This window comes from Saccopteryx bilineata, chromosome 5, assembly GCF_036850765.1.
Source record: "Saccopteryx bilineata isolate mSacBil1 chromosome 5, mSacBil1_pri_phased_curated, whole genome shotgun sequence".
Classification (NCBI taxonomy): Eukaryota; Metazoa; Chordata; class Mammalia; order Chiroptera; family Emballonuridae; genus Saccopteryx; species Saccopteryx bilineata.
Genome location: NC_089494.1, coordinates 64,229,524 through 64,772,265, shown reverse-complemented (window position 1 = coordinate 64,772,265; position 542,742 = coordinate 64,229,524). Strand labels below are relative to the sequence as shown.

General features: G+C 40.0%; 6 protein-coding genes, 2 non-coding genes and 5 pseudogenes across 19 annotated transcripts in view; 7 read left to right on the top strand and 6 right to left on the bottom strand.

The window, feature by feature from the left end:
- Window positions 1–28,347: 28,347 nt before the first annotated feature.
- LOC136306486 (TLC domain-containing protein 3A pseudogene) lies at window positions 28,348–28,842 on the bottom strand (annotated as a pseudogene).
- A 17,317-nt stretch (window positions 28,843–46,159) lies between these two features.
- Window positions 46,160–90,152, top strand: CYBRD1 (cytochrome b reductase 1). The gene is made up of 4 exons (XM_066279368.1): window positions 46,160–46,460; window positions 68,493–68,701; window positions 85,668–85,822; window positions 86,951–90,152. Exons 1-4 carry the CDS (start codon window positions 46,268–46,270, stop codon window positions 87,249–87,251), a joined length of 858 nt encoding a protein of 285 aa, XP_066135465.1. The 5' UTR covers window positions 46,160–46,267; the 3' UTR covers window positions 87,252–90,152.
- Window positions 90,153–113,197: 23,045 nt separating this feature from the next.
- Window positions 113,198–113,363, top strand: LOC136306994 (U2 spliceosomal RNA; annotated as a pseudogene).
- A 44,035-nt stretch (window positions 113,364–157,398) lies between these two features.
- DYNC1I2 (dynein cytoplasmic 1 intermediate chain 2) lies at window positions 157,399–218,782 on the top strand. Of its 5 annotated transcripts, none has more exons than XM_066279362.1 (17): window positions 157,399–157,557; window positions 158,897–159,013; window positions 161,950–162,067; window positions 170,757–170,847; window positions 179,014–179,073; window positions 181,238–181,353; window positions 192,035–192,130; window positions 192,338–192,500; window positions 192,607–192,706; window positions 193,380–193,505; window positions 194,392–194,538; window positions 194,898–195,011; window positions 195,515–195,648; window positions 196,494–196,638; window positions 213,211–213,351; window positions 216,081–216,206; window positions 218,139–218,782. In XM_066279362.1, the coding sequence occupies exons 2-17, from the start codon at window positions 158,906–158,908 to the stop codon at window positions 218,250–218,252; spliced, it is 1,899 nt and encodes a 632-aa protein (XP_066135459.1). In that variant the 5' UTR covers window positions 157,399–157,557; window positions 158,897–158,905; the 3' UTR covers window positions 218,253–218,782. The 5 variants fall into 5 exon arrangements, with proteins under 5 accessions (XP_066135459.1, XP_066135461.1, XP_066135458.1 ...); XM_066279364.1 differs by lacking the exon at window positions 157,399–157,557 and adding an exon at window positions 157,646–157,804 and having other exon boundaries at window positions 218,142–218,782; XM_066279361.1 differs by lacking the exon at window positions 157,399–157,557 and adding an exon at window positions 157,646–157,804.
- Window positions 218,783–224,760: 5,978 nt separating this feature from the next.
- On the bottom strand, window positions 224,761–226,510 carry LOC136338105 (pre-mRNA-splicing factor SLU7 pseudogene; annotated as a pseudogene).
- A 5,217-nt stretch (window positions 226,511–231,727) lies between these two features.
- Window positions 231,728–232,148, bottom strand: LOC136306485 (succinate dehydrogenase [ubiquinone] cytochrome b small subunit, mitochondrial-like; annotated as a pseudogene).
- Window positions 232,149–252,329: 20,181 nt separating this feature from the next.
- SLC25A12 (solute carrier family 25 member 12) lies at window positions 252,330–458,852 on the bottom strand. 5 transcript variants are annotated; one of them, XM_066279356.1, is made up of 18 exons: window positions 458,739–458,852; window positions 350,519–350,572; window positions 331,504–331,646; window positions 318,118–318,233; window positions 309,352–309,491; window positions 298,563–298,709; window positions 296,264–296,402; window positions 295,497–295,590; window positions 293,912–293,996; window positions 284,307–284,388; window positions 282,829–282,987; window positions 279,722–279,774; window positions 279,384–279,464; window positions 261,238–261,378; window positions 258,886–259,024; window positions 255,248–255,406; window positions 255,034–255,124; window positions 252,330–253,392 (listed from the first exon to the last, which is right to left on the bottom strand). In XM_066279356.1, the coding sequence occupies exons 1-18, from the start codon at window positions 458,754–458,756 to the stop codon at window positions 253,194–253,196; spliced, it is 2,040 nt and encodes a 679-aa protein (XP_066135453.1). In that variant the 5' UTR covers window positions 458,757–458,852; the 3' UTR covers window positions 252,330–253,193. The 5 variants fall into 5 exon arrangements, with proteins under 5 accessions (XP_066135453.1, XP_066135456.1, XP_066135454.1 ...); XM_066279359.1 differs by lacking the exon at window positions 458,739–458,852 and adding an exon at window positions 351,735–351,755; XM_066279357.1 differs by lacking the exon at window positions 458,739–458,852 and adding an exon at window positions 351,505–351,658.
- Window positions 366,261–436,309, top strand: HAT1 (histone acetyltransferase 1). 3 transcript variants are annotated; one of them, XM_066232734.1, is made up of 11 exons: window positions 366,261–366,343; window positions 368,914–369,018; window positions 386,045–386,120; window positions 390,506–390,626; window positions 417,968–418,147; window positions 418,418–418,539; window positions 419,040–419,144; window positions 419,472–419,578; window positions 424,624–424,775; window positions 428,876–428,992; window positions 435,867–436,309. In XM_066232734.1, the coding sequence occupies exons 1-11, from the start codon at window positions 366,337–366,339 to the stop codon at window positions 436,032–436,034; spliced, it is 1,260 nt and encodes a 419-aa protein (XP_066088831.1). In that variant the 5' UTR covers window positions 366,261–366,336; the 3' UTR covers window positions 436,035–436,309. The 3 variants fall into 3 exon arrangements, with proteins under 3 accessions (XP_066088831.1, XP_066088832.1, XP_066088833.1); XM_066232735.1 differs by lacking the exon at window positions 366,261–366,343 and adding an exon at window positions 366,383–366,515; XM_066232736.1 differs by lacking the exon at window positions 366,261–366,343 and adding an exon at window positions 366,487–366,625.
- On the top strand, window positions 376,345–376,471 carry LOC136307295 (small Cajal body-specific RNA 20). The gene has a single exon (XR_010725950.1). It is a non-coding gene; the product is annotated as a small Cajal body-specific RNA 20 (non-coding RNA).
- On the bottom strand, window positions 389,494–389,569 carry TRNAA-CGC (transfer RNA alanine (anticodon CGC)). Its single transcript has one exon. It is a non-coding gene; the product is annotated as a tRNA-Ala (tRNA).
- On the bottom strand, window positions 426,193–426,966 carry LOC136337931 (protein YIPF5 pseudogene; annotated as a pseudogene).
- Window positions 458,853–458,948: 96 nt separating the features above from the next.
- Window positions 458,949–534,117, top strand: METAP1D (methionyl aminopeptidase type 1D, mitochondrial). Its single transcript, XM_066279367.1, has 10 exons — window positions 458,949–459,074; window positions 515,405–515,562; window positions 517,489–517,638; window positions 519,032–519,180; window positions 519,769–519,811; window positions 524,218–524,381; window positions 531,101–531,198; window positions 532,534–532,581; window positions 533,461–533,539; window positions 533,688–534,117. The coding sequence occupies exons 1-10, from the start codon at window positions 459,035–459,037 to the stop codon at window positions 533,764–533,766; spliced, it is 1,008 nt and encodes a 335-aa protein (XP_066135464.1). The 5' UTR covers window positions 458,949–459,034; the 3' UTR covers window positions 533,767–534,117.
- Window positions 534,118–538,147: 4,030 nt separating this feature from the next.
- DLX1 (distal-less homeobox 1) overlaps window positions 538,148–542,742 on the top strand; it is a 4,882-nt gene continuing 287 nt past the window's right edge. The window contains exons 1-4 of one of the 2 annotated variants that reach the window (XM_066279863.1): window positions 538,148–538,236; window positions 538,658–539,341; window positions 540,020–540,219; window positions 541,382–542,742. The exon at window positions 541,382–542,742 is cut by the window's right edge and continues 287 nt beyond it. In XM_066279863.1, the coding sequence (XP_066135960.1) occupies window positions 539,029–539,341; window positions 540,020–540,219; window positions 541,382–541,636 (768 nt within the window). In that variant the 5' untranslated portion in view covers window positions 538,148–538,236; window positions 538,658–539,028 and the 3' untranslated portion in view covers window positions 541,637–542,742. Of the gene's footprint in view, window positions 538,237–538,593; window positions 539,342–540,019; window positions 540,220–541,381 lie in introns of those variants that run through there. The other variant, XM_066279864.1, reaches the window with a different exon arrangement.

Sequence of the window (542,742 nt, the reverse complement as noted above, 5' to 3'; positions counted from 1 at the left end):
TAATTGAAACATCTTTTCATTGAGAAGGTTTTTAATTGGAGATTCAGCTTATTTAAAAGTTACTAAATTACCTGGTTTCTCTTCTTGTGTCAATTTTGGAGAATTGGGTCTTGCTAGAAAACTGTCCCTTTCACTAATTTTTCAAAGTTATAATAAATTTGTTTATAATATCCTTTGGTGACCTTTTAATATCTAAGGATTCTTTGAAATTTGTTAAGACTTGCTTTATAGTCCAGTATTTGGTCAATATAGCTTAATTTCCACTTGTACTTGAAAAGTTCTGCTTTTCTCCCCAATTTGCCTGTTCATTTCTGATGCTCTCTTATGGTTTATTTATCTTAGCGATGGTTTCCTTTATTTTCTGGGTGTGTTTTTTAATTAAACTGTAAAATATAACGTGCATATTAGAAAAAGCATAATTCAAAAAATAGCTACAAAACAACCAACCACATAACCCATCCTCCAGGTCAAGATATAGAATATTATCAGTACCCTAGAAGCCATATGTCTGTGTTTTTTCTGATTACAATTCTATCCCTCCCTCATAATGTAACCATTATTCTAGCTTATAGTAATTTTTCGGGTTTTCTTTATGAATGTGCTACCTCTGTGCCTTTCTAAAGAGAAGAGTGTTTTTTGCCTCTTTTTGAACTTTAAGTCTATAATTACAGTTCATATATTGTTTTGTGCTTTTTCATTCAACAATAGGTAAATATGATTCATTTGTTTTTGTATGTAGCTCTACCTTGTTCCTTTTGTTACATTTTAGTTGATTTTTATTATTGTATGATATTTAATTTTATCAAAATTTAGTTATCCATTCTACAGTTGATGGGCATTTGGGTTGCTTTCAGTTTGAAGTCAATTATTAACAATACTGTCATGAATGTTTTTGTAAAACATCCAGATGCACATATGCACATATTTCTCTAAGGTGTGTGTGTGTGTCTTGGATTTAAATCACTGGGTCAGGTAGTATGTATACATTAAACTCTATTAGATGCCATGTGATTTTTCAGAAATATATACCAATTTACCACCCACCAGCAGTTTTTGAGAGTTCCTGTTGCCTCATTGTCTCTCTAACACTTAATAATGTCAGACTTTTATTTTTTTTTCCAATCTGATAGGTGGTTTTAAGTTGTACTTCTCTAATGACTAGAGCAGGGGTCCCCAAACTATGGCCCGCGGGCCACATGTGGCCCCCTGAGGCCATTTATCCGGCCCCCGCCGCACTTCCAGAAAGGGCACCTCTTTCATTGGTGGTCAGAGAGAGGAGCATAGTTCCCATTGAAATACTGGTCAGTTTGTTGATTTAAATTTACTTGTTCTTTATTTTAAATATTGTATTCGTTCCCATTTTGTTTTTTTACTTTAAAATAAGATATGTGCAGTGTGCATAGGGATTTGTACATAGTTTTTTTTATAGTCCGGCCCTCCAATGGTCTGAGGGACAGTGAACTGGCCCCCTGTGTAAAAAGTTTGGGGACTCCTGGACTAGACGTAGAGTTCCTCTTTGTCTCTATATTAGTCATTTGGAGATCACCTTTTGTGTAGTACCTGTTAAAATCTCTTACCCATTTTTCTATATATTTGGCTGGTTGTTCCATCAGATTGTCATAGTAATGCTTACCAGGCTTTGCTGATTATATGCATTGCAAATATCTTCTCCTATCCTTTTCCTTTTTTATTCTAATAATACCTAATAATAATGGAGTCTTTTGAGGAACAGAAGTTCTTAATTTTAATATTAATCTTTACAATTGTTATAATTTGCACCTTCTTTAATAAATTCTTAACTGTCCTGGAACCATGAAGATATTCTACTACGTTTTTTTCTAAGAGCATTATCCTTTTGCCTTTACTTTCTGGGTCTTTTTTTTTTTTTTTTTTACAGAGGCAGAGATAGACAGGGACAGACAGACAGGAATGGAGAGAGATGAGAAGCATCAATCATCAGTTTCTCGTTGCGCATTGCGACTTCTTAGTTGTTCATTGATTGCTTTCTCACATGTGCCTTGACCATGGGCCCTCAGCAGACCGAGTAACCCCCTGCTGGAGCCAGCGACCTTGGGTCCAAGCTGGTGAGCTCTTTGCTCAAGCCAGATAAGCCCGCGCTCAAGCTGGCGACCTCGGGGTCTCGAACCTGGGTCCTTTCGCATCCCAGTTCGACGCTCCATCCACTGCGCCACCACCCGGTCAGGCCTTTCTGGGTCTTTATTCTACCTGAAACTGACTTTTGTGTTCCTTGTTTATTAAACTTTTTTTCCATTGCTTTTCTATATTTTCATTGTTTATGCACACTCTAACTGATGGTGGCTTGCCTTACCTTCTTGTGCATGAGCTTGATGATCTTTGATTGTGAGTTCATTGCTTGATCTTAATCTGTGAGAGTCCCATAGCCTCAAACTTGAAAAGCTCTCCTGCAGAGAGGATGTGATTCTGATTCTGCTTGTAGACAAGGATGCCACCATCCCAGGACCACTAAATGTTCTTGGCTTGTTCATCTTTCCCAACCATGGGTTAGCCAAAGCCTCGGTATCCTGATAACAGTGTTACTACGTAGTATCATCATGTCCCTCAGTACAATTCTGATTTTGTTTTGGTCCTGGAGGGGCAGGGTCTTCAGAGACCTCCCCTATCTCTTAAAAAACCAACAATGCCTCAAAAAAATGGGTCCTAGCTAAGGTATATTTGTTTCTTAGCAGAAGGATACCTATTTGTACTCAATCAATCAATAATGTATTTGGAATTCTTTAATAATATATTTTGCATATTGCTCCAGGTCACTATATATAGAGCCTCTTGTTCTTTTATAAGGGTGAATAATGATCAATTGTATGAAATTTACTTAACCAGTTCCCCAATAATAGACCTTTAGATTATATCTAATCATTTGTTTTTACAATGTTGCAGTGTCATTTTACACCTATATAAATATATCTGTATTATAAATTCCTAGAGATAAAATTACTGGTTCACATTCCCCCCGCCCCATTAGAGAGAGGTTTATCAATTTATACTCTCACCGAAATGTTGGAGCTTGCCTATATTCTCAAATTCTCACCAAATGCATTATAAAACTGAGAGTTTTCTATCTGATAGATGAAAATGAGATTTCACAATTTTAATTTGCATTTTTTTTACTGTGAATGAGATTCAGTACATTTTCATATAGACCTAATAGAAATTTATATTTCCTTTTCTATGAACTTATGATTCTACTCTTTGCCTTTATTGCTATTGGGTTTTCCAGGTAATTCTTACACATCCTAAAGTTTGCAGGTCTTGTTGCTTTACTGCCATATTTCTGTTCAAAGAATATTCTTTAATAAATACTGAAATATACATAGAACATTTGCTTTATGCAGTTAAAAAAATAGACCACAATACCTTTTTTTGTGTGTATTTTTCTGAAGTTGGAAACAGGGAGGCAGTCAGACAGACTCCCGCATGCACCCGACCGGGATCCACCCGGCATGCCCAACAGGGGGCGATGCTCTGCCCATCTGGGGCGTCACTCTGTTGCAACCAGAGCCATTCTAGCACCTGAGGCAGAGGCCATAGAGCCATCCTCAGTGCCCGGGCCAACTTTGCTCCAATGGAGCCTTGGCTGCAGGAGGGGAAGAGAGACAGAGAGGAAGTAGAGGGGGAGGGGTGGAGAAGCAGATGGGCACCTCTCCTGTGTGCCCTGGCCGGGAATTGAACCCGGGACTCCTGCACGCCAGGCCGATGCTCTACCACTGAGCCAACCGGCCAGGGCTGACCACAATACCTTTTAACAAAGCATAGATGCAGTATTGCAATTTAGATATTTCACTGAACTCATTTCAAAGGAGAGTTTTATTGAATTTAGAGAAAAAGTAGAACTTTCAAAATATACATGGAATATTAGCAAAACTGATCAAATGTTGGCTCATAAAGCAAGTCTCAAGTGTTCCAAATGTTACTTTTTACAAATGAAATAATATCTTATTTTTCTTACCCTTTCAAGAACCAAGCTTTACAAAGATTTATTACTACCAAGCTTTTAATCTAGTTAATGAATTTGTGAATCATTGATTTGAAATGAATTTAAGATGCAAGTCTGAAGTCCTATAAGAGATTAGATATCATGGAATTAAAGGTACACAACTAAAATGGGTAACACATTCTATTATCTCCTTTGCATTTAAAGTTAATAGCACTTACTAGTGGTATTTTTATGGTAGAAAATTAGCTTCTTCAGCATTCATAAACTTAAATGTAGTTAAACCTTAAGACTATAAATACTAATTATTAACTTATGACATTATTAACTGAAATGAATAATACTGCTCACAAAAATTAGGAGATCAGGGAACGTGCAGATACTCCAGTACTTTCAGCCTTTTGTACAGGGCATTTTCACCAATGAAATAAAAGTTGGTTTTGCATCTGATTTGCACAATTGAACAACTTTCTTTGACTTGTCATTTGCTTTTCTTATGTTCTTGTTTAATAAAAAAAAAATTCATTTTGAAATATCCCCTAATTTTTGTGAGTAGTGTATATTCCCTTACAAGCAAACAAAGGAAAGGACTCTCATGTCTTCCAGGTTTTCCAGTTTAAGACACTACACTGTCTACTGCAGAATATCTACAGGTAAACTGAGTTCACACTCACATTGTTTCAAAGACTTTTTATGTCTTTGAGGACCTGATAATTTACATGTATTTGACCAGCAGAGTATCTTATGCTTTCTATACTTGAGCTACTGATTGCATTATATATGATTAAACCACACAGGATTTGACAGTTCTCCTTTTGAATACATCCAAACTAACTTTAACACTATGATTAGAAAATCTGACAGTTAATCTCAAGTTACTAAATTTACAATATATATACTCTTTATCACTTGTCCTTGGAAAACCTAATAGACATTTTAACATTTGGGCCACAGGTAAATACCATTTTTTTTTAGTGAAAGGAAAGAAGGCAGAGACAAGCTCCCGCATATGCCCCGACTGGGATCCACCCAGCAAGCCTATTTGGGGGATGCTCTGCCCATCTGGGGCCCTTGCTATGTTGCAACAAGAGCCATTTTTTAGCACCTGAGGCAGAGGCCATGGAGCCATCATCACTGCCCAGGGCCAATTCCCTCCAATCGAACCATGGCTGCAGGAGGGGAAGAGAAGAGACAGAGAAAGAGAGAAGCGAAAGGAAGAGGGGTGGAGAAGCAGATGGGCGCTTCTCCTGTGTGCCCTGACTGGGGAATCGAAGCTGGAACATCCACATGCTGAGCTGACACTCTACCACTTTTTAAAAGATTAAATTATTTTAGGATGGAGGAATTGTAAAGAGATATTGTGATCTGTCCAACAGATAAATGCAGCTCAAATATACAAGACTTTTTTAGTACGTTTGATTCTAGCATTTTAATAGAATCATCAGTCTGTTCAAAGATTCACTGTTTGTGTACAAAAGACCCCAGTGATAGCAATCATACAAGGAAAGTAACCTTTTATTCTTTGGAGCTGGATTTAAGTAATTAAGAAGAAATTCTGAACAACTAAAATAGTCACTCTAATGCTTATGGAGAACCAGCACTTAAAAGGCTGCCACCACAAATTTAAGGATGATGGCAAATATTCTTGTCCCTAAAACCATACAACCCTATAGTCAATGTAAAGCATTCTAAGTTTAATCTTGGAAAACTATTTAAGGCATAGATATATTCTCATTTTCAATGTGGATGTCAAACCAGAGAACTAAATCTGGACTTTCACATCAGTATACATTTTCATAAAAGACCTTATAAGTTGAACCTGAGTGAGTCATGCAAATTAAAAAGTCATTAGTTCTTAATTACCCCAAATAGATTATTCCCAGACAGACAAATTTGGTCAAGATCTGAGTCAGCAAAAACATGAGAAAGAAATACAACTCATTTCATAGTTGGCACGTAGTATCTTTGTCAGAACGTGTTGTGATAGTGGAATCTATAACAAGCCAAATCAAGTCCTCAATTTAGTGGCTTTTATGACCTGTACATAAGCAAAGAAAGCTTTTATGATGTCACAGAAGGGAAGCCAGGAGGTTACTAGAACCTTGTTTTAGCACTTTAGACTTAAGTACTCATCTTAACACACCTTAAATGCACATTTATTACCTAGATATAGGAACAAAGGCTTAATGGAGTTTCTGTTTGTTGTAACTTGGAACACAGCTGTACCTGGATTTGGCCTGGTTAATTGCAATGGTCTGGGATGCACTGCACTGATTGCTCTAGTTGCTGACTCCTAGAGTTAATCTGCCTACAGTTTAGAGAAGACACTGAGAGAACTGACTTAACCCATGATGGCCATAGGTAGATGTCCAGCAGACAGGACATGGTACTCAAAAGCTATGGTCACAAACAGCAGTTAAAAAAGACCAAGTCAGCAACAGGAAGATGCAACCTGGGGTAACTTAAATCTGCTCCAGGCTACCACATATAGCTGTCCATATACACTGCACAACCTTAGATGGTGTCATGTACATAGATGGTATGTCTCAATATGTAGACCAAACACAGACACTGGAAATGCGGGAAAAATAAATAAATGGTTGTCCAATTGGTATAGGGAAACAGAACAGAGGTCTACCAACAGTTAGGAGCTCAGAGGCAGGACTTTAGCCTAAGAAGATGGACCATAGCCTGACCTGTGGTGGCGCAGTGGATATGGAGCCAACCTGGACTGCTAGGGTCACTGTTTCAAAGCCCTGGGCTTGCTGGGTCAAGGCACATATGAGAAGCAACTATGAGTTGATGCTTCCTGCTCCTCCACCTCTTCTCTTTTTCTCCTCTCTCTAAAATCAATAGATATAATCTTAACAACAGCAAGAACCATTAAAAAAATTCTATCTTTAACAACAACAAAAAAAATTTTAAAGTTTGTCCCCTTGGGGTGTCATCAAGGGTGATTCAGCAAGTGAGTCTGACCACCTTCCCTTGAATTTCACCTCCTCTGGATTCTTGCTGCTGCCACAGGAACTGCACTTCAGTGGTCCACTGCTCTGCCATTAAAGCAAATGTGGACAAAAATACCGTATTTTGATTTTTTAAATAGAGTAGAAAATAAGCTGGAATTTTTACCAAAAAAGGAAATATTTAAGAAAACATAGAAAGGAACTATATCTCTACCTAGAAAATATTTATGAATGTGTGTCAGGGTTTAATCAGAAAAGAAGAACGACTATGAGTGGTATAGAGGGACTGGTGTAGAGATTAGACTATACACAGTTGTGGGAACTAGTTGTAGGACCTAGTTGTGGGAACAGTTTATGTAAGATTGAAGCCCTTTGGCTAGTGCGAGGCCTGAAGTCAGCAGGGCAACAGTTAAGAAGGGAAGATGCACATAAAGTAAGAGAGGGTGGGTTCAAACTGGGAACCTACAGGATAAGCTAAAACCAATAAGGTACACTCATCCCTCACCATATCACCATTCACTTTTTGCAGTCTTACTGTATTGCAGATTTTAAAATAGTATATATCTAATTTTGTATTGCGAATTTTTTGCTATATCGCGGGATTTTGTGGTATATAGGTATTTTTATATTTATTATTTTAATTATTTTGTGGTAAAATAAACATTTTCTAGCCTAAATTTTGAAAAAATAATAAAAATATAAATTAAAACATGTTAAAAGAATATTAAATCAAAATAAAATACATAGTGTACAGCAGATGAGTAGACAAAGACTTGCACGTATGGAAAATGCAGCTACGGCCACTTCTGCTTGAGCTAGTTAGCCACGTGAGATTGTACATGGCACACTATTGGCTGATGGATGGGAGGCAACCAACCAGAGCACTGTTTTCTGTATATATGAATAATAAAATAAATATAAAGTCGCTGTGTAATAACCCCCTGTAAAAAAATGGGTATAATTTTGATTTATTCACACTGAATGGCTATTGTTGTATTGGCTATTGTCATTTTTTTATTTGACAATCTATAGAAATAGAGGTTGGTGTCCCTGAATAAATAGTTAGGTATTGGATCAGGGGTCCCCAAACTTTTTACACAGGGGGCCAATTCACTGTCCCTCAGACCATTGGAGGGCCACCTTATACAGTGCTCCTCTCACTGACCACCAAGGAAAGAGATACACCTTCTGGAAGTGTGGCGGGGGGCTGGATAAATGGCCTCAGGGGACTGCATGCGGCCCGCGGGCTGTAGTTTGGGGATGCCTGTAATTGGATATTTTAAAAATTCTTCTGACACCAGTTGAAAATTGCAGCTCTAGTCTTTTTTCACATAGAGGGACTACCTGGTGCCCTACAACATGGGAGATGAACCAATTATATCTTTGAACATGACACTGGCTGCTTGTGACTGTTTTACGACTCCAACCCTGGGTTCCATTCTGAGGGATTGACCTTTTCTCCAGGTATTTGGCAGGCATCTGGAGATGAATAATATTAACTTTACTCTTCAGGTGAAGCCTGCGTTCCTTCCATCCCCACCTCTAGGATGTAAGCTTTATGTGGGTACTAGCCTTTGTTTTGTTGACTATTGTATATCAAGGGCCAAAAAGAATGCCTGGCACATAGTAGTCTCAATATGTTGAAATAATTTCTTCAGTATAGGGAATGGCTTGATCTTTTACAAATCACACAACATAATCCTAATTTTTAAATTCTAGGACAACTTTAATCTTTTGTCCCTCAAATTCCAACCTTATCTCATTCCCTGAAGAATGATATTGGTTAGTCAGAAATCTTGACAATGATTGGGCTGAGTTTTCTAGTCATAGAGCTTTCATTTTCTTTTTTTAATTTTTATTTATTGATTGATTTGAGAGAGAAAATTTGTTGTTTCACTTATTTATGCATTGGTTGATTCTTATATTGCCCTGACCAGGGAATCAAACCTACAAACTCGTTGTATTAGGACAACACTCTATACAACTGAGCTACCTGAGGTGGGCAGGGCTAGGGATAGAGCATTCAAAGAAGTTAAAATCTTAGTAAAAGGTTAGTTCTTGAGGAAATCCCACTGGTTTGAGATACAGAGTCTTGGAGAAACACAGACCCTTGTCACTCACACTGGCTAAGCATCTGTAAAAATCATAGCTGACCAGGATATAGCAGGCTGTAGTCTTTAGATGGCAATTGTCTGAAGCTAGTCTCCTTGAAGTGGTGATTTTTAGATGACATCAGAGTAATGGCAGTGTGAGAGATACTCCTGATCTCTTCCCTTGAAATTTCAATAAATTGAACAACTGTAATGCAGTGAAGGAACCCCAGCTAGGCTCACAGGCGTGCCTGAAAGATCCACGCACTGAATGGACTAAAGGTGCGATGGGGTGAAAAGAGGGGTGGAAGATAAAACACATTTGTGGTGGGCTTTGGAGAGAAGAGAAGACAAACCTGGAGTGACTGGGTTTTTTTTTCTCTCTTTTGGACTACAGGGAGAAGGGAAGCTCAGGCTCCCTAGATTTTGTCTCAGGGATATGGAGAAGGAAACTCAGAGTGACTGGATCTTTTTCTGCTGGAAGGAGCAATGAGACAGAGGGAGAAAAGGGGAGAGAAACCAAAGTAGCCAGAGCAAGGTTCATGCCTAGTGTTCCCATGGTCTTCCTGCAGCCTGCACTCAGCAAAGACAGAGAAAGCTAAAGTGTGGACCCCCAGCCTCCAAAATTCTGCCTTTCTCAACTCACAGTATGGACAGTGGCAGAGACAAACCCCACAGCTGGCTCTCCAGAGCTGCTCTCTTCCCTGAAGAACAGAGGTGTTCCAGGTCCAATCTCCAGGTCAGTGGAGATATGGAAAGGAGCACCCAGAAGCCTGAGATTGCCATTGCCAGAGCCATAAAACCAGAAAGCTGAACTTGTAAAACTGAAGTCATAAAGCCTTAAAGCAGGGGTCCCAAAACTACGGCCCGTGGGCCACATGCAGCCCCCTGAGGCCATTTATCCAGCCCCCGCTGCACTTCCGGAAAGGGCACCTCTTTCATTGGTGGTCAATGATAGGAGCACATTGACCATCTCATTAGCCAAAAGCAGGCTCATAGTTCCCATTGAAATACTGATCAGTTTCTTGATTTAAATCTACTTGTTTTTTATTTTAAATATTGTATTTGTTCCCGTTTTGTTTTTTTACTTTAAAATAAGATATGTGCAGTGTGCATAGGGATTTGTTCATAGTTTTTTTTATAGTCCGGCCCTCCAACAATCTGAGGGACAGTGAACTGGCCCCCTGTGTAAAAAATTTGGGGACCTCTGCCTTAAAGCCATTATAACATGTCCTCCCTTCAATGCAACTGTGTCCCCACCAACATTATTGCCACAGCAACATTTCAGCGGAAGACAGTCCAGAAACATCACAGAGCTAAAAGTTGTAATATAGCAACACCTACTAGAATAAATCTTTCAAAACCAAAATTTAGTTTTTCTTATTTTTCCTTATTCATTTTTCTCTTATTTCTTTTGAATTTCCTTTTCTTTAATTTTTATATTTTTTATTCTTATTTTTTATGGGTGTTTTGATTTTTCTGTTGGTGTTGATCTATTTCTCTGTGGTTTTTCTTCTGTACTTGTCATAATTCTTTAAATTTTTATATTTTTATTGAATTTTTTACCTTCATTTTTCATTTTTTTAGTTGTTTTTTTTTTGTTAGAGTTCTTAACAATACCACTCTCAAATGCCATCAAGAAAGAAGAAATCAAAATCCATGGCTACACAAAATAGACACATAGTTCAAAAAGAAAATGAAAAATCTCCCGAACAAAAATCTCAATCACATGGAAATTTTGGAGTTAAATGACAGAGAATTCAAAATTGAAGTTCTGAAAATACTCATCGAGATGTGAGAAGACATCAATAGGCAACTTAATGAGCTCAGTAAACAAATTAATGAACAAAACAAATACCTCACCAAAGAGACTGAAACTTTAAAAACAGAGATGAAAAATTCAGTACATAAATTGAAGACTGAGGTAGCAAGTTTAGCTAATAGAACAAGCCAGTAGAGGTTGGATCAGTGATATTGAAGACAGTCAACTAGAGATGCTACAAAGAGAAGAGGAGAGAGATTCAGGAATTTAAAAAAAGAGAGAGCTCTACAATAATTGTCTGACTCCATCAGAAAAAGCAATATAGAAATAATGGGCATATCAGAAGAAGAGAGGGAGAAGGAAATGGAGAGCCTATTCAAACAAATAATAGATGAGAATTTTCCAAGCCCAGAGAAAGAATTAGAACTTCAAGCTCAAGAAGCAAACAGAATGCCAAGTTACCATAACCCAAACAAACATTCTCCAAGACACATTGTAATAAAATTGTTAAAAGTCAGTGACAAAGAAAGAATACTCAAGGCAACTAGGAAAAAGAAGAACATAACATATAAAGAAAATCCCATAGGTAATCATCAGACTTCTCAGCAGAAACTACTCTACAAGCCAGAAGAGAGTGGACCCAAATATTCAAAGTACTGAAAGAGAGGAATTACCAGTGAAGAATACTATATCTATCAAAGTTATCTTTCAAATATGAAGAAGTTATAAAAACTTTTACAGACATACAGAAGCTGAGGGAAATTATCACCAGAAAACCCCCACTGCTAGAAATACTCAAGGGAGTTATTCGACCAGAAACAAAGAACAAAACAAATCAAAAATACAAGTGAGAGCTTCAACAAGGTCACAATAACACAAGAATATTCTGTGACAACAACAATATAAAAAGGGAAAGGATAAAGATCTGCAGTAGCAAAGGAGGATGGAGTGCAGAAGCACTCATAAAACAAAGCACTCTTGTACATATAAACATTTTTCTCTTAATAACCTAATGATAACCACTCACAAAGAAGTCACTACTGAAACACACAACTTAAAAAAAGAAGAAACAGGGGAAGAAAGTATGGAATACCAGCAAACAAAAACAACTGACAGAAACAAAAAAAGAGAATAACCAAATAAGACACAGAACAACCAGAGAACAAAAAATAAAATAGTTGCAAAGACAAAATAGATTCAAGGTTGAAAAATGATTCTCCAAGAAAATAATATCCAAAGAAAAGCAGGTGTAGCCATACTCATATCTGACAATGCTGACTTCAAGACAACAAAGGTAACCAGAGACAAAGATGGACATTTCATAATGATAAAGGAGACATTGTTTCAAGAAGACGTAACACTTAATATATATGCACTGAACCAGGGAACAGCAAAATATATAAGACATCCCCAACTGATCTAAAAATAGAAGCAAAAAACACAATCATACTTGGAGAACTGAACACTCCACTGACAGCTTTAGTTAGATCATTCAAACAGAAAATCAATAAAGAAATATCAGCCTTAAATGACACTCAGGACCAAATGGACATAATAGACATTTATAAGACATTTCATCACAAAATGTCAGATTATACATTTTTCTCCAGTGTGTATGGAACATTCTCCAGGATAGACCATATGTTGGGCCACAAAACTAACATTAACAAATTCAGGAAGATTGAAATTATACCAAACATATTTTCTGATCATAAGGCTTTGAAATTAGAATTCAAATGTAAAAAGAAGGTAAAGAAACCCACAAAAATGTGTAAATTAAACAACATACTTCTAAAAAAAAATCACCGGGTCAAAGAAGAAATAAAAGCAGAGATCAAGCCTGACCAGGCGGTGGCACAGTGGATAGAGCGTCGAACTGGGATGCTGAGGACCCAGGTTCGAGACCCCGAGGTGCCAGCTTGAACATGGGCTCATCTGGTTTGAGCAAAAAGCTCACCATCTTAGACCCAAGGTTGCTGGCTCAAGCAAGGGGTTACTTGGTCTGCTGAAGGCCCACGGTCAAGGCACATATGAGAAAGCAATCAATGAACAACTATGTGTCGCAATGCGCAACGAAAAACTAATGATTGATGCTTCTCATCTCTCCATTCCTGTCTGTCTGTCCCTCTCTCTGACTCTCTCTCTGTCTCTGTTAAAAATAATAATAATAAAAATAAAAAAATTAAAAATTAAAAAAAAAAGCAGAGATCAAAAGATATATATTTATGCCTGATCTTTGGTGGCACAATGGGATAAAGCATTGACCTGGAACACTGAGGTCGCCGGATTGAAACCCTGGGCTTGCCTGGTCAAGGCACATATGGGAGTTGATGCTTCCTGCTCCTTCCCCCTTCTATTTCTCTCCTTGCCTCTCTCTCTCTCTCCTCTCTAAAAATCGAATAAATAAAGTCATTTAAAAATTTTAAAAATTAAAAAAATAAATATATAAAGACATGAAAATAACAACACAACATATCAATATTTCTGGGATGCAGTGAAAGCAGTAATAAAAAGAAAGTTTATATCATTAAAGGCTCATATAAAGAAACAACAGAGATCCCAAATAAACAACCTAACATCACAACTTAGGAACTAGAAAAAGATGAACAAAGGTAACCTAAAGTCAGCAGAAGAAAGGAAATAGTAAAAATTAGAGCAGAACTAAATGAAACAGAACAAAAAAACTATAAAAAAATACAACAAAAATCTGGTTCTTTAAAAAGATCAATAAAATTGAGAAAACCCTGGCTAGACTCACTGAAGAAAAAGAGAAAGCATTCAAATAAACAAACTCTGAAATGAAAGAGGAGAAATTACCATAGACATCATAGATATACAAAGGATCATAGTAGAATACTATGAAACACTATATGCCAACAAATTCAACAACCTATAAGAAATGGATAAATTCCTAAAACTATACAATCTTCTTAGACTGAGTCATGAAGAAGTGGAAAACCTAAATAGACCTATAAGCAGGGAAGAAATAGAAACAACTATCAGAAACTTCCCCAAAACAAAAGTCCAGGACCAAATGGCTACAGTAGTGAATTCTACCAAACATTCAAATATTTAGTACCTATTCTTCTCAAAGTCTTCCAAAATATAGGAAAAAAAAAAATACTCCCCAACATATTTTATGAGGCCAACACAACCCTCATACCAAAACCTGGCAAGAACAACACAAGAAAAGAAAACTACACACCAATATCCCAAATACATATGCAAAAATCCTAAATAAAATACTAGCAAGTCAAATACAACAACATCTTAAAAAAATAATACATCATGATCAAGTGGAATTCATTCCAGGAGCACAAAGATGGTTCAGCATATAAAAATCAATCAATATAGGCCCTGGTCGGTTGGCTCAGTGGTAGAGTGTCGGCCCGGTGTGCAGAAGTCCCGGGTTCGATTCCCGGCCAGAGCACACAGGAGAAGCGCCCATCTGCTTCTCCACCCCTCCCCCTCTCCTTCCTCTCTGTCTCTCTCTTCCCCTCCCGCAGCGAGGCTCCATTGGAGCAAAGATGGCCCGGGCGCTGGGGATGGCTCCTTGGCCTCTGCCCCAGGCACTAGAGTGGCTCTGGTCGCAACAGAGCGACGCCCCAGAGGGGCAGAGCATCGCCCCATGATGGGCAAAGCGTCACCCCCTGGTGGGCGTGCTGGGTGGATCCTGGTCGGACGCATGCGGGAGTCTGTCTGACTGTCTCTCCCCATTTCCAGCTTCAGAAATATACAAAAAATAAATAAATAAATAAATAAATAAATAAATAAATAAATAGATAAATAGATAAAAAAATAAAAAATTTAAAAAAATCAATCAATATAATATACCACATTAACAAGGCAAAGAACAAAAATATGATCCTATCAATAGATGCAGAAAAGGCACTCAATAAGATACAACATCCCTTTCTCTGTTTAAAACACTCAATAAAATCAGAATAGAAGGAAAGTACCTCAACATAATAAAGGCCATGTATGACAAACCATCAGCTAATATTCTAAATGGTGAAAAAAATGAGGCTTTTCCTCTAAAATCAGGAACAAGATAAGATTGCCCACTCTCTCTACTCTTATTCAACATAGTTCTGAAAGTTTTAGCCAGAGCCATCAGGTAAGAAAAAGAAATAAAGGGAATCTATATCAGGAAAGAAGAAGTAAAGGTATCCCTTTTAACAGATGACATGATCATGTATACGGAAAACCCCAAAGACTCCACTAAAAAACTATTAGAAACAATAAACCAATACAGTAAAGGCACAGGATACAAAATCAATATACAAAAAAATCTATTGCTTTCCTATATGCCAACGACTTTTCAAACTTTGGAAAGTGAACTAAAAAATCGATTTCTTTTACAATTGCAATAAAAAAAAAACTTGCGAATAAACTTAACAGAATGTGAAGAACCTATATGCTGAAGACTACAAAACATTATTGAAAAAGACACAATGAAATAGAAAAATATTCCACATTTATGAATTGGAAGTGTCAACATAGTTAAAATGTCCATACTGCCCAAAGCAATATACAAATTTAATGTAATCCTCATCAAAATCCCAATGTCATTTTTTAAAGAAATAGAACAAAAGTTACCAGGTTTGTATGAAACTATAAAAAAACTCTGAATAGCCAAAGCAATCCTGAGGAAAAAGAATGAAGCCTGAGTTATCACACTATCTGACTTCAAATTATACTATCAAGCCACAATAATCAAAACAGCATGATATTCGCAGAAAAACAGATATGCAGACCAATGGAACAGAATCAAGAGGCCAGAAATAAAACCACATATATGTATATTGACAAATCTTTTACAAAGGAGCCAAAAACACACAATGGAGAAAAGAAAGCCTCTTCAATAAATGGTGCCGGGAAAATTGAAAAGCCACATGCAAAAGAAAGAAACTAGACTACAGTTTGTCCCCCTGCACAAAAATTAATTCAAAATGGATCAAAGACCTAAATATAAGATAAGAAACAATAATTTACATAGAAGAAAACAGGTACTAAGCTCATAGACCAGGGGTTGGGAAACTCTTTGGCTGAGAGAGCCATGAACACCACATATTTTAAAATGTAATTCTGTAAGAGCCATACAACGACTCGTGTACATTATGTATTATCCAATAAAAATTTGGTGTTGTCCCAGAGGACAGCTGTAATTGGCTCCAGCCACCCACAACCATGAACATGAGCGGTAGGAAATGAATGGATTGTAATACCTGAGAATGTTTTATATTTTTAACGTTATTATTTTTTTATTAAAGATTTGTCTGCGAGCCAGATGCAGCCATCAAAAGAGCCACATCTGGCTCGCGAGCCATAGGTTCCTGACCCCTGTCATAGACCTTGGCCATAGAGAACAATTTATGAATTTGACCCCAAAGGCAAGGTAAGTAAAGGCAAAAATAAATGAATGAAATTATATCAAACTAAAAAGCTTCTGCCCAGCAAAAGAAACTGACAACAAAACAAGTAGGCAGGCAACTAAATGGGAGATGATATTTGCGAAGAACAGCTCCGATAAGGGGTTAATATTCAAAATATATAAAGAATTCACAAACCTCAGCAATGAAGAAGCAAATAAATCAATTAAAAAATGGGGAGAGGCCCTGGCCGGTTGGCTCAGCAGTAGAGCGTCGGCCTAGCGTGCGGAGGACCCGGGTTCGATTCCCGGCCAGGGCACATAGGAGAAGCGCCCATTTGCTTCTCCACCCCTCCGCCGCGCCCTCCTCTCTGTCTCTCTCTTCCCCTCCCGCAGCCAAGGCTCCATTGGAGCAAAGATGGCCCGGGCGCTGGGGATGGCTCTGTGGCCTCTGCCCCAGGCGCTAGAGTGGCTCTGGTCGCAACATGGCGACACCCAGGAGGGTCGCAACATGGCGACGCCCAGGATGGGCAGAGCATCGCCCCCTGGTGGACAGAGCGTCACCCCTGGTGGGCGTGCCGGGTGGATCCCGGTCGGGCGCATGCGGGAGTCTGTCTGACTGTCTCTCCCTGTTTCCAGCTTCAGAAAAATGCAAAAAAAAATAAAAAATAAAAAATAAAAAAATAAAAAATGGGGAGAGGACCTAAGCAGACACTTCTCCCAAGAGGACATACAAATGACCAACAGATATATGAAAAGATGCTCATCTTCACAAGCTATTCGAGAAATGCAAATCAAAACTACAATGAGATACCACCTCACCCCTGTTAGATTAGCTATTATCAACAAGACAGGTAATAACAAGTGTTGGAGAGGCTGTGGAGAAAAAGGAACCCTCGTTCACTGCTGGTGGGAATGCAAATTAGTACAACCACTATGGAAGAAAGTATGGTGGTTTCTCAAAAATTTAAGAATAGAATTACTGCCTGACCAGGCGATGGCACAGTGGATAGAGCATCGGACTGGGATGCGGAAGGACCCAGGTTCGAGACCCTGAGCTTGCCAGCTTGAGCGCGGGCTCATCTGGTGTGAGCAAAGCTCAGCAGCTTCAACCCAAGGTCGCTGGTTACTCAGTCTGCTGAAAGCCTACGGTCAAGGCACATGTGAGAAAGCATTCAATGAACAACTAAGGTGTCGCAATGAAAAAACAGATGATTGATGCTTCTCATCTCTCTCCATTCCTGTCTGTCTGTCCCTCTCCATCCCTCTCTCTGACTCTCTCTCTGTCTCTGGAAGAAAAAAAAAAGAATATAATTACTATATGACCCAGCAATCTCTCTACTGGGTATTTATCCCCAAAACTCAGAAACATTGATATGTAAAGACACATGCACCCCCATGTTCATTGCAGCATTGTTCACAGTGGCCAAGACATAAAAAAGCCCTTCAATAAGTGATTGGATAAAGAAGATGTGGCACATAAACACTATGGAATACTACTCAGCCATAAGAAATGATGACATCAGATCATTTACAACAACAGGGATGGACCTTGATAACATTATACTGATTGAAATTAGTAAATCAGAAAAAACTAAGAACTATATGATTCCATACATAGGCGGGACATAAAAATAAGACTCAGCAACATGGACAAAAGTGTGGGAGTTACAGGGTGGGGGGGAGGAAAGCTCAATTTTGTTAGCTCATGCCCATTTTATGCAGAGCTTAGGCCCTTTTAAAATGATCTATTCTTCTCAAATTCTGGGGGTTCCCAGGCAGTGTCTCACAGGTACTTGTACACATTTCTCCTGCCACTTCTTGGGCACTGCAGTCCTCCACTGGGCTACCGCTGCAGCTCACAGCCATCCCTGCACCACATCTACCTGCAGTAGTAAGCTATTCATGTAGGCTGTTAACTGGCCTGGGGAGACAGCGCTTACTTTTTATTATACACTCCATGCATGCAGGAAGGTTTTTAATTAAAGTAGTCACTATATTGCAATGAAGTGACCTTTTATACATTTATATTTTACCTCTATCAATCTGAATATGCATAAGATGCACTTGAACTGATCAAACTATGACCAACAATTCTAACTCAGAAATGCTCAACTCATTATATATTAAGCTATCACCTGGAACAGAGTGATTTAAAAGAAAATAATCTGCCCCTTGTTATGCAGATGCTTGATTTTGAAATCTTAATCTATTTAGGTATCCCACATTTCCACCAGTGTAATCCTAACAGAATCCAAACCCGTGAGAAACTGGAATGTTATTTCTTTGTTTTTAGCATAGCTGGGGTGAACACGATGCATATTTAAAACAGTGAATATGATCTGAGATGAAAGGACTCCTTTCTCTCTCTGCACTATTTTTATCACTCCACTTTTTCCCCTCAACATTATAATTTTTTTTTTGCTATATCAAATTAACAGTTATTTAGGGGAAAAATACCTTATTCATTTCACAGTTATTTTCTTAACTATTTTACTATAGACCTCAAAACTATGTCTAATCAGAGTGGTGAGAAACATGATCATACTTGCGAAAGACTCACGACTCAATTTTAGTTGCCCTTTCTGGTTTATAACTATTTATACAGGCAGGACTAAGTCATCAGAAGACATCACCAAATTGCTATCTGCAGCAGTGTGTGCAAAAGAAGATCAGAAGAAAAGAGACCCTGTTCAAGGAAAGCATCCTAGGAACTTGTCTGAAAAACAATGAAGTTTGAGGAATGCACTAACATTCTGTCCCTAGACTGAGTTTCCAGCCTGCTGACCTACCCTACAAGTATGTCCTGGACTTAAACTGCAACATCCATCTGAATTTTCAGCCTCCAGATAGCCGTGCTCACTTCAGACTGGACAACCTCACAATCCAAACTGGAATGAGCCAATTTATGAACCTACCCTGTTGTTACTATTTCTCCTGACTAATAAGGATGTTGTACAGTGAAGTGAGTTTTTTGTATACTGACAAAGACTTAGTTTGTCTAAAGTCTGACATCAGAGGGAAATTATTCTGTTAGCAACCAAAGAACTTTCAGTCCGGTCCTGTACAGGTTTTTCTTCCAATTATAGCCCAATATTTTACATATGTGTTCCTGTCCCTGTAGAATTTACTTGTGCCACTAAATGTAAAAATATGTATAGACAGAATTTTACCACTGCTGAGATTCTTTAATTGTTTACTATATCATACAGTGTCTAATATATCACATTCTTAAAGCCATCCATCCGTTTGTCTTCTTACATTTCAAAAATCTGGACATAAAGCCAACATATACTTATATTTAGTTTTTAAGGTGAAATTTAAATAAATACAATAATATATAAAATCTGTATCTCTATTTAAAAAAAGATAGGAGAAAGCATGGCCGTTAGGGGACACAATAATCAATTCAGGTGAGAGAAATGAGGCTGGGGCAACTAGAAAGGACTTGATCAGAATGGCCTTGCATGCCATGCCAAGAGAGGTTTCTTTCTTTCTTTCTTTCTTTCTTTCTTTCTTTCTTTCTTTCTTTCTTTCTTTCTTTCTTTCTTTCTTTTTTAGAGGGAGAGAGGGGGACAGATAGGAAGGGAGAGCGCTGAGAAGCATCAACTTATAGCTGCAGCACCTTAGTTGTTGATTACTTGCTTGTTCACATGTGCCTTGACTAGGGCACTGCAGCTCAGCCAGTAACCCCTTGCCCAAGCCAGTGACCTTGGGCTCAAGCCAACAATATTGGGCTTCAAGTGAGGGATGTTTGGGCTCAAGCCAGCAACCATGGGGTCATATCTGTAATCCCACACTCAAGCCAGCAACCCTGTGCTCAGGCTGGTGAGTCTGCACTTAAGCCAGCAACCTTGGGGTTTTTATCTGGGTCCTCATCATCCCAGGCCAACACTTTACCCACTGCACCACTACCTGGGCAGGCTTACCAAGGGAGGTTTCATTAAGCCTGGTGCTACTCAAAGACTTTTAATTAGGGAAATGTACTCAGCTTTGTATTTTGGGATTATCTTAAACATTTTTTTTCAATTACAGTTGAAATACAATATTATATTAGTTTTAGGTGTACAACCTGAGAACTAGACATTTCTATAACTTATGAAATGATCATCTTGAAAATTCTAGGATTAGATTTTGATCTAGTATAGGGACATGCATTGCCTGGAGGATGTAGAAACAAGAAAACAAACTGGATAGTTGTTTGCTAATGTAGACTTGATATGAGGGCTGCTAGAACCAAAGCAGCAGCGCTCAAGCAGACAGAAAGGAATGACTTCTAGGGAGTGGAATAAACCCATCAACTGGATGTAGGAGCTAACAAGGGGAGAGAACCTCAAAAACAACAGGTGCTCTCCCCAGTGATTTCTGAAGAAAATGGAAAATAGACCCTCATATTGTACAAAACTGATGTTCTGTGGAAAAGAGTAATTTAAGGTAAAATGGATAATAGCAATCAGTACTGCTAAAAGGTAACAGTATGAGAAAGGTTGATAGGCCCTGGCCGGTTGGCTCAGTGGTAGAGCGTCAGCCTGGCATGCGGGAATCCCGGGTTCGATTCCTGGCCAGGGCACACAGGAAAAGCGCCCATCTGCTTCTCCACCCCTCCCTCTCTCCTTCCTCTCTGTCTCTCTCTTCCCCTCCTGCAGCCAAGGCTTCATTGGAACAAAGTTGGCCTGGGTGCTGGGGATGGCTCTATGGCCTCTGCCTCAGGCACTAGAATGGCTCTGGTCGCAACAGAGCAACGCCCCAGATGGGCAGAGCATCGCCCCTTGGTGGGCATGCCGGGTGGATCCCAGTCAGGCGCATGTGGGAGTCTGTCTGACTGCCTCCCCGTTTCCAACCTCAGAAAAATACAAAACAAAACAAGAGAAAGGTTGATAGGAGGAATGTGCCTAGTAGGGAATTATTTTTCCAGTTTTCTTATTGCAGTAAGATTGCAATCAGAAGAAAAGCAGTTTGATAACCCCAAGGATAAAATACAGGAACAGAAAGAGTTCCCTTGCTCAAACAAACATGTACTCAAATAGAGCTAAGGATTAACACAAATGATTCCCCAGGTCTCACAACACTAAAACATTGTCAGACATTGAGGAATCTCAGTCTTCTCATGCTCAGTGAAGAACTAACATTTATTATTTTCAGTTAAACCTTTCCAAAGCACCATGTTAAGAATTTATTAGGAAAGAAATATTACACAAAATAAGAAAATGGTCAAAGCAAAAAAGTAATCATGAAAGAAGATATAAAAATGGCTAGTAATACATGAAAAATGTATACTAAATTGAAAGTTATAAAATAATATCATGTTTGCTTATCAGATCAGCAGACATTTTTTTAAATATAGAAAAGTAAGGCTCTGGCTAGTTTGCTCAATGGTAGAGCATCAACTGGGTGTGTGGATGTTCCCGGTTCAATTCCCTGTCAGGACACACAGAAGAGGCAACAATCTGCTTGGCTCTCTTCCCTCACCACTCCCCCCTCCACAGCCATGGCTGGATTGGTTCCAGCAAGTTGCCCTCCACCCCATGCTGAGGATGACTCCCTGGCCTCAGTTGCTAAAAATAGCTCAGTTGCCAAGCAACAGAGAGACACCCCAGATGTCACCGGGTAAGGGGCTTGCAAGGTGGATCCCTGTCCAGGTGGATCCCCATCAGGGCGGGGTGCATGCCGGAGTCTGTCTCTCTGCCTCCCCTGCTCTCAATTAAAAAAAATAAAAAAGTAATACCTTTTATTGGCAATGGTGTGAAGGTGCATGATCATACAGTTCTGGTCAATTGCCCCAATCTTCTGGGAGGTAATTTAGCAATTTGTTTAAACATTTTAACACAGTAGTTTCATTTTTAGGCATTTGCTCTGAAGAACTAGAAATGTGTAAAATTATTTATATTAAAGACTTTTATGATAACAACTTCTACTCGTGAAACTCTAAACAGAATAAATGCCAATGTCAACAAATAGGGAATTTGTTAAATAAATCATGGCAGTTCAGCCAAGTGTTTGCCAGTAAGGACTCTGGAGCCAGACAACTTGATTTTGAATCCCAAATTCTTTCCTTCCATAGTCAAATTGCCTACCTTTTGTGTGGCTCAGTTTCCCCATCTATAAAGTGGGGTTGTTATGAGAATAAATTAATAAATGCATGGAGAGTTCACAGAACTACTCCTGGCACATCCCAGGTGATCCATAGGTATTCATAATTTTTGTGGTTAAGATGACCATTCAATATCACTATTTAGCATGAAAGAAACTTGTACTACTCCATAGTGGTAGAAGGTGAAGGAAGGTTAAGTTTCCATCCAAGAACTTGATGGTGGTAGGTGGTAGTCTGAGTGTTGGGGGTCTTGTACAAAATGTGGGTGCTGGGGAAGAGAAGAGCCAAAATAGTGGAAGAAGGTATAAAAGTGGGGGACACCAGGATACTCATAACAAACAGGATCTGTTAGAGACTCTTGCCTGGCCTAAGTATACTTATAGAACACCTCGACCATGTCATCAGTAAATAAAGATTAAACAATCAAGAGACAGGCTTTTTATTCTCAAGGAAGTACAATGCTCTGGACAACTTAGCATTTAACAATAGCTCTGGATTTAAAAGATATAAGGTTTCCTAGGATGGTTTTTCCAAGGGCTATATCAAGTTCTTCAAGTGTTGTTTTTTACATTCCTATCATGATAGGATGGTGACTATACTTTGTTAAGAGTGAATTTGATTTAGTTGATAGTCTTCCTCTGAGTTTCTGGGTTCATTTATACAAAGTATACATTTAAAGGCAGAAATAATCCTTAGAGGTCATTTGGCTTGGGGATTCTCAGTCTTGGGGTATATGGGTTCTTTTAACAAACTATATTTCAATAAAAGAGGCAAAAACAGACTAAAAAGGCCAATAGACCTCTCCTCCAAATATTATTTTAAAGTGCACAAAATGAGCCTGACCACTGGTGTTTCAGTGGATAGAGCATTGACCTGGGACCTGAGGACCCAGGTTTGAAACCCCAAAGTCACTGGCTTGAGTGTGGGCTCATCTGGCTTAAGCACGGGGTTGCCAGCTTGAGCATGGGATCATAGACATATAGACATAACCCCATGGTCACTGGCCTGAAGCCCAAGGTCACTGGCTTGAGCAAAGGGTCACTGGCTCAAGCTAAGCTTCCTGATCAAGGCACATATGAGAAAGTAACACTGGGGAACATTTTTTTTTCATTTTCTGTTGCATGAGGTTTTAGAACTGTTTCTATATATTTCTGCATTGCTGATTCCAAATCTGAAATCGTTTTTTGGTGCATGCTCTAGTTTTTATGCAATTTTAATTTCTTTTTGTTACAGTTAATGGCATGCATTGGTTTTTAAATTGGAGTTAAAGGGCAACGACTCTTGGATTGAACATAACCACAAGGAAATTAATGTTTTACAAACATCACTTTTACATAATTGTAGTTGTTTATAAATGTAAAAAATTATTATCTGATAAAAACACCCTCTTATTTTGTTTTAAGAGTGAATCATGGCTTCTTTGAGTAAGCGTAAATGTAAGAATAGTCCTGACAACTTCTGTTATATATGTGGCTGTTACACACTTCAACATCAAAGGCGCAATATTTCATCATTTGTGACACGTGCATATATTGCCTATTTTCAAGTTCCCCCTGGCGATCAAGACAAGAATTGGGCTTCTCATATTGTATGTCATAATTGTGAGGAAATGCTTTGTGACTGGACAAAAGGAAAATGTAAAGGAATGCCTTTTGGTATTCCCATGGTTTGGCATGAACCTAAGGACCACAGCAGAGACTGTTATTTCTGTCCGATCCATACAAAGGGCATCAGCAAGAAAAAATGGCATATGATCACATATCCTAATATTCTTTCAGCAATACGACCTATCCCACACTCTGAGACACTCCCGGTTCCAGTTTTCAATGGTTTTATTTCTTCTAAGGATGAAGAAAGTGAACATGGTGATCAAGTGTATTTTGATAAGATGCATGAGGAAATGGTTTAAAATATGAAGGGTCTTCTTCTGATGCTAAGCAGTCATTGACCCCTCAGCAGTTTAGCCAACCTGAATTAAATGACTTAGCAAGAATGACATATAAATTGTCCTCGACTTTCTAAAGTATGAGGAACTTAACTAGATCATTTGTATGGGTCTTAAAATGGTAAATTTCCTGGTAGGACAACAGAGAGGTTTCACAAAGTATCCTTGCTTTCTGTGTTTGTAGGACAGCCGAACTCAGGAGAAACACTGGACACAGAAGGAGTGACCGAAAGGTGAAGCTCTGGAAGTAGGGATGCAAAATATTGTGAATGAACCTGTAGTTAATTGAGACAGGATCATTTTTCCCCCACTTCACATCAAACTTGGCTTAATGAAGCAGTTTGTTCAGGCTTTGAATAGAGAAAGTGAATGCTTTCAACATATTATTTCTGCTTTTCCTGCCTTGTCTTTCAAGAAGATAAAAGCAGGTGTATTCAATGAACCTCAAATTTGAACCCTCATACATGATAAAGAATTTGCCAGGAAGATGAATAAGGAGGAGAAAGCAGCATGGCAGTCTTTTGTGGCAGTTACAAAGAACTTCCCTGGCAACAAAAAAGCAGAAAACCATGAACTTCTGGTTCAAAGGATGCTGTTGGCTTTCTGCAACATTGGATGTAACATGAGCGTTAAGATTCACTTCCTGAACAGTCACCTTAATAAGTTTCCCGAAAATCTTGGAGCTGTTAGTGATGAGCAGACTACTGCTGGAGCATCAAATGAGATTGTCCTCAATAAGTACTTAAACGCAAGAGCTACAAACACAAATTTTTGCCTGAATAGAATTTACATAAGTTTTGTGCAAATTTTATGATTAAAATAAGTGTTTTAATATGTTCTACTTCAAAATTGTAGACAAATTCTGATGCAATCATATCTTTTAGTGTATTAATGTATTTTACTGCATTATATAAATTATTATATTTTCACAAAGATGATGCCCAAGAAGACATTCTACTTCATTATGTTACTTACAATAAGATAAAAACCTAAAATCTTGAACTGCAAAAAAACTGTAGCTTACAGAGGAAAACTAATGTCAGATTTAAGATCAGCACACTCGAATTAGGTAAGAACATGTGTTTTTGTGGATGCAACAAAAATTTTGTTCCCCAGTGTAATCAATGAGCAACTAAAGTGTCCAACTATGAGTTAATGCTTCTCATCTCTCTCCTTTCCTGTCTCTCTCTGATGCATGCTAAAAAAACCAAAAATCAATAAATAAAACTAAATTTTAAAATACATAAAATGAAAAAAAAAGAATTACAAAGGAAACCAATTCCAATTAAAAGAAGTTAGCAGTTTTTAAAAACTGAATTTGTGATGTAATGATATACATGCTTCATTATTGATGCATTAAAATCTAGCTACAGGTCTAATAATTGCTGCTCCTCTGAAGAAACACTGAGCATAAATGATAAATTAAGATATCTACAACAACTCTTAATGGGACAAGAAAATTTCAGTGATTTGTACTGGTGAAAAAGTCATACCCACTGTAAAACTAGTGAGGTTTGAATTTATGATATAATTAAAGAAATTGCTTAATTTCAGTTATAAGTTAATGAAAATGAAGGTGCAATTTTTTTTCCAGTTCACGTTCTATCCATAGGTACGAGGTTAAGAACCCTGATCTTAAGTGTATGAAGTGCTCCTGTCACAGATTAGCAAACTGTAGCCCATGTTTTGGTCCCTGTAAATTGTCCTATTACACATACAGCAAGCTAGTAGCAGATTGAAGACCAAGAATAGTGTATATTCCCTCATTCCAAACTGCTTCCTATTGACTAAAATCTCAAGGATCTAGGCTTAGAAGCAAAATATAAATAACAGAAGCCAAGCGAAATTATTTTGGAACAAAAGTAAAATTTGGACTTACACTAGTAGGTGTTCTGTTTAAAAGGAGCTTTACCTGCTAACAGAAATTATAACCAAGGCTTCCTGAAATCCAGTAAGGTCTGTGTAAGCTGTTTGCAGGTAAAATTTGTTTCGTCAAATATGTGGCCAATTAAGAGAGCCTCTCTAGTCTACTTTCAGAGTTCTTTTCTTTTCTTTTTTTTTTTCTTTTTTTTTTTGGACACGCGTGAGTCTTTCATACTTCAATAAGGTCTCTTTTTCTTTTTTTTAAGGAAGTCAGTATTGATGTATTTCACAAATAAGAATTAGTTGGGAAGGGACATAATAGTGAAACTAAGAGACATTGATAAGAGTGTGGTGGTTACGGGGGGGAGGGGGAAATGGGAGAGGGATAGGGGGTGGGGAGGGGCACAAAGAAAACAAGATAGAAGGTGACAGAGGACAATCTGACTTTGGGTGGTAGGTATGTAATATAATTGAACGACAAGATAACCTGGACTTGTTATCTTTGAATATATGTATCCTGATTTATTGATGTCACCCCATTAAAAAAATAATTATAAAAAAAAAAAAAAGAATTAGTTGGGAAATATTAGTACCATTTAATCACCACAGGGGTGATTTATATAAGATATACTGACAGAGAAAAAAAACAGTAAAAAAAAATTATAGCACTTTGCATTTTTAAAATAGCGTCTGCTAAAGAAATTTGTGTGTCAAAATTTGAGACACTGTCATATATTCAGTGCTTCAAAAATTCATGGATGCCTGACCTGTGGTGGCGCAGTGGATAAAGTGTCGACCTGGAAATGCTGAGGTCGCCGGTTCGAAACCCTGGGCTTGCCTGGTCAAGGCACATATGGGAGTTGATGCTTCCTGCTCCTCCCCCCTTCTCTCTCTCTGTCTCTCTCTCTCTTCTCTCTCTCTCTCCTTTCTAAAAATGAATAAATAAAATTAAAAAAAAAATTCATGGACAACAATGAATTAAAAGGCACTTTTTAAAATCTAGATTTTCACTACTTGAAAAATAGTTCATGGCAGCATGGTTATTAAGACTCATCCTAGCTGATAAGGAACAGTTAGTGTTGGCACCAGAGAATCCTACTTGCAAATGGTAGTGAAGGGGTCAGTCCAGAGGACGTATTTTGGTCAGGGCTGTCTTGCCCTCCAGCCTTCTGTGGTTAAATGGTGGTGCACTCACCTAAAAACAGGTTTTGGACCACAAGCTCTGACTTAATCAGGAGGCAGTCTGGATGCAACTTCTCATGGTTTGAAATATAGAAGTCCATTTCTGCTTCATGTGAAAAGAATAGTGTCAAAGAGTGGGATTACCCAGTAAATAGCTCACTAGTCATCTTTTCACTTTACCTCTACAGTTTTTAACAAGAGCATCCTGTGTTTGTGCGTATGGGGAAAGCTAGGCTTGAAAGGATATGTTAAAAAGGGAGTAGCATTTGTGACTGTTTACAACAAACTCACAAGTTTGACGATGGTTCTGCAAAGTCAGCCTGCTAAGATGCTGACATATTAGCCTCCCTTCTTACTCACATGCTTCGGGTTCCCGTCTCTGCCTCTTGCCCTCCAGCCCACATAATAGACTTCTGATTGGAAGTTAGTAGACATGAGAATTCAGTGTTGGCACATGGCTGAAAGATGTGGCAAAGGAACAATAGATTATCTAGTAAACAATAAAACAAAGACAAACAAACAAACAAAAACACTACCCACTCACAATGACTTTCCCAAGCCAACAATGTAAGAAATTATTTCAAGAACCAAGTCATCACTTGCTTCTGCTGGCCCAGTATATGTGGATATTGCTCTGAGCATTTGGAAAGGTGGTTAGCCACCAATATTACGGCCCAAACACTTATCATCCTGCCCCACCTATCTCCACACCCCGTGCTCTACTTTCCAGAGCCCTTGAGATAGGACCCAAGGGAAGATGCTTGGGCTTGCATTAAAACCACCTTGCTGCCAGTGGAGGTCTGACAGGATGCAATAGTTGTTACTAAGAAAAAGTACCTTCTAACCTGCCCTTTTGCAAAAGTTTTTCTAACTTAAAGCTCTCTGCTTAGCAACACCCAAAAGGCTGAGGCCACCCAGGGCACAATTTGGTCCATGGACTACTGAGTAGAAGAGACAGCTAGTGTGAGGAGACAGCCTCCTGCCTGACTCCTGGGAGCACTCATCCATTGTTTTCATCTGGGGCAGTGTGAAAGCCAGGCTGCATTCTTGCATAGCAAAGAGAACAGTAGATCTGGAGAGCAATGAGGAAGGCAATTGGAGCAGGCTTAGTCAGCCATAGGACCAGTACAGGAAAAGAGAAAGGAGGATCCCACAGCAAATAAAGGTGGTTAGTGAGAGGATTCTTTCCACCTCGTACAGAAGGGTGTGCGGCTGCTTTAGCTGAATCAGAATTCTGCCCAGCTACACAAAGGGAGTGCTCAATTCTGCCATCAAAGAAGTCCCCCAGGTCTCCCCTAGGCCTCTGTGCAACTGGCACAAGGGCCAACAGAATGACCACATGGTGCATTATCATGAGGCAGTTTTTACTTAGGAAGTTTTGAAAAATGGTGAGGGAGGGTCTGCGGTTCTGTTCTCTGATTCAGTACCATTCACAGAGGTACACGGTATAGGTGTCGTAGACCATACATGGACTTAAAAACCAGACATAGTCTCCGGCAAGCCAGTGCCTGTCACTTACCATGTTTCTACAGTAGCGGATGATGATGACCCCGACCCGGTGGCCAACACAGCCTGCGCTGAAGAGAGCGCCCCGGTGTGGATCATTCCGCAGTCCGGGTCAGGCTATTCTGGGCATGCACCGTGCAGTCCCAGGTGCAGAGCACGAAGGGCTGGAGAAGAAGAAGGAGCTCAGGCCAGCGTCAGTAGCATGGGTACTCAGGACTCAGCGCCTACCTCTGTGCCCTGTGGCTCCGGTCCACCTTGCTTGGCTCCTTAGTAAGATGAGATTCATGAGCCAAAATTTTGGAAATCTAGTTCTGAGACACTCTGCCTGTGAACACCATTTAAAAAGGTGCATCAGTGACAGGGAGGACTGTAATTAGAGCACTTATACCTGTTATTACGGAGCTAAACAAAGAAGCACCCAATAAAAGTTCTCTGAAGGTAAATGATGTTGTTGGCTACTCATTAATTATAGTATCACCCAGGTCTTCACATAACACAATGTCCGCATACACATAAAAGCTGGTTTATATAGAAGAAAGCTTGATTGTGAGAATAGTGTTCCAGAGCATTCCTTCCCTTGTTAATTCTCTAATTTTATCTTAGGCTTTCCAATCTAAACTTCTAGTCAGTCTGTTAGGCCATGAATGTGTTTTTAAAGGCCTTTCCTCTGTCAATAATTGTTCTAGGTTGTAGTAACTATATATTTTTTCTGTATTTTTTATGCTTTTGAGTCCTATGGACTGGGAAAACTACTACCCCTTTTAGAGTTAACTAATTCCTAGAGTGATGGTTTTCCTGCCAGAATGCCTTTGATATGCAGAACAACCAATTCTGAGTCCATTTCCCTACCTCATTCCTTTTATGAAACGTATACAGTCTGAGACATCAGCCCCTGATCGAAACACTATAGGACTAGGTACCAGGAAATTTAGACCATGCTGTTACTCAAGAGTCCATTGGAATTATTCAAAATACCCAGTTATAAGTTTGTTCCACTTACTTACCTTGTATCTGCCATTTCTTCTCTCAGAAACTACAATAAAGGCTCCTGCCAGCAGTTCCTCTCTCCCTGCCATATCATCTCGTATAGGACCATTCCTGTGTGGCAGTGCATGGCATGCTATGCCTCCTGTTTCCACAGGACTATGAGTACTAAAAAATAACTTCATCCCTTATGGCAAGCATTTTTGTGTCTGTGTGTCATCTTACACCTGCTTAAAAAAATTCCAGCACATTCTTTAGAACATATCATATTTCCCCATGTATAAGATGCACCTTTTTCCAAAAAATTTAGGCTCTAAAAACTGAGTGCATCTTATACAGTGTTTGTAGAAGTGTGGCATTTCAAATGCCATAGATGGAACTGAGGACGAGGCAATATATGAAGACAGTGATTCGTCATCAGACACAGATGAGGACAAGCTAATGGATGGGAGTTTTGACAGTGATGAGGAGTTGTATAAATTTTATGATGAATAAAACTTAAGTTCAATAACTTTATGTAATACTTTTTTTTTCAAATGTCAGGCCCCAAAATTAAGGTTTGCCTTATACATGGAAGTGTCTTACACATGGGGAAATATAGTAGGACCTGGAAGAACAGCAGCAAATAATACGGACCAAATTCTCACCTTGAAGGAACATATATTTTAATATAGGATGCTAACCTAACAATAAAAAGCCAAAGTGAGAGGCAACATTTATTTGAGATCACAGAATTGTAATTCAGGGGCACAGATACAGGAGGAAACATGAATTAAGTCCCAATTATAGGGTGAAAGCAAGAGGCTTTTTAATGAGAAGAGGAGGGGAAATAATTACACAAAAAGAAGAAAAAAATTTCTATTGGTGTTAATAAACTGAGTTACTCTATAGCTACCTACCACTGATTGCTGATTTCGTCTTCAGAAAGAGTGTGCATAATCATCAGTCCTGATGGTCACAATATCTGCTTTCCTGTTAGTTTTACCAACAGTTGTTTGGAAGACAATTTGGTTTGGCCCAGTTTAAAAGTTATTTTGCCCATCTCAAGCATTCCAAAGTTTCAAAGAGCAAGATGTGCAAGCAGTTCTGGTATGGCTGCTCTGGCTCTTTTTAAAAATGGTTCCACCAGGCCCTGGCTGGTTGGCTCAGTGGTGGAGCATCGGCCTAGCATGCAGGAGTCCCGGGTTCAATACCCAGCCAGGGCACACAGGAGAAGCATCCATCTGCTTCTCCACACCTCCCCCTCTCCTTCCTCTCTGTTTCTCTCTTCCCCTCCCGCAACCAAGGCTCCATTGGAACAAAGTTGGCCCGGGCGCTAAGGATGGCTCTATGGCCTCTGCTTCAGGCTCTAGAATGGCTCTGGTTGCAGCAGAGCAATGCTCCAGATGGGCAGAGCATCGACCCCTGGTGGGCATGCCGGGTGGATCCTGGTTGGGTGCATGTGGGAGTCTGTTTGACTGCCTCCCCGTTTCCAACTTCAGAAAAATACAAAAAAAAAATGGCTCCACCAATGTCAACTTTTCAAAAGGGTTTATAAGTTTGCATGGGAATAAGGGCTCTAAAATAAATAGAACTGATGAAGGTTGGGGAGAGATGAGAATTGGTGGTGGTGGGCAGTGGGGGTGAAACACAGGGAAGACATCTAACATGAATTGTCCTGGTGTCACTAATCACTGAAGCACAGGATAAGAAGAAATTATCCCTATCTAAAATACCTTTCTGGTCAGAGTAATGGTGGCATGAGAGATACTCCTGATCTTTCCCCTTGAAATTTCAACAACTTGAACAAGTATAACACAGTGAAGGAACCCCAGTTGGGTCTCAGGCATGCCTGAAAGATCCACACACCAAATCGACTAAAGGAGAGAAGGGTTGAAAAGGGGGGCAGAAGATAAAATGCATTTGAGGTCTACTCTGGAGAAAAACTGGAGAGACGAGGTTCTTTTTCTCCACTGGACAACAGTGAGGAAGGAAGTTTGGACTTTTTGGTTTTTGTCTGATGGGGATATGCAGAGAGAAGCCTGGAGTGACTGGGCCTCCTGCTGGAAGAAGCAGACAGATTGAGGGGCAGAGGGGGAGATACTAAACCAAAGTGGCAGTAGAATGAGGGGTCACAGCCAGTATTTCCATGGTCAACCCGCAGCCCACACTTGGCACAGAGACAAAGAAAACCAAACTGTGGTCACACAACCTCTCAGATCCCACTTTCCTCATCTCATGGGTACAGAAAGTGGCAGAGACAGACCCCACAGCTAACTTTCCAGAGCCACTCTCTTCCTTGAAGAACAGAGGTGCTCTGCATCTGGTCTCCTGGTCTGTTGAGACGTGGGAAAGAGCACCTGGAGATCACCATTGGTAAATCTGTAAAGCCATAAAGCTCTCACAACACATCCTACCCACCAATATGACTGTGGCCCTGGCTACATCATTGTGACAGCAATGTCTCAGTGAAGGTCAGCCCAAGAATTTCACAGAGCTAAAACTTATAATACAGTGACATATACTGAAAGAAAACAGTAACCTCTCAAAACTGAAATTTTTTCCCTCTCTTTCTTCCCTTTCTTTTCATCTTTCTCTTTTGATTTCATTTTCTTTAATTTTTATATTTTTATTCTTATTTTGGGGGGGTATTTTGTTTGTTTTTGTTTTCTTTTTGGTTCTTATTCTGTTTTCTGTGGTTTTTCTATTTTACTTGTCATAATTTTCTTAATTTTTATTGTATTTTTTATTTTCATTTCTCATTTTCTTAGTTTTCGGGTTTTGTTGTTTATTTGTTTTTTTGTTAGGTTTCTTAACAACAACACCCACAAATGCCATCAAGGAAGAAGAAATCAAAATCCATGGCTACATAAGACAGAGACATGGCTCAGGAAGAAAATGAAAAATCTCAATCACATGGAAACTTAGGAGTTAAATGATAGAGAATTCAAAATTGAAGTTCTGTAAATACTTATTGAGATGCAAGAAGACACCAATAGGCAACTTAATGAGCTCAGTAAACAAATTAATGAACAAAACAAATACCTCACCAAGGAGATTGAAACTTTAAAAACAGAGGTGAAGAAGTCAGTACATGAATTGAAGACTGAGGTAGGAAGTTTAGCTAATAGAACAAGCCAGTAGAGGATAGGATCAGTGATATCAAAGACAGGCAACTAGAAATGCTACAGAGAGAAGAGGAGAGAGATTTATGAATTTAAAAAAATAAGAGAGCTCTACAAGAATTGTCTGACTCCATCAGAACAAGCAATATAAGAATAATGGGTATATAGAAGAAGAAGAGAGGGAGAAGGAAATGGAGAGCCTATTTAAACAAATAATGGATGAGAATTTCTCAAGCCTGTGGAGTTAGATCCTCAAATCCAAAAAGCAAATGGAATGCCAAGTTACATCAAGCCAAACAGACTTTTTCCAAGGCACAATGTAATAAAATTGTCAAAAATCAGTGAGAAAGACAGAATCTTCAAGGCAGCTAGGGAAAAACAGAAAATAACATATAAAGTAAGGCCCATTAGGTTATCATTGACCTTCTCAGCAAAAACTCTACAAGCCAGAAGAGAGTGGACCCAAATATTTAAAGTATTGAAAGAAAGGAAATACCAGCCAAGAATACTATATCCATCAAGGTTATCCTTCAACTACAAAGAAGAAATAAATACCTTTGCAGATATACAGAAGCTGAGGGAATTCATCACCAGAACACCCCTACTGCTGGAAATACTCACGGGGGTTATTCAGCCAGAAACAAAAAACAAAACAAATAAAAAATACAACAAGTATACTCTGTGACAACAATAACATAAAAAGGGAGAGGATAAAGATCCAATAACAAAGAAGGATGGAGTGCAGAAGCATTCATAAAGCAAAGAATTATTGTACATATGACAATTTTTCTCTTAATAACCTAATGGTAACCACCCACTATGAAGCCACTACCAAAAAATACAGCCTAAAAAAAGAAGAAACAGTGGAAAGAAGTATGAATATCACCAGACAAAAACAACTGACAGAAATATAAGAGAAGAACCAAACAATACACAGAGCTTTCAGAAAACAAAACATAAAATGGTTATAGGAAATCTTCAAATGTCAATAATTGCCCTAAACTTAAATGGACTGAATTTACAAATAAAGAGGCACAGAGCAGCAGAAGGGATCAAAAAGCAAAAACCAATCATATGCTGCCTTTAAGAGACACATCTAAGCTGCAAGAACAAAAGCAGACTCAGAATGAAAGGTTGGAAAATGATTCTCCAAGCAAATAATACCCAAAGAAAAACAGGTGTAGCCATACTCATATCTGACAATGCTGACTTCAAGACAACAAAGGTAATCAGAGACAAAGATGGACATTTCAAAATAAGAAAGGGAACATTGTATCAAGAAGACATAACACTTCTTAATTTATATGCACCTAATGGGGGAGTACCAAAATATATAAGATATCTACTAAATGATCGAAAAATAGAAGCAGACAAAAACACAATCATACTTGGAGATCTCAATACACCATTAACAGTTTAGATAGACCATCCAAACAGAAAATCAATGAAGAAATATTGACCGTAAATGACACTCAGGACCAAATGGACAATAATATACATTTATAGGACATTCCATCCAGAATGTTAGATTATACATTCTTTCCTGTGTGCATGAAACATTCTCCAGGAGAGACCATATGTTGCACCACAAACCTAACATCAACAAATTTAGGAAGATTGAAATGTACCAAGCATATTTTCTGATCATAAGGCTTTTAAGTTAGAATACAACTGCAAAAAAGAAGTAAAGAAACCCACAAAAATGTGTAAGTTAAACAACATACTTCTTAAAAAATGACTGGGTCAAAGAAGAAATAAAAGCAGAGATCAAAAGCTATATACAGACAAATGAAAATGACAACACAACATATCAAAATTTCTGGGATGCAGTGAAAGCACTAATAAGAGGGAAGTTTATATCATTACAGGCTTATATAAAGAAACAAGAGAAATCCCAAGTAAACAACCTAACATCACATCTTAAAGAACTAGAAAAAGAAGAACAAAGGCAACCCAAAGTCAGCAGAAGAAAGGAAATAGTAAAAATTAATGCAAAACTAAGTGAAATAAAGAACAAAAGTACCATGGAAAAAATTAACACAACAAAGAGCTAGTTCTTTAAAAAGATCAATAAAACTGAGAAAATCCTGGCTAGACTCACTAAGAAAAAAAGAGGAAGGACTCATATAAACAAAATCTGAAATGAAAGAGGAGAAATTACCACAGACATCATAGATACACAAAGGATTATAGTAGAATACTATGAAACATTATATGCCAACAAATTCAACAACCTAGAAGAAATGGATAAATTCCCAGAACTATCCAATCCTCCTAGACTGAATCACAAAGAAGTGGAAAACCTAAATAGACCCATAATCAGGGAGAAAATAGAAACAATTATCAAAAACCTGTCCAAAAACAAAAGTCCAGGACCAGATTGGCTACACTAGTGAATTCTACCAAATATTCAAAGATGATTTAGTACTTTTGCTTCTCAAAGTCTTCCAAAAAATAGAAAAGCAATACTCGTTAACACATCTTATGAGGCCAACATAACTCTGATACCAAAACCTGGCAAGGACAACACAAAAAAAGAAAACTACAGACCAATATCTCTAATGAATACAGATGCAAAAATCCTAAACAAAATACTAGCAAATCAAATACAACAAAACATTAAAAAAATAATACATTATGATTGCCTGACCAGTAGGTGGAACAGTGGATAGAGCGTTGGCCTGGGATACAGAGGACCCAGGTTCAAAACCTTGAGGTCACCAGTTTGAACGCAGGCTCATCCAGCTTGAGCACAGGCTCACCAGCTTGAATGCGGCATCACTAGCTTGAGCATGGGATCATAGACATGACCCCATGGTCACTGGCTTGAGCTCAAAGGTTAAAAGACACTCTAGCCCTGGCCGGTTGGCTCAGCAGTAGAGCGTCGGCCTGGCGTGCAGGAGTCCCGGGTTTGATTCCTGGCCAGGGCACACAGGAGAAGCGCCCATCTGCTTCTCCACCCCTCCCCCCTCCTTCCTCTCTGTCTCTCTCTTCCCCTCCCGCAGCCAAGGCTCCATTGGAGCAAAGATGGCCCGGGCACTGAAGACGGCTCTGTGGCCTCTGCCTCAGGTGCTAGAATGGCTCTGGATGCAACAGAGCGACGCCCCAGAGGGGCAGAGCATCGCCCCCTGGTGGGCATGCTGAGTGGATCCCGGTTGGGTGCATGCGGGAGTCTGCCTGACTGCCTCCCTGTTTCCAGCTTTGGAAAAATGAAAAAAAAAAAGAAAAAGAAAAAGAAACACACCCTAGCTTAAGTCACTTATGAATCCAAACATAGTTGTCAAATCATAATCTAGAACATAAAAACATAACTACGCCACAGAAAGAGGAAAAGGGCGTAAATATACTATACTGTAAACCAGTGGTAGTCAACCTAGTCCCTACCGCCCACTAGTGGGCATTCCAGCTTTCATGGTGGGCGGTAGCAGAGCAACCAAAGTATAAATATAAAGATAGATTTAACTATAGTAAGTTGTTTTATAAAGATTTATTCTGCCAAACTTAGCAAATATCTGACATAAAGTACTTAGTAAGTAATTATTATTATATGCTTTAACTTGCTGTAACTGTGCTTTATAAATTTTATAAAGTCAAGTTACTTCCCTACTTTATAAATCACCATTACTGTGGAACTGGTGGGCGGTTAGAAAATTTTCCTACTAACAGAGATACAAAAGTGGGCAATAGGTATAAAAAGGTTGACTACCCCTGCTGTACACTATACTGTAGTAACAGAAAAAAAATGAGTGGAAAAAAAATCCTTACTGTTATTCCTGTGGTTGGTTTGCACACTGGAAGGGGCATTGCAAGGTGGGAGAGAGTGACCTATTGGGAGGAGGAAGCTGGAGAGGCAGGAGAATCTGCAGAAGGTGCTGGAGCTATTGGGTCAGGTGAATCAGGATTGCCTAAGGAACATGCAGGAGATGCTGGAGGCAATTTCACCTGTACTACAGGTGTTTCATCTCGAGAAGCAGCTGATGTAGACGGTACAGGATCTGTTGTAGGCCTCTCCACCTTCTTAAAGAATTGGTCCAGGCTAGTCTGCAAGGTCGATGACTTCTTTTCTTCCAATATTTGCCAAGAGCATTGCAAGGCATCCATAACATATATACACTGAAAACTACAAAGCATTATTGAAAGAAACTGAAAAAGACAAAATGGAATGGAAAAATATTCCATGTTTGTAGATTGGAAGACTCAATATAGTTAAAATGATCATATTACCCAAAGCAATACACAAATTTAATGCAATCCCCATCAAAACCGCAACATCATTTTCTAAAGAAATAGAACAAACAATCACCAAATTTTTATGGAATCATAAAATACCCCAATTAGCCAACGCAATCCTGAGACAAAAGAATGAAGCTGGAGGCATCACAGTACCTGACTTTAATTTATACTATAGAGCAGTGGTCCCCAACCCCTGGGCCGCAAACCAGTACTGGTCCGTGGGCCATTTGGTACCGGTCGGCAGAGAAAGAATAAATAACTTACATTATTTCTGTTTTATTTATATTTAAGTCTGAATAATGTTTTATTTTTTTAAATGACCAGATTCCTTCTTTTACATCCAAGACTCACTCTTGATGCTTGTCTCGGTCACGTGATACATTTATCCGTCCCACTCTAAAGGCCGGTCGTGAAAATATTTTCTGACATTAAACCGGTCTGTGGCCCAAAAAAGGTTGGGGACCACTGCTATAGAGCCACAATAATCAAAACAGCATAGTATTGTCAGAAAAATAGACATACAGACCAATGGAACAGAATCAAGAGCCCAGAAATAAAATTACATATATATGGACAAATCATCTATGGCAGGGGTTGGGAACCTATGGCTCACGAGCCAGAAGTGGCTCTTTTGATGGCTGCATCTGGCTTGCAGACAAATCTTTAATAAAAAAATAATAACATTAAAAATATAAAACATTCTCATGTATTACAATCCGTTCATTTCCTACCACTCATGTTCATGGTTGCAGGTGGCTGGAGCCAATCACAGCTGTCCTCCAGGACAACACCAAATTTTTATTGGATAATGTGTAACGTACACGGGTCGTTGTATGGCTCTCATGGAATTACATTTTAAAATATGTAACGTTCATGGCTCTCTCCACCAAAAAGCTTCCCAACCCCTGATCTACGGCAAAGGGGCCAAAAGAGAGAGAGAGAGAGAGAGAGAGAGAGAGAGAGAGAGAGAGAGAGAGAGAAAGAGAGAAAAGAAAGCCTCTTCAATAAATGGTGCTGGGAAAATTGAAAAGCCACATGCAAAAGAATGAAGCTTGACAACAGTGTGTCCCCTTGCACAATAATTAATTCAAAATGGATCAAAGACCTAAATATAAGATCTGAAACAATAAATTACATAGAAGAAAACATAGGTACTAAAGTAGACTAAACTCATGAACCATGGCCATAGAGAACAATTTATGAATTTGACCTCAAAGGCAAGGGAAGTAAAGGAAAAAATAAATGAATAAAACTATATCAGACTAGCCTGACCAGGCGGTGGCGCAATGGATAGAGCGTTGGACTGGAATGCGGAGGACCCAGGTTCGAGACCCCGAGGTCGCCAGCTTGAGCGCGGGCTCATCTGGCTTGAGCAAAAAGCTCACTAGCTTGGATCCAAGGTCACTGGCTCAAGCAAGGGGTTACTCGGTCTGCTGAAGGCCTGTGGTCAAGGCACATATGAGAAAGCAATCAATGAACAACTAAGGTGTCAAAACAAAAAACTGATGATTGATGTGTCTCATCTCTCTCCGTTCCTGTCTGTCTGTTCCTATCTATCCCCCTCTCTGACACTATCTCTGTCTCTGTATTAAAAAAAAACAAAACTATATCAGACTAAGAAGCTTCTGCACAGCCAAAGAAATAACAACAAAACAAAAAGGCAGCCAACTAAATGGGAGATGATATTTTGCAAAGAACAGCTCTGATAAGGGGTTAATATCCAAAATATTGAATATATAAAGAACTCACAAAGCTCAGCAACAAACAAGCAAGCAACCCAATTTAAAAATGGGGAGAGGACCTGAGCAGACACTTCTCCCAAGAGGATATACAAATGGCAAACAGATATATGAAAAGACGCTATTAGAGAAGCTATTAGAGAAATGCAAGTCAAAACTACAATGAGATACCACCTCACACCTGTTAGATTGGCTATTATCAGCAAGACAGGTAATAACAAGTGTTGGAGAGGATGTGGAGAAAAAGGAACCCTCATCCACTGCTAGCGGGAATGCAAATTAGTACAACTGTTATGGAAGAAAGCATGGGGGTTCCTCAAAAATTTAAGGATAGAATTACCATATGACCCAGCAATCCCTCTACTGGATACCTACCCCCAAAACTCAAAAACATTGGTACATATAGACACATGCACCCCCATGTTCATTGCAGCATTATTCACAGTGGCCAAGACATGGAAACCACCAAAGTGTCCCTCAGTAGAGGACTGGATAAAGAAGATGTGGTACATATATACAATGGAATACTAATCAGCCATGAAAAATGATGACATATTGCCATTTACGACAACATGGATAGACACTGAGAACATTATACTGAGTGAAATAAATAAATCAGAGAAAGCTAAGAACTGTATGATTTCACACATGAGGAATATAAAACTGAGACTCATGGACATAGATAAAAGTGAAGTAGTTACCAGGTGGAGGGGGATGTAAGAGGTGGGGGAAAGGGAGTAAAGAGGGACAAATATACGGTGATGGAAAATGATTTGACTTTGGGTGATGGGTACACAACATAATCAATAGTTTGAATGCTATAGAAGTGTTAACCTAAAACCTATATACTTTTATTGATCAATGTCGCCTCCACCAAGTTTGGGCTCATAATGTAGGGGAGGGTTGGTGTCATTGTAATTTTGTCTTGACTGAAGATTAGGAAGATGTAAGATAATTAGAAAGAGTTATCAATCTCTTTCCTAAGTGCTTTCTGCCTCACCAGATAGTTATCCCCAAACCTAACTTAAGGAGGATGATGATGGAAGCAATTTTAAAAACTGAACGAAGGTTCAGGTAGATCTTACAAAGCGCTATAGTGCGGAAGGAACAGAAGTAATGCTTTGGTTTGACCTATTCTTAGTCCCCAGCCCCCTCCACCCCTGAGTGTAGCAGGATAAAGAGGCTCTGCTGAGTTAGGTGTTTTGCTTGGGCACCTTTGAAAGTGCTCTCTTCATTCTCCATGATAACCCAGGCATCCGCTTTCCTTGTGTCTGCATCCCAGTCTGTGTGCTGTTTTGCTCCCTAGGGAAAAAGATTTACTTCCTGCCTGCTTCCAAACTGGATTTCCTTGGGCTGTGGCCAGATGCGAATGAAATCTTCGCTTGCTTCAGCCTTGCCCTCTCAGGGGCATGAACCCTGAGAGCCTCCTGAGTTTGGGAGGTGGTTGAGGTCACTTCCACAACCAGTCTTCACACACAGGCAGTGCTGGGGATCATGTCCTCACCAGTGCCCTCAGGGGAGAAGCATCTCAGCAAAACCCAAAGCTGACATTGGGTTTTCTCCCTGAAGACAAAGCAGTCTAGCCTCACATGAGGAACGTATACTCCTCCACTAACATCAGTTGACTGTGTTCATTTCAAAATTGTAACCCTCGCTTTATTTTGCTAAGGAGTCTTTGACCACTGTCTGAGCTTGGCTTATGTCATGAGTCACAGTGTCAGCTTAGTTGTTTCATTTTAGTCATCTGGGATCAACTGTAAATTGCTTTATTTTAGTCATCCAGGACAGCTTTCTAATCCTCAAATCTCTCGTCTAGTAGAAGGAAGGATAGGAAGTTGTATGAGCTTATTTCTCTTGCTTGTGATTGTCTCATTTCATATACTCTTCCCTTCATAATGTGTCCTCAGAAAGCACCGATAATGGAGTGGGATTCAGGAAACAGCATTAGGCAAGAGTATTTTTCTATTTCTCTCCGTCAGGGTCCTGCAGGAAACAGCTGGTTTACACAAAGGATGTAATGGAAGAGAATTTAATAAAAGGACTATCTACAGAGGTGCAAACAGACTTAAAAAAAAACCAACAAAGAAGGGTGAAGACCCTGCACAAGTGAGAGCAGGCGGCCAGTGGTCACATACGCCTGTAGAAGCAAGGGCTCCTGGTGTTACTAAACCCAGGAGAGCTGTAGCTGTGGAAGAGGCGACATTTGAAAGTTGTGGCAAAAGGAATGCAACCAGTGCAAAAATCTTGTTCTGGCAAGGAGGCACAGTGGGACATACAGCTTGACCTCTCTTCCTGCCCTCTGGAAGCCAGTGGGCAAGGAGCCTGTCAGGGCACACAGCAAAGCAAAGAAAGGTGGAGAATAGAACAATCAACATTTTTTTAAGTGAGAGGAGGGGAGCTAGTGAGACAGACTCAAACAGACGCCCCAGCCAGGACCCACCCGCCACCCCACCCCCCATCTGGGGCTAATGTTTGAGTCAACTGAGCTATCCTCAGTGCCCCTGTGGGAGGGGAAGAGAGAGAGAAGAGGACGGGGGAAAGAAGCAGATGGTTGCTTCTGATGTGTGCCCTGATAGGGGATCGAACCAGGGACATCTGCATGCCAGGCCAACACTCTATCCACTGAGCATACCCCCCAGGGCCACAGTTAACATTTAAAAGTTTAAAAAATGGGCCCTGGCTGGTTGGCTCAGTGGTAGAGCGTCGGCCTGGCGTGCAGAAGTCCTGGGTTTGATTCCCGGCCAGGGCACACAGGAGAAACGCCCATCTGCTTCTCCACCCCTCCCCCTCTCCTTCCTCTCTGTCTCTCTCTTCCCCTCCTGCAGCCGAGGCTCCACTGGAGCAAAGATGGCCTGGGCGCTGGGGATGGCTCCTTGGCCTCTGCCCCAGGCACTAGAGTGGCTCTGGTCGCAACAGAGCGACACCCAGGATGGGCAGAGCATTGCCCCCTGGTGGGCGTGCCAGGTGGATCCTGGTCGGGCGCATGCGGGAGTCTGTCTGACTGTCTCTCCCCGTTTCCAGCTTCAGAAAAATACAAAAAAAAAAAAAAAAGTTTAAAAAATGGCCCATTTAACCAGAGGCCAATTAAGGTGGTTGAGGCCCTGGGCGCAGAGGAAAATATTGGACTCCTTAAAAAAGGAGAGAGAGATAGAGAAAATAAAAATACATGTTAACCATATTTTTAAATAAATAAAAAATATTATGTACTAATAATGTTAAAATTGCACATATGAAACCAAACTTGGTGTCATTAGAAAAAAGTGTGAAGTTTGGGGTTTTGCAGGGTCCTTCAGAAGTCAGGGCCCAGGGCGTGCACCCAGTGTTCCCTGGTTAAATCCACCTCTGCATTTAACCAACAAAGTAAACAGCCATGCACAACTTACTGTACTTTACATTAGAATACTGGATGTCTGCACCAAAAGAACACTACATTACTGCATGGAAGTTTATAGATGCCGCACAGGGCATCTGGATTTTCTTTTCTCACCTTTTCCCACTTTATCTCCTCACTCTGCATTCAATGTCTGTATCAGGAACAATAAAAATCTGTGTCAACATGTACGTGTTTCCAGAACCACAGATTTATAGGAAGGCTCTGTTGTCCAATGCTCCATCTCCATGTCCCATTCTCCCTCTACACGCATATCAGAAATTCTTAGTATTGCTGACAGAATATCCTGAGTGAAACTTTGTAATCGACAACTTTGTTTTAAAACGCTGTTAACATTACAATAATATTTAGTGAAAATTTTCCTGTTTCAGTGACAAGTTTCATCAAAGTTAGGTCCTAAAAGGACAACTCAAAAGTTGAAATTCTCTCGGTTTAGCTCATAACTTCAAGATGAGTCAACACTATCCATACCATTCGGCTGTGCTTTAGTGAAGTGGGGTCTGGGATCCCAGAAATTATTCGCTGCTGCTACAGAGCAAATTAATTCAAGAGCTGGGTGAAGGTGTTGGGTCAAGGAGGTGAAGAAGTTAACTGAGGACAAGGACTAGATACTTGTAGAGAAAAGAATAGGGATACGGGAGATTGTTTTTAAAAATTACTAGCTAAGGGTTCCAAAAAAGAGAGAAGCAGCATAAAATTAAACAAACTATTTGTAGCACTCAGGAACCAAAAGTGTCTGAAAAGATCAAACTGGAAGATTCAGTGGGTTTCTTTTATTCCACCAGATCTCCTCTTACCTTTCTCCACTCTGCTGTGTGCCCTGGGAAGGCGACCTACTAGATGGACTACATCGTCTGCTGCTGGGCAAATAAGTTTGTAAAATATGATTTTCATGTTTCCTTGCTGATCGTTTGAGTTAGGGGCTGGGCAGCACCAGGTATTTATGGGTCCGTGAAATTGCAAATTACCTTCCTGCTTGGGAAGAGCTGTTGTTTTGCTAACGTTTGCTGGAGCAGAGGTTTTCATGCCAGAAAGTTTTTGGAGAGCAGAAGAGGAAGAGGAAAGCCATGTTTGCAGAGTGAGAGAGGAGAGAATGCAGAGTGCTAAGGAAGAAGCCAGTTTGTGCAGAGAGAGGAAAACGTGTGCAGATGGGGAACCGGAGCTGAGGGGCTTTTGCAAGCTCCGCTGAGACTGGTGGGGCCTTTGATTCTAGGAGGAACCAGAGAAGATTTTTCTGTTTGTGGAACCAGATAATGTGTCAGTGGCTTTGGGAGCCCTTAGTGAAAGGGAAGTGTTTTCTGTGTGTGTTGCTCGTCGGCCGGTGCAAGACTTCAATAAAGGAATGGCCCACCATTCTTTGGCTCCACTGTTTCTTTACTGTCTGCCTAAATCTAATGCGAACCTAAGTGTGAATGACCACAACGTGCTGTCCATACAAATGCCCTCTGGCTTCTGATTAAATTAAGTCATTTGACTGGGCAGGAGATTAGAGGGGAGGGGAGTAAGGCTCCCATTCTCTCTCCCTGTGGGGTCCCTGCAGGCTAACTGCATCCCTCAACTCAAGGCCATAGCCCCAAACAGACTTACCTCTCCACAAGGTCCTATCTCTCTGGATTTCAGTAGCCCTCTCCCCTTCAGGCCTGGTCACTGCAAAACGCTGTGGTTTCCCCCGCACCCTGCCCACAACTTTGTATATACTAGTTCTGTTCGTTATTAAATTGCCCAATTGAAATGTGCCATCAGTTTCCTGCCAGAACCCTGACTGATACATTCAGTCCCATTCATCTCCCAGCAAACATTTGCTGAGTAACTATGTATCAAGGAGAATACAATGATAAATCAGACAGTTAATACCCTCAAGGGGCAATATGGGAAGTGGAGAGAGCCACAGGAACAGATGGTTATATCACATCTTGAAAAGTGATGCCGGAACTGCTCTACCCAAGAAAGATGGTAACTGCAGTATTGGAGAGTGGCTCAGTACAGCAGTTCCAGTGGCTGCTCCCCACCCCCTGGGGCCTCTCCCTGGGCCACCACCTTCACATTCCTCACACAGCTCTAGTCCTCTCAGCCCTCCCTCCACTGGAGCCCCAGAGAGAGAGAAGGAGAGACAGAGACAGGAACATGGAGCTGCTCCTTTATGTGCGCTGACGGGGTAATATAACTGGCAACCTCTACGCTCTGGGATGATGCTCCAATCAACCAAGCTACCCAGCCAGGGCTTAATTTTTATTAATTTTTATAAAGACAGAGAGAAAAAGGGAGAGAAAGGTGAGGGAGAAGGACAGCATCTGTTGTCCCACTCATTGACTACTTATTCTTATTTGTGAATTATTTACTTGTTTTGGAAGTGTGCTGAATCTGAGTAAACTATTACTTGGTTACCATCCAAAAAAAAAAAAAAAAAAAAAAAGAATGATGCAGACAGACATTGATTGCATGGAGAAGTGGGGGACATAGGTAGATTCAGTGGAGGTTTCTGGGTGGAGATGGGGTTAGGCAAATTTAAAGGCAGGGACGTGGTAGCGAGTGGTCAGGAGCTGGAAGAGAAGGTTACAGCAGAGGACATCAGGGCCAGCCAGGTTGTGGTGAAGGATTCAAGTGGAAGGCTAGGCTGGCCCAGACCACATAAAGCCTTGTACTCTGAGGAAGGGTCCTTCTATTCCATGTGCTTCTTTTCCCTCTCTTTCTCTCTCCAAGGGAAAAATAATGACACGGGGGAGGTCTGCATCCTCTTACTCTTAGCTGTTAACCTTGCATCCCTACTAGGGTTTTGCACTCTTACTTTTATGGCCTAAAACCTGTCTTTTCCATTGAAAATCACCCCTATACATTTTCCACACATTGTAAGGTCTTTCAAAATGGCAATAAGACAATATGGTAAACTAGTTTTTGGAGAAGAGCTACAACAGAAGTCTAGAAGTGAACGTTCCCAAATGCAATCTAGAAGTCCTAACGGCCAGAGCCCTGTTTTCTTTTTTTTTTTTTTTTCTTCTGAAGCTGGAAACGGGGAGAGACAGTCAGACAGACTCCCGCATGCGCCCGACCGGGATCCACCCCGCACGCCCACCAGGGGCGAAGCTCTGCCCATCCTGGGCATCGCCATGTTGCGACCAGAGCCACTCTAGCGCCTGGGGCAGAGGCCACAGAGCCATCCCCAGTGCCCGGGCCATCTTTGCTCCAATGGAGCCTTGGCTGCGGGAGGGGAAGAGAGAGACAGAGAGGGAAAGCGCGGCGGAGGGGTGGAGAAGCAAATGGGCGCTTCTCCTGTGTGCCCTGGCCGGGAATCGAACCCGGGTCCTCCGCACGCTAGGCCGACGCTCTACCGCTGAGCCAACCGGCCAGGGCCAGAGCCCTGTTTTCTTTAATAGCAAAGGTAACACAGACACTTGTCCAGTAAAAGTGGGTGATAATAATTTTGGGAAGAGGGCAGAGGTGACCTTCACTTCATCAAGGTGGGGTTTTGGTCCAGATAGGTTTGAACAGGGAGGTGCTTTTCAGATCCCTTTTATCACATTTCATACGCAAGCCCAGGGTTTCTCTCTAAAGCGCAAACTGCAAGCAGTTTCTGTGCCAGGGCAGGGTCAAGCCCATCCCATCCCAAAGGTTCCTCCTTGGCACATTCTTGGCATCAAAGACAGCCAGTCCTCTAGCACTGGGGTTCAGAACGCTTCGTTAATCAAAATCACATACACAACGCCACCATAAGAGACAAGGGAAGAGTTAAAAGAAAGAGGTGTGTATGGAATCCTCCGAGCTCTCACTCTCAGCAACTAACTGGATCGGATGTCCCAGTCCTCTGCAACCTGGGGTGCCGAGCCGGAGGGCGGCCACCTCGCAGCGGGCGCTCCCGGGCGCCACGAGGTCCCCGAGGAGGGGCGGGTTTCTGAGTCAGGGCCACTACCCACCCCCTGGAGGCCCCACAGCCCCGGCAGGCCGTCACGAAGGCCCCTCCTCCCGGGCGGAGACTGCTCCACGGAGTCCAGGCCCGCGACCGCCGCCCGGCCAGTCCCGAGGCCGCTGCCGCCCCGCGGAGTTCCTGCGGCTGCCGCGACGCGGGGCATGGGGCGCTGATGGCCATGGACGGCTACCGGGGCTTCCTGGGGCTGCTGGTGTCGGCGCTGCTGGTCGGCTTCCTGTCGGTCATCTTCACCCTCGTCTGGGTCCTCCACTACCGCGAGGGGCTCGGCTGGGACGGGACTGCCCTCGAGTTCAACTGGCACCCGGTGCTCGTGGTCACTGGCTTCGTCTTCATCCAGGGCATCGGTACTGGGCCCCCCAGGGGGCGGCGGGGAGGGAGGCGCGGGCCGGGGCTCCCGCGCAGGAACCGAGTGGGGCCGGCCTGAGCGGGCTAGGGAGCGAGCGGAGAGACAGGGCGCGTGGGGGCCGGAGCCGGCGGCGGGATGGAGGCGAGTGGGGTTCGGCCGGACGGGGGAGCCCGGAGAGGGGGCGGGGGCGCGCGGAGCCGCGACCGGGGCGACGTCGGCGATCGCGGGGGCGGCGGCGGGGGCGCAGCGGCGCCGGCCCCACTTGGTTAACCCTCTGCAGCGAGTGGCTTGGGACGCACTGGAGGCGCCCCAGCGACACCAGAAACGCGAGTGGAGAAGCGCCGTGCGGCCCGGCCCCGCCGCGGCAGCCCCACGCGCCGGGGGAAGCCAGGGGCCTGCGCGGCCAGGGCGCAGAGCCGCTTTTTCGGGGAGGCCTTTCGCTGAACTTGCTCGGGGCTCCGGATGGAGAGAACCAGGCGACCGGGGAGACGGAGGCGCGAGGAGTTGCGTCTGTAAAGTGCTCAGCTCTGAGTGAAGGCGCGGTGCGGTGGAGCCTGCGTGAAGCCAGCGCTCCGTGTCCACTCCTGAGAGAGTGCGCACTCAGCCGCGCCGGGAGCAGCCAGGACTCCCAAAGGCGTTTCCGCGGCCCCACGTCTGGTCCTTGTTCAGTCTTAAGCCCAACTTGTTTATGTGGCTACGATGGCACATTTCTTCTTCGGGGCTTCCTCTTGGGCGCTTGCCACTAAGTCGGGGCGGAAATTCCCTTAGGGGTCCCTGGCTGCGTGGCCTCTGGCCAGGATGTCTCTGAAGATTGCTGCGTTTTGGAGTTGGGCCCGCGCCGTGTGCCAGCTCCGGGCCTGCATTCTCTCGGCTGAGGCGGGAGCGGAGGGAGGAAGGGCTTAGTCGATGGGAGTTTATTTACTTTTTTGGACATATAACTGACATATAACACTATATTAGTTTTAGGTATATAACATTGATTCATTATATATATACATGCAGCTAAATGATCACCACAAGTCTATTTAGTTGTCATCCATTATCACACATAGTTTTAAATTTTTTTCTTGTGTTGAGAACTTTTAAGATCTATTCTCTTAGCAATTTTCAGTAACACAATACTTGATCGTTAATTATAGTCACCATGCTGTACAGTACATCGTAGGGCTTGTTTATTTTGTAACTGAAAGTTTGTATTTCTTTACCTCCTTCACCCGTTTCGCCTGCCTACCCCCTCCCCACCCTCCTCTGGCAACCAAGAATGAATAGCAGTTTTTGTTATCGCATAGTGTCTCTCAGTGTCCTAAGTTTCCTTCCCTGTTGTTTTGCTGGAGGAATGTCTAGCTAGTGGTGCAAGTGCTATTTATTCGAAACCACTTTCCAAGCACTAAGTCAGGGCCCTGGCAGAGGAAGTATTTAGAAAAAGCTAGAATGTGGTGGAACGGTGTGGGGAGGAGTGAACGGGGTTTGGAAACCTGAACCCACTGGCTGCACCCTCTAGCCTTGCCTCAGAGCAGGCTGACTTCTTCACCAATATTTAACTTTCAACATACAAGTGAACAAAAAAGTGCCCATCTCATTCCTACGGAAAAGATTTTTAGTTTTTGTTTAAAACTCGTGCTGCAGCCTTGGGCAGTGTCGCCCCCGTTCTCCCACTCTGAGATGTAGTGGCGGATCTTGCTAATGCCTAGCCCGCCGTCTGCATGCTTTCCTGTGTGAGGTTGGCATTGGGCTGAGTTATTTCATTGCATTAAGTCCCTATCATTTCTCATTAAGCTAAAATGAAAAACACATACTCAAGTTCCAAAGTCGCTGTCATCAAAAGCACTCTTTCCTTATGGGGGAGCCCTTAAGTTTGGCCAACACTGTCACCACCTCTGTTTACTCCAAGTAGTAGGAGCAATCTCTTCATCTCTTCCAGCCAGCTGTTCAGAGCAGCTCCTAATACCAAGAAACCTTCCAAACTGTTGTGGACTGTCTTCTCATAATTGAGGGTAAGGGAAGCACAGGTGGTATTAATTGTATCCTGACTTAACCAAAGGAGAGACAAAGTCAAAAACAAGTTTTCATTTATTGAGTACTTTCTGTGTGTTCACTAAGTGCATTATTTTACACATATAAGTGTAAACTGAGGCACAGAGCAGTTAAGCACCTTACACTCAGAAGTAGTGTGTTTTTCCATGGCCTTATTTTCAAGGTTGATTTCTCCGCTTTTATGGAAATATGCTTATTTTCTGAAAAATAATTCTTTTTAGAGAAGTAAAAGGCTTCATCTAAAATACATTTTGGAACATTTCATTCATATTGGAGTTCATTACAGTTTTCCTAAAAGGATTTCTAGTTCTTTAAAATTTGGACTTTTCTTAATATGTTTATACTCACTTGGGGCAAAAAATGTTTAAGTGTATGTTTTGGAAATTTTCATCTGCTTTTATAGTAACCTAGTTTTCTTTTAGCTTCATTACTCTATTTGTATTAGTTTTGGAATGTTTGTCCTGTCAACATTACCTATCCTGTTTACTGTTTAGATTCCAGATTTGCAAAGCATTTAAACATTTAGTACATTTAATTGTCATGAACATAAACTTTTTCATACATATAGGCACATGCATAGTACTCTCAAGTTCTTATAATTCTTGGCCTACTTTCACCTCCTTATATACAGGGAGGGGCTAGGAATAGATAGTTGATTTTATAGGCCAGGAGAGAAACACTTAATGTTACAGAGTAGTCGTGTTGTAACAGACTTTTTTTCTATGTGGCATTGCTTGCTTCAGGGAGAAAATTTTTAGGCTATGCTATTTCAGATCTCTAATAATGGATATGATATAATTGAGTTCTGTGATACACAAGTATTTAGAGAGGAGGAAGGAAAAACTAAAGTACATACAAATTATTAAGCATAAAATGCTTAAACAGTAAACAGTAGTTGAAACGGTGAGAACAAGTGCGAGGCCTTTGAAACACCTTTAAAAAGTGAAGTCTAAAGAAAGCAAGGCTAACGTCGAGTTACAAAATAAATGTCTCTGCTCCCTCTCTAAGTATACTTTGGAAAAATATTTATATTCTAAAATGAAGTATGACAGACTATAGAATATTGAAAACCAAAATAAAATTTTAAACTAGTAGGAAATCTAGTGAACATGAATGAGGAAGAGTTTCAAAGAGAACTTTAGAAGAGGCTTTGTGCTTCTCTAAAAGGAATGTTTCCCATGAAATAGGTATACTGCCAGGAAATCAGAGAAACAAACCTTGAAAAGAAGGCCACAGAAGACTGAAACAAATGAGCACTCTCAAAGTGGCAGTTGACCTTTTAAAAGGTTCGACAAGGTGGAATGTGTCCTTTTGTAAAAGGTAGAAAATTCAAGTTTATACGTTTAGCAAAAGACATCTCAGCAATTCTACACTCCTCACTTTTCCACTTGTAGAACTCTTTATACTGTATAAACTGAAGGAAGGGAAATTGAATAGTATAATGATATCAAGTTGGTTTTGTGAGAGAATGTAGCTATTCTTAAGTAACATTTCAAAGACTAACAAAAAGAAGTTAAGAGTAGTTCTTAAAAGGCAGTTGGGATATCCTAATAATGCATCTAAAAGTGACCAAATTTTAAGACAAGTTAAATATATTTGAAAGAGCTCTTGGGTAAAACATAGCAAAAAAGAAAAGGAGAAAGTGCCCCAAATACCTACTCCAAAACCAGCCATGTGGATGCAGTTGATAATAAAATCTTTCAATATTAGGGAAACAAGGGTTTTCACAAAGTATAAAGAGATCCAAAAACACTTTTTGTTGTTACAAATATGTGCATGAAGATCTCTTTATAACATGACTAATAAAAATGTTTTAGACGTGATTGTTTTGTTCACTGTTGTATCCCCAGCACCTAGAATGACACCTAGAACTGATACATGGCAGGCCAATAAGTAGTTGTTAAAAGAATGAGTGATTATTTCTGTACCATCTTTAAATTGGTAGTAACAAAATGCAACTTTGCAACCACTCATGTGTAATGATAGTAACATTTAAAATAAAAGCACCCGGCCGGTTGGCTCGGCGGTAGAGCGTCGGCCTGGCGTGCGGGGGACCCAGGTTCGATTTCCGGCCAGGGCACATAGGAGAAGTGCCCATTTGCTTCTCCACCCCCCCCCCTTCCTCTCTGTCTCTCTCTTCCCCTCCTGCAGCCAAGGCTCCATTGGAGCAAGGATGGCCCAGGCGCTGGGGATGGCTCCTTGGCCTCTGCCCCAGGCGCTACAGTGGCTCTGGTTGCGGCAGAGCGACGCCCCCTGGTGGGCAGAGCCTCGCCCCTGGTGGGCGTGCCGGGTGGATCCCGGTCGGGCGCATGCAGGAGATGGTCTGTCTCTCCCTGTTTCCAGCTTCAGAAAATTACAAAAATATATATATAAATAAAATAAAAGCACCCTCTCTTTTCCTCAGTGAGTCTCCTGTTGAGCAAGTTTGGAAGCAATTAGTCAACCTCACAAAATAATGAGCATTATATCACATCACAGACAAATCTTTATTCTAAAGGTCACAGGCTGACCCTGGCTGATTGGCTCAAAGACATAGCATCCACCAGAGGTGTGGAAGTCTGGGGTTTGATTCTGGTCAAGGCACAAGGAGGAAAAGCGACTGCTTCCCTCTCCCCCTTCTCTCTCTCTCTTTCTCTCTCCTCCTCCTCCTCCTCCTCCTCTCATGCAGCCATGTTTCTAGTGGTTTGAGCAGTCTGACCCTAGGCACTGAGGATGGCTCCATGACCTCTCCTCAGGCACTGAAATAGCTCGATTGCCAAGCAACAAGAGCAGCATCTCCAAATGAGCAGAGCATCCCCCTGTAGGGGGCTTGCCAGGTGGATCCTAGTGAGTTGGTGAGGTGCATGCAAGTCTATCTCTCTGCCTCCCCATCTCCCGCCACTCACTTAATAAAAAAAATAAAAAATTTTTTTAAAAAAAGTCGCAAGCTTGTAAATGGTACTGCCCCATTACAATCTGTGCCTCCTCTGCCTACCTAAGGACATCATGTCATCAATTCTCCTTTTCCCTTCTGAATCATTGTTTCTCCCAAATGAATTATTTTTAACATGTTATAATTTCTATCATTTAAAAAAACAACCCTACTCAGGACCCCACATTCGCCCTTCAGCCACTGCCTCAATCCTCTGCTTGCCTTACCACAGGACTCTTTGTCAGGACCAGTGTTTCCAATTCCTCTCCTGTTTGCCCTGGAACCTGCTCTAGCCAGGCTTTCATTCTACTGCTCCACCAAAGTTGCTCTTAGTAGAGTAACCAATGGCCTCTACATTGCTAATTCCAGTAGTCAGTTCTCAGTCCTCGTCTTGCTTGACCAAAAGGCAGCATTTGGCATAACTGACCGCTTCCTCCTCCTTGGGACACTTTCTTCATTTGACCTTCCAGGACACCCAGCTCTCTGGGCTCCTCTCTCCTCACTGGCTACTCCTTTTCATCTCCTTGGATGGCTCCTCCTCACCTCCCTGATCACTTAAGGTTCGAGTGTCCAAGGTTCCGTCTTCTGACCACTTCTTTCCTGATACATGCATTCTTGTGATGAGCTCATCCAGCTCGTAGCTTTATACACTATCTATTCATTAGACCTTCTGTTTTTTGTTTTTTTTTATTTCAGTCTGGATCTCTCCCCTGAACTCCAGGCCCAAATATTCATCTGTTTACTCAAACTCTTTACTTGGATGTCACATAGACATGTCCAAATCTGAACTCGCTATCTTCCTCATGTCCCCAAAACAACTCCTCCCATAGGCCTTCCCACCTCAGTAAACGATAAATTCATTCTTCTAGATCAGCAATGTTCAACTGGTGTGCCACAGAGTTTTTAAAACACACAATACCTGACTTTTTAGTCAGTGACACAGACTTCTTTACCCTTAGATTGTCAACTGAAAAAAATGACAACAGCCAACACAATAGAAACCATCTGATGCGAATGCCCTGTCTTGAACCATACGTACATAGATCATATAACAGAATTGGACCTTATTAAGATGCAACATAATAAAGTTGCATCTTATTGGCTAATTCTTGGTACCAGAAATCCTTATATGTAAGTATAGGCACTTGATTTTTTTTAAAAGTCACTTTGAAGCAAAAAGTATTAGTAATTACTATTATTATTTTTTTTGTAAATTAAAATAATACCAATTTTTTTGTCAAATAGGCAAAAAAAATTATTTTTAGTGTGCCAGAGAATTTTAGTAATTAATGTGTGCCATGATATGAAAAAGGTTGAAAATCTAGAATCTAGCTGTTTATAACTAAGCTATGCGGTCATCCTTGATTCCTCTTCTTCCATAATTCTCATCCAATTCATCAGCAAATTATATAGATTCCAAATTCAATATACAGTACTATCCAAATTCTGACACTGATTTCTTAAATTATTTATTCGTTTATTGCTTATCTTCCCCTACTAGAATGTAAGCTTCCTGAAGGAGGGAGCTTATTTCACTACTATATTCATTGTGTGTAGAACAGTACATAACCCATAATATGCATTCAATAAATATATACTAATTAATGAAAGTTTGGCCAATCTTTTAAACCAAGGGCAGCATATAAAGGGGTATTAGTATATGTCTAGCTAATTAATTGAATTTTTCTCTTTTCTTATACTATTTGGTACCAACCAGTCAAGTTCATAAGGATTTCAGTCATTTCAAAGAGATGCTTCTAGTGCTAAGATGCTAAAATAATTCTTCCAAATCACCCAATCACTTCCTTCTTTTTTGATTCTCCAGAGGTTTTCGTTTTCATGGTATTTATGCTTTGAGGCAGTATGAATGCACAGGCATGTTTCAAAGTTCAGTTTCTCTTCCATAGTCACTGCAGGAATCTTTTCAAGAAGCTTGTGTAAAGAGAGTTCTCTGCTTTTACATTTAAACTTGAGGTCCTGATAGACTCTTGGGTGCATAGAGAAATTAGTTATAAAGCTTGGTAACACTGCTCTGACCATTCTACCAAGGAAGGCAAAATGATACTTTATTTAAAGAGCTAAGGAAAGTGTAATGGGTTCACCATATTTAAGTAGAATTTATAAGTGTCTTAAATTTCCAGTGTATTTAAAACTCAGTAATCTACTCTTATTTTATTTTGGGGTTCACTTAATGCTTACCTGAATCTATTAGGTGGGTCTAAGTGCAGAACACTTTTTACTTATTTGAAAGAGCCCTTTAGTCTTATGTGAGCTAACACTTGGGTCAGCAGTACAGATTGTCTTGAGGTTTTGTTATTGTTGCATTTGAAAAGAGGACCTGCTTATTTGCTGGAGAATATTGAATGAATTGGTGCACTTTATTAAGATGTATTTATTTAGCACACATTGACCCCTACAATGTGCCAGGCTCTGTGCTAAATGCTGGGATGTGATGGTGAACAAGAAAAACATGCTCCTACCCTCATGAATCACAAGATTTAAACATTAAAAAAAAACTAGAGTTAAACTGTTTTCTGTGTTTGGGGATATTTTTCTCCCTCAAAAAAGTCTTCTCCCCACATAAGCTTGGACAGATACTAAATATGCATTACCTGCTATGAGATAAATGTATATATATTTAGTTTTGTAATGGTATGTGGCTTGAAAGCAGGTGTCAAACCAAAGATTGCATCTTAGAGAATATATATTTTCAGATTCCTGAGCTGATTATTCATGTAGGAACTGAGATTTTTTTTTGGCGGGGGGGGGGGGAGTGACAGAGGGAGAGACAGACAGAAAGGAAGAGAGATGAGAAATATCAACTCCTAATTGAGTCACTTTAGTTGTTCATTGATTGCTTTCTCATATGTGCCTTGACCTGGGTGCTCCAACTTAGTCAGTGACCCCACGCTCAAGCCAGCGACCTTGAGATTTTGAAACTAAGTCCTCAGATTCCCAGTTCAAGGCTCAGTTCACTGTGCCACCACTTGGTCAAGCTAGTAACTGAGAAATTGTTTTAATAATTGAATTCAGACTCTGACCTGTTTGCTCAGTGGATAGAGCATTAGCCTGGCATATGGACATCCCAGGATCAATCCCTGGTCAGGGCACAAAAGAGAAGCGACCATCTATTTCTCTCCCCTCTCTATCCCCTTTCTCTCTCTCTCTTCTTCTCCTGTAACCAGTGGCTTGGTTGGTCCAAGCCTGGCCACGGGAGCTGAGGGTAGATTCTGGTTGAGGCAGTCAGGGTGCATGTGGAAGTGTCTCACCATCTTCCCTCCTCTCGCTTAAAAAATAATAATAATATATTAGAATTCAACTTGCTGTATTTTCCTTTTCATTGCCCAATTTCTTTTTTATTTTTTTTTATTTTTAAATTTATCACAATAGCATGTCCCACTACCAATATTTTTTTTGAAAAAGATTTTAAATGTGTTTCTCACATATACAGATGGTCCCCAGCTGGTGGTGATTTAACTTATGATTCTTCACTTGATGACAGTGCTTAAGTGATACACATAATAAATTACATGAGATGTTCAGCACTTTTTCATAAAGTAGGCTTTGTGTTAGATGAGTTGGCCCAACTGTAAGCCAACCTAAGTGTTCTGAGCATATTTAAGGTAGGCGAAGCTAAGTTATGATGTTCAGTAGGTTAGCTGAATTAAATGCATTACAGTATTTTCAGCTTATGGCTTTATTGAGATGTAACTCCATTGTAAGTCAGGCATCTGTATGTGTTCATATTTCCCTTCATTTTCTGAGGGAAATGAGGGTCTTGCCAACTAGGATCTCTAACAGAAAACTCTTGTTTCAGTCACAAGTAGCTGTTTGATAGCATTTCTCCTCCCCATAAGCTTATGAGACCTTTTTCTTCTTTCCCACTAAACCTCAGGAATGTTGTTGTCTAGGTAAGTGCCAAGCCAAAGAAGCAAGAAATATTTAAATACTGCTCTCCAGGCAGTTTTTAGTGTTGAGACTAGAGTCTTGTTGAAGAATGTGGTTTGATTTGTTAAGCTTGCCCTTTTCTCTTGAAGTCCACCACATTGTGGGTATTTATACATTTTTAAAGCAGGTACACACCTTTTGCAAATGCAGCATTTTGCAATTATCCTTCACTTATCCAGAGAGCGTTTTGAAGCAAATCCAGCTATCCAGAAGAACTTCCTTATTGCCAGATGGATGCTGAAAATTCCGTGCCTCATTCATCAGAGCCCTTCAGATTTCCACAAGCTGCCTATTTAGTTGTTTAGACTAGTTTGCTATGGGTTTGCAAGCTTACAAAAATGTTTTAGCTTTGGAACTGTTACGAATTCTTTCAACCATACAGAAAATAATAAACAGGTCGCTATGTGCTCACCACCTAAATTGAACAAATGTAAAGACTTTGGCCAACATAAAAATTTATAAGCAAGAAATTAAAGCTGGTAGGAATAAAAGATAAGGCAGGATGGAGGAATTACCCTAACCTGAGAAAGAAACTAAGAAGAGAAAGAAAAACTCTAAACTAGACAAAGGGGCTTAAAATGCATAATTGTCTGGCCCTGGCCGGTTTGTTCAGTGGTAGAGCGTCGGCCTGATGTGCAGGAGTCCTAGGTTTGATTCCCGGCCAGGGCACACAGGAGAAGCGCCCATCTGCTTCTCCACCCCTCCCCCTCTCCTTCCTCTCTGTCTCTCTCTTCCCCTCCTGCAGCCAAGGCTCCATTGGAGCAAAGTTGGCCCGGGCACTGAGGATGGCTCCATGGCCTCTGCCTCAGGTGCTAGAATGGCTCTGGATGCAACAAAGCGACACCCCAGATGGGCAGAGCATCACCCCCTGGTGGGCGTGCCGGGTGGATCCCGGTCGGGCACATGTGGGAGTCTGTCTGACTGCCTCCCCGTTTCCAACTTTAGAAAAATACAAAAATACAAAAAAAAAAAATCCATAATTGTCTGAGCCTATTTGGGTCAGAGACAAACACCCCTCTTCCTGCAGAAGCCTTTAAGAGCTGACTCTCATAGTACTAAGACAATATGTTTCATTGATTACTCCAAATCATAAATAAAAGATCGAATTATATTTGTTCCATCCATGCTACTGCTGGAGAAGGAAAGCTAGGGTGCAACCAATTTGAAAACATTTGAGTAAACTAATGGCTTAAAAATCAAGTTTTGCCCTGGCCGGTTGTCTCAGTGGTAGAATGTCAGCCCGGCATTTGGAAGTCTGGGGTTTGATTCCCGGCCAGCGGACAAGGAGAAGCGCCCATCTGCTTCTCTACCCTTCCCCCTCTACTTTCTCTCTCTCTCTCTCTCTTCTCCTTCTGCAGCCAAGGCTCCACTGGAGCAAAAGTTGGCCCCAGGCACTGAGGATGGCTCTGCCTCAGGATCTAGAATGGTTCTGGTTGCAACCGAGCAATGCTCCAGATGGACAGAGCATCGCCCCCTAGTGGGCATGCCCGGTGGATCCCGGTCAGGTGCATGCAGGAGTCTGTCTCTCTGCCTTCCTGCTTCTCACTTCAGAAAAATACAAAAAAAAAAAAATCAAGTTTTGATGCTCAACGGGGGCAGATTTTAGTCTTATGGAATATTTGACATATTCTTCTCTGAAGCCAGTAGGATTGAGAAGAGTTAAAAGGTCTTCACTGGGAATACAGTTGTCTTTGAATCTTTGATAACTATTTTTTTTTAGGTAAACCCTTTATTGAGGAACCACATACACGCAGAAAAATTCTTAAATCATAAGTGATGTCTTTTTTTTTTAATAATTTTATTTTTTTAATGGGGTGACATCAATAAATCAGGATACATATATTCAAAGATAACAAGTCCAGGTTATCTTGTCGTTCAATTATGTTGCATACCCACCACCCAAAGTCAGATTGTCCTCTGTCACCTTCTATCTTGTTTTCTTTGTGCCCCTCCCCACCCCCTATCCCTCTCCCATTCCCCCCTCCCCCCCGTAACCACCACACTCTTATCAATGTCTCTTAGTTTCACTATTATGTCCCACCTACATATGGAATAACACAGTTCCTGGTTTTTTCTGATTTACTTATTTCACTTCGTATCATGTTATCAAGATCCCACCATTTTGCTGTAAATGTTCCGATGTCATCATTTCTTATGGCTGAGTTGTATTCCATAGTGTATATGTGCCACATCTTCTTTATCCAGTCATCTATTGATGGGCTTTTTGGTTGTTTCCATGTCCTGGCCACTGTGAACAATGCTGCAATAAACATGGGGCTGCATGTGTCTTTACGTATCAATGTTTCTGAGTTTTTGGGATATATACCCAGTAGAGGGATTGCTGGGTCATAAGGTAGTTCTATTTTCAGTTTTCTGAGGAACCACCATACTTTCTTCCATAATGGTTGTACTACTTTACATTCCCACCAACAGTGTATGAGGGTTCCTTTTTCTCCACAGCCTCTCCAACATTTGCTATTACCTGTCTTGCTAATAACAGCTAATCGAACAGGTGTGAGGTGGTATCTCATTGCCGTTTTGATTTGCATTTCTCTAATAGCTAAAGAAGATGAGCATCTTTTCATATATCTGTTGGCCATTTGTATTTCTTCCTGGGAGAAGTGTCTATTCGTATCCTCTTCCAATTTTTTTATTGGATTGTTTGTTTGTTTGTTGTTGAGTTTTATGAGTTCTTTGTATATTTTGGGTATTAGGCCCTTATCTGAGCTGTTGTTTGAAAATATCATTTCCCATTTAGTTGGCTTTCTGTTTATTTTGTTATCAGTTTCTCTTGCTGAGCAAAAACTTCTTAGTCTGATGTAGTCCCATTCATTAATTTTTGCCTTCACTTCTCTTGCCTGTGGAGTCAAATTCATAAAATGCTCTTTAAAACCCAGGTCCATGAGTTGAGTACCTATGTCTTCTTCTATGTACTTAATTGTTTCAGGTCTTATGTTTAGATCTTTGATCCATTTTGAGTTAATTTTTTTTTTTTTTTTTCTGAAGCTGGAAACAGGGAGAGACAGTCAGACAGACTCCCGCATGCGCCCGACCGGGATCCACCCGGCACGCCCACCAGGGGGCGACGCTCTGCCCACCAGGGGGTGATGCTCTGCCCATCCTGGGCGTCGCCATGTTGCGACCCTCCTGGGTGTCGCCATGTTGTGACCAGAGCCACTCTAGCGCCTGGGGCAGAGGCCACAGAGCCATCCCCAGCGCCCGGGCCATCTTTGCTCCAATGGAGCCTTGGCTGCGGGAGGGGAAGAGAGAGACAGAGAGGTAGGCGCGGCGGAAGGGTGGAGAAGCAAATGGGCGCTTCTCCTATGTGCCCTGGCCGGGAATCGAACCCGGGTCCTCCGCACGCTAGGCCGACGCTCTACCGCTGAGCCAACCGGCCAGGGCTTGAGTTAATTTTTATACAGGGGGAGAGACTGTAGTCCAGTTTCATTCTTTTGCATGTGGCTTTCCAGTTTTCCCAGCAACATTTATTGAAGAGGCTTTCTTTTCTCCATTGTGTGTTGTTGGCCCCTTTATCAAAAATTATTTCACTATATATATGTGGTTTTATTTCTGGACTTTCTATTCTGTTCCATTGGTCTGAGTGTCTATTTTTCTGCCAATACCATGCTGTTTTGATTGTCGTGGCCCTGTAATATAGTTTGAAGTCAGGTATTGTAATGCCCCCAGCTTCATTCTTTTTCTTTAGGATTGCTTTGGCTATTCGGGGTTTTTTATAGTTCCATATAAATCTGATGATTTTTTGCTCTATTTCTTTAAAAAATGTCATTGGAAGTTTGATGGGAATTGCATTAAATTTGTATATTGCTTTGGGTAATATAGCCATCTTGATTATATTTATTCTTCCTAGCCAAGAACAAGGTATATTCTTCCATCTCATTATATCTTTTTCGATTTCCCTTAACAATGGTTTATAGTTTTCATTATATAAGTCCTTTACATTCTTTGTTATGTTTATTCCTAAGTATTTTATTTTTTTTTGTTGCAATCGTGAAGGGGATTATTCTTTTGAGTTCCTTCTCAGTTGTTTCATTGTTGGCATATAGAAAGGCTATTGACTTCTGTATGTTAATTTTGTATCCTGCGACCTTACTGTATTGGCTTATTGTTTCTAGTAGTCTTTTTGTGGATTCTTTGAGGTTTTCGATGTATAGGATCATATCATCTGCAAAAAGTGATACCTTTACTTCTTCTTTTCCGATATGGATGCCTTTTATTTCTTTGTCTTGTCTGATTGCTCTGGCTAGAACCTCTAGTACCACATTAAATAAGAGTGGAGAGAGTGGACAACCCTGTCTTGTTCCTGATTTAAGGGGGAAAGCCTTCAGTTTAGTGCCACTTAATATGATGTTAGCTGATGGTTTATCATATATGGCCTTTATTATGTTGAAATATTTTCCTTCTATACCCATTTTGTTGAGAGTCTTAAACATAAAATTGTGTTGTATTTTATCAAAAGCCTTTTCTGCGTCTATTGATAAGATCATGTGGTTTTTGTTCTTTGTTTTGTTGATATGGTGTATTATGTTAACCGTTTTACGTATGTTGAACCATCCTTGAGATTCTGGGATGAATCCCACTTGATCATGATGTATTATTTTTTTAATATGTTGTTGTATTCGATTTGCTAGTATTTTGTTTAGTATTTTAGCATCTGTATTCATTAGAGATATTGGTCTGTAGTTTTCTTTTTTTGTGCCATCCTTGCCTGGTTTTGGTATGAGGGTTATGTTGGCCTCACAAAATGTGTTTGGAAGTATTGCTTCTTCTTCAATTTTTTGGAAGACTTTGAGTAGAATAGTAACCAAGTCTTCTTTGAATGTTTGATAAAATTCACTGGTAAAGCCGTCAGGGCCTGGACTTTTATTTTTGGGGAGGTTTTTAATGGTTTTTTCTATTTCTTCTCTACTGATAGGTCTGTTTAGGCTTTCTGCTTCTTCTTGACTCAGTCTAGGAAGGTTGTATTTTTCTAGGAATTTATCCATTTCTTCTAGGTTGTTGAATTTAGTGGCATAAAGTTTTTCATAGTATTCTACAATAATTCTTTGTATATCTACAGTGTCCGTGGTGATTTCTCCTCTTTCATTTTGGATTTTGTTTATATGAGTTCTTTCTCTTTTTTCCTTGGTAAGTCTTGCCAAGGGTTTGTCAATTTTGTTGATCTTTTCAAAGAACCAGCTCCTTGTTCTATTAATTTTTTCTATAGTTTTTCTGTTCTCTAATTCATTTATTTCTGCTCTGATTTTTATTATCTCCTTTCTTCGGCTGGTTTTGGGTTGTCTTTGTTCTTCTTTTTCTAGTTCCTTAAGGTGTGAAGTTAAGTGGTTCACTTGGGCTCTCTCTTGTTTGTTCATATATGCCTGAAGTGATATGAACTTCCCTCTTATCACTGCTTTTGCTGCATCCCATAGATTCTGATATGTCGTATTGTCATTTTCATTAGTCTGTATATATCTTTTGATCTCTGCACTTATTTCTTCTTTGACCCATTCATTTTTTAAAAGTATGTTGTTTAGTTTCCACATTTTTGTGGGATTTTTTTTCTCTTTTTTGCAGTTGAATTCTAGTTTCAAGGCTTTATGATCAGAAAATATGCTTGGTACAACTTCAATTTTTCTGAATTTGCTGATGTTGTTTTTGTGGCCCAACATATGGTCAATTCTTGAGAGTGATCCATGTACACTGGAGAAAAATGTATACTCAGTCACTTTGGGATGAAATGTCCTGTAGATGTCTGTCATATCCAGGTGCTCTAGTGTTTTGTTTAAGGCCACTATGTCTTTATTGCTTCTCTGTTTGGATGACTGATCTAGAGCCGTCAGCGGTGTATTGAGGTCTCCAAGTATGATTGTGTTTTTGTCAGTTTTTGTTTTAAGATCAATAAGTAGCTGTCTTATATATTTTGGTGCTCCTTGGTTTGGTGCATATATATTAAGAATTGTTATGTCTTCTTGATTCAGTGTCCCCTTAGCCATTATGAAATGGCCATTTTTGTGTCTGAGTACTTTTCCTGTCTTGTAGTCAGCATTATCCAATATGAGTATTGCTACACCTGCTTTTTTTTGGATGTTATTTGCTTGGAGTATTGTTTTCCAGCCTTTCACTTTGAATTTGTTTTTATTCTTGTTACTTAGATGAGTGTCCTGTAGGCAGCATACAGTTGGATTTTCTTTTTTAATCCATTCTGCTACTCTGTGCCTTTTTATTGGTGAGTTTAACCCGTTTACATTTAGTGTAATTATTGATACTTGTGAGTTCCCTATTGCCATTTTATATCTTGCTTTCTGTTAGTTTTGTGTCTTGTTTGATCCTTCTCTTTCGTTTTTCTATCTTTTGTTTTTATTTGGGTGTATTCCATACATCTTTCCTCTGTTGCTATCTTTTTTATCTCATGTGCTTCTGTGGTGGTTTTTTCAATGGTGGTTATCTTTGAGTAATGAAAAGGGTCCCTACCCTGTTCGTTGTAGCGAACTATTTTGTGAGTACTTTTGCACTCCATCGTCCTTTGCTACTGTTAATCTCCATCTTCTCCCCCTCTTTCTTTTTGTTGTTGTCACAGTTTAAATTTGGTTTTATTGTGTTCTTCTTGGAGCTTTTACTTGTGGCTCTGTTTTTTTTTGTTCTTTGTATCTGATTGAAGAACCCCCTTTAGTAATTCCTGGAGTGGGGGTTTTCTGATGATAAATTCCCTCATCTTTTCTGTATCTGTGAATGTTTTTATTTCTCCTTCATATTTGAAGGATAGCTTTGATGGGTATAGTATTCGTGGCTGAAAGTTCCTCTCTTTCAGGACTTTAAATATTGGGGTCCACTCTCTTCTAGCTTGTAGAGTTTCTGCTGAGAAATCTGATGATAATCTAATGGGCCTTCCTTTATATGTTGTATTCTTCTTTTCCCTGGCTGCCTTGAGAATTTTTTCTTTGCTGTTTGTTTGTGTCAATTTCATTATGATATGCCTTGGAGTAGGTTTGTTGGGGTTAAGAAAACTTGGAGTTCTGTTTGCTTCTTGAACTTGAGGCTTTAGTTCTTTCCACAGGCTTGGGAAGTTCTCATCTATTATTTGTTTGAGTATGTTCTCCATTCCATTTTCTCTCTCTTCTCCCTCTGATATACCTATTATTCTTATGTTATTCTTTTTGATGGAGTCAGATAATTCTTGTAGGGCTATCTCATTTTTTTTAATTTTTGAGTCTCTTTCTTCTTCTCTCTGTTGTGCCTCAAGTTGCTTGTCTTCTATTTCACTAATCCTCTCTTCTATCTGACCTGTTCTATTAGCTAAGCTTGTTACTTCGTTTTTCAGCTCGTCAATTGAGTTTTTCATCTCTGTTTGATTTGTTTTTATAGTTTCAATTTCCTTGGACATATATTCTTTGTGTTCATTGAGTTGTTTTCTGAGCTCCCTAAATTGCCTTTCTGTGTTTTATTGTATATCTCGGAGGATTTTTAGGATTTCTATCTTGAATTCTCTGTCATTTAGCTCCAAGGTTTCCAATATATTAAATTTTTTCTCCATAGATTTTTCCTCATCTAGCTGTGTTACCTCTCTTTCTTTTGTATCCATGATATTCGATTTTCTCTTCTTTAATGGCATCTGAGGGTGGTTTTGTTGATAGTATTAATGAGATTTGATAAAGAATAAAAGTTAAAAAATAATAAAAATAATAATAAAAAAATAAAAAATCGAAGAGTTGTTTTTTTAAAAAAAATTAATAATAAAATAAAGAAAAATAAAATAAAATAAAAATTTTAAAAAAGGAAATTATTCCCCCCCTCCTTTTTTCCTCTCCTCTCCTCTCCCCTCTTTCTTGAGAAAATCTTGTGGTGAACTGTGAATTATAACAAACAATGCCTGTGATGGAGGGCCTGAATTGGGGAAAAGTAATAAAGGGGCCAAAAAAAAAAAAGATAAAAGAAAAAAAAAAGAGCGTATGGACCCACAAAAAGCAAATAAGGAAAAAATTTGGGTCAAGAATAAAATGATTTGCTTTTAGGTGTTGGTTGTCTAAGAGTTATGATGAGAGGAATAAGAGGAAAACAGAGAAATGGGGGGACAAATTAAAAAATTACTATTGTATTTAGTGGAACAAGAACTAGATAATATGGAGAGCCAGGGATGGGAGCACTGCTAGTGAGTTAAAAAGGTGAAGTAAAAACCCCCCAAAATGCCACAAACATAAGTTTGAGTCCCAGATAAGATAATTTGTTTGTTATTGAGGTTTGAATGGGAGGAGATGTAAAGGAGAAAGGAAGAAACTAATATAGAGGGAGAAAAGAAAGAGAGAGAGAGAGAAAAAAAGAGGGAACCACTAAAAGAAAAAAAAAGAAAGGAGAGAGAGAGAGAGAGAGAGTTAAGGGTTTTGGAGTGCAACCCTCATAGAGAGAAAGGAAGAGAAGAGAAAAGATAATGGGAGATGTAACACTTATGGGTAGTGTAGTTCAAGGAGAAGAGAGAGTAAGACCGGCAGAGAGTTAATTGGCCAAATTGGAGGAGGAAAAAAAGTATCAAGAATGAAGATAAGAGAAACAAACGAACAAATATAATAAAATGGGATAGGTTATAAAGTCTGCAGATTATTCTTGATTTTGAGAGGTTATCTTCTTGCTTTTTCTTTTCTCTCCCTCTTCCTGGTCGGTGACTCTGTACCCCGGGTTCTGCCCCTTTGGCACGCTCAGGTAGAGGTTTGCAGTTGATAAGTCTCTATGGCAATGTCATGTATTGTGCTTTAGTCTCGTTGGCAGTCGAGGCTCATTAGCATTTATAGGCTCCGACAGTGAGAAAGTCCGTGTTCCTGGAGCCTTTCTCCTAGTCTTTCCTTCTTCAATTAGTAGCCTGATAATCCAGCTATGGGGTTGCTGCTGCCTCTGCCTGGATAGTAAGAGGCTCAAAGAGCTGGCAACTCCCCACTCTATTTCCACTCAGCACAGGGCTCTGGGTAAGGCTCAGTCAGTCAGAGCTGCTAGCATAATCAGGCGGGCTTTCCACCCACTCAAAGACCTCTGGCTCTGCCACTCTGTCCGGTAACACAGGCGGGCGCCCACTTCCGGGACGCTTGGAGGAAACTCTCACTCACTGTCTGCGACCAGGATATCCGGCCAGCAGTCTCACGCTCTGAGTGAAACCCCCAACCGCAGGGAAAAGTTGCAGCGTTGGAATTGGCTCTCACTCCATCCCCGTGCGCGGCTTTTGCAAGGCGCTGGGGCCACCCGAGATTCCGCTTTGGCCCACACAAAGGCCCCTGACTCTGCCCCTCTGTGCGATAACATGGGCATGCACTGCCGAGGCACTTGGAGGAATCTCTCACTCCCTATCTGTGCACGCAGACCAGGATATGAGGCCGGCCGCGTTTCCCTCTGAGTGAAACCCCCTCCAGCATGGAAAATCTCCACCGTTGGAATTAGTTCTCACTCCCTCCCTCCTGGAAAGTGCATGGCTTTCCCAGGGCGCTGGGGCTGCCCAGAGACTCTGCCCTCGGCCCACAGAAGGGCCTCTGACCCTGCCTCTCCGTGGGGCAACATGGGCACCCACTCCCGGGGCCTAGGAAGAAATCTCTCGCCCACTAACTGCGCGCATGCTGACCAGGAGACCGGGTAAAATGGCCGCTCCGCTTGTCTTCCTTTGTTTGGGTTTGGCGCGAGTGTTAGCTTGTATTGCCCGGGTTGCCCCAGGATCAGTTTTTCCTTGGCTTGGATCTTCGTGCCACAGCCTGGTTCGGTCGTTTGTGCCGCGGCCTGGATCTATTCACCCCCTTTGCCCACCTCAGTTTCTATATTCACAGTTACCAGAGAAAGCTGCCCTGTTTAGGTTAGTGAGGAAGGCGGAGCATTTCTTACTCCCTATTTCCTTCGGGGTTTGGTTATATATTTAGCCAATTTTTCACTCAACCATACCTTTGGGTGTATTGCGAAGCATCTGGAGGCTCCAAGTATAGGTTTTTCTGTTTCTGGTTGAAGATCTTGTTGAGTTTTGGGGGAGATTTATCCGTATCGCTTCCTACCCCGCCATTACTCTGACGTCAAGTGATGTCTTTTTATAACATGGATACACTCATGTACCCAGATCAGGAAACAGTATCCCGGCACAGCAGAATGCCCCCTGGAGGACCCCTATAACTCCTCTCAGACATGATTATTACTCTTGACTTCTAACATCAGAGATTAGTTCTGATTCTGGAAATTTTTGGTGTGATATGATTCAGACCAAGGTAGAAAAGCTATTGTGATTTACTGTTCATTATTTGCTTTTCAAGCAAACCCATCCTGAGTACCTATCAAATTTCCACATCTAAGATTCCTTCTCCTCAGGGTGAAGCTTGGATGATAGGAGGATGACAATAATATTAATTTTAAAACACTAACTGAAATAGAGCAAGTTTCTTAACCTTTCTGTACCTCAGCTTCCTCCTCTGTACAACTCTAACCATAATCATACCTTCTTCACAGAGTTGAGGTGAGAATTAAAATGGAAACATGTAAAGCACTTAGCACGGTGCCTGCTACCTAGCAAGGGCTCCGTTGTGTGTGCATATATGTGTGTGTGGCGTTTATAAAATCAAAGAGGTTAAACGAGGACACAGGGAGAGGTGTTCTTAGGTCTTCATATAGCGCACATTTTTTCTTTTTTATTGAATTTGTCAGGGTGACGATGGTTAACAAAATTATTCAGGTTTCAGGTGCATAACTGTACAACATCTGTGCACTCCATTGTGCATTCACCACCCCAAGTCAGGTGTCCATCTGTCACCATTTATCTCCCCTCCTCCCCTTGGCCAGCAATTACAACACTGTTGTCTGTGCATGAGTTCTCTCTCTCTCTTGGTGGGAGTGGATAGAGTGATTGAGCAAAAAAGAGAAAAAACTATTTGCACATTTTTTATTTTACTACTGCCTGGTCACATAGATTATATTGATATCAGTTTCCTGGTGGTGATACTGTGTCATAGTTATGTAACATGTTACCCCTGGGAGAAACTGAATAAAGAGTATATGGCCTCTCTCTGTATTATTTCTTATAACTGCATTTTAATTTAAAATTATCTCAAAATTAGAGTAAGAAAATACTTATAGAACTACATAGTTGGAGCCCAGGGCTGCCCTAGGCACTGAGGATACAAGGATAAACAGCAAGGCATAGTTTTCTGCCCGCAGAGAGGATAAAGTAGGGATCAGAAGAGGCCTTAAACTAGCTCTTAAAACTATGCTCTAGAAGCTGTTTCATTAAAACGTTGGAAAAGATTCATTGAATATAGAATTGGTTATCCAAAAGTCTCTATATCATCAAGGAAATATAATCATTTAACATTTATAAGAGACCATATATGCACTAAAATTAATAAGTAACAATCATTCAGAGTTCAGATGAGGTCAAAGGAATGCTGTCCTAATGGTGAGGGCTGTCGAGTTTTGGAATGGAACCGAAGAACAGGAAGATTGATAGCTGTGCTAAAAGCTGTAAAGAAGCCGACTTCACATCTGTCTTCATAGGTTTTGATGTGTTTCTGTCTGAAAATGACTAGATAATTCCTTACATTTTTATGATCTTATAAAGTTTCATATATTTAAATTATAAATGGCTTTGGTGGGAAGACGCTTTCATTTTTCTTGCTGGAGTTAAGAAATATTCATGATACACTGCTGATATAGTGGAATCCATCTTCCAAGAAAGCATTCTTTAAACTTTTTTAATCTGTTGTACATTTCCAGGTACCTAAATTTTCTCTGACATGGACTGAAGTGGTAGGTGAGGGTGGGTAGAGGTAGGGTATTGTCTTCAGGGCAAAAATTATTTGCAGGCAGGTTCAAGTGGCCATATAATCCATTGTTTAAACCAGGACACTTAAAATATATCCATTATTAAAATATTTTTTGTTGAAGTTTAACCTACATGCAGAAAAAAGCATGCATATAAATGTGGAGCTTGAAGAATTTAGGTACCTAACCAGCATCCAGACTGGGCAAGAGCATATTAGCGGAAATGTCTTGTGCATTCTCTGTCAGTTGCTGTACCCCTTCCTTAGGAGGGCAGCCACTATCCTGACTTTTCTTATTGCAGAGATGAGTTTTGCCTGTATTTATACTTAAATTGAATCTGCAGTGTATACTTGTCTATGTCTTATTTCTTGGGGTTGACATTGTAGGTTGATCCATATTGCTGGGTGGAGTTCTACTTATAAATCATTTGCTCTCTTTGCTGTATTAGTTAGTACATGATGTGAATGACTTTATGACAATTTATTCATTCCAGGTTTGGGCCACTACAAATAGTACTACTAATAATATTCTAATACATATCTTTTGGTGAACATATTTTTGAGGGTATATGCCCAGGAGTGGAATTGCTGGATCATAAAATATGCATATGGTTAGCTGAAGTAGATACTGTTAATTTTCCAAAATGTTTATTCTCATGTATGCTCCCATCAGCATAACAGGAGAGTTTTGATTACTTCACATCCTCTTTAATACTCTTTACATTCTGTGTTTAGCCATTTAGTTCTGTAGTAAAGGTATTCTCATTTGATTTAAATTTGCATTTCTCTGTTGAATGATGATGCTTATATATTTTTCTTATGTTTATTAACCACTTGGATATAGTTTGTTGTCTATTTAATCTTTTGGCATATTTTTCTAATCCTTAGTCTACCTTTTTTCTTATCAAACTAAAACATTTATATAATGAAACCACCTGTCATAAGATTAAGAATTTAGTTTTGGATGTGTGAAGTTTGAAATATTTGGGAGGCATCCATATATGGAGATGTCAAGAAGCTGTTAGATGAGGCGGGTCCGGAGTTCAGAAGAAAGTTCTGGGCTAGAGATGAAGATTTCTGAGTCCCTGCCAGGGAGGTAGCATCTCCGGGAAAGAGTGAATGAAATCGCCTGCAGACAATGTGGAGGTGGAGGTGAAAAGTCCTAGCACCGCCTGAAGAGCACTAAAGTTTGTTCACGAGTTGGGAGTAAAGAAGATGCCAGCAAAAGAGGCCAGGAAGGAACCACTGAGAGGGGAGAAGAAGCCAGGAGAGGAGGGTTTCATGGAAGGGAGTGATCAGCATGTCAAGTTGTTTATCTTGTGTTGATTCCAAAACAAAACAAAACATCCTGTTCCCTTTTCTCTCTCTCTAGCCATCATTGTATATAGATTGCCATGGACCTGGAAATGCAGCAAGTTCCTGATGAAATCCATCCACGCAGGGTTACACGCCGTTGCAACCATTCTTGGAATTATTTCTCTGGTGGCTGTTTTTGATTTCCACAATACCTTTAACATCCCCAACATGTACAGTCTGCATAGCTGGATTGGACTGACGGCTGTCATACTCTACGTGCAACAGGTCAGTGTCTCAATTCAGATACTGTAGATGTTTTCTATACATAAATAGTTTGTTAGAAATCATCTTCTCATTCCCACTAGACCTTGTTTCACTTGTTTCCAATATGAGTATTTTCCCCTGTGGGGGCTTGGAAACTGCAGCATTCATAGTCTAGGAGTTTGAATGTAAAATTCTGAATATGGGCATATGTGTATAGGGAAATTGTCAGCAGATCACATCAAGACTGTTATCACTGGGACTTCACATTTCATATGCTGAGTAAACTAGCATAGAGAAGAGCTATATATAGATTTCCACATTCTGTCACTTCTCTTTTCTAGGTTTAATTTATGAAAGTGAAAAGATGAATTTATATCTGTTTCTTTGTTGGATTTTGAAGACTCGGTGTTTATTTTATTTTCCCTTTGTTTTCACTTACTAAAACACATACTTTTGACAACACCATATTTAAACTCACATCAATGGAGTGTGATCAGAATTGGGCTATTCTAGGTCCCTAAAGTAAAGGTAAATTTTAAAAAGTCTTTATGACGTTAACCACTTTGGTGAAAAGTCTTTGTAAACTATGTTAATTTACTTCCCTTCTTTACTTAGTACAGCATATATTCCATATATTCCACTACCATCATTGTGAACTTAAGTCTTCTGTTGATGGAGAAGTAAGAAATGGGAGTGAGTCCATAAAATCAGAAGGCATATTTAAAAATATGTGAATATATGAATATATGTCCTCCCAAAAAAGTACCTCTTATCAGACATTGATTTGTCGTTTTTCTGCTTAAGGCTTTTTGAATGTTAATTAAAGTTAATATCTATATGGACACTGTTAATTGTTTAAATTCGCATTACCACGCCCAGAGGTAGGGATTGGGGAATAGAGAGGTGCCAGACAGGAGAGAAGCCCAGAGAGAACCCTGCATCAAACATGGTCGTCCTGATCGAGAAGGAACAAGGAAGATATCCCAAGTGGGTGGGTGAGCCTAGCTCAGATCTGCTGCCCACGTGGTGATGTTCCTTCAGTGTTCTCAGCCACTGCCACACATCTGAGAGGCAGCTTCCTCACGGCCACCAGCCGGTGGACCCTCTTCCTTAGAGAGTAGTATGGCAGCAGTAAGAAACGTTGACATGCTGACAATTGCTTTGGGGACACTCCTAACTTACTGCCATCTCTTCAGTATCTTTCTCAGCTGTCTCTTGTGCTTCCAGCGGCTTGCCCTCGGGCATTGCTCCACTTCCTGTGCACCGCCTCAGAATGCAGAATTCTAGAGCCTGAGCTCTGGGTGAAGCATTCTGCTTACCTCATGTAGCCCTTTAAGTGGCATAGCCTGTACAGACGCTGAGGACACACAGGTTACACAGCTGATGGCAGAGCTGGGACTCAGACCCAGGTCTGTCCCAGCCCTGAGCCCTCCCCACAAGCATTTGCTTCTGTTGTTCCTGTGATGTCCCCATGATCACTCAGGGTTTGAGCACTCCCTGTGGAGGGCTGTATTTCTGAGGAACCGAGCGGAAACTACCCAGACTCTTCACAGCTCCTGTGCTTCTGAGTGTACTGGCTAAAATGAACTAAAAATTTCCTTTACTGGCTTAGTGAAATGAAAAGGCATTCTTTAACATCTGGAGAGATGTGCACCTGAATATTAACACTGTTGATCTCTAGGTAGCTGGATTCCAGTTGATTATTTTTCTTTTTACTTTCTGAATCTTCTAAATACACATGTATTTCTTAAATAGTAATGCTGATGATAATAATAATAAGCTTTAAAAGCTAAAAAAGCTTTCTATACCAGATATGCCCTTTTTAATTAGTATATTTATGCTTTTTAATTTGGATTTTATAATAAATTTATACTTTTCTCTATATCTTAATATGTAAAATTAAAATATATCTAGCTTTTAGCAACATGAGAATACTTAGTTTAAAATCTATGGGTCTTAGCGAAAATGGTTCTCAGAAAAATATAAACTTTGGTGGGAAGAAAACTTAAAGATACATAAACTAAGTGTTCACTTTAGAAACTAAAAAAGAATAGCAAAAAACCCAGGAAAAATAAAGACTTCCCTCTCCAAAAAGCTATAAACAATTATACTAGCATTTACTATTTCTGCCATGACAAATTACCACAAACTTAGTGGCTTAAAACAACACATATTATATTTATTACCTCACAGTTTCTGTATACCAGAAGGCTGGGTTGGCTTGGCTGGTTTCTCTGCTCTGGGTCTCGCAAGGCCAAAATCAAGATGTTGGTTGGCCTGGGCTCTTATGGGTAGACTTTGGGTACAGTCGGCTTGCAGGTTGATTCAGGTTATTGGCATAATCCAGTTCCTTGCAGTTGTAGGACTGAGGTACCTGGTTCCTTGTTGGCTGTCAGCTGAGGATTGTCCTCAGTTCCTATAGTCCTCTCTGTGTTCCCCTCCATCTCATCGCCAGCAGTGTTTCACTGACTCCATCTCAAAGGCTTGATGCCTCTTTGATACCTTCTTCCTTCTCATCTTTTTTTCCTCCAGCAAGAGAAAGTTCTCTGCTTTTAAAAAGGCTCATGTGAGTAGATTGAGCTACTCAGGTAATCCAGGATTATCTCCCAATCATAAAAATCTATAACCTTAATTACATTTGCAAAGTGTCTTTTACCAGTAGCATAATATATTCACAGTGTCCAAGGATTATGGCATGGATATATTTTGAGAAGGGGAGGGAGTCTTGATTCAGCCTATCACAATTATAAATAAAAAGTAGAAGAAATAATAAATGCAATTAAAAGCTGGTTCTTTAAAAAACTAAAGTAAACTAGATAAAACCTTATAAACATGATTTTAGAGAAATGAAATATGCAGCATTCAGAACGAGAAAGAAATATAATCATAGATATAAATAATACTTTAAATTAGGGTAAATGATTAAATTTTAATATATGATAATATACTTTAAAATCTTAAAGAAAGAAAAATGGATTACTTTCTTGCCAAATATAAACTATCAAATTTGACCCAAGAATATCTGAAAAACCTAAACAGACCAATGGCATTAGATGAAATTAGTAAGGTCATTTGAAATATATCACTAAAAAAAGACATTTAGGTCCAGATTGTTTTACACTTTTGACCTCTAAGAAACAGAAACTTTAAACTATTTCAGTACACTGGAAGAGAACAAACATTTTTACTAACATCCAACAGCAACCATCTGCTTAACTAAATACTATGAAATACTGAAGATATTTCTATTAAAAAATAAATAAGGCACCTGACCAGGTGGTGGCACAGTGGATAATGTGTTGGACTGGGATACAGAGGACCCAGGTTCAAAACCCTGAGGTCAGTGGCTTGAGCGTGGGCTCACTGGCTTGGGTGCTGGATCGCTTGCTTGAGTGTGGGATCATAGACATGACCTCATGGTCACTGGCTTGAAGCCCAAGGTCTCTGGCTTGAGCCCAAGGTCACTGGCATGACCAAGGAGTCACTTGCTCTGCTGTAGCCCCCCAGTCAAGGCATATATGAGAACACAATCAATGTTCTAAGGTGCAGCAAGGAAGAATTGATGCTTCTCGTCTCTCTTCCTTCCTGTCTTTCTGTCCCTATCTGTCCTCTCTATCTCTGTCACAAAAAGTAAATAACTAAATATATAAATCATAGATATTTGTTACCATTGTTATTCAACTTTGTTTTAAAGGTTTTAGCTAATGTGCAAGGTAATGAAAAAAAATTTGTATAAATAATAGAAAATTTGTTGAAGTAGTGCACCAAAGTTGGAGGACTTAAACTCCCATATATCAAGATTTATTAAAAAGCTACTATAATTATGGTGTTGATGCTAAGATAGAGAAATAGCCCAGTAAATTGGATTAAAGAGGCCAAAACCAAACATACACATAAATATGGTGACTTGATTTATGACGTGTTAAGTGACATTGCAAAGCAATGGGAAAAGAATATACTTGTCGATAAATGATGCTCAGTCAACTGTATAGCCATATAAAAATAATATGAGTCTGACTCCAAGTTGACACTAAAGCATTTCCAAATGGACTGTAGATCTAAATGTAAAGGGGAAAACTGTGAGTTTTGGGGAGAAACCAAAGAATGTCTTAATGATTTTGGGGGGATAGGCAAATAATTTTAGGACAGAAAAATAATTAATTTTGAATGCAAATTTGATATATTCTTTTAAATTAAATATCCTAAATTAAGAAAGCAAGAAGACAAGTCTTAAGAGTAGTCTTATTTGTGTAAGGAGCCGTCATCAAGCGTGACTGAAGAACAACCTAGGAAAGCTCTGACCCTCACAGGAACTGAAGGCAAGAAAGAACATCGGTTGTTGGCATTGCGGGACAAAACCTGAAGGCCCTAGCAGAGGATAAGCACAGGAGAGCGCCTGCCTGATGTGTGTCACAGCAGTGGGGTCACCCAGGGAGACAGCAGTGGGGACACCCAGGGAGACAGCAGTGGGGACACCCAGGCTAGGGGGTGGCCGCTCCCCCTCCTGTCATTTCCAGGTGGTGTAGAGCAGAGGTGTCACCTTGATCAGAACACAGATGGCGAGAGTCTACACATAAACTACAACATATCTCAAGCCCTTAGCTTGTCCTGTTTCCAACACGAGTGGTAGTCAGTCCAAAGCAGTGTATCACCTTGATTCTGGTGGCCGTTACAGAGGCCTGGGGGACAGATCTGCTCAGCAGACTGGAATCAGAGATAGCCTACTGGGATGAGGGCCTGGCCCCCGGGCCTGGGGATGACTCCACAGGTGCAGGTCCCAGAGCTTCTGGAGGCACCTGATGGAACCTAGGTGAGTGTGGGTGTTAAAGGAACGTAGAAAACTCCGAAGGAGAGAAACAGGGACTGTGATATACCCAGCGAGTATGGCACTGCCGGCCCCGGCTTATCCCAGGCACTTTGGGCAGATTTAGAAAATTTCCAAGCAGATGCTTGTATTGGGGTCCCCTGAGGGAAAATCCTGATCCCTCCATTTGCCTGCATCTATAAGTGGTACTGGAGATAAAACTAACATCACTCACTTTTAGATTGGATATGAGAGGTGAGAAAAACTCAGGGTCTTGGCTTGAGTGAAATGGATAGTCACTGAGATGGGAAGCCGGGGACAGAAAGAGATTTTAGGGAAGGAATAAGTATTTTATGGAAGTAGAGAAAACAGGGAGAGGTTAGGAAAGTGTAAAACTAGAGTTATAAGATATAAGAGGCCTGAGTATCAAATGTAAAATGTGGTGATAGCACTGTATTGCATAATTGAAATGTTAAGAGACTAGAACTTGTATTAACAATGACAAATAAGATAAATACATGAGTTGAGGAATGTGTTATTTAACTAGATAAGGGGTTGGGAGCCTTTTTGGCTGAGAGCCAGGAACGCCACATATTTTAAAATGTAATTCCGTGAGAGCCATACAACAACCCGTGTACATTATGCATTATCCAATAAAAATTTGGTGTTGTCCCAGAGGACAGCTGTGATTGGCTCCAGCCACTCGCAACCATGAACATGAACGGTAGGAAATGAATGGATTGTAATACATGAGAATGTTTTATATTTTTTAAGTTATTATTTTTTTTATTAAAGATTTGTCTGCGAGCCAGATGCAGCCATCAAAAGAGCCACATCTGGCTCGCGAGCCATAGGTTCCCGAACCCTGAACTAGATGGAGGGAATCCTTTCACATTGTATACCATTGTATATGCATATCAAATCATTATGAAGTACACTTCAAATACCTTATAATTTTAAATGTCAGTTATACTTCAATAAAGCTGAAATTTAAAAACTGAAAAAAAAATAGAAAACTTGACCATTTTTTCTGTCTGGAGATCAAATAATATATGTCTAAAAACCCAAGAGATGATTATAAGTAATAAGAGAATTTGGAAGGGTGATTGGATATAAGATAACCATGCATAATCCAATAACTTTTGCCAATACAAGAATAACCACTTAGAATATAAAGTATAGGCCCTGGCCTACTGGCTCAGCAGTAAAGCATCGGCCTGGTATGGGGAAGTCTCGGGTTCAATTCCCAGTCAGGGCAAACAGGAGAACAACCATCTGCTTCTCCACCCCTCCCTCTCCCCCTTCTCTCTCTCTCTCACTCTCTCTCTTTCTCTCTTTTTTCCCCTCCCACAGTCATGGCTCAAATGAACAAGTTGGACCCAGATACTGAGGATGGCTCCATGGCCTTGCCTCAGGTGCTAAAATAATTCTATTGCCGAGCAACGGAACAGCAGCTGGAGATGGGTAGAACATCAGCCCCAGATGGGGGTTGCTGGGTGGATCCCAGTCCAGGTGCATGCGGGAGTTTGTCTCTCCACTTCCCTGCCTCTCTCCTGATAAGAAAAAAAAGTGAGAGAATATGTTTATAATATGGATTTTTTTAAAAAAGCTATAAAATACTTAGGAATAAAATGAACAATTAGGATATAAGAACTATGAATAGAATATGTAAAATACTATAAAATTTTATTGAGGCCCTAGCCAGTTGGCTCATTGGTAGAGTGTCAGCCCAGCATGTGGATATCCCTGATTCCATTCCCAGTCAGGGCACACAGGAGAAGCAACCATCTGCTTCTTCACCCCTCCCACTCCTCCCTCTCTCTCTCTCTCCCTCTCTCTCTCTCTCCCTCTCTGTCTCTCTCTCTCTCTCTTTCTCTCTCTATCTCTATCTTTCTCTCTCTTTCTCTCCCATCCCACAGCCATGGCTTGATTGGCTCCAGCAAGTTGGCCCCAGGTGCTGAGAATGGCTCCATGGCCTCCACCTCAGGTGCTAAAAATAGCTTGGTTGCAACAGAGCAATGCCCCAGGTGAGCAGAGCATCACCCCATAGGGCAAGGGTCCCCAAACTTTTTACACAGGGGGCCAGTTCACTGTCCCTCAGACTGTTGGAGGGCCGGACTATAAAAAAAACTATGAACAAATCCCTATGCACACTGCACATATCTTATTTTAAAGTAAAAAAACAAAACGGGAACAAATACAATATTTAAAATAAAGAACAAGTAAATTTAAATCAACAAATTGACCAGTATTTCAATGGGAACTATGCTCCTCTCACTGACCACCAATGAAAGAAGTGCTCCTTCTAGAAGTGCGGCGGGGGCCGGATAAATGGCCTCGGGGCCGCATGTGGCCCGCGGGCCGTAGTTTGGGGACCCCTGCCATAGGGGCTTGCCATGTTGATCTCGGTTGGTGCGCATGCCATAGTCTCTCTGCCTTCCCTGCTCTCAACTAAAAAAAAAATTATATTGAAAAACAAAACATTGTATGATTAGGAGATTCCATGTTACTAAAAAAGAAAAATTGCCTGATTAGGTGGTGGCGCAGTGGATAGAGCGTCGGACTGGGATGTGGAGGATCCAGGTTCTAGACCCCGAGGTCACCAGCTTGAGCGTGACCTCATCTGGTTTGAGCAAGGCTCACCAGCTTGAGCCCAAGATCTCTGGCTCGAGCAAGGGGTCACTCGATCTGCTGTAGCCCCCCAGGTCAAGACACATATGAGAAATCAATCAATGAGCTAAGGAGCTGCAACGAAGAATTGATGTTTCTCATCTCTCTCCCTTCCTGTCTGTCTGTCCCTATCTGTCCCTCTCTCTCTCTCTCTGTCTCTGCCACACAAAAAAAAATTAAAAAAAGAAAAATTAACGTAGATATATCTTTCCCTCTTCACCTAATATTTACGCTTAATATGCCGTTAACTTTTAGCCCACTGGAAGTCTTAAATTTTATGCAGAAGAACAAATATTACAGGATAACCATGGAAATTTTGAAAAAGAACTGAAGGGAGACCAGTCTTATTAAAAACAAGCTGTTAACACAGGAAAATAAATACATTCATGGAAGAACAGAGAGAACAGAAACAGTCTAAGGGTATATGAGAACTTTTTCTATGACAATGATATATCAATTTAGTGGGGAAAGTTTATTTAATAAATGTTACCATCATAACTGACAATCAATTTAGGAGAAATTAAACAAACAGACTCTGTACATCATGCACAAAAAAAGAAAAAAGAATCCAGATAGATTAAGGTCTAAATATAAAACAACCAAGGCCAGTGAAAAGAGATAAATAATTAAGAGGCATATAATTTGTATAATATGAGGTAGGGGGAGGCCATAAGTTTGACCAAAAATTCTAAAAGAAAAGAAATATATACTTACTACATACAATTTAAAAAAATATATTAAACGTGACAAAAGCTATCAGAGTCAATGAACACTACACAAAGAAATAGGAAAATAATCACATCAGGTGTTAAGGGTTAATGTGTTTAATGTACAAAATTCCTAAAAAATAAAATAAAAAGGCAACCTAATAGAAAAGTGAACAAAAGATTTGAATAAGCAGTTTAAAGAAGGAAAAATTAATCTCCACTAAGATGATAAAATGTCCAACTTTACTAAAAAGTTAGGGAATAGAAATGTAAAGTCATTTCTCCCCCTGTGACTGACAGAACAGTGAACAAGAACATTTACTGTTGCCATGGATGTGAGATTGAGGGCGCTGTCTTACACTTGCTGGTGAGAAACGGAATTGTCACAAAATTTTAGGGAAGTAGTTTGTTAATACCTATCGATTTAGCAATTGCACATTCGGGCGGGAGCAGGCATAAAACACTGTCACATAAGGAACTCTAAGAATGCTTCAGTGTAGCATTGTTTGTATGATAGGCAGGAGTCAGGAAGCACCCTAAATGCCCAAATAAGGGAATGATTGGTTAAATAATTTGTGGTAAAATCCATACTGGTGGCTATTATACAGCTATTACAAAAAATGTAGCTGTATCTACTGATAAATATGAAATCCATGTATACTTGAGTGTAAAAAATTCTTAAGAGTAATGTGTATAGAAAATGCCATTTTGGAGTAAAAAAAAGGAAAAACACGTATATGTGTAGATGTGTAAAAGAGGGTGGGGGGACATAGCAAACTCCTGTTATGGTGGGGCAGTGAGATGGGTTGGAAGGATTATTAATTTTTAAATTTATCTTGTTTGACTTGACCATGTACCTCTTTTGTTTGAAGTAGAAGTAAATCTCATTACATAAAAAGTATACATACATAACTTTTTAAACTAAATTAAGTAAACAGTCCACTCACCACAGCTGTGAACACTCATGTCACCCTTGGTGCCTTCTGGTTGTTTTTTCAGGAACCAAGTGAATGGTTTTCTATTCCTATTGTGAAAAAAAATGACTACATTCCAGCTGTATTTTGTTCTTGTTGTTGCATAAAAGCTGTTTTTAAGTATGTGCATTGCTTATTCATGCAAGTAACAGAACAACAGATCAGCCTGGTATGCTCAGAAAGAAATATAATGGGAAAAAAAATTTTTCCCCCAATGGAAAAAAAACAAATGTAAGCTTATTTCTTCACTTGTGATAGGAGCTAAGCTCTGTCCTTATTATGATTTACAGAGATTCCTGCTTCCATATTTTATTTTATTTTATTTTATTTTATTTGTGAGAGAGAGAAAGAGAGACAGACAGGGACAAACAGACAGGAAGGGAGAGAGATGAGAAGTATCAATTCTTCGTTGAGGCACCTTAGTTGTTCATTGATTGCTTTTTCATAAGTGCCTTCACTGGGGGGTCTTCAGCCAAGCCAGTGGCCCCTAGCTCAAGCCAGTGACCTTGGACTTCAAACCAGCTACCTTTGGGCTCAAGCCAGCGATTATGGGTTCATGTCAATGACCCCATGCTCAGGCTCGTGAGCCCATGATCAAGCCAGATGTACCCCTGCTCAACCCGACAACCTCAGGGTTTTGAACCTGGGTCCTCAGTGTCCCAGGCTGATGTTCTATCCACTGCACCACCGCCTGGTCAGGACTGCCTCCATATTCTTAGTTGCAAAAATGCATGAGCCATAAAAATACACTTTTGACAGAAATGTGTTTCTATCAGATTTCTTAGGTTAAGAATAAAAAGGAGAAGTAGTTTCTCTTTCTGAACAAGCCAAGTTCTAAGTGGAGGTTCTCCTAGCTGCCACCGTGGGTGGAGAGCAGGAAGTTGCACATAGAACAAGGGAAGCACCCTGCTTGCAGCTTGGTTACAAAGCCACAGGTGCTGTGCACTTCACTCACAAAAGCTAATGGTGTGCAGATCATTCATCCAAGCTTGTGAGATCAGTGGGCACTCCCCGCTCAGTATGACCCAAGAAACAAACCTGCCACAGAATATGAAGAGCATGGGAGAGACTGTCAAAAGTTTATCATCTCCCTTTAGTGATACTGGATCTGGTTTAGCCATGATGTGCAAAGTCAGACCTTACTTGCCAAATGAAGCCAGTGTCTAGGTTGTTTCCGTAAATAGAGAAGGAGAGAAGGGGGGAGGCAAACAAACAACCAAAAAGAGCTGAAAGTTCTTCACATTTCCTCATGTATATCTATGGATTATAAAGCATTTCAAGTGTAAAATTCTTTTCTACTTGTAAGATCTAGCCTCTGGGGCAGTTTTTAAAAACAACAGGCCCTGGCCAGTTGGTTCAGTGGATAGAGCATTGGCCTGGTGTGCAGAAGCCCCGGGTTCCATCCGCAGTCAGGGCACACATGAGAAGCAACCATCTGCCTCTCTTTCCCTCCCTCTCCCCCTTCTCCTTCTCTCCTTCCAGCCAGTGGTTTGACTGGTTTGAGCATTGGCCCTGGGCACTGAGGATAGCTCAGTTGATTCGAGTATTGGCCAAGACCCGGGTTGCCAGGTGTATCCCAGTCAGGGCACATGCGGGAGTCTATCTCTCCTCTCACTTAAAAAAGAAATAATAATAGCCCTAGCCTGTTCGCTCAGTGGTAGAGTGTCAGCCCAGCACGTGGATGTCCTGGGTTCAATTCTCAGGGCACACAGGAGAAGCAACCATCTGCTTCTCCACCCCTACCCCTTCTCTCTCTCCCTTCCCCTCTCACAGCTATGGCTCAATTGGCTCAAGCAAGTTGGCCTCAGGCACTGAGGATGGATCCATGACCTCCACCTCAGGTCCTAAAATATGGCTGCAGTTTCAACAAAGCAACAGCCCCAGATGGGCAGAATATCACCCCCTAGTGGGCTTGCTGGGTAGATCCCAGTTGGGGCACATGCAGGAGTCTGTCTTTGCCTCCCCTCCTCTCACTAAAATAAAATAATAATAATAATAAATACAACAAACTTTATTGTGTGTATATTGAAGTTAGGTATCATAATAAAATTAATTGCCATGATTCCTCCATCCAACCTAATTTAGAAAACAGAACCGCTGCCTACCTGATCCTACATCTCTCTACCTATCCCAATCCCTAGAGGTAATCATTTTTCCGAAGTTTTATTTTTCTCATTCTCTGGGGTTTTTAAAATAATTTTATTATATACTGTGAATCCTTAAACAGCACACTGTTTATTTTTGCTTTAACTTTTTAAAATCTCATAATGTATTTTTTTTTCTTGTATTTTTCTGAAGCTGGAAACGGGGAGAGACAGTCAGACAGACTCCCGCATGCGCCCGACGGGGATCCACCCGGCTCGCCCACCAGGGGCGACGCTCTGCCCACCAGGGGGCGATGCTCTGTCCCTCCAGGGCATCCATCTGTCGCGACCAGAGCCACTCTAGCGCCTGGGGCAGAGGCCAAGGAGCCATCCCCAGCGCCTGGTCTTTACTCCAATGGAGCCTCGGCTGCGGGAGGGGAAGAGAGAGACAGAGAGGAAGGAGGGGGGGGGGTGGAGAAGCAGATGGGCGCTTCTCCTGTGTGCCCTGCCGGGAATCGAACCCCAGACTTCTGTACGCCAGGCCAATGCTCTACCACTGAGCCAACCGGCCAGGGCCTCATAATGTATTCTAATGCAACTATGTTTCAGTTCTTTTGCAACCTTTCTTTTCATTGCACTGATTCAACTACATTGTTTCCTCTAGCTTTTACTTTTGTGTTCCATTGTATAAATACCACACATTTATTTATCATTCATTCTCCTGCTTTTAGACATTTGGGTTGTTTTCAATTACAATATTTTCTGTCACCAACAATGCTGCACTGGACATTCAGATACACGTTTCCTGGTTCTCAGATGCAGAGATTTCTCTGGTTGTATACTTAGGAGTGGAATTATAGATTCAGCCTGAAAAAATCATGCTGAATTGTTTTCCAAAGTGGTTCACCCCAATTATGTTCCTGTCAGCAGCGTGTAAGGGTTTCCATATGGCACATCCTTGTCAACATGCCTACTTTTCACACATTCTAATTGTTGCCAAACTAGTATGTGATGTCTTCTTATGGTTTTAGTGTTCATTTCACTGATTACTTATGTTTCTCTTCTAAGAAACACCTGTTTGTGTCTTTTGTCCATTTAAAAAATGAGTTTCTTTTCCTTGTCCTTGAAGATGTGTAGGAGTTCTGTGTCAAATTCCTTTTAATTTATATATATTGCATATATCTTCCAGTTTGAAGCTTGTGCTTTTTCTCTTTTGTTAGTATTTTTTTTGTTATAAATTCTTGATGTTAATAAAACAAATTAATCATTTTTCTTTTAAGGTTATTTTGTTTTATTTTGGTGACTTGTTTATGAAATTCTTCTTTACCCTGAAGTCAAAACAGGTCCTCAGGTTCTCCTGACATAGGTCAGAAACTGTGTGGCGGGGCCCAGAACAATGTGGTTTCGTGGGCCCTTCTGGTGATTCGGATGCACTCTAATGTTTGAGAACCATCAGTCTCAGAGAAAAGCCCAAAAATGGTCAAAAGGTTACATCAGTGACATTAATGAAAAATCTTAATTTCTCGTATGTTTTTCTATTGAGTATTAAAGTTTTGTCTTTGATCTTTAAGTACTTAATTCACATGGAATTCATCTGGAATTAACTTAGTGTAGGATGTGATGTTGCGATCCAACTTCACTTCTGTTTGAATCAACTGTGTCCCCAGCACCATTTATTCAGTTGTCCCTGTCCTTGCCACTGACCTGCAATGCCAGTTTATCTTATATCTTTTCCTCTGCACAATATAGAATTGAAAAGTATAGAAGAATTGAAGCATATAGAAATAGGTAGCAGTATTGAAGAAGTACAGAATAGAAAGAAATTAGAATCTTGATTGGTTCCTATTTTGAAGAGAATGCTTCTAATAGTTTACTATTGAGGAGAGATGCTTCACATTTCTTCCTGTTGCAGTTTGTGAAAAGGGTTTTGTTTTTCTTTTTGAGTCACAAATGGATGTAGAATTTTATTGAATGCTTTTTTGTGTCTGTTGAAATGAAGTTTTTTTTTCTTTAATCTATTAATGTTGTTAGTTACTACATCCACAGACTTTCTAATGTTAAACTTGGGTGAATTAAATACAGTTTTATTTGTCTCAGGATTCTCTTTTGCTCTCTGAAATATCCAGATTCTTATCTTCTGTTGTTTTATTTGTGTGCTGATTAGGCTTCTCAGAAATGTCATTTCACAACTTCATGACTGACCTCTGGTTTTTTCCTTGCTCAGATCCAGAAAGCAGGTAGTGTTTAACATCTCAGGACTTGGAATCAGGATGACCTCAGTTTGAATTATGTTTGTCTATTTTGACAAGTTACTAAACGTTTTTGGACTGTTTGCTCACCCCAAAATGGAGGCTTTTGATACATTCTTCACATCATAAGAAAGCCAAATAATACATGGAAAGGCTCAGTGTAGGGTTTAAGATACTGGAATGATGGTCAGTTGTTGTTATTAGAAATGTAGGTCTTTGATAGGCTTCTCTATGACCTGAAGATGGCATTTTATGTTTCTACTGTAGATCACAGGTACCTTAATGCAGTGATTTTCGAGCTTTTTTGAGCCGCAGCACATTTTTTATATTTACAAAATCCTGGGGCACACCACCTACCAAAATGACACTCTAACACAGTACATATTATACATATAGTTAATAATATAGTTTCTAAATGTATTTATACTCACTTAGTGTGAAACCTGGGCCTGTTTCGATGAACACAAAAGGGATATCCTGGCAGGAATGGTAGAAAGACACACACGAAGCTCTTCCTCAACAGTTCTCAGTCTCTCTCTGTTTTTAGTTTTTATCGCAGTCAAGCTTGATAAGCTCAGCTCACATAGATTTGTGGTTGAAAACGGGAGCAATGTCAAAATAGCTTTGTTGGCCAGAATGGGGAACTCCTTGGCAACAGATAACCAAAAACTGTCCAAAGGAAGATCAGCGAACTTTACCTTTAAAGCTAGATAACATTGTGATGCATTGTATATCACCCTCTGCGGGGGCCTCTTTTAAAAAGAAAAAGGTCAAATATCTATATACACCATCAGGATAGACATAACCAGCTGAGGCTGAGAGTTCATCTAGTTGTGGCAACATTTACCTCCAGTCCTGACCAGGATTAGAAATCGGGACCATGGGGAGGAGTAGCAGCTTCAACTACTCGCAGCCACACAATGACAAGTGCACGGCAGCCCGAGCGGGGACCTTCCTGGGTGTGGATGAGAGGCGGCCTACTATTGGTTCATCGCTAGTGGTCGGGATGAATCCTAGAAGGTGATTGGTCAGTGAGCATTCCCTGTGCCTCCACTCTTCCTGTCGCTGATAGCTGGAGGGATTGTGAGGGGAATGTTTATGTTTGGATGGAGGTGGCTGTTGGCGGGCCGGATAAATAGCCTCCGTGGGCCGTAGTTTGGGGACCTATGTTTAATTTCCCCACGGCACACCTGGCCATGTCTCACGGCACACTAGTGTGCCGCGGCACACTGGTTGAAAAACACTGCCTTAATGGACGAGAACTTCATTTATTGTCAGTGAAATTTTATTCATGAATCCAATTATTTATTCTACAGAGTTAATTACCTATTATGTATTGGTACCTTGCTAGGCTGTGGGTGAAACATTGTTTCACAAGACAAGCATGGGCCCAAAGAGACATGCTCTCTGCCCACATGAAGCTTACAAGTTGGTGGGCAGGGTGTATATTGAGTGTTCTGGGAGAGCTCTCTTATGGTAGAGTGGGTAAAGGAAGTCAGACCAAGACTTGAAGTCATGAGCTTGGTGGTGAACAGGGAAAGAGTATGTAGAATAGAATGTGGGTAAAAGTTTGCTTTCTCTGAGGAATAGGAAGGAGGTCAGGCTGCCTGGAGTAGGGTACAGAGGATGAATTGGATACTGAACAGGAGTAAATGCAAAAAAAAATACTTGAAGGCATTTACAGATGTTCAAATGAGAAATGATAGTGTCAGCCTGACCTGTGGTGGTGCAGTGGATAAAGCGTTGACCTGGAACGCTGAGGTCTCCAGTTTGGAACCCTGGCTTTGCCTAGTCAAGGTACATATGGGAATTGAAGCTTCCTTCTCCTCCCCCCTTCTCTCTCTCTCTCTCTCTTCCATATCTAAAATGAATAGATAAAATCTTTAAAAAGAGAGAGAGAAAGAAATGATAGTGTCTTGGACAGGTAGCAGCAGCGAGAAAAGTGGATGTTTCTAATGGTATTTAGGCCTGACCTGTGGTGGCGCAGTGGATAAAGCGTCAACCTGGAAACGCTGAGGTTGCCGGTTCAAAACCCTGGACTTGCCTGGTTGGGGCACGTATGGGAGTTGATGCTTTCTGCTCCTCCTCCCCTTCTCTCTCTCTCTTTCTCTCTCTCTCTCTCTTCTCTCTATAATGAATAAAAATAAATAAAAATCTTAAAAAAAAAACTAAGCTCTAGTGGTATTTAGGTGGTCAACTTAATGGGATTTGGAAAAGAAATGACATTAAGGAATAAGAGAATCACTTGCAGGCTTGAGCAAATGGGTGGATGAGAAAGAAAACATTAAAAGGGGAGAAGAGGTTTGAGGAGTGTCAATGCTTTTGAGAAGTCATAGAAAATAAAGTCTGAAAACTGTCCATTAAGTTTAGGGACCTGAAAGTAAATGATGACTCTGAAGTAACATTCTGAATCACCAAGGAGTCTCTTCTGAACCATTTCTAACGTATTCAGGCATTTTCACCATTAAGTGGACAATATAATATGCAAACCAGCCTATCAAATGCATTTTTTGATTACTGTCCATTTGTTATCATTGCCTATGCATTGATTCTAAACATGTTTTAGGGCCTCAGACCCCTTTTGTCTCCATTCTCTTAGCATCTCCATCAGGAAAGATAAATGGGGTATTAGTGTTTCTTCCCATTGTCCTCTTCTCATACTTGTTTTAATAGGATGGTAGATCCTAAACAGGTACTTGAAAAAATATCCTTTTAAACTTAAATAAGTCATCTTTATTTTCTTGAAAAGAAAAGGATACTTAACAGGCAACAATAAAATAGAAGATGTTAAGATTTCAGTTTACGTAGGAATCTTGCTCGCTTCTCTGCAGAGAAGTACTTTACTAGGGAATCAGTTAACAAGGAAATGAAGACAACTCATTTCTTCCTCATAAAACAAAATTGTCAACTAATTTCCATGTAGTTTTTTAGGTTGAACTGACTGAATGTGTCCTGTTGTATTTAGTTTTAATGACTTAAAATTTTTTTTATTTCCCTTACTACTTAGCAACTTTAAGTAAATTGATAAAAACAAACAAGAAAGTACTGAAATGTTCACTGTAGCCTTGTTAGTTTAATACTAGTTTAATGTTCACTGTAGTCTTGTTAGTTTAACTCCTGGAAATAGGAATATCTATAAATAAAGAACTGAATAATTTCTGTTACATCCTTAAAATAGAATATTAGCCATTAAAAAGAATAAACTAGATAATCATATGTTGATATGAAAAAATAAAACACAACATGCAAAACAAATATGTCTAGACACATTTATATAGGCACAAAAATTTTCTGAACGGATACTTTAGAAGGTGATAATAAGTGTTACCTTTGAGTAGTGGAACTGCAGTGAGGAAACTTACTTTTCATTTTATGCCCTTAGTTCTATATGAAATGTGTTCTCATTTTTGCACATGTTGCTGTTAAAATAACAATTTTTAAAATGACTGCAGTTAAAACTTAAAATTAAATAATAACCTTTTCATTTGTTCCTGTTTAGCTTTTCCTAGGTTTTTTCATCTTTCTGCTTCCTATAGCTCCACTTTCTCTCCGAGCAGTTCTCATGCCCATCCATGTTTATTCTGGACTTCTCATCTTTGGAACAGTGATTGCAACAGTACTGATGGGACTGACTGAGAAACTGATATTCTCCTTGTAAGTTACATAGTTTTCCTAATTATATACTTAAGCTATAAAATGTTAAAATATTGTTGCCTGACCAGTGGTGGTGCAGTGTGGATTGAATGTCAGCCCCAGACATTGAGGGCTCTTGTTGGAAACCCACAGGTCGTAGGCTTGAGCTCAGGGTCTCCGGCTTGAGCAGGGTATCATCCACATAATCCCAAAAGCCACTGGCTTGAAGCCCAAGGTCACTGGCTTGGTTTGAGGACCCCCTCTCCTGGTCAAGTTACATATGAGAAGGAAACAATAAACAAATAAAGTGAAGCAGCTACAAGTTGAGGCTTATCTCCCTCCCTTCCTGTCTTTAAATACTTATTCATTGGAAAGAGCTAATAAAATGTAACAAAAATTTTTAAATGTTAAACATTTAAAACTTTAAATATTTATTCTGCCCTGGCTGGATAGCTCAGTTGGTTAGAAGATTGTCCCGAAGTTCAGAGGTTGCTGGCTCGACTCCTGTTCAGGGCACATACAGGAACAAATTAATGTTCCTGTCTCTCTCTCTCTCTCCCTTTCTCTCTCTCTCTCTCTCAAATCAATAAAATAAACATGAAAAATAATAGTTATTCTTAAAACATTTATATTACACATACTATTATATAACATTGTACATCATCATAATAATAATAATATGCAATTTATTATGTTATACAATATAACATTACTAAATGCTTGAAGAAGGACCAAAAAGACCATCAAATTGTACTACTCTTAAAACAACTATAAAATAAAAAAATAAAGTAAATTTAGAAAAAATTTATTGAAATTATGCATGCCCTTACAATATTTTTGATGTATGTGTTTTTATTAATTGTAATAACGATGTATGTACATTTTTATATCATCTTTTTTTCATTTTTTAAGTGATACAGGTGTTCCAGATGCTATTTATTTTCATACTAATGCTTTTTTTTTTATAACAATTTCATACTGTTCCCTTGAGTGAATTATAGCATAAATTTCTTCTTGCTGTCAAACTTTAAGAGAATTTACATTGAAGCTATACCAACGTGCATTTGAGCAGATAAATTCAAAACTGTTTGGCATGTTGCTGTTTCATTCTATTTGTAATTGGACACTGTCTTTTTTTCTTTTTTGTAGGAAGGACCCTGCCTACAATACATTGCCACCAGAAGGTGTTTTTGCAAATACCCTCGGTCTTCTGATCCTGGTGTTTGGGGCCCTCATTTTTTGGATAGTCACCAGACCACAATGGAAACGTCCTAAAGAACCCAATTCTGTCCTCCTTCAACCGAACGGAGGCGCTCTGGAGGGAGTGGAAAGCGCCATGGCGATCAACTTCGGCAGCATGGGCAAGTCGGATTCCGAGTTAAACAACGAAGCGGAAGCCAGGAAGAGAAACGTCGTCTTTGATGAGGCCGCGCAGAGGTCCACCATGTAAAATGTGGCAGAGGTGTAGCTGTGTAGCTTGGCTTTTAAAAACTAGCTCTACGGCTTAGGTTCTCCTATTGGGCCATAAGATGATTATGCTCCATAAAATTAATATTTGTTTTCACCATAAAGTAGGATTTCTTGAAAAGAGTTTATGCTGACCGAGGCCTGTGAACTTACCTGAATTATATAGAAAGGAGATGGCCAGTGTGAATGATAACGGCTGTAAACTGTGGTTCTGTTACCTCTTTTGAGGACCGAAGCCTCCTGGGCCTGGCGGAGAACAGACTCTCACAGTGTATAGCTGGTTGGTCAAGTTTTTCCAAAACTCAACTTAGTCCCACGGCTTTCCTGGGGTTTGGTATGTATAATGATCCACAATCCACACCTCATCAGGATGAGAATATGCCTGAATTCTTAAGCCGCATAAACTGCTCTACTAACCAACCTCAAAAGAGCACTTTTTCTCGAGTTTCTGTTTTTATTTTTTAGAAATACTTGCATGGCACTTACTATATACCAGACACTATTCTAAGCCCTTTATACATATTAGCTTATTCAATCCTCAGACAAACCTTATGAAGTAGGTGCTATTATTATCTTCACTGTACAGATGACAGTTGGAGCCCAGACCGGTTAGTAACTTGCCCCAAGGTCATAAGTGGTGGAACTGAGATTAAAACCTGCCAGTCTGGTTCCTCTTACTCTGTCCTTGATTGAGTCTAACCACTTCACTATGCTATTTTTTTTTCTGTTTTATGCTAATTTGCACCTACTTTGACCCTCCCCTGAATAAATTCCAATTGCTGGAGGGCAATCGAGTTGTCCCTGTTCGCATTCTCTTTTCCACGACAGATTCCTCCTCAGATAATGGAAGGAAAGAGCCCAGCCCTGCCCGAGAATAGATCTGTGTACCCTTCCTCCCTCTGCCAACAAGCCAGGGTCTACCTTGATGCCTCTTTGTTAAAATTATGTCTTGATGACAAAAGTTTGGGTAGCTTTCCAGATAATTAATTCCCACTGTTTTTTCTTCATGGTTTCAGCTGCTGAACAGTGAGGGGTTTGAAGATAGGAGACACTTACTGCATGGTCCACCCTTCCCGAGTAAGGTGGGATGTCAGGGCATAGCTTGGGCTCTGTGTTCCTAGCAGGGAACTGAGACTCAGAGGTGAAAACTCTTGTGCACGGAGACCTCTCTGGGCTGACTTAAATGAAAACCTGGGGTACTGCCTGTGCTGAAATGATGTTTTTCATTTTGGGGTCAATTTTTGGTTTCCTTGCAGTGTTAAACTGTAGCATTTTAATGTGGATATGGATAAAAACCTTACAGTTTTATACCGAACACACTTGACCTTTTAGGTGTTTGGTGGATTTCCTTTTGAGATAAGTACTAATTACTTCTATAGATTAAATATTGAATACAGTCCATCACATTCCTTAAGCTGCGTGGATCACCCTTCAAGATTTCCTCGCCAAAACACTGTTTTCCTCTTATGTAATTCTATTCCCCAAATTGGTAACAGTGTCAGAAGGACTGCCAGTGCTCGGCTCAGTGCCTAGTAGGCACGATTCAATTTAATATTGGTAGAAGCGTGCTAAGTAGGAGTTATTCTATTGTCACATACAAATGTCTTGATAAATGGATGTCTTATTATATGGAGAGGCCCAGAATTCCAAGAGTTTTGGAGAGAGGGTTCAGTGACAGCCTCTAAAATTGAAACTGCCATTCCATTTTCTATAGGCCAAAAAGGAGGTTGCTAGTGAAAAGCTAATTACGGACCTGGTGCTAGACTATTCTCCATTGCGAAGTATTTGAGCACCGCTCATTTTAGCCCTCTATTTTACCTTTCTTGTGTGCTAATGTGAGGGTAATCTTCCAGATAGAATAGAATCTTCTTTTCTTTCCTTCTCAGCCTTGATGGAAACAATGCACAGAGTAAAATATAATGGGCTTTTTATTCTAATGATAATTGTACCTTTATATTTCAAAAGCCAATATTTTCTACCTAAAGCATCTCTCCCCAAAATATCTCATTAATAAGCCCACAAAAAGAATAGGGGAGAAGAAAGCCTCAGGTATCAATTCCAAAACAATGACTGAGATCTCCACAAATAATTATAGCTTATATCACCTGCAGAGATAATCTGGCTTGGTTTACTCCATAATCTAATTTCAGGGGGAGGGTAAAGCTTTATTTCAACACTCGTGCAAATCAACACTAAAGTCTTTTCTCTGGAAGCATTTATTGAGAAATTCAGATGAATATACTTTTTGATTTGATTTATCTAAAGTGGACAGCTTCCTGTGCTCCTTGTGTCAGACTGAATCCACCCTCCAAAACACTTTCTTTCCTTTTCCTGTGTGGTTTCATTTAGGCTGTGATGATTAGAAACAGCGTCTCAGACCTTATAATCAAATGACAAGGAAGGCAATTGCACCTGTTAAGGGATATTGACAAGTGGTTTCTGTTTTCTAAAGGACCAAATAAAGAAGCTGTCTTGTTTTTAATTAGGCTTTTTTCCCTGCTGAGCTGGAAATTCCAGTGCAATGCTGATTGACCACAACTGCCAAATCTAAAAGCTCAGAGAAATAGAGCTTTATGTTAATTTTACTGCAATATGATAAAATTTTTATCTGGGCAGGACCGTTCTCAGATAATTCCAACAGAAAACTGTTACTGCTATGTCTTTGAGCTACACATAGGGAAGTACAGAAGAAAGAAAACTAATATTCTTTATTCCCTATATTGTACCTGGAAAAGATTTCTATATTTGAATTTGTCTTTTTATCTCAACGCATTTATGCAAAAATATTAACTAGCCTGAATGTTTTAAAATTTTGTAGGAAAAAAATGCATCTATTTTTTCTTGGCTCGTTTTTATATAGTAATAAAAGTTATTTTGGAATCTATTTGTCTCTGGTATCAATTTGTTTAATCTAGTAGGTGTAGGCATTGCTTTAAAAGTTTATTTCCCATGGAATATTTTTCAAGTTTCTTTATTGTAAATGCTGTCAGATTTCTCTCTTCAGTGTACTGTAAATACCATACCTTTAACAATGCTAGAAGGATTAGAATACTGTTTCAAAACCATCCCAGCCTGCTCCGTATAGGATCTGATCGGGGGCCGGGCTGTGTCGTGTAACAGGCAGCCAGATGTAGGCAGCGTCAACAGATGCAGTTTACGTTGGAAAAGCTTGGAAGAAGAACCCATGAAAAGTGCTGCTGATTACAAAACTCTGAGTTACTAGTTACTTCTCCTTGAGAAAGTACATAATTAATAATGGACAAATTTGGGGTTTTTTTATTTCCCGAAAAAGAATGATCTTTAGCATCTAAGTGGTGTCAGTACTCATCTAATTGTAATTGAACCTCTCACTTAGTCTTTTTTTAACCTACTTTTTGTCTCCTGGGAAATGTTAATGATATTTCATGTAATAACACCGTAATATATGTCTTCTTATTCCATAGAGCTGTGACATTGTGTGTGAATTGAATTTTTATGTTTTGTTACATTCTGTCACTGGTTTTTATAATTAATCTCAGTGATACTATATTGCATTTCAGATTGATTTTAATTGGCCAGTAGTTTTGACACTTTGTAAATATATGACTCAAGTACATTACCATATCATTTTACATGTATTAGCTCATTTAACTTAATTTTCAGTTGCGGTAGTGCCCCTGTGCCCTAAGCACCTCTGAGGCAGCCCTGTTTCCTGACTACACATTACCTACAGGATGGGAGAGAACACGTCACCATATACAGCCTCGTCATAGCTGGTGAGGTGGCCTGGCATGAAAAGAGGTCCCTTCATTTCAGATTGAGGCATAAGGATATCAGAGGAACTTCAACTTCTCTTCTAGGACTTTGAACTGGGAACTACGTGCAAAATGAGTTAGTGAAAACAAAAGCTAAACGAATGACTAGGAGCCATGAGAGAGAGTCTAGACCAGGCGTCAGGAATCTCTCTCTAAGAAGCCAAACAGGTTTTGTGAACTACATGGTTCCTTCCTTCCTTCCTTCCTTCCTTCCTTCCTTCCTTCTTTCCTTCTTTCCTTCCTTCCTTCCTTCCTCCCCTCCGCTCCCCTTCCCTTCCTTCCCTTCCCTTTCCTTTCTCTCTCTCTTTCTTCTTTCTTTCTTTCTTTCTTTTTTTCTTTCTTTCCTTATTTGCTGTATGACAGAGACAGAGAGAGAGACAGAGGGACAGACAGAAAGAGAGAGAGATGAGAAGCATCAATTCTTTGTTGCAGCACCTTAGTTTTTCATTGATTGCTTTCTCATATGTGCCTTGACCAGGGGGCTACAGCAGAGCGAGTGACCCCTTGCTCAAGCCAGCGACCTTGGGCTTCAAGCCAGTGACCTTTGGGCACAAGCCAGTGACCATGGGTCACGTTTATGATCCCTCAAGACAGTGACCCTGTGCTCAAGCTGACACTCAAGTGAGTGGACACTCAAGCAGGATGAGCCCGCACTCAAGCTGACAACCTCGGGGTTTCAAACCTGGGTCCTCTGCGTCCCAGTCTGATGCTTTATCCACTGCACCACCACCTGATCAGACACCATATGGTGTCTGAGGCATCAGGGACCTGTCTCTAAAAAGCCAAACAGGTTTTGTGAACACATGGTTTCTGTTGCAACTACTCAATAACACCTTTGTAGCTAACAGGCCACAGACGACAGTAAATAAATGAGTATGACAGCGTTCCAACAAAGTTGTATTTATGATAGGAGTGGCAGGCCATGTTTGGCTCACAGGCCTGAGTTTGCCAATGCCTGGCCTGGACTACAGGGTTTGGCCATGACCCTTCATGGTAGGCCAAAATGATGAGAGATCAAGAACCATGTGGTAAAGAGGAAATACTGGTGGTCAAGAAAGAGAACTAGGGCCCTGGCCGGTTGGCTCAGCAGTAGAGCGTCGGCCTGGCGTGTGGGGGACCCGGGTTCGATTCCCGGCCAGGGCACATAGGAGAGGCATCCATTTGCTTCTCCATCCCCCCCCCCTCCTTCCTTTCTGTCTCTCTCTTCCCCTCCCACAGCCGAGGCTCCATTGGAGCAAAGATGGCCCGGGCGCTGGGGATGGCTCCTTGGCCTCTGCCCCAGGTGCTAGAGTGGCTCTGGTTGCAGCAGAGCGACGCCCCGGAGGGACAGAGCATCGCCCCCTGGTGGGCAGAGCGTTGCCCCTGGTGGGCGTGCCGGGTGGATCCCGGTCGGGTGCATGCGGGAGTCTGTCTGACTGTCTCTCCCTGTTTCCAGCTTCAGAAAAATACAAAAAAAAAAAAAAAAAAAAAAAGAGAACTAGAAGTTGATGACGGAGACACAGTGAGCAGTGTAGCAGCCTTGGGAAGGGTGGCCAACTCAAGTTCATGGCCGGTGCTGGAACAAAGACCCACGAGATCCTGCCGAGGATTCCTCGGGGCGGCTTGGGTTCCAGTTCCAGTCTTCTGGGAACAGCTTTTCAAGAATCATGGAAGATCTCTGCCTCCTTTTTGGTCCTACATACAATTCAGTGAGTTATGTATCATTAACACCACTTTACAAACAAGGGAATTTAGGTTCAGAGAAGTTAAGTGTTTGCCCAAGCTCCCCAGCTGGTAAGTAGAAGTCCAAATAGACACCTTGAACGTCTGACTCTTAAATTCAGGAGGTTTTCCACCTCAGATCAACACTACAGTACCCTTTGAAAATTTGCTACCTAACAAAGCTCTGTAATCTAAAAATCAAAGATTGCTTTTATAAGATAAACAACCACCTATTAATTATAATTTTATTTTTTAAGTCAAGGAGAGGCAAGGAGACAGACAGATTCCCACATGCGCCCCAACCAGGATCAACCAGGCAACCCTTGTCTGAGGCTGATGCTCTGCCCATCTGGGGCCACTGCTCCACTGCTTGGCAACAGAGCTATTTTAGTGTCTGAGGTGAGGCCATGGAGCCATCCTCAGCCCCCCGGGGCCAATTTGCTCATTTGAGCCATGGCTGCAGGAGGAGACGAGAGAGAGAGAGAGAGAGAGAGAGAGAGAGAGAGAGAGAAAGGAGAGAAGAGAAGAGAAGAGAAGAGAAGAGAAGAGAAGAGAAGAGAAGAGAAGAGAAGGGGGAGGGGTGGAAAAACAGATGGTCACTTCTCCCTGTGCGCCCTGACTGGGAATCGAACCCAGGACTTCAACATGCTGGGCCACCGCTCTACCACTGAGTCAACTGGCCAGGGCACATTTATAAATTTTAAACATCTTGAATAAGGCATACAATCTGTGCTTCAAATAGAAATTTTGTACCAAATTTCCTCTGTGATAATCTCCAGGAGGATCATCATAGTTCCCCTTCTCCCTGTATACACGTGCTCCTCCTACCAGGAGGTGGGGTCTGTTTCCTCTTTCCTTGAATCTGGACTGACCTTTTGGCTTCCTTTAACCAATAGAATGTAGAAATGACATTCTGAGAATCCTCCCATGCCTGAAGAGAAGTTAGAGCTTCTGTTTACTTACTCCTCATGGAGAATGGCCATTATGCTGTTGAGACAGTCTAGACAAGACCACCTAAAGGCCACCTGTGAGAGACAAAGAAATAACAAATGATCGTTATTTTAAACTACTGTATTTTGAGGTGGTTTATTATGCAGTAATGGGTGTAGCACACCATTATTATTTTTAAAACTTAAATGGGTATAGACTAAATCTAAATGGAAAATGTTTTACAGAATATTTCTGGAGGGTTTATTACATGTTCCTTAAGTGGTTTTGTTTGGGTTTTTTTTTTTTTTTTTTTTTTGCTTTATTGAAAAAGAAGTTTGGAAAACATTGAGTTCGAGTTAAATAGCTCTCTCTGATCTAGAACCTTGCATACTTTTCCCCCAATATCATGAACATTCTCAAACATACAGAAAAGTCAAAAGAATTACAGAATGAACCTGCACACACTTACCACCTAGGGTCTATAATTAATAACTTGTTATATTTGCTTTATCACATTTCTATTTATCTATTCCTTTATTCATCAAATATTTCTTCTCAAATTTTTGATACATTTAAAAATGTTGCAAACCAGTAAATTGGTTTGGGTGAACCTGTTTTGTTTGTTCACTATCAGAGAGAAAAAACATTCAATATGGCCCTGGCCAGTTGGCTCAGCGTAGAGTGTTGGCCTGGCATGTGGAAGTCCTGGGTTCGATTACTGGCTAGGGCACACAGGAGAAGCACCCATCTGCTTCTCTACACTTCCCCCTCTCCTTTCTCTCTATGTCTCTCATCCCCTCCTGCAGCCAAGGCTCCACTGGAGCAAAGTTGGCCGGGCTGCTGAGGATGGCTCCTTGGCCTCTGCCTCAGCACTAGAATGGCTTCAATTGCAATGCAACAATGGCCCAGATGGGCAGAGCATCGTCCCCTAGGGGACATGCTAGGTGGATCCCAGTCAGGCACCTGCAGGAGTCTATCTCTCTGCCTCCCCACTTCTCACTTCAGAAAAATACAAAAAAAAAACCAAAACAGCATTCAATATATTATCATTAAATATGTCATATATGATCTTCATCAGGTTGAGAAGTTTTAATGTGCTAAGTTTTTTTAAATGATGAATGAAATTGTTAATTATGTCAAATTATTTTTCTGCATCTACTGAAATAATTATATTGGTTTTTCTCCTTAATTCTGTTAATATGTTGAATACATTGAGTGATTTATGAGTATGGAACCAACTTTCACTCCTGAGATACTCTCCTTCAGGTCATGATGCATTACCTCTTTTATATATTGCTGAATTAAATCTGTTAATTTTGTTAAGGATTTTTTGTTTTTATGCCCATAAGAGATATTGGTTTGAAACATTCCTTTTCTCTAATAGTTTTGTCAGGTTTTGCTACCAGAATAAAGCTAGCTTTACGGAGTTGTTAGGGAAGTGTTTCTTCCTCTATTTTCTGAAAGAATTTAATACTGTTTGATAAAACTTTTCAGTAAATCATCTGGACCTGGAGTTTTCTTTGTGGGGAAGTTTTTGATAATGTTTTTGATAATGAAATTGATTTCTTTAAAAGATATAGGGATATTCAGATTATCTTCTTCTTGTGTCAGTTTTGGTAAATTGTAAATTTTTCAAGGAATTTGTTTCAACTAAATGGCTTTAGAAAAATCAGGGTCTTCCCTCAGAAAAAAAAAGTAAAAATGGAAACGAACCCAGTGTCATTCCTTCCTTTCAAATAATAATTTTAGTCTAATTTTTGTTTTCCAGTGCCTTCAGGTAGTTTTTTAAAATATTTTCTCCAACTCTGGCTGGTTGGCTCAGTGGTAGAGCATCAACCTGGCGTGCAGAAGTCCCGGGTTTGATTCCCGGCCAGGGCACACAGGAGAAACACCCATCTGCTTCTCCACCCTTCCCCCTCTCCTTCCTCTCTGTCTCTCTCTTCCCCTCCCACAGCCAAGGCTCCATTGGAGCAGTGTTGGCCCGGGCTCTGAGGATGGCTCTGTGACCTCTGCAGGCACTAGAATGGCTCTGATTGTGGCAAAGCAATACCCCAAGATGGGCAGAGCATCGCCCCCTGGTGGCATGCCGGGTGGATCCCAGTCAGGCGTATGCGGGAGTCTGTCTGACTGCCTCCCCCATTTCCAACTTGAGAAATACAAAAAAGAAAAAATATATATTTTCTCCAGAATTCTGGGTTGTTAATTGTGGAAAGCTATTCTTTCACTGCCAGAAACCAGAACTTTGCAACACTTAAATGCTAATATGTAATCTTCAAGATATGGAATATAATATCTTACTAACTTTTTTTAACCAGAGAGATATTTTTGTTTTTTTGTTGTTTGTGTGTTTATTTTTTAATGAAGCAGTTGTAGAATGAAAAAGTTGATCAAAGAACAGCCCTTCTCAAGGTGCCTTTACAACTTCTCGCCAAGTACAGCCCTTGATTATTATCCGCTTTGATTCACTGTTCGCCTAATTAAATGTTGTACAAGACATACTAACTTTAAACACTTTGAAATTAAAGGCAAGAGTGTGACATTCATTATAGGATAAAGGTTGTAAGGGAATATTGTGATCTTTGCTTAAAAATGTCTGAGCTTCCAGGTTTGTGTCATTAGAAAAGAGAAAAATTCTGAACATAAGATCGTATTCTGGCAACCTGACACTCTGCGATGGAAATACAGACACAACACATACAAACAAAGATAGGTACGTGAGACAACATGCACCGACCGTGTGAAGGCGAGACTCTGAAGGAACTGGCTCCTGACCAACTCAGTACTTTTTCCAAGTGAGCAATCCATTTGTATTGTCCCAACTTTTTAATTTTTTTTTATTTTAAACTGTAGAACATTAAACACATATACCCTCTAACAGTTCAATCATAATTTATATTTTGCATTTTTCACATCTGCTTTAGTCTGCTGTAGACACTTCAGTGTGTGTTTCCTAGGAATAAATTAAGTGCATAATATCATCTAATATCCATTTGAGAAAGGCATATAGATCTTGTCCCAGATGATATCTTTGGGATAAGTTCATTTTCATATTCAGTACAGAAGTCATATCCTCTTTCAGGGGGAAAAAAAGATGATGAATAGAAGAGGGAAGCAGAGGGCAAAAATCTTGTGATGCTAATGTTACTTATTAGTTCATAAAATACAAATAGTACCCAAAGTATTATAGTACAGTCTATGATTCTATACTATACAATATTATGTTATATTAATATAGTATACCATATTGCTATAGCATATTAACTGCTAAGCTTAGAACCAACCTCTGCCCTGAAATTGCTTAAAAGATAGTAAGGATCTGGTAAACATACCCAAATATCACTGCACATCTGCCTTGCTAAATTCAGCATCTCCTCTCAAACTCAGATAGACCTCACCTGGGAAAAACCCTCACTAGCTCCTGCTTCTTCTCCTTTGCCCCTGCTCCCACCACTCCTTGGTCTGGGTGGAGCGTTTCTCTTCGAGGAATTTAAAGAATCAGGTTCCTGCCACCAGCCCTTCTTATCAGACTGTATGTACTGCTCACTGGCTCTCCCTCCCTGATTTCTGTAAGTGTTCAGGAGTTGGTGTTTGCCAGCCTTATGGTAGGGCCAGATAGATATTTGTTGAGTGTTTATGAAAGGTTAATCCACAAGATAAGCAGACTATAATGGCAAGAGAGAACCAGCATGGGGCAGCAGAACGGGTGAAGGCTGCTGTTCCCCTGGGGATTGACAGTAGGGACTGTGGGATTGGGCCCTAAGCTGAATTAAATGTCCCCTTTTCAGTTCACTGGCATTTTTCTTACTCTCTTCCCTCCCTAGTTTCTAAGTGCCTTAACTCTACTATTTCTCTCTCAACGAAAGCCATTCACCTTCATGTACATAGCAAGATGGAGACTGGGGAGGGCACCTCATTCCAAAGGAAGTTTCAGGGGACAACTTGGAGAGCTTAATATGTGCCCTTGGGATTTGGGGAACAAAGTGGACTTATATCTGTCTCTAAATTGTAAATAAATGGTGAAAAGACAGGCTAGTTAGTTCTTCAAGGATGGGAGCATGGGTGAGACTGAAAAACTATTAGAAAGAATAAACCAATACAGTAAAGTCGCAGGATACAAAATCGAAATCCAAAGTCTGTTGCTTTCCTACATGCCAACAATGAAACTTGGTAAAATAAACTCAAAAAACAATTTTTTTTACAATTGCAACAAAAAAATAAAATTCCTAGGAATAAATTTAGCAAAGGGATATGAAGTACCTACTTACTGAAAACTACAAAGCATTATTGAAAAAAAACTGAAAAAAACCACATGAAATGGAAATATATTCCATGTGAATAGATTGGAAGAATCAACATGGTTAAAATAGTCATATCACCCAAAGCAATATACAAATTTAATGCAATCCCCATCAAAATCTCAATGTCATTTTCTAAAGAAGTAGAACAAAAAATCACCAGGTTTTTATGGAACCACAGAAAACCCAAATAACCAAAGCAATCCTGAGGAAAAATAATGAAGCCAGAGGTATCGCCCTACCTGACTTCAAATTATACTATAGAGCCACATAATCAAAACAGCATGGTATTGGCAGAAAAACAGACATCAAGACCAATGGAACAGAATCAATCGCCCAGAAATAAAACCAAATATATAATATATGGACAAATCATCTTCAACAAAGGAGCCAAAAACACACAATAGAGAAAAGAAAGCCTCTCCAATAAATGGTGCTGGGAAAATTGGAAAGCTACATGCAAAAGAATGAAACGACTACAGTTTGTCCCCTGCACAAAATTTCAAAATAGATCAAAGATCTAAATATGAGATCTGAAAACGTAGGTACTGAGCTCATGAACCATGGCCATAGAGAACAATTTATGAATTTGACCCCAAAGGCAAAGGAAGTAAAAGAAAAAAGTGAATAGAACTACATCAAACTAAAAATCTTCTTCACAGCAAGGCACTGGCCAATTGGCTCAGCAGTAAAGCATCAGCCTGGTGTGTGGAAGTCTCGGGTTTGATTCCTGGCCAGGGTACACAGAAGAAGCACCCATCTACTTCTCCACCCTTCCCCCTCTCCTTTCTCTCCAACTCTCTCTCTTCCCCTCCCACAGACAAGGCTCCATTGGAGCAAGTTGGCCCGGGAGCTGAGGACAGCTCCATGGCCTCCACCTCAGGTGCTGAAACAGCTCTGGTTGCAATGGAGCAATGCCCCAGATGGGCAGAGCATCGCCCCCTGGTGGGCATGCAGGGTGGATCTCAATCAGGTGCATGCAGAAGTCTGTCTGACTGCCTCCTGGCTTCTAACTTCAGAAAAATACAAAAAATTATAAAAGAAAAAACATCTGCACAGTAAAAGAAACTAACAACAAAACAAATAGGCAGCTAACTAAATGGGAGATGATATTTGCAAACAACAGCCCCATAAGGGGTTAATATCCAAAATATTCAAAGAACTCACAAAGCTCAGCAATAAACAAGCAGACAATCCAATTAAAAAATGGGGAGAGGACCTGAGCAGACATTTCTCTAAAGAGGACATACAAATGGCCAACAGATATATGAAAAGATGCTCATATTCACAAGCTATTAGAGAAATGCAAATCAAAACTGCAATGAGATACCACCTCATACCTATTAGGTTGGCTATTATTAACAAGACAGGTAATAACAAGTGTTGGAGAGCTTATGGAGAAAAAGGAACCCTCATTCACTACTGGTGGGAATGCAAACTAATACAACCATTATGAAAGAAAGTATGGTAGTTCCTCAAAAATTTAAGAGTAGAATTACCATATAACCCATCAATCCCTCTACTGGGTACCTACCCCAAAACTTAAAAACATTGGTATGCAAAGACACATGCACCCCCATGTTCATCACAGCATTATTCACAGTGGTCAAGACATAGAAACAACCAACGTGTTCCTCAATAGGGAATTGGATAAAGAAGAAGTGATACATACATACAATGAAATACTACTCAGCTATAAGAAATGATGCATGTTGCCATTTACAACAACATGGATGGACCTTGAGAACATTATACTGAGTGAAAAAGTGAATCAGAGAAAGCTAGCAACCGTATAATTTCACACATAGGTGGGATATAAAACTGAGACTCATGGACTTAGATAAAAGTGAAATAGTTACCAAGGGGAAAGGGATGTGGGGAAAGGGTACTGAGGAGTGGGTGGGGTGATGGGTGTAAAGAGGGACAAATATACTGTGACTGTGTAATGCCAGTGGCCGAGGCCAGGCATGTCCACATTGGATTCAGGCAGACAGTAGAGAAATTGTGGAGCTGGAAAGCATTGGGTGATTCACGTTTTAATAGTCACATAACAGCAGACGAGCTAACAGGCAAGGAAAACTGCTTCTCAGGCAAAGAAACAGCAAAATGGCCCCTTACAGTGGCAGGCAGACAATCCTCCATCTGCAATCCCTAACCCCCCGAGTGCAAGCACCTACAGCTTCATATAGGCTATGGACACGTGCTCCTGCCATGGGCTCACACACTAATCAAGAGAAGTGCTTGCAGCCGGTACACCAGTGAGCAAGCCTAACACTGTCATTCTCCTAACAGATGGAAAATGATTTGACTTTGGGTGATGGATATACAACATAATTAACAGTTCAAATGCTATAAAAACATTATACTGCCTGACCTGCAGTGGCGCAGTGGGTAAAAGCATTGACCTAGAACACTGAGGTCGCCAGTTCGAAACCCCGAGCTTTCCTGGTCAGGGCACATATGGGAGTTGATGCTTTCTGCTCCTTCCTCCCTTCTCTCTCTGTCTCTCTGTCTCCTCTCTGTAAAATGAATAAATAAAATCTAAAACAACAACAACAACAACAAAACCCTTATACTGTATGTAACCTATGTACACTTACTGATCAGTCACCTTGTTAAATTTAATTTTCTAAATAAAAAGTTTTAAATCAAAATAAAATAAAATATTCAGACAAAAAAATAATATTCAGTTAAAGAGAAACCCAAAGAAATCTACACCAAGACACATCATAATTAAAATACCAAAGCTAAGTGATAAACAGAAAATATTAAAAGCTGCTAGAGAAAAAAAGACTATCACCTACAAAGGAGTCCCCATAAGGATGACTTCCGACTTCTCAACAGAAACACTTGAGGCCAGAAGGGAATGGCGAGAAATATTCAAAGTAATGCAGAACAAGAGCTTACAACCAAGACTACTTTATCCAGCAAGGCTATCATTTAAAATTGAAGGAGAAATAATAAAGCTTTCCAGACAAAAAAAACCTCAAGGAATTCACTACAACCAAATCAAGGCTGCAAGAAATGCTAAAGGGCCTGTTATAAACAGATCAAAGGAGAAAAAGAACATAGCAAAAGAGGAATACAGTTTTAAAGAATAAAATGGCAATAAACAACTACATATCAATAATAACCTTAAATGTAAATGGATTAAATGATCCAATCAAAAGGCATAGGGTAGCTGCATGGATAAAAAAAACAGGACCCATACATATGCTGTCTAAAAGAGACACACCTTAAAACAAAAGATGCACAGACTGAAGAAAAAAGGATGGAAAAAAATATTTCACACAAATGGAAATGAATAAAAAGCTGGAGTAGCAATACTTATATCAGACAAAATGGACTTTAAAACAAAGGCTATATAGTAAGAGACAAAGAAGGTCACTACATAATGATAAAGGGAGCAACCCAACAGGAAGATATAACCGTTATAAATATCTACGCACCTAATATAGGAGCACCTAAATTAATAAAGCAGACTTTGATGGATTTAAAGGGTGAGATCAACAGCAATACTATAATAGTAGGGGATTTCAATACCCAACTAACATCACTAGATAGATCCTCAAGAAAGAAAATTAACAAAGAAACAGCAGACATAAGGACATACTAGATCAACTCGATTTAATAGATATCTTCAGAACCTTTCACCCTAAAGCAGCAGAATACACATTCTTTTCAAGCGCTCATGGTACATTCTCTAGGATAGACCACATGTTAGGGAACAAAAGCAACCTCAACAAATTTAAGAAGATTGAAATCATATCGAGTACTTTCTCTGATCACAATGGCATGAAACTAGAAATCAACCACGACAGAAAAACTGAAAAATATTCAAACACTTGAGAACTAAATAGCATGTTATTAAATAATGAGTGGGTTAACAATGAGATCAAAGAAGAAATAAAAAAATTCCTAGAAACGAACAATAACGAGCATACATCAACTCAAAATTTATGAGACACAGCAAAAGCAGTGCTAAGAGGGAAGTTCATAGCATTACAGGCATAGCTTAAGAAGCTAGAAAAAGCTCAAATAAACAACTTGACCCTGCATCTAAAAGAACTAGAAAAAGAACAGCAAGTAAAGCCCAGAGGTAGTAGAAGGAAGGAAATAATAAAGATCAGAGCAGAAATAAATGACATAGAGGCTAAAGAAACAATACAGAGGATCAATGAAACCAGGAGCTGGTTCTTTGAAAAGGTAAACAAGATCGATGAACCTTTAACCAGACTCACCAAGAAAAAAAGAGAGAGGACTCAAATAAATAAAATTAGAAATGAGAGTGGAGAAATAACAACTGAAACAACAGAAATACAAAATATTGTAAGAAAAATTAATGTATCATACTTTCTAGAATGACAGACTGTGAGCTGGAATAAGAGAAAACAGTAATTTATACGATGGAGTCATTACTGGAGAATCCAGTTACTATTTACTTTCTTCTTTGTTCTCAAGCCAACGAAATTATTCAGTCCACCTTCCCAGAGTCCTTTATTAGCCTTAATTTTTAGTTGTTTATCAAAAACAAAACTGTTGTGGATCAGTATGAACATCATAGACCCGTAGTAAAACGCACTAGCCTTCAGTCTTTCAAGGTAATAAGTGAGCTCCGCTGAAGCATTATCAAAAGTATGACTGGGCTGTGGAGCACGTACTCGCTTGGCGTTGAGGAGGCCACCTCCCCGGCTGCACTCTCTGGAACATCCACGAGGTGGCAGCAACTCCATGGCTACCAGCCAGTGGCCTTTACCCGCAACGGAGGCCTCCATTGACTTCCTCCTCACCACAGGGCAGTTGTGGTTGGAAAGTGGGTTTGGTTGTTTCTTTTAGTGCTGGGATTTAGAAAACGTGACTATTTTCAGTGGAAAAATTACTTGGGTTTAATCACAACTAACATAATAATTTGATATCTGGTATAAGCAGTTTCACATTCTTTTCCCTTTTTTCCTCTTTTTCCAGTATGCTTGGTGAAATACTTTAGTTTTAAAACATGCCTATTTCCCAAAGTGCATTGGGCATGTGAATAATTTTTAAAAAGACACACATTTATATTATGAAGGTTCAGTGGAAGTCAAATCTACAATATTCAGAGAAACATTTTGCAACAATTTGCATTTTATAAGAGGAAGAATCTTTTGACAGCAGGGTCCAGTGGTCTGTTTACTTGGGCACTATTGCCAAAATCCAGATTCTGCTGGGATGTCACATCAAGTCTCTAGTTTGCTTGTTCTGTCTCACAGTACCCAGATTTGGAAGCCCTGAACCCTTATGCACCTAAGCCCCTCAAAGGAGGATTAGATTGTGATCCTCAGAAATCTGAGCTGACACCACCTGATTTTCATTGTAGAGGAAGACTACCTCACATCACTCGGATGTAAACATTCTAAGCATGCTTGAGATGTATAAAGAAATAGAATCATGAATTTTAAAAATGCCTTCTCTAAGCTGAACATAAATGTGGAATACTAGAAAGAACACTAATTTTGGCATCTGAGAACAGAAATGAGCCCTTTCTCTAAGGAACCGTGAGATCTGGTATATCCTTTCTGTGTTATGAACTTAATACTTCTGTTACTGACCTCCTGGGTCACTGTGAAACTCAAAAGGAACAAATTATCTAGTTTCTCAATAAGTAAATGTCTGTTGAATATTGTTAAATAAAATTACAGCGAGAGGACTATAAAAACCATACTTTAATAAACAACCCCAAATATATAAGCATAGGGTTTCATAATCAAAACAGATAGTGTGGTAACGATTTTCAGAAATGAACTCTGAAATTTATCCATACTGAGCAGTGGTTCTGAACTCTGAGAAGGTTTTAAAAATTACTAGTGCCCAGGGTTTGGGGGCTAGAAACCAGCCATAATTTTGTGTTGTCGTTTATTTGGTTATTTGGGTGGTTTAAGCTCTATGGGTGATAATAACAAGCAGCCAGGATTGAGAACCACTGCTCAGATGCAAAAGTAAGTTAGTGTCTGTAATGCTGGTGGTTGAGACCAGGCAGGTTTGCATTGAATCTGAGCAGACAGTAGAGGAACTGCAGAGTCAGAAAACATCAAGCCATTCACCCGTTTATTGGAGGCTCGCAAAGACAGGCGATTGAAAAAACAAAGGAAAACCTGCCATTCACAGTGAAGGACAAGGGATCAGGAAAACCACACCTTGCAGTGGTGGGAGAGAGATATGGGAGAATCGCCCCGAAGGAAAGCACCCGTAGCCTTACATAGACTATATGCATGTGGTGCTGCCGGGTGCTCACGCTCACTAGTCAGGCAAATTGCTTGCAGCCAGTAAGCCAGTGAACAAGCCTAACACGATTGTTTTCCCCACAGTGTCACATTGAATATTGTCTATAATGGAATCAAAGTAGGAATGAGTTTTTAATTTAAAGAATATTCTACTGTTTATGGCCAGAAATACAGGATATGTCTCAATAACCACTCTTTGTTATGATACCCTTCTTTTTCTCTTTGTACAAAAGAACTATTGCATGCCTGACCTGTGGTGGTGCAGTGGATAAAGCATCGACCTGGAACACTGAGATCCGTGGTTCAAAACCCTGGGCTTGCCCGATCAAGGCACATTTGGGAGTTGATGCTTGCTGCTCCTCCCTCTTCCTCTCTCTCTCTCTCTCTCTCTCCCCTCTGAAATAAATAAATAAAAATTAAAAATAAAAGAACTATTGCTTGATGCAGGAAATGTGAAAAACACATGAAAATAAACCAAAAGAGCACTATAAACCTATAATCACTGTTAATACATTGGGGCAGGCTTTTACAGTTTATTCTTTCCTTGGTTATATATGTATATTTATAAAAGGAATATGGAATCAGGCCACATTTTGTAAGCCAGCTTGTTCACTTGGGAATATAACATTTGTTCACTCAGGAATATAATGTAGACATCTTCTCTGCCAATAAACTTTCTTCTATGACATGGGGATTTTGTTTTTGTTTTTTTCAGTGACTGTGCTGCTGTTTGATGCACCACAAGTATTTTTTTAATTTATGATTTTAATTTGTGTTTACATAGATTCAAGTGCACAATTTTTTAAATCTCTTATTGTTTAACATTAGATTGTGTTATTATAAAAAAAATACTGAATTTTGTAATACTCTTGTGTACTTACTTATTTTTGCACAAATTTCTGAGAATTTCTATGAATAATCACCTCTTCTTTTCTATTTACCCTGGTCAGTTTGGGCAGGGTGTATGTGTGTGTGAGAGAGAGAGAGACAGAGACAGAGACAGAGAGTCAGAGAGAGGGACAGATAGAGACAGACAGGTAGGAAGGGAGAGAGATGAAAAGCATCAATTCTTCATTTCAGCACCTTAGTTGTTCATTGATTGCTCTCCCATATGTGCCTTGACCGGGGGACTACAGCAGAGCGAGTGACCCCTTGCTCAAGCCAGCAACCTTGAGCTTCAAGCCAGCAACCTTTGGGTTCAAGCCAGCGACCATGAGGTAGGCAGGATTTTAAATGAATCAACAAATATTGTAGAAAGATGAACTTCTTGGAAGTGCTGACATAAATGACCTACACTCCACGTTCCAGAATGCCTCCGTAACAGCTGAATCTCTTAGCCAATATTGTTAAGTAGGGGAGCTACAACTTAGCCTAATGGTTACTAGATCAGTGGTTCTCAAAGTTTAATGTGAATACAAATCACCTGTCAAGTGCAGAGCTTGTTAAAATGCACATCTGGTCTGGGGCCTGAAATTCCGCATGTCTAACGGGATGCTGATGCGGCCGGTCAGTGGACCACACTGGAAAAGCAAGCGCTAAGTTTCACATCCCCCTTCGCCTGGGTATACCTGTGTCCCACTAGAAAAGCAAGCGCTAAGTTCACATCCCCCTTCGCCTGGGTATACCTGTGTCCCACTGGAAAAGCAAGCGCTAAGTTCACATCCCCCTTCGCCTGGGTATACCTGTGTCCCACTTTGGGGCTCTCAAAACACAAGGACTTCCATAAATAGACAGGGTTGAAATGAATATCTACTTTCAATAATGTATTTATTCAAGCCAGTTCATTTGGACTTTTCTTTTGAAAGAAATTGTTTTCTCTGTATTTTTAGTGTTTGCTCTCATTTCCAGGTGCATGTAGGCAGGTTGTCTTTCAAAATTTGTGATTATATGAAAGAGAATTCAAGGCTTTATAACTGAGGTGGAACATGAATCCCAGAAGTGAATAAAGCAGATACCCTTTCATCTATTTACTATAGCAATCTTTCCACTTTTATGGGTGGTTTATCTTATGAATCTGAAGTGTAAAGAACATGCTTTGTAATTGGTGGGATTTTCCGGGAAACATGACATTTTATCTTGACCAGAAAAAATGAAATAAATATTTAACAGTTTTTGTTTTACCAAGGTAAGGTAACTTACCATCTGCTTTGAATACTGACAACACGTAACTTTTTTTTTTTTTTTTCATTTTTCTGAAGCTGGAAACAGGAAGAGACAGTCTGACAGACTCCCGCATGCGCATGACCGGGATCCACCCGGCACGCCCACCAGGGGCGACGCTCTGCCCACCAGGGGGCGATGCTCTGCCCATCCTGGGCGTTGCCATGTTGCGACCAGAGCCACTCTAGCGCCTGAGGCAGAGGCCACAGAGCCATCCCCAGCGCCCGGGCCATCTTTGCTCCAATGGAGCCTTGGCTGCGGGAGGGGAAGAGAGAGACAGAGAGGAAAGCGCGGCGGAGGGGTGGAGAAGCAAATGGGCGCTTCTCCTGTGTGCCCTGGCCGGGAATCGAACCCAGGTACGTAACATTTAAACAAAAGACCAACACATCTTTGTTGTAGAAAATTGGGACAAGTTTCTTCCTCATATCCTTCAGCAGTCATACTAAATGTTTTATTTAGAGCAGGGGTCCCCAAACTTTTTACACAGGGGGCCAGTTCACTGTCCCTCAGACCGTTGGAGGGCGGGACTATAAAAAAAAAAACTATGAACAAATCCCTATGCACACTGCACATATCTTATTTTAAAGTAAAAAAAAAAACAAAAAAAAAACAGGAACAAATACAATATTTAAAATAAAGGCCAAGTAAATTTAAATCAACAAACTGACCAGTATTTCAATAGGAACTAGGCTCCTCTCACTGACCACCAATGAAAGAGGTGCCCCTTCTGGAAGTGAGGCAGGGGCCGGATAGATGGCCTCGGGACCGCATGTGGCCCGCGGGCCGTAGTTTGGGGACCCCTGATTTAGAGAATGGTATTATTAAATCAGCTAAACTTTTATGATATTTATTTTTATAGTGAAATTATTCCACTTGCTCTCACAAGTGGAAATTTAATTGATGATTTCTAGTTTTTTTCTGACATCCCTTTAGCAGCCCTCCCTTAGTGAGGGGGCTGCCCATTCTGCCGTGCATATCAGCTCACATACTGTGTGCCCTCAGTTAAAATACCATAGACCAGCCCTGGCCGGTTGGCTCAGTGGTAGAGCGTCGGCCTGGAGTGCGGAGGACCCGGGTTCGATTCCCGGCCTGGGCACACAGGAGAAGCGCCCATTTGCTTCTCCACCCCCTCCTTCCTCTCTGTCTCTCTCTTCCCCTCCTGCAGCCAAAGCTCCATTGGAGCAAAGATGGCCCGGGCGCTGGGGATGGCTCCTTGGCCTCTGCCCCAGGCGCTAGAGTGGCTCTGGTTGCAGCAGAGCGACGCCCCGGAGGGGCAGAGCATCACCCCCTGGTGGGCGTGCTGGGTGAATCCCGGTCGGGCGCATGCGGGAGTCTGTCTGACTGTCTCTCCCCGTATCCAGCTTCAGAAAAATACAAAAAAAAAAAAAAATACCATAGACCAGTGGTCCCCAAACTTTTTTGGGCCATGGACCAGTTTGATGTCAGAAAATATTTTCATGGACCGGTCTTTAGGGTGGGACCAATAAATGTATCACATGACCGAGACAAGCGTCAAGAGTGAGTCTTAGACGGATGTTACAGAGGGAATCTGGTCATTTTTTAAAAATAAAACATCATTCAGACTTAAATATAAATAAAACAGAAATAATATAAGTTATTTATTCTTTCTCTGCGGGCCGGTACCAAGTGGCCCACAGACCGGTACCGGTCAGCAGCCCCGGGGGTTGGGGACCACTGACATAGAACACAGCACAATAAATACTAGAACCACAACTTGACCAATGTTTCAGACTTTACAATAGGTCCATATACAGACATTTCAATCGTAATTTCTTATGTGGTCCCCATAGCAACTCTGCGAAACATTACTTTTATCTCTGTTTACAAGTGACAAAACCGAGGTTCAAAGATGTTAAGTGATTTGCTAAAAATTTCTTGTTCAGGAAGTGGCAGAACAGAGAAATTGGTGCCTTTTTTTATTTTCTACTAATGACCAATTTTTTTCTTAATTTTTTTATGTAAATGTTCAGAATAAAAAAAGCCTTCATTTATAAATGTGAAATACAGCCCTGGTTGGATAGCTCGGCTGGTTAGAGCATTGTCTGAATGTGCAAAGGTTGCCAGTTCGATCCCCGGTCAGGGCATATACAAGGATCAACCAATGACAGCATGAATAAGTGGAACAGCAAATCAATGTATCTCTCTCACACTCCCTTCCAATTTCTCTAGCAATCAGTTAAATTTAATTTTTTAATTAAATTTAGATATAAATATGCATATGTTCATGCTTCTTGAAGAGCTCTAATACACTCCTTTATTTCTGAAAATGAAATAAATAAGATATATATGGAGTGCTGAACTCCTCAGTTTTTCTGTAAATCTAAATACCATTCTTAAAAAGCTTATTTCAATTTAAAAAATAAAATCTTATAAAATTATACATTGGGTCTAAATATCTTTTATATTTTATATTTCTTTCAAAATTTCCATTTCTGCCTTTACTGCTTTAGAATCCTGTGACGCTCTGAAACCACTGACCTCCAGACCCCTTGCTATGCAGGACTGGAGTGCTGAGTGCTTCCGGCCGAGAGACCACAGCCTGCACAGTCCGAAGTCTTTCAGGATAATGAAGCACCTTGTCCAGTGTGGCCAAAGACACATTTCCCCTCTGGGTTCAGTCACAGAATGATGCTGGCACACATAAATTAAGTTTTGTCCCTCTAGAAAATAAGCATTTCTAAGGACGATTGCCTTAGAACACCAGTAACCCCAGGTCCCCGTTCAACAAGCATGTGTCCCCTCACAGCCCTAGAGCCCACAACATGGCCCCAGTCTCCTCTGGAATTTCCCAAAGATAATTAGCTGGCAACTCTTCCGGTAGAAATAGGGTCTTAGCACAAGATCCAGCCACTTTGCCTGCCTGTGGCATGACACTTATAGTCACCTTTCTTTTATGTCACAAAATGTGAGTGTGTAGCAACCCCTTTTTGTTAAAGAGGACTCGATCCTTGCCCACTATTTTCCTTCCCATCATCTGTCTTCCAAGGATGGATCAACCAGACAGGTTCTTGGGGCCCTTGGGAAATTGAATTTGGAGGAAAGACCGAGGACGAGAAGCACTCAGGTTAGCCCTGACAGAGAGATTTCTCAGCAAGAATCCCTGATGTTTATTTGGCAGGTGGCCTTCCAGAATCTCTGGCTTCCTCTGAAGCTAGGCACGGCTCTATGGCTAAGTTCTGACCAATGGGATGTGAGCTACAATAATGTGGGCAACTTCTGGGTTATGCCTTTAACAAGAAGGGGTTTGTCTTCCCTTCTTTCCCTTGCTGCTAGTGGGAATATTGGTGTGGAAATGAACCTTCTTGGTCATGAAGATGAGGAGAACACCCAAAAGATGTTAGAGCAGCAAGAGGGGAAATTGCTGAGCCCTCGACTGTTTGCAAAGGAAAGCCACAATACTTTCACAGGGGGGCAGAAATCGAACTAGTTAAAGCCACTGAATACCATTTCTTATTTACTTGAGTGGGTTTTTTCCCAATGGCAGTATCTGTGTTAGCCCCTTGAGTCCCCTTCCGGTGGTGGACCCTCCCAGCGGCCCCTACTCCGCTCTCATTAACTCGGCCAGGTTTCACATCCTGCAAGTACAATTTGTTCTGTACTTTCTCTGCTTTCTCTCTCTCTTGCGGTTCTTAGATATGTTCTCTGTGAAAAGCATTACATAGTGTTCTTTCCCCCATTCTGTTCTCTGCTTTCAGCTTTCAGTCAATTAATCAATGTCTCTCACTCTCTCTAGGGCTCTGCTATTAGCTCACCGCCTTTGTGCTGCTGGTGTCTATTAAGGCTGCAATTCTGTGGTTGTGCTGCTCATTCCTGGCTGACTCTCTGTATGGAAGAATGGAGCAATTTACTGCCTTCAGAAAACTCTGTCTCTCGGTACGTAGGAAGAGGATGGGCTCTCTCACACGAAACCTCCGGGAAGATTACTTTCCCAAGGAAAACAAACACATTCTCACTGTCCCGTCTCATGGCACAAGACACTCTGGAGAGAACGCACTGGATCCAAAGATTGGAATCAGTCCCACCTCATCCCTGCAGAAAAGCTAGCTGTTGTGTGTGTATGTGTGTGTGTCTGGGGGGGGGGGGGGGTAGTATTTGCTCAAGCCAGAGAAAACTGTATTCTGAAACACAAAAATTGGTAGTCCAGGCAAGCTGATGGCGCCAGGAATATACTGCAAGAACGACAGCGACCTACCTCTTTATAGGAAGGCAGAGCCTGGCACTTGGTAGTCCAGGAGCAAGCTGTATTTGGGAACTAGGCTTATGGTTGACATTAGGGAGGTGTGTCAGCAGACAGATGATGCCATGCATTAAACAGAAGTTTAAAGACAGGACTTCAGACCCTAGAGTGGTGATTCTCCATTGGAGGTGATTTGGCCCCCTAGGGGACACATGGCATCGTCTGGAGAGATGTTGAGTTGTTATGATTGGGATATGCCAATGGCATCTAATGTGTAGAGGCCAGGATGCTTTAAACATTTTATCATGTATAGAGCAGCCCCTACACACAGACACACACAATAAACAATTGTCTGGGCACAAAGTGTCAATAGTGCCAGTGTTGAGAAAACCCGCCCTAGAGGCTTACATGGCAGAGCAGCACCCCTCGCAGTGGAGTTAGGGATCCTGAGCAGTCTGCCAAGGCGCATGCTCAAGAACAGGGAAGGAAGAGCTGACCCCCAGAGCTGGGCTGAGAAGCGGTCAGAAGAGCAGGACTGAATCCCATTTGTCAGAACTGGACCACAGTGTCACAGCCAGACTAGGAGCACAGTAAAGTAATCCCAGCTCCCAGGCTGTCCCTCCAGAACAGCTTCAGCCCCTCTCGGAAACCGGGAGGGTTGTTCTATAGCGGTATGCTTAGCCTGATTCCACAAATCTTTCGGAGGCAGAGGGAGACCCTTGCGTGTAGGTAAGGGGATATTGACCGTCCTTAAATCATATGCGAAATTGTGTTTTTGCATTTTCCTGGGAGTAAGGACCCAAAACTTTTGTGGAAAAAAGACTCCACAAAAGGTGGCCTAGGGCAGGGGTCGGAAACCTATGGCTCGCGAGCCAGATGTGGCTCTTTTGATGGCTGCATCTGGCTCGCAGACAAATCTTTAATAAAAAAATAATAACGTTAAGACTAAGAGACATGGACAAGAGTGTGGTGGTTACCAGGGGTGGGGGGAGGGAGGATATGGGAGGGAGGGAGGGAGAGAGGGGGAGGGGGAGGGGCACAGAGAATTAGATAGAGGGTGGCGGAGGACAATCTGACTTTGGGTGAGGGGTATGCAACATAATTTAATGACAAAATAACCTAGACATGTTTTCTTTGAATATATGTACCCTGATTTATTAATGTCATCCCATTACCATTAATAAAAATTTATTAAAAAAATAAAAATAATAATAATAACATTAAAAATATAAAACATTCTCATGTATTACAATCCATTCATTTCCTAATGTTCATGGTTGCAGATGGCTGGAGCCAATCACAGCTGTCCTCTGGGACAACACCAAATTTTTATTGGATAATGCGTAAGGTACACAGGTCGGGTCGTTGTATGGCTCTCACAGAATTGCATTTTAAAATATGTGGTGTTATTGGCTCTCTCAGCCAAAAAGGTTCCTGACCCCTGGCCTAGGGCATCAGGTTGAGCCTGAGGGCAGGAAACACAAGGTCTTAAGTAAAGAAGAGGAAAATTGTAAAAATAAGGATAACAGCTGGGGTAAACACTTACTGTTTCCAACGTACTATTCTATTGCTTAATTTAGACTAACTCATTGAGTCTTTATAACACTCCTTTGAAGCAAATAGCTCTTTCAATTCCATGAAGAAACCAAGGCTAGACTTTCTCTAAAGCAAGCTTCCCAACTGTCTTCCCATCATGCAACACACACATACAATAGCTATTGTAGAAGAAAATATATTAGTATTAATAAGAGTGTTCACCATAAATAAAATCAATAGAAAATCTATAATTGCAAATCAATACTTTAGCAATAAATATTTAGAAAGGACTGTTGAAGATGCCAGTTACAATGACAACAAATTATAAGACACTTTAAAATAAATCCAATAAAACATGAGCAAGCGCTTTATGGAAAAGTAAAAAATCTTTAGTGATAGATATCAAAGGCACTGTAAGGTAAAGGGATGAAAATGCTTATGACCAGAAGCATCTTGGCCAGGGGCTCCTGCAACCCATGTCCCTTCTCAGCTACCTACCTTGGAGGGCTGAGGGTTTACAGGGGTAGTCAACCTTTGTATACCTACCACCCACTTTTGTATCTCTGTTAGTAGTAAAATTTTCTACTGCCCACCAGTTCCACAGTAATGGTGATTTATAAAATAGGGAAGTAACTTGACTTTATAAAATTTATAAAGCAGAGTTACAGCAAGTTAAAGCATATAATAATAATTACTTACCAAGTACTTTATGTCGGATTTTCGCTAAGTTTGGCAGAATAAATCTTTATAAAACAACTTACTATAGTTAAATCTATCTTTTTATTTATATTGATACTTTGGTTGCTCTGCTACCGCCCACCATGAAAGCTGGAACGCCCACTAGTGGGCAGTAGGGACCAGGTTGACTACCACTGGTTTAGAATCTCTGAAGCCCATTCAGAACACATCACTTTACTTACATGGTACACCAGAGAGAAAACCCTACTGTCACTATAAAGATATTTTAGTTATTGATAGTAGTTATGAGTCTTCCTATAAGAAGGAAGGCTATTTCTAAAGGCAGGCACAGGCAAACATTTCAATGATTATGCCAATCTATCGCTTCTCGGCCTTTTGGCTAAGATCAAGTGTAGTATCTGTTCTTATCAGTTCAATGATTATGCCAATCTTACATTAAATCTTGAAAAATAGAGAGGAAATAGTGTCCAGTTCATCATCTCAGGCTACTTTAGTAGCTTTGGTACTAAAACCAGATAAGAACTAGGAAGAGAAACTTTCAGGCCAGTATAAGATTAATGGAAATATATAGTTGCAAATCTATACCAGCAACAAATATATAGAAGTCAAGATTAAAAGAAAGATGCACCATCGCCTTATATTGATCTGACTTATGTTGACTGATATACAACATAATTAACTGTCCGAATGATGTGGAGATGTTTGCCCAAAATCTATGTATCCTTGTTGACCAATGTCACCCTATTAAATTTAATTTTCTAAGCAAAAATAAATAAATAGATAAATAAATAAAATAAGAAAAGAAAGAAGCTAATTACAGAGGCACCAAAAAATAAATATAAGGCGTCTTGGAATAGATCTGACAAAAGATCTGCAAGCCATCTAGGCAGAAAAGCATGAACTTCTAAAAAAGAACATTAAGAAAATGTGAACAATATTTTCCTAAGAATGAACTAAAGGTTTAATGGTATTCTATTCATGGAACTTGACAAGCCAATCCTAAAATATAAGAGAGCAACAAGCCAGAAATAGCCAAAACAATCTTGGAGAACAACTAAGAGCAATGATATTAAAATATGTTATGAAGTCATTAATAATAAACATATTTTTAGTTCAGAGATAGAGAGTGGACCAAGAGTCCAGAATAAGACTCATGAAGAGAGGAGTATGTAAAGACACCAACTATCGCGCTGCAGATTAAGAGGAGGAGGACAGATAATTTTAAAAATATTAATTGATTAGCCATATGAAGGGAAAATTAAGTGAATTTCTACCTTACACTATACACAAAAATTGATCAATTTTAGATGATAAAGGATTTTAAGACAGAACTTTAAAACTTTAGAAGACTATGTAGAATTTATCTTTCTAACTTGGAAGTAGCAAAGGATCTCTTAACACCGAACTAGAAACATAAATGCAACTACATTAAAATAATAAAACTGCTTTCCTCAAAAGAAATCAAGAGGGTGAAAACAGAAGCCAAAACTGGAGGAAGATACTCACTTCACATATAGTAGACACAGGGTTAATATCCAGCGATATAGTGTCTTCAAATCAATAAGAAAAAGACAAAAATTTAATATAAAATAGACAAATAAGAACAGCCTTGCACAGAACACATCTAGGTGGTAAATAAATATATGACAATATGCTCAATCTCATTAGTTACTAGAGAAATATGAGTTACTGTTTTATACCCACCGGACTAACACTGATTAAAAAGTCTGACAATAGCAAGTATTGCTGAGAGTCTGTAGTAATGTAACTATCATACACTGTTAGAGAGTTAGTGACACTATCCAGGAAAGCTGAACATATGCATTGACCCTACCACATGTAATTCCCTCCCCTTAAAAATGGGCTAAACCTAATAGCTCCTAACCAATAGAACACAGCAAAAGTCATAGGATGTCGCCTCTGAGATGAAGTTTCAAAAAACTGACTCTGCCTAGCTCTCATTCGCTCTGTCTCTTCTTACTTGCAAGAAGCAAGTTGTTGAAGCAGGCTGTAGCCACAGAGAGACTCACACGACAGACATTGAGGGCTCTGGCCTAACAGCCTGGGAGGACTGACCCAAGTCAGTCCAAGTGAGTTAACGTGGAAGCAGATTCTGCCCCAGATGATGACAGCAGCACCTCCCTACATCTTGACTACAGCCTCCTTAGAGCCTGAGCCAGAAGACCCAGCTAAGCCATGCCCAGATTGCTGACCCAGAGAAATTGTGAGTAATAAATATAAGCTGTAATTCTGATAGTAATTTTTTATATTTTTTTATGTTTTATTAAATTTATTGGGGTCACATTGGTTAATAAGATTACATAGGTGGCCCTGGCCAGTTGGCTCAGTGGTAGAGCGTCGGTCCGGCGTGCAGAAGTCCCCGGTTTGATTCCTGGCCAGGGCACACAGCAGAGGCGCCCATCTGCTTCTCCACCCCTCCCCCTCTCCTTCCTCTCTGTCTCTCTCTTCCCCTCCGCAGCCGAGGCTCCATTGGAGCAAAATATGGCCCAATTTTTTGCTGGGGATGGCTCCTTGGTCTCTGCCCCAGGCGCTAGAGTGGCTCTGGTCGCAACAGAGCGATGCCCTGAATGGGCAGAGCATCGCCCCCTGGTGGGCGTGCCGGGTATATCCCGGTCGGGTGCATGCAGGAGTCTGTCTGACTGTCTCTCCCTGTTTCCAGCTTCAGAAAAATACAAAAAGAATAAAAAGGAAAAAAAAAGATTACATAGGTTACAAATGTACATTTCTATGACCCATGATCTATATATTTTATTGTGTGCCTACCACCTAAAGTCAAATTATCCTCTGTCATCCCATATTTGCTGAAGGTAATTTTTTATGCTGCAATAGACAACTAATATATCTGAGTACAAATCCTAGTACAGAGCTTCCCAACAGGTGAGCCAAGGCACACTGATAGGCAGAGTGTGGGTTACAGATGAGCCCAAGATGCTGATCCTTTACCACTAAGGCTGCCCAGAGCTGGTAGGTCAGGGTAGGCCCGGGATAAAATCCTCTGGAATGTGTTTGATAACTTGTATTTTCCAGGACTGTCTTCTCAATGTTTCATCAACTGGAAACTTGCTAAAAATGCAAATTTTCAGACTCCATCTCAGATCTACTAAACCAGGTACTCTAGGGGAAAGCGTCCCAGCAATGTTTTTTTGTTTGTTTGTTTTTGGTTTGTTTTTTTTTTGTACTTTCTGAAGTTGGAAACAGGGAGCAGTCAGACTCCCCCATGCACCGGACCGGGATCCACCCAGCATGCCCACCAGGGGGCGATGCTCTGCCCATCTGGGGTGTTGCTCTGTTGCAACCAGAGCCATTCTAGTGCCTGAGGCAGAGGCCATGGAGCCATCCTCAGCACCTGCCTGGGCCAACTTTGCTCCAATGGAGCCTTGGCTGCAAGAAGGAAAGAGAGAGATGGAGAGAAAGTAGAGGGGGAAGGGTGGAGAAGCAGATGGGCACCTCTCTGGTGTGCCCTGGCCGGGAATTGAACCCAGGACATCCACACGCCGGGCCAACGCTCTACCAGTGAGCCAACCAGCCAGGGCCTAGATTTATTTTGATGTTCTGTTCCTGTTAGACAATTATTTGAGAGCACATTGAATCAAATATTTGGCTTAGACTTTATTAGGGGATATGTAAGAAATGATATCAATCCTGACCCCAAACATATGTGGTAACAAATTTGTGGCTAGATATCCTCCAAATATTTTCCCCAGTTTTACTTTTTATTTAGCTCTAACGATGACAGGTGACTTACCCCACCATCTCTCTCTCATGCCCTCACCCTGACCACTACACCCTAGTGCCCTCTTGAATGAACCTAATATTACCTGCTTAGAATTCTGGCTTCATGGGAATATTTTCCAGCCCATCTTCTCAGCTTTTACAGGCCTCACATTTTTGTCTATCTCCTCACCATGTAGCCTCCTAAGATAGCCTCCTGCCCCCAGGGTACACAGCAGCAGCAGATGGACGTACTTCTTTAAATTTTTACTTTCTTATTACCTATGGCAAGGATATTCCTCCTTTTCCCAACAGGTTAGTCAAGTGTCCTCAAACATTTTTTAAATGTATTTCATCCAGAATTTTTAGTTCCATGCTGGAAATCATTATATTTATAATGTAAACATTTACTTTGTCTTTTTCTAACGTTTTAAGTTGAATGTTTATTTAATATTTGAGCTTTTCTTATTTATTATATCTTTAAGCTTTAAATTTCCCTCTGAATACCACTTTAGCTCACAATAATGATCAATAAAATTTTGCTGAGGACACATTGGTGCAATGCAAAATGCTTTTTATGTATTGTTTCATTAGTCTTCACAAAACTCAGTGAGCTGTATGCTGCTATTATTCCTCATCTTATAATGAGGAAATTAAAGTAAATAAAAATTAAGTGATTTCGCTAGGATCACAAAAGTAGGAAGCATGCAGGGAAGCTAAATTTCAATCCCACATTTGCTCAAACTTAAAATGAGTTCTTGCAACCAATTCAATGTATTTTATGAAAAGAAAAAGAGTGGTTATGTGTGATGAGAGTCAAAAGGAAAAAAAGTCATTTGGTTTTAGAGTGTTAGAGTAAAAAATACCTCACAATTTGAAATAAGGGAGAGAGAAAGATGCAGTTGATTTAGAGAATAATAAAAATCCAACCCAAACTCTGAGATCTCAGTGTAAACTGCAAAAGTGTGGCAAGCAGTAACAGTTGTGCACAAAACACCATCTGGATTCTTGCCTAATTCAAAGTATCAGTTTGCACTTTTGTGGTATAATTTACAAACAAACAAAAAAAGAAAACACACTCCCCCACCCCAATGGCTATATCTGTAATGTATAGAAACATCACTGACAAACATACACTTAGCCCCAAATAAAATAGTTTCTTCTGCTAATTCCAGACTTTGGCTCTAAGCCAGCTGGCATCTTGCTTTTATTATTTGCAACAGAATCCAGCATTCAGAATGAATAAAGGAGCCGAACAGGAATATAACTTCTGATAATATTGTCTCTGTGCCTTGCGCACTTATTCTTTTTGTCTCTCCCCAGGGGAAAAACAGTTATTCTTACTTATGCTAAATCCAGTTGTTCCCCACAGCAGCCGTATAAATCCTGGCACCAAGTGCGCAGGAATAAAAAATCAAGGCAGTGGGAAGTGCCCACACCAGAGCAATAGGCAGCCCCAAAGCCTCAAACTGTTCCAGCCATTTTCTCCTAAAAATAAAGATTTCTATTCATCAAAAAACTTTTATATTCTTTTGTCATTTTTCTTACAAAAAGAGCCAACAGATATGCAGGCAAAGAATAACAACTGCTGGTTTACAAACCATGCTATCCTTCCATTTCCCAGAATAAGCACACGATCCACAGAGAGGACAAGCAGGAGACACTGGCGTGTGCTGGGTTCATATGCCCAAAAAAAAAATGTCTTCTGTGAAAAGAGATCTGACCTCAAATTAGACATCTAAGTTGTTTTCTGCCCTGAATTTTTATGCATTCATTTTACATAGTTGTAATCCCAGCATAGATGTCATTTTTAAAATTTTCTAGCATTTTATCATGTCCTGGCTTTTTTTTTTTCCTGTTTCTTTCTTTCTTAGTATTTTCCTAAAGGATTGGCAAAAAAGGGAAAATGCCAAACTATTGTTTTAATTATTTTACTGGATATAATTGCTCATGCCCATAAAAACAGTATATTTAGATAGATGTTGAAAATACTGGTAAAAATGAAGTGAGTAGGTTACCAGTGGATTTTACTTATCTTATATGCAAAATTGAAAAGAGTTGGTCACGTAGAAAGATCTACTAATGGCACTAATTCAAGAATTGGCTGTAATGTAGGTCAGATTGTTACCTGTGGATAGAATGCTGTAATGCAAGTTTCTCAGTATAATACAGGAAATCCATACCATAAGTTATCCTGGAGCTCAAATATCAGCATTTGAAAGGGGATTTCTGTGCTGTGTTGCACAGGTTGCAAGAAACTTCATCAAAGTACTCAGGTATTGGGCCCTGGCCGGTGAGCTCAGTTGGTTAAGAGCATCGTCCTGAAACAAGGTTCCAGGCTTGATCCCTGGTCAGGGCATACATGGGAAGCAAACCGAGGATACACGACTGAGTAAAACAACAAATGCTTCCCTTACCCCTCCCCTCTCCCTTTCTCTCTCTGTCTTCTCTTTTTCTTTTTCTTTCTTTTTTTTTTTTTTTGGTATTTTTCTGAAGCTGGAAACAGGGAGAGACAGTCAGACAGACTCCCGCATGCGCCCGACCGGGATCCACCCGGCACGCCCACCAGGGGGCGAGGCTCTGCCCACCAGGGGGCGATGCTCTGCCCTTGGGGGGGGGGTCGCTCTTCCGCGACCAGAGCCACTCTAGCGCCTGGGGCAGAGGCCAAGGAGCCATCCCCAGCGCCAGGGCCATCTTTGCTCCAATGGAGCCTTGGCTGTGGGAGAGGAAGAGAGAGACAGAGAGGAAGGGGGGGGGGTGGAGAAGCAAATGGGCGCTTCTCCTGTGTGCCCTGGCCGGGAATCGAACCCGGGTCCCCCGCACGCCAGGCCGACGCTCTACCGCTGAGCCAACCGGCCGGGGCCTGTCTTTTCAAAAATCTATAAAAATTAAGCCCTGGCCAGATAGCTCAGTTGGTCCAGAACTCCAAGGTTGCCGGTTCAATTTCCCAGTCACAACACATACAGGAGCAGCTCAGTGTTCCTGTCTTTCTTTCTCTTGCTCTCAAAAAAAAAAAAAAAAAAAAAGATACTTGGGTATTGTAATATACGAGATGACATTTTGCAATATCAATTAAGATTTCCTTCTTAAGCTTTCTTGTAACAATTATACTTTCCCCTTCATATAGCAAGCAGGTCGCTTTCCATGCACACTATTAGAAGAGAGTGTCTGAAGGCAAGAACAATAAAATCAGTGTTCAGCTTTGAGTCGCAATTTAGATTCTTAAAACTAAGAAAAGAAACAGAAATTTGTCCTGGAAGTAAATTTTCCAACGCAGGAGTCAGACCGGTTGGGAGAGTAGAGTCTGGTTGTGTTCCCTGCCAGGGCTCAGTGCCCGAGAGCACGGTGCGCCCGCCCACAGGGAGGAGAAGCAGGAAGGTATGAACGCAATGGAGCAGGTTACCTGCCTCTCACAAGTGAGTTTTGAATAGGGGATGGGCAAGCGGATTCTAGGAGAACACCTCCAAGGCATGGGTTTCCTTCAGCACAGACTAAATCATGTGTGACGAAGTACAGATTGTTAAATGAAAGCTAAGATTTGGGGGTCTCCATGGACAGTAGGGCTGTGCCTGGCCCCCATGGTAAAAGTCTCGTAGAGAAGTGGTCCGTCCTGCACTGTTTCTGAGTGGACTGTGATGGCCGGGGCAGGCATCCAGGAAGATTCTAGATTTTCTATGAGTTGATTAGGGTACCCTCGCATACCCATGAACTCCTACATGGTTCAGGGAATACAACCACGAGCTTTCAAGAGGAAGTGGGGGTGACTACTTAGGCCACTTAAGGAGATAAAGACACAGTGTCTGGTCAGTCTCAGAGCTGTCAGAGTTAGAGCCACCAGTCAGTGATTAAGTAAAAAAGAAAGGATGTCACCCAGGACCCCCAGCCCCCTGTGGGCAGGGGAGGGTGAAACATGGCACAGACCAGAGCTCCCTCTTGATGCCAGGACTCCGGGAACATGCCCACTTCTCTCCACATGGGAACCCATATTCCTCGGAGAGGAAGGAAGGTAAAGAGGAAGGGAGGATCTCATATTTGATGTGAGAGTACTCAAAAGAGACTGAGTTGAAACCAAGGACAGCAGCTGAGTTAGAAAAAAAATCTTTGTACATCTGCATCCCAAGACTCTAAAATTCGTACCAGCTATAAAGGGAGAAATGTGTCAAAAAAAAAAAAAAACCATGAAGGCCCTGGCCGGTTGGCTCAGCGGTAGAGCGTCGGCCTGGCGGGCGGGGGACCCGGGTTCGATTCCCGGCCAGGGCACACAGGAGAGGCGCCCATTTGCTTCTCCACCCCCCCTCCTTCCTCTCTGTCTCTCTCTTCCCCTCCCACAGCCAAGGCTCCATTGGAGCAAAGATGGCCCTGGCGCTGGGGATGGCTCCTTGGCCTCTGCCCCAGGCGCTAGAGTGGCTCTGGTCACTGCAGAGTGACGCCCCGGAGGGGCAGAGCATCGCCCCCTGGTGGGCAGAGCTTCGCCCCTGGTGGGCGTGCCGGGTGGATCCCGGTCTGGCGCATGCGGCAGTCTGTCTGTCTCTCCCCATTTCCAGCTTCAGAAAAATACAAAAAAAAAAAACAAACAAACATGAAAAGATCCAAATAATCAGACTTTAGAAAAAGCAGAATGGGTAGGTGGGTTGGGCTGCAGGGACTTCTCACTGTGTTTGGCCATTCGTGTGATTCAGCTTCTTGCTTCATGTATTCGCTCCTTTCTCTCCTCTTCCAACTGATTCTTTCTGTGTCTGCACATCAGTTTTCCTGGAGAAGGAATCACATTGACCTAGCAACTTGGGTCAGTCTCACCCCTGATATACCCTCCAGCTTCTCCACACTCCTCACCCCCAATGCAGACATACACGTAACCCTGCAGACCAAGTAAGGTTAAGTGAGGCAAACGTGGGGAATGAAATTCTCAGTAACTACAGTTAAAATATGAAAAAAAAAACTATTCATTGTGTAAATCACTGGGATCTAGACATTTTTCCTCCTCATTAATATGCACTTAAATTATGTGATATGCATAAGTGCATCACACATGGCCTGGCGTGTACTGGAACGCTCAGTGTTAAACGTCATTACCGACAGAATTAGTTTAGAATAAAATCCTGGCCTATTTTTTACCCTAAGTCTCTTTGAAACTCTTCTTCCTTCCGCAGGTATTATCTGATCATTCTCTGTAATTATTCCACACATGTAAATCCTGCCTATCTAACGAGACCAGAAAATCCTTTAGGAGTGTATTGTGTTTTTCTTTTGGACCCTCCACAGACTGGCAGAGTATAAAAGCACAGAAAGCGCCTAAATGAGAGAATATTTTCAGTTACTCATTTGCTTGACTAAGTCTTCACTTAATTGAACTGAAAATGTATTGAATTGAATTGAAATTTCCTTGTTTTAATTGATTTTAATTTATTGTGTTTACATAGATTCTAGTGTCCCCCCAATACACCCCCCGTGTTCCCTGTTAATAAGACAGTCACTATTTGAAACACACAAGCGTTTCACTAACAGACACCTCCTGAGCAGTGAGACATTGAGCGCTCAGACCCCCCGATGTGCCGGGCTCCTCCAGGCCTGTCTGTCTTTGCTCAGGTTGTCAACCTGGAAAACACGTTTTCATTCTTTCAAAATGTTGTGCAAAGTCCACCTTGTTTATGAAGTCTTTCTTCAATTCCACTCCAGGATATAATGTACCAACCCCTACTTCAAGCCCCTTTAAACTGTGGGCCTACTTTATTATAACCATTTACTTATTATGAAGTATATGATCACCTCCCCAAGATAGTGTAAGCTCCCTGAAGTCAAAAACTATATTTTTTTTTTATCTGTGTACAACCATCTTTCATGGTTCTTCGGATGCCATGGCCACTTCATAAGGTACATGGAATGTCAAATGGCTACTGGACACATACCTATGTGGTCTCACAGAAGGGAGAAAAGGTTTAGGTAACTTGTCAGAGGGTGAGAGAGCTAGTCAAAGCTGCACAATGTGAAGCCACCATTTCTCTGCTCCATTCTGACCTGGAGAATAAAAAAGATATAATAGCAGAAAATACCAAACAGATTCAGACCTACTCTATGAATCTAAAAGATGAACTAGTCTTTGAAAAGAGCAAAACAAAAATGCATTTCTTATGAAAAACTTCAGACATATACAAAAAAGAGAAACTGGTTTAATAGAGTGCACCATTCATTTATATTTCTAATTCAAATTGAGAATTACATATTTTTTATTTAGTTTCTCTGATTTTATATTTATGACATTTTTATATAGAAAATCTTGACTCCTAATGAAATATAACAAAATTTCTTTGCATTTTCCTATTACATATATAATAGTTGGGAATAACTATACCAATATTATGACTAACATGACTACTGGAAAAGCTTTTAAGTTTGTTTGTTCATTTTTAAAGTTTGTGTTTTTTGGTCACAAGATACATTCCAAATTATTATGTATTAAAATACCTCGAAACTGTTCTCTGTGTGATTAAGATACCTACTCAATCCACAGTTGGGTTCATTGTTTTCATTTTTTTATGTCTGTAGTTACGGTATTTCATTTGAATCATCTAAAGCATTCACATGATTCCAAAATTAAATGTCTAAGTAAAGTGATTTTGGAAATGTCTAACTTTTCTCGCTATCTATTGTCTCTTCCACCTGTCTGGGACATTTCTTTCAAATAGATTTTAGTTCATATTCCACTAAAACTAGTAAATCTGGAACTTTAAAAATTAACATGTACTGTGAGCCACAAGCATTCCCATCTTAATTCAGTAGGGCATGTCCCACCCTTCCTTTTTACCATCTGATTTGCCCAAAGTGAGGATGATGACAGTAGCGGTTTGCGTAAGTGTGGTTCTGGTCGGCAATTGAAAATACAAGTTGTTTCATAGTACTTTTTATGTTTGTTAGGGTCACAAAGGGGATCTGAAACCATTTCATATTTTCTACTGATATCCTCTGCTCTCTTAGAATCAGAATGGTTGCAGCAGTAAAATAGCAGCATCAAAACTCATCCATCTCAGTGAGAAATTCAGGACTATGCATTGACTGAAGCTTGGAAAAAGAAATCATTGGGGAAATTATTTAGTCCATTACTTTGCTCAGTGCTGCACATAATGTATTTTAGATATCTATTATCATGATCACCAAAAATACAATTGTAATAGAGTATCACGCATGGTAGCCATGAGACTGCACGTCACAGGGCATGAAATTGACTGGGGTCCTAGCCACTGATGTGCTCTGCATTTTTTAAAATAACATCTTTATTGAGATATAATTTATATACCATAAAACCCACCCTTTAAAAGTATACAATCCAGTGGTGTTTAGTATATACACAAAGTTCTGCAACCATCACCATTACTCACTGTTTTCTAATTCCTTATCATTTTAATCACGCCAAAAGAAAGCTCCGTGCCCATCAGCAGCCACTCCCCATTTCCTCGAGCATGGCAACACTAACCCACTTTTTGTCTCTATGGATTTGCCTGTTTGCGTTTCTTATAAATGGGATCAAACAACATATGGACTTTTGCATATGGCTTTTTTTGCTTCCCATAATATTTTCAAGGTTTATCCATGTCATGGTATATTTAAGTATTTTATTCTTTTTTTTTTCTTTTTTCAACTTTCGTTAAATAAAATACATTTAACATAAACTATACCATTTTAACCATTTTCAAATGTACAATTCAGTTAGATTGCATACAATCACATTGCTGTGCCACCCATCTCCAGAGCTCTTTTCATCTTGTAAAACCGAAATTCTGTCCCCGTTAAACAACAACTTCCACTCCTTCTCCCGCCAGCCCCTGGCAACCACTATTCCACTTTCGGTCTCTGCAATTTTGACCTCTCTAGATATCTCAGATAACCGGAATCCTACATTAGTTTTCTTTTTATAAGTGGCTATTTCATTTGGCATAATGTTCTCCGGGTTCATCATGTTGTAGCATCTGACAGAATTTTCTTTCTTTCTAAAGGCTGAATGATATTCCTGTGTGTGAGTGTGCATGTGTGTGGTGTATTTCATTCCTTTATGACCAAATACTTCATTGTATTAATGTATCACATTTTGTTTATCCATTCATCAGTTAATGAAGACTTTGGTTAATATGAATAATGCTACTATGAACATCCACGTATATATTTTAGTAGATATACATGGTGAGGCTAAAAGTAGGTTTACAGTTCTGAGGATGTGAAACACTAAATTTATTCTTGTATTCTACTGTGCAAAAATGCTGTTAATTATATGACACTGTGAATGAAAATAATATAGTACATCATTTAAAGGTTTCAAATGACATTGCAAGGCAGAGACAAATAAGGTCACTGTAACCAACCACAGTAATCTGAGAGGTGTTTTTATAACAACCTTTGTGAAGGTGGTAGCATAAGTTGAGCAGAAGGGAGAATGGGTGAGTAGGGTGGACCTTTATTAATGACACTGAAAAATTCTGACTTCTAACCTTAGCCAAGACTTGCATTACTTTCTTTTCTGTGTGCCAATTTAATGTTATAATTTTTAAAAATATTGCTTTGATGAAATTTGCTCTCTTATGTGTAGCCACATTCTTTGGAAATGAAAGACAAGAAATTATTACTATTTATAATACAAATCAGAATATAGTGTTTCTGAATAATGAGTAACTCAGTATAAATCACAGATTGAATGTATAGGTCAATTAAAAAAACACTGACCTGGAGTTAAAAAATGAGTAATATTAGACATACCAAGAAAAATTTCAGGTCCCAATAAGAAAGCTCACTGTCATCTGAAAGTTTAGTTCTTTGAGGTATCTGAGTTCTGTTGTAGGGAAACCAGCGAGAGTATACAGATGTTCTCTATACTAAAGTTCAAATTTAAAGGAGACTTTTATTCAAAGCCAGCGACTGCAGGGAGACCTAAGTCATTCAAATCATGCGCCCCTGAGCACAGTTTGGGTCTGGTATTTAAAGACAAAATTACACACTGATTGGGAAATGGGGAGGAGGGGAATCCTAGCAGTAAAACAAAGCAGTGTAACAAGCTCTCTTACAATGTTTATCTGTAAGATTAATTCAGGGAGAAACATTCTGGGAACATCTGCAGCCTTGCAGAACTATCCCAAGGCCACAGCCTGGAAAACCAGCCTCAGGGCCAGGGATAGGGAGTCTTTTAGAAAAAGTAAATTCTGCCAAAAGTCTCTTTGTTTTAGAGAAAGTAAGTTCTGCTAAAAGTTACTTATGCTAAGAGCCTTTCTTTCCTACATTTCAAGTTGGTGCTGCAGAAACTGCTGGGGGTGGAAACAAAAAGTAGTGCACTGGCCCGAGTGGTCACTGGCTCTGCAGTACTGTTTGTTTGCTGGATTGTATTTGCCTATAGCGACCTTTTGCACTGGGATTTGCGGGATATTCATGTTATTACTCACCTGCCGGGGTCCAGCCCTGGGGGGAATCCAGGGGTCCCACAGGAAGAGATGGCGTCGGCGAAATCGAGTGAGAGAGCTGAATTCTTTTCTTTCTCTTTATTCTCTAGTTAGCATTTACTGCCAGGCATCTCTACCAAATGCTAGTATAGCTCCCTTTTTATACACACACACTGAGTTACAATTACATGGTATTAATCATTGCTTCTGTTTCACTATGTTTACATGTTTCCGGATAACAGTTAATTTATATTTATTTATAAATCACAAACCAGGTAGCAAATCATTCAAAGTACAAAATAAGCCCTGGTCGGTTGGCTCAGCGGTAGAGCATCGGCCTAGCGTGCGGAGGACCCGGGTTCGATTCCCGGCCAGGGCACACAGGAGAAGCGCCCATTTGCTTCTCCACCCCTCTGCCACGCTTTCCTCTCTGTCTCTCTCTTCCCCTCCCGCAGCCAAGGCTCCATTGGAGCAAAGATGGCCCGGGCGCTGGGGATGGCTCTGTGGCCTCTGCCTCAGGCGCTAGAGTGGCTCTGGTCGCAATATGGCGACGCCCAGGATGGGCAGAGCATCGCCCCCTGGTGGGCAGAGCGTCGCCCCTGGTGGGCGTGCCGGGTGAATCCCGGTCGGGCACATGCAGGAGTCTGTCTGACTGTCTCTCCCCGTTTCCAGCTTCAGAAAAAAAAAAAAAAAACAAAGTACAAAATAACTTGAATAGCGATAACAACATCGGTAAAAGCTTTTAAAGTATTAGTACTAATAGTTAACTAACTTTACTGCTGTTGTGAGTCAAGGGGCAGAGAGAGATTAGCAGATGAAATCATTAAGGACTAACAATGGACCACCGCTTGCTTAGGTAAATGGCCTTGAGTTTATGCAGTGTCCTACTTTTTCTCACAAGATTCTAAAAGGCTTGCCTATAAAGAAATTGACATAACATTAAGAATAGCTTTCACCCAAAAATATACAGAGTGCACTTGCAAGATAGCCTAGTAGCAACATAATTTCAGAAGACATTAACTGTTATTATTTCTATGGATTCCCCTACATTCCTCTCATTATCAAAAAATCTTGGAAAGCATATAAATCTCATGAGAACATCTCATTGAGAAAGCCTAGCAATTGCCTTTAGTCAAAAGACAATTCTCTTAGTAAAACATTCTTTTCTTGCTGACTGCGCTCTCATTCTGGGGCACACAATGGGCCATTCTACTATACCTTACCTAAGATACTATTGTCTAGTCAAATATTACTTATTTATTATATTTAAACACTAGTTAAGTTCTAACTCTATTCTTCTCAGAATGTACTACTATCTGCAGATCAAATAAGCAAGAAGAAAGGAATGTTTCTCTACTCTATCACATGAAAAGGCGAGGAAGGAAAAATGTTGAATTAAGTGAAGGCCGAAAGGTGCTCTGTGCACAGTCACTGCCTCCTACCCATTCACAAGTCACAATCTATTCTTTCTAACATGATTAAGAAGGAATTCTCCTACAGACTTAACCCTTTACAAGGGATATCATAGCCAGCCTCTTATGTCTATGAGCCCAGTTTAAGGGGCTCACAGGCTTTTCTGTGGAACTCACACCCTCTGTCTCATTTCCAAAGAAATCACTACGAATCTACAGGGAAAGCACGGTACTATTATCCCTGTGCCATAAATAATAGCACACACCCAGAAAAGGGGGGATATAAGGCCAGATTAATTCAAAAAGTCAAAGGGGGAAGTATCGTTGTGTCTCACCTTTGGGTGACTTCATCAACCCGCAGCCATTGGTCTTCTCTGCTGTGACTTTGTCAATCAGCAGTTTTTGATCTTCTTCTGCTGTGACCTTGTCAGCCAGCAGTTGTGGGTCTTCTTCTGCTGTGATCTTGTCAGCCAGCAGTTGTGGGTCTTCTCCTGCTGTGACCTTGTCAGCCAGCAGTTGTTGATCGGCTCCCAACACTCACCTGAATTGGAGATTGTAGTGTTTGAGTGTTTAGATTACAGTAGTCCTCTGTTGTTCATGGGAGATGTGTTCCCAGTCCCCCAGTGGATGCCTGAAACTGCAGATAGTTCCAAACCCTATCTAGACTACATTTTTTTCCAATACATACATACCTATGACAAAGATTAATTTATAAATTTATTAATTTATAAACAGTAAGAGACTACTAACAATAAGAAGAAGATAGAACAATTATAACAATATACTGTAATAAAGGTTATGTTAGCATGTCATCGTTATGTAAAATAAGGGTTATGTGAACCCAGGCACTGTGTCACAGTCAATCTGACAACCCAGACAGCTACTACGTGGCTAACTGGTGGGAAGCATAGCGAGCATAGAGATGTTGGGACAAAGCGGTGATTCATGTTCTGGGCATGAAGGAGCTAGACAGCGTGAGATTTCATCACGCCACTCAGAATAGTGTGTAAAACTTGTGAAACTTACGAATTGTTTATTTCTGGAATTTTCCACTTAATATTTTCAGACAGCAGTTCACTGTGGGTAATTGAAACCATGAAATGTAAAATCGTGGATACGGGGAGACTGTTGTGTAGACCGTAATGTTATACTCATGTGGAGTAGAGATTGCAGTGTTTGAGAGCCTACAGGTGGCCCAGCAGTTGCATCTGAACTGTGCCCCTTTTCAGGGTGTTTGTTATTCCCTTCAAATCAGCCCAAAAGCAGCTTGACTAATGTAAAAGACACCTTGCCTCTTCAGGATGAGTGGGCGAAACAGAACATTACCAAAACAACAGTACTTTTCAGAATTCTATAGAAGTTTAGAGCGATGTTTATTCCTGCCAGATGCATTTAAGATTTACATAATTATATTGAACCTTTGTTTCTTGGTTTTTGTTTTTTGTTTTTGTTTTAAATAAGGCTGGTTTTAGGCTATAATTCTTTACAATTGAAGCTGGGCTCATTTTTTTTTTCACATTGTGTATCTACCATTTCAGATTTCATTTTAAATTAGTCTGAGGGTCAGAGTTTCTGGAAAAAAAAACCAACTCTGCCCACATCCAGTTGTTATTCTTTTAACATTGTTTCTGTCAGTGATGACCTATTAATATATAACAGAAGATAAATAACCTGTTTGCTTATGGATTTCAAAAGAAGCAGACTCCAACCTCAAGACAGTTTAAGCTTTGTGAGATTGCCAAGCTTCAACCGTTTATCTGAACATCCTGTGCTGAGTTGTATGTAGTCCCCTCAACAGAGAACTCTCAACCTCCTTCTTTCAATTCCTTTGTTCTGTTCTTTCCCACTCCTACCGCCTACTTATAGAAACTTCTCCCATAGCCCTGGCCCTATTGCTTAGTGGATAAAACATCAACCCAGTATTCCAGGGGTGATGGAATTGACCCCTAGTCAAGGCACATACAAGAAGCAATCAATGTGTACACACTAAATGGAACAACTAAGTGAAACCAGTTGATGCTTCTCTCTCTCACCCTTCCCCCTCTCCTTTTCTTCCTCTCTCTCAAATCAATGGAAATTTTTAAAAGAAAAAAAAAAAAAAACTCTGCCCACATCCAATTGTTAAAATGGTACTTATGACATTAGTCTGCTATCTTTCTGAGAAAGGATAGGAGACTCAGGTATTAGGAAAATTACAGCTTTTCCTGATACTGTCTGGTTTGTCTGATTCTAGTTTCTTTTTAGTTTTTGTCTAATGCTGTCCAAAATATGTCTGCTTTTAAGGCCTGAATTAAGTTTTTGCATGCAAAAATTGGAAATGCCAGCTCTTACTTTGAAAAAATTAAAGTTTCATCCCTACATTTTTGCTTTAATATTAGAATTTGTAAGGAACACTCATTTAAATTTAAATAGAATGGAATGTGGATCCTAAAGACCTACTATTGAATAATTTGGTTGGTGCTTTTTAAGGTGTGTTCAACTCAGGTATTAGGATTAATCAAAGTTATGTGTTTCTGTACTGTGATTGTCTTGTTTGTGTGTGAAGCTGTACTCAGGTCTATGAAACAGAGGAATTAAGCAAAGTTAAGCAGGGCCTGATAAGTCATTTCAAGAATTTTTCTCAAGCTGCTTCAGGCACTTGGCTACTTGTCAGGCCACATCCTGCAAAAGGGGCCCCAAGGAAGTTGGGAATTTGGCTCTTCTAATGCCCTAAAATGGAACTAACAATACAAAAACATAAATTCAGAGGCAACATTGACCTTCTTCTTCTTGGCCCACTTATGCAGCAGTCATTGAGCTGGGAGGCTTAGGAAAAAGTAAATTTCCCTAACAAAGCTCTTCAGTTTTTTACAATGGGAAGATAATGAAGATCATACTTGATTTTTTTCAGCCTTATGTGCTCTCTAAATTGCTTATTAATTAATAGGGTACAAATGTTTTAAAAGGTATAGGAGTGTTACTTGTAAAAGCATTTACTATATTTTGTCAAACTTTTGGAATTGACCTGAGGACAAAGTATTCCTTACAATCCTCAAGGTCAATGCATTTTAAAGCATGCCCAGCAAATGCTTAACGGTCAATTATAAAAAATAAAAGAGGGGGAGTCATACCCTGGAACTCCTGCAAATCTTCTTTATCATGCTTTTTACTTTAAAAAAAATTTTTAATACTAATGTACAGGGCCATTCAGTGGCCGAGAGACTCTGCAATCCAACAAGGAAAGCCTTCCTTGAAGTACAATGGAAGGACCCACTCACTCAGAGGAATAAGGCAAGGGCCAGACCCTGTTCTCCTGTGGGGCCGAGGATATGTGTGTTTTTCTAGGTCAGCTAAGGCTCCTCGATGGGTTCCTGAAAGTTTGGTGAGACACCATGAGTCAGGAGGAGAGACTCACCACACAAGAGCAATTACTTATTTTACTTTAAATTTTTTTTTTTTACTATTTCCTCCTCAGGACTTTGCAGCAACTGAGAGGTATTTTATACGAGCCAAGCAACGGCCTAAGTCTCTCATGCTTTACTGGGATATATTGCCCTAAGTGGCAAAATTCAATCAAATTACTAACATGGGGGTGAGGGTATGTTTCAGTTTTGTTATCAACAGGTCCTCTTTGAATGCCAGCAAGGAACAAGGAACATGAAGTCTCATCATAGATTGACATCAGCCCCTAGAAAGCAACCTGATTCCAGAGATCCAGAATGCCCATTAAGCTTAAGGCAAAAGCTTAATGCGCTGGACGCAGTGGTTATAGGACTTGGAAACCAGCTACAGAGAGAATGTGACAACAGTTCCAGTGCCACGCGGACTCTTCCTGAGTGTCACAAGCAGGAGCTCCTTGGGACAGTCTCAATGGGACTGAAGTGGGTGGGATTGGGTTGCATCTACAGAGAATATGGAATGGTGACGGTGTCAGCATGGACTTGGTGAAATTATAATAACATACTAAGGACATTCAAAAGAGCAAAGACCATTATAGATCCTGCTGTATTGACTAAGAATTTGCTTAATAATCTAAAAAGCTTTAATCCCTTTAATGTATTAAGACACCTGTTTGGACATTTGTTAGCATTGGCTATACTAATTTTGTGTTTATTCTGTATTTTTTCAGTCTGCCTCTGAATTAGAATCTGGGAAACTAGAAAATCAAATGAGTGCAAATCTCAGCACACAAATTGAAAATAAAAAAGAAAAGGAGGATATGTGGGAGACTGCAAGTGGCAAAAAGTCTTTGTAAGTTCAAGGCTTAGCAAAAGGCTAAGTTCTGTCCCCCCCCACCTCCATATTGGCTATGAAGCTAAGTATTTGCACTCATCCCATCCCCCACTTCACTTGCTTGCTTAAATTGCTAGAAGCAATTTATGTATCCTTCCTCTCACTCTTTGTTTGTTCAGATGTTGGGTGAATTCACTTATGCATGGTGAGGGGTCCTGTTTACACCTTAAATGGATTCCTGTTTACGCCTTAAATGGATTCCTGTTTAAGCCTTAAGTGGATTCCTGTTTATGCCTTAAGAGAATTCCTGTTGTCACCTCAGATGTGTGGCTTTGTATCGAAGACTTCCTTATTTGCATATGGCTATATAATAAAGCAAACCGGGGCTATTTCGCTCTTTGCCATCAGCGTGCAGAGGCCTCCTGATCCCATCCTTTTTCTCTTTAAGCCTATTTTCTTCATTCCGAATCATTCTCCTTCAGGACCTGGAATTACTAGCCGTGCTGGTTCACAACACTAATAATATGTCTTATTACAATTTCTTACCTTACTGTACAACCTAGATCCTTCAGTACAATGTGACTGATGTAGTGACATCATTGACTTGTTCTTAGTTTTCAGAGAATGCTATTATTTTATTATTGAGAATAGGGTTTGCTATGTGTTAATGAATTTTAATCTATTTATCTGACTTTTATAAACATTTAAAACTTTGGATTTTCTAACCTACAACATATTGTACTTCTCTATTTAATATCTTTCAATTAGCTTTTATGATTTTCTTTATATAAGACTTAAGTATTTTTTGTTTGGTTGATTTCTAGCTACCTTCTTTAAAAACAATATTTTAAAATATGGTAAATACTTTTTAAATTACGTTTCCTGTTTATCCCTAGATTATAGAAATGTGTTGACTCCAGGTGTTTGGATTTCTAATTATCTGTTTTTTTAGATTTTCCATGTAGACAGTCATATCCCCTGAAAATATTGACAGTTTTCTTTTTCTCCCTCACTTCCCACGTTGTACCTCCCAATACAATATTGAATTAAAAGTAGTAATAATATTACTTATTATAGCATTATAATAGTGGGCATCTTTGTCTTATTCATGATATTAAAGAGAACTATTTTAGCATTTCACAGTTAACGTTTGCTCTGTGTAATTGGTAGATATCATTTATCAGGTTGAAAGTTCCTATTATTTGTTTGCTAAGCATTGTTTAATAATCATGAATTATTACTGTGTATAAAACTATTTTTCTGAATTGATTGATAAATTCATGTGCCTATTCTTCTTTATGTTGCTAATATGGTAATGATAAAAAGATTTTCTGATGTCAAAAAAACTTTATTTTCCTGATATAAACCTAACCTCATTATGGTTTACTACCTTTTTTTTTTTTACAGAGATAGAGCGAGAGTCAGAGAGAGGGATAGATAGGGACAGACAGGAAAATCATTAATTTTTCATTGCGACACCTTAGTTGTTCATTGATTGCTTCCTCATATGTGCCTTGACCATGGGGCTACAGCAGACTGAGTAACCCCCTGCTCAAGCCAGCGACCTTGGGTCCAAAGTGGTGAGTTTTGCTCAAACCAGATGAACCCACGCTCAAGTTGGTGACCTCAGGGTCTTGAACCTGGGTCCTCCACATCCCAGTCCAACGTTCTATCCACTGTGCCACCACCTGGTCAGGCAGTTTACTACCCTTTTTATATATTGCTGGATTCAGGCTGGCAATATTTCATTGGTGATTTGTACATCTGTTCTTAAGAAAAATTGCCTTGTAAATTTTCTTTCTTAAACTTCCCTTGTTTGTTTTTGATATTATGGCTATACTAACATTGTAAAATGAGTTAATGTTCTCTGATTTTCTATTATTTATATGACTTTGTTTAAAACTAAAAATCTTTCTTAAATGCTTATTCCATTTTTCTCTGTGCTTTTTAATTTAATTCTTCTCATCTCATTTCCCCAATCTGCCTTTGCAAATCTCTCCTCGTAAATTGTTTCCTCCTGCTATATTCACTTTCTTTTCCCTTAAAAAGTTTCTTTGACTTAAAAGCATCAAGAAATTTGGGTTGAAGCCCAAGCAAGGGTCTGGATATTTTAACTAACATTTTTAACATTTCCAAATAATAATAATTTTAATAATAATAATAAATAATAATTTTTTTGTGTGTGTTTACTGTGACCAATTAGTACTGCCTAGATGTGAAAAATAAAATCTTGCAGTTGTTTAAAATTTCTGAGTTTTCATAGGTTTTACTATTAACGGCATTTTTTTTTCAATCTTTGTGGTGGTAGTCACCGTGATGAGTTACTCTGATCCCCATTCAGGAAGAAGGACTTCATATTAGTTTCCTAGATATGCTGAAAAAAATTGCCACAAACTCGGTGGCTTAACACAACAGAAACTAATTTTTCTCTGAGCCCTGTGGGCCAGAAGTCAGAAATCATCCTGTCAGCAAGACCTCACACCTTCCAAAGCCTAGAGGGTAAAATCCTTCATTGTTTCTTCTAGTTTTGGTGGTTCTAGGTGTTCCTTGGTTTATGGTTGCATAGCTCCAATCTCTGCTTTCATCTTCCCTGTGCTTCTCTTCTGTCACCTATAAGGACACTGTCATTGGATTTAGGGGCCATCAGACAGTCCAGGATGAGCTCATCTTGAGATCTTTAACTTAATTACATCTGCAAAAATGCTTTTCACAAACATCACATTCACAGGTCCTGGGGGTTAGAATGTAAACATGTTTCTTTTGGGGGGCACTATTCAATCTGCTGCAGATATATTCGCCCAACAACTGGTAGTGCTACCAGAAGGTAGTCTCTGCTCTGAGCTCTCTTTGGAGATTACCTTGTTGGGAAACCTGCCTGTCCAAGGCTTCCTTCTAAGGGCAGCCTACATCCAAGACTGATCAAAATGGATATAAAGACCAGGCCTCCTTGGCCCAACTTGGAACGACACTGCAAGATCATTCCAGGTTCAGCTCCCTCCCTCCCACTGTGGTTAGTTGAGGCGTTTATTCAGACTGCACCAGAGCTCAGCTTCTCTGCCTGAGCGCCCTCCTCCTCTCCTCGGCCTCCTGAGTCTGCGTAACTGGAACCTGGCCTAAAAGACTTTGGTGAATATTTTTCATTCATTTATTGACTCACTGAATTCATTTAATTATGTTGATAGATATTTATTGATCACCTACTGTGTGCCAGGTGCATTCTATATGGTACAGTGAACATATTTAAATCGTTCTTTAGTAAGTCCGGATCTCTCAATGCCTACAGCCTTCCGCCCTGGGTCCTCATTTGTTGGAGGTATTAAGGGCTGAGAAGAAGACCTCACAATTTGTCTTGGAAATTCTCTTCCATTTTGAATAAATCCCAAACTGATATAAGCTTTGTTGTTGTTGTTGTTATTGTGATTTTCATTTTTTGCCTAACAAAGTCACAAAAATCTATCGATTGAGTGTCCTGATCTGTTAGGGTTTTCTTTGATTCTAGACTTTCTGTGTTGTTTCAGGCCCATCTCTTAACTGTATTAAGTCTCAATATACAGATAAGGAAAGAAAAAGCACTGTCAGATCCAAGAAATTATGTGGCCACTCCCACCTCCTGTTACTACAGATGGGAAGACTGAGTTATCCCCACAGTTGCCTGAATCATTCACTGAATTTGACTTTTTTTTTTAATGTAAGGACAGTTTTCTCTCCATCTAGCTGATAAACTCCTTTTGGGCAGAATATGAATCTCATATTTTCAACCCAGCTCAGTGTCTAGAAAATTAAGATGTAGGTTGTGAAAAAATAATTGACTAATGGAGCCCTCTTTATCCAACAAAACTGTTTCAGTCACGTGGGTAATTAGTTTTATTTGTTTGTTTGTTTGTTTTTTACAGAGACAGAGTGAGTCAGAGAGAGGGATAGACAGGGACAGACAGACAGGAATGGAGAGAGATGAGAAGCATCAATCATTAGTTTTTCATTGGGCGTTGCAACACCTTAGTTGTTCATTGATTGCTTTCTCATATATGCCTTGACTGCGGGCCTTCAGCAGATCAAGTAACCCCTTGCTGGAGCCAGTGACCTTGGGTTCAAGCTGTTGGGCTTTTTTGCTCAAACCAGATGAGCTCATGCTCAAGCTGGCGACATCGGGATCTCGAACCTGGGTCTTCTGCATCCCAGTCTGATGCTCTATCCACTGCGCCACCGCCTGGTCAGGCATGGGTAATTAGTTTTAATCTTTCATAAGCAAAGACCTCTAGAAGAAATCAAATAACCTCCCCCCAGCACTCAAATTTTAGTCTTAACAATGATGACTGTCTAGGAATTCCTCCTAAAAAAATAACCCAGACTGCCTGCCCTGCCACTGCCCTGCAGTGGGTTAAGTGTCAACCTGGAATGCTGAGGTGGCTGATTCAAAATCCGGGGCTTGCCTGGTCAAAGCACATATGGGAATTGATGCTTCCTGCTCTTCCTCCTCCTCACTCCTCTCTTTCTCTCTCTCCTCTTTAAAATAAATAAATTCATTTTAACAATATTTTAAAAACCCAGACTTGCACAATAGTCCAAAAATGTCATAAATATGCACATAATTGGTATTAGCCCTATTCTTTTGTAAGAAGTTCACAGACAGTAAAGCAAGTTGGAAATAAAATCAGCACTATTTTTAAGTTAAAGCGCTTAAATAGCCATTAATCGTTATTTTTTACTTTACCTCATTCTAGAAAGGATTTGAGATCACTTACAATAAAACAGATTTCAGTATATTTAAAAAATAATAATGTGAGAAAACTGAAGTTAGAAAAATAAAATAGAACTCTGGTTAATGTCAATATCCAAAGTTCATGACATATAAGTGATAGACCTAAAATTTGGCTCTGAGCATTCCAATTAATAACAGTTGCTACAGGGTAGTCGAAGATCCCAAGTCATCAGAATTTATTTCAGTGTAGATGACTAATCTAAACCAATCATGGTGATCCTGTTCCTCTTGTTACGAAGCGGTTTAAGAATGTGGCATCATAAACCATTTAAAACCAGCAATTAAGGGTAAGGCTTTAAATTCAGACTAACCTGGTTTTATCATTTAATTTATTCTATGTAAACTTGAAGAAGGATTAAAATCTTTAACATCAGTCTTTCCCCTATATATTAGGTATGTGATATATACAAAGTTGTATAAATTTCGTGAAGAAATAAAGTATGTAAAAGGTTCGCTGAGCTCCTGGTGCATTGTAAGTGCTTCATAAAGAGCAGGCTTCAACACTAAGGAGATAACCAATTCCCCGTGACTGGCTCTTTAAAATGGAATCAGACTTTCTCAAGCTGTCACTCAGACTCTTAACCTTTAGTGAGGATGCAACACTATTTACCACTTCTTACTTGTAAAATAATCATTACATGCTGGAAGGTCATTACTAGAGATCTCCTTTGTTAACCTCAACTAAATACCTAGAACCAAAATTATAAACTATTTGTGTTCTTACTAAAGGGACACAATAGTGTGACAAGAGTAGGACTTAAATGTCATCATCTTGTGTCTTAAAAACAGTCACCAGGATGGTCTTTATTGTGTCAGCCCTTCTTGGCTTTAGACTCCTTGTCTCTGCAAATGAGCTATTTTCAAATCTTATAGATTCTACCAATGCCATCAATCTTTGATATCAAGTTTTCTTCCTCTGTCCAGCTTTGAAGAACCAAATGCTTTAGAGCCAGCACCCAAGACACTATGGCAATATTATTATTTTTTTAAGAGTCAGTCACCAGACCATCTCCAGCCAGTGCAGAGATCTCTCCACATTAGGTCCTGTCCATTCAGCTGAAAGAGGAGCTCAAACTAAGGCTGTATCATTTAGCTGACTATCAGAACACGCAGCACTGCACTAGCAGCAAGGTTTGGGAGGGTGGGTATGGAAAGAGGGAGAAGGTGAAGGGGAAATGTAGCTGACTATGCTGAACAAGCCTCTCTTTTTCCTGTTCTCCAGGAAGCAGTAAAAAAAGTGGGGGGCTAATTCTTTTTCTTATGAACAAGGATTGTGTCTTCATTTACCTTTCATTGCCTGAAAGTATTAAGAATAGTTGTTTTTGTTCAAATAAATTTTAAAATAAAGTTTAAATGTCATTATCTTCAAAATAAAGTTATTAAGCACTTACTTTGAATTAAAGGCTATAACAGAGTAATTTACCTTGTAGAAGATTCCTTTTTGTCTTTATTGCTGTTTAATACTTAATTCAGGGGTAAAAGAAGAAAGCATGTCTTTTTCCAAGCCCCCATCAGCACCACTATGGTGTTAAAAGACCAAGAGGGTGCCCTGGCCGGTTTGCTCAGCGGTAGAGCGTCGGCCTGGCGTGCGGGGGACCCGGGTTCGATTCCCGGCCAGGGCACATAGGAGAAGCGCCCATTTGCTTCTCCACCCACCCCCTCCTTCCTCTCTGTCTCTCTCTTCCCCTCCTGCAGCCAAGGCTCCATTGGAGCAAAGATAGCCTGGGCACTGGGGATGGCTCCTTGGCCTTTGCCCCAGGTGCTAGAGTGGCTCTGGTCTCGGCAGAGTGACGCCCCGGAGGGGCAGAGCATCGCCCCCTGATGGACAGAGTGTGGCCCCTGGTGGGCGTGCCGGGTGGATCCCGGTGGGGCGCATGCGGGAGTCTGTCTGACTGTCTCTCCCCATTTCCAGCTTCAGAAAAATGCAAAAAAAAAAAAAAGACCAAGAGGGTGCCTGAGGACTGAGCACTAAAACCCAATGAAGACCCCTGTGCTACAACGAACAGAAAGCGCGTGGTCGCCAGCAGAGCCACCCACCTTTGGATGGAGTGTTACCTTAGTGAGGAGGGTCAGGAGTGCCAACCACAAAGGGCTAAAGAGCAGAGGCCCTTCTCAAGAGAAGGAAGGGACTTAGAAAATTACTGAGATTAGAGTCTCTCAATTTTAGGAGAGTAACTGCAAAGCCAGATTTAATTCTAGCTAGAACAATACTACACTATGGACCAATTCATTCCTGTTGTACTTGTAATCTTTGCAAATGCAAAGAGAAGCAACATGAAAATAAAAAGCACATATACCCTAACAATCAGAGATCAGCACTCTTAATATTTTGATAACTACTTTTCCTGAAAACAAACACACCCACCTACACATATATTCGCATATGTGGGATCATTCTTATGCACCAATGTATAAAACAGGCATTTTTTTTCTACAACATAATTTTAATAGCATAGTATTCTATTATATAGAGTCTGTATGTTCTATACTATAAATAATGTTCACAACTAAACCATTAGTGAGACTTGTTATAATTAATAGCACTATAGTAATTGTAACTAAATCTCTTTAAGCTTCCTTATTAAACTCTTAATTTCATTAGTATAATTTCTAGAAAGTAGAATTTTTGGTTCAGTGTTAAGTTTTAAAATATATTTTGCCAAAATTCAGCAGTGTTATTTAAATATTTTTATAAATTACACTCTGTACTCAGAGAAAATTCTGTTGGCCTATTAAATCATCATACCAAAATATTCTCTTTCTTTCTCTATGCTCAACAGATTCATGGCAATATTTCATTATGATGGCAATGAGTTTACTATTCTGAAATTATCATAGGTCTTATTTTTGTTCCACATTAAAATTCGCCTGACCAGGCGGTGGCACATAGAGCACTGGCGTAGGACCCAGGTTCAAAATCCTGAGGTCACCGGCTTGAGCATGAGATCATAGACATGACCCCATGGCCACCAGCTTGAGCCCAAAGGTTGATGGCTTGAAGCCCAAGGTCGCTGGCTTAAGCAAGGGGTCACTGACTCAGCTGGAGCTCCCAGGTCAAGGCATAGATGAGAAAGCAATCAATGAACAACTAAGGTGACGCAACGAAGAATTGATGCTTCTCATCTCTCTCCCTTCCTGTCTGTCCCCCCACCTTGCTAATAAAATAAAATAAAATAAGTTAAAATTCTTTTCTTTACTAGCTGCTTACTTTCTTGAATTTCTTCCACATTTGGCATCTCTATAACTGGGTTTGTATCCCAATCTTTAGGTCTATTAATGTAGACAAATCTTTCCAACAGTTCTATTCATTTTTTGATCAAATTGATTATTTTGCATAAAACAGTAAGCTATTACTGTTTAAATTAAGTGAATTTAAAGTAGAATATGTTAAGCCACAAAACTGAGAAAAAAAATATAGAAAATATGACCCTCTTCAGGAAAAGTGTTATGACCTGAATAAGTTTCTCTAAGTAAATGTAATATGAGTATACAAGATCCATTAAGACATTATACTAATTCTATACATTTGGGAAGAATTGTGGACATAGGAATTGACAGGTCATTTTTATGGGAAAAGTTGATGCTCAGAAACACAGTAAATTAGGCAGTAGTATCATTACCTTTTACTGTATGGATAAAACAATTAGTTAATTATGTATCAAGACTCATTGTTGTAGTTTCAACACCTTTGGGTATTAATTTCACCCAAAAGTAAACAAAGCCAGCACCACAGGCTTCTATCAAGCACTGACCCCTCTGATTCAAATGAAAAATGCTATTGCAGATGAAATTCACTGGGACATAATGTTCAATAGAAAGATTACATTTCCAGTGGGGCAGAAGATATTTGCCAGCATCTCATTAAGGCTTCGATACTAAGTCTTAGATTTCAATCAGCATTGAGATAGAATAGCAATAATCCAGTAGCAAAAAATGTAGCCAGGGCTTTGTTTCCCAGAGCATTATGCATTTTCCCATCTACAATAAAATCTTTTTAAAAAATTTCCAAGGGAACAGATTTGGAAAGAAATAACGTTGTAATCATTTTAATGTCAGCCACACAAAGCGTTTGTAGAAGCCTCTGTGGCCTAATAACTTTGCCTCTTACTGAAGGAGAAGGTGACATCATTTGCATTTAGCCCAACACATGAAAAAGCCTGAAATTCTCTGCATCGTAAATGTAGCATCAATTCCTTCACCTTTGCAGCCCCACTTCCCATCATTAATATAGTCCAGGCATTTTATCGCCGGCATTTTATCCTTTTTTCCTAGAAGTAATTTACTGACTTAATGGAAATGTGAGAGATTTGCTTTAACGGATTTTATGAATTTAAGCAAAAGGTCCCACTGTACATTTCCCTCTGGAGAGAGGTTATTCTTTGGCCAGGAGGCATTTATAATATAGTTCAGTAATCAAAAATGATTTCCCTTGGACTTGCTAATTTGCTCAGACTCTTAAGTAACAAAAGAGTCTAAACTCTGCCTCTCAATTTAAAGTGAGCCCATAAAAGCTTCCATTTTAGCAAAAAAATCTAAGAATTCACAATCTAGCTTTTAACCCCATTTCAATTTGTGCAAGTGTAATATCATTAGGGACTGATTTCTCCTATAGGGTACCTGTGGCTTTTCATGGAATTTAGTTCTTTGTCCAAGAGTTGGTGGGATAACACGTTGGAGACAAACTACCACAGAAATAGGCTCATTCCTCCTGAAGTATTAGACGTTGGGAACGCTGCAAATTTCATGGAAAAGTCTCTTTTCTGTGAAACTTTATGTCAAATGCAACCAGGGAAGAAGTCTAGATTACATTTGGATTAGGGGTAGAAAATTCTACTGTTGTCCTTAATTTGCATGGCTGAATCTGAAAAAGATACCATCAGGCAGAATTATGGTACTCTATCCCTAGTATCTATAATGGTGCCAGGTATTAAGATGCTCCAAAAAAAAAAAATATTGGCTGAATGAATGAACTGTCGTCTGGTCAAGGAGAGACACTGTTGCTTTGCCTCAGGTTGTATCAACATTCTGCCATTCTTTGACTAGCTTCTTTGAACTGGTTGCTCCAGCTCCTGCCCTAAAACACTTTTTCTTGGAATCAACTAATCAAACAGCATGTCTCTTTTTTTTTCTTTTTTCTTTTTCTTTTTTAGAAAAAGAGAGAGAAGGACAGACAGGGACAGACAGACAGGAAGGGAGGGAGATGAGGAGCATTAATTCTTCGTTGCTACACTTTAGTTATTCATTGATTGCTTTCTCATATGTGCCTTGAGTGGGGGGCTACAGCTGAGCCAGAGACCACTTGCTCAAGCCAGCGATCATGGGGTCATGTCTATCCCATACTCAAGCTGGTGAACCCACACTCAGCTGGATGAGCCTGTGTTCAAGCCGGAGACCTCGGGGTTTTGAACCTGGGTTCTCAGCATCCTAGGCTGACTCTCTATCCACTGCACCACCGTGGCCTGATCAGGCAAACAGTATAATTTAATGGAAAAATGTGTAATGAAGATTAGAGGCTTCTAACCCAGAAAACAAGAGGAAAAAAACTAACCTATAAATCTATAATCTTGCTTAATAAGCTTGGTGCTTTTAAAAAAATCTACACAATTGAGAAGCTGGGATACTCATTTTACTGGACTTCCGGAGCCAGTTCTGATTTTTAAAATCTTGTCTTCCTACCTTTTAAGTCATTGCCTAACTATACATACCATGTGCTCATTATAATTAGACTGGAAGGTAGAGATAGGGAAATAATAAGATTGCAGGAAAGAGAGGAGAGGTTTTGCCAAACATTAGCTGAACTAAATTATCTCCTCTGAATATTTCATTCTGAGAATTCTTAAAAACCCATCAAGCAAGCATGGACAACCCCCACAAATAAGGTAAAGGGGTTAATAATGCAAGCGTAGGTACTCAGCATCTTCTATTATCCAAATTAGTATCAGTAGAGGTGAGACTAGTTATGGTTGGCTCATAAGTGTATATAAAGGACCAACTGGAGCCTGACCTGTGGTGGTGCAGTGGATAAAGCATTGACTTGGAAATGCTGAGGTCACCAGTTCAAAACCCTGGGCTTGCCTGGTCAAGGCACATATGGGAGTTGATGCTTCCAGCTCCTTCCCCCTTCTCTCTCTCTGTCTCTCCCTCTCCTCTCTAAAATGAATAAATTAAAAAAAAAAAAAAAAAAAAAAAGAACCAACTGGAAAGAAAACATGGTACACTTAGGTAACTGAGAGGGAATAATTCAGTTTGACCGAAACATAAGCAAAATTGTTTTCTCATCAATACTCTCTTCACCTCTGAAATGTAGTAGTGGTAGTAGGAACAATAACAGGAACAGTAAACAGTAATTGGACACTTACTATGTGATAGTTTTCTAAATATTCTTTATGAGATAGATAAGTCAACCAAAGAATCATTTTAAGAAATACACACACACAAATGTATTTTGGTATAGACCTGGTTATTCTTCTAGGTCTTAGCTTCAAGTTTTTGTATGATGATTTATGTACTCTGTTTGTATGTATTTTCTTTGTTTTTTTCTTTAAATAGAATCCAACACAGTGTCAATTTTATTATTTGAAACACTACTTCTTAGTACATTGGTCTGGTTGAGAAATTGATTATAAGGAATATGTTATGTTATCTTTTCAATTAATTGATCTTTTCTTTAACTTCAATTAAAGTTAATACTTTAATATTGCCTAAATAAAAAATATCCATTAAAAAGGTGTAGAGACATTGACATTTGAATCATCCCTAAGTTTGGGACCCTATTTTATTTCACCAGCTTCAGGAGGAGATCAAAGTGAGAATGATATCAGGGTACTTATTCCCCTAGTCGCTTCTCTGTGAGATCACCTTGAGCTGCCTGGGCTCCTAGGTAGAAGGTCACTCTCCCTCTCAAAGCAGCTCACTCTGTAAAATCTTCTTACCTCCTGGGATTCTCATTCTCACTCTCAGTTTACAAGCCTCAGGGTGGTGAGTACTGCAGCTATGAGCCCCAAGCTGATTTCTGCAGTGTCATTGTGGCTCTTTTCCAACTCACCCGTGCCTGGGAAAGTTATAGCCCCTTTAGTAAATAAACTCTCCTTGAATCATCCAAATATGAGTGTGTCATCTCTTTTAGACTACTGACTCTGCTTTAGTCAATGAAAGTAAATCAGAGGACAAATTTCTACATTCAATTGTTTTTATATTCAAATTCTCTTAATAAAAAATCACTTTGTTCCCGAATTCATTAAGTAAATGTTTAACCAAATTATTATACTGCTCGGAACTGTCATGTGTCTCATGTGCTAGAATCTTACCGATTCTACCCTATAAATAGTTCTTAAATCTACTCCCAACTCTCCTATTTTCTTCTTTCATCTCATCATTTTTCACTAAAATACTTAAATTACTAACTGGTCTCCCTATCTCGTTCTTGGTTTGCCCATCCATCTTCTATAAAGATACCAAAATATATTTTAAAATGTAAATTAGAAAGTATTTAAAAATGTATCAATAGTTCTCTATTGCCATTAAGATAAAACCCAGGCCTGACCTGTGGTGGCGCAGTAGATAAAGTGTCGACCTTGAACACTGAGGTCGCCGGTTCAAAACCCTGGGCTTGCCAGGTCAAGGCACATATGGAAGTTGATGCTTCCTGCTACTCCCTCTTTCTCTCTCTCTCTCTCTTTCTCTCTTCTTTCTCTATAAAAAATGAATAACTACAATTTTTCAAAAAGTTTTTTTTAAAAAAAAAAAAAAAAAAGATAAAGCATTTACCAGAATCATAAGCATTTGTAATGTGTCCCCTGATTCAACTGCTACCATTTTTACACAGTAGGCACCTTCAAGATGTGAACCCTTGGGAACCAAAAAGCAGCAGTTTTTACTTTTGTTTTTAAATAATAGGACCTTTTATTTATTTTCTAATAAAGTCATCATTACCCTTTGAGTAGTGAGTTTATTTTTCATGGTCGCTGACCCCCAGGAGTGAGTTTTATTTAAAAAAATGAAATTAGTTCCAGTTACAGTTTTATTAACTTAAATCATGTTTGTTTGATAACCAATTTATGGAAACAAGAAGAATATACATTTGCCTTTTTTTAATGTTGCCTTACACATTTTTAAAATAAAATTTTTTTACTCTGGATGGTCAGGAGACACGAGGACGTACATGAAAGTTTGTACTACTCAAAGGGTTAAGACCCCAATATGAAAGATAGGTAAGATAGATAAGGTCAGCATTTTATCAGCATGGCTTTATTTTATATGTTCAACTTTATAGCATTTAACATTTACTTATTATAAAAATCAAAGACCACACTTTTAGCCCTGGCCGGTTGGCTCAGCGGTAGAGCATCGGCCTAGCGTGCGGAGGACCCGGGTTTGATTCCCGGCCAGGGAACACAGGAGAAGCGCCCATTTGCTTCTCCACCCCTCCGCCGCGCTTTCCTCTCTGTCTCTCTCTTCCCCTCCCGCAGCCAAGGCTCCATTGGAGCAAAGATGGACCGGGCGCTGGGGATGGCTCTGTGGCCTCTGCCTCAGGCGCTAGAGTGGCTCTGGTCGCAATATGGCGACGCCCAGGATGGGCAGAGCATCGCCCCCTGGTGGGCAGAGCGTCGCCCCTGGTGGGCGTGCCGGGTGGATCCCGGTCGGGCGCATGCGGGAGTCTGTCTGACTGTCTCTCCCTGTTTCCAGCTTCAGAAAAATGAAAAAAAAAAAAAAAAAAAGACCACACTTTTGATAAACATTTGAAACTGGGATTAATAGATAACAATTGTAGTCTCAACAACAATGTGAACATTGAAGAAATTTTAATCTAAGGTTTCTGGACTTTCTGAAATATACAGAATTCTGGGGTTCTGTGGAACAGAATTTGACAAACACTGTTTCAGCATCAAGATCTTCCACAAGGCAGATCTTTATCAGCCTTAACTGTCCAAAGGCTGCTGCTAAAGATGCCACATTCTCTGATGTCCCATTCCCTATGTCTGTCTGTTGTGTGGATGATATTATGCTTTCTCAGAAGGTTTAGATCTACCTGAGGGTTTTATAGCCCTACCCACTTGATAACAGCGCTTCTCTCTGGCACCATCTAATTTTTATTTGCCAACTCCTCCTCTTCTAGGTCCTGTTGTCTCATAATCAGATGTACTCACTGTTAACATTTTGGTGAATATCCCCCTAATATTTTCTCTGCATACTTGTTTGCAAGTAGTTGAAATCATACTCCACATACAAACTTATATTCTTATTTTTTTCACTTGCCATTATAACAAAGCATTTTCTCACCTCATCAAAATCTTCAGAAACATTTTTAGCGGTAGCCAGTGTTTCCACCATATTGCCTGTACCACAATTGATTCCCGTTACTCTCTGTAGTTGTTTATCCAGATTGCTTCCAGGTGTTCACAATTACTTTTTTTAAGTCAGTATAAATCTTAGTGAACATTCTTCTTAAAATTAGTTTTTAGGTTGGGCCCTCAGGTGTTGAAAAAACTGTTTAACCTGGGAATATATTTTCCAGCACTGAAAGTTCTTTTTCTAAAGACTATAACAATATGCACACTTAATGAGAGTGGCTGAGAGTGGCTGTTTCTATCTATTGAGGCCTAGAAATTTAATTTCTAAATTGATAATTATATTTCCTTATTTAAATTTGCACATCCTTACTATTAGGGATCGAACATTTTCACACATAGCAGCCATTCGTTTATAGTTATAATTGTTACCTGTCAATTGTAAACTGTCTTTTTCTTTGTCTATTTATTTCCTAGCGTACTAGTATTTTCCTGTGATTTTCAAAGTTCCCTGAATGTAAAAAGATTTATTTATTTATTTTACTTTTTAAAAATATTTTTTAATGTATTCATTTTAGAGAAGAGAGAGAAAGAGAGAGAAAAGGGAGGAGAAGGAAGCATCAACTCCCATATGTGCCTTGACCAGAAAAGTGTAGGGTTTTGAACCAGCGATCTCAGTGTTCCAGGTCGACGCTTTATCCACTGCACCAGTAGTACATTCATTGAGTTTAATCCAAATGTTTTACAGCAGAGCCGCTTAAAATAATATATTGGACATCACTTCTAATTTTCCTTGTTTATTTTGTAATGATGGGAAAAGGGAGGTTACAGTTTATAATGTCTGAATCATTAGAATTGTAAATCTGTGAGGTCCAAACTGTAATTAATTACATTGTAATTCATCCAAAATTCAATGACTATTTCTTGAGCACCCACCATGAGCTAGACACTGTCCTTGGGGCTGGAGATCCGATCTTGCTTGGGGCAGCCAATGGGATCTGCATCCCTTCAATTTACTGTCTTTATTCAGGCAACCTCATAAGCTAGATAGAATAAGCCTGAGAACAGCCAAATCTTTTGAAATTGTGGAATTACTCAGAGAAAAGTAGCTTAGGCAGTAAGTTAAAATGATGGGGGACCGTTAGTTAGTGAGAGAGCCACAGATGGCACCCAGCAACAGCTGATGTGATGACTTCTCTGGCCCCAAAGTCCTAGATGCTGACAGTTGGAACCACCTAACATCACCTGCTCCTTCATTCCTATTCCAGCTTCTGAGTTTAATTTGGCTACGAGGCCAAGGAAATATGATTACAGGACCCACAGCTTCGTGGCTCTGCCTCAAATCACCCTTAATGCTGATCCAGTTTTTACCTTTTGCCTTCTGGCACCTGGCTCTCTGGAGGAGGGGCATGTGTAACTAAATCCCTGCCTGCCATCCCAATTCCAGGAACATATACCCAGTCTTATGTCTCCACCCCTGGCTTTTCTCACCAGTACCTAATTTTCTCCTTAATCCAGTTCTTTGAGCCTGGGCTATCTTGGTCGAATCTTAGCATCCTTAGTCCCTGTGTCTGGATTCTCATTTTCTGCTTCCACACTTCTCTCATGAAAATCATCTGCCTAATCTAATACTAGCTAGAGTCACACTTGCAGCAACCTTCCCACTTATCATCACAAATACCTTTCTGTTGCCTCCAGAAAATATTTAGTAGATAGAATCAACAGTGATAGAATTGGGAGACATGAAATCTAAAAGGAATAATTTTGCAGGACTGTGGCTTGGATGACTGAAGGAATGATGGTTTCATTCAGTGAGACTGGCAACATGAAAAGGGCCAACTTGCTGGGAAAATGACAGGTCAGTTTTGGACATGTTAAATTTGACAGACCTATAGTATCTTCAGGAGATAGGCAGTGGAGAGTTGGAAGCTCAGGAGATAGTGTGACATTATGTAAATATTTCTTAGTGTGCGTGTGCGCACGTGTGTGTATGTGTGTGTGTGTACATTCATACATGCACACAGGCAACATTTTAAAAGCTAAGGATCTGCCAGTGATCAAGATATCTATATTCATGTGTAGCTGAAAGATCACTGAGCAAACTAAAGTTCTTTTCCCATTATGTAAATCTGTACATGTTGTTAATCAACAGTTCTGTATAATTGGAAGCTCATTTCCATATTAATATCAAAGTCTTAACCACTTTAAAATTTGCCTAAAGTCGGTTAGGTCAAATGCTGAATATTTATTCAAAAAGGAATATTACAGGTCAATGCTTATAACCTAAAAAATCTCTCTTGGTTTGATTTGCATTTGCATAGGGTTTACAATTATTTCTGCCAATTAGTAATTGTTGCTTTCTACCCCTAAATTTGAAAAACAGATATTGAATATCTATGAATAACTTTTGAAAAATGATGCAAAATTTGATTCCACCACAAGAAACTAAATTAATTCAAGAAATTCTGGAGGAAGAAGAGTATCTCCCTACCACATTTAGGGGGTATGTGATCCTTTAATGGGGCACTTATAATTCTCGTTCCAGTTTGTGGGAGCTGCATGGGTGTATAACGAGGCACACAAGCCTTGCTGTCTCTACCAGAAAATGATTCCTTTTGTGTTGATCTCCTAGCTGTGTTTTCATTCTACTCTTTAAAACCATTATACCTAACAGAGCACAGAGTGCATTATAGGTAACTTTAAGAAGCCATCATTATCTCCTGTCTCTTAACCACATAATAGGGGGTAGAAAAGTAAGAGCACAGTATATACGCCATGCTGAGGAGAAGGAACTTGTCTTGAATTTTTGAACCCTCAGCCTAGTTTCTGTAATGCTCAGTGGTGAATCACTCTTAAGTGCTCCATCATTCACTAGGATATGTGCTTCCAGCCAAAGGTTACTAGATTACAAAACTATCCTTAGCTCAGAAAGGACACATAATTTTCCATCACCTTATTTTGACAATAAGAGAGAAAATATGTGCATCAAGACAAGTAGAGCTAATAATGGGGGGGGGAAAGCTATATTAAGTTAACAATGCAACAAACACTCCAAAAGAAAAATACAGACTAGAACAAAAGTAAGGATAATAGGAAAGTAAGGTGCTACATCTTTCTGATGGGTTGTATGTTTGCTTATTTGTTTAAGTACCCAGTTTAATATGTTACTTTTCCTAAAATTCCTAATTGAATAGAACATTTTTAAGGGACCATTCTTAAAGGTAGATTTTTTTTTACAGATTACACAAATCTATAAAATTTATACAATTTTACAATGTACAAGCATACAATGAAGTTTTTGCAAACTATATAAATTTGTGTAACCCCTACTCAGATCAAGATACCAGAACCCCAGACCCTTCCTATGTCCCTTTCCAGTCAATATATTGTACCTAAATAGCAACTCTTTAGTCTAACCTAATATCATTATGTTAGTTTAGCCTGGTTTAAAATTTCATATAAATGAAATGCTGCAGTATGTTCAATATATTACTTCAAATTTTTTTCTATAAGTTGGTATATCTGAGTTCAAGTGTAATTCTAACTATCACTTTGTTAAATAAACACAAATTTTATCTATATCAATCTTCTCTTATAAGCCATTCTGAGATTTAAAATGCAAATTCCCCCTTCCATACCCCCCCCAAAAAAAACCTTTCAGCCCCAATGTTCACTATAATTCCTCCTCAGTTGGGTCAATTTAAGCAGTAGGAATGATGTTTGGTTTGAACTAAGTAATATATGGAGTACTGACCTCTCCTCAACCTTTATAGTTTTTCTAATCAATGCTGATAATAGGTTTTTTAAAAGTGTTAAAAACAAAACAAAAGCCTGTTTGTTTGTTTGTTTCTTAATTATACATTTATACATATTTTTTAAGCAAGAGAGAGAGACAGACAGGGACAGACAGGAAGGGAGAGAGATGAGAAGCATCAAATCATACTTGTGCACCTTAGTTGTTCATTGGTTGACGGGGAGGGGGAGGACTCCAGCTGAGCCAGTGACTCCTTGTTCACGCCAGCGACCTTGGGCTTCAAGCCAGCGACCATGGGATCATGTCTATAATCCCACACTCAAGCCAGCAACCCCTCACTCAAGCTGGTGAACCTCGGGGGTTTTGAACTTGGTCCCCAGCATTCTAGGCCGATGCTCCATCCACTGTACCTTTGCAAAAATAGTATACACATGTTTCTTCTTTTTTGCCCGATGAAATCATTCTATGCAAACTATTTTATACCTTACTTTTTTGTTCGATTGTAAATTATATTGGAGGTTATTCGCCATCTGCTCATAGAGAACTACCATGCTGTTTTTTATTGAATTTATTAGGGTGACACTAGTTAACATATTTTACAGGTTTCAGGTGCTCAATTCTACAGTGCATCTCTGTACACCAATATTGTGTGTTCACCCTCCCCTCCCCCCCACTACCATGTTAATTTTAATGGCTTCATGGTAATGCCTTCTACAGCTGTACCTTTATTTACTTAATCAGATTTTAGGATTTGAAAAACAACTATGTATCCCTGTTTAGCCAGTACGTAATTCTTTAACCACAAAGAGATAGAAATCATAATTCTTTAACCACAAAGAGATAGAAATTGCAAGGTACTAAGAGACAGAAACTAGTTAATGAGTTTCACACATTCTTTATTCCCTGTTAAGTGGACCAAAATCCCAAACAATATCCTTCCCATACCACTTTCAGCGCCCTGCTTGAACGCATGAGTTTTCAGTCCCTACAGCCCAGAGCAGACATACGTCCCTGTGCAGGGTCAAATAATAGAGGACATTGCCATTATGGTTTTAGAGAGGTCACCTATGGTCTTAAAGATATTCTGACCTTTCTAAAAATCAGTAGTTTCAAGACTGTAAGTTTTCCCCGTAAGATCAGGAACAAGGCAAAGGTGCTTTCATTCATCACTTCTACCCAGCATTGCACTGGAAGTTCTAACCAGATAATTTAGGCAGGAAGAGAATGCAAAAGGCATCCAAATTAAACAAAAATAAGTAAAACTATCTCTATTCACAGGTGACATCATCTTATATACTGAAAAGCCTAAAGAATCCACACACACACAAAAAAAAAAAACAGAACAAATAAATGAATCCCAGCAAAGTTACAGGATACCAAGTAAATACATAAAATTATGTTATTTTTATACACTAGCAAAGAACAAGCCAAAAAGGATATTAAGAAACCAATTACAGCCTGACCAGGCGGTGGCTCAGTGGATAGAGTGTCGGACTGGGATGCGGAAGACCCAGGTTCGAGACCCCAAGGTCACCAGTTTGAGCGTGGGCTCATCTGGTTTGAGCAAAATTTCACCAGCTTGAACCAAAGGTCGCTGGCTCCAGCAAGGGGTTACTCTGTCTGCTGAAGGCCTGCGGTCAAGGCACATATGAGAAAGCAGTCAATGAACAATTAAGATGTTGCAACGCGCAATGAAAAACTAATAATTGATGCTTCTCATCTCTCTCCGTCCCTGTCTATCCCTCTCTCTGACTCACTCTCTGTCTCTGTAAAAAAAAAAAGAAACCAATTACATTTATAATATCATCAAAAAGAATTAAATATTAGGTAAAATTGAACCAAGGAGAGCAAGAATTGTATACTGAAAACCAAAAAAGAAAAGAAAAGAAAAATTGCTGAAAAAAAGTCTACTAAAAAATATTAAAAAAGCCAAATAAATTGAAAGATATATGTGATCAAGGATTGGAAGACTTAATACTGTTAAGATGCAATAGTCCCCAAAGTGATCTACCAATTCAATACAATCCCAACCAAAACCCCAATGGACCTTTTTTCGAACTATTAGAAATATTTATCCTAAAATCTATATAGAATTTCAAGGGATTCCAAATAGCCAAAACAATCTTGAAAAAAAAAAAAAGAGCAAAGTTGGAGGTCTTACACCTTGACTCCTCAAAACTTACTGCAAAGTGAAGGTAATCAAAACACTTCACCACTCCAAAAAGTTCCCTTCTGCCCCCTTGGCATTTAGTCACTGTCTCCATCCCAGCCCCAGGCAGTCACTGGTTTGCCTTTTGTCATTGTAGTTCTGCCTTGTCTAGGATTTCATAGAAATGCAATCATATACTATGCAGTCATTTATGTCTGGCTTCTTTCACTTAGCATGATGTTTTCAAGTTTCATTCATCCTATTGCATATTTGAGTAGTTCATTCCTCTCTGTTGCTGAGTGGTATTCCATTGTATGGGTATATTACAATTTATTCATTCATCAATTGATAGGCATTTGGTTTACAGTGTTTTTTGTTATTATTATTATTATTGAGAGGAGGAGAGGCAGAGAGACAGACTCCCACATGTGCCCAGACTGGGATGTACCCAGAAAGCCCCCTAAGGGTGAGCCATGGCTGCAGGAAGGGATGAGGGGAGAGGGGTGAAGAAGCAGATGGTGGCTTCTCCTGTGTGCCCTGATTGGGAATTGAACTTGGGACATCCACACACTGGGCTGATGCTCTACCACTGAGCCAACTGGCCAGGGCCTATTTTATTATTTTTTAATTTTACAGTTTCATTCTGTTATGTCAAGTTCTAGATTTCATTTATCCCATTTGCAACCAATAGGAATTCTTGAATCTGTGGATTGGTGATTTTCACCAATTGTGGAATGTTGTCTTTTCAGATATTGCCTCTGCCCTAGTCTCTTACCCCTTCCCTTCTAAACTTTATTAGATGCTTGTTAGACTTTCTACTATGATCTTTCATTTTTATAAATCTTTCTCATACATTATATTTTTGTGTCTGTACTTCATTCTAAATAACTTCTATAGTATTATCTTCTAATAAACAAATTTGCCCTTTTCAACTTGTCCTTAGTATTACTGGGACTCTGGAAAGAGTACAAATGGAAGACCACATGCTATACAGATATATTTCAAAGAAGAAACCAAGCTAGCAAACAATTAAATAAAATATATTCCATCTTCCTGACTTTCTTTTTTTTTTGTTAGTGACAGAGAAAGAGACAGAGAAACGGGAAGGGAGAGATGAAAAACATCAGCTCATAACTACTGCGGCACTTTAGTTATTCATTGATTGCTTCTTATACATGCCTTGACTGGGGGGCTCCAGTCAGGCCAGTGACCCCTTGCTTAAGCCAGTGACCTTGGGTTTCAAGCCAGAGATCTTCAGGCTCAAGCTGGTGACTATGGGATCATTTTGATGATCCCACATTCAAGCTGGTGAGCCCACGCTCAAGTCAGCAACCTCAGGATTTTGAACCTAGGACCTCAGCATCCCAGGTTGACACTCTATCCACTGTGCCAGCATCGATCAGGACCTATCTGATATTTCAATTTTAAATTTTTGGATACTTAGAGCTATGGCCTATAATTACAGTGGCACAAGGACAACTGACACCTATTGACACTTAACTGCAAGCCCTAAACACTTCTTCTATCCTCAGCTCCATATCACAATGCAAGGGACATCAAGTGTACATATTTAGACAGCCAACCTACAAATCCAAAGTCTGTCCATAATCCCACAAGAGCCATTTCTTGGCTACTCCCTGAGGCCACAGTCTACCCGCAGGAGGAGAGACCTGGGGAAGAAGTCTGTATAAGTAACTAGAAGCAGGAATGAGACCATTTGAGATGGGAATTTCAGGGTCCATGGTGCCAGGAGTATGATCTAGAAGGGGGCATATCGACTCCATGTGACTAGCCATATCCTTAGCCATTCAGATTCCTTGTGGCTGGATAAAGGCCAGAGCAGTCTCCAAAGTATTCAATACAAGGCCTGAGGTTGGGTCTAAAGGCAATACTATACTGCTCTCTTTAGCTACGTTATCTATTGAGTTTTTTATTTCATGTGCTATGTTATTAATTTCTAGGTCTAGTTCATTCTTTTCACAATCTACTGTTTTAGTCATATTTTCTGTTCTTTTTTTATTTTTTTAAACATGCCAATCATATTTATTTTCTATTCTGTGTGTGATGATCCCAATATCTGAAGTCTTTGTGGATCTTATTCTGCTGTTGTTTTGGTTGGTTGGCTCTTGGTTTGGTACTTTACTTTCTTTTTTATGTATTTTGTGATTTTTGAGCTCATAGTTCTTGAAACTTAACTGGGAAATTTCTCAAAGCCTGGAATAAGGATGAGTTCCTACAGAAACGATTGCTTCTCTCAGGCACCTGAGTATATGACAAGTCTGGGACAACTGTAAATCAAATTTTCAGTCCATGTTTTTATAAACTATCTCAGTACTGAAATTTCAGGCTGAAAAATCCGTGTGAGGGCCCACTTGCGAATGAACATTCTCAGAGGAGATTCACCTCTTCATTGCATCCCACTCAGTGCCCAATTTATTGTGTAATCTTCCAAGAGTAAAGGTAGATTTCTTACAGCAAGGATTTATTGGGAGGTTTTCTTTTTAAAATCCTAGTCTAGAGTAGGCCTTGGGCCCTGTGTCTTGTGATTTGACCCCTATAAGGCCATGAAAATTCATCAGGCTAGGCAAGTGCCCTCCAAGTTCCCATCATCTTTTTGGCTTAAATATGCCTTACTTTCTTACCAGCTCATTGAAGCAATAAGAAAGGCTATTTTATTTTGTATTTTTATCTTGAATTTGTAGTTGTTTTCAGGCCTGACCTCTGGTGGCACAGTGGATAAAGCATTGACCTGGGAACACTGAGGTCGCCGGTTCAAAACCCTGCACTTGTCTGATCAAGGCATATATGGGAGTTGATGCTTCCTGCTCCTCCCCCCTTCCTCTCTCTCTCTCTCTCTCTCTCTCTCCCCCTCCTCTCTAAAATGAATAAGTAAAAATAAATAAATAAAATAAAAATGTAGTTGTTTTCAGAAGGTCAGTTGGGGAAACCTAGTCTGCTTTACTGCTATAAAAAAAGTCTTACATAATCTTAACATTTCTCTAATTTATCTATTTTCCTTTATTCCCAAAGCTAGTGCATTGGATAATACATGTGTAATTTTGCCCAATCCAAAGGCCTTCTAACTACATGCCCTGCGTCTAGTCTCTACGCTGCCTCTACTCTACATCTCCCATCCTTCCAACCAAGCTGCATCAATAAGGGTCTCAGCAGGAAACAGAATTCACCCAAATGGTTCAAATGAAGATACTTTAAAGAAAGGACCAGTTAGAGAAGGGCTAGCAGAGATAAGGGAGCAAATAAGAGTTGACAATGCATTTAGAGACTAGCTACAGAGGAGATGCTAAAGGGATAAAGGGAAAAAATAAAGTTTGCAGAGCCAAGTGAAAGGTAGAGTTATGAAGCCTGACCTGTGGTGGCGCACTGGATAAAGTGTCGACCTAGAAATGCTGAGGTCGCCAGTTCGAAACCCTGGGCTTGCCTGGTCAAGGCACATATGGGAGTTGATGCTTCCAGCTCCTCCCCACCTTCTCTCTCTGTCTCTCTCTCCTCTCTCTCTCCCTCTCTGTCTCTCTCTCCCTTTCTCTCTCCTCTTTAAAATGAATAAATAGAAAGGTAGAGTTATGAGGAGGGGCCACCTGACAGGAGCTATAATCATGGAGGGATGAACTAACTGCTGGAGATGTATCATCATAGGAGGGAAGAAATGGGGAAGAGATGCCCAGTTTCCCTTTGCACCTGCTTCTGATAACCTGGCCTAAGGCTTTCTTTGGACAAACCCAATCACAAGCAAGTCCTCAGAGAAGCTGAGGTCAAACCCCCACAGACAGAGAGCTTGACACAGAAGGGCAGGAAATGAGTCTGAAGGCCAAAGAAAAGATACCAGCACGCCAGCCTTTCTTCAGACCACTTCAAATCGTCAATTATTTATGCTAATTGAATTATACCATTATCCTACTTAAAACCCGTCAGTGGATTCTCATCACCTTCAGCCTAAGGAAGCTACTTACATCTTCATTCCCCAGTTCTTATCTTAGCCTACAGCCATTCTGAATGCCTTCCAAATTCTCCAGTAGTCTGTGCTCTCACACGTTTCCATTGGCCATATTCTTTCCCCTTCCGAGGTCACCTTTCTGCATCTTCTTTGCTTGGTTAACTGCTACTCAACATTGCAGAATCGAAGACTTAGCTCTGGAATCATGAACATTTTATTTTCCAGTGTTTTCATAATTTCCCTACATAATCAGATCATAATATTTAGTTGAACTGAGCATCCGGACTGTCTTACCCTCTTGAGAACAGAGACATGCATTTTAGTTCTTACATAGAGCATGCACCACCATTCCTGGCACATAGTAATCAATAACAATTTTTTTCAAATTAATAAATGAAAACTGTGCTAGGAAAAAATAAAATAAAAAGGTACTACAGGCATATACCTCGTTTTATTGCACTTCCTTTTAATGCATTGCACAGATATCATGATTTTTATAAGTTGAAGGCAAGACCCTCCAGCAGCAAAAAGAGTAAGACTTGCTTTATTGTTACAGGCACTCTGTTGTGGTGGTCTGGAATCAAACCTGCAATATCTCCATGCTATTACTTGCGTAGTTATAAAATAGCACTTTGAAATTTTAGGTTATAGGGAAAAGTCTTGAAATTTTAAGAATTTTCCTTCTCAAATTTATTTGAGATATTTACTTGGCATATAGGCAGAGCAAAATAAGGAAAAGACTAGGCCCAGGCCCAAGGGCTTAGAATTTGAATCTTAAAGGTTAATCCTAGACTTGTCCTTCTAGAATATAAGAAAAACACTGCATTGGTGTTAGCTTTAATTCTTGCCAAATAATGCTTTAAATTATATAAATACAATTTTAAGAAATATGTGTCAACCCATTAATTTCTAATAAACTCATATTCCAATAACTTTTGCTTTCTCTGTATATTAAAAGTCCCAACAACCGTGAAAACCATTTTTGCTTGGTTTGGATTTCAATAGCATAAAATGCTTTCTTTTAAAAAATTCTTTGAGACAAAACCAAAATGCTTCCTACTGTACTACAATAAACTACAGGAGAATTATTTGTTATGCTGATTAGTATATTCTTATTTATTTATTTTATAATTATTTTTACAACAGTAACAATTTTATTTTAGCCCCAGATGAATAGTCCATGTGTACATGAAGTTTAAGAGGAAATATAGGAACTAGATATTTTTATTACTAATTGTCAAAACTATCACACTGCAACTAAGCAAGTTTACACCATAAATACTAGTAAAAACTAAGTAAGATTTACAAGTATCTTTTTCTTTTTTCTTTTTATTCAATTTATTGAGGTGACACTGGTTAACAAAATTATACAGATTTCAGGTGCACAATTCCACAGCACATCATCTGTACATTGTATTGTGTGTTCAGCACCCTCAGTTTCTTACAGTTTTTGACAGAATGGGGTTACAGTTCATTTTCAAAATTTAGATATTATATTTTAAATTTTGCTTAAGATCCCACATGAAACCTCTACAGGCATTTTCCCCCTTAAACTGAATATGTATATCCTAAAAATTGTCCTACCCCAAAATATATATATAGATTCACTACTAGTAAACCTTTCTGAAAATTCGGCCAATATTGAGTCACATATCTTAAGATATAACGTACAATATTGTGAGCACCGATTAAGGTACACAATACATTAAGCAAAAGTTCTGGAAGCTTCTCACCGGAGTTTTGAAAGAAGGCCTCAAAGAGGCTAATCACAGACTAGGAAACACTACATATCCCAGCATACTCTGCGATTACCCGTGACCACAACTCCCAAAATGCACTGCTCGCCGCACGCAAGTTTTCCTTGGAGCTGGGGCTTGTAGTTCTCTCGGGTTGTGTCTATCTGTAAGGCCAGGCCGGTGGTTGCTGATGCAGTCCGGTGGTTGCTTATTCAGCCCAACAATATTAACAGTAGTCCTCCAGTTTCTGACATAGCGGAAAAACTTCAGTCCCCTGTGGCTTCTTTTTCTCGTCTTCTGCTTTACACAGGTAAATCACGGAGGGGACCGCAATTCCTCGCAGCAGGGCCCCACCTTTCTTTCTGGGAGCGACCTCGTTCTGATTAGGCTGTTTGTCCCTACGCCCTCGCCGTAGCAGCCGCCGCCCATCCCTCTTTGTGTGCTTGGGGTTGCCGCGGAGCTGGTGGCGGCGACAGTTGCTGTCTGTGGGGAGAAGTGAGGGACGTTACCGGGAAGTTGCTGGCGGGCGGATTCTTCCCCAACTCGCCACCTGACAGGTGGGCTGACTGTCCTTCCCTCAAGGCCCTCCTATGTGTGTGTGTCGTGTCGGGACTTTGAGGGCGGCTTGGGGGCTCCTGGAGACACTGTCGCCCGGGCCGGCTCTGGGAAGAGCGGCAGGCAGAGCCAGGCGGGGTGACTCAGGCCGGCCGGGAGGACGAAGCCACTCTCTGACATTGCTGACCCCCCAGAGGTGGCTCGGACAGCCTGGAGGCTTGTCCAGTGCCCTCGGGTTCCCTCCTCCGGACGCGCTGTCCTGGCCGCGCCCTCTTGGCTGTGACCCCAGGGGAGACCCCAGTGATTCTTTTTCGTCTTACTCCGTTTTATAGATGAAAGTCATGACTACTTGCTTTAAATGCGTTTTCCCTCGCCGTTTCTGGGTTGGGGGCTACCCAGACGCGGAGAGTGGAGCATACCATTCCGGGGACATTCTCAGCCTTCAGTTTTAAGAAAGTGAGACGTTTGTGTCTGAGTCATTGAGACTCAGGCTTCTGTGAGGGTGGGCGGCCGGTCAGCTGTATGGAGTTAAGCTGGTCAGACTTTGTTTGGGGGCTTTGACTAAACGTATATTTACTGTAACTAAGTCTATTTGATAGTAAATGGTTGTTTTTGTGTATCGCTTGTCCAAAATATTACTATTACATTGAACTTTTAGAATTTGCTGGAATTTTGTGTCTGACCGCCCACGATTTTTATCTAACTTCTAGGAACGAATGCAAAACTCCGGTGATAGGTTTGATCTGTATCGTGTAGCCTAAGTTAAGCATCTTACTGCCAATCCATGTTCTCTGTTTTAAGTGCCAGAGATATGTTAAATTTGGACATGTGAACATTAAAGAGCTATGTGCCAGGTGCTGTGCTCAACTCTTAATAATATTTCTTATATGCAATTAGATTGTTCATAATATTTTTCAAGTCTTAGTAATTGATATGCTTTCATTATTTTAAAATTAGAGTTTATATGTTCTCTTTAGATAGCATTGAGCTACATGACCTCTTGAGATATTTCTCTTCTTGAAGACAAAATCTTTTTAAAGAATGCTGCTTTTACCAATGTAACAATGATTGTATATGATTATATGCTTCTTAAGATCACAAGCATGTCGGACAAAAGTGAATTAAAAGCAGAGTTGGAACGTAAGAAGCAGCGGTTGGCCCAAATCAGAGAGGAAAAGAAGAGAAAAGAAGAAGAAAGGAAAAAAAAGGAAGTATGTATGATTTTACAAAATAAACTTAATATAAAAAGAATTGGATTTTATTTCACGCACTTATATCTTTATGCAAAGCTTTCAGAATAGTTAAAATTTAGCAATTGTGACTGCAAAATATAGTACTGTTGATGAATCTTACTTTAAAGAAAGCAGGTATGAATAGCAAAATTCACTGTAGACAATTGCATAAGTAATAGTTGTCTTAGATGAAGTAAGCATTTTAGGTATATTTTGATCTGCGAGGGATAGGGTCCAAGACACCCAAGTGGATACTGAAACTGTGGATAGTACCAAACCCTATAAATACTATGTTTTTTCCTATTCTTATATACTTATGATAAAGTTTAACTTATAAATGAGGCATAGTAAAAGATTAACAGCAATTACTGACACAGTCAGGCACCACTTAATGACCTAAATATGCTCTGAGAAATTTGTTGTTGGGCGATTTTATCATCCATGTGCAAATATCATAGTTACTTACACAAACATAGATGATATAGCCTATACATACTACCCACCTTAGTTATATGATATAGCTTATTGCTCCTAGGACACAAGCCTGTACAGCATGTTACTGTACAAAACAAAATGACATAAAATCAGCTTGGTATATACATGGTATACAAGATGTATGAGGCTGCTGCTGGCGTAACATGCATGCTGTTTTATAGTTAACTTGTTTTTTATAAGTAGAAATAGAACATTCTAAAATAATGATAAAATGTAGAGTATAGTAAATACATGAACGAGTAACAATCATTTTTATTATTATCAAGTATGATGTATGAGACATAATTATATGTGCTATACTTTTATATGACTGATAGTGTAGTAGGTTTGTTTTTACCAGCATCACCTCAAACATATGCTTAATGCATTCAGCTCCATTATAATCATATGGGACCACTATTGTATATCTGGTCTGTTATTGACCAAAATGTTGTGCAGCACATGACTGTGATAAAGTAGAACAATTATGAAACTATACTTTAATAAAAGTTATGTAAATGTGTTCTCTCAGCAAATTAGCACAGGTTTCTTTTTCCTTTACAATTTTACACATAGAATATTTATTCTTACCATAGATCTTTGCAACCTCAGCATTTTTTTTTCTTTCTTTAAGTCAACTTTCACCTTTTCACTTAAAGGAAAGGGATATACTTTATTTTTTAGTGAGAGACAGAGGGATGGACAGATAGGAACAGACACACAGGAAGGGAGAGAGATGAGAAGTATCAATTCTTCGTTGAGACACCTTAGTTCATTGATTGCCTTCTCATGTGTGCCTTGACTGGTGGTTGGGGGGATTAGAGCAGAGCTAGTGACCCCTTGCTCAAGCCAGTGACCTTGGACTCAAGCCAGTGACCTTTGGGCTCAAGCCAGCAACCGTGGGGTCCTGTCTATGATCCCACACTCAAGCCAGTGACGCCACACTCAAACTGGTGAGCCCCTGCTCTAGCCAGATGAGCCTGCGCTCAAGCTGGCAACCTCGGGGCTTTGAGCCCAGGTCCTCCACATCCCAGGCCGATGCTCTATCCACTGAATCGCCACCTGGTGAGGCTAAAGGATACACTTTATGACTTCTTTTTTGCCATATCTGAATTGCCAGCATCACTACTTTTGTGTTTTGGGATATTGTTAAATAAAATGAGGGTTTCTTGAACACAGGCATTTCTATAATTGATCTGATAACCAACATGATTACTAAAAGCTGGCAGAAGGTTAGCATATATGCTGGACAAAGTGATGATTCACATCCCAGGCTGGACATAGTGAGACAGAGCAAGATTTCATCATGCTACTCAGAATAGATGCAATTTAAAACTTATGAATTATTCATTTCTAGAATTCCCCATTGAATATTTTCAGACAAAGGTTGACCACAGGTAACTGAAACCATTGAAGGTAAAACCACAGATAACGGGACACTACTGTATATATAGCACTTTTACTGTGAAGGTTTAAATTTCACTTGAGATGTTTTGGATGAGCTGAGAGTATTGCGGTTTCTCTAGTTTAACTGGAAGATTTTGCTAAAACTATAAATGTCTGAAATGAAAGTTGATAAGAACTTAATTAAAAAATGTTTAACTATGCAAAAGTGAATTTTACCAAACTCAACCACATTTTTATCATAAAAGCAATACCTATAGGCCCTGGCCAGGTAGCTAAGTAGGTAAAGCATCATCCAGGCATACCAAGGTTACGGGTTCAGTACCGGTCAGGGAACATGCGAGAAGCAGTTAATGGGTATACAACTAAATGGAACAACTAAGTGGACCAACAAGTTGGTACTTCTCTCTCTCTCTGTGCCTTTCTTTTTCTCTCCCTTTCTCCCTCAAATCAATGGAAAAATTTAAAAATAAAATTAATAATACCTACAGTTTAAAAAAAAATTTAAAGCTTTTCTCCAGATGCATTTTTTATAAACATCCTTACATAAAGTTGCATAAATGCAATGAAACTTCATACAGAAGTTTGAGGTACTCATACTTTTTTTCAAAAAATCAAATTGTAATTTAGTTAAAATTTTTTACCTCTTATATAATTTTTTTTCCCCATAGTGTTACAATATTTATGTCTAAGCTTCTGTGCCACTGGAGGAGATTTTAACAATTCCTAACTGTGTAGCAATTTAATACTGTGAATAATTAGAAGTTGACTGTACTTTTAGAATTTATTAGGAAAATTTTTTGTGGAAGCTCTTTGATTACTTATAAAAATGGATCATTTTAGTACATATCATTTGGAGATTACTTACTAGAACTTTACTGAGAATGATTTTCACTTAATGAGTATAATGTGTATCACAAAATACATCTATAGATAGATAGATAGATAGTTTTTTTGTTTGTTTGTTTGTTTGTTTGTTTTTTGGCAAACAAATGTGTACCATATGTAAACTTAAGTTTTTTACTTAAAAAATTTAGACTGATCAGAAGAAGGAAGCAGTTGCTCCTGCACAAGAAGAATCAGACCTTGAAAAAAAAAGAAGAGAAGCTGAAGCATTGCTTCAGAGCATGGGGCTAACTCCAGAATCCCCCATTGGTAAGGATAAGAATATATCCATTTATAAGAGACGTATATTCTGTTTATCTCAGATGTACCTGAGATGAGTGAGCTGACAATATAGTTTGCATATTTTTCTTATTTGTGTATCTTAAAAATTACTGCACTTATAATTTATTTGGAATTGTGGCAAAAATAAAAACATGGTATTTTGTTTGTTCAAAAGAGCTTCAAGGTTAATTATGTTTATTAACACATATGAACCACTAATTTATTTTTCTTGTTAAATCAGTAATTTATTTATTTATTTTTTTTTTTTTTCATTTTTCTGAAGCTGGAAACAGGGAGAGACAGTCAGACAGACTCCCGCATGCGCCCGACCGGGATCCACCCCGCACGCCCACCAGGGGCGGTGCTCTGCCCCCCAGGGGGCGATGCTCTGCCCATCCTGGGCGTCGCCATATTGCGACCAGAGCCACTCTAGCGCCTGAGGCAGAGGCCACAGAGCCATGCCCAGCGCCCGGGCCATCTTTGCTCCAATGGAGCCTTGGCTGCGGGAGGAGAAGAGAGAGACAGAGAGGAAAGCGCGGCGGAGGGGTGGAGAAGCAAATGGGCGCTTCTATGTGCCCTGGCCGGGAATCGAACCCGGGTCCTCTGCACGCTAGGCCGACGCTCTACCGCTGTAAATCAGTAATTTATTTTAACAAACATTTGTTAACAAGCTTTCTGTGCCACTCTGAATTAAACTCTTTTTGACTGTAGATCCTGATTTTATTCTATATTCCTTTCTGTAGATTAGATAGAGGTATGATCAATCAGAGTTCTAAAGGTATATTAATATTCAAAGATATAGGAGTGGAAGGAGAAGCTTGTAACTTCTGCTCTTAGTGCTATAAGGGAAATAATACTGGTACATTATTTTGGCAGTGATCTTGACTTAGTCTGATTCTTTTTCTGTGTTACCCATTTTGATAGCAGTGCTAGACCAAAAAACTGAAATAGTACAGGTACTGAGGACAGTCTTTCTTATCAGAAAGCATTAAATGCTTACATAAAATAATTTTGAACTAGGTGCTTTTACATAGTATTTTAGCTTGACATGGCTATTGTCCTTTGGGGACCTAAAATTTTAGTTAGATTGTTGGCTAATTTCATGTAGTCGAGGGAATCAATACCAGAGATAGTAATTGCTTTATACCTGTTGTAAAACTGAAGTAAAACTGTCCTTAGAGTTGTTATTTCTAAAAGGTTGGAAGATGAAAAAGCTGGTAATCCTCCCAGTCTGCTTCATCGTTACTTCTTTCAGCTCATTTGCCTTTTCCTTTATTGTTAGAATGTGAATACTGAAATACATTAACATTTATGTCTTTATTTAATAAGTTTATGTTGCGTATTGCAATTTTTAAGGTAAATGCATCAGAACACTGTTACTTTATTTTAAAAATACCAAGTTACTTGTTAGTTGTATAGTCTTTGAATGATCATTTTTTTTCTGAGCCTTTGGCTTTTGCTTGTCTCCTGTAGAATTTTTTTTTCTTTTTAGGACATTAGCTTCACTGACTTCACTTGCTGATATTTTTTTCATTTATGGCCCACCTCCATCATCAATTCTTAAAAGATCATTCTTTAGTTATATGCATATGTTTGTTTGTATGTGTTTCTCCCTTCTACCCCATCTCCAATTTCATTCTTCCCAGGCTTGCATTAAGTACTTTTGCATTTTTAACATAAATCTTTTGATCTGTCCTGTGTATTTACGTATGTATATGTTTTATATACATGCATGGCATTGTACTGTATGTCTCATTCTTCTATAAAGGGGAGCTTTTCCTCAGTAAATAGGGCTACTTGGTTACTCTAACTGCATTTTCTGTTAGAAAAACAAGAGACGTGCTTAACTTTTTTCACTTTAATTACTAGTAGTCACTTTCAAGGGGTTTGTGTCTGTGTGTTTATTTTAAAAATAGATTAGCTGGCCCTGGCCATTTGACTCAGTGGGAGAGTGTTGGCCTGGCGTATGGATGTCCCAGTTTTAATTCCCTGTCAGGGCACACAGGAGAAGCACACATCTACTTCTCCACCCCTCCCCCACCTTTCTCTCTTTCTTCCCCTTCTGCAGCTATAGCTTGATTGATTTGAGTGCATCAGCCACTGGTGCTGAGGATAGCTCCGTGGAGCCTCCATCTCAGGCACTAAAAATAGCTCGGTTGTGAGCATGGTTGCAGATGGGCAGAGCATCAGCCCCAGATGGGGTTTGCCGGATGGATCCCGGATGAGGCACATGCGGTAGTCTATCTCCCCTCCTCTCAACATGGAAAAGAAGAAAAAAAAAATAGATTAGCTAATATTTAAGATTTTTGTGTATATACTCATAAGTGAAATATGGCTGTAATTTTCTTGTACTGTCCATGTGGCCATCTGGTTATGGTTTAAAATAAATTGGACAGCTTTCCCTTTTGCTATTTTGCAGAACAACTTGTAAAAGATATTACCTGTTCTTTAAAAACTTGATAAAATCTAACTGTAAAGCTGCCTGGAATTATGACTATTTCCCCAGAGGGTAGGGGACAATAGGCTTTTTAATTTTTTTAATTTTTTTGTGGTTTTAAGTTTTAAGTTTTAAGTTTTTTGTGGTTATAGTCTATCTGGGTTTTCTACTTTTTCTTGTATTTTTTTTTAATTTTTTTAATTTTTATTTATTTATTCATTTTAGAGAGGAGGGGGGGAGAGAGAGAGAGAGAGAGAGGAGAGACAGAGAGAGAGAAGGGGGGAGGAGCTGGAAGCATCAACTCCCATATGTGCCTTGACCAGGCAAGCCCAGGGTTTCGAACCGGCGACCTCAGCATTTCCAGGTCGACACTTTATCCACTGCGCCACCACAGGTCAGGCGTATTTTTTTTTTTTTAACAATAGAAATACTTAGTATCTCTCATATTTTCTGCTAGCCAGAAATTTAATAGTGGCTTAGCTGAGTGGTTCTGGTTCAGGGTCTCTCGTGGTGTTGAAGTCAAGAAGTTAGTCAGGATTATAGTCGTCTGAAGTCTTAACTAAGGCCACAGGATTTGCCTTCAAGGTGGCTCACTCCCATGGCTGGCAAGTTGGTGTTGGTTGTTAGTCGGAAGGCTGGGTTCCTCTCCACATGAGCCACTCCACAGAACTGCTTGAGTATCCTTGTAGCATGTCAGCGGAGTTTTCCCAGAATGAGCAATCTAAGGGAGACAGAGAGCCAGGAGGAAGCTGTCCTGTTTGTGACTTACCCTCGGACTTACACTGCTACCACATTCTGGCCACTGGAAGAGTCACTAAGTCTAGCTCACGTTCATATAGAATTTGTGGACATTCTTTAAAACCACCAAAATATTTGCATAAACTCATAGGTCTCTGTATATTTTGAGATGAAAATATGCTTTTCTCCCCTTAAAATGTATTAATATGATTTATATTAGTATGTTTTCTAATGCAAAAGCATGCCTACATTATGGAATAAACCCCTAGTTTGGGGATACTATTTTTCTTACACATTGCTAGATTTGTTTGTTAGCATTTTATTTAGGAATTCTTCATCTATGCCCCAAAGACTCATAATTTTTTTTCCTTTTACTATATCATGTCTTTTTTTTTAATAATGGTTATACTAGCCTCATTAAATGAATTGTGTGGTTTTCCACCTTTTGTTCTCTGACAAATGCCTAAAAATCTTTCTAGTATTTATTTAAAATTAGAATACAGATCTAGGCAGTGGTTGTCTTCCTTTTTTTTTATAGTAACCCACAATAAAAATACATTTTTTTATCATGACCCAGGATGAATACTTGTTTTTCTTCTCAGTACAGCATAAATTTATTAAATATTTTTATTGTAAAATATAAGAACACTGCTAGGATACTTAAGAAAATTTATTTAAAAAGTTATTTTCTGGCCCTGGCCGGTTGGCTCAGTGGTAGAGCATTGGCCTGGCGTGCAGGAGTCCCGGGTTCAATTCCCAGCCAGGGCACACAGGAGAAGCGCCCATCTGCTTCTCCACCCCTCCCCCTTTCCTTCCTCTCTGTCTCTCTCTTCCCCTCCTGCAGCCAAGGCTCCATTGGAGCAAAGTTGTCCCGGGTGCTGAGGATGGCTCCGTGGCCTCTGCCTCAGGCGCTAGAATGGCTCTGGTCACAACAGAGGGACGCCCCAGATGGGCAGAGCATCGCCCCCTGGTGGGCATGCCGGGTGGATCCCAGTCGAGTGCATGCGGGAGTCTGTCTGACTGCCTCCCCGTTTCCAACTTCAGAAAAATACAAAAATAAATAAATAAATAAAAAGTTATTTTCTTAAAATAGACTTTTAAAAATTCTACCAAAAGTAACTATTTTTAAAAGATTAGCTAATAAAACCTCTTAGCTTCTCTTCACTGATAGATCGTTATTTATGTGGTCATTTGACTGCTTTTTGTCAGAGATCCTTGAGAGCAGGGATAACATAATCCATTTTTACCCCTGGTGTCCAGCACAAGATAGACACTTAAATGTTTGTTCAGTTGTTATTAGGCCACATGTCTTCATAGCTGGTAAGGCCAAATAAAAGCCATTTTGCTTTAAAAGCAGGAACAAATTTAAAATTTAGCAAAATGCATAGTGGAAATGTCCACAATGGCTTGATTTTATTTTTTTAATGAAATTTAAGTGACAAGTCTTAAAGATAATTTTGGACACAGCATTCAAGACATATTTTATCAATAGTGGAGTTATTAAATAATGATTATGGGGAAAAATTGAATCTTTTTATATGTGTAACCACTGTTTTAACCATTTTGTGAAGAGATGAAAACATATTGGTTACTCTGTAGCCTTAGTCTGTATCAGTTGGGTAAATTGATTAATGTGATAGTTTATTATCTAGATATTCTTTTATTAAAAACAAAATAAATTTGCTAGTCAAAATAAGTATTATCTTATATTTTTTCCTTTCTCTTATAACTTTTGAATATTTTAAATATGATTTTTCAAGGGAGTGCTTTCCAGGTATTGAGACATTATTTTCAAGTGATTTTAGTCTAATAATAATAGTTCCTTTTAGTATTTTAATTCTATAAAATTTTATTATTTAAAAAAATTATCTGATTCTTTAAATTATACTGAAGAGAATAAAAGAAAAGAAACATTTAAGGGAGATTAGTTGAGGATAAATTTCATTATCAGGAGAAGGGTTCATAGAAAAGGGAGAAATTAGTGCTTTTCAGAAATTTAAGATTTTAAAGCAGTAGCTTTCAGGACAGAAAGGAAAACATGAAAAGGTTACTTAGGCATCAATATTCCAGGCTAGGAGCATTTGTGTCCACAAGAGGGCATAACTGTATCAAAGGTTGTGTGTGAATAGTAAGTATCCTAGAAGTGACCTCACAAATTCAGGTTGTCTCAGAACCTCGTTTCTTCCATATCACTGTCTTTCCAACACGTTAATTCCCTGCATTTACTTTCCTTGACTGTCCACCTTTCTAGGTCCATCTTTGAGGAAAAAAACCTTTTTGCCAGAGGCTTTCTTTTACTTGAAAATTATTTGGCCTGTGTACCAACCCTTATCTCTGAGACTTCTGTGTGGTTCTCAGTGGTTGACTCAAATATAATTCTAAATCTAGGTGCATTTTCAGATCCTTTATGCTTTAGGAATATACTAGTTGTTTCTTCACAGCCCAAAAGGCAGCAATGTTAATTTTATATCCCTGGAAAGCCAAAATGTAAGCCGGCGAGAAAGGCCTTCTTGACTGGCTTTTTGTCCTAGAGAATTAGAGTCACAGCCTTTCAATATTACTTATATGATCAGTGAATGCTATGATGTAGATTTGTTTTTCAGTTTACTTTATATTTCTCCTTTGCTTCTCAAAGAAGGAAATAGTATCTTTGCTCTGAACTTCTAAGAAGTTTAAATTCATTTACATACCACATATGTTAATATTAAATCTTTTCTTTTGCACCATTTAAAAGGCTTTTCGTAGGCTATTCTGTATACAGAACTGTGCAGTAAGGTCATCTGATTGAATCACTCTTGTTATTAAGCATATAATTTTAAAGATATTTTTCAAAAGCTAATTATTAACAAGTTATGGTATTTTCAAAGCTGATTGGACTCTTAACCCATCTTTAAAAATGAATTCTAAAATTGAGTCTTTTCTGAGATTTGAGAAGCAAAGAGTTGTTTGGGGGTTATTTGATTTGTGGTTTTTTTTATTTGTTTTTTTAATCTTTTGAATGCATGCTTTCATTTGTTCTTAGGGGTCATTTATTGGAGTTGGGAGTATGGTGGCATTACCTTTTTGTACAATTACTGTATTTTTTTATTTTTCTAGACTAATTGGCTTTAACATATGGTAGTCATCAAATAAAGCTACCATTCCCTTTTTCCTATTAACATTCCTTCTTTTTCAATAATAATAACTTTCTTTTTTTTAGGTTTGTCCCTTCTCTAGTGTACATTACTTATTATTGCAAGGGTAGTTAAGCTCGTGGACCAGATAATAACTTTCAGCTCTTTATACATCCATTTCATCAAATGGCTTGGATACTTTTGGGCGGAGATGGAGAGTTCTATCTAATTACAAATTTGAAATTATGGTGATTTCTTTTGCTTCTGGATGAGAAACTGATAATTTGGTAGCATCACCCCTGTGATTTATTTTTATTCCTGGAATTTTTATTTTAGAATTGGCTAAGTTAGTTTATTTATTTATGTATATATAATTACTATTTAACATATTTCCATAAAGAATTTGAAGTGACATTTTTTTAATGTAGTCTTAACCAAAAAAGATACTGTTGAACTTAAGTGGAGTCATTGATACTTGCAGTCACAAGAAAAGGGAAAGAACATATTAAACTGGAAAAGAATTTTCTAGTTCATCACAAATAATGAAATTGAAAGGAATATTACTATTTTCCTCCTATTTTCTAATATATTACTTAGAAGAATTATTTTCCTAAGCATGAAGTTAAGTTATATAATTTAAATAATACATTTCTTCTTTGACAACCTTTAATATCAAAATATTATGTTGCCTCACTATGATTTAGTAAACATGTGTTTGTGCTTATAGGCAAGCTACTGTTATATATTACTCTTTATTTCTATCCATTTGGATCTTAGCCTAAGGAAGCCTCACAGTAAGAAATGGGCATAAGATGAGGAAATGTAACATAAGTTAAAGGATATTTAATGTTCTTTTATTTCTGATACAAATCGTTTTCAGCTACTTTTAGTTACACATGCAGCTCCTAGCACAGTGCCATCCACCTGTGAACATATAAAGGCAATGTCATTGCATTGTTTCTGAGAAATTTAATCATTTAAATTAGATTAGAAACATTTAATTATGTTTTTATAGTCCTTTAGAATTTCTCAGGAAACAAACATTTTAGCTATGATTTGTTTTTCTTCTAATCTTATCGGTTACCAATAGAATTTGCCACTGAAAAAATAGGATGATCAGTGTGTGTCTGTGTTTAAGATGTAATTCATCATACTAAACTTTTGTTAGATTAGCAAACCCAGTGTTTCTACTGCAGCATGTATAACATGTAAACATCATTTTAAGAGTTTAGTGAATGTGACTATTCCAAAAACACAGACTTTTGATTATATATTTCTTTAGTTCCTATATAACTGGGAACTTACCTTCTTTTCAGTAGACTAGTAAAAGAAGGGCTTGCAGCTCAACATAAAATGTATTAGTTACTTAATATTGTACATTGAAAAATTAATTTAAAAAGATACTTGGAATTGGGGACAATTATGGTAAAATTTAACCAGAAGATGGCAGTGATGATCCTCCTATACTCCCTGCAATGGTAATCAGAAAGTTTTATAAATGTAATAGCATGAAATATGCTCACTCAACTGTTGGCATATAATGTTATAAATAACAGTTTAGGGAAAAGCATTTGCTGTTTGTTTTATATACTATGAAAAATGTGTATTTTTCTATAAGAAGGGATTAAGAATATTTTGGGTGTCTGTATCTTTGTCTGTACACTTCAGTTTTTTCTGAATACTGGGGTAAGGAAGTTACCATAAGTCTTGCCTTGTTTAAGTTGCATGCATCACTTTATGTTATGCATCATGTCTAGAAGGCATGCTGTTTTATGGCCTGTTTGCATTCTTCACCCAAATTGCTGGAAATTAATGGACATTTTAAAGGAGCCATTCCATTTCTCTAAATTGGCCTTTATATATATTTTGGTGGGAAGGGATTAAATCATTCAAGACATTTTTGAAAGAAAAAATATGTTAGACAAAAAATTAACATTTAAAAATAAATCTCAAGAAACCAGAGATAATGACCTCGAAGCATATTTTAGAGTTTTGATTTTGACAGCAATTATAAATATCATTTATAATCTGGTGATCTTAAAAGTGAGAAATTAGAAAGGAGAAGGAATGCTTTCCTTTGAAAATTAGCACCCACATTTGGTGTTGGCTGAGATGAAGATGCATCCTTCTATAATCTTTCTTATTTTTTTTAATATAAAACCCAAATGCATTTTGCCAGAGAAATTGCATGAATTGTCAGCATGCATTGTTAATTTTGTCTTTCTCCTCTTTTCTACTGTTCATTTTCATTTATGTATTTTTGTCTTTTTGTTTGCCATTATTTTTTCTTTCTTGTTAATTACTTCATGTTAAATTACTTTTGAAACGCCATAAGCTGAGCAACCTCTCCGTGTAGTAACAACGGATACCTGTCTGTTTCACTATTTAGTCCCTCCTCCTATGTCTCCATCCTCCAAATCTGTGAGCACACCAAGTGAAGCTGGAAGCCAAGACTCTGGAGATGGCGCAGTGGGATCTAGGTATAGTAATTTTCTTTTAATATTTTAATGATAGAATGCATTTTGTGCCCAGATGCTGTCAGTGCTGTAGAAGGACTCTAAATAGTTATGTTGAGTTAGTCTTAATATTTTGAAATCTAAATGGCACTGAAATTGTTTGTTGCAATTGGGGGAAATTTTTCTTTACAATATTTTAACTGTCACACTTGATTAATTTAGTACTGAATAGTTAACTGGTTTATGTTAATTATTTTATATTAAAATAGAGGTGTTAATTTATTTAAATGTTTTCTGTTTAAACTTTATATTGGGTTAGAATGTGACTGTTTTGGGTATAAATAGTGTAAAACTTCTATGTTGTGCTTAAGTCCTTATCCAGTAATTGAAAATTTCAACAATAAAGTTAAACAACTCAATTTTGTTCTATTAATTTACTAGTTCTAATTATGATAGAAAATAATAGTGCATAAAATATCAAGAATAAGAAATAACTGCTAAGGGAACATTAAGTTTTTCACAGTCTTGAGGACATCATGCTAAGTAAAATAAGACAGAAAAATGAATACTGTGTAATCTCACTTAGATGTGGGATCTTAAAAAACAAATAGCTCATAGAACATATTAGTGGTTGGCAGAGGTCGGGGACAGGAGCTGGGTAAAGTGGGTGAAGTGGGGTCAAAGGTACAAACTTCCAGTTATAAAATAAATGAGTCATGGGGATGTAATGTACAATGTGGTGATTATAGTTAACAATACTGTATTGCATATTTCAAAGTTGCTAAGAGAATTGATCTTTAAAAAGTTCTCATCACAAGAAAAATTTGTAACTACATATGGTAATGATGATATTAACTAGATGTCTTGTGATCATTTCACAATATATACAAATATGGAGCCATTATGTTGTATACCTGAAACTAATATGGTATTACTTGTCAATTACACCTCAATTAAAAAAGAAAAAAGTGTTTACTGCCAAGTTTTCCTGAATTTGCTTCTTCCTTGTAAAACTATATTTTATTTGTTTTAGGATTCTGCATACTTGTTGGGTCTTGCTTTTCAAAAATTCAGTAAGATTTCAGCTCCTTTCCAAAATCTATGTTGGGAAACATATTATTACTTATTTATTTCTCTCTCTCTCTTTCTTTCAACCTCACCCTCACACACATACAATAGCAAGTCTTTAACAACATTGTACTTTTTGACTTCTTGTGACAACTGAAATGAGATTAAACATAGCTAGTTAAAATCTGCATTTAGATTTTGGGCCAGAAAATTAAGTGTTCTCAGGAAAATCTCAACACACCTTTTAATAGGAAATAAATGGTCCTGGCCAATAGGAATAAATGGCTCAGTGGATAGAGTGTCGGCCCAGCATATGGATGTCCTGGGTTTGATTTGGGGTCAGGACACACAGGAGAAGCATCTTTTTGCTTCTCTCTCTCTCCTCTCCCACTTCTCTCTCTTCCTCCCTCTTTCTGTCTCACAGCCAGCAGCTCAATTGGTTAGAGCAAGCGTGGCCAACAAGTTTTTGCCCCCGGGCCAGATTAGAAAGAAAACTTTTTCACAGGCTGGACGAAATATTAAAATTTAAAAATGTTAAGTACAAAAACGATTCGTTTAAGTAAACAAAATTTTTTTATGTAATTTGTTTATGAATGTTAAATGAGTGAAAAAAATTTTAATCTACAATATTATTTTAATAAGAATGTATTTTAATAAAAATATAATTACATACCGTATAAATATCCAATCTGTAGCGCAATCGAAACAATATTTAATTCATAGAATGAGCTTGAAGGGGTTATATCGCAAATAAAACAATTATTTCATTTTACAAACAGCCTGGGCACATTTTCAGTTATCAACTGCAGATATTGTCTATGCTACAATGCCACTTGATTCAGCACACTTGACCACAAAAATAACGAATTGTTTGACCTGGGGTGCGCACTGGCAAACACCGCCTAAAAGAATGTGGGTTTCACATCGCCACTAAATGTCAAAAAGTTCATATCGAGTACAGACAAGTACAAAAGTTATAAATCTTTATAATGGAATTTTTTTAAAAAATAAGTATCACGAATCCATTCGACCAATTATTGTAAGTTAATCCTAGATTAGTCACATGCAGAATTCTTTTCCAGGTATCACTATCTTCTTAAATATCTCGATTTCCAATAATCAAAGACGCTTCTGCTTCTGAGAAGCTGAGATTTTAAAGTAGCGGAGAATATTAAAAATTTAATTGCAGGCCGCATAAACTCATTACACGGGTCGGATGTTGGCCATGCCTGGGTTAGAGTGTCAACCCTGGGCCCTGAGGATAGCTTGGTTGATTTGAGCAACAGCCCTAGTTGAGGGTTGCCAGGTGGATCCTGGACGGGCACATGTAGAGGTCTGCCTCACTATTTCCCCTCCTTAAACTTAAAAACCAAAAAGGAAAAAGAAAGAAAAACAATAAGAAGTCTTGTCTTCTTTGTGCCTGAGCCCCTCATTTTGTAATTACAAATAAGTAATGGGTGTCTGAAAACAGAGCAGGAAAAGAAGAGCAGGGGAGCTAGATAATCCATAAACTTAGTACTAATTTCTGAATAATCAGGATATTAGCAATTAGAAGGCACAAAACTGTTCTGTGTAGAGAACCAAAATTGCAAATCTGAGCAGTCCTGCCATTGGTGGTAAATGACGTAACTCTATCATTTAAGAAAAATCAGCCTGACCTGTGGTGGCACAGTGGATGAAGCGTTGACCTGGAATGCTGAGGTCGCCAGTTTGAAACACCTGGCTTGCCCAGTCAAGACACATACAAAAAGTAACTACTATGAGTTGATGCTTCTTATTCCTCTCCACCGCCATAAAAAAAAAAAGAAAAATCAGGGTTTTATTTTTATGCTATTACCTTATAAAATAGTATGTATTATAGATTATTTAGTCTAAATTAAGGTTAAATTAATTTTGTAATATTTATACTTCTATGGGTTTTTTACAAATAATATTCCTTTGCTAATAAGCAAGTGGTATTTCAGTTGAAGGTTTTCCCTCCTTCTGCAAAATTACCATAGTATTTCCCAAAATAAAAATAATTACATTTATGAAATTTCTTTATTTGATATTATACATTATTTTTATGTATATAATATACTGTGTTCATTCCAAACTCAGTTTTCTTGATTTTGAATAGAAGTAGAAAGATTATTTTAATGCAGCATCAGCAAGTTTGCTTTCACAAATATTATATAACATCTACTTGGTTTCTAAAATTAACATGAATTAAAACATATCCCTCTCAGTTTTATTGGGGAACCAAGAGGTTATTAGAGACCTTTGGAATATTGTAAATTGCTACAGGGAGTAAATATTATTAAAAATAATATTTAGCCTGACAAGGTGGTGGAACAGTGGATAGAACAGTGGAACTGGGACACAGATGACTCAGATTCAAAACCCCAAGGTCACCGGGTTGAGCATGGGGTTATTGGCTTGAGCGTTGGATCATAGAGCATTGGATCATAGACATGTCCCCATGGTTGCTGGCTTGAGCATAAAGGTTGTTGGCTTTAGTAATGGGTCACTCACTCTGCTATAGCCCCCTGGTCAAGGCATCTCTCTCCCTTCTGTCTATCCCTACCTGTCCCTCTTTCTGTCTCTGTCACACACACACAAAAAAAAGTTTAAAAAAAAGTATTTATTTATGTATATAGGATGGGGCAAAAGTAGGTTAACAGTTGTGAGTACCTGAAGGGTTTATTCTTATATATTTCTTATTATATTATTTTCCATATCAACAGCTGTAAACCTACTTTTGACCCTCCCTGTAGAACACATACTCATTGAGTTGCCAATTTAATGTTAAGTACTTGATTACCACAGACAATAAAGTATATATTTATGGCCCTTGTTTTCATGGAACTTTTAGTCTAATGATTATATCATTGATTTATGGGAGAAGATATTCACAAATGATATATCTGATATGGGCCTGATATCCAAAATATATAAAGAACTCATAAGCTCAACATCAAAAAACAAATAATCCAGTTAAAAAATGGGCTGAGGACCTGAATAGATATTTCTCCAAAAAAGACATGCAGATGGCCAGCTGACACATGAAAAGAGGTCATCATCACTAATCATCTTGGAAATGCACATCAAAACCACAATGAGATGTCACCTCACAAAATGATAATAAAAAGTAGTGGTGAGGATGTGTAGAAAATGAAGCTGTTGTGTACTGTTGGTGGAATTGCAAATTGGTGCAGCACTATGGAAAACTGTAAGATCCTCAAAAAAATAACAACTAACTACCATATGATCCAGCAACTTCACTCCTGGCTGTCTATCCAAAGAAAATTAAAACATTAATTTGAATATGCACCCCTGTTATACTGCTCACAAAAATTAGGGGATATTTCAAAATGAATATGAAGTGATAAAAAAGCATTTGATTTTTTTTATTAACATCAGAAAAGCAAACGACAAGTCAAAGAAAGTTTGATTATGTAAATGAGATATAAAACCAACTGTTATTTCATTGGTGAAAATGACTATACAAAAGGCTGAAAATACTGGAGTATCTGCACGTTCTCTGATCCCCTAATTTTTGTGAGCAGAGTATTGTAGGATTATTCACAGAAGCTAAGATGAAGCAGCCCAAGTGTTCATCGATAGATAAATGGATAAAGAAGACATATACATACATTAAAAAAAATGAGATCTTACCATTTCTGTTAGCATGGATGGACTTAGACGGTATCATGCTAAGTGAAATAAGTCAGATAAAGATGGACAAATATAATTTTACTTACATATGGAATCTGAAAAACAAAACAAATGAACAAACAATACGAAAACAGACTCAATACAGACTACAAACTGATGTTTGCCAAGAGGAAGAGGAATAGGGGTGGGCAAAAAGGTGAAGGGGAGGAAGAGTTACAAACTTCCAGTTATAGTGTAAGTCATGGGGATGTAATGTGCAGCTAGGAAATATAGTTAGTAATGATGTAAAAACTTTATACAATGACAGATGGTTACTAGATTTATCGCGGTGATCACTTTGTATGGTGTATAAATGTTGAAGAACTTCGTTATACACCTGAAACTCATATAATAACATGTCAACTATGCTTTAATTTTTAAAAGTTGAGGATGTTATTCACTGTAGTGAAAAGTTCTAATGATAGTGTGCTAACTTGTGTTTCAAGTGTAGATTTTTAATAAGTTGTAAAACAAGAAAATAGGTATTCAAGTACCATTAGGGCTATTCTTATTGGAGCATGAATACAGAATTAGTGTCTTCTAACCGGAGAGGAAAAATTTCTCTTTTTGAATGAAATATCATAATCTTTCTAATGTTAGTGCATACATTGTCTTCTTTGAACTCATTTTAAACATTGATTTTCAAGAGGGCTGAGAGTATGTTCATTTTATATATATGTAAATGTATGTATACTCACACACAAATAGAAAAGTATGATTTCCACTAAATCATCTCCAGGTTCCATAGTAGAAAGATAATTAATATTGTTGATTAGTTGGTGCTATTCGTAATAAAATAATAGCATTTCTACTTAATGGTTTTGAAAAAAATGCTAGGTTATGAAAATAAAACAAAACAAACTCAAATTGAGCAGGCATGATAAGAATGAATGAATAGGCCCTGGCCAGTTGGCTCAGCGGTAGAGCGTCGGCCTGGCGTGCGGGGGACCCGGGTTCGATTCCCGGCCAGGGCACATAGGAGAAGCGCCCATTTGCTTCTCCACTCCCCCCCTTCCTCTCTGTCTCTCTCTTCCCCTCCCGCAGCCAAGGCTCCATTGGAGCAAAGATGGCCCGGGCGCTGGGGATGGCTCCTTGGCCTCTGCCCCAGGCGCTAGAGTGGCTCTGGTCGCAACAGAGCGATGCCCCGGAGGGGCAGAGCATCGCCCCCTGGTGGGCAGAGCGTCGCCCCTGGTGGGCGTGCCGGGTGGATCTGTTGGGCGCATGCGGGAGTCTGTCTGACTGTCTCTCCCCGTTTCCAGCTTCAGAAAAATACAAAAAAAAAAAAAAAAAAAAAAGAATGAATGAATGAATGAAGAGAAATATAAGAAATATGACAGAAAAATGCATGGATATATGTGAGATGGCCAATACAATCCAAGATTAGTATACTTGGGGATGAGGACAATATATATATTAGATGTTATCAAATATATCAAAATGTCAAAATCACTATTTCTTTTTTTTTTTTTTTTTTTTTTTTTTTACAGAGACAATGAGTCAGAGAGAGGGATAGACAAGGACAGACAGACAGGAACGGAGAGAGATGAGAAGCATCAATCATTAGTTTTTCATTGCGTGTTGCAACACCTTAGTTGTTCATTGATTGCTTTCTCATATGTGCCTTGACCGCGGGCCTTCAGCAGACGGAGCAACCCCTTGCTGGAGCCAGTAACCTTGGGTTCAAGCTGGTGGGCTTTTGCTCAAACCAGATGAGCCGTGCTCAAGCTGGAGACCTCGGGGTCTCGAACCTGGGTCCTCTACATCCCAATCCGAGGGTCTATCCACTGCGCCACCACCTGGTCAGGCTAAAATCACTATTTCTAAATACCAAAAATTTCTTTTGAGCCTAGTGGCAATATATGAATAAATATAAAAGGCCATGAAAAGTGGTATTTCTCTAACTTTGCAGATTGGGAAGTTATATTAGGTTTTTAGTTCACTTTCTTAACCACTTTTGTTATCTCTAAAATTTAGGTGACAGCATTTATTCAACTGGGAAATCCATGCCTCTTGTTCCTTTTTTTCATTCTTGATTGGTTTATCTCTCTGGCTTTGGGATTAATTTGGAAGTTTACTTTATAGTTCTGAAGATGCCTTTAATAATTATAATCCCATATGTTGTTCAGTGTGTTTTCAGTACTGGCTGTATTTTACAGCAAAGTTTTACTAGATGCTAGGCTAAAATGACATCCTGAACAAGGAGTTCTATGTCACTAACAGCTAGAGTTCTCATATAATGTAAAGGCTGTGGACAGAGTATTCCTTAGAGAACATCTCATAGAACCCCTTCTGGTTTAACAAAGCGTAAGTTTGTTGCTGTTCATTGTTTTGTACAAATTAAATCTTCATTGTGGCTTCTTCATTTTTTACATAAACACAATACTGTTTAAATTCCAAGATCTCTCTTTATAATTCTAGAATGGATTCATCTAGTTCAAGTCAGATTGTTTTTATTGATAAATTATAGGCAAGTATAGAATCATTTGTTGTATTATAACATAAGAGAAACAAATATTTTGACAAAAATAGTAGCACTGAATGTATTGTGCTTTTTAATTGGGACTTTGAACATCATACAGTGCTGTACATAATTATTTTATATTGCTAACCTATAAGAATACCAGTGTGACAAAGTACCTTTTGTTCTAGTAACGACTAGATTTCGCTTAAGTGGAAAAGATCCCAGTAGGCAAGGCTAAAGCAAAACTGAATATTTATTTAGGATCAATAATCTCTAAAAATTTAGTTAGTTTAGGTAAATCCTTTGAATATAATTTTTTTTTCTGGGGAAAAATCTATTTTTTGCTATAGACAGATATCTTGAGCTGCTTTCTAAAGCGGATGACATGTACGCCCAAGGCAGTGCTTAACCCATAAATTACATAAGGGTCACATTTTAGAAACTTTAGCTATTTCTTATCTCAGAGGAATAGTCTTTGGCTTTCTTACCAAAAAGCTTATGTGTTGACTCATTTCCTTTACCAATATGACAATTTCCTGCACACATTTAATGCTTTGGGCAAGATTATAATATGTTAACTAAGATGTTTCTACTAATGTTTTTTTCATTAGGAAACTTAAATTTTAAACTATTTTTATAGCCTAGCCTGTTATTATCCAAGAATAATATATTATTTGTGTTGTTTAATGCTTGGCTGTTCTTATCCACTATTGTGCAATATTAGTTTCCCATAATCTGAAAATACTGTTTTTCAAACTATTATAGGTTGTATGTTTGCATCTTTAACCGTGTTATGCTTATTGCATGTACTAGAGTATTGAGTGATAACTGATGTTTTTTTTCATACTAACCAGAACATGTGGTTTTTAATTGTGAACAGTATTTAGCTATTATTAGAGTGTATTTGCTTGACTAACTTATGGCCTTTTCTGCTAATGCTTCATGGTTGTCCAACAACCATTTAGGACGCTGCATTGGGATACAGATCCATCAGTTCTTCAGCTTCACTCAGATTCCGATTTGGGGTATTGAATAGATTTATTACCTTCCCTTTTTTATAATTAATTTGATTCTTTGTGAACCTGTCCTAATTTTATTTTGCTTAAATTTGTAATATTCAGCATATAGTTAGGAAAAGAGTTATATTTTACTGTGACACCTCATTTATCCTCCTCTACCATTTAGTGAAAGAAATATTCCATGTATTTGATTTTCTAGGTACCCTAAATCTGTCCATTTAAGTGTCCAGATTCCTTTTATTATTTCCGTACTTTTTATTTAAGTTTTTAAAAGATGTATTACAAATTCCCCAGACTTTTGATACATGTTCTATATGTAATTGAACCTTTCCTGGGCTATTCACTATGACTATTAAATCATTTCCTAAATTAAAATTCACTGATGATTTCTAATGTTTTGAGAAGAAGAAAGCTGTTCGTCTCTGTACTGGGGCTCCATATTACTATTAGTTTATTCATTTATTTATTAGTTCATTTCTTCACTCACTTATTTATTCTAGTTCCCAGTGCAAAATATAAATGTTTACTGCTGCCACTGTGCCTGAGATAGATGTTTTCCCTTGATAATTTGCAGTTTCTAAGACATATGACCAATACCTTTGGAATTATGTTTAAAGTAAGAATAAATAAGCCTTCAGTTGCAGATATGAAAAATATATGAGCTTGTATGAGCTGGAGGGCCTCTCTATTGGCTGTCCCGAGGCTCCCTGACCCCCAACTGCTTCCTTATTCTCAGTAAAAGTGGCTTTTGGATAAGTGAGGTATTACCTTCCTACCCTTCTACCTTTAAATCTTAGAATATTTTGTTTGTTCTAATATTGTGATTTTTATCTATTAGATGCTATCAATATATATACTCAAGTTAGTAACTTGTCCTAGTGTTGGCTTGACCATTTTTCCCAGATATGTGAGTGCTTTACTTTTCATATGGTTCACATCTTAAAAATCAGAATATAATGTTTTCTTATTTCAAATTTTATTCTTAGAATACTAGATTATTAAAATATACTTAAATTTTCTCATTTAATTATTTGATTATGCCTTTTTCTTTCTTTAAAGCTATTTTATTCCTTAAATAGAAAACACATTTTAAAATTTTCTTAAGGCCCACATTTAGGAACTTAGAGAAAATTAAGTTTTTAAATGCACTAATTTTATTGTACTCTTTTATACAGGATTTTGAAAAGGATGTTTATATAAGAAAAAGGTTATATTACCAGTGATATATATGTATATTTCAGATATTCTGCTTGATAGTCTGGAAGTTACAGCGATGTCTTTATTATATATCCTTTTAAGACAGTTCCATAATTGACAACTTCTTTGGGGGTTTGGATGAATACTGTATTTGGTTTAGAATTTAAATATCTAATATAATAACCAACAAAAGATCCCCTAGATACCTAATAAAAGATATTTTTCATTTAGTCCATTTTCCTCAGCCACAACTTTCTCTGTCAAAAAAGAATATTTCACTCTATTTAAAATAGAAGTATCTTTAATAGTCTTACACTATTCAAAAGGTCTGTTGTTTTAGTGTAGTTATAAAGTATCTGCACTGTAGTTTGTCCATATATGAATTTAAGACATGTACTGTGCAGATATTAGCGATTTAGTTTAAATATTTCATTTTAAAATGTAAGTTTACTGTATGATTCTCAATTTCTACAAAATAAAAGGAGAAAGAAAGGTTTTTATCATAAACTTATTTTTTATCTTAAAAATGAAGTCTCCTAATGGTGAAGAAAACTGAAAGTGATCTGAGCGAAATCCATATTATCTGACTCTTCAAAATGTTTAGAATCACATCCCTTCTAAAAAACAAAGTTCTCACACCAAACATATTCAGTAGACTACTCTGAAATTCCCATATCTTACTCCATTATTACTCACAGATTTGCTTTAAGAAACTAAATTATTTGCCTTTTTAAAGTGAAAAATAAATACCTTGAGTGATTCAGGAACATCTTTTGATTTCGCTGCCTTCTAATTCTTTTGTTAAGATAAAACCAATTCATTGTTCATCTAAAATTTCTTGAATAAAACAGGGATTTAAATTACAATGTTGGATACACAATGTTTAATTTTTACTTTTCCAAAATAACATGGTTTGATGTAGTTAAATGTATCATTTGTTGTATTTTAAAACATTTGTGTTCACTTTATTTAGACGAGGACCTATTAAACTTGGAATGGCTAAAATTACACAAGTTGACTTTCCTCCTCGAGAAATCGTGACATATACAAAGGAAACTCAGACTCCAGTTATGGCTCAACCCAAAGAGGGTGAATATCTATCTTTAATATGATTGTCGTTAACACCCCTCCCCAATTTTTAATAACTAGATTCTTTCTCTTTTTTCCCCATCTTTTTGTTTTTTGTTTTTTGTTTTTTGTTTTGGGCATATTTTCTTGGGGGGGGGGCATGAAAGTAATGCTTTATGGTTCCTGTATTTCTGTATTTGATTTTTAGTTTTAAAACTTTTTCTTTTAAAAGTTAATAAAGCATAAGCTGTATATATGATTTAACTTTGTTGACATATGTTTAAGTCAATATTAATTTTGTCATTAATATATAGTTTTAGAAGCAGATTGGCTTAGAATATTATATTTCTGTCATTGAGCATAATTCCTCCCTAAAAGAGCATATATCTGACTGTAAATAAATTATATGCATTATTTTCTGTAGAGCACAGTATATTCTGATATGTTGTGATATTTTGATTATTATCCATATTAATGAACAAATCTAGATCTAATTCTTAAATTTTCTCTTTTACGATAGAAGGGCCCTATGTTGATTATGTATCAGCTTTTAATCTGTGTGTAATGGAGGGAAATATGCACACACATTATATTGAATATGGATGGAGTCCTTTAATAATTCTTAAACCAGGAGTTACCATTTTTACATTGGAACTAATTTTTAAACCTCATCAGATAGCTAATGATTCAGGCATAAAGTTAATATGATCGTTCTTGTTTTTCCCAGTGAAGCTAATAAAATTTATGTTATGCATATAATAGGTGTACGTAAGATCACTAATTCAGATCCACAGTTTCTTATATGAAACCTTTGGAATCACTTATGTATTTGAAATCAAAATTTTTCAGATTTCAGGAAAGTTAGTCAAGTACATATACCATATGTAAACACTGCAGCAGCATCTTGGGCATTGATATTTTGGCAACAAAAGATACAAATATTTAAGCTAAGTAAGATAATATATATAAATAGCTTTACTTCTGGTCAAGTCATAGATTACCATCAAATAATTTATGGATTTTAAAGCTGTTGATAATTTTGAAATTGTGAGCTAATAAATTATCCTGTTAACAATCTATGCTTAAGGAACTTTTTTCTCTTTAGCCAGGAAAATTTATTCTTATTTAATTAGAGAATATCATACATAGAAACTATCAAATGTTTAATTTATTTTTAAAATTTCAGTTAAGTCACCATGTTTCTCCCGTAAGGAGAAACAAAAGTAATATTCACTACAGAAAGCCCAGAAAATACAGGTAAACCAAGGGATGGGGGGTCCTTGAAGTCCCAGCTATTACCAAAGAAATCTACACAGAAAATTAGCATAACTATTATACAAGTTTTTTGACTTTGTAGTAGATCATCACATGCACTTTTGACAATTCTTTTTCTACCCACTAAGAGAATTTAAATAAATACCTTAAAATTTTTCTTTAACTTTCATCTTGTTTCCAAAGGAGTTGACATTATCATATATACCAGTGGTCCCCCATTTGGTACCTGTCCGCAGAGAAAGAATAAATAACTTACATTATTTCCGTTTTATTTATATTTAAGTCTGAACGATGTTTTATTTTTAAAAATTACCAGATTCCCTCTGTTACATCCGTCTAAGGCTCACTCTTGAGGCTTGTCTTGGTCACGTGATATATTTATCCGTCCCACCCTAAAGGCCGGTCTGTGAAAGTATTTTCTGACATTAAACTGGTCCATGGCCCAAAAAAGGTTGGGACCACTGATATATACAATTACACTTTAAAAAATTTGAGGAAGTCTAAGTATTTTTTTTACTTGACCATATAAATGTCCATTTCTGTGGATACATTTGTTTCATTCCAGCTGCTCTGTTGGTAAGCTTGTTTGAGATATAAACAACTTAAAACAAGAAAAAAGAAAAGATAGTGTTGAACTATCAATATGGAGAATACTAATACTGCAGGATTCCATAAAATATTATTTTATTAACATATTAATTCAAGTATAATACTGTCTATCTTCTTGGAGTTACATTATTAGATGTATTAACTCAGAAAGTGAGCAAAATTGCCAAAATGAGGCACAGTGACGCATTTAAAAAATAAATAAGGCTTTTTTCCTCCATCTAATAATTTGGAGATTTATTTTTAGTTACCATTATACTTACGGAGTGCATTTTAGATTGTTTGAAATGTAAAGTGTTCTGAAGCTATTTTAGGTAGTGCCTATTGTAATAGATCTATAATTATATTCAGTTTAAGTAAAGACTTTCATTTTTAAAATTTTTTTCTGATCATAATAGTAGTATATTAAAAGAATATAAAGAGAAAATATCTATACTATTATATATTAGCCATTGTCCATATTTTGTTTCTAGTTAGTTTTCTATTTTTTTCAAAAATTTATTTATGTATATACACACATTATATATACACATGTATAATATACAGTTTTATATCCTTTGTGAAATTTTCATTTTTAATTGCTTGTTTTTGAAATACATAAAATTTTAAAAATATAAACATGTAACTTACTTCCTTTGAACTGATTTGATGTATAGCCCCATATTAAAGACTGGCATATTTCAAAGAATTCTTTTTTGCATTCTTATTTTGCAAGTAATTAAAAAATTAGATTGATCATGATTTTTTCGATAAGCTGATGACCCAGAAGTGGAAAATAAACTATATTCTTTTCAGTTTGAAATTATTTGGGGCAAGGCTTTAGCATCGTCATATTTCACCTTCTCTGCCAAATTTTCCGTGAGAATAGGGACTGTTTCTTCTTCAGTGCCTAATGCCTGGTCTGAACAGTGCCTGACCTATAATATAGTAAGTACTCAATAAATATTTGGTGAAGGAATTAATTACTTTTACCTCCTATGGAGAATGATTTTACTTACTTGAGATGTTTATTTTCATATGTGTACTCTGAAAGTAACTACTGGGAAAATTGGTTATTTTCAAGTGTTAATACTACAATATAATTATTGATAAAGTTAGATGGAAAAGTATGATTAGAACTGAGATTCATAAATGAAATCATTATAGGTTTTTATAACCTTCTTGAATCCATGATGATGTACTATGTAGATATAAACATGTACTATTATTTTGTGTTCCATGTATCCCTCTGATGCTTTGAACAAAATTGAACCTGTCAGAATCTTTCAAATAGATTATTTTAGCTATTTGTTTGTAACAGTTTTTCAAACTTCATGTTTAAACTGATTACCAAAAGTTCTAATGGCAAAGAGTGCCTGCTATTTATCAGATATAGTATGAGACCCTTTATATTACCTCTAAAGTTCTCACCCAAACCCTTAAGTAAGTTAAGTAAGATTTAAGTACTGGTTCTATGTGCACATGGAGAAGCTGAAGCTGAAAGAGGTAATTTATCAAGGGTCACATAGCTAGTAGCTAAGATTCTAAATCCATTCTGACTGATTCCAAGATGTGCTTTCTCTCTCGTGCTGCCCCTGTAGCAGCATGTCCATGCTTTTATGATAGTTACTGTATGGTAAGAAATTCAATTAATACTATAATCCAGTACAAACATAGATAAAGATGATTAAATAAAACAAAAATTTTATGAATTAGCCTCTTCCCTTCTCTTACTGTATTTGATTTTTTAAAATGTTGACCGTTATGTACTAAATTTATTGATTTAGACTTGTAGTTTGAAAATACTTCATTAAAGGCTAGCATGGTTTTAGTTACCTTATTTATTGGTGTATGCATCAGGATAATAACATTTTATAGTGATTAAGAATAATGAATAAACAGCTTTGATCTTCGATGGAGTTAAATAGAATTTTTCTTATTATCACTGATAGCAGGCGAAAGTGACAAGATGGGTGAATTGAGCCCAGTTTTTAATTAGCACCAGTGATGCAGACATACCTTTAAAATTTTCCTGTGAGAGCTAGACTTAGATACTAATTTTACGAAAGGTCCATATTTATTCACTTGCAACCTGATAAGTATTCATTGATTTACAAGTTTATTGATTTTATGCTATATATGAAGGTACTAGATTATTCTTTCTATGTTTATTTTATTTTATTTTTTAGTTTCAGGTTCAGGTATATAAATGAAGGAGCCTGACCTGTGGTGGCACAGTGGATAAAGCGTCGACCTGGAACGCTGAGGTCGCTGCTTCAAAAACCCTGGGCTTGCCTGGTCAGGGCACATATGGGAGTTGATGCTTTCTGCTCCTCCCTTCTCTCTCTTTCTCTCTCTCTCTCTCTCTCTTTCTCTCTCTCTCCTCTCTAAAATGAATAAATAAATAAAGTTTTATAAATGAAAGAGAGAGGGAAATGTATTGCAATACCATGGGGCCATCTTTAGCCATTGAGATCATTTTCTTTTTATAACATTACAATTGTTTTCATGTCTAGAGCTCTTACATTGTTACTTTTCCAAATTTGTGGAAGTTTTTAGAAAGAGGAGAAAGAAAAAACCCTGAAATTAAGGTTTTATAATAAAAACACTTTACACTTAACTATACTTGTACTTATCCATTGCTTTAATACATGGTTCTCAAACTTAGCCTGGCTGGTTCCTATTGAAGAATTATGTAACAAATTCCAAAACTCACCATGAGACAGAATTGCAGAAATCACAATTTGAGCATAACAGACAGACAGTCAATTAAACTTGGGTAGGCAGTGTAATCAGTACAGAAGTTATTTGAGTTACCAAATTGAAGATAAAAATTGGTCTTAGATTTAACTCTTACCTTTCTCCCCTTTTTTTTAAGTGGCTGAATCTATTCTTTTAAAAAGCAGTCGTTTTTATTCTGCCTTGTTTTTCTTTTCCCACATTCTAGCCATCTTCTTGCTTTCAAGTTGACTCTGTAAGTTGGTAGTACTGAACCTAGGTTCTTTGATGTCTTAAAGCACCTACTGTGAATGAAATTGACTAGGAACATGTGACCTCAGTCAATTTCCTTCTCCACAGGTAAAAAGCTTCCCCTGGCAGGAACACTGGGCCCACAGATACACTGCTGGAAGAGTTACTTTCTTCCCTTAGCTTCTAAAAGTTTTTAACTCTTTTGAAAGTGGCATTACTTTTTCTTATTCATCTCTATTTTTTTTGTTGGTATTTTTAGAAACAGATTTTTAAAGAGGAAGAAATTCTAAAGGTTATCTAATCTAATCATCTTGTTTACATTTGAGCAGACTGAGGCTTAGTGAAGTTCATTAATGAACCTGTCCTCACAGTGTGAGAGAATATGGCTACAATCAGAACTGGCTTTTTTATTTCCAGTGAAGTGTTATTTTTCTTATGCCACTACACTCTTAGCCGTTTGGATTTTGCAGTTATTTTTGGCATTGGTTTAGTAGACAGATATCTTTATTCAGGTACATGTTAACTAGCATTTATAATAAGTAGGAAAGTATTATATGTAAATAGCTTTTAATTTTTTATTGTACGATCTTAACATCTACAATCAATACTTCCCAAATGACTAAATTTATGGGCATTTGGTTAATATTACCCCTGTCAATAATGGGTTTTTTAAAAATTCTGGAATAAAGAACACAATAAATTAGTTTTGCCTGGCCAGGTGGTGGCAGTGGATAGAGTGTTGACCTGGGATGCTGAGGACCCAGGTTCAAAACCCCAAGGTCACTGGCTTGAGTGCAGGCTCTTCTGGCTTGGAGCATGGATTCACCAGCTTTAGCATAGGATCACCAGCTTAAACATGACCCCATGGTCTCTGGCTTGAGCCCAAAGGTTGCTGGCTTGAAGCCCAAGGTCACTGGCCTGAGCCCAAGGTCACTGGCTTGAGCAAGGGGTCACTAACTCAGCTGGAACCCCCCAGTCAAAGTACATATGAGAAATCAATCAATGAACAATTAAAGTGCCACAAGAAGTTGATGCTTCTCATCTCTCTCTTCCTGCATGTCTGTCCCTGTCTGTCTCTCTCTAAAACAGCGGTTCTCAACCTGTGGGTCGCAACCCACAGGTTGAGAACCGCTGCTCTAAAAGAATAGTAATGATAAATTAGTTTTAACTCTCAGGGAATCTGTGAGAATATAAATACAGTATAATTGAAAGTTGAAGCATTTGTTCTTAATCTTGATTAGAGTCTTTAGCATATCTGAAAGTATGGCCTCAGAAAAATGTATTATTTTTGAGAGCACAAATCACAGGATCTGTGTAAATGATACCAAATACTGCCTAAATAAAATCTGAATTTTATATAAAATTAGCCAATAGACAAATTCTATATTAAAGTAAATAGTGTAAAGTATTAACTCCTTCCTTATATGTCCCCCAGATTAGCATTAGATCTGTGTTCAAAATATTTTCTGATTTTAAAAGTCTGCTATATAATTTCCTTTGTTGAAGATCTAAATTATTAAGGAAGTTCAAGTGACTTTGCATCTTTCTCTAGATGTTTAAAAATAATAAAGGGAATGGATTCCCTTGATTATATACATGAAGCTTTGGTCCAGTGTAAATTCTCTTAAGAATGTTTTTTAAAAAGTAAAGTATAAGGAGATGAAATTCGGGACAAATGCTTTGAAATGAAGTGATTCAAAATGATGTTGGTCCAGGAAAGAAAGGATTATTGTGAAAATAAAGGACAATCACATCTAACCTGTATTTATAAATTAATGATTGTAGCATTTTCCTCTAATAATCTCATTTTCTGAAAGATATTTATAAAGTTATTCATGTTGAATTTTTGTAAAGTATATTTTTATATGCAACAAATTTCCTGAGTTTTAGCACTCAGTGGCAACTTCCTTTGTACCATTAGTAGTTGGACTACTTTTTAAATTAGGTATTCTTCATTGGATATTAAACTATTTTAAAATAGGTAAAGCAGTATAATGGAACTATTCATAAACACATTAATGTACTAATGATGGAATTTGTTTTTCACTTTATATTGAGAATTGTGATAAGTGATAGATGAATATCAATGATTAGTGAGGATTTTCTAGGATCTTGTACCTGTTAAATTAATTGTAATATTTTAAAATAATTCAGAGTATACTTTGTGGCTTATTATTTTCCTAGGTGTCTCTCAAATGTAATATGACATGCAGATAAGAAAATGTACTTTGAAGATTCCCTTCAGTTTAACAAAAGCCACCCATTTCACAGATGATTTAACTTTGATTAACCTACTCCATTGTGGCAGATTTTCCGACATCTGGAATTTCATTCTTTGGTGTTATGTCTAGGTGCAGCTTAATTTACAAAACAGCTTTTCTTTCCATCTCACCAAAATACATCACAATTTTGATGTTAACTCAAAGTAAAAATTCAGTGGTTCATTAAACCTAGTCTTAGCATTCATTGACAAGAGATTTGTCATTTTTAAAGTAGCTACTACTTTTATATTCTTTACTGCTCAGTTTATAACCTTAGATTCCCTGTCAGAGAAAGCATGGAGTTAGCCACTTAGCGTATTGCAATGAATATGCATCAATAAATTGATGTGACATGGCAGTCCCATTTTTTATTCTTCCTGCTCAGTTGTGGTCTTTTTCAGTTTTAAATATATTGTAGCTTTTTATGCAGTAGGGACTAGCTTAGAGGACCTTTAGAATTTTAATATTTTGGTCATGTTAATAGTCCTTTAATAGCTAGTATATTAGTTTTTAATAAGAGAAGTATATTTGTTTCAGAGGAACATTCTCTAATCTGGTATTACTGATATTAGGCATTTTTGCCAAATGTTTGGTCTGTATAGGTAACTGTTCAAAATCAGCTTTATAATAAAAATATTGTTTTGCATTTTATAAGCATAGCAGATTATGTTCTTTGAAGTTTTATTTAACAATCATTTTTATGAAGTTTGGGTTTAAGTACCTATCATAGTTTTTAAATCAGTTTTTTTCTTTTTAAAATTTATTTGTTGATTTGAGAGAGAGAAATATTGATTTGTTCCACTTATTTATGCATTAATTGGTTGATTCTTGTATGTGCCTTTGCGGGGGATCAAACCCACAACCTTGGAATATGGAGCAGAGCTCTAACCAATGAGATACTCAGCTAGAGCTTAAATCAGTTTTTAATCCATGTGGAAAGGAAGTTTGTACATTCATTCTAAAATTAAATCCTGAAAACATATATTTGGATAGCTAATACTTATTCAACTACAACTGAAATAATCTATATAGGCAAATAGGCATAGCAGGTGCCATATAGTAGGTAGATATAGATCACTAGCATACTTAATCTACATTTTAAATTTTAAAAGGGAAAGAGTGTCTAGAAACAAGATCTTTTCTGTAAAATGTGTAGATTATGAGGTCACTTAGCACTAAAGTACTGACCATACGTATGATGACAGGAATTTGACACCTGTCATTGGAAATGGTAGTTAGAAGCCGTATAATGCAAAAAGTTGAGGGAGAAGAAAATGATGTGGGTAGGAGGCTGTCATTTATAATTCACAGTGCTCAAGAATGACCTGTCCAGTGTGATTCAAAATTCCTGTCTTTGATTTTAGAATTTACTTACAGTGAATGCTACTAATTGATAGTGTTAGCAGAACGTGTGTGTGTGTGTGTGTATTCCCAAACTTAATTTTTAATAGCAGTAAATATTCTATTATTCTAAAAGTCAACTTTTAAGTTAAATGTAATTAAGTTATTTTATTACATTACACTTGCAGGTGAATTTATAGTAGCATTTCATTCTAATGTTTGGGCAGTATAGAATTGTTATGTTATACTGTTTTCAGATTAATAATTCATTGTATATGAGAATTCATCTGTAAAGGAGTACTGTCTTTCTGTTTCTCTGTGTGATTATATTGTCCAAAAAAAGCTTTCATTTTTTAAGTAGCACAAAAGCTGTAATTGGCTTGCTTTGTAAGGAAGTGTCAATGTGCAAGAGAGTAGCGATCACTAAGAATTCTTTTACGTGTTCTTTCCCCTTTGCACCACCGCCTCCTCAACGGGGTCACTGAGATCACTAGCTTTTCTTGAAATGGCCATTTTCACTGGCAGGTGCATTATACCCTGTATTTTCAGATTGTTTTTCCATTCTGAATGTTTGGCAGGTTGATTGCTCTGGCTGCATTGACGGAGAAAGGGCTGACAAATGCGGTTGGGCTGGCTGAAAAGACAGTGATTACTGTTTTCCTTTGTGGCTGATTGAGGCCCTTGAAAGGAAAAATTTTAACCTTCACCATTTGGTTCAAAAGTATGAGCATATATTGAAATCACTCGTGCCATTTATCCTAGTTCTGTAAACTTGTCAGAACATAAAAATCGCTCTATTTCAAGTAATGCAGGATTGGCATACGTCATTATCATTTTGATTAAGTTGGAGGTTGTATCATTGTGTGCATTATACAGTGTCATTTAAAGCTTTCTTTCCTACAGCTACAGTTATATTTTTATTGCTTATACTATAGAGTTAGAAAGATTTTCATAGCTCTCCAAACCTAACACTATGTGTGTGGTTTTGGCAGCTGGTGTGGCCTCCAAGCTGCATTTTGTTTGCAGGGTAAGGCTTATCTGTAGGCCTCCTGGAGTGCGGGTAATTGCACGGCTTGCCATTGGGGAGAGACAGGATTGGAAGCAGTCAAGCGAAAGAATGTTATGCCATCCCATTGCCACCTTGTAGCAGAAAGACACAATCCCAGCAGTGCCATCTGGTTGTTGCTATCTAGTCAGCTGGCCTGGCTGCTGGGACCGTGACTTGGCAGCTGGTTCCCATCCTTGACCATTCTTTTGTGTACATCGTATGTATGTGTGTTTTAGATAATTTTGAACATGGGTCAGGGAAATGACTATAACTAACGAGTAAAGTTCCTTTATTGAATAGGCCCTCATTACTGGAGATACACTCTGCTGTAGATGCCTGCTGCACTTCCCTTATAGACAAGTGACACATCTGTTTAGGCAATAAAAATAAGCATTTTCTCCCTAAAAATCCATCTCAGTTTGTAGTGAAAGAGAAGATAGGCAGAATTGTATGTTCTATAACATTTTAAAATAAGTGATTTTAAAATAAGTTATTTCCTGGTTTGGGACTCTATAAGAGGAGATTTAGTAATTTAAAATAAGTCTTATTATAAATGTTGTCTATTGTCTCAATATATATTGCTATTCGAGTTAGGAAAACATTTTAAGTGCTTACTGCCACATATAACTGTAGATAATGAGACTTGCATTTAAAGTGATGGAATAGAAAATGTGGTCTCATAGCTATTATCTTTAAAATCTGCCTCTCAAATAGCAACCTGAGAGTTAATGTAAGCCGTCTTTATGCCATATGAAGACCCATTAGACGCTATGATTTCAAATCACAAGTAAGCAGCCAGCTCTATAGATTATTTTAGACATTTGATTTTCTTCATTCTACAGCATTAATGTGTCAGCGTACTACATAAAACTGTGCAGGAGTTGCATGTTATTCTGTCTAGAATGATAAATGCTTGCAAGCTTTTAGTGATTTCCGATGAGGAATTCATCCTAGTTGCTTACGTATCTTATTTCAGTTTCTGTAGCTAAGGAATTGGTGTGACTGTTGATGAGGTACTACATAGGTATGTATAAAACTAAGAGGCCCTACTTAATTTTTTCTTCAAAATTGTGTTGACAAAATTTGTATTATTTGTACTTGTTATGTCTCATCAGCAGGTTGCTCTTGTTTTTATGTAGAGTTGGGATACCTTCTGCATATTACTTCAAAAATTATCAATTATTTTCATAAAAATAATTTTTGTTCTGGTGGGTTTTTTCAGACGAAGAAGAAGAAGATGATGTAGTGACTCCTAAACCACCTATTGAACCTGAAGAAGAGAAAACTTTACAGAAAGATGAGGAAAATGACATTAAAGGTATCTTAAGGAAATAAACTTTAAAAAATTTTGCTGATTCTTATTAAGATTTCTTTTGTTATTTATGTGTGAAAGTAGAATAAAATGCTCATTAAAGAGGTGAATCTGATTGAAAAAGAATATGTGGCATTTATTGATTCAAAATAATAGTGAGTGGACCTGATTTGACTCACATAAATCAGACTTCAGGAAAACATTTTTTTTCAGCTCCCCCTCATGAGCTGACTGAAGAAGAAAAGCAACAAATATTGCACACTGAGGAATTTTTAAGTTTCTTTGACCATTCCACAAGAATTGTAGAAAGAGCTCTTTCTGAGCAGATTAACATCTTCTTTGACTACAGTGGAAGAGATTTGGAAGACAAAGAAGGGTAATGTTTCATTGCTAAAACTATAGCTTCAGAAGTGTTAAATTACTTTAAGATAGAGTGAGAAGTTCTGACACCATCTTTTTTTTGGATTTGGTTTTTTCTGTAGAGAGATTCAAGCAGGTGCAAAGCTGTCATTGAATCGACAATTTTTTGATGAACGTTGGTCGAAGCATCGGGTTGTTAGTTGTTTGGATTGGTCATCTCAGGTAAATTATAACAAAACTGGTTGCTATTAACTCATTTTTTTATTTGTTGGTTAATAAACTTATATAAGTTTCAAGTGTATAGTTCTATAACACGTCATCTGTATATTATATTGTGTGTTCACCACCCAAAGTCAAGTCTCCTGTCGCCATTTATCTCCCCCTTTCTAAGTCCTCCCTTATCCCCCTTTCCTTTTGGTAATCATCATAGTGTTTTCTGTACCCATGAGTAATTTCTTTTTGCTTAATCCCTTCACCTTTTAATTATGGAAACTAATTAAATCAATATATCATTTAAAATAATAATGGATGATGGTTCTACTGTTACATCATTTTGTCTTATGTACTGTAGGAGTAAGGATTGGAAACATTACTTATATTTAAAACTCAAGATTTTACTTATACGACAACACAGTTTTACTAATTTCGGTTGCTCACCAAATCCTTTGGATAAAATTGCAACACATATTAATGAAGTTAATTAAAACATTTTAAGTAACTACATTAAAACATTTTAAATAACTATACTGATAGGTTGTGCTAACATTCTAGTGAGTATAACTATCTTTTTTGATGAATTGTTAGTAATTTATTTATAGAATTTGATAAAGACAGTTGAATAAAAATGTAAAAAGTTATTATCATAGCATTTTTTTTACTTGATCTTTGTGAGCAGTATCCAGAGTTACTCGTGGCTTCCTATAACAACAATGAAGATGCTCCTCATGAACCAGATGGGGTGGCCCTTGTGTGGAATATGAAATACAAAAAAACTACCCCTGAGTATGTGTTTCACTGCCAGGTAAAATGGTATTTTAACAGTCTTCCCCAAGTGTAAGAATTCATTAATGAATTTAGACAAGTGCTTTTTTTCTTTTCTTGTCAACATAATGATTTCATTGGGTTGGCATTTACTAAACCACCCCATATTTGCAAACAGATGTTAACAGAAAACTGAAGACTTCTCAGTTCAACATGATCTGCCTTTTGTAGTGTTTCTGACATCTCTTATAATGTTTAATCACACCTAAAGTTCTTTGCAGTCGTGATTTTCTGTTATTGTGATTGACTATATAAAAGAAATCTTTTATAAAATGTCTTTTCTACAGGGAGTTTCTCAGGAATTTACTGCTGAATATACAATTAGACTGTTGGCCCACTGAATTACTTATACATGGCCTGAGGAGTTGGAACTAGATAGTTTTAAATAGAAACATATGTTTGAAGTAGGAAACAGATGCAGAGTTTTAAAGTGGATTTAGTGGGACATTAAAATTTGCAAGTCTTCTTTGTTTGCATAAGTTACACTCTTTTAGTAATGTTATAATTCTGAAAAAACACTTAGCTGAATCAAAACTAGCATATACTCTGTTGTCAGATTATTGTTAGAGGCTAATGCAAAGCCAGTTTTCTTTTGACTTAATGCTGTAATTAAATGAAATAATTTTTTGCTTTTTTTATAAATTACTTTAAGTATATTTGTATAAATAATCCAGACATTTGATTTTAAGCAAAAAATATTCCAAAGATAAGTTATATTCTGGAACAAAATTAAAATTTTAAAGAATTTACTTCCTTGGAAGGTGTTGTATGTAATACCTTACAATAAAGGGAAAGATGTTTTGAATATAGATTTATTTTTATAACTTCTCAGACTTCTAACTTAAGTATAAAAATCTTACTTTCAGTCAGCTGTGATGTCTGCTACATTTGCAAAATTTCATCCAAATCTGGTTGTTGGTGGTACATATTCAGGCCAGATTGTGCTGTGGGATAACCGTAGCAATAAAAGAACTCCAGTGCAGAGAACTCCACTGTCGGCTGCTGCGCACACAGTGAGTAGAGAGGTTATTTCCATTTGACTTCTGTGCTCCTTCACCATAATGGATACTTAGTAGTGTCCATCAGAGTAGTTTGAGAATGTGTTTCCCTTGATATATGAATTCCTTATCATTTAGCAACAAAAAACAAAGGCCTTTATTTTGTATTTTTGGAAATTTGTTCTATTAGAAACCCATCTCTCTTCTGAGACAACCTTTTGTTAATCAACAGAATAGCATCAAGCGTCACATAAGAAATGACCTGAAGATATGAGACTGTTTTGATATGAAACAGAATACCTGTGATTATGCAGTAGAAATTGTTTCACTTTTGGTGAAATTATTTCAGAAAACTTTAATATCTCTTTCCTCAGCATCCTGTATATTGTGTAAATGTCGTTGGAACACAAAATGCTCACAATCTGATTAGCATCTCTACTGATGGAAAAATTTGTTCATGGAGTCTTGACATGCTTTCCCATCCACAGGTAAGTTCATCTTAGAAAACTCTGAAATTTTGAGCCAAATGTTATTTTTCAAGTGTATGTAAACTCCAGCTTATGTTTTTCATAAATGTTTTATGATATTTTGGTAACAGTTTATAAACCTAAACATGTGTTAAATAGTTTGTTGTTTATATACTTTATTTTCAAACCTTCTTCATTTAATCAAAGATAATTTAAGTAGTATAATAAAATAATTGTTTAGAAACCAATTAAAACTAGAAATTTTTCTTAAAAAATTAAAAATTGCGCCTGACCTGTGGTGGCGCAGTGGATAAAACGTCGACCTGGAAATGCTGAGGTCGCCAGTTCGAAACCCTGGTCTTGCCTGGTCAAGGCACATATGGGAGTTGATGCTTCCAGCTCCTCCCCCCCTTCTCTCTCTCTCTTTCTCTCTCTCTTTCCCTCGCCTCTCTAAATGAATAAATAAAATTTTTTTTTTTAAATTGCAAGTTTATAAAATAATATCTTTTTTCTTTTCTATGTAGGATAGCATGGAATTGGTTCATAAACAGTCAAAGGCAGTAGCTGTGACATCTATGTCCTTCCCAGTTGGAGATGTCAACAACTTTGTTGTTGGGAGTGAAGAGGGCTCTGTATACACAGCATGCCGCCATGGCAGGTATATCGAAACTGGAATTTGCAATCATTTAAAATTCTCCCTTGAATCTCAGTAAAACAAATCTCCCCTTGTTTAAGTAGAAGTCTATCCCAGAGCCACTGGTTTGTGATAAATTATTTGAAGTCAGGTATCTTAAATTAAAACAAATACTTTTTTCCAAAATAGAGGTTTACTTTGGGTCATGATAGGGTCTGAATTTTGAGGGTTGTGATTTTGTATGTGTGTACCTGCTCATAGACGTTAGTGGTGGAGATAACATTCAGCAGTTACAAATACTGCATGCACACAACTGTGCTGACTTTTAAAACTGTAAATACAATTTTCAGTCATTTTCCCATTTTATTTGGATGTTGAGCTTTATTTAGTTCAGTCCTTTTGATAATTGTACAGTAATTTTGTGTATACTTTTTGAATTGACTAGTATTTCTCCTGCTGTTCAATCTGTTTTGAAATTGTCTAGCTGTACCTTATCAGTTGCTTTCTTAAAAAATAATTGAATGTCCAGTTTTCATCTTAAATATAGATCACCTTTGCTTCAAAGCTTTTGCTTTAAAAAAGCCCAGATTTCCTCTCTTATATGTAGCATCCCTTTGTCTCTTCCACCACCTCAGATATTGAACTTTTTAGTTCTGTCATCAACAACGTGATGTTTGTAGTTCAAAATGTACTTAATGCTTTAGTAGTGTTATCAAATAGATATGGCAACACTAAATTTATTTGATGAGTTATGAGCAGAGTTAAGTTTGTTGAAATTATGTCATCTGATATATAAACTGTAAAATAATGTACTTATAAGTGGTCATCTTACAAGAGATTTCCCTAACATTTTCACTTTTATGAAATAGCAAAGCTGGAATAAGTGAGATGTTTGAGGGACATCAAGGACCAATCACTGGCATCCATTGTCATGCAGCTGTTGGAGCAGTAGACTTCTCACATCTTTTTGTCACTTCTTCATTTGACTGGACAGTAAAACTTTGGACAACTAAGGTATCTAAAAACAGATGTCTGCTCATTTGCTCAGATTTCTAACACAAGGTGGTGCTCTAAAACTACAGAGCAAAGATGAAAAACTTTCTAATAGTTTAGCATGGTTAAGATAGATCAGATCTGGTAAGCAATTAGAACTTGAGTGAGCTAGTAAAGGTTGTAGTTTCATAAAAGTGTGCTGACATATATGATAACCCACACACAGCTAAAGACCAGTCTTCCAACCACTTCAGGCTTTTCAAGCACAGAACTGTCTATCCTGAACTGAGTTGGAGAAAAAGCCCGAGTGTCTCGCATAGCACCTCACATAGCTGTCATACAGCTCAGCACAAAAGTCATACATTTTTGCCTCACCTGTGGTGGCGCAGTGGATAAAGCATCAACCTGTTATGCTGAGGTCACCAATTTGAAACCCTGGGCTTGCCCAGTCAAGGTACATAGGAGAGGCAGCTACTATGAGTTGATGCTTCCTGCTCTTCCCCAAACCCTTTCTCTCTCTCTTTTTTCCTCCCTCCCTCCCTCTCTCCCCTCTCTAAAAATCAGTAAAATCTTTAAAAAAAAAAGTCATACATTTCTCTTTGGAGAGCTTATAAGAGTCTTGTTCAGAATTACAGTGGCTCAGAGCTGATGGAAAATGGAGAAAAGGTGGATAAAAGCTGATATACAGTAAGTCCTATATGATAAAGCTACACATAATAAACTTGAATCATTAAGGAAGTATTGTAGGCCCTCACCAGTTGGCTCAGTGGTAGAGCGTCAGCCGAGCATGTAGATGTCCTGGGTTCGATTACTGGCCAGGGCACACAAGAGAAGCACCCATCTGCTTCTCCACCCTTCTTCCTCTCCTTTCTTTCTTTCTCTCTCTCCCCCTCCTGCAGCCAGGGCTCCATTGGAGCGGAGTTGGCCTGGGTGCTGCGGACGGCTCCATGGCCTCTGCCTTAGGCACTAGAATGGCTCTGGTTGCAACAAAACAACAGCCCCAGATGGGCAGAGCATCGCCCCCTAGTGGGCTTGCTGGGTGGATCCTGGTCAGGTGCATGTGGCAGTCTGTCTCTCTGCCTCCCTGCTTCTCACTTCAGAAAAATGGAAAAATACAAAAAAAATATTGTATAAAGTTATGGGTACATATATACTTTTGTTTTCCATAATAAATAATTTAAATAAGTTTTTTTTTGGTTTTAATAGGCTTCAGTTATTTGAAAACCCCACTTAATGTTATAAAGTGCTTCCTGCTTCTCAAAGTGCCTTGACTGGGGGCTCCAACCAAGCTAGTCACCCCTTGCTCAAGCCAGTGACCTCTGGGCTCAAGCCAGCAACTACTGGGTCATGTCTGTGATCCCATGCTCAAGCTTACAGCCTCAGGATTTTGAACCTGGGTCCTGAGATTCCCAGGTTGACACTCTATCCATTGCACCACCACTGGTCAGGCAGGCTTTTTAGTTTTCTTGAGAAAACTTAGTAGTCTTTTTTATTTCTTTTAAATGAGAGGAGGGGAAATAGACAAACTCTAGACTCCTTCATGCACCCCAACTGGGATCCACCCGGCAACCCTGTCTGGGACCAATGCTCATGTGCCACGGTTTTTTATTATTTTTTTATGAAGTGAGAGGCCAGGAGGCAGACAGACAGGCTCATGCATGTGCCCTGACTGGGATCCACCCAGTAAGCACCCTGTGTGGCGATACTCTGCCATCTGGAACTACTGCTCCATTGCTTGGCAACTGAGGTATTTTAGCAACTGAGGCAAGGTCTTGGAGCTGTCCTCAGTTTCTGGGACCAACTTGCTTGAACCATTTGAGCCATGGCTGCAGGAAGAGGGGGAGGGGAGCAGTGGAGAAGCAAATGGTTGCTTCTCCTGTGTGCCCTGGCCAAGAATTGAACTCAGGACTTCCACACACTGGGCCAGTGCTCTACAGCTGAACCAACTAGCCAGGACCACCTACTGTGCTATTTTTAGTGCTTGAAGCCTATGCTGGGACCAACCATGCTATCCTCAGTGACCCGGGCCATACCCAAACCAACTGAGCCACTGGCTGCAAGAGGGGAAGAGAGAGAGGGGAGGAGGAGAGAGAGGAGAAGAGAAGCAGATGGTTGCTTCTCATGTGTGCCCTGACCTGAGATTAAACCCGGGACTTTCACATACCAGGCTGTTGCTCTACCCACTAAGCCAACTGGCTGGGACCAAACTTAGTAGTCTTAAGAGATGTTCTTTGCTATTACAGTGAACTGATATTTATCAAATACTGGCTTCAGAAATCTGGGATGAACTCACTGTTCACAGTTGTCCTGTCTTGATGCTTTTTTTAAATTTAATATAAAGTGAGTTAGAATACTTTGCCTCTAAAGGCTTGCCTTTTAAAATTGAGCGTTTTCATGTTTGACATTCACAGGTAGAAACATAGCACTTACCTTAAGTCTGATGAAGGCAACATAAAGAAAGGTGCTTAACACAGTGTCTAGCATGTAATAGGCACTTAACATTGTTCAGTTCCTTCTTTTCCCTTAGGGGGAATCAGAGCCTAAATAATACTTTATCAGTGGTTTATTTTCTTTCTTGAAATGTTCTTGAATTTTTATTTTAATGAGATTTATATAATGGAAAAGAGAAAGATGATTCCCACAAGAAATGATAGTACAAACCAAAGCAAACTGTCTCTAGACTACAAGCAGCAGTGTAAGGAGCAGAATATGGATGTACTTTGACCTTAGTAGTCCTGTCTATGGACACAGGAGACATCACATCTGTCTTAGGTTTTTGGCTAGCTTCCTTTTTTAGTAATTGAAAAGACTATTTGTAGATTTGTTATCATTTTTAATATCTCGGGTCTTATGTTAGCTTTAAATTTGAGGCTTTCATCCTTATATATATTATTAACAGGACTGGAAAATGAAGGGTTGGTCTTGCCTAAACAAGAATAGAACCTAATCTGTGAATGCAGACTAACTAATGCTTGCTTTTGTGGTACCACACGGTTGGTTATTTGGTGGTTGATATTTTTTGTCCTTGTATTTTGTTGTATTTCAATATAGAACTGTTCTTTGGATAAGAATGACAGGCAGACCTATCTCTTCCTGGGCTAGCTATTGCTTTCTTCTGTGAGCTTCATATAGAAGACTTACTTATTATTCAACTTTAATATGCCTCTTCCCTCCTCCCTATATACACATACCGCTCAAATGTTAGTGGCCAGAGGATGGGCCAACATAGAACTGGGTGTTTTCATACATGCCTAAAGGTCTTCTAAAACTTTTAGCAGAAGAATTGCCTTTTATTCTAACTGTTCTACACGCAAACACTTCTGCATGAAGGATAGAACAGAAACAACCTGCTGAGTATTTTATTTGCAAATATTATGGTTCTCAATGTTAATTGTGTTGCTGGTATTTATTTCTTCCCTGCCAAACAACTTGATAGAGCCTCTATGCTCTTTAACACAAAGATAATGAATAATAGGCAGGTAAGGTTTTTAAATACTCTTTTTAAAAACATTGTTCCAGCCTGATCCAGCAGTAGTGCCATGAATAGATTGTTGGCCTGGGACCCAGAGGACCCAGGCTCAAAACCCCAAGGTTGCCAGCTTGAGCTCAGGTTCACCAGCTTGAGTGCAGGGTCACTGGCTTGAGCGTGTAATCACAGACATGACCCCAGCCATGGTCACTGACTTGAACCTAAAACCCAACGTCGCTGGCTTGAGCAAAGGGTCACTCGGTCTGCTGTAGCCCTCCAGTCAAGGCACATATGAAAAAGCAATCAATGCATAACTAAGGTGCCGCAAGGAAGAATTGATACTTCACATCTCTCTACCTTCCTGTCTGTCTGTCCCTCTCTCTGTCTCTGTAAAAAATAAACATTGTTCTGATTTTATTTTAAGCTTTTAAAACCAGTATCTTTATATTTGTGAATTTAACAGACTTTTAAAATGTTTTTCTTCTCCATCTCTACTTTAAAGTGTTTTCTGACTCTGGGAATTGAGTCCTCATAAACTGAAAGAATGAATCATTAGATATTATTGTATTTTTGTGTCCTTTTTACCTGGCTCTGCCCCAGTAGCAAGTTTTCTCCCTTTCTGTAAGTCCTCTAAAAAATCCCTAGAAATCTCAATTTTGCACTGCCTCAGATTTAAAGTCATCTGCTTCTGTAGTCAGCTTATAAATGTTGCCTGGTTAGGGATTAATAATACAATGACAGAGTCCTCAGTTATTTTTATAAAAGAAGATAAAGATAGATGATTTTCACTTTTTGGTGATGTTTAAACCAACCAAGACATTGCTTCTAATATATTTGGAGGATACAGTTACCTTTTCAAGATACCTATTTGAAAATACTTTTGTGGGTTTGAAAAATGGTAGAAAGAATATGTAAAGCGTAGAAGCTTCTTGCAGGTAACCTGAGGATTCCATAAGAGTCTGCCCTACTAAATTAAGTGGTAGATTAGCTTAATGGCCTATTACATTTAAGCATGTTTGTTAGATTACTCTGAATGTTTTAATGCACACATGTTATATTCTAGTCTTAGAACAATCCTATCAGATCCATATTTACCATAAAGTGACAAAATTAAGATTGTTAAGGTAGTAACTTCTTAGAGTTGGTATTTTTCAGACTTTTACAATCCATATACACCCTACAATTTTTTTTTAAATCTCTGATGTCTTAAATTCCCTCATTTTAACTGCTGACCTATTTATCTCAGAGAATACAAGCATTAAAACAGGGTCGAAGAGATTTTATTAACTGTTGACATAGCTAACTGTTCACATATTAGAGAAGTTAAAATGGGAAAATGCTTTGCGGTTGGGGTGTTTCTTGGGGAAGCCTACTGACCATTGAAACCCAATGGCAGCATTTACCATAGTAACTTGCTGCTGACCAGTGTCCAACCTGTCCTTAGCATATTTACATACTCAGTCTCATCAGTCTACCAGAGTTGATTAGCTGAGGAGTGCTGACTGGAACTAACAGGCTCCTAAGACACTGATATAGTGGAGAATGTCAATTTATTAATTTATAATGAGAAATAACTGCCAAAAGGCCCAGATCCCCATGCTGGCCTGAACAACTCATTGTTTCCCTGTAGATAATCCACATAGGAAGCCAAATTATAATCAGAAGATTGCTTAGTGAGCAAGGAATTGGAACAAAAGAGGTTCTCTAATTTGAATGTTTAATGGCATCGAGCAAAGATAGTATGATTCATTCTTCTTCACAGAGATCGTCCTGCCATGGGTGGTAATTCTCAGAGTCCACTGACTGTCTCTCTCCTGGACAGTGCTTATATTAGGAACTGCCTGTATTTTTCTTGTAAAACTGCTTCTTTTTGTATTTCCATTGGTTTTAATAGACACAGTTCTTCTCAAAAAGGTAGTATTATCAGTTAGGTTTAAAAGAAGATATTTCTAACCTTGGAATCATTTCTCTTTAAAGAGGATCTGTTTATTTCTGTTCTGATCCAGGTGAGGACATATTTCCCAGTTCTCTTGAGGGCACCTCACTTTTATGCCCATGTATTTACTATAGGGACTTATTGGTTATTAATCTAGATCTAGCCAGTTACCCCAGGAAAATACAGAATTACTGTATTAGTTTTCTAGGGATGCCAAAACAAATTACCACAAACTAGGTGGCTTTGAAACAACAGAAATTTATTCTCTTACAGTTCTGGGGGTTAGAAGTCCAAAATCCAGGCATTGACAAGGTTAGTTACTTTTGGAGGCTGAGGGGGAATGTGTTCCTCTGTTCCATGCCTCTTTTCTTAGCTTCTGGTGGTTGCCAGCAATCTTGGCTTGCAGCTGCATCATTTCAGTCTCCGCTTCTGTTATCACTGGTGTCCTCCCTGTTTGTCTGTAGTCTTCTCTTCTTTTAAGACAGTCATGTTAGATTTAAGGCCTACCATAATGCAGTATAACCTTAGCTTAACTTGATTATATCTGTAAAGTCCTTGATTCCAAATATCATCACATTTATAAGTTCCAGTTGGATATGAATTTGGGAGGTGAACATTATTCAACACAATACCCAACTATAAAGAACTCAGAAAAAAATAGTTTGCCCCTTGACCATATGGTGTTATTACCATTATACCAGAATGAGCTACCTTTGCTTATTCAAATACTGTCTATTGTTCAAAGAAGTCCTTAGTTTTGATTCATTCTTTTGGCAAATGTTTGTAAACCTATTCTTTTTTTTTTTTTTTTTTTTTTTTTTTTGTATTTTTCTGAAGCTGGAAACAGGGAGAGACAGTCAGACAGACTCCCACATGCACCCGACTGGGATCCACCCAGTTCTGCCCACCAGAGGGCGATGCTCTGCCCCTCCGGGGCGTCGCTCTGTCGCGACCAGAGCTACTCTAGCGCCTGGGGCAGAGGCCAAGGAGCCATCCCCAGCGCCTGGGCCATCTTTGCTCTAATGGAGCCTTGGCTGCGGGAGGGGAAGAGAGAGACAGAAATGAGGGGGGGGGGGGGTGGAGAAGCAAATGAGCGCTTCTCCTATGTGCCCTGGCTGGGAATCGAACCCGGGTCCCCCGCACGCCAGGCCGACATGTAAACCTATTCTTTGTAAGCATTTTAGAGCTGCAGTGACCTTTAGACATTATCTAGTGTAGTAATTCTCAGTTTTAATTGCATTAGAATCACCCAGGCAATTTAAAAACATTTAGTGCTTACCTGACACACCAGAGTAATTAAATCAGAATACTGTATGTAAGGGGGAGATCTAGGTGACAGCATATTTTTAAAAATTCTCAGGGTTAGGAGGTTTTCAGTGTATAGTCAAGGTTGAGAAGCACTGATACAAAACCTTTGTTTTATGAGTAAGGAAATAGGGACCTAGAGTGATGAGATGACTTTCTAAACCAGGGGTCCCCAAACTTTTTACACAGGGGCCAGTTCACTGTCGATCAGATTGTTGGAGGGCCAGACTATAAAAAGAACTATGAACAAATCCCTATGCACACTGCACATATCTAATTTTAAAGTAAAAAAACAAAACGGGAACAAATACAATATTTAAAATAAAAAATAAGTAAATTTAAATCAACAAACTGACCAGTATTTCAATGGGAACTATGGGCCTGCTTTTGGCTAATGAGATGGTCAACGTCCGGTTCCATATTTGTCACTGCTAGCCGTAACAAGTGATATGACACGCTTCCGGAGCCGTGACGCATGCATCCCACGTCACTGGAAGTAATACTGTACATGAGCAACACCATACTTTGCAGCGACCACCAATGAAAGAGGTGCCCTTTCCAGAAGTGCGGTGGGGGGGCTGGATAAATGGCCTCAGGGAGCCGCATGCAGCCCGCGGGCCGTAGTTTGGGGACCCCTGTCCTAAAGCCTTAAAGCTGGTTATTGGTAGCCCTGGGACAAGAGGTTAGGTCTGTGCCCCTCTTCAACTCTTCTTTGTTGCCTCTCCCATTTAGGCAGATGCTCTCTTTAAGTTAGGAAAAAATACAACATTTAAAGATGCATTTGGGGTTTTAATTTTTTGATGTCATATCTAAAATTGTTTTTGCTTGCTTTCTCTTGGGGATGAAATTATTAATCCTTGGATGACTATGTTTTTTAAATTATACTTGAAAAAATTATAAAAGATTTGTAACCATATTTTTAAAATTTGGGGACATGTTACCATTTATTGTTTGGTTTTTTTTATTTTATTTATTTATTTATTTTGTATTTTTCTGAAGCTGGAAACGCGGAGGCAGTCAGACAGACCCGCATGCGCCCAACCAGGATCCACCCGGCACGCCCACCAGGGGGCGATGCTCTGCCCATCTGGGGTGTCGCTCTGTTGCAACCAGAGCCATTCTGAGGCAGAGGCCACAGAGCCATCCTCAGCTCCTGGGCCAGCTTTGCTCCAGTGGAGCCTTGGCTGCGGGAGGGGAAGAGAGAGACAGAGAGGAAGGAGAGGGGGAGGAGTGGAGAAGCAGATGGGCGCTTCTCCTATGTGCCCTGGCTGGGAATCGAACCCGGACTCCTGCACACCAGGCTGACGCTCTACCACTGAGCCAACCGGCCAGGGCCTATTTTTTTATTTTTAATAATAATCTTTTACCCAGTTGTAATGTATCCTGCTTTTTTCTCTGTCTGTATCATAGTCCACTAAGTGGATGAAACATTTTTTTTTTCTTCTTTTCCAAGTGAGAGGAGGGGAGATAGACATGCATCCTTGTTATCATATAAAGTAGCGTACCTTAATTTCGCGGGTTATGTAGAAACCCAAGGCAGGATACAGAAGAATTTTTAGGAAGAGATTTATTAATAAACTGGCTGCATATGACTTGGGTATAGCTAACCCAAATCGTGTGTCCAAAATAGCCCTGAAGCTAGCTAGTTATATAGACTTGATCACATACAGGTTGGGAGAAAAGGAGGGGGAGCATGACACAATAATCAATCATTATTTGTCTATAGGATCTATAAAAAACATTCCTACATATTAAAACTTACAAGGTAACACAATAGTGATGTCGTTCTACATATCAATACAGTAGTGGTAAATGTCTTTTTACGTATTAAAGACATTCATAAATCTTTTAGTGTCTACCTCACATTCATCTGTAGAGGTATGTGTTACTCTCAGGACTCCAGAATGGGAGGAAGAGTTAAAACCAGTGTAGGATATGCAAACATTGTCTCTTCTTGAAATGGAAAGGAAGTTGTTCAGATAACCTTTATTCTTTCAGAGAACTATAGTTAAACTAGATGACCCAGTCCTCCTTGTAAGCCAGGAAGCTCCCACATCCTTCTCCCTCTATTCTCTAAGGAAAGGAGGAGGCAAGAAGCCTGACTTTTCCTCTTTAAAATGGCGTTGTTGCCTGACCTGTGGTGGCGCAGTGGATAAAGCGTCAACCTGGAAATGCTGAGGTCGCCTGTTCGAAACCCTGGGCTTGCCTGGTCAAGGCACATATGGGAGTTGATGCTTCCTGCTCCCCCCTTCTCTCTCTATCTCTCTCCTCTTTCTCCTCTCTCTCTCTCTCTCTCTCCTTTCTAAAATGAATAAATAAAATAAAATAAATAAAATGACGTTGTCAATACTAAGTTTTACAGTTCTTTGGTACCTTATCACACTCTGACCTGGAGCCACCTGGCAACACTTGTCTGGGGCTGATGCTCTGCCCATCTGGGGCCATGCTGGCAACTGAGGTTTTTTTAGAACCTGAGGCAGAACCTCCATGGAGCCATCCTCAGCACCTGGAGACAATGAGCTTGAACCAATCAAATCATGGCTGTGGGAGGGGAGGAGAGAGAGAGAGAGAGGGATGAAGAGAGAAAGGGGAGGGGAGAGGTGCCAAAGCAGATGTGTGTCCTGACCAGGAATCGAACTTGAGACACCCATACACCAGGCTAACTCTCTACCACTGTGACAACCAGCCAGGGCCGAAACATTTTAATCTAATTCTTTCCTGGAATATTTAACAATCTTCTTCCTCATTATAAATATAAATAAGTCTTATCTAACTTGAATATTTTTTTTCAAATTTTATTAAAAAAGGAATCATACAATACATATATATTTGTGTCTGGCTTCTTTTGCTCCAGTGTATGTTGGTGAGATTCATGTTATTGATATTATTGAGTGTGGTTGTAGAGTGTTCGTTCTCCCAGCTATATAATATTCCAGTATGTATTCCAGTATGTACATATATCATAATTTATTCATTCTACTGCTGATGGTATTTGAGTTGATTACAGGGAACTTTTATGAATACTGCTGCTAAGAGCATAGTTGTAGTTGTCTTTTGATGGACATAATAAGCTCATTTCTGTTGAGCATTTACCTTAGAGTGAAATACTTTGCCATAGGATATGGATAATTCTGCTTTAGTAGATATTTCCATAGAATTTTCCGAAATGATTTTACCAGTTTATAACTTACCAGTAGCATATGAAAGTTCCCTTTGTTTTTACATCCTTACCAATACAAGAAAATACAGTATTTTCTTTTTCTCATATTAATCACTCTCATGAGTGTGGTTGCATTATATTTGGTTTTAATTTGCAATACTTTGAGACTAAGGAGGTTAAGCACCTTTCCATGTCTTTATTGGCCATTTTATGAAGTGCCTGTTCAAGTTTTTTGTTCATTTTTCTATTGATAATCCCTTCTTTAGAAAATTATGACAACATAATTGACTAATCAGATGATAGTGATATTTGCCTGAAATCTATGTACACTTATTGATCAATGTCACTCTGTTAAAATTAGCTTTCTAAATAATAATAATAAAAGAACCATGTTGAGAATTGTGAGGAATTAAAAATATATATATATATAGCCCTGGCCAGCTGGCTCAGCGGTAGAGTGTCGGCCTGGCGTGTGGAAGTCCCAGGTTCCATTCCGGTCAGGGCACACAGGAGAAGCGCCCTTCTGCTTCTCCACCCTTCCCCCTCTTCCCTCCTCTTCCCTCCTCTTCTCTTCTCTTCTCTTCTCTTCTCTTCTCTTCTCTTCTCTCTCTTCTCTTCTCCTCTTTCTCTCTCTCTCTCTCTCTCTCTCCTCCTCCTCCTCCCTCCCTACAGCCAATACCCCATTAGAGTGACTTGGCCCTGGGAGCTGAAAATGACTCCAGTTGCAACGAAGCAAGGGCCCCAGATGGGCAGAGAGCATCACCCCGTAGAGGGCTTGCCTAGTGGATCCCAGTCAAGGTGCACGTGGGGGGTCTATCTCTACCTCCCCTCCTCTTACTAAATTTAAAATAAAGTATATAAAAAAAATATGTAGACCAGTTTATATTCTTACAGTTGAGCATGTGAACATGGTTGTATACAACTTATGTTTTAAGTCTCTGATGTCTCGAGACCATAGAATTGCCTGAAAATGGGATGTTCTTGAAGGAGTATACAATCACCTCAGGAGTGATAGACCTTCGAGTTCTTAATCATTGATGTCCATCAGAATCACTAGTGAAGTAACAACAAAAACACTGATGAAGTGCATTGAGGGTGTAGCCCTGCATCAGGCCTTTTTTGTTTGTTTTTTAAAGACTTTATTCATTTTAGGGGGGAGGGAGGGAGAGAGAGAGAGAAGGGGAGGAGGAACAAGAAGCATCAACTCCCATATGTGCTTTGACCAGGCAAGCCCAGGGTTTCAAATCGACATCTCAGCATTTCAGGCTGACACTTGATCCACTGCGCCACCACAGGTCAGGCACCCCTGCATCTGGTTTTAAAAGCTCTGAAGATGATTGTGTTTACCCATCCTAAGTTGAAAACCACTACCTCAGAGTGATACTGCGTTTGGATTGTTGCCAAGGAAAATGATAGGAATAATGGTCTTAAAAGGAAAAAAACCACTTAGTGTCTGTTTGCAGTTTACTTTTAAAAAGTTTTGTTAAAAATTTGTTTTCCAGCCCTGTCTGGTTGGCTCAGCAGTAAGAGCATCAGGCAAATGTGTGGAAGTCCCAGGTTTGATTCCCAGTCAGGGCACACAAGAGAAGCAACCATCTGCTTCTCCAACCCATCTCCTTCCCCTCCTCCTTCTCTCTCTCTCTCTCTCTCTCTCTCTCTCTCTGTCTCTCTCTCTCTCTTCCTCTCCCACAGCCATGACTTAAATGGTTAGAGCAAGTTGGCCCTGGGAGCTGAGTATGGCTCAATGACCTCGCACTGAAATAACTTGCTTTCCAAGCAGTGGAGCAGCCGCCCCAGATGGGCAGAGCTTCGGGGCTTGCTGAGTGGTTGGGGCACATGGGGGAGTCTGTTTCTCTGCCTCCCTGCCTCTCACTTAATAAAAAAATAATAATAACTTATTTTCTTAATTACAAACATAATATTTTTGGATGTTAAAGATAATTGTGCTGTTAACATTTACTATAATATCTGAACATTTTAAATTCATACTTTTAAACTTCTTATTATGGAACATTCCAAATAGATATAAAAGCAGGGAGAAGAGTGTAACTTACTATTACTTGTTTGAAGCAGGAGCCAAATGAGATCCATATATTTGCAACTAACATATCTTGTGAACTCCTCTTTTTTTTTTTTTTTTTTTTTTTTTATTTTTCTGAAGTTGGAAATGGGGAGGCAGTCAGACAGACTCCCGCATGTGCCCAACTGGGATCCACCCGCCATGCCCACCAGGGAGCGTTGCTCTGTTGCAACCAGAGCCATTCTAGCGCCTGAGGCAGAGGCCACAGAGCCATCCTCAGTGCCCAGGCCAACTTTGCTCCAATGGAGCCTTAGCTGCGGGAGGGGAAGAGAGAGACAGAGAGGAAGGAGAGGGGGAGGAGTGGAGAAGCAGATGGGCGCTTCTCCTGTGTTCCCTGGCCGGGAATCGAACCTGGGACTCCTGCACGCTAGGCCGATGCTCTACCACTGAGCCAACCGGCCAGGGCCTGAACCCCTCTCTTAAAATAGGGTTTCCTGCCTGACCAAGTGGTGGTGCAGTAGATAGAGTGTCGGCCTGGGATGCAGAGGACCCAGGTTCGAAACCCCGAGGTTGACAACTTGAGTGCAGGCTAATCTGGTTTGAGCAAAGTTCACCAGTTTGAGCCCAAGGTTGCTGGTTGGAACAAGGGGTCACTCGGTCTGCTGTAGCCCCCTGGTCAAGGCACATATGAGAAATCAATCAATGAGAAACTAAGGTGCTACAATGAAGAATTGATGCTTCTCATCTCTCTCCCTTCCAGTCTGTCTGTCCCTCTCTCTGTCTCTGTCTGTCTCTGTCAAAAAAAAAGTAAATAGAGTTTCCTTTCTTCCCTTCTCTTCTTGCTTTGTTGTTGTTGAAGAAGAAACCAGGTTCTCACAGTCTGGAGTTTGCATTGTTATGTTAAGTGTTCGTGTTGTTGTGTATAGTTGTAGTTTGTTTATATTCCCAAAGAAATAAGATGGCCCTCAAGAAGCACTTGGCATCTGTCCCATGTCCTTCTGTTGATGTCTCTCTAATCTCTTTGGTCAACTGAAGCTCATCCTATAATAGCTTTTTCAGGAGATACTCATTAGTGCATTTTTCCCATATTCACAAGAGTCTGTCTGGTTATGAAGATCAGTTTGGCTCCATATAAAGTCCATGATTTATAGTTTTTTCTTTAGTTACCTTGAATATGTTACTTTATTGTTTCTGGCAAAAAACATTGTCAAAAAGTCTGATAAAAATCTGATTTTCTTTTCTTTACTTATGACTTGGTCTTCTTTAAAAATCTAGGTGAGCAAATGATTTTTTTTCTTCTTCTTTCAAGAGTCAATTGTTCTAGCCTGACCTGTGGTGGCACAGTGGATAGAGCATCGACCTGGAAAGCTGAGGTCGCGGGTTCAAAACCCTGGGCTTGCCTGGTCAGGTCACATATGGGAGTTGATGCTTCCTGTTCCTCCCCCTTCTCTCTCTCTCTCTCTCTCTCTCTCTCATTCTCTCTCCTCTCGAAAAGAAATAAATAAAATCTTGAAAAACTAGAGTCAGTTGTTCTAGATACCCAGGATACTCTTTAACATGTAGTTTTGAGCTCTGTTTTATTTAGAACAATTCTCTTTAATTACCTTTTTTTTTGCATTGTATTGCTTTGGCTTTCTTCTTCAGGGGTTGCTTTTTTAAGTTTATTTCGTTAATCTTTGTCGTTTCTTTGTCTATTTATTTATTTATTTATTTATTTTTATTGATTGATTTTAGCCCATGAAGAAGGGAGAAAGAAATAGAGACAGGAATGTTCCTGTATGTGCCCTGACCAGGGATCAGACTACAACCTCTGCACTTCAGGCCGATGTTCTAACCCACAGAGCTGTCGGGCCAGGGCATCTTTGGGGTTTCTTTTGTTTTTTTTTGTTATTAATAACAGTTTTATTGAGCTATAATTCATAAGCTTATAAAATATAACTCTGAAATGTATAATTCAGTGGTTCTTAGTATACTCACAGAGGTGTACACTATCTAATTTTAGAACATTTCCAATTTCCAAAGGAGACCCTGTACCCGTTAGCAGTCATTCCTTGTTTTCCCTGCCCCAGCACTTGAAACCACTAATCTACTCTCTCTTTTTTTTTATAACTTCCTGTGGTGGGCAGTTCATGGATATTTCATGGAATCATACAATATGCGACTGGTTTCTTCACTTTGCCTAATATTTTGAAGGTTCATCCATATTGTAGCACATGTCTATACTTTATTCTTTTTTTTTTTTTTTCATTTTTCTGAAGCTGGAAACAGGGAGAGACAGTCAGACAGACTCCCGCATGCGCCCGACCGGGATCCACCCGGCACGCCCACCAGGGGCGGTGCTCTGCCCCCCAGGGGGCGATGCTCTGCCCATCCTGGGCGTCGCCATATTGCGACCAGAGCCACTCTAGCGCCTGAGGCAGAGGCCACAGAGCCATGCCCAGCGCCCGGGCCATCTCTGCTCCAATGGAGCCTTGGCTGCGGGAGGGGAAGAGAGAGACAGAGAGGAAAGCGCGGCGGAGGGGGTGGAGAAGCAAATGGGCGCTTCTCCTGTGTGCCCTGGCCGGGAATCGAACCCGGGTCCTCCGCACGCTAGGCCGACGCTCTACCGCTGAGCCAACCGGCCAGGGCTTACTTTATTCTTTTTATAGCTGAACTATCCTATTATATGAATATACTACTTTCTGTTGATCTAATTTGGGTTGTTTCCATTTTAGAGTTATTATAAATAATGCTATGAACACTCAGAAGTTTTTGTGTATACCTATGTTTTCATTTCTCTTGGGTATGTATCTAGGAGAATTGTTGGGTCATGTGTCAGTTCTAATTAGCATTTTAAGGAACTGCCAAACTGTCTCAAAGCAGCTATGCCAGTTTACATTCCACCAGCAATGTATAAGGGTTCCGATTTCTCCCATTCTCACCACCAACACTTGTTACTGTCTGCCTTTATGTCCTTTATAGCCATCCTAGTGGTATGAAACAATATCTCGTGGTTTTGCGTTTCATTTCTATGGTGGATAACGATGTTGAGCATATTTTTAAGTGCTTAGTTGCTATTTGTAGATCTTCGGAGAAATCTGTTCAAATCCCTTGTCCAATTTTTAATTGCCTTTTGTTAATGAGTTGTAAGAGTTCTAGATACAAGTCATTTATCAGATACATGATTTTTAAATATTTTCTCCACTGTATAGACATTATTTTACTTTCTTGAGAGTATTGTTTTAAGCACAAGAATATTTAGTTTTGATGTAGCCCAATTTATCTCCTTTTTCTGTTGTCTCTTGTATTTTTGGCTTCCTAGCCAAGAAACTCTTGCAGAATTCAAGATCTCAATGATTTACTCCTATGCTTTCTCTTAAGAGTTGTATGGTTTTAGTTTTACCTCTTATATTCAGATCTGTGGTACATTTTAAGTTAATTTCTGTGTGACGAGGGAGGGGGTCCAACTTCATTCTTTTACATGTGCATATTCAGTTGTCTCAGCATCATTTGTTGAAAAGGCTATTCTTTTCCCATTTGTCATGGCACCCTTATTCAAGATCTGTCACAATAACTTTGTGTGGGATTTACTGAAGTACTTTTTTGTTGCTTATTGTCCACTACTACAGTGATTTTCAACTGCCAGCCTGAAGACCCATGTTGTTACACCTAAAATTTCCTGCTGGTCTGCAAAAGAGTTTATCACCCTGAAATTTCTGGCAGATTGGTACGAGTCTGTGGACTGTTGGTTGAAAACCATGATACTAGTGAATTAGGATACTACTTTTAGGAGGAATGGAATTGGTAAAGATAGCATTTCTAGTAGAATTGTTTAGGTTAAAGCTTTCCTGTGTTTTTTTGCAAAGCAGATATATAATCAATCAATCTATCTTTCTATTTATCTATCTATCTATCTATCTATCTATCTGAGATATGCCTGTTCTGTTCCTCTTCACCACCTGTATCTGAGTCTTCTCGTTCCTTTGTCTCTATTGTGCTGTGTTCCAAAACTTGGATTCTGATCCCAGCAGTTTCTCTTTGGTGAGACTTTGTCTTGAAAGGACATTTTGGTTGTTAATTTTGAGAATTGATAGGGCTCAGACTGCATCATTAGACTTACTTATATCACATAGAGTCTGCTTGCATTTATTTATAAATAGAATTGTGTCAAACTCCTCAGTTTCTGCTGCTGTTCTCAGACTGGCCCCTGCACTGTCCACTCAGCATTGCTATTGACCCTGAGGCTCTTCTGTTCTGTTCTCTGGCTTCAGGACCACACATGTCTTCTCTCACAGATGTTCATACTGTGCAGGTCTTATGCTTGTCAGAGGTTGGTTTTCACCCGCTTACATTTGGAGCTTTGTCTCCTGTTTTTGTTGTAGATGGTGTCTGTGGATCTTTTGTTTTGCTATGCTTTGTCTGGGTCTATGGAGATACTTAGAAGGAATTTTAAAAATGGAGTACCATTGCTATCATCTTCCCAGAATCCTCTCATTGACAAATGGTTTTAAAGCACCTCTATTCCTCTTTTTAACATGGTATGGTATCTATAAGTTAAGAAGAAAATGCAATCCAAGAGTTGATTTTTAGCTTTATAACTTCAGATAATTTTATAATGAAACTAATTATGGGGACTTTTTCTAAGCTGAGTTAAATATCATAAAATGTTATACCTGTTGAATGTATGTCATACTTTGTGCTAAAAATCAACTTTTCCCTTTCAGAATAACAAGCCTTTATACTCATTTGAAGATAATTCAGACTATGTTTATGATGTCATGTGGTCGCCCACCCATCCAGCCCTGTTCGCCTGTGTGGACGGCATGGGGAGGCTGGATCTGTGGAATCTCAATAATGACACAGAGGTAAGCAGGAAAATAAAAAAAATTGTACTGAAAAATAGAAAATTGGGGATTTATTGAATAATTTGTGAAATTTTTATCCCAAGGAATGTAAAAGGGCTGTGTAAGTGTAGCATCATCACAAAGAAACCAAGTAAGCTTTGTACCCTAAATAATAAACAGCATGCTGTGCAGAACTGAAGGGAGAAAGAAATAATGTTGTGAAGAGCACTGAGGCATTTTATTTTACTTCTGAAAAGCACTGTTGTGTCTCTCATGTCCTGGCAAAGTCTCATTCATAAGGCAACGGGAATATGTTTCATTCACAGGCTAGAAAGCAGAGTTTCAGACTCTTAAAGTATGTTAACCTTAATTCTGACTTTCTAAATTCTCTCTTAGCCTTGATAGAATTGTATGTCATCCATAAACATTAGTCTTAGCCTGATATATTTGAATGAAGAAAAAATGTATTTTGATCACTTGTTCCTTAAAGGAGTGAAAACATTGTTACTGTTCATATAAAATGAATATAGAAACCATCAAATTTCCTAATTGCTATACTAAAATTAATTGTTGGAAATGAAATTTAACTGTAGCTATGACTTATTTTTAACCATGTATATTTTTACCAGTTTAGAGAGGCTTGAAAATGTTCTTAGAATTCTATATTGCAGTGTGGTGGCAAGAAGGAATGTTAGCAGTTCTGTCATTAAGAATTGAGTAGAAAATCTCTTATTTGCTTCCGTAATTACATCCCACTCTTTCCCACATGACTTCATATTTGTAGTGGTATCAGTCCAAATAAACTTGAAGTAAAATAGTTTTATACAGGGCAAGTAAGTTATATATTAGAAATGCAAAAATTGCTTGACCTGTAGTGGCGCAATAGGGAAAGCGTTGACCTGGAACACTAAGGTCACCGGTTTGAGACCCCGGACTTGCCTGGTCAAGGCACATATAGGAGTTGGTGCTTTCTGCTCCTCCCCCCCTTCTCTCTGTCTGTCTCTGTCTCTCTCTCTCTCTAAAATGAATTTAAAAAAAGAAATGCAAAAAATTTTAACACTATACTAACTATTGGTTTAGTACTTTGAGGAAGAACACTCAAAAACTGGTAGGATGGCCCTGGTTCAGTGGTAGAGCATCAGCCCAGTCTGTGGAAGTCCTGGGTTCAATTCCTGGTCAGGGCACACAGGAGAAGCGCCCATCTGCTTCTCCACCCCTCCCCCTCTCCTTCCTCTCTATTTCTCTCTTCCCCTCCCTCAGCCAAGGCTCCATGGGAGCAAAGTTAGCCCAGGCAGGTGCTGAGGATGGCTCCATGGCCTCCGCCTCAGGCGCTGGAATGGCTCAGGCCAAAACGGAGTAACACCCCAGATGGGCAGAGCATCACCCCCTGGTGGGCATGCTGGGTAGATCCCAGTCAGGCACATGCGGGAGTCTGTCTGACTGCCTCCCTTGCTTCTAACTTTGGGGGGGGGGGAAACTGGTAGGAAAAACTATTCAGCTCTAGCTACATGATTGCACTTGATTACACATTGCTGGTTACGGGAATGGTACCAATTTTATTTTCTTAGTGTGGGTTTTGATGTTAGAGATTTGTGGTTACAATTAAATTTTAATCTCTCCTATAATCATTAACTTAAAAAATGCACCTTTATTTATATTTTTCTCTGTAACAATTTTAGCATTCTAGGGGGTTAAATTTATCATTAGGAGATGACTGGTGTCAATTAGAAGGATTATTTTTTGTCAGATTTCAAATTTGAAAAAAATCTTATTGTGGCCCTGGCCAGTTGGCTCAATGGTAGAACATTGACCCAGTGTGTAGATGTCCTGGGTTTGAATCCCAGTCAGGGAACACAAGAGAAGTGACTGTTTGCTTCTCCACCTCTCCCGCTCCTCTTCTCTCTCTCTCTTCCTGTCCCACAGCCATGGGTCAATTGGTTTGAGTGCATCAGCCCTAGGCATGGATGGCTCCATGGAGACTCTGCCTCTGGCACTAAAAATAGCTTGGTTGCAAGCATGACCCCAGATGGGCAGACATTGGTCCCAGATGGGGGGCTACCAGGTAGATCCCAGTCAGAGTGCATGTGGAAGTCTATTTCCCCTCCTCTCCCTTGGAAAAGAAAAAAAAAAATGTTATTGTGCTCTCGTCTGAGTCAAACATTAAGTGTTTGCTCTGCATTTGGGAAGTTAATCTCTTTTTCTTCGGCATAGGGGAGATGCGGTCAGATTACAAGGGACTACTACTATTGTGTAGGTGCCGTCGTTCTCCCTGCATTAGACAGTTCATGCTAACAAGGGACTTTGGAAAAACTCATACTGTACCTTCAGTATGAACTGTTTCCAGGAACTGTGGATCAAATCACAAGTTTCAGTTGTCAGAGATGCAAGCTACAAAAGTAATTCCTGTCCTCTAAAATTGAACCATAATCTGTTTATGAGGGCTTTTGAAATGTTTCTTTAAAATAGGGTTTTTGCCATCTATTTTCAAACAGCTTGACTTGTTAAAGAAGTTAAAACAACAAAGAATGCTTTATTAAAGAGAGGATCTTTCAAAATGATGTATCCAGTCATGAGAATTTCTTATATAAGTACTTAAGTTATTTTCCCAAACCATTTTCAAGGATTGACTATAATGGTCATTCATAATGTATCACTGAACAGGAAGAAAGTTGGGAAAAATCTCTATTTTACATGTTTATAGAAATTTTGATGAAACTTTTAACACTTCTCTGTATTTTAAATGATTTTAGGTGCCAACTGCCAGCATTTCTGTGGAGGGTAATCCTGCTCTTAATCGTGTAAGATGGACCCATTCTGGAAGAGAGATTGCCGTGGGTGATTCTGAAGGACAGATTGTTATATATGATGTGGGAGAGGTATGGGGCTGGCTGCCTATAATTTTGACACATCTATTTATCTTTCACAACATAGTAATGCTCTCTTCATGGCTAAAACTAGTCTTTGAGGTTCATGAATTGTAGAAACTATATGGTTGTAAAGACAATACTTTCCACCATAGGAATGATGCTTAAGATTAATTTTCTTTCTAAACTGGATGTCCTGTGTCCCCATACAACAGATTTTAAGAGTAGAATGTTGGAAGTACCTTATTTCTTGAAGAATGCATTGCTGGAAGCTAGAAATTCTTAAGGCAAAATAAGAAATTTGGAGTTAGAGTTGCACTTTGGAGTTTTACAGATTTGATATTGAGATAAGATTTTATTTTTCTGTATTTGTAGATTTGTTTGGGCCAAATAGTAGAAATCACAAGTGATATTTTTTGAGAGTTATCTGAAGATATTGTGAAATGTGAATCTTGACTCTTGAGGTTTGTTGCAGAATCATTACGATTCACTCCAACAGGATGAGTTGCAGTTCTCTCATCGTTAGTGCTTGGGTTGGCACTAATCAGTTATAAATCACTGCCTAGGAGTGATTTCCTTTTTTTTCTGTCCTGGCTCGTACTTTAGTCACTCCTTTTATTATGCTTTATGATTCTCATCCTCTGGACACCACAAGACTTCTAGAAGTTGGATCTGGAGAGAAGAAGATTGAATCATTTAGAGTAGCCAATTGAACTGTCTGCACAAATGGAATTGCTTTGTATCCATACTGTCTAGTATCATAGCCACTAGCCCGTAGGGCTCTTGAGCACTTAAAATATGGCTGGTACAACCAAAGAACTGAATTTTAAATTTTATTTAATTTTAAGTAAATTAAATAGTCACATGTAGCTAGTAGCTACCATAATGGGTTGGATATCACTGTCTAACCTAATTTCATTTTAGAAGCAGGTACATCCATTTGCGACAGTGAATGGACTGTTCCTAATATGGCAATGCCACATTCCTCCAGTATTATAATAACAATTATCAAAAATGTTTAGTCATTGGACTGCTTCATTGAGGCAAAAGCATCACAAGCCTTTTCTGCCATTGTGCTGTGGGTACATCACTGGGCTGGGAAGAAGCAGCATACCTTGTGATCAAGAAAGGTTATCCTATGCTCTAAACAAAACTTAATACTTATAAGAAACCAGCTCTTTTGAACCATGCTTTTAAGAACTGTTTTGTACTAGGAATGGTACAAGAAGTAAAAAATAATAGTAAATTAAGATATTACCCCCTACCAGAAAAATGCAGTTCCTGGTTTTTTCTGATTTACTTATTTCACTTCGTATAATGTTATCAAGATTCCACCATTTTTGCTGTAAATGAGCTGATGTCATCATTTCTTATGGAATAGCAAAATCATTTCCGAGGCTATCACAACATCCTTCACAAACACTGTCTTTTGTTTCAAAATGTTATAAATCATTGTTACAGTCCCTGTAATTACAAAAGGCCATTCAGGTCAATTATTACTTTTTTTTTATTATTCTTAAGTGAGAAGAGGGGGAGCAGAGAGAGAGATTCCCACATGCTTCCAGACCCGGATCCACCTGGCAAGCCTCATACTGGGCAATGCTCTGTCCATCTCGGCCATTGCTCCAGTCCTCGGCAGTCGAGCTATTTTTAGTGCCACAAAGCCAACCTCAGTGCCAGGGGCCAGCTTGCTCGAACCATTTGAGCCATGGCTGCAGGAGTGGAAGGGGAGTAGTGGAGAAGCAGATAGTCACTTCTTCTGTGTTCCCTGACTGGGAATCGAAGCTGGAACATACCACGTGCCAGGCCTATGCTTTACCACTGATACAACCGTCCAAGGCTAATTACTACTTTTTAATGGAAAAGTTATTTGAAAACAAACTGAATAATAGTGAGTAAATCTTTTATTTCAGCATGAATGAAACATTGTCTTTCTTTTAACAGCAGATTGCTGTCCCCCGGAATGATGAATGGGCACGGTTCAGCCGAACACTTGCAGAAATTAATGCAAACCGAGCTGATGCAGAAGAGGAAGCTGCTGCCCGAATACCTGCTTAGCTCCTGGAATGAGTCTAGTAGCCTTAGCAGATGTGGAGAAGACTCTAAGTAGATCCTAAGACTATTTGCATGCTCCTGTCTAGATGATAATTAAAAGTAAATTTCATGGATGAAACCATGGATTTGATGCAGCAAGCATATCTTACAATGTCCCTTTTTATATATGACATGCATCTTGGATTTGTGTCATTTTTAATACAGCTGATTGACTTTACTGAATGCAGCATTTTTTAAATTCTTATACACAGATGTATATTTGGTATTAGTTATTCTTTTGAATTCTTTTCAACTTATTACACTATATACAGTTATTTCTAAAGCACAGATTAAGTAAGCTCTGCATATTTTTAAATAATCATAATTCCCTGTTTTACTGATAAAGTTCTCACCAACTATAACATTTAGGAACATTTATCTTAGCCATAGCATGCATACATCTGTCCAATTTACATTCTAGTATCCTTTTTCTTCTTTATAATTCATGTGATATCTATCTATAAATAAAAACAAATATGGTTTAACTTTTCAAATTTTCATTTTGATTTACTCCTCACATTTTAATTTTACTGTCTCTTATAAAAGTGTCTTATTTTCATGTTTTTCTTTAAGCTGCTGCTGTTGTATGCAACCACTTCAAGTGTTGCTTTGTGCCTTAAATATACCATACAGTATATACTATAGATCTCCCAATTCATTATGAACTGATATTAGATAATGTCAGTAAAAAATATTTCTCCTAGATTCACATTTTGCTTTACTTCATTTTCTTTCCATTTAAGATATATTTAGTTCAAAGAATAAACAGAAAGCTGCCTATTATTTTCACTGATTGAGCTCACTGTATATGTGAGCTCTCTGAAACTAAAACCTCCTTTGAGAGAAATTGATTTCATGTTTGCTGTAGCTATGAAGGAAAAATGCTCAAATGAACTTGGTCATTTAATCAACTTTATATCTTGAGGTCTGTCACCACAACTTTGTCTACAAGTCTGAAAGGTAAGTGACAAATATCTAAGACTTAGTGTCAAAATCAATCTATTTCAGGACTAGAAAAAAGGATTATGATCAGATCTTGATTTTATCCACTTTAATTGTCTATTTCCCTAATCTTGACCTTTCGTTGTTCTAAAGTTTAACCGCCATTTATTCAACAGAAGATGAAATAGGAAGGAAGAATAGCAATCAGACTTTGAACATTTTTGTTTGGTTTGGTTTTTTTTGAAAATTATTCTAACAAAGATCTCTTGGGAGATAAATTTCCAAATAATAAAACTTTTTAACTAGAAGTATTTTATAATATAAGGAAATAATTGACCAAGAATATTAAATGCAACTCTGGTTCCAGCTCTGGCACTCATGAGGAGTGTGATTTTAGCCAAGTCTTTCCATCTGTCTGTGCCAAATATTTTAATCTAGAAATTAAGTTTGGATTAGATGCTAAATTGCCTTTCAGTCTAAAATTATTATAATTATAGGCGATTCTCCATTTCTCCATTTTTATATATTCAGTTTTCATAAACAGACACCCATAATCACCTATTATATACCAAAGATCAGTTTTTTTGTATCAGCAGGCAAACATTTTCAAGTTTTCTCATGGTAGCAATGTCTGAGTCAAAAGTTCAATTTCAGCAGGGTCACATAGTCTTTGTATAGGAAAATTCATATAATCACTATAATAGCTATTATATTTTTGCCCTCAGTTTGTAAAAATGACTGGAAAAAGGGAAAACATAATTATGACTAAGGTTGTAAATCAAGAGATGTGGTAAATCAAATGCACATTGGACTCAAGTTGATGTGTTCAATTGTGAAAAAATAAAATCGGTATTTGCAAAAAACCCATCACCAAGGAGTTTTTGCATTGGGAGAGTAACTTCTTCCCCTTCCCTCCCAGAAGTCCACTACACACCTTTACTCATTTAATTTGTCTACATTTTTAGGGACACATGAATTTAATGTGAAGAATTCCTTTTAAGGCTAACTATATGATAGCAAAATAGAAAGTACTGAGACTGTCAATATTGATGTAAAATCTTTTCACAGATTAAGTTGAATAGAAGAGTATAGCACAGCTCTTTTAAACTTTCAGAAATGAAAACCTTTTTAACATGAAGAATATTCAGTTATGGAAATGTACCTTATTTTTTACTAGTTATATATATTTTTTTATATTTTATATTATTTATATATTTACAAATACATATATATATATATATATATTCCCCCCCCCCCCCCCGCCCAAGTAGAAAACAAGCCATAGCTTTCTGGCTAATTTTGTTTTTCTTATTTTGTTATTCTATTTACTTATTTATTTATTCAGTCAGTCAGTCAGTCATTCTTTTTTTCCAGGTGAGAGGAGGGGAGAGACTCCCACATGCACCCTACCCAGGATCCACCAGGGAACCCCTGCCTGGAGCTAATGCTCTGCCCATCTGGGGCCATGCTCGCAACCAAACTATTTTTAGCACCTGAGGTAGAAGCTCCACAGAGCCATCCTCAGTGCCCAGGGCCAATGCATTCAAACTAATGGAGCCATAGCTGTGGGAGAGAAAGACAGAGAGATGGTGGAGGGGTAGAGAAGCAGATGGTCACTTTTCCTCTGTATCCTAACCAGGAATTAAACCCAGGACATTCACATGCCAGGCCAGCACTCTACCACTGGGCCAATTAGCCATGGCTGGTAATTCTCTTTTTGAATGAGAAAAAATTGTGCTTATCCTTGTTTGTGTTAAAGAAGAATAGTCAGTTTTTGCAGATAATAATTAATTTGCAGTAAATCAGAAACTTATTTTTTGGTATTTAAACCATTAAACATAATTTATTGGTAGAAGTTATTCTCCTGTTTATAAATCCAGTTCCTTATAACGTTTAGAAAATCTATATATAAAAATCTTGTTGCAGTAATGCTGATCTACTGCATCTTGGAAGAATGGGTGGCTTAATATTTAGAGGAAACCAAAAATAGTGTTAAGGATAATCCTAGTCTTTTAATATTGTAAGAATATTGATTCAATCTGTTTTTTACTAGTCCTGATAAACTAATCTCTACCACTTGACCATATGGAAGGGAAGGGCTAGAATGAATTAAAATCTGGTGTGAAGGATATGATTTTTTCATGTCCATTCTGTTGGGCAGTATATTTTAAAATGTCTTTTCCGCCTGACCAGGCGGTAGCGCAGTGGATAGAGCATCGGACTGGGATGCAGAGGACACAGGTTTGAAACCCCAAGGTAGCCAGCTTAAGCGCGGGCTCATCTGGTTGAGCAAAGCTCACCAGCTTGAGCCTAAAGTCGCTGGCTTGAGCGAGGGGTTACTCGGTCTGCTGCAGCCCCACAGTCAAGGCACATACGATAAAGCAATCAACAACTAACATGCCACAATGAAGAATTGATGCTTCTCATCTCTCTCCCTTCCTGTCTGTCCCTATCTATCCCTCTCTCTGACTCTCTCTGTCTCTGTCACAAAAATAAAAGTCTTTTCACAATCCCTATATTTTAACATTATTATTGTAAAATTTTCTAAATAGAAAAAGGCATACAATTAGGTGTATATCAGAGAGAATGGAGCTTCAGTTACAACTTGAACTGCTCAATGGCTGTGAGAACAAAGTTGTTTAAACATGACATTGCTGCCTGACCAGGCAGTGGCACAGTGGATAAGTGTCGGCTTGGGCTACTGACTACTCAGGTTCGAAACCCTGAAGTTGCTGGCTTGAGTACAGGCTCATCTGGCTTGAGCGCAGAGTCGCCGGCTTGAGCATGGGATCATTTTTTTTTTTTTTTTCATTTTTCTGAAGCTGGAAACAGGGAGAAACAGTCAGACAGACTCCAGACCGGGATCCACCCGGCACGCCCACCAGGGGCGACGCTCTGCCCACCAGGGGGCGAGAGCATGGGATCATAGACATGACCCCTTGAGCTGGCTTGAGCAAGGGGTCACTGGTTGGGCTGGAGTCCTCAGGTCAAGGCACATATGAAAAAGCAATCATGGGACAACTAAGGTGCTGCAACAAAAAATTGATGCTTCTCATCTCTCTCCCTTCCTTCTGTCCTGTTTGTCCCTGTCTCTCTCTCAAAACATAATAAAACATGACATTGCATCCAAGGGGGTGGTGTCATGTCCGAATCTTGTTCATAAGTCTAGGGTAAAGTAAAAAGTCATTGCCTTTGCACCATTTGATGATTTAGTGATGGGGTTCATACTGAGATTTTTTTCCCCCCAGCTGCATAGAGGCAAGAATGGAATTTGCTTTTCTGCTATCATCTTGCTGATTTCTAGGCAACTAAGGACCTTACAGGTTTGGGGAAAATACCTGGAAGTCACTTTTGACTCATTAAAAAATGCTGGAAAATTGTTTACTTAAAGATCTGGCTTCCAGATTCTGGGGGCTTCTAATGCTACTGGAGAAAATCACCCAAAGGCAAGAAGGAATGGAGACCCACATTCATTATTTTTTTGCAGTAGATGATTACAATTAACATTTTTTAACCAATTTCTTCAATCTTACTGCCTCCAAAAGGCAATTTGCTTATACCTAGTGTACTATATTTTTTAAGTTCTATTCACATACAAAAAATACATTTTAGAAAAAGAATCTTACAATCCTAACCAAAATGCCAACAGGAATACTTTGGCTACTCATATGATTGTAATGCTTTTTTCAATAGGCCATTGCTCTCAACCCTTTTGTTGGATTTTAGGTTTATAGATTCTTTTTCTGCCTGCCACAATTTCCTGTTCACAATTTTCCAACTTCTTCAAGTTCGAATAGATTTCAGGTATTTAAGTTTTCAGTATGTAGCTTCTAGACACTGATAGTTTCAACACAGCCAATCAGCAATCTTTTACAAACTTTTCTAAAATTACAGTATTTTGTGTTGTTAGTTTCATAGCAGGAATCTCAGTTTTGGCTTCTTACTATTCCATTACCAGCTCCCAGTCAGAGGATGGAACAGCTTGCACTCAGGAAAGCTTTCAGAAAGGGCTCTTTCACTTTGTGAGGTCATTTATTCAGGTCTCTGGTAACGTATTATTCTGCTTCTCTTTTAATGTCCTTGATTTGGTCAGAAAGCCGCGGGGCAGTGATTGTGTAGGGTGTAGCACACACGTGTTGCGAACATGCAGAGACCTGACTGTGTAGCTCCAGATGTCAGGTGTAGTACTGGTAAGGCGTTGATGGCAAGAAATTTTATCTTGTGTGAATTTTTGTACTAAATTTTAAAACTTTTTTTCTGAACAAAGTTATGGAAATAAAACAAAATCCCCTATTCTTAGGGCAGCCTGGTATATGAGAAAAAGAACATCAGGTTTGAGAGAGCCAAGTTCTGTTTTCCTGATACCCTCGTTACCAGTAATGTCACCTGAGAACAAGGATCAGTATTTTCATCTGTTAGGTGTGGAAAATATTTGCTTTCTGTAAAAGTTACATGTGATGTTTTGAATGTGAAGATGTTCGCAAATTATAAATTACCACAGAAATAAGGATTTTTGTTTTATTTATTTTTTTAATACTAGAATGGAGACTATTTTGTGTAGCCATCTGTGCAATGTAACAAGATCTTCTAAGGATTAAGTGGCTTGGTAGTCAAATTTTTTCTTTTAATTTTTTTATTATTGATTTTAGAGAGACAGAGCGGGAGAGAGAGAAGCGTTCATTTGTTGTTCCACTTAGTTGTGCATTCACTGGTCGCTTCCCACATGTGCCCTCACCAGGGAAACCTTGGTGTTTCTGGATGATACTCTTATTGACTGAGCTAACCGGCCAGAAGTTTTTAATTCTAAGAAATCACATCATAATTTGAGCCCTCCAATATTTAGGGGTAGCAGTAAACTGAGGGGGAAATATTAATTGCCATTTTATTTTATTTTATTTTATTTAGAAAATTAAATTTAACAGGATGACATTGATCAGTAAGAAGAGTACATAGGTTTTAGGTAACATTTCTATAGCATTTGAACTGTTGATTATGTTGTATACCCATCACCCAAAGTCAAATCATTTTTCGTCACCTTATATTTGTCCCTCTTTACACCCTTCCCTCCCCTCTGCCCCTTTCCTTACATCCCCCTTCCCCGGTAACCACTTCTCTTTTATCTATGTCCATGAGTCTCAGTTTTAAATCCCACCTATGTGTGAAATCATACAGTTCTCAGCTTTTTCTGATTTACTGATTTCACTCAGTATAACATTATCAAGGTCCATCCATGTTGTCGTAAATGTCACTATGTCATCATTTCTTATGGCTGAGTAGTATTCCGTTGTATATATGTACCACATCTTTCTCCAATCCTCTATTGAGGGACACTTTGGTTATTTCCATGTCTTGGCCACTGTGAATAATACTGTGATGAACTTGAGGGTGCATGCGTCTTTACGTACCAGTGTTTTCAAGTTTTTTGGGTAGATAACCATTAGAGGTTTTGCTGGGTCATATGGTAGTTCTATTTTTTTTTTTTTTTTTTTGTCTGTTGTGTTTATTGTGGGCAACCGTCTGTGACTGGTCCCTACTGTCCAAGGAAAGAGGCCATGGGGTCATCTGGCCTCTGATGCTTCATCCTGTAAGCCTCCATTTCCTCCTCGGTGGGTTCCCGCGTTTCATAGATGCACTTGTAAGGCCGCTTCCTCTCATCAACCTGCATGAGCTCCTGGACGTGAAGAAGACGGGCCTCCTTTGCATTCAGCGCCTTTTTCAGTTTCTTGTGTTTCTTCTCTTCGTCATTGCTATCTGAGCTGCTCTTTCGATGATGATGCTTCTTTCTCTTCTTCTTCTCCTCTTTTAGTTTTTCCTGATGCATCTCCATGAGGGTTTGAGGTTTCTTCATGGCTTCTTCTCCGGTTGTATCATTCACTATACATTCCTCTGAATTAGCACTCTCCTTCCCAGCTTCTTCAGTACAATAGGAATACTTGAAGAAAGAGTGACAGCACTTGTATCCCCATTGGCCTTCCTTCCAGTAAGATCCCCAGAAGTGCTTGTGATTGTGGATCTTCATGTCCTCCTCATACTTAGAGCAGGCGACAGCCCTCTCCTGCCCTTTGATGACCGTCCCACGTCTTGAATACTCCACATAGTCTTCCATCTGAGCTAGAAGCAATTCAGCTGGAGGGGCATCCAAATGTTCTTGGCCACCATACTTTTCCAGGATGCTTTCTTTCTGCTGTTTCTTGAAGTCTTCTTTTTTGGCTTGGAAGGACTTATACAACAGCTCTAGTTTGGTAGGATCAGCCTACAGATGCACCTCAGATCCCTTGTCGTAGGCTTCCCACGCAAACAACTGTGTCTGAGCCATTGAAATGGTATCTCCCGTGTACCTAACAAAGTTATCTCCTGCGTAGCTCACTTCATCGGGATTCTTTCCTGCATTGGCGTAGGGATTCTCTCTCATCGCTCTCGTTTTGGGATCGTAGTAAGCAGAATTTGGATCTAAATTCCGCAAATATTTTGCAGTATCTTCTCGAATCCCGAGATTCCGAACGGTAATCCGTCTCTTAGAGTCAAAGTTCTGTCCGGGCACATCAATATCATCGGCATATTTATCATCGTCCTCATCTTCACTATTATGATCTTTTTCCATCTGAGAATTTGGTTCCTCTTCTCCCCACTGGTGTTTTGGAGAATTAGCCTGTTCCACTAATGTTCCTGAGGCTAATTCTTCTTGGAGTTTCTGGGCTTTCAGTGTTCGTTTTGCCAGATCAACTTTGGCATATTCTTCTACAATTTTCATGTGTTCTTCTGGATTGTAGCCAATCCACCGATCCCTCTTCCCGTCATAGTCAAACATCAGCTGAGGCTGGCCATGTTCGTCAGGAGCTGTTAGTTCCGGTAAATTTTGCTCCAACTCGCCTAGGTCTCTCAAAGCAGTCTTTCTTTTTGTGTGTCATGGCCCCACAATTTTCACACGCTCCTTTGCGGTACTTAGTAGTTACAGAATTCTCTTTTACACCCCTGTTGTACCATTCTCCAGATGAGCTGTACCGCTTTTGTTTTTCTGGTTGTGGTCTCTGGTGCTTTAAAGTGGGCCTTTTTGAAGGATCGATATACCATGGCACTGAAGAAATATACTGAGGAATATGAGGGTTGATGTCTTTTCCTTCTTCATCAACCTCGACAGGAGCATTACCCAGTTTTCACTGTTCTTCTAGCTCCTTCTTCTTTCGCTGTCCTCTCTGGTCATCTTCTTCGGTTCCTCCAAACTCATTTCTGTGGACCCCGACGGGGGCAGTATTACCGGTATCTACAGCTGCCGCCGACATCGTTATCGGGCCTCCTCTCAGTCTTGTCTCTGAGGGCCACAACACCACTGGAGCTATTAATTTTTTGACAAACCTCTATACTTTCTTCCATAATGGTTGAACTAACTTGCATTCCCACCAACAGCGGATGAGGGTTCCTTTTTCTCCGTAGCCTCTTCAGCACCTGTTATCACCAGTCTTGTTAATAATAGCCAATCTAACAGGTATGAGGTGGTATCTCATTGTAGTTTTGATTTGCATTTCCCTAATAGTTAATGAAGATGAGCATCTTTTCATATATCTGTTGATCATTTGTATACTAATTGCCCTTAATCAAGGATATTTTCCTAGGAATGCTTTCTCTTATTCTGTGATCTAATCACAAATTATGCTTGTAGAAAAATAAATCACCCACTCTGAATTTCCAGCCTATGCTAAGCCATTGCTCCTATGTTAGCTACATATAGAACATGGATTGTGATATCCAGAGCTTTAGAAAAGAGAAAGTGGAACCCCTATTTCAAAACAAAGAGAAAACCAATTTGATTCCAGACTAATCCAGCTACATGGTAACACAACTGGAATTAGTCCCTTCACAAAATCTGAGGAACAACAGTTATTCAACTGTTAACAACTTATGTAGTGCTCTTCCTTTGGGTCAGCCCTCATGGGACTAACGTGTTTATTGTAGGAAGATGATCACTAGAAGAAAGAACTTTGGTCCTTGGGGACCTGTGTGTGGCTGCAGGCTTAGGGGAAGCCTTTAGTCCTGCAGGGATAGCTTTTATCTAACTCACATGGGGATAGGCACATCTCTGATGTCTCACTGTCTCTGAAATGATTTCCAGAAATAAGTCAAAACCGGACTTGTTAAAACCAATTGAGCAAGGAAATTGGTAAAATGACTAGGCCCTTTCTAATGGGCCTCATTTTCAATGTTTGATAGGACCATGAATTTGTCAGTATATTGACGATCATTAGATAGATTTCGAGGAACCCTCATCTTCCAAAGACCTTAGCCTTCCTGAGACTCAGGAGCTACTTGAGTAAGATTTGTATCAGTTGAGAAAAAGAACTTTTGTGTTTTGTGTTGAAAATCAGAGAGGGACTACAATATCCATCCGAGACCTCCCCTGAGGCTTTCTTTCTTTTTCTTTCTCTTTCTCCTTTTTCTCTTTCTTTTTTCTTTACTCTCTCCCCCAACCCCTCTCTTTCCCTTCCTTCCTTTCTTCCTTCCTTCCTTCCTTCCTTCCTTCCTTCCTTCCTTCCTTCCTTCCTTCCTTTCTTTTTTTTTAAAGACTTTATTTATAGATTTGAGAGAGAGAGGTAAAGCATCACCTCATAGCAGTTGCTTCTTGTATGTGCCTTGACCAGGCAAGCCCAGGGTTTCGAGCCAGTGACCTCAGCATTCCAGGTTGACGCTTTAGCCACTGCACCACCACAGGTCAGGCTCTTTGGGATTTTCTGATTTTCTTCTTTGGTGAATCCTTCATCTCTCTAGACTTTTGTCTTCACTGTTATAAAATGAATGCTGCAGTAATATCAGTGTTACAAAGGAATAATGAGAATAATACATCCGCATAGATCAGTACCTGGAAAAGGTTAATGGAATATCAAGATGATGTGCATTAGTTGGAATTATATCAACTGAGAGGAAATGATTGGTTGCTAAATCCTAATGTTTTGTTAGTAGATAGAGCCCTTCAAAACGTGGTGGTCCTGCAATTGTATTTCCAGTTTAAAGAATCTTGGAATCAGAGGCGACTTGTTTTGAAACTTCACCATACCTTTGATCAAATAGCTTCACCTCTGTAAGCTTAGTTTCTCATATACCACCTCACAGGGTTGTTACAGAATTAAACCAAAATATATGTGAAAATGCACTATAACAAATAGGAGGCACTGCTGTTATGGTAGGTGATGAGTAAAAACCTTCAACAGGTTCAGTAACTTCTCTTCAGGACCTCCTAAGTTATAGGCTCTATCAGCTGTGTAAAGGTTAAAAACAACTCTTACAAATTCAAAGATTTCAGTTTTACCACACAAGGCTATCTGACTTGGCCACTTAGGATTCCCTTCCAGTCTTAGGTGTTTTTTGTTTGTTTTCTTCCTCTATTGAGACAGACCACAAAACCTGTATGAAATAGGTTTCGAAGAAATAAAATAGGGAAGATCTAATAAAGATCTATTCAAAGATGGGCCTTGATTGTTGTTGGCACGTCTGTGGGTGGGGTTGACTGTCAGGTTGACGGCTGTGAGGACTGGGCGTTGCTGCAGTGGATGAGCTGTTTGCAGGGCTTGAACCAGTAGAGCAGGAGTTGCTTTAACGGGGCTCTGGTGCCAGCTGAGTCTGTCCGTCAGGTACGTTGTTTATGGAGCTGGTTGGGTAGTGCTCTGTTGTTGTCCAAAGCTGGCCACCTGGTGTGTTAGTTAGGTCCAGAGCTTCTTGGCTGGCTCTCTGGTGCTGGCCGAAGTCAGCTGCCATTTGTGCCTGGCCTAGTAGCAGCCGCAAAGTGATCTGCAGTTAGCTGCCACTGTTCAGGGCTCAGATGAGCTTAAGAGGCTACACTGAACCGAAGCTCTCACTTGCACCTGGCTTGTGACTGCTTAGTTGAAGCTACTTAGTTGAAGTTTCAGGCCAAATACGGCCACCACTTAAGCCAGGCTTGGGGCCACCTGATGGGAGTTAAGTGCAAATTGGGACCGGTTAGCATTTGTGATGGGCGTGGGACCCGCTCAGCAAAGGTATAGGACACTCCGAGGGCAGCTGCTGCTTGTTTAGTGTTTTTGGAACATTGAGAGATCTGGGAGAAGTCTAGAGCATCAGCTGATATAGGCCACTCCTGTGGAGAAGCAGCCTGAAGTGGCTCAGGCTGGGTGGTGAAAGGCAGAAACCGTGGCTGACCCGAAAACTCGAAACCTCGAGGCTAGTGTGTTCAAAGAGGAAATTTATTTTAAAAGCACCTGGGTGCAAGCGGGCTGAAACCAACAAAGGGTGTCAGCCCCGAGGGAGGGACAGGACAGAGTTATATGGAATAATCAAAGGGCCTGGGGCAAAAGCAGCTGAAGTTGCTGCATCTGGTGGTGTAAGACAGTTTCCTCTGTGGATTGGAGTGGCACCACAGCTCCTCAAAATCTGTACCCTGACTCAACCATCCCCTATCAGCAACCAACTGCAAGGGGGGATTTGGGCCAGGTTCCTAAGTAAGCCTGTCCTTCATCCTCCTTTGGGCCTGCATTGTTCTCAAGATGGCAGCTAAGTAGCCATTTTATCTATTAGGTGTGGCTGGATTTTAGAGGACCAACAGGGTGCACGTGAACTGTGTAATTCAGGTTACTAGACAGCACAGATTTGGCACCTGCCTGTGCCGGTCTGGCTGGTGGGAAGAGTTCAACAAAGGAACAGTGGTCCCTGCCAGCACTTCCTTCTAGGAGAGAGCTGCCCCAACCTCTGCCCCTCCAGCCCTCGCCTAAAGGAAGGCAGTTTAGTTCTTCCTCACACATGCCTATTCTGTGAGCTGCTGCCCCTGCACTGGGCTTAGGGTCACTCAGTTTGTAAGCCAGTTAGTCCGGGCGTAGCCCCTCCAGAGGAGCAGCTTGGTCTCCAGCAGCCCTCCAACTTGCTCACATGTCGTCCCTACCTTTTTTCAAAGCCAGATTTTATGGGGACTTCTCTTCCTGGCACCCCAGGCTGGGAAACCTGGTTTGGGCTATGACCTCTTGCTCCTCAGGGGGCAGTCCACAGCCAGGATATCCCTTGCAATTCTTTTTTTTTTAAGAGAATACATTTTTATTACACAGAATTTCATTTTTTTAAAAAAACTATTTTCATAGAATTCTCACAATGGGAAAATAACAATTTATTACTTAAAGTTTTACATTTGTGGACAGATTATTTCAGAGCAAACAAAATGAACACATTAGAGTTGGTTTAGCCTCAGTTTAGAACAGGAGTCCCCAAACTTTTTACACAGGAGGCCAGTTCACTTGTCTCAGACTTTTGGAGGGCCAGACTATAAAAAAAACTATGAACAAATCCCTATGCACACTGCACATATCTTATTTTAAAGTAAAATAACAAAATGGGAACAAATACAATATTTAAAATAAAGAACAAGTAAATTTAAATCAACAAACTGACCAGTTGTTGATTTCAATGGGAACTATGGGCCTGCTTTTGGCTAATGAGATGGTCAATGTGCTCCTCTCACTGACCACCAATGAAAGAGGTGCCCCTTCCGGAAGTATGGGGGGCTGGATAAATGGCCTCAGGGGGCTGCATGCGGGCCGTAGTTTGGGGACCCCTGTCTTAAAATCTGTACTATTGATATTTGGATACATCTGCAAGGGGCCTCTTCCTCTATGGGACTTCTCTACAGTCAGAAGCCCTCCAGGCTCTTTTTCCCAGGATTTAGAAATTAGTCATCTATAAAAGTGGTCCCCAACCCCTGGGCCGCGGACCGGTAGCAGTCCGTGGGCCATTTGGTACCGGTCCACAGAGAAAGAATAAATAACTTACATTATTTCCGTTTTATTTATATTTAAGTCTGAACGATGTTTTATTTTTTAAAAATGACCAGATTCCCTCTGTTACATCCATCTAAGACTCACTCTTGAAACTTGTCTCGGTCACGTGATACATTTATCCATCCCACCCTAAAGGCCGGTCCGTGAAAATATTTTCTGACATTAAACTGGTCCATGGACCAAAAAGGGTTGGGGACCACTGATATAAAATACTAGCATTTCCTATCTTAAAGTTTCCCAAAGCCATAACCACCAGTGTGACTGGTATCAACTGAACAAGGAGGGAAGTTTTCAAACACTAAGTACTGCCCACGTTCTGCAGTCTTGACATGAACTAATTGAATTAGTCATTTTCCCCTTTCTCCACCATTCCCAGGACAAGCAGAGAAGTCCAATCAGGTATCAATTGTAATAAAGCTGAATTCCCTTTAAGAATATGATAAATTAAAATGCGGAAGCTTATAGACAATGTTCAGTCATACTGTGCGTCTTATGAGAAGCTGGAGGACGACATTAACTCACCAGATTCTGGAACTCAGTCTCACAATTTTTTGTATTCAGTTCCTCTCAAACAAACCTTTTCCTCATGAATTCTAAAACTAACCTGTTGATTAAGAGATTTACCTCACCAATGGATTTGTCTGTTATTTCCTCCTTGTTGTGGGATGAATGGCATGACAGAGCAGAGGCAAAGAGGTGTACAGTCAGTTCTCAGCTGTAAAGCCAGAAAGGCCCGAGCTTCCACAGCATGCCAGCAGCTCTGCAGATGCCCACGTCATGGTAGTTGAGATAACGAAGCCCGGCAAAAGTGAGCGCTGAGAGGGCCAGGAGGCCCATGTGGGCAGCTGTCTGCAGTGCGTCCCCTTTAACATAGCAACACCATGTCCGAGGCCCAGTGGCAGCTGGGTGACAGGTGAATGTGCAGTATTCCACACCGTCCTGTGGTAGGTTGGTCCTGGAGAAGGGCTGAGGTCTGAGCAGGCCTGGCCCCTGCGGTTCGGAGGAGGAGAGCTCAGGCTCCTCTGGCCCCACAGAGGACGCTCAGCCTACAGATACTCGCCACCTCGCTTCTCAAGGCCTCCCTCCCAATTCTTTCTTGCCATGCTGTGAGTGTGGAACCTGCCTGTTCCATGTCATCACTTCTCCTATCAGTCTTTTTTTTTTCTTTTTTTAAATTGATTATATAGAGAGAGGAACATCGATCTGTTCCTGTATGTGCCCTGAACAGGGATTGAACCGGCAACGTCTGTACTTTAGAACAATGTTCTAACCAACTGAGCCATCTGGCCAGGGCTCCTCTCAGTCTTGACAAGGCTTCTATTCTCAGTGATAGCACTTCTCTTCAGCTACTCTTCAGGTGAATCTGAATGGTGATGGTTCTGTAATTTAGTTGCACTTTTGATGTGATTATGCGATGAGATGAGCAGAGTTTACCTACTCTGTCATCTTGACAGAGGAACCTCATTTCTTTAATGCCCTTTGATATTATCTGCCTCTTCACCAGTCTCCCCTCAGTCATGAAGTCTTGCCTCAGTGCTCTGGGTGCTGATGGAACGGATCCCACTTCACCCGCGTCTCCCAGCATTGCAGTGGCCGGGCAGTAACCTTCCACTCTTCTGTCCCCCACAGGATGGGCCGCCACTGCGGGGTCATGGCCTAGGAGCTGAGGGTCAGCACTGGGAGAGTTCCTCTTACCCTCTCCACTGTAATCAGACTACATTTTTCCTGCTCTAACAGGGTGTTGGAATCACCCTTTGGGAAGTCTGGATTTCTCCAAATTCTCTGTCATCTGTGTGTATCTGCCTAGGTCAGTACTCTCCAGATTTTTCCTGATTGTGGCAAAAGGGTTTGGGCATTTTCACTGGCTCTCAGCCTGTCCCAGGGTCTATTACTGGGTGCTAGGCGGCGAGACTCCTCCCAGGTTTCATTCCCACAACTCCCACAATGGTACTTTTGTTTGTGGATTGATGTTTAATTTGTTGTTTAATGGGGGACAAAAGGAAGGAATGTCTTAACACCATGATGCTGACCAACTGAATCCTTTTAAAGATAGTTTCATGGTCCCTAATTTTTCAATGCAAATAAAACTGATTATTAGTATTTTTTTTATTACCCCTAAGAGTATTTACTGCTAGGAATTGCTTTTTACTGTTGACAGGTCAATCATAAAATTGTGCATGTTAAGAAAGCAGAGAGGGGCCCTGGCCGGTTGCCTCAGTGGTAGAGCGTCAGCCTGGCATGCAGAAGTCCCGGGTTCGATTCTCGGCCAGGGCACACAGGAGAGGCGCCCATCTGCTTCTCCACCCCTCCCCCTCTCCTTCCTCTCTGTCTCTCTCTTCCCCTCTCGCAGCAAGGCTCCATTGGAGCAAAGATGGCCCGGGCGCTGGGGATGGCTCCTTGGCCTCTGCCCCAGGCGCTAGAGTGGCTCTGGTCGCAACAGAGCGATGCCCTGGAGGGGCAGAGCATTGCCCCCTGGTGGGCAGAGCGTCGCCCCCTGGTGGGCGTGCCGAGTGGATCCCGGTTGAGCGCATGCGGGAGTCTGTCTGACTGTCTCTCCCCGTTTCCAGCTTCAGAAAAATACAAAAAAATAAATAAATAAAAATAAATAAATAAATAAGAAAGCAGAGAGGTGGGATCTTGATAACATTATATGGCGTGAAATAAGTAAATCAGAAAAAAACAAGAACTGCAGGATTCCATACATTGGTAGGACATAAAAATGAGACTAAAAGACATGGACAAGAGAGTGGTGGTTACGGGGGGTGGGGGGAGGGAAGAAAGAAGAGGGGGAGGGGGAGGGGCACAAAGAAAACTAGATAGAAGGTGATGGAGGACAATCTGACTTTGGGTGATTGGTATGCAACAGAATTGAATGACAAGATAACCTGGACATGTTTTCTTTGAATATATGTACCCTGATTTATTGATGTCACCCTATTAAAATTAATAAAAATTTATTTATAAAAAAAAAGCGAAAAGAGCTGATATTTCAATAATTCCTTGTAAATAATATTCTGTAAATGGCTAGTGGTACAGCCCATTTTGTAAATATAGGACCATCCCTGCAGCCACGACAACATTTGTTCTTTTCAAGGAAATGAACTGGAACAAAAGGCTGCAAAGAGTTTTTGTTCTGTTTGCTTAAAGTGGTATTAGTGAGAGTAGATCAAGATGGCAGACAGAACAGAAGCATCTACTATCCCTCTCCACTCTAAATCCCATAATGTGCTAATGCAGAAAAAAAAATAAGACAATCTGCTACAACACTGAAAAATGAGAGGGCTAGTCATGAAATAGAAATTTTGAGGAATGCCAGAAAGACAGAAAGCACGTGGGATCAAAGGTGTAGGCACATAAGATGAGGAAGTCACAACACAAAAGGAAGGAATGCATTGGAACACCGAAGCAATAGATGCAAAGAGCAGGAGGGTGCCCACAGGTGATGGGCAGGGTGATTTATTATGGAGCTGATTCGGAAGAGCTGAGCAAGCCCATCCCCCAACCGGGGGCCATGGGCAGGCAGAAGGGGTGTTTATGCCTTTGACACAACAGTGGGTAAAGCTGCGGAAGCTGAAAAGGCAGGCAGTGCCCCACAGGAACTTGTTTACCCTGAAGATGAGAAGTGAAGCCTATACCTAGATTCAAAATGTTGACAGAACCTCACCAGGCAACAAGACCCATACTTCCCATCACAGGCTTTGATAGACAACATCTACAAAAAGAGGCTCTCAAAAAACAATCAAATAAGCAACTAAACAAATCAACTATGAATTATAAAAATATTTCAAGAAAGCCAGTAATATGAAAGGCCCAAACAAAATAATGTATACACACAAAAACAACAACATAATAAGTCTATTTCATATCCCAAGGGCAAGAAGCTATCACAACCATTTAAGGAGGGGAAAGAAACCAGGCTGAATGGCAGAGGAATACAGCTGAAAAGCAAAGCTGTAAGCAAGATGATCACAAGGCACGTCTCCCTTAACCGAGAAGTACAGGTAGAGAAAATATCAAGAAAAGCTAAAAGATACATGGATAAATTCAACAATTCCAATACCTGAACAGGAAGGAGGTACAAGAGGGGATGTAGAGAGACAAGTAGAGTAGGATAGATTTCTTTGGTCTGAAAAGTCAGGGTTAAAAAGGTTCATTCCCTTCAGCACAGAAACATATAAATTTTTAAAAAGTAAATTTTCGAAGTACCAGTAATGAAGGATAAATTCTAAAAGTAGCCAGGGGCCAAAAAACAGGTTGTGTGCAAGTAAGTTAACGCTATTGGTATCAGGCCTTTGATGATAATGTATGAAGACAAAGCAAATTACTTTGAACCAAGAATTCTACACATCATTTCCAGTCCTGCATGTAAGAAGCTTGCCACACTGTCCTAATAGCAAGTAAGCGAAGATCAATAACTCCTCCTAGGTCCATAAGGAAAGTAGATCATAGGCGAACTGTGGCCCCCCAAATTGGAGACTGACAGGCGAGGCCAGGGAATCACAACTGACTGGAACAGTGACTGCGGCGGACCCCGTGCCAGCATAGGGAACCTGACTGTAACTGACAAATTGCCAGAGCTTCAGTGTGGACAACTCAGGGTTAAAAACCCCAGAGGGACCCAGTCATGTGGGAAGGCGGGAGAAGAAGGGAGGCACTTTTGTTTGTGAGGGGGTTTTGTTGTTTTGGTTTTTTTTTGTATTTTTCCAAAGTTGGAAATGGGGAGGCAGTCAGAGAGACTCCCGCATGTGCCGACCGGGATCCACCCGGCATGCCCACCAGGGGGTGATGCTCTGCCCATCTGGGGCATTGCTCTGCTGCAACCAGAGCCATTATAGGGCCGGAGGCAGAGGCCACCGAACCATCCTCAGCTCCCAGGCCAACTTTGCTCCAATGGAGCCTTGACTGCAGGAGGGGAAGAGAGAGACAGAGAGGAAGGAGAGGGGGAGGGGTGGAGAAGCAGATGGGCGCTTCTCCTGTGTGCCCTGGCCGGGAATCGAACCCGGGACTCCTGCATGCCAGGCTGACGCTCTATCACTGAGCCAACCGGCCAGGGCCTTGTTTGTGAGTTTTACCTCTTGGGTCTCCACCAGTTTCTCACAGTGACTATCTGAGAAAAATCCCCTGGTGGTTCTGACAGGAGGAGAGGGGAAGGAGCCATTTTGAAATATGCCAGACCATTGTTTTACTTAATAAGGTCTGCCCTCAGGAGAAATGAACCAGAGCCTGACCTGACCTGGGAAAGGGAAATACCAAACTCCAGCCCACTCTAGCCATCCTGTCCCACCTAAGAGAAGAGGGCACTGGGAAGTACATGTGTAATTCACAGGTCAGAGGCACAGGATCACTCCTGAGATCTAGTCACAGGAGTATCAAATGCTTATCCTCCCCACGCACCTCGCCATGACATTAATAAAGGCCTGTTTACAGCAATTCCTTTTACCCGGTTATCAGAAAAAGTTACAAAACACACTAGAAATCAAAAACCACATTTGGAAGGGACAGAGGAGACATTAAAATGATGTGATATGGGACATATGACATATGGCAGATATGCTGGAATTATGAGCAGATCAAAAACTAAAAACTATGACAATACATTAAGGGCTCAAATGGAGGCAGCATGTAAAACAAATGGACAACCTAAGCAAAGGGATGGAAATGCTATGAAAGAACCAAAAGAAATGCTAGAGATAAAAACACTGGACAGATGAAGAATGCCTTTGATGGGCTTAGTGGTAGACTGAACATGGCTGAGGAAAAGAACCTGTGAGTGTTAGGATATCGCATTAGAAACCTCCAAAACTGAAAAAGAGAAAAAAGACTAAGGGGAGGAAAAAACAAAAATATCCCAAAACAGAACAGAATATCCAAGAACTGTGAGACAACTACAAAAGGTGTAACGTGAACTGGGAATACCAAAAAGACAAAATGAAGGAATTTTCACTCACTGAGAATTTCCCCCAAATTCATGTCAGACACCAAACCATAGACCCAGTAAGTTTAGAGAACATAAGATTAAAAACTGCACTGAGGTCTTTGGCTGGTTGGCTCAATGGTAGAGCGTCAGCCCAGCATGTGGAAGTGCCAAGTTAGATTCCCAGCCACGGCACACAGGAAAGGCGCCCATATGCTTTTCCACCCTTCCCCCTCTCCTTTCTATCTCTCTTCCCCTCCCGCAGCCAAGGCTCCATTGGAGCAGAGTTGGCCTGGGTGCTGAGGCTGGCTCTATGGCCTCTGCCTCAGGCGCTAGAATGGCTCTGGTTGCAACAGAACAACGCCCCAGATGCCGGAGCATCGCCCCCTGGTGGGCATGCCGGTTGGATCCCAGTTGGGCGCATGCAGGAGTCTGTTTGTCTGCCTTCCTGCTTCTCAGTTCAGAGAGAGAGAAAAAACTGCATTGAGGCATATAGTTGGGGTTTTTTTTTTTGTATTTTTCTGAAGTTGGAAACGGGGAGGCAGTCAGACAGACTCCTGCATGTGCCTGACCAGGATCCACCCAGCATGCCCACCAGAGGGCGATGCTCTGCTCATCTGGGGTGTCACTCTGTTGCAACCAGAGCCATTCTAGCGCCTGAGGCAGAAGCCACAGAGCCATCCTCAGCGCCCGGACCAACTTTGCTCCAATGGAGCCTTGGCTGTGAGAGGGGAAAAGAGAGACAGAGAGGAAGGAGAGGGGGAGGGGTGGAGAAGCAGATGGGTGCTTCTCCTGTGTGCCCTGGCCGGGAATCGAACCCAGGACTCCTGCACGCCAGGCTGACGCTCTACCACTGAGCCAACCGGCCAGGGCCAGGCATATAGTTTTAAAACTATAGAAAATCAGCGATAACTCCTGAAAGAAGTCACGGGTGCCCTGACCAGATAGCTCAGTTGCTGAGAGCATCATCCTGAAGCTCAGAGGTTGCCAGTTCAGTCCCCGGTTGGGGCACATACAGGAGCAGAGAGACATTCCTGTCTCTCTCTTTTCCTCTTTCACTAAAAATCAGTAAATGAATAAATAAATAAATAAAGTCAGAGGAAATAAACACCTTAGCAAAGATGAGAACAATATTCAACTTCTCAGAAACCATTCAACATCACTCAGAAGAGTGAAATGTTAAAGTGTTAAGAGAGCTTGACACTTAAAGTGTTAAAAGAGAGCTTGACACCAGGTGGTGGTGTAGTGGATAGAGCATCGGCCCGGGACCACAGGCACCCTGGTTTGAAACCCCAAGATGGCCAGCTTGAGCGTGGGGTCTCAGCTTGAGTATGGGATCATAGATATGACCCCATGAAGCAGCCCAAGGTCGCTGGCTTGAGCAAGGGGTCACTGGCCCAGCTATAGCCCCCCCTACCTCCAGGTCAAGGCACATATGAGAAAGCAATCAATGAACAACTAAGGTGATGCAACAAAGAATTGATGTTTCTCATCTCTCCCCCTTCCTGTCTGTCCATCTCTATCCCCCCACCCCTCGCTAAAAAACATAGTTAAAACACCAACGTAGAATTGTGTGCCTTGTGAAATTATCCTTCAAAAGTGAATACAAACTTTTGCAAACAAAAATTGAGGGAATTTGTTGACAGTAGACCTACCTGCCTTGCAAAAAAGGTTAAAAGAAGTTCATTAGTATACTGGCCACATAACTCAGTTGGTTAGAGCAGAGGTTGCTGGTTCAGTCCCTGGTCAGATACTCTTGTTTCTCTTCAAATCATATAAATCTTTCACCTTTTGTCAATCCCTGGTCAGGGCACATACAGGAATAGTTGATGTTCCTGTGTCTGTCTGTCTATCTGTCTCTCTCTCTCCCCCTTCCTCACTAAAATCAATAAATTTAAGTAATGGTGTGGGGGACTACTATAAAAAGAGCAAAGGAATAAAGAAATTGAGAGAAAGAGGACTGTAGGTTTAAAGCATAAAATGGCAATAAATAAGTATATATCAATAATAACTTTAAATCTAAATGGATTAAATGCTCCAATCAAAAGACATAGGGTAGTTGCGTGGGTAAGAAAACAAAACTCGTATATATGCTGTCTACAAGAGACCCACCTCAGAACAAAAGAGACACATAAACTGAAAGCAAGGGACAAAGAAAGTCAATAAATAATGATAAAGGTAGCAATCCAACAAGAGAATATAACCATTATAAATATTTATGCACCCAATATAGGAGCACCTGTCAGATTTTGACAGCCATAAAGGCTGAGATTGACAGCAATACTATAATAGTAGGGGATTTTAATACCCCACTAAAATCAATGGGTCGATCCTCCAGACAGAAAATCAACAAAGAAACAGAGGCTTCAAATGACACACTAGATCCAACTGGATTTAACTGATACCTTCAGAACTTTTCACCTCAAAGCAGCAGAATATACATTCTTTTCAAGTGCTCATGGTACATCTTCTAGAATAGACCACCGGTTAGGACACAAAACAAGTCTCAATAAATTTAAGAAGACTAAAATCATATCAAGCATCTTCTCTGACCACAGTGGCATGAAACTAGAAATCAACTACAGTAGAAAATCTAAAAAACATTCAAACACTTGGAGACTAAATAGCATGTTATTAAATAACAAATGAGTTAACAATGAAATCAAGGAAGAAATAAAAAATTTCCTTGAAACAAATTAAAACATACAACCCAAAGTCTATGGACACAGCAAAAGTAGTCCTGAGAGGAAAGTTCATAGCATTACAAGCATACCTTAAGAAGCAATAAAAAGCTCAAATAAACTAACCCTGCACCTAAAGGAACTAGAAAAAGCAAAGCTCAGAGGAAGTAGAAGGAAGAAAGTAATAAAGATCAGAGTGGAAATAAATGACATAGAGGCTGAAAAAACAATACAAAAGATCAATATAACCAAGAGCCGGTTTTTTGAAAAGGTAAACAAAATTAATGAACCTTTAACCAGACTCATCAAGAAAAAAAGAGAGGACCCAAATAAAATTAGAAATGAAAGAGAAGCAACAACTGACATCACAGAAACACAAAGAATTGTAAGAAATAGCCTGACCAGGTGGTGGCGCAGTGGATAGAGCGTTGGACTGCGATGTAGAGGACCCGGGTTCGGAACGCCGAGGTCGCCAGCTTGAGTGCGTGCTCATCTGGTTTGAGGAAAAAACCCACTAGCTTGAACCCAGGGTCACTGGCTCCAGCAAGGGGTTGCTTGGTCTGCTGAAGGCCCGCGGTCAAGGCACATGTGAGAGAGCAATCAATGAACAACTAAGGTGTTGCAACGCGCAATGAAAAACTGATGATTGATGCTTCTCATCTCTCTCCTTCCTGTTTGTCCCTGTCTATCCCTCTCTCTGACTAACTCTGTCTCTGTAAAAAATAAATAAATAAATAATTAAAAAAATTGTAAGAAATAGTACGAAGACCTATATGCCAAAATATTGGACAACCTAGGTGAAATGGGTAAATTCCTAGAAACATCCAATCTTCCAAAACTGAATCTGGAAGACTCAGAAAACCTAAGCAGACTGATAACAAATGACATTACAAGGAAAAAAAACTATAGGCCAATATCCCTGATGAACACAGATGCCCAATTAAAAAATGGGCAAAGAACCTGAATAGACACTTCTCCAAAGAGGACATACAGACGGCCAATAGGCATATAAAAAAATGTTTAACATCTCTAATCATCAGAGAAATGCAAATTAAAACCACAATGAGATATCACCTCATACCAGTCAGATAGGCTCTCATAAAAAAATTAACAAGTGATGGCGAGGGTGTAGAGGAAAGGCAGCCCTTGTCTACTGCTGGTGGGAATGCAGACTTGTGCAGCCACTCTGAAAAACAGTATGGTGTTTCCTCAAAAAATTAAAAATGGAACTGCCTTATGACCCAGCCATTCCACTTTTAGGAATATATCCTAAAAACCCCAAAACACTAATTCAAAAGAAGATATGCACCCCTATGTTTATCGCTGCATTGTTTACAATAGCCAAGATCTAGAAAGAAGAGCTCAAGTGTCCAACAGCGGATGAGTGGATAAAAAAGCTGTGGTACATATACACAATGGAATACTACATGGCTGTAAAAAAATCTTTCTTTTTAAGATGGCATGGATGGACCTGGAGATTATTATGCTAAGTGAAAAAAGCCAGGCAGAGAAAGACAAATATCATATGACCTCACTTATGTGTGGAATCTAATAAACACAATCGACTGAGGAACAAAATAAAAACAGAGGCAGGCCCATAAGGAACAGGACAGCTGTCAGGGGGAAGGGGCATGAGGGGACGGGATCAAGGAAGATGACGGTATCGGCCAAATTATATACATAATACATATATACAGATAACAGAGCAGCAAGTCCCAGAGAGAAAGGAGGGAAGAAATAGATCACAAAACTAAATGTAAAACCTACAACTATAAAACTTGTAGTCAATAACAAAAGAAAACACCGAGGTGACCTTGGATATGGTGGTGACTTTTAAGATACAACACCAAGGCACAATCCATGAAAGAAATAATTGATAAGCTGGACTTCATTAAAATCAAAAACTTCTCTGTGAAAGACAATGTCAAGAAAATGAGAAGACAAGTGATAGAATCGGGAAAAATATTTGCAAAAGTCACATCTGACAAGAAACCATTATCAAAATATACAAAGAACTCTAAAACGAAACAATAAGGAAACAGTTGAATAAAAAAATGGACCAAATTTTTTTTAATTTTTTTTTTAGATTTTATTTATTCATTTTAGAGAGAAGGTACACAGGGAGAGAGAGAGGCAGAGAGAGAGAAGGGGGGAGGAGCAGAAAGCATCAACTCCCACATGTGCCTTGACCAGGCAAGCCAGGGGTTTCGAACCAGCGACCTCAGCATTCCAGGTCGATGCTTTACCCACTGCGCCACCACAGGTCAGGCCCCCAAAGATCTTAATAAACACCTCACCAAAGATATAGACATGGCAAAAAGCATATGAAAAAAATGCTCCAAATCATATCATCAGGGAAATACAAATTAAAACAAGCTATCACTACTTACCTGTTAGAATAGCCAAACTGGAAAACTGACACCACCAAATGCTGATGAGGTAGGTTGTGGGGCAGCAGGAATTTTCATTCTCTGCTGGTGCGAATACAAAATGGTACAGCCACTTTGGAAGACAGTTTGGTGGCTTCTTACCAAACTAAACAAACATACCGTATGATCCAGCAATTATACTCCTTGGTATTTACTCAAAGAGCTGAAAACTTATATCCATACAAAAATGTACACATAGATGTTTGTAGCAGCTTTATTCATTATTGCCAAAGCTTGGAAGCAACCAAGACGTCCTTCAGTAAGTGAATGTATTAATAAGTTGTGGTACATCCAGGAATATTAGTGCTAAAAAGAAATGATTCTTTTTTTTAATTTTTAAAAAGATTTTATTTATTTATGATAGAGAAAAGAGAGAGAATGAGAGAGAGGAAGAGAAGGGGGGGAGGAGCAGGAAGCATCAACTCGCACGTGTGCCTTGACCAGGCAAGCCCAGGGTTTCGACTCAGTGACCTCAGCTTTCCAGGTTGATACTTTATCTACTGCACCACCACAGGTCAGGCAAAAAAAAAAAAAAAAAAAAAAAATGAGTTCTCAAAGCCATGGAAAGACATGGAGGATATTTCATTGCATATTACTAAGCAAACAAAGGCAATCTGAAAAGACTACATACTATACAATTCCAACTATATGACATTCTGGAAAAGGCAAAATTGTGAAAACAGAAACATCAGTGGTTTCCAGGTGTAAAGGGAAGGAGATGGATGAATAGCTGGGACACAGAGGGTTTTTAAGGCAGTGAAAATACTTTCCGATACATTTGGATAAATGTTACTATATCTTCATCAAAACCTATGGAATATACAGCACTAGGAGTAAACTCTAATGTAAACTATGGACTTTGGGGAATTCTGATACATCAGTGCAGGTTCATCGAGCATAATAAATGTAGCTCTCTGGTAGGGGATGTTGATATAGGCTATGTATGTGTGGGGTATATGGGAAATCTCCACACCCCCTTTTTTTGTGTGTATGACAGAGACAGAGAGAGGGACAGATAAGGACAGGCAGGGAGAGAAATGAGAAGCCTCAATTCTTCATTGTGGCATCTTAGTTGTTCATTGATTGCTTTCTCGTATGTGCCTTGATTGGGAGGCTACAGCAGACTAAGTGACCCCTTGCTCAAGCCAGCGACCTTAGGCTCAAGCTGGTGAGCTTTGGGGTCTTGAACCTGGGTACTCTGCATCTCAGTATGATGCTCTATCCACCACGCCACCGCTGGTCAGGCTCCATACCCTCCCCCCTCTTAATTTTGCTGTGAATCTGAAACTTCTCTAGAAAAACAATTTTTTTTTTGTATTTTTCTGAAGCTGGAAACGGGGAGAGACAGTCAGACTCCCGCATGCGCCCCACTGGGATCTACCCAGCACGCCCACCAGGGGTGACGCTCTGCCCACCAGGGGGCGACGCTCTGCCCCCCCTCCCGGGGCGTCGCCCTCTGCGACCAGAGCCACTCCAGTGCCTGGGGCAGAGGCCAAGGAGCCATCCCCAGCGCCGGGGCCATCTTTGCTCCAATGGAGCCCCGGCTGCGGGAGGGGAAGAGAGAGACAGAGAGGAAGGGGGGGAGGGGTGGAGAAGCAAATGGGCGCTTCTCCTATGTGCCCTAGCCGGGAATCGAACCCGGGTCCCCCGCACGCCAGGCTGACGCTCTACCGCTGAGCCAACCGGCCAGGGCCAAATTATTTTTAAAAATAGAAAAAACACAGGAATGAAATAGTATACTACAACATATCTATTTTACACAAAAGAAAGCAGCAAAAAGAGTAAAAGAGGAAGAAGAAATGAGACATACAGAAAATAAAACCATATCATCAAAACTAACAAGTGAATTCAGTAAGGTCATTGGATACAATATCAAAATAGAAAAATCAGTTGTATTTCTGTAACTGAACAATCTGAAAATTAAGAAATTTCATTCATAAAAACATCATAAATAGTAAAATACTTAGGAATAATTTGTTTTTGTATTTTTTTAAAGTGAGAAGCGGGGTTGGCAAAGACAGACTTCCACATGCTCCCAACTGGGATCCACCTGACATGCCCACCAGGGGGCAATGCTCTGCCCATCTGGGGCATTGCTCTTTTGCATCCAAAGCCATTCTAGTGCCTGAGGCAGAGGCCATGGAGCCATCCTCAGCGCCCAGGCCAACTCTACTCCAGTAAAGCCTTAGCTGCAGGGGAGGAAGAGAGAGCTAGAGAGAAAGGAGAGAGGGAAGGGTGGAGAAGCAGATGGGTGCTTCTCCTGTATGCCCTGACTGGGAATTGAACCTGGGACTTCCACATGCCAGCTGATGCTCTACTGCTGAGCTAGCTGGCCAGGGGGGCTACAGCAGAGCTAGTGACCCCTTGCTCAAGTCAGCGACCTTGAGTTCAAGCCAGTGACCTTTGAGCTCAAGCCAGTGACCATGGGGTCATGTCTATGATTCCGCACTCAAGCTGGTGAGCCTATGCTCAAGCCAGCAACATCAGGGTTTCGAACCTGGGTCCTCCGCACCGTAGTCCAATGCTCTATCCACTGCGCCACAACCTGGCCAGAGATTAAATGACCTAAATAAGGATTCCAATTTCATGGATTGAAAGACCAGACTGTTAAGATGGCAGTTCACCCCTAATTGATCTATAGGTTCAACAAAATTCCTGTCTAAATACCAAGTGGCTTTAAAAAAAAAAAAAAATTGACAACTAGCCTAAAATTTGTATAGAAGTGCAAAAGATCCAGCGAGAATGATTTAATAAAAGAACAAAGATGAAAGATTTACACTTACCTATTTAAATACTTAATATGAAGCTATAGTAATAAAGAAGACAGTGTGATACTTGCATAGTCATATACACTGCTCGCAAAAATTTGGGGGTATTTCTTTTTTTTTTTTTTTTCATTTTTCTGAAGCTGGAAACAGGGAGAGACAGTTAGACAGACTCCCGCATGAGCCCGACCAGGATCCACCCGGCACGCCCACCAGGGGCGACGCTCTGCCCACCAGGGGCGATGCTCTGCCCATCCTGGGCGTAGCCATGTTGCGACCAGAGCCACTCTAGCGCCTGAGGCAGAGGCCACAGAGCCATGCCCAGCGCCCAGGCCATCTTTGCTCCAATGGAGCCTTGGTTGCGGGAGGGGAAGAGAGAGAGAGGAAAGCGAGGTTGAGGGGTAGAGAAGCAAATGGGCGCTTCTCCTGTGTGCCCTGGCCGGGAATCGAACCCGGGTCCTCCGCACGCCAGGCCGATGCTCTACTGCTGAGCCAACCGGCCAGGGCGGGGTATTTTAAAATGACTATGAAGCGATTAAAAAAAGCATTTCAATTTTTTTATTAAATAAGAACATAAAAAAACCCGACAAGTCAAAGAAAGTTGTTCAATTATGCAAATGAATGCAAAACCAATTTTTATTTCATTGGTGAAAATGCACTGTACAAAAGGCTGAAAGTACTGGAGTATCTGCACATTCCCTGATGCCCTAGTTTTTGTGAGCAGTGTAGATGAATGGAACAGAGTTAAGAGTCTAGAAAGAAAACCTTACGTGTATGGTTAATTTTTTGTTTTTTAACAAAAAATAATTTTTTTGCCTTGGCCAGTTGGCTCAGTGGTAGAGCGTCGGCTTGGCATGCGGAAATCCTGGGTTCGATTCCTGGCCAGGGCACACAGAAGAAGCACCCATCTGCTTCTCCACCTCTCCCCCTCTCCTTCCTCTCTGTCTTTCTCTTCCCCTCCCGCAGCCAGCCGAGGCTCCATTGGAGCAAGGATGGCCCCAGCACTGGGGATGGCTCTGTGGCCTCTGCCTCAGGCGCTAGAATGGCTCTGGTTGCCACAGAGCGATGCCCCAGATGGGCAGAGCATCGCTCCCTGGTGGGCGTGCTGGGTGGATCCCGGTCGGGCGCATGCGGGAGTCTGACTGCCTCCCGTTTCCAGCTTCAGAAAAAAAAAAAAAATTTTAACAAATTGTTCTGCAACAATTGGATGAGCCACATGCAAAAAGATGAATTTAAGCCCTTCACACCAGGCACATAAATGAATTCAAAATAGATTTAAAATCTAAATGTAAGAGCTAAAATACAAAAATTTTCAAAGAAAACACAGAAAATCTTGATGGCAGAAATTTTAGATGACAACAAAAAGTGATCCATAAAATTAAAAAATTGATAAATTGGGACTTAATTGAAATCTCAAACTTTAGTGTTAAAAAAACAGACTGGGAGAAAATAATTTCAAATCCAACATAGTATTCCTATATAGAATGTATAAACTACAACTCAATGATAAAAAGGCAAACCACAATTTAAAAATGGTAAAAGACTTAAACACAAATGTCTCTAAGCACATGGCAAGATGCCCAACATCATCAGTCACTGGGGAAATGCAGTTAAAACTACAATATAGTATCACTTCCTATGCATTAAATAACCGTAATATAAGACAATAATATGGTGTTGAGGTTGTGGAGAAACAGTAACACTGACACTTTACACTTGGGAAGCTGATGGGAAATGTACTACAGCTGGATTGTGGTGATGGTTACAGTTTTGTACATATCTCAGTAAAGCTGTTAAAAATATAACTACCACCAGTTTGTAGTACTGAGACAAGTTAGACAATACCACAAGGAAAGAGATAAACATGTGGGATGTTCTGTAAGATACATGACCTAAAATGGTAAGAACAAAAAGTGGGGGACTATTCCAGAATTAAAGACAAGATGCTCAACCAAGTATCATGCCTCAATCTTGATGAGATTCTGCATCAGAAAAACAAAGATATTTCTGGAGTAGTTGGGGAGTTTGAATACAGACTAACAGATGTCAGTATGAAGTCATTGTTTCTTATGTGTGATAATGGTATTGCTTGGTGGCAGACTGTCCTCACTGTTTGGAGATGTCTCCTGAAATATTTAGGAATAAAGTGCCATGAGGTCTACAACGCACTTTCTAATGGTTTAGAAGGAAAAATGTGTTTATAAGTGAATCTAGTTGAAATGTATTCACAGTTCATTTTGCCTCTTCAAACTTTTATGTAGGTTTAAAATTTTTGAAAATAAAGGGGGGGGGGACTCAATTATATTCCTATATACCAGGAATGACATTTTAAAAAGGTATCATTTATAATAGCATCTAAATATGACCTACCTAGGAATGAATACATATATATACGATGTAGAAGACCTCTTCGATGATTATAAAATTTTATTAGGACATTAAAAAGCCTTGTATGTGATATATCATCGTTACAGATTAGAAGGCCAAATATACAGTGTGTCCGTAAAGTCATGGTGCACTTTTGACCGGTCACAGGAAAGCAACGAAAGACGATAGAAATGTGAAATCTGCACCAAATAAAAGGAAAACCCTCCCAGTTTCTGTAGGATGATGTGGCAGCATGTGTGCATGAGCAGATGATGATGTAACACCATGTATACAGCGGAGCAGCCCACAGCCATGCCAGTCGAGATGTGGACGGTACAGAGGAAAGTTCAGTGTGTTCTCTGGCTCGCTAAATTCAAATCCGTGACCAAAGTGCAACGTGAATATCGGCACATTTATAACGAAGCGCCACCACATAGGAATAACATTACTCGGTGGGATAAGCAGTGGAAGGAAACCGGCAGTTTGGTGGAGAAACCCTGTTCTGGTAGGCCATCAGTCAGTGATGAGTCTGTAGAGGCTATACGGGATAGCTACCTAAGGAGCCCTAAAAAATCTGTGTGTGAGCCCACATCGAACTGCACTGAATAGGTATGGAACTGGGAGAGTTTTCCTTTTATTTGGTGCAGATTTCACATTTCTATCGTCTTTTGTTGCTTTCCTGTGACTGGTCAAAAGTGCACCATGACTTTACAGACACACATAAGGATATAAATTCTCCCCAATGGCAACCCAATAAAAAATCTCAATGTGTTTGGTTTCTTTAGTTTTTGAGAGGAAACTGACAAGCTGTTTCCAAAATTGATATGAAAGAGCAAAGACCCAAGAAGAGCTATAAGCTCTTGAAGAGCAAGGAGGTAAAAGGATTTGTGATTTTATATATCAAAACTTTTAAAAAAGAGTGATGGAAAAGTGTGTATAGTGATTCAGAGAAAGACCAATAACAAACAAACAAAAGCCCCAGAAATAGATCTTTGCATTGATCACTCTTATTATATAACAGAGAAGTCATTTTAAAGCAGTAGGGAAAGGAAGTTCTTTTCAATAAACAGTGCTGGGACAACAGACTAACCACATAAAAAAGCAAAAGTATTAACAACATGCCAAAGACAGTGCCACAAAGGACGAAACCTCAATCTGAGAGACAAAACTATAAAGCATTTAAGAAGAACCACATTTATACCTACAGAGTAAAATTTTTTTTTTCTTTTTTTTTTTTCTTTTTTTTTTCATTTTTCTGAAGCTGGAAACAGGGAGAGACAGTCAGACAGACTCCCGCATGCGCCCGACCAGGATCCACCCGGCACGCCCACCAGGGGCGGTGCTCTGCCCCCCAGGGGGCGATGCTCTGCCCATCCTGGGCTTCGCCATGTTGCGACCAGAGCCACTCTAGCGCCTGAGGCAGAGGCCACAGAGCCATGCCCAGCGCCCGGGCCATCTCTGCTCCAATGGAGCCTTGGCTGCGGGAGGGGAAGAGAGAGACAGAGAGGAAAGCGCGGCGGAGGGGTGGAGAAGCAAATGGGCGCTTCTCCTGTGTGCCCTGGCCGGGAATCGAACCCGGGTCCTCCGCACGCTAGGCCGACGCTCTACCGCTGAGCCAACCGGCCAGGGCGCCAGAGTAAAATTTTTTAAAAACAAAATATAAAATATGCTAATCATAAGGGAAAAGTTGATGTTTGAATATATTAAAATGTTAATACATCAAGAACAATGTGAAAAGACAAGCGACAAATTGAGAAAAGATTTTGCCACACAACTCATGAAGTAGTAGTATCCAGAACATATAAAGAACCCCCTGCAAATTACTAAGAAAAATGGACAAAAGACTTTAACATATACTTCACTCACCAAAGATGAAAACCAAGTAGCCAATAAACATATTGGCATTCTCATATGCTGTCGGTATGAAAGTAAATTAGTGGCCTGGTAGCACAGTGGATCAAGCATCGACCTGGAATGCTGAGGTTGCCGGCCCAAAATCCTGGGCTTGCCTGGTCAAGGCACATAAAAGAAACAACTACTATGAGGTGATGTTTCCTGCTTTTCCCTACTCCCACTTTCTCTCTTCCTCTTTTCTTTCTCTATATATTAAAAAAAAAAAAAGTAAATTAGTAAAGTCTTTTTGAAGAACAGTATATATTAACATATGAAATATGTTCACCCTCATTGGATGGAAAATGCTTAAAGCCATGTGAGGTACGTTATACAGCCAACAGATTGGTAAGAAATAAGAAGAAAATTTTATATATATATATATGGTCTACTGGAAAGTTCTGTCCGTTTCTATCACAAGTTTTGACACATAAGCACATGTTTATTTGGCACATGTGTGCCTCTCTATTCTTACCACTTAATGTATACATACTGACGTAGCAAATTAACTAAAAGTTGATTCACGTTAGTCTTGTGTGTGAAGCGATAGTGTACCCATGGCTACTGTTAAAGTTCATTTACACCACTATAATTTTTACGAATTTCAACAAGAAATGCTACAGAAGAACGTCTGTCACATCCACCATATTCCCCGGACTTATCACCCTCTATCACTTGTTTTTGTCCTTACAAAATTTTTTGAAGGGCAAAATATTCAAAAATGAAGAAGATATCAAACAAGCACTGGTTCAATTTTTAGCATCAAAAGATAAAACATTTTTCAAAAATGGAATATACAAATTGCCCTCACGCTGGCAAGAAATCATTAATAATGGCAATTATATTATTTAATAAAGTTTATTGATATATATATATATACACACACATATATATATATACACACACCCTTGGAAGCATGTAAATTGGTGCAAGAATCTTTGGGGAGTAGTTTAGCATGATCTTGCAAAATGAAATCTAACAAACTCTGTGCCTCTGTGGTTCTGCTCTTAGGGGTATGTCCTTTAAAATGAATACTCCAAAGTTCACATACAAAATGTCCAGAGCAGCACTATAATATCCCCAAACTGGAAACAACCCAGATGTTCAGAGTTAGAGGGAAAAATAAATTACAATATAGTCAGTCATACAATGGAGTAAGCAAACTACAGCTACATAGTTATATGAATGAATCTTATAATATTTAGCAAAAGAAACAAGTCAAAAGTATACAGTATAATTTGATTCATGTAAATTTCAAAACCAGGAACTAAATACTGTAGGTAGGGATATTATGTATGGGTGATAAAATTATAATAAAAAGCAAAGAAATGAAAGGTAGAGATGGTGTTAAAGAGGAAAGAGGGGATTATTCAGGGGAACTCAGGGCACATGAGCAATCTTGTTTCTTGACCTGTGTGGTTACATGGGTGTTCACTTTATGACTATTTGTTTAAAATATGGGCCCTGGCCGGATGGCTCAGTGCTAGAGCGTCGGCCTGGCGTGCAGGAGTCCCGGGTTCGATTCCCAGCCAGGGCACACAGGAGAAGTGCTCATCTGCTTCTCTAACCCTCCCCCTCTCCTTCCTCTCTCTCTCTTCCCCTCTCGCAGCCAAGGCTCCATTGGAGCAAAGTTGGCCCGAGCGCTGAGGATGGCTCTATGGCCTCTGCCTCAGGCGCTAGAATGGCTCTGGTCACAACAGAGCAACGCCCCAGATAGGCAGAGCATCGCCTCCTGGTGGGCATGCCAGGTGGATCCCGGTCGGGCGCATGCGGGAGTCTGTCAGACTGCCTCCCCATTTCCAACTTCAGAAAAATACAAAAACAAACAAACAAAAAAACTAAAATATATGTGTATGTCTGTGAATACATATACACATATGTACCCTCTATATTCCATAACAGTAAGAAAATATATAAATGACCAGTAGCTATGAAAAGACATTCAGCCTCACCAGTAATTAGAAATATGAAAATTAAATAATTACCTATCATGACTTGACTAAAATGTAAAAGACAATTAATATCCTTTTTTTGCTGAGGTTGCAAAGAGATAGGCATCTCAAATGCTGTCGGTAGGAAAATATATTAGTAAAGCCTCTTTAAGAACAATGTGAAAACATATATATAAAAAATGTAAACCTATACATCTTGTGAATTATCAATTCCAATTTTAAATATCTATCTTAATGAAACACTAGCACATCTCAAAATATGTGTACAGATACAATGACATTCACTACAGCACTGCTTGCAGTAGTGAAAAAAAAATGAGTAACTGTCAACGGGATAATTTATGGAAAGTATCATAACCAATACGATGCAATACTAGGCAGCTATTAAATAAATCTTTGTGAACTGACATGGAAAGATCTCAAAGACGTTTAAGTAAATAAAAGCGAGTCATAGAATAATACACACATAAATTTAAAAATATAATCCTGTTTTTAAAGTATAAATATGTATATAAATATTTAAATAGAGATGAAAAACAGACGACAAATTTACACTCTAACCAGTTAGCAGTGATACCCTCTGGAACAGGGAGCAGCGAATCCCTGCCACATCTACTATGTATGTAGCATCACATGAATCTTTTGTAAGAACACGTCCATGGACTACTTACATATTTTTTACAATGTGTGACAATAGCAACACAGTGAGTGTATTGCTATTTATTCTATTCCAATGAGAATAACTGAAAACTTTGCTTTCAAAGCTAATTCTTTTGTTCCCGCCAGGCCCGGAGAGAGCCCAGGGTGTGCTGCAGGGCTGGCAGCCATCAACGCTGAGTGCTGTGGAGGGTACTAAGTGGCTCGGTCCATCAACAGTCCTGCCCCTGGAATATATTTCTGCATATCCTCGCATACCCCGGCTCATTGGCAACAGCAATGTTTTTCCAAAGCACTTTACTAAAGTAAATAAATTCTGATGCTACACATCAAATCACAACCATCCTGGAGTGTAGACGTGCCTGTCAAGATGCATTTGAGATCTAAATTAGTAATCACACCCTTAGTGAGTGACTTTTGAAATAGGTAGTTTGTATTTGGATTCATAAGAAAGAACCGAGACCCCACTAAATCACAAGAGAGAGCTTTCCCCTTTCTTCTTCCCTCCCTTCACTCCACCATAGCCCTTTCTAAATCAAACTATTTCCTGTAAAAGTGTAAGAGGCAAAAACCTAATCATGAGTTACGAGGAATCAGTGGTGAATCAAAATACAAGACACTATCTGTCCAGTTAGGAAGGAAAACCCAACTACATGGATACATTTTGGTGTGTATTTTATTATTGATTGGAATCATATCCATATGAAAGAACATTGCCAAAGTATCCTTTACTCTTCTGAAAGCTAGGCCCTGGCCTTGCAGTGTCAGAGGAAGGCAGAACTCAGCCAGCAATGCTGGAGATGCCCCGCTTTCCCTGTGCACACCGACAGGGGGGGAGCTGTCTGGGAAGTGCCTTCTGACTGATGAACAGAGGAGGGCCCGCACACATGTTAAACACAATGGAAGCACACGCAAGTCATTAGCCTGGTCCTCTGGCATGCATCTTTTCCAAAGGAGCTCCTCTGAATGGTGTCCGCACTTGGTCTTGTTATACCTCTTGATCAGCAAATACCTTTATATTCCAGCATGGAAAACAAGCTAGGAATTAAATACATCCAATATTGATGCTTCATTCCCGTAAGTCACCCATAAGAGAATGAATTTAATTGTAATACATTTATTGTCATGTGATTCTTAATAAAACACTTTCAAAACATTCTGTACATTTCAAGCCACTAAGAACTGCATTACGTTCTATAAATGTGATTTGTTGGGATGAGGTGCCAAGATGTCTCTGTACAAAGATGTACAATATGTACAGTCAGTCACTATCAGTGCAAACTGTGCAAAGCAGTCTAGAACACTAATTCATGCCAAAGCTTAGAAAACATTTCAACACAGAAGCTTGAAACTGCATTGTGTTTTTTTCCCCTGGGAAAATGATTATAAACAAATATATGTATATGTCATACAGATGCCTCAGCTCGGTCAGCACCGTGCGGCCGACCGGATACCCGACAGGGCTGCCCTCCCAGGCCTCTCTCTTTACGGTGCCGTTTTGCCACACTCAACGGTCGTCTCCTCACTGAGCTGCTGCCACTGCCTTTGACTGAGCCACAGAAACACTAGGAGGCTTAAATTTGGGAAGATAAAGGCCAAACTTGTTTTCAATGCCAGCGAAAGTGGCTGTGGCGAGTCTGTATCCACCAATGTGATCAGGATTGGCAGGGGGAAGGTCTGCGATGCGTGACTTGGGTGTTGGTTCTGAGCCGGAGGGTTTGCTGTTGACAGGAAAAAGCACATGGTTAGCATGCACAGATGCTCAAGCCCAACGGGGATGCCACACAAATGAACATCTTCAGGCTGCCCCGTGTGCCACAGACAAGACTACTCCTTGTCCAACGAGTCCCCTGTCTTCTGTGCTGCAGTAGTCATGGTTTATAGGGGTTCCGAAAGCAACACATTCACGTATTTGACTCAGAAGACAGTGGCCTTGATTTCAATGCTTATATACTTATATAAATAGATCCAAGCAAATAAATCAAGAAGAAAATACACTCAAATACTAACACTTTCTGGGAAATAGGATTATGAATGATTTTCCCTTTTATAGTGTCCTATTTTCCAAATTTTCTACACTAAGCATAATCATAAAAAGTTTACATTTTTCTTTAATTTGACAATTAAAAAACCTGCCTTTTAAAACAGTAGACTCATGAAGGTTATAACTAAAATTATTCAAAGAGAAATAATATAATGCTTACTTTTATGGAATGTGTAAGCATAGAAAAGCCTGGAATTGTAAGATTGCTGTTCTTTCTTTGTGTAAGTCCACCTACTTGGTTCAACAGCTAATTCCTAACTTGGCTTTTCAGCAGAAAATGAGGTTTACAGGATTCTGAGGTGAAGACTCAGATGCAGGATTTGATCTCATGCTGAAAAGCAGAGACTTGCTTGCTCTGGGTATAACTGTTCCCACCCAGCACACTCGCAAGCGAGTCCTCTTCCCTCCAGCGTGGCTCCAAGAGGCCCGATTTCACAATCACTGGTGATTATGTCCATGGGCATAACCTCTCTCTGAATCTTTCTTGTTTTGCTTGCAATAAATTAGCTCTAAGAACATGTATACCTCTTCCAATAATAAATTATGGTAAATAATGAAATTTCAGGGGTATAAAGGGCTTGAGTATCTGAAATAAAAGTTCATGAAAGTGTTACTAATATAAGTTTACAGTACTTCTGGTGAAAAAGCCAAACAATAAAATCTAAACAGTAAGAATCTAAATCCATGAAGCTCAGTACTGCTTACACTAAAAACAGATAACTATTCACCTAACTTAATTTCCCCAAGTAGCTGCTTAATGCTGCATATGATGTCATCCTGCCAAGATCTTCCCTAAGCAACTCAGGCCCACTGTTTAAGTGCACTGGTCCTATAGAATTTTCTGCTCTATCAGTTTCTAAAACTGTTTTCGTAGGCTGAACAAAGACTTGCTTTGGTTTGAGTGCTTTCTGGTTTTTTTGGGGTTTTTTTTAGCGGGAGACAGAGACAGAGGGACAGGCAAGGATGGACGGACAGACAGGAAGGGAGAGAGATGAGAAGCATCAACTTGTTTCAGCACTTTAGTTGTTCACTGATTCTTTCTCACATGTGCCTTGACCGGGGGCTTCAGCTGAGTCAGTGACCCCTTGCTCAAGCCAGCGACCATGGGGTCATATATGTCTATGATCCCACACGCAAGCTGACAACCCAGCCCTCAAGCTGGTGAGCCTGCACTTAAGCCAGATGAGCCTTAGCTCTAGCTGGCGACTCTGGGGTTTCGAACCTGGGTCCTCAGCATCCCAGGTCAACGCTCTATCCACAGAGCAACTGCCTGGCCAGGCTGGGTACTTTTATAAAGATGGTAAATAGCTGCACTTACAGGCCTCCAAAATCAATGTAAAACCACCTCTGGAGGAGCTCATAGGTGACCAAGGTGACACCAAACTGGGGAGAGGATCGAAACACTCGAGCTGAAAAAGAGAGACAGGAGTGGCAGGCACTGAGCACCAGGATAACTGTGGCAAAGATGACCTGTGAATAATGGAAGTAGGACCCTATGCCAGCTAGCCATTCCACATGGCCCCAGCCCCCACCTGCAGTCCCTTTCCAAAATGCTGAGGGCCCTTCTTCCCGGAGAATCTTCCTGAAACAGTCGATGACACCACTGTATGTTGTCTGGCCCGCACGGGCGGCCACTTGCAGTCTTGTCTTGATGACATCAGCAGGAGTTACCAGAGAAGCGGCGGGCACACCTTCCAGGAGGAAAGCACATTTAATTCATTCAAAGTACCTTATGAAGGACAGAAATACTGCAAACAGCTAACAATACGATTATAATGCAACTTCAACTATGTAACTCAAAGCTTCTTAAAGAGATGTCTGGGCACTAATGGAAAAAAAGATATAAATGCCTCTTAGCTATTTCAGTGCGGTCAGGGTAAAATTCTTTTTCTTTCTGAATTAGGAAAAACACTCTATCATCCCAAAGAACTGTGAGAGGAAAAAAAGGCAGCAGTATATTACTAGGAAACTCCCATGTGTTCCTCTTTAGATTTCAATTCTTTTATCTTTTTTCCCCCCCTAAATAAGATACAAGTATTTCCATGAAAAATAAGAAATGAGGATAATGTCAATTTAATGAGCTTAGTAATGTATCTGACATCACACTGTAGTGTTTTTTGCTGATTCTTGTCACCCTAACATGTGAGGTGAGTATCAATACTCACATCTACTCACCTACTGGAGAGGCTAACTTGAGAGCTGACTGTGACCCCTTTCAGAAATGCTTATGTGAGAGAAGTCATTGCAATGGCAGCAGAGGAGACCAGGCAAGCAGTTAAGGAACAATAGGGGACAGATCATGGGAAGGCCTTAGCAACCATCCCCTGTGCCCAAGCTCCCTGGGGCCATGTTGAGATCAATCAGCAGCAGGACACCCAAGATGGATTTCACAACACCTTTTTTTTTTTTTTTTTGTATTTTTCTGAAGCTGGAAACGGGGAGAGACAGTCAGACAGACTCCCGCATGCGCCCGACCGGGATCCACCCGGCACACCCACCAGGGGGCGACGCTCTGCCCACCAGGGGCGATGCTCTGCCCCTCCAGGGCGTCGCTCTGTCACGACCAGAGCCACTCTAGCACCTGGAGCAGAGGCCAAAGAGCCATCCCCAGCACCCAGGCCATCTTTGCTCCAATGGAGCCTTGCTGCGGGAGGGGAAGAGAGAGACAGAGAGGAAGGAAGGAGAGGGGGAGGGGTGGAAAAGCAGATGGGTGCTTCTCCTGTGTGCCCTGGCCGGGAATCGAACCAGGGACTTCCGCACGCCGGGCAGACGCTCTATCACTGAGCCAACTGGCCAGGGCCTTTTTGTTTTTTAATTTTATTTTAGAGAGGAGGGGAAAAGAGAGAGAGAGAGAGAGAGAGAGAGAGAGAGAGAGAAGGGGGAGGAGCACAAAGCATCAACTCCCATATGTGCCTTGACCAGGCAAGCCAGGGTTTTGAACCGGCAACCTCAGTGTTTCCAGGTTGATGCTTTATCCACTGCGCCACCACAGGTCAGGCAACACCTTTTACTTATAAAACAAAACAGGGAACATAGGGGCAAGATAATCTCCCTCAGGGAAAGAGAAATTCAATTCAAACAGAGTATTACTGAATCATTACTAGGAGATGGGGCTGGTGGACTTTGGGACTCTGGTAGAGAATGATGCAAATACTCTCTCTTCCTCCCACCCCTGCGTGGCTCTATGCCTTATTTGGGTGAAACAAAGTCAACTACTTTCCTTTGGAATGTTCTGAATTCTGAATATTCTTGGCACCTGCCAGTGAAGCTTTATGAGCAAAAATTAGACAAATTCCTCTCTCATTCTGAAAACTGACATCAAATGTCTGCGGACAAGAAGTGGGTGCCGACAGCGGCATGGAAAGGTTTGCTTGGTTCTATTAAGCACTGGCAACATGCCTGCCCACGGTCACTGTTCTTTGGCTGTTTTTTTTCCCCTGCTGATTGGAAAGCACAAAGGAAAGACATGAGGAAAATCTTGCTGGTCCCGTTTAAAACTGGGAGACTCTGGTAAGTAACAGAAAGGGGCTGGGCAAACACTCAGCGCCACGCTGAGCTGGTGGCTTTACTGCCTTGCGAATGTGCGAGCGACTGACTGAAGTTACACATGCCAGGAAACAAAGGGCCCCAAATAAGGGCTCAGGGCTACCTGAGAGAGCTTTTTTGTTTTTTTTAAGGTGAGAGATGGGGAGATATTGAGACAGACTCCCACATGCGCCCTGACCCCATCTGGGGCTGATGCTCAAGTACCAAGCTGTCCTCAGCACCTGAGGCCACACGTGAACAAATCGAGCTACTGGCTGCGGGAGGGGAAGAGGGAGAGAAGCAGAAGGTTGCTTCTCCCGTGTGCCCTGACCAGGAATTGAACCTGGGACTTCCACACACTGGGCCAACACTCCATCTATACTGAGCCACCGGCCAGGGCCCTGAGAGAGTTTCTTCATCACCACATGTCATTCGCTGTCATCAGGGTGGGAACAACAACATGGTCCCCAACGCCCGCAGCACCAAGGGCTCCCGCTGCACACCACACGGCAGGGAGGGCTCAGGCCGTCCTGCCACGTTTAGCCAGGGCACCGGAGGAGAATGAGCCCAGTGAGAGCTCCACAGGCAAGGCTCGGGCAACCAGAACTAAAATGATCATCTGGGGACTATCTGTGTTTGCGTTCACCCTCCACGCTCTGTCCCTGACTTGCTGTAATGGAAAAAAGCATGTGCCCTTTCCCCCTGAGCGACCCCGGAGCGCTGAAGCAGCCGGAGACACCCACCCTCCCCTTCCACTGCCAGTCAGCCCCTTCATTACTCAGGAGGAAGGCTCGACCCATGAGACCGGAAGGAAGCATCTTAGGACCTTCCTGCATTTTTTTACACTTCTCTTTCAGATGACTCTCTTCTGTATCCAATCTGTTATCTTGGACCAGATGAAGGTTTTCATTTTTCCCATTGACATTTATTGACTGACATCTATCCTATTATTACTATGCTGGCCACAAAGGGAAGGCAGAGACGAACAGAATGAAACCTCGGCCCTCGAGGAGCTCCCAGCCTGGTACAGAGGAAAAAACTTATACAACCATTAATAAAAGACAGAAAGTGTTAAAAAAAAAACAAAACCCAGAGAAGAGATGCCAATCAAGTACAAGGGGGTTTGCTGGGGAAGTCCTGCTTACTTTGGTTTAAGGAATGACGGTAGAAGGAACAGAAACAGCTTCAGGATAAAAGCTCAGTGTTGAGCCAAATGATACACATTCCAATGTGATAGAGAGTGAGGGCCCGCTAGACACGTGCGTCAGCACGAGGTTCAACAAAGCACCTGATTTGATAAAGAACTCTTCCACCTTAATGCTTAGCTTGGCGACACCAAGGTTTCAGGGGCACAGAAGGATAAGAAACACGTTAATGAGGAAAGCTCAATTTCGATGGGCAGATCTAATTTGGCTCCAAGTTGCTAAGCTGCATTAAGCTGTTTATCCAAATTATGCAAATGTAATTAACTCTCATCAGAATTATAGCACATCCCACAAAGGAGAAAAAGCGATCACATTTAAACTAAGTCAGATACAAATAATAACCCTTCCAGAATTAGAGGGGGAAAGTACCTAGAGATTCTGCACTTCTTAAAGAGAATAGGAGGGTTCTTTTGGCTTAAAAAAAAAAAAATTGTAGTTACCTGCCATGGCTCCAGCTGTGAGGAGATTGAGACCTCCCACATGTCCGTCTTCATCGGCCAGAAGCAGTTTGCAGTGAGCATACACAGGAAAATAGATGGCAGAGAAGGGAATGTCTCGGAGGAAGCAGGCTTTGGCGCCCTGTCAACGGTGAGGAGAGACAGCAGAACAGTTGAATACACAGGGTGTGGATGCCACACGATGACAAGCCTGAGGTGTCCCTCAAACACACCGGGACTGATGTGGAAGGAGAGTGGGGATAACTACATATCAGGACACAGATGGCTCAAAGCTTGAGAAAAGCTGGTGGGTCTTAGTGTCCTGGAATTAGTTAACTGGGCAATGCTGTTATTCTGACAACTAAGAATTTTCTGGTATTTCCAGTATAGACTCAGTTTTTTAAGGTTAATAAAAATTCAATTTTCAAACCTCCAGGCTGCTTGTTCTATTTGGCTTTGATGGGAGGTCAGGGGGAATAGACTTGGAAACCCAGTATTGATAGCTTGATTCCAAAGCAACCAGCAAAGGCAGCCCGAACACTAACAAATCTCCAATTCCATGCACGTCAGCCAGGACCCTGAAGGGCCGGGTAAGAAGCAGGAAGCAGCAGCAGTGGAAAAGGAAGGGGAAAGAAACCACCACCGATTGCCCATCCTGCAGAGCAGAGCACTGGGGGGACCCAGACAACATGCTTCAGCAGCAGGTTTCCATGGGAGTGGAGAGCTGCCCAGGGACAGCGTGTCTCAGTGACTGAAGTCACAGTGGCCATCCCGCAGTCTGGTCAGCAGCACACACACTCTCCTAACTGCCAGGGCTTTACCCAGCCAGATGGATACTCCAGCTCTGGCACTCTTTCCCTAAGGGCTCTTTTTTTAAAAGACACCTCAAACATTAAAAAAAAAAAAAAAAAAAAAAAGTTCCAGAGACTCTCTGAACGATAATACAAAGAGAAACAATATTAATAAATTCAGTCTCAAAGGAAATTCCAGGCCCTGGCCAGGTAGCTCAGTAAGTTACAGTGTCATCCTGATACCTTGAAACACCAAGGTAGCAGGTTCAACCTCTAGTCAGGGAACATACAAGAATCAACAAATGAATGCAGTAAGTGGAATAACAGATCAGTGTTTCTCTCAAGTCAATAAATATTTTTTTTTAAAGGGAATGCCAGGCCCTGGCTGGTTGGTTCAGTGGACAGAGCGCTGAGCCAGCATGTGGACGTCCAGGTTTGATCTCTGGTCAGGGCACACATGAGAAGTGATCACCTGCTTTTCCCCCTCCCCCTCTTCCCCTTCTCTCTCTCTTCTCCCACAGCCAATTGGTCCAAGTGTTGGCCCTGGGTGCTGAGGATAGTTCGGTTGATTCAGGCAGCAGCCCCAGACTGGGGTGCAGGGTGGATCCTAGTCGAGGCGCATGTGGGAGTCTATCTCCCCTCCTCTCACTTAGAAAAAAAGTAATTCCAAAAAGGATGGAAACTGAAAGGGGGGGGATGTGTACAGAACTCAAGATAGGCGGCATTGGTTTACTGGTCTCCTAAGAGCCCTGGAGCTGTGTGAGTCTAATCTATAGAATTTCTAATTTGCTTCTATAGAAGCAAATTTACACATTTTCCACAGTGATGGATCTATAAATAAATCAGATGCTGTGCAAACACGGTTGTCTGTAGCTGCTAAGTTTACGTATTCTCCCCTCATACCAGGAGAAAGAACGGGAAGAAATACTCTTCCTTGTTTGAGAAGAATAATAGCTTCTGCTCCATTACTCTGATCTCTAATGATGGGAGTAGGTAACCTGCAGGGAAGGAGTCTGTTGACTGGCGTTTTACTCAAGTACAATACACTCTTTTTTTTAAAAATGGAATTCATTATTGACAAATCCCACCACTTAACTTCTTAAAGAACTGAACCCTACCAAACTCTACTACTGTTTCACTGTGGTCAAATTATTAAGACAAAGAGGCGTTCCTACTGGGAAGGTAACAACAGAAATAACTCAGACTCAAAATAAACAGAACACTACCTTGAAGTCCTACACCAGCCCCAAAGGAACACCAGAGAAACTTTCTCCGAATCACCATCCAATGCAAGGCTGTGCACCTGAAGCCAGTGGCCTGCAGTGGGCCCTCCCTGCAGGCAGCTCCAGAAAGCCTGCGGGTGACAGGAGGGTGTGCTGGTACACTCCACTGCCCAAACAGTCCGGCTTTTCCTTTTTCTTTGGTTTCTACTCCAAGAACTACCCTGCTGGACAAGAGTGCTTTCCATTTGGGGTGGGGGGACCCTGGTTTCCACATTCTCTCATGTATCTATTGAATAAGTTTCAACCTTTCTGTTGAGATAACCTGAGGGAAATCTACCCACCTTATACAAACCGAAGAGTCCAAGGTCCCGGAGCACATTCAAGGCACTGACCCTGGGTCCCGTGGTGATCTCTCCAGCTACCTGCAGGCGGATCTTTACTATCTCCAGTGGGTTGGTAAAGATGACCTGCGAGCCCCCAGCCTGCAAGCAAGGGAGGAGAAGACAAGCACATTTCCAAATCAGAACCCGACTGGCAGTACAACAAAGAAAACTCCAGGAAAGCGTCCACATTGTAGCACTTTCTGTCTCCCTCTTCAGTCATCCCGTGCACAGGGATAGTCCCGAACTCTGCTCACGCCAGTATACACCTGGGTTTGTTTCTGCTTGAAATGTCAAGACTGTTTCTCAGACCAGTCCTTCCAGCATCAAACCAGCCATATCCAAGATGGCCAAACTAATAAATTCATTCGGAAAACAAAAACGAAGCCAGATGTGGCAGTGGGAGCTCCCAGTGACAGGGAAAGAGGCGCTTGGTGTCTTTTAGGAGCTGGAGCCAAAATCTGGGTCTAAAATGGTTCCTTCCCTCTTCTTAGCAAGTGTTCGCTTGATTTAGCTCAGCCACCTGCTCCGTGGGTTATAGAGCACAGGACCCAAAAGTCAGAGGGGAAGTCTCTGGTTCAAATTCTAAATTGTGTCATCCTGAGCAAAACTTGACCCAGTAACACCTACATAAAAGGACAGAATTTAGCAAGACAAATTCAGTGTTGTTTCGACACAAAACCAGAAAAACTCTTCAAGGCGGCCCTGGGAAATGGAACATCTAGTTACCATGAATACAACACAGGCAAATCAAAGCCACACTCCACACTCTCTAGTGGTGACTGACAGAGATTTGAATTTGGATAATGAGAGGGTATTTCCATCTGAAATCTGTTAACTGGTAAAGGAAAAAAAATGTTTAAAAAACTGCTACCAACTCCTTTTTGTGTTCTGTAAGAACGAATGTGCATATGTGTGTATATATATATACATGGATACATAAAAATGAATAATTTTTAAAAACATAAATACCTACATATCTCCATTCATAAAATGAAAAACTCTTCATCTCACCTACAGCTATTTATATAATCACAATCATACTTATATAATCATAATGATATTATATAATCGTAACTTCAATGCAATAGCATGTCACACGTGAAACAGGAAGTGTGTGTCCCTCAGTGGGGCACTGTAATTCCACAGGTATAGAAAGACTACAAACAATAAACTCCATGCTCCACTCAATGCCACTTTAATACTCTACCTTCACCCACATTCCAGTTCATTTTTCTAAGTCCCACAGCCCTCCCATACCTCCTTCCAAGGGGCAGCAACAAGTCCCAGCCCACTGTCCTAAATGGCCGAGAGCTATAAACCCCCCAACTGCTCCTGTGCCAATCCTGACCCTTTTACTCCTATCAACATCCACAACTGCCAACACCCCCTTCCTCTTCGTGGGAAGCTTCTTGTCCTGGATTCCCCAGGGCCCTAAATCCCCCTTTTGTTCACCAAGCGTAGGGGTGCAGCAATTAGCTGTCTCTCCCTGGGATCTGTGCAACTCCCAACTCACACAATCCAGACCACAGGCACAACAGGTCCCTCAGCGACCGCCTGACCCAATTTTACATGTTGATTTTCCTGTGTCTTTCTCCCTTTTAATCTGTTGCACTACAGGCAGGAAGACTCATTTCAATGTTTTCATTTAAGCAAACAATACTTTCAAAAGGATTACTGGGTGAAAAATTATGTTATAATGATAATCCAAGTAATTGTTCCTGTAGCTAGTATTAAAGACCAAACCTAATTGAAAAGTTTGTTACTTTCTTAAAATTTCTGGTAAAGATTGTCTTCTGGAAAATGCACTTTATGTTCTAAACTAAAGCAGATTTAAAAAAATAATAATAATAGAACCACAGATTTTGATTATAATCTCCAAAATTTGCCACCACCAGACAATGTTGACCCCTGGGTGTCACTTGTTAAACATGGACATTAATTAAGTTTAAGTAAATATAAAGTTCTTTCGTGTTCTTAGTCATTAGTAAATTATCCCACAGAGCAATAGTACTCAACCAGCACTCCCCTCACCAACAGCTCCCTCCTCCCCTTCTTCTCTCATGGCCTCTTGGAAACAGTTGCCAGTTTATTGAGATTTGTACTCCTTTAACAACTCTTCAGATTTCTTTCTGTGGGTACATGTAAAAGGCTTTCTATAGGAACAGTACAATTAAGAGAAGGAAATAACTGCATTTTAAAAACAAACACAGCCCTGGTTGGTTGGCTTCGTGGATTGAGTGTCAACCCGGTATACAGACATCCTGGGTTCCATTCCCGGCCAGGGCACACAAGAGAAAAGACCTTCTGCTTCTCTCCTCTTCCCTCTCCCCTCTTCTCTCCCTTGTCCCCTTCCACAGCCAGTGGCTTGAATGGTTCAAGCATCGACCTGGGACACTTAAGATAGCTCATTTGATCCAAGTGCATCAGCCTCAGGCACTAAATATAGCTTGGTTGATTTGGGCATTGGCCCCAGAAAGAGGAGTCACCGGGTGGATCTCAGTCGGGCATATGCAGGAGTCTATCTCACTATCTCCCCTTCTCTCACTTAAAAAATAAATAAATAAAGGCAAACACATGAACTGTCATACACATTGAAGGTTTGTTACCCAGAACACATACTAAGTCCCAACAGTACATTGGGCATATCCACAAAACTAAATTGACAAGTGAACATAGAGCAAGGCACACATACACTTTTTCACACTTATATACTTTTGTTTCACACTTATGTGCTCTACCTGAGGAAGGAAAATTTCTACCAATGTATAGTAAGTATATGTTTTAGAAGTCAATATGCATTTTAAAAAATATAGCAGGCCTATACTATCCAGAAATATTGAATAATTTTAGAAAAAAATAAAGACTGCTACTTGTCTTAAACTTTGAATATTTTATAACTCTTAAAGAAAAATGTATATGGCAAATATGCATAGCCTTTTTTAAAATTCTGTGGTTAAACACTATCTCATACATATTAAATTGAGGATGGAGAGGGGGAATAAAACTTTCAATTAATTCAATCACTCTGCTAAGAAACCTAGTAACACAGAACAAGAATTATGATGTAATTGCATCCTTAACTCAGTGTTTCCCTCTAAGAAACAAATACAAGAAAATATTACTTCTCCTCTTTTATAAGACTTAATTATAAGTGTTATCATTAATAACAGCTTTTCAAAGAAAAAAACTGCTTACAACCAGTATAATCATTGAATATACAAAATTTCAGAAGTGAAAAATTGTGAAATATGTAAGTTTTCAATGAAAAAAAGTACCTGTATTTTTATAAATATGCTAATGTTTGCTATTTTAAAAAGCAACTAGCGGTAGAGTGTCGGCCTAGTGTGCGGAGGACCCGGGTTCGATACCCGGCCAGGGCACACAGGAGAAGCGCCCATTTGCTTCTCCACCCCTCCGCCGCGCTTTCCTCTCTGTCTCTCTCTTCCCCTCCCGCAGCCAAGGCTCCATTGGAGCAAAGATGGCCCGGGCGCTGGGGATGGCTCTGTGGCCTCTGCCTCAGGCGCTAGAGTGGCTCTGGTCGCAACATGGCGACGCCCAGGATGGGCAGAGCATCGCCCCCTGGTGGGCAGAGCGTCGCCCCATGGTGGGCGTGCCGGGTGGATCCCGGTCGGGCACATGCGGGAGTCTGTCTGACTGTCTCTCCCTGTTTCCAGCTTCAGAAAAATGAAAAAAATAAATAATAAAAAAATAAAATAAAATAAAAAGCAACTAAATTAGCCTGATCAGGTGGTGACACAGTGGATAGAGCATCAGATTGGGATGTGGAGGACCCAGGTTCAAAGCCCTGAGGTTGCTGGCTTGAGCAGGGTCACTGGCTTGAGCATGGGATCATAGACATGACCCCATGGTCGCTGGCTTAAGACCAAGGTCGCTGGTTTGAGCCCAAGGTCACTGGCTTGAGGAAGGGGTCACTTGCTCTGCTGTAGCCCCCTAGGGCAAGGCACATATGAGAAAACAATCAATGAACAACTAAGGAGACTAAGGAGCCACAACAAAGAACTGATATTTCTCATCTCTCTCCCTTCCTGCCTGTCTGTCCCTACCTGGCCCTCTCTCTGTCCCTGTCACACACACACACAAAAGCAACAAAATTAAACAGAAAAAGAATGTAAATGTCCAATAAGAAAATAGTTAAGTAGAAACAATTATATGCTCTTACTCAGACAAAAAGTATGCCAATGACATAAACAGAACATAAAATATTAGGGACTCATTGATCACAAACAAATGTGTAATAATTTACTGGAATTTTTTAATTTACTGGAATTTATTAAAATCAGAATGGCTTAGAGGTGAAAACATTGGTTGCTTCCTGAGAACAATAAGTAGGTGGGAGAAATAATTTTCAAAGCATACCCCCTCACACTTTTTAAATTTTGAATTAAATAAATATATTTACTCAAAAAATAAAAACAAAACAAACAAAATACTTCCCAAAAAATAAGAAACAGAACTGGTCTTAGAAACAATAGCTTCTTTTATAGACTAGGTCTTTTCTCACATATTCTTCCCTGTGGTAAACTTGGTAATTTATGTACTTTACATGCATTTTTAAAAAGTAGTGAATACCAGTTATCTGTAGGTCAAAAACTTAAAAAAAAACCTTATCTAGGTCTTGGCCACCGTGAATAATGCTGCAATGTACATAGGGGTGCATATGCAAATAAATGTTCTTAAATTTTTTCAGGTAAATAACCAGAAGAGGGGTTGCTGGGTCATATGGTAACTCTATTCTTAATGTTTTGAGGAACCTCCACTATGTTTTCCATAGTGGCTGTATCAGTTTACATTCCTACCAGCAGTGAATGAGGGTCACAATTAATATAATTTTTAAAAGAGCTTATCTATGTATATATGAACATCAAAAATATCTAACCAGGCCCTGGCTAGTTGGCTCAGTGGCAGAGCGTCGGCCTGGTGTGCAGGAGTCCTGGGTTCGATTCCCAGCCAGGGCACACAGGAGAAGTGCCCGTCTGCTTCTCCACCCCTCCCCCTCTCCTTCCTCTCTGTCTCTCTCTTCCCCTCCTGCAGCCAAGGCTCCATTGGAGCAAAGTTGGCCCGGGCACTGAGGATGGTTCTGTCGCCTCTGCCTCAGGCACTAGAATGGTTCTGGTTGCAACAGAGCGACGCTCCAGATGGGCAGAGCATCATCGCCCCCTGGTGGGCGTGCCGGGTGGAACTCGGTCGGGTGGATCTCGGTCGGGCGCATGCGGGAGTCTGTCTGACTGCCTCCCCATTTCCAACTTCAGAAAAATACACACACACAAAAAAAATCTAACCAGCCTGACCAGGCAGTGGCTCAGTGGATAGAGTCTGGGATGCGGAGGACCCAGGTTCAAGACCCCGAGGTCGCCAGCTTGAGTGTGGGCTCATCTAGTTTGAGCAAAGCTCACCAGCTTGGATCCAAGGTCGCTGGCTTGAGCAAGGGGTTACTCGGCCTGCTGGAGGCCCGCAGTCAAGGCACATATGAGAAAGCATCAATGAACAACTAAGGTGTTGCAATGAAAAACTGATGATTGATGTTTCTCATCTCTCTCAGTTCCTGTCTGTCTGTCCCTATCTATCCCTCTCTCTGTCTCTGTAGAAAAAAAAACAACAAACAAAACTAAGCAGCTTGACCTGTGGTGGACACAGTGGATAAAGGCATCCATCTGGAGTGCTGAGGTCACCGGTTCGAAGTCCCGGGCTTGCCCCATCAAGACACATATAAGAAGCAACTACGAGAAGATGTTTCCCACTCCTCCCCCACCATTTTTCTCTCTCTAAAATCAATCAAAAAAAAAATCTTTTTAGCCTGAGCAGGCAGTGGCACAGTGGATAGAGCGTCGGACTGGGATGTGGAAGGACTCAGGTTCGAGACCCCAAGGTCACCAGCTTGAGCACGGGCTCATCTGGCTTGAGCAAAAGGCTCACCAGCTTGGACCCAAGGTCGCTGGCTCGAGCAAGGGGTTACTCGGTCTGCTGAAGGCCCGCGGTCAAGGCACATATGAGAAAGCAATCAATGAACAACTAAGGTGTCACAACGAAAAACTGATAATTGATGCTTCTCATCTCTCTCTCTGTTCCTGTCTGTCCCTATCTATCCCTCTCTCTGACTCTCTCTCTGTCCTTGTTAAAAAAAAAAAAAAACTTTTTTAAAAAGTGTAAAAAATGTCTAAACCAAAGATAGCTAGGGATCTGAAATAACAGATACCAAGATAAATAAAATCTCAAATTAACACAGCTAGAGTCTTAAGTGACGATTGTCTGCTTTGACATCTTGATGCTTCTGGTACTGATGCTGATTTAGATAACATACCATTCTACACAATACCTCTGGTGAATTTTTTTACTCACCAGCTCACCAAAATTAACTTTTAACTCTAATTGCTAAATTTATTTCCCTCTTCAAATTGCTGCTTATATTTTTTAGGAGAGGCAAGTATTCATGTTAAAACTGATGTAGATGCTTTTTTCAGTATTAAGTTATCATTTTGTTGTTCAGAACTGAAATACAAATGGCACAGTAAAGGGACCAAATCTCATTTGGAATGAGGGTTACCTATATACAACAGAAATGGAATGTAAAAACTTCCATTTAATCTTGTGTTACGTTTTTTTATTGAGAAAATGAACCGACTAAAGCTGACAGCGAAAGTTAGAAGAAAAAGAATGTAATATTGCTATGTCACCACGCCTCTATGTGCCTGAGGCCACACAGGGTTAGGCTTGTCCAACCTGCTCTCACAATCCTGTCCCGGGGGCAGAGTTCACAGAGAACTCTGTGAACCCTGCCTGTGCCAAGTTCCTAGTTTATTTCCTTCTTTGATCTATTGTCTCCTATAGTTTGCAACTATTTTCCTCCAACTACAAAATATCCAATCCCAACAATTTATTACAAAATCTTGCCTTACAGACTGATGAAACTCTACCTTCAACTTAAAGCCACACCAGCTCCTTGAACAGGTGTACAAAATATGTGCATTTAAAATAACCAGAAAACTAATGCGAGTCACAGAATTAGTTGTCACAAGGACTGCCTCCAGAGGGAACAGGGACAGTGATTGTATCACACACCATCGATGATAAACACTCTTAGACTTTCATATAACAATGGGAAATGCTATGGTTCATTCTAAAAGTCTGGGATAATGACAGTTTAAGAGGAATAAGCAGCAATTTGCTCATTGCTGAGTGATGATACATGCCAGGGTGTTAGGGTATGAACAGATAAAACTACACATCCCCCTAAGTAGGGTAAAGGAAGAGTCAACATTCCTAGTTACCTATCATAAGCCACTTCACCATAACTTTATATGAACTTTCAACTTGTGTGCATATGTTTGTGTGTTCATATAAGTATTCAGGCATGTAGTTGGGACCAAATCAATCCCTGGGGAAGGGAACTGAAGAAACTATTTCCAGACAGCTCTTCAGATACGTGAAAGTTCAGTTTGCTGAGGAAGACACAGCATAGGGAGCTGCCTAGCTATAGATCTTGGCTCCCAGGATTAAACTAACAAGTGGATGTTTTGTGGCACTTAACATGGGTGTGTGTGTATGTGCAAGGCATACATGGCTGAAGGGAGAAAGCATGAGAGACACGGTGAAAACATTCTAGATTGGAAGGCTGTTGACCTATATTGTCATTAACTTTGTAACCTTGGATAGTCATAATCTTTCCATTCCCTGGTTTCCTAATACAACAACAGAGATCCCAACAACTGCTCTATCTACCTAACTGAGCTCTTGGGCACTAAATAATGTGGGAGCACTGTGCAGATTGAAAGCAAGATACCAAGGGAAGGGGTGTGTTTTTCAGGAAGCTAAGTTCACAAAGGGCTACAGAAACACCTGCAACATGATGGATTTATATTAGCCCTGTGCTGAGCAATAAGTACATTTTGAGTTTTATGACTTCCATTCATTCAGAAGTGTACATTCTCTAAAAGAGGTAATGTGATCAGTCAGGTAAGTACTTTTGTTAGAATTAACAGCATAAAAACATATACCAGAGAGATGTTTAGAAAATATATACAGGTCAGTCCATTTAGACTTTTAAATTTTCTGCTCTATAGACTTGAAAAGATTTTTTTCCTACATTTTTTCCTGCTGCTTAAGATAATTAAAAGACAAGTCACAGACTGGAAAACATATTCATAACACATATATTTCACAAAGTACTGTCTCCATGATGTATTAAAGAATTCCTACAAGGCAATAATAAGAAAATATGAATAAGCTATTGAAACATAGACAGAATACTTGAACAGATATTTCAGACACAAAAAAGATATGAATAGCCAATAAGCACATGATAGGATGTTCAATATCTTTAGGCTTCAGGGAAATGCAAATTAAACCACAATAAGATATCATTCCACACCAATCAGAATGACTAAAATAAAAAAGACTAAGAATATGAATGGTGGAGATGTGGAATAATTGAATACTCTTATGCTACTGATGAGACCATAAAATGGTCCATTCACTTTCAAGAACCAACTGTCAGTTTGTTTCAAATTAAAAATACATCATCCTATTCTGCTTTTAGATATTCACCCAAGAAAAGTGAAAGCATATGACTCTTGAAAACATTAAGCAAAATATGTCAACAATGAAAGAATGCATTTTGTACGATGACATTTATGGTGACAGGAATCAGGGCAGTGGTTACTTCTGGGGTGAAATGTTCTATATCTTATCTTGGGTAGTGATTTCATAGGTATACACAATTGTTAAAACTCATTGAACTGACTGATATCTAAATCTGTTCATTTTTGGTATGTTAATTATACCTAAGTAAATTAACATACATGTATATATATTTAGGTATGTTAAATTTTTATTTTATATATACCCATATAATGAAAAGGAAAAAAAGAAAAGCTGCTACAAAGCTGAATGGGCTTATCTAGATTTATTTTAGTACATGGAGAAGGCCCTGATTTGATTCTTCAAGAGAACATTATAGAATAAAAGGAATTGGTCTTAAAATCAAAATATTTGGGCTCATATGAAACCTGCAGGATATTTTAATTGTGTGACGGAGGTGAGAAAATTAGCCTTTCTGAGCTGCTGTTCTTCATCTACCTCTTGCATAGCAGTGACACAGTGCTTTTTAAAGTACTTTAAAAATTCTAAGTTGACATTAAAGTATTATTCTTGTCCACAACAGATATCATAATTAAACAACTCAATTATATTTATGTGTGATATGGACATGTAATTATATGTTACTATATATGTATGTATTTATATATAGAGAGAGTTTCTAATAGAAAACTAAAGCCCTGGTTGGTTTGCATAGTGGTATAGCGTCAGCCTGGTGTGTGGATGTCCCAGGTTTGATTCCCAGTCAGGGCACATAGAAGAAGCAACCATCTGCTTCTCCACCCTTTTCCCTCTCCCTTCTCCCTTCTCCCTCTTCCCCTACCACAGCCATGGCTCAATTAGTTTGAGCGAGTTGGTTTTGGGTGCAGAGGTTAGCTCCATGGCGTCCGTCTCAGATGCTAAAAAAAAAAAAAAAAAAATGGGGCCAGTTGGCGCAGTTGTAGAGTGTTGGCTCAGCATATAGAAGTCCCGGGTTCAATTTCTGGCCAGGGCACACAGGAGAAGTGCCCATCTGCTTCTCTACCCTTCCCATCCCCCTTACTATCTCTGTCTTCTCCTTCCGCAGCCAAGGCTCCATTGGAGTAAAGTTGGCCCAGGCGCTGAGGATGGCTCCATGGCCTCTGCCTCAGGCACTAGAATGGCTCCAGTTGTAATGGAGCAACACCCCAGATGGGCAGAGCCTCGCCCCCGGGTGGGCTTGCCAGGTAGATCCCAGTCCGGTGCATGCAGGAGTCTCTCTGCCTCACTTTTTTTTTTTTTTGTATTTTTCTGAAGTTTGAAACGGGGAGGCAGTCAGAGAGACTTCCGCGTGCGCCCGACCGGGATCCACTCGGCATGCCCACCAGGGGGTGATGCTCTGCCCATCTGGGCCGTCGCTCTGCTGCAACCAGAGCCATTCTAGCGCCTGAGGCAGAGGCCACAGAGCCATCCTCAGCGCCCGGGCCAACTTTGCTGCAATGGAGCCTTGGTTGCGGGAGGGGAAGAGAGAGACAGAGAGGAAGGAGAGGGGGAAGCGTGGAGAAGCAGATGGGCGCTTCTCCTGTGTGCCCTGGCTGGGAATCGAACCCGGGACTCCTGCATGCCAGGCTGATGCTCTACCACTGAGCCAACCGGCCAGGGCCTGCCTCCTCACTTCTCACTTCAGAAAAATACAAAAAGGAAAAAAGAAAAAATGGCTTGGCTGCTGAGCAACACAGCAATTGCCCCAGATAGGCAGAGCACTGCCCCCTAGTGGACATGCAAGGAGGATCCCAGTCGGGCATATGCAGGAGTCTGTCTCTCTGCCTCCCCTCCTCTCACCAAAATAAAATGAAATAATAAAATGAAATGAATAGATATATAGAAAACTAAAAACAGCTCTGACCAGTGGTGCAGTAGATAGAGCATCCTCACAAGGTGCCAAGGTAGCTGGGAACCTGGTCAGGGCATCTATGAGTGGCTGCACAACTAAGTGGAACAGTTAGTTGATGCTTCTCTTTCCCTCCCTCTCTCTCTCTCTCTCTCTCTCTTTTCCCCCAGCCTCCAAAAGTAAAAATAAAATTGTAAAAGAAAAAGAGGGCCCTGGCCAGTTGACTCAGTGCATAGAGCATCGGCCCAGCCTGTGGATGTCCTGGGTTGGTTCCCGGGCCAGGACACACTGAAAAGTGATCATCTGTTTCTCTCCCCCTTCTCTTTCTCTTCCGCTCTTGCAGCCAGTGACTCAACTGTTTCAAGTGTTGGCCACGACGCTGAGGATAGCTCAGTTGATTTGAGCATCAGCCCCAGACAGTGCTGCTGGGTGGATCCTGGCTAGGGAGCATGCAGGAGTCTATCTTCCCTCCTCTCACTTAATAAAAAAAGCTTGATAAGAATGGCTTACCTATGAGAAAAAATTATCTGAATATACAATAAAAAAAATACACGCTAAACATACAACATCCATAACAAATATCTACTAACTGCACACGTACACGTACACTCTTACCCCATTCCCAGCTAAAGAAAGGCCAAGCAATTATTAAACCTGAATGCAATTTATAGACATTACAACAAAAAAATCTTATTATCATATCTAAATTATGATAAATTCTGAACTAGTAAGTCTTTCTTGGGAAGGTTTTGCTCTAGCTATAAAATAAGAGTTTAATATTCACAGTGAAGATTCAAAATTTGAAAATGTTTATACTCTGTTTATACTTCTGATCCCAAAGGTTACATTGTATTTCTAATGTGAGAAATGCTGCAGATCCCCTGCTGCCCCCAGAAACCAAGAGCTTCTTTCATTTGCAATCAGAACTCAGAGTGAACAAAACTTCCATCTGGTTTTAAAAGAAATGTGTGTGTGTGTGTGTTCATGCATGTGCACATACCCATGAACAGCAAGCATGTATATAAAAACATTAGAAGAAAACATACCAAAATCTTGACAATAAAAAGTAAAACTGTCATTTGGTAATATCTCAAGTCAAGGTAGAAAACCCTAAAAAATTAAGGTTAAAAAATGCTACAGCCTGACCTGTGGTGGCGCAGTGGATAAAGCGTCGACCTGGAATGCTGAGGTTGCCGGTTCGAAACCCTGGGCTTGCCTGGTCAAGGCACATATGGGAGTTGATGCTTCCAGCTCCTCCCCACCTTCTCTCTGTGTCTCTCTCTCCTCTCTCTCTCCCTCTCTGTATCTCTCTCTCCCTTTCTCTCTCCTATCTAAAATGAATAAATAAATAAATAAATAAATAAATAAATAAAAAAGCAAAAATCTAAAAAAAAAAAAAAAATGCTACAAAAGTCCTGGCCAGTTGCCTCAGCGATAGACTGCCAGTCTGGCGTGTGGAGGTCCCAGATTTGATTCCGGGCCAGGGCACACAGGAGAAGCGTCCATCTGCTTCTCCACCTTTCCCCCTCTCTTTCCTCTCTGTCTCTCTCTTCCCTTCCTGTAGCCAAGGCTCCAGTGGAGCAAAGTTGGCCCAGGCGCTGAGGATAGCTCCATGGCCTCTGCCTCAGATGCTAGAATGGCACCAGCCACAGCGGAGCAACACCGTAGATGGGCAGAGCATCAACCCCTGGTGGGTATGCTGGGTGGATCCCAGTCAGACACATGCAGGAGTCTGTCTAACTGTCTCCCTACTTCTAACTTCAGAAAAATACAAAAAAATAAAAAAGGGTACAAACACCTGACCAGGTGGTGGTGCAGTGGATAGAGCATCAGCCTGGGATGCTGTGGACCCAGGTTTCAAAGCCTGAGATCACTGGCTTGAGCATGGGATCATAGACATGACCCCATAGTTGCTGGCTTGAGCAAGGGGTCACTGGCTCGGCTGTAGTCTCCCAGTCAAGGCACATATGAGAAAGCAATCAACGAATAACTAAGGTGTCACAACTATGAGTTGATGCTTCTCATATCTCTCCCTTCCTATCTGTCCATCTGTCTTTCCCTCTCAAACACAAACAAACAAACAAACAAAAACGGTACAAAAGCCCTGGCTGAATAGCTTGGTTGATTAGAGCATCGTCTCAAAGCACAAAGGTTGTCGGTTCAATCCCCAGTCAGGGCACATACTGAAAGACTGATGTTTCTGTCTCTCTCTCTCTCTCCCTTCTTTTCTCTAAAATCAATAAAATAAATTTAAGAAAAAGAAATGGTATAAAAAAATCAAAGGCCTAAATTTAAAAGTTAAAATTATAACTCTTTAGAAAAAAACAGAGGTATAAATCTTCATGACCTTTGATTAGGCAATGATTTCCAGGATATAACACCAAAAGCTCAAATAAAATAAAAACATATATAGATAAACTGAACTTCATTAAAATCAAAGTCCAATCCTTCAAAGAACAGAAAGTGTAAAGCATTTGCAAATAACACATCTGATTGGAACGCTAAATACATAATGAAATTTTATAACTCAATAAAGGACAAACTCACTAAAAAATGGGCAAAGATTCTGCACACATTTCTCCAAAGAAAACAGACATATGGAGATAAATGCCATATTCACGAAAAGATGTTCAACCCTGTCAAGTCATTGTATCAAAATAAGACCACTTCACACCCACTGTGATGACTATAAAGAAAAGGCAGATAATAACAAGTATTGGCAAAATCCAGGACCCGCATACATTGCTCACAGGGATATAAAATGACGCATCCACTTTGAAAAACAGTCTGGCCTGACCTGTGGGTCACAGTGGGTAAAACGTCGACCTGGAACACTGAGGTCGCTAGTTTGAAACCCCAGGCTTGCCTGGCTAAAGCATATATAGAAGTTGGTGTTTCCTTTTCCTCCCCCCCTTTTCTCTCTCTCTCTTTAAAATACAGTCTAAAAAAATTTTTTTAAGCATGTATTTAAAAAAAACCAGTCCAGCAGTTCCTCAAAATACTTACTGGAGTTACCATATGACCCACCAATTCTACTTCTGGGTATATACCCAAGAGAGATAAAACATGTGTCCATACAAAACTTTTTACATAAACATTCATAGGAACATTATTTCTAATATCCAAAAAGTGAAAACTCAAACATTCAACAACTTTTGAATAAACAAAATATGGTATATCTATATACTGGAATATTATTCAGCAATAAAAAGGTCTGAAGTATTTGTACATACTAAAACATGGATGAACCTTGAACACATTATGCTGAGTGGAAGAAGCCAGCACAACAGGCCACATACTGTATGACTGTTTTTATATGCAATATCCAAAACTGGTGAGTCCACAGAGAAAGTTTTTAGTAGTTGCCTAAGGCTAGGCTGGGAGGTCAGGAGAGAAGATCAGATGGCTATAGCTAAAGAGTACCAGGTTTCTTTTTGGGGGTGATAAAAATGTTCTAAAATTGTGGTGATAGTTGCATAATTCTGTGAATATATTAAAAATGCTAAATTATACACTTTAAATGGAGGAAACTATAGGGTATGTAAATTTTACTTCAATAAAACTTTTCTTTTAAAATTTTCCTGAAACACAGAAAGCATTCAGTGATTGATAAAATGGCCTAACCAGGTGGTGGCGCAGTGGATAGAGCATCAGACTGGACATGGAGGACCCAGGTTCGAAACCCCGAGGTCACCAGCTTGAGTGTGAGCTCATCCGGTTTGAGCATGGGCTCACCAGCTTGAGCCCAAGGTCGCTGGCTTGAGCAAAGGGTCACTCGGTCTGCTGTAGCCCCCCCAGGCAAGGGACATATGAGAAAGCAATCAATGAACAACTAAGGAGCCGCAATGAAGAATTGATGCTTCTCATCTCTTCTCTCCCTTCCTGTCTGTCTGTCCCTATCTGTCTGTCTCTGTCACACACACAAAAAGATTGATAGAATGAATAAAGAATAAATAAATGGAAACATATACCAAGTATGAAAAAAGATGGATTTGGAGAGGAATCTCAATTTTCCCCGTTAGTAAGTGCAGGATTTCACTGAGCTTTCAGTTTCCTCAACTCTAGCTGGGAATGATAATGAGATAATGCCTATGAAGTGTTCAGTCCAGCACAAGATGCTCCGGAAATGATAGTTATGATGATGAACTACAATCATAAGCTTATATTTTCTTTGGTGATATGGAGAAATGAGCAAATCACAATAAGAAAGTTTACTTTCAAATTACCACAGGAGAATACAATTAGATTTAAGGTTAACAAAATTAACTTTTATCTGATGATAATGGTCAGGAACTACCCTTTTCCCATGAGCTCTAAACACATTCTAAGTCGGGTTCCCTGCACAGGAAGAAACTTTAAATTCTTCTCAGCCTTGACAGCTTGTTGGATGAAGATGAACACATGAAAGAATGAATGAATGGAAACACACCAAATATGAATATGAACTTGGAAAAAAAGTGGTTTGAATCTCAGCTTTGCCATTTACTAAGTGCTGGATCTCAACTGAGGTTTTATTTTTTTTTCAACTCTAGTTGGGAATAATAATGAGACAATGCCTATGAAATGCTCATCCCAGTAGAATAATTCTCTACTGCTCACTAGCAATCTAGCAAATTAGAACTACATTAAAAGCAAAAACCAGTGTCAGTGATAGTAGTATTATTTTAGTTGAGTGAGAGTTTCATGGATGCTCATTTTTATTATTACTCTTTATATCTATACACTCTTTTGCACATATCAAATATCACCTACATTAGAAAACATCATAAAACAAACAACAAAAGACACATAATGTCTAAGGACTGAGTATTTTTATTTCTTGGTCACTTCATGATAGTCAATGCATGCCATTTCTCGTAAAGGGCAGCACCGTCATTTTCATAGGATGTATAATTTCCCTCTTATGCATATGGTACTAAAGGCCCAGGTTCTAGCTAGTCTTTCTGCTGGAGAAAAATGTATAAAGACAATACAGACTGCTCAGTTTGAGCAATTTCTTCCAAATTAGGTTCACATTAAGTACATCTTTAAGAATTGATGACTTTTTGCCTGACCAGGCAGTGGCATGGTGGATAGAGCGTCGGACTGGGATGCTGAGGACCCAGGTTCGAGACCCTGAGCTCACTAGCTTGAGCGCGGGCTCATCTGGTTTGAGCAAAAGCTCACCAGCTTGAGCCCAAGGTCACTGGCTCGAGCAAGGGGTCACTCGGTCTGCTGAAGGCCTGCGGTCAAGGCACATATGAGAAAGCAATCAATGAACAACTAAGGTGTCGCAATGCACAACGAAAAATTAAAGATGCTTCTCATCTCTCCATTCTTGTCTGTCTGTCCCTGTCTATCCCTCTCTCTGACTCTGTCTCTGTAAACAAAAAAAAAAAAAGAATTGATGACTTTTGAAAGAGCAGCAGCACTCTTCTCACCTGAGAGCATCACACAGTCACAGGGACACTATGACACCCAGAATGGTGAGGGTTCTCATGACCGGGCTCATGGGCAGCCACTCTTGCCAGTGTTTATCTGGTCACCACCAGGAATATAAAGAATAGGAATAAAAAGAATATTCCTATACTCCACAGTGTTTGATATTGTACATATGGAGAGTCATCCTTTTTGTTTAAGGCTTTACTTCCTGTCAAAATGCATAAATTTTTGGAAGAAGCAGAAGACTATCTTTAACAGTCATTTGCAGTGTGGTTGAATTCATCAGTAGAAACTCAACAATTGCACTCTTTTTGGGGGGTGGGCACATTTTCTTTCCTCCCCAAACAAAGAGATATAGAGGGGAAAGGGAAGAGAAGAGAAAAGCAGAAACATCCAAAGTGAAGAATTGCAGACAACCTCATCATTCAGCCTAGAGCCCAACCTGACTATTTTCCACACTGCCAATTTCTGGCTGGATAATCCATCAAAGAGTCCAGAAATAAGTCTGATTAAGGAAGAGATTTAGAGTGTCAGCATAACCCTCAAGGCACACAAGACTTCAACAGAAATTCCCAAAGTTCAGTTCTAGAAACGGAACCCATACCTAGGACACCAAAAGAACCAAATATCTGATTATGGTTTAACTACTTCGGTCACATGTCAGACATGGGAACAGGTCCATTTCATGGGCAAAAACCTCTGGATATTACAAATGGAAACAAATAATTACCTACATAGAAGAGAGAATGATTTAGGAGATTTCTGGCAAATGTATGCAAGTGCTGTGGCAAAACTGAGTTAGGAAACTTCTCAACCAAGCTGAAACTAAAACCACTGAGAAAAAGAATATTTACGATTTGTAAAGTGTCCATCATTCAAAGAGAAACAATTACTGCATTTAATTGGGGTAAAGAAGAAAAGAAACTTCACTTTTAGCTTATTCTATGTCTCTCATCTGTCCTTCTTGAAAAAGAAAGTCAGCCAAAGAGGTGAGTTTTATTTCTAAGAAGGACACACACGCGCAAGCAAGCGCGTCCGCACACGCGAACACACACACACACACTCTCTCTCTCTCTCTCTCTCCATGACACCCTTTCACAAGAACTTTGGTTGCAGACAGGTAAGGACCCAGGTATGTGCCAAGCTGACAAATCTCATCAAGGAGAATCCAGAGCAGCCTCTCTCTGACCCTCAGGGCATCTTCTCTGAATTAAAAGCTACAAAGGTCAGCAACATCATCACCTCAGGCTCCACAAGCAACTGAGGAGGGTTTAGCCAAGACTTTCAGCCAATTCAACTGGAAGTTATCAGGGGTTTCAGAGACAAAATGGACTAAATAAGTCTTAAACAAATCACATATTACCAAATGTGAAATGAATAACAAATAAAATTAGTTTAGCTGCAAACTTAAGACTTGAAAATTAGTCTAAATCCAATGTCATGCTCACACTTTAAAGATAAAAACATCTGTGCTCTAATCCAATCTGAACCTCTGCATTCAGAGTTGTCAACAGCCTCAATATACTTATGGTTGTTTGCTATATCCTCTGGTCCCTAAAGAAGGAAAATTATAATTAGACCACAGTGGTTTACTTTAGTCCTACAGCTAAAATATAATAGCCCAATTCATCCGTCACCTCACACTTATTTTAATGTACAATCTATATATCTATATATCTATATATCTATCTATCTATCTATATATATATATATGGTAACTCTATCCACTACTGCTATTTACTGTGATATTTAAGAAGAATCAGAATTAGAACTTTAAAAAGTGTAGAAGGTAATGCTTCAGGAGCTTCTAAGAGACTGAGCTGACAAAAACACTACCCATTTTCTACATTCAACACCAGTTAGAATATGCAATGAAATTTAAGTCATTCCATACGATCACTGAGAAAATCTGCTTAGAATCCCTTGAATTCAAAGGGAATGTCATTCAGATATTATATCCAATGTGCAAGAAAGATAGAGTGCAGTGGATAAAGCGTCAACCTGGAAATGTTGAGGTTGCCGGTTCAAAAAACCCTGGGCTTGCCTGGTCAAGGCACATATGAGAGTTGATGCTTCTTGCTCCTCCCCCTTCTCTGTCTCTCTCTCTCTCCCGCCTCTCTATAATGAATAAATAAAAATCTTCTAAAAAATGTAAAAAAAAAAAAGAAAGAAAGAAAAAGGAACATATTTTCCATGGGAAACGCCCAATATTAATACGTACACAACCTCCAGCAAGGACTTCTGCAAAAAGTGGAATGGACCCATCTCTTCTGGTGAATTTGTCCCGAACAAAATCATTAACCTAATTAAAAGAGAACATCAGTTAATCAGAATTAACATCAGTTAACCAGAATTTCTTCTACTAACTAACATGCTATTCGTTTTCAAATCAGCAAAATATTTGTCTCGTGATAGAATTAAAAATTATCAAATGTCAACACGTAAATTTAAAATTTTACAAATGCCTTGACAGTGTATCAGCCTCAGAGGCATCAGTTTAAATTTCGGCTTTATGGTAATCTAAACAAACAACGTAAATTTAATGAGAAAAAAACTTACAGTCAATTTAATGGCCTTTTCTGGAGCAACCCCTATAAGCTGTGGTATCAGACCTGGGTAAATGGAGAGAAGTGTTAGCAATAGAGATGAGCTGGATGTGAATAAACAAGCCTGACAAGAAATCATTTCCCCCACGTTATATACCCATTTCCCATTATTGAAATGGGAAAGATGGATTATCCTAAAAAACTCTGTGTATGTATGTAATAATTATTTATGTCAAATGTAATGTTATGCTTCCTTGAGGCTGTAAATCCTTCTCTTAAGCATGCTTCCTTTAAAGCCTAGTTATCTAACCTCCCAAAAGGTGCGTGAGGAAGGGATGAAGCCCCTGGATCTTCTTTATACCTGGACCACTGCCACTAACAATGGAACCACATTCCCTTCCTCTACGACCAACAGTATACAAACATACACAGACCTGTGAGAAAAAGCCAGTGCTGTGTGCTCGGAAAAGCTCTGCACAGTATGCTGTTAAACAGATCCAGATTTTGCCACAAATGATGCTACCTATGGAATAGCATACAGTGGCTTGGTCATTACAGAATACCAACTCTCATCATTTTCTCTTTAGAGAAGCCCAGAATTCAGTACTCATTTATTTAAAAGGAAGCCAAAATGGAACAGAAAAACACAGTTTTATGTATCATTTAATGGATATCTTCCATAAGCAGAAACACATGCCTATTGTATTCTTATTTACTAATATGTCAAAGTCAAGACATTTCAAAAGAATCCTCCTAAAACAAAGGAAATTATTATTCTTAGGAAGTTAAATTTCCAGGTTGGCTGCAAACTGGAAAAGAAAAAACTACATAAACAATTCAACATCTGTAGATATTCATAGGGCTCAGCTTTCTAAAGCACACAGATTACCCAAATTGTTAGCATACATTTTTTGCATACATTTTTTAAAGATGCTAACAATAAACATTTTATATCCTTTAAATCACCCAGCCAAGGAGTAGTTATGTATGTGTGTACACGCTTACTGCTGATCTTAAGCCTACTTTGAGGACACTGCTGAGTGATTTTCTATGAGTTGAAAGCCAGCAAGTAATCATACATACAGGCTACTGTCAGTCAAACTGAATTATCAACGACAAACACAAATCTGCACACACGTTTAATGGAAAGCAGACTGATTTAAAAGAATAAATCAGCAGATGGCAGTCTTAACTTTCTAACCCTCACGATTATCAGGCCCTATTACTTTTAGTCCAGCTCCCATAAAACTATGTCAGCATGTGTATTTGTTTTACGACTAGCCTCAATAAGGCTCATGGAATTTTAATAAAGTACTGATTTATGTAATTTTCTCATTGTTGCCTGCAAAGAAATTTAGGCTACTCTGTCAACAATTTTGTCAGTCATCTGACAGAATAATGGACCAGTTCTAAGCAATATAGGACAATCTCAATAATCATAGTGCTCACATACAGAATTCCTACAATCTTCTCCTTACTACAAGAGTCTTTTATTTAAAGGAATGATTTTATCAGCTCACATCCTGAATAAGGCCAACAATCCCTCCACCTCCTCCCTCATACAACTGACTATATCTGACCCATTTAATTAACATGAAATCTCTCACAAATAAAATCTGTAAGCACCCACTCGTTGAGAAAGCTAAACTGTTCAGTATATAGTTAGTTTCCTTCTACTATAGGACATTCTCTTAGTAAATATACCGAGAAGGGAGAAAGGTCACTATTCAACAAAAAAAGATGGGAAATGTCAAAGAAAAAAGATCTTACGTACCATTCAACCCTCAGATTTCTATTAAATAAAATCTAGGTGTACAGGGTTTTTACAGTTTAAAACAAGCATTCACATGTACTGATCTGGATTCTGATCACACATACCCTTCCATGGAACACTTGTGGTACCTCTCAAATTAGAGGCTAGACTTTTGAATATTTGAGCAAAATACATTTATTCTCAGGAGCAGGGTAGCATTTCAGCACCACTCTCTTCTCTTCTTCTACACACAATGCCAACAAATGAACGTACTCATGACCCTCTCTTTCACATGCAAGTGTATCAGAGCTAGATTTTCCACCGAGACACCTACACAGAATGCTACCCAGGGGTGTTCTTCGTCCTATCCATAAGCAGAAAGCTGTGTTCAGGCCCAGTCTTTCTTTCCAAGGAAGAGGTTCTAAGCCAAACAGTTCAACAGAGCTCAGAATGAGCTAGGGATTAATGAGACTGTGTGTGCAAACAAACAAGTACAGTAAATTACATAAATGCCCTGGACTTAAGCATGGAGAGAGTATTTTCAAAGAATTCCAAGTGGCGCCCAAAGGGATTAAAATATTAATCTCCTTCCCAAAGGAAACCCTAAATTCTAATGTGAAAACATGGACATGAAAGTCGTTCCCTCTCTGAGAAGAACAAGTTCTTACAGAGCCCACGGGGGTGGGGAGAATTCTGCATCGGACCGGTGCTGCTAGGCCAATGACACTGTGCTCAGCCTCGCTGGTGGTAACATTTCCTCCGCAAGGAAATCTCTCTGCTTCCACTCAGTGCCTCTGAACTAAGAGGAAAAGAGCAAGAACGAGACTTGGAGCCAGAAGGTTCTTTTCTTTTTTGTTAAACTTCAGATGAGTCAGTGGAAAAGACTTATGAACGGTCTCCATGGAAGAATCAAAACTATTTGATATTTCAGTTGAAACAAGTGGCTAGAGGGTAAATTTACCTCGGAATGGCCTGGCTTCTATTTCACAGAGAAGAGATGTATTTCTCCTCTCTAATTCTTTGAGAAAACAAGCTCTCTATTTTAGCTGTCATCACTGTATACACCTGCAGACATGTGCCTTGGTGTGTAAGAGTACAGTGACCACAGACCCACGGTAGGACAAATACAAGACTTGAATTCCAAGAAATATAAAATAGCGGGAAGAAGAAATAAAGACCTTGTTTGCAGACTCACATTGCTGGTTGCCAACAAGAATGTAAAAAGGGAGATGAACAATAAAATAAGAAGAGACGAATGGCCCTAGTCTGACTGGGCAGGCTACACACTGGTTTATGTGAGTGACTTAAAATCTGCTGCTGGTGAGATAAAAATCACTAACTTCAGCGGCTGAGATTTGCTTACTCACCCCGGTAGAGTCCAAAGAAGCCTTCATAACGCAAGACTTTCTTAAAGCAGTCAAAGCTGTTTTTGTACATCAGCTCCCCCACAACCGAGCCAGTGCCACGCTGGTTTTGCATGCGGGTCTTCACCAGATCTATAGGGTAGACTGCAGTGGCTCCCACAGCTACAAATAAAACAATTTGTAGGCTTAAAAGAGAGCACAATTAAATGGAGAATCTGTAAGGACAACAAATCTCATCTCAAAGGACTAGACAATAAGACACAGTATCTTTTCTAACAAAAGAGACTGTTATTTTTTTCTCCTCCCCTACAAAGCTGCACGGTGCCAAGCTTGCAGCCTTGGGAGCCACAAATACAGCTGCTTCGGAGAACAACTGTAGTGGATTTTCAAGTCGTTGCCAACATTAGATAATCAACACTCGATTTTCCATAACATTAAATTATTATACATAATATATTTTTAAAATAACATATTTCTTTATATTTTCCATTAAATGCCTAAATATTATACCAGTTAGTACTTAAAATGACTATATATGTATACACAGATGATTGTCATTTGAAAATTTAGTTTACCAAAGCATCTTGGTAAATTAATCTCAGCTACAACCATATTATTGCAACCAAATCCCAATCTCAATATAACCCTATCCCTATGTACAGAATTTGGTTTTAAAAAAACAAAAAGAAAAGGTCAGGCCTTAGATTTCTCAGGAATGAACAAGTTTATAACATAAACTGGAGTATTATTATTTTTCAGCTGTTATAAACCAAAACATGCTTTGCAACTTCTGAAACTGAGACTAAAAAGAAGAATGGTTTCATCAGTTCAGGCTTGTTTTGAAAAAATTGTAAGTATTTTAATCACACCCGATAAGTTTTACTCAACACAGTGATTTCAAATTCTATACTTCTTCTATGTAGAGATTTAAGAAGGAAAAAAAAAAAAAGAAAGAAAGAAAAGTCTCAAATTTTTCCCAGGAGCGGGGACGGTAGGTTCATCTTAGCAAATAAGCCACAAGTCCAGATATTCTTCAACAAGTAAAAGGGATGAGGGAAAAAAAATACAAACAGAAAAGCAAAAGTGAATCGCTTTGAGAGGTTATTTTATTTTGTAAGGTTCCGGGATTTGTATCCCAAATCTTGAGTTTCTACCAGCCCTCACCCGCAACAGCACACACAGGTTCACTCCCCATGGCTGTGTCCTGGGTATAACCAGTATAATTAAGGTGAGTGCAGCACTGCGTGGAGACTCTCACATTATCACAGGGGTTTGTCCTAAAGACAGACTGGAGCCGAAAGGCTGTGGCCATGCTATAACAAGCCCTCTGATCATAGGTAAAAAAAAAAAAAATGCTCCAGAAAGCCCTGCGGCCGTGACCCACGGGAACAATGAACCGCACCTTTGCTGATCTGTCCTGGTCTAGTGAGATAATACTACATGATCACAAGCTTGCAACAGCACCCAGACATATCACTTACCTCCAGCAACTGAGCCCAGGGTGAATCTATAAGCGGACTCGGCAATCTGGAGCCAGACAGGCCTCCCTACACCATGAGAATGCTGTGGGGTAGAAGAAAACATAAACAAATTAAAACTTAAAACAGAATTGAAAAAGCGTATAGCAAACGAAAAGGCTACAATAGCTATTTTAAGATTTTAAAATGTATGGATATCTCTAGTATTGGCATTGAAAAACCATATCCAGTCACAGACACAGTAGCTTTTTTTCCATTTTTTAACAAGTCTGTTAATGCTTCATTTATCTGGTGCTATTAGGGAATACACTATCATTTTACTGAAGTGAATAAACATTTCAGGTATAGCATCTTTCCTTCCTTCTTTACATTAAGCAACTTTTTTAAAATTTAAAAATCTTTCCAAAATATTTCACAAGAACTATCTTGATTTGGAGATGAGAGAACATTGGTCATATCTACCACCTCTAATGACTGGAGGAAATCATGTTCATATGTCCATCAGTGACTGCATCAAAGATCTAATGCAGCTGTCTGTGCTGTCCTCCCACACGGGACAGCTATCACCTCTTCTACCAACAGATTCCTAGTGTGATTTTGCCGCTGCTCATCTATTAGGGCTGGAGAAATCACATAAGTAGGATTGCTAGGATTATGTGTAAAGCAATGTCAAGGGCTTCTCTTTTTGGGATAAAGTGAAAACCTTTAGTAACTACTATTTCTAGGATCAGAGCCTTATTTCTGGCTTTCCAGCTCAACCACTGAGATTATCGCTACGCAAGTGCAGTATTTCTGACCTATGCAATTGAGCATTTGCTCTCCTAGACCTATGTATTCCCCAACTCTACTCTACCTGTATATAGAAAACACATTAGGGGCTTTAAAAAAAATAAATCCCTGGGGCCTGGGGCCTATATATATATATATATATATATATATATATAGATATATATATATATTTATTTATTTATTTTTTAAAGCACATTTTCTATGTCTTTTATTTCTTTAAAATTTTTATTTATTGATTGAAGTTAGAGAGAAACGGTAAAAGAAAAACATTAATCTGTTGTTCTACTTAGTTATGCATTCATTGGTTGATTCTTTTATGTGCCATGACCAGGGATCAAGCCCACAGCCTTGGCATACTGGGATGACATGCTAACCAACTGAGCTACCTGGCAGGGTTTATATTATATTTTTAAAAGATTTCAAATCATTCTGCTATATAGATAGCTAGCTAGGTTGAAAACCAATGTCCTGGTCGCATTTATGATTCTAACATAAAATCTACAATGACAGTAAAGCAAAGGGGAAAATCCTGTTGTGATTCAGAATGTTACTTCATAGGTATCCTACAGCATAAAGAATTTGAAATAATTTGTCTATATTAGTGTCATTCCTGTTCTTTAATATTTTCATTATAAAATAGAAGTTACTATTGAACATTCTGAAATGAAAACATAAAACACTTGTTTTATCATAAAGAAAACTTGAAAAACAATAACCTGTAATAAGCTTTTAGGGAGAGGGGGACATGGGGAGGGAAGGGTATAAAGAGGGACAAATATAAGGTGACGAAAACAATTTGACTTTGGTTATGATTATGCAACATCATCAACAGCTCAAATGCTGCAGAAATGTTTACCTGAAACCTATATACTCTTATTGATCAATGTCACCCTGTTAAATTTAATTTTCTAAACAGAATTTTTTTAAAAAAAATGAGCTGTTAAATAAAAGCATAATAAAAAGTTTAGATACTCTAATTAGAATAATTTAATGGACATCCTGGCTGGATGGCTCAGTGATAAGAGTTTCAACCTGGGGTGAAAGTCCCAGGTTCAATTCCTGACCAAGGCACATAGGAGAAGTGACCATCTGCTTCTCCACCTCCCCTTTCTCTCACTCTCTCTCTTCTCCTCTGCCAGCCATGGCTTGACTGGAACGAGTTGACCCCAGGCGCTAAGGACAGCTGTGGGGAGCCTCTGCCTCGGGCATTAAAAATAGCTCAACTGTGAACATGGGCCCCAAATAGGCAGAGCATCATCGGCCCCAGAGGGGGGTTGCTGGGGTGTATGTTGGGGAGCATGTTGGAGTTTGTCTATCTCTCCTCCTCTCACTTAAGTAAAAAATTTTAAATAATAACAATAATAATTTAATGAAGAGGGAAGCTATGCCTAAAATCTAAAAGAAAGAAAAAAGGTAGCCAGTCTACTCTGATTTGTTTTCATCTGTATAATTTCTTCACAGCTCAAATAACCAAGCCAGATATGGCGAGGCCAGATACTAACAAACAATTTTGAAAACAGCCTACAGAAAGGTTTTATCTGCCTTCTTGTTTTGTAAACTTTGTAGAACAATAGGTATCATTTGTTTTAACCAAAGCATCTGATACCTAAATATTTTTGTTTGACTATGATCTCTACAGGCAGAGATCTTTTAAAAATCTCATTAGGCTATGGTGTTACGGTTCAATAAATTCTATAGTAAACGAAAAAAAAAAACTGATGAAAAAGATGAAACCTCTAGAAAATCTGGCAAGTAGTGAAAAATCATTACTTCAAATAATATCAGTACATATTTTATAAATCTCAACTTATCCCAATATACCAATGTAGACTGGTACCCAAATAATAAGCATCCAAAGCTGAATTTAATCAATAGAAGAAATCATCATTTAATAGGTAGATTTTCATGCACAGGTTATAATCATGATCTTGTAGAAAATACATTTTTTCCTATCAAGTTAGCCCAAGCAACTGTACAGCTATCCATTATATTTGATTTATATGCTGTAACAAAAGTTAGCAATTAATAATTTAAGATTAATATTTTTATTTGGACTCTGTTATGGAAAAGAGTGGAATATTTTAACAAAACAGTGAATAGAAGCCTAACTTTGGTTCATTCACAGAATAGCAAAAAAAAAAAATGTGCCATTCAAAAAGATACTTTTTGTTCTGTTTATTACTATAATAATAATACTAATTTTAGATTGTTTAGAGATGTGCTATTAAAAAATATACTACCAACCACTTAGGACCTATGCCTGGAGGAGCCCTCAGGGGTCCAATGTTTTTCAGTCTCCTGTAAATAAACGTTCTTCTGAGACCATCAGGAGGACGATGACACTCAGCAATTTCTACCCACTGTGAGACCACACTATACTATTTCAGTCACTATACATACAAAGGTAAAATGGCCATACTATGAACAGAACAGGTGACTTGATGAAGGTCTCAGTAAAAAGGGGAATAAGCAGAACAATGGCCCTGGTCACTCCACTGTATTCTCCTTCATTCTTGGAGTCAACAGTCTCCAACAACTGGTTTGTTTTGTTTTTTTGTTTTTCTTTTTTAACAGAGAGAGAGAAAGTCAGAGATGGACAGACAGACAGGAATGATTGATGAGAAGCATCAATCATTAGTTTTTTGTTGCACGTTGCGACGCCTTAGTTGTTCATTGATTGCTTTCTCATATGTGCCTTGACTGCGGGCCTTCAGCAAACTGAGTGACCCCTTGCTCGAGCCAGCGACCTTGGATCCAAGCTGGTGAGCTTTTTGCTCAAACCAGATGAGCCCGCGCTCAAGCTGGTGACCTCGGGGGTCTCAAACCTGGGTCCTCTGCATCCCAGTCCGACGCTCTATCCATTGCGCCACCACCTGGTCAGGCTCCAACAACTGTTTTTGATTGAATACTCCTGCCAGGCAAAGATTTTAAGTACCTAACACCAATATGATTTCATTTATAAATTATATGCATGTTCCACTGGACTAATTATATATATATGATTTATATATAATTGTATATAATTATATATTAACACAAATTTAAGTAATACATATTATAAAATCACATATATTGATAATATATAGGTACTTCAAACATACAAAATAAAAATTATAAAAGAATGAGATAAATGAAATTATTATTATTATTTTTTTTTTTTTTTTTTTTTTTTTTTTTTTTTGCATTTTTCTGAAGCTGGAAACAGGGAGAGACAGTCAGACAGACTCCCGCATGCGCCCGACCGGGATCCACCCGGCACGCCCACCAGGGGCGAAGCTCTGCCCACCAGGAGGCGATGCTCTGCCCATCCTGGGCGTCGCCATGTTGCGACCCTCCTGGGTGTCGCCATGTTGCGATCAGAGCCACTCTAGCGCCTGGGGCAGAGGCCACAGAGCCATCCCCAGCGCCCGGGCCATCTTTGCTCCAATGGAGCCTTGGCTGCGGGAGGGGAAGAGAGAGACAGAGAGGAAGGCGCGGCGGAGGGGTGGAGAAGCAAATGGGCGCTTCTCCCATGTGCCCTGGCCGGGAATCGAACCCGGGTCCTCCGCACGCTAGGCCGACGCTCTACCGCTGAGCCAACCGGCCAGGGCTGATAAATGAAATTATTTAAAAAAGTTTTTTTTCTGCTTTTTCCAAGTGAGAGGAGGGAGACAGAGAGACAGACAGGGATCTACCAGGCAACCCTGTCTGGGGCCAATGCTCTGCCCATCTGGGGTCATGCTCACAACCGAGATATTTTTAGCCTCTTAGGTGGAGGCTCCACAGAGCCATCCTCAGTGCCCAGACCAATGTGCTTGAATGAATCGAGCCATGGCTGTGGGAGAAGAGAGACAGAAAGTGAGAAAGGGGTGGAGGGGAGAAGCAGATGGTCGCGTCCCCTGTGTGCCCTGACCGGGAACTGAACCAAGGACATCCACCACCGGCCGACACTCTATCACTGAGCTAACCGGCTGGAGCCTAAAATTTTATTTTTTATTTATAATTCAAGAACCTTTTAGTATCACTTTAAAGTATTATGTTAACTGAATATGCTTCAGTTAGTTTTTTAAATGACTAAACACAGTGAGGCTAACTAGTTAATTCTTCTTGTTTTTGTATTTTTTTAAATACAAAATTTATTTAGAAAATTATTTATTTATTTAGAAAATTACATTTAACAGGGTGACTCTGATCAATAAGAGTACATAGGTTTCAAGTAAACATTTCTATAGCATTTGAACTATTGATTATGTTGTGTACCCATCACCCAAAGTCAGATCATTTTCCATCACCGTATATTTGTCCCTTTTTACTCCCTTTCCTAACCAGTTAATTCTAATACTGTTTCAAAAACAAAATAGTTGAAAACAAATGCAATCTGTATCTTCAAGGTAAAGAGAATGTTTAGTATCACATATTTTGAAGAAATTAAAGTTATAACATTTTGACTTAGATTTTAATATATTTTAAAATCAATGTGGTAGTTATACTTCCCATTAGACACATAGTATAACTTCTAAAAACATGCACACAAAACTTTTTTCCAAAATTAGAATTTCTCAATCACAAAACTGGGTGAAAATAAACCTCATTCTCATATATTACTAATTATTTTCAATCATGTCTCCTCTCAAAAGAATATGTTAAAGTAAAACTCATAGTACAAAATGGCTATAATCTCAATAAGAGCCAAATAACCACTAATTCCCTTATTCATATAAAGGTTTCCCCTGTGTTCAATCACATATGTTTTCTTTATACTCTCTTTTTTTAAAGAATGTTTATAAGCCCTACAAAATCCTATGAAAACCAAAGGATTATACAGTGCTTTAACTCTTAGCTAAAAACATCTTGAACTATAAAACCCAAATGCCTTTTGAAAGAAATGTTGCCTCCACCCTTATTAAATAGCATTTATTTTAAAAAGAACAAAACATTATATGGTTACTAAGGATTTTTTTTAGGCTCACCTATCACTATAACTTATGGTTCACTTCTATTCAGGTACATAAAGTAATATAATTAATGCTATGGATTTCACATCATAAATATTCATAAGTAGAATGCTTCTGTAGCTGTTATCCCAATTAATAATGACTATGAACAAAATTTTTAGCATTTAGGTTAAAAGAAAATACTCAGGCCTAAGAAGATTGCCTACCATGAGCAAATGGGCCAAAGGAAAAGGTGCTCTCTCCCTTAAGGTTATAACTATGATCGTGATATTTAACAACATTAAGTGTTCTTACAAGCACAATAAGAGTGGACCATCTTTAAAAAAAGAGCATCTTAAATGATTTTTAACCTTTTCCCTAAGCATATGTATATTTTAGGAAGCGACTGGAGATCTCCCTTTGAGTGGAGAAAGTTCTTTTACTTCTGTTGTTAAATGTATTCTCATCCTATTAATGAGAATTGGATAAAACAAGATTATGTCAGATAAGAAGTCAGGCATCCCGCCCAAACCAAGCTGCTTCATGCAGTATACTCTAATAAAGAGAACTGCTTCTTCCAAATGGCACACCATTACTGGATAAAAGAAAAGGAAGGGAAAGCTGAACTCTTTCATACTGAGCATAGGAGGGAGAAAAAGCTAGATTTTATACCAACCAAAATATATGATTGGAATGGCAAAATAAGACTAGGAAAAAATCAAACAAAATTCTTTTGTCTGTAAATCACATCTATGAATTTAATACACCTGTAATGAATTAAATATTCTTGGCCTTTCAAAACAAGATTAAAACCCAGAGACTAGTATAGGATATGGAGATAAATTGTGTGTGTGTGTGTGTGTGTGTGTCTGTAATGTTAAACTAAACTTATACTAAACAAATATATACTTTCTCTCAAATACTTTAAATCCAGTAATTTAAATGAGGTAAATGGCAAATAAACAACTAAAACTACTATATAAACCCAATTCATTCCTTTTGAGAACAGATTTCCATTTATGGTAAAACTACCATGGGTGACAAAGGTAAAAAGTTCAAAAAAAAGGAAGTAGTAACTGGATTTTAATGCTTTCTCTTTACTCATGAATCCAAAATTTAAAGAGGGTCCATGAAAATGCAAAATACTCAAGAGAGACAAAGTCCTGTGTCTCAGGAATGCTATACATCAGGGGTCGGGAACCTTTTTGGCTGAGAGAGCCATGAATGCCACAGATTTTATTTTATTTTATTTTTGTATTACTCTGAAGCTGGAAACGGGGAGAGACAGTCAGACAGACTCCCGCATGCGCCCGACCAGGATCCACCCAGCACGCCCACCAGGGGGCGATGCTCTGTCCACCAGGGGGCGATGCTCTGCCCCTCCGGGGCATCGCTCTCTTGCGACCAGAGCCACTCCAGCGCCTGGGGCAGAGGCCAAGGAGCCATCCCCAGCGCCAGGGCCAACTTTGCTCCAATGGAGCCTTGCTGCGGGAGGGGAAGAGAGACACAGAGAGGAAGGAGAGGGGGAGGGGTGGAGAAACAGATGGGCGCCTCTCCTGTGTGCCCTGGCCGGGAATCGAACCCGGGACTTCTGCACGCCAGGCTGATGCTCTACCACTGAGCCAACCGGCCAGGGCCTGAATGCCACATATTTTAAAATGTACTTCCGTGAGAGCCATACAACGACCCGGGTACATTACGCATTATCCAATAAAATTTTGGTGTTGTCCCGGAGGACAGCTGTGATTGGCTCCAGCCACCCGCAACCATGAACATGAGTGGTAGGAAATGAACGGATTGTAATACATGAGAATGTTTTATATTTTTAACATTTTTTTTTAATTAAAGATTTGTCTGCGAGCCAGATGTAGCCATCAAAAGAGCCACACTTGGCTCACGAGCCATAGGTTCCCAACCCCTGCTATACATAAAATAGATAAATCATTCTAATAATGTTTTGGCAGAACCCAACCCAGTTTATATTCCAAAAGTTCTTTGTGTGAGTGGTCTGTAGTTTGCATATGAGTTTCCATAAAAGCTTTTTAGGCCTTGGCCGGTTGGCTCAGCGGTAGAGCGTCAGCCTGGCGTGCAGGGGACCCGGGTTTGATTCCCGGCCAGGGCACATAGGAGAAGCGCCCATTTGCTTCTCCACACCCCCTCCTTCCTCTCTGTCTCTCTCTTCCCCTCCCGTAGCCAAGGCTCCATTGGAGCAAAGATGGCTCGGGTGCTGGGGATGGCTTCTTGGTCTCTGCCCCAGGCGCTGGAGTGGCTCTGGTCCCAGCAGAGCGACGCCCCGGAGGGGCAGAGCATCGCCCCTGGTGGGCGTGCCGGATGGATCCCAGTCGGGCGCATGCGGGAGTCTGTCTGTCTCTCCCCATTTCCAGCTTCAGAAAAATACAAAAAAAAAAAAAAAGCCTTTTAATTTATTTGAGAGAGAGAGAAACAGGAAGGGAGAGAGAGTGGAAAGCACATCAACTCAGTTGCTTCACTTTAGTTGTTCACTGATTGCTTCTTATACATGCCCTGCGGGGCGGGGGATTCAAGCAGAGTCAGTGACCCCTTGCTCAAGCCAGCGACCTTCAGATCATGTCAATAATTCTGTGCTCAAGCTGGCAAGCCCACTCTCAAGCCAACAAGCCCATGCTCAAGCTGGTGACCTGGGGCTTTTGAACCAGCAATCTCAGCATTCCAAGTCAACACTGTAACCACTGTGCCACCACTGGCCAGGCTCCCATAAAAACCTTTTTTTCAGTCTGACCAGGTGGTGGCACAGTGTATAGAGCGTTGGACTGGAACGCGGAGGACCCAGGTTCGAAACCCGAAGGTCACCAGCTTGAGCACAAGCTCATCTGTCTTGAGCACAGGTTCACCAGCTTGAGTGCGGGGTTGCTGGCTCTAGCGTAGGATCATAGACATGACCTATGGTAACTGGCTTGAGCCCAAAGGACACTGGTTTAAAGCCCAAGGTCGCTGACTTAAGCCCAAGGTTGCTTGTTTGAGCAAGGGGTCACTGGCTCAGTTGAAGCCCCCTGGTTGAGGCACATATGAGAAAGCAATCAATGAACAACCAAAGTGCTGCAACAAGTTGATGTTTCTCATCCCTCTCCCTTCCTGTCTATCTGTCCCTATCTGTCCCACCCCTCTCTCTAAAAATATAAAAACCCTATATAATACCAGTTTAACAATACAAACTGAACTTTAACACTACTAATCTTTAAATGTGACTAGACAAATTAAAGGACTTCTAATTCTAGAGGAAAGGAAGACAAACTCATGTATGCTTGCACTTTTTTTTTTTTTTTTCATTTTTCTGAAGCTGGAAACAGGGAGAGACAGTCAGACAGACTTCCGCATGAGCCCGACTGGGATCCACCCGGCACGCCCACCAGGGGCGATGCTCTGCCCATCCTGGGCGTCGCCATGTTGCGACCAGAGCCACTCTAGCGCCTGAGGCAGAGGCCACAGAGCCATCCCCAGCGCCCAGGCCATCTTTGCTCCAATGGAGCCTTGGCTGCGGGAAGGGAAGAGAGAGACAGAGAGGAAAGCGCGGCGGAGGGGTGGAGAAGCAAATGGGCGCTTCTCCTGTGTGCCCTGGCCGGGAATTGAACCCGGGTCCTCCGCACGCTAGGCCGACGCTCTACCGCTGAGCCAACCGGCCAGGGCCTGCTTGCACTCTTTATTTTCCTTATCTTAATACTAAAAGGCAAACCACAAACATAAATCTAGTTACCCCATGAAAATATCCTATGAGAGTGGGGGTACAAGTTCTATGAAGGTGATCTTTGAACTAAAGCCTTTTTCTGGAAAGTAGTTTTTAAATGTCATCATTCAGAAGCTCTAGGCTGTCATGTACATACTAATTCAGCATTTTTGAAGGTGATTCTATTATATATATGAGACTCCTACCTGTCTCTGAAGTTCTGCCAGGTTGTAAGGCAAGGCCCCCTCAGCCAGTGGGGCTATTCTCTCAATATCTGCCAAAGTCAAGCGCCTTCAGGCAAAATATGGGAAAGAAAGAACAGTTAGACACCAACAAACTCTTCATATTAAGATCATGTTTCTTAAAAAAAAAATGGGTGTGTGTGTGTGGAAGAACTATGGCTTAAAAATAGTATTTCTCTATTCACACAGATCATAGTGAGGAAGAAGAACTTCAGACCATGCTTACCACAGCAGAAGCAAAAGGCTGCAGAGAAATGATGTGCAGTATACACATTTAATAAGACTTCAATGATAGATATTTAAAGTAAAAAAAATAATTTCTGCCAGAAGCAAAATATAGATGTTGACGGTTCATACATATTAAATGTATTCTCTTAGTATATGATCTATACTTAATGCGTCTGTATCTTGAGACGAAAAAACACAAAACAGAAATCCTGGTTGCCTTTAAGGAAAGGCACAGGGTAGAAGGGAGACTTGATGGCGTGCTCTTTTGGACTCTCTGAGTTCTGAACCATATGAATGCACTATGTGGTACTTATTCCATGACAGGGACAACAGTGTGGTGACCGCCAGAGGGAGGGTTAGAGGAAGGGCAAGAGGGTAGAGGGTATAAATGGTGATGAACAGAGACTTGACTTGGGGTGGTGACCACACAATACGATGTACAGATGATGTGTGTAGAATTGTGCACCTGAAACCTATAATATTTTGTTAACCAGTGTCACCCCAATACATTCAATAGAAATGAAAAAAAAGTACACTCCATGCACAAGCTAGAATGTCACTTCATATACAGTTTTGAGAAGCACTTTTTTAAAGCATTTATTGTCATGTAGGAGACTCAAAACCTTTGCTAAAAATGTGAACTGTAAATGAAAGAGACATGGCCTGATATATTTTGTCAATTACCAAGGACTGGCTGGTATATTCAGTATCATCTTTAACTCAGCAATTCATTATGTAGCGTGAAGGCAATGAATTACCCATGTATACTCAGCTTCTATTAGTCTTCAGTTCTGGGATTAAAACCTATTTTTCAGATATTCCTATACTTAACTACCAGAGGCAACTAAAAAAGAATATCTGATCACTTATAGATCATAAGTCCCCTATCCCACAGGTCCTGCCAGGTGGCCACAGATAAGGGTTTTACTTTTGGGTTTGCAAAAAGTTTCCATTATTTTTTTCTTCTCACTTCCATCCCCTTCTCACTCATTTTTCTCCTTCCCCCACTTCTCTCTGTCACACCCCTCAACAAACCCATACTCCCTTCTTTTACCCACTCTTTTCCTCTATCCCCTTTTTCTTCCCCTCTCTCTTCTTTCCCCTTTTGTTCTCTCTCCCTTTCCCTCCTTCCATCTCCCCCTACCTTTAGCTTGTTTTCCTGTCTCTCCTTCCTCCTGCTTCTCATATCTGACTGCTTCTCTTTCTTGAAATTTATATACTGAATAAACTATTGTTAAAAAAAAAATGAAAGCACACCACTTCTTCACATGTTAAAAGAATTATCCTATTAATAAATATGACAAATTATGAAAATAGTTACCCTGTAGCATTATATAAATCTGCAAGTTGGTATAGGATATCAATTTCTAGTGGGGTAACTTGTCCATAGCGTATTGCACTCTGGGAAAATTCCTCTGGAAGAAAAAAATATTTTAAAATTTTAAAAGATTCATAATATACAACAATCTTCTTCCTTAACCAACTATAATCTGCAAGCTCAAGTCATTTCAGTATTATTTTCTAAATCTAAAACTGAATTTAAATACCCAAGTTCAACTGTATAGGAAAAACTACGAAATTCTGAAAGCTAGCAATAGAAAATATTACAATGATGAAACAGCAAAAACCGATAAATTAATTTCAAAGAAAAAAATTTCTTATCTCATTTATTCGCTTTGGTACTCAGTTACAAAACAAAAGAACTGGCTATTCTCCAGTCTTCTAAAACACCCTGCCACAACTCAGCCCGAGGACTGGGCTCGCCCTTCTTCTGTGGCAACTCCTTCCTAGTACAAACAAGCTGCTGCCACAGTGCCACTGACCTGTTTGACAGATTGGGCCAAGGTTCTTTTCAAAACTGTCAAAGCCACTTTTCCATTCCTGACCTCAGCATCCCATTAAATCCACCTGGATTTTTGGAGACCATTACAATCCAAGTGAAACATATACACATGGCAACATACTTTCTAGATCTGACTTCAGAGTGGTAAACTTAGATCAACCTCATGCCCTAGATGAAGAAAAGTGAACATGCTAAGATTCAAATCAATATATATATATATGTATATATCTTTTTTTAAATCTTACCCTTTGTGACTTCAACATCTTTCCTTGTGCCAGCTAGGGTGCTATATATCTTACGAACAAGCTCCATGTTATTCAGTAAGGAGTTAAACGCATTGAAGTAGGAGAAGCTAACCTGATGTGAAATACTTCCTCCAGCTGCCTAGGAAATCACAACACAGAAAGTTAGAAAACAAACCAAAAACAACAACTAAAAAAACCACATTTATGGACCCTGCACTTTTCTCAAAGACAATCCAAAGGAGTCTTCATTATTAAAATGGTTAACCAGTCCATAAAAACAAGAGAAGCATCGTACTGAAACACTCAGTGCCTTTCATGCCCTCAGGGAGGTCTATGTAACTTAGGTTTTAAGGAAGAAAGCAACATCTGGAAGTTGGGCTTCATGGTTCATCTACCTATAAGGTCAGAAACAACAAATATAATTATCACAGATCAAAAACAATAGTTATTTAAACAGGATTTTCAAGACCCTCAACTATGGAACGCCTGTTAGTTCTGGATAATCCAAACATCAATATTACTACAACATAAGGAGCACTTTTAAAACTTGCTTTTTTTTTTTTTTTTTTTTACACGTACAAAAAAAAACAGTGGTCACTTTAAATGTTAAAACTATTTCACTATATCGACTTTCCTAGGTTTTTTTTTTTTTAAGGCTATTGTTATAATTAAGATATTTAACAGTCTGTGCTGGGCTCTGAATCTGTATCATGAAAGATACAATGACCAAAAACTCCAAAAAGTATAGAAAAAATCTAGGGAGGATTTATTCACCACAAATTATATCTTTAATGGCACAGCTCAAAAGAGGCTCTCATGCTGGGGAAAGATGGGGGTGTGGCCTTCATTATCTCTGCAGGGTGAGGAGGCTCTTTCTCCCTCACCCACCACTTGGCCATAAATTTAAAAAAGAATATTTTTTATAGTCTGCAAATGCCTAATTTCTAAGCCAGGAGTTCAGAGGAACCCATATGACTAAAAACATTCTCTTAAAAACTCAAAGAAATACTTAAGGAAATACCAGTGTGACAACCTTAATCACGAAGGTCTGAGCCACCCTCACCCCCCGCATGCACGGGTCTTAACCCAAATAGAGATGGTGTTTTTATTAGCTTGAATTTGGATACCAGTGACCCAAAAGCAAATTATTTAATACACTTGTCCGGGAACTGAAATGGTGTTTTCGTAAACTACAGCTATTATAGGTCTATATAACCCAAATGGAAAAGATCAAATGGGTTCCTCCACCGTAAGGCACTTGGTAAGTCCTCTCTAGGTTTCTCTTTCCTTTTCCTCTCGCTTTCTTTCCTTCCTTCCTTCCTTTCATTTTTCGGAGTATGAGGTGAAGGTAAGGGAGTGGGAGATGGGTGTCAAGGAGGTGAACTGTGTAGGAGAAAGTGACATGCTCCATGTTCAAATTCACCGAAGAAAAAGAACAGAAGTTGATCTTTCTACCCCAGTCTATAAATCAGGGATAATGATCTTCAGCTGAAACAACAAAAGCACTCATTGGCTTCCCTCCATTAAAAACAAGCAGCAATCAGAAACTTATACATGTAAGTACAACGCATGAACAAGACAACCGGGAAGTGAGGCGAGTTTCACCACTCTTTGTGAGGAAGTGGATGATGACATCAGTGTGCTTTTGGTCCAGATGATTACTTTATAGAGATTAGCAGTTTTTACAGAACAGAAAACTGTCTGGTCCATGCAGACTGAATGCACAGGTGAAGGGGCAGAGAGAGGAGTGAGCCAAGGAGGCCGATGCCCACATATTTCCCCCATACCTTCATGGCCATGGTTATTAAAACAGGGTAGAGGCCAATGATGATCCCTCTAGCAAACAGCACCCTGCAGGCAACAAAGGAAGGAGCCATCCTTATAGCAAGGCTTTGGGAGCCTGGTGGGATGGAAAAAGGAGAGGTACTACCCACGGGTAAAAGTAATTGCACACCCTTGTCTACAAACTCCCTTGTATTCTGTATTTGGACTCTGTAAATGGAAATACACTACTCACAAAAATTAGAGGATATTTCAAACACGAATATGAAGCGATAAAATATCCCTTAATTTTTGTGAGCAGTGTAAATAATTTGGAAATATCTGAGAGCAAGATGGTGGCTCTGCTATGATCTGGGGAAAGACTGTTCACCATCACCACTACCTCCCTTAGACACACTTTTATCTTCTACCAACCAAACATAAAGGTAGAGTCGGGTGGGTCCAGGGAGGCAATCCAGGACCCAATGGTTTGGAAGGTTTAAGGAAATAGAAAGTAGAAGTCCTTGCTTTTACTTACTGAAACTAAGTTCTCCTCTACAAAGGGAGTAAGCATGTGAGACCGAATGGTAACCATGATGTCACTGAAATCCAGACCAGAAATCACGCCGCTTTTGCTTTTGTCTTTCAGTGCAAAGGCCTGTCTTGCATGTTCCAACTGTAGCTCCTGAATGGAAAAGTTAGAAAGAGGGCATTAGACTGGCTGAAGTACAACCTAAGTGTATGTTTTGGAAAGGAAGGACAGACATCCTTTCACTACACGCACGCGCTTACTACAAAAGTGAGCAAGGTACAGATCTGAATTTACAACACTTCCAATTTCTTTTAAAAAGCAACTTTTTCTAAAAATGTACTACGTGTAACTCTGCAGGAAGAAGAATGAATTACAGCATGGCAATAAAGAAAACGGAGGAGGCCCCGGCCAGTTTGCTCAGTGGACAGAGCATCGGCCCAGCAGGTAGACTTCCAGGGTTCAATCCCTGGTCAGGGCACACATGAGAAGCAACCATCTGTTTTTCTCCCCCTCCTCTCCTTCTCCTCTCACAGTCAGCGGCTTATCTGGTTCCAGCGTGGGGCCTGGGCACTGAGGACAGCTTGGTTGGTCTGAGTGTCAGCCTCAGGCACTGAGGATAGCTCAGCTGATTTGAGCACCAGCCCCAGACAGGGTTGCCAGGTAGATCCCAGTCAGGGCACACGTGAGAGTCTGTCTCTCTTCCCTTCTCTCACTTAAAAAAATAACGAAGGGGAAAAAAAATCCTTTACTTGAAAAGTTTCATCACTAAAAACAAGTTGAATATGTTTTCCAGTGCTTTATTTCCTCAGCCTTTAAAATAAGTGGTAATTTATTTTCTCCTGCTTGAAGGCATTCCTGACATCCAAGAGTACTTTCTGAATTAAAAGTTTAGGTTCACTTGAAGTTTTTCAATTTTTAAATGTTGTGATCAAAGTTAGCCCTCTGTCTCAATAAATTAGAGACTATCATTTCAAACAAGTGAAAAATGAATTCAGTAAGAAACTCTGGTAAGTACAATACGTAGTACAGCTAACTATTGAACAACATGGGTGTGAACTGCGTGGGTCCACTCACATGCAGATTTTTTTCAATAAATATACAGTCAGCCCTTGTAGCCCCGGGTTTTGCATTGACGAATGCAACCAACCACAGATTTGTGATTGGGAAACATGGATGTGGAGGGCCAACTGTGTGCACGGTCCAATACCATTTTATATCAGAGACTTGAGCATTCTCAGAATTCACAGGGACCTTGGAACCAATTCTCCTCGGATGCGGAGGAAAGACTGAAGTTTTGGGGAAATCAAAAACTATATGTGGATTTTCAACTGCGTGGGGATTGGAGCTTTTAATCTCACATTGATCAAGAGCCAACTATAGTTCTAATATGAAAGTTATGAATAACAAAGTGTATGACTTGTGTTCAGCTACCACTCCATCCAGTTTGGGGCAGTTACTCATAAACTGTAAAACAATCCAGAAGATCTCTGAACTTCTGAACTATTGGACACCCAAATTTTGTAATAAGTGATATCCATAGAAACAATAAAATGTGCCAATAATACCCTAAGTACTATGTAACAGGCAAAATTTCAACACTTCTGCCCTAAGGACCTGCTACATAATCCAAATAAATATGTTATCACAACATATCAACGGTGCTGTTAAATACCATTTTTTCACTATTTGCAACTATGAAAATAATATTTATATCTAAATATTAAAATATAACTTTTATATAAAATTAAATATTCCAATTTTCATTACCATTTATCTATGAGAGCCTACAAATAAGTGTTGCTTTACCTTTTCCTGACATTTAAAATAGGTTTTGGGTCACCATTTACTAATTTATTTAATTATATTTTCATATCTCAATAATTCAAAGACATTAACATTATCTTAGCAGGTGTAGATTTGTTTTAGACATCTTTATGTGTATGATATTTAACAATAAAATAATTTTTAAAAATAGTTTTTAAACAAAAAGTGCCAGAAGTGCATATCTTTGTCTTGTTCCTGATCTTAGAGGAAGAGTTTTCAGCTTTTCATGTGAGTATGAAGTCACACATGGGCATGTCATATATGGCCTTTATTATATTGTAGTATTTGTAGTATTTATTATATTGTAGTATTTTCCTTCTATCCCCACTTTACTGACAGTTTTTTATCATAAATAGATGTTGGATTTTATCAAATGCTTTTTTTGTATCTATCATACTTCCCCATGTATAAGATGCTCCCATATATAAGACACACCTTAATTTTGGGACCCAAAATTTGAAAAAAAAATGTATTACATAAAGTTATTGAACTCAAGTTTTATTCATCCTAAAATTCATTCCCATGAAAAAGCAGGAAATGCAAGTAAAATAACCTACAACCACTGTATAAGACGCACCCAGTTTTTAGAACCCAAATTTTTCAGAAAAGGGTGCATCTTATACATGGGGAAATATGGTATAACTATTGAGATGTTCATATAATTTATATCTTTCATTTTGTTAATGTTATATCACATTTAATGATCTGCATAAGTTGAACCATCTTTGCATATGAGGAATAAATCCATTTGATCGTGATGTATAATTCTTTTAATACTATTGAATTCAGTTTGCTAGTATTTTGTTGACGATATCTACATCTTTCTTCATCAGGAATGCTGACTTGTAATTTTCTTTTCTTATAGTGTCCTAACTGGCTTTGGTAGCAGGGTAATACTAGTCTTGCAAAATGAATTTGAAAGAAGTGTACCCTCCTCTTTTACTTTTTGGAAGAGTTTAAGAAGAACTGGTACTAATTCCTCTTTAAATGTTTGGTAGTATTCACCAGTGAAGCCATGGTCCTGAGCTTTTCTTTGGGAGGTTTATGATTACTATTAAATGGCTTTACTAGTAATTGATTTGTTCAGATGTTCTATTTCTTTATCATTCAATCTTAGTAGACTGTACATTTCCAGGAATCTATCTATTTCTTCTGTGTTATTTGTTGGCATGTAATTGTTCATAGAGCTTCTTATGACCCTTAGCATTTCTGTATGTGTCCTGACGAGGAGCCGAACCCACGACCTCTTGCACACGGGGTCAATGCTTTCACCACTGAGCCACCCAACCAGGGCTCCTCTTTCATTTCTATACATTTTTCATTTTTTTAAATTTTTACTTATTGATTTTAGCAAGAGAGGAAGTAGGGAGGGGAAAGAGAGCAAGAGCGAGAGAGAGAAGAAACACAGATCTGTTCCTGTATGTGCCCCAACAGGGAATCAAACCAGCAACCTCGGTTTCAAGACGAGGCTCCAACCAACCAAGCTATCCAGCCAAGGAGAATCTTTTTTTTCTTAGTCTAGCTAAACATTTGTCATTTTTATCTTTTTGAAAAACCAGCTTATAATTTCACTGATCTTTTCTACTGTTTTTCTGTCTTTATTTCACGTATTTCTGCTTTGATCATTGTTACTTCCTTCCTTCTCTGACAATGGGCTTATTCTATTCTTTTTCTAGTTCCTTGAGGTGTAAAGGTCGGTTGTTTACTTGAGATATTTCTTTTTCTTTTGTCTTTTTTTTTTTTAATTTTAGTGAAGTGAGAGGCAGGGAGGCAGAAAGACAGATTCCTGCGACTGGGATACCCCGGCAAGCCTCCTACTGGGTGATGCTCTGCCCATCTGGGACTGCTGCTCTGTTGCTTGGCAACCAAGCCATCTCAGCACCTGAGGCGAGACCATGGAGCCATCCTCACTACCCAGGGCCAACTTGCTCAAACCATTCAAGCCATGGCTGGGGGGGCGGGGGAAAGGAGGGGGGGAGGGGTAGAGAAGCACATGGTCACTTCTCCTGTGTGCTCTGACCAGGAATCGAACCCAACTTTCCATATGCCATGCTGATGCTCTACTGCTGAGTCAAAGGGCCAGGGCCCTTTCTTTTGCTTAATGTGGGTGTTTATCACTATAAACTTCCCTCTTAGAAGTGCTTTTGCTGCATCCCCCAAGTTTTGGTATATTATTTTTCCATTTTCATTTGTGTCAAGTTATTTTTATATTCTTTCTTATTTCTTCTATGACCCATTGATTGTTTGGAAGCACTATTTAGTCTCCAAACATTTGTGAATTTTCACCTCTTTTGCTTAAGTCACTCTCCCTAACTCACCTCTGCTCCAACCAAATGTCATGCTTCAAATGAAACAGGAATTTTATTTTATTTCAGCCTTTAAATATGGTTGAAAGAAAGTGATCCCTGTGGAAAGGATATTCCTGAGCTGTATTGGAAGCAAACACAGGGTCACTCTCTATTTATATACATTTTCCCTTCTTCATTTATCCTTTTTTGTCTCCTTCTTTAGGTCTTTTTTATGTTTCTGTTTTCTCTATAAATTTGTCTTAGCCGCTCAGAAATATCCAGTGCCAACCATGGGCATGATTAAGCCTGACTAATGATACTCAGTACTGAAGATAACGTGGACCTTTCTAGTAAAGACAAAACAGAATCTACAGTATAATAGATGTCCCATGATTATTAGGTCAACAATTAAATTTTATGTATCTTTTAAAGATATATTTTTGAAGTATCACAGATAAAACTATAGAGTGCACGGGACTGGCTTCCAAACAATTCAGTGGGGTGGGCGGGAGAGAATGGAAAGTACAGATAAAGCTCGAGTGGCCAACAGTTAATAACTGTTGAAGCTGGTTGATGGATTCATGGGGTTGATTATCCTGTTTTTAAATATATTTGAAGCCTTTCGAAATAGAATTTTAAAAATTAAAGTTAAGATCTTCAAAATGAGAAGCAACACAAAGAAAGAAGAAGCCCCATATATAAAGCTCTCAGTTTATAACTAAAACATCAGAGTAGCACAGATACTATAAAATAGCTTCAGTAAATACAAGGAAACCAACGAGAGCAAGTCATCTTTGAAGAAATCTTTAAAAACACTTTGAGATTTGAGATTCACCTCTCAAATATATATTATTTTCTACTTTTCTAGTTTCAGCATTCTATAAAATCAGTCAGGTAGGGCCTGACCTGTGGTGGCGCAGTGGATAAAGCGTCAACCTGGAAATGCTGAGGTCGCCGGTTCGAAACCCTGGGCTTGCCTGGTCAAGGCACATATGGGAGTTGATGCTTCCAGCTCCTCCCCCCTTCTCTCTGTCTCTCCTCTCTCTCTCTCCCCTCTGTCTCTCCCTCTCCTCTCTAAAAAATGAATAAATAAAAAAAAATTTTTTTAAAAATCAGTCAAGTAGGCACTAATAGTGAAAGTATGTATATATTAGAACAAGCACTGGATTCTACAAATACCTATACTTAAAAGATAATAGTTTTCAAACTGTGAGCACCCTAATGAAGAAAAACAATACTCTAGGCTTATAAAAGATAAAATAGCCCGACCAGGCGGTGGCGCAGTGGATAGAGCGTCAGACTAGGATGTGGAGGACCCAAGTTCAAAACCCTGAGGTCACCAGCTTGAGCGCGGGCTCATCTGGCTTGAGCAAAAAAAAAAAAAAAAGCTCAACAGCTTGGACCCAAGGTCGCTGGCTCAAGCAAGGGGTTACTCGGTCTGCTGTAGCCCTACAGTCAAGGCACATATGAGAAAGCAATCAATGAATAACTAAGGTGTCGCAACGAAAAACTGATGATTGATGCTTCTCATCTCTATCCGTTCCTGTCTGTCTGTCCCTGTCTATCCCTCTCTCTGACTCTCTATCTCCGTAAAAAAAATAAAAAATAAAAAAAAAATAAAGATACTCTATCTAAAAAAAGAGATACTCCATTAAATAAATAATAAAATAAATTAAGTCTGCTTCTGGATTGAAAGGCGAACAGGGGAACTAAGGGAAATGATAAAAAAGAGAATTATGCTAAAAGTCTCATGTACTTGGAAATGCATTTCAGACAGCTATGAGATGGAAATAGCAGAGCTTCAGTAACAGTATGGCTTCGGATGAGACTGGACTAGTACATTCAAGTCTGCTGTCTTCCAAAACCCTACTCTTCACAAAATCACCGCAAAGGAATGAAAAACCAAACCTAACAAAAACGCAGGAATGAACAGAATGGAAAAGGAGAAGACAGCAATGACATCATTAGGATCAGAAAGCAGAAAGGCCAGGGACAGCTAACATAGCAGAACAAAGAAAACTAGAAGTAGAGAAAGCCAAAGAGCCATGCAACATACATGACAGACCCCCAGAAGACTCAGAAACTGACTGCTCTGGGGCCCCTGGAAGTGGCAGTGAAGGTGGAGCTGAAAACAGGCAGCTCAGATGGAAGTCTACTTAAAAAGCAGTCATGGCCCTGGCTGGTTGGCTCAGTGGTAGAGCGTCGGCCTGGCGTGCAGAGGTCCCGGATTCGATTCCCGGCCAGGGCACACAGGAGAAGCGCCCATCTGCTTCTCCACCCCTCCCCCTCTCCTTCCTCTCTGTCTCTCTCTTCCCCTCCCACAGCTGAGGCTCCATTGGAGCAAAGATGGCCCGGGTGCTGGGGATGGCTCTTTGGCCTCTGCCCCAGGCGCTGGAGTGGCTCTGGTCGCAACAGAGCGACGCCCCGGAGGGGCAGAGCATCGCCCCCTGGTGGGCAGAGCGTTGCCCCTGGTGGGTGCATGCGGGAGTCTGTCTGTCTATCTCTCCCCATTTCCAACTTCAGAAAAAAAAAAAAAAAGCAGTCATTACCTGCCTTCCACACCACAGCTAGACCGCTGCCGTTTCCCTACCTTAGCAAACACCTAGGGGTTCAAGGCCTGGAAAGTTTAACAGAGGCTCTCTATAATAGGAAAGAGTAGGCCCTGTTTAAATGAGGTAAATAAATAAAAGTCAGTCTCCATACTGAGTGTTGCCTTACTCAGCAGCCAGAACATCAAAATCTAGACCTAATAATCCAGATGGGAGGCCAGATGATTATTCTCTGATTTCTCAACTCAAAAGAAAAAATCTGAACATACAGACAGTAGAGGGTCCCCAATATAACAGCCCAGCCAGAGAACTTTACAATAACATCCAGAGTTAGTAAGTCCCACTACGAAGTAAAAGATTCCAATAAGCCTCAATCTTAACTATGAGATGAGGATCAAGGCCCATCAGACATATGAGAAAGGCCACTAATATGAAAAACAGAGATTCAAGCAAAGAGAAAGATATTTGGAAGAAATACACTTGCAGGGAGAAGAAAATTAAAAAAACAAAACACCTGTCTTTAATATATTTGGAGAAGTGAAAATATAGTGCATCAACAAAAGAAGAATAGTATACTCTTTATAAAAAAGAAATATTCAGAAAACCAAAAAAAAAAAAAATTAGAAATCTAATAAAACTTTAAAACTGAATAGGTCAAAGGAAAATACAAAAAAAACTAAAGGATTATATATTTAATATATTTACTAGTTCTAGAAAGTAAGAAAACAGAAAGGAGTAAATAAATAGTTTTAATAATTAAAGGACATAATTTTTAAATTAAAAGAGCCCATTGAATGCCCAGCACAATGAATAAAAATAAACTGACATCAGAAATATTACAGTGAAATTTTAAAACACTGAAGAGTCTGACCTGTGGTAGCTCAGTGGGTTAAGTTTCGACCTGGAATGCTGAGGTCACCAGTTCAAAACCCCAGATTTGCCTGACCTGTGGTGGCGCAGTGGATAAAGCGTCGACCTGGAAATGCTGAGGTCGCCGGTTCAAAACCCTGGGCTTGCCTGGTCAAGGCACATATGGGAGTTGATGCTTCCAGCTCCTCCCCCCCTTCTCTCTCTCTGTCTCTCCTCTCTCTCTCTCTCCCTCTCTCTCTGTCTCTCCCTCTCCTCTCTAAAATGAATAAATAAAAACAAAAAAAAAAAACCACCCAGATTTGCCTGGTTAAGGCATAAACAAGAAGCTAGTTGATGCTTCCTGCCCCCACTTCTCCTTCTTTAGCTCTCCTCTCTCTAAAATTAATAAAATAAAATCTGTTTAAAATATTTAAAAAAACCGCCTGACCTGTGGTGGCGCAGTGGATAAAGCATTGACCTGGAAATGCTGAGGTCGCTGGTTCGAAACCCTGGGCTTGCCTGGTCAAGGCACATATGGGAGTTGATGCTTCCAGCTCCTCCCCCCTTCTCTCTCTCTGTCTCTCTCTCCTCTGTCTCTCTCCTCTCTAAAAATGAATAAATAAAATAAAAAAAAAATTAAAAAAAAATATTTAAAAAACCACACTGAGGAAAGGGGGAAAAAAAATCTTAAAACTCCCCCAAATGGAAAGAAAAGTTTCAAAACAGAATCAAGAATAAGAATGACACTGAACTTGTCAGTGGCAAACCTGGAAGCCAGAAAACAAGAGAGGTTTTCAAAATCAGGAGGAAAATAAATTCCCACCTGCGCTCTACACGCAGCCAAACTAAGTGTAATAATAGAGCAGAGGTTTTCATATGAAAAATCTGACAGAAAATTACTTTCCCGAGGAAGCCCCTGTAGGAAGTACTCAACCAAAGAGAAGAAATAGCCCATAATAAAAGAAGAGATGAAATCCAGCACATGGAGATTCAACACAACAGAAAGACAAATGGATTCCCCAGGGTGAACATGAAAAGAGATCACAGACTGACAGTTATGTACCAAGAACAAAGTCCAGCCTCCCACCATGAAGTAAAAAGTTAAACTTAAAATTACCATATCCCCAGCAATGTACTCCTAGGAATATACTGAAAAGATTAAGCAAATAGATATTCAAACAAAAACTTTTATACCAATGTTCATAGCAGCACTATCTATAATAGCCAAAAGGTGAGAACATGCTCAACTAGTGAATAGATAAAAATATGGTATATCCATACAATAGAATAGTATTCAGCCATAAAAAGAAATTAAGTATAATACATGCTACAACATGGATAATCCTTGAAAACATTATACTAAATGAAACTACAAAGCCAGACACAAAAAGTCATATTTATAATTAATTCTATTTACAGCTGACCTTTGAATAACTGGGGGAGCGGTTAGGGGTACCGACGCCACATAGTCAAAAATCCCCAAAATGCAACTACTAATAGCCTACTGTTGGCGAAAGCCTTACCAATAACATAAACAGTCAATTAACACATTTTTGTCTATGTGTTATATACCGCATTCTTACAATAAAGTAAGCTAGAGAAAAAGAAAATGTCATTAAGAAAATCATAAAGAAGAAATATATATTTATAGTAGTACACATACACTTAAAAAAATTTGTGTATAAACAGACCTGTGTAGCTCAAACCGGTGCTGTTCAAGAGTCAGCTGTATATGAAATACTCAGAATAGGTAAATCCATAAAGACAGAAAATAGACTGATGGCTGCCAGGAGTTGGGGAGAGACGGGAATGGGGAGGGACAGCTTAATAGGTACAGAGTTTTCTTCTGGAGTGATGAAAAGGTTTCAAATTAGAGGTGCTGGTTGCACAACACTGTGCACGTACTAAATGCCAGTATATTGTGCACTTTAATATAGTTAATTTTATGTTAAGTAAATTTTACCTCAATTTTTTTTTTAAAAGAAAGCAAGCTCCTGGAGAGCTGTAAGATAAAAATTGATAGAATACCTAATGCGTTTTAAACATATTAAAATGAGATTTTAATAACGGAGGCAAAGTTTGTGAAAGAATTACAAAAATACATAGAAAACTAAACAAGAAAAACTAGAAACTCTAAGAAATCATTTTAGTCATGCACAGTGTTTACAAAATGATTGTTATTCCAATATGATATTGATCTAAGTAGACTTATGTGATGGCAGGGTGGGGACAGAAAATTTCAAGTCTGTAGTAGAGGGGGAGAAGTGAAGGAAGTAGCTTCTAATCTTCCACAGTTCAAATTCAATAAAAAATACCTAAAAGTGCCTGACCTGTGGTGCAGTGGATAGAGCATTGTCCTGGGACGCTGGAGCCCCAGGTTTGAAACCTGAAATTGCCGGCTCGGGCACAGGCTCATCCAGCTTGAGGAAAGGGTTACTGGCTTGAGCATGTGATGATCAACATGAGCCCAAAGTCATTGGCTCTGAGCAAAGCATCATTAAGTTGGCTGGAGCCCCCAGGTTAAGGCACACATGAGAAAGCAATCAATGAACAACAGAAGTGCTACAACTATGAGTTGATGCTTCTCATCTCTCTCCCTTCCTGTCTCTGTCTCTCTCTCTAAAAAAAAAAAACAAAAAACAAAAACCTAAAAGTGAAAAGTTAAAAATCAGAAATGCCAACACAAGTTTATTATGTAAAAATATAGAAGTAAACAACACTGAAAGAAACAATTATAAAAGTTTTTTAAGAAGTTGGCTCTGGTAGTGAGAAATGAAAAGTGGAGATAAAATGTCACAGAAGAAGCCCTGGCTGGTTGGCTCAGCGACAGAGTGTCGGCCCAGTATGTGGAAGTTCCGGGTTCAATTCCCAGTCAGGGCACAAAGGAGAAGCGCCCATCTGCTTCTCCACCCCTCCCCCTCTCCTTCCTCTCTGTCTCTCTCTTCCCCTCCCGCATCCAAGGCTCCATTGGAGCAGAGTTGGCCCCGAGCGCTGAGGACAGCTCCATGGCCTCCACCTCAGGCACTTAGAATGGCTTCGTTTCAACTGAGCAACGTCCCAGATGGGCAGAACTTTGCCCCTTGGTGGGCATGCCGGGTGGATCCCAGTCAGGACCATGCATGAATCTGTCTCTCTGCCTCCCCGCTTCTAACTTCAGGAAAAATACAAAAACTAAACAAAAAAGTCACAGGAGATTGCTTGTTTTTATAGTAAACTTAGTAAAACTTAAAGGGACGTGGAGGAGGAGTGGTATATATTTACACCAGTTATGAAAACAAATCTCACCTGGAGAAACTGTGTGAATTCCGTGTAGTTAAGATGCTTCTTCCGATTATGCCCAAAATGCAGCCGGATAAATTCACAGTCCCAGTTAAAAGGGATATGATGATGAATAATAGTCTGTCCAAAAATTTCTTTGACATTTTCTTAAAAGGGAAAACAAAAATAAATAAATTATATCTGGAATAAGTAGTTTAGTCCACTGCAATGTTCCTACAGAAAGAAATTAAGAGAAATTTTTAAAGTCAATATTATCTGATTCTATCAAGATTAGCTGCAAAATTTTTTGTGCCCAGAAACCCAGGCACAGGAACACAATTGATACAAAATATAATTTTACACTTAAGATTGTGTACCATTAGATATAAGGCCATGAGATTCTTAATCTCTCTTGATATAGTTTTAATTAGGAAGTGATTTGTAAATGATTTATATTTTGCACTATAAATGGCTGCTACTTTGCATTCCAGTATAAAATCAATAGTGTTTTCCCAGTTCCTCAAGGAGTTGAATTAAGCCCTTTATCAGAAGCATGAATACCTAAATTACAGTATAATGCAATATTTGTCATCCTAAGTATGGTTTGATTGAGGCTTGATTATTACATTCACACTAGCCTGAATATGTCTATTGAAGATAGGTATAAGAAATACTACCAAAAGCATATCATTAGCTCAGCAGCAAGCACCTTATTAAAAGCTTCTGATATTGTCAAAAATATGGTCTTGACACAATGTTTCAAAACCCTCATAAAAACCATGATTATTAGCCTCAACTATTAAAATATTTTAAGATAAGTGAAATTAGTGATTCACTTTTAAATAAAGAATGACTAAACACAATGAACTAACTTTTAGATAAGAACCAGTCACACTGTGTTAATATACAACCCAAACCTTCTGACAGCTTGTCTCATGCACTAACCAAATCATTCACTTTCTTACACGGTTCTACGCTTCCTATAAAAGTCAGTTCACAAATGACTGGTACTTTAACAAGCATTAGACTAGATAAACTAATTTAGAAGCTCATGCCAAAAATAAAAAATTTTATTAAAAAGTTAAGAAAGCAGGAAGCCTGTTTTACTGACATCTTAAGAACCAAATTATTTTCAAATGTAAGCCAATTATATAGTGAAAGGGTTTTATCATCAATGGCTATCAATTATACTAGAGAATTAGCAAATACAAGTTTAATGTTTTATAATCTCCAACTATGCTATTTTCTCTAATTTCTTCAAATTCTTTAAGATACAAATCTCATATTATAAATGGCTTAATGGATTCCCTTTAGTTTTATATTCCTCTTTTCCTTGAAAGAGCATTGCTATGGTGAAGGTAGGGAGGGCATGGGGTGTTAAGAATCCTGAACTAGAAATCTTGCCAGTCTGGACTCAATATATAAAACAGCTCTGAATAGGTCACAACAATCAGTAACTTGAAGAAGGCATTGGATGTCACTGGGGAGATGGGATTCTCATCTTTGTTTTCAAACGGAGTAGCATTTTTTTTTCTTGCCTAAGTAGCAACAGTATTTCAGAATTTTCAAATCCTATCCAATTATTTTCACCTTCCATAAACAAAAATATGTGGGGTTTTGTTTCTAAAAGCAAATAATTAATTCAATAGCAATCATGGGATCCTGGCTTTTAATCAACAAAAAGGATTACCCTTAAATCTACATGAAACTTCATGTTATAAACTATGTTAAAGTTCATAAGATAATTAAATTAAGAAGGGTTGCAATAAAATATTTAGAGGTAAAAATATTATAGCAGATAAAAAAAATTTCATGATTCTCTGATTTAATTAGCTGTTTCTATCCTCAAATTAATTAGGTTTCTTATCCTTAAGGGCTAAAAAAAGTGTGAAACTAAGGAAATATGAAGAAATAAATGGAAAGCAGGCTCTGGCCAGAGAGCTCAGTTGGTTAGAGCATGGTCCCAATACACCAAGGCTGCAGGTTTGATCCCCAGTGAGGGCACACACAAGAATCAGCCAATGAGTGCATAAATAAGTGGAACAACAAAATTGATGTTTCTCTCTCTCTCTCTCTCTCTCTCTCTCTCTCTCTCCCCCTTCCTTTCTCTTTAAAACCAATAAACTAAAAAAAAAAAGAAGAAAGAAAACAGAATAGGATAAGTTAAATTACACTATATATTTAAGTAATATTAAGATTATTAAAGGGAATAAGTCATTTTATGATAATCTTTATTTTAAAGGTCACAAGTTCCAAAATGCAACTATTTTATAAGAAATGTACATACTGCTATCTAGATAAGTTTTATATAATGGTGGAATAAAACTCAATTCTCTTCATGTTGTCAGAAGATAGCATAAGCTCAAGTGTGGAACTACATCAAATAAAGTCAAAGATTCAGAAGCTTTCAAACCACAAAATTTTAACTAACTATGAGAACTGTTTTCTACTATCACAAAAAGAATATTTATAAACCAAAATTACAATGTATAATTTACATTTAGAAAAATAGCTCCATAATAAAAACCTGAACTAAAAACCTATTTTATAAACTTCCTAGCAACCTCTAAAAAAGATTTTAGAATATCTTTGGAACAATTAAAATGATAGCCTAAATTATTAATGGTAATCTCCCCAAATACTGGTGTGTCATTTTTCATGAGTATGTTTGAACTTTTCCTACTTCTCCTAAAGCAGACGGCACTTGACAGCATTGTGTATGGTTTCATTACGACCATCATAATGTGCTGTGGTTTATAACTACCCTTTGACATTTTAAATTATTTCAGCCTCATGTCACAGGCTACAACTGTAGTTATCAGGACTAACAAAAGTTCAAAGCTACTTTGGCACTTCTTGATGTAGCCCACTTCCCTTCTGTTACTATTTACACTACCAACTGCGTAAGGCTAATTCAGGAGGCTTACAGAAATAATTAGTATGACTACTGTTTTGAAGTCCAATTCTTAATTACCACTTTTACTAGGATGTGCTTATGGGAAGAAAAAGTTAGTCAGGCCCTGTCCAATTGGCTCAATGGTAGAGCATTGAGCTGGTGTGAAAGTCCTTGTTTAATTCCTGGTCAGGGCACATAGAAGAAGCAACTATCTGCTTTTCCCCCCACCTCTCTTTCTCTTTCTGTCTTCCCCTCCCGCAGCCAAGGCTCGATTGATTCAAGTGTATTGGCCCTAGGCATTGAAGATGGCTCAGTGGAGCTTCTACCTCAGTTACTAAAAATAGCTCAGTGCAAGCATTGGCCCCAGATAGGGGTCACCAGGTAGATCCCAGTCAGGGCACATGTGGGAGTCTATCTCCCCTCCTCTCACTTAAATAACAACAACAACAACAAAAAAGTTAGTCAAAAGCTCCAGAACAGGAGAATTTATAATTGTGTGAATAGCTCAAACAGCTGATGTTCTTATCTTCCCAGGTTTTATCAGTTCTGCGTGACATGAAAGAGAACACCAATCATCTCACATACCCTATACATCTAACACTGTACAAGAAGTTGTCCCCAGAGAGAATCCCGTCTTTCCAGTGGCAAACAAGGGTCTTTAGCTCTAAATAGCACTTCTTGGAGTACTATTTCAGTAGCCATAGTTCTGGCCTGGATGAAAGGGATATGACAGTCACGTCTTATTGGCAGCAAGATCATCATCTACTGGTTTATACTAGGTTGTCATTGCTAAGGGAAATAGGAATCCATTCGTTTTCTGACTTATAGAAAACAATAGACCACTTTTTCACTTCCTGCAGAGCATGGGCTTATGGAACGAGATGGTTTCTAATTCCTTTGAAAAGAGAATTGGGGTCAGATACAAAAGTAGCCTGTCATTATGTTCTCTTGGCTTAAAGGAGAGGAGCATAGTGATTTGTCAGGCGGGCAGGTAATGGTGACAACTGTCATTAAGTGAAAATGTTCACTGACATATAACATTAGTCAGTTTAGCTGTATCAGTCACTTATGATGATTGGACTAGATGAAATATATATTGAAGCATATATATTATATAAATAGGTCTTAACAGAGGTTTTAATTTTCCCCACTGTGTCTCCCCATCTCATCCACCCTCATCCCTCCCCTGATCCTTATGGGAGCTTCCTACTGGTCTTTTTCACCTTTCTGCAGTACAAAATTACCTCTGACCGGGGCTGGCACTCTTCTCCAAGACTGCCGCCATGCCTGTTCCATGAATGAGCCTGGAAGGAGCTGCTGTACCAACGGTGTGGCCAGAGAACTCCTCCTGTAGGTATACAAGCCATCAGCCCTGTGTCACAGCCCACCTACCATCAGCCCAACGACATCCTGATTCCAAGGATTTCAGCCCAGCAGGAGCCACGCTTCCAACTTATAGGCTTGAGACCAAACATATTTATTGTCAAAGGAAAAAAAAATCCTCAACGGCTGAGTTTCACCTGCACCGTTCTTAAAGTGAAGTCAGGGGAAGCTTTTAGGACTCCAACCATGAACAATGAATATCCTTGTGTATAACAGAACAAAAACAATGGCAAGACTTGTGGAAGTAAAGAGTATTTCAGTGAAGGAAAACTTGGGGGGAAAGAAGAGAAACAACTAAGAGACCAAGAAAGAAAACAAAGGAAAACAAACGACAACAAAATAAAGATCAACAACAAGAACTTTAAAAGGAAGTCCCAATCAACATAGCATTAGAGACTCAGTCCCAGGCTTCTAGGTTGTAGTTCCAGGAGGATCGTTAGTTTCCTGGGTGACCTCCTCTGTTTTTCTGAGAGAAAATATTTCTATGAACACTTTACCTACCTCCAGAAGGGACTACTGTACAGTCCGTCAACAGAGGAGCCACACTGCCAAATATACGTAAAGGTCCATTTCTCAGGAAAGATGAATTTAAAGAGCATCTATTGCTATAGGAGCTAGATGCTTCACCAGTCTACCACCAAATGGCATAAAAACTAGTAACAGCACGCCCCCCCTTTTTTTAAGCTCAAACTTTAATAGCCATCCTAATAGCCTTGAGTATTCATAGGATCTTCTCTGCGATATCGGAAAGAAGTCTCAAAACTTCTTCCGGTTTTAATTTGAATGCCCAGGTGAAGCTCTAATTCTTACCAGATTAAACTGGGTATTTATTAGCATTAGTATTTCATATGATTCCATGTCTACAGTTTTGTTTCCACTGAGAGAAAACATTTTTCATATCTGGAATTCTTCCTCCTTAACCTTTTAATGGTAGCGGTGGTTATGCCTAATTTATTCTTCCCTTTAGGGGGTAAGAGTCTATTTTAGAGGTATGAATGAAACAGTTTTATTTGCTGTATATATTGACGGTCAAAGACAGTACAAAATCAAAAGGAATCCCTGTTTTTTGAGAACCCTACAGTCAGGGGATAAAGATGAGGCCTTGGAAAAGTTCACTTTGGAGAATTCCTGTTGCTAGGCAAACACTTTGTAACACAAGGTTGATGAGGTTTTAATAGAAAACTTAGAATATATAACATGTTTTTTATTAATTTATTACTTAATATATGAGTTTAGGTGGTAGTTGGTTTTTTAAAAAATAATTACATCTTTGTTAAAGCAACAGGCTTTAATTTTTTCCTAATTTATGACATACCAAAAGCGTATCAGCTACTGACAACGCAACGTAGTATAACTGGTTATCTAGGTTACCTCAAGCTAATTCTGTCGAGCAGACTATCCAGTACCCTGGTGGAAAACAGGAAGACCAAGGCGAGTCTGCACTGTATCTAGCACACACCAGTCATGCAATGGCCTCTACAAGGCTCATGCCACCAGGCAGTTAACATATACACAAGCCGTTAAATAATTATCCACAGCATGCATTAGAAGTTTTATTAAAGGAGCATCAAAAAGGAAACAATTAACTAATGGTTTTATTCACTCTTTTAAAAACTCCAGAACCCTCCCCTGAGTTTGCACATTCTGAAATGTATTACCAAGGTCTCATGGTAAGTCCTCCCTCCCAGAGTAAAGGAATCTCTTACAATAATAATAATAATAATAATAATAATAATGATAATATTAAAAAAAAAGAAAAACTTGCCCAGAACTCAAGAAAATGTCATTCAATATTACTACTTATATAAATACTTGAAAGATGCAAACAAGTATATAATTTGAAGTATATAAAAACATATCTTTAAAAAAAGCACAGAGGAGAACCATATATACAAGTACACAGATAACATCATCAGCAGAGTCGACGAGAGAGAGCGATGGCACAGGAGTCTTTCCCCACTCCATTACACCTTGCAGCCAGTATTCTCTCCCACCTTTCTCTCCTGATGTACATGAGAGAAAACTAGTCTTTAAATAAGCTTCCAACTAGAAAACACAAGGCCATTTGGTGAAAGAATTTCAAGTTAGAATGGATCTAAAATTTCTTTTTACTTAAATATATGTCTACAAATACATAAGCACAGTTCATTTTATTAAGTGGGTACAAACATGAAAACTGACCTTTATCACAGATCCAAAAATCCTATAGAAATAAACTCCAAGTTAATTATTTTCTTATGCTGAAATTCTATAGTCTTAAAATAGAGCCTTACAAATTTTAAATGGCATTTGTAACAGTTTCTATGCTTTTCCTCTTTTTCTAAGACTATAAAAATTAACTTTTTTTCACTATGATTCTTTTTATTTTAGTTAAGAATATTCATCTAAAAATGGCTCCTCAAAACTAGGAAGGCAGGGCAGAGAGGGGAAATGGTTGAAGTCCCAGGAAACAGGTGAGCACCACCAAAGGAACCATCCAGCTGGCCCGGGACCACAGGAATAATGCTGAAAGGAGGCGGCTTTCCCGTATTCCGTAAGAATCTTCCCATCTCCAGATTATGGAGAAGAATAAAAGCAGGATTCTGGGGGGGTTATATGTTCTTGGCTCATACCAGCTGCTATAAAAACTAAAACTGATTGGTTTTGCTTTGAATCCTGTTTTCTTAAAAGTCTAACTCATAAAACATAGTCTGAGGGAAAAACAAAAGATCTATAAAATGCTAAGGTTGGGCTCTAATAACTACAAACTTTCATTTGCACAAAATATTAAGGTGGTGTAAACCACTCAGCTATTTCCTACACTCATTTTAATATACTAATCAAGAATGGCATGAGTCTCTACTGTTAGTCTGTTAGATGAAATGACTAGAGTGACTTATTTTTAAAAATAGAAATTGGGAAAAGCAATCAAATGGAGGAGACACGAAGAACCATGATTTGTATCATAGAAGGTGCAAATAAATTGCAATTTGTTTTACAGAAATCTAATTCTTACAAAACAAACATGTGATAGAAACACAAGTAGACTGTTACTAGTGCAGATACTTGTATCAAGTCATCTCCCAAGCATTTCTACACATTTGGAAGTGAGACATATGAGCATGTGTGATACCTACTGAAAACAGCAAATGCAGCATTATTAATAGTACAGGATTAATGCTGAAAGATGAGATACAAAGGCTTCTATGCTTTACACTATAGAATCTAGGTATTTTTGAGGAAAGTCAATATTCTTTACAGATATTGCTCCAAAGCAGGGAGAATGCCAAGATATGCACAGAAACATCAAGTGTTCTGCATGGGTATTTATTTGGGGAAATGTGCTTATACAGAAGACAACTGGGTCAATGGGCAGAAAGAAGGAAACAATGAATGCCAAGCTAGAAAATGTGCGCACTAAGATCACAGCAAAGGCACCACCAGCCCTTCCGAAAACCTGTCTGTTCTCACCAATCTTACCATGGCAGTGATATTTCTTCCTTTCGGTTTAACTAAAAATACTTGTTTTAGAACAAACTCTGGAGAGTGAGTCAAGATTTCGGGCTATGGCTCAGGAAAAGCCTGACTTTTGAGAGTTGACGACATACTGATGCCAATTCACCATACATGGGGCTCTAGAGCTCAGTATTACAAGATAAAAAAGTTCTGGAGATCTATTTCACAACAATGTGAATATACTCAACACTACTAAACTATACACTTAAAAGTGGTTAAGATGGCAAGTGTTCTGTGTGTGTTATCACAATAAAAGAATTCCAAATATTAAAACGGGGGGAGGGGTGGAGGGCTCATGGTCCTTGAAAGCACTGCATCGTTTTTATTAAAAAGCCTCTCACAGGAACAACTAGCTGATATTTTTCCCAAACAAGAACTAATTTCTGAAAATAAGTGTCTTTAAAAACTAATACAAAGCTACAAATAGAAATCCAAGTTTATAGCTTGCGAGACATCAACACTGTGTAGATTACACGCCTATCAAAGGATTTAAATCAATTTCCACATCCAACTCAGATGGCAATTTTAATATCTTACCCTTGTTTCCTAAAGCCAAAAATCTAAAATGGGGGTCCAGAGGATACTAACTATTCTTCACTTCCTCCTTCAGTTCCATTGTGTTAAAATCAAAATTTTCCAAAGACACTACAGAGAAGTCTGAACGCTCCACCCAAAAGTCCCTTAAAGAATGAGCTAATTTCTCCATGTTGTTCATAGTCTGTTTCATAAAGACTTTTGCCCAGGCTGGTCCAGAACAAAAAATTTTACACCATCTATTTTAGGTATGTGAAAGTGTCAGTGACTCAGTGAGCTAAAGTAATGGCATTCCTAGATTCCTTTGTTTAGAAGAAAATAAAACCATTTCTATTTTATTTGTGTAAATCCTCTTATGAAATTAAGACTTCACTTACTAACTCATAAATAAACATCAATCTATATGCAGTTACTAGATTTAGCAATTAAAGACTGAACCAGCCTCACTAACTTCACTTATCACTTAAATCTTTTCTTTTCCTTACCAAATGTCACCTCTCCGTTTCCACTCTTGTCGAACAATTGGAAAGCCACTATGAACATGGAATCTGGAGCACATAAAACAGATTCAAATGCCAAAAACTCTTGATAGGAGATCAACCTAGAAGAAAATATAAAATTGGTAAAGAAAGGGAAAATATCAGACATTTAACCTGCCTTTAATACAGTGTGAAGGAATGGGTGAAGGTATAAATGAAACAATTTTGACAATTATTTTAATAGTTATTAAAAGTGGATGATGAGTATATTGAATCACTACACTCTTCTATTTAATGTATGTTTGAAATATCAATAATAAAATTTCTTTCTTTTTTTTTTTTTTTTTTTTTTTCATTTTTCTGAAGCTGGAAACAGGGAGAGACAGTCAGACAGACTCCCGCATGCGCCCGACCGGGATCCACCCGGCACGCCCACCAGGGGCAACGCTCTGCCCACCAGGGGGCGATGCTCTGCCCATCCTGGGCGTCGCCATGTTGCGACCAGAGCCACTCTAGCGCCTGAGGCAGAGGCCACAGAGCCATCCCCAGCGCCCGGGCCATCTTTGCTCCAATGGAGCCTCGGCTGCGGGAGGGGAGGAGAGAGACAGAGAGGAAAGCGCGGCGGAGGGGTGGAGAAGCAAATGGGCGCTTCTCCTGTGTGCCCTGGCCAGAATCGAACCCGGGTCCTCCGCACGCTAGGCCGACGCTCTACCGCTGAGCCAACCGGCCAGGGCCAATAATAAAATTTCTAAAGGAAAATTTAAAACAAAGGTAGGGGAGGAACTAAAACTTACTGTGTCCTGTAACACTCAAGGCTGTAAAACTAACCAGTGGTCAAAATTACAGTGAAGCCTTGATGATCTCACAGAGCTAGCATGTGCTAGTTTAGAGTTACTTCCATAGCAAACTTGCTGCAAAGATTTCATACCCTGTTGCTGTTACTGCTAAGTGACTAGTAGCCAAGTAACAGCATTATTTAAAAAAAAAAGAAAAGAAATCTATAACCTCACAGGTGGTGGCGCAGTGGATAAAATATCCATCCAAAATGTGGATGGTCACAGGTTCAAAATCCCAAGGTTGATGGCTAGAGCACAGGTTTGTCAGCTTGAGTGCGGGGTCACTGGCTTGAGCAAAGGAATTGTCCACATGACACCAAAGGTCGCCAGCTTGAGCCTAAAGGTCCAATTCCAGGTCAAGTCAAGTTCAAGAAGCAGTCAATGCACTCATACTCGTAAAGTTAAAGTAACTATAAGTTGATATTTCTCTTTCTCAAAAAAAAAGACCTATATAGCCCTGGCCGGTTGGCTCAGTGGTAGAGCGTCGGCCTGGCATGCGGAAGTCCTGGGTTCGATTCCCGGCCAGGGCACACAGGAGAAGCGTCCATCTGCTTCTCCACCCCTCCCCCTCTCCTTCCTCTCTGTCTCTCTCTTCCCCTCCCGCAGCCGAGGCTCCACTGGAGCAAAAGATGGCCCGGGCACTGGGGATGGCTCCTTGACCTCTGCCCCAGGCGCTAGAATGGCTCTGATTGCAGCAGAGCAACGCCCCAGATGGGCAGAGCATCGCCCCCTGGTGGGCGTGCCGGGTGGATCCTGGTCGGGCGCATGCGGGAGTCTGTCTGACTGCCTACCCGTTTCCAGCTTCAGAAAAGAAAAAAAAAATCTATATAAAATACAATTACAGCCTGACCAGGCAGTGGTGCAGTGGATAGAGCGTCAGACTGGGATGCAGAGGACCCAGGTTCAAGACCCCGAGGTTGCCAGCTTGAGCGTGGGCTCATCTGGCTTGAGCAAAAAGCTCACCCGCTTAGACCCAAGGTCGCTGGCTTGAGCAAGGGGTTACTCGGTCTGCTGAAGGCCCACGGTCCGGTCAAGGCACATATGAGAAAGCAATCAATGAACAACTAAGGTGTGGCAATGAGCAACGAAAAACTAATGATTGATGCTTCTCATCTCTCCATTCCTGTCTGTCTGTCCCTGTCTATCCTTCTCTTTGATTGTCTCTGTAAAATAAATAAATAATAAAATAAATAAAATACAATTACAATGAAATGCAGAACATGTAGCTTTAAAACACATTTCACCTGACGGAGCAGACAGAGCATTGAACTGGGACACAGTCGACCCAAGTTTGAAACCCTAAGGCCGCTGGCTTGAGTGTGGACTCATCAGCTTGAGTGCAAGGTCACTGGCTTGAGCCCAAAGGTTGCTGGCTTGAAGCCCAAGGTCACTGGCTTGAGCCTAAGGTCACTGGCTTGAGTAAGGGGTCACTCACTCTGCTATAGCCTGCTCCACCGCCCCACCCCATAAAGACACGTATTAGAAAGCAATCAATGAACAACTAAGGTGCCACAATAAAGAACTGATGCTTCTCATTTCTTTCCCTTCCTGTCAGTCTGTTTCCCCCCTTCCTGTCAAAAAAAAAAAGAAAGAAAGAAAAAAAACCCATTTCACGCTCAGTAGTAAAATTTTCTGTATTTACAAGAAGCCAAAGAATGTTGCCTCGACTAGCAAAGGACATAAAAGGTCAGCTGGCAGAATGAATTTGGCTCACATGTTTTCCTTGGCATGAAAGTATTTTTTGGTTATATTAGTTGCCAACATTCAGAAATTACAAGATTTCAAACAAATATCCAGTTTCCTAGTTTCTCTTGATAAATTGCAAGCTTGGGCAACAGGTTTCTGGTGCCAAATAGCACCAGCCCCTGGAGTCAAGCAGAAACTGCCTCCTTCCAAGAAACAGGGCTCATCAGCAGTTATCTACATCCTGCCCCTGCAGATTTGAGACTCTTGTTGGGTAGTTTTCCAACTGAGCAGCCCTTTGTAGAAAACATATAAAGTCTGTGGATTTTATTAAATATCTATATTTTGACTATCAGTATATTCATAAAGGAAAATTATATATTCATGCAACCTTAAAGCCAGAGGAATGCTTAGAAGAGTCTAACTAAGTCAAGTAATCTAACTTAAAACATTCAGCAACTCAGTGGGCCCAGTGAAAGACTCCCAATTCCGGCCTTCAATTCCTTTCACTCCTCCCCAATTTTAACTTATGGCTGGGAAACAGAAAGGTGTTTGAATCTACAGTAAATAAACCATTACAAGAAGGTATTGGGGAAATATTCAGCCGAACCTCAATACTCAGTTACCTTTATTATATAGAATGATTTATCTGAAGAAAAGTTAATTAAGAAACAGAAAAGCATCAACAACTTAAAAATAAGTCACTCCATATTGTTTAGCCTTAAAAAGAAGTGATATTCCAATGCATGTTGCAACATGAAAGAATCTTCAAAATATTATGTATGCTATATGAAATAAGACATACACAAAAAGACAAATATAGTCTTATTCTACTTATACCTAGAATAGTCAAATTAACGAGATACAAAGCAGAACAGTGGTTAGCAGGGACTGAGTTTTGGGGGAGAAAGGGAACTCCCTGTTTAACGGGAAAGAAGTTTTTGTATGGGAAGATGGAAAAGTGCTGGAGATGGGTGGTGGAGATGGCAGTATAACAATATGAATGCACATAATGCCACTGAATTGTACACTCAAAATGGTTAAAAAGGTAATTTTGTTATATATAGTTTAATACAATAAAAAAAATAAGTGAACATTTGTTAAAACTCAGCAAATGTATCTTTAACAGACAGCAAGAGCTTGACCAGGTGGTGGCACAGCAGATAGAGCATCAGCCTGGGACTCTGAGGACCCAGGTTTAAAACCCTGAGGTCGCCGGCCTGAGCATGGGCTCATTGGTTTGAGCGTGGACTTGTCAGCTTGAGCACAGGGTCAATCACTGGCTTGAGCTTGGGATCATAGACATGACCGCGTGGTCGTGGGCTTGAGCCTGAAGGTTGCTAGCTTGAAGCCCAAGGTTGCTGGCTTGAGCAAGGGGTCACTGGCTCGGCTAGAGCCCCCCAGTCAAGGCACATATGAGAAAGCAGTCAATAAAAAATTAAGGTGCCACAACTATGAGTTGATGCTTGTAATCTCTCTCCCTTCCTGTCTCTTTTTCTCGTTTTCTCACTAAAAAAAGAAAAAAGAAAAAAAAAGAAAACAAAAAACCACCAAAAAACAGAAACAGAAGAGACTCATAGATATAGAGAACAGACTGACAGAAATGTCAGAGGAGAAGGAGGGTTGGGAACCTGGGTAAAAAAGGTAAAAGGATTAAGCACACAAAAAGAAAAAGGCCCTGGCCGGTTGGCTCAGTGGTAGAGCATCAGCGTGGCGTGCAAGAGTCTGGGGTTCGATTCCCGGGCCAGGGCACACAAGAGAAGCACCCATCTGCTTTTCCACCCCTCCCCCTCTCCTTCCTCTCTGTCTCTCTCTTCCCCTCCCACAGCCAAGGCTCCACTGGAGCAAAGATGGCCCGGGCGCTGAGGATGGCTCTGTGGCCTCTGCCTCAGGCACTAGAATGATTCTGGATGCAACAGAGCAATGACCCAGATGGGTGGAGCATCACCCCTGGTGGGCATGCTGGGTGGATCCCGGTCGGGCGCATGTGGGAGTCTGACTGCCTCCCTGTTTCCAGCTTCAGAAAAATGAAAAAAAAAAAAAAAAAAAAGACACAGACAACAGTATGGTGATTGCCAGAGGGGAAGGAGGGATAGATGGTGGCAGAAAGAGTCCTGACTCGGGGCAGTGAGTGCACAATGCGGTGTGCAGATGATGTGTTATGGAGCTGTACACTTGAAACCTGTATGGTTTTATTAACCAAGTTCACCCCAATAAATTCAATTAAAAAACATTTACATTTTTCACTGTGTGTAAAATTTACATCTAAAGAAACAACTCAGAACAAATATTAAAACCCAATCAATATCCATGTTGAAATGTTTAAGGAGAAGTGTATCAGTGTGTGCAATTTACTTTAAAAATGTATTAAAAAATAAGATGGGTTGATGGAAAGAATAAATACATGAGAAAAGATGTATAGAAAGATGTTAATGGTAGAATATATGTAGTGGCGTATATGGGTATTCACTGTAAAATTCTTTCAATTTTCTAAAATGTTTGAAAATTTTCATAAAATATTGGGAGGAAATGGGATATTTCTGATATGCTTACCTATTTTTAGGTAAAAATATATAATAATGTAACAATACTTTTCAAAAAGCAAGAAATAATCTGCTTATCTGATAACATAAAGCAAGCATGTTCCAGAATAATTTTTAAAGCTTTTTTTCATTTATCCTACCATGAATTTCCCTATCGCTAGAAGGATCAATTCAAGACTTTGGCAGTAAAAAAATGCAAGCCACTAACTGTGGAGTTGAAAAAAATCATTACTTAGTTCATACTGTAATAGTTTATTTTTTTTCTTTTAATGAGGATACCATACTTGCTGTTTGATATTTTACAAAGAACATATAGCATTTTATATCATTTTATAACTTTGAAATACTAGTTTATGAAGCTATGTGTTTCTAAATTTTCTTACACGGTTCTTTTTTAATTTACTAAGTGGATATTATAAAACTTTAAAATACTAATAATTTGTAATTTTTTTAAAACAACCAAGTTTCTGCATAAAAGATTCTTCAATATGCGTGTGGAGTATTAACGGAAAACACCTGTGAAAAAGTAAAAGTGAGGAAAACTAGTTTTCCACATCATAGAATAGAACCTCCAGGTTAGAGCTAAATGTAGAAACTATGGTTCTAGAAGTTACAGATTCAAACAAGCAACTGTCTAAATATTTTAGATTAGATCATACAGTAATAGTCCCTGAGATCTGCATTTAGTGCACAAAATCATTTTGCTTTTCATTATACATCCAGAACTTCAAAGTTTAAGTTACAGTCTCACAAATGCTGCTTGGCTAATGGCTTTACTTTTAGACAACCTATCATGCTATTTATACCATACAGTGCTCTTCTATAAGACTCTCCAAAAGCAAGTTCCTACATCAAAACATTTCTGTTTAGAATATAAACAGAAATATCTATCTATTTCACTATCTATTAGAAGAAAGGGAATAGGAAAGAGGAGGAAGAGGGGGCAATTACATGCTAAAAAAACAAGGGGTGGGCCTGACCAAGCTGTGGCACAGTGGATAGAGTGTCAGACTAGGATGCGGAAGGACCCAGGTTCGAGACCGGAGGTCGTCAGCTTGAACACGAGCTCATCTGGTTTGAGCAAAGCTCACCAGCTTGGATCCAAGATCGCTGGCTTGAGCAAGGGGATACTTGGTCTGCTGAAGGTCAAGGCACATATGAGAAAGCAATCAATGAACAACTAAGGTGTTGCAATGAAAAACTGATGATTGATGCTTCTCATCTCTCTCCGTTCCTGTCTGTCTGTTCCTATCTATCCCTCTCTCTGACTCTCTGTCTCTGTAAAAAAAAAAAGAAAACAAGAGGTGGGGTCAGGAGGGCCAGAGCACAACAGGTCATAGTATTGACCACTCTTAAACATGCTTTTCCCACATACTTAACTAGATCACTTAAACTTATCAATACTATTCCTATTAATTCAGATTTGGTCTTGCATGATTATAAACAATATTATGTGGTGCTATTTCAAGCTAAATACCTATAGAGCTCATCACCAAAAAACTACATTAGTACCAAAAAATACCTCGTGAGGGCTGAAAAAATAATTCTAATCTTTCATCACTGCCTTGGGTAAAGGGATGGAAACAAAGAAAGGAAAGAAAGAAAATACCTTTTTGCAAAAAGAAAAATGGACTGAAAATTAAGAGAACTAATTTTGTGTTATTGGGCATGTAAATCAACATCTCTGGTCCTCCTTTTCCTTAAATGTTAAATGAAGACAGGTTAACTTAAAGTATTAAAGATATCGGAAGTACTAGCCAAAGCAATCAGAGAAGAGAAAGAAAAGGCATCCAAATTGGGAATGAAGTAAAAGTGTCACTTTTTGCAGATGACATGATTTTTTATATAAAAAACCCTAAAGACTCCACCAAAAAAACTATTAGAAACAATAAACAAATATAGTAAACTTGCAGGACATAAAATCAATGTACAGAAATCCACTGCATTCCCATAGACTAACAAAAGAGTTTCAGAAAAAGAAATAAAAAAAATAATTCCTTTTGCAATTGCAACCAAAAAAATAAAATACCTAGAAATAAACTTAAAGGATGTGAAGGACATATATACTGAAAACTACAAAGCATTATTTAAAAAGATTGAAAAACACAAAATGAAATGGAAAGATATTCCATGTTCATAGATTGAATCAACATAGTTAAAATGTCCATATTACCCAAAACAATATACAAATTTAATGCAATCCCCATCAAAATCCCAATGACATTTAAAAGAAAGTAGAACAAAAAAACCCCACATGAGATTGGTATGGAATAGGCAAAGCAATCCCCAGAAAAAAAAGAACAAAACCAGAGGTTTCACACTACCTGATTTCAAGTTATATTACATAGCAATGATAATCAAAACAACATGGTACTGCTAGAAAAACAGAAACACAGACCAATGGAACAAAATTGAGAGCCCAGAAATAAGACCACATGCATTTGGGCAAATAATTTTTGACAAAGGAGACAAAAACATACAATGGAGAAAAGAAAGCCTCTTTAATAAATGGTGCTGGGAAAATTGGAAAGCCACATGCAAGAGTGAAACTAGATTATAATTTGTCCCTGTGTAGAAAAAATTAATTTAAAATGGATCAAAGACCTCAAAATAACATCTGAAACAATAAATTACATAGAAGAAAACATAGGTATTAAACTTATGGACTTTTCTCTTAGAGAAGATTTTAAGAATTTGACCACAAAGGCAAGAGAATTAAAGGCAAAATAAATGAATAGGACTATATTAAACTACAAAGCTCTGTACAACAAAAGAAACTGTCTACAAAACAAACAAAAAAACAAAACTGAATGGTAGAAGATACTTACAAACAATGGTTCCAATAAGGGGTTAATATCCAAAAAATATAAAGAACTCACACAACTCAACATCAAACAAACAATCCAGTTAAAAAATTAGCAGAGGATCCAAATAGACACTCCTCCCAAAAAGACATACAAATGGCCAACAGATATATCAAAAGATGCTCAGTTTCATGAGCTATTAGGGAAATGCAAATCAAAACTACAATGAGATATGACCCCACGCCTATTAGAATGGCTATTATCAACAAGGTAGGTAATAACAAATGTTGAAAAGGTTGTGAAGAAAAAGAAATCCTCATTTACTTCTGGTAGGACGGTAAATTGGTACACCCACTATGGAAAACAGTATGGCAGTTCCTCAAAAAATTAAGAATAGTGTTACCATATGATCCAACAACCCCTCTTCTGGGATCTACCTGAAAAACTCGAAACATTTATTCACAACCATATGTGCACCCCTATGCTCATTACAGCATTACTCATGGTAGCCAAGACATGGAGATAACCGAAGTGTCCTTCAAAAGGTGATTGAATAAAGAAGATGTGGTACATGTATCCCTATGGAATACTTATTCAGCCATAAGAAAAGATGAAATATTGTCATTTGCACAACATAAATTGACCTTAAGAATATACTGCTAGCCTGACCTGTGGTGGCGCAGTGGATAAAGCTTCGACCTGGAACGCTGAGGTCGCTGGTTCAAAACCCTGAGCTTGCCTGGTCAAAGCACATATGGGAGTTGATGCTTTCTGCTCCTCCCTTCTCTCTATCTCTCTCTCTCTCTCTCCTCTCTAAAATGAATAAATAAAGTTAAAAAAAATAAAAAAATAAAAATTAAAAAAAATATACTGCTAAGCAAAATAAGTCAGTCAGAAAAAGCTAAGAACCGTATGATTTCACTTATATGTGGAACATAGGAAACTCACAGACACAGACAACAGTATGATGGGTACCAGAGGGGAGTAGGGGCAGGAAAGGGCAAAGGGGGCCACATATACGGTGACAGAAGATGATCCGACTTTGGGTGGTGGACACACAATGCAATGGACAGATCAGATATCATGGAAATGCACACTTGAAACCTATATAATTTTATTGACTAATGCCACCCCAATAAATTTAATTAATTTAAAAAACAATAAAAGTATTAAGGAAAGTTTAACAATGACTCAACCTTTTTGAAGTCACAGACCCTTTTGAAAACCTGGGATTTGCCTGACCTGTGGTGGCGCAGTGGATAAAGCGTTGACCTGGAATGCTGAGGTCACCGGTTCAAAACCCTGGGCTTGCCTGGTCAAGGCATATATGGGAGTTGATGCTTCCTGCTCCTCCCCCCTTTCTCTCTTTCTCTCTCTCTTTCTCTCTCTCTCTCTCTCACTCTAACTCTCTCTCCTCTCTAAAATGAATAAATAAATAAATTAATTAAAAAAAAAAAAAAAGAAAACCTGGGATTTCTTCCCAGGAAAACACAGATACAAACTCACTCAGTTTGTATTATATTTCAGCAAGTTCAGAAGAAACCTCTGAGGACTACTCATGAACAGGAGGCGGTTTAGAATCCCTTTATTTCTAGAAAATTTGATCTTTCTCTGCTTTTAGAAATTGTTTCATAAACTTCCTTATAATTTTTTTGACATAACTATGAATCAGATTTCCTACCCAATCTCATTTACTCAAGAGAAAAAAGGTTCAAGAAGTTTTTAAATTTTGAAATAGAACATATTTGCCTTTTAAAAAGAGAAACATTATTTTGAATCTTTTTTTTAAAGTAAACACTATGCAACATTATTAGATTCTTTACTAACCAAAACACATTTTTGATCTATTCTACTCTGGCCACTGTAAATCACTGATTCCACTTGACCTGAGAGAACCACTCTGTGAAGTTTCAAAAAGGATACACTACTGCCTAACCAAGTGGTGGCGCAATGGATAGAGCGTCAGACTGGGATGCAAAGGACCCAGGTTCAAGACCCCGAGGTCGCTAGCTTGAGCGCGGGCTCATCTGGTTTGAGGAAAACCCCACCAGCTTGAACCCAAGGTTGCTGGCTCAAGCAAGCGGTCACTCGGTCTGCTGAAGGCCTGCGGTGAAGGCACATATGAGAAAGCAATCAATGAACAATTAAGGTGTTGCAACACGCAATAAAAAACTAATGATTGATACTTCTCATCTCTCTCCATTCCTGTCTGTCTGTCCCTGTCTATCCCTCTCTCTGACTCACTCTCTGTCTCTGTAAAAAATAAATTAATTAAAAAAACAAAACAAAACAAAAGGATACACTACTGAGATGCACCAGACAGTTACAAAAGAAAGCATCTGAAAAGACATGGATACTCTGGAAAGAGGTCTCAGACCAAATTAATAACAATAAATACTCTGATCATTTTTTTAAAGATTTTATTTATTGATTTTAGAAAAGAGAGTGAGAGGAAGAGAAGGAGGTGGGGAGGAGTGGGAAGCATCCTGGGCAAGCCCAGGGTTTTGAACCAGTGACCTCAGCATTCCAGGTCAATGCTTTATCCACTGTGCCACCACAGGTCAGGCCTCTTATCATTTCTAAATGAGCTAAATGTATATGCTATCTTTAATCATTTTGAAGTAAGCATTCTGATTAACTATAATTAATTTTCACATGCCTTATTGTTTAAGCACTATTGAGAGTCTAATACAGGGGTCAGGAACCTTTTTGGCTGAGAGAGCCATGAACGCTACATATTTTAAAATGTAATTCCATGAAAGCCATACAATGACCCGTGTACAGTATGCATTATCCAATAAAAATTTGGTGTTGTCCCGGAGGACAGCTGTGATTGGCTCCAGCCACCGCTACCATGAACATGAGCGGTAGGGAATGAATGGATTGTAATACATGAGAATGTTTTATATTTTTAACATTATTATTATTTTTATTAAAGATTGGTCTGCCAGCCAGATGCAGCCATCAAGAGCCACACCTGGCTCACGAGCCATTGATTCCCGACCCCTGGTCTAATGACTAAATGGTCCACAATAACTTACCAGCTGATCTGACTTCTTTAGAGACTAGAGACAAAATATATACAAGTTTCCCAATATCTGCCATCAATAAATTATACAAAATCTTTCCAAGATTATTTCATGCACTGTGCTAGATTTTGCAGGAAAATATAAGGGAATACAATATTAACCCTGGACGCAAAGAACATAGATACCAACATTTCTACTTTAACTATTAACAATAGTCTCCTAAACAGATTTCACTGCATTTAATTCTTGTCCTACTCCAAGCTAATATTTTTCTAAAATATGGAAATAACATTTAAAGATTGTCTCACCTGACCTGTGGTGGTGCAGTGGATAAAATGTCAACCTGGAATGCTGAGATTGCTGGTTGGAAACCCTGGGTTTGCCTGGTCAAGGCACATATGGGAGTTGATGCTTCCTGCTCCTCCCCCTTCTGTCTTTCTCTCCTCTCTCTAAAATAAATTTTTAAAAATCTGAATAAAGGCCCTGGCCAGTTTGCTCAGTGGTAGAGCGTTGGCGTGGCATGCAGGAGTTCCAGGTTCGATTCCCGGCCAGGGCACACAGGAGAGGCACCCATCTGCTTCTCCACACCTCCCCCTCTCCTTCCTCTCTCTCTCTTCCCCTCCCACAGTCAAGGCTCCATTGGAGCAAAGTTGGCCCGGGCGCTGAGGATGGCTCCATGGCCTCTGCCTCGGGCGCTAGAATGGCTCTGATTGCGGCAGAGCGATGCCTCAAGATGGGCAGAGCATCGCCCCCTGGTGGGCAGAGCGTCACCCCTGCTGGGCGTGCCAGGTGGATCCCGGTCAGGCACATGCGGGAGTCTGTCTGACTGCCTCCCCATTTCCAACTTCAGAAAAATACAAAAAAATAAATTAATTAATTAAAAAATAAATAAATAAAAATCTGAATAAAAAAAAATTGCCTAGTGTTTTCAGTTTCTCACACAAGCACCTATACAGGTAGGAGGAAAAAACCTGGGTTGTTGGAGGCCTGGGTATGTAGCTTGGAACTCATGAAGCAAGGGAAATTTTCTTTATAGTTCATACAAGTATTCCATTTGCTCCGTAATACACTCATATGTGATTTTATATAAAAATAAGTGTGCTTTTTCCACTTGAACTGAGTAAACTGACACTCTTAAGATGCACCTTGTTATTTCAGTAACTGTACAATATGCTTACTGCCAGGCTAAAAATATCTTTACGACCAAGAGTCACAAGCCTACAGGATCCAGCCTAGCACACAAGGTCCCCAGCTCCATCCAACCACAACTCTGACAGTGACAAAGCAACGCCACAACCACACCGAAGTACGTGTAATACAACCTCCCCACTCTCATGTGTGTGTCCCTTGCTGCTTCAGGTCACTGCTGTTCCCTTTCCGGAATTCTCCCTCCTACCTGTCCGGCCACCGCAAGCTCCTTTCATCTTGCCAGATTTCGCTCAGGCATCACCTTCTCTGAGATGCTGTCCTGACTACCCCAAACAGACTGACTACACTTTCCTGGGTTCTACTTCTACTGTAGCACCTGATCCCCAAAGTATTACATTTTTCTGCTGTTTACTAATTCTCTCACTAGACCATGAGCTTCTTTTTAACACCAGGAACCCCATTTTATTTTGTTTGTATTTCTAAGGCACAACAGTGCCTGGCAGATGGTGGTTGTTCAATAAATGTTTGTCAAATAAATGAAGAAATGAAGAATAATAAATACCACTCTCTAATCTCTTCCTTTATTTATTTTTCTTTATAAGACTTTTTTTTTTAAAGAGACAGAGAGAGAGTCAGAGAGAGGGATAGATAGGGACAGACAGATAGGAATGGAGAGATGAGAAGCATCAATCATCAGTTTTTCTTTGAGACACCTTAGTTGTTCATTGATTGTTTCCTTATATGTGCCTTGACTGTGGGGCCACAGCAGACCAAGTAACCCCTTGCTCGAGTCAGCGACCTTGGGTCCAAGCTGGTGAGCTTTGCTCAAGCCAGATGAGCCCGCGCTCAAGCTGGCAACCTCGGGATCTCGAACCTGGGTCCTCGGCATCCCAGTCCGACACTCTATCCACTGTGCGACTGCCTGGTCAGGCTCTTCATAACACTTATAACCTCCTAACATGTTATAATTTACTTTTAAATTTTGTTCATTTTTGCACTTTATTAATGATGTAATTCGAACAGTGCCTAGAACACAGTAGATAGTAGGTATTCAATATTTACTGAATGAGTGAATGAATGGAATATACTTAGTTATCACAAAATAATTTTGTTCAGATTGTATATAAAATATGACATTCCACATGTAACTTTTTTCAAAAAAGTAAAAAGAAAGAAATGCCAGTATCCTTGATAACGGCAATAAATAACAGTTTTTATGATAATTTAAGAAAAAATATGGCTTATTAATATTAAAATCCCAGATTGTCATAGGTAAACTTATGGTTTCTCCATTGTTAAATTAGATATTGCAGAACATTAGTTTTCAAAAAACATCTAAAGGTCTTACCCATCCTTGGTTTGATCGGCTACTCCTGCCAAGAGCTGGATAATCTTCGGATTGCTATTTGGGTCATTATACAGTCCAAGATAGCGCTGGACAAAGTCTTCTGGGGTCATGTAATGTTCTCCATCAACCTCAGTACTGGCATACTAAAAAACAAATAACGTATACTTAAAAATTAAAATTATTCAATATCATTTTATAGCCAACACATGTTTTGTGAAAATGTAAATTAAAGGCCAATATTAAAACCAGAATGCAGAATTTGTTTTCTGGATAGTGGAAAAACAAACACCAAGAGCATCATTTAAGAACATTGGTAAAGTGCTGATTTATGCTCTAACAGTGATTTTGAACCTTCTTCATCTCTCGGCACACATGAACTAATTACCATAACTTTTCAGAACAAAAAATATATTTTTTGCTGATCTGACAAAAAAATAGGTAGAATTTTGATTCATTCACACCAGAAAGCTATTGTTGTACTGGCTATTGTCATTATTTTATTTGACAATCTAAGGAAAAGAGGTCAGTGCCCCTAACTAAATAGTCAGGTATTGCATGTTTCAAAAATTCTTGCAGTACACTGGTTGAAAATCAACCTTGAAACATTATAAGCTAAAGAAGCTGGACACAAAAGGCCACATAATGTATGATCCCATTTACATGAAATGCCCACAACAGGCAAAGCCATAGTGACAGAAAGTAGTTGTTGTTGCAAGGGGCTGGGAGAAGCGAGGAATGGAGAGTAACTACTTAACATGTATGGGGCTTCTCTCTGGGAGTGATGAAACTGTTCTGGAATTATATAGTGGTGATGGTTGCACAATATTATAAACATACTGAAAAGCATCAAATTATATACTTTAAAGTGGTTAAAATTGTGAATTTTATGTTATGTGGCTTTTATCTCAATTTAAATATGCATATATATGTAAGAGAAGAGATATTAGAAAGATGAAGAAAGGTGAAAGGGCAGTAAAGGTGGCCAAGACCTGAGAGTGAGGAAGTATCTGTAGACTCCCAGAGGCTTCCTGACTAGGGTAGGGTGCCCGCCAAACCTCAGAAGTGAAATGAATGAGAAAAGCATAATGAACAAGATCTTTCATAATAAGTATTTGTTCCAAGTTCCAGTAGCTCCAAAACAATAAAAATATTCTACCTTTTATTCATTTAGTTATATTTTTATTTTTTAAGAGAAGGGTAGTGAGAGAGAGACATAGAGACAGGAACAGAGAGCTGCTCCTATATGTGTCCTGCCCGGGGATCAAACTGGCGACCTCTGTGCTTCAGGACGATGCTCCAACCAACCGAGCTAGCTGGCCAGGACTGAATTTTTTTTTAGAGACAGAGAAAGCAAAAAGGAAGGGGGGGGGGAGAGGGAAAGGGAAAGGGGAAGGAAAGCATACATCTGTTGTTCCACTTAGTTGTGCATTCGCTGGTTGCTTCCCATGTGTGCCCGACCGAGGACCAAACCTACAACCCTATCGTTTCAGGATGACGTTCTTAACCAACTGAGCTAACCAGCCAGGGTCAATATTCTACCTTTTATGTTGATCATTTTTAGAAATAAAACAATTATACCTATCAAATAAATGCCTTATTATTTTAAAGACTTTACGTACTATGACGTGACCAAACATGAAAGACCAAAACCCTCCTTTGGGCTGCAGCTGATCAGTTTAGCTACTTCACTCAACTACAAAGTAGCAACATCAGAAAACTTCCCAGAATTGAAGAACACAAGGGCTCACCAAGTGCCAAACACAATTAAAAAAAAAATACCCCCACCAGAACTTGGTTTATCACCACAAAATTACAGAATTTCAAAACAAAGAGATAATCCTAAAAGTGTTTCAAGGGAAAATAAAAGGGTCACATATGAAGAATTATGAACCATGGGCAACGTGCTCCTCAACAGAAACACTGGAATCTTGAAGACAATGCAGTAAGGTCTTGAAAATTCTAAGAGAAATTATTGCCAACCTAGAATTCTAAACTGAGCCAAACTTTCAGTCAACTCTAAGGGGAGGTTGAAAGCGCTTGAAGGTATCCATGTTCTCAACACCTTTTTCCCTCCCTTCACATATACCTTTCTCAGGAAGCTATAGAATTTGTTCCATCAAAAACAGAAAATGAATCAAGTAAGAGGAAGATGTGGGAATTAGGAAACAGATAATCCAACTCGGGAAAATAGCCAAGGAAAAACCCAGGACAACAATACTGCCTGAGACCTCTCGAGTACCGCGTCCTGGCTGGAGCCGACAGAGGGCTCTAAGGAGGAAAACCACTAGGGAAAATGCAAGGTCAGGTTACCTACGGCATTTACTCGGCCATGTGGAAAATAACACTGGGGAATTGAACTCTGCTCAAATGTTACCTTCTCAATGAGACCCACTCTTATCACACTATTTAATCTTACAACCCATGCCTATATCTGTATTCCCAATCCCCCTTCTATAAAGAGCTGTTTTCCACTTGGCCTCTATCACCTTCTAACATACTTTATATTTTACTTATTATATTTACTGTCTATCTCCCAACTAGACTGTGTCACAAAGGAAAAAAATCTTTGTCTAGTTTGTTCACTGATGTATCCCAAGCACCAAGAATAATGCCTGGCACATAGTAGGCATTAAGCAAATATTTGTTAAATTAATGAATTAGCAACAGGTACACAAATTACTAAGTAAGTGAAAAGTTAGGTAATTTTTTACTTTATGAAAAAGTATTTGCCTGACCAGGCGGTTGCGCAATGGATAGAGCATCAGACAGGGATGCGGAGGACCCAGGTTTGAGACCCTGAGGTCGCCAGCTTGAGCGCAGGCTCATCTGGCTTGAGCAAAAAAGAAAAAAAGCTCACCAGATTGGACCCAAGGTCGCTGGCTCGAGCAAGGGGTTACTCGGTCTGCTGAAGGCCCGCGGTCAGGACATATATGAGAGAGCAATCAATGAACAACTAAGGTATCGCAAAGAAAAACTGATGATTGATGCTTCTCATCTCTCTCCATTCCTGTCTGTCTGTCCCTATCTATCCCTCTTCTGACTCTCTCTCTGTCCCTGTAAAAAAAACATATATATATTTTTTGTTGTAAAATATAGGAAATATTATAATATATCACAATTAAAACATTAATAATAATAATGTAGACACCAAATATTAATAATCATTACAAATTTACTTAGGGGAATGGAGGAAAAAGAATGAGGGAGGAATTAGTACAAGGAAGTCCTCAAGTACTGTAATAAAAAGTTAATGTCTGGAAACAGCAGTATAGAAATATAAGGAAAAATATAAAAATAAATAACTGGCCCTGGCCAGTTGGCTCAGCGGTAGAGCGTCAGCCTGGTGTGCGGGGAACCCGGGTTCGATTCCCGGCCAGGGCACATAGGAGAAGCGCCCATTAGCTTCTCCACCCCCCCCCTCCTTCCTCTCTGTCTCTCTCTTCCCCTCCCGCAGCCAAGGCTCCATTGGAGCAAAGATGGCCCGGGCGCTGGGGATGGTTCCTTGGCCTCTGCCCCAGGCGCTAGAGTGGCTCTGGTCGAGGCAGAGTGACGCCCCGGAGGGGCAGAGCATCGCCCCCTGGTGGGCAGGGCATCACCCCTGGTGGGCGTGCCGGGTGGATCCCAGTCGAGCGCATGCGGGAGTCTGTCTGACCGTCTCTCCCCATTTCCAGCTTCAGAAAAATACAAAAAAATAAATAAATAAATAAATAAAAATAAATAAATAAATAAATAAATAAAAATAAATAACTAAGTTGCTTCTGACAAAAAAAAGACAGGGAGGCCCTGGCCAGTTGGCTCAGTGGTAGAGCGTCAGCCTGGCGTGCAGAAGTCCCAGGTTCGATTCCCAGCCAGGGCACACAGGAGAGGCGCCCATCTGCTTTTCCACCCCTTCCCCTCTCCTTCCTCTTTGTCTCTCTCTTCCCCTCCCGCAGCGAGGCTCCATTGGAGCAAAGATGGCCCAGGCGCTGGGGATGGCTCCTTGGCCTCTGCCCCAGGCGCTGGGGATGGCTCCTTGGCCTCTGCCCCAGGCGCTGGAGTGGCTCTGGTCGCGACAGAGCGACGCCCGGAGGGGCAGAGCGTCGCCCCCTGGTGGGTGTGCCGGGTGGATCCCGGTCGGGCGCATGCGGGAGTCTGTCTGTCTATCCCCCTTTCCAGCTTCAGAAAAATACAAAAAAAAAAAAAAAAAGACAGGGATGAGTAGGATCAGAGCAAAGGACTGTTTGTTTGCTTTTGGTTAAGTATTTTAAATGTTCTCATTTGTGATCTGACCAAACGAAACCACAGCTCTTTCAACAAGGACGGCATTAAATCAAAAACGTTTCCTTTGTTGTAATCTGAAATACACCACAGAGGCTATCACAGCAAATTCTACATCAACCTACGTAAGAAGTAGCCCAACGTGGACATATTTTTACTAGCTGATGCTACCAACAGCACCTAACAAAATAAAGTCATGTTCTCTCTACATGCTATAAAAGTCATTTCTGAAAGAGTCATGTGTTTAAATCCTGGTCCTACTACTAATTCACTGAGTCCTCCGAAAACTCCATTGTCTTCCCAGGCCCATAAATATATCACACATCTATAAAATGAAGACTAAACAATTTTTGATGTTTCAAAACAACAGGTATGCAAACATAGGATAAAAAAAATAAAACTGCATGATATTGATACTAATAATGAATGGATTTTACCAATTCATGTCAACTGTTCCTCTCATTCTTCAGTGTATGACATAATCTGGTAAGTTTTACCAAGATCACAAAACCACCAGAATTTAGGACAGAATTTAGTTAGGAGTGAGGAAAGGTATAATGTCAGGGAGACTACTGCAATTGGAACGAAGGAGCAACACAAGGAAGTCTAAAAGTAGAATTTAGAGAGATTGATAAGTCAACCACTAACTAGAATTGGAGTGCCAAACCACAGTATGAAAACGAACTATGGGAACCGAAAAGGAATGGTTCATGCTAAGAATTAATTAGTAGGTGGGGTTGGGAGGAGGAAGGACAAAGTAATGTTCGCAACAGGCCTTTAAAATAAAATAAAATTTCAACTGCAAATGGAAAGTATATTTCAGGCTAAAAAAATAAAAATCAATGTGAACAAGCCTGACCAGGCAGTGGCGCAGTGGATAGAATGTTGGCCTGGGAAGCTAAGGACCCAGGTTCGAAACCCCAGATCAACGGTTTGAGCGCTGGTTGCTTGAGTGCAGGGTCACTGACTTGTGTGTGGGACCACAGACATGTCCCCATGCTTGCTGGCTTGAGCCCAAAGGCATGTATGAGAAGCAATCAATGAAAAACTAAGATGCCGCAACTATGAGTTGATGCTTCTCATCTCTCTCCCTTCCTGTCTATGTCTGTCTCTCTCTCAAAAACAAAACAAAACAAAAAAAAACAATGTGAACAAATATATAGTTTTTTTCTTTGGAGAGAGGAAAGTAGTTGGAGAGAGCAATCATAACAAAGATAGGGTAAATATACAAAGATACACAGAAGGTGAAGCTGACAAGGCAGTTTTAGACCAGATGTTGCAAGACTGAATACTTAAACTGAATCACTCTGAGCTTTCTTCCATGTGCCGTGGGATATCACTAAAAATTTTAGGGGAGGAGAGAGATTATCTAACCTTGGTTCTCCCAGGTAGCAATGTGAAAGATGGACTAGAGAAGAAAGAAACTGATTAGGGGCAGGGAACCAAGGAGTGGCTATTGCAAAGATCCAGGGCAGAGAGGCTGAGGCTGAACCAAAGCAGTGGGGGGTGCAAATTAAACAAACAAACAAACAAAAAACCAATGGCTACATTTATCTGTTGCTAATGAATATGATTTTGATGTGTACATTCATACTATTTAAAATTCAAAAGGCACAAAAGAAGATGATACAGTGAAAAGTCTTCCTTCTACCTTGACACTAAGTCACTCAATTTCCTACTACAGTGGCAGTCAATTTCTTGCATATCCTTCCCAAGATGTTTTACACATGAACAAGTAAATTATATATACATGATATGTTACTATACACAAATATGTGTGTAGAAATATTCTTATCCATTTCTCTTTCTTACACGAATAATAGATTATTTACACTGTTCTGTACATCTTGTTGTTTTTTTCCCAATTCAGTCCTTTTGAAAAGTGATTTAGCAATACTGTATATGTATATACACACAAATATACATACATATCATGTATAAAGAGTCATAAAAATGTTCACATCCTTTGACAAAGAATCTTGGGCATGACTCTATAAAAAATTTTTTTAAGTAAACTAAATGCAAAATACAAAATAAAATACAAGAGATGGGTTATGGTGATCTCTGTTCTTTGTCTCTGTTCTTTGTTCTCTTCACAATTATTTGAATGTTGCTTTCTTCCTTAAATTAAATTTATAAATTTCTTTTATTTTAAAATTTTAATTTACTGGGGTGACATTGATCAATGAGAGTACACAGGTTTCAGGTGAACAGCTCGACAGCATTTGAACTGTTGATTGTATTGTGTGCCCATCATCTAAAGTCAAAAATCATTTTTTGCCGCCATATACTTGGTATGTAAATTTCCAAAGGAGAGGATATATGAAAACATTTGCATTAGTATTAACAAAATTTAGCATAACTATCCTTTTTGGGGAGATGGCACAAAAATGTCTACTATCTAATACCTGAGTTTGATTGTCAGGATTACCACTACTACACACACACAGAACACATACATGAACACAAACTCACATACACTAAAAGTACGCTGCACTTACTGAATCACCAGGATTTCATAATATTCTTGACTTTAAAACTATCAAGAAATAGAGCAGTCTTAGCATAAACTACAAAGAACACAGCAGCCAAACAAAGAAAACAGATGCTTTTGTTGACACTTACCGGAACAGGCTCTGCCAGTATCTGGAGTTATAAATGATGCCAGAGAATCACTTGCCCTGAGGTAATTCGCTAGTGTTTTCCCCAACTCTTCTAGTCTATTTTAACTTGATTTTCACCAAAAGATAAAGTGCATAGCTCAAAGAAAAAACAAGTCTCTTCCACAAGGAGTCACTACTTGACTTTTGCAGAAGACAGTTAACTAATTAACTCATTAAATTAGAGACAATTACTTGGCAATGTCAGTGAGCCTGTTGCCTGAACAGACAGAAGAGGGAATTTAAAAATGAAAGCAGGATCTATTCACAGTCAAGATGCTAAAACATTTTAGGTATATCTTAACAAAAAAAAAGCACGTCCTGTAAAATAGGTAATATATTTAAACCCAAAGTATTTTTTAATACTTTTAAAATAAGAATGATCCATTAATTCTAAACAACTTCATTCCTTTCAATGCTTATTATTTTAATCAATGTTTTATACAGATTTTTAAAAAGTAAACATAGCCGAGTTAACACATAAAGCTAGAAGTAGGAAAACGTTCAATGGCCTTATTGAGACTTTCCGCTAATCAAAATGACTTGAGTGTTCACACTAAAAACAAGAAAAATCTATTTAAAAGGTTTTGAGTCTCCCAATGCTAAAAATTTAATATATCAAACAACTTAGTTTCATAGTATCATTGCCATTTTGTTCCTATCATTTCAAAGGATGAACTAAAATAATTAATCAAAAATGATAATACTCCAAATAACTTTAAAGTTAATCATCTGCAGTTTCAAAGATGTCTCTTAAACACTTGTAAATCCCTCTTGGGCAAAAAGTCAAGGACACATGAAAGACATAGACAAGAAGGGCTAGCAGTATCTTAAAAAAAAAAATTTCTGCCTGACCAGGCGGCAGCGCAGTGGATAGAGCGTCAGACTGGGATGCGGAAGACCCAGGTTCAAGGTCGCCAGCTTGTGCGTGGGCTCATCTGGCTTGAGCAAAAATCCACCAGCTTGGACCCAAGGTTGCTGGCTCAAGCAAGGGGTTACTTGGTCTGCTGAAGGCCCGCGGTCAAGGCACATGTGAGAAAGCAATCAATGAACAACTAAGGTGTCGCAATGCGCAACGAAAAACTAATGATTGATGCTTCTCATCTCTCCGTTCCTGTCTGTCTGTCCCTGTCTATCCCTCACTCTGACTCACTCTCTGTCTCTGTAAAAAAAATAAAATAAAATAAAAATTTTTTTAAAAAGAGTTTTAAATTAAAAAAAAAAATTTTTCTTGACTGGTGGTAGCATAGTGGATAGAGCAGCAACTTGGGACACTATGGTTCTAGGTTCAAAACCCCAAGGTATCGTTAGAGCACGGGCTCATCCAGCTTGAGGGCAGTCTCACCAGCTTGAGAGTGGGTCACCAGCCTGAGTTTACCAACATGATCCCATGGTCACTGACTTGAGCCCAAAGGTCGCTGGTTTGAGCAAGGGGGTCACTGGCTCAGCTAGAGCCACCGGTCAAGGCACATATGAAAAGCAATCAATGAACAACTGAAGTGCCACAACTATGAGTTGATGCTTCTAGCTCCCTTCCTCTCTCTTTCTTGTTCTCTCTCCCTCTTCTTAAAAAAAAGGGGGGGATTCTATTTTCTTACTTAAACTTTATCCAAATCCAAGTCAAGTATTTGAATGTACAATTACATATAGCTTTGACATTTCCATAAAAAAATTTACATGTAAGCCTTGACATTCTGAAGCTTGAGAAATAAAATGGATTTTACAGATTAAAATCTTTATACATTTAATTTAAATTAGTGCTTATAAAAAAATGGCAGGGTTTCATATTTACACTTAACTACCTCATGTTATCTAGAAATGTTTTGCCTATTAAGGTAACAGATCAAAGGACCAAGGCCTAACTTGCCTGGGGTAAACTGGATATAGTAACTCCTTTGCCTTTTACCACATTTAACCTTAAGTGACCTTTAGAATGTATACTATCTACATCACAAGTTAACTATAAAACAAACTTTACAAAGAATTTAGACACAAACCTAAATTTCCACTAAGTAAGAAAAAAAAAAGGTTAACTTAAAATTCAATGTCATGAGTGAGTAAAAAATCCATAGTCTAATGATACAAACTACCTGTTTAAATGGTTTAAATTAAAAAACATCCTTTGGCCCTGGCCGGTTGGCTCAGTGGTAGAGCGTCGGCCTGGCGTGCAGGAGTCCCGGGTTCGATTCCTGGCCAGGGCACACAGGAGAAGCGCCCATCTGCTTCTCCACCCCTCCCCCTCTCCTTCCTCTCTCTCTCTCTCTTCCCCTCCTGCAGCCAAGGCTCCATTGGAGCAAAGTTGGTCTGTGCGCTGAGGATGGCTCTGTGGCCTCTGCCTCAGGCGCTAGAATGGCTCTGGTTGCAAAAGATTAACGCCCCAGATGGGCGGAGCATCGCCCCCTGGTGGGCATGCCCAGTGGATCCCGGTAGGGCGCATGCAGGAATCTGTCTGACTGCCTCCCATTTCCAGCTTCAGAAAAAAAACATAAACAAAAAAAACATCCTTTGATGTTTTATATTTCTAAAACATTTTTCAGAGATTATAAGAAAATTCTAATTGGCTGTGATGAGAAAGCCGGTTACTTTTTAAAAATTATTCAGTGTTATCAAGATCAAATATTTGGCCCTGGCCAGTTGGCTCAGTTGTAGACCATTGGCCTGGCATGTGGATGTCCTGGGTTCATTCCCTGTAAGGGCACACAGGAGATGCGACCATCTGTTTCTCTACCCCTTCCCCTCCTCCTCATCTCTTTCCCTCTTTCTCTTCCTCTCCTGCAGCCATGGCTCAACTAGTTTGAGCACTGTGGATGGCTCCATGGAGCCTCTACCTCAGGCGCTAAAAATAGCTCTCTTGGGAGCAGGGACAGAGCATTGGCTCCAGATGGGGGTTGCCGGCTGGATCCTAGTCAGGGCACGTGTAGGGGTCTATCTCCCCTCCTCTCACTTGGAAAAAGAAGGAAAAAAATAAAATATTTCCTTTTTATGTACACCAAAACCAAAGTAATATATCTAGAAGTTCTACTTTATAAGCTAAAAATCTACTAAAATCAAATATTTCAGGTTATTTTGCATTCAGTTAAAAGCATTTATGAAGCATCAATTATGTGCTAGGCACTATGCCTGATACTAGGGCTGCAAAGGTCTGTAAAACATCGTTCCTGTCCTCAAATAGCTCAGAGACAATAGCATGATGGACACCTGAACCAGAATCAGAAAACAGGTTCTAATCCCATATGCCATTAACTAGTTAAGATTTCTTGAGCAAAAAACTCTGAGCTTCTTTAATAGAAAACAGCTGTCTTGTTGGGAGGGGAAGAGATCTCGAACACCAAAACACTTGTTATAAAGCATATATACAGATTGAAATAGTTATTCTAAAACGCTTAGAAACATAGAAAAGCATAGAACCCATTTCCCCCTTGCTTTATTGACTTTTTCTGCTCTTGCTCAAACATGAAGGAGATACTGTTCTAATTCTTCATTTTTCTTCAAACCAAGGCTTCCTTGCACAATTCTTGGTTCTAGCCGATCGGTCATGACTGGTTTAGGCAGCTTCCTCTGTTTATCCAACATTTGGCTTAACTGTTCCTTTATGACTGTTTCAACAGAGATGACTGTCATTTTCAGATCCTAGCATACCTTCAACTTCAGTAACTCAAATGACAATGTCACAAAGTTCAGTAACTTCAAATATCAAGCAGAGCACTTCCCATATAGAAAAATGAATTATATAAACTGAAGAAAAAGACATGTACCAAGGCAAGAGCTGAGCATATGAAGCTAGTCTTTTTGCAGTTCTTCCCTATCACTGCTCTTATTCCTAATGGGGCCCAAATTTATTCAGGAATGCATGTCCTTTCACTACAAAACCACTCTGCATAATGAGTAAAGATCACAACAAATCTGACACACAAAACCTGTTATAATAAATAGTACAATGAGGCCCTGGATGATTGGCTCAGCAGTAGAGCATCAATCCAGTGTGTGGAAGTCCTGGCTTTGATTCCCAGTCAGGGCACAGAGGAGAGACAACTACCTGCTTCTCCACACTCACCCTATTTCTTCTCTAATTCCTGCAGCCATGGCTCAATTGATCTGAGCACATCAGCTGAGGATGGCTCCCTGGAGCCTCCTCACCAGGAGCTAAAAATAACTCTCTTGGAAGCACGGCCCCAGATAGGTAGAACATCAGCCCTAGATGGGAGTTGCCGCGTGGATCCTGGTCAGGGCGCATGTGGGAGCCTATCTCTCCCTCCTCTCACTTAAAAAAAAAAAAAAAAAAAGGAAAAGTACTAGCCCTGGCCAACTGGCTCAGCGGAAGAGTGCCCGCCCAGCGTGTGAATCTCCCGGGTTCGATTCCCAGTCAGGGCACACAGGAGAAGTGCCCATCTGGCTTCTCCACCCTTCCCCCTCTCCTTTCTCTCTCTTCCCCTCCTGCAACCAGGGCTCCATTAGAGCAAAGTTGGCCCTGGCAGTGAGGATGGCTCCACAGCCTCTGCCTCAGGCACTAGAATGGCTCCAGCCACAACAGAGCAACGCCCCAGATGAGCAGAGCATTGCCCCCTGGTGGGCATGCCAGGGTGGATCCCAGTCAGGCGCATGCAGGAATCTGTCTGACTGCCTCCCCCACTTCTAACTTCGGAAAAATACAAAAAATAAAATAAATAAGAAAATAAGAAAAAAAGAAAAATAAATAGTACAATGTGGAATTCACTTTCTATAATATTTTAACAAGAAAAATAATTTTAAATACATTTGGCTACATTAATTTTAACAACTTTATTGAGCCACATTAATTTTTTTTAAATGGAGATTTTAATAACTGATGCAAAATCTTTGACATTTATCAAAATCAACTACATATACATTGGGGAAAGGCAGTTTTATAAATCTTAATTTTAATTGGCACTTTCAGTTGTATATTTCACATACACTAGAAACAAACCTTCCATTTGATTTTGCAAAGAAAACTCTTCAGATATCTGCCTTTCTAATTCAGGTGCTTCCATGAAATAATATGGGCTTATTTTTCTTTTTGCTTTAATATATGTATTTTTACTGTTTGTTATAGTCCTACTGCCCGCTACTAAACAATGCAATTCCTAACACAGTAGTGAGGTACAAGATCCTTCTTAATCACTGAAATCAACTAAAGCTCCCATAATAAACTAGTCTACCAAAACAATTTTCCCCTTAAAATGGCCAAAAACCTTGGAAATAAAATAAGGACCCCAGAGAACTCAATAACTAGAACTAGAATGTTTCTCAGGGCAGATTACGTTGAATAATTAATTTGCATTGTTCTTAAAATAAATATTTCAATCTCTTGGTATAAGTAACCATGGGAACATACAAGGAACATATATATTTATAAGCCTAGGCAAATCATGTCTTTGATAATCAAGGTAACAGCTCCTAGGGAGATAGAATGCTTTAATGTTGGTAGGTCTTGATTAAATAACAAGATTTATAGCACAGAGAAAGAAGGATCTTTATCCTTGCAGGGAGTAGAAAATATTAAGAGATTCAAAAGACAAATCAATCAAATACAGTGTATGAACCTGGCTCTGACCCTAATTATTTTTTAAGAGAGAGGAAGGGAGATAGATTCCTGCATGTGCCCTAACCAGGATCCACCAGGATCCCCACCTGAAGCTGATGCTCTGCCCATCTGGGCTTTGCTTACAACTGAGCTATTTATAGTGCCTAGGGAGCCTCCACGAAGCCATCCTTGGTGCCTGGGGCGAGCCATGGCTGCAGGAGGGGAAGAGAGGAAGAGAGGAAGAGAGAGAGAGAGAGAGAGAGAGAGAGAGAGAAAGAAAGAGAAAGAGAGAGAGAGAGAGAGAGAGAGAGAAGGGGGAAGTTGGAGGAGAAGAGAAGCAGATGATCGCTTCTTCTGTGTGCCCTGACAAGGAATGAAACCCAGAACATCCACACACTGGGCCAATGCTCTACTGCTGAGCCAACCAGCCGGGGCCTTAATAAAGAAACTTTAAGAATATATGAAACAATCAGGAAAATTTCAACACTGAATGGAAATCCATGTTATTGTGTGTGGTTTGTTTGGTTAGTTTTTCAGTCATCATCTTTTAGTAATAAATACTGAAGTATTTGTGGATGCAGTGATATACTGGCTGGGAATTACTTCTAAATAACCCAATGCGGCTGGAATAGAGATGAAGCAAGATCAGCCATGATACTTGATGAAGCTGATCATGGGTATATGGCAATTCATAATGCTATTCTCTAAATCTGTATGTTTTAAATTGTCAAAATAAAGTTTTTGTTTTTGTTTTTTTTTAATTTTTTTTATTTATTTATTCATTTTTAGAGAGGAGAAAGAGAGAGAGAGAGGAGAGAGAGACAGTGAGAGAGAAGGGGGAGGAGCTGGAAGCATCAACTCCCGTATGTGCCTTGACCAGGCAAGCCCAGGGTTTCGAACAGGCGACCTCAGCATTTCCAGGTCGACGCTTTATCCACTGCGCCACCACAGGTCAGGCAATAAAGTTTTTTTAAAAGGCTACAGAAAATAACAAGATGATTCTATATGTACTAACAATGTTATGTTAAAAGAAAGCAAATTGCATTAAAATATATAAAGCAAGTTTCCTGCATTTACTGTATAACTGAGCAAATTACTTAACCTTTCAGGAGCTCAGTTTCTTCATCTATAAAAAAGAATACTAATGGTACCTACCTTATAATATTTCTCTGAGGACTATATATGATTTGTATAAAACATTTAGAACAGTACCTAAGACCAAACAGTGATTCAGTAAGCAACTAATCACAGTTTTAGAAGCCCCCAAATGGCCATGGCATTGGCTTCAGTGAATGACCTTCAGAAAATTTCAGCAGTATGGTAAACCCTCATTTAATATCATCAATAGGTTCTTGGAACTGCAGCAGAATGATGTATATAGAAACCAACCTCACCATAGGCTAAAGGATATAAAGAAAAGTAAATCCTACAGCGTCTCATCAACATTATAATGAAATGGAGTTGAGCACAATGACGAGGACCTGCCATACAAAGTAAAACAGAGCTGGACAGAACAGGGAGATGATGATTTTTCAAAAGTTACACATAAAAAGTGAATTACAAGTCTTTCTTTCAGGACTGTGCTTTGGTGTTTCAAAGCCTGTGCTTAGACTATTCTTCCTTCTCGGATCCAGACTGAGCAACTGAGGGTTCAAGAGAAAACTGCACGTGTCTTCCACAGTGTCTCAGGTCTCTAGTCTTAGACCATGGCTATCCCCATCTCAGAACCCACAGACTTGAGAGAAGCCATTACCTCTTATAATTGCATTTCTGAATGTGGGGATTTGTGAACATCTTCAGATGTATGTCTCAAGAATATGCATAATTAATTGACTAAATGTTTATAGTCATAAACACATATTAATATTTTAAGTTACTTTATAGGTCCAGTAGTTACCTGGGAAAAACAAGGGACTCAAGTCCTGTTCAGGAAACAAAAGTCCTCATTTCATCTTAGAAGAAAAGGAAGCAACTAAGCTTTACTCGGTTCTCCTTATGTCAGGCACGATTTTATACATTATTATCTCATTACTTCAAATAGAGATGCTAGGTTAGCTAGCCTTCTTAGACAAGTAAGGTAATAGGCCCCAAAAGTAATGTAAACACCTAAGGTCACATAGCAAAAAGGGATAAAGTAAGAATTCAAATCCAGATGAGACTACAAAGGCCATGTAGGCTCCAGCTACACTGTTACTCCTGGATGAAAAGTCACTTGAGGCCCAGCTCAAGATGTTCTAAGAACCCTATGGACAGGAAGAAATTAAATGGGAAGAATGAATCTATTCAAAGCAATCATCCATGACAAAGCACAGAAAGGTATAAGAAAATTTCATTTCACCCTAGCCAGATAGTTCAGTTGGTTAGAGCATTGTCTGGAAGCACAGAGGAGGCTGGTTCAATCCCAGGTCAGGGCACGAATGTTCATGTCTCTCTCTCTCACTTTTTCCCCACCCTCTTCCTCTTTCACTAAAATCAACAAATAAAATTTAAAAATTTAAAAATTTTAATTTTACCTTTTTAAACATGATTTACATAAATATATATTGAATCATTTTCGTTCTGGTTGAATCATCTACTGGTTCCATATTGCCCTTAAAAAAAATCCAGCCTGACCAGGTGGTGGCGCAGTGGACAGAGCATCGAACTGGGATGGGGAGGACCCAGGTTCGAGACCCCGAGGTCACCAGCTTGAGTGTGGGCTCATCTGGTTTGAGCAAAAGCTCACCAGCTTGGACCCAAGGTCTCTGGCTCAAGCAAGGGGTTACTCAGTCTGCTGAAGGCCCACGGTCAAGGCACATATGAGAAAGCAATCAGTGAACAACTAAGGTGTTGCAATGCGCAACTAAAAACTAATAATTGATGCTTCTCATCTCTCCGTTCCTGTCTGTCTGTCCCTGTCTATCCCTCTCTCTGTCTCTGGAAGAAAAAAAAAAAAAGTCCAACTTCTCTGTGGCCTACACCACCCTGCCTGATGTGGCTCCTTCAGTCTCGTCTCTGACCGGACATTCACCCTCTCTCACTCACTGATGTTTCAGGCACACAGGCCTCCTTTCTGTTTGTTGAGCATACCAACCATTCACATCTAAGGCCTTTGCACATGTGAGCCCAAGCCCTCTGTTTGGAATTCTCTCAACCCCCCTTTGTGTTCTCAGCTCCAGTATTACCTCCTCAGGGGCCTTCACTGACCACCCTCTAAAAAATGACAACCTTTTCCATCGTTCTGTTTATTTCCTTATTGGACGTGTCATAATCTGTAGTTGGTGTTGGTGTGTGTGTGGGGGGAGCTTGTTATTGTCTGTCTACCCTACCTGGAATGGGACTGAAATTCTCTATCTTAGCTCCATAAGGGTGGAACCTAGCATGATGCCTAGCCTGGCACATAGTAGGCAATTAGAAATGTACTGGTTGGTAGAATATAACATGGCATTTATTAACCTGAATTTCCTCATCTTGTTGGTTATTTTTCAACCATCCTAGCTGACTGCAGGATGGACTTACTATGATGCCAATTTGCCCTTAACACCTAACACTTTTTTTTAAATGAGAACTATAGTTTATGCCAAATACTTTATAAACTAAAGATAAAGGTTATTTATCTTCAATTCCTATATTGAAAGAACTAGTGAAAACACTTGATTGGTGTGGTTAAGAAAACTATAGAATCCCCTTCTGTGCATCTCATGCTGGGTTTATTCAACTCAACTTATGCAGAGAAGTCTTCTTTTAACTTCAGGTTCTAAACTGCTAAATTCATTAACATCTTAACAAATACAGCTGCCATTAGACCCTCACATACCTCTAACTTTCAAAAATTATCATGTTTTAAGATCCCACAAATGGTATATAATGTATGGGTTAAGAGCATGGATTCTGTAGTTTGATTTGAATCCAGCCTCTACCACTTATGAACTAAGTCACATTAATCAAGTCATAACATCATATATTTAATAGGACACTAACCTTACCTCCCAAGGCTGTTATAAAAATTAATAATACCCTTAAAGCACCAGGCCAATGCCCAGCACACTGTAGAATGATCTATAAATGTTAACCATTATCGTTACTATTGCATGGCCACTCTAACCTAGGCAAGCCAATGTAATTGCTCTACTAGAGGCTATGCATTTGTCTTCACTATTCTTATTCCCTCAACCACAAACTAAAGTGGAATGGGTCTCAAAGAGGATACAAGTCTTGGCTCAGTCCTACCCTTTGATTACTCAACTTGATGTCTAGTACTAAACTAAGTGTACACATGGCACACAGAAAATACTCCTTGGTAAATATTTGTTGGGTAAACATGTTAAATGCTAAAGAAATGTGTAGTTAATCCATTTTTAGTCTCCTATTACCTCTAAAATATTAACAAATCATATGCACCTAAAATAAAACTTTCTAGCCTGACCACTACTGGTATGATAGAGCACTGAGCTGGAATGTTGAGGACCTAGGTGTGAAACCCCGAGGTTGCTGGCTTGAACATGGACTCATCCAGCTTGAGCGCAGGCTCACCAACTTGAGCACAGAGTTGCTGACTTGAGCATGGGATCATAGACCTGACCCCATGGTCACTGTCTTGAGCCCAAAGGTCACTAGCTTGAAGCCTACGGTTGCTGGTTTGAGCAAGGGGTCACCTGCTTGGCTGGAGCCCCATCCCCTCTCAAGGCACGTTATGAGAAGCAATCAATGAACAACATAACCGCCACAAATACAAGTTGATTCTTCTCATCTCTCTCCCTTCCTATGTGTCTATCTCTCTGTCTTATAAAATAAAATACAATAAAATAAACAAGTACTTATAATTTGAAGTATTCAAGGCAGAAATTTAAAAAAATCCATTATGTTACTTGGTAACTGTTCTCAAATGGATTCAATTAACTATCAAATCTTTCTAGATTGATAGGCTTTATGCCTTCCTGAAGGTAACTCTCTCTGTTCTCTCTCCTCTTAGTAACTCTTGGGTCAAAGCCTAAAAGTTAGTGCTAGATGTGCAGTTATGAATTCCACAAATTTTTAATATAAAAATACTAAGAGCACCATCAGAATAATATGTAAAAAAGATCTAATTGTTGTCAAAAAGCTAGGCATAGTCCTAGCTCTCTCTTTGTACCTCCATTCCTCCCTCCCCCACCCCAAAACTAATCCATACAGAACCATTGATTTTTTTCCCCCCATGGTATTTTTAAAACTGGAGGGACCTGTTTCCATTCCCTTAAGTCCTGTTGAGTCCCACGTGAGAAGATGAAGCCCAGGAAGGCCAGAGAATAAGCCTCCAGGTACAACCAGACAGAGGCAGGACTGGAAATTGAACCCAGTGTTCTTGACACTTAAGTCAATGCTCTTTTCACTACACATCACACATTTCAACTGACTTCTTCCATGCCTAGTTAATTTAGAAAATAAAATTAATTATATCACATGAACTCCTCACAAACAATTGAATATAAATATATGGTGTGGATATTAACATATTTTTGGCTATTTTCAAGAACTTGTGTGAAGAATAAGGGTTTCAAACCTTAACTAGAGCATTTCTAGTACAATTTCATTTTTCTGGAAATTATGCTTCCTCTAAGTCATCTATGCAGCTTCCTCCCCAAAAGTAGGTTAAGTAATCCATGTCTCAGATAAAAATGTCATCTATTCCAGGCTCATTAGTATGTTAGAACCTGTTCCTAATATAGAATCATAGACTTTTGAAGTTGGAAGGAACCTTGAAGATCACCTCTCATTTTACAGAGAAAACTAATACCCAACAGAGACCTGCCCAAGGTCAAAATTACTGTATAAGAACTCAGGCCCTGAATAGAAAGTTCTCAAAAGAAAATTTCAAAGAAAAACACAATATTTAGTGGAACACCTTAGCTTGTCTCTCTTTACATCTACTTCTTAAGTACAACTTCTTGCATGAGGAACTTTTGAAAGCTAAGAAAGCAAAACAAGAAACTAAGCCAACTTTTTTTTTTTTTTTAAGTTTAAAGCCAAGTCACTGATCCTAAAAACTTATCACAAGTTAAGGTGGATCCTGGCAAGACCCTCAAGGCAGTAATATTTTGTAACAAAAATTCCAAAGCATACAGATATAATAATACTTAAAAAGGGAGAAAAGACACACACAAATTGACTAGCTATAATATTTTTATCTCTGTAAAAAAAAATTACATAGAGAATTGCTTATACGTAGAAAAACTTTTACAACATGCAATTTTCAAAAAAAGAAAGAATTTTAATCACATACCTATAATTATACAACGATGTCAATATATCTTAAATTTTTATTTTGGTAATGGTGCTTAAGAGAAGGTGGAAATTCTTTTTTGTGTTCTTTTACATGTCTTAAGTCATGCCAAAAAAAACAATAACTTGAGAAAAACATTTTATCAAATGAAAACTTTTATCCAAACCTTAATGAAATAAGAATTATAAGCTATATTATCTAGCCATGTTTTTAAGAATATATGAAAATAGACCATTCCTGAAAGGCAAGGCCTGAAAAGGACCAGACTCACACCTCCTTTCCCTCCAGTGGAAAAGCACACTACACAAGCCAATTTACCTGTAGAAATATGTTTCTTAACTCATGAGGATCACCTCGCTTGGTTGTCTGCACCTGTAAGAAAAAAAAAAAAGCCAGTTAATGCTTCACTAGAGGCACATTAACCTCTTCAGACTAGAGTTCACAGATGTTTACAATCAATGCTCTTATCTCTTATAAGGTAATTAGTTTAAAACAAACCAAAAGCACTAATACTGATAGGAACTGTCAAACTGGAGATCTGGACTACAGGGTGGAAAGAAAAGTGTGAAGAGCCTCAGATAGAGATATGATGCAAGATAGGTATCATTTGGATTGTAAAGGGAAGGCAGTGAGAATCAATACTACTATATTCCAGATCCACTAGCAACACAATTAGCAACCACCCACCTTCAAATCAAGAGGCCAGCAAGAGTAGATCAACAGCAAAGTTGAAACAGCCAAATTAATCGCGTGGCCTAGCAGCCTTTATTACCCATGGAAAACAATCCACACTGCGCCCCTCTCATTCTCCACCCAACCTAAAATATGAAAGCTGCTACGTTTCCAAATACTCCCAACACCCGGCTACCTGCAGCGCAAAAGCCAACCAATCCTCAGACCCTAGTGAAAGCCCAAATTACCTAATTACGCCCTAACCTACCGCAACACAGAGATGCCTTAGGTACCCCGACTTTACAAGCCACTTCCTCCTACTCCTTTTCCTACGCCCTCCAATTCCGGGCTCACAAACCCATGCACTCAGAGCAGGACACTACTCTTCCATTACCGACCCATGGTTTTCACAAGCCCCTCCAACTCAAAATCACTCCTCCTTCCCCTCCCCCAACCAGGCATCTTCTCCCTCCGGTCCAAGCCCCGCACAGCTCTACTCCCCGGGCAGAAGCCCCAGGACATGCTATCTAAGAAAGAGGCAAAGAAGAAAATGGGGGAAAGTAAAGGGCTGCAAGATGGGTCCTCAGAATGTCTCTTATGCAATAAAGGCAGCAGCAGAGAGTTGGAGTCACCTTGACCGCCATGCTGAGCTCGGAAGCCGGGGACGAGCGAGGGAGCGAGCAGGGCCCAGCTGTCAGGGCGCGCGCGCGCGCGCCACCTCTCTGGCCGCGCCCGCCCTCCAGCTCGCCGGCGCAGCGCGCGTCCCTATGCAAATGATTCGGGACGGGCGGGGCGGAAAGAGCGCCCCGCGCGGGGTTCAGAAAAGAGAACTGGCTTTGGGACCTGGAGGAGGTACACCCACCGGCTACGCAGAGGAAGGGCCTCGCCTCCCAAGGGTATAAGACGGGAGCGTCAGCCGTGCGATTCCGATGCACCGCGTGGCTGCTGACAGCTGAGTCGCGGCCAGGAAAGCCCCGGGTTTCCTAAGGCCTCTAATTGGGTGTGGCTTTGGGCACGGACTACAGCCAAAGTCATTTTACCCTGAGACTTAAAGGAACACTTGGGGCCTAGATTGAGCAATATTTCAAAGGATCAAAGAACATGTTCCGATAATAATAAATGAAGTAATGACAACTAAATGGCAGATACTAACAATAAAAAAGATTGGGAACCACTCACTCTAGGGAAAAGTTTAGTAAACTTAACTTGAGAAATATGCCCCTAAATTGGCACAGGATGAATATGCTTAATATATTTGGGCTTCATGTACTATTATCAAGCTTTTATTAGACTCACTCCACATTCCCAGTCAACTAATCTTTTGTGCAATGAGGTGCAGCACAAACGCAAATAGGAAACAAACTCCATTTGTCTTACGCTGTGCTGGCACTGAATCCGGGCCCAATTTGCCCCTACATAAACATTTACAGTTCTACCTAAGTAGTAGCTAGCCCTTGAACCAAAATAATGTCTCTAAAACTGAGTCCTACCTTTATGACTATATTGAGCAACATACTGATTCATTCAACAAACATTTACTGGGCACCTATTATACACTAGACACAGTTCTGCTTTTAAAGACAACAGATAGTCCCTACCCTCTAAGAATTTACAGATGGTCAATGCTTCCACACTATCCCAAACCTAAATGTATTTTTGTTTGTGTTTTTAAACCAAGCATTCTCCCTGTTTAAAAATTTTTTTTAAAGTAACAACTCCAAGATTTATCTTAACCTCACTTAGCTCTGTAATTTCTCTGTCTTTTACATTTTCAATGTTGAATCTCATAAAAGGCTTCTCTTTATCCTTCAGTCTCATTAGTTATATTTGTGCTAAGTATCTAAGAGAAATAAGGTGTAAGGCGACTTATCCGAGTTTCCTAGAATCAAAGGTTTCTAGCTCATTAGCCTCATTCTCCTTTGTTCCCCATCTTCTCTCTGCACAAACTCTGCACTAACTGGCTTCTCTTTCAGCACTCTGCCATCTTGGCTGCATCTCCTCTCCTCCACGTGGCCTTACTCTGCTCTCTCCTCTAATACTAATCTCAGGAACCAAGAAAGAGTAAGCTCCTGTTCTGCCCCCATTTTATAGTGTTTTATAGAAATCAAAACCTTTAATCCAATATACAAAATAGGGAAGTCTCTAATACAAAGTCACTTATCTGAGGCATGATGGGATTGCATCACCCCACATCAAAAAGAGTGGGAAAGGCTTAGTTCTAACTACAAGGATCCTGCCTGCCCACAGACGGCCCCCAACACACATTAATATCACCTGGGCGACGGGCTTCCACATGGGCAGCGCCATCTTTAACAAAGTGAGCATAATATATTTTATCTGCCCAACATAAGGAATGAGGAGTGACAAATGGCAATTGTTGATAAGGAATGCTTCATTACTAGTACTCCTAAAATGAGCTTTTCTGTCGCACTTGATTTAACTGTCTACCACCACTACATCTTTCTTCAGTCTGTTGAGTTTTTTAATAATGTAATTGGATATAAAGATGTACAAATTTACGTTTTGTTCTACTACAACCATGATGGCAAACCTATGACATGCGTGTCAGCACTGACATGCGTAGCCATTTTTGATGAAATGTGGCCACATGTGGCCGCATACCAGAGAAGTATGGAGCCGCATGCCTAGAAGGACATTTCATCCTCGGCGCGGCCAGGTGCAGTAGCCAAGAATAAAACATTTGCTGTAGTGTAGACACTCTGTGCCAGAGGTCTGTAGGCCAAAACAACAGAACTCCGGCACAGAGCGTCTAGTGCTGGGACTTCCAGTTAGGCTGTTAGGGGATCCTTGACCTCACTACTGACCAGAGGAGCAGGGGGCTGTGGAATGCCGCGGGGGACGCATCTCTGGGGACCTGAGATTGCCATTACTAGCAACCACATAACCACAGCAACCATCATCCAATCTACTGTTCTGGGGTGTTGTGGATTTCTAATTGACCATCATTACTGAGATAAGTGAGGAGGAGGCTGAGAGAGGCGAGGGCCTGTGCTATGGGTGCTGTTTCCCGCCATTAGAAATAGCAGCAGCCATCTTAATTTACATAAGATGCAACTTGCAGAATTTCAAGACAGCATCTGGGCTCAGGTGTTTGTCAACTTGAGGTCAAAGCTTGAGAATCTGGAAAGGTGCCGCCTGGAGAATCAAGAGGAGTGCCACTACGAACAGGAAATTTAGAGTGCCTGGAATCGATTACCAGACACTTTTAGCACCCTGAAAAATATAGCAATGGCTTTACTCGCAATTTTTCCCTTTGCGTACTTTTGTGAGACCTTATTCTCAGCATTAAATAATATCAAAACCAACAAAAGAAACAGATTGACAGAAGAAGTTAGTAGCACTTGCTTGGGCTTGAAGTATACAAAATACCAACCTTCAGTTGAAGATTTAGCCAATGAAATTCGGCAACAAAAAAGTCACTAATAGGGAGGTTAGTTAAAGAATTCCCCCTACCCCTCACTTATCTTAGTTCATGGCACCCCACCCACACAAGTTAATAATATCAAGAGCAACAAAAGAAACCGACTGACAGATGAACAAAGAAGTCACTAAGCAGGTAAGTTAAATAATTACTTTTTGGTTTATTAAATACAGTTATATATTACAATTATACATTTTTGGGCCCTGGCCGGTTGGCTCAGTGGTAGAGCGTCAGACTGGTGTGCGGGAGTCCCAGGTTTGATCCCCGGCCAGGGCACAAAGGAGAAGCGCCCATCTGCTTCTCCACCCTTCCCCCTCTCCTTCCTCTCTCTCTCTCTTCCCCTCCTGCAGCCAAGGCTCCATTGGAGCAAAGTTGGCCCCAGTGCTGGGGATGGCTCTGTGGCCTCTGCCTGGGGCGCTAGAATGGCTCTGGTTGCAACAGAGCAACACCCCGGATGGGCAGAGCATCGCCCTCTGGTGGGCATGCCCGGTGGATCCCGGTTGGGTGCATGCGGGAGTCTGTCTGACTGCCTCCTCGTTTCCAACTTCAGAAAAATACAATAAATAAATAAATAAATAAAATTACACATTTTTGTTATTTAAACTATAAATATCATGAAATTATGGTTTTTTTCTTGAAGTGACACACCACCTGAGTTATGCTCAGTTTTTTGGCGAATTTTGACACACCAAGCTCAAAAGATTGCTCATCATTGTACTAGGACCTAATGACCCTGAGACTCTGCTCTATCTTATTTTATGAAGTTACCCTAAGTAGGGATCTCAAGGTGTTTATTTTGTTACTTTACAAGGGGAGGATGTAAAAAAGACATTTATTTATAATGAAGAGATTATTTTCTATTGGAACACATTATTACTGTGTATTATAAAGTTACATGCTGCATGATTTGTGGTGGTGCAGTGGATAAAGCATTGACCTGGAATGCTGAGGTTACTGGTTTGAAACCCTGGGTTGCCTGATCAAGGCACATACAGGAAGCAACTACTATGAGTTGATGCTTCCAGCTTCTACTCTCTCTCTCAAAATCAATAATTAAAAAAATAAAGCCTGACCAGGTGGTGGCGCAGTGAATAGAGCATCGGACTGGGATGCAGAGGACCCAGGTTTGAGACCCCGAGGTTGCCAGCTTGAGCACGGGCTCATCTGGTTTGAGCAAAGCTCACCAGCTTGGACCCAAGGTCGCTAGCTTGAGCAAGGTATTACTTGGTCTGCTGTAGCCCCTCAGTCAAGGCACATATGAGAAAGCAATCAATGAACAACTAAGGTGTTGCAACGAAAAACTAATGATTGATGCTTCTCATCTCTTTTCGTTCCTGTCTGTCCCTATCTATCTCTCTCTCTGTCTCTATAAAAAAATTAATTAATTAATTTTAAAAAATGAAAAAGGAAAAGGAAAAAAAAGAAAAATAATCCATATGCTCAACTGTGTGGTAAATTTATGCAATACAAATTTATAAAAAGAAATAAAATCAATTCAAGCTGGATGATATAAGCAGGTTTTACAGAAGCCATCATTGACCACTTCTTGAATTCACCATTTCTCTGTTCCTTCCAGAGTATGTCTTATTACTGTATCCTTTCTCCTTTATCCATACACTAACACTTATTCAACTAACAGTTATCTCAATGCCTGACATTAGCTATGTAGGTACTAATTAAATTTTTAATGATATTTTCCTAGCTGGTCACTCTACTGCTAGCCATTAGTCCTCTTATATTTCCTAAGTGAAGACCAGTACCATTGCCTTAGTTGTTCAAGCCAGTAAGCTGGGTATGAGAATATACCTTACCCCTCACATCCAAATAGTAACCCATTCCTGTGTTTTCTATCCCCTTCAGTGCCTTTAAAATCTCTTCTCTTTATTATAATAGCATTAATTATGCCTCCTAATTGCTCTCCAAGACACCAGTTCTCCACTCTCTACCTCCTGTCACTATCCTCAAATCCATTCTCCACAGTGCTGTCAAGTATTCTATCTCAAACAAATTAAATTTTGTCACTTCGCCCTGGCCGGTTGGCTCAGCGGTAGAGCGTCGGCCTAGCATGCGGAGGACCCGGGTTCGATTCCCGGCCAGGGAACACAGGAGAAGCGCCCATTTGCTTCTCTACCCCTCCGCCGCGCTTTCCTCTCTGTCTCTCTCTTCCCCTCCCACAGCCAAGGCTCCATTGGAGCAAAGATGGCCCGGGCGCTGGGGATGGCTCTGTGGCCTCTGCCCCAGGGGCTAGAGTGGCTCTGGTCGTGGCAGAGCGACGCCCCGGAGGGGCAGAGCATCGCCCCCTGGTGGGAAGAGCTTTGCCCCATGGTGGGCGTGCCGAGTGGATCCTGGTCGGGCACATGCGGGAGTCTGTCTGACTGTCTCTCCCTGTTTCCAGCTTCAGAAAAATGAAGAAAAAAAAAAATTTGTCACTTCACCATCCTTCAATAGCCCTCTATTGACTTCAAACTCCTATGTATGGTGAAAAGTGGAAACTTCCTGATCTGGCCCCTTCCTCTTAATTATGTTTTACTACTACTTTACTTGTTCCTTTAGTCACAAGGACTTTTGAACCTTTATGCTATTTCCTTTGCTGGGAATATTTTACTCCACATTTATTCTAATTTGCCTACGCTTTAAGATACAGCTCAAGAATCTCCTCCAGAAAATAATCCTTAACCCCCTCACCCTCCCTATCTAAGGGAATATTTGTTTGCTTATTGTCTCCTATACTGGTGGCTTTCAAATTTTATTGACCCAGACCTATATAGTAAAAAGTACATTTTTATTATAACTCCAGTACACACTGAAATAAAAATTTCATTAAGCAATATTAACTTTACTAGATACAAATACTATGGGATTTATTATTCTGTACTACTTTACTCCTTTTTTTTTTCTAATTCTGGTTAAAACATACTGAATTGTTATCATAACCCATAGTTTAAAAATACGGCACTGAACTGTGAACTCACCTAGATTCTCAAGCATAGTAGATGCTCAATATAAATAATTAAGGAAAAGGTGAAACAAAAAGCTCTGTATTCCTAGCAATTTGCACAGCACTAGCCATGTAGCAGTGTTCAATAAAAATTATTGAGAAAGAATAAATACATACTTTAAGGGAAGACTATCTTTTTTTTTTTTTTTTTACAGAGACAGAGAGTGAGTCAGATAGAGGGATAGACAGGGACAGACAGACAGGAACGGAGAGAGATGAGAAGCATCAATCATTAGTTTTTCATTGCGCGTTGCAACACCTTAGTTGTTCATTGATTGCTTTCTCATATGTGCCTTAACCGCGGGCCTTCAGCAGACCGAGTAACCCCTTGCTGGAGCCAGCGACCTTGGGTTCAAGCTGGTGGGCTTTTCCTCAAACCAGATGAGCCCGCGCTCAAGCTGGCAACCTCGGGGTCCCGAACCTGGGTCCTCTGCATCCCAGTCCAACGCTCTATCCACTGCGCCACCGCCTGGTCAGGCAAGGGGAGACTATCTTTATGAATCACTCCCCATATCACTTCTTTTCTTAAGAGTAAGAGTTTCTTACAAAACATTAAATTAAGATAAAAACATAGCCATATGAGCACAGATACAGAGATAAGCAAAACTGGAGATAGGGCTTTAAAAATTGTTGAGTTGGAAGGGCATAATGAGATAGAGAGGTATACTGCTAAGTGCCAAATGCTAGATCTTCCCAAAAAGGCCTAATGTGGTAAAGTCACCAATATCCAGGATCTGGTTCTCAGTTCTATAGGTCAGAAATTATCCTGTAAATGGCCCAAAGATCACTTGAGCTAACCAAATTCAAGAGATACTGATGAACAGTTATCTCATGTTATCTCCATTTCAAAGATGAGAAAATTGAGACTGAGATATTATGCTACATTCTCAAAGTTATACAGCTATTAAGTGGTAGTTAAAAGGTTAGTAAAAAGATTATAATAAAAATGTGAAAAATCTCTCAGAAAGTAGAACAATATACAAACAATGGAAGGAAAAATATTTAAATATAGAAAATTCACCCAGGGGGCCTGATAATTGACTACTAGTTGTTCAGAGAAAATAGACATTTGAAATGATGGGGAAGAAATTAACATAGAGATAAATACAAATTTTTCCATATCTAAAAGATGAATTTGAGTTTCAAAGTATCCTCTGTGTATCTAGAATAATGAATGAAAAAGATTCAATATGAAGACAAATCATAAAATATCAGAACATTAGAGATAAAGAGAATATCCTGTAGCCAGAAAACACAGATCCATGGACCAAGAGGAGGAAATGAAAATGGCCCCTCTCAAGGGGTCACTGAAGAAATTTTTGCCCCTCTTCCTCACAACCTTGGGCTCATGATTTTTGAGGTCCTGTATCCAAGGGAGGAATGATTCCATCAGAAAACACCATCAAGCGAATTAGAAACTGAGACTGCCCCCTGCCATCTGGGACTTCCAAAGCTGTAGAGTTAAAGGCAGAAAAGGGTCACCACAGCCATGTGATAATAAGTCCCAATCATCAAGGGGAAATTAGATTGCTGTTCTACAATACAATGGGACAAAGAGTCTGAAACCCCACTGAGGAAACTCAATAAAGATAGCCAACCCAATAAAGGTAAGTTGATAGAGGACACAGATCATTTAGGAATTAAGGTTTAGGTCCTGCACTAGATAAAGAATTAGACCAAGGTACAGAGGGATTAGAGGACATGCAATGAAGGATTGAAAAAGAAAGTTATGATTACCAACTTAGACCTCATGGCTACTTACAGAAGGAGATTTAATAGCTGTTATACTTTATATTAGTTCTCATTCCCCATTATTCCCCCACCTTATATGAAAAGCATTGGCGTTTGCTCACATTTTATTTTATTTTATTTTTCAGGTGAGAGGAGGAGAGATAGTGAGACAGACTCTCGCATGACCCCCAGCTGGGATCAACTTGGCAACCCCATCTGGGGCCAGTGCTCGAGTATCAAGCTATTTTTAGCACCTGAGGCTGACACTCTCAGTTGGAACCAACCAAGCCAACCTCAGCACCCAGGGCCATGCTCAAATCAATCAAGCCATTGCAGAAGGGGAAGAGGGAGAGAATAGGGATGGGGGGGGAGAAGCATATGGTAGCTTCTCCTGTGTGACCTGACCTGGGACATTCATACACTGAGCTGACACTGAGCCAACTCAGCATATGAATTCACTGAGCCACCAGCCAGGGCTGTATTGGCTCACATTTTAAATTTTATTCCATGATGATATGTTAGCTAATAGGACTATGTGTGTCCACTGTATTGGGCACATTTATTGCCACACAAGAGATTGCCATACATGAATTTCTTATAGCTCAAGTGACACCAGAAAAATATCAGGGCTTGAATTTTTTTTGCAGTGTTCTACACAGGGGAGAGGCCTACTAACAAAGGAGACAACAGTAGCAAGAATCCAGAATTTCCTTATCAGGGAATTTAGTACATTGCAAGATCCTTTTCAGCCAAGGAATTAAGAATGCATGCTATGTGAGAGGCAGTAAAAGCATTGATGGCAGTCAGCGTCGGCTGAACAAGCAGAGAGGACCAAAACAAAGGCTACTTAAATAACATTCATTTCTCCTCTATTCTGACTTCTAGCCCCCAACACCAGAAGAGTTAGCCTTGAAAAGGAAAGAGGAAAAAATATCCCAGAATGGGACACTCTTCCTGGCCCAATCCTTAGGGGTTTAGAGAAGGAAAATAAGCAAAAACTTGACTATAATGTACTCTCTTCCTCATTTCAGATCCTAGTGGCTACAACTTTGGCCAGCTATGGAGGAGGTTTTAAAACAGCAATGTTTTAAAGTAGGCCAGGCTAGACTTTGATTAATTTAAAAGACCAGAAAACTATGAAATCTTCCCAGGAAGAGAGGGTGTTCAACATAATAGAATAGGAACAGTGACTAGAGAAAAACTAGACATTTTATGTTTATACCCACACCAAGTTCAGATTCCTTAGTAACCTGGTCACATAAAAGTAAGAGTGGTGTGTAATTTCTTTTATTAATTTTTTTTAGAGAGGAGAGTGAGTGTGTGTGTGTGTGTGTGTGTGAGAGAGAGAGAGAGAGAGAGAGAGAAGGGGGAGGGAGGAGCAGGAAGCATCAACTCCCATATGTGCCTTGACCAGGTAAGCCCAGGGTTTTGAACCAGCGACCTCAGCATTTCCAGGTTGACGCTTTATCCACTGCGCCACCACAGGTCAGGCAGTGTGTAATTTCTGATATAACGTTAAGTGAACGAATCAGAATTTGACATTGTATGTATGTGGCAAGTATAATTGTATGAGTAATCTAAATATACAGGGTGGGGCAGAAGTAGGTTTACAGCTATTTGTATGAAATATCAAGGAATAATAATACAAGGATAAAACCGTTTCACTCACAACTGTAAACCTACTTTTGCTCCACCCTATATTAAACAAGCCTGGAGCAAATAACCGAATTTTCTCTAAATCACAATTTCACATAGGCTCAGCAATATGATATATCTAAGTAAACCTACTATTACACTTCTTTATGCCTTTATTTGTTTTAAGAAATAAAAAGTGTATTTAGTAAGCTTGATTTTCATAAATCCATTTTGGATGATGAATACTTGGCCACCCTCTGTGGACCTGAAAATTAATATTTTTTGTTTTGGGTTGTTTTTCTTTTGGTGGTTGTTTTTCAAAGATTAATACCATATTATTTAAAAGTTAAAGACTAAACACAGTGTGATCTCTCAGTTTCTCCCTTTTCCATTAAAAATGATTATGCTTGACTTTTTCCATCATCTGCAATCATTCCAGTTTGCAGGGAGTCCATGCGTATCATTGTTAATAGTGCAGCTATTTTTTAAAATTATTTATTTATTCCTTTTTAGAGAGGACAGAGGGAGGGAGAGAGAGAGAGAGAGAGAGAGAGAGAGAGAGAGAAGGGGGAGGAGCTGGAAGCATCAACTCCCATATGTGTCTTGACCAGGCAAGCCCAGGGTTTCGAACCGGCGACCTCAGCATTTCCAGGTCGACATTTTATCCACTGCGCCACCACAGGTCAGGCAATAGTGCAGCTATTTTAAAAAACAAGTCTTTGAACCCACTAGTGAAGATTCCTTTAGGCCCAGCTGATGTGAAATCATTTACTCTAACCTAGTTTATCTCGAACTCCAATTTCTATAGCATCATTGATAATATTTGTATGAGGGCTCATTTATAAAGTATTCTTCTCACATTGGAATATTTTAGGACACTGGAACAGGGTAAGAATCTCTTGCAATTCTTTGTGGCATATTGCTCATACCTAGGAATACCCTAAACCCTTCTTAACTCAAGATTGGTAAGTGATAAAAAGTTTATGGCTACTCTTTTGTTTTTTTAAATCTCTATTGTACATGACCCTAATGGAAAATATACATGAACTAGATAGCATAAAAATAAAGTAAGGCTCAGTAAAGAGTGACATTTGAAATTACAGCTATTGCTCTTATCTGTCCCAGTAATGATTTAGGTAAGTATTTATTTACTTTTAATAAATTAATAAGGTGTCATAAGATGCTAAACATATAACTACACAAATTTTACTTGTGATTTCATATGGACTCACAATTAAATCTCCTAATAGTAATGAAAGTTGTCATTTAAACATATCTAATCTACTTTATTTATTTTTAAATTTATTTTATTTATTTATTTATTTTACAGAGACAGAGAGAGAGAGTCAGAGAGAAGGATAGATAGGGACAGACAGATTGAACAGAGAGAGACGAGAAGCATCAATCATCAGTTTTTTGTTGTGGCACTTTAGTTGTTCATCGATTGCTTTCTCATATGTGCCTTGACTGTGGGGCTACAGTAGACCGAGTAACCCCTTGCTCGAGCTAGCAACCCTGGATCCAAGCTGGTGAGCTTTGCTCAAACCAGATGAGCCTGCACTCAAGCTGGCGACCTTGCGGTCTCAAACCTGGGTCCTCCACATCCCAGTCCGACGCTCTATCCACTGCGCCACCGCCTGGACAGGCTCTAATCTATTTAACAGAAAGCAAAGCAAAACCTAAAATGATTATATCATACTGATACTATTTGAATGACTTGGACATTTGTCGTCTCCCTGCAGCAGTCTTGTGCATTTTACTGTAGCCCCACAGTCAAGGCACGTATGAGAAAGCAATCAATGAATAACTAAGGTGTCGCAACGAAAAACAAATGATTGATGCTTCTCATCTCTCTCCATTCCTGTCTGTCCATATCTATCCCTCTCTCTGACTCTCAGTCTGTCTCTGTAGAAAAAAAAAATCCCTCATTAATCCCCACCTCAAAATCCCCTCTCCTAAAGGTAGCCACAGTGAAACATGTTAGGTATATTTCAAATATTTTTTATGGTTATGTCAAACTATACTTCTTTATACAAATAAAATAACATAATGTGTATCCCATATGAAAGTCATCTAGCTGGGTAAGGGATTCTGGATAAGAGTTCTGGGAACTGAAACTCATACTTCACTCCCATACGATTAGCACTATGAGCTAAACAAATGAGTTAATTAGTTATATTTCTGTATTTATTTCAAAATGAAGACATATTAAGTACCCACATTTATCTTTTAGATCTCAGATTTCCTGTCTCCACTTTCTGATGACCATATGTTTAATGCCATGTCTGTAGAAAATATCCCTTCAGGAGGTATCAAGACATAACAGCAATATTTATTAGTCTACATACTCTTGAACCTGTGGCAAACATATGGTTGCTAATTCATTTCTAAGATGGAATATGGCCTTTTTCTCCAGAGAAAAATGTCTTTTCTAGACCTTATATTCTAGAATAAATGTTATCAACTAATACCACCTCATACTAAAATAGAATTTTAGAGTTTACAAACCTCTTTGATAATTCTTCCATTTGATTTTCATACCACCCACTGTGGTACCTATTATCTCCACTTAATAGATAAAACAAGGTCACAATCATGAAGAAGTAGAACTTAAGAGTTGTAGGGCTTTAACTTTCCACACCACTATGCTGTCTTTTTCATACATATCAGAACAGCATTTTCCTTTTCATAGGTATATTATTCCATGGTAGTAATATTCACTTTTGAAATTTCCTTTAGAATAAACTAAAATATAAATTTGGTTTTTTTATTTTTTAGCAAGAGAGAGACAGAGGGACAGATAGGGACAGACAGGCAGAAAGGAAGAGAGATGAGAAGCATCAATTCTTCATTGCAGCACCTTAGTTGTTCATTGATTGCTTTCCCATATGTGCCTTGACTGAGGGCTCCAGCCAAGCCAGTGACCTCTCGCTCAAGCCAGTGACCATGGGATCAAACCAGGAAGCAAGCAACCTTTGGACTCAAGCCAGTAACTGTGGGGTCATGTCTGTGATTACAACATGCTCAAGCCAGTGACCCCATACTCAAGCAGGTGAGCCTGTGCTCAAGCTGGGTGAGCCTGCGCTCAAGCCAGTGACCTTGAGGTTTTGAACCTGGGTCCTCTGCATCCTAGGCTGATGCTCTATCCACTGCATTACTGTCTGGTTTCACTGTGCCACTGCCTGGTCAGGCTAAAATATAAATTTAAAAAGAGGGGGAAAATCCTACTGAAAAAGTAAATACATTTTCTGTTCTGGTAATTTTACTATTACCTCTCTGAAAGAAGTTATTCTTTTATCTTTTATGCAAACTATGTCTAAACATGTTTTCCGTGACATTTTAATATTTATGAATAGCTCTAACACAAGGGCAATTTAAAACTGTAATCTTAATTTTTCAAGATGATCATACTAAATGCTAGTTACATGATATATATGTTTCATCATATTTCTTACTCATAGTCATCTTATTATTTTTTTGATTGAGAGCAGAGAGGCAGAGAGACAGATGCCCGCATGCTCCCCAACTGGTATCCACTGGGCAAGCCCCCTATGGGGCATGCTCTTCCTATCTGGGGCAGTGCTCTGTTGCTCAGCAACCAAGCTATTTTTAGTGCCTGGGGCAGAGGAGGCCAGGGAGGCATTGTTAGCTAACTCCTGGAGCTAACTCCTTCAAGCTAATTGAGCCATGGCTGCAGGAGGAGGGGAGAAGGGGGAAGGGGGAAGGGGGGAGAAGCAGATGGTTGCTTCTCCTGTGTCCTTAGACTGGGAATTAAACCCGGGAGTTCCATATGCCAGGCCAACACTCTACGGCTGAGCCAACCAGCCAGGGCCCATCTTATTCCTTATTCATATTTATCCTGTATAGGTTTTATCATATTTCTTTACTACAACTAACCATAAAGTCACAGGATTAATATGTTTTTGATTTGCTGCGTTAAGAAAAATTCTCTTGATTTATTATAAAGATCATAATTGCTGGTCAGCAATTGATCTACAGATAAGGTGGTTTTGGAAAGAAATGAGTCTTGACATTTTAAAGAGATTATAAAAAATTGCTTTCCTTTCTTTGATCCATAATGTCTTTGATTATAGTATTGATTTCTGTTTTCTTCTTAACACATTATGATCATAACTTCTAGTGTTTTAATTAAGGCTTAAAGGAAATGGATCTGTGCATTCTCAGTACATTTTAAAAAATATTTATTGATTTTACGGGGTGGGGGTAGGGAAAACAAGAAATATCAACTAATAGTTGCTTCACTTTAGTTGTTCATTGATTGCTTATCATATGTTCCTTGACCAGGCAAGCCCAGTGTTTGGAACCAGTGACCTCAGCATTCCAGGTCATTGATCTATCCACTGTGCCACCACCCGCCAGGCTCTTGATACATTTTTTTCATCTTTATCTTCAGGAAGCCCATCTCCGTGTAGTCAAACAAAAAAACGAGGTATCTTAAAAACTGGACTTTTGCATAGGTTGTCTGCTGAGTAGACTTGGGCAATTTTTTGGAGGGCTTTAGTTTTTCCTTCTCTCTAAAATGAAGGGCTGCATTAGTTCTAGACTATCATTCCCAAGGGGCTATTTTAGCTCTACCATCATTATAAAACCTAATAACCAACATTTGTTGACACAGGCATTCTTGCAGTGGTCAGCAAACTCATTAGTGAACAGAGCCAAATATCAACAGTACAACAATTGAAATTTCGAGAGCCAAATTTTTTAAACTTAAACTATATAGATAGGTACATTCCTTATCAAGGTAGCGTCCACACTGGTATTTTGTGGAAGAGCCACACTCAAGGGGCCAAAGAGTCGCCTGTGGCTTGCGAGCCGTGGTTTGCCAACCACTGAACACTGTGGGAATATTTGTGGATACTAAAAGTGTCTTATCCTCTGGGACAGTTTCAACAGTTACTAAATACTAACAAGCCCACTAGTGCAAAACAGGTAGCATGCTGTGATGTGATGTGGTTCAGGCTACTAGGACTTGAAACGTAGGACGAAGATGAGGCCTCTTGAGGTATTAACAGTTTCAGAGTGCTAAACAGTTGCCTAGTATCCTTAAGAGTGAAAGCAGAGTAATACCTAAATTGATATAAAACTGTATACTGTTAGAAAGCATGAGACAAAAGATGTTAGGCAAGTATTGACAGCAAAAATAGAAACAAAAGTGAAAAATTTCTCTCGCAACTGCAATTCAATTCCTGCATTTTAAACTAGGATTCAGGTGTTTGTAGCTATGATCCAGGCCAAAGGGAAAGTTTTTCTATCAGTCTCCACTGCCGGCGGCGAGGGGGGGGGAGGGGGAGGACGGGACGGGACTGGACGACACGACAAAAACAGCCATAAAGTGTCTATATCATTCAAATTAACCTAGAGAAATTCTCCCAGGGCTAACATAGAAGGTCTCTTTTGTGGCTTCCTTGTCTAGGTCAGGCCTACAAAACGACAAGCAGCACTCCCCGTGGCTAGGCAACGGTCAAAGCATTCCCGGCAGTGTTGGCCCCGCCTCTTGAGCTGCTTCCGCCATCCGGCGCCTCGAACTCCCTCCTCATTGGTGGGCGGGGGAATCCGTCACACAGTGCGCTCATTTCCGGCCGGGGAGCGCGCGGGTTGATTCGTCCTTCCTCGGCCGCGGGTGCACGCAGCTCGGAAATGGCGGGTAAGTTCCCGGGAAAAGTTTACCAAGGGGAGGGGGCGGGCAGGTTCGGGAAAGAACGCCGAGACCGTGGTGACAGTGCCCGCTTGGAACTTTTGGGCTCCAGCCGGGGTTCCAGAAGGCCTGCTTCAGCCTGAACGCGCGGAACTCCCAGCGCAGCTTCCAGTCGGCAGAGGTTCGTGCCCCCGCCCCCAGCTGCCCGGGTTTCTGCACCTCTGCGAAGAACTTGGCCTCCGTGGAGGGACGAAGAGGCCGGGGAAGAGCGTCGCGATTTGGGCTTTTAAGGTGCCAGCTGTTGTGAGGCCTGTTTCTCTTCTCATTCCTTTTGCCCACGGCTGCTTCCGCTGCACTAGCCTGGATCTGTTCCCGCCAGCTGATTTCAATGCTCAGCCCCCTCTCCCAGGTCTCCCTCCGCCTTCCACTACCGTCCGCTTGAGAGCCCATTGCTGCCTTGCCCTGCGCTTGGGCGCCCACTTGGATCTTGTCTGACTTCGCTGTCTCCTTAATTTCTCACACTTTAGTATTTTTAGGATCTGTTTAGATTTCCTTTGAGAAAGAGGTTCTCATATTATTCCTTCATCTAAACTCTTGAGAGTGTGTGTACTACATGTAATTCTCTGTGTCCGTTCTCTTCTGCCCTCTATTGAGTCTCTTTTACAACACTTAATAACTACTCATTGCTATTATTTTGTATGTGCATTAAGGCTGTTTTGATGTGACTATATACTTTTTTCCCCCAGTTACATTTTCTGACGTGACGAACGGTTTCTATTTATTGTGTCTTTCCCAGGGCCTTCATAGTAGTCTCACTTTATGGATGTGCTGGATAGACAGGTTATATAGCTTGACCTCTACAATTGTTTAAGGAAGATCTGCAGGATCTTGGGAGTACAATGGTACTGTAAAAGAGGGAGACATATATACTGCATGGAGTGTATATGTTATAAGAATTACACGGAAGTTCGAATCTCGGCTCCATCACTCTAGTTGGATGCCCTAAGCAAAGAAACCTCTTTCTGAGCCTGAATGTTCGAATATGAAAGGGGCTGATATGGTATCTTACAATGTGTTATATAGAATTGTAGGTCAAAACTAATGTATGATTTCACAAGTTAAATTTTGTTGCTTAGATTATGCATAAATACCTTGAAGTGGGTTCTGTTATCTCAGTTTTACAGGTTAGGGTCACAGAAGTCAAGTAATGTGCTCTAGGTTACAGATGTAAATAAATGGTGGAGACTGGATTTGAATGTAGGAATTCTGACTCCAAATCATTAATCTGTATTGCCTCAAGTGTTCCCCATTTTCTGTGTATGTGTTTTAATCACTTATTGAAGTTTATGACATATCATTGTATCCCTTTTGTTTCTGCTCATGATTTTCTTCCTGAATTTTTATGTTTATTTTGTCAGGAAATTGTCATCTTTGCTTGAAAGTTCCTCTTGATAATGATTTCTTCCATTGTTAATTGTTTGTTATATATATTAATGGCTAGCCACGTTGTAAAACCATTTGGTTATTCCAGTAGGCTGGAATATTTGACTGTACAAGATGGTTAAAAAAAAAAGTGCTTTTTTTTTTTTTTTTTCCATTTTTCTGAAGCTGGAAACAGGGAGAGACAGTCAGACAGACTCCCGCATGCGCCCGACCGGGATCCACCCGGCACGCCCACCAGGGGCGACGCTCTGCCCACCAGGGGGCGATGCTCTGCCCATCCTGGGCGTCGCCATGTTGCGACCAGAGCCACTCTAGCGCCTGAGGCAGAGGCCACAGAGCCATCCCCAGCGCCCGGGCCATCTTTGCTCCAATGGAGCCTCGGCTGCGGGAGGGGAAGAGAGAGACAGAGAGGAAAGCGCGGCGGAGGGGTGGAGAAGCAAATGGCGCTTCTCCTGTGTGCCCTGGCCGGGAATCGAACCCGGGTCCTCCGCACGCTAGGCCGACGCTCTACCGCTGAGCCAACCGGCCAGGGCAAAAAGTGCTTTTAATACAGTGAAAATTTTATTTTCTAACCCTATCACTATCCTTCTCTTAACCTAGAGATAACCATGGTTACCAGTTTCTTGTGTATCTTTCCTGAGATAATCTATGCATTATCAGTTGATGGTATTTTAATAGTCTGGAAATACTCTGGGTAGAATTTTTTCATTAAGAAATGAAATCCTATTGTAGTTACCAAAGGACAATCTCACTTTCTTAGTAGAACAGTAGCATCCTTTTAATATTTCTTTTAAAAGTGCTACATAGGTATCCTAGCAGGTAATTTATATATTGGTATCAAATATTCAGAAATGTCAGCGATCTGTCATGTTAATTTTCAGGTTTACTCTTATGTAAAGCAGGTCTATTTCATAAGCCTTTATCTCAGAAATGATGTTTTGTCTGCTTTATAATGAGGCAGACATACGCCGTACATTTATTTAGAGTATATGGAGAATGACCTGTATTTTTATGATTTATAGAATCATAAAAGCTTTAAATCTTACTTTTAGTCTACTCCTAATAGCAACCCTTTTTTTTAGGTTTGACTATTTAAACCACTTGCAATCAAACCTTTTAAAAATCTTTTCTCTTAGGATTTGGTGCTATGGAGAAATTTCTGGTTGAGTACAAAAGTGCAGTGGAGAAGAAACTGGCAGAGTACAAATGTAACACCAACACAGCAATTGAACTAAAATTAGGTATGTATATCATTTCTAAGTGGTATTTTGGATGTACTGTACATATATATAAATTTAAAATTTGAAATAGAATTTCATGTAAGAGCCGTTGTTTATGTAAATATAGTTTTCTGTATTTATTGAACATAGTCACATCTTATTCAGTATTGATTTATGTCATTTGAGAGGTGGCAGAGTGGACCTGTGGTGGAACAGTGGATAAAGCATTGACCTGGAATGCTGAGGCTGCTGGTTTGAAATCCTGGGCTTGCCTGGTCAAGGCACATGTGGGAAATAACTGAGTTGATGCTTTCCGATTCTCCCCCCCACCCCCTTTCTCCATCTCTTTCCCTCTCTCTAAAATGAATAGAGAGGTGGCAGAGTTTATGTAGGAAGTACAGTGTGGCAAAAAGTGACAGGATAAGTGTGGTCTCAACCTCTTAAAAATATTTACCGTTGCTTTTTTTTTTTTTAATAAAAATAATAGACAATAACTGTTGGTAGGATTTGGAAAAACACTCATAATGCTGATGGGAATGTAAAGTTATACAGCTACTTTGGAAAACTGGCAGATTTTTAAAAAGTTACAAACATGAATTTATTATATGACCCAGAAATTCTACTAGGTATCTACTCAAGAGAAGTGAAAACGTATGTCCACATAAAAACTTGTAAGTGGATGTTCATTAGCAGCATTATTCACTATAGCCAAACAATGGAACCAATCCAGCTGTCATCTGGTAAACAGATAAACAAAATGTGGTACGTATGTCTATGTGACGGAATATTATTTGACAATAAAAGAAATGAAGGTCTGGCAATGCTGTAACATGGGTAAACCTCAGAAACCTTCTAAGTGAAAGAAACTAGCTCCCCCCCCCTAAAAAAAAAAAACACAACTCCTATGCTATATGATTCCATTTGTACAAAATGTTTGGACAAGCAGATCCATAGACAGACAGTAGATTAGTATTTGCCTGGGGCTTAGGGTGGGAACAAATGATGGAAAATGAGCACGAGATTTTGGAGGGGAGTCATGGCAATATTTTAAGATTAGATTATACAATGGTTACACAATTTTAAAATCATTAGAAGTCATTGAATTATACACGTAAAATAAGTGAGTTTTATGATATATAAATTATACTTCAGTAAAGCTATTTAATTATATGCTTGTGAATCCTGGTTCCATCACTTTTTATGTCTCAGTTTTCTCATCTTTAAAATGGAGTTAATAGTTCTTTATAGTCTTTGTATAAATTAAATGAAAGGTGAAACACAAAGTGCTTGAATAACTTCACTTTTAGAAATTCTCAATAAATGTTAGCTGCAGTTATTTAAGCAATACAAGCATAACAAGTACAAAGAAAATGACAAAAAAGGTAATGATACACTGACTCCACTACAAAGATAATACTGACTTAGACTTTTTCATTGTACAGACATTATTTTTCTAAAACCCGATCCTGTGGTAAGGCTGTTTTATTATTTAACTTCAGTAGCACTCTCTGTAACTACATATAGATGTACCTGATTCTTTTACAATAAATTATGTAGTATGCTGTGACTATATTATAACTTTTTTAAGTATTCCCTATTGGAGGATTGCTTCTGCTCTTGCTTTTAAAAATAATTCTCTAATACTTATCCTTGTTTTATCTTTACTCACTTGTGTGAGTGTTCAATGGAATGTGTGCCTAGAAATTGAAAAGCTACATCAGAGTTTCTCAACTTCAGTATTATTGATGTTTTGAGTCAGATAGTTCTTTGTTATTCTGTTCACTGCAGGATGTTTAGCAGCATCCCTGGTCTTACTATATGACAGTAACATTATTCTACGGTTACAACAACCAGCACTATCTTCTGACAGTGACAAGTATCCCCTGAGGGTGATGGGCAAAGTTGCTCCTGTTTGAGAACCAATATGCCAGATCAAAGGGATATGAGCATATTATAATGTTAGTAGCCATTGCCAAATTGCCTTCCAAAAAAGTACCGATACTTACACCAAAAGTTTTTGAGACTGCTTTTTTACCTGTACTAAGGTCAGTGTTGCATATTAACATTAAAAAAAAATAACACCTTGCCCTTCTGATAGGTGAAAGATGGTTTCTTGTTTCAATTAGCATTTTATTAGTGAGAAGCAGCAGCTTTTCTTTTGATCATTTTTATGTCTTTTGACTGTGTTCTCCCCACAAGACTATTTTTTAAGTTGTTGTAAGAACATATAACATAAAATTTACCATCTTTTAAAGTTTAGAGTGATTTTTTTTTATTCATTTTTAGAGAGGAGAGAGAGAAGGAGAGAGAGAGACAGAGAGGGAGAGAGAGACAGAGAGAGGGAAGGGGGGAGGAGCTGGAAGCATCAACTCCCATACGTGCCTTGACCAGGCAAGCCCAGGGTTTCGAACCGGCGACCTCAACATTTCCAGGTCGACGCTTTATCCACTGCACCACCACAGGTCAGGCCCATCTTTACCATTTTAAAGTGCGTAAATCAGTAGCGTTGATTATATTCACATTGTTCTACAGACCTCCAGAACTTTTTCATTGTGCAAAGCTGAAACTGTATACTCACTAAAAAATTTACTATTTCCCTTCCTTCCAACTCCTGGCAACCACCATTTTACTTTCTGTTTCTAGAATTTAAATATTGCAGATAGCTCATATGAGTGGAATCATACAGTATTTGTCTTTTTATGATTTATTTGTGGCTTATTTCACTTAGCATAATTTCCCCAAGGTTCATCCATGTTGTAGCAGGTAACAGGATTTCCTTCCTGTTTAAGGCTGAATAATAGTCCATTGTATGTACATAATACATTTTGTTATCCATTCCTGTGTTGATAGATATTTGGGGTTCTTCAACATCTTGACTATTGTGGATAAGGCTGCTATGAATATAGGTGTGAAGGTATCTCTTGGGGATGTTGCTTGGAATTCTGATATATACCCAGAAGCGAGATTACTTGATTTTATGGTAATTCTAATTTTAGTTTTTTGAGGAATCTCCATACAGTTTTCCATAGTGGCTGCTTCATTTTACATTTCCACCAACAGTGCAGTTTCTCCATATCCTTGTGAACATTGTTATTTTCTGGACTTTTTTTTTGGTTATGTTTATGACTCTTTAAAATTTGATAATTAAAATTGATTTTTAATTCTAAAAGGAGTATGTATATCCTTTATAGTCTAAGAGACTCTCCCCTTTTTTATCATATTGCAAATATTCTAAGTTTTGACTTTTTTTTTTAGATTTTTCAATGATTCAATTTATTCACATACTTAAAGCTTTGTACTTCTGAGTGAAAAATCTGTCAACCACTTAGAATTGGTTGTTTTTGGTAACTGTGTCTATAAAAAGTATGTCTTCTCTTTATGGTGTTGTTTCTAGAAGCACGTATATCCAATGTCCTTAAATTGTTTATCCAAAATAAGAAATCTCCAAAATACAATATGGTTGAATTATTTGCTGTCCCATATTTAGTATTTTCATAGACTTTTGTGAGTTTGTTATATAGAAGTTAAACTTTATCAAGGGAAATATCTTTTTGTTTTATGAGCTTTTTTCATGTCTTATAAAAAAAGGCTAAGATTATAAAGAAATTTCTTTTAAGAATGTTTTGGATATTTTCTTCTTAAAATAAAAACTTTTGAATCTATCTTGATACAGATATGAGGTGGGGATCCAGCTTTGTGCTTTTTGAGATAAGTTAGCAAATTATCTATCTGCTAATTTGTTGTCTTTTTATTAATGATTTAAAATTTCTCTTTTATCATACTAACGTATCATATGTTCTTGGATATTTGTCCATGAGACATTAGTGTACTATTATATTATAATAAATGCTATAACTAATACATAATGTGATTAGGCCCTATTCATGACTTTTCAAGAGTTCTCTTAAGTCTAATGTTTCTTCTACGAGAACATTTTATCAAGTTTCAAAAAGTTTTTCTTGATTTTTTAAAAATTGAATTCTTGCCTGACCTGTGGTAGCGCAATGGATAAAGTGGCGTCCTGGAATGCTGAGGTCACTGGTTTGAAACCCTGGGCTTGCCTGGTCAAGGCACATACAGGAAGCAACTATTCTGAGTTGATACTTTTTGCTCCTCTCTCACTGCCCCTTTCTCTCTCTCTCTCTCTCTCTCTCTCTCTGTCTCTCTCTTTATCTCATCAATAAATAAAATCTTTAAAAAAATGGAGTTCTTATTCTTAAGTTTAAAAGTAAGTTTAGGAAGAATCAACCAACATTCTTACATTGTTGGGTCTTTTCTTCTTTTTTTTTTTAATTTATTTATTAAATTTCATTGCTGGGTCTTTCTAATAGGAAGACTATTTTTCTCTTTGGGCCTTTTATGTTTATCTGTAGAGTTTTAAACTTTATAGATAATCAGCCTTTTAAAATTTTATTTGTAGGTATTTCATCTATTTTATTGCTATTATAAATGTCATCTTTTCCATTATATTCACTATCTCTTTTTTTTTTACAGAGAGAGTCAGAGAGGGATAGATAGGGACAGACAGACAGGAATGGAGAGAGATGAGAAGCATCAGTTATCAGTTTTTCATTGTGACACCTTAATTGTTCATTGATTGCTTTCTCATATGTACCTTGACTGTGTGCCTTCAGCAGACTGAGTAACCCCTTGCTCAAGCCAGCGACCTTGGGTCCGAGTGGTGAGCTTTTGCTCAAACCAGATGAGCCCGTGCTTAAGCTGGCGACCTTGGGGTCTCGAACCTGAGTCCTCTGCATTCCAGTCTCATGCTCTATCCACTGTGCCACTGCCTGGTCAGGCTATTTACTATCTTTTTAATAGTGTGTGGGGGAAGTATAGAAAAAAAAATATTTTTATTATTATTTTTAGCTAAGAGGAGGGGAGATAGTGAAGCAGACTCTTGCATGTGATCCGACTGGGATCCACCTGGCAACTCCATCTAGGGCTGGTGCTTGAGTACTGAGCTATTTTCAGTGCCTGAGGCTGACACGCTCCAACAGAGCTATCCTCAATGGAGGGGGGCACTTCGAACTAATTGAGCCACTGGCTGCAGGAAGGGAAGAGGGAGAGAAGGGGAGATGTTAGGGGTGGAAGCAGATGGTTGCTTCTTCTGTGTGCCTCGACCGGGAATTGGACCCAGGATGTCTATACACCAGGCTGACACTCTATCCACTGAACCACCAGCCAAGGCCAAAAATAATTTTTTTTTAAAAAATAATTTTTTTTACAGATTTTACTCCCTTTCATCAAGACCCACAACTCAAATTCTACACATATATAACAGCTAAAATCGATTAGGTTATTTGGTCATTCTAATTCTTTATAGTTATTAGCAATAACTTACATCAAACCAACCTTCCCTCCTCCCTCCATCTTTCTCTTTGCCCTCATATTGTTACTGATTTCTGATTTAATTCCATAGAGATCAGATTATTTCAGTTTTTTTTTTTTTGGTTTTTTTTTTTTCATTTTTCTGAAGCTGGAAACAGGGAGAGACAGTCAGACAGACTCCCGCATGCGCCCGACTGGGATCCACCCGGCACGCCCACCATGGGGCGACGCTCTGCCCACCAGGGGGCGATGCTCTGCCCCTCCGGGGCGTCGCCATGTTGGTGACCAGAGCCACTCTAGCGCCTGAGGCAGAGGCCACAGAGCCATCCCCAGCGCCCGGGCCATCTTTGCTCCAATGGAGCCTTGGCTGCGGGAGGGGAAGAGAGAGACAGAGAGGAAAGCGCGGCGGAGGGGTGGAGAAGCAAATGGGCGCTTCTCCTGTGTGCCCTGGCCGGGAATCGAACCCGGGTCCTCCGCACGCTAGGCCGACGCTGTTTTTTAATTTTTTGACAGAGAGAGAAGGACAGACAGGAAGGGAGAGATATGAGAAGCATCAATTCTTCATTGTGGCACCTTAGTTGTTTACTGATTGCTTTCTCATATGTGCCTTGATGGGGGGGGGGAGTGACAGCAGAGCGAGTAACCCTTTGCTCAAGCCAGTGACTTTTGGCCTCAAGCTAGCGACCATGAGGTCACATCTATGATCTCATGCTCAAGCCAGTGACCCGGTGCTCAAGCCGGTGACCTGGCATTTCGAACCTGGGTCCTCCACATCCCAGTCTAACGCTCTATCCACTGTGCCACCGCCTGGTAAGGCTCAAGTTTTCTGTATTTTTGCTGATTTCTATCCACTTATTTTATTAGAAAATTGAGAGAAGACTGTAGAAATCTCCAACTGTAATTGTGAATTAGTTTATTTTTTCAGTTATCCATTTATGCTTTATGTATTTTAAAACTCTGATATGAGGTGTATATAGATTTAGACTTAATGTCTCCTGACGACTTGACCCTTTTATCATTATAAAATGTTCCTTCTTTATCTCTAGTAATAAAGGGATTTTTTTAATCTCTGGCCCCTCTTTAAGTCTTCATCTTGACTTATATTGAAGTCTACTTAGTCAAGTATGAATATTGCAACAAGAGTCTATTAAGCATGGGAGAAATAACAGCATGTTGAGGGACAACCATGTTTGTTCATGAACTATTAGAGCAACAAAATCTAGAACTTTTAAGGAAGAATTTGGGGATATGGAGAATTTTGTTGATAATTGACCTGTAAGTTTTACAGTTGTTACAGTGAGTTTGGGAGAAGTGGGAAATGGCATTTAGATTAGTAGTTTTATGCTACTGGAGGAGGATGAAAATCCAGTTAATAAGGGATAACCTAGGAACTTGACTAAAATTGACTGAAGTGAAGAAAAAGAGATTAATTTTAATGGCACCCAAGGTAAATTAAGATTCAGGCCCTGGCCGGTTGGCTCAGTGGTAGAGTGTCGACCAAGTGTGTGGATGTCCCAGGTTTGATTCCCTGTCAGGGCACACAGGAGAAGTGCCCGTCTGCTTCTGCTTCTCCTCCCCCCCCCTCTCAGTTCTCTATCTCTACCCCTCCCGCAGCCATGGCTTGATGGAAGCAATTTGGCCCAAGGCACTAAGGATAGCTCCATGGCCTCTGCCTCTGTCACTCAGAAGAGCTTGGTTGCTGAGCAATGGAGCAGCACCCCAAATGGGCAGAGCATGGCTTCCTAGTGAGCTTGCCAGGTGTATCCCAGTCAGGTTGCATGTGGGAGTCTGTCTCTGCCTCCCTTCCTTGCACTGAATAAAAACAAGAAAAAAGACTTCTACTGTTGTAGGCCAGTGGTGCCGATGGAATGTTGCCAGAACACATTGGGCCCTGCCTTCACCCTTGTACTTTAGAATAATATAGTTAAACTTATCTTTTAATTTAACATGGTCAGGAAAATATGTATTGGCCAAAACACTAAGATTGCAATTACTTAAAGAACACAGGATTAGTAGGGCCTCTCTTCCATTTGGGCTGCAGGGGTTTCTCCTCAGCCAGGGCTGGAGGCCAAGATCAGCCTTTGAGGATCATTGTCGGGGCTGCCATGAGCTGGGCAGTCCTGTTTTCCTACCTCAAATACTTGTTTTGGAGAAATAAATAAAATGAATTACATGTGAGATGTAGAATGAAAAAAGGAAATGCGGTGGACAGAAACATAAGACCCAATGCTTTTAATGTTCCTTAAAAAAGCTAAAACTTATTTTATTAACCAATGTCGCTTCAGTACATTCAATTTAAAATTAAAAAGAAAAGCAAAAGCAAAAAAAAAAAAAAAAAAAAAAGAACACAGGATTAGTAATAAACTTAGATAATAGTCCAAAATACAATTAGATACTGTGAGGAATATGTGGCAGCATCTCTGAGGCTGCCTGAGTGTTGGAACCCATTCATTTATTTTTAGTGAGAGAGGAAGAGAGAGAGACAGGAATATCAATCTGTTCCTGTATGTGCCCTGACTGGGGATTGAACAGGCAACCTCTGTACTTCTGGATGGTTGTCTAACCAACTGAGCAATCCGGCCAGGGCTGGCACACATTTATATCTGCATTGTGAGCACCTCTCCATGGGTAGTGCATATGTTAATTGCTTAAGTATCCATAAGAGAAACTTTAAAATTGATTAACATGTCTTGGTGATTTCTTAATTTTGTTTTTAGCTAATAAGGCACATTTAGAATATATCCTCTTTTATGCATTTTTCCTTCCAGAAATTACAGAAATGATTCTGAGAACTAGGAAATACAGGAACTATCTAGAGGAATAGAACAATAAGACATATATTCAAGAGCAGATTCATTGCAGGTCCTGTGCACTAAAGGTGCCATTTTTTTATTCCAGGCCCTGATCTTTCATTTTTCTCCACAAATGTGAATGACAGGTTTTCCTGGAAATAAAAACTTTAGTGTTTACTTAAAATTATTTCAGTATTTTATATTGTATGTTTTTCTTTTTTTTTCTTTTTCTTTTTTTTTTTCATTTTTCTGAAGCTGGAAACGGGGAGAGACAGTCAGACAGACTCCAGCATGCACCCGACCGGGATCCACCCGGCACGCCCACCAGGGGGCGATGCTCTGCCCACCAGGGGGCGATGCTCTGCCCATCCTGGGCATCGCCATATTGCGACCAGAGCCACTCTAGCGCCTGAGGCAGAGGCCACAGAGCCATCCCCAGCGCCCGGGCCATCTTTGCTCCAATGGAGCCTTGGCTGCGGGAGGGGAAGAGAGAGACAGAGAGGAAAGCGCGGCGAGGGGTGGAGAAGCAAATGGGCGCTTCTCCTGTGTGCCCTGGCCGGGAATCGAACCCGGGTCCTCCGCACGCTAGGCTGACGCTCTACCACTGAGCCAACCGGCCAGGGCTATTGTATGTTTTTCTATTGGAATGTTACATATTTTGCAGAAATTTTGAAAAGTGTATAAGATTATAAGAAATAAAAATTACCTATTTTATTTCCATCACCCAAAATAACTACTTCTGTAAATAATTTGGGATATTTCTTTCTAGTTTTTTTAGTTGCATATTCATTTATATTATTTTATACAAATATAGTGTCATGTCGTATTCACTTAACTGTGCATTGTGAACATTTTTCTATGCCACTAAATATTTCTAGATATTATGTTAATTATATAAACCATTTCATGTTTATATATATAATTTACTTAATCATTCTTTTGTTACTTGACATTGGGGTTTGGTTGCTTTCTTTCTTTACTGACATACCTTTGTTGTAAAGACTTAAAAAATATTTGTGATATCCAGGTTAAAGTTCTCACTTAGTATATATTCTTTTTTTTCTTTTTTTTTTGTGTGTATTTTTCTGAAGTTGGAAACGGGGAGGCAGTCAGACAGACTCCCGCATGTGCCCGACTGGGATCCACCCAGCATGCCCACCTGGGGGTGACGCTCTGCCCATCTGGGGCGTCACTCTGCTGCAGTCAGAGCCATTCTAGCGCCTGAGGCAGAGGCCACAGAGCCATCCTCAGCGCCTGGACCAACTTTGCTCTAATGGAGCCTTGGCTGCAGGAGGGGAAGAGAGAGACAGAGAAGAAGGAGAGGGGTAGGGGTGGAGAAGCAGATGGGCACTTCTCCTGTGTGCCCTGGCAGGGAATCAAACCCAGGACTCCTGCACGCCAGGCTGACGCTCTACCACTGAGCCAACCTGCCAGGGCCTGTACATATTCTTGAGTACGTGTATATATGTCAGATTGAGTTAGCCTTAAACCTATTACTTACCAACTGTGTAACCTTGAGGAAAGTAGTCCTTTTTCATTACTCATCATAAAATGGACTTTCTAACTCTTGTGAGGATTAAATTGCAATAATGTTTATAAAATTTTTAAGCCCTGGCTGGTTGGCTCAGCGGTAGAGCGTCGGCCTGACATGCGGGGGACCCAGGTTCGATTCCCGGCCAGGGCACATAGGAGAAGTGCCCATTTGCTTCTCCACCCCCGCCCCCCCTCCTTCCTCTCTGTCTCTCTTCCCCTTCCGCAGCCAAGGCTCCATTGGAGCAAAGATGGCCCGAGCGCTGGGGATGGCTCCTTGGCCTCTGCCCCAGGCGCTAGAGTGGCTCTGGTCGAGGCAGAGCGTCGCCCCTGGTGGGCGTGCCGGGTGGATACGGTCGGGTGCATGCGGGAGTCTGTCTGTCTCTCCCCATTTCCAGCTTCAGAAAGAAAAACAAAAAAAAGAAGAAAAAATTTTTAGCAAATTGTCTGGCACATAGTAAATATTCAAGTGACAATTAATAAAATTGTTAATAACATTTTATGTGTGACTACTCCTAAAGACTATAGTATATCCAACATTGGCATACAACATTGTTCACACAAAAAATTACAGTACATGAATGTTAATAACAGTATTCACTATAGTCCCAAAGTAAAAACATCCCAAATGTTCATTAACCTGATGCATGGATAAACTGATATGGTATATGCATCCACTAGAACAGGCATCCCCAAACTACATCCCACGGGCTGCATGCGGTCCCCTGAGGCCATTTATCCGCCCCTCCCCCCATACTTCCAGAAGGGGCACCTCTTTCATTGGTGGTCAGTGAGAGGAGCACTGTATGTGGCGGCCCTCCAACGGTCTGAGGGACAGTGAACTGGCCCCCTGTGTAAAAAGTTTGGGGACCCCTACACTAGAATTTTATTCAGCCACATAAAGGAATAAATTACTGGTACTTCCTAGAACACTGTTGAACCTTAAGAATGTGCTAAGTGAAAGAAGCCAGAGAGAAAAGACCACTTACTGCATGATTCCATTTATGCAAAATGTCCAGAATAGGCGTATTTAGAGATGTAGTTTCATTTCTCTCATAGTAATTGCTATATTTGTGTAAGTATTGAGGGTTTTTTAATGAGAATAGAAAACTCACTTTTGTCTCTTTATTTATTAAAAAGACTAACCTCTCTCTATTCTTTGTGTCCCTACCACCAATTGTTTGTTCCTTTTATCTAGGCATAGACATTTTTTTTCCATTAATTTTTAGAGAGGAGAGAGAGAGAGAGAGAGAGAGAGAGAGAGAGAGAAGGGGGGAGGGAGGAGCAGGAAGCATCAACTCCCATATGTCCCTTGACCAGGCAAACCCAGGGTTTTGAACCGGCAACCTCAGCGTTTCCAGGTCGACGCTTTATCCACTGCGCCACCACAGGTCAGGCGGCATAGACCTTTTTATCTTAAAAACCTTCTTTTGAGGAGATAACTCGTATTCTAATCTCTGTCAAGTACAGCCCTTGGTATCTTCTCAGTGCATAATACCAGAAACATTTGGGCAACATTGTAGAAATAATCCAGTGTTGTTGAAGGTTGTACAGTAAATGAATTTTCAAGTAATATAATTACTAATATAAAAACGACACTTAGCGGATAATTAAAATCATCCTTTATAAAGCGTATAACTTTGGTTTTAAAGAGTTTCTCTTTGACCTGACTGGTGGTTGCACAGTGGATAGAACGTTTGACCTGGGACACTGAAATCTCAGGTTTGAAACCCTCTGAGGTCCTGGGCCCATCCAGCTTGAGCATGGGATCATCAACATGATCTCACGGTACCTGCCTTGATCCCAGAGGTCGCTGTCTTGAGCAAGGGGTCACCGGCTCAGCTTGAGCCTCCTGGTCAAGGCACGGATGAGAAGCAGTCAGTGAGCAACTAAAGTGCTGCAACTACAAGTTGATGCTTCTCATCTCTCTTCCTTCCTCTGTGTGTGTGTGTGTGTGTGTGTGTGTGTCTCTCTCTCTGTCTCTCTCTCTCACACATACACACACACACTCTCACACAAAACGAAGAGTTTCTCTTGGATTCTTATATTTATAACCTAATCAAATGCAAACTAAATATTTAATTATATATTTGCCTTAAGGTATTTGAGTTTTACTTCATTTTGACTAAAAGATTCATCATTTTGTTCTTTTTCTCTTTTAGTTTCTATTTTCTGGGGACTAAGTTTCATGCTAAAGTAGTAAAACCTCACTAATTTGAATGACAGGACACTAGAAGACCAATCCAAATTATAGAAATAGTTATCGTAATTAGGCTTATGACACTTCTCTTACTCATTACTTATCTTTTCCTCTGGCATTACCCATCATCGCACTGTATTTATTAGAAGCAGTAGTTTAAAATTAGTTTTTAATAATCTCTAGAGACTTCTAAATATTTGAAAATATTAGAGATTAAGTAATTCGGTATTTTTAGGTTTGAATTCAAGATTTTTTAAATTCATTTTAGAGAGAGAGAGAGAAGGAGAGAGAAAGGAGGGAGGAGCAGGAATCATCAACTCCTATACGTGCCTTGACCCTACAAGCTCAGGGTTTTAAACCGGCGACCTCAGTGTTCCAGGTTGATGCTTTATCCACTGCACCATCACAGGTCAAACAGGGTTTTCTTTTTTTAAGATTAAAAAAAAAATTTATTAGGGTAATGAGTTTAAACATACTGGAATACTTTTTTTTTTTTTTTTTTGTATTTTTCTGAAGTTGGAAACGGGGAGGCAGTCAGACAGACGCCTGCATGCGCCGGACTGGGATCCACCCAGCATGCCCATCAGGGGGCGATGCTCTGCCCATCTGGGGCATTGATCCGTTTTGGCCGGTGCCATTCTAGCGCCTGAGGCGGAGGCCACAGAGCCATCCTCAGCACCCGCCCAGGATAACTTTGCTCCAGTGGAGCCTTGGCTGCGGGAGGGGAAGAGAGAGACAGAGAGGAAGGAGAGGGGGAGGGGTGGAGAAGCAGATGGGCGCTTCTCCTGTGTGCCCTGGCTGGGAATCAAACCCGGGACTCCTGCACGCCAGGCCGATGCTCTACCACTGGAGCAAACCGGCCAGGGCCTGAAATACTTATTTTTTTATTATTAAATATTCCATATTAAAATATAGAGCAACTTAATGAATGTATGTGATCCATCCCATCACTCAATTTTTTTTTCCTTTTCCAAGTGAAAGGAGGAGCGATAGACTCCTATCCTACATTTGCAGGGACCAGGATCCACTGGGCACCCCCCCCCCCCCCCCCCAGTCTAGGGCCAAGTTCACAATTGAGCGCTTGAAGCGGAGGCTCCACGGAGACTCCCTGGAGACTCCAGAGACATCCTCAGCGCCTGAGGCGAAATCTCTCCAGTCAATGGAGCCATGGCTGTGGGAGGGGAAGAGATTCAGGGGAGGAGTCAAGCAGATGGCCGCTTCTCCTGTGTACCCTGGCCCAGAATCAAACCCAGGAGTGACATCCATATACCCAGGCTGATGCTCTACCACTGAGTCAACCAGCCAGGGCCCACTTAGCTTTTTCAGATCTTAATATTTTGCTATATTTGCCCAGGGTTTTTCTTTTCTTTAAATTTTCATACTGAAAATTTACAAACACATGGAAAAGTTGAGAGAACAGAACAGTACTTACTCATATATTTAACGCCTAGATTCAACAATTTACATTTTGCCATATTTGCTTTCATATGTTTGTATTTTAGCTGGATGATGATTATTATTATTATTTGTATTTTTCTGAAGCTGGAAACGGGGAGAGATAGTCAGACAGACTCCCGCATGCGCCCGACCAGGATCCACCCGGCACGCCCACCAGGGGCGAAGCTCTGCCCACCAGGGGGCGATGCTTTGCCCCTCTGGGAGTCGCTCTGCCACGACCAGAGCCATTCTAGCGCCTGGGGCAGAGGCCAAGGAGCCATCCCCAGCGCCCAGCCATCTTTGCTCCAATGGAGCCTCAGCTGCGGAAGGGGAAGAGAGAGACAGAGAGGAAGGGGGGGGTGGCGAAGCAAATGGGCGCTTCTCCTATGTGCCCTGGTCGGGAATCGAACCCGGGTCCCCCGCACGCCAGGCCGACGCTCTACTGCTGAGCCAACCGGCCAGGGCCTAGCTGGATTATTTGAAAGTAGATTTGTGAAAATAATGCCAGTTCCCTCATAGTGCAATAACCTTAAGATCTTTATCACACCTAAGAATATAGGGTGCATATATTCTTTCAAATTAGTGTTTAGGGTTTCTTCGGATATATACCTAGAAGTGCAGTCACTGCGGCATAAGACAGTTTCATTTTTAATTATTTGGAGAATCTTCATACTGTTTTCCATAGTGGCTGCACAAGTCTGCATTCCCACCAATGATGCACTAGGGTTCCCTTTTCTCCACATCTTCTTGACCACTTGTTTGTTCATTTATTGATGATAGCCATTCTGATAGGCGTAAGGTAATATCTCGTTGTTTTTGCATTTCTCTAATGATAAGTGACATTGAGCATCTTTTCATATGTCTGTTGGATGCCTGTATGTCCTCTTTGGAGAAGTGCCTATCTCAGTCCTCTGTACATTTTTTAATTTATTGTTTATTTTTTGTGTGTCCAGTTGTATGAGTTCTTTATAAATTTTAGATATTAACCCCTTTTTGGATGTATCATTGGCGAATATCTTCTTCCATTCAATGGTTTTTCTGTTGTTGATGGTTTCCTTTTTTGTGCAAAAACTTTTTAGCTTGATGTAGTCCCATCTGTTTTTTTTTCTTCTTGTGTTTCCTATGCTGGAAGAGATGTATCAGAAAAAATATTGCTAAGAGAAATGTCAGAGATTTTACTGCATGTATTTTTTGTAGGAGTTTTATGGTTCCAAATCTTACATTTAAATCTAGTGTAAGAAAGTGGTGGTCTAGTGTTATTTATTTATTTTTACATGTATCTGTCCAATTTTCCCAACACCATTTATTGAATAGACTGTTTACCCCATTGCATATCCTTGTCTCCTTTGTCATATATTACTAACCATATAGGCATGGGTTTATTTCTGGGCCCTCTATCCTGTTTCATAGAACCTGTCTGTTTTTATTCCAGTCCTGTGCGCTTTTGATTACTACAGCCTTGTAGTATAGTTTGATGTCAGGAAGCACGATACCTCCAACTTTGTTTTTCTTTCTCAGGATTGCTGTGGCTCTTTGGGGTCTTTTGTGGTTCCATATACATTTTTGGATTATTCTAGTTCGTGAAAAATGTCATTGGTATTCAGATAGGAATTGTGTTGAATCTATAGATTAGTTTGGGTAGCATGAACATTTTAAAGATATTCTTTCTGTGCATGAACACAGTATATGCTTCCATATTTTTGTATGTGCTTAGATTTCTTTCTTTAGTACGTACATTCTGGTTTTTCTATTTCTTTTTGGTAGTGTGTAACTTGTTACTCTACCCTCTATATTTCTTGTAAACTAGAAGAAAACAAAAGCTGGGTTAGATTTAAGATAAGTATTTTTGCTAAGAAAATTTTATACATTATATTGGATTGAATCAGGAGGAACATACTGTTGGTCTATCTAATAATGAGTAATTCTAAGGTCCCTTAGAAAGGTGGTGAGTGCTAGATCTCTACATATCTTTTCTTTTGTAAATCAGTAATCTTCCAGATGATATTTTGGTGTGCTGTGAGGTATTTGCTCTGTGAGGACAGTATTAGAAATTTTTCATCTACAGGTTCTCTTTTTTCGTTATTCAATTGGTTAAGGATTTTTTTTTTCTTAAGTGAAAAGCGGGGAGGCAGAGAGACAGATTCCTCCATGTGCCCGACTGGAATCCACCCGGCAAGCCCACTAGGGGGCGATGATCTGTTGTAACCAGAGCCATTTTAGTGCCTGAGATGAGGTCACGGAGCCATCCTCAGCACCTGGGCCAACTTTGCTCCAATGGAGCTTTGGCTGCAGGAGGGGAAGAGAGAGAGAGAGAGAGAAAAGAAAGGGGGAGAAACAGATGGGCGCTTTTCCTGTGTGCCCTGGCTGGAAATCGAACCTGGGACATTCACATGCCAGGCCAATGCTCTACCACTGAGCCAACTGGCCAGAGCATATTTTTTTTTTTTGGTAAAACTTTTCTTCATAAGATAAATTATACTGGGAAAACATTCAGTAATACCAATAATCACAATACCTGGAAATAAAAATAACAACAGGATACCCATTTCCATCTTGGACTTGTAGAAATAAAAGTTGACAGAATATGGTCAAGGGCGTGGGAAACAAAGGAGTTTAAGAAGTAGCTGTTGGGTATGTAAACTGTTACAATATTTTTGAGGGCATTTAATAGCAGTATTTATGAGAATATTTCAGTACTATTTTTCTTTTGCAAGACAGAGACAGACAAATAGGAAGGGAGAGAGATGAGAAGCATCAACTTATAGCTGCAGCACTTCAGTTGTTCACTGATTGCTTCTCATATGTGCCATGATGGGGGTGGGGAGCTCTAGCTGAGCCAGTAACCCTTTTCTTAAGCCCACAACCTTGGGATTCTGGCCAGCGACCTCCGGGCTCAAGCCTGCAACCATGGGATCATACTCATGATCCACGTTCAAGCTGGCAACCCCACGCTTAAGCTGGTGAGCCCGTGCCCAAGCTGTCAACGTCAGGGTTTCAAACCTGGCACTTGAGCATCCCAGGTCAGTGCACTATCTGCTGCACCGCCACCAGCCAGGCAATATTTCAGTTCATTTACCAAGCATTTCTACTGCCAGGGATTACTTTCTGTGTACTTGTAAAAGGGTAGCAAGGTATATATAAGGATGTCATTGCAGTGTTGTTATTTATTTTTTCAGCATTATTTTTAATAGCAGAAACAACAAAAATAACAAGGCTACAGTAATCAAAACTGTGTGGTACTGGCATAAAAATAGATAGGTCAATGGAACAGAATAGAGGGCCCAGGAATAAACCCATGCTTATATGGTCAATAATATATGACAAAGGAGACAAGAACATTAAAAATTAAACTCAGATTATTCTTGTTCTCATTGTCTTCTATAGATTCTGTTTTTGTTTCTTGATGCTATAGCTTTTGTTATCTCAGTATCATTTTTGGTTATGTCTTCTATTTTTTGTATTGTGTTTGAATATAGAGAAAAATCAAAGTTAAGTCAGATGCCTTTTGTTATACCTAGTTTTCTAATTCTTAGAATCAGCAGGTTTTGGATGCTGAATTACTCAAAGGTGATTTTCTAATTGTCATTATTTGTCCCTTGAGAATCCAGTATAAGTTATATATTGGAAAAGTGACAATTTAAGAAAAATGTTGACTATATCTAGTATAGTGAAATTCTTGATATGGATATAACCTGTTATTTTTATTATCTTCAACTAAATATCTTTAATATCTTTATATTTTTATTCTTTTAAACAGTTCGCTTTCCTGAAGATCTTGAGAATGACATTAGAACTTTCTTTCCTGAATATACCCATCAACTCTTTGGGGATGAGTAAGTAACTTAGTAAGATGTTTGCCAAATTAGTATAGCAAAAAATATGTGTGTGTATATATATACATATATATATTTATGTATGTATGTATGTATATATATCCTTTTTTTTTAGCACATGCTCTTAAGAGAGAGGGACAGGCAGAGATAGACAAACAGAAAGAGAAAGAGATGAGAAGCATCAACTTGTCGTTATGGCACCTTAGTAATTCATTGATTGCTCTCCTATATGTGCCTTGACCAGGGGGCTCCAGCTGACCTGCTCAAGCTAGTGACCTTGGGCTCAAGCCTGTGACCATAGGGTCATGTCTGTGATCCCACGCTCAAGCTGGGGAGCTTATGCTCCAGCTGGGGAGCTCATGTTCAAGCCAGGTGAGCCCACCCTGACACTGGTGATCTCGAGGCTTTGAACCTGGGACCTCAGCGTCCCAGGTTGACGCTGTATCTACTGCGCCACTGCCTAGTCAGGCTATTCCTTTTTTTTCTTCAAGATTTATAAATCATATTCTGTTTTAGTTCCTGTTATTTTTCATGTAATTTATTTTAAAATATATTAGAATGGCATTTTTGACATTGAGACACCAAATTACTATTATTTAGTGCTATAGATGCATTTATCATTTAATTCTTGCAATAGTCCTAGTTATGGTATTATCATTTGTTACACTATTCATTAGTTGAACTGGATAGTTGCCCAAGGACAGTGAATGGCTGAAGTTCAGATTCAGATAATTTGACTGCAGAGCTCATATTCACAACTGCTACTTATTTTCTAACTACTACTTTGTTATATAGCTTCTAGTGCAGAACATACTCCCACAAAACAAGACAGCTCAAATTGTTATTCTATAACAAGTAAATAATTTAGAGAAGTTTACTTTTAAAAGCAACTTTAAAGGTATAGCCTGGGATATTTAGCACAATTTTCTTCCTCTTATTGCTATTTAAAATCTCTTTCTGCCTGTCCAGTAGTGGTACAGTGGTTAGAGCATTGACCTGGGACTGAGGTCCCAGGTTCAAAACACCAAGGTCACAAGCTTGAGCCTGGGCTCATCCGGCTTGAGCATGGGGTTACTGGCTTGAGTGTGGGATAATCAATGAGATCCCGTGGTTGCTTGCTTGAACCCAGTGTTGCTTGGCTAGGCTAGAGCCCCCCAGTCAAGATACATATAATAGGCAACCAAGGAACAACTAAAGTGCCTCAACTACGAGTTGATGCTTCTTATCTTTTTTCTTTCCTGTCTGTCTGTCTGTCTCTGTTGCTAAGAAAAAATCTCTCTTTCTGTGGTAATATTGTAATAGGTAGAATCTATTTTTATAGATACTGCTTTTAACGGCATTTTTCACCTTCATTTGTCTGGTGTGCATGCCATTAAAAGTGTTATGCTGGCACAGACACAACAGCGTGCTGGTAGCTAGAGGAAAAGGGGGTTGGGGATAGGTGGAGGTGGGCAAAGGGGAATAGGGATGAAAAGATACTTTGCTTTGGCGATGGGCACACAATGCAGTGTGCAGGTAATGTTTTGTTGAGTGTACGTTCGAAACCTGTATGGTTTTGTGAACCTTTGTCACCCCAATAAATTTTTAAAAAAGAAATAAAAAAAAAGTGGTGTGCAGGCATACCTCTCTTCGAAGGTAGACAAGTAACAATTACTTAATAGTGGTAATGTTGTATTTTACGACCCAATCATGGCATTAGTTTTGATCTTAGTATCATTACCACTCCTTCATACTGCACCTAATTTCAGAGTCCCGGAATGGATACCACTTATATTTTATTTTGTTAGGCTAGCCAGTGGTTGGCAAACTCATTAGTCAACAGAGCCAAATATCAACAGTACAATGATTGAAATTTCTTTTGAGAGCCAAATTTTTTAAACTTAAACTATATAGGTAGGTACATTCCTTATTGAGGTAGCGCCCACATGTGGTATTTTGTGGAAGAGCCACACTCGAAGGGCAAAGAGCATGTGGCTCGTGAGCCGCAGTTTGCCGACCCAGGGGATTTGGACATTTCCTTCTTTCAGGCACACTCCTTCTTTCAGGCACTCTTTTTCAGAATTCCCTTTTATAAAAAAGCTTTATTGGCCCTGGCCGGTTGGCTCAGCGGTAGAGCGTCGGCCTGGCGTGCGGGGGACCCGGGTTCGATTCCCGGCCAGGGCACACAGGAGAAGCGCCCATTTGCTTCTCAACCCCCCCCCCCCCCTTCCTTCCTCTCTGTCTCTCTCTTCCCCTCCCACAGCCAAGGCTCCATTGGAGCAAAGGTGGCCCGGGCGCTGGGGATGGCTCCTTGGCCTCTGCCCCAGGCACTAGAGTGGCTCTGGTCGAGGCAGAGCGATGCCCCGGAGGGGCAGAGCATCGCCCCCTGGTGGGCAGAGCGTCGCCCCTGGTGGGCGTGCTGGGTGGATCCTGGTCGGGCGCATGCGGGAGTCTGTCTGACTGTCTCTCCCCGTTTCCAGCTTCAGAAAATACAAAAAAATAATAATAATAAAAAAAAAAGCTTTATTGAGACAATTTGCCATATATTTGACCTGTTTTAAGGTATATAATTCAGTGGTTTTTAATATGTTCAGAGTTGTACCATCATCACCACAAATGAGAACTTTTATCATTCCCACCAAAATACTCCTAGCCAATTATCAGTCACTCTCTCTTGGTCTCCCATCCTTCCTAGCTCTAGGCAATCACTAATTTACTTTCTGTGTCTATTGATTTACCTATTCTGGGTAGTTTATGTATGTATGTATGTATGTATTTGTTTATTTTTTAAGTGAGAGTAGGAAAGATAGAGAGATAGAGTCCTGCATGTGCCCGAACTGGGCTCTACCCAGCAACCTGTGCCTGGAGCTGATGCTCATATGAACTGAGCTATTTTTAGTGCCTGTGGCAGATGCTCAGACCAGTTGAGCCACTGGCTGTGGGAGGGGAAGAGGGGAAGAAGGAGGGGAAGCAATGCATATGGTTGCTTCTCTTGTGTGCCCTGACTGGGAATCAAACCTGGGATATCCATATGCCAGGCCGAAGCTCTATCCACTGAGCAAGCCGGCCAGGGCTAATGGTTTAGAATCCTATCTTTAAAAGACTTTTTTTTTTTTTCTGAAGCTGGAAACGGGGAGAGACAGTCAGACAGACTCCCGCATGCGCCCGACTGGGATCCACCCGGCACGCCCACCAGGGGCAACGCTCTGCCCCTCCGGGGCGTTGCTCTGCCGTGACCAGAGCCACTCTAGCGCCTGGGGCTGAGACCAAGGAGCCATCCCCAGCGCCTGGGCCATCTTTGCTCCAATGGAGCCTTGGCTGCGGAAGGGGAAGAGAGAGACAGAGAGGAAGGAGGGGGGTAGGGGTGGAGAAGCAAATGGGCGCTTCTCCTATGTGCCCTGGCCGGGAATCGAACCCGGGTCCCCCGCACGCGAGGCCGACGCTCTACCGCTGAGCCAACCGGCCAGGGCCTAAAAGATTTTTTAAAAAGAGAGTAGCAAGGCATATGGATCATAGGGGGCAAGTTTGGAAAAATAGCAGCAGCTCCAGATCTGCTTTCTGTGTTTATAAAGGGGTGTAATTAAACTGGTGCTATCACCATTTTCAGCAGGTCTGGATGTTGGTGGTGTTAAGTTGAAAGGACTGGGTCAAGGCTATATCTTAGCTGCTTGCCTATCAAGGTGCCAGTTTAACACTAGTTGTCTCTGATTTAAATGCCTCCTAGTACTAGTAATACTAGCAGCAGCGACGGCCACAGTTGCAGAGATAGTTAACATTTATTGAGTACTTGTACAATATGCCAGTTTATTGTATCAACTTGCTTACTTAACCCAGACAATATCCCTGAGGTTGGAGCCATTATTCTCTTATTTAATAAATAAGGAAAGGTGAGGCATAGTATAATTACAGATATTTCTTTTTTTAAAAAAGTAAGCATAGGCCCTGGCTGGTGGCTCAGTGGACAGAGCGTCGGCCTGGAATATGAAGATTCCGGATTCAATTTCCAGTCAGAGCACACAGGGGAAGTGATCATCTGCTTCTCCACCCCTCACCCTCCCCTCCTTTCCCTTTTCCCCTTTTGCAGCCAGGGGCTCAGTTGGTTTGAGCGTGCACCAGGCACCAAGCCTAGCTTGGTTGGTCCAAGCACATCAGCCTTAAATGCTAAAAATAGCTCAGTACCTGAGCATCACCGCAGATGGGGTTGCCAAGTAGATTCAAGTGGGGGCACATGCAGGAGTGTGTTTCACTATCTCCTCTCATCTCACCTTAAAAAAAATTAATAAAGTTTAAAATCTTAAAACTACCCAAAAAGCTAAACTTACTGATTTATAGGGTTAATACTTTATAATGACTTTGCAAAGATTCATTTTGGGGTCTTAGATTACTTCTGTTTTTTCCCCTTTCAGTGAAACTGCTTTTGGTTACAAAGGTCTGAAGATACTGTTATACTATATTGCTGGTAGCCTATCAACAATGTTCTGTGTTGAATATGCATCGAAAGTTGATGAGAACTTTGACTGCGTAGAGGTAAGAAGAGAAGTAAACTTATTTTAGATTCTGTTTTCCAATTGAATATAAAACAGGTTTTCAAATTTAAAGGTTTGAGGGAGGAGAAAATCTGTTATTAGTAGTTTTAAAACCACACATTCAGTCTTGAGTTATGGAGACAATTGCCTGTCATTTCATTTGACCTTGCAATTTTGATCCTTAGCCTGATCTGTTTCCTGAGTGGACCTTCTTTATAAAAACCTTCACCTTTATGATCACTGTTGTATTTTATTTACCAAGTTTTGTTTTTTTATTATGCACATGAAAATTACTTCTTTTCCCCAAAGTTAAATAAGATGGAGGTAAACAGCTAAATTTTCTACTTCATGTAGAATTTGTGTAAATTTCTCTTGCTGCATTTCTAATGTCACACATTTTGCTAATATAATCCTTTATGAACATGGATAATTAAGCTGACTGCATAATAAAACTATTTGAAACAAATAAAGTAAAAGAGGGTAAAGGTAAAGAGAGACATTGAAGAGTATGCATCTCTGCAGGTTGAATGATCACCCCCCCCCCCAAAAGGCAGTATACAGAGGCAGAATGATGTGGCCACAAGCCAAGGAATAATGGTAGACACCAGAAATTGGAAGAGGCAACAAACAGTTTCTGCTCTAGAGTGTCTGGAGGGAGTGTGGTCCTGTTAAAATCCTGATTTAAACTCAGTGATACCGATTTTAGACTTTGCTGCTGTGTTGTAAGAGAGTAAGTTTCTGTTGGTAAGGCTGTAAGTTTGTGGTAACTTTTTCTCAGCCTATCCAATTTGCAGGAAGCACTAAAATTTTAGGAGCTTCATTGTCAGGAAAGTGTGCTCTGGAGAGAAAGCCAAGAATGAGGCTAGATAACACTTTTTTTTTTTAAATAGATTGATTTGAGAGAAAGAGCTTTATGAAGGGAGAGAGAGGAGCATTCATTTGTTCACTTGCTCATGCTTCTTGTATGTGCCCTTACCAGGCCTAGATAACCTTTTGTTCCTGCTGAAGAGACTAGGCATGTGACTCATAGATTTCCTCAGTAGTCTTCAGCAAAAGCCAGGGATAGAGACTGAATAGAGAAGTCAGAGAATATCTGTGGAGAACCATCTAACCTAATGGTGAGAACTCTCATGGCACACCCAGGTGCCTCTCAAGGGTTTTTAGAATATTATATCAGCAGAAACTCCCAGTTTGGACAGAGCAGATGAGGGAAGGCTGATGAACTTTTAAAATTCTATAGACAAGAAACAGGCCAACAACACTACTCAGTTAGTTGCAAACACCCTTGAGAAAAGGAAGAATGACTCTGAGGGTGGAACGTTGGGCGGAGCTTCAGGCCCAGAGGGTGGAGCCACAGACTACAGTATTCTCAGTTTTTGAAATCTAATGGAATTTGACTTCTGGATTTTGAAATTGCTTCGCACCTTTGGAATGGGAAAATCTGTAACTTTTATCCTATATCTGTCCCACTGTTGTTATTTTAGAAGTGATAACTTCTACTTTAACAGTTTCACAGGTAGAAAGGAATTTTGTTCCATGATATATCATACCTACAATCTCACCCATATCTGATTTAGATAACTTAGAGATGATGACATTTTAGACTTGAGTTGATGCTGCAGTGGTTGAAACTTTTGGGGATGTTGGCATGTTTGGGTGTATTTTGCATGTTTGGGATAGACATGAATCTTTGAGGGAACTTAAGAAAATTATTTGTTTTTGACTTGTTCTGTTTTGAGCATTCTTGTTTAGAAGTATTAAAACTTTTCATCAGGAATTACTTCACAGGCTCTGGCCGGATAGTTCAGTTTGTTAGAGTGTTGTCCAGAAACACAGGGCTGCAGGTTTGATCCCTGGTCAGGGCACATACAAGAATCAACCAATGAATGCATAAATAAGTAGAACAACAAATGATGTTTCTTTCTCTCTCAAAATCAATTAAAAAAATTACTTCACAGAATTCATTTTTTTAAATTAAATGACACTTTTTTCACTGAATCACATGTGTAAAATGAAAAATTGGAAAAAACTTTATTCTTATAGTTAAGTTTGTCTTTTGGACCTGTGTTTTATCAGAGCAAATACGTCATAGTACTGATAATGCTACATACAACTAGACAGAATTAAAATATGGAAAATGAAGTTCTTATGTACTGGTACATACTGAGTGTCATAACTTTCTTTTGTAGAAGTAGCAGTTCGTAAAGCATCAATGATGAAGTCAACTTTTCCAAGGCTTTAAACTAACTTAAATCTCTTGCCAACCTCATGCCCCATTCTTTTTTTGTTAAAACCTCCTTTCATTATTTGGAATGGTTGGTTTGACCCTTTTTGTTGTTGTTGTTGTTATTATTTTGGTTTTGTTTTATTGTAAAAGACTTTTACTTGTGTATCCAAGGTCACACAACTAGTAAATAATCAAGATTATACCAGGAAATAATACTTAGTGGTAGCAGGCATAATGTATAGTAATATACTATTAAAAGACGATAGGACTGTTTATAACCAGTTCTAAATGGGCCTAAGCTTTTGTGCTTATTAGTTTTGTTACTGTTTTTACAGTGAATATTTTACTTACTTTTTTTTCCTCACTCCCATACTTTTATGCTGTTAGCTCACAATTTACTGCTGTTGTGAAGTGCTTCCCTCTACACAGTCCCCCTTATGGATAAAAATAGCATATTGGAATTGTAACAGCTTAATGGAATTGTAACATTGGCTATAGAACGAAAGAAGTCTAAAACAGTCTCATTTCCATTATTCAACTTCAGTGTCAGAAATATTTGGAGCACTTATTTTTTTTGTTATTGTTGTTTTTCCATATCCTCCCAGCCCTGTTCAAGATGACTAAGCTTGTCAGATAAATAATATATAACTTTACTTAATACAGTATTTGTTTTACTCAGTGGTTTATGTCTCTTGATAATTTTTGAAACTTGGCAGATTTAAAAGTGTTTATGAGTAATACTGAAGTTGTGGTGATTTGATGTTTGAAAAGATTTATCTTAGCCAAACTAGCATTTAATTAAGACTTATTAAAAATAGAGTTTTTCCATAATCAGATATTTTTTATTTGTTAAATTCTCAAACCCAATTATGTATCCTTCCTAAAAATGCAGATGATATTTTTTTTGTGTGTTGCACAAAATTCACTGTTACCTGTGGGTTTTGGTGGGTTATTAAGTTCCAGTTGATAGTTTTGAATAGATTTCTTCCAAAGGAATTATTGACTTAATTATTGATAACTCTTTCAAATACTGGTGCAGTGAAAATAGCTACGTATTTGCATTCACTTCTAATTCTTCCATTTTTTAAAATCAGGTTTTTTCATTTAGAAGTACTGTTTAGGAAGTAAGGAATCAATCTTTTATAATGTTTTTTTTGTAGGATTATTTCTTTGCTTCATGGCCGAAGATTATTTATTTAAATTATACGTTCAAGCAAACATTTTCCCCCTTTTTTCTTGTTTTTTTTTTAAATTAATTTTAATGGGGTGACATTGATGAATAAGGGTACATATGTTCAGAGAGAACATCTCCAGGTTATTTTGACATTTGATTGTGCTGCATTCCCATCACCCAAAGTCAGATTGTCTTCCATCACCTTCTAACTGGTTTTCTTTGTGCCCCCCCCAACCACCACACTTTTGTCCATGTCTCTGAATCTCATTTTTATGTCCCAGCTATGTATGGAATCATAGTTCTTAGTTTTTTCTGATTTACTTATTTCACTCCATATAATGTTATCAAGGTCCATCCATGTTGTTGTAAATGATCCTATGTCATCATTTCTTATGGCTGAGTAGTATTCCATAGTATATATGTACCAAAGCTTTTTAATCCACTCGTCCACTGGCGGACCCTTGGGCTGTTTCCAGATCTTCGCTATTGTGAACAATGCTGCCATAAACATGGGGGTGCATTTCTTCTTTTGAAACAGTGCTATGGTGTTCTTGGGATATATTCCTAAAAGTGGGATAGCTGGGTCAAAAGGCAGTTCGATTTTTAATTTTTTGAGGAATCTCCATGCTGTTTTTCACAGTGGCTGCACCAGTCTGCATTTCTAGCAGCAGTGCAGGAGGGTTCCCTTTTCTCCACATCCTCGCCAGCACTTATTCTGTGTTGTTTTGTTAATGAGCGCCATTCTGACTGGTGTGAGATGATATCTCATTGTGGTTTTAATTTACATTTCTCTAGTGATTAGTGATGTTGAGCCTTTATTCATATGCCTATTGGCCATCTGTATGTCCTTTTTGGAGAAGTGTCTATTCATTTCTTTCGCCCATTTTTTTATTGGATTGTTTGTCTTCCTGGTATTGAGTTTTACAAGTTCTTTATAAATTTTGGTTATTAACCCCTTATCAGACATACTGTCAAATATATTCTCCCATTGTGTAGTTTGTCTTTTTATTTTGTTCTTATTGTCTTTAGCTGTGCAGAAGCTTTTTAGTTTGATATAGTCCCATTTGTTTATCCTGTCTTTTATTTCACTTGCCCGTGGAGCTAAATTGGCAAATATATTGCTGCGAGAGATGTCAGAGAACTTACTGCCTGTTTTTTTCTAAGGTGCTTATGGTTTTACGGCTTACATTTAAGTCTTTTATCCATTTTGAGTTTATTTTTGTGAGTGGTGTAAGTTGGTGGTCTAGTTTAATTATTTTGCATGTAGCTGTCCAATTTTCCCAACACCATTTATTGAAGAGGCTGTCTTTACTCTATTGTTTGCTCTTACCTTCTTTGTCAAATATCAATTGTCCATAAAAGTGTGGGTTTATTTCTGGGTTCTCTGTTCTGTTCCATTGATCTATATGCCTGTTCTTATGCCAGTACCAGGCTGTTTGAGTACAATGGCCTTGTAGTATAACTTGATATCTGGAAGTGTGATACTTCCCACTTTATTCTTCCTTTTCAAGATTGCTGAAGCTGTTTGTGTTCTCTTTTGGTTCCATATAAATTTTTGGAATATGTGTTCTATATCTTTGAAGTAAGTCATTGGTATTTTAATCAGTATTGCATTGGATTTATAAATTGTTTGGGTAATATAGACATTTTTAATATTTTTTAATTTTTATTTTTTTACAGAGAGAGAGAGTCAGAGAGAGGGATACACAGGGACAGACAGACAGGAACGGAGAGATGAGAAGCCTCAATCATTAGTTTTTTGTTGCGCATTGCAACACCTTAATTGTTCATTGATTGCCTTCTCATATGTGCCTTGACCGCGGACCTTCAGCAGACTGAGTAACTCCCTTGCTTGAGCTAGCGACCTTGGGCTCAAGCTGGTGAGCTTTTGCTTAAACCAGATGAGCCCTCGCTCAAGCTGGCGACCTCAGAGTCTTGAACCTGGGTCTTCCACATCCCAGTCCGACGCTCTATCCGCTGCGCCACCGCTGGGTCAGGCAATATAGACATTTTAATGATGTTTATTCTTCCTAACCATGAGCACAGTATATGCTTCCACTTGTTTGTATCTTCCTTGATTTCTTTTATCAATGTTTTATAATTTTCTGAGTACAAGTGTTTAATCTCACTGGTTCAATTTAAAATTATTTTTATTTATTTATTTTAGAGAGGGGGGGGAGAGAGAGAGAGAGAAGGGGGGGAGGAGCAGGACGCTTCAACTCCCATATGTGCCTTGACCGGGCAAGGCCAGGGTTTTGAACCGGCGACCTCAGCATTCCAGGTCGACGGTTTATCCACTGCGCCACCACAGGTCAGGCTCACTGGTTAAATTTAATCTTAGGTACTTTATTTTTTTGGCTGCAGTGGTGAAGGGGATTGCTTCCTTAATTTCTCTTTCTTATAGTTCATTGTTAGTGTATAAAAATGCCTCTGATTTCTGAGTATCAATTTTATATCCTACCACCTTGCTGAATTCATTTATCAGGTCCAGTAGTTTTTTGACTGAGACTTTAGGGTTTTCTATATACAATATCATATCATCTGCAAATTATGATATTGATAGTTTTACTTCTTCTTTTCCAACTTGGATGCCTTTTATTTCTTTTTCTTGTCTGATTGCTGTGGCTAGGACTTCCAGTACTATGTTGAATAAGAGTGGTGAAAGAGGGCACCCCTGCCTTGTTCCTGATCTTAAGGGTATTGCTTTTAATTTTTGCCCATTCAGTATGATGTTGCTGTGGATTTGTCATAGATGGCCTTTATCATGTTGAGGTATGTTCCCTGTATTCCCACTTTGCTGAGAGTTTTGATCATGAATGGGTGCTGGATTTTTACAAATGCTTTTTCTGCATCTATTGAAATTATCATGTGGTTTTTCTCCTTCCTTTTGTTTATGTGATGAATCACATTGATTGATTTGCGAATATTGTACCAGCCTTGCCTCCCAAGAATAAATTCTACTTGATCATGGTGTATGAATTTTTTCATATATTGCTGGATCTGGTTTGCTAATTTTTTTTTCTTTTTTTTTTTCTGAAGCTGGAAACAGGGAGAGACAGTCAGACAGACTCCCGCATGCGCCCGACTGGGATCCACCCGGCACGCCCACCAGAGGTGATGCTCTGCCCCTCTGAGGCCTCGCTCTGCCGTGACCAGAGCCATTCTAGCGCCTGGGGCAGAGGCCAAGGAGCCATCCCCAGCGCCCAGGCCATCTTTGCTCCAATGGAGCCTTGGCTGCGGGAGGGGAAGAGAGAGACAGAGAGGAAGGAGGGGGGGTGGAGAAGCAAACGGGCTCTTCTCCTATGTGCCTTGGCTGGGAATCGAACCCGGGTCCCCCACACGCCAGGCCGACGCTCTACTGCTGAGCCAACCGGCCAGGGCCTGGTTTGCTAATATTTTATTGAGGATTTTAGCATCTAAATTCAGCAGGGATATTGGCTTATAATTTTCTTTCTTTGTGTAGTCTTTGCCTGGTTTTGGAATCAAATTATGCTCTCTTCATAAAAGGAGCTTGGAAGTCTTCCTTCCTCTTGAATTCTTTGAAATAGCTTGAGAAGGATAGGAGTTAGTTCTTTGAATATTTGGTAGAGTTCACTTGTGAAATCATCAGGCCCAGGACTTTTCTTTTTCGGGAGTTTTTTTTATCTCATTTGTTGTAATTGGTCTGTTTAGGTTTTCTCATTCTTCCAGATTAATTTTTGGAAGATTATATGTTTCAAGGAATTTGTCCATTTCATCTAGGTTGTCTAGTTTTTTGGTATACAGTTCTTCATAGTATTTTTCTACAATATTTTGTATTTTTCTTGTGTCAGTTGTTATTTCTCCACTCTCATTTCTAATTTTATTTATTTAGTCCTCTCTCTTTTTTTCTTGGTTAGTCTGGGTAAAGGTTTATCGATCTTGTTTACCTTTTCAAAGAACCAGTTCCTGGTTTCATTGATCCTCTGTATTGTTTCTTTAGCCTCTAATGTCATTTATTTCCACTCTGATCTTTATTATTGCCTTCCTTCTACTACTTATGGGCTTTTCTTGCTGTTCTTTTTCTAGTTCTCTTAGATGCAGGGTCAAGTTGTTTATTTGAGCTTTTTGTAGCTTCTTAATGCTATGAACTCCCCTGTCAGGACTGCTTTCGCTGTGTCCCATAAATTTTGAGTTGATGTATGCTCATTATTGTTTGTTTCTAGGAATTTTTTAATTTGTTCTTTGATCTCATTGTTAACCCATTCATTATTTAATAACATGGTACTTAGTTTCCAAGTGTTTGAGTATTTTTCAGTATTTCTTTTTTTTTTTTTTTTTTTTTTTAGGAGAGTTCAACACAGTTTTCTCAGTTCTTTTTTTTAAATTACTTTTATTTATTTATTCATTTTAGAAAGGAGAGAGAGAGGGAGAGAGAGGAGAGAGATAGAGAGAGAAGGGGGGAGGAGCAGGAAGCATCAACTCCCATATGTGCCTTGACCAGGCAAGCCCAGGGTTTTGAACCGGCGACCTCAGCATTTCCAGGTCGACGCTTTATCCACTGTGCCACCACAGGTCAGGCATTTTTCAGTATTTCTGTTGTGGTTGATTTTTAGTTTCATGCCATTGTGATCAGAGGAAGTGCTCGATATGATTTTAATCTTCTTAAATTTGTTGAGGTCACTTTTGTGCCCTAACATGTGGTCTACCCTAGAGAATGTACCATGAGCACTTAAAAAGAATGTATATTCTACTTTAGGGTGAGAGGTTCTGAAGATATCTATTAAATCGAGTTGATCTAGTGTGTCCTTTAAGTCTGCTGTTTCTTTGTTAATTTTCTTTCTTGAGGATCTATCTAGTGATGTTAGTGGAGTATTGAAATCCCCTACTATTATAGTATTGCTGTTCATCTCGCCCTTTAAATCCATCAAAGTCTGCTTTATATATTTAGGTGCTCCTATATTAGGTGCGTAGATATTTATAACGGTTATATCTTCCTGTTGGATTGCTCCCTTTATCATTATGTAGTGACCTTTTTTTTATCTATTATAGCCTTTGTTTTAAAGTCCATTTTGTCTTTTATAACTATTGCTACCCAGCTTTTATTTCATTTCCATTTGTGTGAAATATTTTTTTCCATCCTTTTGTCTTCAATCTGTGCATCTTTTGTTTTAAGATGTGTCTCTTGTAGACAACATATGTATGGGTCCTGTTTTCATATCCACATAGCTACCCTATGTCTTTTGATCAGATCATTTAATCCATTTACATTTAAGGTTATTATTGATATGTAGTTGTTTATTGCCATTTTATTCTTTAAAACTGTATTCCTCTTTTGCTATATTCTTTTTCCCCTTTGATCTGTTTACAATAGGCCCCTTAGCATTTCCTGCAACATTGGTTTGGTTGTAGTGAATTCTTTGAGTTTTTTTAGTCTGGAAAGCTTTTTATTTCTCCTTCAATTTTAAACGATAGCCTTGCTGGATAAAGTAGACTTGGTTGTAGGCTCTTGTTCTGCATTACTTTGAATATTTCTTGCCATTCCCTTCTGGCCTCAAGTGTTTCTGTTGAGAAGTTGGAAGTCATCCTTATGGGGGCTCCTGTGTAGGTGATAGCCTTTATTTCTCTAGCAGCTTTTAATATTTTCTGTTTATCACTTAGCTTTGGTATTTTAATTATGATGTGTCTTGGTATAGATTTCTTTGGGTTTCTCTTTAATGGAGTTCTCTCTGGGCTTCTTGAACTTGTGAGATGTTTTCCTGCCTTAATTTAGGGAAATTTTCAGCTATGATATGTTTGAACAAAGTCTCTATCCCTTGTTCTTTCTCTTCTTTTTCAGGAACCCCTATGATGCAGATGTAATTTCTCTTCATGTTGTCACACAGCTCTCTCAGAGTTTCTTCAGACTTTCTGAGTCTCTTCATTTTTCTGCTCCGTTTCTGTGCTTTCATTTATCTTGTCCTCTAACTCGCTGATTTGATTCTCAGCTTTATCCATCCTTCTTTTAATTCCTTCCATTGTGTTCTTCATTTCTGATATTGTATTTGTAATTTCTGACTGATTCTTTTTTATTATTTCAATGTCCTTTTTTATATTTGCTATCTCTTTATTTAGGTTTTTGTAATGACCATCTATTGTTGTTCTAAGATCTTTGAGCATCCTAACAATCATTATTTTAAACTCTGCATCTGGTAATTTGGTTATATCTCATTTAGGTCCTTTTCTGGGGATTTCTCTTGATTCATTTGTGTTGTATTTCTCTGCCTTCTCATTTTCTTTGTGTAAAGGAAGGTTTTGGCCACTGGAGTCCACTAGGTGTTGCCTCTGTTCCCTAGGTGTGGTCTGTCTGCAAGTTGGCCACCCCTTCTGCTGCTGCTGCCTAGGGCATTTGAGAATGGGCATTGCTGGTGCCAGTCCACTGAGGCTGTTGCTGTGGTTTCGGCCTCTCCTTCACGGGAGGGGCTGTGATTACGTGCTCGGGTGTACAAGCCTCGGTGGCCTTGGCCTTCACCCCACCCCCGCGGGTTGGGTTATGCTTGGCCCTGAGGGCACGGGTGAGCACCTTTGCTCAACTGCGGTTCTCAGCCTGATTCTGCGCTTTCGCCCCACCCCTGCAGGAGGAGCCTCCTTGTGGGCTGGCTGCAAGCCTTGGCTCCACAGGCTGGGGCTCGTGCCCATGATCAGTTGCGGGACTCCTCCTGTTCTGGGCTTTGGCTCCCGCGTCAGGCCACAAGCCTGGGTTTGGTGGGTGGGCCGGCCATTTTTTCCCCCCTTTTAAAAAATGGATAGTGGATGTTGGGGGAATGGGCTTGCCTCTTCTCAATTTGCAGTGAGAATGTTCATTTCATAGTGCCTTCTGTTTTCTTGATGCCAGGGATATAGTTGCAAACAAAACAGAGTCGCTGCTCTCATGGAGCTTGTATTCTAGCCAAGAGGAACAGTCAGTAAAGAAATAGTAAATAAATTACATAAATTCAGATAGTGTTTTGAAGAAACATTTTGCTGGTTTCTGTATGTAGAGGAACCAGCCATGTAATAATCTGAGGGAACATCTTAGCAAAGGGACCAGCATATACAAAGGTCCTGAAATGAGAATACTCTTGGTATTTTTGTAGTCCAGAAAAAGATAACCATCATGAAATCATTGTGATGATGGAGAGGAGGGTCAGAAATGATTGAAGTGCTTGGCAAAACTGGATCATGTCAGGTAAGAATAGTTACTAGCCTTTAGAGATCATAAGCAGGGGCGGGTTACACGATATGGTTTATAGCAGGGGTCCCCAATCTTTTTACACAGGGGGCCAGTTCACTGTCCCTCAGACCATTGGAGGGCTGGACTATGAAAAAAACTATGAACAAATCCCTATGCACACTGCACATATCTTATTTTAAAGTAAAAAAACAAAACAGGAACAAATACAATATTTAAAATAAAGAACAAGTAAATTTAAATAACAAACTGATCAGTGTTTCAATAGGAACTATGCTCCTCTCACTGACCACCAATGAAAGAGGTGCCCCTTCTGGAAGTGCGGCGAGGGCTGGAGAAATGGCCTCGGGGGGCCGCATGGGGCCCGCAGGCTGTAGTTTGAGGACCCCTGGTTTATACTTTTAAGATGATTCTGGCTCCTATGCAAAGAACATACTGTAGGGGGCAAGAGTGAAAGAAAGGAGACCAGAACATACCACTGTTACTGCATTTAGTTTTTTTTATGTTTTCATTTATTTTTAAATTTATTGTGTTAACATGGATTCAAATGTCCCATTAAATATAACACTCTTCAACCCCAACAACGTGTACCCCATTTCCCCCCTTTACCTCCCTCCCCCCTTCCTTGTGGCACTTTCTGTCCTATTATCTATAGCTATGTGTTTTATTTATATATATATATATCTGATATATACATATATATATATATATATATAAAATTTGGCTAATCCCTTCACCTTCTCTGATCTTGTCCCCTCATACCCTTTTCCTCTAACAGCTGTCCCTCTGCTCCCTGTGATTCTACCTCTGCCTCTATTCCGTTCCTCAGTTCACTATGTTCATTACATTCCACATATAAGTGAGGTCATATGATATTTGTCTTTCTCTGCCTGGTTTATTTCACTTGGCATAATAATCTCGATGCCCATTCATGCCATCACAAAAAGTATGATTTCCTTCGTTTTCATGGCTGCGTAGTATTCCATTGTGTATATGTACCACAGCTTTTTTATCCACTGGTCCACTGTCAGACACTTGGGCTGTTTCCAGATCTTGGCTATTGTAAACAATGCTGCAATAAACATGGGGATGCATATTTTCTTTTGAATTAGTGTTTCAGGGTTCTTAGGATATATTCCTAAAAGTGGGATAGCTGGGTCAAAAGGCAGTTCTATTTTTAATTTTTTGAGGAAATGCCATACTGTTTTCCCCAGTGGCTGCACAAGTCTGCATTTCCAGCAGCAGTGCAGGAGGGTTCCCTTTTCTCCACACCCTCTCCAGCACTTGCTGTGTGTTTGATTTGTTAATGAGCACCATTCTGACAGGTGTGAGGTTGTATTTCATTATGGTTTTAATTTGCATTTCTTTGATGATTCATGATGTTGAATATTTTTTCATATGCCTATTAGCCATCTGTATGTCTTCTTTGGAGAAGTGTCTATTCAATTTTTTTTACTCATTTTTAAATTGGATTGTTGACCTTCCTGGTGTTGAGTTTTAGTAGTTCTTTATAGATTTTGGTTATTTAACCCCTTATCAGATGAATTGGCTAATATGTTCTCTCATTGAGTGGGTTGTCTCTTTATTTTATTAATGGTGTCTTTTGTAGTGCTATAGCTTTTTAGTTTGATATAGTCCCATTTGTTTATTTTGCCCTTTATTTCACTTGCCTGGGGAGATATATTCATAAAATATTGCTATGAGAGATATGGAGAGTTTACTGCCTATGTTTTCTGTGAGGATTTTTATGGTTTCATAACTTACATTTAAATCTTTTATCCATTTTGAGTTTTTTTTGTGAATGGTGTAAGTTGGTAGTCTAGTTTTATTTTTTTGCACGTACTTTTCCAGTTTTCCCAACACCATTTATTTATATTTATTTATATTTTTTTTTGTATTTTTCTGAAGCTTGAAAAGGGGAGGCAGTCAGACTCCCGCATGCGCCCGACCGGGATCCATCCAGCACGCCCACCAGAGGGCAATGCTCTGCCCATCTGGGGCGTCGCTCTGTCTCTACCAGAGCCACTCTAGCGCCTGGGCCAAGGAGCCATCCCCAGCGCCCGGGCCATCTTTTGCTCCAATGGAGCCTCGGCTGCAGGAGGGGAAGAGAGAGACAGAGAGGAAGGAGGGGGTGGGGGTGGAGAAGCAGATGAGCGCCTCTCCTGTGTGCCCTGGTCGGGAATCGAACCCGAGACTTCCGCAGGCCAGGCCGACACTCTACCACTGAACCAACCAGCCAGGGCCCCCAACACCATTTATTAAAGAGACTGTCTTTCCTCCATTGTATACTCTTGCCTCCTTTGTCAAATATCAATTGATAGGAAAGGCGTGGGTTTATTTCTGGGTTCTCAGTTCTGTTCCTTTGATCTGTATGTCTGTTCTCATGTCAGTACCAAGCATTTTTTGTTGTTGTTGATTTTATTTTGTTTTGTTTTGATAGAGGCAAGGAGAGAGAGACAAACAGGGTGCCGCCTCCTGTATGTGCCCTGCCTGGGGAATTGAACTGGCAACATCAGTGCTCTGGGATGACGCTCTAACCAGCTGAGCTAACCGGTCAGGGCCAGTACCAAGCAGTTTTGATCACAATGGCCTTATAGTATAACTTGGTATCAGGAAGTATGATACCTCCCACTTCCACTTGTTCTTCATTTTCAAGAATATGAGTGTATTCGGGTTCTTTTTTGGTTCCATGTAAAGTTTTGGAATATTAGTTCTAGATCTGTGAAGTATGCTGTTGGTATTTTAATAGGAATTGCATTGAATCTATAGAGTGCTTTGGGTAGAATGGACATTTTAATGATGTTAAATATTCCTACCCATTAACATGGTATCTGCTTCCACTTGTTGTATCTACCATGATTTCTTTTTTCAATATCTTACTATTTTCCAAGTAAAAGTCTTTTACCTCCTTGGTTAAAATATTCCTAGGTACTTTATTTTTTGTTACAATAGTGAAGGGGATTATTTCTTTAATTTCTCTTTCTGACAGTTTGTTTTGGTGTATAAGAATGCCACTGATTTCTGTATATTGCCAAATTCATTTATCAGATCTAGTAGTTTTTTGACTGAGAGTAGGGTTTTCTTTGTATAGTATCACAATTTCAGAAAATAATGAGTTTTCCTTTTCCAATTTGGATGCCTCTTAGTTTCTTCTTGTCAATTGCTGTGGCTAGGACTCCAGAACTATGTTGAATAAGAGTGGTGAAAGGGCGTCTCTGTCTTGTTTCTGATCTTAAGAGGATTGCTTTTAATTTTTGCCCATTGTGTATGATAGTGGCTGTCAGTTTGTCATATAGGGCCTTTATATGTTAAGATGTGTTCCTTGTATTCCCACTTTGCTCAGAGTTTTGATCATAAATGTGTGCTGGATTTTATCAAATGCTTTTTCTGCATCTGTTGATAATCGGTGATTTTTATCCTTCATTTTATTCATATGATGAATCATGTTTATTGATTTGCAACTATTGTACCAGCCTTGTCTCCCCTAAATAAATCCCTCTTGATCGTGACATAGGTTCTTTTTAATGTATTGCTGGATCCAGTTTGCTAATATTTTTTTGAGAATTTTAGCATCTATATTCTTCAGGGATATTGGCTCATACTTTTCTTTCTATATTGTGTCTTTGCCTGGTTTTAGAATGAGGATAATATTTGCCTCATAAAATGAGCTTGGAAGTCTTCTCTTAAATTTTTTGAAATAGCTTAAGATAGGTGTTAGTTCTTCTTGAATGTTTGGTAAAATTCACCTATGAAGCTATCTGGTAAACTTTTGTTTGCTGGGAGTTTTTTGATAACTGTTTTAATTTCATTTGTTGTTATTGGTCTGCTTAGGTTTTCTGATTTTTCCAGATTCAGTTTTGGAAGATTGTTTGTAAGAATTTACGCATTTCGCCAAGGTTGTCCAAATTTTGGCATATAGCTCTTCATAGTGTTTTCTTGGAATCCTTTATATTTCTGTGATGTCAGTTGTTACTTTTCCACTTTCATTTCTTTTTTTTTTTTTTTAAAGATTTTATTTATTTTAGAGAGGGGAGAGAAAGAGAGGGGAAGAGCAGGAAGCATCAACTGCCATAGGTGTCTTGACCAGGCAAGCCCAGGGTCTTGAACGGCGATCTCAGATTTCCAGGTCGACACTCTAGCCATTGTGCCACCACAGGTCAGGCTCATTTTTAATTTTATTTGGGTCCTCTGTTTTTATCTTGTTGAGTCTGGCTAAAGGTTCATCAATCTTGTTTACCTTTTCAAAGAACCAGCTCTTGGTTTCATTGGTCTTCTGTATTGCTTTTTTAGCCTCTGTGTCATTTATTTCCATTCTGATCTTTATTATTTCCTTCCTCATACTTCTTCTGGGCTTTATTTGCTTTTCTTTCTCTCATTCTTTTAGGTGCAGGATTAGTTGTTGATTTGAGCTTTTTCTTCTTAAGGTATGCCTGTAATGCTATGAACTTCCCTTTCAGGACTGCTTTTGCTGGTCACATAGGTTTTGGATTGTTATATGTTCATTTTCATGTGTTTCAAGGAAATTTTTTTATTTCTTCCTTGATTTTATTGTTAACCCATTTGTTATTTAATAACATGCTATTTAGCCTCCAAGTGTTTGAATGTTTTTTAAATTTTCTATTGTAGTTGATTTTGGTTTTATGCCATTGTGGTCAGAGAAGATGCTTGATATGATTTCAGTCTTCTTAGATTTATTGAGACTTGTTTTGTGTCCTAACATGTGGTCTATCCTAGAAGATGTACCATGAGCACTTGAAAAGAACGTATATTCTGCTGCTTTGAGGTGAAAAGTTCTGAAGATATTAGTTAAATCCAGTTGATTTAGTGTGTCATTTGAAGCTGGTGCTTCTTTGTTGATTATTGGTCTGGAGAATCTATCCATTGATGGTAGTGGAGTATTAAAATCCCCTATTATTATAGTATTGTTGATCTCAGCCTTTATGTCTGTCAAAATCTGCTTTATATATTTAGGTGCTTCCTATATTGGGTGCATAAATATTTACAATGGTTATATCCTCTTGTTGGCTTTCTTTCTTAATTATTATCGTATGTAGTGACCTTCTTAATGCCTTACTATATTTACAGATATAGTAAGCCTTTGTTCTGTTTTGTCAGATATATGCATTGCTATCTCAGCTTTTCATTTTCATTTGCATGAAATATCTTTTTCCATCCCTTCCCTTTGAGTCTATGTGTGTATATTGTTCTGAGGTGGGTCTCTTGTAGACAGCATATATATGGGTCCTGTTTTCTTATCCATGCAGCTACCCTCTATCTTTTGATTCGTTCATTCTTTTGATTCATTTACATTTAAGGTTGTTATTGAAATGTTACTTATTGATTGCCATTTTAGTCATTAAACCTACAATCCTCTTTCTCGTTTTTATTTCCTTTGCTCTTTTTATAGCAGGCCCTTTAACATTTCTTGCAGTACTGGTTTGGTTGTAACAAATTCTTTGAGTGTTTTTGTCTGGGAAGCATTTTATTTCTCCTTCAATTTTAAATGATAGCTTTGCTGGATAGTCTTGATTATAGGTTCTTGTTTTGCATCACTTTGAATATTTTTTGTCAGTCCCTTCAGGCCTGAAGTGTTTCTGTTGAGGAGTCAGATGTCACCTTATAGGAGCTCCTCTGTAGGTAATTAACTGCTTTTTCTTGCAGCTTTTAGTATTCTTTCTTTGTCTCTTAACTTTGGGGTTTTTTTTTTTTTTTTTTTTTTATTATGAAGCTGGAAACAGGGAGAGACAGTCAGACTCCTGCATGCGCCTGACCGGGATCCACCCGGCACGTCCACCAGGGTCGACGCTCTGCCCGTTCGGGGCGTCGCTCTGCCGCGACCAGAGCCACTCTAGCGCCTGGGGCAGAGGCCAAGGAGCCATCCCCAGCGCCCCGGCCATCATTGCTCCAATGGAGACTTGGCTGCGGGAGGGGAAGAGAGAGACAGAGAGGAAGGAGGGGGAGTGGAGAAGCAAATGGGCGCCTCCCCCACGTGCCCTGGCGGGGAATCGAACCCGGGTCCCCGCACGCCAGGCCGATGCTCTACCGCTGAGCCAACCGGCCAGGGCCTAACTTTGGTATTTTAATTATAATGTGTCTTGGTGTAGGCCTCCTTGGATTCCTCTTTTTTGTTTTTTTTTTTTTGTTTTTTTTTTTGGTATTTTTCTGAAGCTGGAAACGGGGAGAGACAGTCAGACAGACTCCCGCATGCGCCCGACCGGGATCCACCCGGCACACCCACCAGGGACGATGCTCTACCCACCAGGGGGCGATGCTCTGCCCCTCCGGGGCGTTGCTCTGCCGCAACCAGAGCCACTCTAGCTGGGGCAGAGGCCAAGGAGCCATCCCCAGCGCCCGGGCCATCTTTGCTCCAATGGAGCCTTGGCTGTTTGAGGGGAAGAGAGAGACAGAGAGGAAGGGGGGGGGTGGAGAAGCAAATGGGCGCTTCTCTTGTGTGCCCTGGCCGGGAATCAAACCCGGGTCCCCCACACGCCAGGCTGACGCTCTACCGCTGAGCCAACCGGCCAGGGCGGATTCCTCTTTAATGGGATTCTCTGTACTTATTGAACTTGTGTGACTTTTTCCTTCATCAATTTAGGGAAGTTTTCAGCTATGATTTCTTTAAACAGGTTCTCTATCCCTTGTTCATTCTCTTCTCCTTCAGGAACCCCTATGATGCAGATGTTGTTTCTCTTCATGTTGTCACAGAGGTCTCTGAGAGTTTCCTCAGTCTTTTTGAGCCTCTTTTTTGTTGTTGTTGTTCTTCTGTGCTTCTGTTTATCTTGTCTTCTAAATCACTCATTCGATCCTCCACTTTATTCAGTCTGCTGTTGATTCCTTCTAGTGCAGTCTTCATTTCTGTTATTTTATTTATCATTTCTGATTAGTTCTTTTTTTTGTGATTTCAGTGCCCTTTTTGATGCTTTCTATCTCTTTAAGTTCTCTTTGTGATCATCCATTGTTGCTCTTAAGATCCTTCAGTAAAAAAAAAAAAGATCCTTCAGTATCTAAATAACTGTTATTTTAAACTGCGTCTGATAGTTTGGTTAGTTCCATTTCATTTAATTCTTTCTCTGGGGATTTCTCTTGTTGATTCATTTCGGTCAGATTTCTTTATTTGCCCATTTTTTCCGTGTATTAGGTAGCTCTCCTATGATGTTCTTTCTGGTGTCTTTCTGAGGAAGATGGGCTCGGTACTGACTTTCAAGCCACCTGAGTTCCTTGCTCTAGGAAAGCTTCTTGAGAATAATATTTACCCTCTTGTTGTATGTGAGTATTGAATGCAGTTGTTCCTTCCATGGGTGGGGTTATCCCTTCAGGCTGCTGGCTCTAAGGGTCAACCTTGATCATCTGTACACTATTTGTGTCTGTGTTTTCTGTGCCTGAATAGTGTGGGAGGGGCCAACTTGTGTGTAAGGACCAGTTTCCTCCTGCTTAGAGATGACAACAGCTCTGTAAAAGCCCCAAGCTCCATAAGATTTGCCTCCACTTTTCAGCTTCTCCACCTCCTCTTACAGCTGCATGGTCTTCCCACAGAGTCTTCTGTAGACAGACTGTAGTGTGAGCTCAGACTGGCCTCACCTCACCAACCCTTCTATAGGTTGCTAGCTTGGTGGGTTAGGGCAACTGAGGTTGGGAATACAACATTATTGGAACCTCCTACTTCAGGGGTCTCTTGATCAGGAGTTCAGTATGGGGAAAGCGGCCCCTATTCCAGAGCTTAATCCCTCAGACTGTGCTGAATTCTCCAATTCTATTTCTCCCCAGCGAAGTGAGCAGCAGGTTCAGATTGGGTGGGGCTGATAGCCCTGTCTGCAGAATTTCTTTCAGCTGGGGAGCCCCTGTTGTCAGGAAGGAAGACTGTAAGAGTCCTCCCCTGGGGCTGACTATGCCCCTCCACCTAGAAAGTGGCTAAGCCCCTCAACTGGACTCTGCCTTCCCCTGTGGAACCTAATCCAGTGGGGCAGTATATCTAGGACCCAGGGCGGTCCACTGTGAAGCTCCACCTTGTCCATTGTGCACAAGCTGCTGTGCTGGTGCTGACCACAGAAAGCGGAACTCACCTCAGCTGGGCCCAGTGTCCTATGAGCACTCCCTTAGGACATGCCACCAGCAAGGGTCATTAGGTCCTGAATGATGCTCTCTACAGTTGGCCCCTGGATATGCTGGCCCTGGGCCTCCGTGGAGGGAACCTGGCACAGACCAGTGGAGGACACTGCCCGTGAGTGGCCCTCAGCAACCTTCTCGGAGCTATAAGCAAACTAGAGTTTCTGGCTGCCTTTGTTGTGCCCAGGTGCACATGGAAATACCAAGCCGAACACTTAAGCTGGCTTTTATCCACACTGGGCCTGGGGGAAGGTCCACAAAAGGCCTGGGTCCCCTGATATCCGTGTCCTGCAGCCTCTGTCTGCTGGCTGCTTGTTGGGTTTGGCCACTGAAATCAAACCTCTGGTAGAGTCTATAACCTGGGGCAATTCAGGGGTTAGGACAGGGGTCCCCAAACTTTTTTTTTTTTTTTTAAATAATTATCCCTTGTGAGAAGGTGTTTTTTTTTTATTTTTTATTTATTTATTCATTTTAGAGAGGAGAGGGAGAGACAGAGAGAGAGAGAGGAGAGACAGAGAGAGAGAAGGGGGAGGAGCTGGAAGCATCAACTCCCATATGTGCCTTGACCAGGTAAGCCCAGGGTTTTGAACCGGCAACCTCAGCATTTCCAGGTCGACACTTTATCCACTGCACCACCACAGGTCAGGCAAGGTCCCCAAACTTTTTACACAGGGGGCCAGTTCACTGTCCCTCAGACCGTTGGAGGGCCAGACTATAAGAAAAACTATGAACAAATCCCCATGCACACTGCACATATCTTATTTTAAAGTACAAAAACAAAACGAGAACAAATACAATATTTAAAATAAAGAACAAGTAAATTTAAATCACAAACTGACCAGTATTTCAATGGGAACTATGGACCTGCTTTTAGCTAATGAGATGGTCAGTGTGCTCCTCTCACTGACCAGTGAAAGAGGTGCCCCTTCTGGAAGTGCGGCAGGGGCTGGATAAATGGCCTCAGGGGGCCGCAGTTTGGGGACCCCTGGGTTAGGAAGATTGGTGGGTGTGGATTGGCCTCTCTGCCCCAGGTGTCAGTTTGTCCAGATTTTTATTTACAGACCTCAGTAGGGTGTGGCCTCTGAGACCCAGAGATGTGGTCTGTCTGTAGTCCAGACAGTGTCTTCTGAGTCTCCTATGAGGTGGAAGCACCAGCCATAGTCTTGGGAAAGTGCCGTGCGGGGGGCAGAGTGGGGAAACTTAGGCCTCAGAGCCAGAAAACTGAGTCACTGATGTGCCCCCTGCTTCCTGGCTTATTTCTCAGAACAGCCCAGTCTCTATAGGGTGGGCCAGGAGGGATTCCCGAGGATGGGGCAGTTGCTTTCCCCCAGGCTGTAGCTGCACAGAGGAGGGGTCTGCTCCACCGAAAAAAGATGGCAACTGCAGCATTGGAGAATGACTGAGCACAGGGGTTCTGGTGGCCGTCCTCCACAGTGCTTTTCCATGGGCCTCCAATTTCACAGCCTCCTCATGCAACTCGAGTCCTCTCAGATCCCCCGCCAAAGCTCCGGGTAAGTGGCTTTGAACAAGATTTTCTGCGCTGGCCCTTAAGATGGAGCCTGCATCTCTGAGAGCTCCCGTCTCTTTCTCAAAGACAGACCTTGGCTGTTTTCACCACCAAATGCTATGTTGGCGTCTCTTCTAGGCTCTGGGGTTCTAGGCTGGGTTGCCTGGCCTTGAGCTTAGGACCCTCCCTTCTCAGGGTGAACATCCCGCAGTGCGAGTCCCTCCGGACCCTCCTCTGCTCACTCCTGGGAGCACGGCAGCCCTTTCCAAGTCTCTGCCCTTCCTACCAGTTTCGATGAGGTTTCTTCTGTGATCCTTGGTTATAGACTCCTCTTCATTTAGTCCATATTTGGTTTTTCAAGATAGTTGTTCTTAAATTTAGTTGTAATCCAGTTTGGTCCTGGGAGGTGGCAATTGGAACGTCTACCTACTTTGTTGCCATCTTGGAATCTCCACATTTAGTTGTTTTATTGAGGATATATTTTGGAGGGAGAGCCAGTAGGATTTACTGTTGCATTCAGTGTGATGGATGAGGGATAATACCAGTTAAAGGTGGTACTATTAACTGAAGTAGGGAAGGTTAGAAAAGTAGATTGGGGGGATCAAGATTTTTGTTTCAGATGTGTTAGGTTTGTCTATTATATACTCTATCATATTTGAGATTTTGCAGATATATACTGTATAGCATTTTTGCATATGAAAAATACACCCTTTTAGATGGTCAGAAACCACAGCAAATCTGCTTAGAAGTTTGGTTATTAGAATTTTGTCATTATATTAATCTTTCATTATTATTCTTCTTTTCCAAGTTGAATTCTCCAATTGTACATAAACTTTTTAAGTCAGAGTTAAGATGCCTGTAAAACATCTCCACTAGCCTTCACCTTTAAAGGCAACATAATTAGCCTGACCAGGCGGTGGCACAGTGGATAGAGCATCGGACTGGGATGCGGAGGACCCAGGTTTGAGACCCCGAGGTCGCCAGCTTGAGTGCAGGCTCATCTGGTTTGAGCAAAGCTCACCAACTTGGACCCAAAGTCGCTGGCTCGAGCAAGGGGTTACTCGGTCTGTTGAAGGCCCACGGTCAAGGCACATATGAGAAAGCAATCAATGAATAATTAAGGTGTCACAACGAAAAACTAATGATTGATGCTTCTCATCTCTCTTCATTCCTGTCTGTCCCTATTTGTCCCTCTCTCTGACTCTCTCTCTGTCTCTGTAAAAAAATTAAATTAAATTAAAGGCAACATAATTATTCTGAATTTTACAACAAAATAAACTAGATTATTGAGACACTGACAGTTTGTTCATCTTGTGGTTGTCCCTGAACTTTGCTTTTATTAATACCTTTTGCCCTCTTGAGGTAATTTCATTGCTTTTAAATGAAAGGGTGTGTAACTAAGATGGTTCAGGCTTAATTGCTAGCATTTCTGGGAAAGATTTGGTAGAAGAGGTTAAAATACATGAATAAAGTATTATCTGCTGATTTTAATAATCTTGTCTCCCTTATATGGATTGAATTTGAGATTAGATAAGAGCAAATTAAAATTTTTTTTCTAGATTCTTTAGAATCTCTTACAGAAAAATTCTATGCACTTACAAAATCTAATCTTGAGAAAGTGAAAAAATCTGTTGGAGTAATATTTCACTGTACTCTTTGATAATTGTGACTGTTCTTTATGAGTAATGCTTTTATGGACTATGGAATCTCAATGTATTTAAAGCTTTTTATATTTTATTGGTTGTATATAGAAAATTTTTAAATTATATATTGAGGTGTGTGTGTGTGTGTGTGTGTGTGTGTGTGGTGTTAAGAGAGGTAGGGAGTCTACAGCAATACCACCCTGAACTCGCCTGATCTCATATGATCTCAGAAGCTAGGGTTGGACCTGGTTAGTATTTGGATGGGAGAGAGGTAGAGAGAGAGAAAGACAGGAAAACGGAGATGTTCTTGTATGTGCTCCAACCTCGGCATTTCAGGATGATGCTCCACCAACTGAACTCTGGCCAAGGCTTTTTTTTTTTTTTCCTTTTTGATTGTATTGATTGATTTTTAGAGAGAGGAAGGAAGTGAGAGGGGAGGAGGAAGAGAAACATTCATTTGTTGTTCCACTCAGTTTGTATTCATTGGTTGCTTTCTGTGTGTGCCCTGACCAGGGATTGAACCTGCAACTTTGTTGTTTTTGGATGACACTCTTAACCGACTGAGCTAATCAGCCAGGCCCTATATTGAGGTTTTTATTTTGGAATTAGTGAGTTCACGTAAGAAAACACTAATGCAATAAAAACAAACATATACAACCATTGTTTTGGGGTTCTTTAATCTTTTTTTTTTTTTTTTTTTTGAGAGGAGGGGAGACAGAGAGACAGACTCCTGCATGTGCCCTGACCGGGATCCACCCAACAAGCCCCTTCTGGGGCTGGTGCTCTGCCCATCTGGGGCCTTGCTCACACTGAACTATGTGTATTTTAGTGCCTGAGGTAGAGGCTTCACAGAGCCATCCTCAGTGCCTGGGGTCAGCTCGCTCAAACCGGTTGAGCCATGGCTGCAGGAGGAGGAGAGAGAGAGAACAAGGGAAGGGGGAGGAGTGGAGAAGTACATGGTCACTTCTCCTGTGTGCCCTGACTGGAAATTGAACCCAGGACATCAACACTTCAGGCCGATCCTTTACCACTGAGCCAACCTGCCAGGGCCCCATTGTTTTTCTAGTAGTGAAAAAATTTACACTATTAATTTCTCTAACAGTAATCAAATTTGTACAATTTAAATATTGTCAGAGAATTTAAAATACAGCAAATTAAGCAGATGCGGAATTTTCTTTGCTTGCTTTTATAGCATATCTTAGGTATTCTTAGAATTAAAGTTAATGTTAAGCCTCTGCCACTTCAGCAATGTAAAAGACAGCAAGTACCACCTATCTAACATGTCCTTAAAATTGGTATTTCAAAAATAACTCACTAAAGAGGTATAGGTCCTTGAATAATTTCGTTTCATTCTGTGTCATTGTAACATTGATGATATTCTGTGGGAATTTAACTCTTGTTTATATCAGTTAGCCTGTGGTAAAATTGGTTTCATTATATATTGTTTCAATTCAAGTCACAACCTATCAGTGACATTAAGTGAGGACTTACTATAATTTGGTTTTCAAATGTATATAAATACAAATGTAAATGTTAAACAATTTTTATTTTAGCAGACTACCAGTTTTCAGGCACAAGTGCTTTATGCAGTGATACATAAAAGTAAAAATTGCTTCATGGGATTATCTCATGTGTAACAAAGTATAGAAATTGCAAGTTAAAAATGACCATAGTGGCCCTGGCCGGTTTGCTCAGTGGTAGAGCGTTAGCCTGGCGTGCAGGAGTCCTGGGTTCGATTCCTGGCCAGGGCACACAGGAGAGGCACCCGTCTGCTTCTCTGCCCCTCCCTCTCTTCTTCCTTTCTGTCTCTCTCTTCCCCTCCTGCAGCAGAGGCTTCATTGGAGCAAAGATGGCCCGGGCGCTGAGGATGGCTCTGTGGCCTCTGCCTCAGGCGCTAGGATGGCTCTGGATGCAACAGAGTGACGCCCCCTGGTGGGCATGCCAGGTGGATCCCAGTCGGGCGCATGCGGGAGTCTGTCTGTCTGACTGCCTCCCCATTTCCAGCTTCGGAAAAATGCAAAAAACAAAACAAACAAAATAAAATGACCATAGTGAGGGATTATATAATCTAAAACATTTCATCATGATTCACCTAACAAAGACCTAAATAGAATAATTACTTCTATCCTTTGCTTTTTCTTTTTTTAAAAATTTTTTAAAATTTATATTTTTTATTTTTTCCAAAGTTAGAAGCTGGGAGGCAGTTAGACATACTCTGCAGGTGCCCAACCGGGATCCACCCGGCATGCCCACTAGGGGGTGAAGCTCTGTCCCTCTAGGGCATTGCTCTTTTGGGGCCGGAGCCATTCTGGCGACTAAGGCGGAGACCATGGAGCCATCCTCAGCGCCCGGGCCAGCTCTGCTCCAATGGAGCCTTGGCTGCAGGAGGGGAAGAGAGAGACAGAGAGGAAGGAGAGGGGGAGGGTGGAGAAGCAGATGGGCGCTTCTCCTGTGTGCCCTGACAGGGAATTGAACCCAGGACTTCCACACGCCGGGCTGACACTCTACTGCTGAGCCAACTGGGCTGTATACTTTTCTTTTTAAAAAATATTACCAAATGTTAGGAAAAAATTTTAAGATGTATCTTTATTAAGTGTATCAGGTTTTATTCTGAATTCTTGATCTATTCAGCTTAATTTCTTATTCTTTCTAAAGCTACAATTTTGCATAATTTTAATTGAAATTGAGAATAGTGTTCTTCAAGATAGGGAGTTTTTCAGTAATCTTCAGAAATGTAATCTAAACTTTTAGCTACAATCTTTGGGACTAAAGGTTTCAGTTAATCTTTAGTTATACGTTCAATTAAAAATGGTTAGATGGGGTTTTTCTCTAGTGATGATTTTATTATCTGGCCAGATACATTATGAAAAATGAATATTTAACTGAACTAAAATATATTCATTCTTTTGGAAAGAGTATAGATCTCAAAGACATGGTGTTTATAAACTTTTTTTCCTGTAACAGAAACCATTTAATAAAGAAGTGTAAACATTTTTCCTTTAGTGAAGCAAAGTTCTGAATTTTAGGTTTGAAAATCTATTTATACCTGACCTGTGGTGGCACAGTGGATAGAGTGTCACCCTGGAGTGCTAAGGTTGCTGGTTCGAAACCCTGGGCTTGCCCGGTCAAGGTATATATATGAGAGGCACCTGCTACTGGTTGATGCTTCTCAATCCCTCCCCTACCTTTCTCTCTGTCTCTCTCTCTCTCTCTTTTGAATCAATAAATAAAATCCTTTAAAAAAAAGCCATTTGGTTTTACATACTTAGCCAAAATACAAGGTGAGGCAAAAGTAGGTTTACAGTTGTGAGCATGCAAAAGTTTAGTTGTGTATTATTAATTGTATTATTTTCCATACAAACAACTGTAAACCTACTTTTGCCCTACCCTGTACATTTTTTTAAAACTTATAAATAACAAATTACTTGTTTTTAAACTTAGCCTTTTATTCTGTGAAAGTTCTGTAAACTTGCCCGAAGCAAAATATTTACTTGATATTTATTACAATAAATAGGTATCCTTTGAAGGCTGAAAGTTAAACATGAACTATCTTTCAACTTTGTTGAGTTTCATACCTTTGTGCTGTTTTGTTTTCTACCAGAACTGCTCCTTGAAATTTAGGAGTGTCCAAGAAATCTTTGAAGTACATTTGATGCAAGATATGTGAAGTTATGTGATCATGCTTTGCAATGCCTTGTTGAGAAGACAGGACACAGGGAGAGTTGTTTTGAAAGTTAAAATTCTGTACACTATAAATGCCTTGAAGTGTTTTTTTTAAACTGGTAGATTATAAACCTGTTTATTTAAATAGCATTTCATTTGTCAATCATGAACTAAAATTACACTACTTTACTCATCACTACTCTGGATTTTACTTGCCATAAAACAGATTTATTAAAACTACCCCTTTTTATTACATTTTTCTCTTGTAATTATTGAAATTGTACAGATTCTATAAAATATGCTGAGGATGATCTAGATAGCAGTTCCAAGGAGAAGTATTTATCAAATAGTCCTTTTAAAATAAAAATAATCCTATCAAATGCAGTTTATTTGATTTTGAGTATGAATGGATTGCAAAGACTGATGTACATATTAGAAATAAGCTGTTGGGCAAAATGTTGAGCTACATTTTAAATAATAGCTTTCTTTTTTTATAGCTATAAACAAGTTATATATAAATGTTGGTGGTGCCAAAGAACTGAAAATAAAACTTGTTTGTGATAAACTCCATCCTTGGTTCTCAATCCTAAAATGTAACTGAATGATAATAAAGTGCTATTCATCTGCAGGTGCATTGCTTCTACTTAGTTATAAAAGATGGTTGAAAGGAAAGGAATTAGTAGCATGTTATATTAGCCTTTTGTAGTGTATTTTGTCCTAAGCATCTTAATTTCCCTGTTTTGAATGCTAAGTAGCAAGGGTCTTGGTTTAGAACTAATACCCATCATGCATGTAAACGGTATGAAAGAGCTGCTTAGTAAGTTAACACAAAGTGTTCTTGTGTCGGTCCTTGTGGATATAGATACAATACAAACATTACAGCTGAACTCACGGCAAACTCCATTAAGTAAAAACCTGGCTTCTTTGTTCAGGAAAAAGTTTGAATAGAATGCAAGCTCATTTTGTTGAATGTAATGTCAGGCTTTTAGGGACTGTATTGAGGGATAAGGTTTTGTTAAGTTGAGACCAATTCATTAAGTTTTATTGCCTGGTGAGAAGCAGTAATACTTTATTGTAAGACTTCATCAAATATTCATGGTTAAAGAGAAGTAGTAAATGTATTCAATCAAGTGGTCTTTTGGGGTTTTGAAAAGGATTATGAAGTCTGCTCAGCTGATAGTTTTAACATTCATTGAGGTTGTTTAAGAAGGGTAGTTTTAATCTCTGAGTTGAATTTTGTTGTCCATGCTTGTCTCTTTTAACTGTCACAAATCCAAGTCCATAAAAATTGTGTCACATTATAGGGATGAGTGGATAATCTGTTCATATGATTTATGTATTTCCTAAGAGGGTATATCATTTTAAGTTATCTTAATGTTGAGTTTGTGTATGTGAGAGTTGTGATCTGTGTCCTTGTTCATTGTGAGGTTGCTGTTCCTTTGGGCAGACTCTAGTCTCTCACTACTGCTGGTGATCTTTTCATGTCTTGGATAATATGGCCTCCTTGACACACATTAAATAATAAGCAGCCTTTTGTTTTGGCCAGTTCAGATTGTCCTGAAGGGATATAGGTAGCATTTTTGGCATGATATTAGAAATTTTAGTAGCTCTCATTCTTGCATTTGATTTTAGGCTGCTTCTCTTTATTTCTTTTATGGTTATGTTCATCTCAGATTTGTGTGGCATGTATCCTTGTGCACATGAAACTCATCCTTTCCAGGTCACTGCATGTTTATTTGTTTAATTATGAACTGAAGTTTTGTGGGTTTTGTGCATTTTTTTTAAAAAAAATGAAGCATGTTCAGTTAAAAGTCAAATATATTAATTTTTTTATGTCCTTTAACCTCCACTCCTTAGGCAGATGATGTCGAGGGCAAAATTAGACAAATCATCCCATCTGGATTTTGCACAAACACAAATGATTTTCTTTCTTTGCTGGAAAAAGAAGTTGATTTTAAGCCATTTGGAACTTTACTCCATACATACTCTGTTCCAAGTCCAACAGGAGGAGAAAACTTTACCTTTCAGATATACAAGGTAAAAATAAATCTAAATATTTCTTGGGTAAAAGGACTCCATATACCTGAAACCCGTGTGCTATTTTGTTGTTTTCAGTGATTTTGTTTTAACTTCAGGAAACAATTTTTTTTGCGCATTAAAAACAAAGGTCTACTTTGTATTTGTGTCTGTGTACACATCTCAATCCGAGACTTCTAAACATTTTCCCACAGGGTTGTTTTGTGTTCTGCACACTTTCACTTACCTCTGTGATGAGTTTCACCTGACTTTTCCTGGCTTTTTCCCTAGGCTGACATGACATGTAGAGGCTTTCGAGAATATCATGAAAGGCTTCAGACCTTTTTGATGTGGTTTATTGAAACTGCCAGCTTTATTGACGTGGATGATGAAAGATGGCACTATTTTCTAGTGTAAGTACAGTTCTACAGCAACAGTAGACCTTATTACCTCCACAAAGCCAGCATTTTAATTGTGGTGGCCCAATTATTGGGACAGTATAATGATATTTTTCCCAGGAAAGAAAAACTATTGTTTATGAGGCTTGAGTTTTCTTTCATTATGCTTTGGGAGACCTTGAGAATAGAACAGAATTAAATGCTGTTGTCTGTTAGGGCCGTGAATGTAGGCTTAAACAGTAAAATGAGCTTTGCCTGTGTTTTCTTTTACTTGCCACCTATTCATCTTTATAATAGGCAAGTGCACTGAAGTGATGTAAAGAGGTCTGATTTATCCAAGTTTCTGCACACCAATTAAGTGAATTGTACATTCAGAACATAGCAGGTGTACCCATTGGGCCCTCACAGAGTAGCTTGCTGACACTGAAAATTCAGTCAGAGAATGGAAAAGAAAATGGACACTGCATGGGAGCGTGACTGTAATTGACCTGCTTGGCTTTCTGTTTTATCTGCAGATTTGAGAAGTATAATAAGGATGGAGCTACGCTCTTTGCGACTGTAGGCTACATGACAGTCTATAATTACTATGTATACCCAGACAAAACCCGGCCACGTGTAAGGTAATTGGCAGTATAACACGTGCCTTGTCTTTTATTTCAGAAGAAGGAACTGCTGAAGTTTCCAATACTTGTTATACTAGTGTTGATTTGTTTTTTAAAAAAATCACCAGTATTCATTGGCTATGTACTGATTTATTTCATTGTTCCCTTGGAAACAGTGAGGAAGATTAAGCCAATTTGCAGTATCTTAATAATTTTTTGATTTCTTGACAGTTGATTGAAACAAAAGTCACAGACCTAAAAATATTTATAATACTGCAGTGATTTGCAATTTTTAAACTAGTCATGTTGTGATATTTTAATTTTAAAATAATTTCTTTACTGTAGTCAGATGCTGATACTAACTCCATTTCAAGGTCAAGGCCATGGTGCTCAACTTCTTGAAACAGTTCATAGATATTATATTGGATTTCCTTCTGTTCTTGATATTACAGGTATGTAAAATTTGATTTGTGTACTGAAAGAGCCTTTCTAAAAAATGTATACTGATTTGCTTTTTTTTTGGTCAGAGATAACTATTCTATTTTAAACAGCATTGTCCTTGAGTCTTTTTTCAACTGTCTAAAGATAGCATAAGGTTCCATTTTAAATCATAAGCTTTTGTGGATTGGATTGCATCTCAATGTATGCAGTGCTTATTAATTGAACAAATCGAAGATAATGAATATTATGGGAGAATCTTGGTCAGACATGAATATATTGCAAGTATGGTATGACTTATTTGTTCCTTTTATTTAGCAAACAGTTGCATTGCTTAGAAACCATGTTGTAATTTTCATGTAGGGGCAGGATATTTTAAACGTTACTGAGGAAAAATGTCAAGGTAAGTGGTTCCTGAATAGAACACACATTTCTTAAAGTGTGTGTTTTATATTCTTAAAATGCGTGTCTTTACAACATTAGTTTACAAGGTGAAATGTAGGCCTATTTGTTTTTTGATTGTTTGTTTTTTAGTGAGGTGGAGAGAGACAGGAAGGGAGAGAGATGAGAAGCATCAGTTTGTAGTTGAGGCACTTTAGTAGTTCATTGATTGCTTGACTGGGGAGCCAAAGCAGAGCCAGTGATCCCTTGCTCAAGCCAGCGAGCGACATTTGGGTTCAGGCTGGCGACCCCACATTCAAGCTGGTGAGACTGTGCTCAAGCTGGCGACCTCATAGTCCCAGGCCAACACTCTATCCACTGAATCACTGCCTGGTCAGGCTAGGCCTATTTGTTTTGAAAACATCTTTTAGTATGAATTAGCCATAGAAGTGTTATTATGAATAGGATGCTTAAAAGAAAGAAAGAGACTCTACTCTTTAAAAGGAGAATTAATCATTACATGGAATTACATATGATAGATAGTATGTAAATATGTGAATTACCAAAGAACCAAAGTGGCCAAGGAACATTTATATTGTCATTATTTTTTCTTGAGTTACACTTTCAAATTTGTTACTTGCTTGACCAGGTGGTGGCACAGAGGATAGAGCGTTGGACTGGGACACAAAGGACTCAGGTTGGAAACCCCAAGGTCGCGGGCTTGAATGCGGGCTCACCAGCTTGAGCATGGGGTCGTTGGCTTGAATATGGGATCATAGACATGACCCCATGGTAGCTGATTTGAGCTCAAGGTCACTCACTGGCTTGAGCAAGGGGTCATTGGCTTGACTGTAGCTCCCCGGTCAAGGCACATATGAGGAAGCAATCAATGAACAACTAAGGTGATAACAAAAAATTGATGCTTCTCATCTCTCTCCCTTCCCGTCTGTCTCTCTTGCTAAAAGAGAAAAAAAAAAAGAAAATTGTTACTCATAAAGTTGCCAATTAAACTGAAAGTCACTTCCCCCCTAAAGAATACTATACCAGATATTGACATCCAAATTAGTGTTATTAAATTTATAAGTTTGATACATCTTTTTTTAAAAAATTCACTTAACTAACGCATAAAAACTGTTAAGTTATTAAAAATGCTTATTTTGGAATTTTATCAGTTTATTTAAAGACATTAAAAAATACACTAGATGTGGAACTAAATAATATACCTAGGCTAGCAGGCAAATTATTAGTGTTTTCATTTTTCATGTATTCAATAATATAGTGGTTTTACTTGACCAGGCTAAATAAAATTAAAGTTACCCAAAACAGATTTTGAATTGATCCTGTTAATAAATTGGAGGGAAATAAATGTTTATATAGTTGAGTTATATTTTCATCTGACTTTTCTGCTCCTGTGAAATGGTTTGGAAGCTTGCGAGATAAGCAGTCAGTACTAAAGTTAGTTTATATCAAAAGTTTTGTAACACCATCACTGCTTAGTGACTTATAAAATTATAGAAGTATAATATAAACAATATTCTCTTTTAGCTCAGCTGAAAATTGTTTGGCTTTTGTTTACTTATAGAGCTTGGACTTGGTCCTACATGAAAGGAGTCTTTTTGTTTTTGGTTGGTTTTTTTTAATCTGAAGACTTAGAATTCACATAAGTAGTCTTTGTGTTCTCTAGTGGGTAATGTGTCAGCAAGGGTTGTTTCTGTGAAGCCTCTTAACTACTTTCTTCTGTCTGCTCCAACTAATAAAGTCCTTGATACTTAGCACCAATTAACAGATAAAGAATTTATTTCTTAACTCTCAGTGAAGAGTCATCAATAATGGTCGCCTTTATTCGTTGCAAACTAAAGTCTCTAAAGAGAAAAGGCTAAATATGCTAAAGGACTTCTGAATTTGAAAACTGGGGTATCAACCTTTATTTTCAGTGTTAATATTTCTCAGTATTGTAAAACACTAAAAATGCCTTATCAACTGTTCTCATCAAGATATTTCTCCTAGATTCCATATCCAGTCCTCTTAATAAAAAGTGGAATTTTCTACTCTTTGGTCATTTTAATTGCCTCTTTCTCCATTATTTTGTATATTTTTCTTAAATTTGTGGTTCTTTAGTAGGCTTTGGAGCTCCCTTTGCAATTCAGGATATTCTTGATATTGAGATAACCTTATCTGACATAGAGCTAGATATAGTGATAATTAAAACTTATCATCAATGGCCTATGTTACAGGATACACACAGGTGTTTGTGGTGTAACTGCTACTCGTTTTCTTCTCTTTTTTTAGCACTTAAATTTTAAAATAAAATATTAGAAGACGGTTCTTTATATCGTGTACTGTCTTCCTTTTGAGGATGTCAGTATCTTAAGATATATATAGCTTTTGAATATATCTCAATTGTGTAACTTTATAAATAGAATCAACAATTTGTTTATTCAAGACTTATGAAGAGAGCTGCATTTACAATAGAATGTTTTCATATCCCTTGGGTATATACCTGGAAGTAGAAATTATGGAAAGTGTGGTAATTTTGTTTCATCTTTTGAGGAAACACTACACTATATTCTAAAGTGGCTGTACCATTTTACATTTCTTGTCTTTTAATTTATTGATTTTAGAGAGAGGAAGGGATATGAAACAAATTTATTGTTCCACATATGTATGCATTCATTGGTTGATTCTTTTTTTTTTTAATTCAGTGAGAGGAGGGGAGGCAGAGACAGACTCACGCATGCACCCTGCCCGGGATCCACCTGGCAAACCTGCACCAGGCAGTGCTCTGCTCATCTGGGGCTGCTGCTCTGTTGTTTAGCAATTGAGGTATCTTAGTGCCTGAGCCCAAAGCTCTGGAGCCATCCTCAGTGCCAGGGGTCAACATTGCTCAAAGCATTCAAGCCATGGCTCGCCATGGCTATGAGAGGGGAAGAGAGAGAGATACAAAGTGGGGGTGAGGTGGAGCAGATGGTTGCTTCTCCTGTGTGCCCTGACTGGGAATCGAACCTGGGACTTCCACACACCAGGGCAACGCTCTAATGCTGAGCCAACCGGGCAGGGCCTGTACGGGTTGATTTTTAAGTCTCAATTTCTTGATTCTTATGCTAGTACCACACCATCCTGATTACTGTAGCTTTGTAGTAAGTCTTGAAATTAAGAAATGTGGGTCCTGCTTGACCGGTGGTGGCACAGTGAATAGAGCATCGACCTAGGACACTGAAGTCCCAGGTTTGAAATCTGGAATGCTGGCTTGAGTGCAGGCTCGCCAGCTTGAGCACGGGATCATTGACATGATCCCAAGGTCGCTGGCTTAAGCAAGGGGTCGCTGGCTTAAGCAAGGGGTCATTGGCTCAGCTGCAGCCCCCCATCAAGGCATGAATGAATGAGAAGCAGTCAGTGAACAACTAAAGTGATGCAACTACCAATTGATGCTTCTCATCTTTCTCCCTGTGTGTGTGTCTGTGTGTCTCTCTCAAAAGAAAGAAAAGAAAAATGTGAGTTCTCTAGCTTTTGTTCTTTTGTTTATATTGGCTCTTCTTGGTTCCTTGCATATCCATATGAATTTTAGGATGAGTTTATTAATTTCTGAAACAAACAAAAAGCTAGCTGGGATTTTGACAGGGATTGCATGGAATAATTAGTAGACTATTATTGATATTGTAACAATGTTAAGTCTTATGATCCATGAACTAGTTCAGATTTTAACAGTATTTCAAGCCCTCTGCTGATTAGAAAATGAAGGCTTAGAGAAGTGAGGTGAATGCTGAAGGTCCTACATCTGTGAATGACAGAAATGGGACTCAGATTCATGTTCTCTAATTGTGCAGTATTCTTTCTACCCATCATGTTTTGATGTTTCCCTTGTCCACTTCTTAGTCTAATAATAGATAACATGGACAAACATAAAGGAAGATTTATGCTATTCAAATGCAAATGGAGAAAGGATCAAAATCATATTTTTACTTTGCTCTCTAAAAGAAATTTGCTTCTATAAAAGACTATTTTTAAGTATAGCAGGCTATAAAGGTTATTGGATTAATGTAAGGATGTTATATAAATTGAGCTTTGGAATCCTTAGATACCAGAAAATACTTAGTTTGGAAGTGAATGTCCAAATTTGAATTTCTTGTTTATACAGCTACTTGAATTGGAAATAAAGCTGGCCTTGGCTAGTTAGTTCAGTTGCTTGGAGCATTGTCCCGAAACACCAATATTGCGGGTTTAATCCCCAGTCCGGGCACATATGGGAAGTGACCATTGAATGCACAACTAAGTAGAACAGCCAATGGTTATATCCCTCCCTCCCTCTCTCCCTCCTTCCCTCCCTCCTCCCCTTCCTCCTCCCCTTCCTTCCTGTCTCTCTAAAAAAGCAATAAATTTAAAAAAGAAAGCTAAGATGCATACGGTAACACACCAGTCAAAAAGGTTGCTTTTGAAAGGAGTAGCTCTAATTTCACAAATGACATGTCTTGCAAAAGGAGTGCAGCTATAATTTTATTTAGCAAAGATAATAGTACTGTTATTTGATTTATAAGGAATAATCTTTTCACATTGTAACTTTCATATAGGTATAATTGTTTTAAGAAAATTTGCCTTTCTGGCCTACCAAATGTATTGAGATTGCAAATGATAAAGACATTATGTTGGGTAAAGGAAATGTTATTCTGCTTTATTTCTTTAGCGGAAGATCCATCTAAAATCTTTGTGAAATTAAGAGACTTTGTACTTGTGAAGCTTTGTCAAGATTTGCCCTGTTTTTCCCGGGAGAAATTAATGCAAGGATTTAATGAAGATATGGCAATAGAGGCACAGCAAAAGTTTAAAATAAATAAGGTATTTAAGTACATAACTTAAATATTGCAAGTACATTAAGAATACACATGTGGGGAGTAACAGTTATTAGGAGTACAGGCTCTGAAGCCAGATTACCTGGGTTCAGACCTGGCTCCACTACTTGCTCTGTGACTTAACGGCAATTTAGTTTACCTTCTGTGCCTCAATTTCCTCATTAATAGAATGGGATGATAATTTATTTAATGGCTATATTAAGTATGACAAGCAGAACAAAGATAGACAGTAGGATCTTATTTTTGCTTTTTAAGAAAATGTTTATATCTAAACTGGTAAAACAGTTAATACCCCTGGAAACAGTATTGGCAGGGAAAAGGGTTAGAGTAAAACATTTGATTTTTACTTTATATTTATTTGAATTTTAAAGTACTAAATATCTTAAGATAGGTACAGCAAAAAAATAGCATGGGAGTTGAGAGGAGGTAATTTATTATATTTATATAAGCAAGGGAATCAGTATTTTGGGTTTGCATTTGATCTAAGCCTTGAACAATGGGTAGGATTTAGATTATCGAAGTATGTGGAATGAAGGTTATTCCAATAATGACATAGTATCAGATAGTATTTGATACTATTAACCTCCTATCCCTTGCTATTAAGACACTATAGTTCCTGGTTTTCCAGTTGTTTGGGAAAATTTTAATAAGCATCAAATGCACTTTACACTGATAACTGCAATACTGAAACTAACATTATAAATATTTTTTTTTCAAAAAAGGTTAGCAATTTTCTTTTTCCTGGGAAACTTAGAGATCCAACTACGAGCATTAATGTGTCCAGTCTAGGTCACTATGCTTTAGTTAATGCTAACATCTAAGTAGGTGTTCACATTTCGTGTGTGCAGTATGGCAGACTGAACTTTTGCATCATTGAATTTTAGCAAAAATTTCATCAGATACTTTAAAAGAATGTCAGATTTTTGAAGTGCAAACTCATAAACTACACTGGGATTACTTTTTTGCTTGAAGTGCATCTGACTTGAGAATACAGGTGATTTTTCTTTCCTAATTCTTTGGGAAAATATTTCTGAAGTCTTCTCTCTTCTTTACTATGTCTGGGTTGTTTTTAAGAAAGATTATCAGTTCTGTGCTTAGTTTCTCACTGTTGATAAAAAATCTCTCCAAAACATCATAATATAATTTAAGGAAAAAAAGTTGTTTTTCAAAGGCTGCAGGAACAGGAATGCAACAGCACTTCCTATTTACATAAGCACAAATACTAAAGCTAATCATATTGAACATAAATCCAGTAGAGTTTTCACAAGTTCTATAAAACTGAACAAAAGATACACGTTTACTTCCATTGCTCCAATAGTCAAACGTTAGATCTGCATGGAGTTGCATGGCAGCAGTTTGTTTTGTATGTTGTCCAAGGATGTGCACATTTCAGATAAATTCAGTTAAAAAAAAAAAAAAACAGAAATGAGGGCAAAGTCTCCATGTAACAAAGCACAAGGATATTCTGCTAGAATTTGCTGTCTTTCCATAGCTAATGCAGAAAATAAAAATTTTGGAAGCAGAACAGCTACACCATCTAATAATTCAAGCAGTGAGAATGGTTCCTACCATTCCTTGTGAAGAAAATACCACTGCAAAGCTGGAAAGTAGAATCATAGGAAGAAGATAATATCCAAGGACACATGTCGCACAACCAAATGAAACACCTGTTGTATCATTTAAGTCTAATAAACAATTCCTAGACATGCAGTTGCACTTATTCATATACACAGCCAAACTGGATTTTTCCAGCCAGTAACAGTGTGACTCCAAAGGTAAGGCAAGAAATTCTGGGTCCTGCCAGATCTGTCTCATTCATGAGGCTGCTATCTGCTACTTTTAATGGATACAACACTTACAGATTTTTTGCCAGTTGTGGTCAAAATAGATACCTAATTCTTGTAACGAAGATGACACATCCTCAAAGTTGTTTCCATAAAATAGCTGAGGTTATATTTGGAGTAATGCCTGAATTAGCTGGAAAATCTGCCTGGTGTATGGCTGTTTTGGCTGCGTCACATCTGGAGGGACAAACCGGCTTTGTTGTGCGTAGTCATAGCCAGTATACCATTTGCTATAGGGTCCTCCACTCCATAATTATAGGACTGCTGTGATTGGTCATCAGTGCTGTAACTTGTCCAGTACAAACATGTGTTTAAGTTATCAAAGCTTGACATCGCAAATGATCAGACATGGAGGTGGCAGCAGAAGCTCCAGCAGCACCAAATAACTTCCAACTCTGTGATCATCTTTTCTGAGATACTTTCACTGGCTTCTGTTCCTCTGTAGGCTCCCTAAATACAATTCTTCCTCAGCGTTCTTTGTTCAGTCCCCATTTGTTTTTTTATTTATGCTGCCTGAGAACTCTCATCTAAATCTTCAGTTCATATTTACCTCCTGACCTCCAAAACTATACCAGAAGTTTCTTGATCACTGGCCTTCAACAAACAACTTAATTTGAACTGAAACTTTCCAACTTCTGCATTAAAACACTGTAATAAAATGTCTTAGAAATAACTAATATCTCCAGACTGCATTAAACCTTATTAATGACAATTTATTCAGTAGCTCATCTTTTAAAAGAAAGGGAATATGAACACATTTGTTTTTAATCATGCTTTTTTTCCCTTCAAGAAATTAAAACTCTTTAATATGGCACACAGAGCCCACCATAATCGACCCTGCCTACCTTGCTAGCCTTCACTTCCCACCACTTTCCTGTATGCTCTGGCTTTACTGAACCTCTTGCCATTTCCAGCTATGCTACACCTTTCCTCCTTGTATGTTCCTTTACATATGTGTACTGTTCCCTTTGCCCTTGATAACTCCTCCTCCGGTTCCTCTGTCTGCCTGACCAGATACTACTCGTCAGGCTCAGCTCAGTTGTCCCTTTCAGGAAAGTTCAACTATCATCTTCCCAACCAACCTATACATGCCCTTCCCTCTCCACCCCCAATAAATATATAAGTGAAACGGCACTAACAAAAACTGTGGGCTACTCTTTTGGCTTCATTGACACCAAAACTTCTTAAATCTAATATTTGTTTGACTGTTTCTCTGTCCTCTGCCCCCGCTTTAACTATCACTCTACTATAGGTTTCTGGCATCTCCTATTTTCCATTGACAGAAATGGGGAAGTGAGCAAGGTACACAAATTTGAGTTTTAATTAAAGCACTCTCTCAGCCATGTAGAAATGGAAGTACAAAGAAGGGCAGGCAGACCAATTAGGAAGCTGAGCTATTAATAATCAGGCAAAAACGAGGGCATGAACTAGATAGCACAAGTAAGAACACTGTGCTTACAGTTTTACAGGCTTACAGTTTTAACTCTTGTCTATATACAGATATTGCTTAACTCCTTTTTCTTAGACTATATATTTTTTCCAGATTTATATGTTTTTCTGCCTCCTGAACTGTGAAAAGTCAATTGTTCCACATGCTCTTCCCCAGCCAATCTTGCCTAAGAAAAAGCTTCCTAATTGGTCTGTCTGCCCTTCTTTTTGCTTCCATTTCTACATAGCTGAGAGAGTGCTTTACTTGAAACTCAAATTTGTGCACTTTACTCACTTCCCCATTTCTGTCACTTTATAAATGAAACCCAGCTCTTTAATCCAGTATCTAAGGTTCTGTGATCTTGCTCCAGCCTCATTCTATTGATACTTCTGCACTTTGCTTTGCATTTAGTGCTGCTGCACTATCAAGCTCCTCCTGTTTGTGTGTGTGTGTGCATGCAAGTGCATGCACACACACACACACAGAGTGTACTCCTTTCTTTCTGGAATGGCATGCTCCCTTCCCTTTAAGATTCAGCTGAAGATTCCCCCAGGAATCCTCTTCTAACATCTCTCCCGTCCCCAGGTTATGCTACCATAATACCTTTTACATATTTGTCACTTACTATACCTCAGTCATTTGTGTATCCCGAGGGCAGAGACTGTCTTTTACTGCTTTTTCTCTGGTATGGAGCACAGTTTCTGGACCATAGCAGATATTCTGTATATCCTGTGTTCTTTTGGGAAAAATGTCACTATTAGTAATTTGAAATGTTTATTTTATATATATATATATATTTTTTTTCTTCATTAGCAACATGCTAGACGGGTTTATGAAATTCTTCGACTACTAGTAACTGACATGAGTGATGCTGAACAATACAGAAGCTATAGATTGGATATTAAAAGAAGACTAATTAGCCCATATAAGGTAGGACTTTCAAGAGTCTTATACATTATATTTTGTTGCTGTTTAAAATGGAGAAGGAAGTCTAGCAAATGCCAGTGTATGGGAAAGTCTAAATCATTTTGCTAAGTTAACTTTTACAAAAGTAAAATTATTTTTCCAGTTGTAAGAATTCAGTCATAATTTTCCAGTATAAGCTATAAAAAACCTCATTCATTTAAAAACTAACCCCAAGGATAGTCTACCCATGGTTATTTTTTCTTTCATTGGTATGCATCTTTTAAAAATCTGAATGTCCAGACTCTTTCCTAACCAATCATCCTTAGTTTTTTCTAAGTCTTTTGTCTTCCCATTTGCCGTATGTATTGTTTGCCTTTGTTCCCTTCTTCCTAAATATGGTCTTTGTTGCCATTTATAATCTCTATGCTTTTACCATAGCTGAGCTTGCAGCTTAGTATTATTTATCTTTTATTTTTTTAACATCCTTCTTGTACCTTCCCCTCCTTTTCTTCTCATCCCCAGTATTTTTGTCTAACTCAGATATTTCCCCTCCTAGGTCAGGTTTGGCCTCATCATCATTTGGCCATTATTAAGGTAGATATTGTCCATGCCAACTTGTGTAAATGGGGATTTCTTATCATAGTTTCAGCTGGGCAGTAAGCTGATTAGGGAGAATATTTGTTAATTTATTCTACAAATATTACTGAGCACCTGATGTGTGGTGGTTGCTGTTTTTATATACACTATACCTGTGTGTATACAGAGGTGGATTTAATGGCGGGCGCACCAGGTGTGTACCCTGGGCCCTGACTTCTGAAGGGTCCCACAAAACCTCAACTTCACACTTTTTTCTGACACCAAGTTTGGTTTCATATGTACAATTTTAACATTAATAATACATAATATTTTTTATTTATTTAAAAATATGGTTAACATGTATTTTTATTTTCCCTGTCTTTTTTTTTAAGGGGCCCAATGCTTTCTTCTACACCTGGGGCCTCAACTGACCTTAATCTGCCTCTGCCTGTACACTTAATATAGCATAGTATCTGGAATATAAATGACAAATCTGAATCTTACTATTCAAGGAGAAAGGAAATTAATCAGTAATTGATTTATTAACTATGCATAGTTCTGATTTTGCTACATTAATTCAAGCTATATTTGATTCTGCTTTATGAAGCTAATATATATATATATATATTTTTTGTATTTTTCTAAAGTTGGAAACGGGGAGGCAGGCAGACAGACTCCCGCATGCGCCCAACCGGGATCCACCCGGCACGCCCACCAGGGGGCGAAGCTCTGCCCATCCAGGGCGTAGCTCTGTCGCGACCAGAGCCACTCTAGCGCCTGGGGCAGAGGCCAAGGAGCCATCCCCAGTGCCCGGGCCAACTTTGCTCCAATGGAGCATCGGCTGCGGGAGGGGAAGAGAGAGACAGAGAGGAAGGAGAGGGGGAGGGGTGGAGAAGCAGATGGGCGCTTCTCCTGTGTGCCCTGGCCTGGAATCGAACCCGGGACTCCTGCACGCCAGGCCAACGCTCTACCACTGAGCCAACCGGCCAGGGCCTATGGAGCTAATATTTTGAATGTTGATGGTATATTGGGTTACACTATTCCTTGTGTTGAATCCCAGCTGTTCTCCTTTATAGCATCTTAATACTTGATGGTGCAACTGTATTTCCTAATTTATCATTGTAATTCTGTTCAAACATACCACATTTCTGAATATAAAAATAATTTATGATAATTATCATTGTATGGCCTGACCAGGCAATGCGCTGTGGATAGAGCGTTGGCCTGGGATATTTAGGACCCAGGTTCCAAACCCCGAGGTTGCCAGCTTGAATGTGGTCTCATCTGGCTTGAGTGTGTGATCACAGACATGACCTAAAGGTCGCTGGCTTCAGCAAGGGGTCACTTACTCTACTGGAGCTCCCAAGTCAGGGCACATATGAGAAAGCAATCAATGAACAACAAAGGAACTGCAACAAAGAACTGATGCTTCTCATCTCTCTCCCTTCCTGTCTATCTGTCCCTGTTTATCCCTCTCACTAATAAACATAATCATTGTATATATAATTCATATATATTTAGTTCTTCATAGAATCATTTCATTAAGCAATTCAGTGGATTAATTTTCTAATTATGATTTGCATATAACAGGTCATAATAAGTTTATAATGGTCTCTCGTTCCAAAAATTATCTAAAGTAGCATTTTATTTGATGTTTGTCAACTCATAAAAACATTAGAAAATTGGTAGAAATGGTCTTTTCCAAAGATTTTGATCTTTAATAATATTTTGGCTAGAAATTTTCTTTTTTTTTTTTTTTTTCTGAAGCTGGAAACAGGGAGAGACAGTCAGACAGACTCCCGCATGCGCCCGACTGGGATTCACCCGGCACGCCCACCAGGGGCGACGCTCTGCCCATCCTGGGCGTCGCCATGTTGCGACCAGAGCCACGCTAGCGCCTGGGGCAGAGGCCACAGAGCCATCCCCAGCGCCCGGGCCATCTTTGCTCCAATGGAGCCTTGGCTGCGGGAGGGGAAGAGAGAGACAGAGAGGAAAGCGCGGCAGAGGGGTGGAGAAGCAAATGTGCGCTTCTCCTGTGTGCCCTGGCCGGGAATCGAACCCGGGTCCTCCGCACGCTAGGCCGACGCTCTACCGCTGAGCCAACCGGCCAGGGCCGAGTTACCTTTTACAAGTTGTGTGATTGTCAGTAACTTAACATCTATGTTTTAGCCTTCTGTTCTATAAAATGGAAACATAGAGCTCCATAGTGAGGTACTAAACGGAAAGAAATAAAATACAAGTGTGCATGTTTTTAAAGTTTATTTTGAGTAGTCTTTGGAATTTAAATGCTTCTGTTATTATTTTAAAATTCTTACAAAAGAAGGCCCTGGCTGGTTGGCTCAGTGGTAGAGCATCAGCCTGGCGTGCAGGAGTCCCGGGTTCTATTCCCGGCCAGGGCACACAGGAGAAGCGCCCATCTGCTTCTCCACCCCTTGCCCTCTCCTTCCTCTCTGTCTCTTCCCCTCTGGCAGCCAAGGCTCCGCTGGAGCAGGGTTGGCCCGGGCGCTGAGGATGGCTCTGTGGCCTCTGCCTCAGGCGCTAGAATGGCTCGGGTTGCAACAGAGCAACGCCTCAGATGGGCAGGGTGGGCATGCCGGGTGGATCCCGTTCGGGTGCATGCGGGAGTCTGTCTGACTGCCTCCCTGTTTCCAACTTCGGAAAAATGCAGAAAAAAAAAGAGAGGAAAAAAAGGAAGAGAAAACAGAAGAGGAAAAAAAATTATTACAAAAGAACCATATCTCTGTATTTCATAAAGGAGACTAGTTGAGCAGATGGAAAGTAAGGACCCTTAGAGGTGGTGGCATTTTTGATACTATATTTATAAGCCCTCTTGGAACCTGTGAAAACTTGACAAGTATTATTTTCTGGAAATGAATTAATATACACACCAAATAGTAACATAATGGACATTAATACCATATTTAACTAATTTGCTTAATTAAAAAATATGAACAGCTCTAAAGCCATGAAGGAATAAGTTTTTGTTAATTTTTGGAAAGAGGAAAGTATACTGAAGCCTATAGAATTTGATTCCAGTCTTAAGGAAATCTTCCTTTCAGTATTTCGTTTGTACTCCCAATATATGTCATTTGGCTAGATAGAGGTATTCCTTGAATTAGTTTTTTAAGTTCTCTTTTTTACACATTCTTTAAAAGATTAATTTTTAATATACAAAGTAGAATACATAGTTTAAGGGATAGTAGTGATTAACAAAAATACCTCAAAGTAGTTATTTTTAAAATTGAACCATACCTTACCTGTTCATGAGGAACTTACATAGTTTTATATTTTTCCATGAAGTTATTACAATTCCTTTTTTAAGATTTTATTTATTGACTTTACAGAGAGAGGAGAGGGAATGAGAAGTATTAACTTAGAGTTGCTTTACTTTAGTTGTTCATTGCTTGCATGTCATATGTGCTTTGACCAGGCAAGCCCAGGATTTAGAACCTGCAACCTCAGAATTCCAGGTCGGAGCTCTGTCCACTGTGCCACTACAGGCCATGCACAATTATTTTTTATTCCTAGGGACTCAGAGCTCTTGAATTTAATTCATAGATTTACTGCCATACCAATGAAAATTTCAACAGAGATTAATTCTGACATCCATCTGAAAAAAATTGACAGTAAAGAAATTGAAGATAGTAAGGAAGGAGGAGATAAATTGGAAAGTTAAGCTCTCTTAGTTAAAAACAGCATAATAATTTAAAACATTATGCTATAGGCACATGATTAATTCTATATATTATTTGGAACAGAACCAACAGTCTAGAAATATTTAAGAATTTAATGTGATGGTTCTATTATATATAAGAATTTAATATGATTGGAAGCATCTTCAACAGAGTTAGATTACTTAAAATAAATGTTACACCTGGTTAGCAATTTAGGAAAATAGTTTATATTCCTATCACATACCACAATAAAATTTTGATGCAGTACACTTTAGTTCCTGGACTGTTTCCTAAAGTTCGGTGCTCTTTTATGTGATGCAGTCATGCCTCTTGGCAGAAAAATAATCAGTTTTAGTAGAAACAAAGCATTTTTCAGGCATGTTACTGAAGAGTAAGGAGTACACTGTCTTTCCTGGTCTTAAAACATTAAGTCTGAATTCTCATCAGTTCTCTAGACCTAATATTGAAAGTGTGGTTAGTGAATCAGAAACCTTAACATAACTTGGGAGCTTGTTAGAAATGCAGAATCTCACCCCACTCCCCACCCACTGGATCAGAACCTGCATTTTAACAAGCTCGCAGCAATCTGTGTGCACATTCAAGTTTGAGAGGGGCTGCTTTAGAAGGGCAGCTTATATTGACAAAGTTAATTTTTTCCTTTCTGATTATAATACTAGCATCCTCATTTTAATTAGCTCTGCTAATTTAGACCCAGGATCAACCTAATTTTTTTTGTAGTGTTAGAATCAGGGGTCTCAAACTTGCGGCCCGCTTGAGACCCCTGTGATAGTTTATTTAAGTATAGGCTTATCTTCAGACTTTGTTGTTACCTTGTTTTAAAAGTGTCCATGTGATTATAAATTTAATATTGAACCTTTTAAGTAGTTATCATGAAACATGTGCCTAGTATTCCTAAATTATTAGGGTTTCCTTTAAGGGATATTTGTTTTTAGGATAGATTTAAAATTTGAGAGGGGTAAGTTATTGTCATTTGAAAGGCAACTAGGTAAAGGAATTAAAAATACAGGTTTCCAACCAGCATTAAGGTTTGAATCCTGGCTACTCAATTTACCACCTCTATGACAAGTTATTAAACCCCTGGATCCCTTTTTATCTTCATCTATCAGTTGAAAATTATGTATTTCCTAGAGTTAATATATGAAAATTTCTGATCTCTATGTAAGGTGATATCTTTATTGTATACTCCAGTAAAAGAGGATTGACTGACCCGAAAAATGCAAAAAAGTTTCCTCTTGCAGTGTTTGATATATTGCAATGTTGCTACTCATCCAGGAATCTTTGAGTCATTCTTTATTTTACTTTCCCATGTCACCCAATGTTTTACCTACATCTGCTCCGTCTTCTCCATTTCTGCTGCTACTGACTTAGTCTAGGCCAGTGGTCCCCAACCCCCGGGCCGTGGACCGGTACCAGTCCGCAGAGAAAGAGTAAATAACATATTATTTCCGTTTTATTTATATTTAAGTCTGAACGATGTTTTATTTTTTTTAAATGACCAGATTCCCTCCTGTTACATCCTTCTAAGACTCACTCTTGACACTTGTCTCGTAAGTTCGACAATTATATTTAAAAATACCACAGTTTTTTGTTTTTTTTTAAAGATTTTATTTATCCATTTTTATTGGAGGGGGGAGGAGATAGAACAGGGGAAGGAGCAGGAAGCATCAACTCCCATATGTGCCTTGACCAGGCAAGCCCAGGGTTTTGAACTGGCAACCTCAGCATTCCAGGTCAATGCTTTATCCACTGCGCCACCACAGGTCAGGCCAAAACACCACAGTTTTTACACCGGTCGCATAATTTTATTTTGTGCATTTATCCGTCCCACCCTAAAGGCCAGTCCGTGAAAATATTTTCTGACAGTAAACCGGTCTGTGGCCCAAAAAAGGTTGGGGACCACTGGTCTAGATTTTTATCATCTCTTGCTTGAATTCTTTCAGTAGCTGCTAACATAGTCCTCAGCATTATTGTTCTTGACAGTATCCTGCTTAACGATGTTACCAGCTCCCTACTGCAAACTTCTCAGCATAGTGGATTCCTTCTCAGTGAAACAAGGAGAGTTTATCAAGATAATGTATATCTGGATAGTACAGACTCAATATATACTTAAAGTGTCACGGTTTTCGGTTTATCTTTCTGAAACTCTTCCAGCAGTTGATGTTGAAATTGGTATGAGGTCCATAGATACCTCACTGGGTAAGGGAATTTAGAGATAAGCGTAGTGGCAAGAAGAAATCGGCTTGGAATTAAAATTAATATAATTAATGATTGAATAGTGAAATGAAGAATAATAGTGCTTAATCTCAGTTGTCTATTTATTAGAGAAGTATTTGAGTGTCTATACTGGCCAGTTTTTTATGCTTTGGAGAGAGGGCTTTAGTCATATATCTATATTTACCATTGTTTGACACAAAGTCTAGGTTTTCTGGTTAACTCTTTTTAGAGGGACTGTAATGTAATTCATGGTTAACTTTATGTTTAGGCTTCCTTATGAAGAAAACTGTATGGGACAAATTTGAGCATATTCCTACCACTGTGATTTTTAATATTAGAGACTTAAAATTCTAAGAAGATAAAGAAACATACCAGCTTTCTTACTCTAACCAATAATTGTGTTTGTTGCTTAGAAAAAGCAGAGAGATCTTGCGAAAATGAGAAAATGTCTCAGACCAGAAGAACTGACAAACCAGATGAACCAAATAGAAGTAAGCATGCAACATGAACAGCTGGAAGAAAGCTTTCAGGAACTTGTGGAAGATTACCGACGTGTCATTGAACGCCTTGCTCAAGAGTAAAGATTATACTGCTCTGTACAGGAAAATGCAAATTTCTGTACATTGTGTTGTGAAAAATATGATTACTTTAATTTTAAAATCTTGTAACATTTACTTACATTAAAAGTTATCTATCTTATCTTTAGTTGAATATTTTCTTTTGGAGAGATTGTATATTTTAAAATACTGTTTAGAGTCTATGAGCATATATTACATTTAAAAAAGGTATAGCTTCTGAAACACTATTGCAGTTGCTTCCCTTAAAAAGTATAATAAATGTTTACTTAGTTGTGGTATATTAATGTGTGATGATATGATTCTTAAAAACTTATTGTTAAACTTTTTCAGTCTTGTTAAAAACTAGGTTTTGGCCCTGGCTGGTTGGCTCAGTGGTAGAGTGTCGGCCAGCCTTGTGGATGTCCTGGGTTCAATTCCTGGTCAAGGCACTCACAAGAAGCAACCATCTGCTTTTCCACCCCTCCCCCTTTTCTCTCTCTTTCTTTTCTCCTCACAAAGCCATAGCTCAAATAGTTCCAGCTAGTTGGCCCCAGACCCTGAAGATGGCTTCCAAGAGCCTCTGCCTCAGGCACTAAAAACAGCTTGGTTGCCAAGCAACTTCCCAAAATGGGCAGAGTATTGCCCTGTAGGGGGCTTGCCTGGTGTATGCCATGGTGTGTGTGTGGGGGGGCATGCAGGAGTCTGTGTGTGTCTCCCCTACTCTCACTTAAAAAAAATTGAGGTTTTAAATTATTTTAAATTATTCTTTCTATACTTTGCTTCTAAGATTTTATATCTTAAAACATTTCTTTAAGATCTTTCTAATAATCTTGTGTTTTTCTATGTTATTTTTCTAAATAGAAATGTTCCTAGTATAGGTTTGTTTTGTTTTAAACAAACTCCAGTTAACTGCTTGTTGGTAGGGTGGGTAAGAGAGAAGGGAAACTAAATTCAGCCTAAAACCTAAATATTTGGCATCAAATATTAATGATAATTTAGAAGTTTTAGCATAAACACATTTTATAAATAATAGTAATGTGAGATAAATATCAGTTTCTAAAACTTAATTACACACCATTATTGAAATATATCTTGTGTAAAATGAGGTGTATATCTGTTGTGATTTGCTACAAGGTTACCAACAAGAAAAAAAATCAAAGTAATTGTTTAACGTAGTGTTACTTTTATATTTTATTGAAGTAGGGCATATATATTGCTTCATAGGGAATGATAAAAGTAAAAGCTTGGTGTTTCTAATGTGTGTCAGTAAATAAGGTTACTATATAACTTCGAAAATGGGATATAACTTGAACTTTACTTTTAAAATCTAATTTGTCCAACATGGACACTATCTTGTCCTTAGATCAGCTTTCCACCGTAAAACTTGTGAAATATAGGAAAGCAAAGTGACTGGTACACTCAGGATACAAAATAGCCGTGGCCAGCAGCAGAGCAGGGGCACTAAGCCATAGAAGCTTATATATATATCTCGTTGATTTCTGAGAGTGATGTATATACACAGAATTTGTTACAGATGGAATGAACTCTTTCAGGTAAAATCTTTGCTGAAACTATATGAAAGTAATTTGTTTTCCATCTAAATTAGCTAAATTTTTAATTTTAATTGAAAACTCACAATTGATACCTAAAAATGAGCTCTGAGGTAAAAAAAAAAATCAGTACAATGTAAACATTACCTTTCAACATACTTTTATGTAGAAACCAGGAAAAGCCAATGTGAAGCCAATTTCTATACTCCCCCCCCCCCCCCACACACACACACACTCAAGCAATGTTCTGTGTTAATTCATGGCTAAAGATCTGGTTTAGCATTAATCTTTGGGACTTGAAAGGCTTTACCTTCATTTGGAGTTGGATGGGTAACAAAGTCTGACAGTCCGATCTGTACCTTGTGTAGGGTAGTCTCCAGGGTAGATGTATATATAGGACTGTGTGTGAAACCAAAGACAGCCCCTCTCCAGGGCCCCGAGCTCACTTTCCACCCCTTCGTCATCCACATATACATCTACTGTATTTACTTGTTTTACTTTTTTTCACTACCCTTCCCCCCTCCACCATCCTTAATTTTTACCCTGTCTTCTCCAAATTACATTTTCTCTACATGTACATTTTTCCTTTCTGAGCATCAGTTTTTTCATCTAAAATGAGGTTGTACTAGAATGATCTCTAGGCTCCTTCCAAGTTCTAAGATCTGTGCTTTTTTTTTTCACATTATTTTCTCCTGAAGCTTTTATACTCAGATGTGGATATAGATGTGGTATATGTCTAAAATAAAGCATTTTTATAAATGACACAAAATTCATAGTTTATACATGAATTAGTTTGTGTGAGAGGAAAAAAGATTATGTCCCCGATTGTCTCCAAATTGCAAGGGCCCTAGCAGGCTGTACCAGAGCCTTGTCTGTTCTGAAGATTGATCTGGTCCACTGCCACCCGAGAAGAAAGTTGGCAGCAAAGCTCCCAACACCATACTAGAATGATCAGAATCATAGACCTTATAGTCAGATGACTTAATTCCTTAAATTTATTCTTAAATTCTTTTCATTCAAATTTAAAAGCCAGTTTAACAATATTAAAGGCCTATTAAAATACCCATAATTCTTCTAAATGAAATTGTTACATTTGTATATTATCTGTATATACATTGAACATGGTAGTTTTTGAAAACATTTCTAGTGTTCATGATAGTTCTCAGGTGTACAATACTCCATGTTCATTTGCCCATATTATCATTTACCTAGGGTTTTATACATAGAGACAACATTCAAATGAATTGTCTTTATACATATTTTTTGTATCTGTTAAATCATATCCTTAAGATAAGTTCCTGGGAAATGTATTTATTGAGTCAAAGGGTAGAAATATCTCTGGCTCACTTATATAAACATGCCGTATTTTCCATAAAGGTTTGTAAAAATTACTAAAGATGAATGCGTATACTGGTTTTAATGGAATTTCAAAGGCATGGGATGTTGAGTTTGTTGTTTTAATAGGTGTAAAATCTCAAATTTATATTTCTTTTGCTTAATGGGAAGGATGAATATTTTTCCATGTTTTAATGAAATTTTTTCCCGGGTATGAATTACACATTTGATATAATTTTTTTTCTTTGGGACCTACACTCTCATTTTATAGATGGACAGTAGATCCAGAGGTTCAGCGGCCAGGACTATAAGCTTGCTCCTGACTTCTCCATTCCTTTTCATCTTCCATCAAATAAGACAACCAAGATTCCAAGATGGCTGCAGAGTAGATGGAAGATACAACCACCTGGTCCTGGCCCCAGACCAGATTTACAGCTAAATTATAGTGCAGCCAACCTGACTAACTAGCTAAGCCTTCAGTTTAGCTGAAGGCTAGCTAAACTAAAATAACCAAGGATTTGCAAAGACTGGTAAGTGCTGACACAAAAGGTCTGGCCCTGTGCTCAAGTATAGCAGCTGCAGCAGCTAGACTCCCTTCCCCCCAGGAGGGGGATTCTCAACCCTCAGCAGCGATCCCTGGCCCCGTTAGTGGAGGCAGGAAGAGGATCCCGCAAAACGTGGGGGTGAAAATCAAAGGAGTCCACCTGGATCCTACCCAGGGACAGCCCTCCCATTGTTACAGCATCAGTATGGGAAGTGTGCTCACCACCCCTGCCTGCTGGCATGGCCACTCTGCTGTGCTCAGTCCTGTAGAGGGGTATGCCCGCTGCAACCAGCAGTAACTTTTGAGACGCTGTTTCTTAGGGGGAGGGTTATGGGGTAAATATGGACAGTGACCGGTCAGTAAGGCTTTGGAAAAAGGACCCGTCTCTCCCACTTTGAGTACACAACCAGCTCCCCTCCCCACACCTGGTGGGACACGGCCCACTGGCGCAGCTACGTTCACTGGACACAGAGATTAGGGAGCAGTGCAGACCCAGGACTCCATAGGTTTGAAAAAAGCCAAGTGACCCCACTGCAGGCAGCACACAGCCAGCACCCTTCTCCTCCCACCCCCAACCTAGTGGGACACTTGGCCCACCAGAGCAGCCAAATCCACTGCACATAGGGACACTAGCAAGTGACATAGCACTGGGACTTTCCATGGGATTGTCCCGTCTTCTCCAAATTACATTTTCTCTACATGTAATACCATGTTGCCTTTCTGAGCATCAGTTTTTTCATCTGTAAAATGAGGTACTGGAATGATTTCTGCTCTCCCCCACCTCAAATGTACAACTGGCACCCTTCCCTTCTACCCTCCACTGGGTGGGACACTTGACGCACTGGTACAAGGAAGTAGCTGTGAACAGGAAGACCAGAAAGCCGTGCAGAGCCAGGTCTTTCTGTGGGTTTGGAAAGACGGCCACTCTACTAGTTACAGGAGGAGACTAGGGTTTGCAGCACTGGGGAAAGACGGGGGGGGGGGGGGGGGGAGGACAGCCACCAGGATTCCTGTGGTGAGTTATTCAATACCACGGCTGTCATCTTGCTAGGGTGGCATACTCTCCTCTGCAGGGCATCAGCCTCAGGGAAAGCAACTGCTCCATACTCTGGACTCCCTCTTGCCCCTGTGGAGATCAGGCCCTGCTTAGTGTTACGTGTCTCGCAAGGAATAAGACACATCAAAGGAAAGTAGTGTAGCAGAAGGCTGAAACTCTTAGGCGGAATCAGCCCCGGGAAACTGCGCCACTGCATATTTATTGAGTTCCAAAAGCCACAGCTCAGCAAATAAAACTAGAAAGCTACAAAAGCCTTTTTCCCCATTCATTTCATCCCCAACCCTGCATGTGTACTGTTTCCTTCATGATCAAGGGCACGAGAAGAGTCAGAGTCTCAGAGCTTATCAATCATAAAGGACATCTGGTTCTTGAAGGCATTCCTCCAAGAATCCTGCATACCTGCATTCAAGTAACCCAGGCCAGTCTCCTGTTATGGTTAACACACTCCAAGATCTCCTGTCTCCAAGTAACCCCCGCTCTGCAGTTAACTACTATTTATATTTATGCAGGGTCTTTTCCCTACAGCTTAGGAGTCCGTGGCCTTGGCCAGGGAGTAGAGGTCTGGACAGATTTGAGATGACAGTGACTCAGTTGTCCAGCTTTAAGTCAGGGGCCATCCCTCCACCCCCTTTCCTGTGAATCTGGCACTTCCCTTTCACAGAAGATATAAATAGAACCACCCTCCTGGTCACCAGCAGACCCAAGCACCGGGCTCCAGAGGCCCCACCCATCCAGCTCCTAGTGGCTCTGCCCTGCAGAGGTCAGGGCAAAATCTGAGACAGACTGAGACCTCTGGGGTAGGGGCCACACCCATTTCCTTCCCTGAAGCCTGACCAGCACCTCCCCTTCAGGAGATATCCACTAGCGCCTTCCTCCTAACTCCACCAGAGGTTCAGGGAACTAAGCTCAACAGGCAGCCAGCAGGTAGAGGCAGCCAGCAGGTAGAGGCAGCTAGAGGCAGATTTCAGGGTGCCTGGAGACTTCTGCTGACCTATCCCCAGGCCTGGTGCTGGTATAAGCTGGCTTTAGAGTGTGGCTTAGTCCTTCCTGTGTACACCTAAGCCCAGCAGAGGCAGCCACAAACTGGACCACTTATAGCTCCAAACAGGTTGCTGAGGGCCAGTCATAGGCAGTGTCTTACATTGGCTTGCACCAGGTTCCCTTGCAAGAGACCCAGAACCAACATACTCAGTGGCCAGCTTCAGACAACATCAGAGCAGGATCCAATTAGCTTTACATGCAGCACATCCAAAGGGAGATCTCATCAGGCACCAAACCCAGCTGAAATGAATTCCACTTCCTGTGATCAGCACCTGTACTGAAGTTTGCATACTTTGGTTGAGGTATAGACTCACAGTCAACCAGTCCAAGTATCAATTCTGGACACACACAATAGGCCAATAGCAATCAAGACTCAATTACAATAGGAGGACCCACATAACCCACAAAAGAGTCATGCTTGGAAGACACAGCTCAAGTGATCAAGAAGAGTGCACCAGTGGACCCAACAAACTACCTACTACATAAAGGCACCCTACAAAGACTGGGAATCATAGCAGATCTAATACATAGAAACAAATGCAAAGAGGTAACCAAAGCAGGGAGAAAAGGAAACGCCCCAAATGACAGTACAGGAGAAATGTACAGAAAAAGAATTAAATGGCAATTAGCAATTTATCAGATACAGAGTTCAAAGTAATGGTTATACGAATGTTCAAGGAACAAAGTGAGAAACTTCAACAAAGATATCAAGCACAGTGGAACCATAAAAAGGAACCAATCAGAAATGAAGAACACTATCTGACATCAAGAATACACTGGAAGGAATAAACAGTAGGCTGGATGAAGGAGAGGACTGAATCAGCAATTTGTAAGGCAAGGTAGAAAAAAAAAACCCAATCAGAGCAGCAAAAAGAAAAGAATTTAAAAGAATGAGGATAGCCTAACCAAGTAGTGGCACACTGAATAGAGCTTCAACCTGGGATGCTGAGAACCCAGGTTAGAAACCCCAAGGTCCCGGCGTGAGCACAGGCTCACCCAGCTTGAGCATGGGATTGCTGGCTTGAACGTGGGATCACAGACATGACCCCCATAGTCACTAGCTTAAGCCCAAGGTCACTGGCTCAGGTGGAGCCCCCCAGTCAAGGCATGTATGAGCAATTAATGAACAACTAAAGTGCTACAAAGATGAGTTGATGCTTCTTATCTCTCTCTCTGTCTCTCTCTCTAAAAAAAAAAAAATAATAAAGGCTCTGGCCAGTGGCTCAGTGGATAGAGCATTGGCCCAGTATATGGATATCCCAGGTTTGATTTCTGGTCAGGGCACACAGAAGAAGTGACCACTTGTTTTTCCCCCACCCTCTCCTGCACCAGTGACTCAATTGGTTCGAGTATGGCCCCGGATGCTGAGGATGGCCCTGTTGGAGCACATCATCCTCAGGTGCTAAAAACAGCTTGGTACTCAAAGCACCAGCCCCTAAAGTGGTTGCTGGATGAATTCTGGTCAGGGCACATGTTAGAGTCTGCCTCACTATCTCCCTTCCTCTCACCTAAAAAAAAAAATGAGGATGCAGGGGTCCCCAAACTTTTTACACAGGGGGACAGTTCACTGTCCCTCAGACCATTGGAGGGCCGCTACATACAGTGCTCCTCTCACTGACCAACGATGAAAGAGATGCCCCTTCTGGAAGTGCGGCGGGGGGGCTGGATAAACGGCCTCAGGGGGCCTCATGTGGCCCGCGGGCCGTAGTTTGGGGACTCCTGGAAGGGACTTTTGGGACAACATGAAGCATATGAACATCCATATCACATGGCTACCAGAAGAAGAGAGAGCAGGTGATCGCGAACCTACTTGAAATAATGACTAAAGTTTTTTCTAACCTGGTGAAGGAAAGACACACAAGTCCAGGAAACACAGAAAATTCCAAACAAGACGAATACAAGAGGACCATGAAGACACATCATAATTAAAATGGCAAAGGTTAAAAGCAGCAAGAGACAAGCTTTACCTACAAGGTAGCTTCCATAAGACTGTAAGCTGATTTCTCAACAGAAATATCATAGGCCAGAAGGGATTGGCATGAAGCAGTCAAAATGATGAAAAAGCAAGGACCTATAACCAAGGCTTTTCCAGAAGGATATCATTTAAAATTGAAGGAGAAATAAAGAGCTCAGACAAGAAAAAGTTAAAGGAGTTCATTTGATAAGGGATTAATATAAAAAATTTATAAAGAACCAAAAAAACAAACAACCCAATTAAAAAATTAATAGACACTTTTCTACAGAGGACATAAAGATGGCCAATAGACATATGAAAAGATGCTCAGCATCACTACTCACCAGAGAAATGCAAATTAAAACCACAATAAGATATAACCTCACACCTGTCAGGATAGCTATCATCAATAAATCAACATGCCACATGTTAGTGAGGGTGTGGAAAAAAGATAACCTTTGTGCACTGCTGGTGATAATGAAGATTGGTACAGCCACTGTGGAAAGCAGGATGGAGTTACCTCAAAAAATTAAAATTGCAACTGCCTTTTGACCCAGTGATCCCACTTCTGGGAATAGATCCTAAGAATCTTGAAACACTAATTCAAAAGAAAATATACACCCCTATGTTCATTGTAGTGTTTTTACAATAGCCAAGATCTAGAAACAGCCAAAGTGCCTGTCAGCAGATAAGCAGATAAAAAAGCGGTAGTACATTGACCCAATGGAATACTATGCAGCCATAAAAAGGGAACTCTTACCTTTTGCAACAGCATGGATGGACCTGGAGAACATTATGCTAATTGAAATAAGCCAGTCATAGAAAGACAATACCATATGATTTCACTTTTATGTAGAATCTAATGAATAAAATGAACTAACCAGCAAAAGAGGCACAATGAGTTGAATACTTAGATCTATGCACATGATTTCCTTTTTGTTTATTCCTTTAGTCTTGTTTAGCTCTTCTCAAACCTTATCATCCAGAATTGCCCTTCAGCAGGGTTTCTCAACCTCAGCAATACTGACATTTTTGGCTAGATCATTCTTTGTTGTGGGGGCTGACCTATGTATCATGAGCTGGTTAACAGTGTCCCTGGCTTCTACCCACTAGATGCCATTAGCACTATCCCCACCTCCAGCTGTAACAACCAGACATGTCTCTATAAGATATTTTTTATTATGTAATGTGGACATAATACAAATTCAAAATGAGTTAAGAGTGGCCCCCCTCAGTGTTAATTATCAGTCTCCAAACATCCATAATTTTTAACACAAATAACAATATACTATATGCAGTACCCAGAATTTTCCAGTTAAATTTCATCATATCTTTAATACTACATATTAGAATACTGCAATTAGAAACACTCTCATTCTAATATTCCATAGTTTTATTTCACCGTGTTTGACCCAATCCTATATTAGTAAACATTTAGGTTTACTATCTCCTGCTCTTAAAAGTAGTGCCACAGTGAATATTCTTGTACAGACCCATTTCATACATGTTGGAGTATATATGCAAGCTAGTGATGGGATCACTGAGTGAAAGGGTATGATGCGTTACATTCTGGTAGATTTTGCACACATTTGAGACAATAGAGAAATTTGAATATGGACTCTATATTAGATGATGTGGAACTTTGTTAATTTTCATAGTTGTGATAATTTTCATAGTTGTTAATTTTCATATTGTGATTGTGTATAACAGTAATTTTCAACCCGTGTGCCACAAGAAGTTATTTTTATTTTTTTAAACTTTTCCCATTGATTTGAAAGAAGGACAGGGAGAGAGGAAGGGACCTAGGAAGGAAGAGGGGGAGAGAGAGAGAGAAGCATCAACTCATTCAGCGGTAGTCAACCTGGTCCCTACCGCCCACTATGGGCGTTCCAGCTTTCATGGTGGGCGGTAGCAGAGCCACCAAAGTATAAATAAAAAGATAGATTTAACTATAGTAAGTTGTTTAATAAAGATTTATTCTGGCCCTGGCCAGTTGGCTCAGCGGTAGAGCGTCGGCCTGGCGTGCAGGGGACCCGGGTTCGATTCCCGGCCAGGGCACACAGGAGAAGCGCCCATTTGCTTCTCCACCCCCATTCCCTCCTTCCTCTCTGTCTCTCTCTTCCCCTCCCGCAGCCAAGGCTCCATTGGAGCAAAGATGGCCCGGGCGCTGGGGATGGCTCCTTGGCCTCTGCCCCAGGCGCTAGAGAGGCTCTGGTCGCTGCAGAGCCACCCCCCCCCCCAGGGGCAGAGCATCGCCCCCCTGGTGGGCGGAGTCTCGTCCCTGGTGGGCGAGCCGGGTGGATCCCGGTCGGGCGCATCCGGGAGTCTGTCTGACTGTCTCTCCCCGTTTCCAGCTTCGGAAAAATACAAAAGAAAAAAAAAAAAGATTTATTCTGCCAAACTTAGCAAAAATCCAACATACAGTACTTGGTAAGTAATTATTATTATATGCTTTAACTTGCTGTAACTCTGCTTTATAAATTTTATAAAGTAAAGTTACCTCCCTATTTTATAAATCACCATTACTGTGGAACCAGTGGGTGGTTAGAAAATTTTACTACTAACAGAGATACAAAAGTGGGCGGTAGGTATAAAAAGGTTGACTACCCCTGAACTCATGGTTCTACTTAGCTCCATTTAGTTGTACACACTCATTGATTGTTCCTCCTTTGTGCTCTGACCAGGAATCAAACCTGCGACCTCAGCATCCAAAATGATGCTCTACCCACTTAGATACCCAGCCAGGGCCTCCGGAAGAATTTTTAAAACGTAATACCTGACTAGTTAAGGGCACTAACCTCTTTTCCTTTAGATTGTCAAATAAAAATATGACAATAGCTATCTGGTATGAATGAATCAAAATTATACTTATCTTTTGGTCAGATTGGCAAAAAAATATATTTTATGTTGTGCCACAGAATTTTAGTAATTAGGTTATGTGTGCCATGAGATGAAAGGTTGAAAACTGCTGGTGTAGAGGAATGTCTTTATTCCTAGGAGTCGTGTGTTTAAATATTTAGGATCAGAGTCATGACATCTGCAAATTACATTCAAATGATCCAGAAAAAAAAAAAAGAATGTTTGTGTAGGTGGGATATATATGCATACATACACACATATATAGACATATCTATACATATAAACAGAAAGAGAAAGGAAATGTGACAAAATTTTTTAAAGTACTGAATCTAGATGGGAGGTATATACTGATGTTCACTATATTATTTCCACCTTTCTGAATATTTTTAATTTTCAAAATAAAAATTGGAAAGAAAAGATATTGCCTATGTGAAACAAAAACACTACTATGGAAAAGAAACAATCAATAAGAAAGAGCTCTTCAAAATTTTAAAAGACTTTTCTAACTTTTCTAGCCTGACCAGGTGGTGGCACAGGGGACAGAGTGTTGGACTGGGATGCAGAAGACCCAGGTTCGAAACCCCAAGGTTGCTGGCTTGAGCACGGGCTCACCCAGCTTGAGCGCAGGGTCACTGGCTTGAACATGGGATCATAGACATGACCCTATGGTCGCTAGCTTGAGCCCAAAGGTCACTGGCTTGAAGCCCAAGGTCGCTGGCTTGAGCAAGGGGTCACTTGCTCTGCTGCAGCCCCCCAGTCAAGGCACATATGAGAAAGCAATCAATGAACAACTAAGGAGCCGTAACGAAGAGCCGCAATGAAGAGTTGATGCTTCTCATCTCTCTCCCTTCCTGTCTGTCTGTCCCTATCTGTCCCTCTCTTTGTCACAAAAAAAAAAAAAAGAAAAAGATTTTTCTAATTCAAGCAGCAGAAACTTGAGTTATAACTTTGAAGAAATTTCCCAGAACATCTAAAAAAGAAAATATGAGAGAAGAGATAAATCGATGTGGGAAATCTGATAGCCAGCATATTTTCATTTCAGAGAGGAAAAGCAAACAGAAAGACATTAGCAAAGAATGAGAGGATAATTCCTTAGAATTGAAGAAATGAATCTTCAAATTAGAAGCGTTCACTGAAGGCTGAGCAAGATTAAATCATCACTAACATGGATTGAGTGCTTATAATCTGCTAAGCACTTAAATCAGTCACCTCACTTTTCACATCAACCCTCTGATACCCATGGTATTATCATGTGAGGTTATTTTGATTAAGGTCACACAGTAAGTAGCAGAGCTAGGATTTTGGCCCAGGCGGTATAGTTCACTTGCATTCTTAACCACTATATCACTTACCTAAAAAAGATCCACATGTGGACTAAATTATTACATTTCAAAACACTGAGCATAAAATAAAGTTCTATATGCTTTCAGAGTGGAAAACCTGGGAGAAGTCTAAACAGCATTAGAATTCTCAGCCATACTTCATGCTAAAAGACAGCGGAACAATGTCTTCAAAGCTCTGGTGGAAAATTACTCTGAATCTAGAATCCTGTACCCAAAGTATCAGTCACACGTGAGAGAAGAAAAAAGGTGGTTTTGGAAATCTAAGAAACCAGAAAACTTCACTTCACACACTTTTTGTTGAACTTACCTGTAGATCTATTTTAGCAGCATGGAGGTGAGATGAAAGAGCGTGTAAGATGTGGAGTATAGCCCTGGCCGGTTGGCTCAGCAGTAGAGCGTCGGCCTAGCGTGCGGAGGACCCGGGTTCGATTCCCGGCCAGGGCACACAGGAGAAGCGCCCATTTGCTTCTCCACCCCTCCGCCGCGCTTTCCTCTCTGTCTCTCTCTTCCCCTCCCGCAGCCAAGGCTCCATTGGAGCAGAGATGGCCCGGGCGCTGGGGATGGCTCTGTGGCCTCTGTCCCAGGCGCTAGAGTGGCTCTGGTTGCAACATGGCGACGCCCAGGATGGGCAGAGCATCGCCCCCTGGTGGGCAGAGCGTCGCCCCTGGTGGGCGTGCCGGGTGGATCCCGGTCGGGCGCATGCGGGAGTCTGTCTGTCTCTCCCCGTTTCCAGCTTCAGAAAAATGAAAAAAAAAAAAAAAAAAAAAAAGATGTGGAGTATAAGACATAGTAAAACTGAGCTAATTCCAATAAAGAAATGTGAGCAAGGCAACTGAATGACATGTCTAAGAAAGCAACTAGTCCAAATTAGAATGGAAAATTATCAACTCAAGATAAAAAACAAACAGTATACAAGAAAGTTAGAGTCCAGATATAATAAAATACAGTTGCCATGGCTTTGAGCAGTAACCAAAGTGACAAAGACTGGAAAGGTCGGATGGGAGACTTGCTTTTCATTGTAAACCTTGTTATATCAATAATTCCATGTTTTTTAAAGCTATGTTACTTTGAAATAAAATTTTGCTTAGATAATATTAACTGTTCAGTAACTGAAGCTCCATATAATTGTTGAATAAAATACAACTGTAAGCCACGGAAAATTTTAAAGTAAGTTCATCTGAAGCAGACAAGTGGCATCTAGAAACAGCGCTCAGCCTGACTTTCACAAAGCAGAACTCACCAAAAGAAAGGACAGTGAAGAGCTTTCTTTAAAAAAAAAAAAGCAATACTCAATCCTTTTCTTTGGAAACTGATTCTCAAAGGAATCATCGTTCACTTGCACTTGATTTGGCTATCAAAAACAAACTGGGCCCTGGCTGGTTGGCTCACGTGGTAGAGCATCGACCCAGCATGTGGATGTCCCAGGTTCGATTCCCGGTCAGGGCACACTGGAGAAGCGACCATCTGCTTCTGCACCCCTCTCCCTCCCCCCTCTTTTCCCCTCCTGCAGCCACAGCTTGACTGGTGTGATTGTACCCGCAGAGGCACTGAGGATGGGTCTGTGGGCAGGCAATAGAATAGCTCAGTTGCGAGCATGGCCCCAGATGGGCAGAGCATCGGCCCCAGACGGGATTTGCCAGGTGGATCCCAGTGCAGGAGTCTGTATCTGTACCTCCCCTACTCTCACTTAAAAAAAAAACAACAACAACAAAAGCCTGACCTGTGGTGGCGCAGTGGATAAAGCGACAACCTGGAACGCTGAGGTCACCAGTTCAAAACCTTGGGCTTGCCTGGTCAAGGCACATATGGGAGTTGATGCTCCTGTTCCTCCTCCCCCCTTCTTTCTCTCTCTCTGTAAAATGAATAAATAAAAAATCTTAAAGAAAAAAAACTGTCCCAATCTTTGACACCCTGGTTCTTAGTGTCTCAACAGACACCAAGTGTGAAATCAAAGCTTTGAAAATTTTCATGTCATAATTAGGGGCTTCCATTAATCCTGTGGAGAAATATAATGCAATAAAAATGTAATGCCATCTCCTATGAGAACTTAAAGAGCTATTGTGCATAAAATGCTACAAGAAGCACCCTAGAAATGTCCTGTAAAAATATCTTTAAAGCCTAACCAGGCGGTGGTGCAGTGGACAGAGCGTCAGACTGGGATTCAGAGGACCCAGGTTCAAGACCCTGAGGTTGCTGGCTGGCTTGAGCACAGGCTCACCAGCTTGAGCACGGGGTCGCTGGCTTGAGCATGGGATCATAGACATGACCTCATGATCACTGACTTGAGCCCAAAGATTGCTGGCCTGAGCAAGAGGTCACTCAGCTCTGCTGGAGCCCCACCCCCACCCCCCCGGGGTCAAGGCACATATGAGAAAACAATCAGTGAGCAACTAAGGTGCCACAATGAAAAATTGATGTTTCTCATCTCTCTCCCTTCCTGCATGTCTGTCCCTATCTGTCTTTCTCTCTGTCTCTCTCTCTAATTTAAATATATATATTTAAATATATGTTTAAATATATATATTTAAATGTGTTTAAATATAAAAATATGTAAAATATACGTTTAAAATATGTCTAAATATAAATATATATTTAAATATATATACATATACATACATATACACACACACACTTTTTAAGACCTGCAGTGTTATAATGTACACAGGCTGGAATAGGCGTGAATCCTCTTTCCTACAACCTTTCTGGACTTATCTGTGTCTTAGAATTGAAAGGAGTAGAGTTAGAGTTGGATTAGGTGATCTTTCAAGCCCTTTCCAGTGCTTCACCTGTATTCCCTCTCTTCCAGTTTAATAAAAGGCCAGTTGGAACATGTGCTTTGGTTAGACTCAGTTCACCTTGACAGTTCTTAGATTTTTTTTCTTCTTTTCCAAGTGAGAGGAGGGGAAATAGGGAGACAGATTCTTGCCTGCGCCCAGACTGGGATCCACCTGGCAACCCAGTCTGGGGCCGATGGCCATGCTGGCAATCAAACTATTTTTATTGCCTGAGGCAGAGGTTCCACAGAACCATCCTCAGCGCCCCAGCCAATGTGCTCAAACCAATCAAGCCATGCCTGCAGGAGGAGAAATGAGAGAGAGAGAGAGAGAGAGAGAGAGAGAGAGCGCGCACGCGCAGGGGAAGGGAGAAGGGTGGAGAAGCAGATGGTTGTTTTTCCTGTGTGCCTTGACCGGAAATCGAACCTGGGATGGATATCCACATGTCAGGATGACACTTTATCGCTGAGCCAACCGGCTAGGGCCAGTTCTTTAGATTTTTTTTAAAAAAAATATTTTATTTACTCACTTTAGAGAGGAGAGAGAAGAGAGAGAAGAGAGAGAGAGAGAGAGAGAGAAGGAGGGAGGAGCAGGAAGCATCAACTATCAACTCCCATATGTGCCTTGACCAGGCAAGCCCAGGGTTTTGAAATGGCGACCTCAGTGTTCCAGGTTGATGCTGTATCCACTGCGCCACCACAGGTCAGGCCAGTTCTTTAAAATTTTAATTAATAATTTTGGCAGGTGAATCTGTGTGAAAGTCTTGGGCACTATAGTTTGTTTGCCTAGCTCTCTGAATTCCCTTTGTGAAGGCAGTGGGGACACCACAGGGCGGCTTGTTTGCTGTCTGTTCTTAAAGCAGCTGCCGCTTTTCTTCCTTTATCCTTTATCAAGTGAAAGAAAATGCAGTGATGTTTGTGTGTGCTTCAGATGAGGAGAATGCTCTCCAGACAGGTTATTCTCTGGGCTAAAGTGGGTGGGTGAGCACAGAGGAACTCAGCTCAATGCGAAGAGAGGTTGAGGCAGCATCTGCTCTCTTGATTGTTTCAACAGTTTCAGTCTTGAATATAGAATGTGTTGTGTGAGAGGCGAGAAGTTAAGAAATGCACTATTGCTTAGTCTGTCAGCCAGTTTGGGGAGTGGAGGCGGAGAGTGGGAGGGGAGAAAGGGACATGCGAGCTAGTTTTCTTCTATTATTAAATACCTTGTTACTTCATAAATCTCCACTTCGGCGATTCTTACTGCAGTGTATTTTTGCATAACTGTTAACTGACCAAGCAGTATTGTTTCAGGTCGACAGGCAGGAAATATCAAAATCACAAATATTTTCAACTTCTGACATTAATGATCACAATGCTTTCTCTATGACCTGGTCTCACATAATCTTACAGGACCATATATTTTTACTCAAAAGCACTAAGAACTAAACAGCAAAAACAGAAGCATAAATCCAAGCAAAGAATAAGAAAAAATGGGAAAATATGAGAAGGTAATCAGGAATGCACCATCACTTCAGGAGGAAAAGAAAAAGTAAAACACAGTATAATCAGTAATACTACAGAAGGGTGAAAACAATCACAGAAGAGAAACAAGTGTAGAGTGAAGGCAAGGTAAAAAGAGAATGCACAGAAGACAGCAATAAGACAGTAGGAGTGCATTCTGCCCTTTTGCAGTGGTTTGCCTAATCTGCTCTTTTGTTCTATATAGATATATCATGGTAAAAATAGTTACCTTTCCTTAAAAAGTCTCCCAAATGGTATATGCATAGAAAAAAATTTGGGTAAATATACATTCAACTTTTTTTCAAGAGAGAGAGAGAGAGAGCCAGACAAACAGGAAGGGAGAGAGATGTGAAGTGGCAACTCATAGTTGCAGCACTTTAGTTGTTCATTGATTGCTTTCTCATTTGTGCCTTGACGGGGACAGGGAGGGCTCCAGCCAGGCCAGTGACCCCTTTGCTCAAGAGACCTTGGGCTCTCCAGCCAGTGCCCATGGGGTCATGCCTATGATCCCTCGATCAGGCCGGCAACCCCGTGCTCAAGACAGCGACCTTGTGCTCAAACCCGATGAGTCTGCGCTCAAGCTGGTGACCTTGGGGTTTTGAACCTGGGGTCTCAGGGCCCCAGGTTAACACTCTATCCACTGTGCCACCACCTGGTCAAACAACATCAATTTGTTAACAGTGGAGAGAGCTTTTCTGGGGAACTTCTACTTTCTGTATTCTATCTACATTTCAGTATTTAGAAAAAATGTTTTAAAGAGTATGTATTACATACATGTGTAAACAGAAAAGAAAAACCCAAACACTTTAAAAGTAATTTCAACAAGAAGCACGAGAGCATTTTCCTTTCTCTTCGTCCACATGTGTGGGTTGGAGGTGTTAAAGAAACGTATTTTCTGTTCTCTCACCTTCATCTTTGAAGGAAATGAAGAAGATTAAACAGGTGCAATTTTCTGGGAACTTATATAATTAGAGTTCAGCATTTTTTTCTCAGTTCTCAGCAGCCAGGGATAACCAGAACCTGTGACCCCTCCCTCCTGGCGTTGCTCCTATGGGGCTTATAGTCTCAAGGGTGTTTGGTTTTTCTCTATGGGCAATCTTGCGAGCATATTAGTCTCAGCTTTCCAATTAGTTTCTTGAGAACAAAAATAATGTATCTCCTTGGAGCCTAGTGTAGGCACTTAAGTATTTATTGATTGGCTGATGGATCACTGAATTCTCTTGGAAATTTTCTGCCTTGCTCTCTTACTCTAAATGGCTTCTTCATTGTCCAGGAGTGTATAAGCAGGTGCTACTTTCCCAAGGATTATTAACTGAGTATAGATGGTAGTTACTAATGCTACACATTTTTATTTAACTTTCATGGGGCAATGCACACTTCTGCTTTAATCCAACTTCCCTCAGAGCCATTTCCAAGAGATGAGGTCAGGAAAGCTTTGTCCCTCCAGCCTGCAAAGTTCCAAAGCCATCTCTGACCAGAGCTAGCAGTATTATCAGAAAACTTGGACGCATCAGTGAGTGAGGTCTGGGAAACATCCAATCCTCTTCCCTATAGCCTTCTCGTATCTTCCCTCCCTTCATCCCTGCCGACCATTTCACGTGGGCAACTGCTCCAGCAATGTTGTTGCTGCAGCATGATTTCTGCTTATAATCTCCCACAGAATCTTTCAGGCCAAGGTGTTGAACCAGCTTGAAAAAAAATATGGGCCAGACTGAGCCTCGGAACAACTCCCTTGGGACAGTGTTTGGTCCTAACCTACAACTAAATTAGGTCGTCTGCTCCCATTCCACTCTGCTTAACCTGACAGACTCTTCAGGGTGGTGCAACATGCTATTTGCAGAACCCATTAGGACTAGGTCTATACATAGTTGTAGACCCCTGAAATCTTCAGATTTTTAATGTATAGAAAAGGCAATCTTCTTAGAAGGGAGTGGGACTTAAAATTCATTTGCATAAGAATTATACGGCTGAGAAAATGTCATTAGACAAATCAAAAATGAGAGGAGCATGAGAGTCTCACTCAACTAAATCTTCTTTCTTTTTACCTGGACTCCTTCCTGGCAACTATAGTTCAAGGAAAGGGCACAAGCACAAGGAAAAAGCCAGGTGATTACACAACTGCTTTGCATATTGCATTACTTTTTCTCAAAAAACATGGAGCATTTACGCATTTCTCTGAAGGTACTCCTAGATTACCAGTCGCATATCTATTATTGTTTCAATTAATTGGTAAAGGAAACAACATTCTGCCAGCAAGCTGGCTAAGAGTGCCCTAGAAACCTTCTGCTTGAACACATAATCCTTTGAAGCTGGGCCTTAAATTTAGAGAGTTCCGATCAGCAACAAAGAGAGGCCCCTGTTGTGTGTACAGATTATATTTATGCAGGACTCTTAGTTCCTGGAAAGAATATTTATTTGACTTAAATGTAAATAAAGAAAAATATATCCTCATATTAAAATTGGACAAATTAGAGGGCAGAATCAGAAATACTCTTTTCAAGCTATAGAGTAAAATGCTAAGAAATTATCCTGAAATCAAATTAAAATCCTAATTTTTCTGATTCAGATGGAAAAACTGATGAGCAAGGTCAGGAAGGGTGAATGAAGGCTACGTGACAGCCCCACAGAAGCTGGGCAGGGCCCAGGGCGTCAGTGTACTTCACAGGCCATAGAACCTGCTCTGTGCCCAGTAAAAAAATACATTTTCTTTCCAGTTAGTTTTACATGTTCATATATAATAGTTTTCTTCTATAGATATGTAAGCACCTTAGTCTTTATTTTATAGTCTATATTTTTAAGTATTCTAGTAAGTACTTAATTTTTACTTATTGATTGAACTTAGAGTAAGGGAGAGGGAGAGGGAGAAAGGGTGAAGAGAGAAACGTTAATCTACTGTTCCATTTATTTATTTATTTATTTATTTTTTGTATTTTTCTGAAGCTGGAAACGGGGAGAGACAGTCAGACAGACTCCCGCATGCGCCCGACCGGGATCCACCCGGCATGCCCACCAGGGGCGAAGCTCTGCCCACCAGGGGGCGATGCTCTGCCCCTCCGGGGCATCGCTCTGCCACGACCAGAGACACTCTAGCGCCTGGGGCAGAGGCCAAGGAGCCATCCCCAGCACCCGGGCCATCTTTGCTCCAATGGAGCCTTGGCTGCGGGAGGGGAAGAGAGAGACAGAGAGGAAGGAGGGGGGGGGGGTGAAGAAGCAAATGGGCGCTTCTCCTGTGTGCCCTGGCCGGGAATCAAACCCGGGTCCCCCGCACGCCAGGCCAACGCTCTACCGCTGAGCCAACCCACCAGGGCCGCTCCATTTATTTATGCATTAATTGGTTGATTATTCTATGTGCCCTGACCAGAAACCGAACCTGCAACCTTGGCATATCGGGACAAGACTCTATCCAACTGAGCTACCAGGCAGGGTCTAATGAGTATTTCAAATCTAAACTTGTGAAACAAGTTATGAAATGATGTATTACAAAGCAAACTTTATTTTGAAAGAATTTCATGTCACATACCCCCCTAGAGCATTTAGAAGTGTAAGTGTGAATCACAAATTCAATACATACATTACAGTTATGGAAATAACTTGAATATTATCACAAACTATATACAATTTTTGAAAATCTTATATGGAATAAGTCTATAATAAAATATTAAGTAGAAGGAGGAAGGTAAAACTAACTTCAAAAATATAAATATCAGAATTTATTTCTGATTTATTTCTTTTACTAAAAAGAAACACAAAGATTTAGAAAGATGCTAACAAGATAGTCTTTTTTTAAGATTTTATTTATTCATTTTATTTATTTATTTAAAAAATTTTTTTAATTTACTTATTTTAGAGAGGGGAGAGAGAGAGAGAGAGAGAGAGACAGGGGGGAGGAGCTGAAAGCATCAACTCCCATATGTGCCTTGACCAGGCAAGACGGGGGTGTCAAACTGGCGACCTCAGCATTTCAGGTCGACGCTTTATCCACTGTGCCACCACAGGTCAGACAACAAGATACAATCTTTTTAAAACCAAGGTAATAGGCTGGCTTTAGCTCAGTGGTTCCTTTGAGTCAAGTTTGCTTGTTAAAAATCAAGGTAAAAGACCTATAAAAATAATAATTAATCACGATTAATAAAAATATTTTACTATTGAAGAATGAATTTTTGGACACAGAAACTGAAGGTATTAAGAAATTATCCTTTATTTCTTGAACCCTGGTTTTGAAAAGTTATTCAACTTTTACTCAGGAACCCTAAGTACAAAATCTGAATAATGGAGGGAGTTCACATCAGTGAGGTGCTACAATATAGTTAACTTGAATTTCACAGGTGGGAAGATGGGCAGAAATGAATAGTGAGTCAGTAGTAGCCATTCATCTAGTTTGAAACATAATGCCCAGGGTCACAGAATGTTAGACTTGCAAGGGGTCTCAGATTATCAATGGCCTAGCCCTTTATCCTATTGGCCAGTATGCATATATCTCATAAATTGATAATTTAGGATAACACATGCTGATCGCTTTTAATCCTTCTACTATCTGAAGGATGTTGTATAAAAGAAGCCAAATCAAGGATCAGTGGATGAGCCATCTCCTCTCAAGTTACTATCTGCTTCCTTTCTTGCTCATTTTAGATATCCACATTCTATGCTGAACTAATTGGGGATTCCACCAGGGTGGTACCACCCGAGTCCTCATAGTGTTTCCTTTTCCTTGTACTTCTAGTTGCAGGGGAATAAATTGTGCAATACTTTTCCCAGGTTGGCTGACCGAAATCATGTGAACATGTGTTCTACTTAAGAAGTGTTTGAAATTGAGCTCAATGCCTTCTGACCTTCCTGAGACTTTGTGCCCTGGGAACTCTCAGGATCCTTTCACGCACTCACTTATACAAAGAACAGATTTACCATGTTCAAAAACCTTCTCAGAATTGGTCTGAGTTTGAAAAAGGTGAAACTTGAAGTAACCTATAAGAGTATTTTTTTTTCATTTGATTTTAGAGCGAGGAGAGAGAGAGAAAGTGCAAAAGGTGGGGTGGGGGGAGAAGCGGGTAGCATCAACTCCTTATTCTATGTGCCTTGACTGAGCAAGCCTGCCAGTTTCAAACTGGCAACCCCAGCGTCCCATCCAGGTCGATGCTTTATCCACTGCGCCAGCACAGGTCAGGCAGGAGTCCTTTTCATTCTCATCCTTGTACATCTTATTTACCTCAGTGGAAAACATCATTTCTCTTTATCTTTCAAGGTGACCCAAAGCATCCAAAACTGGATCTCCAAAAAGTACAGCATGTGTCCTAATGAACTGCCAAAATTCATTCTCTTTAAAAAAAATTTCAGCACTATGTAGTCATTAAAAAGAATGAGCTTGGCCCTGGCCGGTTGGCTCAGCGGTAGAGCGTCGGCCTAGCGTGCGGAGGACCCGGGTTCGATTCCTGGCCAGGGCACACAGGAGAAGCGCCCATTTGCTTCTCCACCCCTCTGCAGCGCTTTCCTCTCTGTCTCTCTCTTCCCCTCCCGCAGCCAAGGCTCCATTGGAGCGAAGATGGCCCGGGCGCTGGGGATGGCTCTGTGGCCTCTGCCTCAGGCGCTAGAGTGGCTCTGGTCGCAACATGGCGACGCCCAGGATGGGCAGAGCATCGCCCCCTGGTGGGCAGAGCGTCGCCCCCTGGTGGGCGTGCCCGGTGGATCCCGGTCGGGCGCATGCGGGAGTCTGTCTGACTGTCTCTCCCTGTTTCCAGCTTCAGAAAAATGAAAATAAATAAATAAATAAATAAATAAATAAATAAATAAAAAGAATGAGCTCAAGATAAGTGTTCTGAGATTTGATGTTTATGATGAATGGAAAAAACAAGTCATAAGAGTAAGTCTGTAATTCCATTTAAAATATTTACACATATTTGCCTATAATAGGCATGGAACGATGCACACAGTGGTTGTATCTGGAGAGTGGGGTTGTGGAGTGTACACAGAGTGAGGAAGGGGACTTGCATTTTTTCCTTTCCTTGTTTCTGAACTGTCTGGATTTTTCAGAGTGGATAATTAAATTCTTGAAAATTAAGTAGGAAACACATTTCCCAAGAATCCTTATCCATCTTCATCGCATTTAAAGTACAGAGAACTGTTACATTCTTAGTCTGAGAGGTTCCATGGAGAGTTCAATTCTTTCACCAGACATTCCTTGCGTATTCTTTGATGGGCACCAGGCTATCAAGATGAATAACACCTGGTCCATGACAGGATGGAATCTGCCCCCAAACGGAGATAAGAAGAAAGCTGAATTTGGTACAAATGGGCACTGTCATCACCAGGGATACATCAGCTCTCTCACTTGACTCACAATTGGCCTTCTGTAGGCTGCATCTTTTGGCAGTGTAACTGGCAGACGTCATCCTCTCATTCATAAAAGTCAAATTTAGAATGAAGACTCCAGTTGATGCAGCTAATCCGGGGGTGGCGGGGTGGGTGTCCTTGGGAAATGAGAAGTCCCCTGAACATACCCACTGGAGTGCCCAGAATAGATTTTGCAGTTGCATGTAAATCCTGTCTTGTCTGGAGTCTCTGCTGAGTAATGTAGATTATGGGACTGCCAAAGGGCAGCTGGTGACTTTCAACCAAATTTTACCTTTCAATTGAATCCAAGGAAATAATTTGCAACAAAGTGGCAAACAATGCAAAGTGCTATGTTGAACGCTAGATTGTGCTTTATTATTTCCTCCCAACTTCACGTTTCCATGCACCAAAATGTTGATGCTAAAATACTGGATGCCACGCTTACCTGATAGGCTTCTTCCATCCCACCTGGGCGCCAGGGCGCAGAGCGAGCGCGCGAGCCGCGGCTGGAACCCGCCTCTCGCGGCCGTAGCCGGCTGAGCCGGCCGTGGGTTCCCTCGCTGGTCCCGGTGCTGGCGCCGCTCGACCGCTCGGGCTCCCGCAGTCAGGCCCCCGCGCGCACGCGCGCTCCCCTCGGGCGGTCTCGGCGCCTCAGGTCTTCCGCGGGGCTGCAACTGGACGGCTCCTGCGGGCGGGGCAGGGAAGCGAGCGAGTGCTCGCGGCCACGTGACCGGCGCCAACATGGCGGCGCCCAGCGGCGTCCACCTGCTCGTCCATCGAGGTAAGCATCGGGAGGACAGCCCCGCTGTGGTTCGCACTGTCGCTCCCTCGCTGTGTACTTGGGTTCAAAGGGATACACGTTCGCGCTCAGACATCGCGGCGCACAGCAATGTAATTCCAGTTCTACGGATACACGCAGGCACACGCGATGACACTGACACGCCGCAGGAACAGATTTGTTCACTTGTCACTCGCCTAGACCACGTCACTGCGTGGCATCTATTCTCAGTCACTCCTTGAGATTTATGGGACATTGTCTGAAGTTTTCTTCCCCCACCTCAGTTGTATGATTACTTAGAAAACTTATTTAAGTAGCAAACTTACTTATTCCGGCTGCTAGGCGATGAACTCAAGGTAACTGAAATGCGCCCAGAGACCCAGTTGCCACAGATAAGGCACTTGTATCTGTCGACATGATACAGCACGTCTTTGGGGAACTTGAAAAATGCGGTTATGTTCTTCTAGTGACTGAAGGTTAAGAAGAGGAGGATTATGTCTGGGTAACTCAGCCAGTGTTATCCTTGTGTAAGAGGTGACATTTTAGTGTATGTACAAATACTTCTGCAGCTGAATTAAGGAAATCTTTGTTGGGTTTGAACTAGTTTCTGAATCTTTGTTGCAAAGAACTAGGAAGTTGTTTCAAGGATAGGGAAAGAGGAAAAACTTTATGAGAGACTACTTAGGTATCAGTCGTGTAGGCATAACATTCCTATGAGGTAAATATCACTTTTATTTTATTTTATTTTTATTTAAAGATTTTATTTATTCATTATAGAGAGGGGAGAGAGAGAGAGAGAGAGAGAGAGAGAGAGAAGGGGGGAGGAGCAGAAGCATCAACTCCCATATGTGCCTTGGCCAGGCAAGCCCAGGGTTTTGAACCGGCAACCTCAGCGTTTCCAGGTTCACACTTTATCCACTGCGCCACCACAGGTCAGGCACGGTAAACATCACTTTTATAGTAAATTGTTAAGTACCTTTTAGTACATGACACTGTGTTAAGCGCACTACATATGCTAGATACCTTATAAAACCCAATGAGAGGCCCTGGCTGGTTAGCTCAGTGTTACCCCAACAGACAAAGTTGCAGTTTAATCTCCAGTCAGGGCACACCCGGGAAACAACCAGAGAATGCACGACTGAGGATGAATGCTTCTTTTCCCCCTTCCCTCTCTCTCCCTTCCTCTCTCTGTAAGTCCTGGCCAGACAGATAGTGTGGTTGAAGCCTCCCATTGGAGCATGGAGGCTGTCGGTTTGATCCCAGGTCAGGGCACATACAGGAACAGCTCTATTCCTCTCTCTCTCTTTCCCTACCTCTCTCAAACAAAATAAAAGCAATGAGTTAGGCATTATTCCCTACCTGCAGGTGAGAAGAGTGAGACAGAGGGGTTAAATAATATGACTAGTCACACAGACTGTAAGAGTCAAAATGAGCATTTGAACATGACTGATTTTGTGTGTGTGTGTGTGACAGAGACACAGAGAGGGACAGATAGGGACAGACAGGAAGGGAGAGAGATGAGAAGCATCAGTTCTCTGTTGCAGCACCTTAGTTGTTCATTGATTGCTTTCTCATTTGTGCCTTGACCTGGGCTGGGGGTGGGGCTACAGCAGAACAAGTGACCCCTTGCTCAAGCCAGCGACCATGGGGTCATGTCTATGATCCCACGCTCAAGCCAGTGACCCCTCGTTCAAACTGGTGAGCCCACGCTCAAGCCGGGACCTCGGGGTTTCGAACCTGGGTCCTCTGCATCCCAGTCTGACTCTCTGTCCAGTGCACCACCTCCTAGTCAGGCTAAAGATTTTATTTACTCATTTTAGAGAAGGGAGAGAAAGAGAGAGAGAAGGGGGAGGAGCAGGAAGCATTAACTTCCATTTGTGCTTTGACCAGGCAGGCCCAGGGTTTTGAACTGCCAACCTCAGTGTTCCAGGTCAATACTTTATCAATTGCACCATCAGAGGTCAAGCCTTTTAATGCTCGTTTATCTACACTCCCTGGCATGATCTCTCCATAGAAATCCGTATGGGATCTGGCAAATGGTTCAGTGAATAGAGCATTGGCTGGGTGTGTGGATGTTTGGGTTTGATTCCAGTCAGTGCACACAGGAGAAGCGACCATCTGCTTCTCTTTCCCTCCCTCTTATACTTCCTCTTCCCCTTCTCTCTCTCTTTTCCCCTCTTGCCACCAGTGGCCTCATTTGTTTAAGCGTGGCCCAGAGTGCTGAGGATAATTTGGTTGTTTCCAGCTTGTCAGCCTCAGGCACTAAAAATAGCTTGGTACTCAGCATTGGACCAAGACAGGGTTGCCAGGTGGATCCTGCTTGGGGTGTGTGTGGAAGTATGCCTCACTATCTCTCCTCCTCTCACCTAAGGGAGGAAAAAAAGAAACCAGTGTGCAAAGTTCAGGTGAGACAGGACAAGTCTGAAAAGCAAAGAGGAGAACGTTTTTAGAGAGGAAGGAGGTTGGTAGGTGGATAAACCTCAGTATCTCAGTGTTAGTGGAGATAAGTAAGGAGCCAGAGGAAGTTATGAAGTGAAAGATGTGTGAGGGAAAGGTGATGTAGGCAGTGTTTTGAACTGGTTGAATGGAAGAGTGGAGGTCAACATGAGAGTGCAACCTTGTGAAAAGAGCACTAATTTACATCTCTTAAGATCTGGGCTCCAGTTCAAACTCAAGTAACTTTTCTGTTTCTTCTTTTGACAGAAAATAATAGTGGTTAGACTTCTTTTTTGTGCACTGCAGGGAATGGTAAAGAGGATCTGGGGAGCCAAGGTGGAGGAGGAGGCCACACACACACACACACACACACACACACACACACATATGTATGTAATATCTTTGCAGATTATAGAAATAACATTAATATTTTTTGTCATTTATGATTTTCACAAATGGTTGTTCAGAGAATCTTGGGAAAAGCAACTATCAGGAAGTCAGATCAGGTTATAAGTTCCTATAAATCATCCCACAATATCGCACAGCACTACAATAACTAAGAAAGGAATCTTCTCAAAAGAAGAGAAAGGGAAAATGTGTTATCAGGCTTAACTAGGCGGTGGTGCAGTGGATGGAGCATCGGCCTGGAATGCTGAGGACCCAGGTTTGAAACCCCGAGGTCGCCAGCTTGAGCATAGGCTCATCAGCTTGAGCATGGGGTCTCTGTCTTGTACCCAGAGGTCGCTGGCTTGAAGTGCAAGATCACCACCTTGAGCCCAAGGTAGCTGGCTTGTGCAAGGGGTCACTGGCTCAGCTGGAGCCCCCTGGTAAAGGCACATATGAGAGCAGTCAATGAACAACTAAGGTGCCCCAAGTATGAATTGATGCTTCTCATTTCTCTCCCTTCCTGTCTCTGTCTCTCTCTCTCTCTCTCTCTCTCTCTCTCGCTCGCTAAAAAAAAAAAAAGAAAAAGAAAAGAAAAGAAAGAAAGAAAGAAAGAAAGAAAGAAAGAAAGAAAGAAAGAAAGAAAGAAAGAAAAAGAAAATGTGTCATGGGGAAAAAATTTAGTAATGGGGAAAGGTCCCCTTTATGGACTGTTCATTCATAGCTAGTTTTAAATTACAAACAGGTATCCTGTACCACCTGCTCCCTGCTTTCCCTTTTCCTCAGTTGAAACCGAAGACTTAATATATGAAGGCTCCTCTTTCCTCTCACTTCCTCTCTTTCACTGATTTAGAGTGATATACCTCAATCTACTATAAGTCTCAATGTGCCAAGATTTATCATCAGCATCTATGAGCATCTTTCTCTTCTGGAAAATGGGAAGAAGATATTTTTTAACCTCTTAAGAAGTCATAAAGATTTTCACTCATTGTAGCTTTAGTAATAGTGTTCCCTATATGTAGTAGTTACCAGTCTCCTCTCACCATCTGCATTCCTGCTACATTAATTCTTGACGTCTTCTCTTATTTTTTCAACTTTATTTAATTGATTGATTTTAGAGAGATAGAGAGAGGAAGGAAGTGAGAGAAAGAAAGTGAGAGAGAAGCATTCATTTTGTTGTTCCACTTAGTTGTGCCCTGACCAGGGATTGAACTCACAACCCTGGTGTTTTGGGCCAATGCTCTAACTGCTTAAGCTAACCAGCCAGAGCTTATCTGTCTTTTTTTTTTTTTAATTATTTTACTTTTTAAAAATTTTTTCTAAGTGTGAAGCAAGGAGGCAGAGAGACAGACTCCCACATACGCCCTGACCAGGATCCACCCAACAAGCCCCGTATGGGGGGATGCTCTGCCCATTTGGGGCTGTTGCTCCATTGCTTGGCAACCGAGCTATTTTAGCACCTGAAGTGAGACCCTGGAGCCATCCTCAGTGCCCAGAGCCCACTTGCTTCAACTGAGCCATGGTTACGTGAGGGGAAGAGAGAGAGAAAGAGAGAGAGAGAGAGAGAGAGAAGGGAGAAGGGGAAGGGTGGAGAAGTAGATGGTCACTTTTCCTGTATGCCCTGACCGGAAGTTGAACCTAGGACTTCCACACACCTGGCTGGTGCTCTACCACTGAGCAAACTGGCCAGGGCCTTATCTGTCTGTCTGAACAAGCACAGTACCTGGCCTGATGTTAAACTCATTAAAAACGTACTGAATTGAGAAGCTGTAGGCCCTGGCCGGTTGGCTCAGCAGTCGAGCGTTGACCTGGCGTGCAGGAGTCCCGGGTTCGATTTCCGGCCAGGGCACACAGGAGAAGCGCCCATCTGCTTCTCCACCCCTCCCCCTCTCCTTCCTCTCTGTCTCTCTCTTCCCCTCCCGCAGCCGAGGCTCCATTGGAGCAAAGATGGCCCGGGTGCTGGGGATGGCTCTGTGGCCTCTGCCTCAGGCGCTAGAATGGCTCTGGATGCAACAGAGCGACGCCCCAGAGGGGCAGAACATTGCCCCCTGGTGGACATGCCGGGTGGATCCCGGTCGGGCTCATGCGGGAGTCTGTCTGACTGCCTCCCCATTTCCAGCTTCGGAAAAATGAAAAAACAACAACAACAACAACAACAACAACAAAAAACCCCATACTGAATTGAGAAGCTGTAAAGACTTCTTCTCTTCCATCATGAGCTAAGGCAGGGGTCCCCAAACTGGTCCCCACAGGCCACATGCAGCCCCTTGAGGCCATTTATCCGCCCCCGCCACACTTCTGGAAGGGGCACCTCTTTCATTGATGGTCAGTGAGAGGAGCATAGTTCCCATTGAAATACTGGACAGTTTGTTGATTTAAATTTACTTGTTCTTTATTTTAAATACTGTATTTATATTTGTTCCCGTTTTGTTTTTTTACTTTAAAATAAGATATGTGCAGTGTGCATAGGGATTTGTTCACAGTTTTTTCTATAGTCTGGCCCTCCAACGGTCTGAGGGACAGTGAACTGGCCCCCTGTGTAAAATGTTTGGGGACCCCTGGGCTTAGGGATGGGTAGGAACTAGGAGTAGTGACTTTGGAAAGGAACAATCAGTCTCTTGGAACCAAGATATAAGGTAACAAGATACTTTTAGGGAGCACAGTATCTGCACATAGTAAGTACTCAGTTTCATAACTGAATGAAAGACTTTTCAGAATGGAACCTCCTGTAGAAATATTTATGCACAAAAGTTATATGGCAAGTTTAAAGGTGAATTAGCACAAAATGTCAAGTGTTTTCACATGACAGGCCAAGACAGTAACTTTATTCGTTCCTCCCTTCCTCCACCCCCTTTTATCTTTCATCTCCCTCCAAGAATAATTTAAGGCAATTTTACTTCCTCATACCTTTTTTTGGCATGTATGAGAATTTAATTCCAGATCATTTGAATTGTGAGTCATATTTATTAAGAGATTATTAGAAAAATATAGGTTGGAAGTGGAAGAGGAGAAATCTAAAAAAGAAGTACTAGAAGTTTAAGCAGTGTAGCCATGGGAGAAAAGGAAGCTGATAGAAGTAAGCCCTTAGACCTAAGCACTACCCTGCTGTCCTCCCACAGTTCATGTGGAGGGAGCTGAAGCTGTTAGAGGAGAGGGGACAGCGGGTTGGCAAGTTCAGCAGAAAATCTAAGAAAGGCACTGTTGGTGCATCTGTAAAATAGTTTGACCTTTCCAGAGAGCTGCGTGGCAATGTGTATCAGGGTGCGTGGCTCAAACTGGTGACCTCAAGGTCTTGAACCTGGGTCTTTCCACATCCCAGTCCAACATTCTATCCACTGCGCCACCGCCTGGTCAGGCACTATGCTCTTTTGATTATCATAGCTCTGTTGTATAATTTGAAGTCAGATAGGTCCTTCATTCTTTTTTTCTGAGAATTACTTTGGCTAATTGGGATCTTTTGTGGTCTCATACACATCTGATATTTTGTTGTTGTTGCTCTATTTCTTTAAAAAATGTCATTGGGGACCTTGGCCAAGTAGCTGTTTGGTTGGAGCATCATTCTAACATGCCAATTAGCGGTTCAATTCCTGGTCAGGGCACATACAAGAATCAACCAATGACAGCATGAATATGTGAAACAACAAATCTCTCTTTCTCTCAGTGTCTTTGTCTCTCTTCTTTCCTCTCTCTCTCTCTAAAAGTCAGTTTTAAAATGTCATTGGTATTTTGTTGGAGACTGCATTAAATCTGTATACAGTGGTCTCTCATCTATCTCGGGGGTTAGATTCCAAAACCCCCCGCTATAGGCGAAAATCTGTGAAGTAGCGACCTTATATTTATTTTATTATTTATATATTTTTTAAGGCTTTAATTTAATATTTTTAATATGTTTTAATTAATATTTTTTATATTGTTTTTATTTTTTAGGCTAGAAAATGCTTATTTTACTGCAAAAATAATTTAAATAATAAATATATAAAAATACTTATATATCACAAAATCCCGCAATACAGCAAAAAATCCACAATATAAAATTGGATATATACAATTTAAAAATCCGCGATACAGTGAGATTGCAAAATGTGAACTGCGATATGGCAAGGGATGACTGCATTGCTTTGGGTTATATGGCCATTTTAACTATATTGATTCTTTCAATCCATGAATATGGAATAGCTTTCCATTTTGTTGTGTCTTTTTCCGTCTCTTTTAATAATGCTTTCTAGTTTTCAGTATATAGGTCCTTCACATTTTTTGTTAAGTTAATTTCTAGGTATTTTATTCTTTTGGTTGCAATTACAAAAGGCATTGGTTTTTTAAAATTTCTTTTAATGAAATTTCATTGTTAGTATACAGAAAAGCAGTGAATTTCTGTACAGTGATTTTTGTATCCTGCCACTTTACTATATTTATTATAGTTTCAAATATTTTTTTGGTGGAGTCTTTGGGGTTTTCTATATACAGAATTATGTCATCTGCAAAAAGCGACACTTTTACTTCTTTACTCCAAATTTGGATGTCTTTTATTGCTTTCTCTTGTCTGATTGCATTGACTAGGACTTCCAGTACTATGTTGAATAAGAGTGGTAAGAATGGGCATCTTTGTCTATTCCTGATTTTAGAGAAAAAGCATTCAGTTTTTTACCACAGAATACACTATGAGCTGAGGGTTTGTCATATATGACTTTGTTATTCATATGTTGAGGCACTTTCTTTCTATACCCATTTTATTGAGTATTTTAATCATAAATGGGTGTTATCTCTTATCAAATACATTTTCTGCTTCTATTGGTAAGATATGATTTTTATCCTTTGTTTTGTTAATGTGGTATATTATATTGATTGATTTGTGTATTTTGAATCATCCTTGTGCCCTGAAATTAACCCCACTCAATTGTGATATGTTATTTTTCTGATGTATTGTAGTCAATTTACTAATATTTTGTTTAGGATTTTTGCATTTGTATTTATCAGAGATACTGGTCTGGTGTGTGTGTGTGTGTGTGTGTGTGTGTGTGTGTGTTATCCTTGCCAGGTTTTGATATCAGGGTTTTGTTGGCTTCATAAAATGTATTAGAAAGTATTGCCTCTTCTTCAATTTTTTGGAAGAATTTGAGAAAGATAGGTATTAAATCTTCTTTGAATGTTTGGTAGAATTCACTAGTCAAGCCATATATCTGGTCCTGGATTTTTATTTTGGGGGGAGATTTTTGATTGTTGTTTCAATTTCCTCACTGTTGATTGGTCTATTTAGATTTTCCATTCTTCATGATTCAGTCTAGTAAGGATATATATTTCTAAGAACTTATCCTTTTTTCGAGATTATTGAATTTGGTAGCATATAGGTTTTCATAGTATTCTAGTGTGATCCTTTGTATATCTATGATGTCTGTGGTGACTTCTCTTTCATTTCTGATTTTGTTTATATGAGTCTTTTCTCTTTTTCCTTAGTGAGTCTAGCCAGGGGTTTGTCAATTGTATTAATCTTTTCTAATACTGTTTTCTACTTTAATGTTATTGCTTTAATCATTAGACTACTACCAATTCCTTCAGGCAATAGGAAGTGATTGAAGATTTAATGAGACTCATATTGCTTATGCTTAAATGTTGATGACTTCCTGCATGCATATTAATCATTCCTAACCTTGATCTTAAATTCCTTCTTAATACAAATGCTCATCAAGCATACCTACTAGATCCCTTAGTGTTTACCAGATACCTGGTTTGTTTCCAAAGTACAGTAACTCTAACATTCAGGGTGTGTCAGATTTTTCAGTACTCAGGTCTGATTTGTCTTCCGGTTCTTACTAGGATTAAATCTGGAAAATTTAGGGAGAGAAAAAATCAGCAACTCTTTAACAGAGGATTTAGCCTACTTTAAAAGACTGTTCTGTTCAGCAGACCTTGAACATGTCTTAATTAGTTGTCTAGGTCAGTATGTCCAACTGGCAACTCTCAGAACCCATCCAGGCCACAGAGCATTTCTGTGTGCACTCCTGCTGTTGAGCAGCAGGACTCCACCTCTGTCCCCTGCTTTGGCGGCCCGTCCTTTAGTTCAGGCCCACCCCCTCCTGCCACAGAGGCCTGGGAAACCCTGGCTGGCCACCTGGTCTCCTCATGCCCTGCATCCATGCATCTGTACCCCCTCCCTTGTTCCAATTATCCCGTCAGCCACCCTGGCAGATTTCCTGGCCAACAGCCCTTTCCAGAACTAGGACCAAGGGCAGCAGTTGTTGGAGCGTGTGGTAGGAGAGGTGAGGGGGTCAAGGAGTCTGAGGGAAGAATAAAGTGAGAGTAAAGGAGTGTGGAAGGAGACGGGGAAGGGACCACATCAGTTGAAGAGAAAATGAGTATATCAGAGCTTGAGGTGAGAGAGCGGGTCTACATAGACACAGAATGTGAGTGGAAAGGAGGTAAGAGGCGAAGGAGTTTATGTATGGCCATGTCAACAAGATGAGGAACAAAAGAGGTAAATTTGCATGTGAAAGAGGTCACATCTGAGAGTTGAGGAGAATGGAGAGGGCAAAACAACAGTTCTGCTGGGCAGAAGGGACCATGCACATGCACATCATTGGGAAACACGGTCAGACAAAGCTTTTAAAATCAATTTTTTTTTTATTATTATTATTTTTTTTTTTTTACAGAGACAGAGAGGGAGTCAGAGTGAGGGATAGACAGAGACAGACAGACAGGAACGGAGAGATGAGAAGCATCAATCATTAGTTTTTCATTGCGCATTGCGACACCTTAGTTGTTCATTGATTGCTTTCTCATACGTGCCTTGACCGCGGGCCTTCAGCAGACTGAGTAACCCCTTGCTGGAGCCAGCGACCTTGGGTCCAAGCTGGTGAGCTTTGCTCAAACCAGATGAGCTCACGCTCAAGCTGGCAACCTCCGGGTCTCGAACCTGGGTCTTCCGCATCCCAGTCCAACGCTCCATCCACTGCGCCACCGCCTGGTCAGGCAAGTCAGACAAAGCTTTTAATTATCAGATTTGTGAATATATTTTTAACAAAAAGTATTGTTATAACAAAAATTAAACCACAAATTGATATACCCATAGGAGAGTACATTACATTGAGAGGGTTTCTTTATTTTTTATTTTATTTTTTTTATTATTTTTTTTTTTTTCCATTTTTCTGAAGCTGGAAACAGGGAGAGACAGACTCCCGCATGCGCCCGACCGGGATCCACCCGGCACGCCCACCAGGGGCGACGCTCTGCCCACCAGGGGGCGATGCTCTGCCCATCCTGGGCGTCGCCATGTTGCGACCAGAGCCACTCTAGCGCCTGAGGCAGAGGCCACAGAGCCATCCCCAGCGCCCGGGCCATCTTTGCTCCAATGGAGCCTTGGCTGCGGGAGGGGACGAGAGAGACAGAGAGGAAAGCGCGGCGGAGGGGTGGAGAAGCAAATGGGCGCTTCTCCTGTGTGCCCTGGCCGGGAATTGAACCCGGGTCCTCCGCACGCTAGGCCGACGCTCTACCGCTGAGCCAACCGGCCAGGGCGAGAGGGTTTCTTTAGATTGTCAGTCATATGAAAAAATTTTAGATTGTGTAGTCATTTGATTCAGAAGTACAGCCTGCTTGCGGGCATGTTGATTGTTTTAAATGTGGCTCATCCCAACCAAGAAGTTGGACAGTACCAATTTTGATAACTTAAGTGCTTACCATTTTTTAAAAGCAAATAAATGGAATAATAATTTGCATACAAGTAGACTTTTTAAATCTTTTACATAGGTAATCTATAGATATTTAACTGAATAGGTAGGGAAATACCCATTTTGTGAAGATTTCTCATATTTAATAATCCAAATCTTTATCTTTTAAAAAGAACTTTTAAAAAAAAGCCAGAAAATTTCATACCTTTTAACTCAATTATTATTTCTACTTTTAGACATCTATATTCAGAAAATAACCAGAGATGCTGGCAAAAGTTTAGTTCTAAGGATGTCTATCACAGTGTTGCTTATATTACAACGCAAGGAACTGGAAATACCCTAAATGTCCAATACAGTAGAGGGATGATTAAATAAATTCTGATCTGTCCATAAGATGAGAGGGTCTATTATACAGTCATTAAACTACTTCCTTCAGTTTATCTCCACACTGCAGACAAGTGGTCGTTTTAAAAGCACATTGGACCGTTTCAATCCCCTTTAAACCCTTTCTTTGGCTTCTCATGGCACTACTACTATGAAAAGCCTGCTGCCTTGTTTTCCTCTCCTGTCTGCTAGCCTGCTGAACAGGTACTCTAATTCCCTAGGCCTTCCTTTGTACTTGAACGGCTCTTCCCCAGTTTCCATTCGGCTAATTTTTGCTTATTCTTGAGGGATTTCCTGACCCTCTCTACCACCCACCCACTCCACCTCCCAGTATGTTCTTTCATTGTGGTCCACACTTCATAACACGTATCACATTTTAAAATCATATTCTCATTTTTATGGTTGTTCTTTCAATGCCTGGGTTCCCTCCGGACTTTGCCATTTTGCTCTCCTTTCTGAAAGAGTTCCTCAAGTTTATTTTCTGCCCCTTCAATTGAGGTTTTCATTTCTGTCATTCATATATTTTTTTTAATTTAAATTTTTTTTATTTATTTACTTTTTTAGATTTTATTTATTCATTTTTATTAGAGAGAGAGGGGAGAGAGAGAGAGAGGGAGAGATAGAGAGAGAATAGGGGGAGGAGCAGGAAGCATCAACTTCCATATGTGCCTTGACTAGGCAAGCCCAGGGTTTTTTTTTTGTTTTTTAATTTTATTTATTCATTATAGAAAGGAGAGAGAGAGAGAGAGAGAGAGAGGAGAGAGAGAGAGAAGGAGGGGAGGAGCAGGAAGCATCAACTCCCATATGTGCCTTGACCAGGCAAGCCCAGGGTTTCGAACCGGCGACCTCAGCATTTCCAGGTCGACGCTTTATCCACTGCGCCACCACAGGTCAGGCCAAGCCCAGGGTTTTGAACCAGTGACCTCAGCATTCCAGGTCGATGCTTTATCCACTGCGCCACCACATGTCAGGCCTGTCATTCATATTTTTAAAGCATCTTTTTTTTATTTATTTTATTTTATTTTATTTTTTTTTTTACAGAGACAGAGAGTGAGTCAGAGAGAGGGATAGACAGGGACAGACACACAGGAACGGAGAGAAATGAGAAGCATCAATCATTTGTTTTTCATTGCACGTTGCAACACCTTAGTTGTTCATTGATTGCTTTCTCATATGTGCCTTGACCACGACCTTGGGTTCAAGCTGGTGGGCTTTTCCTCAAACCAGATGAGCCCGCACTCAAGCTGGCGACCTCGGGGCTCGAACCCGGGTCCTCTGCATCCCAGTCCGACGCTCTATCCCCTGCCCCACCACCTGGTCAGGCTGTCATTCATATTTTTAATCTCCAAGAGTTTGTCTATTCCCTGAAAGTTTTTTTTTAAGTTCAGAAAGGGAAGACAGACAGGAAGTGGGAGAAATGAAAAGCATCAACTCATAGTTGCGGCACCTTAGCTGTTCATTGATTGCTTTCTCATATGTGTCTTGACTGGGGGCTCCAGCCAAGCCAGTAACCCTTGCTCAAGCCAGCGACCTTGGGATCATTTCTATGATCCCACGTTCAAGCCGGTGGCCCCTTGCTCAAGCTGATAAGCCCGCACTCAAGTTGGATGAGCCGGTGCTCAAGCTGACAACCTCACTTAAATAGTATTTTGTTCTTGTTTCATGGTTGCAATATTTTTCTTGAGTATATTATTAATAGTTTTCTAGAATTTTTTTTCTCTGTATATTGTTTCCTCTGAGTTTGTTTTGTATTTATCTTTTATATAAGAGGCTTTCTCAGATATCTGAAAATCCATGGTTATTTACTTCTTTATAAGAGTGGGAAATTTAAAAAGCTGAGTGGGCTCATGAAAGACAAGGGAAGACTGAGAAACTGTCACAAAATTGTAGAAGACTAGGAAGACTTAAATAATTACAACATGGAATATTGATTGGATCCTGAAACAGAAAAAGGGGCGTTAGTGGAAAAATCGGTAAAATTCAAATAAAAAATCCATACTTTGGTTAATAGTCATCTACTAATATTAATTTTCTGATATTGATGATAAAACTATGGTTATGTAAAATGTTACATTACGGTAAACTGGATGCAGCATATATAGAAATTCTGTACTCTTGTTTTCTTTGTACTATTTTCTGTGGGTCTAAAATTACTTCAGAATGAAAAGTAAAAATACAAACTGAATGAAAACTCTGAGCAAGTAGAGGGGCAGGTTGCTATGGGTCAGCTCTGAGCTGTGTGTGATGTGAGTGGGCTATTATCCTGAGGAGTCTCATGGCAGTATTTTCAGTTCATTTTTTTCTAGGCTATTCAGAGACCTCAGAATGAGGCTCTATTAATCTCCTCTGGAAAGGTGAGAGCCTGGCTGCCAACCTTCCGGAAGCTAAGTGCTAGGGCTTGAAGTGGGGAGTGGGTCTCAGCACCCAAGAATGTAATTGTTCACTTAATTCCCTATATTAATTATAGTACCCTACCCTCAACTCTCCCTGGTGTGCTCCATTCAGAGACCTTCTGTTTTACTGTCTGAGAATACTTCTTTTGCCAAAATGGTAGAAGGGTAGTCATTCCATTTTGTCGAGTATGTGATCTGGGGATTTGTCAGTGTTTAAGTTATACAGATTTTAAACCACTGTTCCTTATTTTAGCTCAACTTCACCCTTATGTCTTGAGAAACCAAGGCCATCAGTTGGTCCCAGGGAGTTATCACCACTCTCCACTGCCTAAACAGGGTTCAGTTTTCCTGCTTCCACTAAGTTGTTTTTTGTGCCATCATCTGCTTTTCAGCTTCCAGTCTTCTTCCCTTGTGCCTCCTTGGGCTCTTCTCCTATTCTCTCTGATTTTAAAGGCTCATGCCTTAATCTACAAGAGGCACAGTAAAAGTAGATCATGCAGTCTGGCCTGTGGTGGCACAGTGGCTAGAATGTTGACCTGGAACGCTGAGGTCACTGGTTCAACAACTTGGGCTTGCCTGGTCCAGGCATATACAAGAGGCAACAAATGAACAAATAAAGTAAAAGGTAAAGTGAAGCAACTATGAATTGATAGTCCTCTCCTCTCCCCCATCTCCTCTCTCTGTAAAATCAATCAATAACATCTTTTTGTGTGTGTGTGACAGAGATAGAGAGAGGGACAGATAGGGACAGACAGATAGGAAGGGAGAGAGATGAGAAGCATCAATTCTTCGTTGCAACACCTTAGTTGTTCATTGATTGCTTTCTCATATGTGCCTTGATGGGGGGGCTACAGCAGAGCAAGTGACCCCTTGCTCAAGCCAGTGACCTTGGGCTTAAAGCCAGCAACCTTTGGGCTCAAGCCAGCGACCATTAGGTCATGTCTATGATCCCATGCTCAAGCCAGCAACAGCTCGTTCAAGCTGGTGAGCCTTTGCTCAAGCCAGATGGGCCTACACTCAAGCCAGCAACCTTGGCATTTTGAACCTGGGTCCTCTGCATCCCAGTCTGATACACTATCCATTGCGCCACTGCCTAATGAGCCACCCATCCCCTTTTTTTAAATCTCCCAATTTTCCACAGAGGTTTAATCTCTTGTTATTTCTCATCTTTTCTATTGTAATAGCCTCCTAATTGTACCATATCCTGATTCTTCACTCCAATATATCTTACCTTTTACTTTCCCTCGGGAGTCATTTCTTTCTTTCTTTTTTTTTTAGCAAGAGAGAGAGAGACAGGGACAGACAGACAAGAAGGTAGAGAGACAAGAAGCGTCAACTGTGGCAGCACCTTAGTTGTTCAATGATTGCTTTCTCATGTGTGCCTTGACTGGGGGGTGGGGCTCCAGCTGAGCCTGTGACCCCTTGTTCAAGCCAGCGATTTTGGGCTCCAGCCAGTGACCTTGAGATTCAAGCCAGTGGCCTTTGGGCCCAGGCCAGCCACCTTTGGGCCCAAGCCAGCGACCATGGGGTCATATCTCTGATCCCATGTTCAAGCCAGCAACCGTGCACTCAAACTGGTGAGCCATGCTCAAGCCAGTGACCTTGGGTTTTGAACCTGGGTCCTTAGCATCCCTGGTTGATGCTCTATCCACTGTGCTACTGCCTGGTCAGGCAGGAGTCATTTCTGATATTAGCATTTCCCTACTCAAAAACTTTACAAATTGCTGAGTTAAATCTAAACTCTTTACCCTAAACCCTTTAAACCTTTCAGACCATGGTCTTATTTTACTCTTCCAAATAAGATACACTACTTAAGCAAAATAAGGCCACTCAACTCTTAATGTACTCTAAGCTGTCATAACTACATTTTTGTTTATATGTTATGGTCAGCCTAGTATGCTGTTCCCTTGGCCTTCCTTTTTGTCAAAATCCTATTATATTAAGGGTTGCATCAAGCACCACCTTCTCTGTAGATTCTCTCTTGGCCTTCCTTAATAATTGGGATCTTGTCTGTCTACCTCCCTTCCTTTTTTTTTTTTTCAAGATTTTATTTATTCATTTTAGACAGAGGGGAGAGAGAGAGAGAGAGAGAAGGGGGGAGGAACAGGAAGCATCAACTCCCATATGTGCCTTGACCAGGCAAGCCCAGGGTATGGAACTGGCAACTTCAGCATTGTAGGTCGACACTTTATCCACTGCGCCACCACAGGTCAGGCCTCCCTTCCTTTTTTATTACCAATATTGGAACCCCATCAGTTGGGAATAAGTTACAGGAAACTGAAGTCCTTATAGCTATCTCAAGTGGAAGTGCCTTTATATAGGAATTGTGCGTTCCTAACTGTTGGAAGGTTAAAGAAACAGCCTATGGCCTGAGCCTGCAGAAACAACTTCCAGAATAGCTCCTCTGAACTGGCCCACCACGTACTAAGCTGTTGCCACCTCCAGTTCCTACTTAGTACTCATGAAGCTGTGACACTAGAATGCTGCTCAGAAAAATCTAACATTTCCACAACTGTGTTCACCAGCAGAAAAAAAATAGTAGAAGTGACAGTAATGAGGCCTACACTACACTTACTCATTCAAATCTCTCAGGAATGCATCAAATTGGTAGCGTGAAGTTTAGATTAGAAGCCTTAGCTATCCAATCTCTATAGTATGAAAGATAATTTAGGTGAAGTTTGGAATGTAATACTGAGTTCATCATTTCTCTATTGTCACTTACCATGAGACATGAACTGTTATATATTTTAAAAAAAATTTTTTTAACGTTTATTTATTGACTCTAGTGAGAGAGGAAGGGAGCCAGAGACAGGAACATCAATTTGTTCCTGTATGTGCCCTGACCAGGGATTGAACCGGCAACCTTTGTGCTTCAGGACAATGCTCCAACCAACCAAACCATCCAGCCAGGGCAAGCTGTTATTTTTATAGTAGTTTTCACACTAATCTTTTTTTATTTGGGGGGGGGGGGAGATATCCAGAAGAGGGATTGCTGGATCATATGGTAACTCTATTCTTAATTTTTTTAGGAAACCTCAATTGTTTTCTCTAGTGCCAGCCTTCTGTATTTTTGGTTGTTTTTTTTTTTACAGAGACAGAGAGAGAGAGTCAGAGAGAGGGATAGACAGGGACAGACAGACAGGAACAGAGAGAGATGAGAAGCATCAATCATTACTTTTTCGTTGCGAGACCTGAGTTGTTCATTGATTGCTTTCTCATACATGCCTTGACCGTGGGGCTACAGCAGACTGAGTAACCCCTTGCTCGAGCCAGTGACCTTGGGTCCAAGCTGGTGAGCTTTGCTCAAACCCATGAGCCTGCGCTCAAGCTGGTGACCTCGGGGTCTTGAACCTGGGTCCTCCGCATCCCAGTCCGACGCTCTATCCACTGCGCCACTGCCTGGTTAGGCTTTTCACACTTATCTTAACACACTAGTGGATTATCAAGACTGCTAGGGCAAGAAATGTGTATAAGTAATTTTTATAACCCCCTCATGGTAAATATGCAAATTTCTATAGAGGGTAAGAACTAAATAACTATTTGCTAAACGAGTGAAATTTAGTCATCTTGCTACAAGTGGCATCATTATTTGGAAATAAGAGAAAACATTTTAATATTAACCCCAGACAAAACAAGGTGGTAATTAAAAGAAAATCTAAAAAACTCCAGGGTAAAATTGGGTTTGTTTATGTAAAAATTAGAAATTTAATTTAAGAATGTAGCTATAAATAACTCCTTTTCACAACATTGAAGACAGCCTGTGAATGGTCCACTAAGAGGAAGTATAGTATGGGAGAGGTGCAGTTCCATTGAACATATTTGGAGTGAGAAGATTCAGGGGAGCAGATTGAATCAAGTCCTATAAATTTGTTTCTGCTTATTTAGAACAGAAGAAGATGATCTGCTGTGATGATATGAAAGTAGAAACGTTTTAAAAAGGAAAAGGTTATTGCAAAAAATGTGCACGTGGGAGATAAGAGGGGCTTACATGCCACAGACAGCAAAGGCAGTCAACTTGACCTCATGACTACTGACAAATTCATGAGAATGTAAGGACTCTAAAGGTGAATTGCAGTCAAAGTTTGAAGGATAACTTGTTATATTAAGATATAACATATGGCCGTGGCCAGTTGGATTAATGGTAGAGCTACGACCTGATGTGTGGAAGTCCTCGGTTGATTCCTTGTCAGGGCACACAGGAGAAGCAACCATCTGCTTCTCCCCTTTCCCCCTTTTCTCTCTCTCTCTTCTCCTCCCGAAGCCTGGCCCAGTTGATTCAAGAGCGTTGGTCCCAAGCACTGAGGGTGGCTCTGTGTAGCCTCCTCCTCAGGTGCCAAAAATAGCTTGGTTGTGAGCCTTCCCAGATGGGCAGAGCATCCACCTCAGATGGGGGTTGCCAGGTGGATCCCGGTTGAGACGCATGCAGGAATCTGTCTATCTCCCTTACTCTCACTTAAAAATAAAAAGATATAACACATAAGATTAACTGCGTTATAAGTCTTTCCTTTATCGGAAATAAGAGGCTCACTTAAGAGAGCTTGGGATTTGCAAAATTCAGTATTAATTGACAATAACTGGCTTTCTCATTTTGTCAGTAAAAGAGAAACCAGTTTAGAGAATTGCTTCCAAAGAGTCCTAAATAAAGTATATGTTATAAATTTTTCACTATTATAAAGAAAAAGGAAAAAGTTATCACAAATCAATAAAAAGATTGTGTTTTATACTAATCTACAAGGCTGATTTAATTTTATTATTTAAAGCAATAAAGAACTTTATTCCAAAACCTCTTTTCTGGCCTCTTTACTTCCCCATTTTAATTTTCGTTTGTTAGGATTTTCATATTTAGACAAAGAGTATTGGCCCTTTTAGAATGTAGGGAAGCCTCATGATGTGGCAGAGGAAGCACAGGACTTGAGCTTCACCTCTCTGGGGAGCTCAGAAGATAAACACACTGGTTCTGTGGGGTGAAATCACTTCTCCATCTTTACTTTCAAATAACCAAATCACAAGATTTAACATTTCATTGTAAACAGTCTTAAAAGTCAAATTAACGTCACCTGCAGAGTCAGCTAAAAGAGCGGTAAGTATTGTTGTGCACAGCAGTTGAAATTGTTTTCAGAGTCCTACCACAATGAAAGACTTTTCTTGCTCTCCTTAAAAACTACAACTGTGTGGTAATTCTGATGACTGTCAGTTCCTGTGGGGTGTTTACACAAAGGTACTTATAAATGAAGAGTCATTTTTAGAGCAATTAGAGAAGAGGCTAGACAGAGAATAGCCAGCTCAGGGACCTGACAGGTCGGGGTTAAGGTTTATTGACAGGACAGGGTCAGGCGTCTGCTTGCCACCATTGCCCCTAGTACCTGCCCTCCGGATACACCCAAGACCTCAGCCGGCCTCCGCTCCCTGCCGAAGCCCCATGCAGAATGTGGAGCGGAAAAAAGAAAGAGGAGGGGAAGTTCTACCGTAACTTTACAATTTGGTATGGAAATGCAAGTTTGAAACTATTTGTGTATATTTTTTTGGCTCAGATGTTGTGTCACATTAGGAAGAAGAAATTTTGAAACATACAAAGAATTGTCTGTTCTTTCAGCTTTATAGTTTGCAGTTATTGCATCCCAAAGAAAGAAATTGCCAGGCCAAAGTAGTCTTTTAATTTCATTTTTCAGTTTTGAGTTACAGGTTTCTGGCAAGCTCCCTGACCACTACTGTTACCTGGTGGCGCCTATATTTCATCAAATTTAGACATGCAGACTACCTGGATCCAGGCCCAGATGAACTGTTGTGACTGATAAACATGATCCCACCCTACCCCCATGCATGCTCCTGCTTTTTCCCTTTAAGCGAACCTAAGACTTTGAGTCCCCGGTCCCCAAGGGAGTTGAAGAAAAATGTGTTCCGGTATTCGGTATTCCAGTTCGCTCTGTGCTTTTCTGTGCTGCGGCTCTGCTTGCCCAGAGGCTGTTGAACATCCCAGCATTGCCTCTGCGTCGCCTGTGTTGGTAATTAATGCAGGGAAAATTTTTTGTTTTTAATAAAAACAAGTAGAGACATCTATCAGTACCCACAGTCAAGGCAGAGTTTGTTTGACATCTTGTGATTGCTGCTTACAAAGAGAATGACAGCAGTTATTAAACAAATAAAAAAGATGCTGTTTATTGGTAGTTTACAGATATCCTAAGAATATCTTTGTAACATTCCTGCCTTTGTTTGCATGAGTAGAAAATAGTAGAATGAATAGAATCATTAATTTTTAAAATCTGGGTTGCATTAGGTTTAGAGCAATAGTAAAAATTCAAATATTAAACAAACATTTTTAGTTGTGTAATATATTAGGGGCTTTGCCTTTCATTAGAATACATTTCAAAGGTTTGTTTTTATGATTACAGGGGGAATATTAGCATTCAATGTAATTAAACTTAATTGCATTTCCCATGTGAGTTATTTTTTAAATGCGTTTATGATTCTTTTCCTCTATACTAGCTATTCTGGTAGGTTTGCCTTGATAAGAAGTTATGGAAAAAATTGTCTATTTGCTTGGAAACAGTCAGAAGTTTAATTTAGATACTGTAATTTAATTCAGAAGTTTTGAAATGCAATTTTGGAATACAGTCCAGAGGGAAAAGCATGAAACTGTTCAGGGTCTGACGTTCACGTCAAGTTCATATGTTCTAAGAAAAGTAATTACTTTGTCTGCAGCCTAAGATATCCTGCTTGGTAAGTGTTGCAGTAATCTCAGTCCCACCTTACCTGATGATATGCAGCATCAAAACCATGTATTTCCAGAGGTACTGGGTAAAGGTGGGATTTCAGGGAAGGGAGGAGAGGGAACTTCCTGGCGTGTTGGTAATAGTCTGTATCTTGATAGGTGTCTGTTTACACAGATGTATGCATTTGTCAGAACTCATCAAATGATATGCTTAAAGATTGTGCATATCACAGCATATAAATTTTACCTCAAAATACAAAAAAGGAACTCTAAACACATATTGAAATTTGGTTAATGATATGCATGTTGAAGTATCAGGGAGTAGGTTACTGATCATTTGAAACTTACTTTGAAATGCATCCAAAAAAAAGGATAGTGGAATATTTAGAAATGAGATAAAGAACAAATATAGCAAATGTTAATGGTAGAATCTAGGCAGTATACATGTTTACTGTAAAATTCTTTGAACATTTTTATATGTTTGAAAAGTTTTATAAAATGCAGGGGAGGGAGGAACGAAGGTGCTAGTTTTCAAGGATCTGTGTACCACATTTTTAATTCTAAACCACCGCTTTAATTCAAAATCAAACCACTTGGATTAATACCAAAAGGAGAGAGGGGTGTGAATGTGGCCATTTAGATAAATAGAAAAATGTGCCCACCTCATACTTTCTCTAATTACCTTTTAAAAGGCCATTACTAAGCATGGAAGCCAAGGGTGTCTTTATAAACAAGAAGAGCTCTGAGAAACCCAAACCATGTAGCCCAGCCAATGACCTGTCTGGGCAGATAAGAATTGGCCTCCAGAACCCTCACCATGGAAAAGGACATGGCCTCCTGACACATAATCTTCACCAATGGCAAGCAGGTGACCCCCCTGCTATATACCTTATATTAAGACCCTATCAAGTGAAAACGGGCTTTCGGTTTTCAGCCAAATCCCAGGGATTTGGCCATGAACACCTCCACTTTTATCAGAATGCCAAGCTATCTCTTACATCCTGATAGAGCCCTCTTTTTAAAGATATCTTGTATGGGACCCCTGAGATACTTATGGGGTGTGTGTGTGTGTGTGTGTGTGTGTGTGTGTGTGTTTTAGTCTTGAAGGGTCAAAAGGGTAAATTGGTTCTGGTGGAATTTGAACTAAATTTTTAAGAGCTAGTGATAATATATTTTTAAGCCATGTTGCTTAGTTGGTGTTCGAATAGTAAACTGGAAAGTGAAGATTTGAGAGGCTCAAAGATCTCAGTTCTTTTACAGTCTTAGAGCGAACTCTGACCAGTTAATTTATTTTCATCCTTTTATTTTCTCATTTGGAAAGTGAGAATGAAACTAACACAAAATCCCAGTCAGTGTTTCTCAAACTTTAGTGTTTATAAGAATCATTTATGTAAGAAAATTTAGTATGTGTAAAAATCATTTAGTTTGTTAAAATAGAAATTATAGCTTACATACTTGAATTTTCTGAATCAGTAGGTCTGGGGTAGAGCTCAAAAATCTGCATTTTTATAAACACTTATTGTGATACTAATGCAATTATTAGACCATGTAAGAATTGGTAGAGATGTGTTTTGCTGGGTACTATGGTAACTGGTAAAAGCTTATTTTTTGTTTTAACTTTTTCTTAGGGAAAATTTTAAACATATAGAGAGAATAGTATAATGAATGCTTATAGACCCATCACCCGACTTCAACAATCTTGGTTTACTTCTACACTCATCTACTCCTCTGTATTCTTCCTCCTCAGATTATCTGTGGAAGCAAATCTTAGATATACCATTACACCCATAAGTATTTTAGTAGGCAATTCTAAAATATTAAAATATAAGTACTTTTATAAATACACCATAATTAAACCTTATAAAATTTGAGAATAATTTCTTAGCATCAAATATGTCAGTGTCTAGATTTACTGAATTTTTTTTTCACAGTTGATTTGTCGGAATCAGGAACCAGACACAGTCCGCACATTACATTTGATTAATGTGTCTCTTTAATCTTTTAATCTACAGGTTTCCCCTTCCTTTTTTTCCCCCTTTGTGATTTATTTGTTGAAGAAACTATCATTTGTTCTGTAGACTTTCTCAGTCTAGATTTTCTGATTGGATCCTCATGATGTCATTTACCATTTTTCTTTCTCCTGTATTTTCTTTAAACTCCATCACTTCCATCCTGAAGTCTGATCAAAGTTCAATTTTTTTGGCAAGAATACATCATAGGCACGTCATATACTTCCATGAGGAGGTACATATTTGGTTGTCTCTCTTTTGCCATGTTAACAGCCACTGGTGATTATTGGTGAGAACCCTTATTTTCTAGGGAGAGCCCCATCTTATAACTTAGTAAGAAGCTCATGAAAGGATCATCTCCCTCTCATTGTAGATTTTTCCTTTTCCAAGTTAAGCTTTCACAGTGAACCCATAGTGGCCTACTGAGATTGTGTTTGCTACAGAAAGCAGAAAAGCTTTCTTGCTTCCACATCTTAGTCTCATCTTCACAATATAGGAAACTTAACAATTTGTCTTAGTGTCTTCAACATTTATTTCAGCTTCTTAGACATGTTGAGATGGATAGATGACTACACAATTAAAGAGAAAGTGTGGGGCCTGGTAATGAAACTGCAGTTGCAGGCTAGTTGACCTGGTATAAGTTTAGAGCCACCAATTCTGTATCACCACCCTATCCTGAGGGGAAGACGATGAGTTTTTAATACCTACATTTATTGATTTTTGTCCTGAAAGCAGATATGAGGTTTCTGGATCAGGGCAGGCAATTATTACATATATCAATAACCACATTGGTTCCCAGTACGCATTGTACCCTTCAGACCAATGACAGGTGGTCTAGAGGAATGAAGTGGGATATGCCAAGATCACTTTAGGAACTGGGAATGAATGGGTTCATTTCTTCTTTGAACAAACACTTACTGATTGTTGACGGTATGCCAGACATTGAGCCAGCACTGGGGTAGATGTTAAATACTAGAGAACATTCAACCTAACACATACAATCATATACCTCTGTGTCTAGAGTTAGCCATCAGATGTTATCTTATATTTATAGGTAATCAAATATATATACATCTCTCTATATTACATTTGTGTGTGTGTATATTTGATTATACATTTATCCTTTAGTATCCTCAAGGAATTGCTTCCAGGACACCCATAGATATCCAAATCCTTGGATGCTCAAGTCCCTTATAAAAATAACATCATATTCACATGTAACCTGTTCACATCCTCCCATAAATTTTGAATCATCTCTAGATTACTTATAATACCTAATACAATATAAATAGTTGTTAGATTATATTGTTTAGAGAATAATGACAAGGTAAAATATCTGTACATGTTCAGTACAGATGCAACCATTGGTAGGCCTAAATACATAGCAATAGTATAACTTTCCCCCTCAATACAGCTGACCCTTGAATAATTGGAGTTAGGGGTACTGACCTCTGGGTAATTGAAAATTTGCATATAACTTTTGACTCCCACAAAACTACTAGTAGCCTACTGTTGACTGGAAGCCTTACCAATAACATAAACAGTCAATTAACACATATTTTACATATTTATACTCTATTCTTACAATAAATTAAGCTAGAGAAAAGAAAATGTCATTAAGAAAATCATTGCCCTGGCTGGTTGGCTTAGTGATAGAGTGTCAGCTTGGTGTGTGATGTCCCAGGTTTGATTACTGGTCAGGGCACACAGGAGAAGCACCCATCTGCTTCTCTATCTCTCCCCCTCTCGCTTTTCTCTCTCTCTTCCCCTCCTGCAGCCATAGCTTGATTGGAGTGAGTTGGCCCCAGGTGCTGAGAATGGCTCCATGGCCTCTGTCTCAGGCGCTAAGAAGAGCTCGGTTGCTGAGCAATGGAGCAATGCCCTAGATGGGCAGAGCATTATCCCCTAGTGGGCTTGCCAGGTGGATCCCGTTCAGAGCGCATGTGGGAGTCTGTCACTGCTTCCCCTCCTCTCACTGAATAAAAAGTAAAATAAAATGATAAGGAAGAGAAAATACATTTTCTATTTTTATTGAAAAAAGTCCACATAAATGTGGACCTGCACAGTTTAAGCCCACGTTGTTCAAGAATCAACTATATTTTCCATTTGCGGTTAGTTGAATTCAAGGATGCAGAACACACAGATAGGGAGGGCTGACTATATGTATATAATTTTACTTGTACATAATTTTATACATATGTAGGCACATATATATACTATGTTTGTATATGTGTTATTTCCACTTTGACTTACATTATAGTTTCAAAAAAATCATTTACACATTTTTAATTTATCTACATATGTCATTTGTTCTGAAGATTGCATGAAGTTTTCTCATCCCCAGCTTTTCAGATAGCAAATGAATGAACCATGCTTTATACCCACTGGTGTTTGCTCATGTGGATAGTTCTTTCAGTAAGAAAGTGAAATCCAAATTATAAAAGTTAGACTCTGAAAGAAGAAAGTCCAGGTGCAAAGTACTGAAGATTTTCCCAGGCTTAAGAGGCCCGAGGAAAGAGGATGAATCTAACTGCTGTGGTAGGTGCTGGAGTTTAGACCTTGTGGAGTTGGTGTTCTGATAGGGGAGGCAAAAAGACACACATGATAACTCCAAAATGGAAAAAGTACTTTGAAGGAAATAAACAAAGTTGAGAGGGAGTAACTGGGAAAACCACTTTAGAGAGAGTGCTCCCAAAAGGCCTCTGATGAAGTGACATTTGAGCTGAGGCCTGAAGGATGTGAAGAGCCAGTGATGTGAAGAGTTGGTTAAAGAACAAATGCAGAGACAAGGAAGGACTTTAAATGTTGAAGAAACAGAAGGGGGCCCCTATGGTTGAGTGCCAGGGAGAGTGGAGTATGAGGAGGCCAGAGAGGTAGGCGGAGGCAAGCCCATGCAGGGCCTTGTAGATTTTGAGAAATTGGAATTATTTTCTTAAAAAGGTTGACAAACAGTGAAGAATTTTAAGCAGGAAAACTTAGTAATTATCCTCACATAGACTTTTTTTCCCATGCATGTGCAAATGTCTATGTATATGTCTTTTGAATAATATACTGTACATGATCTGCAACTTGCTTTTTCACTTACCAATAACATCATGGGCATCTCAGAAAGCACAATTTGTAAAAAAATAATGTGTTTTTCTGTGAACTTCATGGCAAATAGATTTAGATATGTGAGAAATTGAGCTGTGGTGGAAAATCAGTTTCTTGGGGGTTAAAAAGAAAAGACAGCCTGACTAGGCGGTGGCGCAGTGGATAGAGCGTCGGACTGGGATGCAGAGGACCCAGGTTCGAGACCCCGAGGTCGCCAGCTTGAGCGCTGGCTCATCTGGTTTGAGCAAAAAAAGCCCACCAGCTTGAACCCAAGGTCGCTGGCTCCAGCAAGGGGTTACTCAGTCTGCTGAAGGCCCGCGGTCAAAGCACATGTGAGAAAGCAATCAATGAACAACTAAGGTGTCGCAATGCGCAATGAAAAACTATGAGATGATGATTCTTATCTCTCTCCGTTCCTGTCTGTCTGTCCCTGTCTATCCCTCTCTCTGACTCACTCTCTGTCTCTGTAAAAATAAATAAATAAGTAAATAAATAAATAAATAAGACAGTACTTGTTTTCTTCTTCATTTTTTTTTTTTTTTTTACTTTTTAAGTGAGAGTAGGGGAGATACAGAGACAGACTCCTGCATACTTCTGGACCAGGATCTACCTGGCAATCCCCGTCTGGGGCCAATGCTCTGCCCATCTGGGGCCACTTGCAGCTGAGCTATTTTTAGCTCCTGGGGCTCAACGGAACCATCCTCAGCACCCAGGCCTTTGTGCTCAAACAATTGAGCCATTGCTGCAGGAAGGGAACAGAGAGAGAAAGGGAAAGGGGAGGAGGGGAGACGCAGATGGTCACCTCTCCTGTGTGCCCTGACGGGGAATTGGACCCGGGACTTCCACATGCTGGGTCTGTGTTCTACTACTGAGCCAGTTGACCAGGGCTCTGACAGTGCTTGTTTTCATTGTCAATTACAGATATGAATTCACTTCCATAATTTAAGAACATTGAAACATATTCTAACTTGATTCTAGATTTTCTTCTAAACTTATTAGTATGTTACTTTAACCATGTATTTATTGTTCAAACAACTTTGTAGGCAGATTTTTAGTCTTCTGGACAGTACAGTCTGAACAAGGCAGAGATAGAGATGATGTTTTCTGGCCTTAGGGTCCCCTATCAAATGGACATCTATGACAAAGATTTCCAAAATACCAGATGAATGAAAAACTATACAGCTCACAAAAATAACCACTTCAAACTCATGAAACCTAATATAGCTCATTTTTAAGCCTACATTAAAAAAAAAGCGGCCTGACCTGTGGTGGCGCAGTGGATAAAGCGTCGACCTGGAAATGCTGAGGTCGCCAGTTCAAAACCCTAGGCTTGCCTGGTCAAGGCACATATGGGAGTTGATGCTTCCAGCTCCTTCCCCCCTTCTCTCTCTCTGTCTCTCCCTCTCCTCTCTAAAAATGAATAAAATAATAATAATAATAAATAAATAAAAAGCATTGCAGAAGTGGAACCAAACTGAAGCAGGCAAGAAATAAGGGAGTCTGAAGAGGGGGCTACACAACACTGTTATCACATTACAGGAGGGATGCTTCTAACAAAACCCCTCTGCATTCTGAACCCATGAACCCTGGCCCCAGTCTTCAGCATTTGAAACTATCTTTCTGAATTCAAATTTTCAATACTCTTCTGGTTTTGTAGTAAAGTCAAGAGCAATAGTAATGTAGTCATCAATTACCTTATGCTTTCTATCTTATATGAGAGTCATTGGAACAACATCAATTAGCAAGAAATATTCTGTTTCTTAGTATAATCTTTCACTTAACTTTCTTCTGTACTTAAAAATGAAAATGTACTTAGCTGCTCCAAATATTTAATTGTATGTGATCCATTTGTTAAAAGATGTCTTAATTCCACTATTAAACATGTACCCACATGTGTGCATATATGTATATGTCATACATCAAAAAATCTTCCTAAAAAAAAAAAATCTTCCTGTTGCTTAGTTTTAAGAACTTGTTTTGAAGAATAAATACAGGCCCTGGCCGGTTGGCTCAGCGGTAGAGCATCAGCCTGGCGTGCGGGGGGACCCGGGTTCGATTCCTGGCCAGGGCACATAGGAGAAGCGCCCATTTGCTTCTTCACCCCCCCCTCCTTCCTCTCTGTCTCTCTCTTCCCCTCCCGCAGTCAAGGCTCCATTGGAGCAAAGATGGCCCGGGCGCTGGGGATGGCTCCTTGGCCTCTGCCCCAGGCGCTAGAGTGGCTCTGGTCGCGGGAGAGCGACCCCCCAGAGGGGCAGAGCATCGCCCCCTGGTGGGCAGAGCGTAGCCCCTGGTGGGCGTGCCAGGTGGATCCCGGTCTGGTGAATGTGGGAGTCTGTCTGACTGTCTCTCCCCATTTCCAGCTTCAGAAAAATACAAAAAAAAAAAAAAAAGAATAAATACAACTTAGAAATATTTTATCTTAAGTGCTCATCATTTTCAAAAACTTATAAAATTCAGAAATATTTTACTGGAAAGGGAGACTAAAGACATTTATAGCCCCTATTGTAGGCTTAAAAATGAGTTTCATTTTTATGAAATCGATCTTTAACAATGGTGTAACTGAAATCTTAATAGCTTCAGAATATCTCCCCTGCAACTTGTTTGGAACATACAGTTTCCAACTACTAGAATCATTCCTTTGAGTTAAGGGAATATACTCATAAAGCTTTTGTTTAATAGGAGTTATCATTTCTGTGTTTTGCTAAGATTGTATTAGAAGGAATGAGTTGGTATGTTTAATAGTCTTTATAAAAAGGAGGGTAGGGATTTATGGTAGGAGAGAAGGAAGACACTTCCCTACCAATGGCTCCAAGAGAGGGCTTTATTTAGGCTATGGAAAAGGCAAAGCCCCTACTTCATAATTATGAAATGTCAGCTTAGGTAGGAGCCATATTTAAAACTAATAGTACAATATGCTCATCAATTGTGGAATGAATATAATAAAAGACCGTCTCATTCATGAATACTTCTGTCTCTTTTTGAGTATAATGCCAACGTGTTTGCAGAATAACTTTGCACCTTCACTTTCTCCACAGTCTGAGGGTAGAGTCCAGAAAACAGCCTAGTTGAATTCTCAGATGGGTTTTTGGCAGGAAGACAAGGTGGCTTTTTACAGCTTGTTTCTGATGTTACTCACTGAATTTCTAAAAAGAAAAGGGAGGATTTGTGGACCTGATTAAAACAAGGAAGTAACCCAGTGACTTAAAGAGGCGGGTTGTGGAATTTGAATCCTAAAATAAAGCCCTCCCTCGTTGACTTTTCAGCCATGGGAATAACCAGTTGCTTCATTGTGTGTTTTGTCAAAGTGCCTCGGCCATTTGGCCGGCCTGATGGTTACCTGCTGCCTGCTTTTATAGCCTCTGTGTCCTTTGTTGTTGCCCTGCTGGTCAAACATGTGTAACGGTGCCCTGGGGCACCAGGCGTGCCCTGGGGGAGTTAAGTGCTGCCAGATGTGGGGAGCAAGGGTTGATTCACATGGCCATAATTTCCAATAGCTAATTTTACCTGTTTTCTTTTGGTTTTGAGTTTCTTTCTTAAAGAAAAATCCATTTGGAGTTGGGTTTTTGCTCCCTTTACATTGCAGTCTTGTTACCACTATTCTCCCGGTCCACTCCACCCTCAAAATGAAAGTATGAGAAGAAAAAGATGGCAAAGACATGTGATTTATTAAGTTTGTGTGGTTAACATTTTACTTTATGATAAAAAATAGTGAAGTATTTCTGTTTTACTGGACTCTGACCAGTATTTTTACTTCAAAGTGAAATTAAGTTTCACTGACTCAGTCTTTTATATAGAAATTATTTACACAAAAATAAATAACATTTTAGGTAAAATCTTTCAGATAGAAATTTTTATCTAATCTCTGATTAACAACACTGAATTTGTTGTTCAAAGCAATAGGTTTTTAACTAGCTACAGTATTCTGAAAACAGAACAGCTGTTGGTTAAATAAACAGAAAGAATGAAGCCTTTAGACTGATTTCCCGTATGAACTGAACCTCAGGTTAAGCAAGTAGTTTGATAAAGGAAAGTTTCTCTTTATAGAAGTATTTCTGCCAACAAATGAAAGAGGTCTGAAAAATATTATACCACTTGGCAAACCCATAATGAGTAAATTGATTGAGGCACTGGCCATCAGTGGTTACTAACATCACAAAAGGAGAGACAGTGGTCAGAGCACACCACCACCTATTAAATATTCTTGCCAAAAAAACCCTGAACTTAAACCCAAACAACACCCTAGCTTTAACATCAGTCTATAAGAAATATAAGAGAAACATTTTAAATGTCATGACTGAGATGCAGTTAGTGAATCCAGAATGTGGGAGATGCTAGGGACAAAGAAAAGCATTTCAGGAGAGGAGAGGAATTGATTAAAACAGGCATAAGAGACATGTCAATCAAATGCAATATGTGGACCCTATTTGGATCCTATTTTAACAAACTGTTAAATGAAAAAAATTAAATATACATATGACAAAAGGAGAGTATTAGAAGACTGTCCAAATACTTGATATTGTTTTTTTGATTATGTTAATTTTTAGGTATGATAAGCTTATATTGTTAAATCATAAAAAGGAGTTCTCATCATTTAAATATACATACTGAAATATTTACAAATGAAATGACATGTCTGGGAATGGCTTCCAAATAATTGGATGGGAAGGGGAGGATGGTTATAGCTAAAACGAGATCAGCATGAGTAGATAATTGTTAAAACTGGATGATGGGTGCGTGGCAGTTTGTTATAGTAATCTGTCTATTTTGCATATGATTGAAATTTTCTATAAATAAAAAGATTTTTAAAAATAGGCAAAGGGGAGAGGTGGAAGAGAGTATAGGGTATAGTAACGGTGATGGACAAAGACTTGACTTGGGGGTGAATACACAATATGGTGTAAAGAGATGTGTTGTGGAATTGGGCACCTGAAACCTGTATAATTATGTTAAATAAATTCAATTAAAAATAAATAAATAAATAAGTAATAAATGAGAAAAGAAACAGAAAAAAAATAGGAATAGGTTTGAAATCCAAATTTGCCACTTGTAACTTTTGTGATCTTGGGCAAATTTCTTAACTTCCTTGAATCTCAGGGGTTTTAGCCTGTAAAATCTTCCCAATTTCCTTACACAGGCTGTTGGACTAACTAAGTGATATGTATGGCCTGACTGGTGGTGGTGTAGTGGAACATCTACGTCGGACACTGAGGTCCCAGGTTCGAAACCCTAAGGTCTCTGGGTTGAGTGTGGGCTCCTTTGGCTTGAGCACAGCCTCACCAGCTTGAGTAAGAAATCAGAGATATGATCTCATAGTCACTGGCTTGAGTCCACAGGCAGGTTGCTGGCTTGAAGCCCAAGATTTCTGGCTTGAGCAAGAAGTCACTGGCTCAGCTGGACCGCCCTCCCACCATCAAGGCATATATGAGAAGCAATCAATGAATAACTAAAGTGCCGCAACTACAAGTTGATGCTTCTCATCTCTCTCCCTTCCTGTCTCTTTCTCTCACTAAAAATAATAGTAATAATAATAATTATTATTATAGTAAGACGTATGAAGTTATTTTATAAATTGCTATAAACGTGTCAGTTGTATTATTATTATTGTTATTAATATTATTATGAAGCTTCTGAAAGGATATAATTTTCCTGCTAAGAAAATTTGGTAGCTTTTTATGCTTTAGCAAGCAGTATTGTTGTCCCATGGACATTATATCAATTTTAAATCTCTGGAATTGAACAGATACATGCAAAAATAAAAATGAAACTAGACCACCTTCTTACATCATATACAGGAATAAACTCAAAATGGATTAAAGATTTAAATGTAAGCCTGACCAGGTAGTGGCTCAGTGGACATAGCATCAATCTGGGATGCTGAGGACCCAGGTTCGAAACCCCAAGGTGGCTGGCTTGAGCAGGGTCTCATTGGCTTGAGTGCAAGGTCGCCAGCTTGAGCGTGGGATCATACACATGACCCTATGGTCCATGGTTTGAGCCAAAAGGCTTGAACCCAAGGTCACTGGCTTGAGCAAGGGGTCACTGGCTCAGCTGGGGCTCCCCACTCCCACCCCCAGTCAAGGCATGTATGAGAAAGCAATCAATGAACAACTAAAGTGCCACAGCAACGAGTTGATGCTTCTCATCTCTCTTCAATCTGTCCCTGTCTCTCTCTTAAAAAAAAAAAAGACTTAAATGTAAGACTTGAAACCATAAAACTTCTACAAGAAAATATAGGCAGCCTGACCAGGTGGTGGTGCAATGGATAGAGCGTTGGACTGGGACACAGAGGACTCAGGTTCAAAACCTCTAGGTTGCCAGCTTGAACATGAGCTCATTCATCTGGCTTGAGCATGGGCTTAACAGCTTGAGCACAGGGTTGCTGGCTTGAGCATAGGGTTTCTGACTTGAGCCTGGGATCATAGACATGACCCCATGGTCACTAGCTTGAGCTCAAAGGTCACTAGCTTGAAGCCTAAGGTTGCTGGTCTGAGCCAAGGTCACTGGCTTGAGCCCAAGGTCACTGGCTTGAGCAAGGGGTCATTTGCTTTGCTGGAGCCCCCTGGTCAAGGCAATCAATGAACAACTAAGGTGGTGCAATGAAGAATTGATGCTTCTCATCTCTCTCCCTTCCTGTCTCTCTGTCCCTATCTGTCCCTCTCTCTGACTCTCTCTGTGTCAAAAAAAAGAAAAAAAAAAGAAAAAGAAAACGTAGGCATCTCTGCCATTTTCTCTTAGCAATATTTTTTTTCTAATATATGTCCTTAGGCAATAGAGTAAAAAATAAATAAACAGATGGGACTACATCAAACTAAAAAGTTTTTGCAGCAAAGGAAACCATCAACAAAATGAAAAGACAACTTACTGAATAGGAGCAGATATTTGCCAATGGCACGTTTAATAAGGGGTTAGTTAGTATCCAAAATTTATAAAGAACTCATACAACTCAACATCAAAAAAACCCCAAACAATCAGTTATAAAATTTGCAGTGAACCTGAATAGACACATCTCCAAAGAGGACAAACAGATGGTCAATAAACATATGAAAAGATACTCAAGATTACTAATCATCAGAGAAATGCAAGTAAAAACCATCATGAGATATTACCTCACACTTGTCAAAATGGCTATCACCATTAAATCAATAAACAATAAGTGTTGGTGCGGATGTAGACAAAAGGAAACCTTGTGCACTATTGGTGGAAATGCAGATTGGTGCAGCCAATATGGGAAACAGTATGGAGGTTCCTCAGAAAAATTAAAAATGGAACTGCTTTATGATCCAGCAATTCCACTTCTGGGTATGTATCCAAAGAAACCCAGAACACCAATTTGAAAGAAAAATGCCTACTCATATTCATTGCAGCGTTATTTACAATAGGCAAGATATAAAAGCAACCCAAGTGATCATTAGCATTTGAATAAAAAATCTGTGGTACATACATACAGTGGAATATTACTCAGTCAAAAAAAGAATGAAATCTTGCCTGGCCTGTGGTGGTCCAGAGCGTTCAACCTGGAATGCTGAGGTTTCCAGTTTGAAACCCTGAGCTTGCCCGTTCAAGGCACATACAGTAAGCAATGAACAACTAAAGTGAAGCAACTTATATAGTACTTCTCACTCCCTGCCCCCCCATCATCTCTGTAAAATCAATAATTTTTTTTTTTTTTTTTTTTGTATTTTTCTGAAGCTGGAAACGGGGAGAGACAGTCAGACAGACTCCCGCATGCGCCCGACCGGGATCCACCCGGCACGCCCACCAGGGGGCGACGCTCTGCCCACCAGGGGGCGATGCTGTGCCCCTCCAGGGTGTGGCTCCGCTGCGACCAGAGCCACTCTAGCGCCTGGGGCAGAGGCCAAGGAGCCATCCCAATGGAGCGCCTGGGCCATCTTTGCTCCAATGGAGCCTCGGCTGCGAGAGGGGAAGAGAGAGACAGAGAGGAAGGGGAGGGGGAGGGGTGGAGAAGCAGATGGGTGCTTCTCCTGTGTGCCCTGGCCGGGAATTGAACCCGGAACTTCTGCACTCCAGGCCGATGCTCTACCACTGAGCCAACCGGCCAGGGCCAATAAATCTTAAAAAAAAATGAAATTTTACTATTTGCAACAGCATGGATAGAGGGTATTACACTAAGTGAAATTAGCCAGTCAGAGAAAGTCAAATACCATATAATTTCACTTATATGTTGAATATAAAAAACAAAATAAATGAACAAATAAAATAGAAACAGGCTCATAGATACAGGGAACAGACTGATGGTTGCCAGAGAGAGGGGCGTTGGGGAGCTGGGTGAAGACGGTGAAGGTAGTAAAAACTACAAATTAGTAGTTAGAAAACAGTCATGGGATGTAAAGTACAGCATGAGGAATATAATCAATAATATTGTAATAACTATGTATGGTGCCAGATGGGTACTGGATACACTTTGTAAAGTATATGATTATTTAACCACTATGCTGTATACCTGAAACTAGCACAAAATAATATTGAATATAATAAATAAATAAATAAATAGATGAATGAATAAATAACTAACTTCTGAATCTAGCAAAAATGAAAAGAAATATATTCAATAGATGTTGTGTATGCATATATTTCCTAGCTCACTTCACTGAAGGAACTAGAATCACTGATTTTCCCAGTAGCAATCAGCACACTTAGTGTCCATATCTTCGTTTCTAAATACTATTCTACATTAAAAATAACTGGGGTGCTTGGGTTGATTTCAAGATTGGGCAGGGAAAATACAAGATGAGTCTAGAGCATCTTGTGATGTCAGAAAGTGAGGAATGCTAAAAATAAAGGGACAGGACATGAAGCATATTGAAAGGGGCACAGGGACCAACCTGAAGGAGCTTGAACAACAAAACAACAATCGAATTCGATTATAACCCAAAGAAAAGAATAAATAGGCACGGCCCGTATTGATATATAAAAGGAAATAAAGAAGAGGGCAAGGAGTGGCACAGGTCTGGTGACAGAAGGGACTAAGCTTTGGGTGACTATGCAATGCATATACAGATGATGTATTATAATATTGTACACTTAAAACTTATATAATCTTATTAACCAATGTCATACAATTAATTTAATTTAAAAATACAAAATCGTAAATAGAAAATCACTACTAGAGATGCTGTAGGCATGATCCACCAAAGGATGCTAAAATTAGTGGGCCAAAGTTTAAGCAAAAACAGAAGATTTGCATAGTCTCAAAGTGTCTCCTATAAAATATTTAATAATTACAATGGAAAATAGTATCTTTGCATTGAATAATCTTGGTAGCCACCATCTTAGCCAAGGATAACATCTTAGTGAATGCTCTGATATGGGACACTAGAAGGACACATCTGTGTGGTATTACTCTGGATAATCTATTTCAATTTTTTCATAAGAAAACATCAGGCCTGACCAGGCGGTGGAGCAGTGGATAGAGCATTGGACTGGGAGGACTCAGGTTTGAGACCCCAAGGTTGCCAGCTTCAGTGTGAGCTCATCTGGTTTGAGCAAAAGCTCACCAGCTTGGACCCAAGGTCGCTGGCTTCAGCAAGGGGTTACTCGGTCTGCTGTAGCCACATCCTCACCTGTACTTGTATAGACTTTTAAAATGCTCTTTAAAATTGCATTAATAAAAATAACAGATAAAATAAGTTTACTGTTGTCTATTACCTATATGCATTGTAACTTAAATGTCTGGGTTTCATTTGGGAGTGTGTGTGTGTGTGTATGTGTAGAAGTATTTCAGAAGCACATAAATTTTGGAAGGGCATTAATGTCTACTTACTAAATTACATCTTCCTACCTGACTACTACTCTGGGTACCAGAACATAATAGTATAGCTTTAAAAAGGGGGAGAACATTTTTGTACCTTTTTCATTTATAGCGATATGGGAAGGGATGAGACTTGGCCTTGCCCTCCCCTCTCTAGTGCTTTCAGGGCTGCTCTTCCACCTGCTTTTCAGAGGAGAGAAGGCTGAGAATGGGAGGTAAGATGTAGCAGAGTGGACTTCTTACTTTTCCTAATTGTCCAACAATGTGGGACAACTTTTTCTTTAGAAACCACATTGTATCAGTGGTAGAGCATTGGCCCAGTGGGTACAGCCCGGTGCAGGGATGTCTCCTATATGCTCCTGGTCAAGGCACACAGAAGAAGCGCCCATCTGCTTCATACCCCACCCCACCCCCGGCCCCATCTCCCATGGCTCAATTGGCTCAAGCGAGTTGGCCTCCAGTGCTGAGAATGGCTCCATTGCCTCCACCTCAGGGGCTAAAAAATGGCTCCGGTTGCAACAGAGCAGTGGCCCCAGATGGGCAGAGTGTTGCCCCCTAGTGCCTTGCCACGTGGATCCCAGTCAGGGTGCATGCGGGAGTCTGTCTCTCTGCCTCCTCTCCTCTCACTAATATAAAAAGGAAGGGAGGGAGGGAGGGAGGGAGGGAGGAAGGAACCATATTGTAAATGGCAGCAGTCTAGCTTAGTTAACCCATGATGTAGCTAAAATACTAGGTGCTTGCAGCTGAATTTTCCTAGCTTTTTGTTTTCATTGCAAATATGTAGTATTTCAGCTAAATTATGGACAAATAGACTAGCCTGAGAACTTAGCCACATTGTTTATATAAGAAAATGCTTTCCAAATGGCTAAGACAATATGTGTATCTTGGTATAGAACTAACTTTATCTATAGTAGATCAACTACCTGACTATTCTGCTTCAAACATACTGTACAATGTACATTTGTGTTTTTTTGTTTGTTTGTTTGTTTTTTGTATTTTTCGGAAGCTGGAAACGGGGAGGCAGTCAGACAGACTCCCGCATGCGCCCGACCAGGATCCACCCGGCACGCCCATCAGGGGGCGATGCTCTGCCCATCTGGGGGGTAGTAGCTCTGTCGCGACCAGAGCCACTCTAGCGCCTGGGGCAGAGGCCAAGGAGCCATCCCCAGCGCCTGGGCCATCTTTTGCTCCAATGGAGCCTCGGCTGCGGGAGGGTAAGAGAGAGACAGAGAGGAAGGAGAGGGGGAGGGATGGAGAAGCAGATGGGCGCTTCTCCTGTGTGCCCTGGCCGGGAATCGAACCTGGGACTCCTGCACGCCAGGCCAACGCTCTACCACTGAGCCAACCGGCCAGGGCTGTACATTTGTTATTTTGATAGTAAAGTGTAAAACACAGACACACTGTGACTGGGACCAAATTTTAATTAGCTAAGATAGTTTAAAAATTCCAGCAATACAAAAAAAAAAAAATTATCTGCTATTCATTTGTTATACATGGGTTTTTATTTACCAACCTACCTAAAACATTGAAACATATTAATGTATTCAATAGTTATCTGAACCAGTTGTAGATCTTCAGACTTGTGTGGCAAAAAGAATGATAATCATAATCTGCTTCAGGCTACAGGCTAGAATAATTCAAAAGGAAATGTGAATTACTAATATGGTAAAGCTCATAAATTCTCAATGTCAGTTTGCCACTTGTGGCTGAAAATTGCAGTCAGGCCGGTTGGCTAGAGGCAAAAAGACTAGAGTTACATAATATTTATGAGGTCTGAAGTTAGCAATCACCAAAACCAAATATTGCCACTCTTTTTCAGATTACTCCATGAGGTCAGCATCATCTACTCATAGCAGTGGAGTTTGAGAGCATGGTGGATTTGGTAGTAATGAAACATTAGTTATAAGTATGAATTCTGTCCGTGTCAGTCCACTACAACTTCCTTTATGGATTTATACCTTCCTATTTTATACAATATTTCTGAAATACCCATCTGAGGAGGCCTATATACCAGTGTGCAAAAATGTACTTGCTGCCTCAGGTTTAATAGCACAAAGGTAGAAATAGGCCTTCCCTCACTCTGCACTGTTTCTTCAGCACTTCCAGTGTTGAACTTCCCTGAAAACTTTCTGCAGCTCTGTACATCATCATGATGGCAAGCCCAAAACACTTTACTTGTTTTCTATTGATTTGAGAATGGGGGAAAAAGAGAGAGAGAAAGAGAGAGAGAGAGAGAGAGAAGCAAACTCATTCCACTTAGTTGTTTCATGTAGTTGGGCACTCATTGGCCGCTTCTAGTATGTGCCCTGACTGAGGATAGAACCTGAGACCTCGGTGTACCAGGAGGATGCTCTATCCACTGAGCTACCCTGCCAAGGCCCCAAAACACCTTTTAGATCCCAGCTGGCACCTTACATCACACTGCACTCAAAAAGAAAGTGTCCAGCTTGTATTCCAGTGTACTTTTAGGAGTTTGACTTGCATAACATATGAGCAGCTAAAACTGGGCCACATGATGACTCCTGTGGCTGTGAACTGCAAATTAGAAATGTATGAATAACTTTATTTTTCCACCATCAAGAAGCACTAGTCCTGTGCTGTTCCTAGCTTACAGCCCAGGAGCAACTGCAAGTCAATGTTCATTTTCAATGCTTTATTTCATGTGTAAACAGCATTGCAGATTTAAAATAACCCTTCCATTTCATACATTTCTTAGAATTCTTTAGAAAAGATAGTTTCCTTTAAGTGCTAAGCCAAATGCTTTTAAAACTTTTTACTGCCCTGGCTGATGGATGTCCCGGGTTAGATTCCCAGTCAGGGCACACAGGAGAAATGACCATCTTCTTCTCCACTCTTTCCCATTCTCTCTGTCTCTCTTCCTCTCCTGCAGCCATGGCTCCATTGGTTCAAGCACATCGGCCTCCGGTGCTGAGGATGACTCCATGGAGCCTCCCACTCACGCACTAAAAATAGCTCAGTTGCAGCCATGGCCCCAGATGGGCAGAGCATAAGCCCCAGCTGTAGGTTGCCAGGTGGATCCCCGTCAGGGTGCATGTGGAAGTCTATTTCTCTGTCTCTCCTCCTCTCACTTGGAAAAGAAGGAAAAAACAAACAAAAAACCTTTTTACTATTGAAAATGTCAAATAAAGGTAAAAGTAAGAAAAAGGATATAATAGAGTCTTCTATGCTGTTGTCTATAGATCTGATATAGATTTTTTTTTTATTCAGTGAAGGGGGGAGGCTCCGACTGGGATCCACCCAGCAAACCCACTAGGGGGCAATGCTCTGCCCACCTGGGGCATTGTTCCATTGCTCAGCAACTGAGCTCTTCTTAGCACCTGAGGTGGAGGCCTTGGAGCCATCCTCAGCACCTGGGCCCAACATGGATCCTGCCATGGATGCAGGAATGAGGGGGGAGGGGAGACAGAGAGAGAAAGAGAGAGATTGAAAGAGAGAGAGAGAGAGAGAGAGAGAGAAGCAAGAGGGGAGGGGTAGAGAAGCAAATGGGCATTTCTCCTGTGTGCACTGATCAGAAATTGAACCCAGGGTATCCACACACTGGGCCAACGCTTTACCACTGAGCCAGCCAACAAAGGCTTGATCTGATATTTTTAATGCAAAAAAAAAAAATTTATCATTTCCCCTGTCAGCTATATGGTATAGTGATTTTCCAAACTTGTAGGCAGAGTTAGAAGCAGTATTCTGAAACTCATGGAGAAAAATACATCAGGAGAGCATTTGCTTGAAGGAAGCAATAGGGAGAGGAACACCCCCCCCCCCCCGTGCTGCTACAACTTTAGGACTTACTGAGCTTTTAGGGGGTAGTCAAAATGAATATGAGAGGATCCAAAGAACTAGTGCTATACAGAGTCCTTGTTCAGAAGGCTGGCAAAGGCGAAGCTGTAAACTTAAATAAATAGTTGTGAATAATAAGTCTAAAAATGTTCTAATTCTCCCCCATGATTAGGCAATTGATTTTTGGAAATATTTAAAATATCAGTGCCCCAAATCTATCCTCCTTTTTTGGCATCTTTAATTTATTGGTGTTTTGGCACCTGCTAGCCTACCCAGTTCAGCACTTCATATTCAAGAAGGGGGGTAATAGTTGAGGAGAGACAAGGGAGGGGTGATGGAAAGGAAAGTCTAATTAACCCCATCAGTCTCAACTCACTTCTTTTGAATGGAAATGTCTGTGTGTATGCTCAATTTTTTTTTTTTTGGTATATTAAGGAACATAAAAATATGACACTAGTCTGTTATACTTCAATTTTTAAAACTTGTTGTTTTTTTAAGTGAGAGAAGGGGAGATAGAGAGACAGACGCCCATATGCACCCAGCCAGATCCACCTGGCACCCCCCATTTAAGGCCATTGCTCGGACTAACTGTGCTATCCTCAGCACCTGGGGCCAATGCTCAAATCAACCGAGCTATCCTCAGCACCAAGGGCCGACACTCGAACCAGCTGAGCCACTGGCTGTAAGAAAAGAGAGAGAGAAGGGGAAGAGAGGCAGATGGTTGCTTCTCATGTGTGCCCTGACTGGGGATCAAACGTGGGATGTCTGCACACCAGGCCAACACTATCCACTGACCAGCCAGGGCTTAAAATTTGTTTTTTAAAGAAAAGTAAGTTTATGATTACTGTTTTATATTTAGACAGAAAGTATAATGGAAAACATTCCATTTATAAAGCAACCAAGAATATAAAATACCTAGGAATAAAAAAATAAGAAATGTACAGTACTATATAAAGAAAACATTAGATCTCTGCAGAAGGATATTAATATTGCAATAAATATGAAGATATCACTTGTATTAAATAAAACAGCAAAATATTTTAAAGAGTCAAATTCTCCATAGGTTAATCCACAAATTCAATGTAAATTTAATTGTATGGCCAAAAACATTTTAAATATAATTGAAATACAAATGATAAACTGAAAAAAAATATTTGAAACAATATAGTACATAAATTCACAGAACATTCTTAAGAATAAGTCAAGTAAAAAAATAGCCAAGAGGCCTAAATGAAGATTTCACAAAAGAATATAAATACATAAATAAAGGGAAAGATCTTCAACCTTAGCAGTATCTTAAGAAAAATAAGTAAAACTGAGATACCACTTTTCATTCGTATGACTGGCAATAATATTGGTGAGGGTGTAGGGAAAGAGACACCCTGGGAATATAAATTGCTAGTTTGTGGAGAACAGCTTTGCAAATATGTCAAAATTTTACATATTTCTTTTTTTTTTAATGTTTTTTTAAAATATTTTTTATTTATTGATTTTTTAGAGACAGAGACAGAGAGAGTGAAGGGGAGAAGCAGGAAGCATCAACTCCCATATGTGCCTTGACCAGGCAAGCCCAAGGTTTTGAACCGGCAACCTCAGTGTTCCAGGTCGACGCTTTATCCCCCTGCACCACCACAGGTCAGGCTTTACATATTTCTTAAACCAGAGTATTCTACTTCTAGGAATTTAAACTAAAAAGAATAATTGGTGATATGTGCAGCTATATTTGTAAAAAGTATATTATGCAAGGGAAAAAAAACTTAAAAAGATTGTACTTAAATGCTTGTCATTGGTTAAAGTACTGTGTGACCTGTCCGTACAAAGGAATGCTATGAAACCACTAAAACAACGCAATAGGCCTAAAAAGGATCACGTCGATCTATATCTTTTTTGTTAGAGAAGCTGTCCTCCATATATTGTTAAGAGAAATTAATTGATTTCAAAGTCACAGTTTAATAAAACTACATGTATAAATAGAATGTAAAATATAGTATAAATTAATATTATAATATTAATGTAATAATTATATTAGTAGATACACAAAAAATGTTCTAAAGTATATTAACTGAATGTCAACAATGATCAATTAAGGAAGAGTTTTACTGTTTTTTACTATTTTCACTTTTTCAGTTTTGGTATAAGAATATCTAATATCAGTCATGTACCATTTTCATAATCAGGAAAACAAAACATGAGCTGCTCATGGCCTCTGACTCATTCTGTGTGGTTTCAGAAGAGGGCAGAGCACATCCACTTGAGAGGATGACCTTCCAGAAATGAAAAAGTTAATTCTTCACAGCTGCCAAAGACCCACTAAAGACCTTCCATTGGAAGGGACACGATTGTATGTCGCTTCCATTCTTGTTTTTAGAAAGCACCTACATCATACGGAACAAAGTGGTAGGATGGTTGTCTAGAATAGTATTCTGGCAGGTTGACTGGCCATGTGGAACGATCACCCCTCCGTCAGTCGCAATGTCAAGTCAGTCATGACAATGCAAGGAAAAGCAAACGGTGGGGCTGCTGTTTGTGAATTCACATCTGTTGCTTTCCATGTTCCTCATCAGATCTTTCCTTACTGACTCAGGCCTGGATCCAGGTGATCTGCAGCTCTTTCTAAATGCTAGGTCTGCTTTTTCTTGGTCCCCCTCTCTTCTACACTTTCTAGGAGCCATCAGCAGGCAAGACAGATTGTTGTCAGAGTCAAGGCTGTGTGCTCATCTGTGCTGCTGTATATTTTTATAGATACCATATGTCTGACCCTACCCTTCAGGACCCAGGCTCATTTGAATCTAGACTCCCCAAATTTTGTTCTTTGTTCTCTAAAGAGAAAGATTTTATAGATTTCCATCCAATGCTTCTTTTAAAGTTACACTCCAATATCTCAGAAATCTATCCCAGTGGGTGTTCACTTTGATTCTGAAAATGGAGCTAGGGTCTTGAAGTGGTTTCTGAATAAATATTGAAACATGTGTTCAAAGTCTGCAACTCTTCCTTCACCTTCACTACATCCTAGATAACCTGCCAATGGTGAGTGTCATTTGTATGAATAGATTCTCTAGTTTTAGTTTTCAAGGCCACTTTTTTTTTTCATTCTAGCTGTCTGAATGATTAATGTAACTAGGAAAATACTGTTGACCCATTTAAATCATGTCAAACAACATCCATTGCTCATCTACATAATGAAATACACACTGAACATTACATCTTAAGTGTGGGAGCCGTGAACTACAAAATAATGTCTAATTTATGTAGTTTATGAAATAAAATATAAGACATTAGTACTGACTATAGCATTAGATATTAAACTAATCCAATGATAATTGTCAGTTAAAATTACCTATAAACTGAAACAGCTAATAGTTTTAGTTTTTAATTAGAGGAAGTGGGAATCATTGCATGCAACAGTATGGGTTTTAAAAAGTCTATGTCAAAGTGTGGTTTGATATTATTTGACTATTATGGGTTTATGATATATAGTTGAGTTTTTTTATTGTTAATAATTGTGAAAATAACAGTTTGCTGAAAAGTTAGAAAAATGGTCTGACATTTTTATCATGGTTTCATTAAATTGGTTCTTGAATAATTTTAAAGACATAATTTATAATCAAAACTATTTTCATCAGTTATCGGATAACAAAGATAAGCTTTGATTACTTTTGAAATAGTTAAATTTTATAAAGACATTATTTACAGTGTTTAAATAAATGCAAAATTTAAAGACACTGAATTTAGGCTATCAGGTTTCCATGGTTACACCTTTTCAAGTTATTTTGTGTATTGTGTAAATAGGTCTGTGAGTCACTGATAATTATTTGTTTTTTTGTTTGTTCTGTTGACAATTCTGTGTTTAGCTGGATTTAATACAGTTCACACAGCTTGCTTTGGTTTATGTGTATTTTAGTGTTTGTGATTGACAGTGATTGAGCATTTCTTATGGAGGGCTTGCCTTTTTTTGTCATAAATGATGTATATTGGTAGTGCTTGAAATGTAAATAAGTTCTTCCTGTATTACTGTTTAATAAAAAGGAATTTTTATGCAAAGAATACTTCTTGGTGCATTTAAACAATAAAGTTTTGTAAGTGCTGGAATATTTCTGTTAAATAGTTGCACACTGAGACGAATATGTTTCAATTTTTACAAACTTTAAGTTACTAAAAAACAAAAACAAAAACAAACTTTAAGTTACTGAGGTTACTAAGAACAACCAAACAGTAAGTACAACATTGACTAAACACTGTTTAGTAACATAATAAAAATAGCAGCATTGTAATCTAACCCTTAAAATTGTTTGTGATAGTGAGCTTTATAGAGAATGTCTTCATTGCCAAGTGGAATCTTTCTGTAACATGATTTCTTCCATCTTACCATTTACACAAATATAAAAACTATTCTATATACTAATGTGTTTAGAAAGATATGATTCTTGGGAAAATCTGGAGTTGTTTATGCTTCTGAATGGAGGAAGAGGTTTTCCTCAGACCTCACAATTAGCTATCAGCATTTTAGGAAGGTACCAAGAAGAATCTCAGAAAATTGTCAAAATTAGGCTGCACGTAATTTGTCCTACTGAATGTAAGCATTCTCTCTGTGCACTACAATCATGAGATGCTGCTTTGTAAAGTTATTTATACATCTGCAATCTCATTTGATCCTATGATGAACGTAGGAAAGGTCCAGTGCTTTGGATGATGGGATTTTAAGTAGCAACTCTGGGATCCATTGTACTTTGTGAAGTACTTACTTTATGAATTGTCCAAGGCACGGTTTAAAATTCAGGCTGCTTTTTACCTACTGATTAGTCCATTTTAGAGTGACCTTCTTCCACTCAGGCAACCAATGATCACGATTACCTTTTATCAGGTGCATACTTTGTGCCACCTTCCATGCTTCAAGTCATACAATTGTCATAGCATTCCTGTGAGGAAGGTATTCCTGTTCACAGATGAAGAAACTAAGGCTTGGAGAGTTTAACTAACTTGGCTAAGTAAACCAACTAGTGCCAGGGAAGGAAACCAATTTAAACAAGAACTCAAGTAAATATAATTAGGAAGGCACATTTTTGGAGGAAAATCCCATTCACTAGCAAAATAGAAAGTGTATTTATTTATTTATTTATTTATTTATTTATTTATTTATTTATTTATTTACTGAGCGTCAGGGAGGCAGAGACAGACTCCTGCATGTGCCCCAACAAGTATCTACCCGACAAGCTCCCTATAGGGAGATGCTTTGCCCTTCTGGGACCACTGCTCCCTTGCTCAGCAACTGAGCTATTTTAGTGCTTGAGGTGAGGCCATGGAGCCATCTTCAGCATCTGGGGCCAACTTGCTCAAATCATTCAAGCCATGGCTATGGGAGGTGAAGAGAGGCAAAGAGAAAGAGAGAAGGGGGAAGGGGAGTTGTGAAGAAGCAGATGGTTGCTTCTCCTGTGTGCCCTGAATAGGAATAGAACCCAAACTTCCACACATCAGCCTTTGCTCTACTGCTGAGCCAACTGGCCAGGGCCTGAAAGTGTTTTAAATTCCACAATATTTCCTTTTTTTTTTTACCTCCAAATTAGCCATTTTTATTTAAGCATTTTGGGGTTTGTTTGTTTGTAAGATTTTATTTATTAATTTTACAGAGAGAGGAGGGGGGGTGGAACAAGAAGTATCAACTCACAGTTGCTTTACTTATTGTAGTTGTTCTTTGATTGTTTGTTGTATGTACCTTAACCAGGCAAGCCCAGGCTTTCGAACCTGTGACCACCACAGGCCAGGCAGGGGTTGGGTTGGTTTTTTTTGGTAACACTCTGGTAGAGGTATAGTTCAAAAAATGTTCACTATACCTCATATCAGATAATAAACATGTTTCAAATATTGTACACATTAAAGATTTCAGTATTGTGGTTTTGTTGGAGACTTTATTCTAAAAATGAGATAATAAATTTGTCACTTCACCAACTATGAATAATCTTTATCAGCTAAGGTTTTCAAGTAAAATTGTGTTTTCAGTTATTAGAGGCAGCCTGCTTGTACAGTTAGAGAATACACGTTTGTTAGCTATGGTGGTGGTTTAATTTTTAATTTGAGTACAAAAAATAATGGTTTTATAGTTGAGCATCATATCTGAAAAAAGAAATACAAGGGCCAATTTGTAAATAAGCTTCTATGGGATCTTTTAAGCCCGCACCATTTTAATACATTACACTTTTTGCATATCTTTTACTAAAAAAGCTACTGTGTATTTTCTTTTTATTTTTCTTGTGAAAAATAAAACCTTGCTGCATGGTCTCAGCTTTATTGTCTTAAATCTATGTAATCACAACTTCAGAAGCTTGGAAATTATTGTTTTCCTGGAGCTTTGGCTTTCTCATTTTAGTTGTGATTATTGACCAACCTACCTACCTACTTACCTGCCACTCCTGTTACCTGGTTACAGGGCAGTGACAAAACTCCCACAATTGTTATAATAACCACTGTAGGATTTATATTAAAATGTTTTTATTTTACGTCTTTCACTTGGAGTTGTACAGTGAATGAAAACATTCTCAGGAAAATATTAAGATGGTAGATTTCCTTTTGGGGGGGGATGGTACTGATAACTGCAGTTTGATCAAAGCTCTGAGCTATTATTTTATACCAATTGTTTGCATAAATAACTTTAAATGGCTCAGAAAAAGAGAGGGAGAAAAAAGAGAAAAAGAAATACACCAAACAATATAACTAGAGCATGTTGCATATAGAATTCAGTTGACACTATTGTAAGATGAATAAAATGATACTCTTTTCAAATGCTTTAATACAATTGAAGCCTGACCTGTGGTGGCGCAGTGGATAAAGCGTTGACCTGAAACTCTGAGGTTGCTGGTTCAAAACCCCAGGCTTGCCTGGTCAAGGCACATATGAGAGTTGATGCTTCCTGCTCCTCCCCCTCTTCTCTCTCTCTCTACTTTCTCTCTATAAAAAAAAAAAAAGAATAAATAAAATCTAAAAAAAAATTAAAAAAAAATACAATTGAAAATATTCATATTAAAGCTATTACTTTAATCATAAACTAAAAGGTCCCAATGTCTTTCATTACTAGATATTTGTATCCAAATTACTAATATTTTGAGTAGGTTTTACATGAAAATAGTGTTTGTGAATAGGCTTTTGAAAAATAAAGAAGGACTTTCTTACCATATCAATTATTTTAGACATGATATTTTTATATGGATTTTCTCTAAAATTGAATTCCATGTGTTATTTATGTGGAGTTGCTTTTTCTGATTCTTACTTATATGCTTGAATATAAAACTCTCTATTTTCCTCTTCTTTAACCAAAGTGTATGAGGTAATAGGATTTTTTTTTCCAGAGACTTTTGTGAAGTTGAAGTTTGCCAGATGTTCTGGGCTAACCTAGAAGTGTGCTTTCTCTGGGTCTCAGGACTGTGTGAAATTCTTTTTTGTTACTTTGATGGAACAAAGTTTGTTTTTGGTTCATTTCAGTGTTGTACTTCTACTCTGATCAGAACTTTTATTCTGTATTTAAATGCTATTGCGGCATCCAGAAGATCTGGCAAAGAAAATGATATTTTGATGATATTTTTCACAGGGCTCAGCTAGACTGAATTATTACATTTTAACCATAGCCCTAATAAACAGCTCCTTTATTTCCCCGAAGAATACAACATTTCTTTGTCCACAAAGTTGCCTGAGTGTATGTATTGTTGAAGTGCTAAAAAGCTTCTTTTCTCTAAACTTTAGCTGAAAGACAATGAGATTTTCTAAGCATATACTATTTCAGTGTGACTCAATATTTTATGATTATAAAGATGAATTTAGATTAAAATTTTAAAGTTAACATTTTTTATCTTAAATGGATACATTTCATACAATAGCCCTATTTTCTTTTACAAATTAATAATTTCTATGTAATTTCCACTCACTCACTAAATGATCAGCTTTTAGTTTTAGGTTTTGAATTCTTCCTGTAATCATTGCTAGCCCTCCTCACCTATGACAGGGCCGACCTGAAGAAATTGTTTGCTAGGCCCACAATTATGAGTCTACTTTATTAAGTAGGAATGTTTATTGCTCTGTGTTTCTAGAGTAGTAGGGTGTTTTTGTTTAAATCATAGATCCCTGGGTGTTGGTGTTGTACATTAATGAATCGTCACATCTTATTCAGTAGGCTCTTGTAAAGAAGCAAAATGAACTATTTTCCTAAACCCTTTTTGAACTTGTCATTGATGTTATATCAGTTGCTATTGAGACATTTTAAGAAGGAGGAGGGATGCAGCGTGGAACCAACTTCCTGATGGAGCCTTGGGGAAGGTCATGTTTTGCCGTGACCTGGGTATCACTCTTGAATGTTGTTATTATTGGAAGAGAGTGCCCTCAGGCCACCACCCTTCCTCTCCCCCAAAATGCTCTACCTATGGCTGACTTTCCAGCTCATCTTCTCTAGAACCAGGACTCCCAGGCTCTGCTGTGTGGCGAGTATCTCTGGTGAAGACTGCTATCTCACCTTCATTTGACTACTTTTATTAGCAGTAATGGCCCAAGCCTATTTTAATATGAGAATGATGAAGTCTCATAGATATTGCAAACTTAGAGCTTTAAGCCACTACAACGTATTTTCATGTTTTAGCGTAAAAGTGACTTGTGATTTCTTTTTTGTCATTTAAAATATTTTGCACATTTCTTTTTTGTTTCTGTGGAGTCTTTGTTGCTGTTTTAGCAGTCTTAGCTATATATATAACTCCAAGGACAATACTGTTGGATGTCAAGTAGAATCTTTTATTTCAGAGAAGAATTTATGCCCGTATACCATATTTCCCCATGTGTAAGACACTCCCATGTATAAGACGCACCTTAATTTTGGGGCCCAAAATTTGAAAAAAAATGTATTACATAAAGTTATTGAACTCGTTTTATTCACCATAAAATTCATAGAACTTGTCACTGTCAAAACTCCCATCCACTAGCTTGTCCTCATCTATGTCTGATGATGAATCACTGTATTCAACAATGAGTGCAAAAACAAGTGCAAAAAGGCAGGAAATGCAAGTTAATAAAACTACAACCACTGTATGAGATGCACCCAGTTCCTAGACCCCAAATTTTCCCCCCAAAATGTGTATCTTATACATGGGGAAATATGGTACTTTAGACTCATCTGTGTGCTTTATTTTGAGCATTAAAGAAAACGATCTGTTTTCTAATACCTGCATAACAACTGGGCATGCATCCTCTTTATAAATGTTGTTTAATAAATACTGTAGCCTTATCTTCTCATTCACAGGCTGTTGCCAAATGCTGCTAATTAGGGAGGGAAATGTTTTTTAAGGTTTATGAAAAAGATATATTCTTCTCCTTGCAATGGCATCTTAGCTGGAAACCTGGGAAGCAATGGTGTGTGGTGTCCATATCCATGATTTCCTGAACTGGAGGAAAAGTGTGGAAAGCATCTGGGGAGAAGGAGGCTCTTTACCAGCCAGTTTCCTGTAAGCTCAATTGGAAGACCTTGTCTGTGCAAATAGATTTCAAAATAGAGCCTGCCCTTTGACTGTCTCTGTAATTACATGGCTCGCTCTGTATTTTATTTGGCAGCCGGAGCAGTTAACCCCTGGAAGGAAGGGGCTGATGGCACGGCCAGCTTGGCTCTCCAGACGCGTCCATGGGAATGAATAAACCACTGTCTAGAGAAGCCCATTGCTGAAAAGACACCAGAATAGGTTTCGACTGAACTGAAACTTTTTAAAAACAAATTTAATAATGTTAATTAGGATTGGTTAAAAAACTTACTTTGTCCTCATTGTGTAGATTGTAGACAGATATTGTTTTTGTTTTTGTTTTTTTATTGGAATTGGGGAAGTTCCTTGTTGCTTTGATGTAATCAGCATCTGTCTACAGAATGAATTTGCTTTTGTTTAGTTTCAAGGGCCCTTGTCCTTTAGCTTTGCCCAATCAGTATCTGCTTTAGCCTGGGGCATTCCCTTAGCTGGGGGTTTTTTTTTTCCCCCAACAAATGCGCAGGTTATTTCTTGTGAAACATGAGCTTCTCTTCTGCTTTATAGTCTCCTTAAAATGGGAAGGAACCTTCAATCTCCTTATTTACTTTTGAAATATGTATCTTGGTGCTGGGTTATAAAAAAAAAATCAGAGTTATATTAAGGGATACAGACTCTTTAACCTTCCTTTTGCAACATTTGCACAAGTTATCAAACCTATCAAGCAGACAGTGATTTAGTCAGGAAATATAAGGCATGGATGTATTTACACTGTTAGCTTTTGGATTTGAAGCGCAGGGAGCTGTAAGAGCCTGAGCTCCTACTCTGGGTCATTGGTTGGCTTTTGGGAAGTGAGGTCTTTCTTTTTTTTGTTTGTTTTTTTTTCTTTTTTTTTCTTTTTGTATTTTTCTGAAGCTAGAAACGGGGAGAGACAGACAGACTCCCACATGCGCCCAACCGGGATCCACCCGGCACGCCCACCAGGGGGCGATGCTCTGCCCCCACCCCCCCACCCCCGGGGCATCGCTCTGTTGCGACCAGAGCCACTCTAGCGCCTGGGGCAGAAGCCAAGGAACCATCCCCAGCGCCCAGGCCATCTTTGCTCCAATGGAGCCTGGCTGCGGGAGGGGAAGAGAGAGAAAGAGAGGAAGGAGAGGGGGAGGGGTGGAGAAGCAAATGGGCGCTTCTCCTGTGTGCCCTGGCCGGGAATCGAACCCGGGACTTCTGCACGCCAGGCCAACGCTCTACCACTGAGCCAACCGGCCAGAGCCGAGGTCTTTCTGTGGTTCTGAATCTGCCTTGAAAATGTATTTCTGTGGCACAGTTCCTTCTGAGCCTGCTGTAGGAAGTAATATTTCTAAATGGTTAAAAATATCTATCTGCTTTTTTTTAAGTTAACGCATTATTTAAGCAAATCACTTGGTTTAAAATTTAAATTATCGATGAGTGTAAGAGCTGTATTTGAAAATGAATAAGCAAAACGTTGTTTTCTCTCTTAGTAATCATAAATCACTTAAATCTGGCAGGCATTCCTCCCTTCATCCAAAATAATTACCTCCATTTGTAAAATCAATTAGATGTTGATATGCTATAAATAATAGTTTTGTTACTAGACTTTGGCATTTGCTGATCATTATAAAAAAATATATTCAGTAAGACATTTTACAGGTGTCTTTTAAATTACATATTATCTCTGGTTGACAGTGTTGGCTAATGTAAAGTAGTACAGGCTACTTTATTGTCTTGTTTTCTACTCAGATATTTGATACCTCTGAAATGTAACATAACAGGGAATTGATGGCACACCGCAGGGGGAAAGTGCTTCCCTGGAAATGTACAATGAAAAATACAGGTATTGGTAGCCCACACTTTAGTACAAATATACTTTGTTCAGTTTTACCAGTGCTTAAAATAATAAACATTTTAAATGTCTCTTTGAAAGTTCATTCACACCTCTCTCTTAAAAATACTTGTTGACCAAAAGAAAACTCCCATTTTCAAGGGTAAAATCGGCTTAATTAAGGGTCATTGGTAGAGATGCACATAAAAACCCAGGGCTCAGTGGGTGAAATGGAAGCATTTCATTATGTGGTATAGAATGCATGAGCAGATAACAATTAAACTGGACCCTGAGTAAGAGGCCAGTAAATACAGGGTATGTTTGTGTAGCAACTTCAATTACATTGAAAATGCATTCCTCCCTCTGTCCTACTTGAATTCTGTAATCCCACCTTTCAGACCCCGTATGTAAAGGGAAGTAAAATGTAGCTTTTAGAAATTGATGCTATTACCAAATATAAAAAATATTTTAAATCATAACCTAGATTTTATTGCAGATACAGATTTAAAACATAAAAAATGTGCGGCAGGATGGGGAGGACAGACAGCAATTTCAGGAGACGTTCAGGCCCCGCAGCGTGCTCCTCCGTGAAGTGAAGGAAGCCGTTGCTTAGCATTTTCTACATTCAGTTCAAACTAGGCACTGATAGAATTTTTGTGACAATGAAAATAATTCTCATTATTACCTTTGATAACAGTAAATATTCTAGTGTTCATGACAAATAACATATAGATTCACTGCCTCAGAAAACCCTACATAGTTTCTATTACATAATCAACAGTAACAGCACTCACTGCAGTCACGTCTTTTAAGATCAAATTAATCCAAAGCAGCTCCTTGCAGATCTGGGGTTCCTACTCCCCTGAGGTTTCTGATGGTTTTCTCCTGGCATCTGTTAAACTTCAGATTAGTCCACTTGCCCCTTGCAATCACTAGTACCCACCTGAACCTGGTTTCCTGGAAATAGCTTTACCATAAGAGGGTGTCCTGAGATTATAGCGGTGTGTAGAGACAGAGATCATCCCTGTGACCCACAGAAACCTGGCTGGTGTTCCAGCCTCTGATGATGGGCGTCGTGTGTCAAGTTAGCCGTAATGGTGAAGGCAGCCAGTTGGAAGTTAGATGTAGTTACAAGAAAGTACCAGCAACACTTTTACCTACTTATCTTTAAAATCAATATATAATTGACATATACCATCATACTAGTTTTAGGTGTACAAAGCAGTGCTTTTACAAAGAAAGGAAATACATTAGAAACTCAACAGACCTTTCCTAGAATGATCTGTAGCATATACTGTCGTTTGGTTAACCTGTGACCCTAAACATCATTGGGACAGGGATTTTAATTTTGCTTACTCTGCATTTAGAAAATTTGTTAATTACTATTTATTAATTACAATATGATAAAGTTGAGGATCTTGACCCCTCTCTTATTTTTTGGACATGTTAATTGGCAAAATTATCTTCAAAAGGCACATATTGATCTAAGCCCATTTCTTTATTTCACCCATGAAAACACTAGATTTTCTCCCCCTGGTTTGTAATGAATAGTTAGTGGAATAAATATGGTATGGCACCTTATTATCCCATTATCTTGTAACAACATTTACATGATGCCTTTTATCATGTTGAAGAAAAAGATTTTGCTTCAAATAAAAGTGTATTTTATGGAAGTGGTCAACAAATTGACTTTATTCAGGCTGTGTTCCCAATGTTTGTCCCGTGTGGATGGGCCTACATTTTTTTCAGCAGTGAGCCCATCACTGGGCAGAACAGGTACGTTGGCAACACTGTTCATCCTGGAAGTGAATGTCTCAAAAGCCTCATCCAGATGTCCTAGTCAGAGCGTGATGACTTCATGGTTCAAGTTTAAGTACACAGAAAAGATTCTCCTTATATGACTGGGTACTTGTACCTGATAATACTGATAAAGATGAGCTCTCTTTTGTATTATCAGCCACATTGAAAAAAATCTTCATGAGGCCTAAAATTGGTCAGGGTCTACATCATCCCATTACTTGGAATGTAGCATGACAGTCAGATGCTGGTGAATGAAGGCATAAATGTCAGAGCTAAAAGAGACCTCAACCATTATGAAGTCCAACTCCCTCATCCTATGTCCTTGGGTGGCATCTGTGACACAAGACCAGTAAGCTCAGTTAGTGCTCACTGTTAATGTTACTGCTCAAGGTCACAGAGTTAGCTCTCAACAGGTCCAGGAGTGGAAGTTAGCTCCAGCGTGCCATTCCATGCTGTGTTATTTTGGCCCATTTTTTATCACGTATACCACCATCTGATAATAATCTAACGTAACTGTTGGTTTGCTTCTTGTCTGTGTCCCACCGTAGAAACCATAGAATATAAGCTCCACAAGAGCAAGGATTTTGTTACATTGTCCACAGCATGGCATATAGGAGGAACTCCATAAGTAGTTGTTGAATAAAAGAATAAATAAATTTAGTGATCCACAGGTAACAAAGAGTTAAGAAGGGAAAGGGGCCCTGGCCGGTTGGCTCAGCGGTAGAGCGTCGGCCTGGCGTGCGGGGGACCCGGGTTCGATTCCCGGCCAGGGCATATAGGAGAAGCGCCCATTTGCTTCTCCACCCCCCTCCCCTCCTTCCTCTCTGTCTCTCTCTTCCCCTCCCGCAGCCAAGGCTCCATTGGAGCAAAGATGGCCCGGGCGCTGGGGATGGCTCTGTGGCCTCTGCCCCAGGCGCTAGAGTGGCTCTGGTCGCAACATGGCGACGCCCAGGATGGGCAGAGCATCGCCCCCTGGTGGGCAGAGCATCACCCCTGGTGGGCGTGCCGGGTGGATCCCGGTCGGGCTCATGCGGGAGTCTGTCTGACTGTCTCTCCCCGTTTCCAGCTTCAGAAAAATGCAAAAAAAAAAAAAAAAAAAGAAGGGAAAGGAAAAGAAATTAATCATGGAGCACCTACTTTTTTGTTTTTTTGTTTTTTTTTAATCTTTCTGAAGCTGGAAACGGGGAGAGACAGTCAGACAGACTCCCGCATGCGCCCGACCGGGATCCACCCGGCACGCCCACCAGGGGCGATGCTCTGCCCACCAGGGGGCGGTGCTCTGCCCCTCCGGGGCATCGCTCTGCCGCAACCAGAGCCACTCTAGCGCCTGGGGCAGAGGCCAAGGAGCCATCCCCAGCGCCCGGGCCATCTTTGCTCCAATGGAGCCTTGGCTGCGGGAGGGGAAGAGAGAGACAGAGAGGAAGGAGGGGAGGGGGGTGGAGAAGCAAATGGGCGCTTCTCCTATATGCCCTGGCCGGGAATCAAACCCGGGTCCCCTGCACGCCAGGCCGACGCTCTACCGCTGAGCCAACCGGCCAGGGCAGAGCACCTACTTTTTAAAGATGTTTTACATACATACATACGTATTTGTTATCTCAGCTAATGCTCACATGAGCCTCCTGGTGAGGAAATCATTCCCATATAATGGTGATGAGAGAGAGGCTCAGAAGTTTGGTAACTCAGACCTGTCTGACTTCAAAGATCATGTTATTTTCACTATCAAAATACTTCTCAGGTCAGTTTTCATGAAAAGTACCTTTATTCTAAATGCTGGCTGGTCCCATGATATTTATTTTTTTATGATTGAAGAAAAAAAAAATTCCTCAAAATCCATTCCCTGAAGAGACACATTCTAAAGCAAAGCATGCTGGTCACTAGATGCCTGCACACTGCTGAAAGGCAGCTTGGAGTGGCAGCAACAGCCCTGGACTTGGACTTAGAGGACCTGAGGCATGGCCAGCCATGGACCCATTGCCAGAGGTTGAACCTTACTTCCCCATCTGTCAAATAGTGACATCGACAGCTGCCTGCCCACCTGACAAAGTGGGTAAGAGATAATGTATGTAGAGCACCTAGCACTGTGCTTTAGTCAGAGCATGTGGCTGTTAACTGTTCACCACTATTACTGTTACTATTTCTATCAATGTTATTATTAATAGTAATCATAGTGCATACTATCCTCAGAAAACTATGTCTTTGGTCTGATCTACTGATGCAGTTGGGGAACCCATAGTCAGATTGGTTCCACCTGGGTCTTTGCTTTGCTTTATCTGGGACCCAGATTTTTCATTTTGTGTCCACAGACTGCCAGACCAGCTTCTTACTGAATCATATGTTTGGTCAACAAGAGAGCTTGTCTTGAGAGAGTGGAAGGACTAAGTCAACCCATGACCACTTTTGGAAAAATAGCTTAATAGTAGTAACTTTTAGTAGTGTTTTGCTGCCTTTCACACTTTTTAGGTGTTTCCATGTGTTTTAGCTCATTTTTTGTCATGCATATGAGAGAAGTAATATACTTGTTGGGAGCAACTTGACTTGCTTCTCATCAGCTTTGGCACTTACTGCATGTCCCCTGGGAAGTTACCTTTGTGTGCCTCACTATCTTCAATTGTGCAATGGAGTAATAACAGTTCACGACTCATAGGGTTTTTGGAAGATTAAGGAGCTAACATATGTAAAGAGCCTAGCGCAGTAAATGACACATAAGTGCTCAGTATTAGAAGCTATAGTGGAGCCCATGTTTTCTTTCTTGTTTTACTCTGAAGGTGTTCTTGAAGGAGCTATCATTTATTGGGCATCTGTTAAATGCAAGTCACTTTCACATACTGTATTCCAACTAATTCTTATCTGAGACCCAAAAGAAGAAATTTGCTCAGGACCACACAGCTAGCAAGTAGCAGAGCTGAGATGAAACTCCAGACTTCTGTTTTCTAACCATCTGCTTTTCCTAGGATACTACTCGGACACTCACATACACATGGCAATCTTGGAATAGTGGTACTGTAGGGGAATGTTGTACTTTACAAGCCTTAGAAAATATATAAATACCTCAGCCTACTTTTATTTATAAGTGATATTACTGACATTTTTTCTGGTATTATTAAAAATAATATGCAAAACACTTCTCTAAGTTTAATTGAACAATATTAAACTGAACATAATCTTATGTTCTATATAAGTAAAAATTTATGACAATCAATAACCACTGGGATTTATTTGCACTGGTGCCTTTTTTCAAGTCACTTAGATCTCTTGAGTTTTGGAGCCAGTACTCATCAGCAGTTCGTGTTGCCATTGTGTCTCACAGCTGAAAGGTTACCTCAGGCCAGTACTTGTCAGACTTGTGTGTGCAGCAGAATCACCCTGAGGGCTTGTTAAAGCACAGATTGCCCTCATCCCAGTAGGTGGAGAGAAGGCCCAAGAATTTGCATCTTTTTTCCTATGATGCTACTCTGCCACTGTAGCTCAGAAGCAGCCATAGACAACTGTAAGCCAATGAGGACAGCTATGTTCCAGTAAGTCTTTATTTAGGAGTACTGAAATTGGAATTTCACATGTCACAAAATATTAGTTTTCTCTTTCTTTTTTTCCAACCATTTATTAACATATAAATCTCTTTTAGGTATGGGCTGTATAAAAATAGGGAGCAAGTCAGATGTAGGCTTAGGACTGTAGTTTGCTGACACCTGAAATGTGATTATGACATGTTAGGGATTTTTAAAACTACTGTTTTAGTTATAAAAGGTATGCAAGTAAATGGTTTTTAAAAATCTAACAGTGTAGAAGAAAATAAAATGACTCAAGAAATCTTTATCCCCGGCCCCAATCACATGCCCCAGAAATAACCACGATTGATGATTATTATTTTTCAGAAATATTATAGGCATATTCAAGTTTATATAAATATGTATATAAGCTCTTTTTACATTAATGTGCTTTTTATACATATCAGCACTTGCAATTTTCCTAACAATATACTGTTACTTCTTTCCATATCAATACTTGGAAATAATTTGGCTTATTTTGGACCCTATATTCACTTACTTTCTGGGTTACTCCCTACCTTTTTGCTATCTAGTCTATTTGACTTGCGCATTCATCACAATGAATTTCAGTATGATGCCCCGCTGTACATGAACTTAATACAGAGTAGTAATCCGAATGAGGGCAAAAAGTGCAGCTGGCAATTTGTCCATGATTCTTCACGGCTTTAAAGAATGAAAAGCCACCCAAACAGCGCCCTGAGTCTGGGGTCATGCAGGACATTGCTGCATAAGGTGGCACAGCAGAAATCGTTCTTTTCACAGACCTGGTGCTCAGCAGATGTTTCAATATGTTTGTTTTCCATTAGAGTAGAATTTTCTATTGTCAAACACTTATATAAACATAGTATTAGCTAATAAATATGCTGTGCTACTATTGTATTAAAACTCAGAACACCACTGCTTTTCTTTCTTTTGGGGTCTTTTCCTTTTGAGCCAGTAAAGGATTAGAATAATAACTTAATAGGCAACAACTCAACATCTTAAAATGGAGCACTATGTTAGGATTTTGTTTTACTTAAACTGTGTCTCTTTCTGCTCCTAGGTTGTCATAGAATTTTCTCTTCACCACTCAATCATATCTACTTACACAAGCAGCCAAGCAGCCAACAAAGAAGAAATTTCTTTTTCTGGAGACAAAGAGATATTTCACACAATATAGTTTTGCCGGCTGCAGTTTCTTCAGCTCATCCAGTCCCTAAGGTACTGTATTGCCTATTATCTGCCGCTTTTTCCAGCCAAGATAAAGGTTAGCTGCAGAGCAATCAGATGTTGTTCCACCTTTGATTTCTAAGGTATTTGAATCGTAATTTTAAAACTTGGTTTGTGATTTTAAATTGTGATTTGAGAACTTTTAACATCCTGCAGTTCTATAATGTTAAATTTTTAAAATAAAGAGCTGAGTTTACAACTCCTAAGCTTATTTAGAATTAAGATTTCTACCATGAATTTTTCTATATTAAATTTGTAACTGAAAATAAAACTACATGTATTGTAATTTTTTAGAGAAAAATCTGACTATAAAATTGGAATTGTTCAAGAGAGATTACTTGAAACTAATATACTAGATTTTTTTCCCTTATACTTTTCTTGTTATTAATGCTGCTGTCTTTGAATATCCTTTAGGGTAAGTTAAAGAAAACATCTTGTCTCAGAGCATTCTTGAACTTTTTTTCCTAGAGATTACAATTCTGTGGAAAGATAATCTATTCTCTTTTTCTTTCTTTTCTTTTTTTATGCATTATAAAGGATGTGTGTGGGCTATTTAGGAATAACAAGAATAGCTGAAAGAAATATAGATTAGTCACAAAAATCACCTGCTTTCCCCCTTTTATGTGGTTTTATTTTTTTCACAGTGAAGTCACATTAATTATACTTCCTGAAGGTAAGTGACCCATTTCTGTGGCAAGGGCTATCAAGACAAGCCACCAAAGTATGCTCCTGGCATTTTCTTAGTTCCAAAAGAAAAAGAAACCTCTGAAGAGGTGAATGTATTGTTTTAGAATTTCGGTGACAACTCAATAGGCCTACTTCTTGTAGTTGTAACCTGGCCAGGTCACAAAGCAGAGCTAAGGGCAGAGTCTGTGGGGAGACAGGAATTTTCGTGGCATTGGTTGGGAAAGCCATAGGGGAGAGACACTCATTCAGAGCTCTAACAGCTGCATTACCTGTATCAGGAAGGCCCATTGGCACACAAAAATAAGTGAAGGTCCTTTAATCCTCTGAGATGTCCTTCCAGAGGTGCCGTGATGTCAATTGAATAGTGTTATCTCTCTCAGCTCCTGTCCTCAACTCTTGCGTAGCCTTGCTGGGTACTGTTCAACAGTGCTTGTGTAGCAGTTTCCATAAGTAGTTTATAAAGAGCTGTGCAAAACTTTGGGACAGAGAGTAGCTCTGTGTGTAAGATAGTGTTGATTTTCTGAATACTGCCGCTGGATTTAAGTAAGTGATGGAGATTGTTCTGCAAGGGTAATCAGAGTTGAATGTTTTGAGTTTGGGGGGATACTTTGTTGGGTTTTGACAAATGATAGAAATATTCTAGGCATTTTTTATGTATTTAAAAAGAAAAGAAAGCTGTTTTGTCTTATTGTCTGGTCCCTTATTAGTTTGGGTACAGTTGCAAAGTAAGAAAAGTGTATATGTGATAGGCTTTAGTGGCCTTGACAGTCAGCCTTTTACATGTATTCATTAGGAGAGGGTGTTGTGAGCTATCCTTTGCATAAATTTTATCCTTGTGTTAAGAAGATGAAAGTGCTCTTAATTAGCGAGTTGACAGTTTAGAAGCTTGGTGCTATTTTTCATCAATGACAGTACGCTTCTAATGGGGTTGGGAGAAGGAAGAAAGAAAACTACTGTTTGTTTTGACCAGAGTCTACTTCAGTCCAGTTTGACTCAAAGCACAGTAAGGTTAACAGACCATCCAGAGACAGCACTAACAGGCAATGTTAAGTTCAAAAGGGCAAGGGAAGGAACTGGGGGCAGCCTGGAGGGTCTGTTGTGCTGGCTTTGGAGGTCGGTGCCCGGGCAGGAAGGGCAGAGCTCCATGAAGCAGGAGGCTGTGTCTGAAAAAATGATCCCATTGTCATGCGCTGGGTTCTGATCTTCGTTTTCAAATCCTTTTTCCTCAAGCACATAAAGAAGCCAGACTATGTGACGACAGGCATTATACCCGCCTGGGGAGACAGCATAGAAGTTAAGAACGAAGATCAGATTCAAGGGCTTCGTCAGGCTTGTCAGCTGGCCCGTCATGTCCTCCTCCTGGCTGGGAAGAATTTAAAGGTGGTGTCTCACCAAGCTTCAGAAGGACTCTTGTTTTTCCTTTTTCCCTTTAACTCCTCTTTTGTACACATCTAATTTGTTAATAATTAAGTAAAGTGTTGGGATGAGGGAAAGGGACTGTATTATTTCATGTCTTTATTCATGAAACCATTTAAAATCCATACTCAATTTTAAATAGAACTCTGGAGATGCCGGGGCTCAATCAGCTCATGCAGGTTTACCAGAGCAGCCGGCTTGACTTTCACCCCTTCCTCCTGCCTTGTAGTTTCTGCTTTTATTCCCCACATTATTTCTGTGTGCCTGAGGAGTTGCTTGCCTCAGCCTTTGTCTCCTATTTTCCTGCATTAGCTTTGCAAAGAAAGATCAGACCAGATACGCAAAGCTATGGATAATAGAGCAATGTAATTATGTACAACTGTCTTACTACAAGATTTAGTTTTTCCAGGATAATCTGAAACACTCTGCTATATAAGGTTCATAAAAGAAAATATGGGCTGATAGCTTCCAAAAGATGAGCAGGATTTAGGAAGTGAGACTGGACAATGAAATCGCTTAAGGTATCATCTGTGTCATAAAATTGTTATAGCAATGTAACTAAACATAATGTGAATATAAAATGACACCAAGAAAATTATTGAAGAAATAGCTCATTTTTAATAAAAGATTTTGTTTTAGAATTTTATTCATGATTTATGAGTTATGAAAATAGACTTCATGTGCTCACAAAACTCAGTTATAGTCTCCTTTTAGAGTGGGAGCAATTGGAGAGCATCTAGTAAGAGAAAAATATTTTAAAAAAACACTGGCTTATTTAAATATGGAAGAAATCAAGATCAGTGAAAATCAAAGCTGTAAAAAAAAAAGTATCAGATTTAGTTTTTTAAGTGATGATCCGTAATCCACATACCATTGCCGCAAAACCCACCTAATGTTTCTCTGAGATACAAAGGTGTGGGCTGACCTACTTTTCAAGCTTTGTCGTCTAAACTGACCAGCCTTTTGAGTACTTATTCATATATTCTGTTAGCCCAAGGCACTAACCATTGAGAAAGAGGAAGGAATTGCCTAAGAACATATTCTTAAATTTTTCAGGTTAAAAAGGAGTCATGCCACTTAATGTCTCACAAACGATCTGAAGAATCTTAACAGTTTAAAAGTTCCATTTCCTAATAGTCCATAACACCATCGTATACTTAAATGATTGTCAAAAAGGTTCAATTTGGCATTTTAATGTTAATCATATTAATCATAATTAATTAACATTTTGTACCACAAATTTATCACGGTAGATTTATACAATTTCATGTGTAAGTGCTGTAGATAAAAGCATAGTCAATAGATATAGAAAATGTCTTCAACTGTCACCGCACAATTTCTTTATTTAATATTCTAGGTTGACATGACAACAGAAGAGATAGATGCTCTGGTTCATCAGGAAATCATCAGTCACGATGCCTATCCTTCACCTCTGGGCTATGGAGGCTTTCCAAAATCTGTTTGTACCTCTGTAAACAACGTGCTATGTCATGGTATTCCTGACAGGTATTCATTGCTTAATAACGTATTGTTCCTTTGGAAACTAAAACATGAAGCTAAGATCTATAACATATGGTGAGAGACACTATTGTTTAATTGAAGCCCACCTGCAAACTTTTGAAGCTGATTATGGTAAAACAAAAAATTTGAAGTCTTTTGCTTCTACATGGACATGATACCCTCATTTAATGTTTGTGAAAGCAGTATGTAATACAAAAGGGTGGTTATACATTAAATATTTCTTTTACCTCCTTAGATTTTAACCATATAAATGGTAAAAATCCAAAAGTAGGTAAATTTTGGTTATCACTATTGATGTTTTGGCTCTTTGTAAAATTAAGGTAACTAAGAAGTACATTTGTTTAAAAATAGTAAACTTTTATAAATGGCAATATGTTCATATTATATATGTCTTGTAAAATTTGATGTGACTAATGTAATTTAAAAATTAGGTATAGTTATTCCACTGATTCCTCCTCTACTCTAGATTATCATTGCAACTCATTGGGTTTGTGATAGTAGTCATTAGGTATTTATTTTTATATTCCTTTTTTGAGCTCTGTCTATCACCGTTTTTCCCTGTTTATATTTCAGTCGACCTCTTCAGGATGGAGATATTATCAACATTGACGTCACAGTGAGTAAATCATATAAAAAATAGTCTTTGATCAACTTCAGAATTGCTGGTAGCAACAGGAAGAAGAGTGGATTGAGAATGAACTGCACCGATGGAAGTGCTGTTTACTTCTAGACCCAGACGCAGGCAGCTGGTTTCCTTTTTTGTCTTTAACTCTGTGTTTATTCCAAGTAAACCCAGGCCTGACTTGAATTTAGGGCTGGAATCAGATGCACTGAGATCAATGTTGGCCTAAGTGAAATGTCAACCCAATCCTGCTATGTGTCATGTTTTTGAGAAGGTGTAATTGTTATTGATCCACTGTGTAGTTAATGCAGAGCACCGCAGCACTGGGCAGCTGCTGAAGCTAGATATGTATGAGATGAGCTAACGTGAAGAAAGCCAGCATTTTTCCTTCACTCCGCCAAGATTGATCTTCCTCTTCCTGCTGATTCTGAGTGGGGCCTGTCATTATCTTAGTCTGTCATTAGGGGCTGCGTTGGCCTGTGTGTGTCAGTCTATTTGGACAGCAACTCTCTTGCTAGCTGTGTTCCTTAGATTTATTAAAATCCCTGAAGGTAGTAGCGTCATGTTCCATTTCTGGTTTAGAGAGCCTTGAACTCAAAGCATGCAAGCTGATTGGTTTCCTCTCTGAACTTCAGTTTTCCCAAATGGTTAACAACCTTTCTTTTAAATAACGACCAAAATAATTTAATGTAGAAACTTTAAATTTTACAAGCTCTAAACCTTTTCTAATATTCTTGGCTCTTGACTGTTCTCAGACTTGGCTTTTCTGTGCTTTGGCTATTCATTTTGCTAAAAAGGTTGGTAATGATACCTTTGGATTATGTAGACAATAAATAAACTATGCATCTGATAACTAATAAATAAAATTTAAATGGATATAATTTAAACATCTGATGAGACTAGTTGAGATTGACAGCATTCAAGGAGTATAGTTTCTATTAATGAGGAAATATTTTTTTGCTTAGATTTTTCATTGAATTTATTGGGGTTATGTTGGTTACTAGAATTATATAGATTTCATGTGTACAATTCTCTAACACATCATCTGTACACTGTACTGTGTGTTCACCACCCATAGTCAAGTCTCCTTCCATCACCATCTATCCCCTTACCCTTTTCTACCTGTCCCCAGCCCCTTTCCCTCTTGTAATCCCTATGCCCCTCTTCTTCTCTGACAGCTGTCAGTCTGTTCTCCACATCTGTGAGTCCGTTTCTATTTTGTTTGTTTGTTCATTTTGTTCATTAGATTCCATATATAAGTGAAATCATATGGTGTATGGTGTTTGTCTTTCTCTTACTGGATTATTTCACTTAGCATAATACTCCCCAGGTCCACCCATGCTGTCACAAAAGGTAAGTTTTTCTTCCTTTTTATGGCTGAGTAGTATTCCATTGTACCATAGGTTTCTACCCACTTATCTACTGATGGATACTTAGGCTGTTTCCAAATTTTGGCTATTGTAAATACTGCTGCAATGAACATAGGGGTGCAGAGGAAATGTTTTAAATAATAGCTGTTCTTTATCCAGCCCATAACAACCAAGATAAGAGTGGGAGTGAGGTAAAAATTGGCATCCAGTAGTTGAGTTCAGTCAGATTTTTAGTTGTTCACATTAATCCAGGCTTTTTTTTTAGATCAGTTTGTGTGGAGATATAGCCAAATATTCTTTTATTGATGATATTCTTTTTATATCATTTTATCCTACTTAGAATACTTGAACGTTTGCTCCACACATATTCTGTTGGTATCTTTCCAACACAGAATCATGTAGAAAGAGGTATTTTATAAAGTGTACCTGAAGTAAAGTATTTTTCATGATATACTTTTCTTTTGATTATATCTGATTTGGGGTTTTACATTTATTATCTCACCTTATTACCCCCTAATAAAATACTGCTTTTTTAAATGAAATTATCATACTCTTTAATCCTGCTTTCAATGTGTTCAAAGAGAATATTACATGCCTTTTTTAAGTTTCCAGAAGATTTAATACACACTTCTATTTTTTAACATTATAATAATTTCTTTTCCTTTTTCTTTTTATTCATTGAGAGGAGGGGAGGCAGGGACAGATTCCCTCATGTGCCCCAACTGGGATCCACCAGGCAAGCCCACTAGGGGATGATGCTCTGCCCATCTGGGGTATTGCTCCATTGTTCAGCAACCAAGCTCTTCTTAGCACCTGAGGCGGAGGCCATGGAGCCATCCTCAGCTCCTGGGGCCAACTTACTCCAATTGAGTCATGGCTGCAGGAGGGGGGAAGAGAGAGAGAGAAAGAGAGAGAAGCGAGAGGGGTAGGGGTAAAGAAGCAGATGGGCACTTCTCCTGTGTGCCCTGACCAGAAATTGAATCCAGGACATCCACATGCTGGGCCAGTTATCTACCACTGAGCCAACCAGCCAGGGCCATAGTAATTTCATAATTGCAAAATTCATAAAACAAAGTGAAATAATTTCAACTGTTTAGACATGTAAAGGAGTCAAGGAAACATATAGGTTAGTATCTTAACAAATTATAGTCCTTGTGAAATATTTTATTAAGTGAAAGACCTTATTAATAGAATCTATATTTTATCAGAAAATACTCATTGCATTTTATAATTTTTTATGTCCAGTATATATCACAAGAAAATAGACTTCTTTTTCCCTTGAAAGTTGAATGTTAAAAAATGGATTATGTAGCCCTGGTGGGGTAGCTCAGTTGGTTAGAGTATAGTCCTGATATGCCAAGGTTGTGGGTTTGATCTTGGGTCAGGTCACATAACAAGAATCAACCAATGAATACATAAATAAGTGGAACAACAAATTGATGTTTCTCTCTCTAAAATCAATTAAAAAATAGACTATGCAATGCCCATAGTAGTAGCTAACTAAATATTTGTTAAATAAACGAAGTGCAAAAAAGAAGTTTGTGAGTACAAACAGTAATTACAGGTAACTGTCACAGACTTTCAAAAGTATTGTTATATATATGACTCTTTCAAGTAGTCCTTTTGAAAGCTAGCAAAAGTAATATGAAAAGGCAAATAAAGATTTTTTAAAATACATTTTTACTTAAATAGCAGTTATACAAACATTCAGTTACAGAATTTTTAAATAATTACTCTTTTATTAGTAAATGCTATATTCTTGTATATAAAATTAAAACTTGTACTTTCTTGAATTATAAATGGAAATGAATGTATAAAAAACACTGTTCTATTGCAAAGTAATTAAGATACTTTGCTACTATAGAGAACACACTGGATTAGAAGCCAATAATCCATCATATGAATCTGGATCTACCTCTATATTCTGCCACTACTTTTGGCAAGTTACTTGTCTATTTCATTTCCTAGACTTTTAAACTGAAGTCACAATAAAGACTTTTCCTTCTTCCCTCAGAGTGTGGGAGCGTATTTTTTTAAATGCAGAATTGTGTGCAGATTTAAGACATTAATTTAATATTAAAACAGAAAGCTCAGATAAATATTTGTATAACAGTTTCTGCATTCCTCTTTATGAGAAAGAGAAATGTGAAATATAATTACATAGGTCAAATTTATGCAAAAATAGAAAATTCCATGCTACATCAATGGATCAATATTCAATTAGTCTTCTCAGCCTTTTATATTTATTATAGTGTTTGGTAGGTATTGATTTTTATAATGAATCTGGTATCTTTCAGGATCCTGCAGGGACTATTGAATATTGAAGACTGATGAAATTATATTTTTTATAATTTTATTCTTAACACTGTTTTCTTATATTTTGTCTTTAAATATTGATGTATAGTTGTTTGTTTGTTTTCTGTTAACATTCTGCTATCTGAAATATTCAACTAAGATTTCACTTTCAGGCAAGATTTTTCATTTCTATATTGAGCCACTTCAGTTCTTCAAGCTAAATTTTCCTGTAGTCTGTTATAATATTGACATGTCTATCTTATTTCTTCTTGATATTATCTATGACTTCCAAGTATAGAACTGGTAAATAAAAGATCAAATATCTTCATGACATTGAAGAAACTATTCACTGTGTTAAATATTTCTGGATTCTCTAAACCTATTCTAATAATTGTGGGTCAGCATCTATGGTCATTAATTTTTGCATATATAGTTTTGTCTTCTCAAAAATAAAGTGAGGAATCAAAATGTTACTATAGTATTGCTAATCACAATACTGAAGTAGCCATACTAGTCACTTATTTATTGTTAAAATCATATAATATTGCATAGCTTCATCTTTTAAATTTCTGTAAGGTTTCAGCACATCTATTTCTTTTTTTGTAGGTAAACTTAAGAGTAATCCTGGAAGGGTGAAACATATGAATGTGCTAAATATATAACTGAATCCAATGTATACTTTAGAAGAGTAGATTTTTAGACAAGGATATATTTTAAATTTCTGCCTGTGTTTAGGTCTATTACAATGGCTACCATGGAGACACCTCTGAAACGTTTTTGGTGGGCAATGTGGATGAATGTGGTAGAAAGTTAGTGGCAGTTGCCAGGAGGTGTAGAGATGAAGCTATTGCAGCTTGCAAAGCAGGGGCTCCCTTCTCCGTAATTGGAAACACAATCAGGTAAGCCTTACACTGACAAGTAAAGGGAGGGTAGCAAATGGTACAAAGATTATTGGTGGCTCGGTATAAAATTGATGACATGTTTTATGATTCAGAACCGTCATTTCAGTCTGATACCAGTATATGAACTGCCAGGCGGCAATGTTGTTCCCTGGGTTAAAAAGAAAAAAAAAATTTTTTTAAATGAATTATATCAGGTTCAGCAAAGAAATTTATAGAAGCAGCAAGCAATATTTATAGGACTGCTTTTGTTTTAGCTTGACATGTTGGTTTGTGGTGTTCCTTTACTCAAAATCACACCAAACATGGAAGAAAATATCAAGAAGGGGCTAAGCATCCTAACATTTGGGTAATGAGACAGGAGAAAAGCTAAATTTTATAAAGGAAAGAATCTTGTTAAATGTATTCCTATGATACAGAAGTAAAAAGTGTTAGCTCAAGCCAGCTTTACCATTCAGATCAGTGGATTAGCACACAGCCTGAGAAGGTGATCTTCTGTCCTTTTTGGTCTGGTTCATTTTTCCTGTAAACCATTGTTTATGCTCAGCAGTCTGTGCTTGCTTTTGGAGTGTATGTGTATTTTCTGAATTCAAGATTTTTCTTTGTAATCTGTTATCTACTTTCAGATCTTTCCCCCCATAACTGTTTTGAAGTAGACATGCGGAATATATGTTTTCATTTCAAAGTAATGCATTTTGTTAAAGATGATCACATCAGTACCTTTTAAAGTACTGTTCTCATTAATATGAACGATTGAATACTTCCCATTTGTCCGAAGGATGGATGGCTTAGTCACCTTGAAAAGATGGTGCCTTTTTTCTTCATAAGCCCTCAAATGCTTTAAGAAAGAAGGCAGTAAAATATCAGTTAAATGTATTTATGGCTTTAAAAATATTGTAACAGTGTCTGACTCAAACTTTAGTAAAATCTCTTTGGGTTATATCTGAGAAGCTTTTATTGAAGACTTTGAACAAAATTGTGTTTTTGACAGTTTTAAATTATAGGCTAACTAGCCTGGGAAAAAAGGATAGTGTCTCTCTGTTCTTTCATAGGAAATGTTGAATCAGACCCCTACTGGGAAAAGAAATTTAATGCATATCTCACTATCTTACTGTCCATGAATATAATAGAAATGAATTCAAAATGCAGTTTTATTTTTGCAAATGGGATGAGTCGATAGATGTACCTCATATTTTTGAACACCTAGGGTTCAACAAATTTACTGGTGGTGCTCTTGCATTTTAACAAAATTTATTCTTCAGTAGAAGGGGGCAGAGAACACTAGTTCTTATTCAAGCATTCTCTCGAGCTCTGCATTCATGGCTGTGTCTAAAGGGCATGTCAGCCTTTGATTCTCTCTGAGAGGTAATTATCCTTTTCCTGTCACAGAACAACAAATGATAGCTAACTACAGAGGCACATTTGCAGTAGTCACATTCATCAACTGCAGGAAAAAAATTCAATTTAATTGTGCAACACAGCTGCACATGGGCTTTTGAGCATTTCTGTTGTTCTCCTTGTCTCGCTATTCCTCCCTCCAGATCTATTTTTTAAACTTTTTTTTTTCTGGTTATTTTTTCCCCTTTTTGTCTCTTCTTCCATTTTTACTCTCTGTACTTTCTTGTTAAAGTAATTTTCCTTTGTGGCTCTCATTCTTTTTTCCCCATTGAAGGCTATGAATGTAGAAAATTATCACAATTACTCATATAATTGAGCCTCTTTGTAGCAAGTGCAACTCCAGTAGCCTTTCTCCATCATGAAAATGGTTTCATTATAGGGTTTTTCATATTCTCTGACACCATCTACACAGAGGAACAGGCGTGCAGATGAGATGTACTAGGAACAGGCTAGATCAGTAAGGTCACAGTAGGAATAATTAGCTCTGCTATGGAAAGAGCATCTAGGCCTTTTACTGCTACATAAATGTACTGTCCGTGGCTTTTAGTCACAAAAAAACTTACTAACAAATGGAGCTCCCGCCTACTACTTTGAAAAAAAGATTTGTATCAACACTACAATTTTCCATCATTAAGACTAATAACACAGAGCCTAGTATACATCAAGGGGAATAAAAAGAAAAATCTCACATTCAAGTGGCGGCTGGGTGCTGACCTTTGTTCCCTTTTTTTGTGTTCGACTTAACTGTTTACAAAAAAGAGCCACACGCCACACCAACATGCAGGTGAATTCCAGCTAGTACTAGCAAAGCATAGCATTCAGTTGGAAAATCTGATAAATCTCCATGTAAGATAATGTGTTTCATTATATATTCACTAAATTAATTCTAGATACATAAAAAAGAGGAGTAGAATTGAAAGTGACATTGGATTTTTGCTATTTAGATGCAAAGGTCAGTTTTTACAGAGTATGAACTTGCATGTAACAGCTCTTTTGAAAACCAGCAGTCCCAACAACAGCACTTACAAAACTATATAAAAAAAAACAACAACAGACAATGAACTTTTTACTTTTAACCTAGTACATTTCTTTATTTATATGGTTTATGTCTGCCACTGGACAGGAAACTGGCCCGGATTCTAACAAATGTTTGCTCTAATGGGTTAAGGCAGTGTTTCTGGACATCTATTATTTCACCTTTTCTTATTCAGGCAAACTCTCAAGGGAGTAAATAAACAAGCAATCTCCACCTTTATGCCAAAAGTACTTGGAATCGTTACAGACCGAAGGTTTACAAACATTTTTCAACTCAGTCTCGTTAATTTTAAGATATTCATCATGTTTTGCATAGCCTCCCTCTACTGACACATCATGAGAACATTCAAGCATCTTTTATGAGTATTATGTTACCAAAAACCTAGTGATCTTTATAAGAAATTTTTAAATTCTCTGAAACCTATAGGATAGGAGGAGATGTCTGAAGAAGTATTTATTGCCAAAACAGTTTAATGGAAAGAGTTTTTCTCTATGTGTTCTTTTGTTTCATGAGGGCTAGTGATTGTTAAGTTACTGTGTTATTATCCTCATTGTAGGTCCATTTGCTTTAAAATATATCTAAATCTGTATTTTTGTAATTATCTCTAGATGGCATAATCTGTGCATATGAGAATATTGTGAATGCGTAATTCATGTATCACAAATATGTGACAGTTCAATCAAAAATAATTTAAACTTATACTTGTAAATGTCATGATGAAAGTATCAATAAATGGTTTTTCATGTTTAATTCATAAGTATATGTTTTGATATTAATTTAGAAGAATATAAAGCAGATTTTTAAAAATAATCTCTTTCTATTAGATTATGCACATTTAAACAATAAGTGGCTCAGGCAAAATAAGTCATTTTAGTGTCATCTGTGATGGATTTTTCTTGACAGCTACTGTAAATTACAATTATACTGCTTCTCTTTGCACATGAAAGTAAGCATTGCAATAAATTATCTTTTATTTCAATCCATCACGTCTGCTTTTCAGAAACAGAAAACCTCAAATAAAAGTTCAGGACTATTGTAAGAAAAATACAATAATTGGTGTTCAGTCTGAAAAAAAAATGTATCATTCATTTGGAAAACAGTTGTAGGCTTTCAAAAATATGTATATTACTAATTATACTTAAACATTCCTTGTCATTAGAGGGGCTCCTTGGACTTGTGCATTCCTGTATTAAAAAGTACTGCTTAAAATGAAAATCTGGAAAATGAAGGAAAATTTTCATAACTTAGAAAATCGGGTGCCATTTGAGATTCTTCAGTTAGAGATGTGACCCTTTAGAGAGTAGTGTTCTTTATAGGATTCAGGTAAAAATGGTAAAACAACAACAAATACTTATTTTTATGTGTATTGTTATTTTTTTAGAAGAGTGTGTATTTAAATATAGTACTTCTCTGCTCTCTTGGGGAACATATTCTTAGTCATAAAAATGTAGTTGACATATATTAAGAATTTTAATTTAACCAGACAATACTTCAGTTGAGGAAAACTGTCTTATGAAAGGGAATTAAACTGAAGAAAATGGTCACAAGATGAAATTCCTTAAGACAGATTTCTCTTTCAACTATAACTGAAACATTAACAGTAATAATACCGTACAATTTAAAAGTAAGGTTCATAAACTACTTTTCTACATCTTCTTCCTTCTCTAGCATTCCACATGAAAGACTTCAAATCATAAATGTGCTCAGACTCATGTGGAAGTGTCCTAAGAGGATTTTTAGTTAGAAAAACATCAGAACACATGAGCTAATACCAGGAGAGTTCATTTCAGTAGATTTCAGCAAAAAGCAGACAGACTTCATTAGTGAAATGTCCAGGGCAAGAAGACCCTGTGCTCAGAAGTGGGTCCTGTCCCTATGATGGCTGGTGTTGGGAGCACCTGTGGCTTTTCTTGGCCACCCCAGCCCACCCAGCTGTTTCCATGTTCCCCAACACACCAGTCAAGGAGAGGTACACACACTCCACCTTCCCATGTGACAAGAGTTACCAGTTCTTGCTTTTATGTTAGAATGGGATTTGCTACAAGTCACTTTGCTTGTCTCTATGAAGTTAAATTTGAATCCTAGAATTAGGTAAATAATTTTGTGCCTCCCATGTGTTCCCAAATAATAGAAGGGGTGTGCTTTTAAATAGCAATTTGGAACATTGATGAGATTTTTTTATCCCATTTAATCCCCTGTAGGTATGTGTTAAAAAGCTAACTACCAATCCAGAAGGAGAATATCCTGAAAAGTAGACAGAAATGTATACTTAGCTCCTGAGAATTGAGCATTGTGATGGGTGCTCAACCAAGGAACTGGAGGAAATTTGTCCTGTTCTTTTCACATGGCTGTGAAATCCTCTTACCTTTGCATCCTTTTGACCTTTGACATATACCTTCTATGATATTCCTATAACCCAGAGTTCCACAGGATCCAGGCAGTAAATTGTTGTAGGAGAATGCACTCAGATACCTTTAGCTACCTAGTAATTGCACAGCTTCTTTTATGAAGAGGAATGAGAGGTATGATGAGGAAGGGACCCTAAGTGTTTTTTTAGAGTGGGCTTTCTTCGTTTCATTGGAAATTAAGATGAAGATTGCCATTGTAACCCACATTTAAGATGTAGCTGTGATGCCTGCCAACCACAGCTTTTAAAAAAAAATAGAACAGTTTATACTGAATGCTCTCAGAATCATTGAGGTTTGTTGAAACAAAGTAATATAATTTACAGGTTTAGGTAGAGTCCATTTTTGTAAAAAAAAAAAATGTGGATCATTAAATGTCTTATTTAATAATATCTCTTTCATTCTCTATCCACTCTCCATCCTCAGTTTCTATTCAGAATTTGTGTGGTACAAATAGAAAGGCTTTGGGAAACTTGTTTCACCTCCTGCCCAAACTGCAGAGACACACATAAATATCCATAAAGTACAACTAGTTAAAAACATTGACTTATCATTCCTGTCCTCAGCACATGCATCAACTTTCTTCTTTCTGTGCTAGCAGTTAGATGGAAATCAAAACTGAATGAGAGTCTGCCCATCTGCTTTTATAGTGAAGTTATTTTACAGGTCTGGGGATGAAGGTAAAACTGTTGAGAGAAAAGTATATTGACATGCATGCCTTTGAGTCATGTTGAAGTAAATGGACTATCTTTTGGAAACTCCAGTTTGGGATCTGAGAACTTTGGTTTTGTTAAGAATTTGAATAGCAGTTTTGCTCCTGACGGTTTAACTTTGAATCCACATCATCATCCTTTTGTGTGTGTGGATTCAAAATTAGAATTCAAAGAGTACTTAATCTTGTAAATCCCAATCCACTGTTATGATTAGAGTTTAGGCACTATGCCCTTCATCCACATGAAAGTATATATTGTTAACGGTGTATGTGTTCTTGTCTTTCTGGCACTCCCAGAAATAAACATTTGTATCTAGTTTCAAAAACAACTTCTTAACCTTGTAGGTGAAGATTTTAGGGTTGGAGTACATGTGCTGTATTTTATTTATATGGAATAGATGGAATCCAAATGATTTGCATGTAGAAATGACTCATGAAGCATTAAGAATTAAGAATGATAATACTAGTTTTTCTTAAGCATTACAGTGATTAAAAAGCATTCTTTATGAATCCCATTAATGGTGTAGATCTGGAGGGGAAGTCCTAAATGGTCACAAAGCTTTGGAGGGTTTCAAGAATATTGTCAAAGCAGATTTGACCTTTTTGTGTGAGTGATACACACTCTCACAAAACATTTGCAAATGTTTTGCAAACATTGTGTCTGTTTGCAAATGTATAATGTTTTGAAATATATCAGAATAAGGGAATTATAGAAGTAGGAAGACACATTTCTAGAGCGTAAATTTTTTCCTCTGTTTAGTTCCCAAATCAGTAGTAATTTTTACAGTCTTTTTGTGAAGCCCTATACACACCAGGCAGGTTTTTATGACCTTCATTACATGCACTGTAGTTTGGTTATGTCAATCCATATATGTGTGCATGCGCACTCACTTGTCTAAAAGTGGTCTTGTTTGAGTGCTGTAGTAAGGTAAATGATGCAAAGTTCTGTGTTAGATACATACCTTTCTTCTTCATTTTCCAAAAGGAGTTTTATAAGCAATAGCAAAAATATTAATTTATTCCAGAATAATGAAAACATATTATTTCTGACTCTAAATATAACTTTTTTTCTTTTTTATTGACTATTTTAAAATGACTTTGTTTTATTTATGTATGCATGAAGAACTTATCTAATTTAATTAAATATTTTGTTTGGTCACTTTTAAAGCCACATAACTCATCAGAATGGTTTGCAAGTCTGTCCACATTTTGTGGGACATGGGATAGGATCTTACTTTCATGGACATCCAGAAATTTGGCATCATGGTAAGAAAGTTAATTTAGGAGCTGTTTATTGAATGGAGTTGGGATAAGGCAGTTTTGCTCCTGATGGTTTAACTTTGAATCCACATCATCATCCTTTTATGTGTATGGATTCAAAATTAGGATTCAAAGAGTACTTAATCATAACCAGCACATTACTACATTACTGGATTAGAGCCCAGTACTTTCATTCCCAAAATAAGGTTTATTTTACTTTTTGTCTTATCTTGGGAAAGTGATGGCTGGAAGGCACAATGACTATTTGTCTAGGAAGAGTTACTGCAAACAAAATGCCACTGCATCAGTGTCCCAGCGGCATGCACTTATGACTGTTTTCTGTTTCCCTTTTTCTACCCCCTTCTCTAACTGCTGACTGCTGTGGTTAAACTTCATTACATCCTACACAGCGTTGACAGCTGACATATTTAGCAGCATGTACTCTTTAGTGATTTTTAGATTATACCCACCCTGTGTTCCTTCCCCAGAATCTCTTGTTTTTCACTGCCTGGGTGTGCATCCTACAGTGGGAAAGCAGGGGTGGGCCATAAGGCAGTGGAGGGGGGTTTAGGGTAGGAGGCAGTTCTTTGAAGTGCCCCCAAGAGGAGTGCACACCTGCACAGAGACCAAAGCACCCTGTGCAGGTGTGCACCCCCTCCTTGGGTGCTTGGGTGGGAGCAGTTCCTGGAGGAACTTGGTGCTTGGGTGGGAGCAGTCCCTGCCTGGAACCCATCCCCTGGAAGAGCCCTAGAGATGCAACAGGTCAGAACTCTCTTTGGGCAAAAAAGAGCCCCACCTGAGGCAGCTCAGAAGGGATCCAGGATGGAGGGCAGAAATGGCCTCTCAGACATGTGCCCGACCCAGACCCACACTTGGAGTTCTTTGAAGTCACCCCTGACCTTGCCTCATACTGCAACCTGTACCCTAAGTGGCTGCCTTTCCTTTGCATCTGTTCCTCACGATGTCTTTGTCTTTGGCATGGGGGTGGATCACAAGGCCCCGGCCCAAGCAAAGCCAGGAGACCTCATAGCAAGTGTTGGGGTGGGGAGGTGGGAGTGGGGGATCCTGTCAAGTGTCTAAAACACCCAGGCTGCCCTGCTAGGCCTTGACCCCAAGTGCAGAAAATGCAAAGGCCCAGGCGCCCCATGTTTAACTCCTGGTTGGTAGCCAGCATCCAGGATTCTAGAAATCTCCACCCCCACTTCTATCCCAAAAGAAAAAAAATTAAATTACCAAGTTTTTTGAACAGCCCAACCCCCCCTCTAATTCTGTTTCTTTCTATTCTTCCCTCCATTTCTCATTCCCACTCCCCCTGCCTACCCCATGTTTTATTTTTTGCAGCAAATGACAGCGATCTACTCATGGAGGAGGGAATGGCCTTCACCATAGGTCAGTGCGGGATCTCCTCTTCAGAGAGTCCAGGCTCCCCCAGCGGAAGCAATGGCGCTGGCCTAGGCCAGGCAGCCCCATGAAGGACTAATAAAGTCAATCAGCATAATGAAATAATTCAGATGCATAATAAATCTGATTAAATAATATCCTTGAGACCCATCTTCCTAAATCAGATTCTTACCGACACATTTAGCAGACAGCAGCCCTCCAATGTCTAATTCTGTTACCAGTATAATGTGGTGTTTGGATTTTGGTGTGTGTGTGTGTGTGTGTTCGTTCATTAACACCTAGTAACTGGAGGCTATTATGTCCCTTGCTCCCTGTCAGCAAATGGCACATACTCTCTGGTGGCCCATTCTTGGCTGATCCTGTGATTGGTAGCCCCACCAAATTTTAATCACCTAAGACCCGGAAGGCATCATGTTTCTGACTGTGGGATTTAATGGAGAAGCAATTAGAGTGAAATAAGAAAATTGTTATTTGCTGATTAATGAACATTTTGAGCATGTTTTAAAAATTCAAATATTTTTTGAAACTCACTGGTACTTATAAGAGGGACTGGTGTTTGGGTGGTTATTATCCACAGGGTCCTAATTAAGGCTTGATTAAAATGCCCTTTTTCCTCTAAAAAATTACGAAGTAGGCAACTTCACACATTTTGAATGCTGTAACGTTTTCTCTTCCTACTGTTTAGTTTGTAGTGTACTATGTAAGCAACATCAATTATCAGCCCTTGCGATATGACAACACGAACCCTTGGGGGAAGTACCTGGGAGGGGAGGGGAGAACCTTCTTGTTCTTTTTTTATAATCAGCAGAAACAATGTTTAACAAGAATCTGATTAGATCACTGGAGTAATTATTTTCTCTCTTAAAGAGCCAATCATAACCGAGGGATCACCTGAATTTAAAGTCCTGGAGGATGCGTGGACTGTGGTCTCCCTGGACAATCAAAGGTGTTTGCTTTCTGCCCGGTTGCTTTTAAATTGTGTGGGAAGGGAAAGTTCGACCGCTCGCGCTGGTGAGCTTCGCTCGCGCTGGTGAGCTTCGTTCCCGCTGGGCCTGCGCCGGCGCGAGTCCTCACCACTGCCTTCTGTATTGCAGGTCCGCCCAGTTCGAGCACACCGTCGTCATCACGTCGAGGGGCGCTCAGATCCTGACCAAACTACCCCATGAGGCCTGAGGAACGGCCCCAAGGTCGCAGAGGCTGGGCGCCTTTCTCCTAAATTGCTGAAGTCCAGCTGGAAAACTTTTAGAAGAAACGGGCGGGCAGCCGGCTGGTTGCGCAGCTGCCAACCTAGTAACAAGAAGCGTCTTGGAAAACCCGGTGGGAACTGAGGGCAGAAGGCCTGCGTGGCGGAGTGGCTACGGAGAGACTGGTCCTGGCGCTGCGCTCAGCTTCCCAGCTCGGGGAAACGTTTCTGGAGGGGCATGGGGACGCTCTCATTTGGAAGATGAGGGATTCCTAGAGGTGCTTGGTTTTTTCTTTCCCTTCTCTGGACTTGGCTCAAGTAAAAACCTTTCACTTCCTAAACCATTATGTCTGCGCTCCTTGTCCCTGACAGTTAACTAGGGCAAGAAGAGGGTTGTTGGTTAATTTTTGAGTTTCTGGACTTCACATGTGCGCGCATGAAGGAAAACCTGAGACTAGCTCTTGGCTGGACTTTTTATTTAAGTATCTTTTCCCCTTGTGGAGCTTACATTGGCTAGCCCAGAGGGCACTCGCAGAGGCCCAGTGCTCCACAGCCTTTCTGGTTCTTTCCCCTTCCTAACTGCTTTGCAATGAAAAGATAGTGTGTATAGAGGGATTAGTTACAAATATTTCTTTGCCCGTGGACCCCGGGGCCTGGCCCTTCTGCAGGGCTTTATCAATACAAAAACAGGACTTTCAGTCCCCTGCGGCTATTCTTCCCACCCTCATCCTACCCTGTGGTGCCATCCCAGAGGTTTCCTTTGAGATATCTCTCTCTCTCTCTCTCTCTCTCTCTCTCTCTCTCTCTCACACACACACACATACACACACACACAACCACCATTTAGTGAGTGAACCCCAGGCTGATCTAACCTCTAAACTGACCTCTCCTCATACTGGCCCCCTCGGAACTGCTCAGGGCACTGGAGACCCAGAGGGACTCAGTAAGAAGAGACAAGGGCCTCGTTGGCAGAATTGAGTCTGGTGAGCTTCACCCCAGTTTGGCCTGCCTGCAACTCCAACTGCTTCAGGAACAGGACATCTAAGGACTCACATTTCTCACTCAAGACTCATTGCTGCCTGGAGTCACCTTCCCTTTCCTTGCCCAGCTCTCCAGGACCTGTTCACACCTAGGCTCAGGGGTGGAAATGGGTTTGGCCTCTAGCGGGCCAGGCAGAAAGTAGCCCCCCTCTGGTCATGGTTTCAGGAACAAGTCCAGTTAGGGTGTCCTGGCTGTCAGTGGTTTCCTAACTCTTGTTACTGAAGCAGGGTTTTAAAGTTGCCACCCACTAAGTATAGCGTGGGTTGGAATGCACCAAGGAAATATAGGGTACCTATAGCTGCCATGTCAGATGGCCTCTGTGATTGGGCTCCAAGAGCCAGCTCCTCTCTATGACACTCGCAGTGGTAGAAAAAAAGATAGGAAACTGAGGCCAATGAGCACGCTGGGAAAAGTGTTCAGTTGAAGCTTTTCCCTGAAGTTGGGATTCTCTTGGGCACCCTGCAACCCCTCTGGCTCTCTTTCTCTGCATTCAGGGATGGAGAATTTGTACAGAAATGATTTTGAGTCTAGTGGATCTGAGACCTGGAAAAGACCAAGAAGGGCTTGAAGATGTTCAAGGTTTACAGAAAACACTTTTGGGGTCCTGAGACTTGATCAAGCAAAGGCTTAGAGACTGAAGCTGCTGCACTTGAACATTCCTGAGTCTCTAGAGAGGAGCAAGACCCACATGTCCTCGGAAGAGCTTTGCCTGAGAATGACTTCACTTCTCTCCTAGAACAGTAGGATTGCACCAATTAGCCCGTATCTTATCTACGAATCAGGTTTGCCAAGAATAATTTTATTAAGACCACAGGATTTTAACAACCACTGGGATAACACACTGCTTGGAGGTGTTTATGGGATAGCTTTATAATCCCATTTATTAAAGAAACTAACCTAAATTTTAAATATTGTACACACATACGTGTGTATACCGTATATACCAGCACCAGCCAATACTCGCAGCTCTGTAGGAAACAAACTTCATTTAGAACAAACTGTTTAACATGCTTTGAAGTTGAAGTTAGGAAGCAGATTTAAAAATGCCTAGCCCACTCTCCACCCCTCATCCCTGCCATCTTAATTGACTCCCAACCTAACCCAGGGCGGCCGGGATTCCAGCCCACGCGTGGCTACAGCTAACACCACCAGGCGTTACTCCTACGATGTCTCCAAGGGGGTCTACTCTTAATCCGGGACTTTCGGGATAAATGGGAGAGTTTTATTTCTTCTCAGACTTGGGACAGGCAGAGGTCTAAGAAAACCGACGTTTCAGAACAGGTGTCGCCTTAGCGGTGTGAGGTGGACAGGCTCAGGGAGTAGAGATAAAACCACACGTTTAGAAGCTCGTCAAGGCCGATGTCTCAGCGACCGAGGTCTCAACTCAGCCGCCCCTCCCTAGACCAGCTTCTCTGGGTTTGAGAAATAATGTCGAAGTGCAGACACTTCCTCGTCCTCAATAATTCATTTCTAAAATAAGCAAGGCTCTGAAACCTTTTCCCAAGGGCGCGCGTGCGGGTCTTTTTCCGTGGGAGCCAGCCCCGTCCACTGCGCTGCGAATGGCTTGGATTCCCCCAGATGTGGCCCGACGGAAAATCCTGGAGGCAATCGATACCTGCGGCCGCCTCTCTCCTTTTCCCTCACCTTGCAGTTATCTGGAATAAACTAGCCCTGGGAATCGCAGCTGTCGGTTTCCTCGCGCGTTTTCCTGAGCACCTGGAGACTCCAGCCCGCTTCCCTCAGTCCCAACCGCAAACCCGCGCCAGTCACGGTGATCACTTACGTGGTCAGGGCCCGCAAAGCGCACAGGTGACCAGGGGCCCGGGCGGCATCGTGCTGCTGTTGCAGGGTGCACCACATCGCGCTCCACATCCCGCTCCACACCCCCAAACAGGCGCTAGAAAGGAGCAATTAAAACCACAAGTGCAACATGGAAATCAAGGAGTCCAGCAGCTCTGGGAGTTGTCTGGTAGCGGAGTCATTAGCTGGTTGTTCTTACAAAGTATCACTGTGTGGTTGGGTGATTAAGAAAAAAGAAATCTTTTTAAACATTGGCAAACCCGTTATTGGTTTGGAGGATTGGAGGATTGGTTGTGGGTTTCTTTTCTTTTCTTTTCTTTTCTTTTTTTTTTGCTTTTGTTTTTCTTTTTGCTCCAACCACGCTGCCTGTAATATTTCTGTCCCCAACATCATACTCTTAAACCAAAGGAGAGGAATTCTGCGGGCAGCAGCTGCTGCAACTGAAGTTAAAAAAGAGAGAAGCCTCTCCCACTAATATCTGTAAAGACAACACCAATATAATTTGTTTTGAATGTTTATTTTTATTGGTATTCCTACTGCCAAAATGTGCTTGATTACAGAGGTTTGTCCTGCGATCATTGCGCATTCCAAACAGGGGAAGGTATATCGGCGAAGGTTCAGCTCAGGCCAGATCAAATCCCGTGCTGTTTAATGCTGAAAGGCTGCATGTTGCTATTAGTGTTAAATATATGGCTAATTATGCGTATGAAAATTAAACATCAGTGTTATGCTAATGGGGCGCCTTCAGCTGCGGATCCGAGCACTTGAGACTACCATTTAATCAAATGAATCAGTAACTAATACATCTGCACGTGTGAACTTTCACAAGCTCATTTCACCGTTCCCGCCACACCGCTAAATTATGAAAGAAATAATTATCAACACTTTCTAATTAGCTAACAAAGTAATTTGGGATTCACCGTGAAGCTAGAGGAATGGGAAACCAACAGCCCCTTGAAGGCAGTGTGGTTCTCACCGTGCCTCGAGGGGGTGTCTGTGTGGTGGTGACAGCGGCGGGGCGGGGTGCACTTTTCTGTACCTAGCGCCCCAGAAGATAGAAAATGCCTTGGCAGCTTTTGCCTCCACCAGCCCTGCCCCCCAGGCGCAGTGGGGCCCGCTTTGACCACCGAAGACTAGGAGGGTCCTGGGCGACAATGAGTGACATATCCACACACAGATACATGAGACTACCATTGGCCTGGTTTTGCCTCGAGTTTCGGTGTCCCCCAGGACTTCTAACTCCCTGTACTCTCTCCAGACCCCAGGAGGCCGGAAAATGACCACCTAGGGTCCGCGGCTCAGGCAGAACTGAGCTAGCTCGCTCCTAGGCTCCACTTGGTGCCGCGCCTTAGGGGGGCGAGTGAGCCCTGGGCACTCAGCGCAAAGGGAGCGGAGAGGGGAGGGGTGGTGGAGGAAGGTTGGGAGGGGAAAGGGGAAGGAGGGGGGTCGGGGGGCGAGGGGCGGTGCGGCCGCCTTTCCTGGGAGGAGAGGCGAAGATTCCTGGCTATCCGCGCGCACTGCTTTAATCAGACCTGAGCAGCCTCGGGCTGGAGCGGCCAGCTGGGCCTGGAGCAATGCGAACCGGCCCCAAGGAGCGGCGGCGGCGGCGCGGCGGCCGAGTAAGTGAGTTCGCCGGGAGGGCCCCAAACCTCACCCCAGGGATACTGCGGAGTGGACCCGGGCTAGGGCGGGGCCTCCGGACAGCGAGGCGCTAGGCACGGGAAGCCGGGGAGGGCATCACTCTGTTGGCCTCCTCCAGCGTCTCCAGGGCGCGACTCCGCGCTCGGGATGCCGCGACCAGGCTTTAGAGCTGCCCTAGCTCAGTGCCAGACTGGGAGGGGGCGTCTAGGCGAAGCGGTACCGGGGTCCCCGGTGTTGGGGCGGGAGGAGGCTGGAGACGGTAGGGTGGCCGCCGGGTCGCAGCTTGTTTCTGGAAAGTAAGGCGCATCGGGAGGCGGGAGGCTGAAGGACCGCGGGCCACGGCAGTCCCAGCGCGAGCGCGGCAGCCCATTGTGCGCCCCGCGGCGCGCTCTGTTGCAGAGGAGCCAGCCCCGGCCGAGGAGTGCGGACGCGTCTCTCCCGAGGCCCAGCAGCTTCGTCCGCTCTAGTCCAGCGGAGCCGGAGCGCCTCGGACCAATCCCGGGTGATTATGCAAGGAAGCGGACCAATCAGCTCCGTCAGCTCATGAATATTTATGACCTTGGCTGAGTCAAAGCTTTGAAGCGAGTTTGAGGAGCTCAACAGCATCATGCTTAGACTTTTCAAAGAGACAAACTCCATTTTCTTATGAATGGAAAGTGAAAACCCCTGTTCCGCTTAAATTGGGTTCCTTCCTGTCCTGAGAAACACAGAGACCCCCCAAAAGGCAAGCAGAGGAGAGAGAGACCCACACCCAGCCCCCGCGAGAAGAGATGACCATGACCACCATGCCAGAAAGTCTCAACAGCCCGGTGTCGGGCAAGGCGGTGTTCATGGAGTTTGGGCCGCCCAACCAGCAAATGTCTCCTTCTCCCATGTCCCACGGGCACTACTCCATGCACTGTTTACACTCGGCGGGCCACTCGCAGCCCGAGGGCGCCTACAGTTCGGCCTCGTCTTTCTCCCGACCGCTGGGCTACCCCTACGTCAACTCGGTCAGCAGCCACGCGTCCAGTCCCTACATCAGCTCCGTGCAGTCCTACCCGGGCAGCGCCAGCCTCGCCCAGAGCCGCCTGGAAGATCCAGGTACGTGTGCCTGCCCGGGAGCGGGGGAAGAAGAGGCACGGAGGGAGAGAGGGAGGAGAGGGGAGGGTGCAGGGAGGGGAGGGGAGAGGGAGAAGAAGGAGAGAGAGGAGGGAAAGGGTGAGGGAGAGGTGGGGTAGGGGTGGGGAGGGCGCCGAAGCAGTGGAGGTTTCGGGTATCAATCTATGGGTACCTGTGATAGCAAAGAAAAAAAATTTAAAATCCACCCAGCTAACAACTATCTAGCAAAGGATAAATAAACCCGAGAGCGTCCCCTGGCACCGGCTGGGCCTCTGGGTGGCTTCGTACGCCGAGCACACACTGCCCCGCTGGAAAACAGAAACCCACATGTTCACGTATTAGTCTCGGTAATTATTTATTGCGTAGCGCTATAAACAATGTATGCAATTATGGGTAATTAAACCTCAACTACCGCCTGCAAAAGCAGCAAACTTTCCCTGCAAAAGCAGAGCTGCGCGCCTGGGAACTCCCCCAGTCCGCCTGCAGAGGCCGGGTCAGGCCCTCGGGCTTTCGGGCCCCTTCCCTGGCTCTCGGAGTTTCCTGAGCGTCCTCTCCCCCAGCCTCGCCCCCGCCACCCTCCGGTAGCCACTGGCCCTCGGTTCCTCACACTAAAGACCGTCCGTCCTGTTCACCACGGACCCGCTTCTGCTGTCTCCCCAGGGGCTGATTCTGAGAAGAGCACGGTGGTGGAAGGCGGCGAAGTGCGCTTCAATGGCAAGGGGAAGAAGATCCGCAAACCCAGGACGATTTACTCCAGTTTGCAGTTGCAGGCTTTGAACCGGAGGTTCCAGCAAACTCAGTACCTAGCTCTGCCCGAGAGGGCGGAGCTCGCGGCCTCCTTGGGACTCACGCAGACGCAGGTACCTCGCTGCTGCCCCAGCGCCGTGCGGGCCTCCCGCGGCCGCCTGCGCCCGGAGCTTCGCGTTCTGCTCCCTGGCTCTCAGGGTCGGGCAGGGGGGAGGGAGAGACTGTGGGAGCGAGTGAGTCAGTCCGCCCGCAGTCGCCCCCACGGCTCTCCCGGCTCTCCCGGCGTCTCTCCTCCTCCCTGGCTCTCTCCGCACTCTGTACTCCGCTGCTTGCTGCCTGGCCCTACGTCCCTGGACAATCTGATTAGGGCGCAGGGAGGATTTCCCCAGACGTTTTGTTTAGGGATTCTGAGGTCACACGTGCCAGGACAACCGGAACGATAAACACGGGGTTTAATCCCTTCTTTGCCTTTAAAGTGTGTGTCTAATCACTCCGGGCCTGGGCCTGGGCCTGGGCCTGGGCCCCTGTCTCCCTCTCGCTCTCCTTCCTCCTCTCCGGGCTGGGGTTGGGGGACCTTTGCCTCCGCCCTCTCATTTCTCCCAAGACCCAGGCCCTGGAAGAGAAACGGACCTTCCTTCCCGGATTTCTCTCAGACTCAGGGGAGTCCATGGGCATTTTGATGACTGACGACTGGTGCGGGTTTCCAACGACCGAAACGGGATTCGGAGCAGAACTAGGGAGACGGATGCTTAGGAAAGGCTGACATAAGTCCAAATGAAAGTTTAACAAAACTTTGTGGCCTCCTTAGTAAGCCCCCAACTCACTCAAGAGCAGAAAGGATGGCAAAGAGAAGGTGGGTCACATTGCAAATAAATGTCTTTCACTAGATTCTTTTATTGATGTTCACATTGGAACTGAAGGCTCTGTGTGTGCAGGCGCCACATCTTCCCCAGACGGTTGCCAGCTAGGGCTGGCCTGAGTCCCAGGCGAGAGCAGGCCTAAGCGCCCCGCTCGCCCCGCACCACCACGCCCCCTGGCTCCGGGAGAGCCGCACCTGCCGGCCGGCCCCGCTCGCCTGGGGTCGGAAACCCGAACCTGTGGTTCTTATTGGTGCTGGTGGTGGTGACGGCGATCTGCCCCCACAGCTGGGAGCTGCCCGGTCGCGCAGGGCAGCAGGGACGTTCTTTCTCGCTGTCCCGCCGCACCCTTATCTCCCCACGACCACGACCCGCACAAGGGACCGAGCCCGAGTCACGTTGCTGTCCGCTCTTGCAGGTCAAGATCTGGTTCCAGAACAAGCGCTCCAAGTTTAAGAAGCTGATGAAGCAGGGCGGGGCGGCCCTGGAGGGCGGCGCGCTGGCCAACGGCCGGGCGCTGTCGGCCGGATCCCCGCCGGGGCCGCCGGGCTGGAACCCCAGCTCCTCCTCCGGGAAGGGCGCGGGCGGCAGCGCGGGCTCCTACATCCCCGGCTACACGTCGTGGTACCCCTCGGCGCACCAGGAAGCTATGCAGCAGCCCCAGCTCATGTGAGGCCGCGCGCCTGGTCCTGCCTGGCTCCTCCGCGTTTCTCCGGGTCCGGGTCCCTCTCGCCTCTCGGTCCCTCCGCCCAGTCCGTGTGCCCTGGACCCGGAGACAGGACCAGAGGTAAAGCAGAAGGACCAGTGAGTGCAGGATGCGAGCGCCTCCTCAGAGCCCCTGGCTGTCTGGACCGGCCATTTCCCTGGCGCGCTCACACCCTCGCCGGAACGCCTGGCCCGGGCCACTCGGTCACAGCGGAGAGAAGCCTCGGAGCCGCAGCTGCGGGAGGAGCAAGACGGCCCGCCGGACCCGGCCCGCGACCCTCAGCTGTGTGGGAGTATCAGGAAAAAACATACGCAATGTAGAAAAAGCAAAAGCTGTTTTCTGTCCCGTCCGTCTCTCGTCTCCTCTTGCTCTGTTATCTGTGCGCTGCCACGTCGAGGTCCTCGTCCTCCGCTGTCCTCGTCCTGTGGCCTCTGAAAAAAGTCACCAGGTCTGAGCAGGCGCGGTTTCGGATCCTGGGATATTTTGTCCTCTCAGCCTTTTTCCTGGGCCTGCCTAAACATCTGTGTAGCTCCTTTGAGAAGTGAGGGGAAATTGGAGGGAGGGGGGTTTATTTATTGAGATACGGGCCGCGCCCGAGGCTGACTGCGGGCCAGTGCGCAGTTCTGTAGGGCACGAGGAGCCGCGGGCCCAACAGACCGATTACTTTAAACGCACCCGGAAAAACGAATAAGAACCTGGTGATTTTTAACTTATACAGTAACTTTTGTACTTCGCTGGTTTTAAAGAGGTTGGAGCCGAATGATTTGCATATTTTACATGTCCCATATTACTTTAAAAAAAAAGAAATTAAGCCAACACAATTTCTCATCTCAAGAAGAACCCTTAGTCCCCTTGCCTGGACAAGAAGGAAAATCTGAATTCCCTCCTTAGGGAGAAAGAGAGAAGACCCGTGGGCCGCGGTGAGAAAATAGACGGGCGTGAGCCAGTGCCCTGATGCCAGTGGGCTTGAAAGTAAGACAGGAGCAGCTTTACAACAATCCCCAGAGGCTCGACCAGAGCGATGCCAACCACCCCCTGAACACAGCCTCCAGTGCAGGATCTAATCGCTGTAC

What these genes read in the sequence shown, in the direction of transcription:
- CYBRD1 (XM_066279368.1), top strand. Translation starts at nt 46,268, where the DNA reads ATGGCCATGGACGGCTACCGGGGCTTCCTGGGGCTGCTGGTGTCGGCG. An exon ending in TCATACTCTACGTGCAACAG is followed by an intron (nt 68,702 to 85,667) that starts GTCAGTGTCTCA and finishes GTTCCTGTTTAG; the next exon opens with CTTTTCCTAGGTTTTTTCAT. An exon ending in GAGAAACTGATATTCTCCTT is followed by an intron (nt 85,823 to 86,950) that starts GTAAGTTACATA and finishes TCTTTTTTGTAG; the next exon opens with GAAGGACCCTGCCTACAATA.
- DYNC1I2 (XM_066279362.1), top strand. Translation starts at nt 158,906, where the DNA reads ATGTCGGACAAAAGTGAATTAAAAGCAGAGTTGGAACGTAAGAAGCAG. An exon ending in TATGGCTCAACCCAAAGAGG is followed by an intron (nt 181,354 to 192,034) that starts GTGAATATCTAT and finishes GGGTTTTTTCAG; the next exon opens with ACGAAGAAGAAGAAGATGAT. An exon ending in TAAAACTTTGGACAACTAAG is followed by an intron (nt 196,639 to 213,210) that starts GTATCTAAAAAC and finishes TTTCCCTTTCAG; the next exon opens with AATAACAAGCCTTTATACTC.
- HAT1 (XM_066232734.1), top strand. An exon ending in AGCAATTGAACTAAAATTAG is followed by an intron (nt 369,019 to 386,044) that starts GTATGTATATCA and finishes TCTTTTAAACAG; the next exon opens with TTCGCTTTCCTGAAGATCTT. An exon ending in CATCAACTCTTTGGGGATGA is followed by an intron (nt 386,121 to 390,505) that starts GTAAGTAACTTA and finishes TTCCCCTTTCAG; the next exon opens with TGAAACTGCTTTTGGTTACA.
- SLC25A12 (XM_066279356.1), bottom strand. An exon ending in TGGCAGAACTTCAGAGACAG is followed by an intron (nt 284,389 to 293,911) that starts GTAGGAGTCTCA and finishes TCTACCCCACAG; the next exon opens with CATTCTCATGGTGTAGGGAG. An exon ending in AAAAGGCCATTAAATTGACT is followed by an intron (nt 279,465 to 279,721) that starts GTAAGTTTTTTT and finishes TCTTTTAATTAG; the next exon opens with GTTAATGATTTTGTTCGGGA.
- METAP1D (XM_066279367.1), top strand. Translation starts at nt 459,035, where the DNA reads ATGGCGGCGCCCAGCGGCGTCCACCTGCTCGTCCATCGAG. An exon ending in TGGCTGGGAAGAATTTAAAG is followed by an intron (nt 517,639 to 519,031) that starts GTGGTGTCTCAC and finishes TTAATATTCTAG; the next exon opens with GTTGACATGACAACAGAAGA. An exon ending in TTATCAACATTGACGTCACA is followed by an intron (nt 519,812 to 524,217) that starts GTGAGTAAATCA and finishes GCCTGTGTTTAG; the next exon opens with GTCTATTACAATGGCTACCA.